The sequence below is a fragment of the Mytilus galloprovincialis genome, chromosome 7, assembly GCF_965363235.1.
Source record: "Mytilus galloprovincialis chromosome 7, xbMytGall1.hap1.1, whole genome shotgun sequence".
NCBI classification, from domain to species: domain Eukaryota; kingdom Metazoa; phylum Mollusca; class Bivalvia; order Mytilida; family Mytilidae; genus Mytilus; species Mytilus galloprovincialis.
In genome coordinates this window covers 68,406,011-68,982,726 of record NC_134844.1, presented here as the reverse complement: position 1 = coordinate 68,982,726, position 576,716 = coordinate 68,406,011, and the positions used below count along the sequence as shown (strand labels likewise).

The following is a 576,716-nucleotide window of genomic DNA, read 5'->3' as shown; positions in this document are numbered from 1 at the left end:
CCATCTATCGGTTCATTACAGGTTTTTAAAAAATTCCACATTTTCTTAAGTATATATAGGAAGATGTTGTATGAGTGCCAATGAGACAACTCTTCATCCAGGTAACAATTTATACAAGTAAACCATTATAGGTCAAAATACGGCCTTTAACACAGGGCCTTGGCTCACAGCGAACAGCAAAGCTATAAAGGGCCACCTAAATTACTAGTGTAAAACCATTCAAACGGGAAAATATTTTTTTTTGTTAATCTGCAATATTAACTTCTATCCAAGTTTTATGATAATCTCTGAAGGTTTACAAATTTATTATGTAAACATGATAATCCCAGACTGTCTGTTAATTGCGAAAAGATAAGTCCGTCTGTCAACTGAAAAAGAAAAAAAAAACTACTTTCTGATTTTTTTAAGACATTAATCATTAAAAAACTTCTGTCAAAGAGTCATAAAATTCAATGTAGGTTTGACAAAATTGATGTGTAATAAACTTTACTATGACCCAAGACTTTATTATTAGTTAATGTTATATAAAACATAGTTGTAGTAACGCACATCAAGAAATAGTGTACTGTTTCACAGCGGCCCAATTTCAGTTTGATAGTTCCAACATTAAATTTGAAAATTCCAAGAATAAGGTTGATAATAAAAAAAAAGCGATAGCACTGTTTCCATAATTTGTACAGGACTTATAATTTTCGAAGACGGTTGATTTTCATCTTTAATTAACGCGTGGCTCGTATTATCGCAAATTCAAAGATGACGTAATATCTTTGATCTGGAAGCAGACATTGGATCGCAGATTTTCATAAAAGTACACAACAATCTAAGTTTGGTTTTTTTTTTAATCAGGAGCGCAGGTTTAACACCCTCAGTGGATTAAATTTAGGAATAATAAAGTAAATGTATATTGAACATGGGTGTCAAAAAGCAGATAAAACATGATATGTTTTTGCTCAGAATGCCGTTACATATGTTACCTTTATTAAGGTATTATATCGGTTGTCCTTTTCGGATCAGCATTAGTGAGCATGTTGCAAAACTATTTTGGTAAAAAAAAAAAGTTATATACCAATGATCCTTTACGATACAACAAAAAAGATTAAACTTGAAATCTAAATATTATACTATCTAAACACAAGTTTAGTTAAAGTGAAAAACATATCCCTATCAAATCAAGAGCAGACAATGATATTAAATTTGATAAGACAATTTCTATATTCATTTTTTTTTTGGGGGGGTGGGAATTTTTCTGAATTAGATGAAAAAAAGTAAAATCACAAAAATACTGAACTCAGAGGAAAATCAATTTGAAAAGTCCATAATCACATGGCAAAATCAAAAAACAAAACGCATCAAAAACGAATGGACAAGAACTGTCATATTCCTGACTTGGTACAGGCATTTTCAAATGTAGAAAATGGTGGATTAAACTTGGTTTTATAGCGCTAACCCTCTCACTTTAATAACAGTCTCATCAAATTCCGCTACATTTACATGATGCGTTAAATAAACAGTCACAATTAATAAAATAGTCAAAATATGGGTACATCAGTCATCATCGTATAACAACTTAACAGGACACAAAAACATCTACTATCTACGAACACATGGATTGATTTGAGTGTCTGACGTCAGAAAATTATATACGTCACATAAATTTGTCGTTCAATGTGCATACAATAGTTATCAAAAGTACCAGGATTATAAACAATTTTAAAATTTACATAGGCAATGTACGCATACAGGGTTAAAAAATCAAAAGTATGTAAGAATAAATTACAGAAATAGACCAGATTCAAACTAGTCCAAAAGTTATACATAGAATTTATGAGAATCCAAAACTTTTAAAAGAAACAATTTAACAGGACACAAAAACATCTACTGTCTAAGAACACATGGATTGATTTGAGTGTCTGACGTTAGAAAAATTATATACGTCACATAAATTTGTCGTTCAATGTGAATACAAACAATTTTAAAATTTTCATAGGCAATGTACGCATACAGGGTTAAAAAATCAAAAGTATGTAAGAATAAATTACAGAAATAGACCGAGATTCAAACTAGTCCAAAAGTTATACATAGAATTTATGAGAATCCAAAAATTGTTAATTCCACTACGCCATTGTTTGATTTTGACGTTTGTGGTTCAACATATATAGTAATTCATAATAGAAATATATCATAATGACATATTATAGACAAATATCATACTGACGGGATCTTTTAAACAAAGAGTCACATATACAAAACAAATCACCAAAAAATGAAAGCCAATACAAACACATTGACGAGATGTATAAGTACCGAGCCACGTCAAACGGATATCACATAAAACCATTCAACAGTAAAAGTAATCTTAATAATAGAACAAAAACAAATAAAAGAACAATAAAACATGTTGTTAAGATGATACACAACATCAGTACGCAAAATCTATACATCAAGACCATCGTGTATTATTTGAGAAGTTGATACGGAATATTTATCAACAAGGTCTTGGTACCTTCCGATGAACTTTTTTAGAAAAAGGACGAGACGTTCTTTGACATACCCCTGGTTCATCAACTTTCTACTCAGACACTGATGACGTTTTACAAAGTCTGAGTAGGAGCTGCAAGCTCTTGAATATCGAATAAGTTGAGAAATATATATCCCATACGCAGGTGAAGTTGGTATATTGCTACTAAGGTGGGGGAAATTTATAATTTCGAAATTAAAATCGTCTCGTTTGTCATAGATTCTGGTACTGAGATGACTGTGTAAGTCAAATTCGAGATATAAGTCTAAAAATGAGGCGGAGGAAGCCGTGTCTGTTGTTTCTTTAATCTCGAGTTCTGGGGGATATATTAATGGAACCCAATCAGAAAAGTTCGGATTGTTTAAGGAAAGAACATCATCAATATATCTGAAAGTGAAATTAAATAATCTGGCTTCTTTGATCATCTTGTTTTTGACAAGTGTCTGGAGGAACTCCGATTCATATGAAAATAAGAAGAGGTCGGCAAGAAGAGGCGCACAGTTTGTTCCCATAGGAATGCCGACAACTTGTTGGAAAGGTCTACCTCCAAACTCAACAAATATGTTGTCGATAAGAAACTCCAGCATACTGACTACTTGTTCTTCTGTGTAGCATGATTTACCTTTTTGTTTGTCACTATTAACGAAATGTGCTTTATGAAATCCCAAAGTAATAAATTTATAGCGTATGCTACCATTTTTATGTTGAAAGGCATTGTGGATAATTTCTTTTAGGCGATTTTTCAATTTTACATGGGGAATGGTGGTATACAGGGTTGAAAAATCAAAAGTTTTGATGGAACTTATTTCAGAAAGAGACCGAGATTTGAAATTGTCTAGAAGTTCTTTAGAATTTTTAAGAATCCACATATGGTTAATACCACTACGCGAGTAAACAGTTTCACAGTATTTCTGAAGACCCTCTTTCACTGCAGACAGAATTTTAGTCAATCTAATAGACAATTCTTTAGTGGAACATGAAGATGAGCCAGCAATATGCCGTTGTTTGTACGGCATTTTATGAAGCTTTGGTATCCAATACAAACAAGGTAAGTTCTCCGATTTGGTGTTCAATGTAATGTATGAAATAGATTAACATCATTCAACGTTAAGAGGCTTGTAACAAATCATAATTTATTATAATTGTTTTGAAGGCACTGTTTCGTCCATGAATATGGACTTGACGTTAATGGTGTTAGTGTTACGAAACACTGGATTACAAAAACCACATACTTCTACCTTTGATAACAAACCTCACGAGCATGAAATTAGTGATGGAGCTGACGTTGCCCGATTAAAGTTCTACAGGAATGCACTGACTCACGCAAAAGTCAAGGAACTAAATGTGCATGAATTTGATGAAATATCGCAAACTTTGATTAAGGTAATTCAACCTAGATCATATAGATAACGAGAAAAAATAATGACACAAACCTTACTATTTATGAATGTTTATTATTTATTTGTTTTCAATTAAAGATAAATTGTCGTTGACAATTGGAAGATGTTCAATTTCACAAAAATGGTCTAATCAGTCTTATCAGTTGGACAGCAACTAAAAATAAATGTAATTTGAAGACAATCTATTCAAGCAACACTATCAGATGTACATAATTATGTGGTGTCACAATTGTATGCGACGACAAAACGTTCACGAAATCAATTGCGCGAAAAATCAATGTTTAATAATTATTTTTTACATTGTCTTAGTTAAAATAAAGTCGAATTTAAGTTTGTTGAGTATTAATAGGTTGTAAATATGCCCATTTGGGACATTTTGTCGGTAAGTATCTGTATGTCATGTTCCCCGTTTCCATTCTCTGTTCTAATTAAAAAGATGTGGGTCAGTTTAATATATACAACTGATATACACTTTTTATTTCTCTTGATAAGATAAGTTACAAAATTAAGTGGAAAAAACGGATTTTTAGTGACGTCCATTTCCACTGAATCAGTATATGAACCAATTGAAACCCTCCAGCGGGTGCATGATTTAAAGACCCATTAGGGGCGTTTTTTCTTCTCTTTTATGTGGTTGATGTATCTCGGGCACCTTTACCGTTTCCATTCTCAATCTAATGTATGTTTTACTTTTAAACCCAATATTTTTCGTAAAAAAGAAACAATATAGAAAAATCAGACTCAGTAAAATTGTCATTGACCATCATAACAATTTACAATCAATCAGAAACATCTTTTTAAAAATTAAAACGACTTACGTACCAAGCATTTGAGAATTTTGTCTAAATAGGAAACGTTTGTCTTACTTTGTATAAAATTGTGATTTGTAATGAATATTTCTCTTAAAGGTTATCAAAAGATTCAGCAAAACGCGGTTTGATGAGCGGATAAGTTGTATAATGACAAGAAGTCTGGATTACCGTGCAGGCAGTTTTACTTGGCATGTACAGGAGGCGATAGCTTTGGTTCCAAATGTTTTTAATGAAAGAGTGATTGAACCTGTAAAGGCGTCAGTTATTCAACTAAATAAACAGCAACCACTCCCCTATTCAATTATTGGAGGTACAGTTGTATCCTACGGCATGCAGAATATTTCTGTAATTCCATCACATGAAGTAATTATTTACTATCTACGTGTCTTACAGAACGTTACTGTGAAAGAATTTGTTTTAATTCTAAATGAGCATCCTTTTCTTAATCAAAAACTTGCAGAACTCATTTTTTATCAAGGAAAACAAAATCATCCACCACATAATATAAAACATGCTAATATAAAACTAGAAGCAGACGCCACCATCCCTGAAGATGTTTCGGCTTCAAAATCTTCAGATGTACCTGGGCGTTATTCACAATGTGGACACGTTAAACAATTATGCAAAAACAACGTAATGAGATGTGATACACAGTTATACTCTGAAAACAATAAAACTAAAAACGAATGTTGCAATTTCTACGGATCAAATATTGAAAATAGATGCCAGAGGAACCAACAATTGGCGTTACCCTCTTCTTGCAAATCATCACCTCGCGGTTGGTATTTAAAAGCTATGAGAATGTCATCTCCTACGAGATATATCTCTTGTGATACCAATCGCGTACACAACGGTCGCCTAAACACCTTTCCCCCTAACTTCTGTAGCCCTAACGCCGAACAATCGGATTTAAATGGCAATGATCATTGCGTCATTCAGGGAGGAGATAATAATGAGCATGTCGAAGAAAGACGGGAAAATGTTGAGCAGATTGAGGAAAATATTGATAATGTTGAACATGATGTTGAACATGATGTTGAACATGATGTTGACAGAAATTCAATGTTTGCGGTAGCAAGCTTAAGTAAGGCACACAAAATATTAATATTACTTTGGTTAATTTTGTTTGTATCCATTATTGAATTATACCGCAAACTTCGTGACTACTTTAAGTCAAAGTTTATTGCTGCTATTTTGATATTCCCACTTGTTATTTTTCAATTGTGGCTACTTTACTATATTCGTAAATGGCGTGAATAATTATACAATGTCCAAAAAAATACTAAACTCCAGAGAAAAATTAAAATAGAATGTCCTTTATCAAAAGGCGAAAACACATCAAACGAATGGTAATCAATATTTAACTCATTTCTCTGATGACAGTCTATTGTTCTTACTGTAGATTATTTTTAAAGAATTCACTGACCACTGTGTTGACTTCAGAAAACTTATATCATAACTTTGAACTCTTAACTTACGATCTGTTATCCTCTCAAAAACGAGTATCATATGTAGGGTTTAAACTCGTGCGCACTTTCTTCATGTTTATTCAATTTGGTGGTAATTTCATTCTAAGAAAATGGGTTAACTGTGTATATTCATAGTATCACTTAGATAAAATAAACATGCCAATAACACGTGTCACTTTAAACGTACAAAAATCGTTTCAGTTTTCCTGTTGATCACAGCAAATGCAGACTTATATATTTAAAGAGTGTATTTATTTCTAACACAAACGATACATACAAGTCAACGAGCATACGATCATTTGTTTCTAACTTATGCTTGTAACGTTTGCATAAATTTTGGCAAACTATACACTCGCTAAGAATGCGGCTACAGTTTGTCGTTCGACATTTCTTCGTACAAACACAGATTTTTTTTAACTTTAACATTGAATCAATAGACCACTTTGGAGTATGTCCTTCACCTGAATAAACTCGTCATTTATGTGCGCCTTCATGACTATAAACGTTCATCTAGAGTCTTAGTGATCGTTAAAGGAAAAGAATATTTATTTGATAGTGTGTTTTTGCACATATCTCTCAAAAAATGTAAACATCTGGGTTTTTTTTCAATCCCTGTAATTTAGATAAGTATTCTTCACATTCAAAATATTTGGGAGCATCATCATGATAAACCGCTGCTTCTGTTTAACTGGAAAGATTTTATTTCACTTTCTTCATAATAAAATGCCTGTACAATGACCGGAATATATTAAAATTATATGATAAGACATCTTATTGAACAGATACTAAATTAGGAATCGTTCGTGCCGTTGTTGAATTACAAGTGCATAATCAAAGAAAAATGAAAAGACGACTGGTTTTTTGGTCTCATATCGTATACATGTATTTACCAAATACCAATCTTTAGAAGTAATCAAAATATGAGCATATCATACTACCGTACTTTTTCTGTTTCAATTTTAATCTTAGTTTTGTCTCAGTTCTATATTGTTAAAAACCTATGTATAAAAATACCATTCTAATGACAAATGTAATGAAGTCCTAGATTTCACAAAGTAACTTTCTTTTAGATAGATTTTTACATTGTTTTTGTATTTATTGTTCAAATACTATATAATACCACTCTAGGACAAATGTGTGTGGTTTTCTACATTGAATAAAGTCAGATTTTTCACAAAGTGACTTGTTTTTAGTAAATTTTCCAGATGTAGTTCAAAGCCTTGAATTTTTGTACATTCTTTTTTACTTCATGGACAAAATCGGGACTTTTATTTAACCGTCCTGTTCAATCTTCACACAACTTCCAAGCTCTACATTTTTAAGAATATTACATTTGAGGTAGACACTTTATATTTAACTATTTGAAAATCATAGAATTCATTCAATCGATGTTTCTATTATCTATTATATGTTATGTGAATCCGCAAAATTAATTCATAAAGTATAAATACAAGTGGATTTATCAAACACACAAAACAAAGATATTTCTAAAAGAGGGACGAAAGATACCAAAGGGACAGTCAAACTCATAAATCTAAAACAAACTGACAACGCTATGGCTAAAAATGAAAAAGACAAACAGAAAAACTATAGTACACATGACACAACATAGAAAACTAAAGAATAAACAACACGAACCCTACCAAAAACTAGGGGTGATCTCAGGTGCTCCGGAAGGGTAAGCAGATCCTGCTTCACATGTGGCACCCGTCGTGTTGCTTATGTGATTACAAATCCGGTAAATAGTCTAATTCGGTAGGTCACATTCATAAAAGGGAAGGGGATTGTAGTTACGACGTAAGGAACATATCCGATATCATTTGTGAAACGGTTATTCCATAACGGTCAACCAACTTCTAACTATTTTTAACTTTATTTCCTTGGTTCAATGTATGGTCGACCTGAATACCAAAACATAGATATAAAAATTAAAAATACTATACATTGTCTTTTTTTATTTTCACTGGACCTATGCTGTTTCCGTCCTCTGATTATAGATATAACAAGTCGATTGTGCAGCAAGGTTCATTAGAGGGGTTACGGAGGACCTAAAAGCCAAAATACGCCTGAAAATTAAGAAATAGTCAATTTTGAATAATGAAATAAATATTTTAAATAATGGAATGGACTGCTGCGACCCTTCAGCCCCCAATTACAGATATATCTAATACCTCATTCGAAAGCTTATCAATAGTTGATCAAAAGGTATATAGTAAATATGTTCCACAACACCTATTACATGTAGATGAGTAGCGAAGAACCTAAATGTCGAAATATGCGTGAACATTAAGAAATAGCTTATTTTGAATAATGGAATGGACTGCTGCGACACGCGAGCCCCTACTCACAGAAAACTTTATACACCTTTAAATGCTTATTGGTAGAGGAACAAAATGGATATAAATAAAATGTGCCGCAATGACCATTACAGGGGTTAAGGAGGACCTAAATGCCAAAATACGCCTGAATATTAAGAAATAGTCCATTTTTAATAATTGAATGGACTGCTGCGACCCTTCAGCCACTAAGTACAGATGTACCTTATACCTCATTCGATAGCTTATCAATAGTTGAACAAAAGGTACATGTATATAGTAAATATGTTCCTCAACGCCTATTAGAGGTGTAGCGAAGAACCTTAGTGTCGAAAAACGCGTGAACATTAAGAAATAGCTTATTTTGAATAATGGAATGGACTGCTGCGACCCGCCAGCTCCTAATTACAGAAAACTTTACACACCTTTTGAATGCTTATTGGAAGAGGAACAAAAAGGATACAAACAATATGTGCCGCAATGACCATTATTTCGGTTACGGAGGACATAAATGCCAACACACGCGTGAAAAATAAGAAATAGTTAATTTTTGAATACTGAAATGGATATTTTAAATAATGGAATGGACTGCTGTGACCCTTCAGTCCTTAATTACAGATATATCTATGGAAAGCTTCAGCTGTCATATATTAGAGATTTGCATAACGTTATGCTGAAGCTTACAATGTAAGGTTAATACAGCGTGATGATGAATTAAATCATCAAAATGAAAACTTTAAATAATAAAATGCAAAGTTGAATCTGCGTTGTGTTGACTTGCAACTTCAAGTGTTGATGTTGTGAAAGGATCGTGGTGAGCCACGGCGTTATGATGATATGCTTATAACACGTAACGTTGAGTTGAAACTACATGTTGTTAAGTTGACATTACACGATGTTAACTTGATACTGAATAATGTTTAGACGTACTCTTCGGCTGTTAGGATAACAAATGAAACGAAAAGTTGAACTTCATGATGTTGACTTATTATTAATAAATGTAAAGCTTAGATATCACTATGTTATATCATTATAATGTCACGATAGGTTTATCATAATGTATGTAGTATTTAAACTACACTATGTAAAGCTAAACTAGCATACTGTTATATTACTTTAATGCCACGATAAGCTAACCATACAATATTTTCACTAGATATTACACGACGTACAGTTGAAAGTACGTGTTGTTGAGCTAGGATTGCACAATGTTAAATCAGTATTATGTCATGATAAGATAACCATACAATATTCTCACTAGATATTACACGACGTACAGTTGAAAGTACGTGTTGTTGAGCTCGGATTGCACAATGTCAAATCAATATTATGTCACGATAAGCTAACCATACAATATGCTTACAAGATATTACACGACGTTCAGTTGAAAGTACGTGTTGTTGAGCTAGGATTGCACAATGTTAAATCAATATTATGTCACGATAAGCTAACCATACAATATGCTCACTAGAAATTACACGACGTACAGTTGAAAGTACGTGTTGTTGAGCTAGGATTGCACAATGTTAAATCAGTATTATGTCATGATAAGCTACCAATGCAATATGCTCACTAGAAATTACACGACGTACAGTTGAAAGTACGTGTTGTTGAGCTAGGATTGTACAATGTTATATCATAATTATGTCACGATAGGCTTATTAAACATTATTTTTACACAAAACGACACGAAGGTGGAAAAAAGGACCACTCATGTAGGACCTGAGGTATCTTGCAAATAGTGCCGCATATGCGTAGTAGTTATATGATATAAAAAGAGAATGAATTAAAAATACATTATTCTAGTTTCTATTTACACTGTTACAGTACAGTCCGTATATCATTTTAAAATAGTGAAAAGTTTTCCAATTGTAGAATTTTGGAATTTAAAAAGTTTTGAATTTTTCAAGTTAAATTTTCAACAAATACTTGAAATTTTAAAATTATTAATATCGTTTTTAGATTTTATAGTTTAGATTTTTGATTAATCTTTAAAATTACTAAACTTAACGTAAAGTTTTGACTATTTCGCCTTTTTTAAAGTTTGATTTTTTAAAGTTTCAAAATTAAAAAGGGGCTGCAAAAGTTTATGTATAGAATGAGACCAGAGGCAGGCAGTTGATAATATATGGCCTTGTATCATTGATTTCAGTTCAAAGTATTGATACGGAAGAAATTTTTAATCTATGGTGTCGCAATGAACGTAGTGCTAGCCGTGAATGTTGGAGGTTGTTGATATCTGTTTTACAGTGTTAGCCGCTTAGAGTAACTAAAAGATCAAATATTAATAGCTTGGTGCCAGGAAACTGTTTTAATATATGTAAATAAACTTATCATAGATAGACGCCAGGTTGGAAGTTTTGTATTTGCAGCAGCCTCGCGTTTCGTCTACAAAAAAAAACTAACCAGTCACACTCGAAACAAATAAAATTAAAAAGACCAAATCAAATATAATCAAAAAGGCCAAATAAAGTAAACGTTACCATTCAACTAATCGTTCTGGTTTTATTTTAAAGCTCAATACATTCATATCATATAAACGTTTACCATAAATATTTTTCAGCTTGCAAATCTATGTAATAGTTGCCGCTGTTCATTAAGCTCCCATCTATTTATTTGTAGGTGTCGGCATTTTGAAAATTAAAATTTTAAACAAGTTTATATGTTTATATTTAACCCCTTTCCACTTTGCGGATGCGAGTCGGCTGCCTTGTAGCGGCATTGTTATGCTCTTTTCTAAGATCTACAAGGGTGTCTTTTACGTGCAAGAGATTTGGCTCACTCTTAACACTGGTCAGCAATTTATGGTCCCCTTCCGACGGACTGTCACTGTTAAGCCAATAAAGAGAACCAGATGTTTTTTGCTAGTTCCGTGTTTGTAATTTGTCCATTTTTAAGTTATCGCACAACAATCAAATTTCAGGCCAAGTACTCCTCACGTTAAGAACCCCTGCAGTGACTGGTTGTAAGGAAAGATTTCTGTACCTATTCAATATATCATCATTTTTCCCGTGGCATATACGACTCTTACCTATTCTACCCGTTGTATATCATGTTAATTTGTTATAATCTTGAACATACATGTAATATTTGCCACTGGCAACTATCAATTAATAATTTAGAATAGGTCGTTTTACCAAAAAAATAAATGGGTTTCAACTCCCCTGGGCAAAGTGGTCCTTTTCTGTCTGAGAAAAGACTCCGCGTTAACTTTGTCGACCGTACTTTGACCTATAATGGTTTACATTTACAAATTGTGGTTGTGATGGAGAGTTTTCACATTGACACTCATACCACATCTTCTTATATCTACTTAGCTGGAATTTGATATTTTAACTTTCCATTTGGTCAAACACCTCTTAAATTGTTTTGGTTCTTATATTTACTTTGCTTTCAAATATTCGAATATTTTGAGCGTTCCGTAGGTAAATGCTTGTTGTCTCTTTGGCACATTCCCCATTTCCATTCTCAATTTTATTTACTTAAAAATTCAGCGTTTTACATTGCCCTGGTTTTTCGAGAGCACATTTGGTGTGTGGCCAAAATGGCAAAATTCATTGTGCAGAGATCGTGGTACTGACTCTCTTTACACGCCCCATTCTGACAGGACATAGATGCGTATTTGTACATTGCTCAAGGTTGATTGTGCTACAATAACTAAATAAAATGCTTCGCTGAGCTCAGCCTCATTCGACCGCAGTGGTCGAACCCTGAACAGTTAGTGCAAGTTTCGACACATTATTTAAGCTTGATACAGTCTGAAATTTGATTGTGATCAAACTTTTGACATAATGTAGGTTTCTGACACATAATAAATGTGGTGAAAGATCTTTAAAATTTGAAATGAGTTTAAATATTTGTATTCAATTCCAATCGATTTTGTTTTGCTATTTCGCAATAATGTGCTATCCAAGATTTCTTCCTGGTCCAATATTGAGCTATTGCACAATAGATTGAAAATGAAGATGTCTTGGATTTGGCAGATCCAGGGGGGGGTCCGGGGTTTGGAACCCACCTTATTTTGGACGATCAATGCATTTAAATGTAAACATATAGTTGGACCCCCCCCCCTTTTTTTGTCATGGGTTTGGAACCGGCTGGATCCACCCCTGTAAATGCTATTGCGCAATTCGGTGCAATTGAAGATTTCTTGCTAATGCGCAATACTATGATGTAGCGCAATACTATGCTATAGCGCAATACTATGCTATAGCGCTATGCTATGCTATAGCGCAATACTATGCTATAGCGCAATAATATGCAATTGAATATTTTCTGCCATTGCACAATACTTCATCTAATAATTTACACATAATATCCGGTGTGTATCTCCTGATATATCAGTATTTTCATACGACCGCAAATATTGAATGTCCGACAACATTTAGTTTTCACACCCTAACTTTAGTAAAAGTAAAAAGAAATCTATGAAATTTAAACACAAGATTTATGGAAATAAAAGGAAAGTTAGGATTGATTTTGTGTGTTTTGGTCCGAACAGTTTAGGAATTAGAGGCCAAAAAGGGCCCAAATAAGCATTTTTTTATTTTATTTTTCGCACAATAACTTTAGTATACGTAAACAGAAATCTATGAAATTTTGACATGAGGTCTATGACCACAAAAGAAAGCTTGGGATTTATTTTGGAAGTTTTAGTCCCCACAGTTTAGGAATTAGAGGCCAAAAACAGGTCCCAAATAAGCATTTTTCTTGGTATTTGCACAATTACTTCAGTATAAGTTAATATAAATCTATGAAATTTTAGCACAAGGTTTATGACCACAAAAGGAAGGTTTGGATTGATGTTGGGAGTTTTGATACCAACAAATTAGGGGCAAAAAATGTCCAAAATTTAACTTTGTTTGATTTCATCAAAAAATGAATTATATATACATGTATATATTTATATATATTTATTATCCTCCTTAAGGAGAGTATGGATATACATGAACATAAATACAATTGTGGTATAATACAGATATCGATATGCCAAATCTAACCGTGTATTCAGATTCTTAATTCTTGGTCCTGTTTTCAAATTGGTCTACATTAAGGTTTAAAGGGTCCAAAATTAAATTTAGCTTGATTTTAACAAACATTGAATTCTTGTGGTTCTTTGATATGCTGAATCTAAACATGTACTTAGATTTTTTATTATGGGCCAAGTTTTCAAGTTGGTCCAAATCGGGGTCCAAAATTATTATATTAAGTATTGTGCAATAGCAAGAAATTTTCAATTGCACAGTATTCCGCAATAGCAAGAAATTTTCAATTGCACAGTATTGCGCAATAGCAAGAAATCTTCAATTGCACAGTATTATGCAATAGCAAGAAATCTTCAATTGCGCAATAGCAAGAAATATCTAATTGCACAATATTGCGCAATAGCAAGAAATTTTCAATTGCACAGTTTTGTGCAATAGCAAGAAATATTCAATTGCACAGTATTGTCCCGTTTTCAAATTGGTCTACATTAAGGTCCAAAGGGTCAAAAATTAAACTTTGTTTGATTTCAACAAAAAATGAATATTTATAGTATGTTTGAATATCAAAAATAAGATAACGCGTGACCGCGTGACCGAACGACGCATGGATTAAACGAGTGCGCAGCACGAGTTTAATCCATAGCGGCGATCGATCACAAGTTGTCTTATTTTTTATATTCAAATACGGCGATTAGTTATTCTTTTTATTACATTGGCAAATGGCTTTTTTTTATGAAATTAATGTAGAATATGTAAGGAACTATATCTTTTTCCTACGCATTGACAATTTGTTTTGATCCGACGTTATCGACGTCTTGACAACGCCTATTGTTGTATGACGTCAGAGAGTGAAATAACCACGTGAAATAACCACGTTTATTTCACATGTGAAATTATCGGTTTTTATCTAACTGGGAAATCAGTGTAATTCATTGCAACCAATGTAATAAATGAGGTTCTTCAATATGCTGAATCTAACCATGTATTAAGATTTTTAATATTTGGGCCCAGTTATCATATTGGTCCACATTGAGGTCTAAAGGGTCTAAAATTGAACATTATTTGATTTCATCAAAAATTGAATTCTTGGGGTTCTATGATAAATGCTGAATCTAATCATGTATTTAGATTTTGGACATTGGAACATAATAGGTAAATGTCTAATTTAAAATGTTAAAGTTTTTAAGTTTAAGTTCTTAGACCACATTCATTCTGTGTTGTGTCAACTATTTAATCACAATCCAAATTCAGAGCTGTACATCAATCAAGCTTAAACGAATATGAATCAATAGAAAAATAGAAAATTTTAAGAAAAAAATATATGAAACAAATTACACCCCTCCCCATTTTTACAATAAACGCATGAGAAAAAGGATGATGAACGGATAAATGACAATGCATATCGCGTCAGAAATGGCAATTATTGGTGTGTCAGATTTCTTGTGTGTCATGAATGTTTATTAATAATAAATGATCTTAGAGTATGATCACGTCTCTACTATCAAAAATCTCTTATTCAGGCAAGACACTACCCTTTGGCGGCATTTTGAAAAACAAACCAAGACCAGCTAAACAGAAACTTTTTGAATATTTATGCGATTTACAAGTATTATTATTGCCGCCTTTCATTTTTTTTTTCGCATATTACATGTGTTCTTCCATTTTATCCGATATGCTTCCGTTTGGTGTACGTTGTATGCGGTACTATTCCGTTGGATGTATGTTTGACATCCGTTCTGTCTTGTACGTTTCCGTTTCTCGAACGTTGCATATTCTGTGTGTGTCCGTTGTGCCTTCGTTACGCGTCCGTTTTATTTTGTCAGTACTGTACATCATAGGAACGGACTCCCAACGGATAACAGTTTTGTTAACGTAAAACTTTTTCCATCCGTTAGTCGCCTGTTCATGCTATCCGGTAAAGCGACCACAGTTGAAGAAGTCATAGAGCCATAAAAAAAATCAAATTTGAGGGACTTTTATTGAAATGTCGAAAGTGCAGAAGAAAATATAAACATAATCAACCTTGTATAAATCTGTTTAACCTACAGCGAGTTTTCACTGTTACTCCTAAATGTTGGGCGCTGTGGAAACAAAATAATTCTGAACTATTATTTTAAACGTTCAGCTTATATAAGAAATCTTTTTTAAAAAGAGAATCGGTTTAAATAAATAAAATCCATATTTGCAAAACCTAAACACTTTTCAGGATACTGTTATCTCATGTTACTGTTCAATTTGTTTTAAAAAAACTCTTCTTCTTTAAATTGTTTATTTTGCATTTGAAAATTATTTTGTGCTTTTTATTCCTAATTAAGAATGATCATAATCAAAGCTGTGCTTCTTGTTTTAACACGAATTATCCGCTTTTAAGAAACATCTATTTTGTTACCAAATTTTTCACCGCTTACAATTCCCTTCCTTTTGACTTATTTTATACATTAACTTTGAAGTAACCGTAGCTCTTCTTTTCATTTTGTTTCGTTTCGTTCCGCTTTTAATCCGTTTTGCAGTTTACAGGTACCCCTCTTTTCGCCCATTTTCTAATTTTGATTTCTTCATCAAAAACTTTCAAAAATCAAACTTTCCAAAAGCGTAATAATCAAAAAGTGCACGTTAAGAGTACTTTAAAAGTTGATCAAATATCTAAACTATCAAATCTAAAAACGATATTTAGAATTTTAATAATTTGGTGAAAATTTCAAATTTCAAAACTTTTTCAAATTTTGAAATGATAATATTACATGGACCGTACTGGTGCAGTGTGAAAAGAAAGTAGAATAATTTATTTTGAATATATTCTCTTTTTATATCATATAACTACTACGCATATGCGGCACTATTTGCAAGATACCTCAGATCCAACATAAGTGGACCGTTTTTCCACCTTCGTGTCGTTTCATGTCAAAATTATGTTTGATTAGCCTATCGTGACATAATAATGATATAACATTGTGCAATCCTAGCTCAACAACACGTACTTTCAACTGTACGTCGTGTAATTTCTAGTGAGCATATTGTAAGGTTAGCTTATCGTGACATAATATTGATTTAACATTGTGCAATCCTAGCTCAACAACACGTACGTCGTGTAATTTCTAGTGAGCATATTGTGTGGTAAGCTTATCGTGACATAATACTGATTTAACATTGTGCAATCCTAACTCAACAACACGTACTTTCAACTGTACGTCGTGTAATTTCTAGTGAGCATATTGTATGGTTAGCTTATCGTGACATACAGAAATATTGATTTAACATTGTGCAATCCTAGCTCAACAACACGTACTTTCAACTGTACGTCGTGTAATTTCTAGTGAGCATATTGTGTGGTAAGCTTATCGTTACATAATACTGATTTAACATTGTGCAATCCTAACTCAACAACACGTACTTTCAACTGTACGTCGTGTAATTTCTAGTGAGCATATTGTATGGTTAGCTTATCGTGACATAATATTGATTTAACATTGTACAATCCTAACTCAACAACACGTACTTTCAACTGTACGTCGTGTAATTTCTAGTGAGCATATTGTATGGTTAGCTTATCGTGACATAATACTGATTTAACATTGTGCAATCCTAGCTCAACAACACGTATTTTCAACTGTACGTCGTGTTATTTCTAGTGAGCATATTGCATTGGTAGCTTATCATGACATAATACTGATTTAACATTGTGCAATCATAGCTCAACAACACGTACTTTCAACCTTACGTCGTGAAATTTCTAGTGAGCATATTTTATGGTTAGCTAATCGTGACATTAAAGTAATATAACAGTATGCTAGTTTAGCTTTACATCGTGTAGTTTAAAGTCTACATACATTATGATAAGCCTATCGTGACATTATAATGATATAACGTTGTGATATCTAAACTTTACGTTCATCAATAATAAGTCAACATCATAAAGTTCAACTTTTCGTTTTATTTGTTATCCTAACAGCCGAAGAGTACGTCTAAACATTATTCAGTATCAAGTTAACATCGTGTAATGTCAACTTAACAATATGTAGTTTCGACTCAACGTTACGTGTTATAAGCATATCATCAGAACGCCGTGGCTTACCACGATGCTTTCTCAACATCAACACTTGAAGTTGCAAGTCAACACAACGCAGATCCAACTTAGCATTTTATTATTTAAAGTTTTCATTTTGATGATTTAATTCATCATCACGCTGTATTAACTTTACAATGGAAGCTTCAGCATAACGTTATGTAAATCGCTAATATATGACAGCTGAGGCTTTCCATATATATATCTGATACCTCATTCGAAAGCCTCGTAAAAGAGGAACAAAAGATATATAGTTCATATATTCCGCAAAGCTTATAAGAGGAGATACGATTGACCATAGTGTCGAAATATGCAAGAAATATAAGACCTAGCGTATGTTGAATACTTTAAGTAATGGAATAGACTTCTCCGATCCTTTAACCCCTTATTATCCTGTAATGGGCATTGCATGATAAATTGCTGATCACCATGTTATTATTATCTATAGACTTTTAAAGTTTGTATGTAATTAGGAACTGTCGGGTCACAGAAGTCCATTCCATTATTTAAAATATCCATTTCATTATTCAAAATTGGCTATTTCTTAATTTCACGCGTATTTTAGCATTTAGGTCCTGCGTAACCCCTCTAATAGTCATTGCGGCACATATTGTTTATAATCAGTTTATTTCTCTATTAATAAACTTTCGTTTGGTGTATACATTTTTCCTTAATTAGGGGCTGACGTGTCGCAGCAGTCCAATACATTATTCAAAATAAGCTTTTTCGTAATGTTTCGATATTTAGGTCCTTCGCTCTAATATGCGTTGCGGAACATATTGACTTTATATTTTTTGTTCCTCTCTTATTAAACTTTCAAATGAGGTATAAGGTATATCTGTAATTAAGAGCTGAAGGGACACTGCAGTCCATTTCATTTTTCAAAATATCCATTTTATTATTCAAATTGACTGTTTCTTAATTTTCACGTGTATTTTGGCATTTAGGTCCTCTATAACCCCTCTATGGCCCTTGGTGCACAATCGACTTGCTAGTTTTATAATCAGAGGATGAAGAATAGCAAAGGTCCAGTGAAAATTAAAAAAAGACAACGTAAAGTATTTTAATTTTAATTAATATATATTGAAGGATCCTTTACTATAGATAATTGAGCTGATCTGTAACAATAAAATCTCCATGCCTTATATATTATGTACTGTAGTACGCCGCTAGATTAAAACTGACGAGGAAAGGTAACACACGGTCACTGAAAGCTTTATTTTTGTAGAGCCCAGGTGGTCGTGTGGTATAGCGGGACGGCTGCAGTGCAGGCAATTTGGTTTCACGAGTTCACAGTAGCATGGGTTCGAATCCCGGCGAGGGAAAAACTAAAAATTTGCGAAAGCATATTTACAGATCTAACATTGTTGGGTTGATGTTTAGACGAGTTGTATATATATAGAAGTGTCTAAGAATGTCACTTTAACACACTAATGAGTGTTATAAAATTAGATGTTATATTTTATTTATTATTCACGTAATATTTCGTTAATAAACAAATTAGCTTCATCGGGCGTGTGCAACTGTCTAGGTGAAATCGAATGTATGACAAAAAATATCTTTGTAGCTTGACGGCTACACAAAATTTGTGTAAAAGTTTAACATATTGATTGAATATTTCCTTGAATTTGACAATTTTAGAATATTAACCATGCATTTCATAAACATATATATTGGGTGTTTCAAAGTAATATTTTTTTTTTTTGGGGGGGGGGGGGAGGTGTTTCAATAAAATTGTTTGGAAACTTGAGGTGACAGGGTTACTAGTACTAAAGTCCGTAACCACGGAAAAAGGGTGAAAATTTGATTGGTTTACTTCCGATGATTATTATTTCTTAAATGTAATGAAATGGTGTGTGAAATTTTCACTCTAGTACTGGACAGGATAAACCGTTATTCATGCAAAGTATTTCTTCACTTGAAACAAAGATAAATTCTGCCTAATTTTACGAAAAATGCCAAATTTATAAAGACTAATAGGGGAAAATCAATGATGGTATTACCCCTATAGTCAACTATTAAAGGCTTCAGACCAATAAATCAAATGTAAAATGTTTTTTCTAGGAGTTATGCCCCTTGAACTTACTATACTACTGCAAAAATCTCCTCTATAACAACGCAACAGAATTTCATGAAACTTTGTAGTTTCTGAGGTCATAATATGTAGATGTTCATATCCACCAAAAAAAATTATCAGTTGACTTTTGTTGGAATTACACTGTATGAGTCTTTGAGTCTGATGAGATTTTGTTTGCCCAGTGACAATGTGATGTTTGGGATATGCTAGCTTGCTCACAAATGTTCTTTCATTTTGTTACTAACAAGTAAAATTGTGAGCTACTTCTACCTTATGGTACCCACTCTTTACAAACTGGGTAAACAGGAAGTTGATGAGCCATGTATCTGAAAACATATCACAGTAAAACATGTTCACATAAAACCAGATAAAAATAAATGGAGAATGTGTCCCCGTGGACACAGATGATGCCCCCGCTTGCATACAACATTATAAAGGGACATAACTTAAGAACAATAAAAGTGACGCTACCCAAATTTGTACTTGATCTGAGTTGTGTGGTAATAAGTATTGTTATAGGTTTTATAATGTTTGGTTGGGGTAAACCTTAGTTTCAGAACGGAAACTAAACATTTTGCAATTGTTCGATTTATAAAGGGGCATAACTCGATAATGATTAAAGTGACGCCACCAAAAATTCTGTTGTGAACTACGTAGTGCCTATTCATATGAAAAAAAAATCGAATTTTCTTCCTCTTGGCCTGTTATCTTGGAAGTATAAAAGATAGAGAGAAACTATTTTTTAACAAAAATGATCAGAAAGCAAGAAAATATTTTCACATAAGTGTCTTAGCTGGAATCGTCAGTCGACTTCTTATTTGACTTATTGCTCTTCAATGACGATTTTTACCAATTTTAAATTTGCCTATTATCTTCAAAACTATAAAAGATAGATTGACAAGTAAAAAATGAGCAGCAAGACAAGATCTACATAAAGTCAAATGCATGGCCGAAATTGTCAGTCGACTCTTTTTAAGAGTTTTTTGGTTTTAAAAAATATGAGCAATACGAGATCAACAAAAGAAATTTTTGTCGTGAATTCTATTCTTGTGCTCAGTGTTGGAGAGTGTCCATTCTTGAAGATGCAAAGGCCAGTCTATAACATTCAATAACATAATAACATCAGAATACAAGGAGTGTATAGACATACTGTCAAAACATAGTTTACGATAAAAGCAGGTTTTTATCATGGTAATTTTTTAAAGTTACTTTGACTTAATTTTTCAAAGTATTAATAGGTTTATCTCTGGTTTTCAAATGTTTAGGTCTGAACTTGTTTGATATACTTTTTAGGTAAATAAACACAATTGTATAGACTTAATTGTTCAATGTACATGTACCATGATCAAAAGATATAAAACAGTTACAGATCGCATGTAGTAAATAGATATAGTATATATGTTCCGGACCATATGAGTATTTGGACCATACGCGTATGGTCATGACCATATGGGTATATACTTATATGGTCCGACCATACGCGTATGGTCGGGGTAATTAACACGTTTACTGTTAAGACTTTACTTTTAATAAGGTATGATCCTTCTAGTTGTCACGTCATTGAGAAGACGCTATCAAAGGTCGATTAATTAATTAATTAAACAATTATCTTAATAAAAATAAACAGTTTCATATAGTAAATTTTACTCACTGGTCAATACTATAGTAAACACATTTTATACCAGTCCTATGGTCATTACCGATTTATTGTTACAAGTGAATGGCAATATGTCGTCTTGGGAAGATAACTTTCAAATATTTCTGAATGAACTTTTACAAAAGAAGTCAACTGTTTTACTAACTGATGAAAAGGTTGAAAGGATAAAGAGTCTTATAATTGACACTAAAGACGGACAGAAAACAGATACACCCAGATTTCGGCAATATGTCAAAGACAAAGGATTCCAACTTGTAACTTGTGCCGTTTTAGGTTTAGAGAATGAGCTGTGTGTTCCAACAAAAGAGGTTAGAATTCTACATATTATGGCTTTGATTAATTTTTAATCTTTACATAAATCAGCATTAGCAGTTCTTTAGTAGCGCCATATTCAGAATTTTCCTATATGTGTTTTTGTTTTTAATTGCTGTCATCACATCTTATATGGTTTTTAATAGTTGTAAAATAAATAGACGTTTTTTAGTTAAAAATATTATTCCAAAAATCAGAATATGCATGTGGTATGACTGTCAATGACACAGCTCTCCACCAGAGACCGCATGACGTTGAAGTTAGCAATTTGTAGGCCTTCAACAATGATCGTTTTATTCATTCTGTAACTCTTACTAGCTTATTTCTTATACCTTTCTTTCGTTTTTCCCCTCAGGAATGTGAGAGACCTGGCCTTCTTGCACACTGGCGTCGTGTAGTGACAGTCGAAAATATGTTCAAGACTTTAAAGCTAGTTCACGAAGGAACTCGGTCTCATACAGGTTATCACAAACTATTCAAAGATGTTGAGGATACTTTTTACGGCGTCCCGAGAAGCCTTTGTAAGGAATTTATTAAAGGATGTGTAAAATGTGCGTGTAAGAAACCTCAAAATAACATAGCACCGTTAAAACCGATTTCATCCAAACATTTTATGCATAGGGGTCAGTTGGATTTAGTTGATAAGCGTGCAGATCCTGACGGTCCATTTTGCTGGATTGGACATTACATAGATCACTTTTCCAAATTTAACTTTTTCTGGCCACAAGAACGTAAATCCGCCATTGAAGTTGCACATAATCTAAAGGTACACGTATTTTCTGTCATTGGCCTTCCGTTCATTTTACAACATGACAATGGTCGTGAATTCTGCAATGATATTATAAGAGAAACAATAAAGATTTGGCCCGGAGGAAATGTCAAGATTATAACTGGTAGGCCTAGACATCCTCGTACTCAAGGTCTTGTAGAGCAAGTGCATAATTCATTACATAGATTACTTGCCGCAAAACGATCTGAAAACCCTGGTTCTGGCTGGCTTGAACATTTGTACGAAGTGCAGTACTCTTTGAACACGCAACATCATTCAAGTATAAAGGTAACCCCATATGAGGCGGTCTTTGGTCAAAAGGCAAACGATGGGGTATTTGTAGGAACTAACGCAACTGACGAATTTATCAACGAAGAAGCAATTGAAATGTTTATAAGCGAGGATATACCAACAGACATAGACTCACAGACGGACAACGGTTCACAGACCGACATTGACTCACAGACAGACAACGATTCACAGACCGACATAGACTCACAGACGGACAACGATTCACAGACCGACATTGACTCACAGACCGACATAGACTTACAGACGGACAATGACTCACAGACCGACATAGACCTACAGACGGACAATGATTCACAGCACGACATTGACGCACAGAAAGACATAGACTCACAGATAGACAATGATTCACAGACGGATAATGACGCACATACAGACATAGACTCACAGACGGACAATGACTCACAGACGGATCATGATTCTGTTGCAAAACGTAGGCGGCTTGATATAGAGGCAGATATTGATTGCATAATCCTGCATGATCTTTTGACAGAAGAAACTGATACAGTATCAGAAACATTGTCGTTGACAAGTGTCGACTCAACACCTGACAAAATAAGGCAAATAGTGGAGAAAAATTATAAACACTCTGTTCAAAACACCATGCGTAAGTACAATAAGAAGATGACAAAATCGAATGCCCATATCGTAAAAGGCTGTTTTGTTACTGTGCGTATACCGGTAGTTGATAGGGCGTCTGGTGATTTTCCACGTTTATTATGCAAAGTAGATGACGTCACCGGCAAAGACCAAACTTTATTTAAGTTGTCCTGTCAATATGGTATATTGCAATCTTATTATGATATTGGTGATCTAGAACTTCTGCATAACACCGTAGACACATCAGAGTGGTCCACAACCTCAATATCTCTGCACGCAGCTGCTAAGAAGGCTAGCTTTTCCCTTGCTAGCAAACGGTGTAATTGCAAAGGTTCATGCACCACTAGAACGTGCAAATGCAGAAAAGCAATGGTACCGTGTGGTAGCAAATGCCATCCTAAAACTATTTGCAAGAACACAATAAGTGATGATAACTAACTCGTGTAACTGTGGCTTCAATATGTAGTGTTTATGTATAATCATGTAACCTTTGAATTATAAAATTAATCTATTTTCATGTTACCAAGGTTGTGTTTTTTTATGGTAAAGTTTATTGTATAATTTCAACGTTTCTTGTACATATTTGTAAAATACCTATATGGTCCAAATACTCATATGGTCCGGCCCGTTTATAACCAAACGAGTATATACTCATATGGTCCGACCATACGCGTATGGTCGGACCATATGAGTATACCCATATGGTCATGACCATACGCGTATGGTCCAGATACTCATATGGTCCGGAACATATATACAAATCATTTAAATCATACATTCTAAGAGTAATAGTTGCAATCATTTCAGACTGAATATTGGGACTGTCTCAAGTATTGTTTTATAATTTGTTTAAAAGAATAAGTGTTTTGCACTTTACGCATTTCATATGGTAGTCCGTTCCATAAAACTGGTCCAGAATAAGTAAAAGATTTTTTAAACAGTTCAGTTTTTGGCTTTGGAACTATCAAATTACCTTGAGTAACACCCCTTAAAGCATAAGGATTTTTAACAGATATAAGTTGAAACTTTTGAATTAGGTACTGTGGTGCTTCTTTCCGCATACATTTAAATATCAATAAGTATTTGTGGTATTTGATTCTGTTTTCTACTGTCATCCATCCAAGAATTAATCTTGCTGCTATTTTTTGAAGTTTTAATATTCTTAATGTTTTCCCCGCAGAAAAACTAAGTCCATTTAAAAGTTAAATATGGAAAAAATGGATTTATTTTTTTACAAAATTTACTTCTGGATACTATTTTACGATCATAAACAAGCTTCTGTCCAAGTTTGGTACAAACCAAGGATAGTTTAAGAAAGTTATTTAAACTTTAAAAACTTTAACCACAGAGTGAATGTAATGTTTCCCCGCAGAAAAAACTAAGTCCATTTATAAGTAAAATACGGAAAAAATGGAATTTTATTTTTACAAAATTTACATCTGGATACTATCTTATGATCATAAACAAGCTTCTGTCCAAGTTTGGTAGAAATCCAGTATAGTGTAAGAAAGTTATTAAAATTTCAAAAACTTTAACCACAGAGTGAATATTTGTAGACTCCGCCGACGACGACACCGACGACGACGGAATGTAGGATCGCTTAGTCTCGCTTTTTCGACTAAAGTCGAAGGCGTCCGGCGGCTGATTTTTCAATTTGAATCTCTCACCTTTGTTTTCGGTCAATAGCATCGTGCATTTCATGTAATAGTGTTCGCTGAACTGTCAAGTATCAGAGCCATGCTTTTGTATTTCAGAATTTAATTTTAGAATAAATTATAAATCTGTTTTAATCTATATACATGGGGAATCACGAATTGTGTTTTCTAATTATAATCCTATAATTTCATGAAAATGACATCATAAATATTATTAAATGTACTTATTCTTTTTCGTCGACGAAACTGGATATGCGTGGTTTTCGCCACTAGAAAGATGTGCACTTACTTTTTATTAAAGTTTATTTCATTTATTTGGTCATACTAATGCAATGTTGTTACTCGTCCACACAAAAATCTTTTATTTCAATTCATTTTTGGCAAACACCTTTGAAAGTCTTGCTAAATTTGTCTTTTATAATCTCTCAGGTAAATATCAAAGAGAATCCAGAGTTTTGCATTTACAAGGACGGATGAGGATTAAATATATTCTTTGTGATAGAATGAAATTCAAAACAGTGTGGCTGTGGCTATTGATTGACACATTAAATTCATCCATTGACTGGGACAATTTACGTGAACGTTTGTCTGTAACGACCACTGTTCACGACGTACCTACATGTACGATAGACATTTAAACTGTGGGGTCACCAAAGGTTTCTTAACGCCTTTAATTATAAAATAATTCGAAAAATTAATCAGGAATGACCTTTATGTGTTGATTTATATAATTGGTATAATATTAAACATCGTGTTATTTCTGATTAATTTTTCGAATTACTTTATTAAGGTGTTGAGAACCTTTGGTGACCCAATAGTTTAAGTGTCTTTAAAAAGTACATAGTGAGCAGTGGTCGTTACATACAAACGTTCACCTAAATTGTCCCAGCCAATGGATGAATTTAATGTGTCAATCAATAGCCACAGCCACACTGTTTTGAATTTCATTCTATATTCACTTGTACTTTACCCGTAGGCTGTCTTCGAGTAATTTATGGTTTACAGGAATACGAATACTTTATTTCTCATAAAACTTCAATTATACTAGTTATCGTGAACATATATAAACATAACTATAAGGTAAAATTATAACATGCATGTGTAAACGACACAATTAAGGCCGTGTTCTCATTGACCTAAACTCGGTGTTGTGTTAGTGTAATTCACACGTAAACTAAACACAATTACGTTCCCACTGATAAAACTCAGTGTTTACATGTAGTTTAAATCATGATTTGTCTACATGCAGTCGATAGTCATAATGCCAGGCTACTTGTCTGCAAGATCCTCCTATCCATCGAATTTACCATCTTACAAGTTACATGTAATTGTTAGCACTGTTATTTGCTGTCTAAATTAAAGTTCATTCGTAGGTACTTGGACTTTTCCTTAGAAATGAATGGAAGTTTAAATCGATGTTATATAAATTTTGATTGGTCGAAAAATATGTTTTTTGCGATTGCATAAATGGAAAGGTATTTAAGAGATTGCATATATGGGATTAATGCTATCGCATAATTCGATTAATGCGATTGCATAAATAATTATGCCATCGCATATTATTTGTGCGATTGCATAAATTGAATTATGCGATGGCATAAATATTAATGCGATTGCATCAATTGAATTATGCGATGGCGTAAATGAATTATGCGATGGCATTAAAACGCCATTGTGACACTATTCCTGCGCAATACTGGTAGGGTTTCGCGGTGTGTTCAACCTCATTACATACACTAGTGTGGTGTCGTTTACTGCAGTAACGATATGAATTTTTCGATTTGCATTCTGTGATGTGTACCGAGGCAGTTGAAGCATGAATTGTTACCTTTAACAATAACAAGGCGTTCATCGAAATCGCGTATTTTCTTGCAGTTGACAGGCGAATAAATATCTTTGCAGAAAATGCACGGCTTAACTGTTAAATGCTGATTTATATTTCTATTACTTGCGTTGTGTTTTCCTTGTGATTTAGCACCGGCAAAAAAGATTGCATACAAAATATCACTGTCCGTCTTCCATATTTTGTATTTCTTCAAGTATACTTCTTCTATTATTGAATTTTGAATAATTACAAATGAATAACGAACGTACTTCAGCGCGTATCGATAAAGTGTGTGTACTAGATAGTGCAATCAATATGTTTAACGAAGATGTGAAATAATCTGTGAAGCTAAAATCAGATCTAATACCGGCAACTTACAATTTAATCTAAATTTCAAAAGTGTTCTCAAAAATATATAAAAGGAATGTGGTATATATGATTACCAATGGGGACAATTTTCCAACAGGATCTAAATGACGCAGGTGTCAGCTACTTTAGAAAATAGAAGCAACAAAATCATCAGCTTTACAAGATTTACAAATAAGGCAGCCTTATAGAAAAGTGTTCTTTGAGAAAAGCAATCAAACTGGTTAGAAGTTTTTGTGTTGCATTTCCAGCTCAAATATTGTTTGTCAATCAAACTACACTGTCCTACCTACAAACTGCTAGTATACAGTAATACTTTAAAAAAAAAAACTTTGTTTCTGTGGATAAGATTAATCAGGTTTTCTGACTCCAATGCCTGAATGGGCACAAATATGATTCTTATGCCTGCATGGGCACAAATATGATTCATATGCCTGAATGGGCACAAATATGATGCATATGCCTGTATGGGCACAAATATGATTCATATGCCTGAATGTGCATAAAAATATATAAATATATATATATATATAAATATATATTTAAATCTCATTCATATGGGTAAATTGGCACGAGCTGATTTATATGCCTGAATGAAAAAAAATCGAATTCTTATGGCTGTATGGGCACCCATCTGGTTCCCATGTCTCACTTGTTTTGACATTTCTTCGGAATTTGTTATTTCTGTGGTGTTTTTTCCCCTTTTTTCAGTCTTTTTCCTTTTTTCTTCTGTTCAGACTTACTTTTGAGATATTCACCAGTCTAAAATAGTATGGTATGTCATATCAATTCAACCAAAAAACAAACAAATGCCTTCACTCTGCTCTATGGTCGGGTTGTTCTCTCTTTGACACATTCCCCTTTTCCATTCTCAATTTTACTATCGATCATGACAAACCTTTTAGTTAAGTAATCAAGCAAGTATATGTGTTTTGTGTTAGACGTGTGAAAATATTTCCATAAAAATACACATCCTAAATCAAATAGCAAAACAAATAGTTTTTCGGTTTCTGTACATCCTTGACTTTCGAATATTCGACTTTATGCGTTCCTGATGAAGAAGGTAGATCCAGAAAGTGATTTGGACTCATCAAACTTATCACGCGTTAAATTCATTTATAACTGTCTCAAATGTTCATCTTATATGATAAGTAGTGTATATATCAAAATTGCTCATCAAATGTTTAGCGTTTTTTTCAACAAACATTCGAGGGGCAGTCGAATATTACGTCTCTGCAACTCGTAATAGAAAATACCTTACAAATAGGTCATTTCCAAAATATTCTATCCAATATTTTAGCCTTCATGATTACCTTACTATGTTACTGCTCATGCTTGACATGTATTCGATGTTGTTATAACTTAATTATAACTTTAAGTACTTTAGCATGTTTAGTGCTTAGTATATCTGCCTTTAAACCTAATTTGATTAAAATATCTTTCTCAATGCAAAGTCCTTGGTTCGTTTAGTGAAATCCCCAATGAAGATTATAATTCAAATAAAAACTAAATAGCTAGAGCACAATGACAATATACGAGTACGACACTGAGAATGTTGCAACCATTTGTAATAAGTTGTTTAGCATGAGTTTTGGGTATAAAATTGACATGCAAATGTGTTCAGTATGCACATGTTTCGTTGTCATCCCAAATTAAATTCAATCAAATTTTAAGGTGGCAAACAAATATAAGAAAAGTAAAACAAAACTTTGTGTGTTTTTTAACTGTCACCCATATTATGTCAAGCCGATCGTTCCCAAGTAGTTCCGTATACATATAAGTGGAACAGAAGAACGAATTGACGAATAGAGAAAAGAACTGAAAAACGAACAGACTAGCCGATTGTCCTACTGCCATACACCATCCGCTTTAGAGAGCAGAAGGTAAAGTGTCGTCTTAACTGATTGACTGAATTTCATGCAGATATTTCAGTACTTTACAACAAATATGTACAGTAAAATTGTTTCAATTTCTTACTGCATATAGAACTCTTTCGTAAAACTAATTCTGCAAGTTTTGGGTTATTACATTATCTTCTGATTTTTCAAAGGTTCATACGCAACCTTAAACATTTGTCCCATATTTTATTTTACATTAAACCTGATATATACACAATTTTAAGACATGCATATAATATTTCAACCAGATCACGTTAGGACTGTTCCTATGTCAGAAAAAATTGTATCTGGAACTAGTCCGTTGTAAAACTCCTCACATTTTGTTAAAACATCGTACAAGGCCATCAGTTGTGTGTTAGCTTTAACTAGTCTTGTCTCTTTCCATAGATCGTAGATTTCACCTTGCAAACATGGATCTTGTCTAACTTTCCCGATCATGCGTAAACGCAGAGGAGAACACGATTTGTCTTGTCCGCAGTTTCGGATTACAGTATCTACTAACGTGCGGTTTGTGGTGGCTTAATTGGAAATAAAGCTCCGAAACTGACATCCAAAGACAGGAGCATCGATCATGATCTCGCAAAGAGGAACAGATCTATAATTCTGACAGTGATGTGAAGGCCAGCTTTGTTTGGGGTAGTACAAGAGTAAACCTTTACACATTTCTCCTCGCCATGACACATCCCACTCTACAGTATCATTTTCTAAGGTAGAATTGTATTCACATGTCATCTTCAGCATGTCTCCTGGTAATAACTGTATTGGTTGTTTATACCTGGAAAAGAGTCAAAGATAAAAATTAGAAATAACACTTAAAACATTTTGCGCTTTTGGAGCTTTTTTATTTATTAATCGTCATCAGGAAAGCGCAAACCCAAACATTTGAAAACCTAAGATGTTTCTGTAAGAAGCTATAATAAAAAAAAAAAACAGACTTAAAATTTTTCGTGTGGGAGTCTAAATTATAGTTTCTCAGTTATAATTGTTTTCAGTGTCAGATTCATATTTCATACAAATATATCATTCTTACAAGGATTATTATACGAAAATACCATGCCCAGTTAAGAGGTAAACACATTTCCAGAGCCGTTAGGCGAGGTATTTTTTTTTACCTAGAATCCGATATGTTTGGCAAATATCCCTTGTAAGCATGATATACTATTTTAATTCCACAGAATAATCCTTACAAGTATCCATGTCAACGAAAAGTCTAGAAGTCATCGGAAGTCAGTTAATGTCTACACATGGTATTTCCTATCTGTCGTGGTATTTGCTGAAAATTTTGTGAAATACAATTTCGTTTACCCAATAAAAGTACAGCATTATTACATAATGTGGAATTATTCCATAAATTTTCAGGGAATCAATCAAATCCAATATGAATTTTTATGAAAATTAAGATACGACATCACTATTCTAGAGAGTCTTATTCTTGATATTTTTAAATGCAATTAGAAGCAAGAATTCAAACCTATCATATTTTTTTTCTAAATTTTGATCTCTATAAACCTATGTCTTGGAAATTTTACTGTTGAAAATACTGCAATTTTGATTTTCTCATTGCAAACACACTGAAACAGAGTTAAATATCAATCATATGGTATATTGTCAACCAATATCAAGATATATATGTAATATACGATCGACATACTACAGAAACAGTTGTAAAAAAGATTTCATAGAAAAAAATGCTTACCAAAAATAATGTGGATGAACAACTTTATAATTAGTATCATTTATGACAACTTGCTGCAGTTTACCACCTCTATGGATCTCTATTTTTTGTTTCCGACCTAAAACAGAATGAATAAAATAATTATACGTTAATATTTCACAGTGAAAGATCACGATATAATCATAAAGTGTATAACTTCTATTTTAGTAATGGACTTCTGCCTTATTTATATAAAAAAAAATGAACGAAAAAAAAATATGTAACACATAAACAAACGACAACCACTGAATTACAGGCTATTTTAAAGATTTGTAGTACAAACTTACCTAGCCTGTGCATATGATTCATACCAATTACAATGTAGATTGGAGATGCCACCTGCAATACAGTACAATCTCCTGGACATGCGCTCACAACTTCAAAAGATTCTCTTCCGGGTGGGACTGAAAAATGTGTTACTTCTAAAGGTTAAACTCCTGCATCAAACCTCCTGAGTTTTGGTGTGTAATATAAAGTCATCCCGGAACTGTCGGTGTATCCTTGACGTCGGGTAGGATTGTAGTACTGAAACTAAAGAAATGTTAACATGGCATGAAAATATCTGTTAAAATTTGGATTGAGTATATAAAAGCTTTGCAGAAGTTCTTTTGTAGTTTGATTGGTGAGATAAAATTAATTATACAAAATTGTTCCCTTATATCATGAAAAAATTCACTAGCAAGTGCATTGATTGTTGTGCTATTATATTTTGTCGTTACAGCTGACATGTTCTATTTATCTCTCCCACTTTTGATAGTACAATTAGGAACCCTTTTAACAACTCTTTTAGTGGTCTGTATAGGACGTGCGTTGCAAGGCTTAATTTCTGACAAGATCCAAATACCCGTCTCATTTTCCTCAAATTTCCACGACCTTCATCCGGGTGATCTTTATTACAGGGCATACATATTGTATTTATTGTTAATCTGTTCTCATCCTGAAAGTGTATGAAATGTTTGCCACTGGACATTAAGCAAATATTTTATAACTGATACATACAGCTACCATGACTTGTCTAAATCCTTTAATACCAATCCTCACTCATGTCCTGATACCCTCAGCAACTGATAGTCCATAAATAATATTGTAATCGACAGTGTTGTGGAACAATAAAACAACACTTCATAAATTCCATGTCATGTTCGGAAGCGTTTTTCTAGATATTACTTCATTAGGAACGCCCAGAGCACAACGTATGAAAGTCAAGGTCGTACAAAAACCGAAACAGTTTAAGAGGGTTTTTTTTTATCATAAAGAACCTCAAAACTATAGTCATCTAAGGTCAACCATACCTAAGTGAGTTGAAACTTTAGTTTATAGATAGTTTATAAATACATTAACGAACAGTTCATGAACAATTTCTTATAATTCATGTCAGTATTGAAATATTCAGTCACCACTGAGCTGATGATACCAGCATTATCGACCCAGTGCTGTAAACGAAATGAAAACAACTGTTACACTTTATGTTTGAAGCGGCTTCTGGATTTACCTTCACTATGAACGCCTTAGAGCCGAACATTAATTGAAAGCCAATGATGCAAGAATCGAAACAGTTGAAGAGCTATATGACCAAAAATAACATAAACATAATAACCAAATTAATCTGAGGAATCAGGCCTGTGGAAAGTGAAACCTTGGTCTCCAGGTAATTCATGCATTCATAAAAGGACAATTAATGAGCAAAAATGTTGAAAATCATGACAATACCGAAGCACTGACTACTTAGATGGTGATACCCTCGGTGACTGATAGTCAACCAACAGCATAATTAACCCAGTGTTGTTAAAAATTGAAAACAATATTTCATAAATTCAGTGCGTCAAAAGAGTCCACTGGTACAGTGACCCAAATTGCTTGAATCCACGTCCTTTTATACTCAAACGGATAAGAACATTGTCGTTGCGTTGAATACCTGTTAGTGGCTTTTTTGCTTTTTTCTGCTCTATGATTGGGTTGTTGTCTCTTGGAAGTATTCCCCGTTTCACTTCTTTATTCCGATGCAGGACGTTTGCACGTTTTATGGATATTTGCGCTTTTTAAAACAGGACATTTGCGGTTTTATTTATGTGTAGGACAATTGCGCTTTTACAATATTCCCTTTTCTTTTATGTGTTTTAGACTGTATTCATGTGTCTCAAATGGGTGAAAAAGCGCAAATATTCGGTCAATTTGATACAGATGTGTTAAAATTGAAAGAGCAAATGTCCACAGCGTTTGAAGCGCAAATGTCCTATCGTGTTACATGATAAAAGGAAGAAAAAAGCTCAAACGTCTTGTGCACCGTTATGCTATCGGTATATACTATACCTGTTGCATTTATTCCATCACAAGCTGGCATTACGTTGTTACATTGCAGCGAACCATTTCTGCTTTGACACGTCTCGCTGTCCCACGGCTCGCATATTCCTACAATAACAAGTGGAAATAAAAATAATTGTCTTTGTGTGGTTCCTGAGTCTCTCGTTTCTTATTTTGATAGATTAAATCCTTATTTTCCAGTTTGAATTGTTTTACGCTAGTCGTTTTGGGGCCCTTGATAGCTTGCTGTCCGATGTGAATCAAGACATCGTGTTGAAGTCCGTACTTTGACTTTAAAATTTTAACGTTTTATACATTGTGACTTGGATTGAGTGTTGTCTCATTTGCATCTATACTTCTTATTTATAATGACTTTTTTTCTGATCCATAACTCTTTTTTAAAAGGAAACATAAAAAGCGACGTTTGAAACTATTATATATTTAACGGAACTATTTTTTTTTTAAATTGTAATATAAGTGGTTGGTTTGACTAGCCATAAACATGGTTCGACCAATATTTTTCCCTTTAAATGTCCTGTACCAAGTCAGGAATATTGAAGTTGTTATTAAATAGTCCGTTTCGACGTATTTTGGCGTTTGTTTTTGTTCCACTCTAGTGTTTCTGCTCTTTCGTTGTTTTCCGCTTGAAGTTGATGTTTTTTTCCTCGGTTTTTGATTGTGGCCTGGATTTATTTTCTCTCGATCGATTTGCGACTTTTGAACAGCAGTTTACTGTTGTTGCCTTTATTACCAAATTACTTAAGCAAGAACTCGGGTATAAGTTGTTTTACTGTATAACGAAAGTAATGTGTTAAATGATTCTTTAACTTGTACCTGGATGTGAGAGAACCAGACTCAAGCTAGCGACCAATCAAGCTAGCGACCAATTCAAGCGACCACTAAAGAACACAATGAGAATCAACTTGTCAAAGAATCATAATGTGGTATATGAGAAAACCACAAAACGACATAATGAAACAACGTTCTGTTAAAAATAGAATATGGCTACCAATACGGTTAATATTGTTTTTTACCTTTAAATAACTAGAGATATCCATCATATCAAGTCAGAAGGGACACTACAACATCAATGTCGTCTGTAGCCTAATGTACTGACTAGTTTGCTTGCTAAATGTCTGCATCAATATAAATCAGTAAAGGGAGAACGTCCCAGAAAATCGTAAAAAGTCAAAATATCGTAATTCTATAGAAAAACAAAGGAGATAGGGTATCTTCAATCAGCAAATGCACAGCGAAAAATACACAAAAAGCAAAGGAACAATCTTTTTTAGCGAACTATTTTTATTCCCCTACATAAACACATACTTTATGTTATTACCGTTGTATATATGTATTTATAGAATGGAAAGTGCGCTCCTCTACGTATTTTACTCTATAGAGAAGGGCATATACTATATTTTGAGGTGAACCGTCTTCTTTACGTTTTCTCGGTTTTCCAAACTCTTAACCGAGATGTTAAACAAAAATCAGGGAATGCAAATAAACTATTAAAAACGGATCGTATATCCCCCAATCACATAATAGTTATATACGAGTAATTTACGGATTTTTTTGGAAAAAAAAGTTTGTTTCCATTTTTGGGAGAAAAAAAAATAGTTTCTGATCCTGAGAAAAAAAAGTTTCACCCTCAGCTGCCACTATATGTAATGCTAAAATTGAAAGAAAAACATTGTTTTCGACTTCTCGCCAAAAAAAATAGATTGTTTTTTCGACGAAGGCGAAAAAAAACTTTGTCCAGAAAAAAAAATCCATAGCCCCCCACCCCCCCCAAAAAAAAATCAAATGGTTGCTGCCTTACGGTCTTTACTGTTGTAGGTGTAGCATAGAATAACTATTTAATGTGAGTTGACTTAAACTCGTACCTGTGTAAAATGTATAAGCTTTCAAATAAACGAAATAAGAAATATCTTATGTTCGTTCGAAAGAATTAGTATATACTGGCTTCAATTGGCATCCTCAAATGGTCCGAGTACACAGTTATCGTCCTTTGATTTTTCGTTGTCCACGAATATAGTCCTTAGTGTGGACAGTGTGTTATTTGCCATTTTTTTTTATACCCCTTCCAAATGTATTTCTTCATGTTTTATGCCTTAAATAGCAAGTAAGGGGGATTAAAGCACACTGTAAAAAAAAATTGGGTCATGAATTTTAAAGTAAAAAAGTATTTATTTGGTCCGGTTAATTAGAAAAGGTTAAAAGATAGCACATCGGAAGCTTTCGAAAGATTTCAGGACCCTCTTAACATAAAATTGTCCATATTTAGAGTTAGAGCCATGGAATTTTTCTTTGATATTTGAGTGCTATTGAGAAAGTGTAGGTGGGATTCAATTCCCAGAAGGTTTTAACCCCCAAAAATCATTTCAGTGGGACCTGCTCTGATTTATTACCTTTCATTTGAGCCATGTCCGGTAGCGAACTATACCGTATGAAGCTTGCGAGGCCTGCCGAAAGAATGTACGTTAGACACGAAAAAAAAAACAACATCGCCACGTGTGGGAAAAAATTTTGCCGTAGGGAACTGTACAGAAAGACTGAAAAATGAGCCCATACCCATAACTGTATAGGTACCTCAGACTTTGGATGGACAGTGAAGTCTTCAGGTGCACTTTCCCATCCAGGGATTGATACGAGTTGAAGATATGGATAATAGCTTTCAATCTAACCACCTGCGGTAAAGAACTTTTCCGTAGGGGGATGGGAGTAAAGCGACTGCTGCCACCACCCATAATGGACCAAAATGAGAAATTGAGTATGTTGTTGTCAGCTTCCGGTGCACTTTCCCACCCACCGGGGGATTTATTGATAGCTTTTATCTATATCTTCAACTCGTATCACTTCCTGAGTGGGAAAGTGCACCTGAAGACTTCACTGTCCATCCAAAGTCTGATGTACCTTTACAGTAATGGGTATGGGCTCCTTTTTTCACTCTTTCTGTACAGTTCCCTACGGCAAAGTTTTTACCCACACCTAGTAGGATTGAAAGCTTGTCCCAGACCCTTTTACTCATGAAAATGCTCGGGTGGGAAAGTGCACCAGATATATTACATTTCTGGACCTATGGCTGGTATAGCTATGAAAATACGGAAAGTCAAACAGAAAAGAACCCATTAAACATGTGAAAATAACATTGATGTTTTTATAAACCATCTTTGAAGGCTAAATTAGTAGTCAGCTGTCTGAAAATGAATTTTATTGCACAACAACTTTTATATATAAAAAATCCAGGCCAAAATGCGAAACCAAACTCCTAACTGTGTATTGCTGTCTTCTGGTTCCCAGAAATTCCAGAATAAAAAACAGGTACTAAGCCAACTATACAACGGGGGAAATATGCCCTGTTTTTTATTAATTTTTTTCTGATTATTATTCTACACCGGTCTTTAGTGATTCTAAGTGAATACGCTTTCATTTGATACCAAAATGAACTAAATATTATACTTATTGACAAAGATTTATAAATATGCATAATAACTATTTTGTTTGATATAATGTACTACTTTGTTTTATAAATGTAATAGGACTAGATTGTTTCCCTTTACAGTTATCAATTATTTTCGACTGTTTTTTTTTTATTTGCTTATCATATTATATTTTCATTTTATTCATTCTAATTGATATTTAATAATTGAACAAGACTGACATTCCAGCTCCTTTATTTATTTGACGTTTGTTATAATTTTGTAATGTTATTTACTTTTGCTTACCATTTTTTTTAAACTTATTTAGATGAAATAATATTTCGATGTATCTGAAAAATACTCATTTGCAAACTTTAAGATAGCACACGTATCTTTTAAAGATAAAAAAAAATTGTTGATGTATCTTTTTGAGAAATATATAATAATTTTATTATAAATATATATGTTGAATGATTGAATAAAGTTATAATAAAAACAAATTGATACACAAAATCAACGAGATATATTTGAAACTTACTCTGATTACATTTGAGAAGATAAGAAAAAATATTCACACAACATTAGTTTTTGTCATTAAATCAGTATTTTTTCTTGACATTGCATTGTGTAATTGAAAAAAAAAATACCATATCAGTATTATACTCGTTTTATTATCAACGGGCATTGTTGGTATAGCGGTTGTGTTTGCTACTAGGAGTCTATAAACACCATGGGTCACCTAACTCATATCCGTTGTACCGTCCATCTTGGTCAGAATCCTTCCAGCATAAATCGGTTGTCCATTTCTATAAAAATAAAACACTGTTGTAGTATTTTTAATTGTATCATTTTTACATCAGAGGCCCCTGAGGGGCTTCGGGTGTATTGCCATCGCCTACTTTTCAAAGATCAAAGAGATGCATACATAATTAGTTTTGGAATGATAACCGACATTATAGACCCGCGGACCTATATAGTGCATAATAAAATTCCGTATCGCTTCTTTTAAATTCATGTTTTCAATGGATACTCAGTTTTTTTAATTTTTCTTAATGCAAAAATTATAATATGAAAATGTTTTGTCGTTAGAAATATTTGTATATTAATCAAACGATCTTCAATATCAATGACGTGTCGAAAAATTGTTGTTGCGTATGAATACCAAGAGTGCGCAATAGGGCAAGAGCGAGCGTGTAGAAAATCGAGAGGAAATCAATTCACACATTTATACACAGAAAGGTAATTATATTTCAATTATTTGATTTGGAGTAACCTTTTTAAATCGTTTGTAGCATATTTGTCTATAATATTAACGTAGCAAAACTAGGAAAATTTAATCTGTCATAATATTAAAATAAATTATCAGGTCACGTCCCCCGCAGCCATTTTGAAAATACCAGCAGATTGGGTAGGAGTAACAAGAACCTGCAAGGCCTTTAAAGATAAGGTTACTATTTGTGTATTTTTTATAACAACAATTTGTTTTTATAAAGATCTCAACAATTTTTGGAGTTAAATTTCTTTTCTTCGTAAATAACAAGTAGATTGATCACTTGGACACACACACGGAACTATTTTCTGTTTTTTAAGATACTGTTTCGGATTTTCGCTCCGGTTCCAGTAAATGATCTTGTTCCAGAAATGTTGAAGGGTTTTTGTGTTTTTGTTTTGAGTTCCAGTTGACAATCGAATAAAATGGCGTTTCCAGAAAGGTGAGTTTACAATTTGGGTATTTAGCAAATAATTGAATTATATCTTTGTATGTTGTTGTAACTTGATCTACTGTTTCTTGTGATTTTGAAGATGATAGGCAGATGTATCTCGTACTGCGATCAAATGACGTGAGATTGCATGTGCCAACCCAAATGTACAGCCAAATATCTCCAATAAGTTGTATTTCTGTTTCCAGATTTGTTTTAAGCCAGTCAATAGCCTCATGTACTTTCCTACCTCTCTTGCACCACCAAATGATGTTACTTTGGTCTTTGTGAACGAACTGTTGTTGAAGTCTGACGCCTTTACTATCTGCTAGAATAACAGGTCTAAGAGTCCTTTTTCCTGTAGGTCCCTCAATATTTTTATTACCAAACTTGGTTAATTTTATCAAAGACATAAACCCTACAATACAGATAATACAAAAAGAGAAGAAAAAGATTTTAAATGTTTCAAAAATGTACTAATATGTGCCTGACTGAGAAATGCACAGGATAATATGTAACCTATAGTCGGTGTAGCGCGGGAAAACCACACTGACCAACTGAGGTATTAAACAAAGACTGAAAAAAAAAGGAATTATACAGTGGTAATTAAATTAAATTTCTTTTAACAAGTTGTCAAAAATGAGTGGCTACACACCTGTACTATTAGACTACTACAACTTAATTCAAAAGAAAACACAGTTTCTCTTTATTCAATACAAAGTACAATGGCAGACAAAAGTAACAGCTGAGAGTGGATAAATTCTTATCCTTAGGCTTTCCCTTTAAGGATGTACTCTTCTGACGATTTTAACGTAATTTGGAAGTGGTCATAATATCTAATTGTTAAAAATGTTAATTGCAATTATGCTTTCAACTGCATGTTTATTGTGAAAAAAAGGTTGAACAGAGGAAGGGTTCCATTTTTTGTGTAAAGGTTGGAATCTAGGTTGATTTAGGTGAATAAACGCAGATTTCTTGGGGGGGGGGGGTGTAAAATGATATTAAAGATTTTTTGTATGTTATTATACTGTGTGTTATATGATTTTTGATCATGAAACAAGGTTTCAAAAAGATAAAACACCCAAATTGGGTTATTGTTATATATTTTTTTTTTAAATCCACATATTGCTATTTTGTTAGAAATGTGATTTTTGGGGCGGGGTGGGGATAGTAAACAACAGAGAACTTTTTTTAATGTGCACTAACCCCTAATGTTTTTTGGCTGAAAATGTTAAGTTTGTCTATGCTTAACTTCATATTAACTGTGGGAAAAAGTTTAACAGAGGAAGTGTGCCATTTTTAATGTAAATGTTTGAATTTAGGCCTGTTTGGTGGAAAATTCTGATTTTTGGGGTGAAAAATTATAAAAAAAAAATATTTTTGTATGTTTATAGACTGTGTGTTTTATGATTTTTTGTATTTGAGACAGATTATTAAAAAGATGAAACACCCAAAATAAGTATTTATTACACAGTTTTGGAAAAATCCATATTTTGCTGTTTTATTGGAAATGAGATTTTTAGGGTGGGGTGGGGATAGTAAATGACATAAAACTTTTTTTAATGCACACTAACCCCTAATGTTTCTTGGCTTAAAATGATTAGTTTATATATGCTTAACTGCAAATTAACTGTGGAAAAAAGTTTAACAGAGGAAGTGTGTCATTTATTGGGTAAATGTTGGAATTTAGGTCTGTTTTGGTGGAAAATCAAAGATTTAGGGGGGAGAAAAAGGTTATATTTTTTTTTTGTATGCTTTTATATTATGTGTTTTATGATTTCTTGTCTATGATACAAGGTATTAAAAAGATGAAACATCCAAAATGAGTTTTTATTATATATATTTTGAAAAAATCCATATATTGCTGTTTTTGTTGGAAATTAGCATTTTTCTCATACTTTGTAAATTGTCCTTTTTCAGATGGCCGTAGTTTCTTAAAAAGCGCATTAGCCTATGATTTTTTTTTTATGAATTCACTTCAGAAAACACTTATCTTCCAAAATATAATGACCATTTAAAAAGTTTAACAGAGGAAAAATTTGGCTCCTCAGAAGTGTACATCCTTAAGTGTCAAGTTAAAATGCCGGTATTACTATATCCGGGAATGACACCACCACTGGATTTTTTAATTTTTATTTTTTTAATACCACTCAATAAATTTAATAAATTTACCAGTAGAAATGTAAATCCTGTCTTAACCGATTTGATTAAGTGAGGGAAAAAAATGAGAAAAAAAAAAGAAACAAAGACAAAATGTCTTTCCCTCTTTTGCCTTATCAATCAAAGATGGCTACTTGCCGTGAAAATGTGAACTAACTATCTGGATTTGTCAGAGTTCTCGAGTTTAACAGGGATTTAAAATTGTGTATAATACAAAGGGACTAGATGTGAACGTGTAGGGATGATTGTGCTATACAAAGGTTTTGAAAACCAAGTGATAATGCAGAAATGTTGAAAATTTTCAGCTGAGCTCAAACAGTGCGTCCGTCTTCTTGGCCTCACTTTCACAAATTGAATCTTCGACTTTTTCTTCTTCCAATAGAGTTGGGCTCGTAAAATCAAGAGTCTTACTTTACACTGAAATGTCAGAATTTGGGTTAATCACATTTACTGAATTACTATAGATATATTGGGAGAAACCTTACAGTTTTGGAGATATAAATATAGATTAACTGTCCTGTTTTTTAAGTCTTCCTTAGCTTGTAGTATTGTATTATTTTGACCATACATGACATGTATCGCCAAAATTATATGATAATTTGATGACATACTTGTGCTTATCATACTCTACAGCATTATTTAATTTAAATGTGTAACCATATCCATGTCAAATTTTAGTAACTTATATTAGACATTTGTTCACACATACATGCATATGAGAACTTGAATTGAGCAAATATGATTAGTTATATCTATGAGAAATACAATCAGTTAACTTTATCTATGAGCACCCATGAGATCTTAAATTGAGCAAATATGATCAGTTATATGTTGAGTAAAATTTGAGCTAGATCTACTCAATTGAGTTAGATATATATCAATATTGAGACTAATCTAAATGGTTATTTGAGCACACATGAGCCTATTTATACTATTGAGAGCAATATTGGGATACTGCATGAGCAAACTAAGCAAATCTTTATTGAGACAAACCTATGAGCGCTATATTTTTAAATTTGTTCTTGACAATTTTTTGTTTATTTTTAAAAAAACACAGAGTTGGTGTATGTGGGTTCGATTCCCCCCCCCCCCCCCCTAGGCATTCATTTATATTGGCTGGTGCAAAGCGGGCAGTTTAGCTTAGTGGCCCCACACTGACTCTGTTGTTCATATGTTACTTAAAAAAATTAGGCGGCATCGTTCAGGTCTTGCCATCTTTATTTTTCTATTCGAAAATTAGACACAACAAAACCATTGAATAATTGTGAAAATTATACCACAGATAACTATGGTAAAACTTTAATTGTTTTTGGCATAATTAAACTTGGCTGCCATCCAAGATCTAAAAAGTTTTATATTGATGAATTATATATACATTTTGTATATCAGATTTGGATTCTTTTGGTTACAAAACATTTTGGATGGTACATGTAGGTAGCGGCCAAATCTTTATTCCTAAAGGCTTAAAGCTTTCAGGTCTGAAAATTGCCCAAAATCATCACATTTTGACAAATTTGGAACATAAAATATACTTTTATGAAAAGAACTGATTTATTGAGTGTTAAGACTTTTGAAATAGACCCAAATTACAAACCAAATTGAGAACTTTTTGGAGTTTTATAGTTTAGGCCATTTTGGGCAATAAGTGAAACTTGTCCTTTGAATCAGTGGTTTCACAATAACCATTATATGCTAAGTATCTGTTAGAAGATAGCTCTTTCACAGTACATTGTTAAACTTAAAGATAAATATATACCGACAATGACCAATATTAATGATGGAATGAGATTATACATGTATATATACTGTTTTATATTGTTACATGTACATACATAAATGAAAATTAAAACCAAACTGTTGTCATTATTCATAAAAAAGAAAAGGGAGGTATGATTGGTATAAATCAGACACCAGCTCTAGACAAAATGATGAAAAAGAAATAAAGCTTATAACCATACAATATTTTTACAATCAGAAAAAAACTATACATAAATCAGTTAGAAATAGCCATGAAATGTCAAATGTTAAACAATATATACAAGAAAACTAATGGCCACATCAATGTACAATCAGGAAATCAAGATATACACCAAAAAATTACAAGGCCTGTTTTACAGGTTTCTTACAAAGGACCGACACATTCATATGGTAGTTGTGTTCTATATGTATAGTGCAAAATGTTCTCATTGCTAAACCAGTGGTATCCAAAGTATTAAATCCAGAACAAAGTAAAAAAACCTAACAGTTGAAAAACTATCCAAATGTTGTGATATTCAATTAACAAAAATACCATCATTAGCAAATGGCTATCTACATATAATACATTGTAATATTTACAATGAACCATTTAATAATTAGAAAACAGAACCTACAATGTACATGTATAGCTGCTGATTTAAAAAAGAAATATAATGGATAAATGATTGACTGTGTTACAATAAAACCAAGATACAAATGTAACTCAGTGAAGCTATTTATGAACATTTAAAGAGTTTGTGTTGACTGCAACAAAAATCTAGAATAAGGGATAGTAATCTTGCTGTGTTAACATCCATTTAATTAGCAATTGATCCAAAAGCTAAATGTTTCAGAAAAAAGACCTGGATACTACATGTACAAACATTGTTAATAAATGCCATTTGTAGAGAAGGATCTGCTTACCCATCCTGAGATCACCTGTTTTGGTGGGGTTCGTGTTGCTCAGTCTTTAGTTTTCTATGTTGTTTCTAGTGTACTTTTATTTGTATGCATGTCTTTTTCAGTTTTAGTCATGGAATTGTAAGTTTATTTTCCATTTATGAGTTTGCTGTTCATCTGGTATCTTTAGCCCCAGGGTTTCCCCTGGGTCAATTATTTTTTTCGCCACCTCTTTCGCCAAAACAATATATTTTTCCCCACTTTATTTTTTAATTAGCCACATAATTACAAATTATTTGTTTTGATATGATTGTCTTGAACCTCTTTTTCATAGTTCAGTGAGTGACTATATAGCTACTCGAAGAATTGTTTGCTATGTTGATTCTCTATTATAAGTTATATGTTAGCGATTTTTGTATGTGTGCAACTATATGGTCATAATGCCAATCTAACAGTTCTCATTTGACCAAGTAATCATTGATAATTCACAAAGTTAAGTTTCCTAGTTCAAGTCAGTATCTCAGATATGATAGCAAATTATATTTAATATTTGTACTATATTGTATGGTGAACATATCTGTCTGGTAGGTATAATATAAACACCTGTCATTTATCAATAATTCAACACAACTTGAGGTCCTCTGATGTTCAGTACTTCAGTACTTTGATTACTTTTTAAGTTTGGAAACGCGATTTTATTGTTTTATCGATAAGGGTTTGGATGGAGGTCCCCGATTTTTACACTGTTAAATTTTTGCCATTTTTCTTTATTCTTTTATTCTTTGGTCCATTTTTCTCTATTCTTTTATTCTTTGGCCCATTTTTCTCTATTCTTTTATTCTTTGGCCCATTTTTCTCTATTCTTTTATTCTTTGGCCCATTTTTCTCTATTCTTTTATTCTTTGGCCCATTTTTCTCTATTCTTTTATTCTTTGGTCCATTTTTCTCTATTCTTTTATTATTTGGTCCATTTTTCTTTATTCTTTTATTCTTTGGTCCATTTTTCTCTATTCTTTTATTCTTTGGTCCATTTTTCTCTATTCTTTATATTTTTTACTAAAAAAAAATTCTGTAAATCCTGATCCACATCCTTAGCAATATACGGAAATACTAATCTCGAAAATAAATAGGTGGTGTTGACGTAATATGTGAACCCCTTAAATTGATGATTTTTGTTTAGTGCAAACATATACAAGTTGATTGACTTATAAATGGTAAAAACACCAAATAAATACTTTTTTTTATTATGGATATATTAACATCAATTATTTTATCCGCATACATCAATCATCAATCCGTTTCTCCGTTCATATGTTCTGAGATTGTACAATGTGTGATGTTTACAATGGGTGTTGCTAAACGGCGGAAACGGAAAACGGAACGGAAACGGAAAGACATATTTATATGGATGGAATTAAAGGGGTAAAATGGAAAGAACTACGAGAATCTATAACGACTGTAGTAACGAAATCACACAACAGTTATGTTGCCGGACAATATGGAGCTATAGATATCAAAGAAAAAAGCAAACAGTTTTGGAAATACATAGGACCTTAAAAAAAACAAAAAAAAAAACTTGGCAAGAGGCAAAGGAGATCCGGGAGGAAGGAGATCCGTGGGGGAGGCCCGGGCCCCCCTATCGTTGGAAAAATTTGTTTGATTATATAGGGAATCATTGAAGTGTGACTGGAGGTCAGTCATCGGGGCCCCCTTACAAAAAGTTCTGGATCCTCCACTGAGAGGCTATAAAGAGCATGTACCATTCATATCGGTCTATATATGTGCATCTTAAACAATGGAAACTCTCCAAAATTATAGACTTGAATAGTGCATAAGAAAAATCTCTCTAACTTGTTTAATTTTTACCCAAAATACAAGGGAGGATTACAAAAAAAGATCGTCATGGGCAATTGTTACTTTGAAAAGTCTACTTACCACAATTTTGCCTTATATGTAGATTTTCTCTTGCTGATCATTTTTATTTTAAAAGTTTTTAGCTTTAGCTTATAGTTTTCAAGTCAATTAGAAAAATCACAAAAGATTGGGAAAATCATTAAGAGCGAAAACTCTAATAACGAGTCGACTAACGATTTCGCCGGACAATTTAACCTCCTTGTAGATCTTATCTTGCTGATAATTTTCGCTATTAAAAGTTTCTATCTATTTATTATATATTTCAATATATTAGGAAAACATCGTTATTGGTAAAATTCGTCATAAAAATGCGATAAGTTAACATTATGATTAGGTAGAGCTCAACATTCTAAACATGGTTTTCACATCAAGTACTGTACTAGTATTCGGTATTCATATCGGTTTTCAATGGACAGGACTTGCATTTTATACCTATGTTTAAATTTAAGCCATATCGGTTATTTTGGCTGGCAAACAGGGTTATGCAGCCAAATTTTAAACTCGATACACCAATGATAATTGTTTCCAAGTTTAAGCCAAACTGTCAGACGTCTTCATAAAAGACATGTGTTCGGTAACATTTAGCCCAGTAGTTTCAAAGAAAAAATTTTAAAAAGTTAACAAAGACGAAAACGGACGACGGACGCCAAGTGACGAGAAAAGCTCACTTGGCATGGTCAGGTCAGATAAAAAAAAAAAGACCCTCAAAGTATACCACCACTGAAACCGAAGCAGGTCTACCAGCAGCAAACATTGCATGAACAAATCACTATAAATGTTACAGCTAAGAAGACATCAATTAAATATGTACCACTAAATAAACCGTTATATCCAAAAGGGTAAGACATTCAGTTTTAGATGCATGATTTAATTTGTTTCAGTTGTTACTAAATCCTGCCACGTCCACTCTGTAGTATTTGTATTTGTATCCATCTGATGAGTTAAGCCGTTTTCAACTGATTTTTATAGTTTGCTAACATGTTTACCCCCGCCACATTCTGTATGTATGTGCCTTTCCCAAGGCAGGAGCCTGTAATTCAGTCGCTTTCGTTTGATTATGTGTAACTTATTTGTTTTTCGTTCATTTGTTGCCATTTGTCTGATAACATAAAAGACATGTGTTCGGTAACATTTAGCCCAGTAGTTTCAGAGAAAAAAAAATTAAAAAGTTAACAAAGACGAAAACAGACGATGGACACCAAGTGACGATAAAAGCTCACTTGGCATGGTCAGGTCAGATAAAAAAAAAAAGGACCCTCAAAGTATACCACCACTGAAACCGAAGCAGGTCTACCAGCAGCAAAGCATATTACAACAATATTTTATTACAAAAGTCGTGCAAGCGATAAACGAAATTTTCCTGACGCTATGCTGGTGATTAAATAAACGGTCCTGGTTCTGTGGTCCAATGTCCTAGTTCTGTGCCTTTATATTTAAGTCAAAAGTGGCAAATATTCAAGATCATTGATTCTCAACTGTAATTGACTATAACTACAAAATGTACAAATGTAGCTGTTATCTGTTTTCTTAAAATTGACATTATCGTGACTCTGTTTACTGTTATTACGAAAAAAATAACCCATATTTTTTGGAATTTACTGTTTTCTGTTTTTTCATTTAAAATGATTTAAAAAACTGTTATTGGTTATCAATATTTTAAGGAACTGAAATTTAGAAAAAAAAACATATACAAGACTTACAAAGCCAAGAGTCTCCTGACTTGGGCCGGGCGCTAAAATGCTTCGGGATTTTGCATGTTTTATACGAATCAGACACAACCAAAGTTGATCAAGGCAAACAATCAGATCCAGGTGAGCCTGAAAACCTCTTCGATGAGTTTAGATAATAAATTCAGTGTAATCTAAGCATCCTGAATATTATTTCTCTGACAAATTTGTACGATACTGTAGATAATTTTCTTTTTATTCAACCAAATGAAACTCAGCCTTGATTCTTCGCGTTTGAATTATGTGTCTTCAGCAGTTAAAATCAGATTTCTTTGTAAACAATTTAGTGCTGACTAAAAGGATGACTATAGTATTGCGTTCTTTACTTTTTTTATGGGGGGGGGGGGGGGGGGGGGTAGGAAGAGGGAGGTCAAAGTGGCTTGGAGTAGTTTTGAAATTCTAAAATTGATGTATTTTTAAGATTTTGTCAACATAAAATTTTTGTCTAAACAGATGACAGTTATTTTTGAAAGTTCAATAGAACACTTAACAAATATTTCACTATTCTATGGAAGGCCAGACTAGAATTTGTCAGAGAATGAAGATAAGATAACCTAGATAACACTTACAGAAATAAAATTGTTTAAGTTTTGCATTTTATAATTCAAAATTAAAGTCTGTTGTAAAAGTTTTTTATAAAGAATTAAGGGGAAATGATGAATGATAAAGAATTAAGGGGGAATGATGAATGAAGTGTGTAATGGCCTGACCACTAAGTATAACCACGATTGGGCTCAAGCAATAAGAATATCAGGTGCTGACAATTTATTCTTAAACCAATCTATAAATGGTAAAAAGCTGAAAAACAAATAAAATACAATTTTACAATGAGTTGAATTAATGTTTCTAGTGTATGAAATGTCCAAAATAATTGATTGCACAGTCCGTTGAATCCGAGAAAATGTTGTACTTTCAAGAACGGTTACATTTCCAGTATTTCACGGAGAAAAGGTTCAATCATACGAAAGGCAATTTGAAGGCTTTAAATACAATGTTATATAATTAACTCACTCTGTGGTTAGCCACGAATTGTGTCCAAGATGATGTTCCTCGTGATCGTAATGACCTTGCAATTTTCCTCTAACGGATACGTATGAGAGAGGGAAAGGTAGCGACGGTACGATGTTTTAACATTAAAAATGAATAATCCTCCTAGACTGGAACACATAAATAGATTAAGAATATAATCAAACGAACTATATAAATTACGGAACGGTGTAACAGAATACTCCCCGTCTGAAGTCTATCTGATATCACTATTCCATAAATTTTTCGAATATGAATACAAGATTTACACAAATGAATTAATCCCAATATAAATTGAATATAAACAGATGAAATAACCACAATTGGTCGTGTGAGAAATATCACGTCTCAACTTACGACATTTCACTATAAAGTTTCCAGAAAAGATTAATTCCACGGAAAACTGGGTTCGGCACAGTTTCTTTTCCTATGAGAAAGGATCTCTCCAATGAGATCGCTGTGATTTGTAGAATGTTCCATAGCTGTTGTTGAGATAGTAGGAACTGTTTTCTCCAACGTTGTGAGACGGCGACGACGGTTAAAGGTGGTCCCAATGGGTATGACGAGAGGTAATATTTGATCCTCTTCCGGTTTGGCGAAAAGTTCCATCTTTTTTAGTATCAGACGAAATTAAGTGTTTCGTCTTAATGTTCAATCCTGCTGATCTTGCTGTTTTATCTGTGAAGTGGGGTCCACTATGTTTGATTTTGTTGTAGTAATGTCCAAGAAAAGGTGTTACTTTGTGATGATGTCCAGATAAGACTACTGGTTCCTTTTCACTAAAATTCAAGTCAGATTTGGCAATACTGCTTCCTCCTCGGAGTAGAGGTTGCTTGCTCAAAGGCAGATTGATATTGGCAATAGGTCCTTCTATCGGAATAGGTTTGTGACTGCTACTGATTTCCTCACCATGAACTTCAGGTCCTGTTGATTTCGGAATGAAATTTTCTTTATCTATAGATTTTTCTATAGAAGTCAAAGATTTTGCTTTAAGAGACGCGAGTGATGTTCCTTTAGAGGAATTTGTGCGTTTACCAGGCTTGGTACTGGGTCCTGTACATTCAAGGGATTGTATTGAATGCGATTTTGTGACCTTGGCATTCGAATGAAAGTTTTTGTCGTTAGACTGAACAACAATTGGATTATTGTCCTTGACGGCTATTTCTGGTCTTGAGGCAAGACGTTGTTTTGATTCCGTGATTGAAACGTAAGTTATCTTTGTGTTGACTTCAATAGGAACAGTTTGCTTGTCAATGTATGTATTTCCAATTATGACCCAACCAAGTCTCAACTTTTGGGCAAATGGAGTTCGGGATGGTCCTAGGCGTTGTTCAAGGACGTGGTGTGCCTCTATAAGGTCCCTTCCAATAAGAAGAAGAATTTGACAACGTTCCTCTATTGGTGGAATGCTTCTTCTGAGTTCCTTCAGATGAGGATGATGCATTGCGACTTCAGGAGTAGGAATTTCGTCTCGATTATTGGGAATATTATTACATTCAATTAATGTAGGCAGATCAAATTGTACGTCACTATGTACAGATTTTATAACGAAATCTTTTCCTCTTTTCCCGGAAGTAGCTACTCTGCCGGAGCATGTTGTAAGAGAGTAGTTTTCAGGTTTTTCCCAAACGTTGAACAGACTGAAGAATTCAGGCGAGGCAAGAGACCGGTTTCTTTGGTCGTCAATAATGGCGTACATCCTGATAATTTTGTCTCTCTTGTCCTTGTGGTACACGTCCACAAGTAATATTTTGGCATAAGATTTCTCGCTCTTATGACCTTTGTAGATCTCTGTGAAGATAGAACTCACAGAGGTAAACTTTGTTTCAGTTGTCTCTGTCTGCTCCCCGCCGTAGGCTTGTCTGGGTGAGCGAAACTGAGAACTTTCAGATTGTTGTGGTCTAGTGATGTGACGTGCGGTGGTATGTCGTTCACTTCCACACTCACTACAACTGATACTTGCATTGCAGTCCCGACTACGGTGTGTGGTTGACTCACAACACTTGTAGCACACATTGTTTTGTCTTAACAGTTCCTTGCGTTCCTCGATTGATTTGGATCTGAATGCTCGGCATTCATTCAAGGTATGCTTTGTCTTGTGTAGGATACACAGATCTTGTTGTTGACTGCTGTATTCAGTTTGCTGTTCAACAGCCGTCTTATGGACGTTGACTTTAGAGTACGTCTGGGATGTGAACCTTTGCGTAGCGTCTTTTGTATTTGGTGTTACCTTTGAACCAAAGATGAACCCAGGATCGTTCTTAATTTTGCTAATTTCCCTGATGTAGGCAGAGAATTCTGTAAAAGGTGGAAAAGCAACTTCATATTTAGTCTTGTGTCTTGAAGCCCTTGTTATCCACTTTTCTTGGAGTCCGTATGGCAGTTTTTCCACAATAGGATTCACCCCCTTCGAAGAGTCGAAGTAAGCTAGCAAACATCGCAGCTTGGGATTTTCTTTGTGATACTCTATTTCTGAGATAATGTCTGACAAATCGTACAGGAGTGAGTTGTCTTTATTTGTTAGTGTTGGAAAGTTGGCAAGTTTGTTGACGAGAGACGTCTGCAACATTATGGGAGCACCATATCGATCGTCCAGTCTCTCCCATAGTCTGTGTAGGCCTCTTGTTGGGTTGTTGGCATTTGATGCCCTTATACTCATGGCATGTTTACCAGACTCTGGTCCAAGCCATTTAATAAGTAGGTCTATCTGTTCCGAGTCTGAAACTTGTAGTTCGTCTATGACGTTTTCAAAGCTGGCTTTCCATGTGTGAAATGATTCTGCCTGGTCGTTAAAGCTTGTTAGCCGGGAGAACAGCAAGTCCTTGCGAAGGAGAAATCTAGTTATCTCTAACGTAGGATTGTTTTGCTGCAGGTGTGCAGAAGGGGTCTCTTCTATAACGCCTTGTCTTAGGTGTGAGACGGGGATCTCTTCTACAATGCCTTGTTTTTGCTGTGAGACAGGGATCTTTGCTGAAACGCCCTGTTTTCTATTGCCAGTTACTGTTCCCAGATCTGGGAATACATTAACTTCTGGTAACTTAGCATGTGCAGGTAATACAGCAGGTATCTCTGACGGCAAGTTCAATGCAACCGATGATATGAACTCAGGTGCTTTATGACTAAGCTTAACAGGAGTTTGCTTTTTCTTTAGAGGGTCTGTCAATTCATGTTCCTTGGTTGCTACAGGATGTGTGTTTATAAAGTCATGCACCCGTTGGAGAGGGTCTTCTGTCTCATTAGGAAGATCGTCCAACGCTTGACTGTCTTCGTACTCCAGGATACGAGCCTCGGCCTCTGCGGCGGCAGCATCTTTCTGTGCTTCGAGAAGGTTCAAGTTGGCATTAAGTTCTGCTTTTTTTTTGGCTTATACGCGCAGCCTCTTGTTCCAATTGAGCTTTCAAGCGTATTAACTCCTGTTCAGATTGAGCTTTTCTTTGAGCAGCCTCCTGTTCAGTTCGAATTGCTTCTTGTTGCATTTCGGCTTTAACTTCAGTTTGTCTGAACAGAGCTTGTTCTTCTAATAGGGCTTCCTGTTTAAGAATCAGGGCATGTTTTTTCGGCAAATGCCATTTTAGACTTAGCAGCCTCAGCTTTAGCACGTTTCCTCCGTGCTAAGCTAGACATATCAGAAACATTGGAGCTTCCGCTGAGGGATGTGTTCTTCCCTCTGGATATCTTTCATTTTGTAGATTTAGTCTTTACATTCGACGGGTTGTCCACAGGCTGTCCAGTGTGTAGTTCTAGCTCAGCGTCTGTTGTTTTCTGACGCTCGGGGTCGTCTTGCAATTGGCGTTCGGCGTGATCAGAATCCATGTTTCCTAATCAACTAACGGATAGTAAGATTACAATAAACTGTTACCAACGTTGGTGGTTTGCTGTCTCGTACACACAAGTTTTGTTGTGAACTGTCAGTGTAACAGTATGAACGTTGCTACGTTGTCGTTCTTTGTCTGGATATGTATAGACAGGTTATCGTCAATTTTCTGTACGTCAAGGGATGACGCGAGGATGACTCGTACATACAGGGCTCAACAGGTAGGTTGTTCTGTAGCTGTAGAACTAATGTGGAGTGGCGTTATCTGTGAAACACAACAGGCAAGTTGTAGACTTTTTACTGTAATGGCCTGACCACTAAGTATAACCACGATTGGGCTCATGCAATAAGAATATCAGGTGCTGACAATTTATTCTTAAACCAATCTATAAATGGTAAAAAGCTGAAAAACAAATAAAATACAATTTTACAATGTGTTGAATTAATGTTTCTAGTGTATGAAATGTCCAAAATAATTGATTGCACAGTCCGTTGAATCCGAGAAAATGTTGTACTTTCAAGAACGGTTACATTTCCAGTATTTCACGGAGAAAAGGTTCAATCATACGAAAGGCAATTTGAAGGCTTTAAATACAATGTTATATAATTAACTCACTCTGTGGTTAGCCACGAATTGTGTCCAAGATGATGTTCCTCATGATCGTAATGACCTTGCAATTTTCCTCTAACGGATACGTATGAGAGAGGGAAAGGTAGCGACGGTACGATGTTTTAACGTTAAAGATGAATAATCCTCCTAGACTGGAACACATAAATAGATTAAGAATATAATCAAACGAACTATATAAATTACGGAACGGTGTAACAGAATAATCTGTCCTACTTTTCTATTTAAGAATTGAATGCTTCTTTTTGTAACTTCATTGAGGTGTAAAAGCGTTCACCGAAATACATTTTGTATGAACCGCGGAAGCGCTTCATTCTAAAAATGTGCGCACTTTCAACGCTTTTAACAACCCTATGAAGTTACAAAAAGAAGCATTCAATACTAATAATTACATTTTTTAACTATGATCATGAAAACTTTGAATTTTATAATTGTTTTATTTAATTCACCTGATGTGCACTTTATTGTAGCACCACGTGTTATCATGAATGAAATTTTGTATTGAGTAATGCAATTGCTTATGGAATAACACGTGATGTGCAGTTAGCCAATCAGAATAAAGTATTATAATGAAACATACATCTAACGTTATTATATATAAATACTAAAACACACCCGTGATATCGTGGGTCCGTGACTGAATTAAAGAATATAACTATGCGTAAGCCTTATTTAAGTATTGGTATTGTCATCTGATAAAGTCATGCCGATTATAAGATACACAGTTTTCGCTGCTTTTAAAATCTTTCAGTTTGAACCCGTCGACCTGGAACTTATCAATTATTGGTAATATTAATTATTTAGAAAACAAAAGGCCCTGGAATGGAGTATGTTTTAATCAATAGGGTTGTCCTATATTAGTTATAAATAAAGTTGAATTATTTTATTCGCTGTTTTACGGCATGCCCGCTAACAAATTGAAAACTGTACCTATTTTTAGAATTCGTATTGTTATCTTAGAAAGTCTTACTGATTGAAATACTACAACAGGGAACAATTTGACAATGATTGAATTTAGTAGTGTCAACCCTGTGACTATGACCCGTATATATAGCAAAATCCTACATACACCGTTGGTGGTGCGCCTGTCAGATGCGGAACGTACAGATAAGGTAATAGGTAACAGATGAATATACTATTAGTATCGGTATCGGATTCGACCCGGAACTTGTTAATTATTGGCAATACAAGTAATAGCTTTTCTAAAAAGCTTGCCGTATTTTAGCTGATAATATTGAGATCTTTGGTTTGTGAGTATAGGTCATTTTTATTGGAGTACTGCACTCCAAGCAATATGAATACATAGCGCTTTTTTTTTACTCATTTGTGATTTTCGTTGTATTATTAATGGACTAGGGTTATAATAGAATGAGACTTAATAAAATTGAAAATGGATATGGGGAATGATATCATAATAAAATGCATACTGTGTCTATAATCAACTTGATAAAAAGCATAATTATAACCTATTTATACTTTTGATGATTACAACTTGACAAAATGGACTTCTACAGAATCTTGACAATTGTTCTTTGAAGTTCTATAGGTGAGAGCTTTATATAAGTATTAGCCTTTAGTGCTTCATATTTGGTTGCACGTGTAATCAAACTTTTGTTAGTTTGAATATTTATATTTTCATTTCTGATGGCAACTAGTATATAATACATGTATACAGTCAGAATTATTAGTGAGTTTTACTTGATAATGGCTTTGTCATGTTTGATATGGACTATATATAATTACTGTTTGGTGTCAACCAGGTTGTGCATTGAAGATCATACTACAACCTATAATGGTTTACTTTTATAAATTGTGACTTGAATAGACAGGTGTCTTTGGTATTTATATGAGATCAAGTTATATCTATCTACAAGATTGAGAACACAATTTTTGGTAATAAATTTAAAACATATTTGATTCTGTAATATGCTTTTTTTGATTTTATGTGTACTCTGATAATGTCAGTATCAGTTGATTAGTTGTGATAAAAGAAATTTGGTCAGTTTGCAATTGTCATATGCGGGTACACCGCGTGTGGCTCTTCTTTCCCCTTTCATTCATAAAATTGCACATGATATTTATCACAGAAACGCACCAGTATTTTGGTGAATGAAACACTTGTTATATTGTTTTAAAGTCAGAGGCGGAGTTAGAGGTTTTTTAGGGGGCCTTTGCCGCCCCTTTTATAGGAAAAATTTGGTTGTTTATATAGGGAATCACTGAAGCACGACTGGAGCGGGCCCCTTCTTAGGCAGTCAGTGGGCCCCTGCTTATGAACATTTCTGGATCCACCACTGAAAGTTTCAGTATAGTTAGATTAGCATTTTTGACAAATTATGTTGAAATTTGAACAGAAAAAAAATGAATGAAAAACCTACAATGACCTAATAAGTTTTAAAAAAATGCACTATTATTGAAAGCTTTCCTTGCTTATTCACAAGGACGTAACATAAAAAATTATCCTCCATGCTATTCCTATTTGAGTTTTTATTCAATCATATCATGCGGTCAATTTCTTTCTTCCACAAGATTGCCACTCCTCCATATCCTCGGGGCATACATACTGGTAACAGTGGTTCATTTATGTCGACTCCTTTGCATATGTAATTTATATTTTCATGGATTTCGCAAAGAAGATGAATCTGTGTTTGAAATAGCCAATGTTCCTGAATAAGTGTTATGTCGTTTGATTGTAGAAGTTTGTGTATTATTGGACCACAGGTTTTAATGTTTTTACAGTTGAACGAAATTAGATGCAATTGCGAACTCTCTGGTGTTTTGACGCTTGATTTGTTGGTTACATATGGCTTGGGTTGAGGCACTGGAATACTAAAAAAGGCTGTTGAGCTTGGGTTTGTATAGTATTCCTTAGGATTGGTTGTTTCTGTACATGTATGTTATGAACTGGTGGGTACAAGAAGTTATTTGCCCCAGGTTATATGCGTCTAACATCAAGGTGCCCATTCTTCTGAGCTTGCAGTGTTGCGCTTGGTATGAACACCGGTGTCGCATTATAGCACTGGCCTTGATGTGTTGGTGAATGTGGTTTTAAGAGCAGGGGTTGTCCTGTTAACTGCTTTGTTGCTTGTTTGGTACCTTTATTTGCTACATTCTCCTTTTGAGGCTTTTTGTTTTCACTCGGAATCTTTCCGTCTCCCTTCTCTTGCGTTGCCTTTAATCTTTCTTCAGATGTTTTCGGACAGTCATCAAAGAGCTTGATTTTGTTAATTTGTCGATCCATTTCATCTATCACAATGTTTGAAAGTTTGGTATGTAGCTTTGCTAGTTTTTCATCCAGTTATTCTTTCATTTTATTAAAACTATCTTTGTTGCCTTGCTTTGGTTCGTCGATATTTGCCAACGTTGGTATGGTTAGGTTGCTATTAGACTCTCTTCTTCTCTTGAGTAGCTTAACCGTCTGCTCTAGTTCGAAGTTTCTTGCCTCTAGCTGTTGGCATCTTGACTCTAATAGTACCCTTTTTTTTGTACTTCGTTGAGTGACTTTTCTTTGATTTTTAATTTTTCTTCTGCTTTTCTTACTTTCAGTTCTCTTGCTCTTAATTCACTCAGTTTAGGTAAGATTGTATCCTCAGAATTTTTCTGATTTTGTTTTAATTTCCTAGGTTTTGGTATTGGTTTTGGCTTTGTTGTTGTTGTTGCGATCATAGAAGTTGGTTTTTTACGTGATATTTCCGTTTGGCTTTTCATGCCGGTGTTGTTGCATATACTTGGACTAGCTGTGATTTTGTCATTTTCTTTAGTTATAGGTAGTAACTCATCTTGGATCATTATACAGGGAATGCATATGTATGCTGTGCTTATTTCTGTCATACACTTGAAGTGGCATTTGCTATGCATTGTTCGCATATATCCCACTCAGGATCCATCAGTATATTATCGCATACCTTACAATTTTGCTCCTCTGGAGATGTGTCGAGTGTTTCGTCTGTATTGTATCCTCTCATAGCTTCAGTTTCCTTTGTAAGCAGTAGCTGAGCATTTGTGAGGCTCTGTGTACTTCCTTCTAATGCCAGTATATTTGATTTTGCATCAACACAGAGTTTGCATTCATAATATTCATCACCATTAGATTTTTCTGCCATCTGGATCTCCAGCTCACTTAGTTTTTGACACTTCTAGTGGACCCAGTGGCTTCCTTTGTCGCAGTAGGTGCTCCTAGTTTTGCATCTTTTATTGCATTTAGTGCATGTTTCATTGCCTTCTTCTAATTCTTGCTTTTCGTTAGTTTCTGTTCTGATGGTTGAGTTGTTGTCTTTGTGTAGGAGGTTTTGCAACTGGTTCCCAAGATGTCTGTTCAGATGTTCTGTGCTGCTTAGTTTTTCAACTCATTGCTCTTGTAGGCTTTTAAGTACAATGCTATTTATGTTCTTTAAGTCATTGTCCAAAAATTGGCTAGCTCCATTTCAATTAATTAATAGCCTGCTTGAAGTGTTGTATATGTTAATTGTGTAGCTGCTTTATTTGCTGACACTTTGACTATATGCTGTACTACTGTTGTTTGTGACTTATCTGTTATTTCTCTGATGGTTGCTTGGCCGTTGCTTTCGACAAGGTTTTCGAAGTAGCTTAATGTTGCTAGTTTGAGGAATTCATATGCAACAACATCCGCCGTTAGTACTATCCCTCCTTTTGTGTGCTTATATTCAACACTAAGATTTCTTCAGGTAGCCTCAAGTTTTTTGTTAAGAGCCTTTGCGATGTTTAAGGTGCAGTTTTGGATACAAAATTCTTTATTTGACACTGTTCTAGATCTAGTACGTGATTTACTTGTAGCAACTAGGGCAGCCATGGTTAGCTGTTTGCTTGTTGTCTATTGTTCAGACCGCTGAGATTAATGAGAATGTTCAATAATATACTTAGTGTTTCAGCAGCGTGGCTTGGTCATCCCATGCCTTCTGATCAACACTAAATATACTATGTGTTTTTGTTTAACGCCAACAGTCTGTCCTGATCTGAGTGGAGAATTTAGCAAGCCAAGCTTTGGCTAATATAGGCTTAGGATTTATCCCATCAAGGTAGAGCTGATAATTAATGTACTGCTTGCGCGGTTTATCTTTGCCTCTTTTCACCTTTTTACTTGCTTTTAGGTGTAGATTGAGAAGTGGTGATTGCACTTTGAGGGAAGCGTTTATTTCTTGAATTTTCTGTATTATTTCGACTATCTGTTTATGTGAATCTTGGTCTTGGTTGATGTAGTCGTCAGTAGACAGGCTTTTAGCTCGAGCACTCCATTTTTATTATTGAGTAGTGTGGGATTTCAACGAATGTTTTAATCTAGATTTTGAATATTGATGAATGTGTGTTTGAAATTTTTTAAGATCTTCAAATATATTGTTAGCTGCAGTGGGATGTTGACTTGCCAGTGATAAAGTATGGTCTTTATTTTGTGCGGTCAGGTCGCATGTTCCAATTAAGCCAAATGTATAAGTGTATATTTCCTAGTTCTCTCATTTTGTGCTTGATGTTTCTCTCCAGCCAGTGTAGGGAATTTTTTATGTTAGCTCCACTTTTATTCCACCATACGGTTTGTTTGTCCTCTGGATGATAGGATTGGGTTTTTAAATAGCCCCCTTTACTGTCAGAAAGTACGACTGGTGAAAATACTTTGTTGCCAACTGTGGACGGTCTTGACTTTTGCAAATACACATGAAATAGTCTCGTATTTTCTTCTCTGACATGAGCGGATTAAAAAGAAATTCGCCGCGGTTAGGGGTCGGCGGATGAGTATTACTATTATACAAATGTATTTAATACTGAGTTGTTTACCTTTAGAAGTGTTTATTGTTGTTTGGCCTATTATCAATATGGCGCGGAAAACTTCGTGGGAGGTCCGAGATGCCGGCTTGTTGTTAATCGCTGAATAATGGTTATTAGGATATTGTGTGTGGGCAATTCGAATGTTTTGAGTAAGATAATGTCAAATGTGTATTTTTCCACTACCAATTGGACTTTAGAAGTCCCCTTTCACTAAATAGAACTTTAAATTTTACGAGAGCACCAAAAACCATTTTCCACCATTGAACCTCGTTATCGCAATCAACCAAATAGTAATTATCATCACGATATACTAATTGTAAGACCTCATGATGTGAATAAATTGAAATCAGACATTTTAAACAGTTCTCCGTGCTGTTGATATACCAATGGACAATGACTGCTGATTGCCACTGTGTCAAAACTGGGACTATTATACTATAATAGTCCCAGGTACAACAACTAGTGGCGGATGCAGATATTTTCATAAGTGTAGGCCCACCAAATTGTCCCAGATGAGGGAGGGGGCGAGCCCCCTCTAAATCACATGCCACATGCAAACATCTTTTTGGAGCTCGCTGTGTTGCAAGTATTTTGGGTTTGAAGGAAATAAGATCCGATCGTATAAATTGCTGCCTTCAATAATAATATCATTTGTAGTCGTGGACGTCCAGCTAGAGGGTTCATAGTCAGATATAGCTAGAACTGTACATTGTAAAAAGCTAATATTGCAACAGCACTGAAACCCTTGCCAATAGATATATACCGTGATGCTTGGTGTAGGCTTCTTTGCACACATGAAACCATATTGCTCACCTTGTAAGTGTTGTATTCTTCTAATCAGTCAGCTGTTTTCCTATCGTCGGTTTTGTTTATTTACACCAGAAATCAATGAAGCGATGAAAACGCGGGAAACGAAATGACATCTTCGGTAAATTCTGTGATTTTAATATTTTCTAATCAATATGTCCAAGCATTGAAAAAAAAATGGTTATTATTTTTATACATAGAGCATACGTTTTGTGTATTTACTATTTTAAATCTAAGCTTACGAAGAAATCTGTCACTAAAGTATCTCAATCATTCAACCGTTTTAATACACAGTCTAAAGTGTAGATTATGTGTATTACTGTTCTATTTTTAAAGAATATCAATGATACATAAATATACCAAAATTGCAACATAATTTCAAGATAACATGATTTCATTATCACATAATTATATTGATTTAATTGATTGCAACACATTGACAATGCTTCATGAATTATAGCTCTTTCCGATAGCAAATGAACACTTCATTAAAATTTATACCGATGACCTACTATCATGATATTTATCCGATCCCTCATACGGACGCGTTGACACATAATGCATACCACTCAATAATAGCCAATCAGACGTGAATATGGCCTTCATTTCCCCCAGAATCATTCCGGAAGAAACCATGAAGCAGCCATTAAACAGTATTTATAACCAATGGAATACCGTTAACAGATTTACGACATTCCAGACGTCCAGCCCTGACTAATCAGACCGTATCACCATGGTGATACGGTAATTATTTATGTGGAAAACAAAAGGGTCTGGGGTGGTGTAATTTTTAATCTACACCATTGTCCTATATTAGCTATATAGAAAGTTGAATTCTTTGATTTGTCGTTTTTACCCGATGACGGCTGACAAATTAGACCTCGTTATTTTAGTATTATAGATATTTCATGAAGAAAAAGAAAAATATGCCATAATTTTAATTGAAAATGAGCGAAAAATGAGTGAACGGAAAAAATACCAGACTAAGAAATACACTTTTAATATTGGTAATATCACGAGGCTTTTAAGTTTTTTGTGCCAAACACACCTTCTCTGTAGTAATGACTCGTAACTGATGTATTTCACTTCACGCATTTATTTCATTTTTTGATACAGTGAATTCTTTGTAATATAACATTAACATGTAGCCTTTGTATTTGTATTTAAATCGAATCTAAAGCCATATATATCAAACATTTGTTTTCATTTAATATTTGTTTTCAGGACAAAACAATCAACTCTTAAACGCCTTGTAAGAAAATGCGATACACCTATATCCCCCCCCCCCCCCCACTCGCCCCGAGAAAAAAAGAAATGTTGCCGGATAAGGAGAGGGAGGGATCAGATATGCAAATTAAAATCAATATTTTATCTTTTCGAGTACTTTTTTTCCAGTTGGAATTATACTTGTTTGCATCAACAGAAATCGGTTTTTTTAAATGATCTTAAATGTGCTTTTAATTTCAAAAATTAAAATATCTCGTAGCTTCATACTACCAATTAAGTATAATTATACAAATACATTAGATGCAAAATAAATTAAATGATACACCTAAGTAGACATCTAACTTTTAAAACCGATAACAGTTAAAAATCAAAGTACTGGTGTACTTAACATCGGATGACCGCATGTTCTATTGGATAGTTCGACAACCACTTGTCTCTGAAAAAAAATTACATCTCTATACCCGAAAGTGAGGTTTGCATACAGATATCATTTCTTTTTCTGGGACAAGTTCGTGCGTGGATGATAAATTAATGATACGGAATTCAACCTCACCGTAATAACTATTATATTGTAGTGATACAACTTAGTATACTCAGTCTGTGTTTTATTGTTATTTATAGTTTTAATAGTTGTATTTAACAGTTATTTGTGTATATAATGTTCATGTATTTGTATATCATTCTTTTCTACTATATGAATAATAGTGCAGTGCAAGTGCATTTTGGACACTCCACTGAAATAATTTGATTTTTCTAATACAATGGATTTAAATTCGTATTTTCGAGAAAAAAAAATGTTTAATCATCCATGCAAAATTTTATCGTTCCTCGAGATTGAAAAATCTCAACTGTTACCTTTTTCTTTTTATAAGAGAAAACGTCAAAATTCATCATTTTCGTCTTTGTTTACATTTTTTCATTGATCACCAGCACCCGTCAGGACCGAATCACCAGCACAGAACGTTTTCTCGGCGGACAACCTTACCCACCGTGATTACGTGCTATCGTAAAGAAAGAAGTCATTTAAAAACGAAACTAAATCTAGACTTTAACGTACAGGTATATAAACAAGATTAGGAAAGATGAATATATACGGATAGCTACATGTGTCATACATGTATCTGCACACTTGTTCGGGATATATACACAGTTGGTAAAGTAGAATTTATCACATTTAGTAGATATGTTGAGTATTGTTATTATTGAGATTCAGTAGGAATGGACCACTATAAAATAAAGCACAGAAAAAATAGTTAATGATGTCTAAACGACGGATGCAACAAATGAACCAGGACAAGCTTGATTATTACCTTTCGGCATTGCCTCTATACCTGCATTATCTTCAATAAGCTGCATAGTGAAGAATAGCATAATCTTTATAATGATGTGTACCATTGCAGAATTATACTAATCTACATAAAATATTAATTTAAAACTTATATTATACAATATGACTTATGACAAGATGTACAATTGTAAAATTATATTAAAATAAAACAACGCTTTATCAAGCAAACATTTCAGCGATGGATCTAGGTTAGCTATAAAAAAAAATAGATTATTATTTGAAGGGACAAAATAAATTCATTAGCTTAACAACAATGTTTATCACTTTCTTAAAACAGAAAACTTGAAAGATATTCTAATTGGAAAGAAAGATATGTCCTCTACAGGAAATGCATATATATTTTCACGCCCTCTATTTTCAATTCTAAATTATAAAAAAATTTCAGTAAAAATCATATTAAAAGGAAAATGAACTTGCTTGCATACATTATCAATTCTTTATTAAGGCACCATTTAAGTTATGTCAAAGCTAATGAGCCCACCGGTTTTTTAGTATCAATTTGTTCAAATTAGCAAACTATGAAGTTGCATTTTTTTTATTTTATATTTTATGAAAGCAGTAGGGTAAGTAGTTTTATCATGTTATAAAATGTATTTGAAAAATAAAGTGTTATATTAGACCAATGATACTTTCATAAATTTGAGAATTTGGGGAATTTTTAATTTTATTTGGGCAAACTGCCATATGTAAAAAGCTATCTCTCCCTTTCATGAAGATATAATTATGGTTTGAAATCAGATAAAAACAAATTGTTCTATGTTTGTGTTATAAATGATAAATTGTGTGTGTTTGTATTAATACAGTGTCGCAAGATGGACTCTATTTGACGACCATTAAAAATTTAGAATGTGTCATTTGAAACCTTAAACATGCACCAACTTACGGTCCAAGTTATACAAAATTTGGAGAAAATTGCTTCTTGACATTTTGTGGTGGTTTTCTCTGATATCACCTCTTAATGCCACTACCCGTCAGGTGAAATAGTTGTTCCCTTAGTTATGTCTCGTTGTTGTGAAAACTGTCTTTTGAGTTTGAGTTCATTTGCATCACTATTGGTTCATTCATATTTTGCCTGAAAAATTACATTTTCTTTAAAATGCATCAAAATTGTTAATAATTTGTCCGCACTTTCTTCTGTGTTGATATTTGGCAGTAGCAGCTTCATTGTGTACTTACATTGTTTACCCAAAAATATGCTCAATTTATGATATTTACCGTTACCCATTATTCTTACATTTTCGTTTACTGATATACATGAGATATATGCATCCAAAATGATACTGTGAATATTATTTGAAATAAAATGTAATGCTGTTAAATCACCATTCCAATTGTCCTTTCATTTTCATATCTTGTTTAAGATTTCAGGACTCCCTTAAAATAACATTATCCATATTTTGAGTTAGAGCCGATGAAGTTTTCTATAATTTTGATAAAATGTGTCCAAAAAGTAGTACAACACACTGTAAATATTTTATTGAGAAAGCGCAGATGGGATTTTTTAAATTTTGATTTATTGTCTAAAATAAAATGCAATACGAAATAATTGTGGTCTCGGACAAGAGGCAGTAATGGTCTCATAGAAATGAGCTACTTATGATTTTTATTTAAAACTGCGGTACTATGAAATTTATCCTTTGTTTTTTGTTTTGTGTTGGTTTTTTTTATTTTTTTTTGGGGGGGGGGGGGGTGCTGTTTGCGTTTTTGGATTGGTTTCGACATGTTTAAACTCTCTGTAACAGTTTTTTAAAGTTAGATATGCAAAGACAACAAGTTCCAGTTTTACTAATAAGAAAAGCTTATTGCTCCTGTCAGAAATTATGCACAGTTCAAGTTCAATAACACTTAATTTCACTGTTTACTCTTAATCACATGCTGTTACAAATGAACATTAACCTGTTACTATTTTTATCAGGTTTTGTATGTCATTTTGATATACTATTTGGATGTCTGTCAAGTATTGCAAGGACATTCAAAATTATACAAATGAATAGTACGAACTGTTGTACAAATACTTTGATAGATAATAAATTGTTATGTAAACCTTGAACGATATTAAGTGGTCAAATGATAAAAATCCGCAAAGGCGATATCCGAATGTGTAAGTTTTTGTTTTTTAAATATACAGTGTTTAATCATAACTTAATTGTTTCTATATTTTAATTATAAAACTTATTTTGTTTTTAGACAAATGATCAATCTGTTATTACTATATGATGTTTTATAGTGATTAAGGTTATACACAATATTGACTGCTGTACCCCTATTTTGGACTAAATATTTGTCTTCACATAGAGCGCTTCGCTCCAAAAGAATTACCCTGTCTGTCCTATTAGAATAGAAATAATTCATGGGGTCTTAAACTTATCCTGACTTTATCACGGGTAAGCCCTTTATCCCGATATGTTATCCCTCGCTATCGCTCGTGGTCATATTTTAAGTACAACGGGTCAATCCGTGGTAAAATCAATATAAATTCAAGCCCCCATGAATTATTTCTTCAGATATTTCACCATGAAAATAGTTCTTTTAGCTGCACTGAAAACTGAGTATCGAATGATTATATATTATTATTTGATGAACACAGACAACTATTGTACACGTGAAAGTACAAGTGAATAAGCATTATAGCCACATGTTTTCGATAACAGGAATAAATACATGTATTTTTGCAACACTTTGAACTTGATATATGTAATTCGTCTCATTTACATACCAACAATGTTCGATCTTCAAATTCAAACATTTTTTTGTTTTTCTCTCATTCTTGAGATTTGAACCATTGTTTCTGTGATATCTTGGCAACGTCGCCTGCACCCTGTCCAGCGACCTAGATCACTCGTCCACCTAGGCTACACCAAAATAAAGCTTTCGGTGGCTGATGTGCCTTTCCTCTTCAGCTTTATTTAGAGTTCTAAAACATTACATGTAGATGGTGTAACTTTCAGATAAGCAATGTCTGTCGTAAGAGATGATAATTTGAATTTCTAAAAAGTATGGTATGGCACGAACACTAAATTCACTTTTGAAAATATAATCAAGAAGATATACAACAGTTAGGCAAGTATTTTTAACTCTAATTTGTCTACATAAGTTAAGAAAAAAAAACTGTTGCCACAAGTGTGCTTCAACCCTGGTGAATCTAGTGTGTTTGACAAAGAGTAGCGTCAGATGATATAAAGTATCATTAATATTTCTAAAAAACTCCTTATTATAGTTTGATTTCATGTAATTTTTATTATGTTATGTAATTACTAGTATTTTTAATAAACAATCACATCTGATTCAGATTAATTTCAAAGTAATCCACCAATTTATGTATTGAGTAATTAGAACTAGGAGTTAAATTACAGCTGTTATAAGTAGAGAAGAAATGCTGAACCTTTTGAGACAACTTCAATCACCCTGAATTGAGGACGTTTTAGTCTTTAATATCTAATTTCGGTGCTGTGTTTTCTTTTGGCAATAGTATAGGTCGTTGTAAGTACTACTCAGTAATCACCGGTCTATGATATTTAATTTGAATTGACGGAAATTACACTTACGAATTTTGATGACCAGATAGTAAATTTTTCTTTTTTTTTTTATAGGAAATCATGTACATGTATATATGATATAAGATAATATTAGATTGGTTCACTCTACGTGACATGATATGTTTAATGTAAATCCCCACTGGGGGATAACAACCATCAAAAAATTAATACTCATGGGATCACCGACTTCATTTTAATGGTTTTTATCAATCCGTCAGCTAGTTAGTAGCAGAAAACGTAAAAGAATCGACGTTAATAGCACCTATAGCGTGACGACGTTATGCTTATTTCTATGCTTTGTGATCTTTTTCACCTAGACCAATGTAGAATGATACTTTGAAAGATATATACCGTTAAATCGAAGTCGGTGACCCCATGATTATTTTCCATCATTGACACAGAAATTCAAGTTCTAACAGAATATATTTTTGAGCAGATATCTTTGGAGTAGAAATTTGAGATTTGTATGTGCTTCCGAGAAAAATATTGAAATCAGTTTTGATTTTTGTTTCTTTCATATATATTTCTGAGTTTAGTATGACGTTAATTATCACTGAACTAGTACATGTTGTAGGGGTCAGCTGAAGCATGCCTCCAGGTTTGGAATTTTATCACTTTATTGAAGACCCATTGGTAGCCATCGACTGTTTTCTGCTCTTTGATCTGGTTGTTTTGTATTTGACTTGTTTCCCATTTCCATTCTCAATTGTAATCAATAATTTTTCAGAAATAAAAAGAGAGAAATGCATTATTTTTTTCCGATTTTCAGTTTTACTTCAACAATACAAAGCTGTATGTAAATATTAACCAAAAGCTGTGACATATAAAAAAGAAGATGTGGTATAATTGCCTATGAGACAACTCTCAACAAGAGACCAAAATGACACAAAAATTAACAACTATAGCCCATTTACTGTAACTTGACCTTGAAATGTTTAATATTGTATTAGCGTTAACGACGACATTCGCATCAAGAACACAATCTATTCTACGCCGAATGATATCCAGAAGGCTAGTAACATTTATATTTTAAGATATTAAAATATTACTCAATCGTTTTTTATATGATAAGAAAAGGAAAAGCTCACAGAAATATTCTATAAATATTACCACCATGTCTATACTTTACCATGGTTATCATAGCTCTTTTTCATTTTCAAGGTAGGAGATAAAACATCCATTTTTACCATTTAAACCGTCATGGCGGCGGTCAGCAAAAATGACGATCTATACATACGTCTGAAAATGTTTGCTAGTCTTAGTACCAGGGCTCTTCGTGAAAAGTTCGATACAATTCATCCACCAGATAAATTACAAAAAACACTACAGACTTGCAAGCCTTCCATTATTCGTGGAATAAATCGTCAAGAGTGCGACAGATTATACCCACCAAGCGGAGGTAAGAATTAATATTCCTTCTATTTTATCATTGTTTCACAAGAATGACTGTGAATTTGTAATACTAGTTATCTCTTTCACCTGATTTCCTTGGTTCGTTTAACAACATCTTAATCGTAAATTTTGAACATATATGTATATTTCTGTAAATATATGACTTACTCATTTGCTTTCAAATCTAAACTCTCGACTCTTTTATGTTTTAATTGAAAACCAGGACATTAAGCGCATTTTCACATTTTTTACAACATTAGATGTACGTTTATTGACATCTGTAGGTCGACATTTTGTCTACGCCTTACAAATGTTACTAAATTATACTACTAGTATACACATGGAAAAAAGTATTGCAACACCTGAATTTTTTAAACCTTGGAAAATCAGCTTCCTGTTTTGGATAGATTATGATAAAATACTTGTATAATAATATTGAAACATTGTTAATGATAACATTTCCACTAAGACGAATCAAAAAATGTTTCCAAAAAGATGTTTTAATTAACCACAATTTTGATACCAAAATGAAGTATTTTTTGTACAAAAAATTGCATTTTACAACTTTACTGTAATCGAACAATAGAATGTCAGACATTTTAAAATAAAACTTAAGATGATTATTCACATCATGGTTGATTGTTATAGGCCAAAAAATCAATACCTCGAGTAGCCTCCTTTCACACGGACAACCGTCTCTTAACCTCTTCAGATCATGCCTGCTACTAATCGACGAATGTGTTGCTGAGGTTATTGCAACGATTCCTGGTGACGGGCATTGTTATTTCATAAAGCTTGTGAACTGGGGTGTCCTTTGGCACACTTTTGGCCGAATAATGACCCATCTATGCTTGATATGGTTCAAATCCGTACCACAATTAGGCCAGGGAAGATAAACCGACATTCATTGGACCATTGAATCTTCCTCCAAGATGCTAATTTCCAACGTTGGTGGGTTATGCACCATTGAATAAGGGTCACTGTATGTCTGTTCGTAAGCAAAGGTCTCCAAAATCGTCTTCTCGCACGATAACAAGTAGCTATGAATCGATTTCAAACAGTTCTTGTTGAAAGTCTCCTGTATGGCAACAACTCCTTTTTTAGAATTGTACTGTTTGCGAATGGTTTCTTTTTGGCCTACCTTTACTCTTAGGCTTGGTTTTCCCTAGCTGATGTTTAAGAGGGTCTTCCTGATCTCGGTAGGTCTTTGACATCATTTGTTGCCTGATTTTTATTCACAAAACGACTTATAGTGGAATGGTGAGGACCAACAATATGTGTAATTTGTCGCAGGACATAACTGCTTCTCTCAGGCTGATAATCTGTAATCTTGCTATTTTGAGATTTGCAGAGGACCCATTACATGGTCTCAATCACTTAACTTAACAAACTTACTTATTTAAAGTGCTGAAAACGGTGAGGACAAAAACACCTGTTTTATGGTTAACGGGTACAAAAGCTGCATGTTGAGATAAGAACTAAGATTTAAATAATGTTTAACTAGTTCTATATCAATAAATTATATCACAAAACAATAGAGGGTATTTTTTAATTTGAATTTCAATTTGGTGTTGCAATACTTTTTTCCATGTGTATAGATAAAATGTCCGTTTGTCATTCATTTGGAGTGCATTTCTTTCTAACACAATCGAAGCAAAGGGCTAAGCTCGCACGTGTTTGATCATTTGTTTCTAACATACGTTTGCAAACTTTACATAAACTTCGACAAACTATGCACTCGCTAAAAATGCGTCTACAGTTTGTCGTTCATCATTTGTTAGTACAAACGCTACATTTGTTTCGAACATCAATCTTGATTTTTAGTACAATTATAAGAAAACATTCTGCAAAAAGACAAACAATGCAGTGAAATATTCGACCTAGTGCCTATCATATTGTATAAACGTAACAGAAATATAAAAGAATACTTGCTAAATCAAGGCAATAGTTGGGAGACTAAAAAAGGGACCAATGCTTAAACAGATTAAGCAAAAAATCCCGTAACACTGTTAGTAATCATATTAATTGTAAGCATCAAACTTTCATACATATGATACATAAAACACGGTGTAAAGTCTTGAAAATTATTACTATGTTGGTTGAAGGAACCGCCTTTAATTATAACCGCGTAAAGAGTCTGTTTACCAACAACATGTGCATGCATTATTGAAAGTTCAAACAGGGTCAGTAAACACTGATTAAACGATGTATTTGTTTCTACTTTTGTAGAGTTTAGCAAACCATAACAAACGCCACACAACGTTTACATAATTTAAGTTAGACAAAAATGCACTCTTGGAAAACAAATGTCAAACCGCATATGCATATTTATCTCACAATGGGAGCATTTCACCCTAACCAAAACTTTGTAAACGTTGTGTGCGTTTGTTATCGTTTGCCAAACGCTACAAAAGTAGAAACAAATAAAGCGTTTAATTAGTGTTTACTGACCCTGTTTGAACTTTCAATAATGCATGCACATGTTGTTTTAAACATACTCATTACAAAAGCTGCCACACATCATCGTTGAATCAGGCTGAAGTTAGAAACAAATATAATGTTTGTACTAACAAACGACGAACGACAAACTGTAGACGCATTTTTAGCGAGTGCATAGTTTGTCAACGTTTATGTAAAGTTTGCAAACATATGTTAGAAACAAATGATCAAAACATGTGTTAATATCGTTTGTGTTAGTAAGAAATTCACTCGATATTTAAATTCATTTCAACACTCACTAGTAACCCGAATTTAACTTGAACGGACAAAAACGTGTTAACGCTATTTAAATGAGATTGATCGTTATTTGATAAAGATTGACAAAAATTAAAAATTATATTTAATTCATATCAATTCATATCAATTCATTTTAACGCCAGTCAAATAGATTTCTCTGCGGTGAATCAATTGAAATCAAGTTGCTGGTTAGTTGCGTTAAACTAATAGGCCACGCCCCCGTTAAACTATTTCAAACATGCATTAATTCGTTTTAAACATGGATGAGACCCGAGCTTTTTACAGGTAAATCACCCAAGCAAAACGACCTCGATGTATCTATCGTTTTTTATTTCAAACTTTAAAGGCGTATAGTCTTATTAAAGTCACATGCTTCACAATTTAAAACGTTGAAACGAATGAATAATACACGTATCATGTTCATATGTAAGGAATTAAAATAAACACATTAAAATATATATGCACACGCGGTTTAAAAATGCAAAACTTGTGAATCTGTTGGAAAAAAAAAGTTAAATATATAACATGATGCTTTTCTATATTGTACTCGTATTCAAATGTAGACACGGAAAAATATGTACACAAAAATTATTTATTGTGTACATAATTTAAATAGATGTGTTTCATATTTTCGGCATTGACTGTAAAAAGTGCTTAAGTCCTTTATGAGTAAAATACAGAATTAAAAATAACTCTACCTTTTTTTTATATTTCTTTATTTTAGAGGTAAGCTTCTGGCCAAGTGTCACTGATTCTGTCGCAAACCATTTACTTCAATAACCAATCAATTGTATTCTGAAAGAAGTTGATTTGTTTTCTGTACGAATACATTAAAAATATTTCTCACTGAACGTTATGTTTGCAATCGATGTTCAAATACAAATCTACAGTATCTATATGAAAGAGACTTAATAATATATTTTTTTTATTATTATTCTACACATGCATATTTGAAGGATCGAAATAATCAGTTCTACAAATGGGTGTTATTTTTAAAGACTTGAAACTTTACAATTATCAAGTGAATCCATGAAATTTTTATCGACGCACCAAACTTTCATCGTGCATAGCTCATTTTCCGATTTAACGATCTTCTTACTTGTTCATTACATTCTAAAATTAAAATCCTTCACAAATTGCAAAAATTTGTATTCTCCGGCTAGACTGCGCAAAAGATAAATCTTGCTTTGTTTGTGTATACACAATGTTTTGAAGGCCGATATCCAGTTTGGCTAAAAAAGAATTAATTGGCACCACAAGTTAATTACGCGAATTCTTTTTTTGCATAACTTTATCATAAAAACTGCAACATTCATTAGCGCCAATCAAACAATCATTTAATTGCGCAAATATTATAGACTTATTTTCAAATGTTTCTTCTTAGTGAACTGAGGAGGTCCTTTTAGGTATTTTCATGTAGGTACAGAAATCGCAAACTGAAAGGGCCTCCTTAGTGCACTTAGACTGACAAAAAAAGTGCACTATGGACCTGATGGAAAGATAGAATTGACACAAAAAAACATAGCATACGGAAGGAGAAGTACATCATTTTGAATTTTAGTAATTATAAAGTTATTCAACAGTTGAAGTAGGTATTCTAATGTTACATGTACGTGTAAATAGGTTAATAGTTTCGAGATAAATATGACACAATTAATAAAATTGAGAATGGAAATGGGGAATGTGTCAAGTTTCATTTATTGGCGCAATTCATATAATAAAAAAAAAGAGATGAGCGCGATTCAAAACTTTACAATATGACAAGTTACACCTAACCGTTTTGACAAATCAGTAAATTCTTCGCCCGGGGATATACACCTGCCAGTAATCTACCTTCAGTAACTTTAAAATACCCAGCCGTGTCATTTCCGTATATTGTACATGTAGATAGCAAGTGTGATACATGTATATACACCAGAAATACCCATTCAAGTGATTTTTAATTTCAGAAGAACTCCATATCGGGTACATACACATAAAATTACAATAATATGAAAAAATGTATTAATAAGTTCAAATGTTGTTTTGGTAAATGCACCTAGGTATGTATTTGTAAACTTATGTTAATTTGTTATTTCATGTCTCTTTCTTTTTTTTTGCTTCAATTAATTTTTTGTATCTTATAGACTTATTCGTAAATCGAAAAAACTCACAAATCTGAATAGAATCATATGGCAATGAACATGTTGAATGATTTCTCTAACTCAAAACTAGTTATACATGTACATGTAGATGCCTCTGAAATTATATTTTTCTCGTTGGGTTGCTTGTTCATTAATTGACGTTTACGATATATTCTAATGTTCAGTATTTGTGAAAACCGCTCATTTATCAATTTTACAAGAAATATTATAATACTTGTAAGTCATGAACATTGAAGTTTAACTTTCTATCATTTTTTTCGTATACGCACAAACATACAATAAAATGAAACACTTTAAATCGGTTTAAATTATGCAATGCATTTTGAAAATATAGTTTTGAAAAACCGGATATTTTTTATTCATACTTTTTCTATCCCTTTTCTTAAAAATTAGGACACGTGTCACTGGTTAATATAGAATACAATTAACGGTACCAATTTTCTTGCACTAGATGCGCATTTCGAAAATACATGTCTCTTCAGTGATGCTCGAGGCCAAAATATATGAAATCAAAAGCCAATTTAATATAAAAGACGAAGAGCTATAATCCAAAAGGTCCAAAAGTATAGCCAAATTCGTGAAAGGAATACTAGTGAACCATGAATAATCCCAAACAACAAATTTGTGATTCAATTTGGTTTGTCACACTTGCTTATATTATCAATATTATGTATTGTTTTCGGCTGAGACGACTACATGTATAAAATTTATAGTAGCCTCAGTTTTCGGCAATATTGAAACAAATTGAATATCCTTTGAATTGCTTCTTAAGTTATTTTAATATATATACTGAGCCAAAAAAGTTTAGCAACAAACTGATTGTGAAATTTTGTTTTATTACAAAATCATAAAATTTAAACATATAATTCTAATAACACAAAAATGGAATTATGATATGTCAGAAGCAACATGAATGTTTATCACTCACATTAATTAGGATTTTCTTTGTATGGAGCGCGGGAGGGTCAAAATGCTTAAATGAGTATAGTGTTTCTCAAAATCAATTTCTCAGCCATGCCCTTAGAGCACCAATGAAGGATTGACAGGAACACCAGCAACTTCCCTTAGTCAATGCAGTACTTTTTTAGCCGAAAAAAACTTGTCACGTGTTGACGTAAAGCGAAGGAAGTGCTCCTCCCTTCACGATAGTGTTTTCTTGTCTACGAGATATCGACCTATCTTATGCAGTTGTAATTTGTCGATATCTGTTTGTTAGTCTCTGAACTGTTGCCTAGTGCACATTAAATCGAGCCATGATGTCAACAACCCTCATTCCGGCATCAACCGTTTCAAGACCTTTCTGACTGTCATTTTCGGGGTGGCCTGGTTGACGCCCCAAGCAAATTTTTCAACGGTGTTTGTGTTTTTCTTACCAATGGTGTGTTTCTGAACGTTAGTGAAAAAGATTTTTTTAATATCGTTTTAAAATTACAGGTACAGAAGGTAAAACATCATTGAAACGTGCAAAGCTGAAATGGCGCGAAATCAATCAGCAGGAAAAAAGTACGACTGTTACAGGTAAAACTAAGGATTATATCAATGATGTTTAAATATTTTTTTCCAAAAACAACAAAAAAAAAATTATAAAAAAAGAGTGTTGCTAAACCTTTTTGGCTCAGTATATATACGGAAAAACAAGGTGGATATTTAATCATCGGCTCTCGTGAAGTTTTCGTGTAGGTTAAAAGAAGGGGACAGTATACCTCTAAGTAATAAAACTTTAAGATTTGTATTCTTTAAATTGTATAACGTCTTAGTCTGGCTTTCTCTTCAATTTTTAGATTATATTCAGAATCACGTTTTTATGCCAGATCTTTTATCATTTGTTAAATCAAAGACATATAGTAGATGTATTTTGTTTAGACCAAAAAAACTATCATACGGTATTCCACATGTACGGTGAATTAAATTATTGACAAGCATACCACATCTTCTTATATTCATTCGTTATTTGATGAAGATCTTCAACAAGCCTTAAAGGGATAATTCGCGATTTTTCACATTAAATAAATGATTTTGAAAATGAACTTATTGATAACTATACACTTTTTAATTCTAAATAATTATGTTTATCCAGAGACATATAATTGTATTATATGTCTCTGGAACAAGCATGTGCATACAATAATGCATGTATGTATACGCATGAGGTTCTCGCTACATTAAAGACCCGTAATTTAGGCCTTCCTCTTTTGTCTGCTCTATAGTCGGGTTTTTGTCTCTTTTACACATTCCTCATTTTCATTCTCAATTTTTGTAATATACGACGGTATATTGTTCCTGTATCAAATACCATGTACATGTACATATATGAGGCTATGAAAGTAAGTTTACAGAAATAAAGATGATAGTGGAATAAGCACTTTAAATTACAGAATAAAGAGATGAAAATATAAAGAATAGATTAAATGATTCATGATTGCTTAACGCCCAGTTACAAATATTACACTCTACCCCTCCATCTTTTTGTCCATCCTATTTAAAATGATTCTTATAGGAGGGTCTGAGTTGGGGGGGGGGGCTGTTTTTCTGTAAACATTTAATTTTCACCCCTTTTTTTCTAATCTTCAAAAAATAAGTCTATTCTTTAAAAGTAATTTTTTACGCATTATTCTCTAATTTTTCCCCAGTTTTCTTTAATCTTTAAAAAAAAAAAAGTAAAAATCATTCTTTTAAATGAATGAGAACGGTGATTTCCAAACAACAGCAAGGCTTTCATTTGTTACTCAACAATGACGTGTTGGTGTGTATTGTTCTGCATGATTTAAGTGCTAGTTCTATGAAGTAACAAGTCCAAGTTTTCATCAGTTCTTTCCAGTGATTTTGACTACACATAAGAAGATGCCAATGAGACAACTCTTCGAAGAGACCAAATGACACAGAAATTAACAACTATAGGTCACTGTACGGCATGCAACAATGAGCTTAAGCCAACCGCATAGTCAGATATAAACAGGGGCGGATTCAGGCTTTTTGAAAGAGGGGCTGTAGTTTTGTATCGAGGGGAGCGAGGCGAATTTTTTTTTTGCCCCTTTTTAGGACTTAAAACATAAAATAAGTGAAATATGCACTTTTTAAACGGTTCCTGGCGTGGGGCATGCATATTTTGTAGTTGCTGGTAAGGTGTAAGGGTTGGACATTTTACATGCTGCATCTCCCTATTCATTCACGAAGTCTAGTCTGATTAATCATTTTAAAAAAAAGTCCAAGCAAAAGGGGAGGTGTACGCCCTCTACGCCCCCTCTGGATCCGCCACTGAATTTAAAGCCCGAGTAGAAGTATCGAAAACCAGTTCATATTGACTGAATCCTATAGTCTGTTACCACGAAACCAAAAAAGGTTTACCAAGTTTGTTTTCACTTTTATCATATTTTTACAATGATAACTTTGATAATTTTCTTTAAATTTTAAGAAGAGAAAATTCTGTTACCAGATAATGTTTAGCATTTTCTTTTATTAATCATTCAATAAAATTCAGGTATCTTTTAGCGTTTTCTTTTATTGATCATTCAATGTTCATTAAATTTTTAAACCACACATTTCTCTAATCTTTATTTTTTTATGCCCATTATTCTCTAATCTTCATTTTTCAAGGGCATTATTCTCTAATCATTGAACCCCATCCAAACCCTCTTTTTTTTATTATGTTGTACATGTACTGTTATACCACTGATCGAGACTAGTGTGAGGATAGGGAGCCCGCTAACAATTTTAACCTCGCCACATTATTTATGTATGCGCCTGTCCCAAGTCAGGAGCCTGCAATTCAGTAGTTGTCGTTTGTTTATGTTTTACATATTTATTTTTCATTCATTTTTTTTTGTTATATAAATAAGGCGGTTCGTTTTCTTGTTTGAATTGTTTTACATTGTCATATCAGGGCCTTTTATAGCTGACCATGCGGTATGGGCATTACTCATTGTAAGGCCGTACGGTGATCTATATTTGTTAATGTCTCTGTCATTTTGGTCTCTTGTGGACTGTTGTCTAATTGGAAATCATACCACATCTTCTTTTTTATATTCCTGTCCTTTTAAAATGCCCATTATAGACATATAATAATACATTAGGCTTAACATTTCAATTTATAAATATCAAATAGCGAAAAATTTATATATTTATTCAATAACGACAATGTTGCTGCAATAGATGCCAAAAACATCAACAATATTTTATTGAAAAGAAACGGCATTTTATTTCACTTATTCTTAAATAAAAAGATTTTTCATTTCATTTGTTATATACGGACACTGTAAATTTTGAATGTAAATGAGTAAAAATTTGTTTATATTTATATATTGTGTCTTATACGCGTCTCATTTATCTTTTTAAAGATTGATGCACACAATGCAAATGTTTAAATGTTTTGTTTAGTTCTGTGATTCTTATTTTATGTTTGTATGTGGTGAGACTTTAAAAAATAATAATAATGATAAAATATTGAATCTAAAAATATTCAGAAACTATTAACTTTTCTTAAATTTATACTTGAGTCAGAAAATTAAAACCAGCAGTGTCAAACATGTTTAACACTCAGCGGGCATTCGATATCATTGACATACTATATAGCACTAATCGCAATATGTATACATGTACATATATTTTGGGCATCTTATCAGTAATCTCTCTATTGAAGATGTTGAAATATATGTATTATAATTATTCGCTTATTAGGCAAATTCATATTCTACAAAGATATTTTCAATCATTTTAGTTTTGATAAATACCATTACAAATAACTTATTTTGTCTAGTTTCCTGTGTGAGGATATTTGATTGATAAAATTCAATAAACAATTAAAGGTTGTCGGGTTAATGTGGATTACGGATTAAGATGTTAGATGTCAAACTTGAATTAACAAACTAAGGTGAATTTAACCCGAATATGTAGTTTCTCTTCAACAGTGTTTTAATTCCAATTTCCTTATTTTCATTTAAACTAAATTAATTAGAATGAAAGAAAGATTCGAAACTAAAGATAGTCACAATTAAAAATATGTATTTTGAAAAAAAGACAAAAACCGCCAGATCATATCTGATTTAAATCCAGGGTCCGTATATGCATCTTCTGACTTCAGACTCAGACTTCTCTTGAACTGAATCTTAATGTGCGTATTGTTATGCGTTTACTTTTCTACATTGGCTAGAGGTATAGGGGGTGGTTGAGATTATAAACATGGTTGCGCCTGTTCCAAGTCAGGAGTCTCTGGCCTTTGTTAGTCTTGTATTATTTTAATTTTGGTTTCTTGTGTACAATTTGGAAATTAGTATGGCGTTCATTATCACTGGACTATATATATATATATATATATAGTATATATTTGTTAAGGGGCCAACTGAAGGACGCCTCCGGGTGCGGGAATTTCTCGCTACATTGAAGACCTGTTGGTGACCTTCTGCTCAGTGTTGGTTTTTTTCTTTGGTCGGGTTGTTGTCTCTTTGACACATTCCTCATTTTCCATTCTCAATTTTACAATGGTACGTAAATTAAGATTTTATTCGAAAAGACTGATTTTTCTACATGTTCTACATGTACCAAAAAAAAATGTACAACTATTGAATATTGTAAATGTTTAATGATGATACATGTCCAGATCTAGATCGAACTGCTTTGCTTCGTCGAAAGTACGAATATAGAAAAATCACAGATTTATATTACAACTAGAAAGTCCTCGAACAGTTGAAGAAATCATCAGAATTTGTTTATTGTAAGTTATTTTGTACATGTATAACTATAATGCGAACCCGAAGTTGTGAAATCGCAACTAAGCGTACTTTGGAAAAGCGACGGTTCTATGAAAACCTATTGTCAAGTTCAAGTTCTGTTTCGACATCATTGTAATATATGTCACTGAACGTTAAAATTCAATCCTTTATTTCGTCTTCGTCTTCGTCAAATAGTGCTGTTGGTTTCTTTTTATTATTATTACATACTAGTATACATGAATACACCACAAGTTATTCCTATGTAATCTCATTTAGATATTTAGTAGTTTAAATATATTTTATTGTTCTAAACCAATGGATTAGAAATTTAGTGCATGCAAAGTAAATTTTAAAGATGACAATGATTGCAGTATCTGTGTGAATCTACTTCTCAATCACGCTTCATAAAGATATTACAGAATATTCAAGATTTACAACTTTTCGTGAATATGATTGCCAATGGAATAAACCATGCAGCAGATTTCAAAATAACCATATTAATTTGTGTCTGAATTATAACAACTGAAACTGTAATTCTGCTGTAGTGCACCTTTAGAACTTGTATTTCAGATAATTTGACCACGTGACAAGAAATTATACAATAAACATTGGTCACGCACGATAGGTTCTGATGTAAGACACGTACGTTACAATACCCAGTTTACACGCATCAGCGCACACAGGTTTCTCGAATGGGGCAGTTGATTGGAGGAAAGTTACCAAAAACCACGCCTATCTTTACCTATTATCCAATCAAACGCCTTTGACAGAAACATAAATAATACATGAGTAATATTACAGAGATTTTGAAAAAAGTTGAGACTCTAAATTCTAACTTGAAATTATAAATTTATGCTCGTAATGCATTTTCGCAATTTACAATAAATGTTATACATACTTTCACCTATCTAGTGAGGAAAAAATAGAAATTAAAAAAATTGCAATTTACAACTATTTCGAATTATAGTGCACAGCAAGGACGTATATTTGTTTTCCGTCCTTGTGCACAGTTTGTGATAAAACATAATGCTGTCATATTTTCAAAAAGAATTATCAATTAGAAAACTCCTTTTTACATTTCTAAATTCATATATTACGCAGATATAGATGTGGTAGTTGCCGATTGAGTCCAGAAGGTTTCAGGATTTACACAGAGAAGACAGAGTATGTCATCTCTGTGACACAAACAACATTGATGATGAGTACCATTACATTATGAATTGTAGAACATATAAACTATAGAAAAAGAAGGAAATGTTTAAGAAACTACTGTTAGTCAAACCCTTATATCTTTAAAGCTGATCAACAGTTAAACTCATCAAATATTGTAATATTAGAAAAACTATGTAAAAGTTATAAATGTGAAAGTCAGTCCTCCAAGCTAATTTAATTGTATCGTTTACACATGCATGTACTAATTTTACCTTATAGTTATGTGTATGTATGTTCTTGACAACTAATAATTGAAGTTTTATGAGAAATAAAGTATTCGTATTCCTTTAAACATGTAAACCATAAATTGCAGTACACGAAGACAGCCTACGGGTAAAGTACAAGTGAATATATCACAAAAAGATTATATTTAATCCTCATCCGTACGCGTCCTTGTAAATGCCGAAAACTCTGGATTTTCTTTGAAAATTACCTGAGAGGTTAAAAAGATCTAGAAAAGACCAAAAATGAATTGAAATAAAAGATTTTTGTGTAGACGAGTTACAACATTGCATAAGCATGATTAGGAAATTTGAACAAAAAAAGTTCGTGCTCATCTTTGTAGTGGCGAAAAACACGCATATCGAGTTACGTAGACGAAAAAGAATAATTACATTCATAATAATTATGATGTAAAATAATTACGTTTTGACTGGTCAGTGTAGGAAGTGACCAATCTCTGTGTTATAGAAGTCTCAGTGTAAATTCACGAAATTAAAAGGTTATAATTAGAAAACAATCAAAAACACGATTCGTCATTCCCCATGTATAATTATAGATTAAAACAAAATTATAATTTTAATTCTGAAATTAAAAAGGCATGTTTCTGATACGTGACAGTTCAGCGAACACTATTACATGAAATGCACGATGATATTGACCGAAAACAAAGGTGAAAGATTCAAATTGTAAAATCATTCGCTGAACGGTAGAATTTCTATCAATCATTCAACGATATAAAAAGACTTTTGAGTGTAAAAGTATGATAGAAATACTTTTAATTTATTGAAATGCCTGTTATATTGTTCCAGTCATTGGTTACTAGTGCATGATTGTCAGTCCATTTCGATATTTCATAGCACTTTTACAAATTCTGAAAAAAAAAGAAAAGAAAAAACTAATATTCCCATGGGAAAAATATATCTTCCCATGAGAAGAAAATTGTCCCGCAAAGTGTTCAACTCCCACAAAAGGGAATCTAACCAACTAAGAAATGCATAATCATCTGTAGATTGGTTTTTTATATATGAAACGATGTGTATTGATTTTACTTGGTTCAATGTTCAGTGGCAAGTATTTTATATATGCGCAGGTCCTGAGACAGATAATCAAATTATCAGATTGCGGGATGACGGACAGGAAGACTCCAAACGTAACAGTGTGAACTAGCTGTTAGAAACTTAAGTACTCTCAGATTCTTTCATCGTTGAAGACCCTCTAGCGACTATAAAGATGAACAGGAATACAAACGCTGACCATTGATAATTTGTATTTTTGTTAAGCTCTGACTTTGTGTTCGATTAGGTCCCGTGTATGTTTACCCCATATTCCTTTGTTTTCTATAAAGGCGTCTGTCTTGACAGTAAGTTGACACTACTTAATCATGTTAATACTAGTTAAACCCTTAAATGTAAGACACCAGATGGAAATACTCAAAAAGGACAGCCAGTTTGGTTCTCTTTAATGTTAGAGTTCAAATCTTCATGAAGAAACGACTATATGTTTTCTGTATTCAGCATAGAATAATATCTTCTAAACTATATTTTTTCGCACAATGTCTGGATATTGGTGGACATGCATTATTGCGAAACCAGACATTTACAAATGAAAATTAACACTTAGACTATAGACATTAAGTAGGGAAGTAAATGAACAAAAGACAAGTAATTCAGAAACATAAAATTGAGAATGGAAATAGGGAATGCATGGATCACGCAAAATTAAGCAGGGGCGACATCGGAGTAATGGGAGTTTGCTTCTTGCAAGACATTCGCCGTGAAAACAATTTGATATGAAGACAAGCCTTTGTACTGTGACTTTGTTTTAAAATTTCAAACATGAGGCTGTTACGGCCCTGGTCAATGTTTTTAAGCAATACATAGTTTCCTTTCATTTTGTTGTTGGCTTTCTGAAATAAATGTTTACATATTATAGACTATCATGATCCTTTTTTTTCAATTTCAGTTAAACACTATGTCTGATTTGCTTTTTCAGAAACTTTAGCATGTTTAAATGTCTTTTTCTTTTTCTTCATCTTTTTGAAACCCTAGTTTTGTATTACCACTGACCAGTTCAGTAAAAAAAACCAGCTGCTTCATGTTTGTATAAATATGTTTTTAACCTTTCTAACATGCTATTATTTTCCGTTATTTTTTATTCTGTGTCTATAGATAGTCTTGATCGGAGAGTCAAGATTTATTTTGTCTGTTGGTTGCTTGGCTAGCGTAAGCTAATCGATTTACCTCACATTTTGAAGTTGGATGGAGATTGTTTTTAAATAAATGCCGTACCTTTGTACTTTGGTTTCCTGTCGGTTTTTTTCTCAAATTTAAATTGGGAAGTTTTATCATTTGTTTTGCATGATTATTAATTTTGACTTGCAAATGAACAATTAATAAATCTAGTCCCATGTGTGCTAGCGAAATGTCTTTAGTGTAATCTCGGAGTGTAATTTTTATTTCAACTTTTACGTTTGCTTCAGCACAACCTAAAACACGAAAACTTTCATTGTCTTGTAAGAATGAGATTCGTTACTTCAAACAAAAATCGCTTTTATCTTTTTTTTTTTTTTTTTTTTTGCAGTAAAAGACCGGTTTCTTAAAAAAAACTTTCATACAAACGACTAAACGAAGTATAAGCTTCGGGAAGGTCAAGGATTATAACATATTTTTCGTAATTTTGCAAAAATCGAAAATTTACGGTAATTAATGGTCGAATTGAAGCTTAATACCTACCAAAAAATCTCAATGAGCGAAAAAACTTTCATTTTAGTCATCTCTGGTGTATTTATGATGGCTTGGTTTGAAGCGATAACAGACGAACTATGCTTACTAGTGTTGCATAAAAAAACATGAGGATATGGTTTGTCCTTTATGAATCTATATTGCAAATTTGACTCATATAAGGATAATGTTTGTCTCATAGAAAAATCGGTAGTTTTAACCGATAATTTATTTTTCGATTTTTATCGGATATAGTAGTTATTTGGAAAAATACAAACCGTATAATTAATTATTAAAGTTTCGAATGCATCATAAATCAACGGGCTCCGGCAACTTTTGACTTGTTCTAATATCAACAGTAATGATTTTCAGCGGAGAAAAAGATAGATATTTTGGTCGTGGTTGAAAGAATCGTAAAAGTGTTATTTTTCTAAATTCTGTTTGTTTAATCGGACAAAGTAGAGTCTTAATTTGATTTTTTTTTTTGCCGAACTGGACTCTATATTGTGTATTGAATTGAAAGTTTTCAAACGTTCCGACCAATGAAATTCATTTTAATATGTAACGCGAACTTCAACGAGAGCACCTAGATGACATATTTTATCTATACTACAATCAGTTTTAACTTAGAAATTTCCGCTCAAATATATAGGAAATAAAATTATATGAAAACAACAATGCAGAATGTTTCTTTTCCATTTTTTTTTAACAATGTTTATGTTCATTTCAATTTGGTAAGTAGACTTATATTTAATGCCCAAAACGTAAATATATGTTTTCTTTTAAAACATTAAAAAACGTGAGAGTATGCCGATAAATAGCCAGTCTAGGTCGTTAAACTTAAATCAACTTACCCATCGTTATCGCAGACTAAAATTTATCTCATATATATATTTTCATTTATTACAAGTACGTCAGGGTGCATGACAGCACAATAATCTTTTTACAGAATCGTAAGAACAATATTTTTGTTTGATATTTGCTTCTCTTCCACAATTAACGCCCGATTTGGCCAGTGACCGGTATTACAATTTAACACAGTTTTAAAAGTTCAGTGGGCTGCTACTTCATTTATAATTTTGGGTATGACTTTCTGTTTATCATATTCAACATACGTCAACATTGTCTTCATCAATTTTATTATTCAATTCATCAAAACCTTGTTTTTCATTACAAGCTTTTCCGTATATCAATATACGGCAAGAGAATGAATATTTGTTGCTTACCGGAAATATAAGATACATCGATTTAAATTATGTACACAATAAATAATTGCTGTGTAGTTTCCATGTCTACATTTGATTTACGAGTACAATATAGTAAACATAAAAAGAGAAAAGAGAAACGGTAAATATACAGGAATACATAAAGTTTCGTAAATAGTTGCAAAGGACCACATGTTACTTACATGCCATGAGGTTTCATAGCATTCAGTAATTTTTGAAACCCACATATATATGTGCGATAAAGATCTAGTGCATTTGAGCAAATTAAATTTATGTTATCCATCTAACTATTTTATTTTCAACAGATTCCCTAGTTTGACATTTTTAAACCACGCGTGCATATATATTTTATTGTTTTTATTTAAATGCCTTATATATGAAAATGTCACGTGTATTATAGTACGTTCGTTTAATTAAATTATGGAGCATGTGACTTAATAAGACTACGCATTTAAAGTTTGAAACAAAAAACGATAGATACATCGAGGTCGTTTTGCTTGGGTGATTTACCTATAAAAAGCTCGGGTCTCATCCATGTTTAAAACGAATTAATGCATGTTTGAAATAGTTTAACGGGGGCGTGGCCTATTAGTTTAACGCAACTAACCAGCAACTTGATTTCAATTGATTCACCGCAGAGAAATCTATTTGACTGGCGTTAAAATGAATTGATATGAATTGATATGAATTAAATATAATTTTTAATTTTTGTCAATCTTTATCAATAAACGATCAATCTCATTTAAATAGCGTTAACACGTTTTTGTCCGTTCAAGTTAAATTCGGGTTACTAGTGACTCTTTTCAAGACTTTAAACTCACGTTAATCATAGAGCGTCAACTTTTCTCACTTCAAACATTTGATTGAACAAACAAGTTGTCAATATTATATTCTTATTGACTTTTGATGATATTGATACAATGATTTGTCAACCCAGAGATATGATATTCAATGAGGGGTTAATAATCATTCTCTTAATTAAAAACAAAAGTCAACAATTCTTTTATTAAATGACTTCTTATCTTTCCCTTACTTACTAGTACATTTGTACTTGCTTGAGATACTTTTCAAACAGCTACCTATTTTTATACAAAATATATCATCTTTTTTTTTGCAGTAGCTATTTTTCATAGGTTGAAATATCTAATAAAGTTTCATAAACAGCACTTGGGGGGAAGCGGCTGTTCGTTACTTCCGTTACGGACGGCCCAATATGGCAGATGACCGTACCGATTAGATTCTATATTTCCTCAACACTTTTGAATAAAAGCATTACTGGTAGAGAACATTGGTAATTGTATGTATAATATGTAGGATAACACGAATGTCAAGCCTCTGGGGATATAATACCGAAAACCTGGTTTTATACCATGTACATATATGACGTTCAAAAAAATTAAGAAGTCATACGTATTTTTAAGAATGAATATTATAAAGTTGTTCGTAACGAATTTTGTGGGCCGTGCGTAACTTACTTATGATATTTCCAATTTGTCAACTGTATACTAAATATATAAAAGATGATATGGGATGATTGACAATGAGACAACTCTCCACAAGGTCTTCAAAGGTCTTTAACAATGAGAAAAGCATATACTGCATAGTCAGTACTGAAGTCCTGAATATCGGATGACCACAATATTTAAGCAGGCATCCAAATTTTCGCAAAAAATGTGTAATCTCCCATACAGAGTTATCGTTCCCTAAGATTGCTAAAGTTCTTGAGATACTCTTCCGCATGCGTGTGCATAGATATTAATTCTTTTTTTACTTTTATGTATATATATATATAACAAAACATTTTGATATTATTAATTTGTCTTCTTTGAAAAGTATTTGATGAGTATTCATTGAAGAAATGAATTTATAACAAGCGATCAGGAATGTTATTTTGCACTCGATGATCTCTGCGTATTCATCCTGTTTATAGATCGGTTAAAAACCTCCCCAAAAAAATACGTAATTGAAATCTAGGCGATAGAAATACACCAGAATGCCCTCATGGTCAACCGCTGTAAAATCAGTTGAAAAAGGCCTAACTCATCAGATGGATAAAAATTCAATTATTACAAATACAATCTAGACACTTTGCTATTTTTTTTAGCTGCCTGCCCATTGTCTAGCAACTCCTCTAAGTTGTTTTTGCTTATCTTGGCAGTAGAATTAATCTTCTATATCAATTTTCCAAAATCTTCCTGAAGATAAATGAACCGAAGATGTGTTCTAGATGGAATGCCAGATTTAATGCTTACGGTTTTTCTCTATAAAAGATTATATAGTCTTAGATGCAAGATTGTTTTTATGCGTTGTTATTGGATTTAAATTAGACAGTAGCTGCGAGTACTCTCAGATTTGTACTTAGTGTATTTTTGTTCTTGAGATGTACAAGTACCCGGCCATGTTCACTCATATCTGATAATACTCGTACTGATATCTAGTTCAATGCCAGAATTTATAAGAAACATAATGCATCTTAGACTAAATATATGCATGGTCAATATATGACTACGTTTCTTTTTTAATATGTTCTTGGACAAAAGAAACGTAACATTTATTAATACAAAAACAAACCTGTAGTTTTCATGCAATGGCAATTTCCAGGTAAAAATGAAGATTTTCCTGTATACGAATGTTTCAAACAAGTGCAATATTTAAAAGAGTTAAAAGCAAAAGATGCAGGATTATCCATAATTTATTTCTTAATGAAAAGAAAAGTTATTCAACGAATCAATGGCGATTCTGTGTCTTTTGCATCTTATTTTAATTTATTTAACTTTAAAACTCTAAAATCCAACTACATATATTTGAAAACAAATGGTTTTACATGACATATAAAGCGTCAAATAAAAATAGTGAATGCTTTTCTACATATATTTCTAGTTTTTGATAAACAATGATAAAGTAGTGTTTTTCCTAAATATTTAAGGAATAAAATTGAGAAAGGAAATGGTGAATATGTCAAAGCGACAACCACCCGACCATAGAGCAAACAACAGCCGAAGGCAACCAATGGGTCTTCAATGTAGCGAGAATTCCCGCACCCGTAGGTGTCCTTCAGCTGGCCCCTAAAATATGCATAATAGTACAGTGATAATGGACGTCATACTAAACTCCGAATTATACACAAGAAACTAAAATTTAAAATCATACAAGACTAACAAAGGCCAGAGGCTCCTGACTTGGGACAGGCGCAAAATTGCGGCGGGGTTAAACATGTTTATGAGATCTCAACCCTCCCCCTATACCTCTAGCCAATGTAGAAAAGTAAAAGAATAACAATACGCACATTAAAATTCAGTTCAAGAGAAGTCCGAGTCTGATGTCAAAAGATGTAACAAAAGAAAATAAATAAAATGACAATGATACATAAATAACAACAGACTACTAGCAGTTAACTGACATGCCAGCTCCAGATCTCAATTAAACTGATTGAAAGATTATGTCTTCATCATATGAATATCAGGTACAATCCCTCCCGTTAGGGGTTTAGTATCATACTATCATAAAATATATGAGAAGAACATAACCCGTGTCATGCCAACAACTGTTTTTTTTAAGAAATAAATGTGTTTAGTTCCGATGCAAAGACCCTATCAGTGAATCAATGTTAAAGCCAAAATATGCAATCTTTAATGACCTGACAACAGTATCGTAACTATATCCCCTTTTAATAAGTCTATTTAAAGGTTTTGTTAGTTTCTGAGGAGAATACTGGCATTTTTGTGCTTTATAAAGAATATTTCCATAAAATTTTGGATGTGAAATACCTGAACGTATAAGATGTCTGCATGTTGAGTTATATTTACGAATTATTTCCTTATACCGGTGATAAAATTTAGTAAATGTTTTGACCAGTTTGTGATATCGAAAACCCTGGTGTAATAATTTTTCAGTAATACATAAATTTCTCTCGCTAAAATCTAATACATTGTTACATACACGAGCGAATCGTACAAGTTGAGATATATAAACACCATAAGATGGTGACAAGGGAACGTCACCATCTAAAAATGGATAATTAACAATAGGAAATGAAAAATCATCTCTTTTATCATAAATTTTTGTATTAAGCTTCCCGTTTATGATATAGATATCAAGATCGAGGAAAGGGCAGTGGTCATTGTTATCATTAGCTTTATTTAAAGTAAGTTCTACAGGATAAATTTCTTTAGTATACATACTGAAGTCGTCATTATTTAGAGCCAATATATCATCCAAATATCTAAAAGTATTGTTAAATTTTTGTATCAAATGTTGTTTTGATGGGTCTTTGCTAATTTTAGTCATAAATTGTAACTCATAACAATACAAAAACAGGTCCGCAATAAGTGGTGCACAGTTAGTCCCCATTGGAATTCCAATAACTTGACGATATACGGAATCTCCAAAGCGAACAAAAATGTTATCAAGTAAAAATTCAAGTGCATAAATAGTATCAAAGCATGTCCAATTGACATAGTTCTTTTGTTTATTGCTACTAAAAAATGATCTAAAAGAGTTTGAACATATGTACTCGCATTCCGACTTTTTAAATGCCCAGTTAATTAGGGATGTGAATTTTTTCTTAATAAGAATATGAGGCAAAGTGGTATATAGGGTAGAAAAATCAAAACTTTGAACAGATTCAAAATCACCAATATATGCATGCAATTTATCAAGTACTTCCAACGAGTTTTTGACACTCCAAAAGTAATTAATTCCACTATTTTCAAAGGCCTTATTTGAACAATTTATTATCAGGTTTTTTATTGTACCAAGTGTACTAGTAAGTAAAACAGACAATTTAGTAGTTGAACAATGGCTGGAAGATGAAATAAATCTATATTTGTAAGGTTTTTTGTGCAGCTTCGGAAGCCAGTACATAGTTGGGACTTTCATTGTGTTTGGTTCTGCTTGTAAAGAAGTAGCTAAAAGTTTATGTTTGTTAATGTTTTTGTCTATGAAGAAATACCATACAAAATCTGGTGTACACTGAATAACGCGCGTAGCGGGCTATTTACAGTGTGCACCTCATTTTTAATGTTATTTCGAATAGACTGACAAAATATTACAGTTATTTCTTATAATTTAATTCTAAATTCCATTTTAAACCGGTATAAATCATGAAAAAACGTTGATAACAAAATTTTGTCTACTATATGATAAAAAAAACCGACTTCAGCCAATCAGAAGACGCGTTACATCCAAAATTAAATTATATGTAAACGTTACCAACGGTAGTGTCGTCAAGGACATTGTTAAAACATCGCCTGAAGATTGCCATAAGGCATGAAAGCGCTAGTGACAATATTTGAACTAACTGTTTATATTTGATGTAAAATGTAGTTTGCGAATTTAAAAATTTTAATATATAGAAAGCTTCATTTTTATGAAGCCCAGGTGGTCGTGTGGTCTAGCGGGACGGCTACAGTGCAGGCGTTTTGGTGTCACGATATCTCAGTAACATGTGTTCGAATCCCGGCGAGGGAAGAACAAACAATTTGCGAAAGCAAATTTACAGATCTTACATTGTTGGGTTGATGTTTAGACGAGTTGCATATATATATATTTATATAATTTTTTTGTTCTTCTTTGTCGGTATTCGAACCCATGCTACTGAGATATCGTGACACCAAATCGACTGCACAGTAGCCGTCCTGCTAGACAACACGACCACCTGGGCTTCATAAAAATGAAGCTTTCGGTGGCCGGGTGTTACCTTTTCACGTCAGTTTTAATCTAGCGTCGTACTACAGTACATGATATATAAGGCATGCAGATGTTATTCCTACAGATCAGCTAAATTATCTATAGTAAAGGGTCTTACAAATTAATGTAAGATACAGTCACAGAAAATTATTATATTTAAGTTCGTCTGAGCCAGTGACAACTCGACAACAGATTTATCCATCGGATCACCAGCAGTGATGGTGATACCTACATATATATGTGTGCATTATGCATATATATATATCGTCTAAACATCAACCCAACAATGTTAGATCTGTAATCATATAGTAAATATACAATTTCATTTTTTTCTGTTCTCAAAATACATCTACTTTATGTGATTAGTTTTGTTTTTTGAACGTTACGAACAGCCGTTCCATATATATAATTCAAGTTACGAACGTCTACTTTCAAAATAACGTACGGCTTCCTGTTTTTAAACGTCGTATAAAACCGTTTTTTTCTTTATTCTATCTTCAGAAGGCTTGGTATTCGTGTTGTCCTGTATATTATACACACAATAACCAATTGTCTCTGCCAATATTGCTTTTATTTAAAAGTATTAAGGAAATATAAAATCTAACCAGTAGGTTCATCTGACAAATCGGGCCGTCCGTAACTAGTACAGAAATAACACTATTGTCAGATTTGACAATTTCCATATCACGACAATAATTTCCAAACATTTAATAGTATTGGACAGATTGATGATCTATAATAAGAAGAAAAAAATATTAATAATTTTCATGGTTTAAAAAAGCCGGAGTGCTAGGAGAGAACCACCGACCTTTTGTAGTATAATTTACAATTCTAGTAAATCAAGTTAAAAGTTGAGCGCACCTGCCACATACAGGATTTAAATTCACAACCTCAGTGTTGACAGGCAAGTGGAACAGTACAAATACTCGGTCACCAAGACTCCGAATGTATAATTCATGAAAAATATATTTGGTATGAACATATGTTTCAAGTTTTAGGAATCCATATTTGTTTTTATGAAAAACAATTCTATGTTTAAAAAAATATATCTTGTGTCAACGTGTGACGCGCCATATGCATTCTAGCGACAAATCGTTACATTTATTTCATCAATATTGTTTGATATTAATTTGTCAGCCCCTGTAACATCAAAAAATATGGACTTGACGGCATTGGTGCGTGTGTTACGAAATACTGGTTTAGTGGAACCATTGTCTGGCTTTCGTTACTATCCCCCACACTATGACACAAGTTTCGGAGCTGACGTTGTTCGATTACACAAAATCAGGAACATATTAAGTCATACAGATTTCGGTGACCTGAAAGAGCAGGAGTGTGAAAACATGTCATTTAAATTGATAGAGGTAAGATATTTTCAAACTGCCAACTCTTTACAAACAATTCTATACTCACGTCTAAAACTATTTATTGAATTGTATAATTTGTCCACTAGTGTGAAATGTAGCCCTGCAAAGAATGTATGTACGGGTTTGATGACGTTATGTGATATATGTTTCACGGATGACCACCGGTATGTTCCAGTTGTCGTACCTTCAATCCCGTCCACTTTTCTTGGATTGTGACATAATTAAATCAGACATGTCATCAGATTTGTATTGATCATTTATTTATGATTACCAACATTGCGGGTTTCACTCGCGGAGAAGGATTTTATTACCCTTCCGAAGCACATGTGATTTCTAGAAGTGTTTTGTTTGGTTCGGGTTACTCAATCTTTAATTTTCTACGTAACATTTGACACGTTTAGTAGACTCATATGTCTTTTCGTATTATTCCTTTTTTCTGGCATGGCATTGTCAAATTAATATATATCTATGACTCATGAGTTTTAAAAGTTTATGCATCAATCTCTTTTGTTTTTGCACACTATTATAGTAAAGTTATCAACAAAGTATCGGAGAAGTATATACAAAAAATAAGAAACATGCATTTACAAATTCTCGTCCGAAAATATGTTTTTAAGAACTTGCCGCTTGGTATTGCACACTAATTATCTATCTGTTATCAAAATAGTTATTAACTGAAAACATTTATATGAAATAGTAGCATTAGTTTAAGTGGTTTTTTCCATTTACCTGACTGTGTGTATGTATGTTCTTCTTGGAAACCTAGGCTAAGTTTATCGTAAATATAAAAAAATTCAGATGCTGTACAATTGTAACAATTAAACAATAAACTATCAATGATTATCAGCGGTTTAAATCCATATATTTAGCAATACAAACCTGTGCACTGTTATGTCAATTTGGTCATATTATGAAACGTTTATTCAGAATGTGGAATTTATGATTTAAACTATATATTCATCTTCAAGGTTATCAAAAGATTATGTGGTTCAGGGTTTGATGACAAGATAGAACATATAAAGAATAGCAGTTTGGATCATCGTGCAGAAAACATTACTTGGCTTGCAAAGAAGGCGATTTATTTGGTACCTAATGCATTTAATAAGTGTGTACTTCAACCTACAAAGGCGTCAGTTATTCAGTTACATCAACAGCAGCCAATTCATTATTCAATTCTTGGAAGTACAATAGTATCCTATGGCAAGCAGACTCTTTCTGAAATTGAATCAGTAGAAGAACTAATTTACTACCTACATGAGGTACAGAGCATTACTGTGAGACAATCTATTTTTATTATAAATGAATATCCGTATCTTAAACAAAAATTTGCACAACTTGTGTCATGTCAAGGAAAACAAAGCCATTCACCAACTGATATAACGTCTGCCGAATTCAGAGCAGACAGAAACACTTCAATTTCTGAAAATGTTTTCTACTTAAACTCTACTCTTAATTCAGATGTACACGGACTGTATTCGCAATGTGGACACGTTAACCGCACCTCTATGCTTGTGTCGAGGTCAAGTGCTATGGATTTCTCCTACACCAATGAAATGTGTTTTGATGAACATTTCTACACCCTGCACTTTTGCAAATACAAATCATTGGTATATGATATACAGCTCGAGCAAGGGAATAGCACGAACTTTTCACACTTTATAAACATTTCTGGCACTAACAACAGCACAACTAAAATAGAGCGTTGCAAATCCTCCGGATCATGTGTTATAAATAACTTCGACGCTACATGCACGAGGGAACAAGAATGTGAGTGTCCCTCATCTAGCCAATCGCCAAGTGACTATACAGTTTCAGGTTGGCTCCACGGTCATGATAATCATTCTATTAGGCACACAGAGACAGAATATGAATCTACATTTCAAAATTTGATAACTTTTAGTCAAACTATAACTCCGTGTGTTCATAGAAATCAAACCAATAATCGTGTTAGTACCAGTATTACTAATGTCAGTCGCTCAGATCTAAACGAAAATCCTAATTGCACCACTCGAGAAATGGAGAATAAAACTGTGACTGGGACGAAAAATGGTCCCTCATCTAGCCAATCGTCAAGTGACTGTACAGTTTCAGGTTGGCTCCGCGGTCATGGTAATCATTCTATAAGGGACATAGAGACAGAATATGAATCTACATTTCGAAATTTGATAACTTTTAGTCAAACTGCAACTCCGTGTGTTCATAGAAATCAAACCAATAACCTTGTTAGTACCAGTATTACTAATGTCAGTCGCTCAGATCTAAACGAAAATCCTAATTCCACCACTCGAGAAATGGAGAATAAAACTGTGACTGAGACGAAAAATGGTCCATCTTTTGGAAGCTGCCTGTGCATGAACCTATGCAAATTGATCTTGTATTATATTTTGATTTCGATTTTGATTTTTTGCGTTTTATACAGCATTATAACAGTAATATACCCAAAATTGTGTGTCATCTTAAAGTCAAGGTTACTGGCTGCAATTTTAACAGTCATTATTTTTTTTTTATTTTTGTTACTCATTTTCTATTTTTTATAAAATAATCATGATAATTTCAACAATCTAGGATATATAAGAATTGTAATGTGTCTCTCATATGAAACGCCACATCTGTCTTACTGTGGTACTGTTACATTAATTATTTTATTTTATATGATTTAGACATTACTTAATGATGTTTTGATATTTCTTAACATGGTATAGTCATTACTTTGCATTACATAATGATGATACAACATTTGACAGTTTAACACCATAATATATAATGGGTTCATTCCAGTATATGATGTCAACATTTTGTCATTTTTTTATATGCTTATCACATTAATTGATGAGGAAAAACACGTGACTATTTTGGAAAAAGAATTTCAATTTTTAAACTGAATTCTATGTCATTTGTTTTGTGTGCCTTTTATTAGTCTGGATATCAGTAGAGTAATAATTAAAATTGAAGTTTGATTTACTTATTTATTATGTTGGAGTTCAGGTTAATGTAGGTCAGGAATAGAGTAAAGCTATGAGTTACAGTTGAGTTTCGAGTTTAACCTTGAATTTTGAGTCACATTTACGTTTTTTAATATACAATTGTATATAAATTTTCTATATCGGAATCATGTTTTTTTCTATGGATTTTCTAGAAAGGGACTGAGTGGAACAAAGTATTAAATTAAAAATATAATATTCCAGACATCCTCTTACTATTGGTCCGCCCGCTAATTTTTCCGAAGCTCTCAAGTGAAAGCAGTATTAAAGCCCAAATTCGTCCAATGACCCTGCCTGCTAACCAAGACGGCCGACATTACTAAATAAAAACAATGGGAAAATACAAGTGTTACAAATTTTGAAAACTGTAATGAATAAAGAAAATCTGACAGAAACAAAATTCCTCTTCCAATTGTCCATTTACGTCAAAACTGTGAGACAACTTATTAAAGCAGTAATTGCCCGTATATGACAAATTTCACCATGGATTTTTTTTCCTTTTTGTTAAAAATTACAATAGATAAATAGACATTTTAAATCACAATCTGCATGTTATATCTATCAACACCATCACATGTAAAAAAATTGGGGTCCTACATAAAAAGAAGGTATTAGTACGGAGAGTAAGGATTCTGTACACTGTTTACTGTGACTAAATGATTGTACATTGTATATAGATGTATATATTAGATTTTTATTTACATTTTAATTTATACTTATTTTGACTTTTTCGCAAATTTATTGTTCAAAATCAAATAACATATTAGCTTGATTATGAATTAAATGTTAATATTGATAATGAAAATTCTCTTAAATTTAATTAGGCATGCACCCGACCACGTCCACTTATATTTTGTCCATCTGATGAGTTGAGCCTTTTTCAACTGATTTTTATAGTTCGTTCTTATGTTGTACTGTTATGCCACTGTCCGAGGTTAGGGGAGGGTTTGGATCCCGCTAACATGTTTAACCCCGCCACCTTATTAATGTATGTGCCTGTCCCAAGTCAGGAGCCTGTAATTCAGTGGTTGTCCTCTGTTTATGTGTTACATACTTGTTTTTCGTTTGTTCGTTCGTTCTTTTTTATATATATATATAAATGAGGCCGTTAGTTTTCTCGTTTGAATTGTTTTACATTGTCATATCGGGGCATTTTATAGCTGACTATGCGGTATGGGCTTTGTTCCTTTTTGAAGGCCGTACGGTGACCTATAGTTGTTAATGTCTGTGTCATTTTGGTCTCTTGTGGACAGTTGTCTCATTGGCAATCATACCACATCTTCTTTTTTATATGTTGGGGTAATTATCAACAATAGAAATTTCAGACCCTTTATCTAATTACTTCGCCCGCATTACAAAATTTGTCTCGACCCAAATTCTGGACTACTTGAAAGTTAATTGTGTTTAATTGTCTCTCTCTGAGTTGTTCAAGTATCGCATGTTGCTTTATAAGGGGCGAGCAAGGTTATAGAAGTGGACAAATCTGTATAACTGAAATGATGTCAAATGTTGTCAATGTACAAATAAAATTATTTTGATTTTACAAGTATTCAAAATGGTTCATTATAGATATAAAATCAAAACATGTGGTATGATTGCCAATGAATGCAACCTCTTAACAATGAGCAAATCACATACTATATAGCAGCTTATACAGGATATGACATGACAAAACACATATATACATAATTAAATCAATCAACGACAACTACCAATTTGGAACATGCGCATATGTGTAAACGCCGAACCCTCCCTCGACCTGGAAGAGTGGCGTAATGTTTATCACAAAATAAAAACGAGCCGTTTTAAAATAAACATATCAAACATTAGTAAGAAATTGATTAACAGTCGTGATTGGTTTCTGATAAATAAAAAAAAAACATGTACTTCTAGATATCATCAAAACTGACTGGCAAATGATCGAGTGATGTACAAAATGTATGCAGATATTTTAAAGTCAATGTCCTTATAAGGTAAATTCCACAAAACATTCAGATGGATAAATTGTGGTTCCCAAGCAGTAGAAGATCCATACGTGGAACAGAAGGACGAATTGATGGACAGAGACGAACAGAAAAATGAACGGACTGCCCTACTGATATAACACTGTCCATTTATAAAGCAGGGGTTTAATTCCGTCTTAATGATTTACTTTCATCTCGTTATTTCTGTAGTTTATTTCAACAGTAAACTGAACGTGCAGTGCAATTTGTTGCAATGTCTTTCTACTATTATAGTCCAGAGGATATCAGAATAATTGATCACTTTATGGTAAACGCACGAGACTTGGCATAGTGAAAGTTGAAGGGGTATAGACAAAATTCAGATATATATATGGAGCCACAAAAAAAATCCATTATGGCCGCCAAATTCAAGATGGCCGACATAAGTATAACATCATTCACTTGATGGAAGTCTTCCAATTTTAATGACTCCACAAGATGACACAAACTTAATGAAATACAACTAAGATATGTCAATTATTATTTTTTTAAACCTTATAATACAGAAATCATCAAAATGGCGTCCAATTTCAAAATGACGCGTCAAAATGTCTGATTTTGACAGTATTAGTATGTATACACAATCATTTTGTGATAGAAAGTTATCAAATCCGTAAAACTGATCATTTGATATAGAAAAAGGCCTACAATGTATCATTAAAACCTGGGTGCATAGGTTATATTTTCAAAATGGCAGCTATATTCAAAATGGTGCAGATTAACATGTCAAATGTTGATGTTTGTTAAAGTATGGTATGAAATTATTTAAAAAGTTATGGATCATATATTTCTATACAATTACGTATATACAAACATATTATTATTTAATGTAACATGTGACATGAACTATGAAATTAAAATGGCCGATACCACTCAAAATGGCGTCTTTGGCGAGTTCTTATTTTTCACAGATACAGGTAATGTTCTTAGAAAATTCACAATTTTTCTGTTGACAACACTGTTGTCCATAAGGAATGCTTTGTGGGTTTCTGGATTCGTTTTTGGTAAAAAGAAGCATATCACACAGATGAATTGGTAGCCATCATGAATAGTTGGTGTGGTCTAAGGCAAAGAACAAGGGATGATCTTTGAGATAGCTTCAATATATAATAAAAAGTTAGCCTCACGTATAGACCTTATAAATATTAATACTGTCAATTCAAATTGGAGGGATATATACCAGAATTTAAAATGAGGAGATTCTTTAGATCGTTCCAAACACCACTCTCCAAATCCTAATGTAACCTCATCATCCCTCAAAACATCTTTGAACTGGCATAACGCGTTTGACAGTAGACGGTCATGTGTGCACACCGTTACTTGGTGAGCTCTATGTCACGAGAAGCCTTTAGGAATGAATCACCTGTACCTGGTGATGTAACCTGTGCATTTACTGAACACTAGTCCATCCACTACCTTCAAGCCAACTATCAAGAGCTTTGAACGCAGCCATTTCAATGTTTAGGCCAACGAACATCATGATAGAGTTTTCCTCACCATACATTTGAGACATTCAATAGTTCCATTGTATTAGTTTTGCTACCGTGAAAAGGGGTTGATCAAAAGCAACAACTGGAGTTTGGCCTGGATTAAGCTTTCTTACATCATGTTTCAGCCAAAGTCAAAGAGAGTTTTTGTTTACCAGAGAGTTATTCAAATCCTCCACCAGCTGTACTAAGATTCAGCGAACCAGATATCCCATTTGTTGAAGGAGAACTTTCAATCATAAGTCCTCATTCCCACGTGCATTAAATGGGGAATTGAACCCATTCTTCAATGCAGGACCAATGTCATCTTTCAAAGCAAGAATATTTTCACGGCCTTGCTTGTAAGCATCTAAGTCAGGGAAAATAGACACAATTCTGTCTTTTAGTGGAGAACTATAAACTCAAAATTAAACATCTGCACATAGACATGTTATTCTTTCCATATAAAGTTTACATATATCTGACAGTTTGTAAACACTGATGGTCTCATTGCATGACCTTGTTTCATTTATATAAGAGACTAGTTCTGAAAATGCAATACCATGGATTCGCTTTTCCTTCTTAGATTCGACAATATCATTTTTCATTTAAATTTGAGATGCTCGATAATATAAGGAAACTAAACATTTAGAGTGGTTTGGTACTTTGCTTCATGTGCAATTAAATCACTAACGCTTTACTTTGCAAGTAACAACGTGTCATTTAATTTACTGCTCAATTTCTCACACGTGTATCTTGTCCAAATGTTGAGGACTCATGAAAGACTTTATGCTCATTTTCATTACAGAAGAATCACACATACGGGTTATTGGGAACTGAACAGAAAAGCTATATCTAGTTTTCTTTTTAGATGAGGTTGCTTTCTCATCTATTCTCTCATGTGAGGTTCGTTTTTCAGCTCTATTCAACTTTGTCTTGTTGAGTTTTAAGTTGCTATATTTGTGCCAACATACTTTGTGGTCAATGAAAGACTGTGCTATTCCAGGCCTTACGGTCATAAAACTTTACTCGACTCCAAAATAGTTCTCATACTCAGTGCTCGAATATATTCTCCTGTGAGATCGTTCTCGAAAATCGCGGTCATAAACGTTTTCGAGTACGTTCTCAGTCCGAGAAAGGTTTTCTTAATCATAAGGGGCCTTAATCCGATTCTCTTACTTCCGGTGACTTTGTTTACAATGGAGACCACTGCAGACGACCAGGTGCCGGTGCCGGCAGCAGTGGTGGACGATGGTGATCAGGAATTAAATAAGCAAAGGACACAGTGGGGAACGGATGAACAGGCCCTTCTCATCTCCCTCGTCCTGGAGGATGAGAAAACTTTGTTTGGCGCAGCAAAGGGGGACGGGGGAGATGGCAATATTAATGCTATCAAGAGAAGGGCCTGGCAAGCAATTGCAGACCAATTGAATGCGTAAGTGATGTTTTTAGAGTATTTTATTCCTAAAAAAAACATTGATGTTAGGCAGCAACCATTTAATTTTCTGGGAGGGGGGTATGGATTTTTTTTTGGACAAACTTTTATTTTCGCCTTCTGTGAAAAACAATCTGTTTTTTTGGAGACAAGTCGAACCCCCCCCCCCCCCCCCCAGAAAATCAAATGGTTGCTGCCTTAAATATTGGCATAAAAACATTATTGGGACAATTTCCGTAATGAATTTAGATCAGGTAAAAAAATATGAATAATATTATTTCAGAGTACTTAAAAAAAATGTTTACAAGGACCTCCTTTTTTTTATTTTACTTTACAAATTCGCATGTTAAAACTGTATCAGTACAGTATTTCTAAATATTGAAATATTGAAAGACTTGAGACAAATGAAGCCTTGTTTTTTTCTAGAACTCAAAACAAACAAATATTTTGGCTTTTGCTCAGGAATCAAGAGATTAAGCTGCACAGCAGCATGCTCAATTAGTATGCTCACTTTCATTGAAAATTTCTATAAATTGAATTTAAATGCTCAACTGATTAACTCATCTTATTGTCATACTAGCCTTGATTCCACATGGGCAGACCCAAAGGGAAAGGGGGGTGGGGGGCTTTGTTGGAAACATTTGGTTGATTATATAGGGAATTACTGACACTGAAGCATGACTGGAGTGGGTCCCCAATAGGTTAGTTAGCCCCCCCCCCCTAAATGAAAAGTTCTGGATCCACCAGTGTTCCATATACTAGATACACTAAATAAACTTGAGACAGATCCTCTGGATTTACCCATAAATCAATAAAAATTATTCTTGAAATATTAATTTTACATCTATATGCAGAGAACAGTTTATCCTGACCAACTTTCCATGCTTCCTGTTGGCAATTTTTTTTCTGAAATTAATATAAACTTACATTCTTTGTCATGTCTTTGAGGTTTTAACTGGCCTGATATAAAAAAAAAAACATATATCTATGCTGTTTCGGGTGGTAGCTAGGTCAATGATTTTTGATATGCAGTTGTATTAAAATTGGCAGATTTCATTACCATGGAGATTTTTTGACCCTTTCCCCTCAGATATGGTTTAAAATTTTGCTTAGTTTACATGTATTAGTTTGTGTTTAAGTTTCTTTCAAAAGTAATTTCTTATTTATGATTATTCAATGGTATTTGGTATGTGGTTGTATTTAATTAGCATTTCCATAGAGATTATTTAGCCATGTACCTGCTACACACTGCTGCTACATGGCCCATTGAATTTCAAAATTTGCAAAACTTATATTTTAAAGTATTGATATTTAATTTGAACATCAGCATTTATATTGAAATTACAAAAAAGCAAGACATATCTCTTTGATAACAGTTTATTATTTATTTTTTCAAAAGTGCATGCTTATTTCATATATATGAATACAGAAACCAGTGTGGTATGATTTTGATAGAATTCAGTTTAAGTTCTAACTAAAGAAAAAGAAAACTGTTACAAAATTAATGTTGGCATGATTTCAAAATCATGACAACTTGAATTGTATTTTTACTGTCAATTTATATCTTAAGCTACCATGGTATACATGTACAGTGTAACTTTTATGTCTGTACAACATTATAAATTGCATTTATTTAATTGTAGCCAATTTATAACCAAGAAAAGAAGTTGGCAGGAATGTAAAAAAAAGTGGAACAACTCCAAACAGAGAGGTAGATATTTTAATAATATTAATGTTTTAAACATATAGTTTTGAAACCACATGCAAAATAAAGAGAAATAGTTATACAATGAATTAATCAATAATTTGAACTGTAAGATAATTCTAAAATAATTACCCTTGTCAAAAAAGAAAACAGTAAGAAAATATACAGTCTTTCACAAGTGACTACAACCCATATAACAAGTGACTACAACCCATATAACAAGTGACTACAATCCATATAACACATCAATTAAGCTATAAAATACCCAGAAAGGGCAAATGTGAATCAATTAAAAATGATGAAACACAGAATAAAGAATGTCTTCAAAATAAACAACACAGCCATCAAGACTAAGTGCATGCTGTAAATAAAAAAATATTATTCAAGGATTTGTATAGTGAGAATATACCATCATTATATAATACAATACAATACAATATCTTATTAAAGTGTCAACTCTCTTAATGAAGCCGGTCATCAAGACTTAAGTGAATGCTTACATTAAACAAACAAACAAACAAATATTTGATTTGCCAGTCACGGCACCCAAAATGAGCAGAATAATTACAATATAATTTTCAAACATAATGTAAAGTAAATTAAAAATAAGTTAAACAAAGTATATAATATGATTGATTTTGATTTAATTGATTGATATAACATATTAAAGCAAATGAAGTAGGCAATGTAATAATACAAATATATAATATAATATGACCAATTGTCTGTTACTCTGGTCCCTTTATTGGACAGCACACCTCATAGTATACTAATAATTTATCAAATGTAAAAGAAATAATTGATGTAAATGCATATTTGATCATACATATCATTCTATATCTTTATATAGAGAAATCTAATTAAATATTGTATTCCTGTTTATATTTAAAACCTCTAATAATTGACAAATTATTATCAAAATGTTTTTAACTTTATTTCCCAGTAGCCAAATAAAAAGAGATTTGTTATCAAGTTTTGAAATGTTTTTATTTTTTCTATATATTTTGCTTAGAAAGGGATTTCTAACATTATCCAAAGTTTTACATGTTAAAAGAAAATGCATCTCATCTTCTATTAACAGAGTTTGCATATTCTATTTTCTAGTATAATATTAAAGTAACGACCTTTTTCTATTTCAAGTTTGTGAGTTCAAATTCTAAATCTTGTTAAAACAATGGTAATTTCAATAAGTAAGGCTGGCAAAATTAAAATGTAGTTTAAATAAGGGATAAGTTCTAAGTTTATTTCCAGAGGTCTTATTTTGTCTCATTTTATATCATTAAATAATTCTTTCTTCCATATGCTACAATACTTAAATTACTTTAAATATAATTTCTTTTTCACCATATTTCTAGTGTTTATTTTAGATGAGAGCACTCTTTTAAATCAAATAATTTTAAAATAGCATCAATATTACTAGCCCAACAATTCTTCACAGCTTTAGATAATGTATTTGAGAGAGAGTTTGCATTTGTTAATAAAATATTATTTTTAACATGAACTCTTTTCCAATATTTAATCATGTTTGTTAAAATATCTGTCATTAGAGGATAACGACCTAATTTGCCAAATATGGCTAAATTTGTTGCGTGCTTATTCACTCCTAATGTAAATCTGCAGACTTTTAGATGCACTTTTTCATTTTTTAGATCTTTACTCAATCTATAGAAATAATTTAGTTTTGCGTCATTATTTAACTTTTTTAAATTAAAACAACCCCATATTTCTGAACCATATAATAATACAGATTTCACTGTGTGATCAAAAATGTGCAACAAATAGTTAAACAAATTAAATAAGAAAATTCATTACATCTCAAAACAATTACATATTCATACCAGCAAAATATGCATTAAAATGAGTATATCTTAGATTTGGAGATAACTTTACATTTAAATCAACTACCTGTATACCTGAAATATAACCATAAGTTGGACAATATCAAACATATCTATTGTTTTTAATGTTCAAAGCATTGTTTATTCATCTACTTAAAGCACCTGAAAAACAATTGTTAATATTTCAGCTAAACAGAAAATAGACAATTTAAGGCACCCTAGAACTGGAGGTGGTCCAGCCCAGCCCCAAATCACACCTACAGAGGAGTTGATTCTCCAGGGTATAGGGGGCAGACCATCCATGACTGGAGTTGGCAGTTTCTTAGATACAGACGGTAAACCTAGATTCTTTTATTCTATCATTTATTCTCAGTTTTATTAGAATAGAGATAACAATATTGTATTTTAAGTTCCAACTGCATCAACTGCCTGAACTGGTGATTTCAAGGTGGCATATACCTGCAAACGCATCGCCAATAAACTTAATTTGCGACCATCAAACCACAAATTGATGCTGTCGGAGCTTCGAATACAAAACTGTAACACTTATTGGCATTATTAAATTTGTACTTCCACTTCATGATTTTTAAAAAGACTGCATGAATGAAACCAATGGATACATGGGCAAGGTGCTTGCAAAGCAAAGAAATAAAAAAAAAGTGTATGAGAAAAAAATGGCCTAAAGAAAATTACTATTCTAAGAGAAAAATGGATTGCTTACATATATATAACTGAAAATAATAGGTTGCTTAGATATATATATATATATAGTTTTAAAATAATGACACAAAGGATAAAGATAAGAGAAAAAGAAATACATGAAAAATTATTTCAATATTTATACCACAGACCTTAAATCTTGGCTGTATGTTGGTTAATATAGGATTAAACGCCTTTTTAAAGGAATTTATTGGTGTATAAACTCGACCAATTCACTCACAAACAAATAAAAGTCCACAGGACTTTTATGATATGTTTGTGAGTGACTTGGTCCAGTTTATAGTCACCAATAAATTCCTTTAAAAAGGCGTTTAATCCTTATATTTCCGTAAAATTTGAGATAGGGAATATATTTTTCTACACTTTTACACAGAGATTGTACATTTATATCATTGAATAGGCCTGGCGCATGAATATATTTGTTGGCTTATGCAAAAATATGTATCCAATGAAATTTGATATCTGATAAAAAGTAAACTGCAAAAACTCTTATTGTCATTCAATGAATGTTTTTGTGTATTATATTATTTAACTGTTATCATGCAGTGAAAATAAATTTGGTTAACATCAGTGTTATTATTGCCACCATCTTGTTTACATTGGTTAAAAAAGAAGTTCAGTCAACGTCATCTATCGAAAAATAACCAACGTCAAGATCAACTACTGGAAGTCCTCTCGACTAATCATATCAAAGTATTTCCTAATATGCAAATCACATAAGAATTACAAAACAAATAGTTATTCTTTTATAGCAGCAACACCAGAAATATCATTTGAACAAGACCTGGAGGAGGCCAATACATCTCATGAGTTCTCCAGGTCAACTCCAGTCACATCAGGATCAAACACAAACACAAACCCTTCAGGTATAAACATAGTTAATAAGTATGCTTTTATTTACAATGTTTGGAGAAATGGTCATTTATTGCATAAGAAGCAGCAGTATGATACCATTTATGTTTTGGTTAAAATTATTGGACTTCCTTAAATTTAATCAGATAAATAAACTCAGCATAGATACCATGATTGAAATTTGGTATATACGTCAGAATTAAGACTACAAACTGGATGAAACCATATTTGTTTCCTAAAAACTTAAAAATTGAGACTGATATAAATATATGTTATTTAAGAATTTCAGTTTTTAGATCTGAAATTTTTTTTAAAACAAAATTACTTTACAAACAAAACAGTACCCGTAATAAAAAAAATTTAAAACATGAACGTCACTCAAGGCAGTCCCGACTTTCAGAGGGGAATGAATATGATACTTAGAAGCAGCTGCTTAGAATGGAATATGAAGTTTTGTTCGACGTTACATGGAATAGTTTCAACGAAATAACTGATGATTGCACTATCAAAATCAACATACAACGGAATAATACAAATTATTACTAATCAAGACTTGCCTGCAAAAAACATGTTTAATCGACTAAAACCTGGTAGTAATGGCCATTGTATTTTAAATTTTGTAAGTATGATTTGTCATATTTTATTAATGTTGTTGTTTTCTTCAATTTCAGTTGAAAAAAGAAAAGCATTAAAAAGAAAGAGTACACAAGACATAGAAGAACTTACACAAAAAAAATTACTTTTGGACAATGAGATGCTTATTGAACAAAAAAAAATGTATGTCAAAAAACAAGAAAAATATAATATAGAAATCCAAAAAATGAAACTGGAAATTGAATATTGGGCATTAAAAAAAGAATTACTTGTGTTGCAAATATGATAAAAAAAATACTATTTGGTCAAAAATTAAGTTTCATACATCCCACTCCTGTTTATCAAGTATTACATTTTGACTTCTCTGCCTCTGGTAAATTTATAAAATTTAATTTGTATTCTAAGGGTGAAAACATTCCATTTGAAATAACACCAATTAGATATGAAATTTTCATTGGGAGAATGTACAAATAATACAAGTTTCTGAATAATTTAATTGAAAAGAATGACATACACAGCATTTAAAACTTTTATCAAATGTTATTGTGACATCCATTAACTTTTTACTTATGTTTTTAAGTACTTTTAAGTAAAATTTTAAATCTTTATATTAACACTAGGTATACCTTTCATGGAAGTACATATAAAATACTCCCTGTTGTTGGATGAAGTGTTTAAATTTTAATTTGTAAGAGCACATATTGAAAAAAGATAAAATGATAAATTTGTCATTGACTTGGTGATGAAAACATTATAGCCAATAAAGGAAGTAAATCATTTGTAAATTGTGTGTTTATATATATATTTATTTGGAACCCACCTGAACATTCATACAATTAGTTTTCTTTATTAAAAACTATTTAAAAAGGAAATTGAAAAATGATTTCTGTCTACAAGATTAACTTAAGGTGGTACCTAACACTACAGGGAGATAACTCTGTAAAGTCAGCTAAACGTTTTAATTATGTTGTGTTGTAAAAGAAATATTAAGCTTCTCAATGATCAAAATAGGTGTTTGTCAAACTGCTATATAACCAGTGTATTTTGTCTGACAAAACGGTTGGTTCAAAGTTTTTGAAATTTTCATATTTTTGTTAAAGGGTCAGAGTAAATAATTTGACAAAATTTTATGAAAATTAAACGAGCCAAATTAATTTTGGTGAAAGTGTTGGGTACCACCTTAAGTAAGATTTTTATAGTATTAAACTGACTATAAATGTAGTCGAACATTATAACAAAATATTGAAGTTGGTCGTTTTGACAATATTCTAAGATATCATAAAATTGCATATGTATATGCAATCACATGATTTGTATTGAAAATGAGTACCATTTTTTTTTAGTATGTCCTGAATTTAACTTAAAATTGTTTAAATATCTTAATACATCATGGAAGTTTAGATCCCAAATCATTATTGCGTAACAGTTGTAGTTCTGTGCTCTTTATAACCTTATTGTCTTATTCTCTTCACGTTTACTGTCATCATTGTCAATATTTTTTATCTTATTTTGCTATATCATTATGTTTCCTTCGGTATCGGAAACGTTAAAATCTCATGTAGTAACAACAATGGAATGTGACATTTTAGCACATATAAAAGCCAAATCATTTTTAAGACAAAAGCTTCTTAACCATTATTAAATGTTTATTCTTTTTTTCTATTTGATTGTTCCTTGTGTATTCTTGTATTATTGAATTAACCAGATTTTGAGCATCTTATGTGATATATTTAATATTTATGCAAGGTTTGTTAATTTATTGATTAATGTTTGAATTGTTATGCTGTTATTGAATTGTAGCAAGAAAGAACTGTATAGTTATTGGTTTTATATAATTTATGGAAGATATTTATTAGTTGTCACAGCTTGTAAATGACAATGAATACCACTGATAAAACTCAAATTAAAGCATAATTATATGGCATCTGTATCATGTTTCAATACAAATTTATTAAAGTTAAAGAAGACTTAAAATTTATCAAAACTACTAGTTTAAAATTGTTTAATTCAAACTTCTGTTTGTGAAATTATCTAAAATAATCTTATTTGGATTTGTTGTTGGATTTGTAAACTTGAAAATGTTTTGGTAGTTTAAAATAAACTGTTTTTAATGTAACTTCTATAACTCAATAAAACAGTTATGTATATGTTTATATGTTTTATATATACGTGCCTATATAATTATTGAGATTGCATTTCTATTTCAGAAAAAAGTTTTACCATATAATTACATAAAATTTGAATGATACCAAAAAGAAATACATATTTCACTGTAGTATAAATTCTCTAGTAGTTCATTATATAACTGTTAATTGTTGAAAAGTGTCAAACATGAAATAGACAATTTGGTCTATGAAAAAAAGTTTTCAACAATTAACTGTCTGGTGGCTGTCCCATCTCTTTGAGGTGGCATTGTATTTTGTAAATTAAGTTCATGAATATGTTGATGATTTTCAAAAATATAATCAAAATCAACAATGTCATGTCTATCTATCCCAATGTTATGTAGAACAGCGCATGTTCCGGTGATCTCAACAACATCAGCAGGGCAAGCTCTTATGCCCCTCTGGAGACACGTAAATCTCTGTTTCCATATCCCAAATGTCTGCTCAATTGTCACTCTGGTACGACAAAGGCTTTTATTGAATTTCTGCTGTCCTGGTGTGGATGGGTTAAGGAAAGGGGTCATCAGATATCTTTGACAAGGGTACCCAGAGTCTCCTATCAAAAACCCATCATGCATTCCTATAAAAAAAATGAAATAGAGGTTTATACTTAACTTTTAATTATTTTTTTTTATACTTAGTAACACAAATAATGCACCACTTGTGCCGATTTTTAAGTACTTTTTTTTTTAAGTGTGTTGCTAAAAAATTATCAACACTAGCTAGACATTTTCACTCATTTTTATATTTGTTCATTCATTTGCTTTAAATTAAGATATTATTGCTTGAGTTTACAACACAACAACATTTTTACCTGCATCAAATTTTTGTCGAAGAGCACTCAGTTTCCATATTCTGCTGTCATGAACACTTCCTGGCATATTTCCTTTCATGCTGATGAATCTGTATTTGCCATCACAAATAGCCTATGATTGAAAAGAAAAACATCTTTATGACTTATGAAAATAAAATGCTGTGCAGTGTGCAGCTTGATACAACCACTAGATGGAACCATGAACAGTTGGGACAAGTATGGACACAACATTCAAGCTGGATAAAACTGAATATGAACTATGAAATATTTGACACAGCATAGGTTTCTAACACAGAAAAAAATGTGGTCTAAGAACTTAAAACAAGAATGTGTCCATAGTACACGGATGCCCCACTCGCACTATCATTTTCTATGTTCAGTGGACCGTAAAATTGGGGTAAAAACTTTAATTTGGAATCAAAATTAGAAAAATCATATCATGGGGAACATTTGTACTTAGTTTCAAGTTGGTAGGATTCCAACTTCTTCAAAAACTACCTTGACCAAAAACTTTAACCTGAGGCGAACGGACGGACGCACAGACGAACAGAGGCACAGACCAAAAAACATAATGCCCCTCTACTATCGTAGGTGGGGCATAAAGATTAAATTGGACATTTACTGATTATGGTCCAATATCCACAATCTGAATACATGGTTAGTTTCAGCATATCAAAGAACTACAATAATTACATTTTAGAAAAAATCAAACAAGTTTAATTTTGGAGCATTTTGATCTCAATGTGGACCAATTTGATAACTGGTGAATAATGTGCATCAAAAAATTGTATCTTTACCATAGGACATGGGTTTGTCAACTGAAATCAAAGTTTTGGACCTTGACCTTTGACCTAGGAAGTTGTAAATAAATTATGACACACACTTTGGTGTTGGTTTATAAACATGTCAAGTATAAACCTTGAAATGATAACGGTTCTCAAAATATAGAGCGGACACGATCTTTACCATAGGACATGGGTTTGTCAACTGAAATCAAAGTTTTGGACCTTGACCTTTGACCTAGGAAGTTGTGCATAAATTATGATATACCCTCTGATATTGGTTTATATATACATTTCAGGTATAAACTTTAAAATGATAACGGTTCTCAAGATATAGAGCGGACACAATCTTTACCATAGGACATGGGGTTGTCAACTGAAACCAAAGTTTTTGACCTTGACCTTTGACCTAGGAAGTTGCACATAAATTATGACACACCCTTTGGTGTTGGTTTATATACATGTCAAGTATAAACTTTGAAATGATAACGGTTCTCAAGATATAGAGCGGACACGACATTTACCATAGGACATGGGGTTGTCAACTGAAACCAAAGTTTTTTACCTTGACCTTTACCTAGGAAGTTGCACATAAATTATGACACACCCTTTGGTGTTGGTTTATATATACATTTCAGGTATAAACTTTAAAATGATAACGATTCTCAAGATATAGAGCGGACACAATCTTTACCATAGGACATGGGGTTGTCAACTGAAACCAAAGTTTTTGACCTTGAACTTTGCCCTAGGCAGTCGTTCATAAATTATGACACACCCTCTGGTGTTGGTTCATATACATGTCAAGTATAAACTTTGAAATCATAACGGTTCTCAAGATATAGATCGGACACGATCTTCAACACAGGACACAGGGTTGTCAACTGAAACCAAAGTTTTTTTACCTTGACCTTTGACCTAGGAAGTTGTACATACATCATGACACGCCCTCTGGTGGTGGTTAATAAACATGTAAAGTATAAAGTATGAAATCATAATGGTTCTCTAGATATGGAGCGGACACAAAGTTAAAGTGTTACGGAAGGACGGACGGACAGACTGATTACTATAGGGCGGGGCCCTAATAAAAACAATAGATTAACTGCATTAAGTGTATAAAAGATTCTAATGTGTACTTGTCTGTCTGGAATTGTTCATCTTACTTTGATTTCAATATCCTGAATCATTGATAAAGTTTATGTAATCAGTAACTTTAGCCGTTGTTATTTGGATGGAGAGTTGTTTCATTGACACTCACACCACATCTCCCTATATCTATGTATAGACATTGTATAAATGACAAAACTTGATGTAAATGTTTTTATATTTTCGCGAGCGTGAAGTGTATTTGCTTAAAATCCATGCATGTCATTTGAACAATGGCAGATAGATCTTGACCTGATAAACATTTTTATCCCATGTCAGATTTCCTCTAAATGCTTTGGTTTTTGAGTTATAAGCCCAAAACTGCATTTTACCCCTATGTTCTATTTTTAGCCGTGGCGGCCATCTTGGTTGGTTGACCGGGTCACGCCACACATTTTTAAACTAGATATCCAAATGATGATTGTGGCCAATTTTGGTTCAATTTGGCCTAGTAGTTTCAGAGGAGAAGATTTTTGTAAAAGTTAACGACGACGGACGACGACGACGACGACGGACGACGACGGACGCCGGACGCCAAGTGATGAGAAAAGCTCACTTGGCCATTTGGGCCAGGTGAGCTAAAAAGGAGCTTGTAAGGTTAGCATAGAAATATGACACTTTTTCTCGACCACAAAACAGCATGTGCAAAACACGACGTCGCAAAGAATTGTAACGTTTGAAATTGTTTACCTGCACTTAAATGATCTTAAATCACCATGGGGATTTTCTAAAGTTTGCATGTATGATGTTTTCAAAAAAATCTCTGCAGCACGTTAGGCTAAAGGTATTTTTCGCCTAATCAGTTCACAATTTGATTTATGTCGCAAGTTTAGTATAACCAACTTTCGTGTAAATATAGTATAACCTAACGCACCTGCACATTGAGTGAATGATACCCTTTACGGTTTACAAATTCTTCTTCGTGTTCCTGTGGTCTCTTCAGTTTGATGTACGTCCCATCAATGCAGCCTAACACTTTAGGAAATCCTACAAATAATATACGCAAACTGTATGAAAGAGTTATGTATAGCATGTATAGCTATTTAACTCATAGAGATTTAAGCGTGTGTGTTAAGCAATGATCTCAATACACACACCCGTTTTGTTAGTCTTGTATTATTTTTAATTTAAGTTTCTTGTGTATAATTTGGAGTTTAGTATGACGACCATTATCACTGAACTAGTATCATATATTTTTTCAGGGCCAGCTGAAACACGTCTTCGAGTCGAGTGCTGGAATTTCTCGCTGCATTGAAGACCGTTAATGATCTTCTGCTGTTGTATGTTCTATGATCGGGTTGTTGTCTCTTTGACACCTTCCCCTTTATGGATCTCCTGGATCGGGTGTATTCAAGGTCTGGATTTCGGGATTGATCCTTTCTCGATCAGGGATTTTTTTTTTCATCCGTGACCTCGGGATTTATGGGCCAGGACACCTCCGCCGTCCTCCCTCCCCCCCCCCCCCCTCCCCAAGTTTTCTATGTTTCGTAAATGTGAACTGTTGGTTGTGTTTTCGATTTCAGTCATTACATTTGTCGGTGATTTTTTTCGAGCCTCCGACTTTCGTCGCAGAAAGCTCGACATATAAGGGTCTGTATGCAATAGGTCTATTTTATTTGGTGTATGGGTTGATTGTAAGGTGTGCATGTCTAGCTGGCAGGTGTCATCTGACCTTGACCTCATTTTTATGGTTCAGTGGTCAAAGTTAAGTCTTTTGAGTCCTTTTTTTGGTGTGATATCATATATACTTGTTACATTGAAATATTTTATGATTTATATGTCAGTTGCGCTCTTTTTATTTGACATTGACCTCATTTTCACGGTTCAATGCTCAGCGTTTAGTTTTTGTGTTTTGGTCTCTTTTTCTTAAACTATATGCAATAGGTCAACTTTATATGTTGTATGGAATTCGAAGAATTGTTAGCTGTACATGTCTGCCTGGCATGGTTCATCTGACCTTTACCTTATTTTCATCGTTCATTAGTCTATGTTTAGTTTTCTTGGTTACTGTTAAGTTTATTTGGCAGTTGTAATATAGCTTAAGAATAATTAAAAAAGGCGAGACATTTCAGCGTGTCCACTCTTGTTTAAATTAGGTCATATGAGTTTAACTATCCCTTTGGTATCTTTCGTATTTCTTTTTTAAACACATTGCAGGTAAACATGTTTTGAAAAACAATAGAGTACATTTTTAATATGTTTTCATGCTAAACACGTTAGAGTTGATCTGACAACTCAGCACTCAAAACATTCGGATCATTTTCCATGACACTCTTACGAAGTTATAACCATTTAACATTTTTAAAAAGCTATTTGAAAATTGTGTTTCGGTACATGTCAGGGCCTTAATACAAGCATAATCATTTAGGGGGAGGTTGGGATCTCGCCAACTTGTTACCCCTCCTTTTTACCTACCCACCCACACACACTATGTATATTTATGACTGTATTTCCGTGGTTTTACAATAATTAGTTAGTTTTGTCGTTGAATTGCAATTTTGGGACTTTTTTTGTAGAATATGCGGTATATGCTTTTCCCATGATTTTAGTAGTACAATGACCTACAGTTTTTAATTTGGGGGAGGGGGGGAGGGGGGGCAATACCTTTTTATGTTAACCTGTTTTGGTCCTTTTCAAAAGGTTGTTAACTGTTATATGAGACAAATTAAAGCTGTTAACTGTTGTCAACCAACTTTGTTTACTGTTATCAGCCTTTTTGCATTTTTGTTAACCGTTTTTGCCAAAATCGAGGTGATGTTTACATGTTAACGGACCCCCTATTGCCCCTCCTCGTTAATGCATGTGTCATTTGGTAAATAGTTTTCTCACACCACATTTCCCTCTATTATATTAGTCTGATGTCTGTAATTTTTGTTTTAATTACAGATAAAAGAAAGTAATATATTATCAGATTATTACATGGCATTTTTCATATCGCATGAAGTATCAGCCCTAGGTTCAATATCAGCCCAAGAGCCGCATGGCTCGAGGGCTGATATTGACCGAGGGCTGATAATACATGCGATATGAAAAATGACATATTATAATCTTTTTATCATATGCTTCAACAGTAGAGAAAAATAACAGATTTATATATTGATCCTTTTACGTGGTTCCCGAAGTTTAAAGAGTAAAAAAGTTCACGGTCGTCGGACCCAAAATTTGATACATTCAATATGAAATCTTTCTATCGTATGCCTCAACAGAGAGAGAGAGAGAGAAAAAAAAACATTTTAAATTGGACGAATCGACAAAAAAAATAATTCAACAATATACATAATGATCATTGTTTGGAAAACTCAACTTTTTAAGAAACTTTCTAAATTATGTTTCAGAAAAACTTTAAAAAAATGCATTTATTAAATAATTTGTTTGTTTTTTATTTTTATTTTTTTATATTATTTTAAACAATTACACTTTCCAGTATTCAAATAATTGTTTTGTACACTACTTTTTAATGTTTTTCACTGAAAACGTACCATTGAGGTGTATTTTCCGGAATTGGCCGAGTATTACCGGAATGCCATGTGATAACGTTACGGAAAGGCATGTGATAACAATCGAAGCATGTAATAAACTTTTCATATCAGCCCGCTAAGCACCAATTCGAAAAATATGGAATCTACGTCAATGTCAATGCTATTATCATACGGTAAAATTTATATGTTATTTAGTCTAAGTATATGATAAAAAGAGGTATATACCAGTAATTAAAACAATTGTATCTTTCACGATTGTGTTATAGTACTGGAAGAAAGCTGAATACTGAAACTAATTATCCATAGTTCCATAAAATATTCAATATACCTTTTACCAGAAATATTGGTGTAAAAGAAACATTTATTTTGTTGTTTAAAAATGGACATTTTCCCCCCGCAAATATGAAATGTTAATTGGCGATAATGCAGATGTCGTTATTAAGAAATGTGCATTTTGTTTCTTGCATTTTAAAGTCTTGCACACGAAAGATATTGACAGTGCAGACATCAACTGCGTATTACATTTATATAAAGAAAAAGAAGTGAGCTTAGATTTTGTTTTTTCGTCTTCAGGACTACAACTATCAGAGAATAAATACGGTCAAAAGATTTACATGCATCGTCTTTACAACATCGATATTTCTTCATTAATTTCATAGTCACCAGTTTGTCTAGACATACATGAAATTCAAACCATTTAAGGACTGCCATGGGTTCTACGTGGTCATGTGTCCCCCTTTATTACAGGACCGTGTCATAATCGGCTAACTTATAATTCAATAAACATAGTCTGCCGCGAAAACATGAAATGAGACCGGGAAAATAACATGTACTCTGTGGAACCAGGAACATATATATGTTAGATATACTGTTCCCAGGTGGAACTCGGTAAAATAGCAATTAATTGATTTGTGTCTCGCCTTTAAGACAAACATTGCCGAAAACGAGACATAGATGGATGAGTCATCATCATTCGTTAAGGTTTCTGCCTTTAGTTAGTTAGTTGACAGAGACTGCTTGTGAATGATACTAATGTAATTATTGTTAATTTGTTTTAGTCCTGAACATGCATGACATATTTGCCAATGGACGTTAAGCAACCTACAATCAATCAATAAATCAACCAAGGAACATCTATGTTCAATTAATATATCTGATATAATTTATACAAATAGAGATCATATAAATCAATTATATATGATCAATTTTAAATGAGTTAGTATTCTTTTATCCATCGTTTTGTTTGAGTTAGTTTTCTTTGTAAGATTATCACATAAAATTACTAGTTTACGTAATGATATATGCATGGTACTGTCATAACTGATAATGATTCAGATGTTCTTTCGAATGAAAAATAGTTGAACGAGTCAATAAAGGCGAAAAGACACGAGAAGAAACGGAAAAGAGGCGAACAAGTATGTAAGGACGAATAGACATGAGGGCGAACGGACCCGTTTTTTTTCGCAAACCCCTTATAAGTATTATCTCCCCTTGTTGATAGAACTTTTATATCCGGCAACCTAAAAGATACATATATGTCAATAAACCTTGATGTTTTTTTGTTTTTTGAAATATGATGCATACCTGCTATATTGGAAAACACAGCTTTTGTGTGCATGGCAGTAAGACCTGTAGGAAATTTGATGAATTGTTTATTCAAAGCAAATATGGACCGGCACACCAGCCTCACCGCTCTTCCGACGCTCCTGACGCTTACACCCATTAAATCTCCAACTTCCCTAAAGAAACAACCTGTAGCTAAGTATCTTAGGCAAGTCAACACTTGTAACATTGGGGTTAATGCTTGGTTTCTTCTTGATTTGAGTAGAGAATTGTAAATCAGTCCGGTAATATAGATAATGGAATCTGGACGAAATCTGTACCGAGAAAAGACCTCCTCTGCTGACAGGGATTCCAATGGGTTGGATCTGTCGGCAAAAAATCGCGGACGAGCAACCCGGCGTCTCCTCTGTTGTCTTCTTATCTCTCGATGTCCTGCAGCCGGCATTTTTATCTTGAGCACGAGATTCGAGACAGGTGCTTGCCATTCTCAATTTTTTGGAGTATACTCAACAGTCTTGAGCACGAATCTCGTACTCCAAAGTTTTATGACCGCATGAAATTTGGAGTACAAAATTTTCGAGCACGAATTTGAATTTGGAGAACATATTTTGTACTCCGAGTACTGAGCAAAGTTTTATGACCGCAAGGCCAGATCTCGTATTTCCGTTTTCAATGCACACATAAATACCTTCAGGCATCAATCGTAATTCATGAAACTTCTTAATATTGTCAGCTGGACTATATAAAGTGATCAATTGTATCAATTTTTTGGACTCTTTCTTTCGACTTTTGGCGTCCGTTTTGAATTTGTCGGCCATTATGGAATTATTTTTGATTGTTCCGTATTAAGGATGTTTGCTCCTCTACTTTTTGAATTTTCGTCAGATTTTCGGAATCCTCTGGTTTTATCCATGTATTAACATTAAAATATTTTGCCCACAAACCCCTACTTTTTATTTCATATTTTTATTACATATTATTTAAAAAGCCATTTTTCAAAATCTTATGAAATCCTTGTTATTTTTCATAGTTTTTTAAACAAAAAAGGTGACAATGTTGAGTGAAAGAAAAATCTAGAGAGAATTATTTCCCGCCAAATTTTCAATGGTTTATATCTCAAAAACAAGCACACAGACCCTCCATTTTTTCTGCTTTTTTAGTTTCTTTATTAATAAACTTACAATTTATAACAGTCTTTTAAAAAGCTTGTTATTTTTAAACAGAGTAGCGAACATCCTTAAGATAAGAATAATTAGCATCATAATTAGCACTCTGTAAAGTTTTGTGCTTTTATATTCAAGTGATCAATTATATCATTTTTGTGGACTCTAACTCATCACTGTTGGCGGCCATTTTGAAGTAGGTGGCCATTTTGGATTTTTTATTTATAACTCCATATTCCAAAATGTTTATAAATATCATAACTACATGTAACACTGTGCAACGTTTCATGCTTTTACCATGAAATGATCAATTCTAACAATTTTTTGGACTATATCTTATGAATTTTGGCGCCCATTTCATACCTGCCAACTTTTGAAAGTGCCCATGGGGATTTTAGTGCGCGACAACAATTTCAAAGTTTAAGTTCTTTGCGACATATTTTGCGTGTGCTGTTTTGTGGTCTAGAAAATGTGTCATATTTGTATGATGAGCTTACAAGCCTTTTTCTTAAGGATATTTGCATGATTCTAGTTGTTATATCAATAGAAAAGATGAACATGTGATGGCATTTTGAATTTGTCTTCATTATAACTAGCTACATGTAAAGTTTTGTGCCTTTATATCCAAATGCAAATTATACCTACTTTTGGACTCTGCCTCATGACTGTTGGCGTCCATTTTGAAATTGGCGGCCATTGTGGATTTTTTTTTTTGATGGCTTTATATCCAAAATTGTTTATAAGCATCATAACTAACACTGTGCAAAGTTTCATGCTTTTACCATAAAGTGATCAATTGTCCCAAAATATTAGACATAGCTGCTGGACTATTAGAGAACACTAATTTAAAATGACTTTTCAAGTTTTTTTTATTACATTATCTTCTAAATTTTCAAAAGTCTATAAACAACTTAAAAATATTTGTCCCACATTTTTTAAAATTTACATTAAAACCTGATATATACACAAGCCATTATGTGTAAAAAAATAAATATCAACCAGATCGATCACGTAAGTACTGCTCCTGTGTCGGGAAAAATGGTATCTGGAACTAGTCCCTTGTAAAACTCCTCACACTTCGTTAAAACATCATACAAAGCCATAAATTGTGTGTTGGCTTTAACTAGTCTTGTCCCTTTCCATAGATCATATATGTCACCTTGCAAACAGGGATCTTGTCGAACTTTTCCAATCATCCGTAAACGTAGAGGAGAACAAGATTTATCTTGTCCGCAGTTTCGGATTACAGTATCTACTAAGGTGCGGTTTGTGGTGGCTAAATTGGAAATAAAGCTCCGAAAATGACATCCAAAGACAGGAGCATCGATCATGATTTCGCATAGAGGAACTGATCTATAATTCTGGCAATGTACTACAGAAACAGTTGTACAATAGATTTCAAAGAAAAAAATGCTTACCAAAAATAATGTGGATGAACAACTTTATAGTTGGTATCATTTGTGACAATTTGCTGCAGTTTACCACCTCTATGGATCTTTATTTTTTGTTTCCGACCTAAAAACAAAATAAATAAAATAAGTATATGTTAGTATACGTTAGTATTTCACAATGCAAGATCATGATATAATTATAAAGTGTACAACTTAGAGCAGTAAAGAGCTGTTTAAAGTCATAAGAAACCTCAAATTAAAAAAAAAAATAATGCATATGCTTTTTTATAACTAAATGGATAGTTTACTTTATAAAACTTATGTACACATAATTTTTCCTAAAGAAAATTCTTTAATTTATTCATATTTAGAAGAAGTTTACATTGACAATAATAGTGCATTGACTTGACATATCAACGATATAAGGATGAGGCTTAGAAACGGGGAAATGCGAGGCTGTGTTGATATGTCAAGTCAATGCACTATTATTGTCTTTATACTGCAATCTAAAAAAAAACATTTTCCATTTTTGTTTAATATAATAATGTCATCACTGATTTAAATATTAGGAAACTTCCCTCTTTTATAAAAAGGCCTCAAATCATGCAGGCGGAGAAATATACAACACGATGAAATGTACATTTACCTGTTGAAATTCGCAATCGATGGTGAACGAATTTGTTTAAGAATGAACTAAAGTATCAACAATAAGCATAATTATCGCTATTTTGTGCATTTTTCCTTTGATCTTTTTTTGTGATAATTTTCATATCATGGTTCTCGCTTGAGATGGAAAAATTATCGCTAGAAACTAAGGTGGCCACGTGGCGTTGCTAACGAAATTGACATGAAATTGACAACGTCGTCATAGGTAAAAAAGCGATAAACAGATTATCATTGGTCATCTCAACTCGATTACTTTTCTCACTTTCGCTGTACCAGCTCAAGCGAGAAAATCAATCTCGTTGAGATGATCAACGATAATCTATAAATATATGATGTATGGTATGCAGACCATACATATTAACAAGTGAAATATGTTTTTGTTTATAAAAATTGCAAAAGAAATAAGTTTGAGTCGTTGTATACATTGAAAACAAGAACAGTTTGAATAGGTCGTATGAATAATTAATTATAATCTCGGCAATTTCTATTTAAATATTCATGAGGAAAAGTGATATCATGTCAGTGGCTGTATATGGCATAGAAATATACGGTCAACGCAATTTGACTGCTCAAATAGAACGAGTGAAGTATAAAGTAAAAACACAAAAATACTGAACTCCGAGGAAAATTCAAAAAGGAAAATCAAAAATCAAAGGGCAAAATCAAAAGTCCAAACACATCAAACGAATGGATAACAACTGTCATATTCCTGACTTGGTACAGGCATTTTCTAATGTAGAAAATGGTGGATTGAACCTGGTTTTATAGCTAGCTAAACCTCTCACCTATAATTTATTTTAACTGCTTCCTCCCTTCCAGGGAGCAATTCCCCCGACATATTTTCCGTATGCAAAGTGACCTCAGTGTGACCCATCTCGTAAAAATCCGGTGATCGCAATACGCATGGATGTCCTTAAAATAAACTTTTATCTGAATTTACATGTTAAACACGTGCTAAATTTCCATGCTTTATGTTGATTGTTGACAAGCAGGTGACAATCGTTAAACTTCGTCTTCAAAACACGAACTTTAGTTACCTGCCATATTTTCATAACAACACTGACTGATTGAAAAAAAAAATTGACGATTAGACGAAATTTATGCGAAAAAAATGAAAAATTCTTGAACAGAAGACTAAGTTTATGATGTTTGTATGCATTGGTTCAAGAATTGGATGAACATTATTTTTCACCGGTCACTCGTTTCTTATGACTTTAATATGGTTTTGGTTGATCGGTGTTCAAATCTACCACATTTTAAACTTTTGGGATTTTTTTTAAATCGTGCACACCTAATTTTGATGCGATACATGTAGTATCAAAGGTGGTCGTTTATACAGATTTGCTCAATTCCTTTCCGAAATACATATTTGAACGTTTTTTTTTATTCTACTTTTCTCTTCTTTTTTTTTCTTCGAAAGTATCATTCCCGACTGAGATTTATCAAATGTTTACTTATATGAGCATCACGACGGATGTCACACATGAAGAAGGATCAGTTACCCTTCTGGAGCACAGTTCAGTTTAAAGACTCATATAGTTAGTTATACTATATATATAGATATAGAAAGATGTGGTATACTCTCCATCCAAGTTACAATATATAAAAGTAAACCATTATAGGTCAAGGTACGGTCTTCAACGCGGAGCCTTGGCTCACACCGAACAGCAAGCTATAAAGGGACCCAAAAATTACCAGTGTAAAACCATTGAAACGGGGAAAAAAACAACCGTATTATTATATTTTTAAAAACGAAAACGAGAAACACTTATGAACCACATAACCAGAAGAGAACCACTGAACATAGGATTACTGACTTAGAACAGGTGCAAACAATTGCAGTGGCATTAAACGTTATAATAGTACCAAATCTTCTCCCTTTTCTGAAACAATAGTATAACATCATAAAATCACAAGATGTATTTTTTTTTAAACATAATTGCTAAGTCAATTTTAAAGATTTGTAATACAAACTTACCTAGCCTGTGCATATGATTCATACCAAGTACAATGTAGATTGGAGATGCCACATGCAATACGGTACAATTTCCTGGGCATGCGCTCACAACTTCAAACGATTCTCTGCCGGGTGGAACTGAAAAATGTGTTACTTCCAAAGGTGAAACACCTGCATCAAACCTCCTGAGTTTTGGTGTGTAATATAGTCATCCCGGAACTGTCTGAATCCTTGACGACGGGTAGGATTATAGTACTGAAACTGCAGAAATGATACATGTAACATGACATGAAAATATCTGTTAAAATTTGGATTGAGTATATAAAAACTTTGCAGAAGTTCTTTTGTAGTTTGATTGGTGAACATAAAATTAATTATACAAACTTGTTCCCTTATGTCATGAAAAAATTCACTAGCAAGTGCATTGATTGTTGTGCTATTATATTTTGTCGTTACAGCTGACATGTTCTACTTATCTCTCCCACTTTTGATAGTAAAATTAGGAACCCTTGCAACAACTCTTTTAGTAGTCTGTATAGGAAATCTTAAGTCGGTTGCAAGGCTAAATTTCTTACAAGATCCAAAATACCCGTCTCATTTTCTTCAAATTTCCACGACCTTCATCCGGGTGATCTTTATTACAGGGCATACATATTGTATTTATTGTTAATCTGTTCTCATCCTGAAAGTGTATGAAATGTTTGCCACTGGACATTAAGCAAATATTTTATAACTGATACATACAGCTACCATGACTTGTCTAAATCCTTTAATACAAATCCTCACTCCAGCTTCAGCAGGCATACACGTCTGGGGAACGCCTGCTGTGTACCCTGTAAGGATTTCTTGACAGGGAGTTGTGGGTATTCCATTACAAAGATATGCTCTGTCTGTTCTATTGAATTGCCTTCTGGGATCTGAAACAATAACCGAACATTGATTATCATTCTTTTGATTTCGGTATGATGGATTAAACCTTGAACATTGTAAGTTTTACTGTGAAGATGAAAGCACATTTCAGCGGCAAATATCACGTTTTACGAACGCCATTATTATGTGGTTAACCGAAAATGCGACATTATTTGGGATTTTAAGACACTTACTAGTACTAGGTTTCTAATGGTCCCAACCAATCTACAAAAGTCAGCAATATCTTCCAATCAGGTAGTAATAAAGCATTCAGCCCGCACTTTCCATCGATCAACTCTAAATATCGTCTCCGAGTAGACGGTTATAAATATGTCACAGATGGCCATTGATAAGTTTCACTTATCGTTGCCAAAAACCACTTCATCTTTTAATTTTGTGACATCATTAGGATTTCACTTGACATGCGTAACATGACGGTTATCACAAGCGGAGCACAGACATAACACCTTTCTAAAGCATCTAACTTTATATTTGTATTTTCGAAGATGTGAATTTTTAAATCTTTATTTTATTGTGTCGTATTTTGAGAATTATTCCTTCTTATAGTTACTTTTCTTTTGGAAATAAATCATAAACAAATTGCTTACTGTAGTGTAAGATATAATTCAAAGGTCCCGTAATATAAACAAGTATACACACAAAAAAATACTGACAAGGTTTCTGAATTGTCTTAGGCACTTGTACAGATACAATAATCAGCTGCGCCATGAGCGCATGATACGCCCGCCGTGTTTTCCGACGAATAACGTGCAATTACTCTTCAATTTAGTATCAGAAACTTATATAAAAAGCGAGCTTGTTCTAACAGATATATATACGTAAATCAGTCACCAATTTAAAGTTTCATTAAAGCTGCCCAAATCATTGTTTAAGTTGTTCTCCGAAAACTCGGAAATTAACCTTTTACATTAATAAAATTCCACAACTCGGAAACAAAAGATCTAATTCACCAAAGTTTTATGAAAACTAGTAAAGGCGGTTTTTTAGTTATTGTCCGACATGTTGACGATGGATGGACGGACGGACAAAGGTATAACAAAATACGTCCCGTAAAAGGGCGTATAACACCTAGACAACACATCATTAAATACTGAATAGCAATAGTATACCTCCATATACATGCCCTCTACTGTTGGTATAATTATACTTACCACAACCGAATACAGTTATTCCATGTAATATCTGAGAGTTGTCTTTAAGGGGGTACACAACACTAAACACCAAAAAAACCTGTCGTTTAATTTTTCTTGTTTTTATCCCATTGATAAACTAGGTTAAGCTAAACATTTTGTAAAAATTTCGAAGGATTTGAACCATACGTTAAAAAGTTTTGGCAACTCGAATATGACATATTTTACATGCTAATATTAGAATAATTTTGAGGTTTCAGAAATATGGGTATAGGGGTATATAAGTTAAAAAAAATTAAAAATGATCCTAAATTGACAAAAGCATAGTTAATAGTGAAAACTAAGGCAAATATTAGTTCACCAGTTCCTTTTGCTTGTATTTTTTTTGTTCTGGATTTAAATTTTTGTCCGAATTAAAAAAGGGGGGTCTTAAATTCAGCCCGCAAAAGTGACTTTTTTGGGTCCGGTATTTGAAGACGAAATTAAAAAAAAAAAATGTGTCGTTTAATTTTTTTTTAAAACTAACCATTTGTACTGCTATATTAGTTTGTTAAATTTGTAAAATATTATAAACTTTTAACCACCAGATTTTTTTCAATTTCATTTTTTTATAATACCACCACCCTCAATAAATAAGAGCGATTTTCATTCTGATAGTATATTTGGGGCGTAGTTTTCTTGTCTTTTGACCTAGGGCTTAGATATTTTGTTTGTACACGTATCATCATGAGGTAGAATGTCAAATTTCATGATGACTGCATGTGACCTTGTACTTTGACCTCAAGGTCAAATAAATGTATTTTTTGATAGAATAAAAAAACAAGGCCATATGTATTTTTTTGTCTTTTGACATAGGTCTTGCATCTTTTGTATGAGGATGTATAATAATGAGATGGAGTGTCCTTTGTTGTGGTGACCTTCATGTGACCTTATATTTGACCTCAAGGTCAATTTTACTTTTTACTATAAGCACTCTACCATGCCATGTTGTCTTTTGACCTTGGCCTTAGATCTTTGGTATGTAGATGAATCATCATCAGATAATGTGTGTTGCACCATGATGACCTTCATGTGTTCTCAATTTGACCATAAAGTCAACTTAATGTAGTTTTTTTTTGCATGAAAATGACCAAGCCATAACTTTTGACCTTGTTCTTACATCTTTGGTATATCAGATGGTTTAACATGAAGTGGTGTGTTCCTTGCAATTTTGACCATCATGAGACTTTAAAGTTTGGTTCTTATTTTTTTTAGTAGCTTAAGAGAAATAGTTTTTGGCATATCTATATGATAGGGTACAATATCCAACCACTACATGTAGTAATAAGAATGTTTGACTTTGGCGGTCATTTTTTCTGCAGACGAAAAATGGCAAATTCTTTATTATTTAGTGTCAATTGAACTAGGACAATAACTCAAAATATAAAATTATAATGCAGGGAATCAATTTTTCATATAACTTTGTTTTATGTACACACTAATTGCATTCTTACCACCTTCTAAGTTTCATTAAATTATGTTGTGCCGTTTTTAAGGAGTTTAACTAACAAAAAAAGGACAGACAAACTGACTGACTGAAACATCTTAACCCTGGCAAATTCATTGTGTTGGGAGAATAATAAAACAAGTATTCGGGTTGACACAGTCAGGTTATAAGAAAACGCAGACAGATATTTATTTTTTGGCCATACAAAATTCATTCCTCAGTCTGAAAGAAATCCTGAATGCATTTCACACTCTTTGGTGGTATCTTATGGTCCTGTAAGACAAATTTCAATCCATTTACATCTCGTACAGATGCCAGTTTGAGGTGTTTCAACAATATACCATCTTTTGCTAGTTGGATGCAAACTGGCCTTGAAACAATTTTACTACTTAGTAAGCCAGAGTAGGAGTCCATGCAATTGTGGTATGAAATGGCAAATACATCATCAGATTTCACAAGTAAGGCAAGTTTACTGTCATATAATGTTTTAATGAATCCACATCCTCTATTGCATTGTGGGCAAGGTAATTTTCCCCTACAAACTGTTTGACAAGAGTCTGCTGCTTAAAATTTTCTACATCATGTTTGGGAATATACTTTCTAGCCACTTTCATTGTGTCAATAAAACCTTTCACTGTTTTACAAAATGTAGAAAACAAATTATATTCTTTCAATTTGTTAACAATTACAGGAATGTCAAAGTTACAAATGTTATGACCTAATATTATTGGCTGATTCTGTTCCTTTAAAAAATGTATGAAATCAAGTAGAGCTTTATGAAGTGACACCGGTTCAACTATTTGTCCTCGAACATACATCTTATTCGTTCCATGGCTGTAAGTTATACCAGTTATCTTACTGGCCTCAATTTGAATGTCCACTCTTGGAATGACATACCTATTAAAACTATTTGAATATGACTTAGCTGCTATTTGAATGATGTCGCTATTCCTTCCCAAGCCTGTTGTTTCTAAATAAAAAAAAACTTTGCATTCAGTGCCATCAAGATAAAAGGGAAGTGGAATTTCTGTGGTAAGCTCAGGGTCCTGTTGTTGATCAAACTCCATTTGAGATCCATAGGTTTTACCTTCTCTTACAAGATGTTTACGCTCATTTGTATTGCGGTTCCATTTCTTTTGTATACGGTCGACTTTGTATTCCTTTGAATTTTTCTTTTCTTTCCGTTTTTCCATTTTTTGATCTCTTACAGCCGAAATTGCCATCGTAAATTCTCCTGGAGAGAGGTTTGCTGCTTCATTGATCTAAACAAAAATTGCAACATAATTAAAATGTAATACATATATGCATTAAAATATTAAAAATCATGAAAAAAAACAGTAATCTCCATCTTGAACACAAATTTTGACCTATAATTGTAACTCTTTATTTATTGTGACTTGGATGGATAGTTGATTCATTAGCACACATACCACATCTTCTTATTTATAAAGATAACAATTTGAGAAGAAAGTCAAAGATAATTGAGTTACATACTAGATAAACATAATTTGTGACAATTTACATCTGCAGGGCTAAAAAAGCAATACTGTTACGTATACAGTAATCTCCTTGTATATAAACATTGGATGCAACATGTAACATGGTTTCAAAAAGATAAAATTTATGAAGGGAGAATGTGTAAGATGTCATAAATGCCTCCGCTGTAGCTTTGCAATTTTCCAAGTTAAAAAGGGACAGAACTATAGATTAACAAATGAGTTACAACACAAATTTGAACTCTGTCTGAGTGTTGTGATTCTTATATGTATCAGTTATATAAAGTCAAACTAATGTTAGAGTAAGGAAACAAAACAATTTGCATTTTTCCAAGTTATAAAGGGGCATGACTCTAGAACATTAAGTGACTCACTTTCCCTGATTAGGCAAACTTCAGTTAAAACTTCAGTTAGAGTGAGGTAAGGAAAGAGGATGAGAGTATGGTCAGACGGACGAAAAGTCATGGAGTGGACATACAGGGAGTACTAGAAATTTAATTTTCATGAACTTTAGGTCAAGGTCTTAGTTACCAATCCTTGAACTTGAGACAAGTAATATACCCACATACTTTAAATTCATTATATGCTACATCAGATTAATAAAGTTATGGTCTGAACAGGCTTTTCTGAAAAGATGAAGAAGAAGAAAGAAATAGAAAAGGAAAGAAAATGAAGAAAATGAAGAAATCGTATTCAAACACTATGTCATCCTTCATTCAAAAATAAGATGTAAAAATTTTCATAGTTACCTTGGATAAGTAGCCATATCCTTCATTTTTCTGAAGCACAGCTGCAGATAGCCTATTCTGAAGTGAGCATGATCCACCATAATGTCTAAAAAAGAGTATGAAGAACTATTTAAGTACATTAAAATATATTCCCCTCTTCATTTATTTGAACTTGATGTCAAAGGTGCAGGTAACAGTAACATACCAACTCACAAAATATGAAGACTCTTTGCAAAAGATTAATATTTTCATATAAAGTTTTACTATGATAGTATTAACTCCCTTCATTGAAAACTAATAAACTGCAACCTGTCTGACAAGAAAATTAAGTTTTACATGTATTTTTTTTTATTGATATTGGCTTTCAACTAGCTGTCAGTAATTGCAATGTTAAATATTTGTTTTTCATTTTATTTTATTTTTTACATTAATTTTGCCTTTAGTTTTCTTGTTTAAATTGTGTTGACTGTTGTACTTTGACATGTATAATTGGTTTCTCTTTACAAATTGTGACTTGGATAGAAGAGGTGTCTCATTGGCACTATTACCACATCTTCTTATATAAATTTGTGATTTGGGGCCTTTTATAGCTAACTTTTTCATATGAGAATTGCTCATTGTGAAAGGCCTTACTGTAACCATAGCTGTTAATTTCTGAGTCATTCGGTCTATTGTATAGAGTTGTTTTTTTGGTACAGTAATCATACGACATATTTTTTTAATACTTATATTCATTATTGCTTAAGAATGGGAACTTAAATGCATTTAATTTGATACCACATAATTATGAATTACCTTGATTTAGGTGCCTTTACAGATAAAAGCTGGTTAAAGCTTTCATTTGACTGTGTAGATCCAAGATCATTTAAAGAATTACTCCTACCAATCATTTTTGTCACTAAATTATTCAATTCAACCTTTAATCCCTCAGACTTGAGTGGTTTCCCATTTGGTAAACTTTTATACCTGAAATGGAGATGAATAAAATGAAAAAAAAGTTTACAAAATACTTAACCTGAAACTTTAGTGTTAGCATAGATATACATGTATGCTCTATATTTCTGTAAATGGGCAGATCAATAAATTTTAAAATAGTGCCAGGAGGTGTTAAGAAAAAGGGGAGGTCTTAGAAAAAAGAGGGCGCAGCTTAATACAACTGCAGAGGTCTGACCTAAAATCAAAAATCTAAATAAATGGTTAAATTCAGCATATAAAAGAACCCGATATATTCCTCTTTTTTTTTTAAATCAAATAAATTTTAATTTGGACCCTTTGGACCTCAATGTGGGCCAATTTAAATGGGGCTCAAAATTATAAAAACTTAATACACGGTTAGATTCAGCATATCAAAGAACCCCATATACATGGTATATGGGCAGGAATTCGCTAGTGAAATTTTAGGGTCAATAGTGTTTATCCAATTAAAAAATAAAGAAATCATGCAAATATGGAGAATAAACATTGTTTAAATATCAAAGTGGGTTAGTCTTTATTGCCAAATGCAAAAAAAATGGATCCAATTAAAAAAATCAACAAAAAATCAGCACTTGTTATGTGCTGGTAGTTGAAAACTTTAGACAAAAAGTGTGACATTTCTGCAGTGGCAAAACCCCTAGTCATATTTAGAATATGCCTGAAGAATTGTTCTACTATAATAGTTAAAAATCAACTGCAAAATGATCCGTCTATCATTTAGAAACCCCATTTTGTACAGAATCCGATTATTCCTGCAAATAAAATACGTTTGAAAATGGACAAGTGCATGTAACTTTTCCCGTCAACAAATGTTACATGCACCTTTTCATTAACTGATTAGCTTTGGAAACAAGTTACTGGTCCAGCATGGCAAATTTTGAAAGGTGTCAACAATGGGTACAATTTGGATTTCATGATTTTTATCAATCAACTGAAGTTTGAAAAATATAGAAGGTAAGAAAATTTATTTCATTTTCGTGTCAATACTGCCCAATAATACTCATCTTTTTATAACAGTTGTATACTTTTTATAGTAAGCATTACCATAATTATTTTTTTCACATTTCAACCCACTGACAATTACATTAAAATGTGGCTTTGTCATCTTTCACACTAGGCATCTACCAGTGATCAAGCAGATGATAAGAGAGTGGGACCAGGTTAATTTGACCTCACAATGAAGTGTTACATGCACTTTCTGTGTAAATTAGGTTCTTTGATAATGATGTGTGACTTGCTTTGCAATTTTGTCAAAAAATATAAGTTTATCTTGTATTTAAACAGGTTTGACCCTTACGATATTCATTTTATTGCTGGAGAGATTTCTGTACATAACATTGACACGGAAATATTTACCAAGGAAAGGTGTCTATGATACATGCAAAAGCTTTTTTTTGTACGGTTTGCCTTATCAATCTAATTTTTTACATGAAATACCACAGATTAATTGCAAATTTGATTAACTAGTACTTGTATTCATTCTCAGCATTATAAAGATAACTGGCCACTTAATTTGAAAACATAAAATTTAGAAAACAGTAACATTGACACCAGAATAAAAACAATATTACTTTATTACACTTAAAGCATAATATTAAATCAAATGTAAATTCATGCTGAATTCTTAACAGAGAAGTTGTTGATCTTTCTTGATTTCTAGACATTACAATATTTACTTGTAATTCTTATCGTTTAAAGGCATGTAACATTGACACATCTTCTGCGTCCAGGTTACACTCTACAACCTAATAAATGTGCATACAATTATTCAATCAATAAAATCTTGTTGAAATTTAAATTTGCTTCATTAAAATGATATTAAAGAAATAAATGAGTTTTAATTATTTGTGTTTATTTTTTTCCTGATTGACTAGCAATTTTTCCTCATCATTTGTTGGTGTTCCTGTCAATGTTACATACATAACCCAGAATTATAATGTTTTAAAAGCATTGATTTCCAAACCTCTGTTATGAGCTTTAAAATGAGTTTATCTGAGTTTATAAATGACTAACATCTGAAATATTGTCATCCCACAATTTCTTTGATGCTCCTATGATAACTTTATGAGTAACATGGACTACGATTTTTGTATCAGGTCTTTTTTGTGTTACATGAGAAGATTTTACTGTGTTGAAATCAACAGTTAATCTAATTTTTAATATTCAAAGTTATTATTATGATACCTATTTTAAAAAATAATGTATAAAAGTAAACCCAAATTAAATTTTTTTTCATTAAGAAATTGTGTATGTAACATTGACAGAGTCTATTATTTAGACTTTTACATGTTCAGGCCAGTGTTACATGCGTAAACAAAACTTACTGCCATATGGAGCTATTATCTTATTTTTATTTTACAAAATTAAAGCGTTTTCATGTTTTCCTGTTTAATTTGTCTTTTAACACTAGTTAGTAACATTGACAACAATATTTTGTGTCAAGATTTTTTATGTTACATGCAAAGGTATTACTTCCTTAAAGTCAGACATTTATATAACATTTTATAACCTAAATGATTATTTAGATATTACTGGGCAGCAATTATATTATTTCTCCAAAGTTGACTATTAAGCACACCACTTTCATCTTTCGGTCTTCATGTATGTAACATTGACATACAAGCTTTTACTTTCTGTCAATGTTACACGCATGAACAGAACTGATAACATTTACTTACTCCTTTGCTCTATAAAGAGATTATTGATAATTTAACTTGTTTTACCACCATCAAACTTCATCTTTATTTCTAAATATAGATATTATTTTTAGAAGTGTATTTTCTTCATTGACAACAAAATTGGTGTCAGTCTTGAAAATTTACATGCAATTTTTAATAAAAAAAAAATCTACAGGCAATATAAACCTAAGAAAGAAAAAGATGATCAGCAATAAATGTGATGAAGAAAACTCTCAGGAAGATGCTGCAAAAAGATACTGTCCCTGTCAACCAGTCAGATGGTGATGTCCCTGGCAGCCAGACAGATGGTGATGTCCCTGTCAGCCTGTAAGATGGTGATGTACATATCAGTCAATCAGTTAGTTGGTAATGTTCCTGTCAGTCAGTCAGTCTGTGATGTTCTTGTAAGCCAGTCAGAGGGTAATGTGCCTGTCAGTCAACAGATGGTGATGTCCTAGTCAGCCTGGAAGATGGTGATGTTCATATTAGTCTGCCAGTTGGTGATGTTCCTGTCAGTCAGTCATATGATGATGTTCCTGTCAGCCAGTCAGATGGTGATGTCCCTGTTAGCCAGTCAGATGGTGATGTCCCTGTCAGCCAGTCAGATGGTGATATCCCTTTCAGCCTGTCAGATGGTGATAACCCTATCAGCCTGGCAGATTATGATGTCTGTGTTAGCCAGTCTCAGTGATAAGGTCCCTATTAGTGAGTCAGGTGGCGATGGTCCTTTCAGCAGTCAGATAGTAGTTCTGTGTCAGAAAAACAGATGATGGTGACTGTGTATGCAGACATACTAGTGATCTACAGCAGTGTAGAAGATAGTTATTTCAAAATCTTGTTTATTTATCCCTTTTCATTCACCAGTCAACACATGTATAATGTGTATTTACTGATGCTCATTATAGAAATCATGAGGAATTCAATTTGTAACATTTTTTTTTTTTAATTGTTATGCCAATAATTGACATTCCAGAATATCTTTTGCATTATAAGAGGTTCAGGCTCCTTCTGATTTTAAAATAATAATAATAAACTCATCATGGATACCAGAATTGAAATTTTGTTGGCCAGAAACGCTTTTCGTTTACAAAAGACTATTCAGTGACGCTAATGAATCAAAAAAGTAAAAGAAGGCCAAATAAAGTTGAAAACAGGACTATGGTCTAATGGGTGTTGGTTTTCTCTTCTGAATTGTTTTACACTGGTCATTATGGGGCCCTTTAAATTGTGGATTCCTGTAGTTTAGGTAACAAGTTTTCAAGATGAAATGGCATTGAAAAATCGAAACAAGATATTTGAGAGTTTCTATATTATTGTAAATTTTATAATCTATGCATGGATTTTGGTTCTGATTGAGGGTAGATTAATTGTTGTTTTTTTTTGGTTTTTTTTCCAGATAGATAGTTGAAGATGTTGGAGACAGAAAACAAGAAATAAGAAACTTGTTTTGAATGTTTGAAATAAAATTTATTGTTTAAACCTTAAAAAGTTATCATAAAAGTAAGATTAACCAGCAGAAATAAAACGAGATATAGGGTAATATGTCTATCAGACAACAACCTCAAAGATGAACCCAAATTGTTCTTTATAGAAGTTATGTAAACGATTGAAAATAAGATTCTCAATAAATGCAGCTGTATCAACCTCTCGTAGATTTGTCCATATTTTGTCTTGGTTTTTCATACTATTAGTTTAAGTGTAACTGTGTCACATGAATGAGGGATACATGTAATCATTTTGTACCCTTACTTTGTCAGTATTTAGTTATTGAGTGAGAAACTTTGTGGATGCTGATGGTTGTGTGGTTGTCTTCTTATCAATCTCATCCCTGTGCATAAAAAACGGGTTGCTTACTTACTGATATAAAAATGTTTCATGTTGTGGAAATTTTGGATGACTCCTTCATCAATTGATCTATCTTTGGTCTTAATTTTATTTTCTGGTTATTTTGACATTTGAATATCTTTTAATTTAGCCTTCCATAGTGTACCACCATGAACAAGCATACAACTTCTGGTATAGTTAAAAATATGTCTGCTGTCTGAAATTTAGGTGAATGGTTTTGGTATTAACCACTATTTAAATAATATCATATATGAGAAATGTGGCAGTATAATTGTATAATTTACATTCAGATGGTTGTTTGGAGGCTTTTTATATCTTTTAAGGTCAATTCTGGCATGGTTCATTATTCATATATTTTGTGTCCACGTTACATGCAACATTTAAGTCACTATTTTATGACAGAAATGAGATAATTGCAAAAATATTAATACAATTTTTTAATGTGAGGGTAACACAATGAAAAAGAGCCTTTACATGTTCAGAAAGAAAATGATTCTTACTGTATTTATCTCTGAAACATTGCATGTAACATTGACAGAAAAGTAGAGGAAACTTGTTTTCACAAAATTTCTGAAAGAAATGAAAATATACATTTTAGAGTTTTTATGATAGACAATGTTTTGTGATCAGTATATATGATATTGAATGTTGAATAAGTTAAGGAATCATTAATATCAATTTGGAAAAAGTGTCCATGTTACATGCTCCAAATTCATTGTTTGCTTTGGTTCCAAACTGACGCAAGTTTAAAAATGATTTTTTTGGTTACAAATAGAAGGACACCATTTGTAGCAATAATTTGTAAAAAATTTAGAAGCTTATAATGATTTTTATTTTTTTCTTACAATGTCACACTAAAGTAGCATTAGCGAATTCCTGCCCATATATTAAATTTTTAGTCAAAGTTTAATTTTGGACCAACTAAAAAACTGGACCCATAATCAAAAATCTAAATACATGTTTAGATTCAGCCAATCAAAGAACCCCAGGATTTCAAATTTTGTTAAAAACAATCAAAGTTTAATTTTGGACCCCTTGGATCTTAATGTAGATCAATTTGAAAACGGGACCGAAAATTAAGAATCTAAATACACTGTTAGTTTTAGCATATCAAAGAACCCCTATAATTCAATTTTTTATGAAATCAAACAAAGTTTAATTTTTGACCTGTTGGACCTCAATGTAGACCAGTTTAAAAACCGTGCCATAAATCCAAAAACTTAATACACGGTTAGGTTCAGCATATTAAAGAATCAATGTTTAAGATTGACATATGTATAATTTGTTTCTTTTTAAAAATTATGACTTGGATGGAAGAGGTGTCATTGGCACTCATACCACATCTTCTTATATCTATTATTTTTTTGAGAAATAAGACAATACAGAAAATAATATGTTGTCAATACCAGTATAGAAGATCTTACATAATTTTTTCTGGATTTTGATGATAGCTACACCAGTCAGCATCTTTACAATTTTCATGTGATCCAAAAATATGTGGTACAATTCTTTGCAGCCCAATCTTAATGTCATCTTCATTGTCACCTCCCTTAATGGCATACATAAAGCACCTCAATATATATTGTTTTGTTTCATCCTTTTGCAATTCTTTGTAACTGCAAAATAAGAAACAAATAATGAATGTAAATTTTTTTTTAAATCTTTAGACTTTTATGGGGCATGGATGAGATCTTCAATCATGGAATCATGCATCTGCCTTTTAATTTTCAGAAAAAAAGGTCCTAGTTTCTATTTTTTTAATGTATGCTTTTCTATTCTAAACTTAATATAGCCTCACTAAAAACTGTTTGATTATTCATATATATATACTTATAGATCATTGATGATAATTTCAACGAGAAAAGCAATCGAGTTGAGATGACCAATGATAAAATTGAGAATGGAAAGGGGAAATGTGTCAAAGAGACAACAACCCGACTATAGAGCAGAAAATAATCTGTTTATCACTATTTTAACTACATTGTATGGCGACATTGTCAATTTCATTAGCAATGCCACATGCCTCCTTATTTTCTAGCGATAATTTTCCATCTCAAGCGAGTAGCATGATATGAGAAATCATCACAAAAAAAGATCAAAGGAAAAATGCACAAAATAGCGATAATAATAGTTTTTTTAATTTTCAATGTAATGTTTGTGAATTCAGATAACACAAAAATCTTTATATATATGTCTTTGAAAAACACAAAATTGAAATTTCATTTTAATGTTTTTTTTTAAGAGTAAGTAGTACCTGTATTACTATTATAATTCCAACCAGAGCCTCTCTTTTGCCAGCCACCATCAAAACTTGCTTCAATCTAGAAAAGATTGCATTTCTTATAAAAAAAAAAAGTCCCAGCAAGTTTATTATAAATTGACCTTACATGTACCTTAACCTTTAGAATACCTAGTTGTGTAGTAAGCTGCAAATACATTATTAAGAACACAAAAAAATATTTTGGGTGCATATGTTTGCAAGAAATTAGAAATTATTGTTTTTGTGGTCCTTAAAGAAATTTTGCTGGTCCTCACTATTAAATCAAATAAAAATTTTGCTGTCCTATGCAATTTTAGGTGGTGAAAAGTCTTGATCTGTACATGCATGTACATGTATGGTTGTTTATTCTGTTTATGAAATAATAAAAAATCAACTTTTAACTTTAAAAACATGTTTGATGTTATATATATATATATTTTACTTTCATAAGACACACAGTCCTATTATAGTCCATAATAAACAATGAAGCATTACATGATCATTCTCCATGAAGTTACACAATATAAGGATATTTTTTTTTTGGGGGGGGGTTAAAAAGGACTGAGTTTTCTAGAAAGAGGCATATAGTCTGGATATTCTACTTTGTATGCATACATTTAATACTTACATTGCCATTAGTGCTAAGTGACTTTTCCTCTCTTTGTGCCATATTGCAGGACTGGATTGTTACATTTTTAATTTGTCCACTTAATTCTTTCTCTTTTTTCCTTAATGTGCTCTCTGTAATGGATGGCAGGTTACATTCTGCTAGAAAGTTCTGCAGATGAGTTGGGCCCATCCCTGCATGTATCATTCCTTTAATAGAATATGAGGTATAATAAAAAATTGAGAAAGAAAATTGATTGCTTAATTATGGAAAATATACACACCTGCATTTTTAAGACTAAGAAACAGTTGTGTTATAAACTTTAGTAAAGATGGTAATTTTTTTCTCTTAAAATTGTAAAATTCTAAAAAATTTCCTAAACTGAAGATAAATTTACAGGACACAAGCTGTCAGTCCTGTGCTAATTTCTCTGACTTAATTGGCTTACAAAATATCTAAGAATATTAACATGATATGATGATGTACATGTAGTTGTACATTTAATGGTGAAGCCCTAAAAAAAATTTCACAGCTTATAATTAGTTATTTTAACTCTTTTCAAAGCCTAATTAGGCTATGAAGAAGATAAGAATGGAGGGGTTGAAAGTTGTTGATGTTTATTGAACAATAACAATATTTTCAACAATTAATTTGCTATACATGTAACACAGGCATTTGTCTTCTATATGCCTTAATCATGTTTAATCTAAAAAGCTTTCACAATTAACACAACAATTTGCCCAAGTTTGCAAGCAATATATATATGCACTGTTTAAGTTAGACACATTAATTAGTAGTAATTGACCCCAAGGACTCTTTTTAGTTTTTAAACAAAAAATCATGAATGCATTTAAATATAATTATGTCAAATGTCAAATAAACAATGCAACATGTTAAATGTAAACCAGGCATGGATTCAGGGGGGGGGGCGTTCGGATACCCCCCTTTTTTTGGACAATCAATGGATTTGAATGGGGACATGTAGTTGGAACACCCATTTGTCCTGGGTTAGGAACCCCCTTCTTAAAATGGCTGGATCCGCCCCTGTAAACAGTAAAACAAAAATTGTAAATATTAGCATCATACAGACTAATTAGTATTATAATTTACAATCATGTGATATAATCATACCTATGGAAGCTTTTGTGTTGATGTCATAACTTCCAGATAGTCCTCTCTTCCCAAAATGCACATCAGTAACAGTATGACACAGTTTACAATCTACCATCAGTAGACCACCTAGCCCAAACAATCGTTCTCCTACAATATCTGACAGGTGAAGTGGACACTTGCAAGTACAGCAATACATTCCTTCCGACAGCATATTCCACTCTACAATTCTTCTCCCAATTGTCCAAGATTTCGATACATCAGACGTGTTATCACCTTCCAATTCAGCCTCGGCCCCAACATCCAGATACTCGTATATGTAACTGCCATGATCATTACGCAAGCCGACTTGCGGAGAATCTTCCAATTTCCTGCCATCATTTAACCATTTGAAGTAATCTGAACGACTCGATTTCTTACCGGCAGATTTAGATCTTGAAAATTTACCAAACGTATTACGTTTACGCTGTTCCATTATGACAGTGATGTACCGTCTGCTTCATAACAACAGGTAAACAACTATTCCATGTCAATAAAACGCTTGTAATATGAGGCGTATTTTAAAACACTTAATTGACGTTAGTTAACTCAGAATTTTAGTAAGAGTTATCTTTTCTTAGGTGTACGGTACCCCCTTAATTGGCAAGGCAGCAATCACGTGATACTCTGCATCACTAGGAAGACTGAATAACGAACACACGTAAGATACTCGCCTTGCAGGTACGTACGACAATGGTAGTCTTAGGGTTACATTTTTAACATCTAGAAAATAAATCATATTCATTAGTATACAATCAGATAGTGGACAACGTAAAAAAAGAAAATCAACACGGTATACATGCCATTCCTACGATGCACCCTTTTGGGTATACATTACTCAAGAAAACGAGAAAGAACCTCAAAATTATAGTCATCTAAGGTCAACCATACCTAAGTGAGTTGTAACTATAGTTTCTAGATAGTTTATAAATACATTAACGAACAATTCATGAACAATTTCTTATAATTCATGTCAGTATTGAAATATTCAGTCACCACTGAGCTGATGATACCAGCATTATCGACCCAGTGCTGTAAACGAAATGAAAACAACTGTTACACTTTATGTTTGAAGCGGCTTTCTGGATTTACCTTCACTATGAACGCATAAGAGTCTTAAATTAATTGAAAGCCAATAATGCAAGAATCGAAACAGTTGAAGAGCTATATGACCAAAAAGAACATAAACTAATATAATAGCCAAATTAATCTGAGGAATCAGGCCTGTGGAAAGTGAAACCTTGGTCTCCAGGTAATTCATGCATTCATAAAAGGACAATTAATGAGCAAAAATGTTGAAAATCATGACAATACCGAAGCACTGACTACTTAGATGGTGATACCCTCGGTGACTGGTAGTCAACCAACAGCATAATTAACCCAGTGTTGTTAAAAATTGAAAACAATACTTCATAAATTCAGTGCGTCAAAAGAGTCCACTGGTACAGTGACCCAAATTGCTTGAATCCACGTTCTTTTATACTCAAACGGATAAGAACATTGTCGTTGCGTTGAATACCTGTTAGTAGCTTTTTTGCTTTTTTCTGCTCTATGATTGGGTTGTTGTCTCTTGGAAGTATTCCCCGTTTCCATTCTTTATTCCGGTGCAGGACGTTTGCACGTTTTATGGATATTTGCGCTTTTTAAAACAGGACATTTGCGGTTTTATTTATGTGTAGGACAATTGCGCTTTTACAATATTCCCTTCTCTTTTATGTGTTTTAGACTGTATTCATGTGTCTCAAATGGGTGAAAAAGCGCAAATATTCGGTCAATTTGATACAGATGTGTTAAAATCTAAAGAGCAAATGTCCACAGCGTTTGAAGCGCAAATGTCCTATTGTGTTACATGATAAAAGGAAGAAAAAGCGCAAACGTCTTCTGCACCGTTATGCTATCGGTATATACTATACCTGTTGCATTTATTCCATCGCAAGCTGGCATTACGTTGTTACATTGCAGCGAACCATTTCTGCTTTGACACGTCTCGCTGTCCAATGGCTCGCATATTCCTACAATAACAAGTAGAAATAAAAATAATTGTCTTTGTGTGGTTCCTGAGTCTCTCGTTTCTCGTTTCTTATTTTGATAGATTAAATCCTTATTTTCCTGTTTGAATTGTTTTACGCTAGTCGTATTGGGGCCCTTGATACATGTAGCTTGCTGTCCGATGTGAATCAAGACATCGTGTTGAAGTCCGTACTTTGACTTTAAAACTTTAACGTTTTATACATTGTGAATTGGATTGAGTGTTGTCTCATTTGCATCTATACTTCTTATTTATAATCAGTGACTTTTTTCTGATCTATAACTCTTTTTTAAAAGGAAACATAAATTTAAAAGCGACGTTTGAAATTATTATATATTTAACGGTAATATTTTTTTTAAATTGTAATATAAGTGGTTGGTTTGACTAGCCATAAACATGGTTCGACCAATATTTTTCCCTGTACCAAGTCAGGAATATTGAAGTTGTTATTAAATAGTCCGTTTCGACGTATTTTGGAGGTTTTTTTTTGTTCCACTCTAGTGTTTTTGCTCTTTCGTTGTTTTCCGCTTGAAGTTGATGTGTTTTTCCTCGGTTTTTGATTGTGGCCTGGATTTATTTTCTCTCGATCGATTTGCGACTTTTGAACAGCAGTTTACTGTTGTTGCCTTTATTACCAAATTACTTAAGCAAGAACTCGGGTATAAGTTGTTTTACTGTATAACGAAAGTAATGTGTTAAATGATTCTCTAACTTGTACCTGGATGTGAGAGAACCAGACTCAAGCTAGAGACCAATCCTAGCGAACAATCAAGCTAGCGACCAATTCTAGCGACCACTAAAGAACACAATGAAAATCAACTTGTCAAAGAATCATAATGTGGTATATGAGAAAACCACAAAACGACATAATGAAACAACGTTCTGTTAAAAATAGAATATGGCTACCAATACGGTTTATATTGTTTTTTACCTTTAAATAACTAGAGATATCCATCATATCAAGTCAGAAGGGACACTACAACATCAATGTCGTCTGTAGCATAATGTACTGACTAGTTTGCTTGCTAAATGTCTGCATCAATATAAATCAGTAAAGGGAGAACGTCCCAGAAAATCGTAAAAAGTCCAAATATCGTAATTCTATAGAAAAACAAAGGAGATAGGGTATCTTTAATCAGCAAATGCACAGCGAAAAATACACAAAAAGCAAAGGAACACTCTTTTTTAGCGAACTATTTTTATTCCCCTACATAAACACATACTTTATGTTATTATATATGTATTTATAGAATGGAAAGTGCGCTCCTCTACGTATTTTACTCTATAGTGTTCTGTTTGTATATCATATTTATTATCAGTAAATTAATTACTTTAATTTTTGAGAACTTTAATTGTTTACTTTCATTTTGACCTTATGTGATTGTACTTTCACTTTCACTTTAAAGTTACTTTCACTTTCACTTTCACTTTTACTTTGTTGATATCCTGTTTCCTGTTTTGAATTGTGAACCACAATGACATTGGACCAATGTTAATCTTTATCTAGCGAGTAGCTTTACCATCCGTTTATGGCAAACCACTATGTAAGTTAAATATTTATTACTAAGGTTTATATTTTGTATGTGCATATTTATTTTTGATGCAAATAAGTTAATTATGAAGTTCTAGAGCAAAGTATTTACATACATTTTTCCTATGATATTTTGAGTAAGGAACCCCGTCTGAGCTTTATTTCTAGTGTTTCTGTTCAAGCATTTGTCAAGTTTGAATATTTCATAACACATTCATTTATTTAATTTGATTTTGAAGTTGTTAAATGCTGTTTTTTGTATCTACTAAACTTGCTCAACTATGTCAATTTTAAGCTAGAAAACTACACTTTTATTGTTGTATTTTTGGTTCAATATAATAGCCTTTCCAAATATTATATGGTATTTTCATTCTTGTTGCAGCTTTTTACCTGCATACACAGTTGTCTTTATGAATAAACTTTAATATGAGCAACGGTGTTTATGGTTATCTATCTGCTGAGCACCTCTGCGGAATAGTAAAAAGATAGTGTAAATTTATGTCTGAAACGCGTGAGAAGCGTGACCGAAAGTTTACACCTAAAGGACAAACCATGTTTGACGACCAGAGTAACGAACTGCGCGAAAAATGTGAGAAGATTTGGTCTAAAATCGAAGATCTTATGATAATTGTTCCTTCTAGCAACACATTAGAAACATTAAGACAGTTAAATACAGATATTGACAGTCGCTATAAAAACTTTTGTCGTCGGTCCGAAGAATACAAAAGTTTCATAACAAGAGCTGATACAATTGAATCACAACAGTTGATAAGTGATTATAATGAATATTTTGTGACATGTGTTTCAACATACAGAAAAGTGAACTCTGAAATTAAGAAAAAGAAAGCTGACTTAGTTGAACAATTATCACAAGTAAGTAGCTCAAATGGAAGTTCAAAAGCAAGTAGTAAGCGGGCAAAGGCAGAAGCCGAGAAAGTGAGACTTGAATTTGTTAGAAAGGAAGGCGAACTTATGAAACAAAAAGCAGCAATTGAAGCTGACATAAACATTGTGAAACAGGAGAGTAAAGTTGCAGCAGCTGAAACTGAGGTGCGTATACTTGAACAAGGTGATCAAGAACAGGATATAATTTCTGAAGTGTGCGAAAAGAAGGATGACATTAGTAATTATGTCCATAATGTGCATTTTCAAGAACCAGTTGCATCATGGTTAAATCAACAACCAAACATTCCTGTGGTTGCTTCATCTGCTTCTCAGGCCTTTAGTGCAGCTGTAAGTGTTCCTCAAATTCCGAGTATTGTAAATACAGTTTTGACAAGTGTTCCTCAAATTCCGAGTGTTGTAAATACAGTTTTCACATCACTATCTAGTCAACCAAACATTCAACCATCTTTATCACAATATCCTGTACAGACAAACGCTACTTCTACAAATTCCCTACTACATGATGCCATGACAGACATAACTCGATTTATGTACAGAAAAGACTTTCTGCTGTCAAGATTCACAAACTTTGATGATAAACCGGAAGCATACGAATCATGGAGAGCATCATTCCAAAGTGTAACACGAGAGCTTGGCGTAACACCCTTTGAAGAAATGGATTTATTGGTCAAATGGTTGGGTACAGAATCTTCCAAATTTGCAAAAATCATCCGTGCTGCTAATGCTCATGATCCGCCTAGAGGTCTACAAAGAATATATGATCGTCTACAAGAAAGATACGGTAGGCCTGAAATGGTTGAAAGCGCACTCAAACGTAAGTTAAACGCATTTCAAACAATTACAAACAAAGACTGTGTAAAACTATATGATCTTTTGGACATACTTACTGAAATTGAATCATCTATGTTGAATCCAAAGTACACAACACTTCTTAGCTACTACAATTCCTCCTCTGGTATAAATCCGATTGTTGCCAAGTTACCTTACTTTCTGCAAGAGAAATGGACTACTCGTGCTTCGTCTTACAAGAAGTCTCATGACATAGCTTTTCCTCCATTCAGTCTGTTTGTTAGTTATATTCGAGACATGTGTGAAATTCGTAATGATCCTGCCTTTTCATACAATAGTGTCAATTCAACTACGATTTCTAAACAACGTCCGTCAGTGATATCCAGGAGACTAGACGTTTCTTCCGAAAGTTCAGTTCGGTGCCCACTACACAAGGCAGGACATACCCTCAACGACTGTCGTGGATTCAGGAAATATCCAATACAAGATCGTCAGAAGTTTCTACGTGAAAAGAGAATATGTTTTAAATGCTGTGAAACAAATGAACATTTCGCCTCCAACTGTACAGTTAATGTTAAATGTGCCGTATGTGGAAACAAACGTCATGCCACAGCAATGCATATAGACCGATATACTCAAAATCGCACACAAGCCGATAATCAAAAGCCTCTCACAGTTGATGGCGGGGAGCATACTGAGGACAATGTAACTGTCAAATGTACCACTCTTTGTGGTGACATCCGGGTTGGTCGGTCCTGTGGAAAGACCGTTCTAGTAGATGTATACTTACCAAACGCCCCGGATAAGTCGATGAGAGTCTATGCTGCCATAGACGATCAAAGTAACCGCACTTTGATTACTCCAGAACTCTTTGATGACCTTGGAATTCAAGGACAACATGCACAATTTAACATGTCTTCGTGTAATGGTAATTCGACCATGAAGTGTCGAGTTGCTGACAGTATATGCGTTCGATCAATTGATGGAAAATCCACATTCGAATTACAAGACGTAATTGAATGCGATTCTATTCCCAGTGAATTACCGGAGATTGCGACTCCAGAAGTTGCATCTGCCTACTCACACCTTCATCGTATTTCATCATACTTACCTCCTCTTGATCCGAGCATCAAGGTTGAACTTTTGATTGGTCGAGATATACCTGAGATTCATCATGTGCAAGAACAAATTACTGGAGATAAAGGTGAACCTTTCGCTCAAAGATTAGCACTTGGATGGGTGGTAATAGGAGAAGTGTGCTTGGGCAAAGTACATGCTCCAAACAAAATCAGTGTGCGTAAAACTCATGTTCTCAACGATGGACGATGCACCACGTTCCCTCTTTGCGAGAACAACATAGAGATTAGTGATCTCAAAGATAACATTTTCATCAGGACAACAAATGACAACAAAGTAGGACTTTCTGTTGAAGATAGACAATTTCTTAGTTTGATGGATACTGATTTTAGAAAGGATGACACTGGTCATTGGTCAGCGCCATTGCCATTCAAACAACCAAAACCACCTATTCCAAACAACCGCTCACAAGCCTGGAAACGAGCACAGATACTTGACACTAGTTTGCGTAAGAATCAAACGAAACGTGAACATTTCATGACATTTATGGAGAAAGTGTTGAACAGCGGTGCAGCAGAAATTGCACCTAAAGTTATTTCAAGAGAATGTTGGTACCTTCCGCTTTTCGGGGTTTATCATCATAAAAAACCAGACCAAATTAGGGGAGTATTCGACTCGTCTGCAGTGTACGGAGATGTGTCGTTAAATAGTCTATTAATGTCAGGACCAGATCTTACAAATAACCTAGTTGGAATTCTTATGCGATTTCGTAAAAATGCTATTGCTATAACTGGAGACATTGAGCAAATGTTCTACCAGTTCAGAGTGTCAAATCATCACAGAGACTACCTTAGATTCTTTTGGTACCAGGATAATGACTTTTGTAAACCTCTCATCGAATATCGTATGACATCTCATGTGTTTGGTAACACGCCTTCACCTGCCGTGGCTTCTTACGGCCTTCGACAAGCTGTTGCAGCTTCCGATGAAGACGTACGTGCTTTCGTATGTAATGATTTTTATGTGGACGATGGTCTCACTTCATTCACCAACAAAGAACAAGCAATCGATCTTGTTAAGAAAACTCAAAACGATTTAAAGACAAATGGACATATAAGATTTCACAAGATTGTGTCGAACGATATTGACGTCATGAAAGCTTTCCCCAGTGATGACCTAGGTAAAGACTTGAAACAGTTGGACTTGTGTTCAGATATATTACCTACTCAACAAAGTCTAGGTATAACATGGGATCTTCATTCCGATAATTTTGTGTTTCATGTAAATAATGATGTCAAACCTATAACACGAAGAGGACTCCTATCTTCAATAAACAGTTTGTTTGACCCTTTGGGTTTCGTATCACCTATTGTGATTAGCGGTAAATTCTTCTCCGTGAAGTAGTTCCACCTGGAACTGACTGGGATGAACCGTTAAGTTCTGAACATGCTGATAGATGGAACCTTTGGCTTGAGTCTTTGAAATCTCTTGGCAATTTTGAAATTCCACGAATGATTACTCCTGAGTCAGTGTCGACAGCGCACCATCTTGAGATTCATATTTTTTGTGATGCTTCCGAACAAGCAATTTCTTCAGTTGCCTATTTGAAATCCGTTAATGAGACTGGAAATGCATCTTTAGGTTTTCTGATGGGAAAAACAAAACTAGCACCTCTGAAAGGTCTCACAATTCCTAGATTGGAACTTTGTGCTGCTGTTCTTGACGCTGAGTTAGGTGAAGTCATTTGCGACAACATGAAGCTTTTACCGGAGACTTGTCATTACTACACGGACAGTCAAGTTGTCCTAGGATATATTAGCAATACCAAAAGACGATTTTTCACTTACGTCACAAATCGTGTTGAAAAAATTCACAAAACGTCAAATCCGTCTCAGTGGTCCTACATATCAACTGATCAGAATCCAGCTGATGCCGGAACTAGATTTTCAAGCTCACCAGATATGATTCTTGTCACTAGATGGATAACAGGAATTCCTGCAATATGTGTGGAAGATAGAACTTTGAAAACCTTTCTTAACGAAAAAGGTACTGTTTGGAAGTTCAACACCCCATATTCGTCACATATGGGAGGCTCGTGGGAACGACTCATAGGCATTGCTCGCCGCATTATTGACTCTATTCTTTATGATGCAAGACATAACAAACTAACACACGAGGTTCTGTGCACCTTTATGGCGGAAACAACGGCCATCATGAACTCTCGTCCATTGATTCCAATTTCATCAGACCCTGATTCACCGTGTGTTTTGTCGCCAAATGCTCTGCTAACTACCAAAACCATTGACTGTGATGAAGATTTTAGTCATTTGAACATTCGAGATGTATACACTACTCAATGGAAATTCGTTCAAGTATTAGCTGGAAGTTTTGGGCTCAGTGGCGTTGCGAGTACTTACAAACGTTGCAATCTCGACGAAAATGGCAACAAACTCAGGAGAACATTAAAGAAGGTGATACCGTTATTCTCAAGGATGGTGATCAACACAGAAACCTTTGGCCAATAGGACTTATTGAACATATATTTCCTAGTAAAGACAATTTAGTTAGGAAGGTGTTAGTAAGAACAATCAGAGATGGACAAGTTCGTGTATATGTGCGACCAATCACACAGACTGTTCTTTTGTGTCGCAATGCATTGTATTTTTCATATCAGACGGGGAGTGTTCTGTTTGTATATCATATTTATTATCAGTAAAATAATTACTTTAATTTTTGAGAACTTTAATTGTTTACTTTCATTTTGACCTTATGTGATTGTACTTTCACTTTCACTTTCACTTTTACTTTCACTTTCACTTTCACTTTTACTTTGTTGATATCCTGTTTCCTGTTTTGAATTGTGAACCACAATGACATTGGACCAATGTTAATCTTTATCTAGCGAGTAGCTTTACCGTCCGTTTATGGCAAACCACTATGTAAGTTAAATATTTATTACTAAGGTTTATATTTTGTATGTGCATATTTATTTTTGATGCAAATAAGTTAATTATGAAGTTCTAGAGCAAAGTATTTACATACATTTTTCCTATGATATTTTGAGTAAGGAACCCCGTCTGAGCTTTATTTCTAGTGTTTCTGTTCAAGCATTTGTCAAGTTTGAATATTTCATAACACATTCATTTATTTAATTTGATTTTGAAGTTGTTAAATGCTGTTTTTTGTATCTACTAAACTTGCTCAACTATGTCAATTTTAAGCTAGAAAACTACACTTTTATTGTTGTATTTTTGGTTCAATATAATAGCCTTTCCAAATATTATATGGTATTTTCATTCTTGTTGCAGCTTTTTACCTGCATACACAGTTGTCTTTATGAATAAACTTTAATATGAGCAACGGTGTTTATGGTTATCTATCTGCTGAGCACCTCTGCGGAATATATAGAGAAGGGCATATATTATATTTTGAGGTGAACCGTCTTCTTTACGTTTTCTCGGTTTTCCAAACTCTTAACCGAGATGGTAAACAAAAATCAGGGATTGCAAATAAACTATTAAAAACGGATCGTATATCCCTCAATCACATAATAGTTACATACGAGTAATTTACGGATACGAAATGAGAATAAAAAGTAAACGAATTAAATTAGAAAAAAACAACAGTGTTTGTCTACGATGATTTGCTCGCAAAATTATTTTCCATGTTCAGAGAACCGTAAATAATTTTAAAAAGAACATATTTTAATAAACATGTGTACCTAGTTTCAACTTGATCTGACTACAATGTCGTCTTAGATTCAATCTATTACAGTATAAATGGATGGATACACGGAAAAACGAACGAACGAACAAACCTATACATCAGATAACATTAGGCAGCAACCATTTGATTTTCTGGAGGGGGGGGGGGGCTATGGATTTTTTTGGAAAAAAAAGTTTGTTTCCATTTTTGGGAGAAAAGAAAAAAATTGTTTCTAATCCTGAGAAAAAAAAGTTTCACCCTCAGCTGCCACTATATGTAATACTTAAATTGAAAGAAAAACATTGTTTTCGACTTCTCGCCAAAAAAAAATAGATTGTTTTTCAAGTTCTTGACCGCAGGTGGTTAGATTGATAGTTTTTATCCATATCTTCAACTCGTATCACTTCCTGAGTGGGAAAGTGCACCTGAAGACTTCACTGTCCATCCAAAGTCTGATGTACCTATACAGTAATGGGTATGGGCTCATTTGTTCACTCTTTCTGTACAGTTCCCTACGGAAAAGTTTTTACCCACACCTAGTGGGATTGAAAGCTTGTCCTAGACCCTTTTACTCATGAAAATGCCCGGGTGGGAATGGGCGTCAAGTTGGTTACCTATTCCCTATTCCCTATTCGTTACCTATTCCCTATTCCCTATTCGTTGCCTATTCGTTACCTATTCCCTATTCCCTATTCGTTACCTATTCGTTACCTATTCCCTATTCCCTATTCGTTACCTATTCGTTACCTATTCCCTATTCCCTATTCGTTGCCTATTCGTTACCTATTCCCTATTCCCTATTCGTTACCTATTCGTTACCTATTCCCTATTCCCTATTCGTTACCTATTCGTTACTTATTTGATTTTTAATATCCTTCCCCCTTTTTAATTATGGCATGAAATAGTTTAATATGGCTGCCGTTACCATGGAAACGGCACAATTGTGAAAAAAATGAGCTTTTGGTTTTTGGTGAACTGTTTGGATATGCTTCAACTCAGAATCATCATATTTTAAAACAATGTAGGTGCCCACTATATACAGGTGTTGGATGATTTTGGCGATCATTGGAACTACTATGTTGCCATGGAAACTACACCAAAATTTTCAAAATTCTAAAAATGCTCAAAACTTCATGAAACTTCACAGTAATGATGAGCAACATTGGAGTTGGAATTTCCAAAATAGGTCTTGTTACCATGGAAACAATGCAAAAAGGTCAAAAATTTCAAAAATAAGAATTTTCCGCAAACTGGATGAAACTTTACAGGAATGGTAACTGGCATAGGCAGAGTTGGATTTTGAAGTTAGAATTTTCAAAATGGCCGCCGTAACCATGGAAACAGCAAAAATATCAAAAATTCAAAATGTTCAAACTTAATGAAACTTTGCAAAAATGTTACTAGACATCTGTAGATGCTCTCTTTGACTTTGGAATTGTCAAAATGGCTGTCGCTCACCTGGTAATAGGGGGAAGGGGTGCCTTCCAATATTGCTAGCAATTACAAATCTAGTTGTTAATAGTCTTACATATGGTAATAGTTCTGAATTGGTTGAGGTAAAATGATCTTTTTATGACCTATTTATATGTGTTTGTGCTCAACCGATCCTTTTACTTCATGTTCGATACGCATTTGTTCCTTACTTGTTTTTTATACGTTCTACCTTTTAACTGCTTTATGTCCGTATGTTTGAAGATGGATCTTGGTTCGACGGGATGAAATCACCGTGTTAGCGCTTGCGTAAAAACGAAGATGTGGTATGATTGCCAATGAGACAACACTCCACATTAGACCAAAATGACACAGAAATTATCAACTATAGTTCACTGTACGGCCTTCAACAATGAGCATAGCCCAAACCGTGTAGTCACCTATAAAAGGCCCAGATATGACAATACAATTCAAACAACAAAACTGACGGCCGTACATATACAAAAAAATAAACGGAAATATGTAACACAAAAACAAACGATAACTACTTAATTTCAGGCTCTTGTCTAGGGACAGGCACATACTTACATAATGTGGTAGAGTTAAACATGTAAGCAGGGTGTACATCGTTTCGGAGCATGCTATTACCTTGTTTAATTCGTTCCATCACTCGCTTATAATTCGCTTATAATACGTGTATCTTACGTTGCACCTTTTAAAACATGATTTTCAATTGTTTTGTTGTCTCTGGTGGAAGATTTTGGCTCTTAGAGGTGATATAACTCTATAAGTGCATTTGTATCCGTTCCAGCGGTCGGATAATACCCTGTTAAATATTCGTTACTATTTCGCTTTTAAAAAGTTTGTTGTACGTTGCACCTTTTAGAAAAGGATTTCCAATTATGTCCATGTCTCAGGTGGTAACAATGTGTTCGTAGAGATGAAATTACCCTATTAGCGCTCATGTACCCGTTCCAGTGCTCGGTAAATAATCTTGTTACCTATTCGTTACCTATTCGCTTTTAATGCGCGGGGTATACGCTGCAACTTGAAATAAATCGTGTTTTAATTGTGTTCATGTCTCAGGTGGTAACAATGTGTTCTTAGAGATGAAATGACCCCATTAGAGCGCATGTACCCGTTCCAGCGCTCGGTAAATAACCTGTTACCTATTCGTTACCTATTCGCTTTTATGCGCGGGGTATACGGTGCACCTTGAAATAAATCGTTTTTTAATTGTGTTCAGGTCTCTGGTGGTAAGAATGTGTTCTTAGAGATGAAATGACCCTATTAGCGCGCATGTACCCGTTCCAGCGCTCGGTTAATACCCTGTTACCTATTCGTTACCTATTCGCTTTTAATGCGCGGGGTATACGCTGCACCTTGAAATAAATCGTGTTTTAATTGTGTTCAGGTCTCTGGTGGTAAGAATGTGTTCTTAGAGATGAAATGACCCTATTAGCGCTCATGTACCCGTTCCAGTGCTCGGTAAATAATCTTGTTACCTATTCGTTACCTATTCGCTTTTAATGCGCGGAGTAGACGCTGCAACTTGAAATAAATCGTGTTTTAATTGTGTTCATGTCTCAGGTGGTAACAATGTGTTCTTAGAGATGAAATGACCCCATTAGAGCGCATGTACCCGTTCCAGCGCTCGGTAAATAAGCTGTTACCTATTCGTTACCTATTCGCTTTTAATGCGCGGGGTATACGGTGCACCTTGAAATAAATCGTTTTTTAATTGTGTTCAGGTCTCTGGTGGTAAGAATGTGTTCTTAGAGATGAAATGACCCTATTAGCGCGCATGTACCCGTTCCAGCGCTCGGTTAATACCCTGTTACCTATTCGTTACCTATTCGTTACCTATTCGCTTATAATACATTTTTTTACACGTTTCACCTGTTAGAAAAGGATTTTCAATTATGTCCATGTCTCAGGTGGTAGCAATGTGTTCTTAGAGATGAAATGACCCCATTAGAGCGCATGTACCCGTTCCAGCGCTCGGTAAATAACCTGTTACCTATTCGTTACCTATTCGCTTTTATGCGCGGGGTATACGGTGCACCTTGAAATAAATCGTTTTTTAATTGTGTTCAGGTCTCTGGTGGTAAGAATGTGTTCTTAGAGATGAAATGACCCTATTAGCGCGCATGTACCCGTTCCAGCGCTCGGTTAATACCCTGTTATCCATTCGTTACCTATTCGTTACCTATTCGCTTATAATACATTTTTTTATACGTTTCACCTGTTAGAAAAGGATTTTCAATTATGTCCATGTCTCAGGTGGTAACAATGTGTTCTTAGAGATGAAATTACCCTATTAGCGCTCATGTACCCGTTCCAGTGCTCGGTAAATAATCTTGTTACCTATTCGTTACCTATTCGCTTTTAATGCGCGGAGTATACGCTGCAACTTGAAATAAATCGTGTTTTAATTGTGTTCATGTCTCAGGTGGTAACAATGTGTTCTTAGAGATGAAATGACCCCATTAGAGCGCATGTACCCGTTCCAGCGCTCGGTAAATAACCTGTTACCTATTCGTTACCTATTCGCTTTTAATGCGCGGGGTATACGGTGCACCTTGAAATAAATCGTTTTTTAATTGTGTTCAGGTCTCTGGTGGTAAGAATGTGTTCTTAGAGATGAAATGACCCTATTAGCGCGCATGTACCCGTTCCAGCGCTCGGTTAATACCCTGTTACCTATTCGTTACCTATTCGTTACCTATTCGCTTATAATACATTTTTTTACACGTTTCACCTGTTAGAAAAGGATTTTCAATTATGTCCATGTCTCAGGTGGTAACAATGTGTTCTTAGAGATGAAATGACCCCATTAGAGCGCATGTACCCGTTCCAGCGCTCGGTAAATAACCTGTTACCTATTCGTTACCTATTCGCTTTTAATGCGCGGGGTATACGGTGCACCTTGAAATAAATCGTTTTTTAATTGTGTTCAGGTCTCTGGTGGTAAGAATGTGTTCTTAGAGATGAAATGACACTATTAGCGCGCATGTACCCGTTCCAGCGCTCGGTTAATACCCTGTTACCTATTCGTTACCTATTCGCTTATAATACATTTTTTTATACGTTTCACCTGTTAGAAAAGGATTTTCAATTATGTCCATGTCTCAGGTGGTAACAATGTGTTCTTAGAGATGAAATTACCCTATTAGCGCTCATGTACCTGTTCCAGCGCTCGGTTAATACCCTGTTACCTATTCGTTACCTATTCGCTTATAATACATTTTTTTATACGTTGCACCTGTTAGAAAAGGATTTTTAATTCAGTTCATATCTCTGGTGGTAATAATGTGTTCTTTTAGATGAAATACCCCTATTAGCGCGTATGCACTCGTTCCAGCGCTCGGATAATACCCTGTTACTGATTCGTTCCCTATTCGCTTTTAATGCGCGGGTTATACGCTGCACCTTGAAATAAATCGTTTTTCAATTGTGCCCATGTCTCTGGTGGTAAGAATGTGTTCTTAGAGATGAAATGACTCTATTTGCAGGCATGTACCCGTTCCAGCGCTCGATAAATACCCTGTTACCTATTCGTTACCTATTCACTTATATTACGTTTGTTGTACGTTGCATCTTTTAGAAAAGGATTTTTAATTCAGTTCATATCTCTGGTGGTAATAATGTGTTCTTTTAGATGAAATACCCCTATTAGCGCATATGTACTCGTTCCAGCGCTCAGTTAATACCCTGCTTCTTATTCGTTCCTTATTTGCTTTGAATGCACGAGGTATACGTTGCACCTTGAAATAAATCGTTTTTTAATTGTGTTCATGTCTCTGGTGGAACGGGTACATGAGCGCTAATAGGGTAATTTCATCTCTAAGAACACATTGTTACCACCTGAGACATGGACATAATTGAAAATCCTTTTCTAACAGTTGAAACGTATTTACTATAAAAAAATGTATTATATGCGAAAAGGTAACGAATAGGTAACGAATAGGTAACAGGGTATTAACCGAGCGCTGGAACGGGTACATGCGTGCTAATAGGGTAATTTCATCTCTAAGAACACATTATTACCACCAGAGACCTGAACACAATTAAAAAACGATTTATTTCAAGGTGCACCGTATACCCCGCGCATTAAAAGCGAATAGGTAACGAATAGGTAACATGTTATTTACCGAGCGCTGGAACGGGTACATGCGCTCTAATGGGGTCATTTCAAATCTAAGAACACATTGTTACCACCAGACATGAACACAATTAAAACACGATTTATTTCAAGTTGCAGCGTATACCCCGCGCATTAAAAGCGAATAGGTAACGAATAGGTAACAAATAGGTAACAGGTTATTTACCGAGCGCTGGAACGGGTACATGCGCTCTAATGGGGTCATTTCATCTCTAAGAACACATTGTTACCGTCTGAGACCTGGACATAATTGAAAATCCTTTTCTAACAGGTGAAACGTATAAAAAGTGTATTATAAGCGAATAGGTAACGAATTGGTAACGAATAGGTAACAGGGTATTAACCGAGCGCTGGAACGGGTACATGCGCGCTAATAGGGTAATTTCATCTCTAAGAACACATTGTTACGACCAGACATGAACACAATTTAAAAACAATTTATTTCAAGGTGCACCGTATACCCCGCGCATTAAAAACGAATAGGTAACGAATAGGTAACAGGTTATTTACCGAGCGCTGGAACGGGTACATGCGCTCTAATGAGGTCATTTCATCTCTAAGAACACATTGTTACCACCTGAGACATGAACACAATTAAAACACGATTTATTTCAAGTTGCAGCGTATACCCTGCGCATTAAAAGCGAATAGGTAACGAATAGGTAACAAGATTATTTACCGAGCACTGGAACGGGTACATGAGCGCTAATAGGGTAATTTCATCTATAAGAACACATTGTTACCACCTGAGACATGAACACAATTAAAACACGATTTATTTCAAGTTGCAGCGTATACCCCGCGCATTAAAAGCGAATAGGTAACGAATAGGTAACGAATGGGTAACAGGGTATTAACCGAGCGCTGGAACGGGTACATGCGCGCTAATGGGGTCATTTCATCTCTAAGAACACATTCTTACCACCAGAGACCTGAACACAATTAAAAAACGATTTATTTCAAGGTGCACCGTATACCCCGCTCATTAAAAGCGAATAGGTAACAGGTTATTTACCGAGCGCTGGAACGGGTACATGCGCTCTAATGGGGTCATTTCATCTCTAAGAACACATTGTTACCACCAGACATGAACACAATTAAAACACGATTTATTTCAAGTTGCAGCGTATACCCCGCGCATTAAAAGCGAATAGGTAACGAATAGGTAACGAATGGGTAACAGGGTATTAACCGAGCGCTGGAACGGGTACATGCGCGCTAATAGGGTCATTTCATCTCTAAGAACACATTCTTACCACCAGAGACCTGAACACAATTAAAAAACGATTTATTTCAAGGTGCACCGTATACCCCGCTCATTAAAAGCGAATAGGTAACAGGTTATTTACCGAGCGCTGGAACGGGTACATGCGCTCTAATGGGGTCATTTCATCTCTAAGAACACATTGTTACCACCAGACATGAACACAATTAAAACACGATTTATTTCAAGTTGCAGCGTATACCCCGCGCATTAAAAGCGAATAGGTAACGAATAGGTAACAGGTTATTTACCGATCGCAGGAACGGGTACATGCGCTCTAATGGGGTCATTTCATCTCTAAGAACACATTGTTACCGTCTGAGACCTGGACATAATTGAAAATCCTTTTCTAACAGGTGAAACGTATAAAAAAATGTATTATAAGCGAATAGGTAACGAATAGGTAACGAATAGGTAACAGGGTATTAACCGAGCGCTGGAACGGGTACATGCGCGCTAATAGTGTAATTTCATCTCTAAGAACACATTGTTACCACCAGACATGAACACAATTAAAAAACGATTTATTTCAAGGTGCACTGTATACCCCGCGCATTAAAAGCGAATAGGTAACGAATAGGTAACAGGTTATTTACCGAGCGCTGGAACGGGTACATGCGCTCTAATGTGGTCATTTCATCTCTAAGAACACATTTTTACCGTCTGAGACCTGGACATAATTGAAAATCCTTTTCTAACAGGTGCAACGTATAAAAAAATGTATTATAAGCGAATAGGTAACGAATAGGTAACGAATAGGTAACAGGGTATTAACCGAGCGCTGGAACGGGTACATGCGTGCTAATAGGGTAATTTCATCTCTAAGAACACATTCTTACCACCAGAGACCTGAACACAATTAAAAAACGATTTATTTCAAGGTGCACCGTATACCCCGCGCATTAAAAGCGAATAAGTAACGAATAGGTAACAGGTCATTTACCGAGCGCTGGAACGGGTACATGCGCTCTAATGGGGTCATTTCATCTCTAAGAACACATTGTTACCACCAGAGACCTGAACACAATTAAAACACGATTTATTTCAAGGTGCAGCGTATACCCCGCGCATTAAAAGCGAATAGGTAACGAATAGGTAACAGGTTATTTACCGAGCGCTGGAACGGGTACATGCGCTCTAATGGGGTCATTTCATCTCTAAGAACACATTGTTACCACCTGAGACATGAACACAATTAAAACACGATTTATTTCAAGTTGCAGCGTATACCCCGCGCATTAAAAGCGAATAGGTAACGAATAGGTAACAAAATTATTTACCGAGCACTGGAACGGGTACATGAGCGTTAATAGGGTAATTTCATCTCTAAGAACACATTGTTACCACCTGAGACATGGACATAATTGAAAATCCTTTTCTAACAGGTGAAACGTATAAAAAAATGTATTATAAGCGAATAGGTAACGAATAGGTAACGAATGGATAACAGGGTATTAACCGAGCGCTGGAACGGGTACATGCGCGCTAATAGGGTCATTTCATCTCTAAGAACACATTCTTACCACCAGAGACCTGAACACAATTAAAAACCGATTTATTTCAAGGTGCACCGTATACCCCGCGCATTAAAAGCGAATAGGTAACGAATAGGTAACAGGTTATTTACCGAGCGCTGGAACGGGTACATGCGCTCTAATGGGGTCATTTCATCTCTAAGAACACATTGTTACCGTCTGAGACCTGGACATAATTGAAAATCCTTTTCTAACAGGTGAAACGTATAAAAAATGTATTATAAGCGAATAGGTAACGAATAGGTAACGAATAGGTAACAGGGTATTAACCGAGCGCTGGAACGGGTACATGCGCGCTAATAGGGTAATTTCATCTCTAAGAACACATTCTTACCACCAGAGACCTGAACACAATTAAAAAACGATTTATTTCAAGGTGCACCGTATACCCCGCGCATTAAAAGCGAATAAGTAACGAATAGGTAACAGGTTATTTACCGAGCGCTGGAACGGGTACATGCGCTCTAATGGGGTCATTTCATCTCTAAGAACACATTGTTACCATCAGAGATATGAATTTAATTGAAAATCCTTTTCTAAAAGGTGCAACGTACAACAAACGTACTATAAGTGAATAGGTAACGAATAGGTAACGAATAGGTAACGAATAGGTAACGAATAGGTAACAGGGTATTAACCGATCGCTGGAACGAGTACATATGCGCTTATAGGGGTATTTCATCTATAAGAACACATTATTACCACCAGAGATATGAACACAATTGGAAATCCTTTTCTAAAAGGTGCAACGTACAACAAACTTTTTAAAAGCAAATTAGTAACGAATATTTAACAGGGTATTATCCGACCGCTGGAACGGATACAAATGCACTTATAGAGTTATATCACCTCTAAGAGCCCAAATCTTCCACCAGAGACAACAAAACAATTGAAAATCATGTTTTAAAAGGTGCAACGTAAGATACACGTATTATAAGCGAATTATAAGCGAGTGATGGAACGAATTAAACAAGGTAATAGCATGCTCCGAAACGATGTACACCCTGCTTACATGTTTAACTCTACCACATTATGTAAGTATGTGCATGTCCCTAGACAAGAGCCTGAAATTAAGTAGTTATCGTTTGTTTTTGTGTTACATATTTCCGTTTATTTTTTTGTATATGAAATACGGCCGTCAGTTTTGTTGTTTGAATTGTATGAGGTTGTCATGTCTGGGCCTTTTATAGGTGACTACACGGTTTGGGCTATGCTCATTGTTGAAGGCCGTACAGTGAACTATAGTTGATAATTTCTAATGTGGAGTGTTGTCTCATTGGTAATCATACCACATCTTCGTTTTTACGCAAGCGCTAACACGGTGATTTCATCCCGTCGAACCAAGATCCATCTTCAAACATACGGACATAAAGCAGTTAAAAGGTAGAACGTATAAAAAACAAGTAAGGAACAAATGCGTATCGAACATGAAGTAAAAGGATCGGTTGAGCACAAACACATATAAATAGGTCATAAAAAGATCATTTTACCTCAACCAATTCAGAACTATTACCATATGTAAGACTATTAACAACTAGATTTGTAATTGCTAGCAATATTGGAAGGCACCCCTTCCCCCTATTACCAGGTGAGCGACAGCCATTTTGACAATTCCAAAGTCAAAGAGAGCATCTACAGATGTCTAGTAACATTTTTGCAAAGTTTCATTAAGTTTGAACATTTTGAATTTTTGATATTTTTGCTGTTTCCATGGTTACGGCGGCCATTTTGAAAATTCTAACTTCAAAATCCAACTCTGCCTATGCCAGTTACCATTCCTGTAAAGTTTCATCCAGTTTGCGGAAAATTCTTATTTTTGAAATTTTTGACCTTTTTGCATTGTTTCCATGGTAACAAGACCTATTTTGGAAATTCCAACTCCAATGTTGCTCATCATTACTGTGAAGTTTCATGAAGTTTTGAGCATTTTGAGAATTTTGAAAATTTTGGTGTAGTTTCCATGGCAACATAGTAGTTCCAATGATCGCCAAAATCATCCAACACCTGTATATAGTGGGCACCTACATTGTTTTAAAATATGATGATTCTGAGTTGAAGCATATCCAAACAGTTCACCAAAAACCAAAAGCTCATTTTTTTCACAATTGTGTCGTTTCCATGGTAACGGCAGCCATATTAAACTATTCCATGCCATAATTAAAAAGGGGGAAGGATATTAAAAATCAAATAAGTAACGAATAGGTAACGAATAGGGAATAGGGAATAGGTAACGAATAGGTAACGAATAGGGAATAGGGAATAGGTAACGAATAGGCAACGAATAGGGAATAGGGAATAGGTAACGAATAGGTAACGAATAGGGAATAGGGAATAGGTAACGAATAGGTAACGAATAGGGAATAGGGAATAGGTAACGAATAGGCAACGAATAGGGAATAGGGAATAGGTAACGAATAGGGAATAGGGAATAGGTAACCAACTTGACGCCCATCGGGTGGGAAAGTGCACCAGATATATTACATTAATTTTTGGACCTATGGCTGGTATAGCTATGAAAATACGGAAAGTCAAACAGAAAAGAGCCCATTAAACATGTAAAAATAACATTGATGTTTTTATAAACCATTTTTGAAGGCTAAATTTGTAGTCAGCTGTCTGAAAATGAATTTTATTGCACAACAACTTTTATATATATAAAAAATTCACCGGGCCAAAATGCGAAACCAAACTCCTAACTGTGTATTGCTGTCTTCTGGTTCCCAGAAATTCCAGAATAAAAAACAGATACTAAGCCAACTATACAACGGGGGAAATATGCCCTGTTTTTTATTAATTTTTTTCTGATTATTATTCTACACGGGTCTTCAGTGATTCTAAGTGAATACGCTTTCATTTGATACCAAAATGAACTAAATATTATACTTATTGACAAAGATTTATAAATATGCATAATAACTATTTTGTTTGATATAATGTACTACTTTGTATGTTCTCTTGATCGGACCGATATAGTATTTTTTATAAATGTAATAGGACTAGATTGTTTCCCTTTACAGTTATCAATTATTTTCGACTGTTTTTTTTTTTTATTTGCTTATCATATTTATATTTTCATTTTATTCATTCTAATTAATATTTGATAATTGAACAAGACTGACATTCCAGCTCCTTTATTTATTTGACGTTTGTTATAATTTTGTAATGTTATTTACTTTTGCTTACCATTTTTTTTAAACTTATTTAGATGAAATAATAATATTTTGATGTATCTGTTAATTACTCATTTGAAAACCTTAAGATAGCACATGATCTTTTAAAGATAACAAAAATTGTTTATGTATCTTTTGGAGTAATATATAATAATTTTATTATAAATATATATGTTGAATGATTGAATAAAGTTATAATAAAAACAAATTGATACACAAAATCAACGAGATATATTTGAAACTTACTCTGATTACATTTGAGAAGATAAGAAAAAATATTCACACAACATTAGTTTTTGTCATTAAATCAGTATTTTTTCTGGACATTGCATTGTGTAATTGATTAAAAAAAATAATACGAATAATTTATCTAAAAAGAATGTATTGAAAAAGGAATAATGTATAAAATGTTATCTGTTGGACAACTTATTAATCTTTTGTCTTTATCGGTCACTTTATTAATAACATGCTACATAATGTCTGAATAAAGGTTGAAACGAGAAAAAAAATAAAAGTTGTATCTTCACAGAAGGAATTTACTTAAGAGTTTAAACAGTAAAGTTGACCTTATACAGAATAAAAGCATTATATGACTATTCTGTATGAATACTTGTGTGATGCAAGATGTATGAGAAATATTTTTGAGAAACACTTTTTAAAGAACAACATTGTTGTACTAGAAACCGAAGGATTCATAACATTCATTTTCTAATTTTCGTGTTGATTATTTATGTCATTATACTTAAAACATTCTTGTGATATTTTTGAGTAATATGTAATATGTCTGTTGTATATAAATGTTGAATTAAACATTTAAAAAAAATGCATCTGGCTGAACGTAGTTTAAATGATGAATGTTGCATTTTTTTTTTTTTTTTTTTTTTTTTTTTTTTTTTCTTAATATATTTTTATTTTTTTTACTGCTTTCAGTATTATCTGAAGTGCCTTGGACTATACCCTATATACTGTTTCGAGAACCACCCCCTCAAACCTAAATGGTTTTGAGGAAATACTCGATATTTTATGGAAGCCGATAAGGGCCATTAAAAAAAAAAATATGTCGTAATTACGACATAGCATGTCGTAATTTCGACATAACATGTCATTATTACGACATCGCTATGTCGTCATTTCGACACAACATGTCGTTATAACGACATCGCTATGGCGTTATGTCGACATAACATGTCGTAATAACGACATTACTATGTCGTTTTAACGACATAGCTATGTCGTAATAACGACATCGCTATGTATATAAAAGAACATGTATAATGATTGCCGAGAGACTAAATGACACAGAAATTAACAACTATAGGTCATCATAATATAATATAAGTTTCTCACAGAAGGTAACCAAAGGAGGTGACCAAACATTTTGCGACGATACAAATATTAAACTTTATAATATTAATAAATATCTTTAACCAATGACTTCAAATAGCAAAAAGCTGTGCAATTAACAAATATATACTTATTAAGCTTCATGTAAATTATTTAACAATGAAATACATTAAAAATGAAATTTGGAGCTTTACCAAGGGAGCTAATAATTAATTAATAACACTGTCTGCCACACAGCATTTCGGGGGCTCTCCCTCTGGTATATTTCGTCCCTCTTTTATAGCTGACTATGCGGGGGCTTTTCTAATTATTGGGGGCATTATGATGACCTATAGTTGTTAATTTCTGTGTCATTTAGTCTCTTGGCTATCATAATACATATTCTTTTATATATAGTGATGTCGTTATTACGACATAGCGATGTCGTAACAACGACATGTTATGTTGAAATTACGACATGCTAATTACGACATATTTTTTTTTAATGGCCCTTATCGGCTTCCGTAATATTTGACAATGCCGAGGATATAGAAACCCTTACATGATTATTCTAGTTCCTTGTTCACTTAAACATTTTATTTATCTCACCGTAAGTAGACATTTCATTTGAACGGCTGTACTTAGATTTTTTTATTCTGTTTTACAATACTTACGAATTTGTTTCGAACCATATCAATATTTGGACCATATGCGTGCGGTCATGACCATATGCGTATACTCATATGGTCTGACCGTATGCGTATGATTGGACCATATCAGTATAATACTCGTTTTATTATCAACGGGCCGGACCATATGAGGTATTTGGACCATAAGGTTTGTTTTTTTTTAAATATCCAATCTGGAAACAGTATATCTAGTTAAAACAAAAATTTGAAATAAATGTATAATACCATGTAATATAAAGTCTTCAAAAACTAAATAACTGATTTATAGATTATTAGACTCCAGCAAACAAGCACGCTACTCGTGTTTATTTGTTGGAATCCAAAAATAATATCAATAGCGATACATCACGTAATATTAAATATAAGTAGAACGTTGTAGTATAATGTCATTTTGTGATTTTCAGACATATTTTGAAATGGTTCTGTTACGTGTTTATGCTCAGTGTTAACCTAACTGGTCGATGGAATAGACAACTTTCGAGTTCGATGCATTTCCATCAAAAACTCTGGTTTTAGTGAACGTCATTTGTGCGTTTAGGGGCGTCGTCACTTCCATTCCAATGTTGAGCGAGTGGTTGGAAAACTATAATTCTATATTGTACGAATTATACGACAAATTGAATTCTCAAAATTGACAATCAGCATTGATGTCATTAGGGAATTGTCATTAAGTACCTACAGAACAACCATTATTTCTAGTTTATCCTGCACAATGACGATCACCAAGACGCTTGATGAACGTAAATAGTGCAGGGATACAGGCGACCCCCTCTATCTGGTAAATGACGTCATAAAGGCGCGTATAATTGACGAGTTTTTTCCGGTGACGGATGAACTCGAAAGTGGTCTATTGGTCACTAGCTTGATTGGTCGATCGAATTGGTCGCTAGCTTGAGTCTGGTTGTGAGAGAGGTGGGTATAGCGGTTGTTTGCTACTAGGAGTCCATAAACAACATGGGTCACCTAACTCATATCCGTTGTACCGTCCATCTTGGTCAGAATCCTTCCAGCATAAATCGGTTGTCCATTTCTATAAAAAATAAAACACTGTTGTAGTATTTCTAATTGTATCATTTTAACTTTTTTAGTTTGGAAACGCGATTTTATTGTTTTATCGATAAGGGTTTGGATGGAGGTCCCCCATTTTTACACTGTTAAATTTTTGCCATTTTTCTTTATTCTTTTATTATTTGGCCCATTTTTTTTCTATTCTTTTATTCTTTGGTCCATTTTTCTCTTTTCTTTATATTTTTTACTAAAAAAAAATTCTGTAAATCCTGATCCACATCCTTAGCAATATACGGAAATGCTAATCTCGAAAATAAATAGAAGGTGTTGACGTAACATGTGAACCCCTTAAATTGATGATTTTTGTTTAGTGCAAACATATACAAGTTGGTTGACTTATAAATGGTAAAAACACCAAATAAATACTTTTTTGATTAGGGATATAACATCAATTATTTTATCCGCATACATGTACATCAATCATTAATCCATTTCTCCGTTCATATGGTCTGAGATTGTACAATGTGTGATGTTTACAATGGGTGTTGCTAAACGGCGGAAACGGAAAACGGAACGGAAACGGAAAGACATATTTATATGGATGGAATATTAAAGGGGTGAAATGGAAAGAACTACGAGAATCTATAACGACTGTAGTAACGAAATTACACAACAGTTATGTTGCCGGACAATATGGAACTATAGATATCAAAGAAAAAAGCAAACAGTTTTGGAAATACATAAGACCTTAAAAAAAACTTTAAAAAAACTTGGCAAGAGGCAAAGGAGATCCGTGGGGGAGGCCCGGGCCCCCTATCGTTGGAAAAATTTGTTTGATTATATAGGGAATCATTGAATTGTGACTGGAGGTCAGTCATCGGGCCCCCCTTACAAAAAGTTCTGGATCCTCCACTGAGAGGCTTTAAAGAGCATGTGCCGTTCATATCGGTCTATATATGTGCATCTTAAACAATGGAAACTCTCCAAAATTATAGACTTAAATAGTGCATAAGAAAAATCTCTCTAACTTGTTTAATTTTTACCCAAAATACAAGGGAGGATTACAAAAAAAGATAGTCGTGGGCAATTGTTACTTTGAAAAGTCTACTTACCACAACGGAAATTTTGCCTTATTTGTAGATTTTCTCTTGCTGATCATTTTTATTTTAAAATTTTCTTGCTTTCGCTTATAGTTTTCAAGTCAATTAGAAAAATCACAAAAGATTGGGAAAATCATTAAGAGCGAAAAACCTAATAACGAGTCGACTAACGATTTCGCCGGACAATTTAACCTCCTTGTAGATCTTATCTTGCTGATAATTTTTGCTATTAAAAGTTTCTATCTATTTATTATATATTTCAATATATTAGGAAAACATCGTAATTGGTCAAATTCGTCATATAAGGGTGATAAGTTAACATTATGATTAGGTAGAGCTCAACATTCTAAACATGGTTTTCACATCAAGTACTGTACTAGTATTCAGTATTCACCTACAATGTATGTTTAAATTTAAGCCATATCGGCTATTTTGGCTGGCAAACAGGGTTATGCAGCCAAATTTTAAACTCGATACACCAATGATAATTGTTTCCAAGTTTAAGCCAAACTGTCAGACGTCTTCATAAAAGACATGTGTTCGGTAACATTTAGCCCAGTAGTTTCAAAGAATTTTTTTTTAAAAGTTAACAAAGACGAAAACGGACGACGGACGCCAAGTGACCAGAAAAGCTCACTTGGCATGGTCAGGTCAGATAAAAAAAAAAAGGACCCTCAAAGTATACCACCACTGAAACCGAAGCAGGTCTACCAGCAGCAAACATTGCATGAACAAATCACTATAAATGTTACAGCTAAGAAGACATCAATTAAATATGTACCACTAAATAAACCGTTATATCCAAAAGGGTAAGACATTCAGCTTTAGATGCATGATTTATTTTGTTTCAGTTGTTACTAGATCCTGCCACGTCCACTCTGTAGTATTTGTATTTGTATCCATCTGATGAGTTAAGCCGTTTTCAACTGATTTTTGGGCAGTTAAGCTGCCTTATGCGAGCACCCTGGATTTGTGTTCTACCCAATAAATGCTGAAATACGTGCCATTGTTATCATCTAGCTGGCTACTATGTTATTTATAACTTATTGGACAGTTTTTTCATACTTTTCATTCTGGATTACAAAAAATATGACCAGAAAAACCTTAAATGATCGTCGATTTTCCCAAAAGTTTTGAAGTTGCACATAGGAAGTAGAGCACATTAGGGATCCTTATGTAGTTTATTGTCACCTGAGCTTTTGGCTAAGATGTCAAAGAACAAATGTATGAAATATTTAATCGCCGTAAATCTCTAAAGACAAGTAGTTAAGATTTCCCAAATTGCATAAGTCGTAGGAATATTGTTTGTCATCAATACGTAGTCAACTACGTCAGTAGTCTATTAATATAAGTTCAATTGATCACGCTGTTGGCGGCAATTTTGAATTAGAAGACGAAATTTTCGTATCTTTTCAATTTGGACGCAGGGGTTCAAATTAGCGGTTGTCCGAGGTCTGCGACATTCCACTTTTGCAGTCGGACTTTCTACTTGGTTACTAGCTACGCCCGACGGACCTTGAAAGAAAATAAAAAAATAACTTTGCAAACGTTTTTACCAAAGTTTCGATCTAATAAACGATCTCAAACTTATTTTCATCATTACTATTTATGACAGCGATGTTCAATTTGTTCAACCGCTAGCTTTATACAGAAAATCGCCGACATATAATGTGTAAATCCGAGTAAAATCGTATCTCACTATCTGTCAAAAACAACTTTGAAAACAAAATGGCTGCCGCGAGAAGACAATTACAATATCGGATCCGATTCCGGAAGCGGATAAGGGTAATCCCGGGTTTTGGCTATTAACTAAAAAAATCCAGACAGTTGACAAAATACATCTTTGCATGGTAAAGAAATATAAACACTAGAATTGAAAACGGAAACATATATGTAAAAGAAAGAAAAAGCAGAAAATATTTTGTACACCAATTTTAATGTCAAAATCCAATACAATGTGACAGCTGGGAACAGTTTAATTGACAATATATATGTTCCTGGTAACAGTATAAATTTTCTTTATCAGTGATAAATGTTGGTAATGCATGTTAGATGCTTTTAAAGTTAAACATATTACTGCAATTTCAAGGGGTATTTTTTTCTTCTCCATTTTGATAGGTCATTTAAAATAGCTGGAACTTTCTTATATAAAAAAAAGATGTGGTATGATTGCCAATGAGACAACTATCCACAAGAGACCAACATGACACAGACATTAACAACTATAGGTCATCGTATGACCTTCAACAAGGATCAAAGCCCATACACTATAGTCAGCTATAAAAGGCTCCGATAAGACAATGTAAAACAATTCAAACGAAAAAACTAACGGCCCTATTTATATAAAAAAATTAACAAAAAACAAATATGAAACACAAACAAACGACAACCACTGAATTACAGGCTCCTGACTTGGGACAGGCACAAATAGCGCAACTATATTACCAGTATATGATACCTGAATGTAAGCAAATCATATGATATATAGGTGGAGTCCATTGTGCCACTCTACCTCCTCCTGTTTGATAACTTTGAAACGGATGAGATCCCCACCCCTCAACCATATACATTCATGTATGTCAGAGACTAAATAACTAATCAAATGATATATAGGGGAAGTCCCTAGGATCACCCCACCCCTCCATGTTTTAGAACTTGGAAACAGTCGAGATCCCCATCCCTAAACCATATTTATTCATGTATGGGACAATATATATATAATCAAATGAAATATAGGTGAAGTCCCTGTGGGTCACCCCACCCCTCCTGTTTGAGAACTTGGTAACGGTCGAGATCCCCACCCCTAAACCATATATCTTCATGTAGGGGACAATTTAACAAACCAAATGAAATATAGGGGGATTCCCTGCGGGTCATCCCACCCCTCCTATTTGAGAACTTGGAAACGGTCGAGATCCCCACCCCTAAGCCATATATATTCATGTATTGGACAATATAACAAATCATATGAAATATAGGTGGAGTTCGTGGGGCCACTCTACCCCTTTCTGTTTGAGAATTTATAACGGTCGAGATCCACAATCTTAAACAATATATTTTTATGTATGGGACAATATTACAAATCAAATGAATTATAAGGGGGTCCCTATGGTCACTGTACACCCTCCTGTTTGAGAACTTATATGTATAGGACAAGATAACACATTAAATGAAATATAAGGGTAGTCCCTAGGGTCACCCACCCCCTCTTGTGTGTGTTTTGAGAACTTGTATAAGATTGAAATACCAACCCCTAAACTAAACCATATTCATTCGTGTTTGTCATTTCAAAAAGATTGAATGGCATACAATGTCAATCTCATGGGCGTCACATATGCATGTCACTTTGCTAGACCTAACCAACGTGTACTAGACTTTGTCCAATTTCAGGCGACCATGGGAAGGAATAATTATGGGAACTTTGTTTGGAAGACTTCGTAACAGCATTATGTTACAATCATTTTTTTGTTAATTAAAAAATTTTATTGATGGAAAATAATAAGTAGGTTTAAAGAATTTACCTTAATTATAATTTGAATTATTTCTGGTCCTATAAAAATTTTCATTTTCATATGGCTCATTTTAAAGAAAACATAGCTTTCAAGCCGAGGAATGTTTGACCAACTGTTTTTATAATTACCAGTCATTTTATTCCAAACTCAGAAATCATAGACTTGGGGTGAATGTGGGGGACATTTACATTTACTATGGACATGTTAGACAGACCTCACCTTTAATCCCTGTAGTAGTAAACATTTGTCTGATGTGTGTCTCATAACTTTTGTACTGTTGAACACAAACTCAGTTTTCTTTCCATGGAAGCAAGTCCATTCATACTTTTACAAGCTCGTACTAAAGTCAACTTGAACTACTAACAGTCAACTAATACCAACGTTAACTATCAACTAGAAGAACTGCAATCATTGCAAACTTGTATCACTGCAGACTCTATGACCATGAAAAAAATATACTTGATATAAGCGTTGCTTTAAAAAACTTTGACAAAATATGAATTATTTGCCTTAATGATTGATTCATTAAATGAACATTAATGTACAATATATGAATGCTAAATGTTTGTTCTTTTTAAAAATCTTTCAAAAAAACTTGAAGCAACATTGCAACAGTTTTTATAATTATGTTTGGCTTGGTTTTTGGTTAACTGCCTACAGCGCTTACAGCGCTTTGATTATAGTTTGCTAACATGTTTACCCCCGCCACATTCTGTATGTATGTGCCTTTCCCAAGGCAGGAGCCTGTAATTCAGTCGCTTTCGTTTGATTATGTGTAACTTATTTGTTTTTCGTTCATTTATTGCCATTTGTCAGATAACATAAAAGACATGTGTTCGGTAACATTTAGCCCAGTAGTTTCAGAGAAAAAAAATTAAAAAGTTAACAAAGACGAAAACAGACGATGGACGCCAAGTGACGATAAAAGCTCACTTGGCATGGTCAGGTCAGATAAAAAAAAAAGGACCCTCAAAGTATACCACACTGAAACCGAAGCAGGTCTACCAGCAGCAAAGCATATTACAACAATATTTTATTACAAAAGTCGTGCAAGTGTCGCTAAACGAAATTTTCCTGACGCTGTACTGGTGATTAAATAAACGGTCCTGGTTCTGTGCTCCAATGTCCTAGTTCTGTGCCTTTATATTTAAGTCAAAAGTGGCAAATATTCAAGATCATTGATTCTCAACTGTAATTGACTATAACTACAAATGTAGCTGTTATCTGTTTTCTTAAAATTGACATTATTGTGACTCTGTTTACTGTTATTACGAAAAAAATAACCCATATTTTTTTGAATTTACTGTTTTCTGTTTTCTCATTTAAAATGATTTAAAAAGCTGTTATTGGTTATCAATATTTTAATGAACTGAAATTTAGAAGAAAAAAAAAACATATACAAGACTTACAAAGCCAAGAGTCTCCTGACTTGGGCCGAGCGCTAAAATGCTTCGGGATTTTGCATGTTTGATACAAATCAGACACAACCAAAGTTGATCAAGGCAAACAATCAGATCCAGGTGAGTCTGAAAACCTCTTCGATGAGTTTAGATAATAAATTCAGTGTAATCTAAGCATCCTGAATATTATTTCTCTGACAATTTGTACGATACTGTAGATAATTATCTTTTTATTCAACCAAATGAAACTCAGCGTTTGAATTATGTGTCTTCAGCAGTTAAAATCAATCAGATTTCTTTGTAAACAATTTAGTGCTGACTAAAAGGATGACTTTAGTATTGCGTTATTTACTTTTGTTATGGGGGGGGGGGGGGGGGGGTAGGAAGAGGGAGGTCAAAGTGGCTTGGAGTAGTTTTGAAATTCTAAAATTGATGTATTTTTAAGATTTTGTCAACATAAAATTTTTGTCTAGTAAACAGATGACAGTTATTTTTGAAAGTTCAATAGAACACTTAAAAAATATTTCACCATTCTATGGAAGGCCAGACTAGAATTTGTCAGAAAATGAAGATAAGATAACCCTAGATAACACTTACAGAAATAAGACTGTTTAAGTTTTGCATTTTATAATTCAAAATTAAAGTCTGTTGTAAAAGTTTTTTATAAAGAATTAAGGGGGGAGTGAATGATGAATGATGAGTCCTACTTTTCTATTTAAGAATTGAATGCTTCTTTTTGTAACTTCATTGAGGTGTAAAAGCGTTCACCGAAGTACATTTTGTATGAACCGCGGAAGCTTCCAGATTTACCAATGAGAGGATCAATCTTAAAATCGAGAATCACTCCCAGCAGACGTTATGATTACATGTACAGATTAGCTGGACTAGGTCCTTCAGTCACAAGATGCGATTGGCAATCATACCACATCTCCTTACATCTATGACAACATGGACCAAGGTCTCCTTCTGAAGTTTTTACCTTCTCCTTGGTCCAAATTCAACATATGAGGGTACTGATAGTCTGGTGTCCAGACAGAGGATTAACCCTGGCACAGCAACATGTTTTATGAGTGTGAACAAAGCTTGGAGCCTATAATTTAGTGGATGTTTATTGTATTCATGTATAACATAGTTGATCTTCATGCTTTTATGATGAGATCAGGGGCGAATCCAGCCATTTCAAAAAAGGGGGGTCCAATTACATGTCCCCATTCAAATGCATTGATCGTCCAAAAAAAAGGGGGAACCCCCCCCCCCCCCTCTGGATCCGCGCCTGGAGATATATATTTTAGCTTATAATTTGCTGTACCTACAGTATAGGTTTTGTGGATTGTTGTCTAAACTGTAAGGTGACATAGTTCCATATTCAATTTTTGGTGCATATTTATCTCATTCAATTGCATTGCTCACATATCCATTAATTCAAATGAAAGGCTATTCAGTATACTTTTTTTGTTTTGACGCCTTACACAGATAAGAGTTGTTTTAATACCTGGAAGCTAAAAATTATCATAGCCTTTCAAGACGTCCTTAGTATTTGGAACACACACTCATATGTTATGTACATCATTTTGTGTACACATAACTACAAGGTATAAATTAATATTCAATTCTGTTTCAAGTCTAAAGTGTCAGAAAAGTATATATCTTAAAGGAGGGTTACCACATTATTTATATTCCTGTGCCAAGTCTAGTCATTCAGTAATGTCTTTGGTTCCTATTTGTTTTTTTACATCATGTACAATGAGATGGGTAGGAGGGGTCCTGATCCCGAAATCCTGGGCTCAAAAACGGTCAACGGAAAAAAAGTCACAGGAAAAAAAGTCACAAAACCTCTAGGAAAAAAAGTCACAGGAAAAAAAGGTCACAATTAATAAAATTATTTGAAAGAAGTATATAAAATGTTTTTTAAGAAGTATGTTGGAATGCACATGACAAAAGTGATTTTGTATATCAGCTGTATGAAATAAATAATTAAAAAAATTGCAGTTTTGTTAAATAAAAATAGTACTTCTTGTAAAAGTGTATCAGATCAATTATTTTTAAATAAAAGCTTTTAAAATTTATATAGGTAAAGCGCACATAAGATATTAACAGATTTCGTTTTATTTATGGGTTAATAAAATAAAAAAATATATTCTTTTCATCATTTAAAAAAAAAAAAAAATACACTAAAAAAAATGATAATAGTAAAAGTGTAATAATTTATGTTACAACAAGACGCTGTAGGCACCCCGCCAGTTAAACGGGTCCAACAACGTTATGTCCAACTTCAACTAAGACTTCAAAACTTGTGCAGAGACTTGACATCAGGCAACAAGACCATTGCAGAATTTCTCAGGGGTGTTGGTTGGAACATAAGACTTAACCATTAGTTGTCGTCTTTGCCATATATCAAGGGAACTTTAAGTAAAACTATGTGCAACACTTGTTCATTATCTGTTGTTCATTGATAAAGACATTTATTTGTGCTTGATTATTTATTATGTTGCTGTTATTGACTTATATTATTATGATGTATACATTAAATCTACATTACTACGTCTTCAATTCGTTTTGCTTAATTTATTTCTTTAACACAATATCAACAGGTCATACATAAAAAAAAGATATGAAACAAAAAGAACTTCAACATGTATCAGTACACGATCTTGTACAGGTGACCTATATTTGTTAATTTCTGGGTCATTTTGGTCTCTTGTGGACAGTTGGGTACCACATCTTCTTTTTTAATATATCAATACACGAGCTTGTACAGGTTTTCTTTTGCTTTGCGATTTTAAGTGTAATTTCCAAAGCAAAGACTTGTAGAAAAATACGTTTAGCTGTCTATAATTTAACTAGCATCATTCAAGAAAGATATGAAACAAAACTTATTACAACAAAACATTGTATCAGTTCACGAGCTTGTACCGGTTTTCTTTTGCTTTTGTAGAAACATATGCTAAGCTGTCTAATTTGCTTCTAATGTAAAAACACACGAAACAAAAATAATTAAAACAAAACATGTATCAGTAACATTACAAAAAAATTCCTTTGAATGACATTGAAGACCTGTTGGTGAACGTCTGCTGTTGTCTGTTCTATGGTCGGGTTGTTGTCTCTTTGGCACATTCCCTATTTACATTCTAAATTTTATAATAAAACAAAAGGATATGGGGTACAAAAAACACAAAACCATACTTGCACATGAACAGCAGAAAAAAAAAAGCACACACACAGACAAAAGTCATTACCAATATATAAGTGCAGATCATATGACAGTTTTCATACAAAATATAAATTGTGACTTTTTTTCCTGTGACTTTTTTTCCTGTGACTTTTTTTCCGTGACTGTTTTTTTCGTGACTTTTTTTCCTGTGACTTTTTTTCCTACATTCTCAAAAACACCCAATCCCGGAGTCACGATTAAGGTCCTATCCCCCCCCCTAAATAATGAATTGCCAACTAGGTTTTCTCTTGATTTCTTATTAATTTTTCATGTCTGACCATTTGCAACTGGGTATAGACATATAATAATATAATTTATTAATTAACTTCCCTGTTGTTGGACTAATATGATGAAAAATGCCTACGCAATATAAGGTGTAAACTTGGCAAATATAGATTTTTCGGTATTGGCCGACTTATTCTATATTGGCCGAGTTGGCCCGAGACCACAATTAATTCCTCTATTAGTTCTTTATAACGTTTTGTCTCATAAAAAAAAATTGAACTGTTCTTTTTGGCAGATCTTTTGTGTGTGTAATGTACAGTACAAGTCCAAAAATATGTCCAAGTTTCAGAAACATTGCATGTTTACAACCACAGGCACTTGTTTCTATCCATTGGAAGACCCACTATCAACGTATATTTACGAGAAGGTACCTAACTACTTTTTTCACCTCTCCGTTTAAAACCCTTATTTCTCTGTCAATTCAATCTCAATTTTTTGTTCCATACACCATTCGATTCATGAAAAGTTTTTCTTTCAGGTGATATGCATTGTATTTTCCCTTAGAGTACCCCTTACCCCCACTACACAAGATTTGTCAATAAATTTTCATGTGATCGTTTTTAGTCCTCCTACAAAATACAACTACTTCCGTTTTAGATAATTTGCATAAAACAGTAAAGGATAAGTCTAAAGAGTCACAAATGATTAATGTAAAATCTAGAGAGTGAATGACCCTATGAACTATGAACCGGCCAATCACAAGCGGTTTTAAATTTTGCTGCTTTAAACCGGTTTTTGTTGTATTTTGTAGGAGGACTATAACGATAACATGAAAATTTATTGACAAATCTTGTGTACTGGGGGTAAGGGGTACTCTAAGGGTAAATACAATGCATATCATCTGAAAGAAAAACTTTTCATGAATCGAATGGTGTATGGAACAAAAAATTTGAGACCGAATTGACAGAGAAATAAGGGTTTTAAGTGGAGAGGTGAATAAAGTAGTTAGGTACCTTCTCGTAAATATACGTTGATAGTGGGTCTTCCAATGGATAGAAACAAGTGCCTGTGTTTACAACTTACAAATTTAGCCAATACACATCCATACCCCTATGGACAAGTCAAGAGATGTTCCGAAAACTGTAAATATCACCTTTTTGCACCTGACCTAATCACTCTTTCCATATCAAAATCAGTTAAAATAAAACATCTAAAAAATTATTTCACCTCTCTTCTTTCATTTCCACCTTATAAAAGCTAAGAAATGTTTGAGAAAAGGAAAGAAAAAAATTTAAGAAGAAATACACTTAAATTAAAGGGAACTATATTCGTCAACAACGAAAAGCGGGGTCATTAATTGTGGTCTTGGGCCTATTAGGGGCCAAAAACTTGACCAATTCCAATAAAACTTGGCATGATTTAAGCTTAGTGTATTATGAGTCAGTTTACAAAGTTTCAAAGCCATATGATACATATTATAGAAAATGTGGCAAAATGTGGCATTTTTTATATCTCAACTTTGGTTGCTGAATTGTGACGTTGAAATAGAAAAATTTCAACTTTCAAATTTTCGCTTCAAAAATCCCCCGAAACACCAAATTGCACTTTTTTATGTCTCAATGCATAAGATATTATATATTCAAAGTTAATGATAGCATACTTAATGTATGAGACTTATAAAAATTTGACAAAAGTTAATTTTATATGTGCCTATGCCAAAAAATAGAGGTTTTCAAATGAAGCGAGGCCTTATATGAAATGTAATATTTTCCACTTACAACAATTTTCTGAAGTTTCTAAGTTAAAACAAAACATTTAACATATCATAAATGTTCTTTTCATGTAAATATAAGTTTCAAAAAGCATAACACATGAGTTTTACATGGTATTAAGCAATGTCAAGCTTAAAATAACAAGTTGTCAATTTTGGCCGTTCCTTATATTTCCATATTTAATTGCATATAAATGATATTGGAGATGAAAATATGCTTCTTTTTGCCAAAATTCTTGCTGAGATATGATCAAATTTGAAGCCTGGATGTAACAAGACTGTTGCTTTTAATTGTATATGTAGAAAGTATGGTCTGATGCAAAGTTTTTTCAATTTACTGTTTAAAACCTGCATGGAATTTCAGTCTTAAAATGCCAATATTTTAACCACCAGCCATCCAACAGAAGAAAATAAAGGTATTCTGTGAAACAGACAAGTTTAAACAACCAGTAATAAGTGCTTTTCATATAGATTCAGTGCAATCTGTTTAAAGAAATACAATTTTAAAGTGCATAGAACTTCATATTTCACTTGCTTCGTACGGACCGCTAGACCTAGACTATTAAAACAGCTCATTTTATACTCTTTTTATGCTTTTATCCACTTTTCTTTGTGTTCAGAGTTCACAAATGAGTAAAGCACATGAAATAAATACCACAAACACAAATAGATATCAGAAAAAAATTGTCAGAAAAAAATTAAGGATGCTGATTTTGCAAAAATATTGAAAAAAGTGAAAAAGCTACTTTTTTGGCATATTGGCTGAAAAGAGACTTTTTTTTACAAATTTCTATCAAATAATAGTGGAAATCATTTCTTCTCCTATAGTTTGACAAATCAATACCAATAGATTATTCAGAGAAGTTGTCAAAATATAAATTCAAAATTTGCTGAAATGCACCTCTTAGGGGCCAAAAACTTGACCAATTCCAATAAAACTTGGCATGATTTAAGCTTAGTGTATTATGAGTCGGTTTACAAAGTTTCAAAGCCATATGATACATATTATAGAAAATGTGGCAAAATGTGGCATTTTTTATATCTCAACTTTGGTTGCTGAATTGTGACGTTGAAATAGAAAAATTTCAACTTTCAAATTTTCGCTTCAAAAATCCCCCGAAACACCAAATTGCACTTTTTTATGTCTCAATGCATAAGATATTATATATTCAAAGTTAATGATAGCATACTTAATGTATGAGACTTATAAAAATTTGACAAAAGTTAATTTTATATGTGCCTATGCCAAAAAATAGAGGTTTTCAAATGAAGCGAGGCCTTATATGAAATGTAATATTTTCCACTTACAACAATTTTCTGAAGTTTCTAAGTTAAAACAAAACATTTAACATATCATAAATGTTCTTTTCATGTAAATATAAGTTTCAAAAAGCATAACACATGAGTTTTACATGGTATTAAGCAATGTCAAGCTTAAAATAACAAGTTGTCAATTTTGGCCGTTCCTTATATTTCCATATTTAATTGCATATAAATGATATTGGAGATGAAAATATGCTTCTTTTTGCCAAAATTCTTGCTGAGATATGATCAAATTTGAAGCCTGGATGTAACAAGACTGTTGCTTTTAATTGTATATGTAGAAAGTATGGTCTGATGCAAAGTTTTTTCAATTTACTGTTTAAAACCTGCATGGAATTTCAGTCTTAAAATGCCAATATTTTAACCACCAGCCATCCAACAGAAGAAAATAAAGGTATTCTGTGAAACAGACAAGTTTAAACAACCAGTAATAAGTGCTTTTCATATAGATTCAGTGCAATCTGTTTAAAGAAATACAATTTTAAAGTGCATAGAACTTCATATTTCACTTGCTTCGTACGGACCGCTAGACCTAGACTATTAAAACAGCTCATTTTATACTCTTTTTATGCTTTTATCCACTTTTCTTTGTGTTCAGAGTTCACAAATGAGTAAAGCACATGAAATAAATACCACAAACACAAATAGATATCAGAAAAAAATTGTCAGAAAAAAATTAAGGATGCTGATTTTGCAAAAATATTGAAAAAAGTGAAAAAGCTACTTTTTTGGCATATTGGCTGAAAAGAGACTTTTTTTTACAAATTTCTATCAAATAATAGTGGAAATCATTTCTTCTCCTATAGTTTGACAAATCAATACCAATAGATTATTCAGAGAAGTTGTCAAAATATAAATTCAAAATTTGCTGAAATGCACCTCTTAGGGGCCAAAAACTTGACCAATTCCAATAAAACTTGGCATGATTTAAGCTTAGTGTATTATGAGTCGGTTTACAAAGTTTCAAAGCCATATGATACATATTATAGAAAATGTGGCAAAATGTGGCATTTTTTATATCTCAACTTTGGTTGCTGAATTGTGACGTTGAAATAGAAAAATTTCAACTTTCAAATTTTCGCTTCAAAAATCCCCCGAAACACCAAATTGCACTTTTTTATGTCTCAATGCATAAGATATTATATATTCAAAGTTAATGATAGCATACTTAATGTATGAGACTTATAAAAATTTGACAAAAGTTAATTTTATATGTGCCTATGCCAAAAAATAGAGGTTTTCAAATGAAGCGAGGCCTTATATGAAATGTAATATTTTCCACTTACAACAATTTTCTGAAGTTTCTAAGTTAAAACAAAACATTTAACATATCATAAATGTTCTTTTCATGTAAATATAAGTTTCAAAAAGCATAACACATGAGTTTTACATGGTATTAAGCAATGTCAAGCTTAAAATAACAAGTTGTCAATTTTGGCCGTTCCTTATATTTCCATATTTAATTGCATATAAATGATATTGGAGATGAAAATATGCTTCTTTTTGCCAAAATTCTTGCTGAGATATGATCAAATTTGAAGCCTGGATGTAACAAGACTGTTGCTTTTAATTGTATATGTAGAAAGTATGGTCTGATGCAAAGTTTTTTCAATTTACTGTTTAAAACCTGCATGGAATTTCAGTCTTAAAATGCCAATATTTTAACCACCAGCCATCCAACAGAAGAAAATAAAGGTATTCTGTGAAACAGACAAGTTTAAACAACCAGTAATAAGTGCTTTTCATATAGATTCAGTGCAATCTGTTTAAAGAAATACAATTTTAAAGTGCATAGAACTTCATATTTCACTTGCTTCGTACGGACCGCTAGACCTAGACTATTAAAACAGCTCATTTTATACTCTTTTTATGCTTTTATCCACTTTTCTTTGTGTTCAGAGTTCCCAAATGAGTAAAGCACATGAAATAAATACCACAAACACAAATAGATATCAGAAAAAAATTGTCAGAAAAAAATTAAGGATGCTGATTTTGCAAAAATATTGAAAAAAGTGAAAAAGCTACTTTTTTGGCATATTGGCTGAAAAGTGACTTTTTTTTTACAAATTTCTATCAAATAATAGTGGAAATCATTTCTTCTCCTATAGTTTGACAAATCAATACCAATAGATTATTCAGAGAAGTTGTCAAAATATAAATTCAAAATTTGCTGAAATGCACCTCTTAGGCCCGAGACCACAATTAATTCCTCTATTAGTTCTTTATAACGTTTTGCCCTATGGACAAGTCAAGAGATGTTCCGAAAACTGTAAATATCACCTTTTTGCACCTGACCTAATCACTCTTTCCATATCAAAATCAGTGAAAATAAAACATCTAAAAAATTATTTCACCTCTCTTCTTTCATTTCCACCTTATAAAAGCTAAGAAATGTTTGAGAAAAGGAAAGAAAAAAATTTAAGAAGAAATACACTTAAATTAAAGGGAAGTCATTAATTGTGGTCTTGGGCCAGTTGACACAAATACAGGATTTCGGAACATCTCTAGTTTTTACATCAAAAGTCACTATAAACACAAACTGAAAGTAAACAGTTGTTTGGAAGACGCAGTTTTCATTTAGTCAACATAAACATGCTGTTCAGTATGGCATATATTTCAGGCTAAAAACGGTCACATTCATTTAAAAAGCATTTTCAAAGCAGACGATGGAATTATTTCAGGTTTGGGGAACAAGTAGACAGTAGATTATCAGAAACTTCATTTCTTGACGACCTTATAATTTAACAATGGTACAAATCAATGACTGTTTACTTTGAATTCGCTTTTTTTGTAAACTGTCATTTATTTTTAAACCCGAACCAGTCATATGAATTCTGTAATTAAGCAAATCTTCGTCTTTGGTCATTTTGCTTATGGATAGTTGTATCATTTTCAACTCTACATTATTATTTTTTTTTTAATATATTCAATTTGTTTCTGCACAACACATACAATGGCAGTACGTACCTTTCCAATTACTATTTATGTGTTGCGTCTAAATTTAAATTGTAACACTTTCTAGTGACTGGAAAGGGTAGAAAAATTCATCAGATGAAAAAATGCTGAAGACTCCTATTTTTTTAGCTAAAAAAGTGAGAAGGGTAGGGTTAAAGGAAACACATCTTTTTTTATTTGGCATAAGAAGAAGTGAAATAGTTGAAGATTAAAAGTTTTTGATGAAAAAAAAGATCTGAAGACAATAGCTACATTTTGTACATGTATACATGTATGTAACAATAATGAACTCTGTAACCATCATCTATCATGTCTATATATGTCTATCCCAAGATAAAGTAATCATTTAATTTTCTAGTGCTTAGGTAAAGGGGTGCAGTGCCCATGTAATAGGTAATATTAAAACGTTTGTGATATGTTGGCTTTGGGTAAGATTTATAAGTCCATTTTAAAAAAATGTATACAGGGGATGTTTGTTGACATGCCCCATGAAAGAATTTTAAATGTTAAATACAAAAATCTGGATTATGAGAAGGATTAATAACTGCATGAATTGCAAAAAAGATTCAAAAGATATGTAAACAAAAAACTATGATATATCTGACATCAAAATCGCCCAAGGATGCATTAGTATAATAGTCCCAGACAACAATATTGGGAATTTTATAACTGAAAATTTTGAAATAAAAGAGCATACAAATAAATCTCTCTTAGGAATTGGAAAATCTCTGTCAACAGGGTCAATAATAATTTAAAGATTTAAAATATTAAAACTTTTAAACAAGTAAGACATATTTAAGGGTATATCCAACAGTTTATTTCTGACGGTGAGAATTTTTTCCCTTTAAGATATTTTATTCTTCAATTGACAGAGAATCAAATTTTGCCCAAAAAATATATGTTGTCGATTTCGTTTTTGCATAAAATGCCGCTGAAAATTGAACAGTTTTGCAATTTTGGAGTAAAAAACGTTTTTTATTTAAAAAAATTAAATATGATTTTTTAATCAATATATACTTAAAGATTTGGGCTCAATTTGAAGCAAAATAATTCAAGATAGTAAGAAAAATCTAACTTTACCATTTAAAGCATTAATTCTTACTCAAATAAAGCCAAAAACGTTATGGTGGACCCAAACAACGGCAAGAAATGAACATTTGAAATGCACATTTTTGATTTTTTAAATATTTCTAACGGTGTCGATTTGGCCAAAGTAAGATATGTTATTCTTTGAAAAAAATGAAACGTCATAACATTTTGAAAAATATTTGTCACCATACTTGTTTTTGAGAAAAATTGCGAAATATAATATTGTTTACTCAATTCCTCCCGTGAGCCTCACAAATTGCGCCAAAAATTAAGACGTTTCCGAAAATAACGTTATATTTCCCCGCTAATTTCCAAAGGCAGTGCGACGGTGTGGCAGACAAATGTATTTACAGTGTGACTTTGTTGGGTAGTTGTCTCGATAGCACTCATATCGCATCTTCTTATTTATATTGAACCAGTATCTGGACGAGAAAACAATTCAGTTAGTTTTATTATTGTGTTCGTCAAAATTGTGAAACCCGGGTGTGAAACACACAAACCGTGGAATTACAGACTATTAAAATAGTCCCTCTGGTATCTTTCATCCCTCTTTTAAAATAAAAGTATTGCACGTTCTAAATCCGTTTCTGTGTCTCGGTCTATAGTACAAAGCAGGGTTACTTTTTTATATTATATTTCCATTTGATATTTTTGTTCTGAATATTCATTTAGTATGCCATTTGACGTCCGTCATCAATAATCATTATTTATTTTACCGTTACTTTACAATGAAGCGTTTTGCTTATACTGATTTATATTACACCGTCTATAATTTCACATATCGAAATTAACAAAGAGCACGTAAAATTTTGCAACCAAACACTTGTCTAAAAACTCACTGACTCCGTATTATTTATTCATTTTGCAGTTTCAGGCTTTTTATTCTTTATAGGCTTTTAGCTATAACAAAAATGTATGTTGACTCTAAGTGTTTTGAATTATATGATCGTTGGTTTGCTGTCGTATTAATGTATACCTTTTAAACCTTTTTCAAAACAAAAGGATTGATTTGGGTATAGAAATATTCACATCTCTAGACTTCTCCCGTCCGACAGTATATCTTTGCTAAAATTGGGTGCGGCCGTTTAGCTGCTCGGATGTATAAATTTGCAGCCTTGTTTAGTTGAAATAAAAATGTTGTATATCCTATGCATTATATAGTGCAGTGAGAGTTTCGCGCTATCTATACGTTAAAAAACCATCTAAATAAATGATTGAAGGGATATACGAACATCGAATAAAATCTAAACAACAACAAAGGTCACATGAATCTTCAAATAAGTCACATTGCTGATTTTAACACATCTGTTGCGCCTTTTGCAGTTGTAGATGAAAAAAATAAATTTATTTAACAAAAGAGATCATTAAGACAATACATTGAGAATAAACGAAAGGGCCGTTGTTTTCCGCTTCAATATATGAGTTATGGCATATGTACACAATGGAGATTGTTTTCTGTTCTACTGCCTTCCACCTAGTTTGGTTGCATACAATTTAACCACTGACGTAGACTACTATATTATTATTGATTATTCAAACAGATGAATTCAAATAAAAAAATGCGGAAAGAAAGTCTAAAATTTTCGTTTAAAAACAAAATAAAAATAAAAATAAAATACCAAAACTGAAAAACTGTTTGATGCAATTATCAGTTGAGACCTAATGATCACTATATGAAACTAATAAATTGATTGCTCCCGTGCTCCAGTGGCAAATATATCACGCATATTTACGACGAGGCGAAAGGGAATCTGAAGTAAAGCATTGATACATTATTAAGATAAAGAGTTTGCTAGCGGTAAAACGTATGCCGTACTAGAATAAAGTTGAATAAGATCAAAATCCTGAGGTAAGCTATTAGCCTCCCTTTCCCAATTTTGAAATATAATATTTCGATAACTGTTTTTTTTTCCTATCCTATTATGTACCAGCTGATTTTATGAGGGCGTGTCTAATAAATCAAGACCTACATCAACTCTACACTGTTTTTTTTTTTTTTTTTTTTGCTAAATTATATTTGTGTCCTCATACATAAGTATACACCAAAATCGTCAGATATTTTCTACTTGTATGTCAGTGTATATATGACAATGTTTTCCTATTTCATGATTTTTTTTTCAGTGTCATCTTTTGTTTTACATTGTTTACCAGTTAAAGGTCGTATTCATTTAAAGAGCTATTGTACATTGATAGCACTTCAACGCAAAGCTATATGCATGATAAATGTTAGTTTACGCCTTATTTTATTTTTCTCAAGAAACCTTTTTTTTTCATCTTTCTCAAGTAAAACCAAACTTTGAGTTTTCTATTCTGAATGACAAAATCTCGGAAAAGTTTGTTAAAGAATTAATTACAATTTGCATTCTAATGCAATAATAAATCATTACGCATTTGTTCTCGTTGTTCCCTACTGCATGTATTGAAGATAATTTCAATAAAACGGAAACTTAAGTGAGTATGGTCTATAATGATCAAGATAATTGCAGTTCTTTTATGATAGAACAAGAGGACAAAAATATCTTTAAGATTTGAGTTCTATTTCTGTTAATATTCTGTATGAGTTTTTTGCCGATTTCCGCCGTGCCCTCAAGTTCCTTTGATGAAAGAACCCTCCAATTCCAATGGTGATTTCGTTATGACGTCGTTGAAACAACGTTAAATTAATTTACGGGAAACAATAGACGACGTTTACGTTTGTTATTACCTCCCCTGAAACTATTGGATATGCCCTTAACCCTCTTTTATATTATAAATTCAGATAGTGAAATAGATTCAAACAGTGATTTTACTGGTCTAGTAGTTCAGTTTCGCAATTTTACCATGTCTGATTTTATTTTAGAACCCGCAATGTGCATGCACATGATAACATCATTCTTAACATTAGATTTCAATGCAGTATTTTGATCTGCTTTAAATATCAATTTATATTTAATGGATACTACCAGGAAGGGAACCAACCTTGAAAATCTTGATGGAGTATTGTAAGTCACTAAGAATTTTGTGAAAATAATTCCATTCTTAACTTTTTCTACATGTAAAAACTAGACTATTGCTTAAAATAATGTGTTGTGACTTGTCTTTTTCAATTTGTGTTAAAACAGAAACTATTTAAATTTTGTTAATTAAAATCCCCTTAAAACATGTTAAAGGAACCCTGCAGCTGTGCAAACATATCAAGCATAAGAAATACTGTCCTCAGTGGGGCATTTAGCTCCCTCCTTTTTGAGGAAAATTTTTGGTGGGTTATATAGCTATTGTAGTGTTGTCGTTTTTGTATGGATTCGTGTTTGTCGATGTGTTATTTTGGTAGCGTAAATTACGTAAAATCCATATTCAAATGGCACAAAGAAAACAAACCACAACACAAAGTTTCAAATCAAATCACTATGTAATCTGTTAAATGTATATCAGTTTGACATAATAAAACAGTTGAACAATAATCCTAATTCACTGAAACAATATTACTCTCCACTTCTAACTAGCAATCTCAATTCTATCTCTTACTCTTCCTATTCCACTCTGATCTCTCGCATCCCCTTATATACATATTTACAGGCGGTACCCGACGGTTCCAAAGATGGGGTACCGGGCGGTTCTAAAGACACCGGGCGGTACCTCAACGGTTCTAAAGATTGTCTACCGGGCGGTACCCTGATAGTTTCAAAGATGGGGTCCCGGGCGGTTCTTAACCCTCTTAGTGCGTAGCTAAATTTCAAAACATTGTCCAGAAACGGGTCAAATTCATTAAAAAATACGAAAAACAGTAAATTGTTATGAATTCTTGTATAACAGCATGTTAACTTAAATAATTGAAGAATTACCAAACATAAAGTATAGATGTTTATTTTTGTTAAAAAAATAACGTTATTTATATGACATGACGTAACGTCATAATGATGATCACGTCACGTCCTAAGGAAGTTTCGCGCTATTCAATTAGTCAAGCACTTTGCAGTGTTTTGAAGAAAACGTTCAGTTTTGCAAAACAGCACTGTACTTTACAACATTTCAAGTCAGGTTTACTTAATTTCGGTTGGTCATCTTAGATCAAATCAAATATTTCATTGGATAAAGCACAAATAAAAAAAGATGGCATTGCGTATTCCAAGTGTACTTCAACAAACATGACATATATACAACATGACAAATAATGTAAATAAAACATAATGCAAAATAAGAGAAAATGTATTATATGCTGTATCTATAACTACAAGTCTATTTTTTGTATAGTTCTTCCATTATTTATGGTAGACTAACTAACACTAAGCATTGTTTTGAACTTTAAATTGTGGTTTTCTCATTGTTAATGACCGTACGGTTGCCTGTAATTACAATGTACTTACATCCACTTCATTTGAACTTTGGTGGATAGTTGTCTTATTGCCAATCATACCACATCTGACATCTCCTTTTTTGGTATATATACAAATGCTTATCTCATATATTTACAAATTTGGTTGGCATCAGCCATTCTATTTTGATTAATTAAATATGATACTGATTTGATAACCATTTTTTGAAAACTTTAACATAGATTCTCCCGAAGGTTTTTATATTGGGGACATTATAAAAGGAAATGCGCAAAATATTCTGCGTTATCTCCGCAAAATTTACAGAAACTTTCAGTTGCTAGTGCTTTATGTAAACTGTGTATCACCCGTTTCAATAGCAAGTGATTGTGCATTTATTTTTGATTCGTAAGAAGTAAGCTCTCATATTTTGGTATAACAAAGCATATGTAAGCTTTTTAAAGTCAAACGATTAGCAAGTTATACAAAACAATCTGAGTTAAATAGTGCTGTGTTATTAGGTCAACTATGCTCAAGTTGATATAATGTTATAAAGGATGTATGTGCCCCAACATAAATATCGCCACACCTTAAAACAAAACCATATTAATGGCTTAACTATGACGCAATTAATTTTCAGCCTTAATTTCTTAAGAAAGTAGATATAGGAAGATGTGGTGTGAGTGCCAATGAGACAACTCTCCATACAAATAACAATTTAAAAAGTAAACCATTATAGGTTAAAGTACGGCCTTCAACACGGAGCCTTAGCTCACACCGAACAACAAGCTATAAAGGGCCCCAAAATTACTAGTGTAAAACCATTCAAACGGGAAAACCAACGGTCTAATCTATATAAACAAAACGAGAAACGAGAAACACGTATATATTACATAAACAAACGACAACTACTGTACATCAGATTCCTGACTTAGGACAGGTGCAAACATTTGCAGCATTTAAGATAAATGGTGTTTACACATGCACACTTTATATCCTTTTTTTAATAGAAATGTTTAAAGATGCCAAAAATATGTCAATGCTGTGAAATGTTTTGCTATGTATAATGTAAATTGTATCTGTCTCCATAAATATCCTCCTTCAGTGATACACTGTAATCGTCTTGTTCCCTTTTCTGTGTAGATGATGGTTGCACGGGTACCGACGCTAGTGTCATCACTTGAAATGTAATTTCTTATGTTTACTATACTGTCACTGAGAACTGTTATTCTTTTCTATGTTATACTGATGTTCAGTAGTTGTCGTTTGTTGGTGTGGTTCATAAGTGTTTCTCTCGTTTCTCGTTTTTTTATATAGATTAGATCGTTGGTTTTTCCGTTTGGTTTTTTTTTTTTACACTTGAATTGTTTGGGGCCCTTTATAGCTTGCTGTTCGGTGTCAACCAAGGCTCCGTGTTGAAGCATGTACTTTGACCTATCATGGTTTACTTTTATAAATTGTGACTAGGATGGAGAGTTGTCTCATTGGCACTCATACCACTTCTTCTTATATCTATTCATATCATATTTCATTTGTCATATTCAATATCATATCACATTGATGCTTGACGAATGACAAATCCATATCAAACACAGTGTCACATTTTCACATGCATGCTTACTAATTACCACCATAAAATCCCTTACTAAAGCTTTCTTACAAATTGACGAAAGGTACGAACGAACGTAAAGGGAGCACGTATTTCATTTCTAAAAAAAACAGTTAAAAGAGTCTTTGTTTTATCCAGTAAAACAGCATTCTTTTCTAAATCAAGTTTATTTTTAAAAAAAAATAATATCGCAAATAATACACGATTATAATATAATCTAACAGAGAAAAACAGTGCCAACTTACGTCCGATACGTTATTTACGTAAACCACGAGTACACACATTTCCGCGGGAATTTTTTAAGCACGAGTTTCACGATTAACATTTCAATGACATTATTGAAGATCGTTAGTCTAAATTTAACGACAAGATTCACATTTATTTTTATTTGTTACAGTACACTTTCAGCAAATTATCAAAGTGGAATATCGAGATTTGCTATAAAATGATGATACAATGATTTTAAAAAGTAATGTTGAATAAATCTAAAAAAAAAAAAAAGACTTTGTATATCAAGAAATAAATCTGCAGTTTTGCACCATATATATTGTGGATTTTATAATGACGATTTAACACATGTTTGGAAGATATACACGAAGTTGTCACTTATCGTCCAGTGGCTAATATTTCATGAATGTTCAGGACTTAGGCAAAACGCAGTTATACGCTAAAATAACTGTTCCATTGCTCCGGTGTATCATATATCACATTAAGGCGATGATTCAAAAGTTATGAAATGAGCACCAGCATATGACATAATATAAAGATCATCCTATTTTTTTCATTTTATTATTTTGAGCGTTGCAAATTATGAATCAAGGAAGTATTTGTATTTCTGTTAGGGAAGAAGACATTTGTCTTTGCTTTGACATTTTCTTAGGTTAAACAGTGCAACATTGTAATATTAAAAGTGGGGGATGGGTCGGTTTTTAGTTTTCTAGGAGACATTTTTTTCGTCTGACAACTCTATATTTAGAATACTTTGTAGTGTTACGTCCTCCGACCTGGTGGTATCAATAATCATATTCTAACCTATCGTACGTCCCGAAATCCTAAATATATCTCAAGAAAAATCCAATTTAATAAGTGTCGTAGCATGCACGATTATTGTCCGAAGTTCCACGACTATGTGTCAAAATAAAGGATCCCTAAAACGAGTCTTACGTATGATTCGTCAAGCATACGTACCTTTCGTCAATTTATAAGAAAGCTCTATTAACTGTAATATCTTTGCATACCTGTATTTTTCATTCAGGTATTGGAATCTGTGGATAGTGTGCGCTATTAGCTATATTTTTACATGTTTGTTTTTTTCTGTTTCTTAATTATTAGGTTCCGTTCTAATATTTTCGTTAATAACTGCTTAATTTCTTTGATTACTATTGTTCAATGGTATATTTATACTATTTGTAAACATCAATATGTATATATTTATAGAATAAATAATTAGAGGGCCCTTCCGAATTTATATGCGTACTTCAATCTAATATTTACACATATTTAGAAAAAAATATTTTATTACATCTTTCGATGTTTATCCCCATCCCCAAACTTATATAGCACGTGAATATACTAAGGAAAACATAGATTTTTGTTCAAAACACCATATTCAGTATCAGCATGATAGATATGAGTTTAAAAAATGTTTACTGGTCTCAAATTGAAACATCGTAAGGTGTTACTTCATTGAATAAATGTAAAGGAATTTCAAACTTTGCCGTTAATACAGTTCCAATGTGGTACACGTAACTTCGAGTCATCACAATCCACGCGTTTTGAAAATATATATATAAGAAGAACACTTGTTCTGAAAGATTGAAAGGAAGGATACAAAAACTATAACACAAAATAGATTATTATATGTTAGACATAAGTTTTCAGCAGCAAATATTTCAAAAGGTAACAACACTCCTCAAACAAAGAATGACCGGAAAAATAAAGATAGCACACTCTTTTGTTTACGTCCCAAGTCATGAGTCTGTAATTCAGTGGTTGTCGTTGGATCATGTCTGGCACATTTGTTTTTCATAAACTGGATTATTATAAATTATGCCGTTAGTTTTCATGTTAGTTTTACATTTTTTCATGGTGGGGCCTTACTTTTACTTCTTTTAAGCTGACTTTACGCTAAAGGCTTTTCTCATTATTTGGCTGATTCCTGCTCTTGACGGGTTTTCATTAATTCTATAGTATCTATCCATTTTTGCACATAAACCAAAGTTTATAATAGCTCATAATGCATAAATAAATATTAAAATGCAGAATGCTATTTTATGCCAATATTACAATTCGTGTCAGTAAATTAAGACTTATTTATTTATTAAATACAAACGTAGACTTTTTCGTTGTTTAACTAATTTGTTTTTAAAGAAGTAAGAAAACCAAGGCAAGCATCAAATTCAAGACTTAGTATATTTCATTGTGTCCCTCCATATCTAAAAGAGTAAAAGACATTTGTTTAAGATATTTATTTATTGTTGTGTACAAGAACTAAAACCAATTAGCAAATAGTTTTGTTTGTATTGCTTAATGATCATTTGTTGATGTTGGTTTTTCCCCCCTTCTGTTTCATACTATGATTCTTTTTTATCTGTTTATTCTAAAATTTGATAGCGCTATCATGCCGTCAAATCAATTACGACGTCGAATGACGTCAAATAATATATGACGTAATGATGACGTTTTATGAAAAAGATAGGTAAAAAGAAAACAACAACAAAAACGATGAATAAAATATATAAAATGTATTCAATAATTGAAGGAAAGGTGATTTTTTCAGAAATATTACGAAAGGGAAAAAAATAATCATTTTTTTTACACAAAGGACATATATGTCCTTCCCGCAGTAAGCCAGGGGAGGACACATATGTCCTTCCCGCAGTAAGAGGGTTAACCCTTTCGGTGCCAAAGCGACCTAATATATGTCGTTTGGGGGTTGACTGCCGAAGCGACAAATATGTCGTTTGGGGGTTGACTGCCGATGCGACATATATGTCGTTTAATTGGTTTTAATAAAACAATCATATTTTATTTCTTTTTGTCTTTTATGCTTTTGATATTCTTATATAATATATACATTGTTGTTTTGAATTCATTATGCCGTAATACGTTAAGTATATATGACGTCATAAATGTCAAAAGATCGTCTGTACTGTTCCCGACATAGCTATGGAAGACAGTGACGGTGACATAACAGACATAGTAACTTCGGGCGACGAAGATTCTGACGATGCTGATGTTGAAATGCCAGACAATGCTGCAAGACAGCCTAACCCTTGGTTTTCTGTGGTAGACAAAGAAACGTTTGAGCTAGACGTTAATCGTAATTTCGAGGAACGGATTGGGCCGTGTGGATTTGAAGCCAATTTTTCACCGGTGGATTACTTTGATAAATTTTTGAAAACAGAAGATGATGACTTGATTGATCGCATTGTAGATGAAACAAATAGGTACATTATTGGTTTTATATGTTTCAAATTATAACGTTCTTAATTTTCTTTGAATGTATATTTATATATTTCCGTAATATAATTGCGGTCTACAAATCAATTTTCAAAGTATTCTAATAATTAAATAACGCTCCAAAAGATAGCAAAGACATTTTTTCACAATATTAATTTAAAAGTTCTTGCTACCCTCCCACCCCCCCCCCCCCTCATCCAACAAAAACACCAGTAATCCTGTATATCCAATAACATATAACTGGTTTTGTCAACAGGTATGCCAACCAGTGCCAAACTACAGAGAATCCAACAAGACATGCCAGATCAAACGAATGGTCACCAGTTAGATATGCTGAGATGAGAGCCTTTATTGGTCTTGTTCTCGCGATGGGTATCGTAAAGAAATCCTCCATTGAAAGCTATTGGGAAGCGTCTGGTATCTCTGAAACCCCAAATTTCAGGGATGTGATGTCCAGAAATAGATTTCAGGCAATACTGAGATATCTGCATTGCAGCAACAATACAACAGCAGTTCCAAGAGGTCAGCCAGGATACGACCCCCTCCACAAGATAAATCCAGTTGTTGAATTCTTCAATGAAGTGTTCGAACTTAATTATAGGTAAATGTCAACTCAAATATAGAAATATACACAAGTCATTACGCGGTCATGTTTCCATGTTAAAAATAAACATAATTTATTGCTGGAACTGAGACGAATTTTGTCCTAATCATATTTTCCACTGCATACTAACTGTCATTGATTTAACACTGGTACCTCTTGTTTCGGGAAAGATAAGAGTAAAAAAAATCAATGTAATCAAAATTGTACAAACTGGTTTTGTCGTTCATTATGAAATTCTAAAATATACATATTATTTTTTAATGTATTTTTTTTTTAATTGAGACAAGACTTGTTGTAAATAGATTTTACGGATTTTCAGACTATCTCAAAACATAGTTGTGGATGAGAGAATAGTTGGTTTCAAAGGGCGTCATGTTTTGAAACAATACATTTCAAACAAGAAGGCACACAGATGGGGAGCAAAGTTGTTCGTCTTAGCTGAATCCAGAACAGGTTATACCCATCAGATGAATGTGTACAAAGGGAAACGAAATACAGAACGCCATCCCAATGGACAAGGGTAAGTGAAAAAAAGGGGGTGGTAACTCTGGATTTTCAGGTTTAGCGAAAATGCCAAAATAATATCGGCGAGATAATTTTTATGAAAATACCTTATCGGAAAAGAACACGAAAAATATTACTTTAATTGACTCAAATTAACATGATTGTTTCTGTAAATCGATGGCGACTATATTGCGAATGAATATGACAATCCATGAAAGTAGACCAAAATTTACGCACATCTCCAGGTTTATACAGGGTATAACTTAATGACGCTGTTAATTAAGAAATGCCTACTTCTTATAATCAAGTAAGGCCGAATATAAGACACGCATATTTAACATTTTGACTTGATAAAAAGTTCTAATTCTTACCTATTTCTAGCTAATCGTTTCATTTTGTTATTGTCGGTTTTCCTTTTATTTTTTTTCGTCATGATTATACATGCAATATTTGTGACTGGACAAACACTCAATCAATCAATCAATTTTTTTTATAGATATAAATCGGTAATGGATTTAGTACGTCCTCATTTTGGCAAAAACCATCATGTAACTATGGATAATTGGTTTTCATCACCTAAACTGATGAACGACCTAAGGAACCGGGGAACGTATGCAACAGGAACTGTAATAGCAAGACGGAAGGGCTTACCTGCAAGTTTTAAAACAGCTCGGCTCCCCAAAGGAAGTGTTGTTGTTAAATCACAGAGAGATCTTTTGGCTATTTTGTACGTAGATCGGAGAAATATGACTTTCCTGACAACAAGTGAAAATGCACGGTAAGTTTCTTGTTTTTCAACCCAGCTTTGTCCGATAGGCCAATCCCTATATAATTTGAACGTACTTTTCAGCCCGGTATATAATTTGACAATACTTGACTTTTAAAATAAAAAGTTATTAAAATACAACGTTGTCAAAAAAATACTTACATCGTGGAATATATGAAATACTTTCTTACACAATGTCAAAATTAACTATACAACAAAGTATACAAGCTTGAAGTAACAGTCATGGCTAATAAAATTATAATATCACCAAAGTAAACATACAATAAAACAAGTCTTACTTAATATACTTTTCAGAACTGTGCGAAAAGTTAATAGTAAAGGTAGAGTTGTGTCTGCTCCAAGTGTTGTCCACAAATACAACCAGACCATGGGCGGTGTCGATCTTGGGGATCAGCTTTTGCTTAAATTTGAGCCACAATTTAAAGGTGTGAAACTCTGGAGAAAAATTCTCTTCAACCTTCTTACTACAGCTACAGGTATGTCTCATCTTAAACATTTGCAAGCTTTTTTAGTTGTCAATTCAAAGCCTAACTAAAAGACTATGTGCTTATGTTCAGTTGCAAATATTTCATGCATTGCCTAGAACAAGGATAAGTTGATATAAGTACCACGTATGATTTTTTTCACTCGTTCCCGTTATCATTTCTTATCTAATTACAAGTATATAGCTTACTGTTTTGTGTGAGCTAATGCTCCGTGTTGAAGGCCGTACTTTGACCTATAATTGTTAACTTTTTATACACTGACTTGGATGGAGAGTTGTCTCTTTGGCACTTATACCACATCTTCTTATTTATATATATATGTATATAATAGATTTGCACGGACTTAAAAATAAACTTGCACTTAATATGTTTTCAGTAAATGCATATATATGCTACAGAAACTGTTTTCTTGTCCAGAGGAAATTAGACCATGTGAAATTTCAAAACGCAGTAGTTCGTGGTTTGATCGGGGATTTTAGAGGAGGCAACAGAAGGAGGGGGAGAAGACCAGACAACATTCCTATTGCAAATGCAATAAGGATGCATTTTCTTGATGTTATTCCTGATGGCAAGAGGCGAAAATGTGTTAAGTGTTCAGGTTATAACAAGTACAGGAAATCCCGTATATCAACATGGTGTTCTGTATGTGGCGTGGGTCTTTGTGTTGGTCGATGTTTCAGAGAGTTTCATTCATATGGACAGGAAGAGTAAACAGTTGAATTTTGAAATATTATTCATGTAAAATACAGTGCAATAATAAAGGATCTTTTAAAAAGATTTCATGTTGTATTAAACAAATGAGTTAAAAAAAGTCAAGGATTTTTTTTTTCGCTGAAAATTCTTTTGTGTTCTCTAAAAGTTAAAAGAAAAACAAAAAAGATTTATGATTATTTCAAAGCGAAGAAATATTTTTAAAACATTTCTGTGTTTGTTGGTCCTCATTTCATGAAATTCTGTCAACGAACGACTTCGTTTTGATCTTTTGAAAACACGAGTTTTTGTATAAACTTTTGACGTTTTCACAACGACGGCGGCGATATTTTATTTTTATTTGGCTGTAGAACGTCACTCGGTGAAATCTTTATGGTGACGTTTCTAACGTCGGGAATTTGAATTCGGCACCGAAAGGGTTAAGATACCGGGCGGTGAATTTAAATGAATTATAGATACCGTTCAGATAAATAAAATACTGGGCATTGCGATATAGAAATTTAATTTAACCCAAAAGTATTTAAAAGAAAGACATCTTACATAATAATTATTTATATAGTCAAACTAAAATCGCTACAATCCCCCCAACTAGCAATTGAAATTCCTATTCCAATGTCGTATTAAACAAAACTAGGCTTCTCACTGTACAGCTACATATATATCCAAAACACAATCAATATAGTTCAACTCAATGTTATATGTTTACTTCAACATGCATAATAACCTAGTTATGATAGCAGTTCCTAACTTCACTTTCAAATCACCAACATTAGCTGTGACGAATCTGGTATCCACTGGTCTTAGCATAGGTCTACTATCAGGCAAAATATTTCTGTAGCATTCTTCTGTTATGAAAGTACATCTTGCACCGGTATCAATCTTCCAACTAATTGATGATCCTTCTATTTGACCATCCACCATCATACCAACTTTTCCAGGTATTTTCGTTAACATAGCTACGTTGTTTTGCCCGATATTATCTGACAATAATTCATTGTCTATGTGTTCCCCTCGTATATAAAAAAACGCACCACCACTCAACCGCTTAGGTGTTATGTGATACTCTGGAGTTAAATCTTGGTCTAATAAGTGATCCAAGTCAATCTCCATATCACCCCTTTCAGTTTTAGTGGAAGGTGTCGTCCTATGTTTATCTAAGGAACACTCCTTTAAACTTCTGCTAGGCCACCAAGTACCGTCGGTCGGAGCAGGGCCTATTGCTCCGACCGGTTGTTGTTTAACTGCTGGACGGTACCACCGCTACTCTAGGCGGTGTCTTCCTCTGGTACCGTCTGATTTGAAATGTTCTGATTGTTTGAATGTGTCTTACTCGAACAGTACTCTCTTGGGTGTCCTCTTTTTCCACAATTCGTACACTGTCTATATATCTTATTTTGATATCTTCGGTTGTTTATAGGACTTTCTGAATAATTGTTCTTCTTTGAACTCGGTTCATAAACATCCCTTTCTTTTTCCACTGTATAAACATTATTTCTCTTGTTAACCTTGTTCACATTTCCTTCATTTATTCTACATGTAATACATTCTTCTTGCATGGCACTTGCAACAGCTTCCTGGAGAGTCCTAGGCCGAGTTCGCCTTTAATATAAACATGCGGAACTCCTCCGACTCACCGCAAGCGTCAAGAAACGATCTGATACTATTTTCTTGGACAAGTTCTGGGTGAGATGGGTATGCACGCCTGTACAAATCTTCAATAGATTGCCCCAAATCTCTAAACGATTCACCAGGTTTCCTTCTCCTTAGTTTTGCCTCTGCAAGGTAGCTTTCTTTCATGTTTGAATGTCCAAATCGTAACTCCATCTTATCTATTAAACTCTCCCATCTTATTTGGATATCTAACGGCAATCCGTGCACAAATGTTTCTGCCTGTCCTCGCAAGGTTGTGAAGAACACTAACCTTTTTCTCTCTTCATTCCACGCATTTAGTGTCGCAATGTTTTCAGAGTAACGTAGAAAGTCTGCTAACACATCATCGTTACTGCCACTAAATGTCCGCTTTACCTGAACTTCGGATCGGTTAACTTGCAGAGATGATGATGAGTTCATCGGTACATTCCTTGCATTGTCTCGACTATGTGGAATGTTCTGGTCAAAGTTCAATTGCTTACGCACGGAATCTTGGTCTTCTTCTGTACTCATTTTGATTATCAAAGTGTTCCAGACGATTTGTGGTTTCATTTATGAATAACTTCACAATTACCGAAACTAGAAATGTTATTAGCAGAGTAACCACTAATAATATAACATTTTGCTTCAGCCAACAAACAATGTCATGAAATGGAAATGTTACGGAAAAGAATCCGATCACAAGTATCAAACTTAAGATAAACCAAATCCATCTTAGAACAAATTTCTTCCATTTATGATCAATTCCGGCTGTATTAGCATTTTGTTGTATCTGGTTCATATCAAACATTGGTGTGCTCGAAATAAAAGATTCATCTTTCCAATTACTGGTACCGTCAAAACCACCCCACCTGTTAGCTGTCGGCACCGTCGACAATGGGGTTCCAGGGACCGTCCGGTGTGCGGTTCTGGCATCTCCCGGTGTCCTTGGAATGGAATCGGGTACCCCTTGGAATCCTTGAGATGGTGGAAATACTCCTGGTGAATACGGACTTCTGTTTCTAAAGTTTTGTTCTCCAGAAACAGTCTGCTCTTCTCTAACGTTCGTAAAATCCATTGGATAAATATTATAGTCAGTCCTATTTCGATCCATCTCCATTAATAATAAAACACAGCTTGTACTGAAAATTCTAACATGTATCCAAATAGTTTAAGTCTCACTGATATTCTAACAATTATTCTCATTACGAATCTATAAAACTTCGTGTATGGCTATCCCACCGCTGCCACCATTTGTAGCGTTGTCGTTTTTGTATGGATTCGTGTTTGTCGATGTGTTATTTTGGTAGCGTAAATTACGTAAAATCCATATTCAAATGGCACAAAGAAAACAAAACCACAACACAAAGTTTCAAATCAAATCACTATGTAATCTGTTAAATGTATATCAGTTTGACATAATAAAACAGTTGAACAATAATCCTAATTCACTGAAACAATATTACTCTCCACTTCTAACTAGCAATCTCAATTCTATCTCTTACTCTTCCTATTCCACTCTGATCTCTCGCATCCCCTTATATACATATTTACAGGCGGTACCCCGACGGTTCCAAAGATGGGGTACTGGGCGGTTCTAAAGACACCGGGTGGTACCTCAACGGTTCTAAAGATTGTCTACCGGGCGGTACCCTGACAGTTTCAAAGATGGGGTACCGGGCGGTCTTAAGATACCGGGCGGTGAATTTAAATGAATTATAGATACTGTTCAGATAAATAAAATACTGGGCATTGCGCTATAGAAATTTAATGTAACCCAAAAGTATTTAAAAGAAAGACATCTTACATAATAATTATTTATACAGTCAAACTAAAATTGCTACACTATATATGGAATCCCTGAAGCGTGACAGGTGCAGGCCCCTCTTTAACAGTCAGTGGGCCCCAACTTATGAAAATTCTTGGATCCGCTACTGGTCCTGTCTTAACATGCTTAAGCCATATATTTAACTTGCATAACATTTGCACTGTCCCACCATTAAAAATACTTCAGTTTTGCCAATTTGACTAAGTGACTGTATGGGTATTGGAAGGAAACATGTGTAGGCAAGTTATAATTTTTTTTCAGAACAATGCAGAATAAGAATAACTGACTAAGAAATGCTAAAATATTTTAAGAATAGAAAAAGCCAAATATTAAATAGAGTATAATGTGTTGCTATGATATAGACATGATAAAGAATACTAAGAGCATTAAACATTGTTAAATGCAATATTTACGAAAAACAACAGATTTGAAGGTTCCTCCATCCAGACTCATAGACAGTTAACTGTTAGATAAAATCTACTAGAACTCTAGAAAATAGTATCGTCACTAAAATACTTATTAAGGCAGTCATATTTAACCATGCATTTCAAATGAATTAAAAATGTTTACAAACAACAAATTTTATGCCGTTTCAAATGCTACTCAAAAACTTGCAATCCTATAAAAACCTATTGATAACTGTTCTCTGTAGACTGTATATGTTGGAAAATACAAACCTACCATATTTGTATGAGCATTAAAAACCTTTTAGCATCATATTCATGGGGCCTTTAATAATATGATGCTATAATTTAGAAATGTAATGCTATATTCTGAATATAATGCTATCTGAATTGATATTCTTACAGATTGTGTTGAGGATATGATGTTATAGATTTGTAGACACATGATGTTATTTCAAATTTCAATTTTAACCAGTATGCTATATGAAATACACATAGCTGGGGAAAACACTGCTTCAGTTTTATCATTTTAATTGTTTCACAATAGTCATTTTGGGGCCTTCAATAGTTTACTAGTCTACAGTACTACCTGTGACTTTATCTTATTAATGGTGGCCATAAAAAATATGTTCACCATGGTGGCCCTATATGTCCACCATCATACCCCCTGTTGCTTTTTTAATACACAAGGTATTACTCAAAAACTAGTCAAGGATAAAGGGAAATCTTGAATGCATTGAAGTGTTAAAACTATATAACTTACAGGTCAGGTGTCTCAGGTAAAATATACATGTATGTGTTTGTCAAATTTAATAACTGTGATTATGACAAGAAATTCAAAAATAAAATGAAACAATAAAACTAGTTGAACAAACAGCTTAATTAAAAAATAATTGTCTCCTGACTATTAGTTTTGATATTATACCTTTTAAATAAGTTTTGATCAATTTAAGTAATTTTTTATATTAAGTCTATTTTTTTTGGTAGTGAAGAATAAATGGATCTCATTTTCAAATATACTGCAAACATTTACAATGCCTGCCTTTTTCTATTGACAAGGTGTTTCTCAAACTAATTTTCTAAAATCAAAATGGTTTATTATTGTAGATAGACTGATCTTAACATATGATTAAGATTGTCTTTAGGACTTATGCTAAATAAAATTTAGGCAATTCATTATTTCTTTATTGAATAAAATATTTATAAGTATTAGAAATATTCAGTACAGCAAAATTTGATAATATTTTTATTGTCATATGATATTTGAAACATGATCCATGTTTTAGAGGTTAAGCATTTCTTTTACTTTTTGTTCTTGGGTTAGAGACATTTTAATGAGAAGGTAAATAATTTTCAAATGGATTTATATCTCAAAGTTGTTTTGTTAATTTTACAATCAAGGAATAGGTGTTCTTCATTGACCTACAAGAGGCACAGTTTACACATTCTATCCTTTCTAGGAATTTTATATTGTCCACTATTTTCTATTTCTAAATTATGACCAAAAATTCTCTACCTTAATTGACACAATCAAGTTAACTTTACAGTTTTTATCATAAGTTATTATTTTTAGATTTTTCTTTAAATTCATTTTTTATTAAGGACTTTAAAAGTCTTAATTCATTCAAGTCCCTGCAATTATTAACTTTATCTAAAAGGCCTAGGTTGATTGAAATATTCTTTGTAAATGTATACCAAGAATATGTATCATGCCAGTCCAGCACTATCGACAATATAATACACTGAAGAAAAAAATGATTTAATTAATAGACCATTAAAGTGTCACCATCTTTAGAAGTGCACTTTATTTTTTCTGGAGACAAATTTTGAAAGAAATTAACCAAACTGAAGATAACATATTTAATAAGTTTCAAGACAATTTCTTTAAATAATTACTTTTCATAAGATTCACTTGATTCAGATATATAAGAACATTTTTCATTATGATTAGCATTTTTAATGAACATTTATCAAAATTTGATGATAACTAGCTATATAGGTGGACATTTGGAAAATAAGTCTTTTCGGTGATTGTTTGTGCACAACTCTTGTTTTGAGATTTGAAGAAAATGTTTTTTTAGATAAACAAAATTAGTTTTTTCCTAAACCATATAATGGTACTTGTAGTTTTCCTGAATAATATTAGATGTTATCAAAATCTATTGTAAAAGGATTGATATTGATCATCTTATTTTGTTAAGAAACCAAATTGTTTAATTACTTTCATTTTTTTATTTAAAATATCACTTGCATGATTATTAGTTATTATTAATAGTAATAACTCATTTAATAATGTTAACAAACAATTGAATACAATGTACATCATGTACATTTATATAAACCTTTTACTTAAAAAACAATTATTAAAAGTCTTTTTATTTCAAGTGCTAGTCAATAACTTTGGCTTTGACTTTTTGCCATTTCGACTCAAGATTCTTACTAAGAAGAAATTAAAAGAATAAGAAACAAAACAGTAAGAAACAAAACAAACAAAAATGAAAAAAAAAACAATAAAAAATAAAAAATTTAAATAACATTAAAGACAAATAATAATAATAAATTAACAGAGTAAAACAATACTTTATTCTACATTTTCAAAAAAAGGTGAAATGTCAATTTTAAAAGAAACCCAAGTTACCTGTACAGGTAAATTTTAATGAAACATACCAGCTGAAAACTTCAACTCTGATTGATTTTAACAGGTAAAATATTTAGATAAAAAATCTGCCCATGATTTATGACCCCCAATATTAATAAATGGCCAACATCTCAAGATTGAATACCCCAATAAATGTTCACCATTGGATGTTGACCATGCAAGAGGGTGGACATAACTAAGAGGAAGTCACAGGCTGTACTGTATGCTTTGCTCTATGTTAAAGGCCGTACTTATCATGTGCAATCATACCACATCTTTTTTATGTGTATATATCCTGCAATTAATATTCAGCACTTAAAGCCTTTGTTTTTGGTTTCTTCTTTTTTTTATCTTTTAATCTTTTAAATAATTGTGATGTTTGGAAAAAAAATCTAACCTTGCTTAAACACAGGTCACAAAGTGAACTCCACAATGAACTACTCAAATAGGAAAGTATAAATGCTACAACGCCACTTAAAAATGTACATTACACATTATACATGTTATACTTGTGGTACACATGGTACCACTACTTTATTATGCAATGAATTACTGTTTGATCTTAACAATTAACAAATTTTGGCAACAACTGAATGCACATTTGCTTTAACAAATTTTGGCAACAACTGAATACACATTTTTTTTGTAAAGTTGTGAGACGCAAATGATGTCAAAACCTGTTTATAACTTTTTGTGGTGGTTCACTCTGCATTTTGAAGGTCATTTAATGATCGATTGAAGTTATTTTAAAAACAAAATGTCCAGACACACATCATGTACATGAATTATCTCAATAGCTTTGTTTTTGAATAATTTTTATGTGACCTTCCTTCCAGGCTTGTGACTGGCAAGATGTTAAACAAATCTTGGCTGCATTACCCACCCACCACCGCATTGCAAAATTTAGTCCAATAGGAGAAATTAATAATTACAGAAAAAAAAAATTGCTGTGTAATGATAAATTTTATAAATTTTGAATTAGTTGAGTTTTCAGATTTTTTATATGAATAAACTTTTCAGTTTATAACAAAAAATTTCCAAACAAAAATGGACATGATTATATTGATCAATATTAATTATTAATTTATGTGTACATTCTGTTGAAGTGATTAAAAAAGGCTTAATTTTTTTTAAAAGAAGTTATTACTGCTTTTCCAAACTGTTCACGTATTAAATGCTTCTACATCATATACTTCGTCAGTTTCATTTAATTTTAGAATTTCCTGAAGGTGCTGGCTTTGGACTGATTAAATAATGCAATACAAAATATGGCAAGAAATGAATCTGGGGAGAATTTTACACAGCAAGAAAACCCTTAAATGCCATTTACATCTTCTTTGAAACCACTGTTTATTTTACTTCTTCTTTGAAACCACTGTTTATTTTACCTTCCTTGGCACCAGTACACCTTCTTTGAAACAAAACAAATTTTAATTGCAATTTAAATGGAAATTTATTGATATTGTTGTTATAACGCCTGTCATTATGATTTTAATGTTAGCCCTTTTTACAATTTCTGGTATTTAAACTACATGTACTTTTGTACTTTGAATTATTTTATTAATTTTTCTATCTTTTATTTTTTAAACCTTACTCTTTGAACATGTTAAATGAAGACTGTTTAATATACACAAAAAAAGTGTACCAAAATTTAACATGTTTAAATATTATCAATGATTGTAGACATTACCATTTTTTTTTTTTATGAACAACCAGAAATTTAGCAAAATATTTATAAAATCCTAGATAAAAGCTAAAACACTTGTCATAATTATTTCAAAACGGTACAGATCATAATAAATCACATGACCAACCCTATGGCCAACCTACCATGATACTGTTTCCTATACACATTTTAGATGACCAGATATTTAAACCATCACCTGGATACCTTAAATTAAGATTAACTTTACTTTTCTTTTCAAAGGGGATATAATTATTATTACTATAATGATTTATAGTCAGTATGACATTATCATGATTATTGAGTCAAGTCATATCCATTAATTGTTGTCTGTGTCAAATCCAGTAAATTGGTGTGTCATATCTGGTAAATTATGTTGTCATATCCCAGGGGTGTCTTGCACTAAAAGGCAATAGTAGCATCCATTTTTTCCTATGCTTTAATCTGGCAAGTCTGTATAAACGTGTCCTATAAATTCTAGGTATATGTATAGCTTGGACTTGGTATTTCATGATATTTGTCTCTCTTCCAACATTTCTTTCTCAGCAAAGAATATAGCAACAAGGGTTTAGCGTAGAAAACCCACACTGACCCTTTATTCTTTCAGAACCCTATCAATGAATTTTCTTTTATTTTAAGAATGAAAGGTATAGCACGGAAAAACCACACTGACCCATGGTATACTAGTCAGATAGTTGAAGGAAGGACTCTTGAATTCAGATGTTATAACTTGTTTAAAAAAATACTTGTCCCGTTGCATGAATGTACGTGTCCTATGGGTTAAACTTAAAATTTTCACACCCCTGGGATTATCGATTGAAGCATTGTCATATCCAGTATATTTTTCAGTCATAAAAGGTAAATTTCTTTTATATCCTATAAGGGGTAGCATCCTGATGTTATTGGAAGCTTGGTATAAATCTCTGGTTGTACTCGTGGCGGTAACTTAAGTACAGGTAATGAGGCTGATGCTGTAATCACTGTTTCAAAAAAAAAGGGTCCAGGACAAAGTGTCTAACCATGCTTATTATTGAACAAAACTGGAATTTACTGGTACCATTGTCATTGAATATGACTGAAACTTGCAATTGCATGAAACTATTTTAAAATCTGACATTTATTTGACTTACAAAGTTCCTATTTTTTTCACCAATGAGCCTCAATATATACATGTAATTCTAGATAAGGTTTTTCTGTAGATTTAAAGATATGGACTTGATTACAAAATGTATTTACATGTATTTAGATTTCCGTATTTACATGTATTAAGATTTCAAACAGTTTATACGAAAGATGAATACAGCATCAGCCATGTCTGTCTATTGAAGAGGTCCCCTTCATAAATCCTTTCATAATAACCACAAGATCTATTTAATAAAACAGGGGCAGGCTTTAAAAATGAATGAAGTATAAACAAGTTTATATTAAATGCTCATGTTGAAGATCAAATTGTGAATTTAAAGTGGCAATTAACACGTTTCTCATCTGCCATTTATTTTGTCTTTTTGTAATTGCATGTTGTTCACATTGGTTGCTGTCTGTCAAATTTTTGATATTTTGCGTATCGTAAATAGGCTGTAGGTCATGTAGGTCATGTAGGTTTGCTCATTTCAATCATATCTCAATTTTTTCATGCCAGGTTCAATTGTATCTTGCTTCATGATATTGGTTTTGATCATTGTTGAAGCCCTCCCCCCTTTAAACAATGATCTTCAATTGTGTCATTTGAAATCATATCACATTTACTTATTCTTCTCATGATTATATGAACATGATGAATGGAATGTAATACATTCTTGTCTGTTCGTCTATGAAGAATGATTGTGTCATTTGCAATTATATCACATTTCCTTAATTTTTGTCTCCTATTACATATACTGTTAAATTTCAGTAAGTCAAATATTCCAGCCCTTGTACATCAGGATTTTTTTTGTGAGTTCAACACACATAATATTCAGTCTTGTTTGTTTCTAATTATCCCTTATTTAAAAGTGTTACCAAGGTACCCCTCTTAACAACCTGCCCCCTTTCCCCTTTTTATGAATTTTGCCTATATATATTTATAAGAAAATAGCCTTGTGATCCAAGTCACTAAGGGTGCACACTTATATAAAAATGTCCAGTGCATCATTTAACATATGAAAGTGCTCATTATACAATTGTATATTAAATCTATTCACTTCTAAATGTACATTAATGTAACGGTTGCTGATATATTACAAAGCAGGGTTCATATTTATACATCACTAACATGATTAACATGTTATAGTCCTAATATGCAAATGTTTGCACCTGTTCTAAGTCAGGAAGTTTAAACATATTTTATTTGCTTAAATGTGAAAAAGAGATGAGACACAAGTTAATCAAACTTATATAGTCTTCTCCCAAGTCAGGAATCTAATGTACAAATGTACAGTAGAACTTTGTCGTTTGTTTATGTAATTTATACGTGTTTCTCGTTCTTTTATATAGATTATACCCTTAGTTTTCCAGTTTAAATGGTTTTACACTATTGATTTTGGGGCCCTTTATAGTTTGTTGTTCGGTGTGAGCCAAGGGTCCATGTTGAAGGCCATACAAGGACCTATAATGGTTTACTTTTTTAAATTGTTATTTGGATGGAGAGTTGTCTCATTAGCACTCCCATCACATCTTCCTATATCTATGTAATATTTGCTAGTTGACATTTAACACCTGTCATGAGACTAAAACAGAATTTCAAAGATCGGAACTTGAAATATGAATTGAAACTAATGTATAATTTGTAAAATTTAGAGCATTGTACATATATTTTATATATCTCCTAAGCTGTACAGTGAACGATAGCTGCTTACATCCATGATCTTTTGGTCAAATCAAGATAATCATATTATTGTCAATCATACCACATCTCCTTAAGTAGGTATGAAATTTGGTAAAGTTAATTTATATGTAACGTTTAAGAATTATTATTTAGTGCACTGGACATTAAAAGAAGTACATCCCCCAGTGATCCAGCAGCTTTTGAGCAATCTCTTTGTCAGCTAACAGACTCCCTCTGTTCTCTTTTCCATCATCTTTTGCTATTTCATCTTTCAGGGCGAAGTACCTCTTGCTGACCTGTAGCTTAGAGAAAGATTGATCAAAAGCTGATATGAAGGATTTATGACCAGGGTGTTTTTACTTCAATTTCCTGTACTTATAACAGTCATCCACATCTGATGATGGACCAAGAAGTTGGACAACCAGATCAAATGTTGTCTTCTTTCTACTTGATGCTGAAGCATAAAAAAGTATATATTTAGTATATTAACATTTACAGCTGATTTCCTAATGCTTGCAAAGTAAAACTTTGGTTGGCTTGCTTGCTTTGTATAATTGTTTATACAAGCTTTGTGAATAAGATTGACATCTTTAAACAATATATATAGCCATAGTTTAATCTGTATGTATATTATATCTGAATTTAATTGGGTGTTATCATAATATGATTGTACAATATATAAACAAAGTAAACAAGCTAACCAAAGTTTTGCTCTACATGCATTAGGAAATTAGCTGTAAGATAGTTTTCAACAACATTTTATCAATGTAATAATAATTATAATCTATACAAATAGCACACATGCACACATGCACACACCAAACAATACTGATTAACAACATACATCATATTATTTCTTTATTTAAATAAATTTTACAATGCTAAATTGTTTTGAATACAACTACATGTATGTGGAAATATCATTTCACTTTATATTTTGCTGTTATGAACATATAATACCAAAGTTCAGGTTAACTTACTAATACTTACCAATTTCTTGATTGGAAACTTCAGACTGAAATAGTTTCCTTTTGCAAGTTGGTTGTTTCTCGAAATTGTTAGCCGAAATTAAAAAAAATATTTTGGAAAATGGAATGATCAACAACAATCTTACAACTTATAAAAAAACATAGTCTTCAATATATATCCGAATGTTTATAATTAGAATATGAAGATTGTGTAATTACCTGGTAATTGTTTGGGTTTGATGAGCAGACTTCCTAGGACATCAATGTTGGTTGTACAGTCCACCTTAAAACTGAAATTAAAACATACATGTATTTGTCATTTGTTTGTATTTGAATGAAGTAGAAATATAAAAATAAGAAGATGTATAAATGCTATTGAGACGACTCGCAACTAGAGATCAAATGACATAGAAGTTTTATCTATAGAGGTCATTCGAGCTCACATTCCTGCCCTCATCAAAACCTGTTTATTAGATTTATCATGTTTAGGATGTTTATAATTGGTCTACAAATTGTGAAATATATTTTTTTATGGTCAGTAGCAAAATTATGTACTTTCTAGTACAAGATAATACAAATTTTGGATGATGTTGTTCAGAGTTGAAGTTGTTCTTTTTTATGTTAATGAGACAGAAATCAACAGAAACAAATAAGAGTGTTAAAATTAACATCAGTAAATTTATAATTATTTAATAATATATGATTGATACATGTACATTATACATGTTATACCATTGTTTGCAATTGGGCAGTAAGTTAAATATGTTAGAGTGAGCATTCTTATTCATATTTCGCCTTCGGTCTCAAGTAATGAATTAGCTTAACTTCTCTATGGGGGGTGAAGCTTACATGTAATATCTCTGTTTAAAGAAACAAACTATAACCACCAGACCATAGCTGGCCAGTGACCTTGACCCTAGTATATAAGCACCTGTTTCATAATAACTTGTCATTATTTTTCTAGAGGGTGTGAAGTGAACACTTCACTTGAATTCTTTTTAGTTATTTTATTTTTATCTAAGATTTAGGGGAACGTTACTAAAGTTACATTTAACTTGTCTACGATGTACGACAAGTTCTAATGTTATTTTGTTAATTAGAAATAATAATTCCTCAATTGTCTACGATGTATGACAAGTGTTGATGGAAATGAATTTAAAAATTTCCTGTCTACGATGTATGACAAGTGTCGATGGAAATTAATTAAAAATTTTATTGTCTACGATGTATGACAATTTTATATATTCATTAAGTTTTTGCCTTAAGTACGATGTACAGCACATTTGTTACTTAATTCATACTCCTGTTTGTTAAACAGGTAGATTTTTAAAAGTATTTCTATTCACCTGAAGGTCGTGAGTACTCTTCAGATTTTACACGTCTTTTACCTGCACAGGTACACATTATTTTATTACAATGGCTGAATTTGATTATGCAAATGTATTGCTTTTGCAAGATGTTTAGAATTATGTTTACACTTACAAGGGTGATGGCTATGATTTTCATCACATCTGGGTTGTTTTAGAAATTAAAGATGATAAATTTAATAGGAAAACAAGAGGTATTTTGAACAAATCCTCTTCAAAATCTACTTGGTTTGTGATTATTTCTCAAGATAGTGCTGTTGAGATTTAAGATAGGCATGTATATTGATGCATTGACTCGTTATTATTAATGTAGTAAAGAACCTGTATGAATCATGAGGTTTGAGACAATTTCTCTGCCTTCAACTCAAGCAGAGTTTGTAAAGAAACCTGCTGCTTTATTCGAATTTTGCCAGTAGAGGCTTACTTTAATGAAGATTTAGTTCTAAATTTTGATCTGAACTACTGTAATGATACTGTGCATGTATTTGTGCCATGGCTGATGATAGTCCAGCCGGAGCTGAATTTGGCAGTCTTTTGATCCTGCATTAAGGTTTTCAGAAGCCTTTAAGGCTTCTCTAAGTGAGATTTATGGTCCATTATCTCATCCTGTTTGTTGAACAGTTTAATCATGATTTTGCTTGGAAAATACCAAAATTGTTTAAAAAGGCAGAAAACTGTGTAAGTTTTCTTCTGGACTTTCTGTGACTGTTAATAACACTACCATATCAGTAAATATCAAATCAGGAAAATATAGTAATACTATCACCCTGAGAACTGTGAGAATCCTAGTGTGTCTAGGATAAATAGAAAGATCGAAATGGCACTGCCTAGACAGGCCAACTCTGTGGTTTTAAAGATGCAGGAAACCTAGAGATACTTTATTAAGGGGTTGATCATCACCCCTATTGTTGAGTTGGCTATTTTTTGTTGTAAGAATGAGCCATTGGATTTTGATAATACAAGGATTTTATTGTAAAATTCTATTTGTTTGTTTGACCATGGGTTTCTGGTTAAACGCATAGGAGATGCTTAGAAATATCTAGATGATAAAACTTTTTTGTAATATTGATGTGATAGTTGATTTATCACGTTTTTAGTTATGATTGCATAAAGCAAACTTGGTGATTATACAAAGATTCTAAAGCAAATTCTAGATTCCTTGGAAGAGGTTCCAGGTCTAGCAATTAATTTACTCCCAGCTGTTATGGGAAAGACAATTTCAGTCTGTTAACTGCGGAGGCTCTGTTGGCCAAGAATTGGCCAGCTCCATTTCAATTAATTAATAGCCTGCTTGTAGTGTTGTGTATGTTAATTGTGTAGCTAGCTTTATTTGCTGACACTTTGACTATATGCTGTACTACTGTTGTTTGTGACTTATATGTTATTTCTCTGATGGTTGCAATTGCTTGGCCGTTGCTTTCGGCAAGGTTTTCGAAGTAACTTAATGTTGCTAGTTTGAGCAATTCATATGTAGCAACATCCGCCGTTAGCACTATCCCTCCTTTTGTGTGCTTATATTCAACACTAAGATTTCTTTAAGTAGCCTCAAGTTTTTTGTTAAGAGCCTTTGCGATGTTTAAGGTGCAGTTTTGGATACAAAATTCTTTATTTGACACTGTTCTAGATCTAGTACGTGATTTACTTGTAGCAACTAGGGCAGCCATGGTTAGCTGTTTGCTTGTTGTCTATTGTTCAGAACGCTGAGATTAATGAGAATGTTCAATAATATACTTAGTGTTTCAACAGCGTGGCTTGGTCATCCCATGCCTTCTGATCAACACTAAATATACTATGTGTTTTTGTTTAACGCCAACAGTCTGTCCTGATCTGAGTGGAGAATTTAGCAAGCCAAGCTTTGGCTAATATAGGCTTAGGATTTATCCCATCAAGGTAGAGCTGATAATTAATGTACTGCTTGCGCGGTTTATCTTTGCCTCTTTTCACCTTTTTACTTGCCTTTAGGTGTAGGTTGAGAAGTGGTGATTGCACTTTGAGGGAAGCGTTTATTTCTTGAATTTTCTGAATTATTTCGACTATCTGTTTATGTGAATCTTGGTCTTGGTTGATGTAGTCGTCAGTAGACAGGCTTTTAGCTCGAGCACTCCATTTTTTATTATTTAGTAGTGTGGGATTTCAACGAATGTTTTAATCTAGATTTTGGATATTGATGAATGTGTGTTTGAAATTTTTTAAGATCTTCAAATATATTGTTAGCTGCAGTGGGATGTTGACTTGCCAGTGATAAAGTATGGTCTTTATTTTGTGCGGTCAGGTCGCATGTTCCAATTAAGCCAAATGTATAAATGTATATTTCCTAGTTCTCTCATTTTGTGCTTGATGTTTCTCTCCAGCCAGTGTAGGGAATTTTTTATGTTAGCTCCACTATTATTCCACCATACGATTTGTTTGTCCTCTGGATGATAGGATTGGGTTTTTAAATAGCCCCCTTTGCTGTCAGAAAGTACGACTGGTGAAAATACTTTGTTGCCAACTGTGGACGGTCTTGACTTTTGCAAATACACATGAAATAGTCTCGTATTTTCTTCTCTGATATGAGCGGATTGAAAAGAAATTCGCCGCGGTTAGGGGTCGGCGGATGAGTATTACTATTATACAAATGTATTTCATACTGAGTTGTTTACCTTTAGAAGTGTTTATTGTTGTTTGGCCTATATTCAATATGGCGCGGAAAACTTCGTGGGAGGTCCGAGATGCCGGCTTGTTGTTAATCACTGAATAATGGTTATTAGGATATTGTGTGTGGGCAATTCGAATGTTTTGAGTAAGATAATGTCAAATGTGTATTTTTCCACTACCAATTGGACGTTAGAAGTCCCCTTTCACTAAATAGAACTTTAAATTTTACGAGAGCACCAAAAACCAACTTCCACCATTGAACCTCGTTATCGCAATCAACCGATTAGTAATTATCATCACGATATACTAATTGTAAAACCTGATGATGTGAATAAATTGAAATCAGACATTTTAAATACAGTTCTCCGTGCTGTTGATATACCAATGGACAATGACTGCTGATTGCCACTGTGTCCAAACTGGGACTATTATACTATAATAGTCCCAGGTACAACAACTAGTGGCGGATGCAGATATTTTCATAAGTGTAGGCCCACCAAATTTTCCCAGATGAGGGAGGGGGCGAGCCCCCTCTAAATCACATGCCACATGCAAACATCTTTTTGGAGCTCGCTGTGTTGCAAGTATTTTGGGTTTGAAGTAAATAAGATCCGATCGTATAAATTGTTGCCTTCAATAATAATATCATCTGTAGTCGTGGACGTCCAGCTAGAGGGTTCATTGTCAGATATAGCTAGAACTGTACATTGTAAAAAGCTAATATTGCAACAGCACTGAAACCCTTGCCAATAGATATATACCGTGATGCTTGGTGTTGGCTTCTTTGCACACAAGAAACCATATTGCTCACCTTGCAAGTTTTGTATTCTTCTAATCAGTCAGCTGTTTTCCTATCGTCGGTTTTGTTTATTTACACCAGAAATCAATGAAGCGATGAAAACGTGGGAAACGAAATGACATCTTCGGTAAATTCTGTGATTTTAATATTTTCTAATCAATATGTCCAAGCATTGAAAAAAAAATGGTTATTATTTTTATACATAGAGCATACGTTTTGTGTATTTACTATTTTAAATCTAAGCTTACGAAGAAATCTGTCACTAAAGTATCTCAATCATTCAACCGTTTTAATACACAGTCTAAAGTGTAGATTATGTGTATTACTGTTCTATTTTTAAACAATATCAATGATACATAGATATACCAAAATTGCAACATAATTTCAAGATAACATGATTTCATTATCACAAAATTATATTGATTTAATTGATTGCAACACATTGACAATGCTTCGTGAATCATAGCTCTTTCCGATAGCAAATGAACACTTCATTAAACATGTTAAAATCTATACCGATGACCTACTATCATGATATTTATCCGATCCCTCATACGGACGCGTTGACACATAATGCATACCACTCAATAATAGCCAATCAGACGTGACTATGGCCTTCATTTCCCCCAGAATCATTCCGGAAGCAACCATGAAGCAGCCATTACACAGTATTTATAACCAATGGAATACCGTTAACAGATTTACCACATTCCAGACGTCCAGCCCCTGACTAATCAGACCGTATCACCATGGTGATACGGTAATTAATTATGTGGAAAACAAAAGGGTCTGGAGTGGTGTAATTTTTAATCTACACCATTGTCCTATATTAGCTATATAGAAAGTTGAATTCTTTGATTTGTCGTTTTTACCCGATGACGGCTGACAAATTGGACCTCGTTATTTTAGTATTATAGATATTTCATGAAAAAAAAGAAAAATATGCCATAATTTTAATTGAAAATGAGTGAATAATGAGTGAACGGAATAAATACCAGACTAAGAAATACACTTTTAATATTGGTAATATCACGAGGCTTTTAAGTTTTTTGTGCCAAACACACCTTCACTGTAGTAATGACTCGTAACTGATGTATTTCACTTCACGCATTTATTTCATTTTTTGATACAGTGAATTCTTTGTAATATAACATTAACATGTAGCCTTTGTATTTGTATTTAAATCGAATCTAAAGCCATATATATCAAACATTTTTTTTCATTTAATATGTGTTTTCAGGACAAAACAATCAACTCTAAAACGCCTTGTAAGAAAATGCGATACACCTATATCCCCCCCCGCCCCCCCCCCCCCCACTCGCCCCGAAAAAAAAAGAAATGTTGCCGGATAAGGAGAGGGAGGGATCAGATATGCAAATTAAAATCAATATTTTATCTTTTCGAGTACTTTTTATACGACCGCAAAAATTTTAATTTTTTGGTCGTATATTGCTATCACGTTGGCGGCGTCGTCTCGTCGTCGTCCGAATACTTTTAGTTTTCGCACTCTAACTTTAGTAAAAGTGAAGAGAAATCAATGAAATTTTAACACAAGGTTTATGACCACCAAAAGGAAGGTTGGGATTGATTTTGGGAGTTTTGGTCCCAACATTTTAGGAATTAGGGGCCAAAAAGGGCCCAAATAAGCATTTTCTTGGCTTTCGCACTATAACTTTAGTTTAAGTGAATAGAAATCTATGAAATTTTGACACAAGGTTTATGACCACAAAAGGAAGGTTGGGATTGATTTTGAGAGTTTTGGTTCCAACAGTTTAGGAATTAAGGGCCAAAAAAGGTCCCAAATAAGCATTATTCTTGGTTTTTGCACCATAACTTTAGTATAAGTAAATAGAAATCTATGAAATTTAAACACAAGGTTTATGACCATAAAAGGAAGGTTGGATTGATTTTGGGAGTTTTGGTCCTAACAGTTTAGGAATAAGGGGTCCAAAGGGTCCAAAATTGAACTTTGTGTGATTTCATCAAAAATTGAATAATTGGGGTTCTTTGATATGCCGAATCTAACTATGTATGTAGATTCTTAATTTTTGGTCCCGTTTTCAAATGGGTCTACATTAAGGTCCAAAGGGTCCAAAATTAAACTTAGTTTGATTTTAACAAAAATTGAATCCTTGGGGTTCTTTGATATGCTGAATTTAAAAATGTACTTAGATTTTTAATTATTGGCCTAGTTTTCAAGTTGGTCCAAATGGGGGTCCAAAATTAAACTTTGTTTGATTTCATCAAAAATTGAATAAATGGGTTCTTTGATATGCCAAATCTAACTGCGTTTGTAGATTCTTAATTTTTGGTCCAGTTTTCAAATTGGTCTACATTAAGGTCCAAAGGGTTCAAAATTAAACTAAGTTTGATTTTAACAAAAATTAAATTCTTGGGCTTATTTGATATGCTTTATCTAAATATGTACTTTGATTTTTGATTATGGGCCCAGTTTTCAAGTTGGTCCAAATCAGGATTCCATATCAAGTATTATGCAATAGCAAGAAATTTTCAATTGCACAGTATTGCACAATAGCAAGAAATATCTAATTGCACAATATTGTGCAATAGCAATTAATTTTCAATTGGAGTTATCTTTCTTTGTATAGAATAGTAGTTAATAATATATGTTCGAAATTTGCCAGACATGACTATGATGTCATTTTCTATTTTTATTTGCCAATAACTTTATGTAAATAACTTCATTGGAAATTTGCCAATATAAAATGTTGCTGATGAAGTTTTTTTTATTGTTTTATACAATAAACAATGTATATTCACTTTTACTACCAACCAATCTTTACCATTCATTGATAACAAGCACTTTATTTTACATTTTAATATTTTATGATGTATTTAAAAGAGTAGTTATTGTTGCAAACTCCATTAGAAATTTGAAATGAAATCAGTTTTGGAAAAAGGGAAACGGGGATGTGAAAAAAGGGGGGGAGGGGGGTTTAAATTTTTCTCATTTCAGATTTCATAAATAAAAAGAAAATTTCTTCAAACATTTTTTTGAGAGGATTAATATTCAACAGCATAGTGAATTGCTCAAAGGCAAAACAAACCTTTTAAGTTCATTAGACCACATTCATTCTGTGTCAAAAACCTATGCTGTGTCAACTATTTAATTTTAGATTTAAAAAGTTTGAAGAAGAAATCTTTAATTGATTTGTAAAATCTTGACATTTGTTTTGTGTAAAATAAAAACATGTAATGTCAAAAATTTGATCACAATCCAAATTCAGAGCTGTATCACGCTTGAATGTTTTGTCCATACTTGCCCCAACTGTTCAGGGTTCGACCTCTGCGGTCGTATAAAGCTGCGCCCTGCGGAGCACCTGGTTTTCCAGTTGGAATTACACTTGTTTGCATCAACAGAAATCGGTTTTATTAAATGATCTTAAATGTGCTTTTAATTTCAAAAATTAAAATATCTCGTAGCTTCATCCTACCAATTGAGTATAATTATACAAATACATTAGATGCAAAATAAATTAAATGATACACCTAAGTAGACATCTAACTTTTAAAACCGATAACAGTTAAAAATCAAAGTACTGGTGTACTTAACATCGGATGACTGCATGTTCTATTGGATAGTTCGACAACCACTTGTCTCTGAAAAAAAATTACATCTCTATACCCGAAAGTGAGGTTTGCATACAGATATCATTTCTTTTTCTGGGACAAGTTCGTGCGTGGATGATAAATTAATGATACGGAATTCAACCTCACCGTAATAACTATTATATTGTAGTGATACAACTCAGTATACTCAGTCTGTGTTTTATTGTTATTTATAGTTTTAATAGTTGTATTTAACAGTTATTTGTGTATATAATGTTCATGTATTTGTATATCATTCTTTTCTACTATATGAATAATAGTGCAGTGCAAGTGCATTTTGGACACTCCACTAAAATAATTCGATTTTTCTAATACAATGGATTTGAATTCGTATTTTCCCGAAAAAAATGTTTAATCATCCATGCAAAATTTTATCGTTCCTCGAGATTGAAAAATCTCAACTGTTACCTTTTTCTTTTTATAAGAGAAAACGTCAAAATTCATCATTTTCGTCTTTGTTTACTTTTTTTCATTGATCACCAGCACCCGTCAGGACCGAATCACCAGCACAGAACGTTTTCTCGGCGGACAACCTTACCCACCGTGATAACGTGCTATCGTGAGGAAAGAAGTCATTTCAAAACGAAACTAAATCTAGACTTTAACGTACAGGTATATAAACAAGATTAGGAAAGATGAATATATACGGATAGCTACATGTGCCATACATGTATCTGCACACTTGTTCGGGATATATACACAGTTGGTAAAGTAGAATTTATCACATTTAGTCTATGTCGAGTATTGTTATTATTGAGATTCAGTAGGAATGGACCACTATACAATAAAGCACAGAAAAAATAGTTAATGATGTCAATACGACGGATGCAACAAATGAAGCAGGACAACCTTGATTATTACCTTTCGGCATTGCCTCTACCTGCATTATCTTCAATAAGCTGCATAGTGAAGAATAGCATAATCTTTATAATGATGTGTACCATTGCAGAATTATACTAATGTACATAAAATATTAATTTAAAACTTATATTATACAATATGACTTATGACAAGATGTACAATTGTAAAATTATATTAAAATAAAACGACGCTTTATCAAGCAAACATTTCAGCGATGGATCTAGGTTAGCTATAAAAAAAATAGATTATTATTTGAAGGGACAAAATAAATTCATTAGCTTAACAACAATTTTTATCACTTTCTTAAAACAGAAAACTTGAAAGATATTCTAATTGGAAAGAAAGATATGTCCTCTACAGGAAATGCATATATATTTTCACGCCCTCTATTTTCAATTTAAAATTAAATTTTTTTTCAGAAAAAATCATATTAAAAGGAAAATGAACTTGCTTGCATACATTATCAATTCTTTATTAAGGCACCATTTAGGTTATGTCAAAGCTAATGAGCCCACCGGTTTTTTAATATCAATTAGTTCAAATTAGCAAACTATGAAGTTGCATTTTTTTTTATTTTATATTTTATGAAAGCAGTAGAGTAAGTAGTTTTATCATGTTATAAAATGTATTTGAAAAATAAAGTGTTATATTAGGCCAATAACACTTTCAGAAATTTGAGAATTTGGGGAATTTTTAATTTTATTTGGGCAAACTGCCATATGTAAAAAGCTATCTCCCTTTCATGAAGATATAATTATGGTTTGAAATCAGATAAAAACAAATTGTTCTATGTTTGTGTTACAAATGAAAAATTGTGTTTGTTTGTATTAATACAGTGTCGCAAGATGGACTCTATTTGACGACCATTAAAAATATAGAATGTGTCATTTGAAACCTTAAACATGCACCAACTTACGGTCAAAGTTATACAAAATTTGGACAAAATTGCTTCTGGACATTTTGTAGTGGTTTTCTCTGATATTACCTCTTAATGCCACTACCCGTCAGGTGAAATAGTTGTTCCCTTAGTTATGTCTCGTTGTTGTGAAAACTGTCTTTTGAGTTTGAGTTCATTTGCATCACTATTGGTTCATTCATATTTTGCCTGAAAAATTACATTTTCTTTAAAATGCATCAAAATTGTTTATAATTTGTCCGCACTTTCTTCTGTGTTGATATTTGGCAGTAGCAGCTTCATTGTGTACTTACATTGTTTACCCAAAAATACGCTCAATTTACAATATTTACCGTTACCCATTATTCTTACATTTTCGTTTACTGATATACATGAGATATGTGCATCCAAAGTGATACTGTGAATATTATTTGAAATAAAATGTAATGCTGTTAAATCACCATTCCAATTGTCCTTTCATTTTCATATCTTGTTTAAGATTTTAGGACTCCCTTAAAATAACATTATCCATATTTTGAGTTAGAGCCGATGAAGTTTTCTATAATTTTGATAAAATGTGTCCAAAAAGTAGTACAACACACTGTAAATATTTTATTGAGAAAGCGCAGATGGGATTTTTTAAATTTTGATTTATTGTCTAAAATAAAATGCAATACGAAATAATAGTGGTCTCGGACAAGAGGCAGTAATGGTCTCATAGAAATGAGCTACTTATGATTTGTTTCTAAAAACTGCGGTACTATGAAATTTATCCTTTGTTTTTTGTTTTGTGTTGGTTTTTTTTTTTTTTTTTTTTTTGGGGGGGGGGGGGGTGCTGTTTGCGTTTTTTGGTTTGGTGTCGACATCTGAAAACTCTCTGTAACAGATTTTTAAGGTTTTCTCTTCTTAGATATGCAAAGACAACAAGTTCCAGTTTTTCTAATAAGAAAAGCTTATTGCTCCTGTCAGAAATTATGCACAGTTCAAGTTCGATAACACTTAATTTCACTGTTTACTCTTAATCACATGCTGTTACAAATGAACATTAACCTGTTACTATTTTTATCAGGTTTTGTATGTCATTTTGATATACTATTTGGATGTCTGTCAAGTATTACAAGGACGTTCAAAATTATACAAATGAATAGTACGAACTGTTGTACAAATACTTTGATAGATAATAAATTGTTATGTAAACCTTGAACGATATTAAGTGGTCAAATGATAAAAATCCGCAAAGGCGATATCCTACGGAAGCCGATAAGGGCCATTCAAAAAAAATATTGTATGTCGTAATTACGACATAGCATGTCGTAATTTCGACATAACATGTCGTTATTACGACATCGCTATGTCGTAATTTCGACATAACATGTCGTTTTAACGACATCGCTATGTCATAATTTCGACATATCATGTCGTAATAACGACATCACTATGTCGTTAAAACGACATAGCTATGTCGTAATAGCGGCATCGCTATATATAAAAGAATATGTATTATGATTGCCAAGAGACTAAATGACACAAAAATTAACAACTATAGGTCATCATAATGCCCCCAATAATTAGAAAAGCCCCCGATTAGTCAGCTATAAAAGAGGAAGGAAAGATACCAAAGGGAGAGTCCCCGAAATGCTTTGTGGCAGACAGTGTTATTAATTGATTATTAGCTCCCTTGGAAAAACTCAAAACTCCAAATTTCATATTTAATGTATTTCATTGTTAAATAATTTACATGAAGCTTAATAAGTATATATTTGTAAATTGCATAGCTTTTGCTATTTGAATTCATTGGTTAAAGATTTTTTATTTATATTGTAAAGTTTAATATTTGCATCGTCGCAAAATCTTTGGTTAACTTCTTTGGATACCTTCAGCGAGAAACATATATATTTTTAAAATCCCGTGTTAGTTTTATAAGTTACCTGCCGTGGAAGGGCTGTACAGTCAGACAATTTTGAAATAAACAAATAAGATGTGGAAATATATGAGGACTGACATTGCATGCCAAGCACACCGTCTGCCTTTACATAAGCGCAAACTACATGGCTTCTAGTAATAAGGGTGAATTGAAGTATTGATAGCTCTTTTTCTACTTTCAAACGTTGGGCACGACATTCCTACAACACGACGTTACACTTTTAAAACATGCGGCGTCAAAGAAGGTTTTTGACTTCGTTTAATTTTTGCAAGTTTTATTCGGTTATTTATATTGTTGGTTGATTCTGGTTCTGTTCGTTTTGTGATGTCTTTTTATAAAAAATTACCTCGAGTTGTGGAAATCGATTTAATAATGTTTACCCTTTAAGTTATTTCAACTAAAAATGCAGTACTGTTGCAAGTAATGTAGGAAGGAAAGATGGGACGGAAGTACATGTATACGGTTTTTCATATTTTTGTTTTATCATAGGATGTTTAACTTTCAAGGTGCATATCATCTGTCATTGTAAAATTTCTATATCTTAATTCAACCAATACAAATATATCTGACACTCTGCAAGTAAATCGAACATTTTTACCCTTGGTTAAATTTGAATAGAATTGTATTTTCCCTTGCACATAAGTTGTCGAAATACACCCCTTCAATTACTTGAACCTTGGCTTGAGAATTATTTTCCAAGTCATCTATAGCGTTTAACTTCTGATATACATTCTAAAATATAGTAATCTACTCCTGGATCGTCCGCGAAAACGGCAAATATAATCCCGGGTTTTTATTAATTCGATGAAACGGTTTTCGTTGCTGTTTGGGATTCGTCTTTCAATTACCTCCATTTCATGCACAAGTTTATGTTGACGAAAAGTTCCGGCTTCGCTAGTACAGGAATTATTTTCATCACGACCGTTATAACATGAATAGCAGGACAAATCGCGAAGTAAAACATTTCGTCAACTGGTATTAAGTCTTTTAATATTGGTGATTGCACCTTACTGAAGTGACGACTTAAAATGATCTATTTCCGTACTTCCGTAACATAAATTTCAATTCGCATTTTACATTTAGAGGACTGTCTTGGTGTCTCCAATTAGTCTTTGCAAAAGTTGGACGAAGTTCATGTAATGGGATGTTTTCCCCATTTCCCAATTCTTTTGAATAAATCGTTAAAAGCGATAAACGATTAATAAAAATTGCAAAACTTAACCTGTGTCGAACCTATGTCCCCGGGCGGAGTCTATAGCAACATGCACTATTCTTTTTTTTTCGGCAGCAATCATCAAGTTAGACAACCTCTTTTTTTCCAAATTTCATAACACGATTTGTTTAAATTATCATGAACATTTAATTGAAACTTTAGCACATGTAACGTCGGAAATTAGCGTCTTTAGGATTTTAGACGTTTTCATACGTTTGGACAAATTGGCTACCGTTTTGTAATGTATGGAAGCATTTTATTCCTTTAAGACCCAAATATGAAGGTAATAAGAAAAGAATCATGGCATTTTTTACTCTTCGTGTATCTAACTTTTGTTTTTATCAATTATAGAAAATACGCGTTAACTGCTTTGAAAAATGAAATATCAACTTGGACAAAATGGCTACCGTTTGAAAAACGACTGTGTAGAGAAGATTTTATTGAATCAGAAATATTTGAACTCACATGAGGCAAATATTTGTACTTTTGTTAGATATTATTATTGTCTTACTCTTTTTATTCATTTTCTGCTATATCTACTTATAAAATTCACTTTCAGTCGCTGAGTTAATGAAAAACGTCGTTGGACATTTTTCTTATTCCAGCTTAATATGCAGCCACCGAGTCAAATGAAATTTTGCAAAATAACGGCTTTAACGGCACAGAGAACCAACACATGTCGTTGTTCCTGCCAAGAATCAAGAAGATCAGAGACTAAGAAATAGGATCACTATACATAAGAGTTAAAACAATTTTTCATAAATGTAACGTTGAACATCCGTTTTTTTCACATAGCTTTTTTATTTTAATCCTCAAATAAACTAGATATTACTTAGTATATGATCAAGAGCTGTAAAAACATAATTTAAAACATATACTGAATTTGTTACAATATTGTTTCGTGTTTTCTAACATTTTTATTTTTATTTTATTTGCGGATGAAATTTCGACGATTCTGTTTTAAATCCTAGGGGTTGAAGAAACATCGTGCCCAACGTTTGAAAGTAGAAATAGAGCAACCAATACTTCAATTCAACCTTATTACAAAAAGCCTTGGATAGCTTGAATTACATGGGATCTATAAAATATATAAGTTTCTCACTGAATCTATTCAAAGAAGGTAACCAAAGATTTTGCGACGATTATTAAACTTTACAATATAAATAAATATCTTTAACCAATGAATTCAAATAGCAAAGTCTATGCAATTAACAAAACTGTACTTATTAAGCTTCATGTAAATTATTTAACAATGAAATACATTAAATATGAAATTTGGAGTTTGACCAAGGGAGCTAATAATTAATTAATAACACTGTCTTCCACACAGCATTTCGGGGGCTCTCCCTCTGGTATCTTTCCTCCCTCTTTTATAGCTAACTATGTGGGGCTTTTCTAATTATTGGGGGGCATTATGATGACCTATAGTTGTTAATTTCTCTGTCATTTAGTCTCTTGGCAATCATAATAAATATTCTTTTATATATAGCGATGTCGTTATTACGACATAGCTATGTCGTTTTAACGACATAGTGATGTCGTTATTACAACATGATATGTCGAAATTACGACATAGCGATGTCGTTATAACGACATGTTATGTCGAAATTACGACATAGCGATGTCGTAATAACGACATGTTATGTCGAAATTACGACATAGCGATGTCGTAATAACGACATATTATGTCGAAATTATGACATGCTATGTCGTAATTACGACATAATTATTTTTTTTAATGGCCCTTATCGGCTTCCGTAATATCCGAATGTGTAAGTTTTTGTTTTTTAAATATAAAGTGTTTAATCATGACTTAATTGTTTCTTTATTTTAATTATGAAACTTATTTTGTTTTTAGACACATTATCAATCTGTTATTACTATATGATGTTTTATAGTGATTAAGGTTATACACAATATTGACTGCTGTACCCCTATTTTGGACTAAATATTTGTTTTCACATAGAGCGCTTCGCTCCAAAAGAATTACCCTGTCTGTCCTATTAGAATAGAAATAATTCATGGTGTCTTAAACTTATCCTGACTTTATCACGGGTAAGCCCTTTATCCCGTAAGTTATCCCTCGCTATCGCTCGTGGTCATATTTTAAGTACAACGGGTCAATCCGTGGTAAAATCAATATAAATTCAAGCCCCCATGAATTATTTCTTCAGATATTTCACCATGAAAATAGTTCTTTTAGCTGCACTGAAAACTGAGTATCAAATGATTATATACATATGTATTATAATTTGATGAACACAGAAAACTATTGTACACGTGAAAGTACACGTGAATAAGCATTATAGCCACATGTTTTCGATAAGAGGAATAAATACATGTATTTTTGCAACACTTTGAACTTTTTAGATTTGATATATGTAATTCGTCTCAATTACATACCAACAATGTTCGATCTTCAAATTCAAACATTTTTTTGTTTTTCTCTCATTCTTAAGATTTGAACCATTGATTCTGTGATATCTTGGCAACGTCGCCTGCACCGTGTCCAGCGACCTAGATCACTCGTCCACCTAGGCTACACCAAAATAAAGCTTTCGGTGGCTGGTGTACCTTTCCTCTTCAGCTTTATTTAGAGTTCTAATACATTAAATGTAGATGATGTAACTTTCAGATAGGCAATGTCTGTCGTAAGAGATGATAATTTGAATTTCTAAAAAGTATGGTATGGCACGAACACTAAATTCACTTTTGAAAATATAATCAAGAAGATATACAACAGTTAGGCAAGTATTTTTAACTCTAATTTGTCTACACAAGTTAAGAAAAAAAAAACTGTGTGCTTCAACCCTGGTGAATCTAGTGTGTTTGACAAAGAGTAGCGTCAGATGATATAAAATATCATTAATATTTCTAAAAAAACTCCTTATTATAGTTTGATTTCATGTAATTTTTATTAACCGGATTTTTGTGACAAAAATGTCGGTTATTGATTTAGGGATGTACGGCGGGCGGCCGGGCGGGCGGCCGGGCGGGCGGTCGGCAATCAAATGGTGTCCGTGCATTAACTCATGAACCGTTCAACCAAAGCTTTTAAAATTTTAATATGTTATTACTGACAACTATACAAAGGTCAAGTTCAATAATGGCGATTTTGACTTTTACCGTTCAGGAGTTATGGTTCTTGAAAGATTAAAAAATGGAGTTGTCCGTGCATTTACGCATGAACTGTTCTACCAAAGCTTCCCAAATTTTAATATGTTGTTACTAATGAAAGAATGGAGGTCAAGTTCAATAATGACGAATTTGACTTTTACCGTTCAGGAGTTATGGTTCTTGAAAGATTGAAAAATGGAGTTTCCAGTCGTGTCCGTGCATTTATGCATGAACTGTTCTACCAAAGTTTCCGAAATTTTAATATGCTGTTACTGATGACAAAATGGAGATCAAGTTCAATAATGACGATTTTGACTTTTAACGTTCAGGAGTTATGGTTCTTGAAAGATTGAAAAATGGTTTTTCCCGTCGTGTCCGTGCATTTTCTCATGAACCATTCAACCAAAGCTTTTGAAATTTTAATATGTTGTTACTGATGACAAAATAGAGGTCAAGTTTAATAATGACGATTTTGACTTTTACCGTTCAGGAGTTATGGTTCTTGAAAGATCGTAAAATGGCGTTTCCATTCAGGTTGTTGCATTTACTCATGAACCATTCAATCTAAGCTTTTCAAATTTTAATATGTTGATACTGATGACAAAATGGAGGTCAAATTTGATATTGACGATTTTCACTTTCACCATTCATCAGTAATGGTTCTTGTGATATAGCCAGGACACAAATAAATGTTAATAAATCTGGTTTGCTGTCGTAGTGACAGCCTCTTGTTATGTTATGTAATTACTAGTATTTTTCATAGGCGGATTTAGGGGGGGGCCCAGGGGGCCCGGCCCCCCCCCCCTTTCGGAAAAAATTTGGTTGCTTATATAGGGAATCACTGAAGCGTGACTGGAGCGGGCCCCCTCTTAGGTCAGTCAGTGGGCCCCCACTTATGAAAATTTCTGGATCCGCCACTGTTTTTAATAAACAATCACATCTGATTCAGATTATTTTCAAAGTAATCCACTAATTTATGTATTGAGTAATTAGAACTAGGAGTTAAATTACAGCTGTTATAAGCAGAGAAGAAATGCTGAACCTTTTTAGACAACTTCAATCACCCTGAATTTAGGAAGTTTTAGTCTTTAATATCTAATTTCGGTGCTGTGTTTTCTTTTGGCAATAGTATAGGTCGTTGTAAGTACTACTCAGTAATCACCGGCCTATGATATTTAATTTGAATTGACGGAAATCACACTTACGAACTTTGATGACAAGATAGTAAATTCTTCTGTTTTTTTGGGGGGAAATCATGTATATATGATATTTATAAGCTAATATAAGATTGGTTCATTCTATGTGACATGATATGTTTAATGTAAATCCCCACTTGGGGATAACAAACATCAAAAAATTAATACTCATGGGATCACCAACTTCATTTTAATGTTTTTTATCAATCCGTCAGCTAGTTAGTAGCGAAAAACGTAAAAAAATCGACGTTAACAGCACCTATAACGCGACGACGTTATGCTTATTTCTACGTGCTGTGGTCTTTTTCACCAAGAACAATGTAGAATGATACTTTGAAAGATATATACCGTTAAATCGAGATCGGTGACCCCATGATTGTTTTCATCATTGACACAGAAATTCAAGTTCTAACAAAATATAGTTTTGAGCAGAAATCTTTGGAGTAGAAATTTGAGATTTTTATGTGCTTCCGACAAAAATAGTGAAACAGTTTTAATTTTTGTTTTTTTCTTATATTTCTGAGTTTAGTATGACGTTCATTATCACTGAACTAGTACATGTTTTAGGGGTCAGCTGAAGCACGCCTCCAGGTTAAGGATTTTATCACTGTATTGAAGACCCATTGGTAGCCATTGACTGTTTTCTGCTCTTTGATCTGGTTGTTTTGTATTTGACACATTTCCTACTTCCATTCTCAATTCTAATCAATAATTTTTCAGAAATAAAAAAAAGACCAATGCAGTATTTTTTCCGATTTTCAATTTTACTTCAACAATACAAAGCTCTATGTAAATCTTGACCAAAAGCTGTGACATATAAAAAAGAAGATATGGTATAATTGCCTATGAGACAACTCTCACCAAGAGACCAAAATGACACAAAAATGAACAACTATAGCCATTTACTGTAACTTGACCTTGAAATGATTAATATTGTATTAGCGTTAACGACGACATTCATATTAAGAACACAATCTATTCTACGCCGAATGATATCCAGAAGGCTAGTGACATTTATATTTTAAGATATAAAAATATTACTCAATCGTTTTTTATATGATAAAAAAGGGAAAAGCTCACAGAAATATTCTATAAATATTACCACCATGTCTATACTTTACCATGGTTATCATAACTCTTTTTCGTTTTCAAGGTAGGAGATAAAATATCCATTTTTACCATTCAAACCGTCATGGCGGCGGTCAGCAAATATGAAGATCAATACATACGTCTGAAAATGTTTGCTAGTCTTAGTACCAGGGCTCTTCGTGAAAAGTTCGATACAATTTATCCACCAGATCAATTACAAACAACACTACAGACTTGCAGGCCTTCCATTATTCGTGGAATAAATCGTCAAGAGTACGACAGATTATACCCACCAAGCGGAGGTAAGAATTAATATTTCTTCTATTTTATCAATATGTTTCACAACAATGACTGTGCATTTGCAATACTAGTAATCTCTTTCACCTGATTTACTTGGTTCGCTTTACAACATCTTAATCGTAAATTTTGAACATATATGTATATTTCTGTAAATATGTGACTTACTTATTTGCTTTCAATTCTAAACTCTAGACTCTTTTATGTTTTAATTGAAAACCCGGACATTACAGCGCATTTTCACATTTTTTAAAACATTGGATATACGTTAATCATTTGTTAATCGACATCTGTAAGTCGACATTTTGTCTACGCCTTACAAATATTACTACATTATACTATACACATGGAAAAAAGTATTGCAACACCTGAATTTTATACCATGGAAAATCAGCTTCCTTTTTTGGATAGAATATATATATGATAAAATACTTGTATAATAATATTGAAATATTGTTAATGATAACATTTTCACTATTAAGATGAATCAAAAAATGTTTCCAAAAAAATGTTTTAATTAACCACAATTTTGATACCAAAATGAAGTATTTTTTGTACAAAAAATTGCATTTTACAACTTTACTGTAATCGAACAATAAAATGTCAGACATTTTAAAATAAAACTTAAGATGATTATTCACATCATGGTTGATCGTTATAGGCCAAAAAATCAATACTTCGAGTAGCCTCCTTTCACAAGGACAACCGTCTCTTAACCTCTTCAGATCATGCCTACTACTAATCGACGAATGTGTTGCTGAGGTTATTGCAACGATTCCTGGTGACGGGCATTGTTATTTCATGAAGCGTGTGAACTGGGGTGTCCTTTGGCACACTTGTGGCCGAATACTGACCCATATATGCTTGATATGGCTCAAATCCATACAACGATAAGGCCAGGGAAGATAAACCGACATTCATTGGACCAATGAATCTTCCTCCAAGATGCTAATTTCCAACGTTGGAGGGTTATGCACCATTGGATACAGGTCACTGTATATCTGATCGTAAGCAAAGGTCTCCAAAATCGTCTTCTCGCACGATAACAAGTAGCTATGAATCGATTTCAAACAGTTCTTGTTTAAAGTCTCCTGTATGGCAGCAACTCCTTTTTCAGAATTGTACTGTTTGCGACTGGTTTCTTTTTGACCTACCTTTACTCTTAGGCTTGGTTTTCCCTAGCTGATGTTTAAGAGGGCCTTTCTGATCTCGGTAGGTCTTTACCATCATTTGTTGCCTGTTTTTTATTCACAAAACGACTTATAGTGGAATGGGGATGACCAACAATATGTGTAATTTGTCGCAGGACATACCTGCTTCTATCAGGCTGATAATCTGTAATCTTGCTGCATTTGAGAGTTGCAGAGGACCCATTACATGGTCTCAATCACTTAACTTTACAAACTTAGTTATTTAGTGATGAAAACGGTGAGGTCATAAACATCTGTTTTATGGTTTACGGGTACAGTAGCTGCATGTGGAGATAAGAACTGAGATTTAAATAATGTTTAACTAGTTCTATATTATTGAATTATATCACAAAACAATAGACCCCTAAGGGTGACTGGGGAATAGAAATATGGTCACTTGGTCTTCTCTCTACTGACAGTAAAACGCTTGCCGAAGTGGGGCGTCCGTTTGGCTGTGTGGGATGTATCAAGTTCGCAGTCACGTCCGGTCAGAAGGGGGACGTTAAATCCGATGCCTCGTGTAAAGAGAGTGCCACGCTCTTTGCACGTTTAGAACTCTTGCAACAATTCTTTGAGGGGTCCATAGGTGACCTGTTGCAAGGCAAAATTTCTGTCCCTATGCAATATACCCTCATTTTCCAGTGACAGTTCAAATTTCCCCGACCATCAACCAAGATGGCCTCTTTTGTATCAACCTACATATTGTATAAATTGTGAACTTGTTCTCGTCCTGAATATGCATGAAATATTTGCCACTGGACGTTAAGCAACCAACAATCAATCAATCACAAAACAATAGAGGGTATTTTTTTTTAGTTTGAATTTCAATTTGGTGTTACAATATTTTTTTCCATGTGTATAGATAAAATTCCGTTTGTCATTTATTTGGGGTGTATTGCCTGTTTAGTTAGCGCATCAATGTAAATATAACGGAATTTGATGAGACTTTCATCGAAGTGAGAGGATTAGCGCTATAAAACCAGGTTTAATCCACCATTTTCTACATTTGAAAATGCCTGTACCAAGTCAGGAATATGACAGTTCTTGTCTATTCGTTTTTGATGCGTTTTGTTATTTGATTTTGCCATGTGATTATGGACTTTCGGAATTTATTTTCCTCTGAGTTCAGTATTTTTGTTATTTTCCTTTTTTTTTTTCTAACACAATTGAAGCAAAGGGCTAAGTTCGCACTTGTTTTGATCATTTGTTTCTAACATACGTTTGCAAACTTTACATAAACTTCCTGTAATTCAGTGGTTGTCGTTTGTTTATATGTTACACATTTGTTTTTCGTTCATGTTTTTACATAAATAAGGCCGTTAGTTTTCTCGTTTGAATTGTTTTACATTATCTTATCGGGGCCTTTTATAGCTGACTATGCGGTATGGGCTTTGTTCATCGTTGAAGGCCGTACGGTGACCTATAGTTGTTAATGTCTGTGCCATTTTGGTCTTTTGTGGATAGTTGTCTCATTGGCAATCATACCACATCTTCTTTTTTGTATATTCGACAAACTATGCACTCGCTAAAAATGCGTCTACAGTTTGTCGTTCGTCATTTGTAAGTACAAACGCTACATTTGTTTCGAACTTCAATCTTGATTTTTAGTACAATTATAAGAAAACATTCTGCAAAAAAACATACAATGCAGTGAAATATTCGACCTAGTGCCTATCATATTGTATAAAAGTAACAGAAATATAAAAGAATACTTGCTAAATCAAGGCAATAGTTTGGAGACTAGAAAAAGACCAATGCTTTAACAGAGTAAGTAAAAAAATCCCGTACACTGTTAGTAATCATATTAATTATAGGCAACACACTTTCATACATATGATATATAAAACACTGTGTAAAGTCATGAAATTATTACTATGTTGGTTGAAGGAACCGCCTTTAATTATAATCCGTAAAGAGTCTGTTTACCAACAACATGTGCATGCAGTATTGAAAGTTCAAAGAGGGTCAGTAAACACTGATTAAACGATGTACTTGTTTCTATTTTTGTAGAGTTTAGAAAACCATAACAAACGCCACACAACGTTTACATAATTTAAGTTAGACAGAAATGCACTCTTGGAATACAAATTTCAAACCGCATATGTATATTTGTCTCACAACGGGAGCATTTCACCCTAACCAAAATTTTGTAAACGTTGTATGCCGTTTGCTATCGTTTGCCAAACGCTACAAAAGTAGAAACAAATAAAGCGCCGTTTAATTGGTGTTAATACTGACCCTGTTTGAACTTTCAATAATGCATGCACATGTTGTTGTTAAACATACTCATTTCAAAAGCTTACACGAATACATCGTTGAATCAGGCTGAAGTTAGAAACAAATATAACGTTTGTACTAAACGACGAACGACACACTGTAGACGCATTTTTAGCGAGTGCATAGTTTGTCAACGTTTATGTAAAGTTTGCAAACGTATGTTAGAAACAAATGATCAAAACATGTGTGCGCATAGCCGTTTGTATCGTTTGTGTTAGAAAGAAATGCACTCGATATTTACATTCATATTAACATTCTTAAACTTTTCAAGATTTTAAAGACACGTTAATCATAGACTTTTCACACTTCGAACATTTGATTGAAAAAACAAGTTGTCAATATTATATTCTTAATGACTTTTGATGATATTGATACAATGATTTATCAACCCAGAGATATGATATTCAATGAGGGGCTAATAATCATTGTCTTAATTAAAAACAAAAGTCAACAATTCTTTTATTAAATGACTTCTTATCTTTCCCTTATTTTACTAGTACATTTGTACTTGCTTAAGATACTTTTCAAACTGTTACCTTTTTATATACAAAATATATCATCTTGTTTTTGCAGTAGCTATTTTTCATTAGTTGAAATATTTAATAAATTTTACATAAACATCACTGGGGGAAAGCGGCTGTTCGTTTCTTCCGTTACAGACGGCACAATATGGCAGATGACCGTACCGATTAGATTCTATATTTTTCAAAAGCATTACAGGTAGAGAAAATTGGTAATTGTATGTATAATATGTAGGACAACACAAATGTCAAGCCTTCTGGGGATAGAATACCGAAAAACTGGTTTTATACGAAGTTCAAAAAAATAAGAAGCCATACGTGTTTTTAAGAATGAAAATTATAAAGTTGTTCGTAACGATTTTTTTGGGCCGTGCGTAACTTACTTATGATATTTTCGATTTGAAAACTGTATAATACTATATATATAAAAGATGATATGGGATGATTGCCAATTAGACAACTCTCCACAACTATTCAACGGTCTTCAATAATGAGAAAAGCATATATTGCATACTCAGTACTGAAGTCCTGAATATCGGATGATCACAATATTTATGAAGGCATTCGAATTTTCTCTCATGCAGAGTTAACGTTCCTTAAGATTACTAAAAGTTCTTGAGATATTCTTCCACATGCGTGTGCATAGATATTAATGTTTTTTTCTTACTTTTATGGAGGTATGTGAAGTTAGCAGCCGGTTCGTTATTTGATATTCGATATTCAATATCCAACCGGCTGCTAGCAGTCGGTTGGATATTCAAAATTAAGTTGAAATCATAAAAAAATACTTTAAATAACAATAAAAATAACATTAAAAGCATGATTTTCATAGTTAAGTGCCAGTCTTTGTAAGAATCAGGCAATTAAGAAAAATTTCAAAACATGGCCGAAAAAAACCCACTAACCTAACCGTCCTATTTTGAAGTTATTCTCATCCTGAGTTAGAAATGGTAGGTCTTTTGTTTCTGGGTGTCTGGTAATTCGAGAAATCTCCAGATAACTTTTGGTTAGAATGATAGCAAATTACGGAGTTAGCTCCCCTTAATTTTTATTTTCTAGTGCATTTCAATCAAATTATATCTTGAATTACCAGAACAAGAAAAGGAAACGAATGTTATATTCGTGCACCATTATACAATTTGAACATAAATTAATGTCAACTTGAGTGGGTTTTTGTTTGTCATGTTTTCACCACTGCCTGATTCTTAGGCAGAATGGCACTTAAGAAGACTGATAAGATACGTAGAAAATTGTTTCATGACCTCTTCAAGCTGTCGTAAGTTCTCGTTATTCTCGAATATAAACTCTTTTCTAACTTACATTTGCCTTTATTTAATATAGTTTGTTGTCAATAAAAAAACTTTAAAGATGTACCTATATACATGATATTTCTTAAAACAAAAAGAAAAAAACGATAACTTTAGAAAACATTTAGGAATATATAAATAGAAATATTTATGGAAAGCCAAAAAAGAAATATATAGTGAAAACCTACCTGAGACCGCTTAAATGAAGGTGAGACCCCCTGGTCTTTCAATGTCCATAAAATTTAATTGAATCACAGACTCTGTATATATAAAGGTTGTATTAGAAGGATTTCCCAGAATAATGTCAGATTCGATATCTATGGAGGGCTTATATTGTCACTTTTCAGCTAAAAATTATCAAAATTGTAGGACAAAGGGCATAGGGGAATAGTGAGAGCCCCTGATCTCTCAATCTTCCTAATATTAGGCAGACAGTTAGTGAATAGGTAGATACAAACGAGACTAAAGGGAATTTGGGTGCACTTCGGTTGCAGCCGGTTGGATATTGAATATCGAATATCGAATAACGAACCGGCTGCTAACTTCACATCCATCTTTTATGGATATATATATATATATATAACAAAACATTTTGATATTATTAATTTGTCTTCTTTAAAAAGTATTTGATGAGTATTCATTGAAAAAATGAATTTATAACAAGCGATACGGAATTTTATTTTGCACTCGATGATCTCTGCGTATTCATCAAGTTTATAGATCGGTTAATGTAAAAACCTCCCAAAAATACGTAATTGAAATCTAGGCGATAGAAATACACCAGAATGCCCTCACGATCAACCGCTGTAAAAATCAGTTGAAAAAGGCATAATTCATCAGATGGATAAAAATTCAATTAATACAAATACAATCGAGACACTTTCCTATTTTTTTAAGTTGCCTTTCCATTGTCTAGCAACTCCTCTAAGTTGTTTTTACTTATCTTGGCAGTAGAATTAATCTTCTATATTAATTTTTCAAAATCTTTCTGAAGATAAATGAACCGAAGATGTGTCCTAGACTGAATGTCAGATTTAATGCTTAAGGGTTTTTCTCTATAAAAGATTATGAAGTCTTAGATGCAAGATTGTTTTTTTGCGTTAACGTTGTTATTGGATTTAAATTAGACAGTAGCTGCGAGTACTCTCAGATTTGTACTTAGTGTATGTTTGATCTTGGGATGTACAAGTACCCGGCCATGTTCACTCATATCGGAGAATACTCGCAGGTACTGATATCTAGTTCAATGCCACAATTTAAAAGAAACATCATGCATCTAAGACTTAATATATGCATGGTCCATATATTACTACGTTTCTTTTTTGATGTTCTTCGACAAAAGAAACGTAACGTTTATTAATACAAAAACAAACCTGCTGTTTTCATGCAATGGCAACTTCCAGGTAAAAATGAAGATTTTTCTGTATACGAATGTTTCAAACAAGTGCAATATTTAAAAGAGTTAAAAGCAAAAGATGCAGGATTATCCATGATTTATTTCTTAACGAAAAGTCATTAAACGAATCAATGGCGATTCTGTGTCTTTTGCATCTTATTTTAATTTATTTAACTTTATCTAAAATCAAACTACATATATTTGAAAACAAATGGTTTTACATGACATATAAAGCGTTAAATAAAAAAAGTGAAGGCTTTTCTACATATATTTCTGGTTGTCGACAAACAATAATTAAGTAGTGTTTTCTTATATGTATTTAAGGAATGACCGTAATTTAACATTGTGTCTGTCGATGAAGAAATACATGTACCATAAAAAAATCTGGTGCACACTGAATAGAGCGCGTAGCGGGTTATTTACCGTGTGCACCTCATTTTTTATGTTATTTCGAATAGACTGACAAAATATAACAGTTAGTTCTTATAATTTAATTCTAAATTCCATTTTAAACCGGCATAAATCATGAAAAAAACGTTGATAACGTCATGGTCACATGACAAAATTGTGTATATGATATGATAAATAACCACTTCAGCAAAGCAGTAGACGTGTTACATCCAAAATTAAATTATATATAAACGTTACCAACGGTAGTGTCGTCAAGGACATTGTTTTCGCAAATTTTTAGTTCTTCCCTCGTCGGGATTCGAACCCATGCTACTGAGATATCGTGATACCAAATCGCCTGCACTATAGCCGTTCCTCTAGACCACACGACCACCTAGGCTTCATAAAAAGGAAGCTTTCTGTGGCCTGGTGTTACCTTTCAACGTCAGTTTTAATCTAGCGTCGTACTACAGTGCATGATATATAAGGTATGAAGATGTTATTCTTACAGATTAACTAAATTATCTATAGTAAAGGATCCTACAAATTAATGTAAGATACAGTCACAGAAAATAATTATATCTATAAGTACGTCTGAGCCAGTGACAACTCTACAACAGACTTATCCATCGGATCACCAGCAATGATGGTGATACATGGCTGTGTACATTATGTATATACAACTCGAATAAACATCAGCCCAACAATGTTAGATCTGTTATATATCTGCCTGATCTGTCAATGCTATTTTTTTATTTAGTAAAATGTCTTTTTGGTTCTCGTCAATTAACATAAATTTAAATACAATGTTTCGATGTGTACAATTTCATTTTTTCCTGTTCTCAAAATACATCTACTTTATGTGATTAGTTTTGTTCTTTGAACGTTACGAAAAGCCGTTCTATATCTATAATTCAAGTTACGAACGTCTACTTTCAAATAACGTACGGCTTCTTGTTTTTTAACGTCGTATAAAACAAATTTTTTTCGGTAGTCTATCTTCAGAAGGCTTGGTATTCGTGTTGTCCTGTATATTATACACACAATTACCAATTATCTCTGCCAATATTGCTTTTATTAAAAAGTATTAAGGAAATATGAAATCTAACCGATACGTTCATCTGACATATCGGACCGGCAGTAACAGAAGTTACAAACGAACAACCGCTTTACCCCCAGTACTAGTACAGAAATAACACTATTGTCGGATTTGACAATTTCCATATAACGACAATAATTTCCAAATATTTAATAGTATTGGACAGATTGATTATCAATAGTAAGAAGACAAAATATTAATAATTTTTATGATTTGAGAAAGCCGGAGTGATCGGAGAGAACCACCCACCTTCGGTAGTATAATTGACCATCCTAGTAAATCAAGTTAAAAGTTGAGCGCACCTGCTACATACAGGATTTAAATTCACAACCTCAGCGTTGACAGGCAAATGAAACAGTTCGAATACTCGGCCACCGAGACTCCCAATGTATAATTCATGAACAAATATATTTGGTATGAACATATATTTCATTTTTTAGTAATCCATATTTGTTTTTATGAACAAAAATTCTATGTTTAAGAAAATACATCTTTTGTCAACGTGAGACGCGCCATATGCATTCTAGCGACAAATCGTTGCATGTATTTCATCAATATTGTTTTATATTAATTTGTAAGCCCCTGTAACATCAGAAGATATGGACTTGACTGCATTGGTGCGTGTGTTACGAAATACTGTTTTAGTGGAACCATTGTCTGGCTTTCGTTACTATCCCCCACACTATGACACAAGTTTCGGAGCTGATGTTGTTCGAATATACATGTCTAGGATGATATTAAGTCATACAGATTTCGGTAAACTAAAAGAAGAGGAGTGTGAAAACATGTCACGTATGTTGATAGAGGTAAGATATTTTCCAATTGTCAACTCTTTACAAACAATTATATACTCAGGTCTAAAACTATTTATTGAATTGTATAATTTGTCCACTAGTGTGAAATGTAGCCCTGTAAAGAATGTATGTACGGGTTTGGTGACGTTATGTGATATATGCTTCACGGATGACCACCAGTTGTCGTTCCTTCAATCCTGTCCACTTTTCCTGGATTGTGACATAATTAAATCAGACTTGTCATCAGATTTGTATTGATCATTTATTTATAATTACCAACATTGCGGGTTTCACTCGCGGAGAAGGATTTGGTTACCCTTCCGAAGCACATGTGATTTCTAGAAGTGTTTTGTTTGGTTCGCGTAACTCAATCTTTAATTTTCTAAGTAACATTTGACACGTTTAGTAGACTCATATGTCTTTCGTATTATTTATTTTTTCTGACATGGCATTGTCAAATTAATATCTATCCAGGTCCGTGTATATTTGCGTCCATTTGTTTTTCATTTTGAAACATCAAAAACAAAAAACAAAAAACGAGAGTGTTTTCATTTTTCGTTTTTGATTTCTTGAAAACCAAAATGAAAAACGAGAGTGTTTTCATTTTTCGTTTTTGATTTCTCGAAAACCAAAATGAAAAACAAAAGTCTTTCCGTTTTTAGTTTTTGATTCTACTGAAGAAGAGTTTGGTATGTAATTTTAATTATTTCTCGATTTATAACGTTAAATGTTTTCCTTTCTTGTTTTACAGGGGTTTTTTTTATCTTTATTATCTTGTTTCACAGTCATTAATAGTAAATATTGCCGATGTAACCACCCGGAGTTCTTTCAACATAATGTATACAAAATAGATCGCATGAACTACGGTGATAATGTAATCAAAGACTTTCAAATTACCTTGTTAATATCTTTGATAAGGAATACATTATTATATTTAAATATTGAACGAATCACAAATTTAAATTGTACAATATTATATTATATAAAGATGGTACAAATAAATAGATTGATGACAACATCACACAAACAAGGGAAGTAACTACTTTTAAAACTGACAAGAAAACTAGCCCGGTCTTTAAAGTATACATGCACAGCGGTTGTCAGATCAATATTATTTTAATCGAAGAAAATATCGACAAATGCAAAAGTATTAATCAATCTAAACAATAATGGTGCGTGATCTTTTAAGTTTGTAGAGGTTGATCTAATATGATAAGATATATAACCGTAACCTGGTAACTAGTCTCTAGTACAAATAAAGCAAACTATATATTTGGCGAGGGTAGGGCTCAAGGACCCCAGAACTGGAAAAAATGACGCAAAATATTGCATTCTAAACGTTTCTTTCGGACCCTTTCTTATTCTAAAGCGCAAGTTTTGTTTTATTTATTTTATTATTCTAGTCTCGGAGCAAAGTATTGACAGGTGTGATTTCCGAGTATTATAACTTAATACTGATATTCGTCATACAATGCAATGCTCCTAATTGTACTAACTCACCGAATATCTTCTACTATAGCTCTTGTTAAGTCTTAGTACTTGTACTATACTCCCGCCAATACGCCAACTCTTGTTACCTGGTAACTGTCCGAGATCTTATCCTGAGTTAGGTAGTTATCAATGGATCATCCCGGGAACCGGACTACGCGGTATATCTAACTACCGTACTGTCTACATAGTAATGTCACGTCCATTATACTATATTACACAACACTCCCCTCAACTTTGAAAGGAGTGAGTTTACTTCCTATTTGAATATTCACTATATTCCTTTAGTCCACCCCGTCTGGTCGCAACACAGGAATAAAAAAAAATTAATCTCCAACTTTCATGAATGTATATTTTCCAATGTTCATCAACATATTAACAACACACCTATATATATATATATATATATTCAAAATTCACAATTTCTCCGTTGTCGCTTTGCGGATTCACTTTATAACTAACATATCATTCCTTCACACTGTATCATAAACAGTCCATCATCTGGTTTTCTGCACAAACAGTACAAGTCTGGGTAAGTCGCCTTAGTCACATCTTCACCGTCCTGTAACCGGTGCTGGCACTGTTTTAACCAGGGTGGTACTTCTCTGTCTTTACATGGCTTTAAACGGTTATGATTTATTGTCAGTACAGATTTTTGTAGTTTTATCTTGTAAACATACGAAGATAATTTTGCACATACAAGTCCTGGACCTTTCCAAGGTGGGTCCAATTTCTTCGCTCTACCTTTAATTTTTGCTGTGTCTAAAACATAAACTAAATCTCCTATTTTGTATTCTCTTTCTAGAATACGTACATCATAATCACGTTTCATGGTATTCTGAGTAGTTTTTAGCGTATTGCGCGCTATTTCGTGTGCAGATGTTATGGCAACTCGGAGTCCTATCACATACTCATCTTGTGACTCATCTGTTTTAGCACCAGGTACACTGTACAATAAATCAACAGGCTGGTTAACCTCTCTCCCAAGCATCAGCATGTTTGGCGTAAAACCAGTACTCCTGTTTACTGACGATCGAACAGCTCCTGCCAACTGTGCCAAATGTTCATCCCAATTGTCTTGTTGTTTAGACACGAAGCAACGGACTGCGTCCATTAAGGTTCTGTTGCAACGTTCTGCTTGTCCGTTTGATGATGGTCTGTACGGAGTAGTTCTCGTTTTGTGCATTTGCAAGATTTCACAGATGGATTTGAAAAGCTTGCTTTCAAAATTGCGTCCTTGGTCTGTAAAAATCTGAAATGGGAATCCAAAACGAGAGAAAAACTCGTTCACTGCAGCTCTTGCCGTATGCTCTGCGGTTTGTGCTGGTAACGGAATGCATTCCATCCATTTGGAAAACTGGTCAACCATAACACTACAAACTCCTCAGAGTCTGAATTGACCAGTTTTTGTGCTCGACCAGTAAAATCGAGCACACATTTTACTCGACTAGTCTCGACAGTACTTAACTGTACTTAAGTGTTCTCTACTAGGTCTCGACTTTACTTAATTAGTCGGATTCAGTACTTGATGATCTTTATGTAGTCTGAAATGGTCTTGACCAAGACTCGACCTGTCTCGACCTGTCTTGACTAGTCTCAACCTATCTCGACTAGTCTTGACTCAGTCTCAACCAGTCTTGACCTGTCTCGACTAGTCTTGACCTTCAAATTTAGTTTTGACTGGTGTAAATCAGCCCATCTAACTGAATTAAATATTTATCTTACAAAATTCAAACTTATTAGGTAGTTTGATTTACTGCTGTGAAATGAAAGAATTTAATTTTACAATATGTAAAAAAAAAATTATTATATAAAAATTCAGATAGGCATCTTTAATTTTTTTTATAACTTTTTCAAATCAACTTGGATTTTCATCAAACTATGCAGATATCTTAGATATATATCAAGCTTACTGAATCTCATTTCATTTAGTTTTTTGTTGTATTGCTGTAAAATTTAAGAATTAAAGTAATTTTGGTAAAAAAAAGGCTAGGATTTGCAATTCGGACAAAATAGAGATAGTACACTTTAATTTTTTTAATAACTTTTTCAAATCAACTTGGATTTTAATCAAACTATGCAGCTATCTTACATATATATCAAGCTTACTGAATCCCATTTCATTTAGTTTTTTGTTGTATTGCTGTAAAATTTAAGAATTAAAGTAATCTTGGTATAAAAGCTAGGATTTGCAATTCGGACAAAATAGAGATAGTACACTTTAATTTTTTTAATAACTTTTTCAAATCAACTTGGATTTTCATCAAACTATGCAGCTATCTTACATATATATCAAGCTTACTGAATCCCATTTCATTTAGTTTTTTGTTGTATTGCTGTAAAATTTAAGAATTAAAGTAATCTTGATATAAAAAGCTAGGATTTGCACTCATGAACTGCACTTGCAACGTCTCAGGCAAGTCTTGAAAATTAAACCTTTTCTCAAGTTTGTGAATTACATCAAAATAATCCACACCCTGGTCCCTGTCGATTAAATTTTCATAGCAATCACCTGCTTTGCCACGTAAACACCAACACAATTGGTCTTTTCGTTCCGTAGTAGTCCACGATAAACGATCAGCATACCTCTGAAACTTTGTGTAAAAAGTTTCCCAACTTGAGGAACCATCATACTTCAGTCTTGGTATTTCTAGGTTCTTTGACTTTGGTCTAGCTGGAGGCATTAATTGCGGTGACTCATGATAAATTGAAAATGGTCTAGGCGTATACATATTTCTGTTCATTGTAAAAGAGTATGCTGGGTTTTGGTGTTCTCAAGGAATATACTGGTTCCCTAAAAATTTCTGGTGAAGGTATTCTGCGTTGAATTTCAGGTAAAGGTATTCTGCGTCTGATTTCTGGTGAAGGTATACGTATTCTGTGTTGAATTTCAGGTGACGGTATCCTACGAGGAATTATAGTTGATGGTGTATGGGATTCTAACCGTTGATGACGTCTTGGGACTGGAACAGGCCTTTCTGTTCTAGGTTTGTGTTCATTGGGTCCTTGGTGCCTTTCCACCTGTGATGTCTGCTGATGTGGATTATGGTCTCGTGAATAATCACGTTTTTCAATGTTTACGTTGAGACCTTGCTGCCATCCCAACTGTGATGTCTTCTGATTTGGATTATGGTTACGTGAATAATCACGGTTTTCAATATTTTCATTGGGACCTTGCTGCCATCCCAACTGTGGGTTCTGATGCTGGGTAGCTTGGTGACGTGAATAATCACGACTGTCAATATTTTCCTCAACATTTAATCTGATACTTGGTTTCGTGTACCCTAATTTATCTGTTCTATGGATGTTTTCTGGCTTAGATTGTCTATCACTAGCAAAATCTTGAACTTTATCTTGATCGTCACACTCAGTTTGAAATAACGACTTCTTTTCATCTGGTCTGGAGGTTTTTGATGAGTACCGATGGTCTCCATGCTGCATTGTATAATCTAAAATTTTGCTCATTGCTGAACTGGGACGTGATAAATCACGCTTGACTTCCTCATTCTCAGGTTTAAGCAAATATTCATCAGAAGGTGTGTCTGAATCTGAAAAGTCATGAGTTTCTGCATCTTGTTTAGCATGTCCTGAATGAAATGCAGTTGTTTTCACCTCACCCATGTCAACATAATCTGGTAACTCATAACTGAATTGTGGCTGCGAAGTGTACTCAGGTTGCTGAATAACCGGTGAAAAATCTATCAAATCTATCAATGCTTCAGTAATTTTTAGTCTTGGTATTTCCATAAGATGCTCAGGCTAAATATTACCAAGTGTTTCTCTCATAGACATAATCTTGTCAGCTACAACATTTCCCACACCAGGCAACAACCTTAATTCTTCATAAGAACAGCTGTTGATTTTAATGCATTGCTGCTGAAAAGCTAATGTTGCCATAATGTTATATTAACACAAATACAATTTAATTAAATCACTGGTTGCTGAACCAGAAAAAAAAATTCCATGTGTATGTGCTATGTGGCTATCCACACAAAAAACGGATATTTTTTCGGAAAATTCCTAAATTTATCTGTTGCCGGGTAATTTCGCCATTTTCTGGGCAAAGTTGACAATTTTATCAAACGTGTAACAATTATGCAACGAAAAGTCCAGAAGTCATTGGAAGTCGCTTAATGTCTAGACATGGTATGGTATTTCCTATCTGCCATGGTATTTGCTAGCGAGCATCCCGTCACATGGAATTCCCTTATGACAATTACATAGCGGGAGAGAAAAGAAAATCTTAATATATAGAAAATTTGTGATAATACCATTTCTTTCATCCAATAAAAGTACAGCATTATTACATAATGTGGAATTATTTCGTAAATCAGGGAATCTATCAAAACCTATATGAATATTTATGCGAATCAAGAGACGACAGTCGCTGTTCTAGAGATCCGTATTCTTGATATTTTTAAACACAATCAATAAACAAGTATACAAACCTATCATATGTCTTTTCTAAATTTTGATCTCTATAAATTTATTTCTTGGAAATTTTACTGTTGAAAATACTGCAATTTGGATTTTCTTGCTAAAAAAATCATGAAACAGTGTTGAATATCAATCATATGGTATATTGTCAACAAAATTTTAAGATTTGATATGCAATATACGGTCGACATACTACAGAAACAGTTGCACCTGATACGGTCGACATACTACAGAAACAGTTGCACCTGATTTCACTCCCGATTTTTAGTGGAGTTCGTGTTGTTTCTTAGTTCTTATTTATTACTGTTGATGTAAATGTCCTTTGGTTTTTTAAGTCTTTGTTTACTCCTTGGTTTTGATTTTTATTGTCTTGTACAATAGATTTCAAAGAAAAAAATGCTTACCAAAAATAATGTGGATGAACAACTTTATAGTTGGTATCATTTGACAATTTGCTGCAGTTTACCACCTCTATGGATCTCTATTTTTTGTTTCCGACCTAAAAACAAAATAAATAAAATAAGTATACGTTAATATTTCACAATGCAAGATCATGATATAATTATAAAGTGTACAACTCAGAGCACTAAAGAGCTGTTTAAAGTCATTAGAAACCTCAAATTAAAAAAAGAATGCATATGCTTTTATATAACTAAATGGATAGTTTACATTATAAAACTTATGTACATATACTTTTTCCTGAAGAAAAGTTTACTTTATTTTAAGTGCTTCCTTCCAGGAAGCAATTCCCCCGACATATTTTCCGTATGCAAAGTGACCTCAGTGTGACCAATCTCGTAAAAATCCGGTGATTGCAATACGCATGGATGTAAAATAAATTTTTATCTGAATTTACATGTTAAACACGTGCTAAATTTCCATGCTTTATGTTGATTTTTTGTTGATTGTTGACAAACAGGTGACAATCGTTAAACTTCGTCTTAAAAACACGAACTTTAATTACCTGCCATATTTTCATAACAACACTGACTGATTGAAAAAAAAATTGACGATTAGACGAAATTTATGCGAAAAAAATGAAAAATTCTTGAACAGAAGACTAAGTTTATGATGTTTGTATGCATTGGTTCAAGAATTGGATGAACATTATTTTTCACCGGTCACTCGTTTCTTACGACTTTAATATGGTTTTGGTTGATCGGTGATCAAATCTACCACATTTCAAACTTTTTGGATTTTTTTTAAATCGTGCACACCTAATTTTGATGCGTTATTTTTTATTCTACTTTTTTTCTTCGAAAGTATCATTCCCGACTGAGATTTATCAAATGTTTACTTATATGAGCATCACGACGGATGTCACACATGAAGAAGGATCAGTTACCCTTCTGGAGCACAGTTCAGTTTAAAGACTCATCTAGTTAGTCATAATATATAGATATAGAAAGATGTGGTATACTCTCCATCCAAGTTACATTATATAAAAGTAAACCATTATAGGTCAAGGTACGGTCTTCAACGCGGAGCCTTGGCTCACACCGAACAGCAAGCTATAAAGGGACCCAAAAATTACCAGTGTAAAACCATTGAAACGGGAAAAAAACAACGGCCTTTATATATAAAAACGAAAACGAGAAACACTTATGAACCACATAACCAGAAGAGAACCACTGAACATAAGATTACTGACTTAGAACAGGTGCAAACAATTGCAGTGGCATTAAACGTTATAATAGTACCAAATCTTCTCCCTTTTCTGAAACAATAGTATAACATCATAAAATCACAAGATGTATTTTTTTTTTAAACATAACTGCTAAGTCAATTTTAAAGATTTGTAATACAAACTTACCTAGCCTGTGCATATGATTCATACCAAGTACAATGTAGATTGGAGATGCCACATGCAATACGGTACAATTTCCTGGGCATGCGCTCACAACTTCAAACGATTCTCTGCCGGGTGGAACTGAAAAATGTGTTACTTCCAAAGGTGAAACACCTGCATCAAACCTCCTGAGTTTTGGTGTGTAATATAAAGTCATCCCGGAACTGTCTGAATCCTTGACGACGGGTAGGATTATAGTACTGAAACTGCAGAAATGATACATGTAACATGACATGAAAATATCTGTTAAAATTTGGATTGAGTATATAAAAACTTTGCAGAAGTTCTTTTGTAGTTTGATTGGTGAAAATAAAATTAATTATACAAACTTGTTCCCTTATATCATGAAAAAATTCACTAGCAAGTGCATTGATTGTTGTGCTATTATATTTTGTCGTTACAGCTGACATGTTCTACTTATCTCTCCCACTTTTGATAGTAAAATTAGGAACCCTTGCAACAACTCTTTTAGTAGTCTGTATAGGAAATCTTAAGTCGGTTGCAAGGCTAAATTTCTGACAAGATCCAAAATACCCGTCTCATTTTCCTCAAATTTCCACGACTTTCATCCGGGTGATCTTTATTACAGGGCATACATATTGTATTTATTGTTAATCTGTTCTCATCCTGAAAGTGTATGAAATGTTTGCCAATGGACATTAAGCAAATATTTTATAACTGATACATAGAGCTACCATGACTTGTCTTAATCCTTTAATACAAATCCTCACTCCAGCTTCAGCAGGCATACACGTCTGGGGAACGCCTGCTGTGTACCCTGTAAGGATTTCTTGACAGGGAGTTGTGGGTATTCCATTACAAAGATATGCTTTGTCTGTTCTATTGAATTGCCTTCTGGGATTTGAAACAATAACCGAACATTGATTATCATTCTTTTGATTTCGGTATGATGGATTAAACCTTGAACATTGTAAGTTTTACTGTGAAGATGAAAGCACATTTCAGCGGCAAATATCACGTTTTACAAACGCCATTATTATGTGGTTAACCGAAAATGTGACATTATTTGGGATTTTAAGACACTTACTAGTACTAGGTTTCTAATGGTCCCAACCAATCTACAAAAGTCAGCAATATCTTCCAATCAGGTAGTAATAAAGCATTCAGCCCACACACTTTCCATCGCTCAACTCTAAATATCGTCTCCGAGAAGACTCTTATAAATGTGTCACAGATGGCCATTGATAAGTTTCACTTATCGTTGCCAAAAACCACTTCATCTTTTAACTTTTGTGACATCATTAGGATTTCACTTGACATGCGTAACATGACGGTTATCACAAGCGGAGCACAGACATAACACCTTTCTAAAGCATCTAACTTTATATTTGTATTTTCGAAGATGTGAATTTTTAAATCTTTATTTTATTGTGTCGTATTTTGAGAATTATTCCTTCTTATAGTTACTTTTCTTTTGGAAATAAATCATAAACAAATTGCTTACTGTAGTGTAAGATATAATTTAAAGGTCCCGTAATATAAACAAGTATACACACAAAAAATACTGACAAGGTTTCTGAATTGTCTTAGGCACTTGTACAGATACAATAATCAGCTGCGCCATGAGCGCATGATACGCCCGCCGTGTTTTCCGACGAATAACGTGCAATTACTCTTCAATTTAGTATCAGAAACTTATATAAAAAGCGAGCTTGTTCTAACAGATATATACTTAAATCAGTCACCAATTTAAAGTTTCATTAAAGCTGCCCAAATCATTGTTTAAGTTGTTGTCCGAAAACTGGGAAATTAACCTTTTACATTAATAAAATTCCACAACTCGGAAACAAAAGATCTAATTCACCAAAGTTTTATGAAAACTAGTAAAGGCGGTTTTTTAGTTATTGTCCGACATGTTGACGATGGATGGACGGACGGACAAAGGTATAACGAAATACGTCCCATAAAAGGGCGTATAACACCTAGACAACACATCATTAAATACTGAATAGCAATAGTATACCTCCATATACATGCCCTCTACTGTTGGTATAATTATACTTACCACAACCGAATACAGTTATTCCATGTAATATCTGAGAGTTGTCTTTAATTGGCAAGGCAGCAATCACGTGATACTCTGCGTCACTAGGAAGACTGAATAACGAACACACGTAAGATACTCGCCTTGCAGGTACGTACGACAATGGTAGTCTTAGGGTTACATTTTTAACATCTAGAAAATAAATCATATTCATTAGTATACAATCAGATAGTGGACAACGTAAAAAAAGAAAATCAACACGGTATACATGCCATACCTACGATGCACCCTTTTGGGTATACATTACTCAAGAAAACGAGAAAGAACCTCAAAATTATAGTCATCTAAGGTCAACCATACCTAAGTGAGTTGTAACTATAGTTTCTAGATAGTTTATAAATACATTAACGAACAATTCATGAACGATTTCTTATAATTCATGTCAGTATTGAAATATTCAGTCACCACTGAGCTGATGATACCATCATTATCGACCCAGTGCTGTAAACGAAATGAAAACAACTGTTACACTTTATGTTTGAAGCGGCTTTCTTGATTTACCTTCACTATGAGCGCCTAAGAGTCTTAAATTAATTGAAAGCCAATAATGCAAGAATCGAAACAGTTGAAGAGCTATATGACCAAAAAGAACATAAACTAATATAATAGCCAAATTAATCTGAGGAATCAGGCCTGTGGGAAGTGAAACCTTGGTTTCCAGGTAATTCATTCATTTGTAAAAGGACAATTAAAGAGCAAAATTGTTGAAAATCATGACAATACCGAAGCACTGACTACTTAGATGGTGATACCCTCGGTGACTGATAGTCAACCAACAGTATAATTAACCCAGTGTTGTTAAAAATTGAAAACAATACTTCATAAATTCAGTGCGTCAAAAGAATCCACTGGTACACTCCTACTCAGACTTAGTAAAACGTTATTAGTGTCTGAGAAGAAAGTAGATTAACCAGGGGTACGTCAAATGTCAAAGAACGTCTCATCCTTTTATTGGAAGGTACCAAGACCATGATAAATATGCCGTATCAACTTCACAAATGATACATGATGGCCTTGAAATATATATTCTGCGTACTAACATCGTTATATCATCTTAATACATGTTAAATGTTGTTTTTTTATTTGTCTTTATCAATATTAATTTTACTGTTTAGTCTGGGTTTTTTTATGTCCATTTAACGTGACTCTGTAATTATGCATTTCTTCATTGTGTTTCATTTATACTAATGTGTCTTGTTTGTATGATTATTTTTTTGTTTCTTTGATACATATGACGTGGTTCTGTACTTAGATATCCCGCCGTTGTGTTATTGTTCCATGATAATTTTTGTATTCTTGTCTTTCATTTTTGATTACGCTTTGTCTATACGCCCTTTTGTTATACGACCGCAAAATTTGAAAAAATTTTCGTCGTATATTGCTATCACGTTGACGTCGTCGTCTGCGTCGTCGTCGTCGTCCGAATACTTTTAGTTTTCGCACTCTTACTTTAGTAAAAGTTAATAGAAATCTATGAAATTTTGACACAAGGTTTATGACCACAAAAGAACGGTTGGGATTGATTTTGGGAGTTTTGGTTTCAACAGTTTAGGAATTAGGGGCCAAAAAAGGGCCTAAATAAGCATTATTCTTGGTTTTCGCACAATAACTTTAGTTTAAGGTAGATAGGGTGTCTTCCTCCATCTTGGATTTTGAAATACTAGAAAACAAGGTCTAGATCTTTGATGAAATGTGCAAATTTTTATAGTAGTAGGTAATTCATGTGTAAGAATTTTCATTATAATATAGAAAATGCCATGTTTGATCATATTTATGACTGTATTTTACAAAAATAAGAATTCTTTTGTTTGATTCATTTTTTTCCAAAATTGTCAAATAAGGGGAGGCAACTCAAATACAAGGGCAGATAATCCAGATAGTGTTACTTTTACAATAGGATGTGTTAGGAATTTACCCATTTTTACATGTATCAAGAAAACGAGTCCGGTGACCCCATTTTTTCTTTTTCTTATCTAAAAGCATAATATTAAAGATATCTTCTCATATTTTATCTCAAAATTCTATGGTGTGGTTTGCGTTTTATGGCGGAAAAATGGGTTTTCCATGCATAATCTATACAAAATCTTGACAATTTTGAACAACCTGTAGCGTGAAAATAAGTCCGGTGACCCATTCTTTTTATCAATGTTTTTAAACAAGCAGGATATGAACTACCTTTTGGCAAATTATTAAAAGATTCTATGGATTATAATTTAGACATCTACCTTAAGTAAATAGAAATCAATGAAATTTAAACACAATGTTATTGACTACAAAAGGAAGGTTGGTATTGATTTTGGGAGTTTAGGTCCCAACAGTTTAGGAATTAGGGGCCAAAAAGGGACCCAAATAAGCATTTTTCTTGGTTTTCGCACCATAACGTTAGTATAAGTAAATAGAAATCTATGAAATTTAAACACAAGGTTTATGACCATAAAAGGAAGGTTGGTATTGATTTTGGGAGTTTTGGTCCCAACAGAATAAGGGGCCCAAAGGGTCCAAAATTAAACTTTGTTTGATTTCATCAAAATTGAATAATTGGGGTTCTTTGATATGCCGAATTTAACTGTCATGACTGTGTATGTAGATTCTTAACTTTTGGTCCCGTTTTCAAATTGGTCTACATTAAGGTCCAAAGGGTCCAAAATTAAACTTAGTTTGATTTTGACAAAAAATGAATCAGTTAGGTTCTTTGAAATGCTGAATCTAAAAATGTACTTAGATTCTTGATTATTGGCCCAGTTTTCAAGTTGGTCCAAATCGGGGTCCAAAATTAAACTTTGTTTGATTTCATCAAAAATTGAATAAATGGGGTTCTTTGATATACCAAATCTAACTGTGTATGTAGATTCTTCATTTTTGGTCCTGTTTTCAAATTGGTCTACACTAAAGTCCAAAGGGTCCAAAATTAAACTTAGTCTGATTTTATCAAAAATTTAAATCTTGGGGTTCTTTGATATGCTGAATCCAAAAATGTACTTAGATTTTTTATTATGGGCCCAGTTTTCAAGTTGGTCCAAATCAGGATCTAAAATTATTATATTATGTATTGTGCAATAGCAAGTCTTTTCAATTGCACAGTATTGCGCAATGGCAAGAAATATCTAATTGCACAATATTGTGAAATAGCAAAAAAAAAATTAATTAGAGTTATCTTTCTTTGTCCAGAATAGTAAGCAGGAAATATCTAATTGCAAAATATTGTGCAATAGCAAGAATTTTTTTTAATTGGAGTTATCTTTCTTTGTCCAGAATCAAATTAAATCTTTGTTATATACAATATACAATGTATATTCACTTTATACTACCAACTGATAAATTAAAATAATCTTTACCATTCAGTGATAACAAGCAGTTTTTTTACATCTTAATATTTTATGATGTATTTAAATGAGTAGTTATTGTTGCAAACTCCATTAGAAATTTTAATTGAGATTAGTTTTGGAATAAGGGAAAGGGGGATGTGATTAAAAAAATTGGGTTCAATTTTTCTCATTTGAAATTTCATAAATAAAAAAGAAAATTTCTTCAAACATTTTTTTGAGAGGATTAATATTCAACAGCATAGTGAATTGCTCTAAGAGAAAAAAAAAATTTTAAGTTCATTAGAACACATTCATTCTGTGTCAGAGACCTATGCTGTGTCAACTATTTAATCACAATCCAAATTTAGAGCTGAATCCAGCTTGAATGTTGTGTCCATACTTGCCCCAACCGTTCAGGGTTCAACCTCTGCGGTCGTATAAAGCTACGCCCTGCGGAGCATCTGGTGTTCTTTGATACATAATGACATGGATAACGTGGCTCTTTTTTTAGAAGAAATTCATTATAAGCATAAAAACTAGCAGCAAGAAGGACATGGGAAACTTCTAAGCCCTAAAGAACTAGACCAAATTCTGTTTTGCTTTGAACGACAAATTTGTTTTAAATCTACCGGTGTGACGTCAAACGCGTGGTTCTACGTCAGAGTTTGTGTTAATCTAAACATGTATCTGGCAGGATAAGGATACGGTCCCAGTACCTAAAATCGTTCAGTCCTTAAGGGGAAGATTTTACAAAGATAAATAAAATCGTATGATACAAAAGCAAAGAATGAGGTTGTTAAATTTGAAATATGCCTTTTTGTGCTCCTTTGTGCTTCTTTGTTTGTTTTTATAATGTTTAAGATGATCACACAATATTGACTGATGTACCCCTAATTTTGACATTAATACCTATTGTGCCTGTTTGTTTTGTTCACGCATCTTTGTCAATATAATGGAATTTGATTCAACTGTCATACAACTGAAAGGTTTAGCTAGCTATAAAACCAGGTTCCATCCACCATTTTCTTCATAAGAAATGAAGCGCGGAATTTGGAGGACGCTTTAAATTTAAAGATTAAGATAATGGTTTAGATAAATCCTCAATTTGATCTGTTTGAAATACATTCATTTGTTCCCTAGCTTCTTAAAATTTAATTAGAAAATATGGTCCTCTATCCAATCTACATTATGCGGCGAGAGTTTAATATCAGTGTATCAAGAAAGGGGCAGTAAATAATTTTCTCGACATCGTTTTTCTACCTTATTCTGAATTTAACAGGACAAAGAAGTCAACCGACATTCTAAGGAATAATTATATCCATTAAAAAAAATATTTTGAGCATTTAAAATAGACTTAACCCGTTTTCTACGATAATAAATAAACAGAGAACGAATTTCTGAATCAGATTTTTTTCAAATTAAAGCCTAAAGCCTATGACTACCAAAAGACACATAAACTAATTCCGTACACAATTGAAATGCATCGAGGCAATAACATTCATTTTCCGTTTTGAATTACATGTTTTGAGTATTTCCACGATGAAGGATACATTAACTGCATTGGATATTATAGCTTTTTAAACAAGAGAAGATTGCTTAAATACTTCCAATGCTTTAAAACAATTATTTTTGTGTTGACAATTTTTTTTTCCTGAACAGAATATGAACTCAAACTATATATGATACAGTACCAACTGCTTAGCCTCATAGCAGGTGCTCGAAACCACTCGACCACATCTGCTATATCAAAATAAAATTTCAATAGTCGATGTGTTTCGTAAAGCAAATCTAGAGAAAGACATAAGACATGTTATTAAAGCATGTGTAGAAGTTTTTTAAATCTTTTTATATACAAAGGGTGTTTTTTAATTTGTCCAGTAATCTAACTCAACATTTTTATATATCGTTTTCAAGTGACTGTATAATGAATTTTATCATTATCCTTTACGGTATGTTTATATAAAAAAAAAACATTGAGTTAGATTGCTGCCAAGCTGTCAGTATTTCGCCTCTTAATCAAAATATCATAATGATATAATATCAAAGACAACTACAGAAGCAGGATTGTGATATATATATTTCATTATATATATATAGATTGCCTAACAATGTAATTTTAACACACTATTAAGTATGTAAATATAGGAATGTTTAAAATATTTACAATATGATGAAAATAAACGCAATATTTCGCTAGACCAACTAGCTTTATCAAGCGTGCATCTATCCAGGTGAAATGTAGATGATAAGAAACTTTTGCAGCTCAACGTCTATGTTGCACTTAACTGCCTTTAAAGTAAGAAAATTTTGCAGCTCAATGTCTATGAGCACTTGAATTTAGCTGCTTTGAAAATAAGAAAATTTTGCAGCTCAATGTATATGTTGTATAGGATTTAGCTACCTTAAAAATACATAATAGGTAGTTGAAGTTAGGAACGTCCATTGGCCAATATTACGTGATAAAAAGGACGATACTTTGTTTTAAATTATTCTTTATCTTTCCTGTATCTTTTTTCGTCTTTTTCGTTAAGACCATCAGGTTCTAAAGTGTGGAGTTGGTGGATCCAAAAGTTTTCTCTTCTTCTTCTTGCCGTGGTGTCCCACTCGGTGTTGACTTCTATAATTTGGAAAGTAACATTATCAAAAGGATGTTTCGTTGAACGAAGATGTCTTGTGAGAGGAGAGTTTTTGTTGGTTTTGTACGATGAACGATGGTTATTGAGCCGAATATTAAATTTGTCCATTGTTTCTCCCACATACTGAATGCCACAAGTGTCACATGTTAATATATAAATTGAGTTTTCCGTTTTACAGTTGGAATAAGGGTAGATGGTATAATTTTGTTTAGTAACGGAGCTGATGAAAGAACTGCTTGTATTGGCAGCTTTACAACACAAACAATTCCTTCGACCACATTGTTTGTAGCAACCGGGCGATGGATTAGGCTGCTTTGCTAATACAGATGTCACTAATTTGTCACGGATGTTTTTAGGTCTTCTGAAAGCCATGACTGGTGGTGATGAAAATACTTTTTTTAGATTTAAATCATTTTCTATAATTTTCCAATGCTTCTGAACAATGGATGACACATTTTTTAAAATCAGGATGGTTAGTGAGTACAATGGGTGTTCTGTTAGCTGCTTTATTCTTATCTTTGTACTCAAGAAGTTCTTGGCGACTAGTTTTGTTTGCCCTTTCGAAAGCGCTATCAATGATGTTGTTATTGTATCCTCGAACAACTAGATGTTTACAAAGTTGTCCAAGTATAGCATTTTTCGTATTTTCAGTAGAGCATAGTCTCTTGATTCGCAATGCTTGGCTGTTATATATATTTCTTTTATATCAATCATCACCTTTTTAAATCTATCATTCATAATTATCTGAGAAGAGCGTAAAATAAAAAAAAATAGTTAAAAAATACAAGATATAAAACAATTAATGAAAACACATACAACAATGACAATCAAAATAAACTATTTTTTAAATCATTTATATTCTTGTCAAGTAAGCTATTGAATATGGTTTAAATTGATTGGCATTAGGCGAGAAGTATATATATTAAGATTGTAATATATATTACATGTACATATGATAATTGATCTTCAACAAATCGTAAACGTAAAAGAATCAATAATATACTCGACAATTATCTTATCTTATCAAGATTTATTCAAAAGTTGAATATAGGAAATTTGTAACACAAAATATCTGATGTAGAACGTAGTCCATGGATATCTTTTTATATATATCATATAAATATATCATTATCATTTGAGCTTAAAGGTGAAAAAGATATAGTGTTCAACTTAATCAGTAATGGTAGCACTTACTAAGGCAAAAGACCGTTTTGAACGTATTGAAATGCTGATTGGTGTCGCCACAAAAGCTCTCCGTATTAAATTTGATCAATTCCTTCCACCAACAAGATTACAGGAAACACTACGTAAACATCAGACTGAAATAATACCGCACATTAATGCGGACCAGATAAAAATTCTTTACCAAGAAATTGGTAAGTTTGATTTTATGTTATCGTTATTGGTTTTCAGAATGATTACAATAATTTGATAGAGCAATTGCTTATACGTATATGCTGAACTAAAGATAACCTATGTTTGCTTTAAACTATTCTCTTCTATTTAGATTTTCTGTTCTGTTTTGACCGGGTTAGTCTTCAGTCTTATATTATTCTTGTTTTGTCTTATAATTTGGTTTTTACTGTATTGCAATTCGAAACAATTCTTACGCATGAATGAAGAGTCCTAATTTTTTCAAAATATGTATATTGTTTATTCAAATTAGTACTGGTGTTGTTATACATTCTGCATTATTATCTGACTATGACAAGTTTGGAGCCTGAAATTTAGTGGCTGTGGTTGATTGCTGTCTAGCCTTTTTGTTGATCTTTTATCATTTTGTCTTGCCTCTTTTATTTTTATTTTTTTTTCATTTAATTATTTCACATTATGTCATTTTGAGGTCTTAAATACTTTTCTCTACATTACGCGATATGTTTATTTGTGAAGGCTTTGCGTTGAATTATTATCGTTACCTGGAATTCAAGATACATAAATGAGTTAATGTCAATTGCTCTGTGGTGACTCTTTGAGTTATTGCACAGTTTTTCAGCCTGAATTAGATAATTCGCATTCATTTTTTTGAGTTTTGAAACTATAAGTTGATTTTATAATTTGTTTTAAAGATACGGTATCGTCCTGCAAAATGGACATCATGTTGATGATGTGTGTTTTACGGCATTCTTCGTTCGATTGCAAACCAGACGTGCTTGAAATTATTAATGGAAATGACGTTGCCCGGATTAAGTTATATAGGAATAAAGTACAACACTCAATAGACAAGAAACTAAATGACCAAGAGTTTAAAGAAATATCACACACTTTGATAGAGGTAATTTAATCGTATTAAGTCACTAGCACACCGTGTGACGAATTTATCTTACCGACTATCTTCACATGTGGTATTTTGACTAGCAGCCTATCAAAGTTATCAAATCTTCCATACTTAGTATTGAGATCCTACTTCCATTTGTCTATACAGAAAACAAATGCCAACTATAACAACTTTTTCGCTTTTAATTTGTTTTATGAATTTATTTTATCGTTCATTAAATGTATCAATTTCTTTGTCTGTTGAATCCTTTCAGATTTCTTTTAATGTTTTGAAAGAGAAGTAACTCGGTTATGCCAACAATAATATCTTGTTAGCTTTTATTATGTTTATGAACTTATTTTAAACTTTCATCATCAATTGTTTCGTCTGTTAAATCCTTTCAAATTTTTCCTCAAAACCGTTATGTTTTTATAAAGGGTTGTGGCATCTTTTTCTTTTGAAAGGGAAGTAACTCCGTACTAACCCCATATGGTAACTTACCATGTATGGTAACTTACCATGTATGGTAACTTACAATGTATGGTAACTTACCATGTATGGTTACTTACCATGTATGGTAACTTACTCTACATTTTTTAGGACACCCTATAGTAAATATACATAGTCACCTAGTATAGTCATTTAACCAATCATATCTCTAAAAAGCTATAGGAGGTGAGATAAAGGTATGTATCTTTTAACAAACATAAAAATTTAACTGTTTATCAAACCTTGCTTCCCATTAACAATCAAATTAATTGACAATTTGAAGGATACTTAACAGTCTAAAAAAAAATAATTACATAGGCCGACAAAGTGTTACCGTTAGTCGACTACATTTTCTTAAAATTCGTTGTCATTAGACAGTGCATTTGTCATTCTTCTGATTGAATCTTTAAATTTCATAACTTTTAGTCATAGTTTGTACGGTTTATAAACAAAGCAAAGTACGGCCATCTTTGTCGGAAGATATTCGGTATAATCAAAAATTGTACAAGGTGGTTATCTCTCAACATGCGGGAGGAGAACGTTAGCAAGATGAATAATCTATTCTTTCATAATGCTGTGTTGTGTTGTTACACTAATGTCATAAATATATAATCGCACACAAGCATAGTAAACCACTGCTTTCCAAAGCTTTTCATATTTATTTTCATTAGTTTTTATGGTAGAAATCAAGCAGAACATCTTTACATTAACTGATTTCTTTCATTATACAGTTCAGATCTCACTCGCTGTTGATACGATGACCTGTAACTGTTACATCACATGTCATGCTAGTCAAATTTTGCCATTCATTTATTGGAAACAAGTTTTTGGCAGATTTTTAATTCTGACGATATTTACCGTCGACAATGTATGCATGTATCGCATCAATACTAAAAGTAAACTTCCGTAACTGTAGAATGATTGAAGTAAACTTCCGTAACTGTAGAATGATTGATTAGTATTATCATGTTTAACAACATTGTTATAATAAGAAAACTTTAATCATATTGAAAATTGTGACTTGTACTAGATATTGTACTCAAAGTTATATCAGATTCAGCGGTTCGTTGCTTGATGTTGAGATACAATGTTAGCACGTATAAGTCTTAACTGTGCAGGAGTCTTTACCTGCAATTATTTATTGTGTGTTTTGCATGACCGTAATCGACCAACTTTATTCAGAATAATATTTTGATTCGTATTTGATATTTTTATCGAAGGATATTAGTAAATTCAACGGCTCGTTGTTCGATGATCAAATAAGATATATTATGGACAAAATAAATAAAGGAATATAGAGATGTGGTATGATTGTCAATGAGAAAGCTCTCCATAAGAGACTATCAGTCGGGATTTGTCTGCAGGCATGAGCTATAAAGTATATTGCTATGACCACTGTGTCAAAATAAAAATAAACGTATATGAAAAATATTGTTCTTTGTACTAATTATTTCTATTAAAGGTTATTAGAAGATTCAGCGGCTTGAAGTTTGATGACGAAATCAGATGCATAATGGAAGCAAGTCTGGATCCACGTGCAGGAAGCTTAACTTGGCATGTACATGCGGCGATACTTGCATTTAATGAAGAGGCTATTCTACCTACAAAGGCGTTTGTTATTCAACTATATCAAGATCAGCCACTTCACTATTCATTATTTGTAGGGACAGTTTTAGTTTTAGTTTTAGTGTTGTTGTTTTTTTAATTTATCATATTTTATTGAAATCTGTACATTTGTTAGTTTAAAACTATCAAGTACCGGTACCTTATCCCGGCCTCGTTAACATTAGTAAATAGCATATTTATACAGCTGTTAGCTTTTGTTAGTATTTACATACAATTTTACATACTTGAAAAAATTATATACCATATCAGTAATATCAAAAAATGAAGTTTACCATTAAGATTTCAAACATAATTATCTAATATAACAAATGCACAGGTTATGAAAAATATATAATGTGGGTAGTTAAAGTAGTAAAATTTAAAGATATATAAGATATATATTTTAAGTATGTCTGTAGATTATTTTGAATTCAAAATTATGAAAAGAAGAAAAAATAACCAAAAAAAAAACAAAAAAAAACAAACAAAAAAACAAAACAAAACAAAAACAACAAAAACAACAAAAGAAAGAATCAAAATTATAGATAATTGAAAGATAAATATTAAATTTAAAGGAAGTTAAAAGTTTTTTGTTTGTTTTTGGTTCATTTTTTCAGAGATGAATTATGTAGTTCTTTCTCATGTAATAGACAATATATCATAATATGACAATTTTCTTTCTACTAATTTATGTACACATATACAATGTAAAAAAAATATCTGATCATTCATCGAAAAGAATAGCAAAAGCATTCCAACTTTTGTCAAAAATATCTACTCTTTTATTTTTAACAGCAATTATTTTTTCAGTGCTGTATAAAGATTTTAATTTACTTTGCACTGCCTGCATTGTCAAAGCTTTCTTAAAATATTTGCAGTTGAAAATATATTGTTTTATCTGCATATATATCAAATTTGCAGCATTCTCCCTAAATGATTTTGTAATATCCCCAAATAAAAAATATTTTAAGGTAAATGGAACACTTATACCATTTGACAAAAACCATGAGTCAATTTCATCAATGAATGTTTGAACAATCTTACAATTCCAAAATAAATGTACAATAGTTTCTACTTCTTCTTGACAAAAAATACAATTTGGGTTGTCAATGACATTAATTTTATTCAAAAACTTATTTGTACCTAAAATATGCTGATTTATTCTATATCATGTATATTGTAACCACTGTAGTTTTGTATTTTTTGTGACTTTAAAAGGTAATTTGAAAATTAATTTCCATTCATCTTCATCTTCTTTTACAATTTGATCCCATTTTTTCTGACCCGTTGAAACTATATCATTTTTAATTAATAGTGAATACATGTCTTTTGTTCCCCTTGAGCTTTTAAAAAAAATCTTGGCAAATGAAGGAATAAAAGGGGCGACTAGTTTGTAATTATCAAAAACATAGCCTTTTCTTGCATTCTTTACAGCCGAAATTATGCTGTTATATTTCATAACATTTCTATCAATTTTAAATATTTCTTCTAACTGTTCCAAACTGAGATTATTTCCAGCATCTGATACAATGTCATTAATGAAAAATATACCTTTATTAAACCAGTTTTTATAAAAAACAGGTTTATTTTCCATTTTTATACAAGTATTCATCCACAGTGGGCTTGAAAAAAAATATTCCCACATATTCTTTTCTTCTTTATCAACAATGATGTCCCATGCATGTAATACGTCCTGCCAAAATTTATTTTTCATCTTTACTTTAATGTTTGACAAATAACCATTTCCAAACTTAAATAATTTTTCTTGACTTATTATGGAAAATAAAACATATTTCCATTTATTATTAGATTGAAACAGTTTTCTAACCCATGTAGATTTGAATGCTATGATGAAGGAATTAAGATTGGTCATTTTCAATCCACCTTCACTGTAATCCTTTTGTAACAGCTCCTTATTGACTGTATGAACAGGTCAATTCCAAATAAATGTAAAAATAAGCTCATTAATCTTTTTCACAATTTCTTGATTTGGGTTTGGCAATATAATTATAAGGTGATTAAGGACTGGTAAAATTAGAGTTTTTACAACTGTAATTTTCCCAATTACTGTAAGATTTCTTTTTGACCATATTTTGATTAGATTTTTTATCTGCAAAACTCTCTCATTATAATTGATGTTAATAATTTTATCAAGATCTACGTCAAAATTAATACCCAATAACTTAAAAGATGTTGCACCCCAGGATAAATATTTGTTTGGACAAAGTTTGTCACTACAGTATCTTTTACTCCCAATCCAAACTACCTGTGTTTTAGAAAAGTTTATATTTACCCCGAGAGGTTTGCATACCAATCTAATTCATTTAAAGTTTGATTTAAGGACTGTTCACTTCCATCTAAAATAAGTGAAGTATCATCTGCAAACTGTGATCACAGTTATGCCAGTTATATTTTTATTCCCCCGTATTCTAATTGCCAAAATTTCTGCACAAAGTATAAAACGGTAGGGTGATAAGGGATCCCCTTGTCTACAGCCACGTCCTATTTGAAAAAAGTCTGAAAGATTTCCTCCCTGAAGGACTGCAGATGAGATATTATTATAAAATACTTTAACCCAGTTCATAACAGATTCACCAAAATTAAAAAATTGCAATACTGACAACAAAAAGTCCCCAGATAGAGAATCAAATGCTTTTTCAAAATCAATTAAAAGCAATAAACCTTGAATGTTATGTTCTTCTGTATATTGTAAAAGATCATAAATCAATCTGATGTTATCCCCAATAAAACGCCCACTAATAAAACCAGTTTGATCTAAATCAATCAGTTTGTCTAAAACTTTTTTAAATCTACTAGCAATAACCCCTGAACCAATTTTGTATACAGTATTAAGCAAGGAGATAGGTCTCCAATTTTTTAGTAAATGCCTTGGTTTATTGTCTTTTGGTAAGCATGTAATGATTCCCTGTCTTTGAGTCACTGATAAATGTCCCAAATTTGACCCATAATTTAAAGATTTAACAACAAAAGATTTCAAATCCTTCCAGAAAAACTTTAAAAAATCTGTTGAAAAACCATCTGACCCTGGTGATTTATTAGTATTCATTTTCTGTAAAGTAATGCTAGCTTCATTAATAGGTGTCTCCCCTTCTAAATTCAACTGTTCATCCACAGATAATTTATTAAAATTTAAATCTTTCAAATCTCTTTCTAAATCACTCAGTTTACACCCATTGCCAATAGTATCCTTATTTTTGTATAAATTTTCATAAAAGTATTTTGCCACCTTTAAAATATCAAATTGATTTGTAATAATTTTCCCATCATCTTTTTCGACTTTGGGAATTATTTTGCTTGTAAAGTTTTTTTATTCAAGACCGCAAAAATACTTTGTAGGTTTTTCACCTTCTTCAATCCACTGCACTCTAGAGCGTATAAATTTACCTCTAATCTTTTCTTTTCTTATACTTTCTAATTTATTTTTAGTTTTAGGCATGAAAATTATTTTTGAAAATATCTAGTTTGTTGAACTTAATAAATCACAATTGTTTTTTATTCGTTTGTAGTGATTGAGCTTTTAGTTTTACCAGTTTATAAAACAAGATATAACGATTCTAGAGAACGTTAACTTTTCTGTTTCTATTTCGGATTTAATTTCTTAACGTAATTAAGATTTACCACAACTTCATTTGCAGTATCACTGGTGGTAAGCGGATGGTCGTAACTAAAAGTTACGACCATCCGTTAAAGGGAGACAACTCTATGGATAAATTTTTCTTTTCCGATTTTCGGGCAATAAAAGCTCTAGTTCAACCAAACCGCTTGTCTCATACCAACTAATCGTTAGTGCGTTGATATTAAGATAAAATTTGATACATAATAACATTCTAGTTTTTGTAAAATTATCATTAAAAAATTCGAGCATGATGGTCGTAACTAAAATATTATGAATGTTGAAGATGGTCGTAAGTTACATTTGTGATGGTCGTAACTTATTATAAATATTTCCGAATAAGGCAAGTCAAGAGTTTTAAAAGTGGCTTTTTATTACATAAATAAAATTTATATGGTGTTTCATTGGCGGAACCAGGGGGAGGGTTCCTGGGGTTGGAACCCCCCCTTTTTTTAACGATTAATGCATTTGAATGGGCAAATATAGTTGGACCCCCTTTTTTATCCTAGGTTGGGAACCCCTCCGTTATAAAATGGATGGATGAGCCCCTGTGTTTTTATTTTTCTACATACAACGTATAATAAAGCAATTTCGTCGTCGGCACAAGAGAAAGTCATGCAAAGCGAGACTATGATTTAATTGTCACAGCGCGATCGTTTACACACTATTTCTCGCAGATATAGACTACATGGAAGCTATCAACGACAGGGACCACGACGGGCAGGACACATTAGTAGAAGTAGAAGTACGTATTATTAAACTAAATAACATTATTATCTGTTTATTTGTTGTGATTGGTAGCACGTACACGGCTTTTGTGTACATTTTATGGTAATGTTTAGTATTATGTACACTTGTGTTGATCCAATGCTAAACATATGGAAATTTTATAGAAAATGTACAGCCTTTACCATTGTACCTTAATATTTTGCGAGTATGTACTTGATATTAAAAAGGAATACGTGCATGCATTTCTAGCAAAGATTTCCTAAATACATGTTGAAAAATTATATATTGGTTTAAATACATAAAGATACAGACCAAATCAAGTACACCTTCTAAGGTGCGCTCGACTTTATGTATCTGTAGATACAGAACAGTGGGGGAAAAAAAAGAAATAGAGAACAATGGAAAAATAAATGTTAGAATGTTTTTTTTTTTATTTTGTTAGGTTATAATGTACATGTATGTCAATGTTTGCTCATTTTTTTTAAGGATGAACTATTAAACACCTCGAACGGTAAGAATTATTAATTTGTTAGTTTTAGAGCAATAGTATTATCATATGTTATATATATAAAGAAGATGTTGTATGATAGTCAATGAGACAACTCTGTACAAGAGACCAAAAGAACACAGAAATAAACAACTATGTCACCATAAGGCCTTCAACATGAGCAAAACCAATACCGCATAGTCAGATATAAAAGGCCCCGAAATGACAATTTAGTTGATTTATATTTGTTATGTTCATTTTTTTTTAATTTGTTATTGTTTATTTTTCAGTATTGTGAAGAGGTTTTAAAACAATAAATACTAACATAATTATATGTCCAAAAAAGATTGATATGCCATATAAATAGCAATCATTAATTTTCTGGAGTGATGGATTTCTTTTAAAATTATAAAAAGTATATACAGTTTTGCTTTCGGCCTTTCATATGAAATTAAATTGATCGAACAGAACAAAGCGGAAATCCTCATGTTTTTGCTCATTTTTCAATACAAAAAAAATACAAAAAAGACCTTAGTTATAGTGATAAGTTCATCAAGATTGATGTATTGGTTCTAATACATGTGAATTAGTTTAATAGATTATATTTGTTCTGTCATAATTATGATGACTTGTTAGCCTGGAACATATGAAATATATCAAATTCACAATCAGGATTATCTCTATGTATTGTAGATTTCGAGTTAAGATGCATAAAAAGTAACTGTGCCAAAATTTCAACAACAAAAAGGACAATATATTTGAAACTTTCTAATTAGGTTTGTTCGTTAAGTGTTAAGAGTATTTGCTTGTTTAAATGTTTTTATCACTCTTCATGAAGAAAGTAATTTTCATAGTTACAGTGGATGAAATTGAAGCCCTGGATGGTTCTATTGTGACATTCCGACAACCCGAGGTAACTGCTCAAAGCACGCCAATGTACAAGGATAGATTGAAAGGTAAAATAAAATAAACGGTGTTCTGGTTCATAAAGTAGGGTAAAAAGGGACCCATACGTTTAGACTGATGGTTCATAAATTGTATACGCCCTCTTAATATCGCTTTGACATTATTTAACAAACTTTACAAGTGTGGACACATATCAATGTCATATATTCATATAATAAATAACTGTTAATCACTAGCTTACGTTTAAAAGGAATTGCATAGTGTTTACTCAATTTGTTAAACTTTCACATTCTTAACGTTTATATTGAAACGGGACATTGTAACAACTGATCAATAAAGTGTTATGGCAATTATTTTTATCATGAAATATACTATTTCAGATCTTAACCAATGTGAGACGTGTGGCAAAGTGTACGAATCTAGGCCCGGCTTCCTTTCTCACATAGCTATGAAACACACACAACCTAAATATGTGTGCAAATTATGCAACCAAGGATTTCAATCCAAGACCTTGTTTAAGGCACATAGGCTTCGGCATGTGGAGGTAGATATACTTTATAGCGTTAAATTCATATACAATCAATGCAAATGACTTATTTTTTTAAATCGCAATGCTTCAATTATTGCCCCTTCATAGGTCATCGGAGGGGTTTTAAGTTTTATCCCTGTACGTCAATATGTCCAGTTGAAAGTATTGTGAGCTTCAACTGATGGACTTGAGTATAGCCATCATTGATCCTAACAAAGTTCAGCATTTATAACCATTTGTTATAAAATCACATAACATATATATTTATACATTGTTATACATTTGTATATTCACATTTCTATGTGTGTAATTTCCCCAGAAAATTAATGAAAATCAATACATGTATGAATACCTTTTATTTCAGGAAAAACAGTTTAAGTGTGATGTTTGTGAAAAGGAGTATGTGCACAAAAAAAGACCTAAATGCACATATCAAGGCAAAGAACGGCAACGATGCAGGATATAAATGCACAAAGTGCAGTAGAGTTTACCAGTATGCAAAGGGCTTGCAGAAACACATAAATGCTATGCACAAAGAAATATCATTTGCATGTGCATTTTGCAATGCAAGATTCATGTATAAAGCTAATCTGACTAGGCATATAAAAAATAAACATTAAAATAGAGGATTTTCACTTATCTTTAACACACACGTTGAATAATAATTGTTGAACTTTGTTTGTCGGGTATAAACTCAAGTTTTGTGTATCTGCGTTCTGTTACTTTTATACGTTTTACTATTTTTTTAAATATACAACTAAAGTGTTTAAAAGAATATACTATTTCAAATTGAGAAAGGAAAACGGGAATGTGGCAAAGATATAACAACCGGGCCATATAGCAGACAATATTTGTTTATTTGTCTATAATTCCATTAACTCGTCATCCAGTATACCAAACCTCCTGTGGGGTAAGACTTTTTCTTCATTGGTTTTGTGAAAAGAACGTGCCCCCTCTGCACCTTTGCCTGGTAACCCGTATGGTGTTATAGTACCGCTTTTTCTTTTTGGATTTTTGGTCTTTCTCTCCTCCATATCAAACACATGCCTTCTGAAATAAAGTTTTGAAGAAAATCTTAAAAAAGAAATGTGAGTTTATTGATTAAAACCTTTTCATGTATCGGTCACTTTTGTATATATTTTGCATCTAAACACATTAATACTGGTTGCTTTGATCTTTTTTACAGATTGGTGATGAATTTCTATGTATGGGTTTTGAAAAATAAGCCGATAAAAATGATGATCTTGTAGTACTTATGGGCGATTAGTTTAAGAAATACCTAGCTATTATAAGTCTCCTTTCAAATGGATTAATGGCTTGCAAGTTGGTACCGTCTATTTCCATTGGTATGTTTTCCTGCAGTGGTCTCTCTGGGTACACTCTAGTACGTCTGGAAGTGCGCATGACAAAATGTCTGAAATAGAATATGAAAAAGAATATACATGAGTGCACATTCATTTTTTTGTTCATATTCTACGTAAATTGGTTTATGGTATCAACGTTCTAGCTATGACCCGGAATTAAATAAGGCAAAATAACATTGTTCTTTTTTCTTCTTCAAAATAAACCTTAAAGACAGCTGACTATCAAATAAACGGACATGTTATGGCGGGTACATTAACATCATCGTGATCATCAAATGATTAGTGAAAAACAAAACACGTCCTGCACATGGACTTTTGTAAATACATATAATACTTTCAAAACTTTAGTTTACATAATTAACTGTGAAAACAATAACAACAGCTCCTTTTACCAAAAAAATATGGGAAACATAAAAGCAGTTGAGCTTAAACAAATTAATGTTAAAGGTGCGAGTATTGCTTTGTAGCGGCATTAGCCTGCAACTAGAGTGTTTTTTACATGAAAGTGATATGGCTCTCTCTAAACACGGGTCGGCCCTTTTTTGTCTCCTTCCGACCACGGCCTATCATTGTATTTGAAGACCATAATCACAAATGATGTAAAGGGAGACCGGTTTATTTGTAAGCCCTCACTTAAAAAACTATATAGCAACATACCTGTCCTCATTTAATCTTTGCACATTCAGATATTGAGCGGCACCTAATGCTGTAGGTATGTCGTCGGGTCGAAGCACACCGGTCCCCTTTGGATCATAATCCTTAGTAAAAGAAAGTTTAAGACTAAATCATATAATGTAAGTACTACATGTACTAGCATAACGTTTTTATTCATCCAGATTATTTAGTTTCATATGTTATTAACAAACTAAAGTCAATATCAAAAAATGTATTTAATATTGTAAAATCTATTGAAGCAGAAGAGGAATAATATGTTTACATAAACAACAAAACAATTTGTGTATTTGTAAAGGTTGAGACTTTTTCGGTGTTTTAAGGTCAATATGAAAAAAAGATACAGGTTAATCGTTATAATGAGACTATTAACTATATGTGGTATACCGAATCGGACTATTTACCGGATTTGTAATAACATAAGCAACAAGACGGGTGCCACATGTGGAGCAGGATCTGCTTACCCTTCCGGAGAACCTGAGATCACCCCTAGATTTTGGTGGGGTTCGTGTTTTTAGTTTTCTATGTTGTGTCATGTGTACTATTGTTTTTCTGTTTGTCTTTTTCATTTTTAGCCATGGCTTTGTCAGTTTGTTTTAGATTTATGAGTTTGACTATCCCTTTGGTATCTTTCGTCCCTCTTTTACACTAAATCAAAATAATAACATCTAAAAATTTACACGAGCACACAATTTAAAATTGACAATGGTAAACCGGTAGAAAAGCTCAATTTATGTGTAAATTCGCATTATATAAAATATGTGATTACCTGAAATGCAGAAAAAAATGTTTCTGAGTCCAAGCTGGTTATTGCCCGTTGATTGTAACTTTCATTACTATCTATCAATGCATAAAGTTGCAGTCGTCGATCAACATTTATCAAAAATCCTTCGAATTGTGCCATAGGCATCCCTTCGACATGTGAACCTGGTGGTGGAAAATGCCCGACTTTCAGAAACTGCAATAGATAATCTCTCATATCTAACAACCATCTAATTCTTTGATGCAATGGGATACCTCAACAATCAATAGCACTGTACCAATTTCTTATCAGTTCGCACCAGAGCGCTTCATTATGACAACCATTTTTATCCATTTCAAGCTGCACTTTGTGACTGAAAGTTGTTTGAGCAAATGCATTACTTTGGCGGTCTCTGAGTTCTTTTGCAATTTCAACTGAAAGACCTGTTCTGTTTTGTACTGACTTCTCTGCAACCTTCCACCATGCTTCTGGCTGTATACCCATGTTGATCATGCCGGACGAACAACATTTTGACCGATTGTTAACTAGTAGGTGGTGGGGATCAATTATTGGTTGTACAATTTGAGAACTAATTTCTGATGATTGTGCGTACCATTGCGGAATGTGATAATGAAAACCAGTGTCAGTACGAATATCCCATGAGCCATTGAACATGTTACTATTATCCCATTCACGAAAAGCATCAAAAAAGTGCATCTGTGCGTAGGCAACATTGACTGCGTCTGACGTCCATGCTTTGATGTGATTTTCTGTCAATGTCTTTAATGGTTTGGGAGTTCTGGTCCGTTCTGGTAAAACAGATTTATCCCCATACACAGGTGATACCATGTTAACAAGTTGAGCTTTTAGTGACGTTGTTGTCAAAACATGACCTGAATTGGTCAGATTTAAAATGGTTTTCAGTTGAAGTACAGTGAAATTCTTCCTTACACTGTCCGCATTGGCAAGCAGCAATCTCAATGACTCGACTGTCATTGATTCCCATTTCGAAGAATCCTTATCGCAATCTAATGCAAGCAAAGCAATTAAAACGGCTACAAAATCTTCTTCAGTTGGTTCATACAACTCAGCTAGTGTGTTGTCAATTGACTCAGTGGTATCAATTTCTCTTAAACTACTAGTACTAGATTTTCAGCAGTTGATTTGCCTGCCAGTCGTACAAGATTTACAGCATCTACGTCCATTTTGTTGATTAAATCAACAGGCAAATATTGCAATATATCCAATTCGGGATCGTGTTGTTTTGCTGCGAGTGTTTCCATGTCACAAGTTTCTTTCTTACTTTTCTGTAAAACTCTAGCAATGTTATTTGGTGACCCGACATGTTTTATCTTCTTTTTTAATTCAATGCTTCTTCCATTAATGTCAAAATTACTCAGTAATTGATCCCTGCTTTTAGTTAGTGGTAGACAGCAATTATTCAGCAGCTTTACCAGTTTGTCGTGTTTTGTCATCTTTACAACATCGGCCCAATACATCCTCATAAATTTACATATTGTGAGTGGTTTTCCAAAATCATTTGCTAATGAAATCTCCAAGAACTGACCATCGAACGCTATCACCCGGACAGACATTTGACGACTATAACATGCATCTACAGCTTTAGTCAACATTTTTCTAACGGATGTCATATATAAACTGAAACCGCCAAGTCCATATTGTATAGGTACCGCATATCCGCCAGTCAGCCTGTGAAGATCAGATGCTACAGTAACCAAGACTTCTTTTGCTGGCTTTCGTAAGATATTGTAGGCATCAGTCAGTGCTGTCGTACACTTTTCTAGAGATGACGCAATGTCGTCTAGGGATGGCATTAAAGGAAATGATTTTAAACCATTTGAGTGACATCCATAAACACCATCCTTCGTTTGTGCTGGTTCACATGAACAAGGTTTTGCTTGCAAAGATGGAAATTCTCCAACGAAGGTACAACTAGTTGAATACTTGTTTAGTCTTTCTAAAAGCTCTTTACTTATCGGATTCCGTTTTGTAGGACGGACAGCACTACCACTTCCATAAATTTCGGTACATAACTCCCAAATGTCATTCATTAGAGCTTGGTCCATAGATCCAGTGATAAAAGTTGAACTTTCCGGTGTAAAACTCAGATAACCTATCTTATTGCATTCTTTTGCTGTCATTTGACTCAATATCTGTGTGGTATAGTAAACAGAAATTTTGTAATGGACGTCTGTAGTTCTTTTCTTTCCAGGCATAGGACATTTTATTTCAAATGCCATTTCATTTACGTTTGATGCAGTTGTACCAGAGCCATCACCGCTAATAATGGCATACGAATCTCCAATGGGAATCTTTTCGCAACCATCCTCAACGAATATTAGACTGGGAAAGTAGGCTGGTATTATTTTCCCTACAAGAGTTCCAATACCGTTTATTTCCTGCTCTGTTCCATAGTCAAACAATGTTTGTAATTCGTCAGGTATTGCCTCTGTAAGGCCTCCATATGTCTTGTCGAAATGTCTCTGTTGCTCTTTTAAAGTGCTTAAACCTAGAGCTTTAAATATAGTACTGCCCGTAATTCGACTTTCTTTGCGGAGATTAAGCCAGCTGTCCGATCGTTGTTTCGTAATGTGTGCATCATCCTGTGAATCGTCCAATTCAATCCCAGTAAGAGTTCGAAGGCATTTATAATTACTTTGCGAATCAAGAGAAATAGTGGTATTTGTGCCGTAAACGTAATTATTTTCAGTTCCATTAATACATGCTATTGTGAAGCCAAGTTTGTCTATGTAAATCTTTGATGATACTTTGTGAATGTATAATTTTTGTCTGCCAAAAACTTATAGCATTCGCCAACTTACTTGTTTTCCAATCGCCTTCAACTACTTTTATTAAGTTTTCTAGATGTATTTTGCGCTTAACGATAAGCTCCCGTAGTTCTTTAATACGATTACTCATATTAAGAATTGTTACTATGAATGCTTGTTTTGCATTTGATAAGTTTGTATCTGAAAAGTCGGTCATTTTATTGAAGCCATCTATGACACTAGTTTCTACAACGGTTTTCACTGTTGACACCACTAAGACCTCATCTGATAGATGCGTTTTTCTTTCTGCTAACGTCGGTGGAGGCTCGTCTCCAGCTAGATCTTCGTCTCCCATTTCTCCAAACCCAATAGCAATTTTTTTCCCATCAATTGACAGTTTGATATCCTTTCCTTGCTGTCTAGCAGCGAATGCGTCAAGGGATAAGTTTAATATACCAGGATGTCCAGCATCAGCTGTAAATCTAGCAACTTCTTTTGTTATGATGGGATTTGAAGGCACAGCAAAGTTGATTTCACAGTCTTTAGGGCCAATGGAACTCTTTTCGTCACCTAAACCGTCTCCTTTGTACCCACGAAAAAAGTTTATTCCCTTTCCTTTGAATAGTTTGTACACCGTGCACCAGAATGTTAAAGATTTGTCATCATATCTCATATGCGATATTGTTTTTGTGTTATAAAACCTTCCAATATCTAAAAGTAGATGAAATGCTATATTCCTTATTAGTACTCCATTCTTAATACATTGTAATATAGATATAAAGTCACTAATGCGATCCATATCCTTCATTTTTTTAATCACGCCTGGGATAAGCTTGAATACATGATCATCGTCAGTTTGGTTGGCCTTTTCATCATGATTGTTAATAGTGGCATTTGGATATTTTTTAAATGTAATGCGTTTCTCGTGTGTGTTAATGTAACATGTATGTCCGGTCTGCTTATATCTGCCAATATCCAGGAGAGAGATACTGAATTCCAAAGATTGGTAAGATCTATCCCCAGTTGTGTCGTTTAAAATTTTTCGGCGTATCTTAAAATTGTCAGATATGTTGTGCTTTTGTAAACTATGGTTTAGGATGTCAGACGGGTTATCAGACATATAGGCACATACCAAATCGGAGCACATAAATGCCTCTGAAAGTGAAAATATAAAGGTGATGTACATGTGTTCTCTTATTTTAAAGATTATCTTCAACATCTCATTTGAAAAAAAAGTTATTAGAAGACCAATCTTCATTTCAGAATATCCTAAAATCAACACTCAGACGAAAAAAATACGTGACAGTTTATGATACATAGATAATTAATCCACAAGAAACGGCATCATTAGGATGACTAGTTGAAGAAATTATTGTCCCTTACGTTTTTTCACTTAAACCCATATACATTAGAACTGCGTATGTTTTATTTATACTTTTATAACTTAATTTATTCATACTTTAATGAAAGAAATCAATTATTAATATTGTATTAGTAAACCTTATATGAAAGGTGAGATTATGGTTATATGCACAGTAATTTTAAAATCCTGTTATAAAAGCTGGTTTCAACACTAGAGTTACGATCATTTTTCAAAAGTTACGATCATCTTTTAAAAGTTACGATCATCTTTCAAAAGTTACGACCATCTTTCAAAAGTTACGACCATCTTCTGTTAGTTACGACCATCATCCAAAACATTAAAGTTGAAGTTACGACCATCACACATGTTAGTTACGACCATCATGCTCGAATTTTTGAATGTCTATTTCACAAAAATTCAAATGATTTTATATATCAAACTTTATTGCAGTACCAACTCGCTAATGATAAGTGTGTATGAGACGAGCAGCTAAGCTCAAATGAACCTTTTACTGCCCGAAAATCGGATAAGACAAACTTACCTCCATAGTTGTCTCCCATTTTCAGATGGTCGTAACTTTTAGTTACGACCATCCGCTTACCACCAGTGAGTATACACACGAACGTTTCAAGGACAATTGGTACGGATTCTTCGTACGCATATTGCTGCTCACAAGGAAGCTATTAAACCAAGAGTTCCAAATGGTGAAGTTGAAATCATCCCTTCGTAAATTTTACGGACGCCATCACGAGTTGGTTGACCGTTATTGAATAACCGTTTCACAAATGATATCGGATATGTTCCTTACGTCGTAACTACAATCCCCTTCCCTTTTATGAATGTGACCTACCGAATTAGACTTATTACCGAATTTGTTATCACATAAGCAACACGACGGGTGCCACATGTGGAGCAGGATCTGCTTACACTTCTGGAGCACCTGAAATCACTCCTCGTTTTAGTGGGGTTCGTGTTGTTTATTCTTTAGTTTTCTATGTTGTGTCATGTGTACTTTTGTTTGTCTGTTTGTCTTTTTCATTTTTAGTCATGACGTTGTCAGTTTATTTTCGATTTATGAGTTTGACTGTCCCTTTGGTATCTTTCGTCCCTCTTTTATATGCTATTTGTGTCCAAACTATACAGAACAAACTTTATAAACGACCATACCTATTAACATCATAGTCCGTTACAGAAAGTGAATAATCTCAGCTATTCAAAGTATGCTGGAAATAACTTTGACGGTACATGTCAAATGAACCTTGATTCTTGTCAAGCATTATCTAAGAACAACACACATTTAAGACTGTCAAAGTATCCGTTCCTTGATTATTGATCACCGAAAAATTTAGTGGTGGATTTCTTATCTACTATTGAATCGATCAAATATTGTTTTAAAATTCAACGCTATACTCAGTTAGAGATGAATACTATTTTTATACCAATTGCTTTTACACCAGTCTATAAAATTTCAACAAAAAATAATGTTGCTTCATACGAATCAAAGGAAAACTTGCTTAATATGAACCTGTGATTGAGAGAAAACGAGGTGTCAAACTCATGATCATGCTGGTACTTAATTCTATATTTTGTATTTTCGTTTTAGACATTATGTAAGATGATGTCGGATATGTTCCTCATGTCTTTACTACAATCCCGTTCCCTTTTCAAGAACATTACTTATTGAATTAGACCAGGTTTTGGAGGGGTTTGTGTTGTATGGTCTTCATTTATCTATGTTGTGTTGAGTGGACTATTATTTGTATATTTGTAATGTTCCTCTGGTATCTTTCGCCCCTCTTTAAGAATACAGCTGCATCCATATCTACTTTAGGTTAAGGTTTAAAGCAGCAAGTTTAAGAGTTCTTATTGTGTTTTACTAATTGTGTTTATCATGTTGTTCACTTTATGAAGAATTGTCAACTCACAAAGGATTCAAAATGTATCTTTCACTCAGTTTTGGTGGGGTTCATGTTGCTCACTCGTATGGGTGTCTATGTGATGTTTTGTGCACAGTTGTTGGTATGTTTATTTGTTGGTCTGTTCATTATTTCAGTTATTGTGTTGTCAGATTTTAGATCGGATGAGTTTGAATTTCCCTTTGGTATGAAACAACATTTAGGAGTTCCAACATTCGAGACCAAAGTGTAGGTATTGTGATTGGCATACTCATATCAATTAGGGATGTATAGTTGGTTCAACCACTCCTAATCAAACAGAAAGAGTATCTTGCTCAGCAAAAGTTATCTTTTGTTGCTGTAGTGTATGTCATTATTGTTTTTTGTTTAATTGATTTGTATCGAAATTAAGCTGATACTTTTTCCAAAATTATTTACTACATAACCAGTGTTTGTCACATGCAGACTTTAAAAAGCACATATATGTTCAAGTTCTAACTATAGTTGCACTCCGCTAGCTTCAATAGTGTTACTAGTATTGTCTATTGTATTAATATGTTTGGCATCAAAATTAAATAGAACCGCATATCCTTCCACATGTCTTATCACTTTAGAATACTATATATCAGTGGTTCTAGAAATCTAAGATGTAACCATGCAGTTTTAGAATTTACCCTTCAGGTTGACTTTGCAAGTGTTAGTGCAAATAGCATAATTCATAACTGTTGTACTTCATAAATAAACTCATCATAGATACCAGGATTGAATTTTTTACTTACGACAGACGCGCGTTTCGTCTACAAAAGAATCATCAGTGACGCTCGAATCCAAAAAAAGTCAAATAAATACGAAGATGAAGAGCATTGAGGACCAAAATCACTAAACGTTTTGCCAAATACAGCTAATGTAATACATTCTTGAAGGAGAAAAGCCTTAGTATTTCAAAATTTATAATTTTGATGAACAGTTAATTTATTTTTATTTTTTTACATATTACCAATTAACTATTTAACCTTAAGGAGATCACTCCAACAATGCTTCAGTGATTCCATATATGATCAACCAATTTTTTCAAACAAAATTGCCTACTCCACCCTGGATCCGCCTACATGTATACATCAGTTATGGTATGAATGCCTTCTATAATTTTTTTAATTTATTCATCCATACCACGGGATATAGTTAAGTATAAAGGTCTTCCGACTTCGTCCTCTTCCACAGATAACACCTGCCTCATATTATAACATGAATAAGGAAGATGATTTCCTGTTTGAAAAATTATACTTTCGGTATTATTTACTAGTTTACTTGACACTGTATCCAAAAATATATGGTATATACTTTAACATTGAATATGAACAAAAAATAGCTACGTCTTGTCAATTTCGGTTGGTTTTCTAACATCAAATTATAATGCAAAGAGTCCCACGATTTTATCATGTGTACATATGAGATAAAAGCAAAGGTCAAAATCTAGAATGTAAAATATACCAATGACACTTGGCTATAAATCAAGGACCTCAAATCAAAAGACCATAGGTCTGAATTAAATATGGTTAACGAGTTATATCACCAAACGCATAATTTTAACTAGAAGGGGGAGAAAACTCTAATTTGATGTTCGCGTACTCTTTCAACCAAAATAATTCTGCTACGAATCGCAACTAACAATTAGATAAAAATAATTTGTTGATATCTTAAACAGTGAAAATAAGTCAATATTTAGTATGAACTTGACCTTTGACTTGACCTTATTTTACTTTTTTGGGGACAAAGGACCTCATATCAAGAGACCATAGGTCTCTTTCACTTATGGTTTACCAGTAACAAATGTGTATCACTTATATCAAATGTATAAGGGGAAATAATTCTCATATAGAGTCTCCGGAACACCTCGATAAAACCAAACTCAACATCTTGAACATATAGGGAGCAATTGGGTAAAATAAATTTGTCGTAATCTTAAACGGTTGCGAAGGAATAGTCGACACATGGAAAACAGTATTTGGGAGATGATTCTTATAAGAAAAGTGTTCGGTTAAATAGGATTATTTCCAAAGGCCCATTTACTGTTCGATATCATATTTCAAATATCAAAGCGACATCTTCTAGGATAATGGGACTGCGCAAGAACAAAAATTAGGCGGAAGAAAGAAAAAAAATAATCAGAACTAAATCTTTAGATCGCATTTATGTGAATATAGACAATACAATTTCCTATAGAAACTCTCTTTTCGTCTAAAACTGTGACACTTTTACAATGAAGTTTCGGGAAAAAATGTTATCCTAGAATAGAAAGTTGATATGCACTACTATTTAAAGTTCAAAATATAGGGCGTACAAAATATGTGATAATATGTTTTATCGTTCTAGAAAGAACTATATTACAATACTGCAACTTTGAAGAGGAGTCTGATCAAGCATATGTTTATTCTTGATTAAACAGATATAAATTATCAGCTTCCATTCAATCAGAACGAAAATTGGCAATGCACCTTTGTAAGGTGTACGAATTTTTTTATTAATTGCCGCGTCCATTACGAATCCAAGCAAAATAAATTAACACCTTTGTCAATAAGTGAATTATATATCGCTTCCTTTACAGACTTTTCTTAAGTTTTAATGCGTATAATTTATATTTATTCTGTAGTTATTTTTATCGTAGCCTGATTTGACCTTTCTTGTGTAAAATAACTATTGTTAGAAAGGTGTGTGTCTGTGAGAAGATTATACTGATGTGTGGTAATCAAGTAGACGTGTTCGATTTTTAATGGTTTAAAAATGATTCAGCTGAACCGCAGGGACGGATTTAGGTGGGTGCGTGGCGAGCGTGCCCCCCCCCCCCTACAATTTGCGAAGCGTGGGTTGTCTTCAACTTATTTGAGTATCAGAAGAGACCATTCCATCTTTTTTAACTTTCAAAGTATATAAAACAGTCATTTTAACAGAATCAACGTGCTTGCTCATCAACTGATTTACAATTTGATTAATATCTATACATATGATATGCTTCAAGGGAAGGTGTCAAACGCGGAGCTGTGTTTGTTTACAAATAAAATATGTTTTAAGCAGCAACCTGAAAATTTTGACGAATTATCTACCATATTACATGCATGGGATCCCATAAAATAAACAGAACTTGTAAATGCATCTCATTCTGAATTTAGTGGTTTGTGGCGAACACAATATATATATAAAGTCTGACAAAAAGGTAGAAATTTTCGTTTGCAAAATTTAATATTAGTATTGGTCAGGTAAGCTGTTGTGATCTGTCTCGTCTCACTTTGCTTCCGTCGGTAAGTCCGTCTATCTGTCAACTCTTCATATTTCCATCGTCTTAACCAAGTTTGTCTGAGCTGGTGTTAGTGAGTGTTATGGAGTGCTTAAGAAATATTAAGTGGACCGGTTTTATTTCACATTACTGAAACCATGTATAATTGGCTTAGACACATTGACGATCTGCAAACAAGGATTGTCTATTTCTGTGATGTTGCTGGATCTCTTTTTGCCACAACTATCAGCACCATGTCTTTCAACATGTTCAAGGATTTATTGAGATATATATGACTTGATATTGCAATATAAACCATTCACAACAAGTGCTGGTGTCTTGATTGTAGATTGGTTTGCATAGGAACACAAAATAAAAATAAAATTTTCGCATGTTTTTCAGCTTCTGTTTTTTGGGGCTGCAGCTTTATAACTGTAGCTTTATAAACTCATATATTTGCAATATGCATATCTTAGTGCGTAAGTTATGAGTGTTATGAGATTGTTGTAGATTTTTCTAATTTGTAGGAGACCTTAACATCATAACTCGAAGGTTCGCTCGACATAAAACTTTCCTCCCCCCCCCCCCTCCCCCCAAAAAAAATCGAGAATCCTGGATCCGACCCTGCACCTAGTGTTTCGGATATCATTTATGTCATTTTGTTACCAAGGCCGTATCCTCATCAGGTTACCTAGCCTTGTATAACTATAATTACTTTGTAATTACAATTTTATTAGGTCTTGCTGTGGTAACATATCAAATGTAGTGGTATTTGTAGGGCACGACACCTGGTGAATCTGCAAAATCATTATTATTTTTGTGTCCTTTCTTATCTTATAACTTTTTAATTTTTTTTACAGGGATTATATCTTTTAACCGAGGTAAAGTACTCCTTCGCGTTCTTAGTTCACGATAAGCAATCATAAGTGGTCTGGGAAATAAATTCTTAGCAGTTATATCATTTTCAATTAACTGCCAATGTTTTATGATTCGTCTTCCCAATTGTTTGAGGGATGGATTAAATTTAGTTGCTAGAACAAGTGGTGGACAGTTTTGTTTATTTCTTTTTTATAACATAATGTATTTGGTCTGTTTTTTCTCAATGCTTTATCTATTAATGGATTAATTTCATTTTCCAAGTATCCTCTTAGTATAAGTTTTTGTTTGAATACTTCTGTAACGTGTAGCCAGGCGTTTATATCTCAAACGTCCGTTCCAGTAAATACTTGGATCCAAGTTGTCCACAAACAATACGGTAATGCTAAAAACTACAACTATCTTAATTACACACAATGAACCAAAATATATACACGGGCTCCTTGCCGATACAAAGTAAATATGAACTTCTTATACGTTCAGGTATTTCACATCCAATTTTTTATGGAAATATTCTTTATAAAGCACAAAGGTGTCAGTATTCACCTTAAAAACTAACAAAACCTTTGAACAGACTTATTAAGAAGGGATATAGTTACGATACTGTTGTCAGGTCATTAAAGATTGCATATGTTGGCGTTAATATTGATTCATTTATAGGGTCTTTGCATCGGAACTAAACACATTTATTCAAAAGCCAGTTGTTGGCATGACACGGGTTATGTTCTTCTCAAATATGTTATGATGGTATGATACTAAACCCCTAACGGGAAGGATTGTGCCTGATGTTCATATGATGAAATCATAATCTTTCAGTCAGTTTAATTGAAGTCTGGAGCTGGCATGTCAGTTAACTGCTAGTAGTCTGTTGTTATTTATGTATTATTGTCATTTTGTTTATTTTCTTTGGTTACATCTTCTGACATCAGACTCGGACTTCTCTTGAACTGAATTTCAATGTGCGTATTGTTATGCGTTTACTTTTCTACACTGACTAGAGGTATAGGGGGAGGGTTGAGATCTCACAAACATGTTTAACCCCGCCGCATTTTTGCGCCTGTCCCAAGTCAGGAGCCTCTGGCCTTTGTTAGTCTTGTATTATTTAAATTTTAGTTTCTTGTGTACAATTTGGAAATTAGTATGGCGTTCATTATCACTGAACTAGTATATATTTGTTTAGGGGCCAGTTGAAGGACGCCTCCGGATGCAGGAATTTCTCGCTACATTGAAGACCTGTTGGTGACCTTCTGCTGTTGTTTTTTCTATGGTCGGGTTGTTGTCTCTTTGGCACATTCCCCATTTCCATTCTCAATTTTATCTTATATATACAAGTTTTACAATATAACAGCCTGTCCTCCTAATTCACTGGTGGTAAGCGGATGGTCGTAACTAAAAGTTACGACCATCTGAAAATGGGAGACAACTATGGAGGTAAGTTTGTCTTATCCGATTTTCGGGCAGTAAAAGGTTCATTTGAGCTTAGCTGCTCGTCTCATACACACTTATCATTAGCGAGTTGGTACTGCAATAAAGTTTGATATATAAAATCATTTGAATTTTTGTGAAATAGACATTCAAAAATTCGAGCATGATGGTCGTAACTAATATGTGTGATGGTCGTAACTTCAACTTTAATGTTTTGGATGATGGTCGTAACTAACACAAGATGGTCGTAACTTTTGAAAGATGGTCGTAACTTTTGAAAGATGATCGTAACTTTTAAAAGATGATCGTAACTTTTGAAAAATGATCGTAACTCTAGTGTTGAAACCAGCTTTTATAACAGGATTTTAAAATTACTGTGCATATAACCATAATCTCACCTTTCATATAAGGTTTACTAATACAATATTAATAATTGATTTCTTTCATTAAAGTATGAATAAATTAAGTTATAAAAGTATAAATAAAACATACGCAGTTCTAATGTATATGGGTTTAAGTGAAAAAACGTAAGGGACAATAATTTCTTCAACTAGTCATCCTAATGCTGCCGTTTCTTGTGGATTAATTATCTATGTATCATAAACTGTCACGTATTTTTTTCGTCTGAGTGTTGATTTTAGGATATTCTGAAATGAAGATTGGTCTTCTAATAACTTTTTTTTCAAATGAGATGTTGAAGATAATCTTTAAAATAAGAGAACACATGTACATCACCTTTATATTTTCACTTTCAGAGGCATTTATGTGCTCCGATTTGGTATGTGCCTATATGTCTGATAACCCGTCTGACATCCTAAACCATAGTTTACAAAAGCACAACATATCTGACAATTTTAAGATACGCCGAAAAATTTTAAACGACACAACTGGGGATAGATCTTACCAATCTTTGGAATTCAGTATCTCTCTCCTGGATATTGGCAGATATAAGCAGACCGGACATACATGTTACATTAACACACACGAGAAACGCATTACATTTAAAAAATATCCAAATGCCACTATTAACAATCATGATGAAAAGGCCAACCAAACTGACGATGATCATGTATTCAAGCTTATCCCAGGCGTGATTAAAAAAATGAAGGATATGGATCGCATTAGTGACTTTATATCTATATTACAATGTATTAAGAATGGAGTACTAATAAGGAATATAGCATTTCATCTACTTTTAGATATTGGAAGGTTTTATAACACAAAAACAATATCGCATATGAGATATGATGACAAATCTTTAACATTCTGGTGCACGGTGTACAAACTATTCAAAGGAAAGGGAATAAACTTTTTTCGTGGGTACAAAGGAGACGGTTTAGGTGACGAAAAGAGTTCCATTGGCCCTAAAGACTGTGAAATCAACTTTGCTGTGCCTTCAAATCCCATCATAACAAAAGAAGTTGCTAGATTTACAGCTGATGCTGGACATCCTGGTATATTAAACTTATCCCTTGACGCATTCGCTGCTAGACAGCAAGGAAAGGATATCAAACTGTCAATTGATGGGAAAAAAATTGCTATTGGGTTTGGAGAAATAGGAGACGAAGATCTAGCTGGAGACGAGCCTCCACCGACGTTAGCAGAAAGAAAAACGCATCTATCAGATGAGGTCTTAGTGGTGTCAACAGTGAAAACCGTTGTAGAAACTAGTGTCATAGATGGCTTCAATAAAATGACCAACTTTTCAGATACAAACTTATCAAATGCAAAACAAGCATTCATAGTAACAATTCTTAATATGAGTAATCGTATTAAAGAACTACGGGAGCTTATCGTTAAGCGCAAAATACATCTAGAAAACTTAATAAAAGTAGTTGAAGGCGATTGGAAAACAAGTAAGTTGGCGAATGCTATAAGTTTTTGGTAGACAAAAATTATACATTCACAAAGTATCATCAAAGATTTACATAGACAAACTTGGCTTCACAATAGCATGTATTAATGGAACTGAAAATAATTACGTTTACGGCACAAATACCACTATTTCTCTTGATTCGCAAAGTAATTATAAATGCCTTCGAACTCTTACTGGGATTGAATTGGACGATTCACAGGATGATGCACGCATTACGAAACAACGATCGGACAGCTGGCTTAATCTCCGCAAAGAAAGTCGAATTACGGGCAGTACTATATTTAAAGCTCTAGGTTTAAGCACTTTAAAAGAGCAACAGAGACATTTCGACAAGACATATGGAGGCCTTACAGAGGCAATACCTGACGAATTACAAACATTGTTTGACTATGGAACAGAGCAGGAAATAAACGGTATTGGAACTCTTGTAGGGAAAATAATACCAGCCTACTTTCCCAGTCTAATATTCGTTGAGGATGGTTGCGAAAAGATTCCCATTGGAGATTCGTATGCCATTATTAGCGGTGATGGCTCTGGTACAACTGCATCAAACGTAAATGAAATGGCATTTGAAATAAAATGCCCTATGCCTGGAAAGAAAAGAACTACAGACGTCCATTACAAAATTCCTGTTTACTATACCACACAGATATTGAGTCAAATGACAGCAAAAGAATGCAATAAGATAGGTTATCTGAGTTTTACACCGGAAAGTTCAACTTTTATCACTGGATCTATGGACCAAGCTCTAATGAATGACATTTGGGAGTTATGTACCGAAATTTATGGAAGTGGTAGTGCTGTCCGTCCTACAAAACGGAATCCGATAAGTAAAGAGCTTTTAGAAAGACTAAACAAGTATTCAACTAGTTGTACCTTCGTTGGAGAATTTCCATCTTTGCAAGCAAAACCTTGTTCATGTGAACCAGCACAAACGAAGGATGGTGTTTATGGATGTCACTCAAATGGTTTAAAATCATTTCCTTTAATGCCATCCCTAGACGACATTGCGTCATCTCTAGAAAAGTGTACGACAGCACTGACTGATGCCTACAATATCTTACGAAAGCCAGCAAAAGAAGTCTTGGTTACTGTAGCATCTGATCTTCACAGGCTGACTGGCGGATATGCGGTACCTATACAATATGGACTTGGCGGTTTCAGTTTATATATGACATCCGTTAGAAAAATGTTGACTAAAGCTGTAGATGCATGTTATAGTCGTCAAATGTCTGTCCGGGTGATAGCGTTCGATGGTCAGTTCTTGGAGATTTCATTAGCAAATGATTTTGGAAAACCACTCACAATATGTAAATTTATGAGGATGTATTGGGCCGATGTTGTAAAGATGACAAAACACGACAAACTGGTAAAGCTGCTGAATAATTGCTGTCTACCACTAACTAAAAGCAGGGATCAATTACTGAGTAATTTTGACATTAATGGAAGAAGCATTGAATTAAAAAAGAAGATAAAACATGTCGGGTCACCAAATAACATTGCTAGAGTTTTACAGAAAAGTAAGAAAGAAACTTGTGACATGGAAACACTCGCAGCAAAACAACACGATCCCGAATTGGATATATTGCAATATTTGCCTGTTGATTTAATCAACAAAATGGACGTAGATGCTGTAAATCTTGTACGACTGGCAGGCAAATCAACTGCTGAAAATCTAGTACTAGTAGTTTAAGAGAAATTGATACCACTGAGTCAATTGACAACACACTAGCTGAGTTGTATGAACCAACTGAAGAAGATTTTGTAGCCGTTTTAATTGCTTTGCTTGCATTAGATTGCGATAAGGATTCTTCGAAATGGGAATCAATGACAGTCGAGTCATTGAGATTGCTGCTTGCCAATGCGGACAGTGTAAGGAAGAATTTCACTGTACTTCAACTGAAAACCATTTTAAATCTGACCAATTCAGGTCATGTTTTGACAACAACGTCACTAAAAGCTCAACTTGTTAACATGGTATCACCTGTGTATGGGGATAAATCTGTTTTACCAGAACGGACCAGAACTCCCAAACCATTAAAGACATTGACAGAAAATCACATCAAAGCATGGACGTCAGACGCAGTCAATGTTGCCTACGCACAGATGCACTTTTTTGATGCTTTTCGTGAATGGGATAATAGTAACATGTTCAATGGCTCATGGGATATTCGTACTGACACTGGTTTTCATTATCACATTCCGCAATGGTACGCACAATCATCAGAAATTAGTTCTCAAATTGTACAACCAATAATTGATCCCCACCACCTACTAGTTAACAATCGGTCAAAATGTTGTTCGTCCGGCATGATCAACATGGGTATACAGCCAGAAGCATGGTGGAAGGTTGCAGAGAAGTCAGTACAAAACAGAACAGGTCTTTCAGTTGAAATTGCAAAAGAACTCAGAGACCGCCAAAGTAATGCATTTGCTCAAACAACTTTCAGTCACAAAGTGCAGCTTGAAATGGATAAAAATGGTTGTCATAATGAAGCGCTCTGGTGCGAACTGATAAGAAATTGGTACAGTGCTATTGATTGTTGAGGTATCCCATTGCATCAAAGAATTAGATGGTTGTTAGATATGAGAGATTATCTATTGCAGTTTCTGAAAGTCGGGCATTTTCCACCACCAGGTTCACATGTCGAAGGGATGCCTATGGCACAATTCGAAGGATTTTTGATAAATGTTGATCGACGACTGCAACTTTATGCATTGATAGATAGTAATGAAAGTTACAATCAACGGGCAATAACCAGCTTGGACTCAGAAACATTTTTTTCTGCATTTCAGGTAATCACATATTTTATATAATGCGAATTTACACATAAATTGAGCTTTTCTACCGGTTTACCATTGTCAATTTTAAATTGTGTGCTCGTGTAAATTTTTAGATGTTATTATTTTGATTTAGTGTAAAAGAGGGACGAAAGATACCAAAGGGATAGTCAAACTCATAAATCTAAAACAAACTGACAAAGCCATGGCTAAAAATGAAAAAGACAAACAGAAAAACAATAGTACACATGACACAACATAGAAAACTAAAAACACGAACCCCACCAAAATCTAGGGGTGATCTCAGGTTCTCCGGAAGGGTAAGCAGATCCTGCTCCACATGTGGCACCCGTCGTGTTGCTTATGTTATTACAAATCCGGTAAATAGTCCGATTCGGTATACCACATATAGTTAATAGTCTCATTATAACGATTAACCTGTATCTTTTTTTCATATTGACCTTAAAACACCGAAAAAGTCTCAACCTTTACAAATACACAAATTTTTTTGTTGTTTATGTAAACATATTATTCCTCTTCTGCTTCAATAGATTTTACAATATTAAATACATTTTTTGATATTGACTTTAGTTTGTTAATAACATATGAAACTAAATAATCTGGATGAATAAAAACGTTATGCTAGTACATGTAGTACTTACATTATATGATTTAGTCTTAAACTTTCTTTTACTAAGGATTATGATCCAAAGGGGACCGGTGTGCTTCGACCCGACGACATACCTACAGCATTAGGTGCCGCTCAATATCTGAATGTGCAAAGATTAAATGAGGACAGGTATGTTGATATATAGTTTTTTAAGTGAGGGCTTACAAATAAACCGGTCTCCCTTTACATCATTTGTGATTATGGTCTTCAAATACAATGATAGGCCGTGGTCGGAAGGAGACAATAAAGGGCCGACCCGTGTTTAGAGAGAGCCATATCACTCTCATGTAAAAAACACTCTAGTTGCAGGCTAATGCCGCTACAAAGCAATACTCGCACCTTTAACATTAATTTGTTTAAGCTTAACTGCTTTTATGTTTCCCATATTTTTTTGGTAAAAGGAGCTGTTGTTATTGTTTTCACAGTTAATTATGTAAACTAAAGTTTTGAAAGTATTATATGTATTTACAAAAGTCCATGTGCAGGACGTGTTTTGTTTTTCACTAATCATTTGATGATCACGATGATGTTAATGTACCCGCCATAACATGTCCGTTTATTTGATAGTCAGCTGTCTTTAAGGTTTATTTTGAAGAAGAAAAAAGAACAATGTTATTTTGCCTTATTTAATTCCGGGTCATAGCTAGAACGTTGATACCATAAACCAATTTACGTAGAATATGAACAAAAAAATGAATGTGCACTCATGTATATTCTTTTTCATATTCTATTTCAGACATTTTGTCATGCGCACTTCCAGACGTACTAGAGTGTACCCAGAGAGACCACTGCAGGAAAACATACCAATGGAAATAGACGGTACCAACTTGCAAGCCATTAATCCATTTGAAAGGAGACTTATAATAGCTAGGTATTTCTTAAACTAATCGCCCATAAGTACTACAAGATCATCATTTTTATCGGCTTATTTTTCAAAACCCATACATAGAAATTCATCACCAATCTGTAAAAAAGATCAAAGCAACCAGTATTAATGTGTTTAGATGCAAAATATATACAAAAGTGACCGATACATGAAAAGGTTTTAATCAATAAACAAACATTTCTTTTTTAAGATTTTCTTCAAAACTTTATTTCAGAAGGCATGTGTTTGATATGGAGGAGAGAAAGACCAAAAATCCAAAAAGAAAAAGCGGTACTATAACACCATACGGGTTACCAGGCAAAGGTGCAGAGGGGGCACGTTCTTTTCACAAAACCAATGAAGAAAAAGTCTTACCCCACAGGAGGTTTGGTATACTGGATGACGAGTTAATGGAATTATAGACAAATAAACAAATATTGTCTGCTATATGTCCCGGTTGTTATATCTTTGCCACATTCCCGTTTTCCTTTCTCAATTTGAAATAGTATATTCTTTTAAACACTTTAGTTGTATATTTAAAAATAGTAAAACGTATAAAAGTAACAGAACGCAGATACACAAAACTTGAGTTTATACCCGACAAACAAAGTTCAACAATTATTATTCAACGTGTGTGTTAAAGATAAGTGAAAATCCTCTATTTTAATGTTTATTTTTTATATGCCTAGTCAGATTAGCTTTATACATGAATCTTGCATTGCAAAATGCACATGCAAATGATATTTCTTTGTGCATAGCATTTATGTATTTCTGCAAGCCCTGTGCATACTGGTAAACTCTACTGCACTTTGTGCATTTATATCCTGCATCGTTGCCGTTCTTTGCCTTGATATGTGCATTTAGGTCTTTTTTGTGCACATACTCCTTTTCACAAACATCACACTTAAACTGTTTTTCCTGAAATAAAAGGTATTCATACATGTATTGATTTTCATTAATTTTCTGGGGAAATTACACACATAGAAATGTGAATATACAAATGTATAACAATGTATAAATATATATGTTATGTGATTTTATAACAAATGGTTATAAATGCTGAACTTTGTTAGGATCAATGATGGCTATACTCAAGTCCATCAGTTGAAGCTCACAATACTTTCAACTGGACATATTGACGTACAGGGATAAAACTTAAAACCCCTCCGATGACCTATGAAGGGGCAATAATTGAAGCATTGCGATTTAAAAAAATAAGTCATTTGCATTGATTGTATATGAATTTAACGCTATAAAGTATATCTACCTCCACATGCCGAAGCCTATGTGCCTTAAACAAGGTCTTGGATTGAAATCCTTGGTTGCATAATTTGCACACATATTTAGGTTGTGTGTGTTTCATAGCTATGTGAGAAAGGAAGCCGGGCCTAGATTCGTACACTTTGCCACACGTCTCACATTGGTTAAGATCTGAAATAGTATATTTCATGATAAAAATAATTGCCATAACACTTTATTGATCAGTTGTTACAATGTCCCGTTTCAATATAAACGTTAAGAATGTGAAAGTTTAACAAATTGAGTAAACACTATGCAATTCCTTTTAAACGTAAGCTAGTGATTAACAGTTATTTATTATATGAATATATGACATTGATATGTGTCCACACTTGTAAAGTTTGTTAAAGAATGTCAAAGCGATATTAAGAGGGCGTATAAAATTTATGAACCATCAGTCTAAACGTATGGGTCCCTTTTTACCCTACTTTATGAACCAGAACACCGTTTATTTTATTTTACCTTTCAATCTATCCTTGTACATTGGCGTGCTTTGAGCAGTTACCTCGGGTTGTCGGAATGTCACAATAGAACCATCCAGGGCTTCAATTTCATCCACTGTAACTATGAAAATTACTTTCTTCATGAAGAGTGATAAAAACATTTAAACAAGCAAATACTCTTAACACTTAACGAACAAACCTAATTAGAAAGTTTCAAATATATTGTCCTTTTTGTTGTTGAAATTTTGGCACAGTTACTTTTTATGCATCTTAACTCGAAATCTACAATACATAGAGATAATCCTGATTGTGAATTTGATATATTTCATATGTTCCAGGCTAACAAGTCATCATAATTATGACAGAACAAATATAATCTATTAAACTAATTCACATGTATTAGAACCAATACATCAATCTTGATGAACTTATCACTATAACTAAGGTCTTTTTTGTATTTTTTTTGTATTGAAAAATGAGCAAAAACATGAGGATTTCCGCTTTGTTCTGTTCGATCAATTTAATTTCATATGAAAGGCCGAAAGCAAAACTGTATATACTTTTTATAATTTTAAAAGAAATCCATCACTCCAGAAAATTAATGATTGCTATTTATATGGCATATCAATCTTTTTTGGACATACAATTATGTTAGTATTTATTGTTTTAAAACCTCTTCACAATACTGAAAAATAAACAATAACAAATTAAAAAAAAATGAACATAACAAATATAAAATCAACTAAATTGTATATTCGGGGCCTTTTATATCTGACTATGCGGTATTGGTTTTGCTCATGTTGAAGGCCTTATGGTGACATAGTTGTTTATTTCTGTGTTCTTTTGGTCTCTTGTACAGAGTTGTCTCATTGACTATCATACAACATCTTCTTTATATATATAACATATGATAATACTATTGCTCTAAAACTAACAAATTAATAATTCTTACCGTTCGAGGTGTTTAATAGTTCATCCTTAAAAAAAATGAGCAAACATTGACATACATGTACATTATAACCTAACAAAATAAAAAAAAAAAACATTCTAACATTTATTTTTCCATTGTTCTCTATTTCTTTTTTTTTCCCCACTGTTCTGTATCTACAGATACATAAAGTCGAGCGCACCTTAGAAGGTGTACTTGATTTGGTCTGTATCTTTATGTATTTAAACCAATATATAATTTTTCAACATGTATTTAGGAAATCTTTGCTAGAAATGCATGCGCGTATTCCTTTTTAATATCAAGTACATACTCGCAAAATATTAAGGTACAATGGTAAAGGCTGTACATTTTCTATAAAATTTCCATATGTTTAGCATTGGATCAACACAAGTGTACATAATACTAAACATTACCATAAAATGTACACAAAAGCCGTGTACGTGCTACCAATCACAACAAATAAACAGATAATAATGTTATTTAGTTTAATAATACGTACTTCTACTTCTACTAATGTGTCCTGCCCGTCGTGGTCCCTGTCGTTGATAGCTTCCATGTAGTCTATATCTGCGAGAAATAGTGTGTAAACGATCGCGCTGTGACAATTAAATCATAGTCTCGCTTTGCATGACTTTCTCTTGTGCCGACGACGAAATTGCTTTATTATACGTTGTATGTAGAAAAATAAAAACACAGGGGCTCATCCATCCATTTTATAACGGAGGGGTTCCCAACCTAGGATAAAAAAGGGGGTCCAACTATATTTGCCCATTCAAATGCATTAATCGTTAAAAAGGGGGGGTTCCAACCCCAGGAACCCTCCCCCTGGTTCCGCCAATGAAACACCATATAAATTTTATTTATGTAATAAAAAGCCACTTTTAAAACTCTTGAATTGCCTTATTCGGAAATATTTATAATAAGTTACGACCATCACAAATGTAACTTACGACCATCTTCAACATTCATAATATTTTAGTTACGACCATCATGCTCGAATTTTTTAATGATAATTTTACAAAAACTAGAATGTTATTATGTATCAAATTTTATCTTAATATCAACGCACTAACGATTAGTTGGTATGAGACAAGCGGTTTGGTTGAACTAGAGCTTTTATTGCCCGAAAATCGGAAAAGAAAAATTTATCCATAGAGTTGTCTCCCTTTAACGGATGGTCGTAACTTTTAGTTACGACCATCCGCTTACCACCAGTGCTAATTGGACGTTATACCACTATGAGACAATGTGGCTGGTACAGCTTGTCCTCCGAATGCGACAGTCTGTTACTTCTAGACAGTGCAGCCTGGTATAACTTGTCCTCTGATCGGACAGTCTGTCACTACCAGACAGTGCAGGCTGGTACAGCCTGGCCTCCGAGTTGAACAGTCTGCCTTGTCAATCCGTTCAACTTGCACGTTTACTTTGTACCTGGTACAAAGTGTCCTTTGAATATTAAGGCACTTACTAGCGCTTAATATAACCAACGTACGCTCTGTTGAAATGTGACGGCTCATCGACAGCCAACTGACAGCCTCAAGTGCTGATTCTCACTCTCTTATATACCCGTGGTCGATACCACTATATACTGGATAGGGTGTTCTCTAACTGTTATTCTTACGAAGCATAGAGAGTCCCTTACGATCACCCCTATTACTTTCGACCCGGCTACTAATTTTCCCGCCACACGTCTTAGTCTATGTAACTCTTTCTCAAGCGTAAACCATGCATTGCTACACTAAGATTCTAATTGATTGTAACCTTAACGACCAATAAAGATTACATAACCCACGCCTCAATCTACATGCGTCCCGCATGTTATATTTTAAATTACAAAATTAAATTCAACAACATTTATACATAATCCGAATTTCACTTATTTATATTATCAGCCATACAGGCTACTCTCGTGACGACCATTATTCTCTAATCTCCACGAGGCATGTTTTCTTTTCATTGGGCGTTTTCTCATAATACACTGATTGCAACCGGAAACATACGTCCTAACGTCGGAGTGCAAACCATGCCAATAGAAAGACTGACGTATTTTCTCTATAGTTTTATGTATACCTATGTGACCTTCACACTTTGTCTCATGACAGCATTGTAAAACTTGCTTACGCTCAGACATTGGAATTACCGCTTTTAATTTCACAACGTTAAGTTCACGGTCCATGTGGCGTCTAACTACACCACCTTGGACTTCTAAACAACCAAACTGACACCATAATGACCTAATAGATTATCACTTACCAGATACCTCACTGTACTGTGGGTTTTGACCATCTGTGGTCATTTAAAGTCAAGTTTTTACCTATGTCAAGTATCTAACTTGTAACTATATTCACCTGACTTTGTTCTCTCTTTGAACACTCCCGGTCCGTTTTTGACTGTCTGTCGTCTGATGTTAACCTACACAGTTTTCTGTTTCTGGGTACCTTGAAAAAGTAAAGGGACCTTTAAGGTATCGATGTGTAATATGCTAGCTGACACGTCAATCAGACACTTATTTTTCTTCATAAAGTCTAAACCTAGAATTCCATCGACTTGTAGGTCAGTTACAACGGCCTCTGAAGAAAACTTCTCTTTACCAAAATCTATTTTAAAACTACCTTTACCTCGAAGGCTTACATACTTGTCACTGACTGACTTTATCTGTGACCTAGTTTCACTAAAATGTGGCCTACACAAGTGAGGAATTGAATCATACACTCTTGTATAAACTAACGTTAGTGTAGCTCCAGTATCCACCACAAACTTGGATAGTACAACTTGAATGTTTACCTCGACAAATATTTCTGCATCCACTGATGCTGAAACAACAGCACCTTTGTCATTATTTGAAGACTTAAGTTCAGACTTTAGTGTTTTAACCGTACCGTCCGTATCAAAATCATTCTTATTTGTTCTCTCCGTACTTGGTATCTGAATATTTTGGAGACAATCTCTCGCAAAATGTCCTATTTCTCCACAATTTAAACAGGGACCTTTTTTCTTTACTTTGTGTGCTATTTATCTTCCCTTGCGGCTGGAACTTTCTCGTGTACTTTAAGTTCTTTTGTTAAGGAGTATCAACTCTTTTTAATCGTCTGCATCCACGTCGCCATTTGTCCCATAGAAACAGCCGTGTCAGGACTATCAGGTGTTTCTGTCCGTTCGTCACTAGTAGTCTGTCGTAAATGACCCATACTGTTCAGTGTTTTGCTCTCAGCCGTGTTATACGCTTCAAGCTCAACTGCCAACCGTATAGCATCGTTAAGACCTTTTAGACGGGACTGTTTAATTCTCAGTCTCATTTCGAAGTCTACTAACGCATCTATAAATTGTTCTTTAGCAAGCGTATCCCTTAATTCTAACGGGGCAGTCGGGTAGGTCATATTTGAAAGTCTTCGTACTGACTGACCTAACCCCGGCATAGTATCGCTTGCATTTCGTCCACATTCTTTGAATTAGTCGATGTAGTTCCATTTGACTAGAGGGAGCAAAGCGTTCCTCCAGTGCGTTTACTAGGTCTGAAAATGTTTGTCTCTTTTCCTTTGGTAAATAACCAAGAACTGCTTGAGCCTGTCCAATCAGTGACACGGCCAAGTACAAATCTTTCTGGTGTTCAGACCACATATTGACTAGGGTACAAATCTCAAAGTGTGCTAAGGAGTCGATCCAAGAAGTATTGCCATCATATTTTGATAGTTTTATTTTAACATCATTCGAATCCGAGCAAACAGTATGAGCAGTACTTTGATTTATTGTTAATTCCGGCTTAGGATGAAAATATTGATCTTTATCTTTAACAACGATCGGACGTTCACCATAATCTTTAGGTGTAGATGATATAAAACCTTGCCCATGTTGCATTGTGCTTTCACTAAGCGACTGTATTTGCCTACTTATTTCAGCAATCTGATCGTTAATATTCGACATATTTATTGCAATGCAGTGTAATCAAAATAAAACAATTTTTATTACATAATACACTCGTGTTACAAACCAGTTGTGACATACAACTATGCATCATGGTTGGTTGACTTTAATCTTTAAAGTATACATTGATGTCAACTCACAATAAATTAAATAACGATCAATCAATCAAATAGTATTTGATAGTTAACTGGAATCCCAACCGCAACCACCAAATATGTTACGTGTAACCAGGCGTTTATATCTCAAACGTCCGTTCAAGTAAATACTTGGATCCAAGTTGTCCACAAACAATACGGTAATGCTAAAAACTACAACTATCCTAATGATGAACCAACATATATACACGGGCTCTTTGCCGATACAAAGTAAATATAAACTCTTATATATACAAGTTTATACAATATAACAGCCTGTTCTCCTAATGGGACGTTATGTCACTATAAGACAATGTGGCTGGTACAGCTTGTCCTCCGAATGGGAAAGTCTGTTACTACTAGACAGTGCAGCCTGGTCTAACTTGTCTCTGATCGGATAGTCTGTCACTACCAGACAGTGCGGGCTGGTACAGCCTGGCCTCCGAGTGGGACAGTCTGCTTTGTCACTCCGTTCAACTTGTACGTTTACTTTGTACCCGGTACAAAGTGTCCTTTGAATATTAAGGCTCTTACTAGCGCTTAATATAACCAACGTACGCTCTGTTGACTTGTGACGGCTCATCGACAGCCAACCGACAGCCTCGAGTGCCGATTCTCAATCTCTTATATACCCGTGGTCGATACCACTATTTACTTTACCCTAATTACGAAGCAAAGAGAGTCCTTACGATCACCCCTATTACTTTCGACCCGGCCACTTATTTCCCCGCCAAACGTCTTAATCTATGAAACTCTTTCTCAAGCGTAAACCATGCATTGCTACACTAAGATTATAATTGATTGTAACCTTAACGACCAATAAACATTACACTTCTATCTGTGTGTCGAGGTCATCTCTGTTACACCACGATCTAATAAACCTTATAATTTCCCCAATTATCAATCTTTTGAATACCGATGATTTTTCTAAGTATTGGTAATTATCTGTAGGTTTGCGATATAATTTGACATCTAATATCTTTTCTGTTACAAATCGGGTTCCTTTTAATATTGTTACATCAAAAAATTGTATTTGATTTTTAGAGATTTCATATGTATATTTTGATAGTGGGTGAATACTATTTGCAATTTGGAAAAATTCCTTTAGAGACTTTTCGCTTCCTTTAAATAATAAAAATCTGTTATCTCTGTAGACAATCAGAAGAGAAATGTCAGACGAGTATTGAAACCGTTTAAATATTTTAGAAACGATTTCATATATTCTTATTTCTATTAAACTAGGCGACCTTTGGGATCCCATTGGAACCCCAATTTTCTGTATGAAATTTTGCTCGTTGATTCCAGTATAGCCTTTTTTTGGTGGCACTGCGATGTCAATTTTACAGTGCATTATTAGTGGCCATGCTCTGTCGATTACATTAATAATTTCAGTATGATGTAGATTGGTGTACATACTTGCAATGTCAAATGAGCTCATTAATATGTCCGCATGTTCCAATTTGTTTATGAAGGAAGTTGAATCCCACCTATGATTGCTTATCGTACGCAGTTTTTCTCCACCTGTTGCACCTGTGAACAATTAAGTTAGAACATGGTTTGTACGAAATTGTCAATTGTCGACCAAAAAACAAGTTTACATCTAGATACTTCAAAACTCGTCAGATTTTTTTTTTCAAATTGTTTACAAATTAAAATAACGTATAACAAATATAACATATCTTTTAACATTATTGTTTAAATGAATGGAATGACACCCAACGGAACGAATTAATACGTTTAAATAATTATATTCCTGTTCAAATTACATAGCGAAGTGTCACATTAAGCTTGATTTATTATATATTCTTTATTCTATTTTCTTTACTTTATTGTTTTCCATGTATCAAATTATTTTATTCTAAAGATTACCTTGTTCAACATGTTCAAATCAAACTTTTCTTTATGTCGTCTGGTATATGGTACATTGACATGTAGTATGCATTTTTATCGAAAATCTATGAGTATACAATGTATAATTACCTTCAACTGAACCCGATTGTTTTCGGCTGGAAGCATATCACACTAAAAATAATAATGTTGAAACATTTGGAAGGCTTTCAAATTATTTGAAAATGATTATTGTCTATGATTAAAAGCTTTAAATCAGTACGAAATATCTAAAAAAAAAAAAAAAATATTAACCTTAAAGTATTCTTATAAATCCATGCATATCATTTTAATATAATATTTTGAAGTATATCAATTTTTCAATGGTGAATAGAAAAATTACAATTTCAATATCAAAGAGCATACACTTGTCACTCTATAGAAAAACAGTTCTTATAAAAAGTGGGAACGACGTTTGCGTTGTTAGTTCACAATAAAGTGCCCAACAGATAAAACCGAAAACCCGGATATGTAAGAGTTTTCTCAATATATATTTTTATCGTTATTCTTATCAAAGTAATCATACGTTTTGTAATTATCACTATTCTGTTATTATTTGGTCTAATATGTTATTTAACAGTCATGCGCTGGAATGTTTTATAAAATCTTTCATTTTGACATATTATATTGATTAACCATATAATTAATTTTCATAACTACGTGTTTTCTTCTAAAAGTCTGATATATTATGTATAATTTATTAGTATCAGCTCGCTATCGTTTTTACTCAACTGTTAATTATTATCGGAAATAGCATGTTGGTAATAATAATGTGTGGTATCAATAAACTCATCATAGATACCAGGATAACGTTTTGTATAATTTTTTTCAAATTTAAATCCAAATTAAATCAAATTGATAATGAAATGCGTCGAACAGAAAGAAAGGGTCATGGCTGAAATAGTTATCAAAGGTACCAGGATTATAATTTACTACGCCAGACGCGCGTTTCGTCTACATAGGACTCATCAGTGACGCTCATATCAAAATATTTATAAAGCCAAACAAGTACAAAGTTGAAGAGCATTGAGGATCCAAAAATCCGAAAAGTTGTGCCAAATACGGCTACGGTAATCTGAAACGACATGTATATAATGATTAAGTAAAACAACGAAAACGTTTTGTTTACTATACCTTTTCTCGTCTGATAAATTATATGTATATCCAAATCTTCAATGTTATAACGAAACTCAAACTAGTTTTTCTAGGACAGAGGAAAAATATATTTTAGTGAAATAATAGTATACGGGGTTTGTCCATCGATTTTTATTTTGGAGACGATGTTAATCATTCTGTGGTTAACTCTGTATTGTTTTCTGAAACTGTTGCTTGTTTTTGCTGGGTCTTATGATGTGTTCCCCTTTTTTGATAAGATGCCAGCTACTCGGAGATTTTAAGAAATATACCCTTCATGATTTTAAATTGGTATTAAAAGCAAAAATAACTTTTAATCACCTAATAAAATAATCATAAAACAAAACACACTCGTTCTTTACGAATTTAGTGATCTATGTGAGAATGGTAAAACCATATTTGGAAATGTTTTCTATTGTTGTCAAAACGAAATCAGGTCTGAAATTCGGGAATTATGTTCCAAACATATGATACAATAGGAAAAAGCCTGATGAACAAAATAATAGAAACCGACATAACCGCGTGAAAAGATTGTGTACAATAAACAGTTTTTGGGTAATTTTTTTAAATTTTATTTCAAATCTGGTCAGTGTCATCAGCCAATATGTTGAGAAAAAGGATCTGAGTTACAAAGATATCATTGTACCAAAAATGTGTACATCCCGTATTTTTTTTTTTTTTTTTCAATATACTCGCTTTTCATTTTCAAAATCAGAAAAATCCTAAATATACAAATTGACAGAATGGTCAATTTGACACGAAAAAACAAAGAAATGTTATAAAAGTTTCTAAAGTAAATAGCAAACTTTAGGTTTTTGCTATGTGTTGTTCATTCAAATTGGTTGACTTAATCTTTACTGAAAAAGAAAAAAGTTTGATTGTAAAATTGCGATATTTTTGTTTTCATTGTTATAACCCAAAGATGGGTAAAAATTGATGAAAATGGGAAAATCAATAATAAAGCAGTGTTTTCACATGCCCGTAGCGCAAAATGAGAGCAACATTATATGATTTATATTCATCAATTACTTCAATTATCAAACCATCATGCAGAGATTAGAAAAAAAGTTTAATGCTAGAAGTGTTTTGCTCATCAGAGGAGTATATCCTTATTATGGAAATAAATTCATCATAGAAATCAGGATTGAAATTTTATATTTACGCCAGACTCGCGTTTCGCCTACAAAATAATCCTCACTGACGCTCGAATAAAAAAATGTTAAAATGCCAAATAAAGTAAGAATTTGCTGTCACATTTTATCAGCAGTTTGTTTCAAGTGTAAGTTACCATGAATATTTCAGAGCAGAATATGACAGTTAATCTCAATCAGTGTTTTCTAAACAATATTTTAAACTAAATTCTTTAAACTGCATTTATCATGAGATTTCAAAAATTGGCTGACACGCATGGTTTGCAACAATATATTTTGAAATCCTTTAAATTCGTGAACTATAATTTTCTTACTCAAGTATTCAAAATGAATACAAAAATTGCAAAAAGACGTACATATAACAAAAATCTACATAACTCTTGAAATGTATCGAAAACTAGATACTGAGCAACACACCATCGAAAGAACTAGAGATGATCTCAGTTTTCAGCTTTAAATATCTATAACAAATACGTGTAGCAGGATCTCAATGTTAACGATTGCAAGTATAAACCTTCTGCTTGCACCTGTTCTAGTTCATATATAATACGACGGACCACGTTAGTACTGGTGATCCGAACATTGCCAATAACACTTCGCTCACAAATGTTTTGAATGTGCCTGTTGGTATCCTTCGCCTCTTTTTTTGTTCAGAAATGTTAGCAAATTTTTCTCCACATGTTGCACCTGTGAACAATTAAATTAGAACATCGGTTGTACGAAATTGTCAATTGTCGACCAAATATTGCAAAACTCGTTAGTTTTTCAAATTGTTTACAAATCAAAATAACGTATAACTAATATAGCATATCTTTTAACATTTTTGTTTGAATGAAAGGAATGACAACCAACGGAACGAACTAATACGTTTAAATTATTATGTTCCTGTTCAAATTACAGAGCGAAGTGTCACATTAGCATGATTAGGCTTAATTTATTATATTTTCCTTATTTCATTTTTTTTTATTATTGTTTTCATGTATCTCATTATTTTATTCTAAAGATTAGCTTGATCAAATCATACTTGTCTTTGTGTCGTTTTGTATATGGTACATGGGTATGTGGTATGCAGTTTTGTCTAAAATCTATGGGTCTACAATGTATAATTTACTTCAACTGAACCCGATTGTTTTCGGATAATAGCGTATAATTCTAAAATTAATAATGTTGAAACATTTGGAAGTCTCTCAACATATTTGAAAAGGCTTATTGTCTCGTGATAATCAGCTTTAAATGAAAAGTATAGCCCCATCAGTACAAAATATCTATAGCTTGTATTTTGGAAAAAAAACTATTTCTAACCTGCGATGGGTTTTTTGGGGTTTTTTTCCTCATATCAATAGCGTCCAAAATTAGTCATCAAAACTTTGCAATGATTGATTCTGATTTTCGTTTTAAGTTTATTCAGCTTTGTTCTCTCTTCTTTTTTATTTAATTTATCAAAAGACTCTTATTTCTTAACCAATCTAGGCTTTAATACTACTCGTGCTTCAAATGCATTGTAAGAATAAGCCCGAATACAGTGTTATCAAGAGAGGCATATACCAGTTTGTATGTAAAATTCTAATTTACAATATCAATTAACCCGCTTGACTAGTAAACCAAGGCGCTGGTCACTGATGTTTTTTACTGCCTGTGTAATCTTATAAAGACAAAATAACATTGCGAAGATCAAATCATGATTAATAGTAGACATTAGGTTCACATAAAAGCATGCAAATAAAGAATTTGTTTACGTCTGTACAATGTATACAAACCCATCGAGCGTGTATATGTTGTTCTGATTTATATAATAGCATTGGAACAAAGTTTCATTTAGCAGGTATTTCCACTTTTCTGTGGAAAACCTATTGATTATATCTGATTATTATAATTGATTTTTTTTCTTCTTCCGCCACATTTTTTTGATACGGTGCTTTGTGGTTTCGCAGATATCACTTTTTATTGTAAGAGTTATCACTGCTGGTCGAGTTTTAATTCCCCGAGGGTATCACCAGACCAGTAGTCAGTCACTGTGATGACTTGAGTTATCATTGATATGTTAATAAATTAACTATTAACAAAACATATCAGGTAGGTCAATGTCATAAAATATAAATCCTCGCCCTTCCCCAGTTACTCGGCCTCATACAAAAAAGTTTATATTTTTCTGATATTGACCTAATAATGTTTATTTCTCAGCGCAGTAGTGTGATATGAAACATTATCGTTAGAAAATAAGGGTTAACGTGGCGTTGTCAATGAAATTGACAATGAAATTAACAACGTCGTCATAGATAAAATAGCGATAAACAGATTATCATTGGTCATCTCAACGATAATCTATAAATATTCTGTGTGCTTAGGAAGCCATAAAAACTCACATTTATTGCACTTCTTTTCGATTTAGAATCACTTGAGGGCAGCGTATTAATATTATAATATTTTATTAAAAAATTGTCATTAAACATTTATATTGATTGTCGCAATACAACTTTAAACAAACAATAAACATCAAAATAAAAAGTAAAATAATATACGAAAGTTAGTCCAATAAACACAACATTACGTATTACAATATAATATTCAATATTAAAATCGCACAACCAGTTGAGTACTGGTTCGCAGAAAAGAATTTCGAATTTTCACAATCATATCCAAGACGTACCCATATGTCGTTATCGTCAATATCGACAATATTAGCACGATATCGAATCGATATCGATGTTTATTTTAAACATCCATGACAAAATAAGACATATCCAGATGTCGATATCATGATTATCGAATCGATATCGATTTTTGCTTAAGACAAATCTAGACATACCAGATGTCGATATGTCGGAGGCAGGGTTACAGTCGTTTTTATTATAAAGAATGATATGTCGGATGTTATAATGGACATTGCGATTAAGCTTATAGAATACATAACTTATTTTAGAGTAAAACTTGAGGAGTTTTGAGACGCTAAGGAGAATATTGAAAATATTATGTGCCCTTTAATGAAACAGAAAAGACTTAAATCGATAGTTTAGAGGGGTAAAAATATAATTACAAACATAATCATTTGTACATTTAATTTGTATTTATATTTAATCACTATATATGTTCAAAATTAATGAATATTCGACACGAAATAAAACTATTTGAATGAAAAAACAGAAAATGTAAATATGATACTAAATAGATTATTCAATCCATTATGAACAAACATTTTTAGAAAAGGAAGAATACAAATATTTCTTTCTCTTATAATTATTATTGACAATAGTAAAGGACAGTTCTTTTAATTAGGTCTTTCCACTTTTCGTGGAAAGACCATTTGTTATGGCACCCTCAACGGAGTTGGGGTGACGTATTGTTATTCTACGTTTCTTTTTTTTCTTATTATTTTTCTTATTTTTCTTCCTCACATTTTGTCCAGGAGATTTCTCTAAATCCAAAGGACCAAAGTTGATGGAACTATTATATTGAGGACCCATAGGTGAAGAGTTGCAGGCACCATGGAATGGTTCAAGATGGCTGCCGTTTCCATGGAAACTGCAAAAATGTGAAAAATTTTCAAAATTCTAAATTCTTCATTATAAGACCAAAGTGGATGAAACTTTGTGGAAGTGTTACCTGATATGCCTTGATGTGCATGCAATATCAAGAGGTTCCAAAATGGCCGCCATTGTCATGGAAACAGGGCAAAAGTTTAACACTGACCGTATGGGAAAACACATAAAAGCTACATTTTCTTGAAGAATATAGCATCAATCCCAATAAACTTTATAGATATGTAACATGGCATGTATCAATGTGGCACCTGTCTTTGGAATTTAGAAATGGTAACTGTTACCATGGAAACAGCAAAAATTGTTCGTCTGCTCTTGAGAATGATTTGGTTTATTTTGACTTGAGTGATCGGAAGACATCTTATGGGAGTTATTTCCCTTTGAAAATTTAAGATAAGCGATTTGTTGGATAAATTAATACGTTATAAGTCGTAGAGGCCTACAGTCTTTTGATATGAAGTCCTTAGTCCATTTGAAGGAAATTGAGGTCAAGGTCAAAGGTCAAGGTCATGTTCTAAATTTTGAATTTTGCTTGTTATCGTTTTCCACAGAAACTGTGACAGTAAATGATATGATGTGTTTGCCAAATAACTGTTTACAATAAGGCGCAACTTCAACCTATTTCAGTCAAAGTGTTTTGGTTAACCCTTATAGAAGTTTCTCCCCTTATGTATTTCTCCACAACCATACAAGTGATTGACCTCCGGTCTTCCGTTTTGAGTTCACTGACCTCTGACCTTGACATTTAAATCAAGGTCGAAGGTCAAGGTCATGTTATAAATTTTGAATTTTGCTTGTTATCGTTATTCAAAAGAAACTGTTACAGTTAATGATATGATTTGTTTGCCAAATTACTGTTTACAAAAAGGCGCAACTTTAACCTATAACAGTCGAAGTGTTTTGGTTAACCCTTATACGAGTTTTCTCCCCTTATGTATTTGAAATCAGTATTTCTCCACAACCATACAAATGATTGACCTGGGGTCTTTAGATTTGAGATCAATGACGTATGACCATGAAATTGAAGTCAAGGTCAAAGGTCAATTTGACGTTCTAGATTTTGACCTTTGCTAAAAATTATTTTCTGTTCATAATAAAACAATAAAGTCTTCTGCATATACCTATTATTCTTATTTTTTGTATCAATTTGAAGAACCAAATAACATCAACAAGGAGTGATATTTCTAACATCGTTTTTTAAATATCATTCTTATTATCGAGGTGGAAAGACCTTCAATTGTTCTCTGAAGAATTGGATTTTAATTGTAATAGAGATTACAGAAATAACAGAAATTAGCAATTAACGTGAGAAACAAGTTAAGGTGTAATGTTTTGACTTAGCTTTCAGGAACTGCTACGACTTTAAGATCTGCACCTTGTTTCTTTTGTGTTTTTAAGGTGCCAATATGCTAATATCTATGGTATTGATTTGATGAGCCCCTTTTAATTGATAGTATATACGTCGTACTGTAACACCACTGACCCTAAAAAGAGGTGTCGGCGCCTGGAAAATTTTAAATGTCGATATATTCGATATCGACGATATCGACTCTAGTTTAAGATGAATACAACGTAAAATGTCTATCAAGTAAATAATGGATGCTGCAGATAACAAGGGAAACTTAAAAGTGATATCGACGACATCAACAACATAATCAAAGGAATAATTTGTTTGAAATGTATTTCAAGAACAGAATAAATGTCTCACATTACGAGGGAATATTTAAATGTCGATATCGATTCGATATAGTCGACATCATTGATATCGACACTAGTTTAAAATGCATACAACATATATAGTTCAAACGAGGGGAATTTGAATGTCGATATCGAGTCTTTATCGTCGATATTGTTGATATCGACACCTACAGATGAACCAGGACAATTTTCTATAATTCTTGAAGTAAATAATTCGGGATTTATAGGAGAAATCTTAACATATCGATACGATATCCACAGCATACAGACGAACCAGGGTAATTGAAGATGTAGATGAATAGGATATATAGTGATTAAGTTAACATCAATATCGATACGATATCGTAATATCGTCGATACCGAAACTACATCGTGTCTTGGACAATTTTCAACAATAGTACATCGCTCAAAGTAAATAATTATCTCTTCTAACATTACAACTAATTTCAACAGTAAAAATCAATAACAGAACATTGTCCAATTTGAAACAAAAGTGTATTAGTTTTCCTACGCTTTAGAATTTTGAACTGAACTTGACATTTACTTGACATGCTTACATTATTGCATGGTAGATATTTTGTTACACATGTACACATTCAAGTTTTTAACCCGGTGATTGGTACCATAGAAAATGGAGTAAATCCTGTTGATCATGTTTTTCTGTTAGCAGAAAATGGGTTTACTTCTTATCGCTCTAAAACAAACAGAACGTAAATTTATCTATAGTTCGCATAAGGTCAAGCGATACGTCATAGGGAATCGCAATACCATTCTAAGGTCACGCAGGTTCATACAACACTCGTCAACAGTTATACATAAACGTAGTCCGGCAGTGAGCGGAGCTCCAACACGATCTATATATAGTATACAGATACAGCCTAGCGATCTCTGTTGTGCTGTATATGTATAATAAGACACCCACTTGCAGGATAAATAATTATACACACAAAACCTCTATGTGTAAGAAATATCATGAACAATCAATTGCTGAAATAATAATAAATTTCAACACATGAAATGAAAGTTCCAGATAAGCCAAGTACATTCATTGCTTATTTTCGGGTAAATGGGAGATACAAATTTTGCTTAATGATAATTGGATTCTATCTCCAAAAATCCGTTCATCTGTTTGCATATCGTTTATATCAATTAGAACTTGGGTTTTCAATCCACCATTTCCTATATAAGAAAATGCCTGCACCAAGTCAGGAATATGACAGTTATGTATTCGTTTGATGTGTTTGAACTTTTGATTTTGCCAATTGATTAGGAACTTTCTTTTTTTGAATTTTCCTCGGAGTCTAGTATTTTTGTGATTTTACTTTTTATTAAACAATAATGAAACATAATTAAAAAAAAAGTGGTGCATAACTCTCATGTTTATGTCATTATTAGTTCGACACGCAAATGTAAAAAAAAAACTAATCATAACTTTTTATTGGTTTTCTTCATATTTAAATATCACTACAAACCAGTAAAAGTCGGAAAAGTCCTATATCTGTACCTGACTGTACTGATTTTTACTCGACCAGTCTGAATTGGTCTGAAATTTACTTGATAACACTAGACTGTAGTCTGAACCATACTTAATAGTCTTAACTTTTACTTAACCATTTCAAACGGGTCTCAACCATGCTCGACCTAGTCTGAACCATGCTCGACCTAGTCTGGTCCATACTCGACCTAGTCTGAACCATACTCGACCTAGTCTTAACCAACCTAGACCTATTTTTTGTATCTATCTATTGTATTTGATCAATTTAGGAACTGTTTATAACAACAGCTTTTTTCCCTGGCTAGAAATTTGAACAACAATTTGAAATTAATTTTTTTTTTATGTATTCATTATACCATTTTAACCAAAATTTCACAATAAACATTATATAACTTCAACACCATATTTATCAACACTTACACATATATATAATGTTTTAAATAAAAATAAAACAAGCTGATCAAATTATCTCAAAACTGAATTGTAACTTATATTTTCAATTTTATTCGAAATATTTTGAATCTTTCAGATATATTTTATGGTTACTGGACAATTTTCATCTTTTAAACTTAAGCCTAGTAAAGATTTAGGGTGTCAGTTGAGTTAGGTTAATAATGCAGTGAATTTTTATTTTAATAAAATATATTTACATGTAAAATAGTATATAAAGCAACTATTATAATAGAACTTCCATAGCAATCCTTGATAACCTTTTTAAAAAAGGAAATGTGTTCCAAAGTAGCAGTAAAAAATTATTTATTCTAATCAAATTAAAATAATATTTGTCTAAATTAAAGACATGGCATACAACATGTACAAGAAGCACTTATAAGGTTTAATAACCTCAGTGCAGGTGAGTTTTACATGTAAGAAGAAAACCCTACTGTTCTTAAACTCGTGTATTACGTATCTAATAAATTCAAAAGGCCTTGCGATTTAAGTTGTACAGTATGTTGCAATTTTGAATGAATCTTAATTAGAATTTAATACTCTCTGACCAGGTGTGATCTGTTTAATGAGTTTGCCACAAGCATGGGGTATTAATTTATACCAGGAAAATATATATTGACTAGATATACTGTTTCCAGTTCATACTTAACCACTAATCAGAGGAACAATTTTATTAATTTCTTTAATTTTTTATTCTTTTTCCAATTTGATATATATTATATATAATATATCACACATTATGATAATAAAACATATATTAATAATATGAGGTTAAAAGTTTTAAGTGATTTTGTTGGCTGTTGATACCTCATTACAAGGATAATCATGTAAGATAATTTGATTCATCTCTATTTGATAAATCTGTGAATCATTTAAGGATGTAAAAATCTGTTTTTATATTTATCTTTTATTAAATTATTTCATTGTGGCTATTGTTATGTCAGTTAATTTTTTATTTTATTTAACAGTTAAAATTAAAAAAGTAGATGTTATTTGGTCAATTATGGTTCAGACAGGTCGAGTAGGGTTTAGACGGGAAAAAATAGGTCGAGTGCAAGTCAAGAACAGGTTAAGACTGTTCAGACTTTTTTCAATGTCAAAGATAAGGGTCAAGTACAAATCAGTACATTCAAGAATGGTTAAGACTGGTGTCGAGTAATGTCAAGTAAAATTCAGACCAATTCAGACTGGTCGAGTAAAAATCAGTACAATCGAGTACAGGTATAGGCCATTTCAGACTTTACTGGTTTGTAGTGTATGTAATTATAATGAGTGTTTGGTATTTGAGATAGCTATCAATAATTATTAGACTATTAACGTTTCAAATTACGATTACAATTTTTCATTTACTGTCTTATCTGTATTGATGTTTAGTATACTATGAAAATTATGAAATTAGGTACATGTATATTTGCCAATAAGACAACAATTCATCAGAGTTAAAATGATGTGAATTTACTGTACGTTTGATTTGAAATTGATTGTATACTCTCTGTTCATGAAGTATATGTTTAAACTTATTTAAAATTATTTGAAATACTGCGACCAAAAATCGGGTGTTCAAAATTAAAGTATAGAGTTTAAAATGGAAACGGGGAATGTGTCACAGAGAGAACAACCTGAGTAAGAGAAAAAAAGAGTCCAATGCCAACAATGATTCTTCAATACAGAAAGAAAAGCCCGCGCCCTGAGTCGCGGTCAGCTAGCCCCTTAACAAAACTGTGTACTAATTCAGAGAAAATGAACGTCACACTAAACTCCAAAACATATAGATGAATCGAAATTAAAACAAAATACAAGACTAATATTGACCAGAGGTTCCTGCATTGGTACAGGTGCTAACATGCGCCGTCTTGGCCTTACTTTTTTAGGGTTTGTCTGACCGGGAAAAAAATTACTCCTTCTTCTATATTTGTAACTTTATAATCTATAAATGTCTGTCTTACCGATTGAAATTTTGTCTGACATTTAGTCGGTCCGACAGAGTTTGGGATACACTGCATGCGGCAGGATCAAACATGTTTTGTGAGATATCAACCCTTCCCATACGTCGAGCCAATGTAGAATAAATAAACACACAGCAATATGCACGGTTAAATAAAAATTAATTCGTTGAACGTGCGTTCATTAACACTGATATTTGTTTTAGTATATATATTTTTAACATGTATTGTGATTTAAACAAATTCATGAAATCTTTGTTATTTTTTCATAGTTATTTAAACAAAAAGGTGCCAATGTTAAGTGAAAGAAAAATCTAGAGAGAATTATTTCCCGCCAAATTTTCGACAGCTTATATCTCGAAAGCAAGTACACAGACCCTCAATTTTTTCTGTATTTTTAGTTTCTTTATTTATATACTTTCAATTTATAACAGCCTTTTTAAAAGCTTGTTATTTTTAGCCAGAGTAGCAAACATCCTTAAACACATAACAGGCTGTTTTTTTATTCGTGATATGAAACAAAATATTAATCTCTATTAGCTTGAATACGTTATTGTGTAACATTTCAATATAATATTTGGAAGTATGCCAACATTTTGGAAGGTCAATAAGAAATAGCTATTTTAAAATCAAAAAAGCATAAAGCATAGACCATAAACCTATTCTTTTGATGTTTATAGATATGCTTGTGTTATATAAACCACGAACGACATTAAAGTTGTTCAGTATGCGATAACAATTAACAAAAGTAACACACATCGTAAGTTTTTGACAATATATTGATTCGTTTTCATATCACGACTATCATTATTTTTAGTGTTGATATTTTAATAATCTACTTTTATCAATTTGTTAATAGTACTTCGTCTACTTTTTGAAATTCATATTTGCAAATTATTCAAACGCTGATATATTTTGACACAAAGTTCTGTTTTGATATCTCGGAAGATACCTAATAGATATTCAACAGTTTTTAGATGAAGGGGTTTCAAAGTGTCTCGGAAGAAAAGTTTTAGTTTATTTTCACATTAAAGGATTCGAACAATGATAAGTTTATTAACCCCGATAGACAGCGTTTACAAAACATTATCATTCAGGATTTCAGTGGGATTTATAATGCCCAATCTTTAGATTGCTGTGTAATATTGTGTAGACGTATTTTGTTATTTTGTCGTTTTTTTTCAAAGAAAACCAAAAACTGAACAACACGAACAGATCACTCTAATTTGAAGTTCGAAGTTACATGCTGCTGTTCATATAAAGCCTTAAAGGTAAATATGTAAGACTTGAGGTGTGATGAGATGATTAAATTGTAGACTTATATTTCGACAACATTCATGTACGTTTAAGCAAAAAAAAATCAACAGGTTGTAGGTATTCCTATGGACACTAATTGTGTCCCATTGATAGCAGACGTGTTCGTGAACAGTTATGAATCACAGTTTATCGTCAAACTCAGTAAAGATCCTTCTTAAATAATTGATAAAAGCAACACTACTTGCCGATATATTTATGATTTTTGTGTTACATTAGCAAATTTTTTGCAATATACTGCCACGTATGCGTTTTTGTTTTGCTGCATTGTATCGACCTGATTGAATTGAATTATATATTTTGTTCATATGTTGTAATGTTATACAACTGTTCCAGGTTAGGGAAGGGTTTATGCCTTTAAACATGTTTTACCCCACCACATTATGTGTGCCTGTCCCAGGTCAGGAGCCTGTAGTTCGATAGATGCTTTGGATCATGATTGTTTTATTTGTTTTTCGTAAATTATTTTATAATAAATGAGGCAGTTACTTTTCTTAATTCCTATTATAAGTGTCTTTTGTATAATAACTAATACACGTTTAAAATCACTCTTACAAGTCTATTTTGAAGTTATACCTATGACACAATCAGTGTTTTCAATACCTTATACGACATATCAATTGTTCATTTATAGTCATCTTTTTTTTTAAATAATGCACTCGTGGTTTTCCTCTGTCATCATTAACTCGGTAATAAGTGTTATCTCGTGACGTAACATTCGATAAAAATAGCTTTAATTGTGGATACCATAATTGAAACATAGCTGTCGTCAACCTCGAAATAGATATCCAATTTTTTCGTTGTTGATCAATTCATTCATATGAATCTTTAAACTAAACATATTGGTGATTTTGTTTTTCAGAACTAAATGACTATATGCTGTACATATACTTTTTACTCAAAAGAATTATATTATTCATTCAAATTTAGAAAGAGTTTACTTCTTTTAATTGTTTGCTTCCATTCGCCGTTATGTTTTCTGTCTATAGTGAACTCATTGTGACCTTTATCGTAAACATCTGGTGATCGCCATACGCATGAGTCTGTTAATCACGTACTCAATATTCATGCTTCTTTGTTGATTTTTTTACTATAAAGGGGACAATCGGTAATCTACTGCTTCAAAATACAAAAAGACAATAAGCTGCCATATTTTCACATCATCACAGACTGAGAGAAATGTGTTTGACGATTATAAGATAGGGATGCGAAAAAAATGATACAATCGTGAACAGAAGACTAAGTCTATGATATATACATGCATTGGTTCAAGAATTGGATAAACATACATTATTTTCACCAGTCACTCGTTTTAAATCACTTTACAAATGCCTCTAACTTTTACTCGTAATTCTTGTTGATATGTTTCGAAAGCTTGAACAAAATAAGCGTGCGTCAAATCTCACAAGTTATTGCGTATCATATTAAAGGGATAATTCGCGATTTTTCACTTTTCATCTTATTATGTTCATAATACCATAAAAAACATATTCACCAAGTTTTATTTCGATATGAAAAGTAATAAAGGAGAAAATTGGGAATTATTAATTTTATTTTATCAAACTTCCTGACTTATGTGACGTAGTTTAAGTCTTTGAGCATGCCGGGAGTTAAATTAATCTCATTTAAGTCTTGTTCGTTAACCATCTAATAACGCTATTTAAAGCGCATCGACGACTTTTGGTGTAGCTATTAACCAACGAAAAGTAAGTGATAGCCATGCAACTTTTTAAATAAGTTTGTAGGATTCATGTGTGGATTTTTTTATACGAATTCTAGTAATTAAAGTAAATAATACAATAGAACATTTGTATGATTTTTTTTCTTCAAATACTTTAAACAAACATATGAAACTGACACGATAGATAGTGTATAAAAAAATACATGTTTGTATTCTGAACTTTTTGCTTCATTCCAGAAAACATTTTCACTTGCTTGTACTGTGGAAATTAAATGTGTATTAATTTGTGACACTTAGTGAATGTTGAATGCGTAGTTAAACTCAAGGTAATTAAAAGATTAGCATTATGCAATTCTAATCTTTTGATCTTCATTCAGTGACACCTAGGCGTCACGGTTCAGCATTTCAGGTGTGAACAACATTTCGTATGAATGATATACGGGAGTCAGTTATAGTTATAGACACAGAAATGTAAGAAAAAGAATTAAAATGAATTTACGGGAGAAATAAGGTCGCACAATAACTGGATAGCTGTTGTATATTTTTATATATTTTGCATAAGCTCACTTTTAAAGAATTATGACTTCTGATTAGTTTTTTAACGATAAAATACTGAATTATTTTAATTGAATAAATTTATAAATAAAAATAGCCTTCTAAACACGAGTGTATGAACTAAAAATTGTACCTTTTTAAATTAAAATCGCCAACCTTTAATATTTCAAACAGATTGCAATTATATGATTTAGTCCATCCAAAGCGATCTTTATTTACCTATTTAGGAATTAATGTTCTCATCAAAATATTTTAAATCTCACAACGCATGCATGATTACTTCAGCTATTTGAAAAAAAAGATTTTTTAAAAAATTGACAGGAAATTAAAGGATCCTCTTGGAATGGAATCGAAAAATTACGAATAGAAATTCTTTTCAAGTGTAAAAACGTCAACCAAATTTATTCATAATCGGGAGCGTCCTTATATTAAAATAGTCTTCTTCTCACAACGAATAATACTTTAGCTATTTGACCAACGATGTTTAAAAAAAAAAAGACAACGAATTTAATGTCATCTTAATTTCCCTATTTTTGAATGTAATTATAAGTCTGTTCAACTGGCAAGAATACCCCTAAAGCGGACAAGCAGTTTATTCTTTAAATTGCTGTCATTAAATATCAAGAAGGAAAATAAATCCCGAAATCAATTTGAAACTTTAATACTCAAAAGTTTTCCTAGAAAATATTCACATCCCTTGGGGTTTATTAGTGTACGTCCAGTTGCATATGTTTTACATGAATGTCGGAACAATTGTGATGATGTCGAATTTCTTCCTTTATTGGAGAACGATCTAATTGATATATAAATTTGTGATTTTACTATGTTCATAACTTCGATGAACCGAAGCAAGTTATTAAATCGACCTGTATTTAAATCAAATTGGTCCTCTTCTTCTTCTTTTGGTATACAATAGTCTATCGAATTCGATGATTACATACTGTTGTCATTCGTGGACTAGTCTATTTACAAAACTGTTACCCCAATTTACACAAAATGTATGTTTCTTTCTTATGTTCAATGTATACATGTATATATTTTAAATTGCGATATAGCTCCGTAACTTTCTATCCAGGCGTAGAAATGAATCGTCGACAAGTGCGTACATTTTTTTTAAATCAATATTTCTGGTATGTTCCAATCTGTCCTTTACTATTGACAACGAGTATATATTACATTTTCCCAAATTAAACCTTGGAAAAAAAATGTAAATATATTTTTATTTTATCAAATCTTTTTTTTTGGTATTAATTATATATTATAAATAATATTCTTTACACCAGTAATGTTATTTATAAACAAGCGTACGAATTTAGTAATGACTTGTATATATTATATCACTTTCGGACACGCAAGACAGAGATATATATTATACACCTGATAGTTCAAAATGGAGAGTTATAAGTTATCGGCCGTGTACACTGATCAATACCTACAGAAGTGAAACGATGCATGAACTTGCAAGCCCGACAGGAAACCGCTTGAATACCTGGACGTGTCACCTCACACCCCTCACAATACCTTTGAGAGTAATACCTTTAGTCATGCTGGTGATCAGATGAGGGAAGATCCGAATTTATTTGAATAAAATTTATTACTTTAAAGAATTATAAACGAATTAGATTTACGAAAACAGTTTTCACGGAACACTTATTTATGATTTAAACTTTGACTTTTTAACTTATTCCAATATTAACAGTTTAAAAATAACAGACTATGGTTATTTAAAAAAAAATAAGAACATTTTCCGTATCAAGTTAGTTTGTCAGATAAAACAACCGTACGATTGACAAGATATCGACACGCAATTACGACTACATCGGTTACTGTAGTTTTGGTCCTTTGTGGTTTATAGACATATCGTGATTTTTAATCGGGAAAGACGACAAAATGGCGGAACGCAGACAATTGATACTCTAAATTTAAAATCGATGGTGATCTCTTATCTAGCGGAATAAAACTTTAATATCTATAAATTTGAGCATTTCTATATAGAATGGACATAATATCAATTTTTGATTCTTTTGCGAAGTTTCCCTTTAATATAATATTTGGAAGTTTGACAAATATTCAACGATATACAATGTACTAGTGGTTAAGATGGAAAATACAGAATTTCTTATATCTAAAGTCGTAAAATTCTAAAATTAATAATATTGACACGTTTGGAAGTCTTTCAACATCTAAGTACAAAACACGTCAACCCACAGATATAGCCTTATCAGTAAGAAATATAATGCATGTTTTTGAAGCGTAATACGCCATACCAATTGATGGTCAAGGATAAAAATTTGATAAGTGAAATTAAGAATTGTACGCGTTTTTGACAATAATGTTTCGTTTATTTTCGATAATGTTTCGCTCTGCATTTTTGGATATTTTATTTTCATTTAAAAATATATTTTTGATAAAGCATTTGTAAATTGTAGGTCGTGTATTTTTTGTATTGCATGTTTTTTTCTTTGGTGTTTCTAATTGACAAAAGTACTAATTATTTCTAATGTTCTTCTTCTGTTTTTGTTTTGCCTTTTTCTCTCTTCTTAGTTATTCAATCTAGTCCTCCGACGACTCTTATATCTGTAGAAAACTATTACTTCTACATCAAATACGGCTGGTGCTGAATTGACATCACGCGCAATCACTATGCATGTTATCAAAAAGGTATATACCGATTTCCATGTTTAATTTGGATTTTTGATATCAGTTTAACGGCTTGACAATTGAAACAAGGGGCTAGTCATGGCCTTTCTTTTTATTTTCCTCAAATCGATTTTAGTCAAACAAGCAGATAATATCAATATTTGTAGGAGTCTGGTGTGAATGCTAATGAGACAACTCTCTATTAATGCAAAATCATTATAGGTCAGTACGGTCTGCAACACAGAGCATTGGCTAACACCGAACAGCAAGCTATAAAGGGCCCCACAAAATGACTAGTATCAAACCATTTAAACGGGAAAACAATGGTCGAATCTATATAATAAAAAATACAAATCAAGAAACATTTATGAACCACATCAACAAACGAAAACACTGATTATCAGGTTCCTGACTTAAAATAGATGCAAACAAATGCAGTGGGTTTGAACGTTTCAATATGTACCCTCAGAACAATTGCAGTTGAATAGAATTTGTAAAAGGTGTTTATTACCATAACTATTCTTCCATTGAACTCTACATTGTACAAGCCTAATAAGAATGTGCACTTGTTGATTATTCAGTCTAAGTTAACTTTAAACTAGCTTTCAGTAACTGCGAGTACTCGGTTATTTGTGTCTTTTGTCATTCTGTTGGATATGGGTGTGCCGATCTGCTAAGCAAAATCTCTGATTTTATAGTTTTAATCATAGAAGCGCAGCCACGTCCGGCATATTAGGATTGCAAGATCGATGTCTCGTGATAGGAGAGTGTCACTGTCTCTTCAAAGTTGAACACTCTTTTTTCGACACATTCAGGGGTCCACAGTTGCCACTTAAATGTGCCTTTCAATTGAACGTTTGCGACACTTTTGACCAGCTTGGCCCTTAACGTTAGAGACATTAGATTCGTGACAAGTATTTTAAGATATGGATAAAAAGATGACTCATTGGAATTTTTATTAAATATTAGGATAATCTGTCAGAAAGTTGGTATAATTATTAACACCATGTTTATATTTTTCATTGTTACAACAGCTTTGCTTCATTCCTAAGCTAAACGATTTTATTGTGCAAACAGTCATGGCGGCAGTTAGCAAGGAGGAAGATGAATTTATACGTCTTAGAATGCTGATTGATCTAGGAACCATATGTCTTCGTAATAAATTCGATAAACTTATTCCACCAGATCAATTAAAAAACAAGCTAGATAAACACAAGCGTTCCATAAACTATAAAATAAGTCCTCAAGAGAAAAAGAAATTATATCCACCAGAAGGAGGTAAGAATTTATAACTCTTCTATTTCTCAAGAAAGACTTTCATGAGAGAAAATGTTTCACTGTTGAATCCTGGCATTGTTAGCGTCTTTCTTACTTGATTCCTTTGACCGCTTTACATCATCGTAATGGTAAATATTTTTTTTTTTAAATAGTTCATATGGAAATGTATGCTTCGTCTTTGGTGATTACTTTATTTCCATCTCCTGTTAATCTACCCTAAAACCTTTATCCATAAGGCAGATGTTTATATTATTTTGATCTCTATTTACACTTTTTATCATGGATGTGCGTTTCCTCTGTAACCAAAAAAAAACGACAAAAAAATCTTATTTGTTCGTTACATCATGGAATTTTTTCGCTGATTTGAATCGAAGCGATCCGATGAAATCTTATAGGAGTTATCTACCTTTAACAAATAAATTCTTCATTATGTTTTTGTAACTCATTAACTATTAGCCGTATTACCATATAACGTTTTTATTTATGGCCTCTGGGTTCTGACTTTAAATTTAAGTTCACGGTCAAATGTCAGGATAACTGATTTAGTGTCGCTATAGAAAAGAGATGGAACGTTATTTCATAACAACGTTCCGATCGAAATTAAATCCAGAGAATTTTTAATAACAAACAATGCCGGAACGTCACAAACCTTCTGAACGACGTCGCATATAGCGACACTAAATCAATTATCATGACGAGTCCCAATGGAAGAATGAAATCGATGGAATGGAACTGTTAACTTTTTACTTATTTAACTATTTTATTTAATGACACCATTTTATACGAGTTGTATATACAGAATGTACACAGCCATGTATTACAATCACTGCTGGTGATCCGATGGATAAATCAGTTGTAGAGTTGTCACTGGTTCAGACGTACTTATGTATATATACTGTAAACCGACTTATTTTCCCAGATACTTTATTTCGCGTTTAGCCCTTTCCATTCCATTTCGCGGCGATTTAATTTCGCGATATTCTTAATTATCTTATGTAGTTAATAAGGAAAAATCCAAGTTATACAAATTCGCGACGATTTATTTTCGCTTTTGGCAAAAGACGCAAAATAAATCGCTCACGAAAATCAGTTGGTTTATAGTATATATATATATATATATATATATATATATATATATATATATATATATATGAAGCTTTTGGTGGCCGGGTGTTACCTTTTCACGTCATATTTAACCTAACGTCGTACTACAATAAATGATATATAAGGCATGAAGATGTTATTCTTACATAAAATGCATATCCTTTCATACTGTAAGTTACCTTCGATAAACTGGAAGTGGCCAATTGCCAAATCTATAACAATCAAAGGAGTCTGGTAAGGGCCGATTTTGGCCTCAAATTTCAGATTCATCTAACGAAAGATTTTGGACACTTTTTAAAAACTTAAGTGTCTATTTCAATTGATTCAATTAGTTTATGTAAAAGATTTTAACTGATTTAATCATTAAAAAAGCTCCGATTCAAGCTTAAATATGAAAAATCTATCAAATATGCCAAAAAACGTCACTTTTCAGATGGTTTTTGTCAAAAATGAAAATGGCCGAATCTGTGTTCATCCTCAACCTTTATATATGTTATGGATTATAATCAAATACAACTTATATTTCAATATTATGAATGAATACAAATGGGTCACTTTCATTTAAGACGGACATCGTCTAAAATTTATATAAAATGCTCAAAATGTGTAGATTTCAGTAATTTAGCATGACTTAATGATTCTAGTACCCAATATATGTGCATTGTAGTGTCAAAAACAGCCCATCTTTATGCAGCAGAGGCATTCTTCTTCCCAGTAAATAGCTAAAAGATTACATTTTCACAATTTTGTAAAACTGCTATATTTAGGGGTCAAAAAGGGATCTTACTGAACCTACTCCTTCATATAGAAACCAGATACATCTAGAATATAAGATCGAAATGACATTTTCTACACCGGAAGTTATCTCCACTTTTTAGGCAAATTAATATTTGAACCTTATATTTTAGAAATCAGTGTGAGAGCAGCTTTTAAATCAGAGCGGGAGTGGGTTTTTTTTTAAGTACCTTCCGGAAAACAAGAAATAGCTTCTTAGAAAATTGATGTGGAAAAACCTTCGACTGTTCTCTGTTTTTTTTTATTATTATCATTCTTCTTGTTGTTATTCATGTTATTATTTGGAACAAACATAGTTTTGTTACGTATATATATTTCATGAACACATCTATTTCGTATGAACACACATTTTATTTTATAAGAATAAACATATATTTTATGAACAAATATTCTATGATCAAGAAAATATATATTATCAAGACGTTTTGTCACAAATCATTACATGTGTTTTATCAATTTTGGTTTATATTTTTAAAGATTCTGTAACATCAGCCAAGCTGGACTTGACGGCATTGGTGCGAGTCTTAAAAAATACTGTATTAGATGAACCATTGTCTGGATATGGAAACTATCCAAAAGACGATAAAACTAGTTTCACAGATGACGTTATTCGACTAGTACTTACTAGGAATAAATTAGAGCACACAGGTTACCGTAACCTAGAAGACCATGAGTGTGAAAAAATTTCACATACACTGAAAGAAGTAGGTAACTTTTTTATTGAAAGTATAACAGGGTCTGTACATATGTATATGAAAGTACTCTGAACCAGACGAGTCAAGGTAACACCCGGCCACCGAATGCTTTACTTTTTTGCCAAGGTGGTCGAGTGGTCTAGCGCGTCGGATACAGTGCAGGCGATTTGGTGTCACAAAATCACAGAGTCATGAGTTTGAATCCTTGCGAGGGAAGACCAAAAGATTTGCGAAAGCAAATTTACAGGTTTAACATCGTTGGTCTGATGTTAAGACGAGTTGTATATATATATACAACTTTAAATTTAAAACTACGTTTAAACCTTTGAATGCGTTGGATAAAAACCGCAATTTTTATTGAAAATTGGAAACGACAGCCCCCCAAAAAATACTTGAATATTGCAGTTGTTATCACACAGTCCGTTTATATGTATGTTGGCATTTGTTTTTTATAGCAGTTCAGTGTTTTTGTTGTTCCTGAGGTTATTTTTCGTAATTATTTGATGTGTTTCTCTCAGTTTTGGTTTGTTACTCTGATTTGATTTAGTTAAATCGGTTTATGACTAATTTTTCAATATGAGTGAGGGTCATTTCATCTCCATGAAAATGATATATATCAGAGTAAGAACTGCATATCAAACTGAATTAAGTATGAAAACTTTGTGATAGATTAAATATCAATATTTAGATATATATATATATAAAAAAAAGCATTCGGTGGCCGGGTGTTACTCTAACACTGTTTGGTGTAATTTTCAGACTTATATATATATATATATATATATATATATATATATATATATATATGTAAATGACGTAAACCGATTTGATTGGTCAATTACTGTTTTGTTACAAGTAACCATCATTGTACCGGAACGTTTTGGAAATATTCAGACGATTTGTCTGAAAACACATACTAATGTTGTATTACCATCAGACGTTTACACTCGAGTCATTAGAGAAATAATAAAAAGTTATAGTCTATATGTTATCTAGTTTTTTTCTTTCGTGGCGTTTTCAAATTGATGTCTATGACTTTTGAATTTTACATGTCGTTGAATTTATCGCTTGCGTTTGCAAACTAGAACAGTAAAAGTGAAGGTCAACGTATCAGCGTTGGTTAATTCATCAAGCAAATTATCATTTGGAGTAATTTATCTATTATTTGCTGCTCGATATTGGATATTTAACGTGCATCCTTCCGTTATAAAAAAGAATTAATCAAACTTAAAAAGAATTATCTCTTCTACATGGTTGGCAAAATATTTTCATTAATAATTTGGTTTCCTCCAATCACTTGTATGTCTGTACGTTCTACAAAAAATTATCTTAAGGAATAAAAAAGAAAATCAGATGCGATACATCTGTAATTGTCCAACTTGATTCTCATCTATAAAGGGGAATCAGCAGTTTCAAAATTTGAATGACTTATACACCTTACTGGAATAACAGTTCTGACATAAGAGGAAATGTTAATCAATCTATGTAGAATATTGTGCTAAATGTTTCTATTCAAGGTTATCGAAAGACTCGGCGAACCAGGATGTCATGACAAGCTTATAAAAATAACGAGGGGAAGTCTGGATTACCGTTCAGACAGCATTATTTGGCATGTACGAGAAACGATGCGTTTGTTGCATAAAGACCTAAATAAGAATGTACTTCAACCTACAAAGGCGTCAGTTATTCAACTAAATAAACAGCAGCTACTCCCCATTCTCGGAGATGCAGGCTTATCATACGGCATGAAGAATAATTCTGTAGCTATATCTCGTGGAGAAATTAATTACTATCTAAGTGTCTTACAGAGTTTTACTGTGAGACAATGTATTTTCGTTCTAAATGAACATCCTTTTTTCAAACAAAAGCTAGCAGAACTCATATTATATCAAGGAAATCAAAATAATTCACCAATTGATATAAAACATGTTGATGTAGAAATAGTAGATGTTTCGGCTCCAAAAACTACTTTTAAATCAGATGTACTCGGACTTCATTCACAATATGGACACGCTAATCACGTATGCAAAAAACACACAATAAGGTATTACAGACTGTTAGACTCTAAAAACAGCACAATTAAAGTAGAATGTTGCAATTTCTGTGAACTAAATACTAAAAATAACTTTGAAGCTACGTATGCATGCCAGATGGACCTACAACAAATACAATCAGTGGTTTCGACATCATCTAGTAATAACACAGTTTTAAATTGCGCGCAATATATAACGAATGCAGAGATAGGTGTATCCTCTCGCGCTGAACATTTTGAAACACCTTTTCATCGAAACAATTCAACACAGTCTCTTCCAAGAGTTAACCCATTTAACCTTCGTCATAATCGTCACCCAAACGCCTATCGACCTAACGCCTGTCACCATTTAGGCTATTGCCCTAATGCCTGTCGCCCAAACGGCTGTCGCCCTAATGCCAAACAATCGGATTTAAATGTCAATGACTGTTGCGTCATTCGGAGGGGTATGAAAATTTAACATGTTGAAGAAAGACGTGAAAATATTGAACCTGTTGAAGAAAGACGTGAAAATATTGAACCTGTTGAAGAAAGACGTGAAGATATTGAACATGTAAATCAAAAAGCACCTATGATTGCGAAAGAAAGTATGGCACAGATAGCAGTAACACTTTGGTTTGTTTTGAGTGCAACATTCACATATGCTTACCCTGCACTTTGTGACTACTTTAAGTCAAGGTGCATTGCTGCTTTTTTAACAGCGCTTATTGTTATTGTAGAACTGTTGCTCGTTTACTTTTATTTTAAAGAATAATTTCAAATAATCAAAGAGTTGAGAAGGTGTTTCTCTATTTTTTGTGCTATTTTCACAGTTTCTGGGCTTTGTAAGAAACAGTTTTCTCATCACAAGTGAAGTGTCTGTTCTTAGCAAATGATTGGTCGAAATTTAATAATGACGTTTAATTTTCTTGATTTTTTCTGAGTTTCCTATGTAACGTCATGAAAAATTGTGAGCATGTCTGATGACGACACATATAAATAACACAACTTACTGAAGATGTATGAAAAGGAAGGATAAAAATCATAAGAGAAACAGATTCATCCACTATATATAGTGTATTGATATATTTCTCCACTCTCAACAGTTAAGTTTTATAATTATTAGAAAAGATCGGCAAACCTCGTGCTTTAAATATTAGAATTTAACTGTCTCGAATGGAGTAATATTGAACACACTTGATGCAGTTATGGAATTTATATCTCTCCATATCGGAATTATTTTTTTTTGTCCTAGGCAGAAAATCATCAAATTGAAAACATATCTTATTTCTTCGAAACAAAATGCGGGAGGGTCTCAGTCAGGTAGAATAAAATGCAATGCTTTAACGTCATTGTTAAAAATTTTAAATGCGGTTACACGCCATTATTCCACAGCCAAATATTTTGACATCTCATTAGTTACGACTTTAATAAATTATAAAATGCATCAAAGTACCGAAATTGCCTTATGACTTTCAAACTATGTTCGGGGTTCCGGCACCATTCAATATGGCTGAAGAATGAACCATTTGTTTCTAAAAATAATATAAATATTACAACAATATTGATCTAAAGTCTATTTGGTTTGGGTTTGTTTTTTTTGGCCCACGTTTTTAATACCGCAGTCTCACTAGGCCACGATCGCCATTCGATCTGTGAAAAAATGAATATTTTGAAGACCGTTGTGCGATCGTGCAGATGGCAGTCCGGTCGTAGTATGGTCGTGTTGATGTATTTATGATCGTGGTGAGGTCTTTATGATCGTGATGAGCGTGGTCAACTTTGAACATTCTAGTAAGGAAGATTGCGCTTTGATCTCACAGCGACTTTTCGACGATCTCACTACGACAATCACGTTCTTATCGCGACCCAAACACGCTTCCACTACGACTATAAAATTGAGAATGGAAATGGGGAATGTGTCAAAGAGACAACAACCCGACCATAGAAACAACAACAGCAGAAGGTCACCAATAGGTCTTCAATGTAGCGAGAAATTCCCGCACCCGAAGGCGTCCTTCGGCTGGCCCCTAAACAAATATATACTAGTTCAGTGATAATGAACGCCACACTAGTTTTCAAATTGTACACAAGAAACTAAAATTAAAATAATACAAGACTAACAAAGGCCAGAGGCTCCTGACTTGAGACAGGCGCAAAAATGCGGCGGGGTTAAACATGTTTATGAGATCTCAACCCTCCCCCTATACCTCTAACCAATCTAGAAAAGTACACGCATAACAATACGCACATTTAAAATTCAGTTCAATAGAAGTCAGAAGTCTGATGTCAGAAGATGTAACCAAAGAAAATAAACAAAATGACAATAATACATAAATAACAACAGACTACTAGTAGTTAACTGACATGTCAGCTCCAGACTTCAATTAAACTGATTGAAAGATTATGATTTCATCATATGAATATCAGGCACAATCCTTCCCGTTAAGGTTTAGTATCATACCATCATAACATATATGAGAAGAACATAACCCGTGTCATGCCAACAACTGGTTTTTGAATAAATGTCTTAAGTTCCGATGCAAAGACCCTATAAGTGAATCAAAATTAACGCCAAAATATGCAATCTTTTATGAACTGACAACAGTATCGTAACTATATCCCTTCTTAATAAGTCTATTTAAAGGTTTTGTTAGTTTCTAAGGTGAATACTGACATTTTTGTGCTTTATAAAGAATATTTCCATAAAAATTTGGATGTGAAATACCTGAACGTATAAGAAGTCTGCATGTTGAGCTATATATACGAATGCTGTCCTTATACCGATGATACAATTTAGTAAATGTTTTGACTAGTTTGCGATATCGAAAACCCTGGTGTAATAATTTTTCAGTAATACATAGATTTTTTTCGTTAAAATCTAAAACATTGTTACATATACCACGTTTTTACCGCACTGTTCAAGAACATAGTACGATTTTAGCACGCCAATGTCGTAACATCACGCTGTTGTAACGACCCGACTGCGTTCATACTGCGATCATCATGCCCATTGTCATATAAAATTTATAAAAGCTCTCCAGCTTTTGTTTGTCTATATGTAATTTGGACCTCATGTCTTTTATCTCCAAAGGCTCCATCATTCCTGACACATCTGTGTCTTTCCTACTATTGTTCACTTAAACATCGTCATTTGATCTTGATAGACAAGCAATAAGTTGTGATTGAGGTTGAATTGGTCCGACATATATCTACTGGATCATGATTCGTTACTATCAGATCTCCCTCTCACTCTCCCTCTACACTTATCCGTAGATTTTGGTTGCATTACTGTGTTGTTTCCGAGAAACTGTACTTATCAATGAGAAATAGAAGGAATGATACAGTATTTATATGGAACACGATGTTGACATTATTGGATGAACGTGGTATGATCGTAGTATGGTCGTGGTAAGAGTGTGCTATAATCGTAGAAGAAGCGTGGTAAGATCGTGTTGCAATCGGATAAATCGTGGTATGGTCGAAGTGAGAACGTGATGAGCGTAGAAAGATCGTGATAAACATAGTGAGATCGCAGAATAAGCGTGTTGAGAATGTGATATAATCGTAGCAGCATCGTGATTAAAACGAAACTTAACATTAATGCGGGGTTCACACATTGCCGATTATTGCTCCCGTTTGAGATTAGACAGCGATACGACACGAAAAGTGAAAAAGTCGGATAACTATCTTCAATTATCTGGAATGCCCTATCATTGTCTGAACGCATTCGTATACATTCGTAACATATTCCAACGGGTCGGGAAGGGTCCGAATACTTCGGCGAAGCACCCCGACAGTTAGGTGCGACCCGTAACATTGGGGGATTACCATCGTGCATATGTCACACATTTTGCTATATCTGATCAAATCCTAACAATCTTCTCTGTATTTTGGACGGTGTCCTGTGGAACGGGAATGAGCTGGATAAATTTGTCATTGCTGTTTTTCTGGCGATTGAGTCCAGATTCCATCCAATTCTTGTCGATTGCGAACCGTTTTTGCCGAAACCGTTCCGGAACAGTCCCGTTATCAATACGAAATTCGTCAATGATACCCACGTCAGAGTCCAGACAGTTACAAAATACAATACGACTGATACCAGACAAACCGTTTGCAGTGCGATAGAGCGGACCGTGATAGGGTTACGTTCCGACAGTACCTGATCATCCTGAGTATGCGGACATTTTTCGAACGGATAACTTCCGTCAGCGTCGGTTCACTGTCTGGTCACTGTCTCATCTCTGTCGGATTTCATTCGATAGAATCGGGACGCAGTCGTGACAGACTCGGTCTAATTTTACCAGGCCAAATACAAAACTTGAATAAGAAGTGGATTGAGAACGAGATTATCGGGTTAAATTCGTTTGGAAATAGTTGAATATCGACGCTTCCTGCAGAATATCTGATCGTTTTCGTGATTAAATTATTTGTTTTACCAATTTTAATTAAAATTTGACTTTTCATCCAGGATTTACAGGATCGTGATCGGACTATGGACAAATTTAAACCGGGAATGGTCCTGTCAAGGACTGCAGTAAAAATCGTGAATGTGTGACCCCACTCAAAACAAAAACAAAAATTAGATCGCGGTGAGCATGGTGCGATCGTGGTCTAGTGGGACTTTGGCTTATGGAAGTTGCTTCTATGTTTTAAAATAAATAGCATTTCATAAAACTAATATATATTGATAGGGGATTAATAAAGGAAGCAAAAAATATAAAGAGGTCAATGTGCTTGTTTTCGAGATATTAGCAATTGATATTTTGGCGGGAAAATGATCTCTCTTGAATTTACATAGCTTTATCTTTGACAAGTAAATGTTCTCAAAAACTATCAAAAAAATAAATAAGATTTTATAAGACTTTTTACAAATGACTTATTATTATACATGCAAAAGATTTTTTTAAAGAAAAATGGGGGTCAATGGGCAAAAAATGTAAAGGCATTCAAATGGATAAAACTAGAGGATTCCAAATATCTGACTAAAATTCCAAAACATGACAAGCGAAAATCCTTAAGAGAGATAATTTCTGTTCTCTAAAAAAAAACCTTGCAAAAATATGCATTACAATTTTCAAATAATAAACGAAAAGTTAAACTCGATCGAATTATGAAAAAGATTGAAATTGAATTAAATTAAAAAAAATATTGTCACAAAATGTCAGTAAATAAAATAATCTCGCGTCTTTCGCGACACTTCGAGTGAACAACAAGTAAAACACAAAGCCAATGTTCACTATCAAGACGTCCACTCATGGATGTTCTGTTTTGCTTGTTCTGCAGCCCGTCTCTGAGGTCTAGTAGATGAAATTTGAGTCCCACACTTTGAGTCCTGTTCAACATCATCAACACTGTCATCATGACAATCCAAAGGATATAAGAAGTTCAAAATTCTGTTTTAAGTTTTCTTCGATGACAATAATACCTTTGCTGATCTACATTGTTCGTCATTACTTTTTGATACGTTAATGATTTTACCTATTTTCCATATTCCTCTCGGAAGATCGTTTTTGAACAAAACAATTTCACCTTTTGAGCGCACTATTTTATCATTAAGTTTAACAATAGTTCTTACAAGAATACTGAGCAGATAATCATTTCGCCACACTTTCCAGAATCTGTTTAAATGTTTTTGACCCTTTTTCCAAAGTTCCAAAATGATTATCGATTGAACTAAACTGTGGTTTATATGCATTATCGACTCGCTCTGGTATTTCTGTGTGTTTATTAAGTGTTATGAAACAAGACGGTGTTAACACTGTATTAGAGTCATTATCCTCACCAATGTAAGCTAACGGTCTACTATTTACAACAGCTTCAACATCTGTTAAGATTGTTCGTAATTGCTCAACGCTCAAACAAACCTTTCCTGTGGTTGTTCGCAAAGAACACTTTGCAAGTCCCACTTGTAAAATGCATCCATCCGAGGGGCTAGTTCTACTATGAATTTCCAAATGATGTCCTTGTTAGAAACATAGTTTTGAATGTCCGAATCGTTAAGAACCTCTTTCCATTTCTGTTGTACTACATTACTTGCGGCTTTATACTGTTGAGCGTTATCTGAAATAATTTGTATTGGAGTTTCACAACGAGCATTAAATCTTCAGAATCAAAGTAAAAATTGATAGGTAGTCATGTCAAGCACTAGTTCAAGATGAATTGTACGCACAACTAAGCAGGTGTATAAACAGACTCACACTTTTCAGAGACATTCACAGTTTTTACATAAAGCGGACAAAAGTAGTCAATTCCGGTGAACGACCTAGATTCAAATACCTTTTCCTTGGGGAGTTGAGGGATGAGCGGCATCTTATACGGCCCTCCTTCATAACGGATACAGTTGCCACAAGTTCGTAAAACATGTCAGACTGTTGATCTAAATTGCAGAATCCAATATCTATGTCTTATTTGTGGTAACGTTTGAGCAACTCCAACATGTAACAAGTTCCTGTGATAGTTGTTAATCAAAAGTTTTGTGAAAGCTTCTTTCTTCGGTAACAAGATAGGTCGTTTTGCATTTTCAGAAATGTCTGAATGTTCAATTCTACCTACATGTCGAATTAATGCGTTATTGTCTATTATAAGACCTTATTGACTATTGACGTATAATATTACTTGACTTATTTTTAGTTATATCATGTATCTCCTTTGTTAAATGCTTTCTTTAAATGTGAACAATCCACATAAAATTTGCATCTTAAATTTCCTTTGCAGTAAGCGGTCCAGAAATAGTGTTCTTTTCAGATTTCTAATAAATCTTTGTACCCAAGCAGTTATTTTCAACAGTTATCAAATTCGAAAAAAAATCCCATTTAATATCATACGTTGATTCCGATTTTCGCTCGAAATTTGTTCATATACTGCGCTCCATAATAAGGATTTTGGTCTGTTGATTCCTAGTGCTTAGTTGTCAAATTATAAAAACAAGTTGGCCATTGGTCGTTGGAAAGCTGGAGCCAAGAAGTTCCATTCCACCATATAGATAGTTCGATTTAATTTCACTGAAATGTATTCAAAGTCTTGCAATCTCGGCTGGGTTTATGTCAGCTGATACATAACGAAATTCGGTATCGGTGCATTGTCTGATCTCCTTTAAACGGTTTTCGACAAATGTTGACTTTTGTTTTTCGACGCTATCCAATGAATGACTCACTACGAATATATCCATAAAACTTTCTTCTGTACAGTGATTTTTATATGACTTTCAACAATAAAAAAAAAAGCGTCAAGATTACTGTGAATAAGACAATAAATCGATAATTCTTTTGTGTTTTATGGTTCTGATTTTTATATTATTATATAGATTAAATAAGTTAAAAAGCCAAACAAGTATAAAAATGAAGGATATTGAGGATTCAAAATTACAAAACAAGTTGTGCCAAATACGGCTAAGGTAATTTATGCCTGTGATAAGAAAATCTTTAGTATTTCAAATAATTTTTATTTGGCAAACAGATAATTTATAACAAATCAGTCTATATTATTTTCAGGGAAAACAGGTCATCATATCTGACTTTAATTACATATAAATGGATTAGATTGGCTCAGTTTTTTTGTCCTAAATGATACCATATATTTCCGGTGTGAAATAACTATTAGATGCAATACAAAGGTAACAAAGAAACAGGCCGGTAACAACCGTTGTCTGATAATGTTTTCTGCACGAGTAGTCAGGTGAAGGCCCAAAGCGGTAGTCAAGGACCTTCTCCTGAGTCCAAGGACACAAGAACTATGTGGCAGGTTATTTTCGGTCTGTTTTGTGTTACCTTTGTTTCGTATCTGACTTGTACGACGTTTCAAGAAAGAAGTAATTCATTTTAAATTTAGAACAGGTAGCAAAATAAAACAGTTAAGATACTTTTATGGCTATATATCAGTTAATGTCAGTTAAACATTCATTATTTTTACTTCCCTTCACACATGTTCAGCCGAGATTGTTTCGTATGAAATTCATGAAACTTATGATTTTAAAGAGAAAAAAAACATGTCAAGTAAAAGATGATATCGTGCACATTTGAGACCTTTTAAAATCGAACTTATCAAGTAAGTCATGTACAAAAAATATTTCGCTTAATTGACGACATAAGTTGAATGAATTTCCTCCCGATTTGCTGCCTATTTATTCAGTAGTTCAATCACACTTATTTATTCATTTATGTATAGGATCAATCGTGCAGTGGTGAGCTGATAGGGATTTTTCTTTTGATGGGATTTGATTTTTTTCATATGTTTCATGTCTTTTATATTGAAATAAAAGTTGGTACCAGCATTTCCATTACTTTCAGCCTTGTCAAGAATGCTAGTCTTTATATTGAGAAGAGAAGAATACATTAAGCTTTAAAAGTGGGATATGTTTGAAGGTTTTCAGTGCTTGTTATCGAAATTAGCACTGATACATGTAATATATACTGTATTTGGAAAATCAAGAATCAGTACATTATTTTGTCATCTTCTTGACTACAATATTTGTATCAAGGAAAATGACCGTAGCCTCCCTTTTGAAATGAAATGGTCAATACCTTAGTGCACTGGTATGAATAATTATGTACTGGAATCGTATAAAATGTATAGTTATTGTTTACAACGTAAATATTATAATAAAAAAAAAGAAATATGTCGGCGAATTAAAAAAAAGAAGATATATTTTGAACAAAGGCATAAACAAAACCAAGTACTACTAAGTAAATTTCAAAGGGAGAACCCCATATACTCTTACAAAAAGAAACACTCAACTATATTTAAAAAACATAAATGTGTTTTCGTTTTTATTTCATGAACCATTTCCTATTTGGCGTTTATCAAGAAACAACCATACAATTTTATTAACATGTAGGGATAAATCTACTAGGACAATTGAAAATGCTAATAAAAATAAGAATCCAGGAACACAAAACTAGACAGCAAAGGTAAAGAATATTTATTTGAAATTGTATGTTTGTCCATATCTCTGAAAAATGTTATACATTTGGTTTTTGAGCAATGCATAAAATTTATATAGACAAGAAATTTTAAAATTCCAAATAGTTGGAAAGATCAACATAGTACACTGATGCTTCTGATTTATTAGGGAAAAAAGGTTCTAACTCAAGAATAAGACAGTTAACGTTGTACATCAGTTGGTTTGATGTGTTTGAACTTATGATTTTGCCTTTTGATTAGGGACTTCCAGGTTTAAATAATCCTCGGAGTTAAATTTTTGTGATTTTTTTCTCAATTGGAGCCGATACATAAGTTCAACAAATTAGAAAAACTAATCAAGGATCAATAGATAATTCCGACCAAACAACTTTTATCAAAAGTTAAAATCAGTATTTAAACAGTATTATAGCACACATATTCAACGAGTCACAATGTTTATGTCATTAACAAGCAGAGGAAAGAAAAAACATTGAACATTTTGAATTCGCAGCTTTCTAAGGATAACAGGCAACAGTGTATAGTAAAAAAAATACTTGTCAACATGGAATTAACCACTATCTAGGATATGATATGCTCAAAAAGGGTAAGCGAAGATGAGTCGTATTCGATCAATTGTATGATTGAGGAAAAATAGGTTGGATTGTGATTACAACAAATACAATATATTTGTAGTCAACAGTGCAAAAATATTCTATTGTACAACACAAAATCATGGCGACCGTATTGTCTACTTTCGAAGACCTAGTTATATTGTTTTCCTGTGAATAATAACTTCTATCAAGGAAGTTATGATAACAGGCACATACTTTTTAATATTGTAGCAATTTGGAAATGAATACTCCATATTCAGTTGCTTCTGGATTGAGTGATTGATTTTTGGTATTTTTACGCCACTTTTGAGCTCCGTTTTTGGGCTATTTCGTGGCGGCCAGTTTTTATTGGTGAAGGAAGCCGTAGTGCCCGGAGATAACCTCCTACCTTCGATAGGAAAACTGAAAATCCTAGTCAATTTAGATTGGAGTCGAGTGCATTTGCACGAGAGGGTTTCAAACTCACAACCTGGCTAGTGATTACAATAGTAACTAGTTAGACCATTCGGCCATCGAGGCCCCTAGTTGCTTCTGGAATGTTGTAAAATAAACGGAATGTTCACAACATGAATATTGAACATATTTTCTTTTATAATGCCTATCAATCTTTAATGTTCAATGTTAAAAATATGACATGATATGGAGTAGACTTTGTTGTATTTATGACGTCCTTCATTTTTCAAGTTCATTCAAATTACATTTATAAAGTCAAATACACAGTAAAATTTATTTTTTTATATACTTGATCACAATATCCACAATAGCAAAATAAAGTGACTCTCAAGAATTTGAAATGTTAAAGCAATGTTTAACATAACATTCAAACTTCAGATTAATCATGTATATCTATTATATAGTCATTTTATCAAAATTTACTGTTTGCAAAAGTATGAATTATTCTAAATAATAAGGATGTTCTTGTCCCAGGCGGATGACCCTGGTCGTATTGGTCACAACTTTTTTGAACTTTTGGTCCGCAGTGCTCCTCAACTTTGTTCTTGTTTTGGCTTTCAAACCTTTTTCATCTTAGCGTAACTGGTTAGTCTTGTGTGGAACATGTGGAATTAACGCACGTCTGGCGTATTAATTTTTTTTAACTTTGTTGGTTGTTATTCGTTTGTTTGTCTGTCTTATATATTCTCCAATTTATTTGTATTGTAGTCCTGTCATGTAATGTTGTCATTATAATGTTATAATTTTTTCTCGATTTATGAATTCCAAACAGCGATATACTACTATTGCCTTTATTTAAATTAAAATAAAACCTATATGTTTAAACATGAAAAGGCAGTGATACAAAAAACTATCATCAGAAAAATAAACAAAATCTGTCGAAAAAGTGAATAAATTTCATTATGAAAATTATAAAAATGTGGGACGACATAATCATAATAATGATCGATATGAAATGATAAGATACGATATGAAATGATAAGATAAGATAAGACATGCAATGAACCAAATACATTATTTGGAATATTTCATTTCGTTATGAAATTATCATTCCACAATCTTGGAAAAAGTATGACAGGTCTACTGTGTTAATCCTCAAACTGTAAACCTACCAAATAACAATCTTCAAAAGATAGCAAAATATAAGCATATCGTTCGTCTGCACATTTACTTTTCTGATTTTTTTGTATGAAATATATGAAATAACTTTCAATCTTATTTTGTCTCAGTTCTATATTGTTCAACCCAATGTGTAAAAATACAAGTCAAGACCAAATGTGTCGTTTTCTACGTGTAATGAGATTTCACTAAATGACATTTTTGAAGTTTTTTTTCAAGATTTTAATTCAAAGGCTTGATTTTTCTTCTTATTTTTTATTTTTATTTCTTTGACTTTTGTTTAACTTTCTAATCTCCACAGAACCTTCAGAATCTACCTTCTTTAGAATCTTGTTATTGTTTAAATATTATTAAAATTGAAATAGACATGGACGATTTAGTTATATACCAATTATTGAATTCATTCACCATCATGTGTTTCTTTAAATTATAATGTTATGTGAATCCACATAGATAATTTAAAAGTATGAAAAAAGGTGGTTTGTGCCACGGAACAATCAGAGACACAAAACAAAGGTATGTCTATTTTTAAATCCTAGACAGACTAGCCTTATATTTCACTGAATTTTATTTAATTGAAAACAAATCATGGTATTTAACTAAATAACATGGAAAATTATCACGAAACTGTAAAGCCTACAAGACTTTCAATTTACATTCAGGTTTAAGAAGATCTGTTAAACAATTACTGCAGGTAGATATGAGTTTCTAAAAGGGTTAAATGAATTTTCACAACGTTTACGTCAAATTGGAAATATTTTGTGAGTCGAAAATTGTGCGTGTAAGTTTTGTATAAAAAGTGTAAATTATTCTAAATAATAGGTATTTTCTGGTACTTAACAGAAAACCCTGGCCGTTTTTAGCACAACTTTTTTGAACTTTTAGTCCTCGATGCTGTTCAACTTTGTACTTGTTTCGGCTTTCAAACTTTTGTATCTGGGCGTCACTAGTAAGTCTTGTGTGGACAAAATGCACTTCTGGCGTATTAAAATTTTAAACTTGTTGCCTTTTGTCAGCTATTATTCGTGTGTTTCTTTGTCAATTATGTTCTCCTATTTATTTATATTGTAGTCCAGTAATGTTGTGTTGTCATTTTAATGTTATATTTCACATGGCCATAAAAGAGGGAGGTTTGGCATACCACAAAACCAGCTTCAACCCACCATTTTTTCCTTTAAAAATGTCCTGTACCAAGTCAGGAATATGGCCGTTGTTATATTATAGTTCGTTTCTGTGTGTGTTACATTTTAATGTTGTGTTTCCGTTGTGTCGTTTGTTTTCTCTTGTTTTTGAGTGTGAATTCACATTACTATAAGACGTGTCACGGTACTTATCTATCCCAAATTCATGTATTTGGTTTTGATGTTATATTTGTTATTCTCATAGGATTTTGTCTAATGCTTAGTCCGTTTCTGTGTGTGTAACATTTTAATGTTGTGTCGTTGTTCTCCTCTTATATTTAATGAGTTTCCCTCAGTTTTAGTTTGTTACCCCGATTTTGTTTTTTGTCCATGGATTTATGAGTTTTGAACAGCGGTATACTACTGTTGCCTTTATTGAACAGAAATAAAGAAAAGTAAAGCAACCTGAATAACTTGCATAAAAGTGTAAAGAACACAAATTTCAAAACATTTAAAAAACAGTGTACCTAACATCTTCTCATGTCTATGCAGTGACCATCATCTTTTATAACTACACTCCTAAAATGTGCAATAACGTGTGTAAAATCAAAATCACAACAGAAAAACATTATAACTACATCAAAGGAAATAGTAATTGCACACCGGCATTCATAAAGTAAGAAATGTGGTTATCCTGTTATAACTAGCTTGTTTATATTGTAACAGTAACAGGATATACAATATTTGACAGAAACGTCTTTAAAAAGATTACAATTACATATACATGAAATAGTTCAACTTATATTGGAATGTTTTGTTGTTTGAACTCATATTAAGATTATAACGTCTAAATCGTTCCAATTTAGCATTTATATATTTATATATAATACATGCATATGTATTAAAGAAATGGAACTTTTTTTGGTTTATAACCAATAGAAATTTAAATAGAACACATTTCAGTCTACTTGCAAATTCTTTTCGTACTCTGATTCGCCATGATTGTTACGTGTGACGTCAAGTATTTTTAATATTGACCGTCAATATACGTATGAATAGAAACATAGCGTCAATATACGTATAAATAGAAACATAGCGTCAATATACGTATAAATAAAAACAAGGCTTTAGATACATGGAATATTATTCCAAACACGTGATCGTAATATCCAATCAAAACAGGAGAATTCTATACCATATGTAATATTGGTGGTTATTTTCATAACCTTTGAAAACCATTTGCTAGAGGCATTTTTCAGTACATCATGGAAAAATGATAAATAATCTATCTTTCAAAGGATAAAAGTATATAGACGTTTTAACTCCTAAAAACAATCTGTTATGCTACGGAAAACTTTTAATTTTATCGAAACCATTTCTAAATAACCCGAAATTTCACGTAAAATAATAAAAAATTAATTAGAAGGAAAATTCAAAACGGAAAGTCCCTTCTCAAACGGCAAAATCAAAAGTCAAACCCCATCAAACGAATGGAAAACAACTGTCATATTCTTGATTTGGTTTACTTTTATATCTAGCTAATCCTCTCACTTTTATGACAGTCGTATTAAATACCATTATAATGACAACGATGTGTGAACAAAACAAACATGCATATTAGGTAAAAATTTCAAAAATAGGGGTAAAGCAGTCAACGTCGTGCTATTATCTTAATCACTATGACAAGTACGATCAAATGTTGCTCCGCCTATCAAAATTTATTCTTGTATGACAATATTAAGAATCTTTTTAAACATGTTATATACTGTTCCATAAGTACTGTGTGTATCAATTTGTATACGAAGAGGGTTAATGTTTGAATTAGTACAAAAACGAGTTTGAAAACGAACCACATACCATAAAATTCAGAAATCTAAGATTGCAAATGATGGAAAAATTAGAAAGTCTTTTAAAACTTTATCTGTTATAAACCTATTTTGTTAGTTGCATCTATAGCACAATTAGTGTACTCAATACCTTGAATGACATACCATATGTTTATTTATTTAGTTTTCCTCGTTTAAGGAAGTTTGCTGCTCAGTTTCAAAATAAATAGCTTTTCATAACACTAGATATAGGAAGATGTGGTGTGAGTGCCAATGAGACAACTCTCCATACAAATAACAATTTAAAAAGTAAACCATTATAGGTTAAAGTACGGCCTTCAACACGGAGCCTTAGCTCACACCGAACAACAAGCTATAAAGGGCCCCAAAATTACTAGTGTAAAACCATTCAAACGGGAAAACCAACGGTCTAATCTATATAAACAAAACGAGAAACGAGAAACACGTATATATTACATAAACAAACGACAACTACTGTACATCAGATTCCTGACTTAGGACAGGTGCAAACATTTGCAGCGGGATTAAACGTTTTAATGGATCCAAACCTTCTCCCTTTTTCTGAAACAATAGCATAACATCACAACAAAGAAAAACATACGATAAAATATCAATTGGCAGACTTAACTCAATCAAAAAACGTATGATTAAACAATGAACGAATAAATTTGATCTGCGATATCTGAATACAAATGCACAGTTAATTAAATATTAGAGACAAACATTCATGACCAAAAAGCTAACAAACAAATTAATTACTATATTTATAGGGGATCTATTCAGGAATCAAAAGAACCAAAAAAAATATAGGGGTCAATGTGTTTGTTTTCGAGATATTAGCCATTGCAATTTTGGCGGAAAAAATTTTCTCTGGATTTTTCATAGATTTATCATTGACCTGTTTTTAAATTTCTCAAAAACTATTGAAAAATAAATAAGATTTTATAAGACTTTTACAAATGGCTTATAATTATACTTATAAAAGATTTATAAAAAGAAAAATGGGGGTCCATGGGCAAATTTGTTTAAGGCATTCAAATGGATAAAACCAGAGGATTGTAAAAATCTGAAAAAAAATTCCATAACATGACAAGCAAACATCCTTAAGCATTAACTCTGTTATAAGTTTCATCTTGTAATGATACAATAACTAAACTTGAATTAACCAAGTTATTACATGATATATAGCATCTTTAATATTCCACAAAAAATCTTAACATGGATGTTAAAAAGGTAAGTCTCAAATTTAAGTTACGGGTACAAATTTCATAGTTTATATGACGAAATATTTAATAAGAGCAAACGAGATGAGCTCCTACTATTTCAATAAAGTAGAAAAACAGAGGATATGGGTCAACCACTCATGACACAAATAAATACATGCACAGCAATAGAGCAAACAAAAAGCAAAATACAACGAAATTATTGCTATTTCGATCGCAAAGTTAAAGTGTGGCCTCATGACGAAGCGCAAAAAGCCTACAATGCCAAGTACAAAAAGCATACAGGAAAGTCAACAAAATTTACGCATAGGTGTAAAAGTAAAACTTTGTACAATATATTTTAGTTATTAAGCAATCAAATGACAGGTGAAGGACTGGATGTCTTTGTAGAAGATACTTTGACTAAATGTATTTTTCAACGATTAGTGTAGCTAAACTATCAACAATGCATAAAAAAAAATAAGTAACCATTTAAACATTCTTTTTATTTTCCCTCGATTTTAATCGGTTCGGTATTTTGATATTTTACGTTATTGCGTTTTATTTTAATATAATATTTAGAAGTCTATGAAGTATTTGTATATTGTTTTAAAAATCAGATTGAAAAGCGTTAACCTTTTATTCAGGTATTTAAATAGAAAATCTATTTTTTAAACCGTGACCGATATATAAGCGATTATCTATGACTACCTAGTACTTTCAGTGCATTATTAAATTTTAATTTTATAGATACATTTTAATATAAATGACTATTTTGTATAATAAGCATTACTAGTATATATTAATAAAATTGAGAATGGAAATGGGGAATGTGCCAAAGAGACAACAACCCGACCATAGAAAAAAAATAACAGCAGAAGGTCACCAACAGGTCTTCAATGTAGCGAGAAATTCCCGCACCCAAAGGCGTCCTTCAGCTGGCCCCTTAACATATATATACTAGTTCAGTGGTAATGAACGCCATACTAATTTCCAAATTGTACACAAGAAACAAAAATTAAAATAATACAAGACTCACAAAGGCCAGAGGCTCCTGACTTGGGACAGGCGCAAAAATGCGGCGGGGTTAAACATGTTTGTGATATCTCAACCCTCCCCTATACCTCTAGCCAATGTAGAAAAGTAAACGCATAACAATACGCACATTAAAATTCAGTTCAAGAGAAGTCCGAGTCTTATGTCAGAAGATGTAACCAAAGAAAATAAACAAAATGACAATAATACATAAATAACAACAGACTAATAGCAGTTAACTGACATGCCAGCTCCGGACTTCAATTAAACTGACTGAAAGATTATGATTTCATCATATGAACATCAGACACAATCCTTCCCGTTAGGGGTTCAGTATTATACCATCATAACATATATGAGAAGAACATAACCCGTGTCATGCCAACAACTACTGGTTTTTGAATAAATGTGTTTAGTTCCGATGCAAAGACCCTATAAGTGAATCAATATTAACGCCAACATATGCAATCTTTAAATTTTAACAGTATCGTAACTATATCCCTTCTTAATAAGTCTATTCAAAGGTTTTGTTAGTTTTTGAGGTGAATACTGACACCTTTGTGCTTTATAAAGAATATTTAGTATCATTTTAATTATTATTTATTTTTGATTTACAATTTTTCACTACACTTTTGTTTTATAATTTCAAACGCTGATATATATAATTTGACAATCGACTTTTAAATGATTTCAAAAAGTCAATACATACATGAATAATATTCATAAGTACTTTGGTTTGTTTTTCAAAGACAGATTAATTCTGTTTAATCTATTGATATCGAGCTGTCGGCAAAAGGAATATTTTGTACATAGTTGTATGTGATATCAAGTTTAATACCCACTGACCTACGAAAAAGACGGACAAGGCCGCAAGAATAAAAGACAAAGGTGTACAATTCTGAAATTAATAATGTTGAAAATTTTTAAGGTCTGTTTTTGAAAAGGTTGATTATCTAATTAAAACAACTTTATGGCAAAAGCGTAACAACATTAGTAGGATTTTTTTATTATTAAATTTAATGTTGTTTGAATCAAATTATTCATGTCGGGCATTTTATAGCTGACTTTACTATGTAAGTTGTTTCTCATTGCTTAAGACCGTACGAGTGCCTATGTTTGATTTCATTTATTTTATTTGAATTCTGGTGGTTAGTTGTCTCATTGGCAATTAAACCATATCTCCTTATTTTTGTTATCGTATTGAAATTTTAAAGTGAATCACTATTGTTTCAAGCACACTAAAGTAAAATTCGAAAATTGAAAATGATAAAATGTTTCAAGGTCTTACTAAATTATTTGAAGAATTTATATAAAAATTAACAAGTTTAAAATCAAATGCATATACTCCTTATTCAGTTATGAATATAACACAATCAATGTGTTCAATACCTTACACGACACAATAATCATTTATGAAGATCAATTCAAAAATATTTAATCCTCGAGGTTTTTCTTCTTTATGCTTAAATAGTTATCAAAGGTTCTAGGCTTACAATTTAATACGCCATACGCATAAACTCGGTGGTAAGTGTTATCCGGTAACGTAACATTCGAAAAAAAGGAGAGATATGTGGTTACAACACAATTGAAACATATCCGTCGTCATCTATGAAAAAGAAAGTCCCTTTTTGTAGTGGAAAGACCCTTGATAAACGTGGGTTTTTTTTATGAATCGATTATACTATTACTCTCGTGTATGTACCGTTGTTCTTTCATTAATGACAACTGTAAACGTTGATTTCAGGAAGGAAAAAAAATTATAATACTTATATATGAGAAAGATATCTGGATTACGACAACCGAGAAACTGGTATTCGATTTTGTTGAGGAAAGGGTAAGATCTCATGATCATAATATTCAATATCATTGACATGTTTTATACAAATTTGGTGCAAGAACTGTGAACCGTTTGGTACCCGAGATAACCCTTGATTTAAGTGGGATTTGTATTGCTCGATCTTTAGTTCTATGTGTAGTGTTTTGTAGACGTTGTTATTTTGTCGATTTCTCCAAAGGCATTTTTTTTAAAACCATTCTGATAAAAAAATGTTAAAATATCTATTTGGGTATCTTCCGCTCTCTTTTTAAGTACTAAATATCACGAATACTCTTTGGTCAGTTTGTTGTCTCTGTGACACATTCCCTGTTTCCATCCTCAATTTTAAGTCTGTACAGCATGCCCCTTTGTCCAAACTTCAATCAACAACCACGATAACGATAACGATAATCAAAAGACTTTACACTCATCAGTCAGTACGTGAAAGGAAGCACGTAGTTATGATACTAGTACATGCTGTTAATCCTTCCGAGGTATAAAAAAATGTCAAAATATGTCAGTGTTTGAATGATCTACAAAAGATAGAGAATGTAGGATCTAACATTGTTGGGTTGATGTTTAAACGAGTTATATATACATAATGTACACAGCCATGTATCACCATCATTGCTGGTGATCCGATGGATAAATCTGTGGTAGAGTTGTCACTGACTCAGACGTACTTATAAATACAATTATTTTCTGTGACTGTATCTTGGATGAATTTGTAGGATCCTTTACTATAGATAATTGAGCTGATCTGTAAAAATAACATCTCCATGTCTTATATATCATGTACTGTAGTACAACGCTAAATTAAAACTGTTGAGGAAAGATAACACACGACCACTGCAAGCTTTATTATTGTGAAGCCCAGGTGGCCGTGTGGTCTAGCGGGACGGCTACAGTGCAGGCGATTTGGTGTCACGATATCTCAGTAGCATGGGTTCGAATCCCGGCAAGGGAAGAACAAATTTCGCAAATTTACAGAACTGATCTAACATTGTTGGAATGATGTTTAGACGAGTTGTATATACATAATGTACACAGCCATGTATCACCATCATTGCTGGTGATCCGATGGATAAATCTGTTTTAGAGTTGTCACTGAATCAGACGTTTATATATATATATATATATATATATATATATATATATACATAAGTACGTCTGAGTCAGTGACAACCCTACAACAGCTGTATCCATCGGATCGCCATCAATGATGGTGATACATGGCTGTGTACATAATGTATATACAACTCGTCTAAACATCAACCCAACAATGTTGGATCTGTAAATTTGCTTTATGTATTTATCAATGTTATAAAGAACACGTCGATTTGGTGGCACGATATCACAGTAGCATGGGTTCGAATCCCGGCGAGGGAAGAACCAAAAATTTGCGAAAGCAAATTTACAGATCTAACATTGTTGGGTTGATGTTTAGACGAGTTGTATATATATATATATATATATATATATATATATATATAAATGTCTAAGAATATAACCTTTTATACGAGCGACTTACATCTTATTGTAACTTAAGGTGAGTCCCGATTTTGTTAAAGGTTTAAGGCGGTTAATTTTGAATTGATGAAATTAGAAATCAAAACTATTTGAAAGGTCTGTTTTAGAAAAAAATAAGCAAGTTTAAGATGTTTAAATATATCATATGATAAGACGTAGAGAAGATAAATAAAATTACTTTAGAGTCTGTTGTTATTAATTTGCCACTCATCAATGATTGTTCGTATTATGTTCTAAAAGAGGGGATGGAAGATACGAAACGAGAAAATAATATTTGAAAAAGTCGTAGACAAAATAAAAACACAATGACAAAAAAGACACAATAAGACGATCATTTGAACAACAGTAAACAAAGCATAAGTGTATAGAAAATTAAACCTTGTACATGATTCTTACCAACAAAAAAAACTATTATGGTCTCAGCTGCTCCCGAAATGTAAGCAGATCCTGCTCCACACGTGGCACTCGTCCACGCCGCAATTATAAAGTGGTCTGATCAAACTTGTTATATCTAGTTTTCGACTAGAGGAAAACTAGACATCCTGATATCGTCTAAATCAAATGGATCTTCTTTTTTTGACAAAACAGTATTATAACAAATACAGCATATATTTGAACGTTTTGGTTTGGTCGAATGGAATGACAACCAACGGGATGCTATGGTAAAATAGGAATGTCCATTTTCAAGTTGCGAAGCGAAGTGTCACACCAAGCTCGATTTATGACTCCATATTTGCAATCATTATATGTTCTTAGCTCAATCGTTTTTCATGTATCACATCGGGTTATTTGGACGATTTTTTTTCCATTTTGATCGTTCCTTTGTGTCGTTGTATATGGTGGTTGCATTTGTATAGAAACTATAGTACAACGTATTGTTACCGTAAAATAAACCCCGATTGTTATAGACTAAAAGCGTATAAATCTATAATCAAAAATGTTGAAACAGTTGGAATTTTTTCAATATTTTTGAAAAGACTAATTGTCTTATGATGACATGCTTTAAAAATATATAGCACCTTTACATGCTTTAGTAAGAAATATTTTTAACGTGTATTAACGCCCTATAGTGATCACGTAAAAATATTAACCTCATTTTTTGGTGTTTTTTGTTTTTGTTATAAGATATTGTTATCATTTAAATATACTATTTGGCAGCATATTAAGTTTTGAAAGGTCAATTCAAAAAGCAATTTCAAAATCAAAAAGCCTAAAACTATAATTTTGATATTGATATAGTAATGTTTTGAGCAGTCCCGATAAAAGTGTGTGTTAAAAGTCTGATCAAGATCTTGTAAATCGTGGCTTGAAATTGAAACTTTTATAAGCATTTATAAAAAAACATTTATTTAATCACGAGAACAATCAGATATTGTTCAGGGAGCGACCAAATTCAGCCGTTTTAATCCGAACTTGTCACGATTATCCCGTTCTCAATCCGATTTGCATCTTTCCCATGGTTAAAACAACTGCACAGCGTCCCGATTCTGCCGAATGCGACCCGACAAAAATCAGACAGTGACAGACAGTGAACAACCGCTGACGGAAGATATCCGTTAGAAAACTGTCGTCATATTTGGGATGATCAGGTACTGTCGGAGAGCAATCCTATCACACTCTGCTGTAACGCATTGCAAACGTTTTTTTCTGGAATCAGTCGAATCAGCAATGACAAATCTCTCCAGAGCATGCCCGTTCCACGGAACACTGTCTAGAAAACACTGAACATTGTTACGATTTTGTTCCTATACAGCAGAATCTGTCACGGATATAATCATGATTGTAATCCGACTATACAAAATCTGATGAGTTTGACAGAATGTTACGGGAGGCACCTAAATGTCAGAAGTGCCTGGCCGACATCTCCGATCAGCAAGAATTTGTTACGAACGTATACTACAGTGTTCAGGCAATTATAGGACATTCCAGATCATTGAGGATAGTAATCCGACGTTTTCACTTTTCGTGTCTTAGCGCTGTCTGATCTCACTGTATGAATAGTTAACAAAGGTACCAGGATTATAATTTAGTACGCCAGACGCGCGTTTCGTCTACATAAGACTTATCAGTGACGCTCATATCAAAATATTTATGTTGGCTTAGAATCCTACCAATACAAGAAACTCTTAATATGAATTCATTGTACAAATTTATTTTTGAATATATGACTGAAAATAAATTAAAAATATTTAGATGGAAATCATTACATTATATTGTTCCAACTTAAAAACTGTTATTGCAGTGGAAAGTAACTAAGACAGATAAGTGTAACTTTTGTAAGCAAGAAGAAGTTTATGCTCACTATTTTCTGAAGTGTAGATATTTGAATAAATTTTAACAAAAAATCTATGAACTCTTTAAAAGAAGTAAAATAGATTTTGATATGAAATTGCAACATCTGGTACATGGATATAAAATCACAGATAGTAAATATTATTTTTTGAACTATATACTAACAGTATTAAGTTTTTCTATTTATAAGTCATACTATGTATCCGAGCTGAGAACAAAAACTGTTGATGACTTTAGTATATTTGAAAATGAATTTAATAAAAGAATAAATGCAAATAAATCCAGATGTCCAATGTAATTGTCAATTAGAAAGATTTTTTAGAATTGATAAATCTCTGCATAAGACAACAATACATCCTTTATATTATTTTTTATAAGTTAATAAGTTGGATCAGCTGTTTATTTCCCTGGATAATCAGTGGAGTGTAAGAGGGTAAATCAAGAGAAGCTTGGACTCTTGGTGAAATTTGTAAGAATAAATATTATTATATTGTTAAAATTTTTTATTTATGTTGACTACTGAGCTGGTGATACTCTCGTGGACGAAACGTCCACCAGCAGTGGCATCGACCCAGTGGTATAAATAAACTCATCATAGATACCAGGATTAAATTTTGTAATTACGCCAGACGCGCGTTTCGTCTACAAACGACTCATCAGGACGCTCGAATCCAAAAAAGTTGAAAAGGCCAAATGAAGTACGAAGTTGAAGAGCATTGGGGACCAAAATTTCAAAAAATTTTGCCAAATAGTTATCAAAGGTACCAGGATTATAATTTAGTACGCCAGACGCGCGTTTCGTCTACATAAGACTCATCACTGACGCTCATATCAAAATATTAATAAAGCCAAACAAGTACAAAGTTGAAGAGCAATGAGGATTCAAAATTCCAAAAAGTTGTGCCAAATACGGCTAAGGTAATCTATGCCTGGGATAAAACAATTCTTAGTTTTTCGAAAAAATTCAAAGTTTTGTAAACAGGAAATTTATAAAAAAAATGACCACATTATTGATATTCATGTCAACACTTAAATGTTGACTACTGGGCTGGTGATTCCCTCGGGGACAAAACGTCCACCAGCAGTGGAATCGACCCAGTGGTATAAATAGTTATCAAAGGTACCAGGATTATAATTTAGTATGAATACCGCATTAACAAATAGGGATAAAACAAAATACATGTAGTGATACCACCTAAAAGATACAATCGGATATCACTGATATAATAACCAAAATACATTTCACTTATAGTCCAGATAAATCTATTATTTGAAATAAAATAAAATGTTCTATCATGATGAGGGATACTATTTATCTAAATATCGCAAAGTGTCTTCTTGCATAAACTGATACTTTTCATCGGTAGAAACTACATTATATGCAGGTTTAATAATATTAATTTTCTTAAATGTGTGAGAGATTATGCACTTGATAAAGGACGCATAAATACATTTTCTTCAATATACAGACTTGCTTGTCAGTATAATTTGTGATGTAGCTGTCTTCCGTCTTTTCAAACAAGTCAGATTGGAATCTTTACATGTGGAAATTCCTTTATGATCACTGTACCAATAGAGGAATTGATGCAATCAACATCTGCAACGTTCTACATCACAAAGAGGTAACATTTAAAAATTTTATGTATTTTTAAAATCTTTCTGTTCCTATTGTATCCTACATGTACTTTACTCCAAAACCATTGAACCCAAAGTATTTAACTATCAGCAAGCATTGCAGAACCTTGATTTAGAACAATACCCCAAAAACCCTCTGACATGTGACTGTTCCCACTCGCCTTATAATTACAGCCACTCAGAACATGTAATTACTGCGGATCTAAACATAATTTAACATGAAAATCTTCAAAAGGTGATTTCTCATGGTCTTGTTTAGAGAACACATCAATTGGAACCATATTGTCAAAATAGTTATAAATTCCATTGAGGACTACACCAGAGCATGAGCTACACGAGAAGAAGTTAAACTGGAAACTTTGTCAGAATGGGTCAAAACTATCAAATCTCTAATATAACGTCGCATTTATAAGTTGAAAAACTGTGTGAATAATCTACCAAAGTCCGTTTTCAGAGACAAAGAGGCTGTGAAATGTCTATCATCTATTCATGATAAGTATGTTGTTGTTCCTGCGGAAAAAGCTTCAAATAATATCGTCTTTGTATGTATATCGTATTACTATGAATGTCTTGTAAAATAATTGGGAATAAATGAGCACTCAGGTAATCTAACATACAAAGATATATCATTTGACAAGGATGAGATTTTGGCAAATCACAAGTCCTTCATGGCTTCAATGAACATTACATTGAACAACAAATCAGAGGACTTACCTTGTATGCATTGGATACCTAAGCTTCACAAAATTCCGTACAAACAACGGTACTTTGCCGGCTCATCTGCATGATCCACTAAAGAATTGTCCATTAGATTGACTAAAATTCTATCCGTAGTAAAAGGGGGTCTTCCGAACTACTGTGAAACTGTTTACTTGCGTATTGGTGTTAACCATATTTGGATTCTTAAAAATCTACTTCTGGATTATTTTAAATCTCGGTCTTTTTCTAAAATTAGTTCTATCAAAACTTTTGATTTTCCAACCCGGTATACGTAACATTAAATTATCGTCTAAAAGAAGTAATCCACCATGCCTTTCATCATAAAAATGGTAGCATTAGCTATAAATTTATTGCTTTAGGATACCATAAAGTATATTTTGATAATAGTGAAGAAAAGGTAAAACATGCTACACAGAGGAACAAGTGATCAGTATGCTGGAGTTTCTTATCGACAACATATTTGTTGAATTTCGAGGTAGAATTTTTCAACATATTGTCGGTATCCCTATGAGAACAAATTGTGCGCCTCTCCTTATCGATCTCTTCTTATTTTCATATGAATCAGAGTTCCTTCAGACACTTGGCAAAAAAAGAAGATCACAGAAGCAAGGTTATTTGTTTCACTATCAGATATATAGATGATGTTCTTTCCATTAACAATCCGAACTTTTCTGATTGGGTTCCATTATCCCCAAGAACTAGAAATTAAAGAAAAAATAGAAACGGCTTCCTCCGCCTCATTTTTAGACATATACCTCGAATTTGACATACACATTCATCTCAGTACCATAATCAATGACAAAGGAGACCATTTTGAATTTGAAATTATCAATTGCCCCCACCTTAGAAGCAATGTACCAACTTCACCTGCGTCTTGGATATTTATTTCACAACTTATTCGGTATTCAATAGCTTACAGGTCCTACTCAGACTAAAACGTCACCAGTGTCTGAGCAGACAGTTGATGGACCAGGGTATGTCAAAGAACGTCTCTTCTTTTTTCAAAAAAAAAAATCATCGGAAGGTAGCAAGACCTTGTTGATAATTATTCCGTTTCAACTTCACAAATAATACAAGATGGTCTTGAAGTATAGATTATACGTACTGATGCTGTTTTTCATCTTAATACGTGTTATAATGTTCTTTAATTTGTCTTTATTACATTTCTTTTACCGTGTGTTCTTTTTTTTTGGTGATATTCATTTGACATGGCTCTGTACTAATACATCCCGCCATTGTTTTGTTTGCATTACCTTTCATATTTGCTTTGTCCGTGTGACTTTTTGTGTTTCTTTGATACATAATACGTGACTCTGTACTTAAACATCTCACTATTGTGATATTGTTTCTAATATCATTTTTGTATTGTGGTCTTTCGTATTTGATAATGGTTTGCCTAAATGCCCTGTTGTGTTTCTTTTATGCATAATGACGTGGCTCTTTTTTAGAAGAAATACACAATTAACCTACAGAAAAGCAGCAAGAACAAAATTTACTTTCTGCGGAGGATATGCCTTAAGAAATATGGACTATATTATTTGCATACTTTGAAAGACACTATTTTATATCTCTACCTGTGTGACGTTTACAGTATGCCCTCATCTGACTAAGTCAAAGTGCTTAAAACATGTCAATCGTTTATGGGTGGATTAATCATCATAAATAAAATTCAAAAATAAGAAAGCAATGAATAAGGTTGTTACATTTGATATATAGATTTTTGAGCATCTTTGTTAAATATTTGTTAAATATTTGTTTGTTTTTATTGGTATGAAGATACTTGTGGTACTTGTACATTATGTCATTAGTGTTTATAATATTCTCGTATTGTTGTCCTTCATTTTGCCTATGTGCTTTCGGTAGGTCACATTTGTGAAAAGTGAACGACGAGATTGTAGTTACGACATAAGGAACATATCCGATATCATCTGCATAACGAATATTCCAAACGGTCAACCAACTCGTGAGGGCGTCCGTAAAATTTACGAAGTGAGGATTTCTACTTCTTCATTTGGAACTTTTGGTTTAAAAATGAAATGTTCACAATTGGGAAGCTGAAATCATGTCTTTTGTCGTAAAGTTTTGTTTTCAACCGACCCGCATAGTCAATTTCTAGATATAAGTCCTTATCAAATGGCAAAATCTAAAGCTCATACACATCAAACGAATGGATAACAACTGTCATATTCCTGACTTGGTGCAGGTATTTTCTTATGTAGAAAATGGTGGATTAACTCTGGTTTTATAGCGCTAAACCATTCACTTGTATCCCATCGAATTGGAGATAAAGGATACTACAGATACAGTTAAGTCGGCTTCATATCTTGACTTACATCTAGAAATTGACAATGAGGGTCGGTTGAAAACAAAACTTTACGACAAAAGGGATGATTTCAGCTTTCCAATTGTGAACTTTCCATTTCTAAGTAGCAACATTCCAGCAGGACCTGCATACGGGGTATATATCTCCCAATTGATACGATATTCCCGTGCTTGCATTTCCTATCATGATTTTCTTGATAGAGGGTTACTGCTCACTAGGAAGCTATTAAACCAAGAGTTCCAAATGGTGAAGTTGAAATCATCCCTTCGTAAATTTTACGGACGCCATCACGAGTTGGTTGACCGTTATGGAATAAACGTTTCACAAATGATATCGGATATGTTCCTTACGTCGTAACTACAATCCCCTTCCCTTTCATGAATGTGCCCTACCGAATTAGACTATTTACCAGATTTGTAATCACATAAGCAACACGACGGGTGCCACATGTGGAGCAGGATCTGCTTACCCTTCCGGAGCACCTGAGATCCCCCCTAGTTTTTGGTGGGGTTCGTGTTGTTTATTCTTTAGTTTTCTATGTTGTGTCATGTGTACTATTGTTTTTCTGTTTGTCTTTTTCATTTTTAGCTATGGCGTTGTCAGTTTGTTTTAGATTTATGAGTTTGACTGTCCCTTTGGTATCTTTCGTCCCTCTTCAATTAGAACAAAAACAGACAAATATTTAACAAAGAAGCACAAAAAGCATCTGACAAATTTAACAACCACATTCATTGCTAAGAGTCGCGTGTTTGGTGTCAGAATATAAACGTCAATAGTGGATTTCAATAATTATAGGCAATCATATGGCCTTCAACAAGGTGTAACACTACCAAAACATGACTACGTCAAATCCGGTTCCCTGCAAAAAGGGTAGAACAAAATATTCCGTTGAATATGCAATATAGGGAATTAACATTACATTGCAGTAAAAAATATTCTGAGTCATATAAATACATGTCTTAGTTGTTTCAAAGCACCATTCTGTTTTATTTGTTACATAGTTACACCTGTACTTGAAATTTGATTGATTAACTTTCAGTGGTGGTTACATGTATTACCTTAAATGCAATTAAATGTTATTTGAAATTTTGTCTGTTGTAGTGGATAGAACAATTCTTTACTCATGCAAAGTATTTCTATATTCATGATATTTGAAACAAAGATAAATTCTATATTTTTTGTTTAAAGTGCAAATTTAACAAAGACTAATGTGGGTAAAAATATCACGGTGGAATTGATCCTCATTTAGAAAATCCATGCCTAAAGGCGGCCATAAAAGGCAAGGAAAATTTTGAAAACAATTCAAACGAGAAAACTAACAGCCTTATTTATGATATAACAATTTACAAAATTCAAAATATGACAGATATGAGCCAACGACAACCACCTACAGGTTTCTGATTTGAAACAGACACATGAAGAATGTGACCTTGTAAAACAAGCTTGTAAACGCTCAATCCTCCTATGTGTCTAAATTTTATCTTTCTTAAGGCACTTTAACTAGCCATTGGTTTTGTTGAGTTTTTTCACAGACATAAGATATATATATTTATTGATTTTTGGTATTTTCATTCTCTTCAACGAGGTTGACCTTGTGTAACATCTTTTTTATTTTATGTGGTTCAAGGCTTCTTGATTATTCACATATAGTTTTTGTGCTACCTGTATGTTTTATTTTGTTCAGAAATAGTTAAAACTAGCATGTGTACGCGACGACCAGACGGACAGGATGAATCCCTCGTTGCTATTATATACCGCTAGCATTTATTAGAAAGTAGGGGGTATATATATAATGCCGTCTTAACAGATTTCTTTTCAAGATATATGTCATAGTTTATTTAAACAGCAATCATGTATAGTATTATTTGTTTCAATGTCTTTCCAAATAGAGAACTCTATCTTAAAATTAATTCTGTAAGTTTTTGGTTATTATATTATCTTTTGACCTTTCAAAAGTTCTATATACAACTTTAAGTATTAAATCCATTTTTTTTATTTTACATTAAACCTGATGATATATACAATATATTAAGTGTAAAGTGTCAACCACATCACGTTAGAACTGTTCCTATGTCAGAAAAAATGGTATCTGGAACCAGTCCTTTGTAAAATTCCTCACATTTCGTTAAAACATCGTACAAAGCCATCAGTTGTGTATTGGCTTTAACTAGTCTTGTCTCTTTCCATAGATCGTATATGTCACCTTGCAAACAGGGATCTTGTCGAACTTTCCCGATCATTCGCAAACACAGGGGAGAACACGATTTATTTTGTCCACAGTTTCGGATTACCGTATCTACTAACGTGCGGTTAGTTGTGGCTAAATTGGAAATAAAGCTCCGAAAATGACATCCAAAGACAGGAGCATCGATCATGATTTCGCATAGAGGAACGGATCTATAATTCTGACAGTGATGTGAAGGCCAGCTTTGTTTAGGGTAGTATAAAAGTAAACCTTTACACATTTCTCCCCGCCATGAAACATCCCACTCTACAGTATTATTTTCTGAGGTAGAATTGTATTCACAGGTCATCTTCAGCATGTCTCCGGGCAATAACTGTATTGGTTGTTTATACCTGGAAAAGAGTCAAAGATGAAAATTAGAAATAACACTTAAAACATTTTGCGCTTTTGGAGCTTTTTTATTTATTAATCGTCATCAGGAAAGCGCAGACCCAAACATTTGAAAAGCAGAGATGTTTGTAAGGAGCTATGACAAAACGGACTTAAAATGAATAACCGAGTCACTTTTTCGTGTGGGAGTCTAAATTATAGTTTCTCAGTTATAATTTTTTTCAGTATCAGATTCATATTTCATACAAATTATAATACAATATTTGCTGAAAATTTTGTGAAAATACCATTTCTTTTACCAAATAAAAGTACAGCATTATTACATAATGTGGAACTATTCCATAAATTTTCAGGGAATCTATCAAATCCAATATGAATTTTTATGAAAATCAAGATACGACATCACTATTCTAGAGTCTTATTCTTGATATTTTTTAATGCATCTATTGTAGAAGCAAGAATTCAAACATATCATTTTTTTTTCTATTTAAATTTCGATCTCTATAAACCTATGTCTTGGAAATTTTACTGTTGAAAATACTGCAATTTTGATTTTCTCATTGCAAACACACTGGAACAGAGTTAAATATCAATCATATGGTATATTGTCAACCAATATCAAGATATATATATGTAATATACGATCGACATACTACAGAAACAGTTGTACAAAAGATTTCAAAGAATAAAATGCTTACCAAAAATAATGTGGATGAACAACTTTATAATTAGTATCATTTGTGACAATTTGCTGCAGTTTACCACCTCTATGGATCTCTATTTTTTGTTTCCGACCTAAAAACAGAATGAATAAAATAATAATACGTTAATATTTCACAGTAAAAGATCACGATATAATTATAAAGTGTATAACTTCTATATTAGTAATGGACTTCTGCCTTATTTATATAAAAAAAAATGAACGAAAAACAAATATGTAACACATAAACAAACGACAACCACTGAATTACAGGCTATTTTAAAGATTTGTAGTACAAACTTACCTAGCCTGTGCATATGATTCATACCAAGTACAATGTAGATTGGAGATGCCACCTGCAATACAGTACAATCTCCTGGACATGCGCTCACAACTTCAAAAGATTCTCTTCCGGGTGGGACTGAAAAATGTGTTACTTCTAAAGGTGAAACTCCTGCATCAAACCTCCTGAGTTTTGGTGTGTAATATAAAGTCATCCCGGAACTGTCGGTGTATCCTTGACGTCGGGTAGGATTGTAGTATTGAAACTAAAGAAATGTTAACATGGCATGAAAATATCTGTTAAAATTTGGATTGAGTATATAATAAAACTTTGCAGAAGTTCTTTTGTAGTTTGATTAGTGAGATAAAATTAATTATATAAAATTGTTTCCTTATATCATGAAAAAATTCACTAGCAAGTGCATTGATTATTGTGCTATTATATTTTGTCGTTACAGCTGACATGTTCTACTTATCTCTCCCACTTTTGATAGTACAATTAGGAACCCTTGCAACAACTCTTTTAGTGGTCTGTATAGGAAGTGCGTTGCAAGGCTTAATTTCTGACAAGATCCAAATACCCGTCTCATTTTCCTCAAATTTCCACGACCTTCATCCGGGTGATCTTTATTACAGTCAGGGAATACATGTTGTATTTATTGTTAATCTGTTCTCATCCTGAAAGTGTATGAAATGTTTGCCACTGGACATTAAGCAAATATATTTATAACTGATACATACAGCTACCATGACTTGTCTAAATCCTTTAATACCAATCCTTACTCCAGCTTCAGCAGGCATACACGTCTGGGGAACGCCTGCTGTGTACCCTGTAATGATTTCTTGACAGGGAGTTGTGGGTATACCATTACAAAGATATGCTCTGTCTGTTCTATTGAATTGCCTTCTGGGATCTAAAACAATAACCGACATTGATTATCATTCTTTTGATTTCGGTATGATGGATTATACCCTGAACATTGTAGGTTTAACTGTAAAGATGAAAGCACATTTCAGCGGCAAATATCACGATTTATGGACGCCATTATTATGTTAACCGAAAATGCGACATTGTTTGGGATTTAAAGACACTTACTAGGTTTCTAATGGTCCCAATCAATCAACAAAAGTTACCAATATCTTCCAATCAGATTGTAAGAAAGCATTAAGCCCGCATACTGTCCATCGTTCAACTCTATATCGAGGAGGCGGTAATAAATGTGTCACAGATGACCATGCATAAGTTTCAATTCTCGTAGCTAAAATTCCATTCATCTTTTAACTATTATGGCATCATCGGAATTTCACTTGTCATGCGTAACATGACAATTATCACGTGCGGAGCAGAAACTGAACATCGTTCTAAAGCATCTGACTTAATATCTTGTTTATCGTCGATGAGTTCTTTGAATCTTAATTTCGTTGTGTTGGGTTTTTTCCTCGTCTTTTGGTTACTTTTCTTTTGGCAGCCAATCATAAACACATTACTTACTGTAGTATGAGCTATGATTTAAAGGTTCTTGGTTAACAAGAAGTGAAACAATTTAAAAGAAAAACACAACTAAAAACGAAACACATTAATTGCATGCAGACGTCTATACTTAAAACAACCACTGGACAAGACTTATAGAGTCTCCTGATTTCAGACTTGCACATACAAAATGTGGATGAATTGAATTGTTTGCTCTCAATCCACGTCTAAACGGTTTGTGGTGGAACATCAATTGGATCTATCTATATTTTTATAACAACGATTATGAAAAAAAATGTTATATTATCAAATGACGCATATGTAATTGGCGATGGTATATTATATAGATTTGATATAAGATTTTTTGTTGTGGCAATCAGTATGACCATTACTTAGGAACATAGTAGCCATTCATGACGAAAAGTGCATATCAAACAGTATGAAAATTTTACATTAATTATTATTGAGTAAAAGAAACCAATATGCAAAGGAAATGCCAAACAAGGACAAGATATATATGGTAAATGGTAGATAATCCAAAGTAAATTATTTACGTTCGATACCTAAGTTACACGTAAGTCCAATTAGTCACAATTACTTGTTATATTGATGGTTGCTTCTCACTAAGACGAAAATTTGTATCTTAACTGAACAGAGAATCTCTACGATCTTTCATCAATACAAAATTCCATATTGACAAATACATACATCAGAGGTATACAAAATAAGACAACAACTTACAAGGTTCCTAACTTGTAATGGGCCTTGTACGTAGATTTAGATAAAATGGCGGACCAGTTTAGATACGCCCGTCACATTTTCAACGAATACATTTTCAATTACTCCTCAATGTCATATCAGAAATTTATTTATTTTAAAAATCTAAAGGAGCTTATTTTGATAGATAAAATCAACTCATTAAAGTTTCATGAAAATATGTTTAAGTGTTTTGAGTTATTGTTGACAGTTCGGCATGTTGACGACGGACGGACGGACGGGTGGACAAACTACGGTATCCCATGACACACCCCTTAAACGGGCGAAAAAACAAGACAAACCATCATTGAATACAGAAAATCAACAGCATACCTCCATACATATGCTCAATTGCAAGTATTTTGGTATAATTATACTTACCACAACCGAATACAGTAATTCCGTGTAATATCTGAGAGTTGTCTTTAATTGGCAAGGCAGCAATCACGTGATATTCTGCGTCACTTGGAAGACTGAATAGCGAACACACGTAGGATACTCTCCTTGCAGGTACATAAGACAACGGTAGTCGTAGAGTTACATTTTTAACATCTAAAAAATAAATCATACACATTAGCAAGTATACACTGAAGTATAGTTGGCAAGGTCAAAAATGAAAACATTGGCATAATATTATAATAATCATCACAAAATAATACTTTATAAAAGAGGGACTAAAGATACTCAATTCAATTCAATTCAATTCAATATTTTATTGGAAAGAGCACAATAGAGGCGTGATCCAAATACAGACAATTATAATATTAAAACAACACATAAATGAAATAAAGATTCATGTAACAAGTCATGAGCCAATTCTATGTATACAAATACATTATAAACTGATATTGATACCATAAACTTATATTTCAGTATTATTCTAGATTTTCATATATTTGCTTAAAACACACAATATAAGATTTATATATATATATATATATATATATATATATATATATGCATATGCACAAACTAATGTAAAAGATTATTATCTGGTGAAACGGTATGGTGGTCTCTCAAATCAAGAGCTTCTTCAATATACATACAAATAGATTTTAATTCCTTTTCAGACATAAGATCTAACATTTTGAATATTTGAATTAATATCATTAATTTTATATTTAGATCTAATTTTGTTATATTGCGGACATTCAATCAAGAAATGATTCTCATTTTCAATTTTTCCTGTGCAAAATTTACAAAATCTCTCATTAGATGGTATTTTTGGTCTTGCATACCTCCCAGTTTCTATTGCTAATGAGTGTGCACTAATTCTTAATTTAGTGAGTTTTTTTCTAAGGTATTTAGGAATATTAAAATTTAAATATTCTTGTTGTTTAAATTTAGTATAAATTTTACTAAAAAATAAAAGTTTACCACAGTTTCCATCTTTTATCTTAGAAAGTTCAAATATAATTTTATTTTTGTAGAAATCTTCTAGTTTCTGTTTGAAATTACTATTACAATGCTTGTTAAAGGGTATTCCAATATATTTCATTAATTCAGATAGTTTATAAGACCATGAATTTTCTCTATTTGTGAGAGTTTTGTCTACTTCATACTAGAGGAACAGTCAAACTCATAAATCGAAAATAAACTGACAACACCATGGCTAAAATTAAAAATACAAACTGACAAACAATAGTACACATGGCACAACATATACAACTTAAGAATAAGCAACAAGAAACCCACCAAAAACTAGGGGTGATATGTCATGCGTCTGAAGCGCACTTTGGATCTGTGTAGAAACGCCAATTTGAAAGCCACTTAGCAACGTAACAATGGAAGATAAAAAAAAAAACAAGAGCCTAAAACTAATAGCCAAATTCATTTAAAGCCGACTGAGTTAAAACCTTAGTTACTTTTTAAAATAATTATTAAACTTATTAACTAGCAAAAAAGAAACGTTTGTTAATTATATAGATCATCCCAGTAATGAGGTATTGACTTCTGAGCTGATGACTGATAATTCACTAACAGAGTAATCGACCCAGACAGTGTTGTAAAATAGGAAACAACACTTTATAAAGTCTATGCTTCCGAAGCGTCTTTCAAGATCTACCTTCACTATATATAGGAACGTAGTGAGTCAAACCATGCCTATGTCTTATAAATCATATCAGTGTTCAACTATTCACTACTGAGCTGATGATACCATTGGGGAATGATAGTCCACCAGCCGTTATCGACCCAGTGCTGTAAAAATGAAAACAACACTTTATTTTGAAGCTTCTTTCTAGATTAACCTTCACAAGAACGCCTTAGAGCCGAACATTAATAAAAACCCAAGGATACACAAGAATCGAAACAGTTGAAAATTTAAATAAACAAAAAGAACATAAACATAATAGCCAAATTAATCTAAGGGTCCAGGCCTCTGGGAGTTGAAACCTTAGTTTCCTGATAATTCATGTATTCATAAAAGGACAATTTAAGACCAAAATTGTTAAAACCATGTCAGTACTGAACTAATGACTACTCAGCTGGTGATACCCTCGGAGGCTGATAGTCCACCAACAGTTTAATTAACCCAGTGCTGTTAAAAATTGAAAACAATACTTCATAAATTTCATGCGACAAAAGCGCACTAATACAGTGACATAATTTGCTTGAATACACGTTCTTTTAGACCCAAACAGATAGGAAAATTGTCGTTGCATTAAATATACCTATTGGTGGTCTTTTGCTTTTTTCTGCTCTATTATCGGTTTCTTGTTTCTTGGAAGCATTCCCGTGTCTATTCTTTATTTCGTCGTAGGACTTTTGAACTTTTTATGGACATTTGCGCTTTTATATATATATATGTATAAGACAATTGCGCTTTTACAATATTTCCTTCTTCTTTTTTAATGTTTTAGACCGCGTTCCTGTGAACTAAATATTTCATGAAAAACGCAAAAATCCGGTCAATTTGTTACAAACGTATCATAATTTACAGAGCATGTCCACAGCGTTTGAAGCGCAAATGTTCTATCGTGTTACATGAAAAATAAAATGACGCAAAAGACCTGTGCACCGTTATGCTATCGATATATATTATACCTGTTGCATTTATTCCATCGCAAGCTGGCATTTCGTTGTTACATTGAAGTGAACCATTTCTACTTTGACACGTCTCGCTGTCCCATGGTTCGCATATTCCTACAATAACAAGTGGAGAAAAAATTAAGAAGTTTGTATGACCCTGACCCAGTCTGGGGCATGATGTTCGGTGGTTGTCGTTTGTTGTTGTTCCTATGTCTTTCTCTTTTTTCATATTGATTAGACCGTTAGTTTACATGTTTGAAATGTTTTAGGCTAGTCATTTTAGATCCCTTTATAGCTTGCTGTTCGATATGAGCTAATGCTCAATCATGTTGAAGAGTGTACTCTAACCTGAATACGTATATTTTGATAGTTGTCTCATTTACACTCCTACCATGTTGACATCTTCTTATAGTTTTTAATGATTCTTTATATAACTTGTACCTGGATGTGAGAGAGGTGGGTATAACGGTTGTTTGCTACCAGGAGTCCATAAACACCATGGGTCACCTAACTCATATCCGTTGTACCGTCCATCTTGGTCAGAATCCTTCCAACATAAATCGGTTGTCCATTTCTATTAAGATAAAATACTGTTAAAAGTATTTCATTTGTATCAGTTCTAATTGTAAAGTGAAAATACGATATTATTATTCTATCAATTAGGGTTTACCATTTCTATATTCTAAAAATATTTCTGCCATTTTTCTCTATTGTTTATACCATTTGCCTATTTTTCTCTATTCTTTATATCTTATCACCTAAATATTCTTTATTCTTCAATTCTTGATTCAATTTTCTCTTTTCTATATACTAGTATTGTTTACCCCTTATCAGCTATTCTGTTAATCCCGATCCACACCCTTATCAGTATACGGAAACAGGGGCGGATCCAGCCATTTTAAAAAGGGAGGGTTCCCAACCCAGGACAAAAGGGGGGTCCAACTATATGTCCCCATTCAAATGCATTGATCGTCCCAAAAAAAAGGTGGGGTTCCAACCATCGGACCCCCCTCCCCCTGGGTCCGCCACTGAGAAAAACTCGAAATGGTTGGTGTTGACGTAACAAGTAAACCCCTTAAATTGGACGATTTTTGTTTTGTGAAAAAATAATTATGTATAAGTTGATTGACTTATAAATGGTAGAAACACAAATCAAATACGTTTTTTTAATAGGGATATAAAATCAATTATTTCATTCGCATACATCAATCATCAATCCGTTTCTCCGTCCACATGTACCGAGATTGTACAATATGTGATGTTTACAATGGCTATTAATTAGTCTTAAACTTGTAAAAGTCAAACTATCATAAAAAGTTGGAAAATTGCTGTGAAACAAAAAAGTGTTCATAGAACACAGATGCCCCTAGCGAACTTTCATTTGCTATGTTCAGTGGACAGTGATATTGAGGTCAACAATAAGTTGGCATTAAAATCAGAAAGATCATATCATGGGGAATATGTACTAAGTTTTAAGTTGATTGGACTTTTAACTTCAACAAATACTACCTTGACCAAAAACTGAAGCGGGACAAACGGAACGGACGAACGAACGCACCAAAACACATAATACCCATAAATGAGGCATTAAAAATTAAAAATAGAGAATGTATCTATTGGCGTTTTAAAGGGACATAACTCCAGAACGATGAAAGTGACGCCTCCCAAACTCAAATTCGACCTGCATGTGTTTTGTGGTAACATAAATTGTTTATAAGTTTAGAAACTGTTGGTTGAAGCAAACTTAAGTTAGAGAACGGAAAATAATTTTCGAACGTACGTAAAGACAGACTTAATGTTTCGCATAAAAAAAAACTGTCAACAGTGGTCAAAATGGTGAAAAGAACATTATCTCAAATGTGTATTAAAAAACGAAAATCTTTTCCATATGCTTATACTACTGTTTTGGGGAAACCTCTTTGATCATTCCTCGTGTGATCATTTAACGAATGACCAAAAATTGGCACAAGGCCATTCGAATTAAACTTCAACTTATTTGTATGATATTAAATCATTTCAGTTTGTTTTAACCAACTATGCATTCGTGCCATATTGTCTGTTTTGATGATGCTGTGTATAAAACACCGCAGCTAAACTGGCTCCCCTTAGAAAGATCTAGAATGATTTACGAGGGTTATTTGAAACTAGAATAATCAGTTCCTTGCACAAGGACGATATGGACATGATGGATATAGTGGCTGTCTTCAGAAGTTCAAAATTTGCATTTTTCATAATTGAATAACATATGAATATTTTATTAATTACTTGTCACTTTTGTTGTAAAATTTGACATTATATGTAACATTCTTATTTGTAGCAGGAAATTTAAAACATCGTTTTCACTCCAACAATCGTGTATCGATACATTACATTTATAATAAGGAATTTAGACAAAAAAAAAGAAAATTATGGGAAATGTGACTATTGGATTCGAATACTGATCTCGACTATGTTTTCATCTACAATATTTGACCGCGATACAATGATTGTATGAATACATCAGCTATCTGTCTCGAAGGCCGAGTTTAAAGAAGAAGTACAACAATTTGTCAAACAAAGCTTGTGGATTTTAGAAATCCTGGCAACATCCTCAAATAACAGGACTGATCGAATCGTCACAACTCGGCCGATACCGTATATATACGCGTACCCCCTGCTTCTAACGGCGGGTAGCGGAGTCACTAGAGGCTTAACGATTGAGGACTGATCGACACATTACAAAACTCAGCAAACCGTAATCTTTTGATTAATTGCTTGATTGATTGGTGTTTAACGCCACTTTTAGCATCATTGTGCTATTTCGTGATGGTCAGTTTGGCTTGATGAATGAAACCAGAAATGTGTTGTCCGAAGAGATCCAGCATCAGCTAGTGATACATTATATAAAAAAAGAAGAAGTGGTATGATTGCCAATGAGACAACTATCCACAAAAGACCAAAATGACACAGGCATTAACAACTGTAGGTCACCGTACGGCCTCCAACAATTAGCAAAGCCCATACCGCATAGTCAGCTTCAAAGGCCCCGATAAGACAATGTAAAACAATTCAAACGAGAAAACTAACGGCCTTTTTTATATTAAAAAAAATGAACGAAAAACAAATATGTAACACATAAACAAACGACAACCACTGAATTACAGGCTCCTCAGTGACTTGGGACAGGCACATACATAAATAATGTGGCGGGGTTAAACATGTTAGAGGGATCCCAACCCTCCACCTAACCTGGGACATGGTATAACAGTACAACATAAGAACAAACTATAAAAATCAGTTGAAAAATGCTTAACTCATCAGATAGACAAAAATACAAGTGGACGTGGCCGGGTACTTATAAATCCCGACACAAAAAGACACAATGAACAGATCTGAGAGTACTCGCAGTTATCTGACAGCTAGTTCAAAGCCACTAACAACTAATAAAAAAATCATGCATCTAAGACTAAACTATCAATCCGTACACATCCAACATCCAATGAATTTAGTGTAAAGACGTCATAAACAGCCAGAGAAAAACATGACCTTGTGCAATACCAAGTTACAGGTATCGACAGATTGTAGATCCATGAATATGTATATGTATATACCATACTAGTAATATTTAGTTAGCTTTTAATTTACTGATAATAAAATCAATATTTATACCAATAAAAACAATATTCAATGATCATATTACAGTGTTGAATAGGTAACCTTTTAGAATAAGTATATTTAAAGGAGCGACAAGTTTACATGGATCATTTCTAAATTTCCGGGCACGGTTAACAACATTTCCGTAAAAATGAGGATGTTCTATCCCGTTTGAAATAAGTTTTCTACAGGTACCACCAAACTTCATAACCAAATCTTTATATCTATGGAAAAATTTAGTAAAGGTTTTAAGTAATTTATGGTAACGATATCCCTGACGGTTTAATAATTTACCAGTAATACATAGATTGTGTTCGTTAAAATCAAAAACATCACAACAGACACGGGCATAGCGAACGAGTTGTGAAATATAAACACCGTAAGATGGTGCCAAAGGAACATCACCATCTAAAAATGGAAAATTAACAATAGGGAACGGAAAATCGTCTCTTTTGTCGTAAATTTCAGTGTGGAGTTTCCCGTTTAAAACCGAAATATCTAAATCCAGGAAAGGACAGTTATTACCGAATAAATTTGATTTATTTAAAGTAAGTTCCTTGGGGTAAATTCAAGCAGTATATTGAGAAAATTCTTGATTATTTAACGAAAAAATATCATCAAGATAACGGTAAGTGTTGTTGAATTTATCAATTAAATGCAATTTCGACGGTTCTTTACTGAGTTTAGTCATAAACTGTGATTCGTAACAGTACAAAAACAAGTCTGCTATTAAAGGGCACAATCAGTGCCCATGGGGATACCTACAACCTGTCGATAAACTTTGTTGCCGAAACGTAAATAAATATTATCAAGGAGAAAATTAAAAGCTTCAATCATCTCATCATATCTCCAGTAAGTATATCTAGCATATTTACTTTTCTCATTAGAGAAAAAGGCTTTAAATGAATTGCAGCAAATATATTTACATTCAGCTTTACCAAACGACCATTTAATTAAATAGGAAAACTTTTGTTTAATAAGATAGTGCGGAAGTGTAGTGTAAAGAGTAGAAAAATAAAAACTATCAACAAAATCAAAAGGACCATCAAAAGCACGTAATTTATCTAAAAACATCCAAAGAATTTTTTTACACTCCAAAAATGGTTTATACCACTATGTTCATATATTTTATTACAATAGTTTATGATAAGCTCTTTAATAGCAGTTAATGAACTAGTTAAGAGCACCGAAAGATTAGTTGTAGAACACTTACTAGAGGCCGAGATGAAACGATATTTAAATGGTTTTTTGTGTAGTTTATTCATATAAGAATCAAGAATTTTTTTATCAGATTTTCCCCGTTTACACCACTTTTTACAAAACGATTAGTACGATTACTTGCACAACTCGGCCACCGAGGCCTCTTAAAAATCTTTTGATTTTCTTTGATGAAATTCCATCAATACGTACTAGTTTAAGTTTACATCTAATTTTTTTACTTTTATATTTTACAAATGGGCGTCAATTTTCTCTAGTTACAAAATACATTAAAACAGATATTTCCTATCAAATATGAGGACATTGGTCATTGTACTTTCGTTATTCGATGTAACAGACCATTTATATGGCAGCTTTATTGCCTATATATGTAAATGCCTGTCCTGGGTTCATGACCTTAGAAATATTTGACGATTATATAAAGAAGCAAATCATGGGGCTAATGTGGCGTATTTTATAATGATTCTAGAAGTCACTATAGTATTTTTACATTTTAAATTAATAAAAATCTGATTTTCTATGCTCCAAGTAGTCAGCGAGTTACGTTATATTTCTGACTTTTAAGAAGGTCGGCTATTGCACTGTCATCTCACAGATGATTACTAGCAATAAAGGATTATTTATTTTTCTGTGTTGTTTTTTGTTATCATAATTATTCTCTATTCTTTATAGATTTGGCCAATTATTATTTATTCTTTATATTTGGGCTATCCATTATTCTCTCTTCTTTATTTGTTTATTGCCCTATTTTTCTCTTTTATCTTTTGTTGAATTTTCTGCACATTTCCCCCATTATTCTCTATTATGTAAAGCCCCTCTAGAGTTGATTGTCTTCTATAGTCACGATCGCCATGTTGGCTTAATTGACCGCAATATGCCAGCAACATTAAAAGTGTTTCGAATAATTCTTAAGTTGCTTACATGGAATATTTGTAAAAAGGTAAAAAGTTTACGGAAATGCAATATAAGCGGTAGGTGACGGTGCTTTATATAAGATGTTTTACTAGATAATTTGTGATGGCAACAAGCGAGGAATATTGATATAATACAGTTTAATGGTATAATCAAGCGTCATGAAACATTATGGGTCACCTATAACATACATTTTCAAAAATGGTTCATCAAATTATGATTGCGTCCGTAAAACTTCAGTCGAAGAGACGACTTCAATTTTACCATTTGAGTTCCTTTGTACAATTTAGTTTTCTTGAGAGCAATGATTGACCAATGAATCTTTAAAACAGAGATAACTTTCTGTTTTCCCCAGACTGAATTGGACGACGTTTTATTTGCTGGTTACCAATTTCCTCCTTTGTCTTCTTGCATGAACTCTATACTGCTAGATACGTACCTCTTTCAATATCTGTCAAAAGTCAGAAGTGTATCTATACTTGTTTGTTGTTTGTTTGTTTCTAATGCTCTTTAAAACCACAATTGTTCAATCATGGTGCGTCACCAAAGGACAGATTCAGTTTCCAGACACATGTGGTCATTTATGATCATGTATGATAAATATTAGCATACTTACGAAACCATTTAGTTTGAAGTCTTCACCAAATGGATTTCGCGGCCCAGAGCCCAGTGGTCCCATATGACCAACACCTTTCCATATCTGTGTGGCATCGCATGGGTCTTTAACATTTAGTCCATTTGGAATAAAGGCCTGAAATTGATAATATCCAAAACATTTATAACAAGACGAGAACAACAACACTATACTAATAATATGCATAGTACAAATGTAAAAATTTCTGTCGCTACATAAATAAACCTCGTTCCTGACAAGTATGAATATATAAAAAGTGATTCAAGTCATTTCATTAGGACAGGTAGAACAGGTTAGATAATAATTACTCTGATAAATGTGTAGTGTTGTGATACGCTCGGGAGTGTGGTCTTTTATTAGACCGATCTTAGAGAAATTTTAGATGGTCATTGTCGGTATTTGAATTTTTAACCAACATTTTTGTCAGAAAAAGTGCCCTTGATATACGTGTTTGTAAAATGTGCACCATAAACGTCAAAATATAATTTTTGGAATACTTATATTATGTATATATTATGATGTTTAACCCATTTCTGGATAAAGAGACACTAATAAATTCATTCACATATACTTGCCTGTAATGTGAAATAAAACAAAAAATCACCATGGTGGGAGTTCAGCGTCCAATGTCAAATATAATTTTTGGAATACTTATATTATGTATATATTATGATGTTTAACCCATTTCTGGATAAAGAGACACTAATAAATTCATTCACATATACTTGCCTGTAATGTGAAATAAAACAAAAAATCACCATGGTGGGAGTTCAGCGTCCAATGTCAAATATAATTTTTGGAATACTTATATTATGTATATATTATGATGTTTAACCCATTTCTGGATAAAGAGACACTAATAAATTCATTCACATATACTTGCCTGCAATGTGAAATAAAACGAAAAATCACCATGGTGGGAGTTCAGCGTCCAATGTCTGAGTAATCTACAAAAACTTCAACTGTACGAACACCATTGTAATACCAGGTGGACAAACATAAGAGTCACATTTTAACGTGCGTTGCCGCAATGTAGAAGCCCAAATACCTCAGTGGCGGATCCAGGGGGGGGGGGGTCCGGGGGTGCGCACCCCCCTTTATTTTTGCCGATCAATGCATTTGTATCGGGACATATGTTTTGCACCCCTTTGCACCCCCCCCCCCTTTGCCCTGGGTTAGCACCCCCCATTTCGAAAATTCCTGTATTCGCCCCTGTACCTAGACACATTACCGATATTACCCAACATTTGGTTAATGAAAAATGTAGGACTATGAAATATTTTCGAAATACTCTGTTTAAACGATCCTAGTTTTTCCTGGAATAATTCCATTTTGGTTGGAAATCATTAATCAAAATGATATCGTTAATTGTATATGCGTGAAGTTTAAACTTGTGAATTTTCCTTCTGGTTTTGACGTAGCCAGCATTTGGGTAGCAGATTTTCTTTGTTTTCTTAATGACAAATGAAGTGTTATTTATCTTAACTTGGAGGTTTTGTGCTTTCTTCCTTGTCTATCATGAGTGTTTGTTTACCTGGAAATTTCATACTCATTTCCATTGGTTAGTATTAATCCAAGTCCATCAACATGGATTTTTTTCTCTGAAATATGATAAATTGCCATAGAATCAATTAAAGTCCGACACATTCAGTGAAAGTTTGTGGTCAAAATTTTCAAGCAGATTTACATAATAAAAAAATGTGATGATGTCAATATTCTTAAACTTGGATGCCTCACATTTTGATATGTAGACGGACATTGACAGAGAGGCTAAAGTTACCAGAGTTTATAACTTATAAGTCACACAGTCGCGGATTCAGAGGGGGCGTAGAGGGCGCCACGCCCCCCTTTTTTGCTGGCACTTTTTTTTTTTTTATAAAATGATTAATAATCAGCCTAGACTTTGTGAATTTTGTTGTGTATTTAATTTTAATGCGACAGTTCTCCACTTATAAAGATATTTTTCGCTCGTATTCACTGTAATATATATTATTGATTATGTCAAAGTTATGTGATTCGCTACGGTGGAGTTGACAAGTATGTCGAAAAAAATCCGTCACTCAGTCATTTTGAAATTCAGATTACAGTAACACATGTTTAGGATAAGGATGATGCCTTCAAAGTATTGAGCAAGGACGTATTGACTTCTTTATCACAATTCCACCCAACAGAAAATTATACTCCATTACACTCTAAAAAAAACCGGGCGTATTAAATGCATTTTACACTTATTTTATGTTTTTTAGCCAAAAAAAATGGTCCCCAAAATTTATTACTTCCCCCCCTTCCAAAATCCTGGATCCACCCCTGTCACACAACTGAGAAACTAAACTGACAACACCATGTCTAAATATAAAAAAAGAGGCAAACAGACAAACTTAGTACATAAAATAAGGTAGAAAACTATTTTAGACAAATTGAGCAACACGGACGCCACTAAAATCTGGGAGTGATCCCAGGTTCTCCGAACGGGTAAGCAGCAGATCCTATTTCACATGTTGAACCTGTCAGTTTTTATGATAGTGTTATATTAAAATTTTGTCTTTGGCAATTCATAATTTTACTATAACAAGAATTGCCAAAGATAAAATTTTGATATACCAATAGTACAGACTCGGTAATGACTCTTATTCGGTAACTTAGTCTGAGCCTCACATGTTTTTATTTTCCATCAAGACTTTCTCCGGAATTTATTCAAAACGAGTTCAATTTTATAACGTCTTTCAATCTTTGGTATTTACAGAAGCAAAAAACGAAATGATGCACATATTAAAAACTTCACATCTATTAGACAATCAAAAAGTAAGAAAACTTCAGTATCATCAATACTAAGCCTTGTATTGTCTCGTGTACAACTGCTTGAATAAAATCATACTCGGGTTGAATATATAATGCAGCAGTATTTCCAAAAAACACATACTTACTAGCAATAAAAATTAATATCCTATGTAAATTATAAAATCATATTGCATCAGAATCTCGCGGCATTTCTACTTGTATGTTATACTTTGCATTTACCCAACAAGGAGAGCAGGAACAATTTGATAGTGCGTGTTTCCAAATTAAAAGAGGGATGAAAGATACCAAAGGGACAGTCAAACTCATAAATCTAAAACAAACTGACAACGCGATGGCTAAAAATGAAAAAGACAAACAGCACACATGCCATAACATAGAACACTAAATATTAAACAACACCAACCCCACCAAAAAACTTGGGGTGATCTCAGGTTACGTTATTTTTCTGTTACGCTAAATGGTAGCAATATCTGACGTTGCGTCTTCATGATAGTCTTATATCTACATACAATCCTAAAAAGTAGTGTTTCTGCTTTTCTGTATATATATATAGTGACAATTCTACCTATGTATAACTTTGCCTGATCATCACGTTTAAACTAGGTAAACATATATTCAATTTAATTTTAAAATAATCGGAATGTATTTGCGTGAGAAATCTTAATTATTTTGTTTTAAACATCCAGCCCTTGCAAAAACTACATCACATGTATCCGTGCATTGAAAAAAAAAAGAATATGCCATAATGATTTTTATTATATTTTTATTTTGTTTAATTCTCAGTCATTTTATTTCAATTTTGATTTCTTGATTGCTTGACGATTTTTCAATTGATGTCAACTGGGAACAGTATAATCTGTACATATCCAGAAATCAACGCCACTTTGCTTATTTGAATATTATACTAAAGAAATCGGATACGGGTCACGGAATTACATTAAAATGATAGGGAATTTTGAAAAAATGTCTGTTTTAATTTTAATTTAAGTGATAGACAGGTTGCCGGGGCAGAAAATGAATATACACAACATTATACACCATTTAAACGAAACATAATGACTGTTGTTGCAAAAATACAGGTTCCTGAGCTATTTTAAAAATCGAAGCGAGAGGCTTTTAATATTGCAGTGTAAAATACAGGCTAAAATGGCTGAAACGTCAAATTTGCAAACTTAGTGTTGAAAATTGGCCTACAAGGTCATTACAAAAACAGGTTGCCGGGGTGAAATATGAAACTTGAATTGCCAAAGAATAAGCAAGTCCAAACCTTGTATGTGTAGTCGTTGAACTCTAGGTTCCCACGTAAAATTAAAATGTCACTATTTCAAGAAGAATAAACTCACGAAGGCACGAAAAATTCTCTAAATTCGCGTTCATTGTTTTGATTTTGACCGCCTGACAACTTTACGGAAATATCAAAGTGATTGTAAAAAAGGACTCTGTGACGGGCAACCTATAATATCCGTGTTTTAAAGATTTTAATGATATCAAGCCTATCAAGCCAGTCCAGTTCAAAGTACTATCACGTGGTACAATTCTCATTTACATATTATGAATAAGAATAAGAATAAGAATAAGAATACTTTATTAATCCAATTATGGACCCTTGCGGGTTTTAAATTTCATACAATGATTACAATGATTTGTTATAACAATGAAATAATAAAATGAAATACATGACAATAGAACTCTGAACAGTTATTGCATGCACATGGAATAGAAAGTAATATGGGAGACAATCAAATAATTTCTGTAAGGATTATTCCCCTTTAAACAGATATGGTGTTTTGAGTTGCATACAAATGATATGCAGCCTCAACTGATTAGATATAAGGGTATTTTTCTCCCATGTACACACAGCAACCAATTACTAGATATTTATGTATATAATTATATTTTTTGACAATTGCAGGAATATGATAAGCACCTTAGAGTTTTACTGCAGTTTGTTTATAAGCATTTACATAATAATAGAAGAAATATGCATACACATAGAGAAATGTGCACTTAAATTAAATTTTTGAATTTAAAAAATATATATATAGATAAACTAAAAGAGATTTAGCCATTAACAGAATTTGTGGATCTCAATTGAATATTAATTAGCAAAACCACTACTAATTTCTGGCTATGATCTGTATCTGTATGTATACGTTGAAGACACCAATTCTGGCTTTTACTCAAAGTATAACTAGCGTTGATATATAAGTTCCTGATGCCAAACACTTAAAAAATGACCAATTCAGTTTACCATATATATATATGATTATATATATGAATATATATAACAAAAAATTTCTATAATGATTTTCCGGATGTTATTTTCCGATTTCGACATTAGTTTAGAATTTGTTTTGTTCTCTAGACTTTACATATTATGATTAGAAAGCTCCTGGAAATTTCCGAAAGGAAGGGGCGGGAACGACTCGCTGCACTAATCAAGTGTAGGAAATAAGTCGTTTTTCTCTTTACAGATTAATGGTAAATGTATAAGATATGTAATAGATCCAAAGATAAATCTTTAATATGATATATTTTAAAAACAAGAATGCATTTTTCTGTCACATGAGAAATTAAAATAGGCAAAATTGTTGACTGGTGTAAAAAGAGGAAGAGAGCACAAAACAGTTAAAAATCAAAAACAAATAAAATCAGACGGCACCATGATCGAAAAAATATCCCTGACTTATAGATTAATAAGCCAATGAACACTGCACAGAAAAATAAAGATTGGACAACACAAAGACAATGAAAAACCATGTTCAAACTCTATTGATGCTCTGCGTTGTAGGGTAGAAGCATGGGGGAGGGGGTCCTGATCCCAAAATCCCGGGCTTAAAAACATAAAATCCTGAGGCCCCAAATTAAAGGACATTTAAATCCTGACATCCAGATATTCGAAAAAGACTTCCTGGATTGGGAAAGCATCAATCACGAAATTCCTGAGCTTAAAAACAGCTGATCCCGAAGTCTCGGTAAAGGTCCTTCCCTCCCTCAGGGTAATCTGTTTCTGCTCTACCAGTTTCACCCATCATGTTACTTAGTGCAAGTAAATATTTGGTGATCAGTGAGTCACATTCTTTCATATAACAATCATGACAATTGAATGAAAAAAGGACAGGATTGTGGCTACAGTACTGTCAGTAGGTGAACAGTATTCGTAAGTCACTATAAGTTCAATGTCTGCCAATTTGAGATGCAGATATTCTGCAACAGGAGAGTCCTCTTAAAGCTAATTTTAAGTGTAGTGGTGGTCCTGATGTCTGACTTATAGTTTGTGTTAGATTCTAGAATTATTGGTATTTACTATAAAAGATAAACATGATGAATCTCATAATTACCTCTTTTTCTTCTAATACCACAAATTACCTGCATCAATTTGTGAAATTATCGCATGTTTGAGAAGATCCTCATAAATGGGTGTTATCCCCATGCATAAATATATATATTTTGCACTGAAAAATTTGATATCAATTTACAGTAATATTTTTTTTTTCTGCTTCATATTGACTATCAAATACCCAACCTGTATAATTTATTGTAATCTAGTATAGTCAGTCAGGGGCATTACTTAAACAAGTAACAATTAAAATTACCTATACAAGTAATGTTGAAAACGAGGCTTATTTAAATATAACTTATATAAGTTATTTTTCTGAATATTATTTTTATAGGTGTCCAAGAATGCAGATTTTACTAGCTTTAAATAATTTTCACAGTTATCTGGTTATTTTTCCCTTGATATATAAAAACTAATTCTTCAGAAACACTAATTAACTTTCCACGCACTTATCTTTCATACCGATGCTTCTGGGTCAAAGATTGGTCTCTTGGGACTATTACATTATCATTTTCCTCTAAAATCTTGAAGGTAGACTGATATAAATAGATAGATACTTGTGAATTAATTAAGACCTGAAGTTATTTATAATTTGTAACCTAAATCAATTACAAATGTGCCTTAGATAAGTGTAATTGCTATTTTTTTCAAAAATGTTTAAAATAACTTATTCAAGTAATATTTTTGTTATTATTTTCAAAGTAACCCTTCATCTCTATACTCCTCTCAAATTTGATAAATTCTTTATTTTATGATATAAAATGTAGTTTAAAATCATGAAAACTACATTTAGTCTATGTTTCTATTGAAAATTAAAATAACTCTATTAAGTAATTTTATTGTATTTAAAATAAAAAATTACTTACATAAGTAATTAAAAAAAATAACTTGGTTAAGTAACGCCCCTGACTGATAGTGGCTAAATATATAAATGGCAGTCACTTTTGCGTCTACCAATAAAATTTGAGGCAAAATAGATGCACCAGTTTTCCTCATTTTGTTATTATAATATTATTTAGAAGAGATTTTTTTGTTGCTTACTTGATTATCTTGTGCTTTCAATTCCCCATCAATATTTTGGCTCATTTTTTTGTCCTTCAATATAAGGCCAAATAGAAATATATGTGTGGTTCCAGTAACCCTACCGTCCCTACTTTTTATGGCTTAAAAATAGCCTACCCTAAAGATTTTATTGTCATTTTTCATTAAGCACTGTTAAAGTCAGAATATTGCTCCCATAGACTCAATGTAAAAAAAAACCCATAAAATAAAAAAAAATCCCTACCTACCCTAACTTTTTTTCAGATGTAACTGGAACCACACATACTTTTTTATTTGGCCTAATAAATGTCCCAGAATAGAATATAGTACGGGACTATGTTGAATGAGGCACTAGTATGACCCATCTTTCTAGCTAGAATTAGTGGCTAGTATCACAGTGAATTATAGTAAAAGAAATGACTTAACAGAAATTCATTTTTTGGTTAAAAAATTAAAGAATCAGCATTCCTTTTATGACATCAGAATTGAGAGAAATTTTCAAATTTAACTGGAAACAGGCCAATTTCCTTTGGTGCAAAGAGCAAATTTTTTTTTTTAACCCACTAGGATAGGGACTATTCTGTAGCAAATTTTGGGGAATTGTAGATAAAATTATCTTTAAAATAATTAAATTCGTACTACTGTATCACCAGTCTGTCAACACTGAGGTTGTGAGTTTGAAATCCGCAAGTAACTGGTCACTGGTGCACTGGACATCAATATATTAATTGACTAGAATTGCCAATTTTCCTTCCAAAGGTTGTGGATCTCTCCTGACCCTCTGTCTTTCTAAATTATTAAAAACTTACCACCACAAAAATAGCACAATAGTGTTAAAAGTGGCGTTAAACACCAAATTATCAATCAATTTTTAATTTCCTCATATTTTTTTTATATCAATATTAATCTAATATTTCTTAATACTGAAACTAAATAATTTTTAAAAAATAAATTGAAAACCATTAAAGCTCCATTATAATGTTCTAATGTTTACATGTAATACACTTTTACATGTACATTAGGCCAAATAAAAAAGTATGTGTGGTTCAGTTACATCTGAAAAAAAGTTAGGGTAGGTACATGTAGGTAGGTTTTTATACGACCGCAAAATTTGAAAAATTTTTCGTCGTATATTGCTATCACGTTGGCGTCTGCGTCGTCGTCGTCGTCGTCGTCGTCGTCCGAATACTTTTAGTTTTCGCACTCTAACTTTAGTAAAAGTGAATAGAAATCTATGAAATTTAAACATAAGGTTTATGACCACAAAAGGAAGGTTGGGATTGATTTTGGGAGTTTTGGTCCCAATCTTTTAGGAATAAGGGGCCAAAAAGGGCCCAAATAAGCATTTTCTTGGTTTTCGCACTATAACTTTAGTTTAAGTGAATAGAAATCTATGAAATTTTGACACAAGGTTTATGACCACAAAAGAAAGGTTGGGATTGATTTTGGGAGTTTTGGTTCCAACAGTTTAGGAATTAGGGGCAAAAAAAGGGCCCAAATAAGCATTATTCTTGGTTTTCGCACAATAACTTTAGTTTAAGTAAATAGAAATCTATGAAATTTAAACACAAGGTTTATGACCATAAAAGGAAGGTTGGTATTGATTTTGGGAGTTTTGGTCCCAACAGTTTAGGAATAAAGGGCCCAAAGGGTCCAAATTAAACTTTGTTTGATTTCATCAAAAATTGAATAATTGGGGTTCTTTGGTATGCCGAATCTAACTGTGTATGCAGATTCTTAATTTTTGGTCCCGTTTTCAAATTGGTCTACATTAAGGTCCAAAGGGTCCAAAATTAAACTTAGTTTGATTTTAACAAAAATTGAATCCTGGGGGTTGTTTGATATGCTGAATTTAGAAATGTACTTAGATTTTTAATTATTGGCCTAGTTTTCAAGTTGGTCCAAATGGGGGTCCAAAATTAAACTTTGTTCATCAAAAATTGAATAAATGGGTTCTTTGATATGCCAAATCTAACTGTGTATGTAGATTCTTAATTTTTGGTCCAGTTTGCAAATGGTCTACATTAAGGTCCAAAGGGTCCAAAATTAAACTAAGTTTGATTTTAACAAAAATTAAATTCTTGGGCTTATTTGATATATGCTTTATCTAAATATGTACTTTGATTTTTGATTATGGGCCCAGTTTTCAAGTTGGTCCAAATCAGGATTCCATATCAAGTATTGTGCAATAGCAAGCAATTTTCAATTGCACAGTATTGCACAATAGCAAGAAATATCTAATTGCACAATATTTTCAATTGGAGTTATCTTTCTTTGTATAGAATAGAAGTTGATAATATATGTTGGAAATTTGCCAGACATGACTATGATGTCATTTTCTATTTTTATTTGCCAATAACTTTATGTAAATAACTTCATTGGAAATTTGCCAATATAAAATGTTGCTGATGAAGCTTTTTTTCCTTATATTATCTAAAATGTTTTTAGATAATGTATGTTGGACATTTGCCAGATATGACTATGATGTCATTTTCTATTTTTATTTGCCAATAACTTTATGTAAATAACTTCATTGGAAATTTGCCAATATAAAATGTTGCTGATGAAGTTTTTTTTATTGTTTTATACAATAAACAATGTATATTCACTTTTACTACCAACCAATCTTTACCATTCAGTGATAACAAGCACTTTATTTTACATTTTAATATTTTATGATGTATTTAAAAGAGTAGTTATTGTTGCAAACTCCATTAGAAATTTGAATTGATATCAGTTTTGGAAAAAGGGAAACAGGGATGTGAAAAAAAAGGGGGGGGGGTTAAATTTTTCTCATTTCAGATTTCATAAATAAAAAGAAAATTTCTTCAAACATTTTTTTGAGAGGATTAATATTCAACAGCATAGTGAATTGCTCAAAGGCAAAAAAAATATTTTAAGTTCATTAGACCACATTCATTCTGTGTCAGAAACCTATGCTGTGTCAACTATTTAATTTTAGATTTAAAAAGTTTGAAGAAGAAATCTTTAATTGATTTGTAAAATCTTGACATTTGTTTTGTGTAAAAAAAAACATGTAATGTCAAAAATTTGATCACAATCCAAATTCAGAGCTGTATCACGCTTGAATGTTTTGTCCATACTTGCCCCAACTGTTCAGGGTTCGACCTCTGCGGTCGTATAAAGCTGTGCCCTGCGGAGCACCTGTTTTTTTTTTATTTTATGTTTTTTTTTACATTGAGTCTATGGGAGCAACATTCTGACTTTAAAGTCATATGAAACGAGTGAGTGGCGAAAAATAATGTTTATCCAATTCTTGAACCAATGCATGTATATATCATAAACTTAGTCCTCTGTGCACGATTTTATCATTTTTTATGCAAATATATCGTATAATCGTCATTTTTTTCTCTCTCTGTCTGTTATGATTTAACAAACATGGCTGCTCATTAAATGCCGTGTTTTGAAGTCGAAGTTGACCGATTGTCACCATATACAATGTAGTAAACAAATAACAAAAAGCATGGGTATTTAGCAGGTGTTTAACAGGTACAAACAGATAATTGTATATTTTAATGACAGATCCATGCGTAATGTGATTACCGGATTTTTACGAGGAGGGTTACGCTCAGGTCACTATGCATACGGAAAATATGTCGGCGAATTGCTTCCTAGGAGCTAGCAATTAAAAATAAGTAAACTTCTTCTAAATGTGAAAAAAATAAAGAATTTTCCTCAGAAAAAAGTATATGTACATAAGTTGTATACGGAAAGCTTTCCATTTAGTTATAAAAACATATGCATATTTTTTTTTAATTTGAGGTTTCTAATGACTTTAACAGTGCTTAATGAAAAATCACAATAAAATCTTTAGGGTAGGCTATTTTTTATGCCGAAAAAGTAGGGACGGTAGGGTTACTGAAACCACACATATAAGTTTATTTGGCCTTATCCTTGATGATCAGTGATGTTTTTTGAAAATAATTTACATGTAAATTTTACATACAATTACAATGTACATGTATGTGTCATGGGATATTCCTACTTTGGAAAGTTTACCTGCACAGGTGAATTTATGTATTACATTTAAAGACTTTTATTATAAACAACTAGTTAGGGGAAATATTTTGATAGTTTATAAGGAATAGAAAAAAGACACAATATATTAATTATTTGTTTATTACCTGTACTTGTGTCATTCTTATTCAGTAATTGTATGCGTAAGTAGATGATAATCACATTTTTATGCTAAATTTTTTAAACGTATGCTATTGCATTGTACAATACTTGACAGTATGGAAGAAGGGTGTAACTTTGTATGTTTATAATCATGATAATGGCAGATATATACTTGTTCATCATGCTCATGTTTTGATTACAAATGGGTAGTTTGTTTGAACATTGGAAATCTTATTATCTTTTGAGCCGCAAATTGTATCAAAATTAAGTAGAGATTTCCCATATTTTACATGTGAGTTGGGCATCTGCATTGTAACGGTACCTATCTGTAGTAATGACTAATACAGGTAGATAGAAAAACCTTGCACAAAATAGGTACATATGCACAGCCAAAAATACACAAAAGTAAAGAAACAGTGCTTTTATTGTTTAATGTTTTTTGTCTCAAAGTCACATTAAGGCCTTCTATATGGAGTCAAAAAAACAAACTTTCACCTCACTACAAGTTTTTATGCCATTTTGGATATATATAAGCCCAGGTGGTTGTGTGGTCTAGCGGGCAGGCGATTTGGTGTCACAATATCTCAGTAGCATGGGTTGAATCCCAGCGAGGGAAGAACATATATATATTATATATATGCATGTTCATACATGTAGGCATGAGCTTTATTATTTAACTTGATTGATTTATTTAGTTGATATTAATGTTCTACAGGGATGCCAGAACACATTCACATTTTTGGGGGGTTTCGGAGATGGTGGTCATTTTTCCCTATCTATATTTCTATGTTTATTGTACCTGTAATATTTTTTAATGTCTATTGTTTGTCAATGTTTATGTTTTCTTTTGGCTGTTGATTTTATTTCCTTCACTTACAATTTTTTATTGCAACCAAGCATGGGCATGATGGTTTCTTTTTTAAATGGCTTATAAGATGATGATCAACACGATCTGTAAATAATTAAAAAAAATGATTTTTACCTTTTTAACAATATTAAAATTTGACTGTAAATAATTTTTGGGGGGAATTGACATTTCCAGGCTCATATATGAAAAAGAATCTGTCATACATTTTAAGTGCCAAAGGACATGCGAAATAAATTTATATATGACTCTCAATAGTAAAATTTCACATTTCTGATTAGGCTCTTTGGAATCTGACAAGAGTTTTCTAGAAAATCATTCTTGTGTATAATTAGTATTACGTCCATTATCACTGTACTAGTATACATATTTTTTAAGGGGCCAGCTGAAGGACACCTACGGGTGCGGGAGTTTCTCGCTACATTGAAGACCCATTGGTGGCCTTTGTTGTTGCTTTGACACATTCCCCATTTCCTTTCTCAATTTTATTGATCCTCTTGGGGAAGACATGCATTCTTGTTATTCCATATAAATTTGTTATTAGATATTTATATAAGAAAAACAATTTGAATTTGGAAGAAATTGGAAGAAAAGAGTCAAGAAATCATTTAACACAGCTGCGGTCAGAATTAGCAATATTTGGACCCATACATGTAGAAACACTCAAAAGTTAGTTCATTTTATTTGAAAAAGTATCTGTTTTCTTTATCTTCTATATACATGATAAATGTAGTTATTATAAGTTTTCTAATTCAAGAAAATGTTAACTTATGTCATTTACATACTTGAACCACTATGAAATTTAGTAGGAGAAGCTTCCGATTCATTTCTTTGATCTCTAATACATTTTGTACTTCAATCAAAGAAGAAGGTTCACGAAGGGTTAAAATTGGCCCTAAATTTTTTAAATCGTGCCAAAAAATTACAAATTTCACATAGAAGTACTTCTGATAATACTACTAAGACAAAAATATATTTTTATGGCACCTTCCTTTGAAATTTATGAAGCTATGACCCCTTAAATGAACATTATTTGTATTTTAAGGTCAATTTTGGTATTTTTTATCCATAATTTTGATTGTTTTTGGCATAAATAACCTTGGCCTCCATCTACGATCCCAAAAGTTTTTATATCGATGAATTCTGTATTAAAATTGGAATCTTATGGTCACAAAACATTTTGGATCATAGGTGGAGGCCAAGGTTTTTCTAAAGCTTTTAGGTCTGAAAATTGCACAAAATCATCATATTTTGAAAAAATGTCCAAAATGGGCTTACTTTGGTGAATGTTATGTACTTTTATGAAAAGAACTGATTTGTTTAGCATTAAGGCTTTTGAAATAGACCCATTTAGGAACCAAATTGTGACCTTTTTGTTGTTTTATGATAAAGTTGATATTTAAGGCCATTTTGTGCCATAAGTGAACCTTGTCCTTTGTTTTATGTTTGCAGGAAGTACATTTATGGCAGATTTTACAGTATTGTGTTCTGTCTCCTACTTTCATGTTGCTAATGTGACGGAGACAAAAATGAGTAACGTTAGCGACATTTGGACATGTCACATGAGCAACAACATCTTTAAAAGTTAAATGTATGCACACAGTGATGTTTAATATATGCCTGGAGTAATAAAATTGTACAGTCTGGTTTAGAATTTCTAAATATACAGAATGTCATTTGCAGGTGTACTTTATATCAAATGAATACACAAGAAACCAAAAAATTAGTAACGTTAGCGACATTTGGACATGTCACATGAGCAACAACATCTTTAAAAGTTAAAATGTATGCACACAGTGATGTTTAAAATATGCCTGGAGTAATAAAATTGTACAGTCTGGTTTAGAATTTCTAAATATACAGAATGTCATTTGCAGGTGTACTTTATATCAAATGAATACACAAGAAACCAATTCGTAATAGTAACATTAGCAACATCTACTATCATGTCATTATGTTTTGTTGCGAACGTCGTTTTGATGGACGGAATACATTTAAGGTCCTCTTGTAACGATATTACATACAACTTACCTTCTTTGCTTCCCAATCATGTGAAGGAACTGACTCCGAATCTATTTCTGCAAAGGGCGATATCGTAACTCCTATACAGGAGAGTTACAGATATAAATATATGTTGCTCACGTGACACTGATTTGGACGGAAACCTCGAACAGTAACGTTCGCAAAAAATAAAACAGCCAATGATATTGATTCCTCAAGTCCTTTGACCCCCTTACGTCATCCAAATTTAATATGATTGCTATTTTCAATTATTTATAAAACCCGGGATAAAAATAACTACAATGGGCTGTCTGAGAACTAACAAGAAAATTGCGATCGTGACATACCACAATGGACGGAAAAGACGTGACGTTAGCAACAATATTATTAAATTACCTTTTTTAGCCTTTATCAATAAAAATCTGCCTTAAAGTTATGATTAAAACACAAAAGAAGACTTTTTATTAAAATATAAGTCCATGTTATTAGGCTCCACTTATAAATAATACTTCAAAATTCCACTCCAAATAAGCTGGATGTCAGTAAAGTAGGTCATGATGTCTATTCCATGTCCAATATTTTGAAATTGAAAACCCTCTAATTCTAACATAAAACACAAACACAGAGTAATTTTTATTTTTATTTACTCAGAAAGACACATTTTATTCAATAACATAATGCATTACTCCATTACACAGTCTGTTTCACAGTTTCAGCAATTGCTTTTTTGATGGATACAAAATACAATAATTCCTTCTTATTGTAAAATCTGCCTTATATAAGTAATTGAGTTTTTACATTTTCATTTAGGCTAATATGTATATGCTTCCTCTGTTGCAATTGGATCCATGTTTGCTGACTTTGGTTAGAAAAAGGCTTTTTCTTTTTGGCCAATATATATATGCATACTTGATATAAAATTTAGAAACACTCAAAGTAAATATTGCTAATTTTTTTACTAGACATTAAATTTAAAAAAAAGGAATGAAAACTTTGTTGATTCTAACATTTCTAGAATTCAAAGTGTGCATTTCTCTGCATTGATATATATTTTTAAAAAGTTTCTTAATTGAACAACAGTTATGTCCCTTTGAATATAGATTTAACAAAATAAATTTGACAATATTACTTTCACCTCACCAAAATAAAAATTATTGAGGGCAAGTTTCAAAGTATTTTTTTGGTATGCGTTGGTTGATCAGCTAGAAAGTCTAAATATAAAACCAATTCAAACTACCTTTTGTTTCAAACAAGATTACTTTATCCTATTTTATCAATTTCAGATTTTTTTGTTAGATAAATGATAGTATTATTGGATGAATGAATAAAATGGCAGGTTTATTTCCTTGTTTCACACTTACAAAAATGACTTATCAGTAATTTTACAACTATTTCTCACATGAATTTCTGAATCGCTGTAATTGATATTGATTTTATAACAATGGATATATATATATAGAAAAAGTATGTAATTACTGACAGATATATCCTTATTAATCCTTGGAGAATATATAAAACATTCATAGATATAAAGCTGGCACTCCTTCTGACTGCTAACATGGAATAAGTCTGTAAAAGCAATTTTGTGGATAGACTTAACAGGATTTATTGGGTATTGTAAACATTGATGAGAGAGATGCCTAATAAACAAAATTGAAATGTTAATAATCCTCAGCTCCAAAGAAAGTTTCCTGTCATCCTGATGAGGTTATTCCTAATGTTAGTTTATCACCATTCTTTTCCAACCCCCTCCAAAAATAATTTTTCCAATGTTTTTTGAGCCTTTTTTGAAAGTCAATCGTTAAATTCATCAAATAATTTGAGATTTTAGTGTAATTGTCACAGAATCATATGTTTAATATTTGTAATATTTTTCCTGTAAAAATATTTTCCCTTCGTTTAAATCTAAAGATTATCTTAACTTTGTGTCTGTCTGTGACTCTGCCCATTTATATCACCAGAAAAACTAAACAACTCAAACCACACCCTGTACAAAATCTGTATTTTTTATAATTGGTATATAGATATATATATATATATAGGAAGATGTGGTACGAGTGCCAATGGGACAACTCTCCATCCAAGTAACAATTTATAAAAGTAAACTATTATAGGTCAAGGTACAGCCTTCAACATTGAGTTTGGCTCACAATGAACAGCAAGCTATTAGCTCCATTTTAAGTGTAACTATTTCCTATTCTTCCTTTTCCTTCTCCAGATTTTTTTCTTTTTTTCCTATAAATAAATATATTATTTTGGCAGGTATATATCTGATCGATAGAATGGAGTTGCTCAAATTTCCGTTAGACATCAATATAATCATAGTGTTTTCCAAAATTTAAGTATGAAAGTCTGAACAAAAATATATATAAAAATTTATAAATCATAAACCTTGATTGCACCTCAATTATTAAATTTCCTCATTTTCAAAACAAAAACACATTGTAAAAGCAGATTTCATATCACTTTATCAGAATAAAATTCAACATGAGATAAAAAATCCAAACTTTCCCCATGAGTCAGTTAAAAAGATGACTGAGTTGCCATGTATGGATTAGATTGACACTCCCACAAAATTTTAGTTGTATCTTTCACTAGAATCATATTTGATTGAAATGTCTGAAATTTCTGTCTTCTGCAGACATTAGACTATTCCAATTTTATTTGTAGGGGGTGTCAGGATGTATTGGATTTTTTTTTGCTTTCAATCAATAAACCTATAGTAAATAGGGACTTTCTCTGATTTCATTATGCAGAAAATTCAATAATCACTGAGGAATAATAATCCAATAATGTATATTTCATGAATTTGTATATATAAGCATCTGTCTATTTAATTGACTGGAAAAAATTATCATTTTCCTTTGAACAAATATTTAATCCATTTACCTCTGATTGATTGATAAAAATCAGTCTGATCACCCCTACAGTGCTGAGCATTTTGTTTGAGTCCAGACAGATGATGAAAAGTGCATGTTTTCTCTTTGTCTAGGGATGAGGAATCTTAAGGGTTGATGATACTGAATTTATACTGACCAATTCATTGATAAACAGACCTGTGACCTGATAACTGCTTATATCCAGGACATTAGAAAAGAGCTCAGACTAAACACAAAAATCGGTAAATATTTACATTTAACATTTAAACAGTTTAGTAAAATGAGTCACTAGATATATTTATAAAGTGACAAAAGAAAATGTCATTTAGTATTTGTTTTTTTTAGATTATATTTAAAATTTCAATTTCTAACATCAAATTATTGATTTATTAGAATAATTTATAACCTTTTAAGGCAATTATTCTGACTGTTGTTGTCCCAATTTGAACATTGGCATGTGAAATATTTATTTGACAGTTATAAAATTGAAAGGTGATCGAAATGAAACGGAAATGTTCAATACATGTAGCATACCACACATATGTTCTTTTTGACATATATCATTTCAAATGACATAATATTCTGAAATTTGTATCCTGTGTTTTTGTTTTGTAAGTATGTAATTTTAATTTAGAATTAAATTTAATTTGTATTAATAATATTATTTGCTATTGAATTTTGATATGAATTATGATATTTTCATTTCATTTAGGAAAAGCATGAACTCTAATGTGTGTGTGTGTGTGTGTGTGTGTTCATTGAGAAAGTGGAAAAGGCGGGGGGGTCAGGGAATAGTCTAAAGATAAATAGATGAAGTATTTTAATGTGACGCTAGTCAAGTTTAATATGCAGCACAGATTTACTTTTTTCTTTAAATGATGAAGCACCCTCAGTGACACTGGAAGGAATGGGGTTTCATTTTAAATTCAAAGCAACACATTTTTACACAGTTAGTTTATGATGAATGCTTGTGATTATTGTAATATGGAGCACAAATTATGTCAAACAAATATTGATAAAAAAAGTTAATCAGTCCTAAATAATATATATTTTGTTTCTGCTATGACCTCCCTATATACCCAGAATTAGTCAATTATAGATATGTGGGTTAATTGATATTAATGATAACTGTTTTTTTAATGCATAAATATAGGTCACTTTGACATTCAAATTTCACAATTTAAACCTTTCCCACTCACACACACAAGTTCTGACTTTTCCCCAACTAGCTCAAAATGATAAAGGCAGTGGCGGATTCAGGGGGGTGTCCCGGGGTTGGAACACCCCTTTTTTGGGAGGATCAATGCATTTGAATGGGGACATATGATTAGACCTCCCCCTCTTTATTCTGGGTTGGGACCCCCACCCTTTTTAAAATGGCTGAATCCATCCCTGAAAGGAATAACTTTATCTGTCATCTACACAGAAATAGATTGAATGGAATGTGTTAAACCAGAAATGTCAATAAAATTTGTCAGGTCAGCAAACACATTTTATTGACATTTTTGTACAGTACACTGATTAAAGAAAAGTCCAGACATTTTTGGTTAAGCTCCCTTTCAAGTTCAGAAAAATTACCCATTTGTGTCTATTTAAAATGTCTTTTACAGAAAGAAGAATTATGTTTTACCCTCCTTTTTCTGCCTGAAGGCATGTTACCTTTGCCCTAGGGAATAATATCAAAAATCCAAAATGACATAAATTTTATAATGGAATCAATTTACTAGTTTTCAAATAATTTGCCACTTATTTATTGAATTTATTTGAATGTCAAAGTGACCATTACCAATATTGAAATAACATTTATCATAATTATCAATTAAACACACACATGATTGACTTATCATAACTTTATGATTAACAGATGTTCAGAACTTCTGAGTAATCCATTTCATTTCATTATCAGACATGATGAGTCACCGATTCCATCAAATCTATTTCGGTTCAGATGACAGTTGAAATATTATTCCATTTGTGCAATATTCAAAACATATGGCATGGTTCATACATATGGCCAGCTATATGTATTCAGATTTCTCATGTTTAATGCATTTTGTTTGTTCAACATGCATAAAACATGATTGCGTAACATTGTTATTTAAAAATAAACATGCAAAAATAGGATATTGAAATGAATTTAATGGTTTTATAAGCTGCTCTTATTATTTGTTTTTGTGCTTTTACATGAATTAACATTTACAAAGAGAACAGCTTTTAACAAAACATTTACAATAAATATTTACTTTTTATGTTTGAAAGTTTTTTTTGGAAATTTATATTTGTTAAATTGTATATGTCAAGTTGAAAGCTAATTTAACAAGTTATAGAGAATTTCAAATGTTTTTCCAAATATCCCTCTCTGTTTTTCAATGCACAAAGAAACTCATATTGAGATCTTGCAACATTAAAAAATCTCTGAAAAAGGTGCTGGAGTGGAGACTTTCTTCAGCACAGAGGGGCCTCGGTGGCAGAGTGGTCTAAGTAGTTGCTACTGTAATCACTAGCCAGTCAACACTGTCAGAGGTTTTTCGTTCGAACCCTGCTCCTGTGTGTGCACTCAATTCCAATCTTAAATTGAAGGGCAGTGGCTTTCTCTGGGCTTCCTCGGTTCCTCTACCAATAAAAACTGGCTGCCAAGAAATAGCCTAAATGTGATCCTTAATTAGAGTGGCGTTAAAATACCCCAAAAAAATCTTCAGCACAGTTGGGTGTCTGTGTGAGTGAGTGTTCGTTGTTCTGGGATGAAGGCCTCACTGACTTTGAAATGAAAAACAGCAATGAATAGTTACTATTCTTTTACTGATAATAAGGGCTTTGTTAGTTGTATACATGTAGAAAAATGATTAAATATATTGATAAATGACATATCTCTTCTTGTCCTATGTTCATAGAATCTTCAATATAAACAAAGTTCAAAGAGAACATTATAAGGTCACATCCAGAATGCATTATTTTCATATTTTTTATATTCTGCATAAATTCCAGATTCAAGATTTTACAAGAAATATTCAATTACAACATCAAGTATGGTATTGAAGGTCCATAAAAAAAATAAGTCTCCTTGACCTACTTTTGACAAGCAAAATACCTTAATTAAGCTTTAGTTTAAACTCCCTCAAAGGAACACCTCAATCTTCAATGAATGAATACTATAAAATTATGTGAGGGATGAACTCTTACTCCAAATCTTTATGTAATAAAGTAAACATATGTTCTATTCATCAAAAGTCAAAAATGTATCCAGATTGCAGACAAAATGAAAGCAGATTGATGTAAATTTTTTAAGATGTGTCACTGGTTAGGAATGAAGATCCTGTTGTGTATCTACCGAAATTTATGTAATTTAATATATCAAAGATTACATAATTTGTTCGTCACAAGTTTGGAGTGTGACTTTATGATCATTTATAAATGCTCTTTTAAACTTCTTAACATTTAAAGTAGGTCATAATCTCTCTTTATGGTATTTTGACAAGATTATCAGACATATCCCGCCAGAGTGACAGCATCTTTGGTATTAACTGGTAAATTATTTATATAAACTTGAAAATGCATCTTTTACAATGCAACAGCTTTGAAATTAGAATAAGGAACACATCTATCATCATTTTGAACTTTTTTATTTGAAGTTGTTTGCATCTCTGTATAAATGAAGAGAAATTGCATACCTTCCTGGGAGGGTAATATATATGCTCTGACAAAGGTTAAATGACCTCTTTTCTCTACATTTGTGTCAAATGAGACCTAAATACTCATTGTCAATAATATAATCTTAATTTTACCAGTAGTGATCCTCTCTCATGCTAGGCTACAGGCCCACCATCCCTAACTTGTAAATTGTCTATAAGAATGTGAAGACTACATAAGCATTGAACAGGGTGAAGCGTTCTTGTTTAAAAAAGTATTTTAACCAAAAGTTTGTTGTCATGGGTAATGCATAGGCGGATCCAGGGGGGGCCCGGGCCCTTTCGTGGGAAAAATTTGGTTGATTATATAGGGAATCACTGAAGCATGACTGGAGCGGGGCCCCCCTTAGGTCAGTCAGCGGGCCCCCCCTTAGGCAAAGTTCTGGATCCGCCACTGTAATGTAAGGTACAACTGTGACAAAATTCTTACCCACTTCAACAGAAAAAGTTCACCTGCCCTTCATTTTACTAGATATAATGTCAGTCAATGTTTGATCTTTATAAAATGAGTATTGCTTGTCCTTTTGAAAATCAATGGATAAACATTGATTCAAAAACAGAATGTGTTGCCCCTCAAAGCAGATCATTGTTTTAAAACAATTGTTCAAACCACTAGAAATTATTTTTGGCAGAGTCATGTTTTTAGTATCATGTATATATTGGCTGTCAATACTAGTACAACCCAAACTTTAATACTTTTGAAATTCTTGAAATTCTTGAAATTTTTTGGTTCTTAGTCATGTTGTCCCATTGAAAGTTTCGCGTATATATCAGTAGGAATTTCATTTAGGAAATTATTTAGAATAATAATCCAGATCTTCAAAGTTGTCTCCCCTATTTCTGAAAAAAATGAATAATGTTTTAATACCATCAGTTTTGTTAACATTTGTTACCACTTGAAAATTTATTGAAGAAAATCAATCATTGCAAAACAGCTCAATTTACCTTCAATGAAATCTAATTTTAAGCTTATTTCATAGACTAATAATTCTGTTATACAACATTTATTTGCAATTTTTCACAATTTGAAGCACATTTAAAAATTTAATCTATAAATGAACCCCCATGGGTGGAAAAAATAGTATGAATGAATGGTTTATTATGAAAAAAGTTATATTTTAAAGTAAAATTTATAAATTTCTGATAAGAATTTTCATATTTTCAAGTTTATCTTTTATTTAAGATTGAAGTGAATTTTTAAAATTACTATTTTACTACATATTCTGTGATATTCACAAGGAAATTTTTGTTAACTGATGACTTTATGTACAGACACACAGTTTTTCAGTGAGATTGACATTGTTTAAAATACATGTATATTTCAAGTTAAATTTGAATGTTTGATTAGATATACTATACATGGATATATATGTTGACCAACTGCTTATGACCCTACTAAATAAACACAAGCAGTCATCCAAAAGGTCACTTGTAACATTTATGGCGTTGATATCTGATATTGACACAGATACATTGATTTGGCTAAGATAAATTCATTGAATTACGAAAATGAAATTACGATTTCTTCGAATAATAACCTTCTCAGATGGTGGTGTGGGATCTTATTAATAATTAATTGAAGAAAAACAGACCTTTTACAGACTGTATATCTTCATAATTAGATTGTAATACTTTGTGTGGATTAACAGCTTTAAGTGGATTAGGATTGCTCAATTCTTATTAATTGGATTTAATGATTAGCTTTTATCCTTTAAATTTGGTTGTCGGAAAATTAATAAAGTGTAAGAGTTAAAGTTCAGACAACTGCAGAAAAATAAACATTTGTTGTGACTGTCTGTCCTTAAATTTTCAAGATGTCAGCGGAAGAGTAAGTAATATTTATTCATACCATGCTGACTGTGGATTCATTTATTTTTCGTGGATAACAATTTTTCGTGGATTAAGAAAAACTAACATGTTCGTGGATATTTTGTTTCGTGATTTTTGTCAAAGTCTTCATAAAAGCTATAGAAAATGTGTTATTTGTTGAATAGCTATTTTTGTGGTTCAACTGTACCAATGAAATCCACGGAAATTGGTATCCAACTCATAAATAATGAATCCACAGTACAAGACAAAAAGAAGGGATAGAGAGAGCATGCAAGGAAAAGGGCACAGGGTATTATGTATTAAGAGAGTGTGTTGCACCCCATAAAATTTTCTAGCTGGAACACAGTAAAATCAAGTGAACAGCAATAACAACAACAACAATGCTTTATTTTATATTTATAGAGAACAGAAGCATTTTCTGGACTTACAGCTACAGTTCATCTTACAATATTATTTTAGTTGATGAAAAAGACAATGCCATCTGACATCATGGACATAAGAAATTGTACTTTGAATGTTTAGATACTCAAGATTTGTGATAATTTTACTGCTTGGAAATAAAAGAAACATAAAAAACAAAAATAATTTCTGAAGTTGTATAATTACCATTCAAAACAAGTTAATATTTATTAGAGATTCTTTCAACATGTTCTAGCTGTTCTAATTCTAAGTGAGCACTTTTTCTCCAAAAAAAAATAACGAAAAGAACAGCTAGAATTTGTATTTTGCTCTTTATTTCATATTAAACAATTAGTCTTTACCATTTCAGAGTAGAAGAAACCATGTCTCAATTTGATGCTTTATTGGATTTTAACGACACATCCTCTGGGGATGGAACAGTGAAGAAATCCACAGATTTTGATCCATTTGGACCAAGTCCAACATTGGATGCTAAAGGGAGTAGTGATGGAGATCTTTTGGGTGATTTTGGATTTACTGGACAGGTAAATGAATGAATGAATTGTCAGATTCTGATTGAGGCCATATCAAGTATTGCTTTGGTCAAATCAAACATATGTCTGTTTACTACATGTACTATACAAGGTGACTAACCCATCTTGCTCTAACAAATTTCTTATAGACTAATGTGTTAAAACAAACCAAAAACATCTACATTCATTTGTTACACTGAACACATATTTTTGTCTTGGACATAAAAACTACAAGAAGAAAGATCGTAGTAAAAAATGCATGACAAGGCAATTGTACAATATATATATTACGTAAATTCATAAACTAATGTGGGCATTTATTATTGCAAAGGTTTAAAGTGTGACAATAATGCCTAAAAAATTGTGAAAGAAAATCTGTACTAAGATTATGAATGCAAGTATTGATTATAACAAACGTAATAATGTCATAATGTCACATTTTCCACCATAATAAAAACACTGCAAAAATGTTGGAATTTACGATTTCTGATCTTGACCTCTACTTTGGTGAAGTTTTGTTATTACATATATATATTCTGACTTATTTACACACATTGCACCCACTTTTTATTCGGTCAATAAAAGATTGTAGCTTGTTAAGGAAAGATGTCACATTGTAGGCCAAATAGACAATTTTATGTCGGAAAATTATTCAGTTTCGAGTGTCTTTCCTCCTTTAAGAGGTATATAAATCCATGTTAAAGATGTGATATTTACATAGATAATTGAACCACACAGAAACATAAGAACGTATATCTTGTACTCAATTATTTACAACCTTTTATTGACTATGGCGAGAAGTTGTTAAAGATGTAAGAATTTACATGTTTGGTGATAAGGGTATTGTTACTATGTGTAACCAATGCAAAACATCATTTTTGCAAAGATTGCAGTTTGTTTTTTTTTATTTTCCATTGTTCCGAATTAAAAGATATTGCTAATTTTTAACAATAATTGATAATTATTACAAATGTATTAACATTTTTTCAAAGATTGAAGTTTATTTTTGAATTAACTGTTATGAATTAAAAGATATTTCAAATTATTTAATAATTATGAATAATTATACATACACTGTTTAATGATACACACAGGGATAGCAAATTGAACTTGAAACTTTAAAAAATGGGTTTGTACAAAAATTATGTTGCATACTAGCTAAAATGTATTTAGGCCTCCAAAATTGCTTCTTTGGGTGGTTATCTAAAGATGTTTTATAGCACTTTCCTGTTGTACCAATAATGTTGGAATAGCCCTTCTCAAAGTCTGGTTTATTTCTAGATAAAGAAACTCCTCTAAAATTGGCACTAGACTTTAAGATAGAAAAATTGAAACCCATTTGTAGATAGCAGGAAAATGCATACTTAGAATATATTTGAGACTGGTCTGAAGTTTGCAAAAGTTAAAGCAATACATTTGGTTGGAATCTAATCCTCTTTTCCTTTTCATCTGAAATTTCCAAGAAGAGGGTTCTACTGTTTTATTATTAGAAAGTAAATTCCATTCAATGAAAAATAATATCACTTTGCCTAGGTGATTTTTTGAGAGGTTGTGCAAAAAAAGGGTTGAACTTTGTAATCTTCAGGCAGAGAAGTTATCAGTGCCCCCTTTATTGGAATTTGTGTTGTTGCATAAAACATAATAAAACTTTGTTCACCTTGGTTTTATCAGTGTAATTGTTAGGGTTGTACCCCACTAATCTCAAATCCTGGATAGGCTCCTGTTAGTTAAACAAGGCCCTTAAGTTTCTGAAAGTCAAAAGCATACTTCAAACATGGTAGAGCAATTTAAGAAAAACAAAATGCCCAAAAGTTTAGCCAAACACAAAAAGCTGATTTTTCTGACCAAATCATGCATAAATTCCAAGAAAAAAACCCATTTATATCAGTGCAAATAATTTAGTGCACACTGCACACTTTCAAACTTTTCTGCATTTTAAAAATTTAGTAAGGTGTGAACTATCTTTAGGATCTGTCATAGCTTGCATTTGAATTTAATTTTCTGGACAATAAGCTCTTCTGTAAGTAAATATTTTAAGATAGGTAAATTCCACTTAAGTGCACAAAAGGAACAGACATTCAACTATTTAAAACAAATTAAACAGCCCTAAAAATAATATGATTGAAGAAACTAAACAGACATAAACTTTTACATTTAAATTTTTATGCAAGAGTACAAAATGTTTAAATTCCTACACCAAATTCTTTTATAATTGTTAACTTTATACAATTATCTATTGATATCGATACACATTAGTTAAATGAATAGAGTTAAATGACAGTTTACCATACAAATACATAAACAAATACAAACGTCACAGTAAAAGACGGAAGGAAGTCCCCACTTGAGGCCTCTGTGTCCATAACCATCTCTGAGATTGTTGATAAGTAATACACAAGTTACTTTACAATTTGAAGTGAGGAAAGTTAAAAAATTTGAGGGATCTTATCTTCTCACATATTTGTAAGTAAAACGAAATAGTCAAATAATTAGTTTTATAAAATTCTTTGCTTTGAAAAAAAGTTAATTGTTGTAACTTTGCAGTTAGTTGAAAAAGAAAGTGGAGACTTAGGAATTTGAGTATATAGGCTGCAATACACAACTAATTATGTGATTGTAAGGAAATAGAGTGTGAATTGTTATCTTTATTGTTGAAAAGGATGCAGAATAAGTTAAAACGTAAACAATATGTCTTCAGTTCTGGATTTGAGGTTGGGCTGGTATTTTAATATAGATCAGTTTAAATTTAACAAATTTAAAGTATATAATTTAAAGTGTCGAGATTAAAAGTGGTGTGTGTTCAGCAATATTAATTTAAGTGGTTTATTACTATTTTTGCGATGTAAGTGGGTGGTTTATAGACCTGTCCAGGGCCAAGACAGAAAAGTTGAAAGCGATCATAAAAACCTTTGTACCTTTTTTCACAATTTATAGTTGCCATAGAATTTTAATTTGAATGTTTGAAGTTTTTGTTCTTCTTAAATTCACGACTTGACATTGCTTTTTTTTGAAATTTTGATATAAGGAGGTGTGAGGTATACATCTACAAATCAGCACCTTTCTTCATTTGGTACATCAAAATATTAAAAGTAGGTCCATTTGATATTGACAATGAAAAAAGGATGTTTTGACACTTAGGAGCAAAAAATATGCAACACTAATGACCTCCATGTATAGATTACATTCCAACAAGAACAGAAAGATATTTAACAGTTTGTACATTCTGAAGGTTAATAGACCTAGTAAATAGACCTAGACTATACGCTCAGGCCTTTTTGGCCTGGATAAACAAAGATGTTTAGACTTTTGCAAAATATATAACAAAGAAGATATGGTATGATTGCCGATGAGACAACTTTCCACAAGAGACCAAATGCCACAGAAATGAACAACTGTAGGTCACCTTACAGCCTTCAACAATGAGTAAAACACCATAACACATAATCAGTTATAAAATACCTTGAATTGACAAATGTAAGAAATTCACACAAAAAAGACAAACACCATTTTGGATTTGAAATTCCTTTTATGTGCTTTGCTGACTTGACTTGAGAGAATTTTGTTTTTTCACTTTGTACTTTTCCAGTACATTTAACACATAAAATGTAGGTGAACATAATCTGGTGTTGTAATCTGACTTTTAATGCAAAAAATCTGTAGTTTGAGAATTAAATGTAATATAGTATACACCTTGTCAAATTTATTTCCATAACTGTTATTATTTCTGAAATACGTGTCCAGTTACACATAACAAAACCTGTTTTATTTTGTAAGTAAAAAGTCAGGTGTGACCGATTTTAATTTTTCATCTTTTTGACGGCAGGAGATTACTTTAAGAGGATAAAAAAATTGTGACGATGAATACACATCCTTATAGAATTAAAAAGACATCCTTTTCAAACTGAATATGGTTTTTAATATTTTATATTTCACAAAACAGGACTTGTAAATAAATTGTATAAGGCAGATTTTACAGTATTGTGTTCTGTCTCCTACTTTCATGTTGCTAACGTGACGGAGACAAAAATGAGTAACGTTAGCGACATTTGGACATGTCACATGAGCAACAACATCTTTAAAAGTTAAAATGTATGCACACAGTGATGTTTAATATATGCCTGAAGTAATAAAATTGTACAGTCTGGTCTAGAATTTCTAAATATATATATACAGAATGTCATTTGCAGGTGTACTTTATATCAAATGAATACACAAGAAACCAAAAAATTAGTAACGTTAGCGACATTTGGACATGTCACATGAGCAACAACATCTTTAAAAGTTAAAATGTATGCACACAGTGATGTTTAATATATGCCTGAAGTAATAAAATTGTACAGTCTGGTTTAGAATTTCTAAATATACAGAATGTCATTTGCAGGTGTACTTTATATCAAATGAATACACAAGAAACCAATTCGTAATAGTAACATTAGCAACATCTACTATCATGACATTACGTTTTGTTGCGAACGTCTTTTTGATGGACGGAATACATTTAAGGTCCTCTTGTAACGATATTACATACAACTTACCTTCTTTGCTTCCCCATCATGTGAAGGAACTGACTCCGAATCTATTTCTGCAAAGGGCGATATCGTAACTCCTATACAGGAGACTTACAGATCTAAATATATGTTGCTCACGTGACACTGATTTGGACGGAAACCTCGAGCAGTAACGTTCGCAAAAAATAAAACAGCCAATGATATTGATTCCTCAAGTCCTTTGACCCCCTTACGTCATCCAAATTTAATATGATTGCTATTTTCAATTATTTATAAAACCCGGGATAAAAATAACTACAATAGGCTGTCTGAGAACCAACAAGAAAATTGCGATCGTGACATACCACAATGGACGGAAAAGTCGTGACGTTAGCAACAATATGATTAAATTACCTTTTTTAGCCTTTACCAATAAAAATCTGCCTTAAAGTTATGATTAAAACACAAAAGAAGACTTTTTATTAAAATATAAGTCCATGTTATTAGGCTCCACTTATAAATAATACTTCAAAATTCCACTCCAAATAAGCTGGATGTCAGTAAAGTAGGTCATGATGTCTATTCCATGTCCAATATTTTGAAATTGAAAACCCTCTAATTCTAACAAAAAACACAAACACAGAGTAATTTTTATTTTTATTTACTCAGAAAGACACATTTTATTCAATAACATAATGCATTACTCCATTACACAGTCTGTTTCACAGTTTCAGCAATTGCTTTTTTGATGGATACAAAAAAACAATAATTCCTTCTTATTGTAAAATCTGCCATAATAGAATGATTATAATCTGACATGAGTTATCTCCCCTTTTAATCTTAGACATCATATAATGATTGTATTTGATGGTTTTATGATAATTAACTTATCATGCTTGAGTGATTTCTGATAATGATCAATAATTGGTACTGTCTATTTAATCAGGGGACTGTGTGAGGAGGATTGTAAAAAAATTGTAAAAAATATTTTTTTGAGATTCAAAATGTAAAGGTCAAATGCACTTTAGCATGTTTTATAGTAGGTGAGGAAAAAAATCAAAGTTCACTTTTTTTCAAACTTTGATGAAATGGATTTGAGGAGGAAATATTAAAACTGTCTCTCTTATAAATGTTTTAATTTTATTATTTTGATCTAATTTTATATTTCACTTTGACTTTGCCAAGATGACTAATTAACTAACAACAAAATATGACATGTCTTTTTACGGGGATGATCTTGTAAAATATAAATTTTTGGCATTGTTTCGTCAAGTAAGGTCACTTAACATCAGGTTTAGAAAGGTTTTATTAGACTTTTATTAGACATAATTTTTTCTGAAGATTGTTTTGTCCAAAATAGAAAAATTAAATGATAAATTTGAAAATTGCATTTATTTGAACCATGTGATTTCAAAAACCCAGAGAAGACTGCATTCAGAAATATCTCAAGATCTTACTGATTGCATCCACTTCAAATTCCACTACGTATTTAGTGCCAATGCTAATTGCCTGTGAGTTTTCTATGATACATTTGTGGTAAATTTTTGCCCACCCTCCTATTATAGATTGCATTTAAGTCATACATGTTTTAGAAATGATTTCCCAGTAGAGCATCATTTGTTCAGAAATTTTAGTTCAAATTCTCACTTGAAAAAAGCAAAATATTTTTAGAATGCATTCATCATTACATAATGGTTACATCCTGCAGAATGCCAAAAAAACACTCTCAAGATCTACTTCAATTTCTTTGTTAATTTCATTCAATGATAAGTAAATTTCGGCTGAATATACGATAACAAGGATTTATTATATATTCGTTAGTTTGGAACAAATTGTTTTAGATGTGTTTCCGATGTAAATGAAAGTGATATAATTTAATTTCCAATGACGCTCAATCAATCAACGTGTCATCTGTTTAGTAAAGCTAGAAGTTAGGCGACAGCATTCATTATGAAAGTCTCTTAGCTAAGTTTTTGAGGTTCTACAGTACATTTTATAGATATTTAAGTATTTTTGTGTCATAATATTTTAGTTTGAAGCAATTATTTACAGTTTAACTAGGGTTTGAACCAAGAGCATCTTGTAAGATAATATTCTTGAAAGTTAATCAGCTTTGATAGGATAATAACACGCTTATTTGATCTACATGTATACTAATGTTACAGCAGAATCTGAGCACATATACTAAGAATTTTCCATTCAAGACTTAGATAAATCTAGAAGTGGAGGGGAAGGGGTCTTAGGTGACAAATATCTGGTTCTTAGCTGCAGAAATTGCAAGATATTTTAGTCAGTTTTTGATATGGCTATAAAACCCAATGACTTGATTTGACTTTAAAAAAAATTGCCAGCATTAAATTTGTTAATAATCCAGTAAGTACTCTGGATTGTAAAAATAAAATTTTAGAAACAAGAACATTGTGATTTTTATATTGATATCAATGGGTATTTGCAGTGTAACATCTCGATGCTGCTAATATAATCTATTGTTTGTCTACTTGTATCCTGTATTTTTAAACCTTTTTTCCTGTCTAGAGATGTAAATTAACCTTCAACTGTTTGACAGATTTGACCTTGAAAAGATCAGTGACCTTTGCTAACTTGGAGATATTGGAATTTATATTACCTTACTTTAGCCCTAATGGATATATTACAAATATTTTAATTGAACTTTCTATGTTAAATATATCTACAATATTTTAAATGCAGTGACATTTTGGGAAAAGTAGGTAAAACTGAGAATTTGCTTAGTTCCCACATTTTGTAATTGAGAAACTTTCTGAACCAGATATTTTTATGTAGAAGACCTGTTTATGCAAGCTTGAAGTTGCAATTATTTTATAGCCATATAGTATCTAAATATAAATTTATTGAACATTTGGAAGGGCAGATTTATTTGTAAATTAGATTGATGGAGAAATTCACGTATTTGATATCTTAACATTAATCATTAGGATAAAAGAACATTTAAGATTGGATTCAGTTGATAGTGTGTAGATATATGAATATGTATGATTGGTGCCAATTTCTGTTTTTACTGTGGAATTTTATATTCTGTAAATCTTTTTGTGCTTTTTATGGCCATTATACTACAGAACAAGGGAATTATGTTTTTACCAGGCTGTCTGTCTTAGTACATCTCATATACCATTAGTATAATATCAGTTGTAAGTTTTGCTTTTAACTAGTCAAATCTGGTTTTATCAACTTGAAGCTGAATATACATTTTCATTTTAATGTGAAGGTCTTGAAATATATATGCCAAATTTTAGGTTTTTGACCCAGATTTCCTGCTTCACTGAATATATAAACCTAGTGTGAGCTGGTCATGATAATCTAATGAATAGGCACAGTAAAGATTTATAATTTTATGAATAGGCACAGTAAAGATTTATAACTTTTTTATGAATAGGCACAGTAAAGATTTATTATTTTATGAATAGGCACAGTAAAGATTTATAATTTTATGAAAAGGCACAGTAAAGATTTATAATTTTATGCCAAGTTAAAGAAATTTCTCTACAAACAATAAGAGTACTTAATATATAATGTTGAGGCCAAAATTAAAATATTGTTTGTTTGCCCTTTTCCGACCCTATGTCTTGAAACAGGGTAGGTAGGTAGGTAAAATATTTTATTTTTTTCCCCAAAAAAATAACTTGACTCGGTATATTTTTTTATATGGGTAGGCTGGTAGGTATAATATTTTATTTTATAGATACAAAATCTGCATAATGTCATTTTTTTTCTGTCTTGCTTTTGCTTATAAGTTTGTGGGACAACGTTTTGAAAAAAAATATCATGTAGAATGTGACGTTAATTCATATGGCTTTTTTTTTTTTGCACTACTATTTTGTTTTCAAATATCAAAATAAAGAGCTGTGTCGCATATTTTCAACGTTCATTTATGCCTGTAACTTTGAAGAGTTTTAAATTGCACTAATATTCTGTACTACATACCTAAAGGTTTTCTGTAAGAGATAACTTTGTCCTGGTTAAATAAGTCCGGGCAGACATACATTACTATAAGAAAAAGTCCCTAGAGTGTTTAAATTTCCGTGTGTGCCCATGTTTCCAATACAAATGCTACAAAACTTAAAATCAATTGTCACGTATTTTACATCGCATTTATAAATGATTTGTATGGAAAACTTTGGCGATTTTACTGCCAAATATTCTCCACTTTACAGGCTTTTGTCACCTTTGGTTCATGTCAGATATAAATAATATGGCAATGCTGGTCGAAGGCATCGTTAACCATGATTATCATCCTAATATACGGATCACAAAAGGCCATCCCTACATAAAATACAACGTCCGTTTACACAAAATAGTTTGTAAACACGTTAATATTTTTTTATTAAACAAACTTTTTTGTAAATGAACCCTGCTCTTCAAGTAAAAAGATGCAGAGTTAACGCACGTCATATCATTATTTCAAAGCGTTTAACATCGATTTCAAACAAATGCTTTGAAACTCTATGCATGCTATATGCAAGTGTTCATGCCATGATCACGTGATACCAAACGGACTAGACCTTATACGATAAAGATAAAACCCGAGGATTCCGGTAAAAAAGTTTTGAGCGGGAAATACAAATATAAGATTTTTGGTAGGACGAAAAAATAAAATAAAATAAAATCTTGCTGGTAAATGCAAATAAAAGATTTTCAGGCGGAACGAATTTATAGGGTCGGTCGGTAAAGGGCAAACAAACAATATTTTAATTTAAGCCTGACCAAGTCACAATCAAAGTAGCAATTGATGCAACACACAAGAAAACAAAAATAAACAGTCAATCAGTTGATACATGTGACAGCTTTAGTGGCACTTAACAGAACAATATGATTTCATGGAAAAATCCTTATTTTCGTGAAAAGCCATTGTTGAGGGAGGATAGGTCAGGGATCCTGATCCCGAAATCCCGGGCTTAAAAACACTAAATCCTGAGGTCCAGAAATTAGATAAAGTAAATCCCAGCATACCGAAATCCGAAAAAAAGAATTCCCGGATCCCGAAAGGGTCAATCACGAAATCCCAAGCTTAAAAACAGCCGATCCCGGAGTCCCGATAAAGGTCCACTATATCCCCCCTCATTGTTTCAATTTTACATTTACAAAATCATTAAATATTTTATCAAGGAAAATATACTCCACCTACATACAATATATATTCAGAACAATATATAAAACATGTACTATATACATGTATATGAATTAAATATTGTATAAAGCTCACAAGTACTACTTGACTGAATTGATCTGAAACTGTTAGAGGAAATCTTTAAGTAGTCAAACCCAACCGGAAACCAGTTGTTCACAATTGCCAAAAAGTAATGCGAGTGAATCATTGTTATACATACATTGTAGACTTAATCTATTCGTGTCTTGAAGGATTGTGTGATATTTTTTAGTAGTAATTTGTGATTATTTTTGACGATTGCTGAGATATTTTAGTGTTGTTGTGCATACCTTGATTGCATTTCTGTGCAGTTTTTTGTATGTCTAATGTATGATGCACAGGTGCACTTTTGAAAATCGAAACCCTAAGTGCAAGTAGTGTAATTGATGTATAGGCTTCTGAAGTTTTTATTGACTTTAGAGATTTGGCTAATACAGCTTTAAATTTTTGAAGCTGTATGTGCCTCTAGAATTTGTAAAATATAAAATAGTGGTACTTAGACTTTTCAGTTGCACTTAGCTTTAGAAGATAGAATCTGAAGTTGTATATATTTCTGTGTAAGATGTCATGTAACTTTTTTTTTTGAAATCCTCTTTTTAAAACATATCTTAAACCTGTTAAAACCACTGAGGTAAGGTATGAAAAAAGGCACTGTCAGAAATCTAAGTAAGATATGGTTATAGATCTGCATTGATGTACTGCTGCGAAATTAAAAAAACTCTTTGTTTAACACTTGTCCAATTGTTCTGTGATTTCATGGACATCTTTGAGTTTATATTTAAAAAGAATAGTTATGGGTTCATTAAACATTGGGGCAAATAAAGTTCAATTAGCAAATTGTATTAATATTTGTTAAAAAGATGGTGTGCTTTCCTTTTTTCTGTGCCAAAAATGATGAAAAAATACCACCATGTTATAAATGTTTACAGACATTAAACACCTGGGATGATTATTTTTAATTAATAGGAAATTATTCACACAGGTGTGTTTCATGTTTATCCAATACCTCTAATTAAGGTTGGATAAAAGAAAGACTTCATAGAATTAGAAACCACCAAAAAGTAATTTACTGACATATATATTGGCAAGTTGGAAGTAGATCTAGTCTTTGTTGAAGACCTGAAAAAATTGAAAACCCTTTTTTTTTCTTACAATATATATACTAATAATAAGATGTAATATGATTGCCAATGAGACAACTCTCCACCAGAATTTTGATATGATAAATGATATAGACAGTGGGTGCTCTCTCACTAGCAAAACAACATAACTGGAAAATATAAGGACTTACACCACAGGCACAGGGACCTATTCTACTGCATACACACAGTACCTGAGCATCAAACCCTACAGACGAGTACAGTCTATGTAAAATAAGAAGATGTGGTGTGATTGCATAAGGAGACAACTCTTCAACAGACAACAAAACCATTTGATTTAAATACAAAACATCTGTAAAACCTGGCTGAGCATGGACACAACATCAAATATTCTTTATTTTTAAAATCTTAATTGATTTCTAGTATTCCAAATTTTGCAAAAAGTCATAAGTGGTACCATAAATACATGTTGGTGTAGAAATCTGTATTATAGCATTATTTTTACATGTAATATCTCTTAGTTAGTTCCTTCAGTTTCAAAGTCATGGAATAGTATATATATACAAAGTGTCTGGAAAGTTTCTTTACTTCAAGTTCCTTCCCAAAGGGGCTGAAACTTGTACTTTTCGCTCTCTATATAATTATATATTTATTAGCTTATGAGATCTTTCATCTTTAGATCATGCCTTATTTATGCCCTATAGACTTTGAGAGTATTAGGGAGCTACCATTTGATTTTTATGGGGGGGGGGGCTAGGATGAAATTTGAAAAAAATAGGCAGGACAGAAGTTTTGAGTAAAAAAAAGGCCGGATGTGACACTTGCAAAAAAAAAGTCAGGACGACAATTAATGTAAAAAAAAGTCAGGATAAACTAAAAAAAAAAAAAGGTAGGACTGATTAGAGTGAAAAATAAAAAGGCAGGACAGAGATTACAGTTAAAAAAAATGCAGGACAAAATTTTTCATCCTATCCCCCCATAAAAATCAAATGGTAGCTCCCTTATGTACAAGGTAATTTCACAGTTTATTAACATACAATGTATGTACCAATGAAGTAGGTAAAGGTTACATATCAATGCTAATCATCTTTCTGTATGAGAATCAAATCACTCAATAAGATTTTGTTTCAGGATTTTGAATGTTCAAGTATCTTAAAGTGTTATGAACTTAAAAGGAGCATGAATTGACTAAGTGTTTTAAAAATCCCACAAAAATGCTGAGAATTTTGTAAATTTATACTTCTACTGAGAGATTAGAAAACACATACATGACTACTATGGTACACACAGCTGGACAATTTTCACATGATATGTTAAATCTTGAATTTTATACAAAAATGCTATCGTTTGGAACCCATAACTTTGCGTAGGTATAACAAATTTCTCATGATATAATCTTAAAATTTATTCTTAAACGTTATAACTTTTGGAACCCCAAACATTATTTAGGTAAAAAAAACATACTTCGGAATTAGTGTCATAAATAGGAACATGTAAATATGTGTATTATATACTCTTATGACATGAATTTTTTGACAATAACAAGATATTATTAATAACAAATTAATGATCATATTTTATAGCTCAAGGTGTGACCACTCTGACAAGTTACGTCTACTGTTAATGTCCAATTACTATGATGGAAAAGGTGACAATTTGTCCAGACTAAAGTAACTAATGGTCTGACCTCTGTTGAGGGCAAAGGGACAGTCCAAAAGACAAACTGAAACTTTTTGTCATTTGTCTAAATATTTGATCTGTTCAAAGATTTTTCCAAGGCCTTGGACTTTTCAATTTGTTAAAATCAGTGCTTAGGGACTGTCTAAGAAGAGGTGAACTTTGTTACATGTTAAAAAGACTTTTTGAGACGAAGAACAACATTAGGCCTTTTTTTTTTAATTAGTTGGTTTACGGACAACTAGTGTCAAAGGTTAGGGTCGGAGGAGGTAAAAAAAATAAAAATAAAATAGCAATCTTAGATTTTTTTTTGTTCACGTATAACTGTTCTGAAAAATTTGAGTTGGAGGAAAAAAAAAAAAAAATGCTGTTCATTCATGACATTACAGGGGTTGAGTACGTTGACCATCAAAGTTAATATTCAACTGAAAGTAGATGAAGCCGTCAGACTCCATGGTCCTCCCTCGTTGGGTTTTTGAATTCGTCTGCGTCATTTCGAAGCTTTTCAAAATACGCCGTTCACTACAAACGCTTTATTGACACAGACAAAACGTTTTGGAACGCCTCGGATTTTTTTATTCACAGCACTCGAAAAATCGGGTCGGCGGAATAAAAAACAACACGAAATCAAAATTTTAATTTTATTTCACTTTTAAACAAAATCGGGTCGGCGGATCCGTAAACCAACTAATTAAAAAAAAAAGGCCTTAAAAACATGTTTGCTTCTCTTTGGGTTTTGTCATAAGTTGGAAATTAAGTTAAATTGATAATTAATCAGAAGATATCCAGACATTTCAATGATATTTTTGTCCATCAAACTCTTTACGATCAACAAACCTATGAATAAGGTGACATTTGAAGTTTAGAGTAAATTGGTAATGAAAGAGTAACCCAGCGACACAAAAATATCAAAAGATATCAACAAAATTTTGTATGCCTTTTATAACACTGACCAACTAATTTAGATGTATACTGGCTATCACAATCCCTTTTTGTTGTCAATCCCATACAGTTTAGTATAGATTTATTATTAATTTAATATAATAACAAACTGTAGGCCCTCCTTTTTCTTAATTAACATCTCTATTGTTTACAACTAGACATTAGTCAATTCTTCCAATACACCACACAAAGTGCAGAGGTAAAACCACACTTCGTTAGACAGAAGATGCATGACTAATAGAAAGGTCTTACATTCCTTAAATAATAGTGTGTTTACAATAGCTCATTTTACAGTTTAAAGAATTTCATTCAACAAGTAAGGAAGGTGTAAAAAATGGCTGAAATTATGGTATGTTGTTTCGCTTTCTTATCGATTTTTTTTCTCTAAGAATTGTTTCGGAGATTGCTCAGAAATTAAATTATGTAGATATTTTATGTCCTTGTTTTGTGATGGATTGGAAATAGCAAAGATGACACATGCATATATATATATATCCTCAAATAGTAGATAGTTATTATTGATTGTTTTCCCCATAGTAGGTTATTGTTTTGGTCTGACAAAAATCCTTTTATTGAATCAAAAAGATTACAGTTCTAGGCTAAGTTGTTGATACTGTAAGATTTGAGTAAGTCTGTTAATATCCTAATTTGTCAACACAGATTTCCAATGTATCACAGTTATTGTATTGGTAGGAATGTGATAAAGTTATGAATTTTCGTTGTTTTTGATTAGTTTAATGGACAAATAAGAAGTATTATTTAGCATTGTTTCCTTTTACTGGGGATTCAATATTTGTTGGATTACAGATTTTCCATGATTGAGGATTTACTCTTTGTATTTGTTTTTTTTATTCTGTGGTTTTGCCTAAGTCTGCATACAAGCCTAAAGAAATTTGTATTGTGTTGAACAGTGATAAATATGGTTTTACATATACAGGAACTGTATTGAAATTGGTACCCTAGGGATGATAATAAATCTACAAACTGTTTGTTTTCCAGTGGCGGATCCAGGGGGGGTTGTGGGGGTTGAAACCCCCCCTTTTTTTGGCCGATCAATGCATTTGAATGGGAGCATGTAGTTGGACCCCCCCCCCCCCCCCCCCCCCCCCCCCCCCCCGTTACTCTGGGTTGGGAACCCCCCTTTTTAAAATGGCTGGATCCGCCACTGTTTTCCCCCTCATTAGTAATTCTGTATAATATAGAAATAAGATGTGTTATGATTGCCAATCAGACAACTGACCACAAGAGACCAAATTGACACAGAAGTTAACAGTTATATGTCACTTATAATACGACCTTCAACAATGAGCAAAGCGTATGTTTGCCAGTAGTCATGTTTATCATTTTAAGCATTCATTATTTTGCAGTGGTTGAATTTGGTGCATCAAACAAATCAAGTTTGCTTTATATAAATTATATTTGAGTGGGATTATGAGTTTAAGTACAATTTATATGATTGCTAAGGCCAAATAAAAATATATGTGTGGTTCCAGTAACCCTACCGTCCCTACTTTTTCGGCTTAAAAATAGCCTACCCTAAAGATTTTATTGTCATTTTTCATTAAGCACTGTTAAAGTCAGAATGTTGCTCCCATAGACTCAATGTAAAAAAAAAACCATAAAATAAAAAAAATCCCTACCTACCTACCCTAACTTTTTTTCAGATGTAACTGGAACCACACATACTTTTTTATTTGGCCTAAGCAAGTAAACAGAATCAATGAACTTGATGGACATTTTTCTATGAACCCTCTTCCAATGTCTGTTACTCTACTGATCATTACTTCATGATTAAGAGGGATGGGGTGGGGGATCGGAGATTGGTGCTTACTTGGATTTTGTTTAACTAAAAATAAACTATTGCAGGCTTGGGAAAAAAGAGTTTTACACAATTAGCAGTACTTAAGTGGTATGATTACATTATCTATCCAAACATTCATATTTGATGCCCTTTCCCCCATGTTCCTATGATCACTCATTGACAGTGTGGGAGATACTCTGGTTCTTGCCAAACACTCATGATCACTGACTTAAAGGGGTATAAGCTGCCAATTTACGTTACGTCCACCTTACTAAATAAAATCTCAAATTGATGTACATATATAAACAAACAATTATTTTAGAATTAACAAAGTCTCACACAGGAAAAATGCAATAACTGCATGAAATCATAGTACTGTGAATTGTGAACTGTTTCAATAGTTTTGTATATTTTCATTTGAAATATTGTTATGTAATGCATCATTTAGATTTTCTTCTTTATTTTTGCAGGCTTCTGTAACAACAAACGGTAACGGCCAAAGTGTGAACCCATTATACGAACTTTCAATGGACCAAGGTTTCTCCACATCTGAATCAAATAATTTAATCATGTCAGAGGAAATAGATGTTTCACAGAAATCCACAAAATCATCAAATCCACTTTACGATTTTGAAAATAATGACTCTACCGAGCCATCTGCTAATCCACTATATGACTTGTCTGCCGGTGAAACTAATGGACATGATGTGGATTTACTTGGGACTGGAATTTCTGTTGTGACTGATGATTCTGGTGTTACCATGGAAACCGAGGCATCAAATGAAGGAGATAATTTATTGTTGAATACAGGAGATAGTTTAAAGTTCGAAGTTAGACGAGATGAAAGTCACGAAAGCATGAATGGAATAAGTGATGAAGATAGTGAATTAGTTGAAAAATTCAATGAAGCTGAACATCGGGAAATATTACAAAAACAAACTGAAAGTCTGGCACAAGGATCTGATGTCATACGTGAACAAACTGAGATCACATTTGATGATCAGCCTGGAATTCTCATTACACAGGAAGAGGACCAATTGATAGAAACAAAGGAGGATCCAGTCGAAGTTGGGGACCAGTTGGTGGAAACCAGTCAAGATTTAGTCGAAGTTGGGGACCAGTTGGCAGAAACCAGTCAAGATCTAGTCGAAGTTGGAGACCAGTTGGTGGAAACCAGTCAAGATCTAGTTGAAGTCGGGGACCAAAATGAACCAGAAGTTATTGAAGATGTGCAAAATGACCAAGATATTACTGAGGAAACAGAAGAAATTGTAGAAATCACACAACAGGAAGTGGCAGCGGACACACAGACAGAACCAGAAGTGCCACAATATAGTGAGGAGTTTGTAGAAACTGCTGAACAAGAGGAAGATCTAAATCAGAATAATCAGCCTGACCCAGTTGAGGTTGTGCCTGATACATATGAGATCGTGTCAGACACAGTTGAGGTTGTCACACAGGAAGAAGAATTACAAGAACATGAAGTAGAATTACAAGAACAGGAAGTCATTCCTACTGAAGAATTTGAAAATAGAACTAGCAGCAGTTCATTAGAGGAACAGGTAATACACTTAATTAAAAACACAGCAAAACTCAAAAATAAATTATACCTGAGATAAGAAAGAAGATGTGGTATGATTATCAATGTCGGCAACTCTTCACAAGAGACCAAATGACACAGAAATGAACAACTTAAAGTCACTGTTAGACCTTCAACAAAGAGCAAAGCCCATAACATGATGCATGATCCATGTCTGAACATCTTTGATTCATTTTGGTGACTGCCCTGCTAATTATTTTTGGCAAACCTTTGAGGAAAGCAATATATTTGTATAGTGTTAAACTAAATTTCCTGTCTATATTTGTCTAAGGATAACTTGTGTTACATTCTTGCATAAATACTGGTGAGAGAAACAAATTGTTACATAACCTGCTGAAAAAATTATGATTGGTCATAAAAAATGATTAATTTGATCTGCAAATCAAGATATAGCCTTATCATGTTCTAGAATCATCTGCACCTGATGTGATAACTTTAATATAGGAACTGATATAAGACGATTTCAAGCTAGAAATCAAAAATTATGTTTCAATTTTATTATTTAAATACATGTGTACACATATTGGTTTGAAATAAAAGATTACATCAACTACACTAAATAACTAGAAATATTCAGAATTTAGTTCTTTAAGTTTAAATGTCAACAACTATTGGGATTTTCATTAAGGATTTCTACAACAATTAGAAATTTAAAGAAAAATATTTTTTTTACTCTGACATATATTTCATTTTCTAAGGAAACTTTCTCTTCTGAAGTCTTATCTTACATGTATGACTTATGGAATATAAAATATTTACATACTAGTATTATATTCTTAAAATAAATTATCTTTGTCATGTTAAAGTTGAAAAAACTGTTCTCTTAATGAGGCGGCAGAGAGTAAACAAACAAAATCAAACTCGAATAGTTTTTCAGTTGAAAATTTTTTGAATAAACTACTAGTTTAGGGGAGATTACTCTAACTGTGTTGTGTGACTTGTGAATCTAAAATGGTATTCTGTAAGTTAAAAACACCCTGTAATTAATTGGAGGAGTTAGTCAATATGTCTTGTTTCTTGTTATACATATTTTATGACAGAAATGACATAAAAAGTTATTGTAGTGGTATAATTACACCCTTTCCAAATAAAAATCTTTTTATGTGTTATATGACCTTAAATTATGACCTTCAGGAAGAGGTGAAATAAAGGGGAATTTATCTCAATAAATCTGATATTAACTTAATAGAAATTCTTTTGAAAAACTGCAGATTAAATGAAAACAAAATGTTGAATAATGAAAATTCATTGTTTATTGGTGATTAGCAAATTTACTAAAAATGCATAGATTTAGAAACAATACAATTATGTAATAAAGTCATGAAATATCAAAAAATACCAAAACTGTGAAGTTGAATTATTAAAGACATTTATGTTATTTTGTCAAATAGACTTTTCTTTACCAACTTTTTGTAAAAATATATTAAAATGAAATATTTCAGACTTAAGAGTTGGATCTTGCAATTAAAAATGTAAAAAAAAAAAGCTGTTTTATTGAATTTTAATCTTCTACATGTATTTAGGTTACATATAAATCAACCAGTTTTATTTCCCTGAGGGTAACACCAGTTGTAAGTACACATGTGTATTACATATGATTTTAACTTCTGTGTACATAAATAATAACATATTTATAACTTAACATATGTATACAAAATACGTAAAACATATATAATTTATTATCTAAAAAACAATTATTTACAACCAAATTGAACTGTTCCTTTAATAAAGATAGAGGCAACAGATACCAGATGGATTTATTGTGCCAATTCGCAAGGGAACAACTATCCCTTAACTAAAGAAGAAAGATGTGAATGACAATAATAAGATCTTTAACAATGATCAAAAGCCATGTTGCCTACTACTAAAAGGCCCAAATATGATTAAATGTTAAAACCAAATATTTTTCTGATGGTCCAAATTTGAATAGCTGTTTTTGTTTTGAACAGTCACAAGTAAAACCTATTGAACTTCCAACAATATTTAATACCCATGCATGCAGGTTTAAGTTAATACAACTGAAGCTAACCTTCTTTTCAATTTACAGCGGATTCCATTGAGTGTGTAGCCAAAGGGAATATCTTTGGTTAGCTTGTTTGTTAGCTGAACCATGAAGTCTTTATTAGGTCAGGTATACTACCCTCCTTTAGAAGTAGCATCTATAGTCCAACAGACAGATTGGTTTTCTATCGGACTAGTCTATCTATTCTTAAAGTAGGGAAGTTTACCTAACCTAGCAATGACTTCACGGTTCAGCTAACAAGCAAGCCAACCAAATATACTACTGTTGGCTACACACTCAATGGAATGCGCTGTAATTCTTAAAAAAACATCTTTTTTAAGTTTATTAAAAATATTAACCTGAGTAAGACTAAATGGTTAGAGTTATCCCTCTTTGGAAAAGGACAAATCTGACATTTGGTACATTTTCTAATATCAATAATTTATCAACAATAATATTAATGACTTTATACTAATTAATGCTAATCCATCATATTCAATTATATATTATCAGTAAAATACAGTTTGATGTGCAATATATGCAACCTGTTCCAAGTTGTTAAATTCCTATCCTGTATTGATACTTGTCGAAAGTTATTATCAGGAGAAAGCGATACCCTCTTTTTCAATTAGCATCAAACCATCTAACAGTCGCTGATGTTCTGATGCAGAGTCAATGGCAATACCCTAGCAACAGGAATTTTTTGATAATTACAAACTTTTAGAGGCACAACTAAGGGTTTTAAAAACAATTTTTGGCTACAACAATGGCAACATTTCAAAAAATAAAGTTTTTAATCAAATGATGATTTTGTATTGTCTGCAAATATATTTTACCATCTTTGCAAATGCTTTCAATGTATATAACTATTCTGCCCCTGCCTAGCTTAAAATATACATGTAATAAGAATATAAGTTAAAAATTTTGAAAGCTCTTTCTATTTCTAAGACATCATTCTTAATATGACTTTGCTTAAACCAAATGAAAGCAATCTTTAATAATACTGAAACAATTTACATTTATTTCACATGTTGAACATAAATACTTAGTTAGGTAAAACATCTGAGATATATTAATTGAAGTTATATTAAACATTGTCCAAAAATTTATACCTACCTTTGAAATATCTGCCACATTTTGTGCTTTATTTTCATGTGCGTAGAACAAGATTGCTCATTCCTGGCAGTGCCCCCTTTGTTGACTACTTGAAGTGTGCATTCTGCAAGATACATAGCAATGTTTGGTGATTAGTAACACACCTGAGCTATAATTATTTTTTCGTTTCTTTCTTGTGTCCTCTTGCTTGTCTTGTCATTTGAGATTGGATTTATTAATATAAGATGGCTTCTCTTAGGAATAAAACTCCTGGAAAGTTGACAGCGTCCTCAAAATTTCAAGCATCTGCCACTACAACTGAAGAAAAAACAGAAAAAGTTAAAACAAATGTTGGGAAAGTTGACAAAGGTCAACCTTCTACTGGAAAGTCAGTTCAAACAAAAACTGGAAGTGCTCAAGCTCAAACTCAAAGTGTTAAAACCGAAAAAATGGATCCCAAATTATCAGGGAAAACATCTACTGAAAGTAAAACTGTTACAAAAGTTGAATCTAGTGATAAAAAAAGTGGAAAATCTAATACTTCTTCTAAATTTCAGAAGGAAACTACAAGCACCACTAAAACTACCACAGTCACAGAGAAGACACAAGGTAAGAATCAGATTAGAAATATCACACCTCAAAATTTAGGAAGATTCTGTCCTCACCACCTAAGTGACCTGTCCAGGATGGAGCTGGGGTTGGTGGTAACAGAGTGGACAAAAGTGTGGACAAAAAATTTAAGAGGGTCTCAATGTGGATTGAAAATATACTTATATCTATCATGATTACTTTGTTTTATGGTGAGATAAAATAGTTTTGACAATTGACAGACAAGAAGAGGGATTTTAAATGACCTTGACTACCCATAATGGTCCTGCACAGTCAGTCAATCAGCAGTGTGTGAAAAAAATGAAATTTTCTAAGGAATATATATTAATCTTTAGCTCATTTTTTCATGAAGTCTGTATAATTCCAGAAAGAACTGGTTGAACATTTTGTTGTTATGTATCATTGTGAAGCACTTTTGTTTTCCTGTCTCCCACACTTATGGAGATTATTGCTGATAAGATAATTATCTTATGTCTTATCTAATTTAGATTCTTTCTGTATATTGGTGAAATTATGGCTTCTTTGTTATAAGAGTACAATTTTATTCTTGGATACCTGAGTTTTTTATTGGTTGTTTATGGCTCTGAATTTAATCTTTCAGTTACTGTGAGTACTTGCAGATTGATACCTTTGTATTTTTTTGTTAGTTGATTTTTTATGTGATTTTTGACAATTTGATTAGTCAAGTCTTTCAACTTATTTTTGTTGTTTGTTGTATGTTGTGGTGTTTTCTTGTTAAGAGTTCAATTTTCCCACCTTTCATTGAAGTCAGTCTTTCTTGCAGAACCAACCTACTTCATTTGTTTTGGTCATCAATATGCGAATTGCATGAGATAGTTTCAACTAGACATTAAGGTGGTACCTAACACTACAGGGAGATAACTCTGTAAAATCAGCAGAATGTTTTAATGACGTTGTGTTGTTAAGGGAGTACTAAGCTTCTCAATGCTCAAAATAAGTGTTTGTCAAACTGCTATATAACCAGTGTAATTTTTCTGATTAAACGGTTGGTTCAAATTTTTTGATTTTTTTATATTTTTGTCAAAAGGTCAAAGTAAATACAAAATTTAAAGAAAATTAAACGAGCCAAATTAATTTTGGTTAAGGTGTTGGGTACCACCTTAAGCCATCAATCAATCCTATATTTGCCCTATCTGAATAAAAAAAATAGTTTTTATCCATCCCAGTGTTTTTTATCTTGTTAGGTTACTGTCTCATTAGTTTAAACATATTTATTTTTAGCATCAGCCTAGTCTTTTTCGAAATCTTTAAGGATGTCTTTAATGTGCAAGAGATATGACCTCTCTCTTATCATGGGTCAGCCATTTTATCGTCCCCTTCTGAAGGACTATCATGGTTTTCCTCAAGACCATACTCACAAATGGTGTCAAGGGAGAGCTTATAAATTCAGTCCCTTAAATTTTCAACCTGGAACGGCAACCGAACCAGGAACATGTGTTTTTGCTGTCTCATTGGTAATCATATGTACCATACATCTCATGTTAGCAATTTGAAAAAGTACCATTATAAAAAAAATAACATGTCAAGATCTAGTTAATGATTGCCAAATAGACAACTCTCCATCAAAGACCAAAAGACTTAGAAGATAACAACCATATAGCTGACTATGGGGTATGGGTTTTGCTCGTTGTTGAAGGCCATACAGTGACCTATAGTTGTTAATGTCTGTGTCATTTTGGTTTTTTGTGGATAGTTGTCTCATTGGCAATCATGCCACATCTTCTTTTTTATGTCATTGTACATGTTGTATGAACTTCACATAGTGAATAGGAAGCTATAAAAGGCTCCAAAATGACATGTGTAAAACAATTCAAGCAAGAAAAGTACATGCACTGCAGATGAGTGTATAACATGTATGATTACTCTTGTATTATTCAACAAATAACTTGATAGATAGACTTCACTTTTGTCTATACATGCTGTAGACTGCAACAAGGAGCATTTAAACAGATACAGCTAAGTAAGCTATGAAAGGGCCTCCAAATGACATACATTGTATTTAAAACTATTCATAGGAGAAAAGTATATATGCATTGTAGATGAGTGTATAATGACTTGTATTCAAGAAATAACTTGATAGATAGACTTCACTTTTGTCTGTACTCGCTGTTTGATTGTATCTATTCTTAGTTAACTGACATTAATTAATGGAATGTTCATATTGCTAGAAATTACACTCTACTGAAAAACAAGTGTGTGATTAGTTCACTATAGGTCTAATGGCCTTGTACAGCTTCTATTATTGAAATGCTGTTTACTGAAATTGTTCTACAATGATGTATCTCTCTCTAAACGGTGCTTTGAAAAGGCTTTGTTACTTTGTATTTATAAATATAAAACATGCAATGTTTTTAAAATGGCATGTATGATTGGAAATATTGAGAAAGCAATTGATTAACTTTGAAGATACACATGTATGAACAATACTGTGGATTCATTATTATTTTTGGGATTGCATTTTCATAGTTTTCATCTGACTTGAAACCACGAAATCAAATATACATGAACTTTGGTACCAATAAAATTAAAGAAATCCACTGTACTTATATGACAAGCTTTAGATTGCCTTAGTCAGAAAAAATACATGTGACGGAATTGGGGAGAAGTTACCAACTACCTACCTTCTAAACAAGATTATACACACAATACATATGAAATAAGACAACCTCTGACAAGAGACCATACTTTTGACATTTACATACAAGTACATGTATGCGTCATGCTAAAAAATTTTGTTGGTTATCTCAACCCAAAAAATAATGCATATATATATACATGATATATTGACAGTCATATCCACAATCAAATTGGCATAGGATTAATAGTTCATGGTTAATCATACAATGATTAAATATTTATAAATGTTAGGAATTGGCCAATTTCAATTGTATTTTGTAATTTACTTTCTGGAGATTTCAAAATTTAAAAAAATAAGTAATTCAATTGACTGTTAATTTGGAACTAGCTTAAAGGGTGTAAGTAAACTTTACATGTTAGCAGTCATTCCCAAGGTCAAAGGACATTGGGCAAAGGCCAGTAAAATTGGTTTTGTCCAGTAATAAGGGATATATGCATTGATGGACCAAATGACCAATAAAAGTTTAAAATTTGTCCAAATCTTATACATATGTGTAAATATCCTGTTAAAAAGACTGGTCCAGTTAGGAAGAATGGTTTACTGGACAAAATGTCCAGTTTATTTCTGAAAGTCTTGGGCACCCCTGAATGTTTAGAATTTTGCATAATTAAAATTTTAAAACAAACATTTCATTTGGTACAATATTATTATGGAGTCCTTTTGCAAGACTTTGCAGAATTGCTGGGAAAAAAAATCTGTTTTTCCAAAAAAACAGTTCTTTAGTTGTGTCTTGTGATTTCAAAGTCATCTGAGGAAAACATATAATGCATGCCCTTTAATAATGTTTAAGTTATATCATTGGAGTCCTATTTTATTAGTTCAGTTCAATGTTATTCAAATGTATGTAAATATTGTCTTACCTAAAGTTTAAATCTCTGAGCAGACGTTATGACAGAATAAGCGTTTTAAGATATTTAGATACTATATCTATATAAATATAAATAGTAAAAAAGCTGATTGTGGTCTTGTCGATAACTGTTAACTACACTATTCATTGGGTATTTAGTTGGACCTGAGTAGTAAAATAGATTATCGTATTATTAAACGGACCGTTAGATTTGAAGTCAAAGGTCAATCATATTCTCTCTATGGTTTTATTCATGGAAGTGTTTTTGGACATGGTGCAGTGAGCATATCCGTAAATATTTGGGGCATCGGCACCGGGGAGGCACCCTAGGATTATTTTGTTGGATTATTGGTAGAAATGGCAGGTAAATAACTTGTACTGTCTTGTTTACAGGTAAATTCACCTGTATAATTAACACCTTAGGCTTAGATCAAAATGATTGATAAAAATTTAATTGTCAATGTTTACCTCTATTTTTTGTAATCTGTCGGAAATATTAGTATGAAATTGCTGACTTAGCTAATCTTTTAGATACATGTACTTGCATTTCTGTATGAAGGTCAATTTTCCCATTTTCAAAAAAGTAAAAATTATTTTCCTGAACAGTTTCTTTCACACACACCTTTGTAGCTATATGATAAGGCCATATTTGTGCCTTTGTATAGTCACTCAAATGACCTCTTGCATGAGGATTATCTTCCTTTCAAGTGGCTCAGTATGCTTTGGGGAGAGTGTCCAGGAGTGTCGAAAGGGCATAATTTCAGAAATTGGAATACTGCTGAGCTGATTGATGCAAAACATTTTTTCGATCAAAAGTGGGGGGGGGGGGGGCATACACCCTCTTGAATTCCGAACTGGAATAGAGTTGCAATGCATTCTATTTTATGGTTTTACTGATTGTTGAAGGCTGAACAGTGACCTATAGTTGTGAATTTCTGTGTCATTTTGTTTCTTAAAGAGACTGCAGTTGTCTCATTGGCAAGCATTCCACATTTTCTTATTTTATATGAACAGTTTTGATTGATGGATTTTTGGCTGCTTAAAACATCTTTCATCTTATATGTAATGACAATAGCCTTGAAAGGGATGATTATCTTTATGATCCACAGCTTCTAACATAATACAACTTGATTCCTCCTTGATTTCCTTGATTGAAAATGATTCCAGATATATCTCTAACAGTTTAAGATGGGTGCATATCTTTGAGAAGGATTTTAAAAACAAATTTACTTAATGCATGTACTGACTTGAAAATCTCTTGATCCTCCTCTAAAAACTTAAACTGATTTTTCAAAGTAATATTAAGGATTTTAAGAACTCTATGACCTTGGGCAGAGTTAAGAACTCTATTGCAACATACTGGTGGCATGACCTTGCCAACAAGGAAGTGAATTAGATATGCATTGTAATCACATATAAGATTGGATATATGCATGATATAATCTCTTTCTTGAGAATGTTCTGGAGTGTGTAGATAAATAACTGTCAATTTAATTTCTTACCAGTTACAGGTAGGTTTTAAACTGTGAATCAATTAAAGTTTGCAAGCATGTATACTAACATGCAATTAATAGATATTCCATTTTGTTAAAAGATAAGCCATGTTATGTCAAAAGTTTTTAGGAGAATTTAAGAGTTCATGGCAGATCTCTTGGCATGTTGAAAAGTAACCGTCTACTGAGGTTTCAATAAATTTTTTAAGTACCAATTTTTCGTGAATTAAGAAATTTTGTAATTTTCGTGGATTTAAATATATTGATGGTTTAGCTAAAGTTTTCATATAGTTTTAGCGCTATAAAACCAGGTTTAATCCACCATTTTCTACATTTGAAAATGCCTGTACCAAGTCAGGAATATTACAGTTCTTGTCCATTCGTTTTTGAGTGTATTGTTATATGATTTTGCCATGTGGTTATGGTCTTTCCGAATTGATTTTCCTCTAAGTTCAGTATTTTTGTGATTTTTTTTTTTTTTTCCTGCCAAACATTGATTAGATAATTTTTAATTCAGACAGCATTGACCACATGCTTTGGAAAACATTTGTTAGTCTACCATTTTAATTGATTTAGTAGAGATAATCCAAGATCTTCTTTCAACTACAAATTACATAATAAAGGCCATAAAAAAGCTGGGATAATTAACTAGCGAAGGTGCAAGATTTCTTGTCATTTCTTTTAATTTTTCAACAAAGTCTGGTTGTTTTGCACATATATTTCAATACTCATGTACTAGGTAAGAGATAACATAGAAATGGGGATTGCATGACTCAGATAAATTATTGATAAATAGTAACAAATAAAAGTTATAACATTTCGCAGTGTTGATATTGTGCTAAGATTAGATAATAAAACAGATTTCATTGAATTCCATAATTAATTTAAATCGGGCTAATGTAGAGATTAACTGCACCCAAATAGGAGAAAGAAAAAAAGTTCTGACAAAGTCTCATATCACATGGTCGACGGAAATTAGGAGTGGGCTATTGTTAGGTTAAACCTTACAACCTTAAAAGAAAAAAAATTTTGAAGTTGTCCTGAATGTACATGAAATATTTGCCACTGTACTTGATTTCAAACACACACACAAAAACAGCAATCAGCTAAAAGTCAAAACATTTAAAAAAAAAAAAAGCTTCTATTTATTTATCTATATAATAAAATTGTGAGTAATCTGAAAGTTTATTATTAGTCTGTCATATATTTTCTATCATGCTCTCTTTTTTTTTCGTGAAAAGGTTTTTATTTTCACACATTTTAGGTCTTTTCACTACTGTACAGTCCAAGGGGTAAACTTTCAACACTGATAATCAACAATAGCTTAAAATAGTTGTTTCTTAGACTTGCTTGTAAATTTCTACACAGTAACTCTAAAGAAAAAAGAAAACATCTTAAGTTCTGATGATGATGCATACTCAACATGTATGAAATATTTGCCACTGGAAATTACGCAAACAATTTTTAATCAACCTCAACATTATCCAATAGGTTTATACATATTTTTTGCCGAAGTCAGCTGATTTTTTAATCTTTAACCTGCATGCTAAGTATATCGTGATGTTTACACTTTACCTTGATTGATTTCGTGTTTATCACTTGTACCGAGTTGTAGGTAGATGTTTATTGAAGTTTCACGTCTATTGAAAACTTATCAAGCAAAGGAAAACGTGAATGGAGTGTGTTATTGGCATAAATAATGTATTGAAGTGAAATAAGGTGAAATTGAATTAGTTTAAATAGTGTTCTTTTAAGAAGAAAGTGTATTGAGGTTAATCCTATCTTGCTTGTGTAAGATTAATATTTTGGAAGGGTTTTTAAGCAAAAAAAAAATATAGATTTCTTTTCATATTTTGTGTTTTTATCCAAGATTTGTATTTTTAGATGAATGACTGATAACTAGGCCAGTAACACCTCAAATTTAGTGCAAGAATATATCATCATTCTGTCTGTTTGTTTAATCAGAAGATTTTCCTCTACTTTCAGTCTTCTCCATAATGTTATTTATATATTAAATCACAATAAGCAGATGTGTTATGATTACTAATAAGACAACCATCTATCTATAATTCTTATGAAAAAAATAATGACAATTTTAAACGAAATAGCGAATATGCTTTTACAAGAGTTGTCTTTCTTTGAGCAGGTTCTTTGTTTACAATCTATGTGAAATGAGATCAAGTTACATACAGTTGTCAAATCTCCACATAAGGTGGGAGCTTTAAAGCCTCAATATTTGTTTCAATTTTCTTTTGAAATTTACATCTGAATGCCTGAGCACCAAACCTTCATCTAAAGAACAACAATAAAGGTGGTATTCCATTGTTTCCTATTTTGTCTTGTGTGTTTAGGAATTAGATACCAATGATGTCATGGATAAAGCATAAACTTTCTTGTCTTAGTAAAAGACATATTTTCCTTCTTTATATTTCATTGTTGTCATCTTTACAATGTGTGTATAACTTACCTTACTGATAAAGTAGGTCAAATGTCATTTCCTAATGACCTTGAACTCTGTTGTCTGCTCAGTTCCCTTTGAACCAGTCTCTTCCAAGTGGATTTTGTACTGATCACTGAAGATTTTTCATCCCAACAGCATCCTCGATAAAATGTATCTATAAACCAGTTGACTCAAGTACATGACCTCTGCATGAACAGCAGTTCAACTTGACCTTGGGTGAACTTTTGACCTGTACAAACTTTTTATAAATGGCTTTTGGTCTTTTCTATCACCTTATAATTTTACAATTTATGTTTCTTGTATACATATAAATTTACAACATACTTGACTGTCACATCTGTCGCCCTGAGTTAAATAAAATTACCTCAAGCTGTTGTAACGATGCAGATATGTCAATTTTACCTGGCAGAAGACTATCTTTCTTGAGAATAGTCCTGATCAATACTTTGAACCGACAGAAGACGATCTTCCTTCAGAACAGTCCTGGACAATGCTTATAGATATTTTTAACAAATATTTAATATTGATTAATTAAATATTTACAATTTGTCCTCTTGATTGGAGAATTTGTTTTTATACTGATAAAAATCAACAGTTACAACAGATGCCTAGGAATATGTAGATATTTGACCCTAGGGTGTCAGGGAGCGTGGTTTTGTCCGGATTAGTGTCATTGATATAACTGTCCTGTAGGGATACTGTGAAATTTGGATTATTATTGCTTACGTTTTAACATAAATAATATACACTTGTATATTTGAAACTGTAATTTGGATTTATAAGATCTGGAAAATATTGACATTATTTTGACGGCAGACTAAATATTTGCACATTTAAATATCAGTTTATTGGTTTGTGTGCTTAAAACTGACTTTCGAAAAAGTTTTCATATACTTGTGGAGTATCTACGAGGATTTTCCGATTAAAGAGGGATTAAGTGGCCAAATAAACCTATCGACAAATCTTGCCGTTCTTCAGCTTAAACAAGTCATTGGTTGAAGTGTTAATATTTCTAATTGGAGCATTTATTTAAATTCTAATTACGATTTAATAATCTTCAAAACTAGTGAAATAAGCAATTAAATAAAATACAATTAAATTGGATTGAAGGTGAACTCTTATACATGCAGTAGTTTTTCTTATCCTTTTTCGAAATGAAAGATAATCACCACAAATTATTCTACTGAAGACAAAACGGGACATTTAACAAAAGAGAAATACCCCGATTGTTCTAATTTTTGCACTTGCAGTGACAAAATAGTTATATGACAATTTAGATTTATGATAACAGTGGGGTTTTATTGACACAAGAGAACTTTTTAAAAAGACCGAAGTTAAAAGAATGTGGGACATGATAATTTAGTATACGTGGATTTCTGTTGTGTAAAATATGTAGAGTAAATCATGCAGGCGACAATAAAGAATGCATCTTGGTACACAAGCTATTTGCAGCATTTTAAGGATAAGGATACAAAATCATCAAAGTTGAATGTAACATTTGTTGACCTAAGCAAAGGTAGGGTTCATTTGAAAGTTTATTCTATGGGAAGGTATAATTTTCAAGTTTGCGTATTTGAATCTTTGATCATTATAGACAGATAGTATTTTAGTTCCTTCTTTCTCTTTCTTGCTTTACTCTTCGAATTGATGTTTTGGTAAAAATATTTGGGAACAAATGTTTGAGCACTTGATTAAGAATTTTGTATCTGGTTTTGATTTATTCATTTTACTTCCTTTTATGCATAAATGGACTAGACATTGTAAAAATGCATAATTCCTAGAAACAAAAAGTAGTTGACTTTTGATTCATCTACACATTGGACAGGGGAGACTCCTCTCAAAGGAATTAATAGATGGATATTTAGATAAATAAAAAGAGATGTAGATATAGGTAAATAAGACAGCAAACCAAACAAATTAAAGTAAAACCATATAGTGGTATAATTTGGATACATAATTTAAGGGGGTAGACCTTGGTTCAGGGAGATAACTCTGCAAATCACTTAATATGCGTTTCTAAAGTCAAGTTCATCAATGTATTTTAAGCATTTACCTGAAACAGATTGAAAATAATCTGTAACCTAGAAGCTTAGAATATATTCTTAAAAAATGGTTGACATAAACGTACTGATGATTGTAAGAGTTATTTCCCTTAACCTAAGTCTACCTCCTTAATTAGTCTTAAACAACAGACAAGTTTGACAATATGTCAAGCCTTCAATCACCCAAAGTCTAATATAAATGTTGAGAATATGTATCTGACATGTCAGAGGCTGTCCAAGATGTGTTAAAACACAAAACATTTCCACAAATTGACATAGACACTAACTAAGAATTAAAGTAGATAGCCACTGAAGAAGTACCAGTGATACTGAATGTCACATTTCATATATATGTTATATACCTGTATGATGGAGTTAAACTACTTCTTGAATATGGGAATAACCCTATCTTACATTCATTATCAAAATGACAAATAAATATTATAAAAAAAGCGCTATACATTTTTCAAAGAATTATATATTCAAATCCTAATGAAACAACTTTTTTTTAAAGAAAATGTTTGCAAGAAAGTTAAGATGCAATTACTTGTTGATTGCACTGTTACAATTAGCAGATAAACTATAATTATTTACATCTGGTCACTTAATTAACATGGTAATTAACATGATCTAATCAGACAACAAATTAGTCTCAATGGACATGTTGCACATAGTATACATAAAATAGGGTTGCATCAGTTGAATATGTGTTTTTCCTTGGCTTAGAGTGATTTTGGAAATGTATGGTTTTTTAAAATGTCAATTTCGAAAGAAAACTGGTACCAACATTATGTTGGACAATTGCATTCTGGGAGTAAATTTTGTGAAAAGGATTTGTGGAAATTTCAAACTTCTGGTAGGTGATCAACAGCTCATAATTTTTATGCCCCATTTATTATGTCCCATTTTTGGGCATTATGTTTTCTGGTCTGTGCCTCCGTCTGTCAGTTTGTCCCTCCGTACGTTCGTCCGTCTGTCCCGTTACAGGTTAAAGTTTTGGTTAAAAGTTTTTGGTCCAGGTAATTTTTGATGAAGTTGAAGTCCAATCAACTTGAAACTTAGTAATTATTTCCGTCTGTATGCCCTAAAGTTGGCTTCCGTTCTCTAACTTTAGTTTGCCTCAACCAAATGATATGAAACTTATACAGATCATTATCAAGTTTTAATTTTGGGTCGATAACAATCAACACACAAATGTAAAGTCATTTTGGGAGTAATTTGATTGTTGGCTTGCTCATGATTATAATGTGTACAAAGATAGAAAAACATGATTGATTGTTACTTAATTAATGTCCAGTTGCACACATATTATGCGCATAGTAATTGAGGACAAGATTTAAATTAGATATGTACCATTGCTTTTCTACAATATGTCTGCATTGAAATAATTTAAGTTGCCTCATTACAGTAGCCTAATGATTAAAAATCATGTCAATAACTAAAATTTTGATATTTTTATACTTTCAGGAACTGGAGGCTCAGTAACTTCAAGTCAAAGGTAAGTTATAATGATCATAACAGAAGATTGAGGAGAAATGTAATTAAGACAGTGACCCAGCAACACACAGAAAGCATCTAGATTTGAATTTCTCATTTAAATGTTTTCTCCATGTTCTTTATATGTTTCACTTTTTCCGTTGAAAAAAAAGAAGTGTGCCATAATATGGCTAAGGGGTCTAAATGTAATAAATTCTTTATTTTTGTAACTTTTTAAAAACCAGCTAACAAAAACAAAACTTTTTTTGTCAGCTATCATACTCCTCCGTTACACCTAACTGTATAAGAAACATGCAGGCATTGTTGTATCATCTTGCATAACAAGAAAAGTAACAAGAGATTAAGAAAGTACACTAATTCAACCATTACCATGACAACGTGACATAAATGTAGGTATGTTCTTTACTTCCATGATATATATTGAAACTAAACAGATTTCACGACTACATTTACACTCGAAATCAATGACATTGTTTAAAATGAAACCAATACGCTCCTAGTTACTGAGGCTTTTTTGTTGGTATTTGCATAAATGTGAAAACATCATTTTCTTAAATGGGCTGTTTTGAACTTTTCTCTTTTGATTTTTTTGATTTTTGATTTTGATCTTGTCATAGATTCATAGATAACTTAACATATGCTCATTGTTGAAGGCAATGTAATGTCCTGTATTTGCATAGATTCTAATTAGGTCTTCGGACAATAAATGTCTAAATGGCAATCATACTACATTTTCTTATGTTCAAGTATGCATTTATTAAATTATAAATTATTGTGATCTTAGAAACTTAATAAGACATGTCAATTGAAACATTCATTTTTTGTGCTGATCTACTGTTCAACAAAGCCACTATCAAATTCAGCCTTGAATTTTACAACATGCTTATGCTGAAAAAAACATATTGCATATGAGTCATATCATATTTAATAATACAATACAATATGTGTTTATTTCAATTAAGGTCCTTCATGGGATACTTTACTGCAAACATACACACTTCCATGATTAATGTAGTGATGTACTATATTACAAAATCAAACATACCATTATTTTATTACTGCAAAATTAGACACACCATCATATGTGTTGAGCAAGTTAAGTTGACTTTTCAAACTTAAGCTTTTAGCAGGGCTGATCCTCAGAATAAACAATAAATTTTCAAGTTCATTAAGTATCTGCACTAAACATGTTTAAGTTTCTACAGTGCAGAGTCAAAAACACACTTTGTATTGCAATCATGCAACATTTTGTGCAGTCAGTTTGTCGAGACTGCATTAATCTTAGTGATGAAGAACCATTGATGTAATGTAGTATACATGTATAAAGCCTTCTTTATGAAGTCAACTAGGTTTTTGTAGAACTTTATTATAATTTTGTATACTGAAGATTCATTATTATACTAATGAGATTTTTATTTCTGGAATATTTTGTGATTCATAAATTTAAATGTCAAAGGAAACTTAAAATTCCAATTTTTTGATTGGCTGCTGTGCAGAATTTGTAAACAAATTACTGTATATATGCGATTTAAACAGTCTTTCTTTTATCAATGGGATTTGGAACTGACCAAAATAAATTCTTCCATAGTACATGTAATATAAAGTATCAAACAAAAAAGTATTTAAGTATCATTGGCTATTTGTCTGAAATTCTAAGTTTGTAACAATAGTCTTCCATTTTAAGATAAATCTTTAGCATTTTGGTATTTAAAAAGTTGCTGGAAGTCTCTGTCAGTATTGCAGCAAAAATATAAAAGAGAAATAGCTGTTGAATTCATGTCCACAGAATTGACTCAATTTTAGAAATTTGAGTTATCGGATAGTCAAAGATTCAATTTTTTACATAAATTTTATTCATGATCACTATCTAGCATATGTAGCTCTTGTCACATATGTATATTTCATGTGTGTTTCAAACATTGATTTATTTTTCAGTGGTGTAGTAGAGAATGGATTTGATGAAGGCGTGTTCAGAGAGTCAGATAAAAATGAAGAAGAGGTAAGCAAAATTTATAGAACACCAAGCCTTTTTTCACGCAGAAAACATGACTAACACGTGTCAGAATCATGCACATAGGTACACTTCTTTTTGCCTTACCCCGACTGGGGCACTATTCAGTTACCTAAGTGTAATTAGGGATGTACTGAAAATGCACGTACTCTGAGTTTTCCTTTACTAATTTGTTTATCCCAAAAAGTAAATAAAGTTATGTCACTTTTCCTGACCTCAAGCAAAATCAGTGTATTGAAAAAAGTTACGCATAGTATTGTATATAATCTTGGAAATTTATAGAAATGTATCATTTTACATTGCTGTGCACATTTGATACTACTTTTTTATACCCCAACGTATATAGTTTAATTATGCTGTTGTGTGATTTACCAGTCAGATTGCAAGAATCCTGTTTCTGAGAGGTGCATACTGTTGTCTATTCTTAAGATTCCATCCATCCCTTTCCAAGATGTCAAATTGTGCTTCTTTCTCGTTTACACACTTCTTGTGCAAACATTCATACCTAATTCCACTGGGTACGCAAAACAATAAAGAATGTTTGGAGTTATTTCCCTTGTGACCTCAGTCATTTTTTTCCCCCATTGATAAATAATAAAAATACTGTAATGAACATTGTCAGATTATGTGAGAAATGCCTTAATAAAAATATACTGATTACTGTACTGATTTAATTAAAGCTACATTATAAGTATCATTAATTGATAATACACTAGTTCCATGCTTTAGATAATAACTGGGAGAAAAAGTTCTTATGTCAGCAAAATATATCAATGGGAAAGAATTGATATAGTGTCTAAGTTTATGGCACACTATCCGTATTGATACACATTTCAAACAAACAAACTTGCAATAAGGTTTGCTCTGTGTAGAAGTCTTTACTGTAATCCTGTACTTTGGTACTGGCATGAAAATACGGATTTTTTGTGTTATTAAAATTTGCTGTTACAAAATGATAGAAATTATTATAAATTAAGGAATGTATCTCCCTCATGCAAAGCTCTGATTTCTTCTACGGATTTGGCTATACTTTTTGGACCTTTTGGATTATAGCTCTTCATCTTTTATATAAGCTTTGGATTTCAAATATTTTGGCCACGAGCATCACTGAAGAGACATGTATTGTCGAAATGCGCATCTGGTTCAAGAAAATTGGTACCATTAATTTTATTGAAGCACATTAATAGTAGCACAGCTCCTTTGTTTTGGGTTTTTGTCAAGTTTATATAGAAATTAAGCATTCTGCCATTCATACTCAATTTGAAGCACATATACATGTGTTTGCTCAGCAAAAATGCACTTTTTTTTTTAAGTACATCTTAAATGTTAGGACTTGCATCAAAACATTTCTGAACTGATCCAGGGTCAACATGGTCCCAGAAATATATTAAGCAGCTCTTGTTGTCTCCTAAACACCTTTTACAACAGTATAATAAGATTATTGAAAACCATGTTTTACATAGGTGACCCTTTACTTTTAGTAGAATTGAATAATTTAGATCACTTGAGCTTTCATTTCCAATGTTATTTTTCTGAATACAGTTTATTAGTCCCTTTGGATACCAGTGCGTGGGGTATCATAGTTAGATCATGAAATGGTCATTTTCCTATCACAAGGTCGAAAATAATATCCATTTGTTTCCACCGTTTCCTTTTTCTTATACTGTAAAATCAGAAATTATTGCAAGGTTTTTATTATTGCGAAAAATGCGACAGAGTTGTAAACGAAATAATTTACACTCACATTTTTAAATATTTTATATGAATTGAACTAGATTTTTCTCAAAATTGTAAAAATAAAATCGCATTTAAGTCTAAAATTACAAAATCGCAATAATAAATGCACGCAATAATTTCTGAATTTACAATAATCAAATTTAACATAAATTATGAATGTATACTTTATATACTTGAATGGGTTACTAAGTTTTACTATAACATGAGAAGATAGATGCTCTAATCCAATTGACAGAAACTGTTCTGCTTTTGAATTATTGTCATCCAATAATCTATTCATTGACAGCTTTTCTGTAAATTTAGAATCTATTGTGAGGGTATTATTAATTTGTATAATGTGATTTCATAGGTGGGTTTTACAATAATGTAAGAACTTTCATTCTGATAACTGATACAGTTATCTGTATTCAAATTTTCCTGAAATCGCAATGGTTAAATTCTTGTTATTGTTTGTTCTTTGAAAATCTAAATATTAAATGCATGCAATAATTTCTGAATTTACAATTTATTATACATGTATGAGAGTAAATTTAGCATAAAGATTTGAGATTTTTTTTTTATCTTTACAGGTTAGTTTCGATCAAATGTCTTCAATTAGAAATAAATTAGAATCAAACCAGTCTGATGAAGTTGTTAGAGAAAGGAAGAAATCAGTCCATGAGGAAATAGCCAGTGCCGAAGGTGGGGAATATGAAAACGAACCAGTCAGAAATCCAGACGTGGTAAGGGAAAGTGATAAAGATATCGGAGCCGAATTGCCAGAAGTCGGATCGGCTCAGAACATATTGCAAAAATTTAAACAGATTGAAACTACAACTAAATCATACAAGAGGGAGTCAACCCCACCTGAAGCCAGAGTTGCAGGAAAAGTTGAATATGTGAGCGAACCAAAAAAAGGAATTGAAAATGAACCCCAGAAAGTCGAAGGGGGTGTTTTCGAGAATGTACCTACGAGTGAGGAAGGAGTGGTTCACTCATATGATGCCCAAGAAGAGACCCTACCTGAAAAGGGATCTGCAAAAAGCATAATGGAAAGGTTTAAGCAGATTGGAACACAATCAGGAGAATCAAATCAAGGTCGAAGGGAACTGACACCAGATCGTAACACAAAATATGAATATGTCAGTGAGCCTCGTTCTGTCATGGAAAAATATGAAGGAAAAATGGAGTCGGGTATTTTTGAGAGCCAACCAACAGAGGATCTCCCAGATATAATTCGATCAGGCATGCAAAATGAGGAAGCTTTACCGGAAAAAGGAACAGCAAAAAATCTAGCATCCCGCTTCAAAGAGATTAGTGATAAAGCAGGAACGGCACATGTGTCAGAGAGAAAAAGGGAGTTAACTCCAGATAAAACAGGAAAAGTGGAATATGTCAGTGAACCAAGATCAGTTCTTCCGAAATATGAAGGTAAATCGGAAAGTGGAATTTTTGAGAGCAGTCCCGAAGGCAAAGAAGAAATTGTTAAATCTGATGTGCAAGTGGAAGAAGTATTGCCAGAAAAGGGTGCAGCCAGAAATATTGCTGCCAAATTTCGTGAAATAGAATCGTCTAAGTCCCCTTCACCATCTTCTACTCCCAAACCCAAATATAAAGAGGTGACCCCACCAAGGGATGATGTTGATGGAAGAACAGTAGCAGGAGTTCTAGAGAGTACACCAACACAGCGTGGTGATATAGTCAAAGGTTCAGACGGGATGGAATTCAAGGAAGAGGAGTTACCAGAACGTGGTATGGCTAAAAACCTGGCTAGTAAATTTAAACAGTATGGACAAACACAAACTTCTCCTGTCTCAAGAGGGAAGAAAGAATTTACACCACCTCCAGATAAAGGAGGTGTATTTGAAAATACTCCAACGCCATCTTTACAAGTTGAGGTCAGGCAGGCTGAGAGCGGTATTTTAGAAAGCACTCCAAAACTTAGAGACGATGTCTCTCGAGAAGGAGAAGCATCAGCAGGAGATGTTGAATTCCCAGAAGAAGGCTATGCAAAGAATATGGTTTCTAAATGGAAACAGCTCGAAACAAGTAGCGGAAAAAATACACCCTCACCAAAACACAAAGAATTCACTCCACCTAGAGATTTCCCAATGTCGCCCAAATCCCCCGCTGGTGTAAATAGTAGTGTGCAACCTGGTGACCTACCTGGGCAATATCAGGAACAAGGAAGGCCAAGTGTGTTTGAAAGTCACCCACAACATTTGTATGGAGTGGCCAGAGAAGGAGAAAGTGATACCCCTGAAAGTATGCCAGAGAAAGACGCAGCCAAATCTATGGTAGAGAAGTTCAAGGCTATTCAAGAACAAGCCAAGAAAGCAGGAGAAACTCCCAAACCAGTATCAAGAAAGGTTAGTCCACATAATTGGCACTGAAAGACTAGTATGGAATTTTAGAAAGTTTATCACATTTGTTAATCAAAGGTGCAGTTTTTTGAAAAGTGTTTTTTTCTCACAAAACGTTTAGATTTCACTCAGTCATATGTCTGAAGTTTTATGGAGAGAAAAAACTATAACTATTTGTTCTTTGAATGTTTTCTTTAAATTCAAAAATGTTATAAACTTTCTTTGGTCAATCTAGATTTGTTGTAGAAATTGATTTTGCAAACATTTTTGAATATTTCTACTATACAAAAGTTGTGTTTCAATCAAAGGGATGTAACTCCAAAATTACAATTCTAGAAAATTGTTGCAAAAAGTTAATTAAAAATGTTTGCAATTCAATATTTTTTTTATAGATATGATTTTTAACGCATGTTTTATGTTGTAGCATGGTAAAGACTAGTTAATTTTAGTTGCTGAATTTTAACTGAATTTTTTTTCAGTTTTTATTTTTCTTCAAATTTTCAGAAAAAGGTTGGAGTTCTTTTTTGAAGAGAGGGCGGTGACAAATGAATTCCAGATAACTGAATATTTTGTATTTCAGCAGTTTTCCCAAGAATTTTGTTTGTTTATATTTCTCGTCTTTGTATGACCTGGTAATATCCTAAATATCCCCCACCTGAATCATGAATATTATATTTTATTTAAACAGTCGACCATAGACTTAAAAACTTCCCTAAACATTTTATAGGTGAACTAAATTTATGAGACTAAAATGACAAATTTTTTGGGAATCAAAAAAATAAAATTGATCTATTGGTCAATAAAAAAAACTAAGGTTGGTAGACAAGAATATTTATAAATTTTGAGGAAAGGCCATATTACATTACATATATAGTTAATAATTTTTATTGTTTGAAAATTCATTGTTGAAAGTTTGGTTTGAACCCCACATGTTGACAAACTTTACAAAATAAAGATGAAGATATATGTTGGTGATAAATAAATTGGTAGAGTTTACAAAACATATAGATTTTGGTTGACAGCTTTTAAGATAAACAGATAAAGGTTAAAACTTTTCGTTTTATGTAAATCAGAAAGTACATTTCCCTATTTTCAACAACAGGTAGTATCAGATGTCCTAATTTCTTTTTAACTACAAAGTTTTGTAAAAGTTACACCCAACACCTATGATGGTTAATTGGAGTAAAATGTTTGACATTTTAACCCTGGCTTAAGTTGTATGTAGATTTCAACAGGAAATAAGAAACAAATTAGTCATTTATAATCTTGAGGACTAAGATTTCCTTGTTCTTTCATTATAGTAGGACATTCTAAGTACAATGGTTTGTAAATTTTATTTTTAAGTTTTTAAATGTGGTTTAGAGATTCTTAAAATATTTTCTTTTTTTTTTAATGCTACTTATAATTTAAACACTGAGTTTTGTAAAAATTGATAAAGAAAGAAATTACCTTAACAGCAATACTGTTAAATAAAGTATTAATGTACTTACCATTGAAGCAGAAATAATTAAATGGAAACCATTATTGCTTAATTCTCATTAGCTGCTAAAATTAGAAATAATAAAAGGACGACTTTTAGCATTTTCTGCATGCAAATTGTTTGCTTGTTTTAACATGCTCTTTTGAATCGTTGGTGCATAATCATGCATTTGATCGTTCATTGAGGTTCACAGTTGTGTCCGTGTTTATCATTTGTCGTGTGTACTTTTGAATTGTTTCCCCTTTACATTACGGCATGCACATTTGTCATTTTTAGGATTCTACTGACAGCGGTAGTTCCCCTGTTGAGACCAGCACTAAGGTTTGTTACAGAAAAAAAATACTCACTATGAAAAACTTGTTTATCTTCTAGCATGAGCTTGTCAGAATACATATTGTATATATAACTTGACCTCTGTATGATAAGCATTGTTTATATTTTGGGAAATTTCTATTTGAAAAATATGGATGCAAGAGATTTGTACAGAAAAATTGTTTACATGAAAATTAAAAGTGACCAATGCAGAATTGTGATTGGACTAAAAATTGATGTAGATATTTGCTCTGAATTTTTCATGGTTTTCAACTTTGATTTTTACCATGATTGAGAAAGACTCTTTGGGGATTTAAGATAAATTATTTGCCAGTGAATACAGTAAATACAAATATATATATTCTGAAAGGCTCATCATAGTTATTTCAGTTGTCTCCTATTTCACTAAATTAGTGAGGCTTCAACTCCTATTCATCAATAGCTGTACTTCCAGCAAGATGAAATTCATGTTAAAATTCTCAGTTGCTCTAGTCAACACTTTACTAATCTGTCACATTGTTTATGCTTGCACGTTGATACTGTTAGTTCTTAGTTGTATTATCCGTAGACTTTAAGCTAATATCCACACTACTAACTTTAAGCCAAGTTCACACTAACTGCTTCAAAAAGGCAACTTTTCTTTTTGGAAAATATTTTTATTACAAGAGGGAGATAACCCCTGTGTTTCTAACATACTTCAAGGGAGATAATTCAAAACAGTTTTATATTGAGGAAAGAAAGAAGTGCTATATATAATATTCTCTTTGTCTTGTCATATCAGTCTTCTACTTCTAACTTCCTGATATAAAAGGCTCTTTGTTTTCAGACTTGAATTCAGTGATCTTTTGTTAGAAGGAAATCTTTACTTTCAACTTGTACCGTATCATGCTGATTTTGATCTTTTGTTAGAAGGAAATCTCAACTTGTACCGTATCATGCTGATTTTGATCTTTTGTTAGAAGGAAATCTCAACTTGTACCGTATCATGCTGATTTTGATCTTTTGTTAGAAGGAAATCTCAACTTGTACCGTATCATGCTGATTTTGTATGTGTTGTCTGTTTTCATTGATCATAGCTTTGTTGTTCTTTCTGCAAAGTTTCGTCAATATATGTCAACATAAGTAATTTGCCTTCTCTGTTCATATTTTATTTCAAAAACCATATAATGCTTTCTCACATCTTTTGCTGTTTCAAAGATGTATACATATAAACACTTATTTTCAATTCAAGTTCAATGCATATTTTTGTTTATTTGGAAAATAGTCCGTGTATGTAAGGAATGTCATAGAAAAAGATGGTTTAGATCTATATAAATAGGTTCATTGAATTGAAAGGGTTCTAATTTGACTTTGAACAAATTATGGGTTTAAACTTTTAATTTAGCTGGTTTTGAATTATTTTATGAACATTTCCTGTACCAAAATCAGGTTAAGTTTTACCTCCACCAATTAAAACTGGCAATCAAGATATAGGCACATCAGCTGAAGTGGCTTTTAACACCAATGCCCAATGATGTTATCAATGTTCAATTGAAATCAATTAACTAATAGAGAATTGAAATAATATTGAAAAGTTTGAAAAGTATATTAGATAGTTTGAATAGAGAATTATTAAAATCAGAAAATGGTAGGCGTTCGATATGGAAGAGATAATTTGTATTTTAATTTGTATTTCGTGCTTAACGTTTACAAATGCATTTTATACTCTGAAGTATGAGACAACTAATCCCTAATTATGAAATTAGATAATGATTTACTTCCTTAATTTGTCATCAGGGTACTTGTATTTAAATGTTATTGCTAGTTGATTCCAGGAGAGCAATATGAAATGTGAAGCCCTATCTACATTGGAACTCTTTTGAGGGACCAGTTGTTTTCTTGTTTTTGGAGGGCCGGTAAAGGCAGAAGTGGGCTGAGCTTTTTTCCCCCACAACCCATTATGAAAGAAATATATGGAAGTCTTTTTTCTGACATAATTCAAGTTCCAAGACTCTTTTTCTGACCAGGTTTTACATTTTTAAGAAAACATAGGCTCATTAAACATAAGTGATACTGCGCTCAATTTATTTATTGCTTGTTATTAAATATGTAATTACGTGACACCATGTTCTGTATATAATGAATTATAAATGATATCATTAAAGTCAAAAATTTGCATAAATATTTTTAATGTAGTTGTAACAACTTTATCCCGCAATTTAGTGTGTGGGTGTAAACTTAAGACCTATATTATATTTAAATGAATTTTAGTTTTGGTAACATTAGCATGAATGAACATAAGGATCAGTCACCCATTAAATACCTTAAAATTGATTGTAAATGTATTCAAAATGGTCTGACTCATTTTAAATGTATACCCTTAGGAAACCCCATCATGATAATCAATGTACATTTCAAAACAATTGATTACCCATGTTTAACAATGACAGGAAATGAATTATACAATTTTGAAACAGACCAGACAATTATGTTATAGATTTCTTTTTAAAAATGGGTTTAGCCTCAATATGATTCACTTCAAAGTGATTGACATTGTGAGGGAAAATCTCATGATGTATTAGTTGGTTTAATTGATTCCCCTTAGAGGTGCCTCTTGTAAAGTGATCACATTTCTTCAGCTGTGTAGTTTTATGTCAGAGTCAAAGGAGTTCATTCAAGGAGTTCATAGTGTGTGGTGTTTTTGTGCAGGATGAGTGCCATTCAAAAACGTGTACAGGTTTGTGATGTTTGTCTGACCCTTGGTGGACATTTGTCTGATTTTTGTCTGCTTATGACATTTTCATAACATAATTGATTTCATAAATTTGAATATTTTCATTGTTAAAAATTTAAATTTGAATTTAAAGTTTTGAATGTAAAGAGGTTAACAAAAACAGATGGAAAATTTACATTTATGTCAAAATATGTAGAAACCGAAGTAAATATAGATCATTATAAAGAAATTTATCATCTTATTTTCATAATACATGAATTATGTCATTTTATACCATAATTAACTAGTAATAAATGTATATATATTGCCTTTGACATTTGGACATAAACTGCAAGATAATTGTTAACAACCCAAAGATTTTATGGACAACTATATCTTTGAGAGCTAATTATTTTATTATTTAATGTGGCCTTGTCAAGAAGACACTGGTCAAGAAGTAATCAATTATTTATTCACATGTAAATAAAAGTGGTTTTGCTAGGTCCCATTAGGAGGTTGTAAAGGTCAATTGTCAGGAAATACATGTATCAATTATGCAAGTATTTATGAGAGAATTATTGAATACAAAAAGGAGGAAAATTGGTCTTATTAAGGATGGGTGTCTTTGTTAAAATCGTTGGTAGTGGCAGATCCAGAGGGGAGGAACCCCCCTTTTTTGGAAGATCACCTCATTTGAATGGAGACATAAGTTGGAACCCCTCTTTATCCTGGGTTCTGAACCTCCCTTTTAAAAATAGATGGATCCGCCCCCTTAATAAGATTAGGAGTCTTTGTATTAAACAAAATGCAGTCGACAACAGTAAATGCAAAGATGATCTATTATGCAAATCCGAATCCAGGTCCTGATGGAAACTTCTGCATACATTGTACATGTACATACTTACTGATATGCATCCTAATAACCTTGCTTTCGTAAACGGTAAATTGGTGGATTATTTTTATTGTGTTAGTTTTTGAAACTTTGCGTATGTCAAATGTTTGGCAAAAACACGTTCAAAATTTTTAATTAATAATCATCTACATGTATTAAGACCCCACTGTAAGAATTAAGCAAGAAGATAAAATTCATTTAAGATTAGGTCATTTGTGATGAAGTTTCTCAGCTGTTTCCATTATTTGTCATCAAACCTTGACCTGTTTTATACAGCTTTGTTTATATTCAAAATAGGAGACAGTGTGGATTCCATAAAGATATTGATTTCACATTTGAATAATGGAATATTGACAATCGCTCAAAGTTCATTGTCCTAGGGGGAAATCCTTTATATCTGGGACATCAGCTGATTCATAATAACAAAGATTCATTTAGATGGTATCAAGCTCTGAATCAATAGCTAGACATAAGGTATCCAGCCATCCTAAGATAGATTGATTGTGATTAGGATCAATAGGCTTATCTGTATGTAAGGGATAAATTGATCTGAATCCGGATCAGTCATTTAGAGAGGAGGGAGGGAGGAAATTATGACCTGTTTTATTAGAGTTTTCCTGTTATAGGAAATAAAGATCATATCTATGTATAAATATGACTTAAAACTGGAACATATCCATCATGTATAAATTTTAGGACTTGTTACTTGAAAGATTTGAAATTTTACAATTTTTGTAGTATTGATTTGAATCAAAGTTTTGGGGACAAACATGACAAAGAATTGATTTAAAAAATGAAAAAAATAGAAAAACTTTGAAAGTCATTGTAAACAAAAAGATGAAGAGGGTCTACATTTTGATAAACTGAAAAAGGGGGAGGGGGATGTCCATGAATTACTGTCTGAAATAAGGTGGGTCTGAATTTTTCTGACCGTGACCTCACTTTTTAGGATCTTTGATAATATGATATTTTTCTGATACACATTGGTTAAACCTATATATCAAAGACTTTTGACATAAGATTCAATCATTATAAATCAGTAAAATTACTGTAAAATAGGCCAGACATGTGTTCTCTCTAGTTAAAATCGTGTTACACATATTTTTTTCTAATTTAAAGCCAAATGAACTATGTTGGGGTGAGACAGACAGACTGTTCATGCATGAAATGTCAGAGTATCAGCTGATTAATCTCAAATGTGAGGTAAATCGGTTTGACAGTATAAACAAAACTAAAAAATATATGGATGGCTTTAGGGACAAATTGAAAAAAGCTTTTAATTTAAAGTACAGGTACATGTAGTATAAATTTATTTATAAATTTATCAAAAATGTCACTATTGGGACAAAATTTATCATGTCTGAAACTGAAAGATGTAATAATGTTTAACCCTTTGAAAAATGTGAGAATTTTTTATCATGACTTCTGTTTGTTAAACATTAAACCTGGTGTCTACTGCTTCAAACTTGTTCTTGTAACTTTCTAATGCATACCTAAATTTTTCGCAATCTTTGTTTTTCAGTTTGAACATTAAAAGATCATTGTTTCTGAAGTTTTGTCCACAGAGAATGTTAATTTATTGAACCAATTTGGCCAGAATAAAAACATTCAAATATTATTATTTAAGATTAGGATCATTTGTGGGCTGTGTTGAAATTTATTATCTAAACAGAGGAGGCTATAGAAAAACACCACTCCAATAATATTTTTCTCTAAGATAAGGTTCATTGATGATCATGATGATGGGTTAAGTGTCCAGGTTAATTTCTGATTAAACATAACTCCTTTTACATTCTTATGATACAGATAGTCCAAATTTATTCCTATTCATGTCTGATGGCTTCCCTTGGCTTTCGTTCTAATTTTTGGTTGTTTCCTGACCTCTGAATAGCCGTCCACAACTTAGTAACAGGGTGAAAACTACCCTTTTTATGTATCTTTTTCATTTTTGGTCGTTTATGTGTTGGCCTCCATATGTCCATCTTTGACTGCTTGGGTGAAAACAACAAAAATCAATCATACTTTGTAACTCAATCCCGGACATACATTTGTAAGTTGAGCTTGGTAAACTAATATTCTTTTATCTTTTGCTATAAAATATAATAGTTAATGCAATTTTAGATGCATATCATCTAGTTACCTTATATTGGGGGGAAATATCAGAATTTAAACTACATATTGATTTTTTACTTTTTGGACTCTCCTTGCCTTTATGGATTAATTTCATGAAATAATCTATAAAGTTATTAAAATTTATGAGCTCATATATCTTTATGAGTGCATCAACATCTGTTGCAAACTTAAAACTGATAAAATCTGTTTATAGATAATTCCTTATCTAAAATACCTCTGAGAACATTCCTCATCATGGCTACTAATTTTTTTATAAATATTAAATTTTCTCACACTTAAGTGACTAAACCTTCAATTTGAGAATCAAAAAGGGGGGATGTGTCAGAGACAACAACACAACTGTTACTTACATACAGGATTATTTGTAGTTCCCACATAAAGCCCAATGCACTAGTACTTTTAAGTTGAATGTAGGATTTAATTTCCCATTTTATTAATGGTTCGAAGCAATTTTTTGCATATTATTCAACAAATTTAAATCCATTCAGGAATAAATTTTAAAGTTTTCTACATCAATAAATAATTTATACATGCAATTGACATGTTATTAATGGAAAACCGCAATCAATTTGCAAAATATTTGAATAACCTTCTTAAGGGGATCTAGAATGATGTAAAGGCTTGAATGTCTCTGATAAACTTTTGAGTAGTTGTTATTGTTGGATTGATGTCATGTCAATAGATTAACCTCTTGTTATGTTTCCATTGTTTTCTTTTCTTATTGGATTGCGCAGGAAATTTTTAATAAATTTTAATTGAAATTAAATATAACTTTTTATGCCCCACTGTAGCGGAAGGGGGATTTAGTTTTACCCTTGTCAGTGTCTGCACATTTGTAAATCTAGAAATTGGTTTCTGTTCTCCAACTGTTTTAAGAAATGCATTGTGTTTCATCCCCAACAACCCCCTATAAATCTAGGGGAATAAGTTTTACCCTTGTCTGTCTGCACATGCATAAATTGGTTTCCGTTCTCTCAACTTTATGTAGGAGTTGCATAGCATTCAGCCCTAACCGCCCTATGAATCTGGGGGAACAAGTTTTACTCTTGTCTATCTGCTTATCTGTATGTGCAGAAATTGGTTACGGTTCTCTAACTCTATTTAAGAAAAGCATAGTGTTTTCAGCCCAACACACCCCTTAAAAGTCTGGTTTTATTAAACAATTTCTGTCTGTGATGATACCCATTTAGACCCTCTTCAAAACTACATATATAAATCCAGTAAAAATGCAGACAGAGCTTTGTTTGACCCTGTTCATATTGAATTCCTGTACTGAGTGATGAAAGTTTTGACATCATACATGCAGGTGTCCTACCTGTACAGGTACAAATCAAATACACACCTGTCTTAATTAACACACCTGATACTTTGGTTAGGACAGAGGAATGTACTAGGAATGTACTAATGGTGAACGACCTTGGTAATTTTGCATAAAAGACATTCCTGATTCTAAGTTGACTGACAGTTATTTTAAAACAAAAACAAAAATGATTTCTTTGAGGATCCTGAAATTTAATTTAACCCAATGTGATTATGAAGAAAACACATGTTAATAACCGTTATGTAAAAAGAGGGTTTCGGTAATGCCATTAAGTGAAGAATCTAATGGGTCACATTTGAAACTCTTGTAGTCTGCACCAAAAACTTTTTCATCTTCTAAAGTCTTGAAACTAAATATCAAAACTTGTTCCTATATATACATGATTTATGACTATATGAAATTTTGAAAATTTATGTAGTCCGAATTAATCATACTTTACTAGAATGTGGCATTACTAATGTTGTAGACTTCTCTTGCAGTCAAAACAATTGACAAAATAAAGTCCAATTACCTCTCTGCTAAGGGACTTGACTTAAATACAAATTATGTCTCATTTCATCAGTAGGTTTAGGTTTTTTGTTAAAAAAGAGGGGGTATCTATATAGATACTGCCAGACAGTTAAAGACCAACTATGCGGTTTGGGCTTTGCTCATTGTTGAAGGCTGTACGGTGACCTATAGTTGTTTATTTCTATGTCATTTTGGTGTCTAGTGGACAGTTGTCTCATTGGCAATCATACCACATCTTTTTTATATTGTTCAGCCTTTACTTGTGGGGAGGGCCTGAGTACCATTGAGTACCCTAGAGTACCCTAGAGTACAAATGCGTTGATTTTTAATCAGTAAATAAAAACGTTATTATTAAACCCATGGTGGGTTGCAGAATCCTCTAAAAAAATTGATGAGTCAGCAATAAATGAAATAGTATCAGATTTAATCCAAAATTCCTTCTTGATTTAAAAGGTTAACTATTTTAAAGTGCTATAAGTGTTAAAGATAAGATCTATTTTCAAGAGGTGTAAATATGTATGCCTTTTAAAAATATTGATGGTAATGATTTAAATTTGTCACAATTACGATTGTGTCTATTCACAGTGGCATGAAAATTGATCATAGTGAAATATGAATTGAAAGAAATGTTTCATTTCATTAACTTGAGACCATTCCCTGACTTCTATGTCAACAAGCTAAAAAGTCCATTATAAATCTTGATTGCTCACCAGGTACAAAAAATGTACATAACTTTGGTTTATGTGGTTAAACATGACTTGGTAAATTACTTAAGAATGTTTTCATTTCTGACTTTGTACTGAAAACATTTTTAACATCAGATCTTAATCATAAGATAAGCACACCCATTTTATGATTAGTTAGGGTTACACATGGGTTTTAATGTTGTGTATTTGTTGAAGTGTTTATTACATAAGGAAATTCCAGTCATATGTATACTCAATGCTTTTTTATGTTCAGGTTTTCATTTTCTGTTGATGAATAAGGAAATTTGAAATGTTTTCTTCATTTCTTGTAGTCCACTTATGCTACATACAAGCATTATGATTAATGGTCATCAGATGTAATCATGTTGTTTTTGTTTTCAAAAAGGAGTGTGGGTAATGTTTGGTTGCTGTCTCTTTTCCTGGTACAATTCAGTGGCAGATCCAGCCATTTTAAAAAGGAGGGGGTTCCCAACACAGAGTAAAGGGGGGTGGGGGGAGGGTTCCAACTATATGCTCCCATTCAAATGCATTGATCCGCCAAAAAAAAGGGAGGGTTCCAACCCCCTGAACCCCCCCCCCCCCTGGATCGGCCACTGCAATTCCTTTACAGTTTGTGTGTAAATCTGTTTTTCAGTAGGTGTTTTAAATCCTTTATAAATAGTTTACATATGTGCTGCATGGTTCACCAAGGTTTACTGGTTATGTGAAGTGTGAAATATCACTTCCTATCCACAATCTAATAAAAATTTCAGTTATTAAACAGGAAGGAAATTTTAGTGAATAATGAATATAAAGAGCTTCCGCCTCCTCCTCAACCATTGTTGCAGTTTGACTGTGATTACTCTTTACTGACATGAATCAATTAAATAAAGCTCACATTGATGTATCTTCATAACACATATAAAGAATCTATTTTTATTTTGGATCCTGACTTAAAACTTCTGATATAACCTCAGCATTTCCATAAATTTCACCATAAAGTATGGTTTTAATTTTTTGCAAAAAGTGTGAATTATCTCCCCCTCTTCTTGAGTGGGTTGCCTCCCCTTGACCACTAACTACAGAGTTTTGCATTGTAGATGTTTGAAAGCAGTACAGAGAGTGTAAGTGTGTCACCCGTGTTACTATTAATAACTTTCTTTTAGTTTTTATAGCTTTTGTTGTATAACTCTTCACACGTAACCATGTTTTTTGTTTTTAATGAAAGTTCAAATTCATTTTCTCATTTAACATTTAATATTTTTGGCATCTTTTGAAAGTTTGACTGATTATTGTTTGATATATTAACATTGCAAGCTTATTTGAACAAGATTTTAGTCTCGAACTAGTTGATCGTTTCAAACATCTGTTTTGAGATAAACCAGTTATTATATCACATCATTCCATCTTCTCTAATTATACATTAGTTTGAAAAATTAACCATGAAATTGTGAAATTTTACAATTTAAGCCTAGTGAAATTTTACAATTTAACCTGATGAATTTTTACAATTTGAACTTTCATTTATTATACTATGGCTCATCTTGATTTTGTCATTTACATCTGCTCACTGTGTATAATGTACTGCCCATAAAATTTAACCTGAAATTTAACTTTAGATTTCTTTAAAATCTTGTTTCAAAAATAAAACTGATTATATCCAATGAAAGGGAGGGTAATTTTTAGGTGAATGGAAAAAAAACCAGCGTATACAACAAATAGGAAAGACACAAGGAACATTCTATGTCTTTTGCCATCTATTTTGGTATTTTAAATTTTCACAATTTGTACTTTCTAAAAGTTTTGCCCATGTTGTGCCCAGTCCCATGGTGGGCAAGTGGAATAGGCAAATATCACTTGAGCTGTAGTTTATATTCATTATTTAAGTGAAATTTGCATGATATTGTCACACAATGCCATTGTATTTCAGATATATTTCCTCTACTGCTTTAAATACTTATACAATATTGATCCAACATGGGGAAATATTGATCATAAATTGCTGTGTAATCATAAATTTGAGATCAGTGAATGTAACTTTTTACAATTAAATTTCATTGATCTTCTTTGTTAACATCCAATGGACTCGTCTCATTGGCTGAATAGAAGGGATGATCAATTGCCAACTTTTGATATAAGTTGTTCAAAAATGAAAAATTTGCTTGATTCAGAACAATAATATTTTAGATTTTTTTTTTTTAAATGAAGGTAAAAAAAAAATGTTATTACACCCACACGTCCATGTGCTTGATTCAGAACAATAACATTCAAGATTATTTTTATTTTTTTTAATGATGAAGAGATGAAAATGATAATACACCCACACTCCCATGACCATTGTCTGTTAAATGATAAGTTGAATTTTGACTGACAGGTGTACATTTACAGCTACTGCATCAAAATATTGCCAAAATTTTAAATGATGCAGACTTGTAGTGTATGACCCAGTGAAAGATCAGTCAAAATTTAAATTGTCTATTAATGTGGTAGTGATGGAATCTATTTTATTTATTTATGAAATGCATGTGCATGATATTGACAAGGGTGATGGCTGGAACAATGGCAACAGTCCTGTACGCAGCGGACCAATAAACCAGCATGAATTGGAGCAGTTGCTTTCTTAGTTATATCTTTAGTTAAATATAATCATATATTTAGTTTCAAGCTTTATTTCTGTTTTATATTTAGAAATGCATATTTTTTGTTGTCTTGTCTTTGCACGTTTGCTGAACCCCTTCATTCTGAATTAACTGTTGCTTTAACATCGATGAATCGAAGATTCAAATTGATACATAACAGTAAATTCCAAACAATTTTTGTTTCTTGACCAAAAAGGAAACAATGAATCATCTGTTATTTGGTTGTTAATTATAAGTGGTTTAGTTTGACTTTCACCAAAATTTGGAAAAACAAAAGAAAACTGTTTTGATTAAACATTGAAGGGGTTCTGCTCAATAAATTTTAAAGAAAACAAAAATTGAAATTATCTCCCCTGTTAAATAATTCAGGGGAAGTAATTTCAAATTACATCAAATTTTGATTTTGTCAATATAAATAATATATATATCTTATAAATTAGTTTTATCTTTTTTGTAATTTATTTTGAACATAGAAATGTATATATAGGATTAAAAAGTAGCTAAATTATTTGAAAGGTTGTTGAGAACAAATTTATCATCTGCATTTTGGTTATGAAGAATGCTGAAAAAAGATTATTTTTGAAAATTAATTCATTTTCTGCATGGTAGGCTGGTTTTGATACTGCAACTGCAAATTACTTGAAACTTAGATAGCAAAATCAAAATATAAGAATATGCCACTATATACAGAAAAAGCATTTAATCTGATTTTAGAATCTTTTTTTGGCAAATATTTGAAACAGCAGTCATATTCAGTGATAAAAAATCTTAGATTGATGAAAATTTTAACGAAAAAAAAATTGCAGTATAAACGATAAGATATTTATATCAAGTTTGCAGTGCAGTATCATCATATCATATGAAAGTAGAATTTTGAGAGAGAAAATGTTAATTAATCATGCATGGCTTAACATGATTTTGCTTGTTTTATTTACTGACTTTTGTTTTTGCACAGCCAAAAAAAGGGTCCTTTGTACCTGTTCAGCTTGAGAAGTGTGCCGCATGCCAGAAAACCGTGTATGCAGTGGAAAAATTGGAAATGAATAAACACATCTACCACAGAGCCTGTTTTAAATGTTCCCATTGTAAATGTGTACTAACGTAAGATAATCTTTTATTACCTCCCTTATTTGTATATATTTATCATATTTTATACAAGGGGACATAATAAGTATTGACGTGACTGTTCCCATATTTTTTATGGGAAACCAGTTTATTGTTTACCATTTGTAGGCTAAATGTCAGAAGGAAGATGGACGAAAACAGACAGAACACAATAAAAATATCCAGAAAAGCATGGTTGCATGAACAATTTCAAAACAAACGTTAATACTAATACTTGTAGAATGAGAATTGTTTTACGATTTTTATGTGTTTGTTGCATGTAATGTTTCTCAATTTGAATTGAGATATTGCGGTACAAAAATTAAATTCATCTGTCAATTATTCAGTTTAGATTAAAAAGCTTCACATTTATTTAGGTAAGAGTAGGTCCTTCCTCAATCCTGTATATAGGGAAAGTGAGAAATACACAAATTTCCAGCAGACTCTTTCTTCCAAGAAAGACAACTCTTGTGACAATTCATAGTACTGTAACATCAATATGAAGACTACTTTTATCCCAGATACTGCCTAAGTACAGTGACACATTATTAAGGGTTGTTTATACTATTGCTATGGTACTTCTCATTTTAATTAAATACACATTTAATTTTGGGTTTCCATGCCTCTGTTCGCTAAAAAAAGTAAAATGCTTAAGTATGGATATTTACCATATGCAAGTTTCATTTTAGTTGCGTTCCAACTTCATCTTACACAGAAAAAAAGACTAAAACAAGAGAACTTCTCTAACTATTGTAAGGGGAAATACATCTTGGATTTAAATTTTAAGAAATGTAGGGCATTAATTGAAAAATTCCAAAATTTATTCCTGAAAAAACTAATTTTTTGGAATCATGTACTGTGGAGGAAAAGAACGTTTTATAAATAGTGTTTTGTGGGTAATTGTCATCAAATCTTGATGGATAGAAAGAGGAAATATTATGCATGCGTTTTAAGAACTTAAAAATTAATTATAAACTAAAAACATTTTAAGATGTTTGTATTTATTCTTTTTTTTCCAACAGGGCAAAAACGTTCTCAATGAATGAAGGAATCATATTTTGCACGAATCATTTCAAACAATTATTTGCCAGGAAAGGAAACTATGATGAGGGATTTGGTCGTCAACAGTACAAGAAAAAATGGGTCGCTGGTGAATCCAATGAGGAACAATAGTGCTTAGTGATAGTTATATTGCTTAATTTGCCTTCATTTTGTTATCATGTGTCATTTGTAAAAAGGGAGATAACTCTATGTAATTTGATCTAAGGAAGGTAATTGATATTTATCTTCCTCTCAAATTTTCACCTTCATCATTAAAGAAAGATAAATGAATACAATTTATGTTTTTTTTCATCTGTATAAAAATAAGTTATATATATATATATATTATATATAGTTGTAATAATTTAAGGTTTGAAATATTAAAATCATAATTATGTTTTTAAAAAATTATTCTTATTTTTATTTTTTCATGAAATGAAGGATGAAATTACATAGAACATATTTCCTTAGTTTTATGTGATAAAACTTTATTAATAGAACCCACCTTTGTAAAGATTTTCATTTTCATAACGAACGTTCTCCTTTTTTCCTTAGTGCTCAAATAGTTAATGTATAAACTTAAAAAATGCATTTTTGTCAAATCATGAAATTAGATACTCATGTTTAGTTGAGAATATGAGATCATTTGTGAGTGAGTTGGAAACACTTGCTCTAGTCAAGAGAGATTTTTGCCAAGTTTCATATGATAAAAAGCACAGGAACAAAATTTTTGTTAAATATGATTTTCTGTTTTGTTTTTGTATGTTTTTATTGTAATGCTATTTTGTATTGAAATATTAATGGGAAGTGAAGAATATATGTGTATTTATAAGACTGATTAAATCAATTTAAGATTATTGTGTAATTATGAAATATGAAAAGTATAAAGCCGAGTTTATTATACAAAACAACTACAGCAAACGAAAGTTAAAATTAAATTGAAGAATGCATGGCATTATTCAATGCCACATTGCATAAGTGTCTTAAAAAAAAGCATTAATAGTCTATCCTATGTTGAAGCAATTTTGTTTGTTAATTTAGGTTAAATGATAAATAGATTATTTCAAAGTTATTTTAAAATTCTTATCACAAACTATATTTAAAAAAAAAGAATATGAATTGCAAATAATTCTTCTAATTAAAAATGAATGTATACTGCTGATATAAATTATTATACATATATATATATGTATTTTAAATATTGAACCAATAATTATCTAAAATATTAAATGTGAAATAAAACTTCTCATAACCAAGTTGAGAGACTGAAAATATGAAATGAAATATTTGCTGATTAAGGGGAGATAAATCCTAATGATTTTTAGTGCAATTAAAAAAAATGTACAGATTTATGATATGAGTATGTGTATTTGTATATTAAAATGACATTTTGTAGATATACAGTTGACTATGCAAAAGCTTAATTATTTATACATACATGTAGCTTTTATTTTGTAATCTTTGTTTTGTAATTGTATCAAACTTTCCAGTATTAAAAATTATAGAATAAAAAAGTCTACGTTTTGAAAAAAAATCTTGATTTTTCATTTTGTTTTTATCAAAATATAAATACAAAGATCTTGTGTTATGGAAATAAATAGTTTATACATTTTTGTCTAGCATTCAGTTCCCATCTTTGATTGATGTCTTCCTGTTTTCTTCATGTTTAAATTTTAAGAAAATATAGTAAAAAGGGTCATAAGACACTGTTGAAAAATTAATATTATTCATTAATTCAAGTACTTTTGTTTAAAAATGATAGAAAGTATGCTTTAAGAAATCAAAGAAATTCCTCAGGTTTTTGTATTTTTAATAATTTTGCACATAAAAATAGAAAAGTTCTTACTATTTGATCAACAAGTCAGGCAGAGATGACTAAAAGGATCGTTATAAGAAAATCAGATCATGAGATATTTCTTTTCTTATTTAACCTGTAATTCTTAAGCTCTTTCTACAAACATGTCAATTAAGCAAGTACTATTTGGATAAAGCTGCTATTTGATAAAATATCCCTGTCGCAGAAATAAAAATAATGTTAAATATGATCCTTGCCAACAACATTTTGAAATTTTTTCCCTTAAATACATTATGAAGGTATAAATCTATTCATTAAATGAGAGATTATGTATGTTGAATAATGTTTTGAAGTAAGGTATTTAAATATTTACTTCATAATGAATATGTCGGTATTTTTATATATTTATCAAACTCGATAAAGCATGAAAAGCATAATTGTACCTACTTAATAATCCATCCCCTTAGTGCTTACAATTTATCCTAAAAAATTGACATCAACTGTTACCATAGTTACCATAGACTTGCTAGAAAAATATATATGATACTAAATTTGGGAATTTCCAAACTAAATCTTGTTTACCAAAATTATCTAAATTTGTGAAAGAGTTGAAAATATTGAAAGATTTATTGTTGTTGCATCATGTCTCAAAATACAACACGGTGCTTTATGCATGTAAACAGTTGTCTTGGCAATAAATTTATTAAAAATCATCTGCATTTATTTTATTTTCTCCCTACTGACGAAGTCCAATGGGACTTATGTTAGCACTCAATCAGTCTAGTCTGTCTGTGACAGTCCATCCATCAGTTTTTCACACTTTTTTTCCTATGGATTAAAGATATTGATTTGATATTTTGGTGTATTGTTTATCATGACAAGTTACAGACCAAGTTCGAAATTTGTTCCAGTATGACGATTCTTTGCAGAGTCCTTGGACTTAAAAAAAAAATCACTCCAATATTCAGTTTTCTTCACTTTTTTCATCCTGCTTGAAGATATAGACTTGATATTTGCTATATAGTTTACACCATGACAAGTTATAGATCAAGTTAGCATTTTGTTCCAGTACAATGAGTTTTTAACCACTAAGAGACTGAATTGCCATGCAATACTCTCAGAATGCTCGTTTATGTTTGATATACATCTGAAACCAAGCTTACATTAGATATGAGAGAGGTGAGATACCAAAGAGACATTCAAACTCATGAATTTCAAATGTACTGACAAGACCATGGCTAAGAATGAAAAACACTAAAATACAACAGATTACAAAACTAAACTATAGACTGAGCAATATGAACCCTACCAAAAATTAGGGGTAATCTCAGATGATCATGATGTTACTCATGCAAGTGCAAACCTGGTTAAGTCTTAATTCCTTAACTCGCATACTGGGACAGTGAGTGGAATTGGATGTAATTAAGGCAATTTAAAAATATTTTATCTATGAAACACTTATTATAAACCTCACTTCAAATGAAGTACATTTTGATTTCCTAGATGAAAAACATTGACTTGAAATTTAGTTCTTATCTTGTGTATTTCACAATGGGACACATAGGGGTTACTATCTGGTTGGGGTATATTTCATTTCAGAAGGTATAAGCCTTGATGCTTCATAAGCAATATAGGAAAGATGTACTGGCATAAGTGGTCTCTAAACACATGAACTCCATTGGAGCTTTCATTAGTAGAAGCCATATTAATTATGTGTATCAAAAGGGGGGGGGGGATATAAAGCATAAAAATGTAGTATATCTGCCAATACACATAATTGTCTGATGATGTTTTATAACCTGACCGGTTTCATTCCAAAAAGGACCTTCATCAGAGGCAGAACGGTTGATTTATTAATCTATATAAATAGGGTGCAAACATTAATCCACCATTCTGCCTCTGATGAAGGTCCTTTTTTTGACCGAAACTGTTCAGGCTATAAAACATCACCAGGCCCTGTTAAGCAGGCCTGCATGGTTGTGATGTACAAGATCACACATCATCTTGTTGCTATACCATCTAACACAGTTCTCATTCCAACAGACTAAAGAACCAGAAACATTATTTACACACCTTCAGACATATTTATACATTTGAAGACTCATGCATTTTTATGTCCTCACCGTACTGGAGATGACATTAAGTTTTACCCTTGTCCGTCTGTATGTACGTCCGTACGTCCAAAAATTGGTTTCCGTTAAGTTTGAGTTTGAGTTTGCCTCATACACATGTTATGAAACTTATACACAATGCTTATTACCACAAAACACAGATCAAGTTTGAATTTTGGTGGCATCACTCTATCCGTTCTAGAGTTATTCTCCTTTATATATGGAACAAGAGTGCACACGCTGAAATGTCTCGCCTTCTATACTAATCATTGATATTATGTTGATAGTCCTAAGTATAAAGATTAGTTTTATTACAACTGTCTCATAAACTTAACCTTAACCAAGATAACTAAACAAAGACCAATGAACCTTGAAAATGAGGTCAAGGTCAGATGAACCATGCCAGGCAGACATGTACAGCTAACAATGCTTCTATACAACATATATAGTTGACCCATTACTTATAGTTTAAGAAAAATAGACCAAACACAAAAACTTAACACTGTGCAATGAACCATGAAAATGAGGTCACCGTCAAATAAAACCTGCGTGACTGACATAAAGATCATAAAATATTTCCATACACCAAATATAGTTGACCTATGGCATACAGTATTAGATAAAAAGACCAAAACTCAAAAACTTAACTTTGACCACTGAACCATGAAAATGAGGTCAAGGTCACATGACATCTGCCCGCTAGACATGTACACCTTACCATCATTCAATACAACAAATATAGTAGACCTATTGCACTATAGTATGAGAAAAACAGACCAAAACACAAAAATTTAGCTATAACCACTGAACCATGAAAATGAGGTCAAGGTCAGATGACACCTGCCAGTTGGACATGTACACCTTACAGTCCTTCCATACACCGAATATACTAGCCCTATTGCTTATAGTATCTGAGAAATGGACTTGACCACCAAAACTTAACCTTGATCACTGATCCATGAAATGAGGTCGAGGTCAAGTGAAAACTGTCTGACAGACATGAGGACCTTGCAAGGTACGCACATACCAAATATAGTTATCCTATTACTTATAATAAGAGAGAATTCAACATTACAAAAAATTTGAACTTTTTTTTCAAGTGGTCACTGAACCATGAAAATGAGGTCAAGGACATTGGACATGTGACTGACGGAAACTTCGTAACATGAAGCATCTATATACAAAGTATGAAGCATCCAGGTCTTCCACCTTCTGAAATATAAAGCTTTTAAGAAGTGAGCTAACACCGCCGCCGCCGCCGCCGTAGCCGCCGCCGCCGCCGGATCACTATCCCTATGTCGAGCTTTCTGCAACAAAAGTTGCAGGCTCGACAAAAATTAGAAAAGTTTTAGTGTCCGTTTTCCAACTTAATTTTTCCTCAACCAAATGTTATCAAATTTATACACAATGCTCATTACCACAAAACACACATCTGGGAACAGTATAGTTAATATATATATATGTTCCTGCACAGATCAAGTTTGAATTTTGATGCGTTACTTTAACTGTTATAGAGCTATGCTCCTTTGTAAATAAATGGAAAAATTCCATTTTTTTTTAGTTTCCTTTCTCTAACTTAAGTTACCCTGAACCAAATGTTTTCAGACTTATACACTGCTTATTTCCACAAAATACAGATCAAGTTAGGATATTGGTGGGGACCTGCACTCTAACCATTCTCGAGTTATGCCCCTTTATATAAATGCAAAACATGCAAAATATTTAGTTTCGATGCAATGCAAGTGGGGGCATCACCTGTGTCCCTGGGGACACGTTCTCAATTTTTTCATTTCCCAATACACAATAACGCAATGGAATCTATTACCAACTGTAGTTGTTAATTCACAGACAGTCGACTCTTTAGGGAGCTACCATTTGATTTTTATGGGGGGGCTAGGATGAAAAATTTTGTCCTGCATTTTTTTTTAGCTGTAATCTCTGTCCTGCCTTTTTATTTTTCACTCTAATCGGTCCTGCTTTTTTTTTTTTTAGTTTATCCTGACTTTTTTTTACCTAAATTGTCGTCCTGACTTTTTTTTTTGCAAGTGTCACATCCTGCCTTTTTTTTACTCAAAACTCCTGTCCTGCCTATTTTTTTCAAATTTCATCCTAGCCCCCCCCCCCCCCCCCCCCCCATAAAAATCAAATGGTAGCTCCCTTAGAGAGCAGCTCACATGTGCTGTTTTCTCCACTCTTACTTAAATAGCTTCATCTCCATCTCCTGTACATAATTTTAATCAATACGTCTGTTTTCTGCACCGTTTTTTGTATATAACGTAAATATTAACTTGTTTTAAATAAATAGGCCAAATATGCACAAGTCATTAATCATCTTTATTCAGACGAAAGACTGGGAAACTTAAATGTAAGGTGGACATGTCTGCCTGGCAGGTTATTTATTACCTTGACACCATTTTCTGATTTTCATCGTATATTTAGCAATATTAAGTTTTTCTTCAGTTTATCAGATAGTATAAGCAATATGACAACTATATTTGGTGTATGTAATGATTGTAAGATGTACATTGTATATAAAATATCTGTTTGACAGGGTCGATCTGACCGTAACCACATTTTCATGTGTCATTAGTCAAAGTTAATTTTACATAATGTTGTCCCTTCATTTGGTCCTGTTGAGTGGCCAACATCAACTGACTGATTATTCTGCCATTTGTCATGTCTTATAGATATAAACGAGATGTGGTACATGTATAAGTGCGGATGAGACATCTCTCCATCTAAGTCACAACTTTTAAAGTAATCCATTATAGGTAAAAAAAATACGGTCTTCAACACATATAAATGCCCTGAGTTTATTTGCAACCACTGGGGTGATGCCACTGCTGGTGGATATTTATTTCCCCCGAGGGTATCACCAGCCAAGTAGTCAGCACATCTGTGTCGACTTAGTTATCATCGATATGTTCATAATTATAAATTAACTGTTAACAAAACTTTGAATTTTTGAAAAACTACCTCAGGAATAGATTACCTTAGCTGTATTTGGTAAAACTTTTTAGTTTATTTATTAACAGTACGTGCACAGAAATTGTTATGGTTAAATTAATACTCGATTTCATTGAGTGTGTAGAGAAAGGTAGAATCCTTGGTTAACTTGCTTGTTAGCTGAACCGTGAAGTCATTATTAGGTTAGGTAGACTACCCTTCTTTAAGAGTAGACTAGTACGACAGATAACCAACCAATCTATCTGTCTGTAAGACTAGACTACTTCGATAGAAGTGTAGTATACCTTGCCTATAATGAATTCACGGTTGAACTAACAAGCAAGCTAACCAAGGAGTTTACCTTTCCCTACAAACCCAATGAAATCGGCTGTAAATGTGGTTGAATATAGTAGTCTCTTTTGCAATCATACCACATTTCCTTTTCTGAAGTATGAAATTGATTTTTTTTTTACAGAATCACTATCAACAGTTATTTTGTAGGGCATAGTATACGTTCGCCCTCCTTTTGACCTTAAGAGCGAAATTGTGTTAACGAAACCCCCCCCCCCCCCCTCCCCCTACCTAAAAAAAGAAGAAGAAAATACTCGCTATGATCGCCAGGATTTTTACCATTTTGGATAATAACACCACTCTTGCCTTTAATCCTGGATCTACCCTTGATTGAAAGTCATCTATATTTTCATGTTAATAAAACATACACTCTAAACTTTATTTTCACTGTTCCTTTTGTTTACATTTGTATTCATATCCAACAAATAGGTGTTCTTTATCACGAAAAGTAAATTACTTCAGAGGGCCATTTGAATTTCATCGCAGGCGAGACACAAGCGTTAGCCTTTCAAAAAGGCTATTCGACTCTTAGCTGATGAAAATGGAAAGTGCTCTCGCTTTGTAGATTAATTCATTTACCGTAGAATATAGCCACGTGCATCAATCAACAAATTTTACCACACACGTGAGGTCACACGCTATGAAGTAGTATCGTTTAACGTTTTTGTTTACTCCAGAAGATTCGACTATTTATAGATAAGGCACTGGCTACGGTTACAGGTGGCACGGTAGTATTTCCTGGCCCATAGGGATAATGATAGCCTTTTTAGAATTTTCACCACTTTCTAACACTGCAAAAAATTCTACATTCACATTTAACTGAAGTACTTTCATTTTACTATTTAGAAATGAATTTGAATATGTATCATGACCGTTTACTTTTTTGCTATATTTAAATACCTAAGGCCACTAGTGTTTTTAGGTCTTTTATGGTGCAGTGAATACAAAATTAAAAAAAATTCTCAAAAATTCATTTTCATCTGTATGTAAAATTATTTCATATTTTTCTACACCTGATTCATCCCTCAGTTTGGGAAAGTATGTTCAGTTGATACTGTATTTTTTGTCCAATCACACTGTTTAAATACATTAACCTAAGTAGGGTACACAAAAGAGCAACCTAAATTCTGGAATGCAAATACTACCGTGCCACCTACATGGAAATGTAACAATAATAAAAATATTATTGTTACATCGGAGACTAATTGCCGGATGGCAAAGTTGGGTAAGGAACCGATTAATTACGAATGTAACAATAATTATTGAGGCTACGGTTACATTGTGTTATTGTTACATTAAAAACAGCAATGTACGCTAGATTTATTAATTTAAATCTTCTATAGTTGTGTTGCTAAATTCTTTCATATGTACGTAATAATGATAAATGATAAATATTATTATTCAACAAATGGTCTTTAAATAGTTTTACGTATTAATGGTTTTGATGTTCTTAAGGGTTCTACTTCAGATTAGTAGTGCCAAAGGCGAAACATATAATTCAATGGTTTGTTGTTGAGAACTCGGGCTCAGTGATAAAAGTATGCTTCCAACCAAAATGTTGGATGAGAATATCAATATTGCTAGAGTAAAAAAGTATTTATCACCAGAAGCATGGCAAACATTAAAGGTTGCATTATCTTCTAAACGGAATATCACAGAATGGAATTGCACGGTATGCGATACAGACGTTCACAGTGTGCATGACTGGTATTGTGTGATGGCTGCTTGGAGTGGATTCATCAAAAATGTGTCGGACTTAAACATGCTCAAAAACCACTTACTGGATATGTAGAAACTGCCATTGTAAATAAAAAATTAAAGAAATTGTATGTAATAATTGTATGTATTGTAAATATAAAATAAATGTCTCGAACTTTTATTTAGTACATATTACAAGTCCCATCGTACATTGTTGTTTTTTTATGTGACAATAACGCTATGTAACCGTAGCCTCAATAGTTATTGTTACATTCGTAATTAATCAGGTCCTTACCCAACCATTCATTCCTGTATTTAGTCTCCAATGTAACAATAATATTTTTATTATTGTTACATTTCCATGTAACCGTAGCCAGTGCCTATAGATAAAGGTTACCTGTGTAAAATCTAATTGCTAAAATAGAGAGGACAAATCCGATACTCTACGGGATTGCAGGACATTTACTTGGTTTGGATTGTCCTAACCAATCAATAAACTTTGATTATTCACGTCTCAATCAGGTAGCAAGAAAAATTCACGCACTAACTGTCCATCGTTCAATTCTTATTCTCGACTCCTAGGAGTCGAGAATAAAATTGAAGGGGTGCTTATGACAATAGATGTAAACAATTCAAATTCACCAAAGTTTACTTCTTCTTCTTCTCTGTATTAGCTTCCTTTAAATAGGAACACCTCTAATATATATATTATTAGAGTATTTGGGGTAAATTTTGAAAGATTTTTTTCTGGTTGTATGTAGATAACTATGTACAGCACACTATGTAGGAGGTTTTCTTTCATTTATAGGTTGTTTTTATATATATATACAGACTGTTTTATTTTGTATCTTTTTATTTTATTTTTATTATAATAAAGGAAATGTGCACCATAGCAGTATTTACATGTGAGGGTCTTATATACATGTTTTTGTTTTAAAACTTAACCATACAATATTTAAAAGTTGTACAAAAACAAAATAAGTGTCTATAGTGATAGTAGTTATATATATATATAATTCCATTTTTTATAGAAGGATAGAGTTATAGATTAATTTTCTAAAATGAGGTTACTTAATTATTTTAAAAGGATCAAGTATGTATTTTAAAAAGTAAAAATATATATTGCATCAATTTTAATATGATAAAATATCTCATAATAGTGAACATCAATTTTCTTGACTGGCGATGTGGAATTTCATTGATAAAAACTAGAATCTTTTATCTAATTAAAAAGCTAAAAAATAAAATAAAATAAGACAGTCATTAAAAACAAAGTTCTTATTCTTAGGTTCAGTATCATGTAATAAATTTGCTTTGTTTTAAGTGGAAAATGTGGTTAAAAATATTTTGGCATCATATAAAATTATCATTTATAATACAGGAGCTTGTTATTAATTTTAATTATTTTAATTATATGATAGCATTTCTCATTTTATAGAGATTGTAAATTTAAATTATACTCATAATTTAGAGCTGAACTCGCATTCGGGTGATTATCAATTCAACTTGATGAATATCCTCCTTTTGTCTCCTTTACTAACACATGTATTTATTTGAATCGTCTATCTCTAGTCCATGTAATGAGAATTTGAATATGTTTGTTTCTCCATGTTTAACATTTTTTAATAAAACAGTTCTTATATGTATAAACATTTATCCGTTTTTGCTTCTTCACTAACCACTGAATATTGAATATTAATACACAGTATAATTGTTCATATACCTGTACACTTTGGTTTTACACTATATTACTTGATGTTCCGTGCATCTAATATTTCAATTCTCTTGATATGTAGTTGGAATAGTAGGTTTCTAGCTTTCTGCTCTAACTTTTCTGCCAGTTCCATTCCTATACTAAGGGATTCTTTAAAATTGCTCCAGTCTAATATCAGACGTGTAATTTCCATCTTATTGTTGCAGTATGTATTCCATTTTGCAGGACCACAGCTATCCAGAATGACTTTTTTTATATCTATAAAATATTTCTCTCTTATAGTGCTTAGTACAGGACAGGTGGTTATCATGTGTACTATGTCTTCACTTTCTGTATGGCACAGTTGACATGTTGCTTCTGTTGAGAAATGTGTGAACTTATGTTTGTCTGATTGCAATATATAAGTTCCAGTCATCATTCTGGATTTCACAATGGATTTTCTTATCTCAATTCTGGGTTGGTTTTTTAGCTTCCATACATGTGCTGTTTTTCCTATTTCCAAATTATCTATGCAGACATATTTAAGACTGGTTTTATTGAAAGCATCAGATTTTAATTTATCATTCCAAAATTTGTGAATTTGTCTATTGATTTCTTCCTTCCATGCATTTTTTTTGGGTGTGCTATTTTGAAGTATGTTGATTGAAGGTAGACTGTATAACTCTAAAATGTTCAGTATTTTGCTGAAGAAACTTTTCTTGTTATCGAAATTGGTAGCTATCTGTCTGTTCATGACATCTTTGATTTTGGTATTGTCACATGTTATAATGGAATATAGTAGTGATAGTTGTCTCTTATGTATTTCAGCTTCTATCGGCAAGGCTCCCAAAAACAGTAGGACAGCAGCATTTGATGTCCTTTCTGGTAAGGACTGTAGGTGTCTCAAATTCTTCCTGTGAAATTTCTCTAGATCTTCAAGATTAGATTTTGTTAATGGAAGTACCTCTAATCCATATATTAATCTTGGTATAACATATGTTCTATAAATTTGGTAGGAGATTTCTGGGTTGAGTCCATTGGTGCCATGTACTCCAGATCCCATAAGAGCATACCTTGTTCTTCTTGCTGTTTGAATTCTGTCTTTTACGTTGAAGTTATTTTCTGAACCATCTGTTCTTTTTACTCCTAGATGTTCACTGCAATCAGTGGTTTTTACTTTTTTACCATCCATAGTCCAGTTGTAATCAGTTTTAATTTTTGAGCAATCGATTATTTCAGTTTTTGTAGGATGTATTTTGTAATGATGTTCCTTTGCATACCTGTCTATAACATTCAACATTATTTGGAGCTCATGCTCATTATTTGAGATGAAGGCGATATCATCGGCACAGGTTGGTGCTCCTATATAGATGTCTCCTAGATGATAACCCAGGGAATTCTGCTCTAGCTCAACTAACAAATCCTGCACAAATATTTTATATAGATGAGTAGAGAGTATCCCACCTTGTCTAACTCCTTGTTTTATTGTGAAGGATTCGCTTACCCCATCTAGCCATTTTACTTTGGAGCTAAGCCCATTATATAGTTCTGTTAGGATCTTCCAATAGGTGGGGTGAATATTCTGATCAATGGCCTTGTCCATAAGAATTATATGCTGGACAACATCAAATGCTGACTGAACATCTAGAACAGATATATAAAATTTTTCAGTTGACTTTTTGATTTCATAGCGGGCTTCAGATATAAGCAGACTTGACATTATTGGTGACAATCCTTCTGTAAATCCGAACTGTAGCAATGTTTTTGATTTTAGATTTAGTTTTTCTATAAAAGCATATTCAAAGGTTTTTCCAATAGTAGCTGTGACTGTTATACCACGATAGTTCCCCATGATAGTTGGATCTTTTTGTTTTTTCAGTACTGGAGTAAGTAGGCCAAAAGTAAATGCTGTTGGTACTGCTTTATTCAGTAGGATGTTGTTAAAAATTGATGTTAATGCAGGGGTAATAGTAGTTTTGGAGTACTTTAGATGTTCAGCTGATATCCCAAATTCATCAGCACTTTTTTTGGTATTAAGCTCATCTATTGCTTTCATGACTTCTGTATCTGTAAAGAGTTCTGGTTCCACAGTACTTTGGTCCATTGCTTGTTCATATAGCTGCTGTCTGATTTTACATAGGTTGAGATAGTTATTGTCAAATAACTCTTCCTTTGGGACACTCAGGTCCTCGTAGTAGGATGCAAAACTTCTTCTTTGATCTTCTGGTATGAAATTCAATTCCCCATTGATTTTTAAGCAGTTTGTAGAAGTTTGTTGGCTGCTACGGTTCCTATTGATTAGTCTATAGAAAAGTTGGGTATTTGGGTTGTCCATTATCTGTTGATATAAACTTTGTCTACTGACAGCTTGTTCCATTCTTACTTTGCTACGCAATTTTCTCTTCTCCAGCTTAAGTGTTGTAGCTAATGGATGTTCTTTCTGTTTACCAGCTTCTTGCCACTGTTTGTATATATTTCTGCAAGATTTTATAAGTATTTGAACTTCTGGGGATGCTTTCCATTTTGGACCCTTAAGTTGCAGGAGTTTTGTTGGAATTGTAATATTTCCTGCTCTTACAAGGCTATTTGTTAGAATATCTACCTGTGTGTTAATGTTATTTTCATCCACTATTGTAGTTATATCCTGTTGTATGAGCCTGTTGTATTGGTTTGTATCCATTTGGTCCCATTGTAACTTATACTTAGCTTTTCTGTTTTTATTTGCAGATTTCACTTTTGCTGGTATGTCTATTGTTGTAATGACTCTGACTGAGGTATGCGCTGACAGATTGATACTTGATTTTTCATCTATAGTGTAGTTTAGTACTAGTTTTTTGTCTTGGACTAGTATATAGTCAATTTGTGATGAAGATGACCAAGCATGATGGAAAAATGTGTGCTTTTCGCATATATCTTGTCCTGTTGATAAACCCATTTCTGCCACAAAGTTCTTCAGCATCTTGTCATGTTTGTTACTTCTCGTAGATAGGAGTGTCCCATTCAGATCTCCACAAAGTATAACTTTATGAGTCTCCTGATACTTTTGTATGATATCATATATTATATCCAAACATTCTGTATATTCAAATTGGGAGTCTGTATTGCAAGTTGGCATGTATGCATTTATAATACATAGTTCTTGTGAGGCTGTTATTAGTATTGCAATTACTCTTTCATTGCCATCTTTTAGCTTTTTAATGCTGTTAGTCCATGCATTTGGCCATAATATGGAGACTCCAGCTTTGCCTTTAGGAAGTTTAAAACTGTCTATTGGGTCATTGGTATCCGAACATCTTGTATGATTTTCCATATCTGGCAGTATGTTTTTAATTTCTCTAATTTGAAAATCCCATAAGAAGTGCTCTTGAAGACATACTATTGATTTTGACAGGTCTAAAGAATGTAAGAATGTAATATTTGTTTTTAATCCTTCAATGTTGTTTGTGATAATCTCTATTGTTGGATTAGAATCTTTACCTTTCCTGCAGCTTGTTCCTGATCTGGCGGGCGGCTTTCTTGGGCTAGTACACGAAAATTTCCCTGCTCTTTATCTGTTTCACTGGTGTCATTGATTGTCTGTACTTTTAGGTTGTCAGATGTTGGATGTGTACAAGACAAGTGTTCTGTCAGGGTATTTTGATGTTTTTCAATATCCTGTGATGGTGTATTTATTTCATTATGTGTATCCATCCTCTGGCTTTGGTTGAGCGTGCCAGTTAATCCTTGATTGTGTGTTCTCTTGTCAAGGGTTTTTATTTTGCTTTTTATTGAGATATCCCTATCTCTCTCTCTTTGAGTATTGATGTTCTGCTGCTTTTGTATTGTGTTAGCTCTTACTGCATTTTTTTGGTTTTGTTGACCTGTATGATTCATATTCTTGTTGAAATTTTGAGGATGTGGCAGGAGTCCTGGTTTTGTTGTCTGTTGTATAGGCTCAGGATTCAATGGATGGCTTGTTGCATTCATTCTTCGTTGATTCTGTCGCCCTATGTTTGGATTGATATGTGTATTTGACAAGTTGTGGTGTTGATATTGCCCTTGTTGTCTTTGCAGTACTTCAAATGGAGCAGTTGGTATATAAACTCCTGATGTCTGTTGCTGATTTATATATGTTGGTATAGTATATGAACTTTGCATCTGCCTCCCAGTTGGCATAGTATATGGACCTTGCATCTGCATCCCAGTTGGCATAGTATATGGATTATGCATCTCAGTTGGCATAGCAAATTGATTGTGCATTCCAGTTGGCATATACATTGGTGTGTTTGTCGTTGGCACATATTGGTTTGTGTATGCTGTATGTGTATATTGTGGTATCCCATGATTCATCAAGTGTGGGTGAGATGGAAAATTTCCTGTACACATATATGGATTTGTAGGAGGATGGTTTCTGACCTGTAGCGCAATTTGAGTTGTGAGTGCTGTTTGAATACACATATTTTGCGTCATTTGGGCTTCAATTGCTCTTAATCGATGTTCAAGCAGCATTTCTTTCATGTTGTTATGTGCCGTCCATTCTTGTTGGTTATTATCAATCCTGGTTGTATTATCAGTTCTTGTCTGGTTTTGATTTGGTTGATCATTTTGCGTTTTGATTGTCTCTATAACAGTTCTCATGTGTTTAATTTCGTTTTCAAGATTCAGTATCCTGGTCTTTTGGGAGACTATAATTTCATCTTTATCTGATCTTTTTGTCCCAGTTGATGATTTGGACCCCTTTTTCTTGTCTGTGGATTGCATTGATGTTTTGTCGATGTTCTGACTATTCTCATATGATTGTCCTGATGCTTTCTTCTCTTGGGATTTTGTATCCATTTTTATTATGGGTTGAATTGGTGATATTACCCTTTTGACCAGAGTCTCATCTTCTGTTGCTTCTGGAAGTATTTTCTGATCTTCATTTTTGTCATCAGGATTCAAAGTTTTTATGGCTTCCTTTTCCTCTATCAATATTTCCTTGATGTTCTCTGTATTATTATTTTCTAGGCTCTGATCTTGAATTTCCTGTATACTCTCTATATTATGTATTTGATAAGTCTCTAAATCTGTGCTTGAATCTTCTGGAGGATTATGTTGTTCTTCATCGCACTCCATGTAATTTCTGCTCTCATATAGCATGTCGTCATTGCAGAATCTGCATATGTATTCTATATGTTTTAGCTCTTCACTGCCTATATTCTTCGAGATGTTTTCACACTCATAATGGTACCAGTAGTCACACCTATCGCAGCCTATCCCATCTTCTACATATTTTCTGCAGGATGGACATATACTTGTGTCTGATTCAGCTCCTTGTAATTCTACATTCTGGTTGTTTCTATTGTATATATTCAGACTAGTTTCATTGTCTTTTTGATGACTACTCTGCCTATTGTCGCTGTTTGTTATAGACTTTTGTATCACTTTTGAAGAGTACTTCTTCATTTGAGATATGCAGGTATGAATACTGTTGTTAAGTAATTGTACCTCGCAATATTCCTTTCTAATTTTTTCACATAGTTTATCAAAAATGTCATTGATAAATATATCTACTCTCTTTCCATTAACGTTCATTGAACAGCTGGTATGGTATAGATTAATGGAGAATTTCAATACACTGCCGGCTTGTCCATTTTGTTTCCTGTTATATACTCGGTAGCATGAGTCAACTGTTAAACCTGCCTCCTCGACTCCATCTTGTTTTTGTACTACGGCGAGGCTGTTTTCATCTGTAGAGTTCAGTATTTTGTGTATTTCTCCTTTTAGTATTTCATATGCTCCTGCACTCATTTCTACAACAAAATTATTTCCTGCCTTAAGTTCGTATTTTAAATGTTGTCTCTGGCAGGCATCTGATTTTTTTTGTAGGGCTTTCTCTTTATTTAAGGTATACAGCCTGGTGTTAATTGTTGATGGTTGAAGATCTCCTGTTGAGGCTGTTTTCCTAAATTTCCTTAATTCCATACTTTCTGATATTTTTTTTGGTCTATTTTATCAATATATTGTTTTGTTGTTGGATATATATTGGATTTTTTTTTTATTCTCTTTAACTAATCAGTAACTCATAGAATTCAGTCTACTTTTAATATCTATATATGGTTATCCACAGGGGTATAGTGGTGTAGCGCGGAATCCCACGCTGACCTAACCCTGATTGTGGATGGTAAGCTACTATGTATGGTGTAGCAGATTTTTAAATATTGTTATGTTCTCTGAATCCTATATCCTGACTTTTTAAATATATATTCGGATAAGCTGGTTATTGCTATGGACTTTTTATTATAGGTTTCAGGACAGAGATCTAAACAAAGTTATCCAGTTGAGCCAAATGGTATAGCGCGGAGTCCCACACTGACCTGATACTCAGTATCTGGAAAACTGTAATTAGTGGTATAGCGCGGAGTCCCACGCTGACCTTAAATTTTGTTGTCCTGATTACTATAATAAAATGTTATGATTTTGTTGTTTTTTGTTGTTTTTTTTTTTTTTATCCTCTAGTTGTTATTCAGATCCTTTTCTTTTTCTTCCCCTTGTTTTTCTGTTATCCAGCAATCTTTGATAGTCTGAAGAGTGAACTTCATTAACCAAGCACGGGCTAAATGGTCGTTAGGATGAATCCCGTCATATAACAAACTGATGTTGTAAAGGCGCCTGCTTTTGACGTCGCCGGCGTGTCTGCTACTTTCTCCTTCACCTTTATATTTTCTGGCTTGCCTGTTAGACGTTCTATACAGGTCACTGTTAAGACTAGAAGGATGATGTTGACTTTCTAAATTTATATTTTTGATGGCTTTGTTGACCTCTATGATTTGATGTTCTAATGTATGGTCTTCGTCTTGTTGTTCTTTTTCCTCTGTATCTTTCAATTTGTAATTTTGGTCCTTTTTCTTTGACTTCTGAATTTTATTCCACTCAACAATGGAAAAGAATGGGATTTCAAGGATAGTATATTTACTATGTGGAGAGAGCTTTTCGAGTTGTTTTATTATTTCCCTGTATTTTGTAGTAAGATGTTCAACAATATCCTGTGTATCTTGGTACCGTATTTTGATCTGTCTTGTTCTTTTATTCAGTTCAGTAAAATCACAGGTACCAATAAGAATGTATAACCAGATATTCCTATCTATGAGTTGTAGCTCTGTTTCTAAGTTGTCTTCTAGCCAAGACACTGCTGAGTTAACGTTGCGTCCTCCTTCACACCAAAAACTAATTTCTCTATGCTGCTGATGAAATTTTTGTTTTTGTATTTTGGCCCCAATGCTATCACTCAAAAGAACTGGTTTGTACTTTTGTGGCCCTTCTGGTGTTGGAATTGGCCTGCTAGCGCTCTTTTTCAGCTTTATCAATGACATACAGGTAGGTTGTTTTCTTTTAAAGACTTTGTAACAATGATAAGCTTCCGGATTATCACCCGAAATGCGAGCCCCGACGTTTATTTTAATTTAATAATTTATAAATATGAAACAAGACAAAGGAAAAAATATTAATATGAACAACGGGGAAGATAAATAAGACAAAAACAAAACAAAAAAAAATTCAAGACAAAAATCAAAAATGGCGGTCAATATGAAATATATTTATGTTTTTTTGTGTTTTGGGAAAAAACTGGATTAATACAAGTTTTGTTTTGTTTGTCTCAATGTGTATGTATATGTGCTGTACAAGTTTTATACAATGTGCATTAAATAAGATGCCAAACTTAAAACAATTTCTCTAAATTTCTCTCGTAAAATTTTCACTTCCACTTCTTTCAAGCCTCAGTTTTACATGAAATGTTGACAGATGGACGGAGAGACAAAAGGTATGTCACAAAACGTCTTGTTTTAGACGGGCGTGTAAAACATATAGGTTGGAAAGCACGAACAATGAAATTTTCTTTATAGTTACTAGCTTTCCAAGGTGCATAACTTTTTGATTTTGATCATCACTGATTGTTGAAGTCGTCCGAGACAAGGTTAAACAAACCTCTGATATAAGTTTGATAAAAATCTAGCAACCGTTATTAAAAAGCGTTTACAAGACAGAATGAACGGACAGATTGACTTACAGATGGTATTTCAGCAATAAAGCGTCCCATTAGAGACTCGAATGAGTTTAACAATATCCAAGATTGTACGTCATGGAACGGTAGTGAACAAATGACATTTTTTTGTGATACACTCACTTCTTGCTTCTGCTAATCCATCACAAGATTCACCTCTTCAATTGAATTAGTAAGAGTAATGCAAAATAAGCCAAAGCAAATATTCTAAATAAAATTCATATCTTTATTGCATTGTAACAAAATAACTACGTATTTGACAAATATATAAATTTGAGAATCATGCATACATTATTTTAAAAGCACATAAACGAGGGTTTGAATGGGGTCCTCAGTAATTTCTGCATTTTTTATGTTTTGTATGCCATTTGTTCTTTTCATTATACTTTTTACTCATCTTTCTTTATTCTTTATATATAAAACTTCATTATTCTTTATTCTTTATTTTTGTCCAATTTTTCTCTCTTTTTTATGATTTTGCCCATTATTCTCTATTCTGTAAACCCCATCCACGCCGTCTATCATTAATATCTATGAAAGGTTTCATCCTCTTATTTAATTACTGATTTATAAAGGACACAATAAGTGATAAATACAAGATAAATGTAACTTTCTAGGTTTTACTGGTTTAATTTTACATTAAATTTAATCTTTATACAATGTATGTCACCAATGTGTACAAGTTTGACTACATACTAGCATGTATACTAAAACATTTGGCAGATACTTTTTGTCCAATTGTTCATTGATACAAATGTATTCAAAATAAAATTGTTTCTAAATATAACTATTTCTTTGTTTCCGAGTGCAGCTAATATCGTATGATTTCAGTATGCAAACGTTGTATTAATGCTACACATACATGTAACATATAGTCATACAAAACAGATTGATCAGCAAATCAAAGACAGAATGCCGGTTTTATCCCACTGTGTATGTGGCAATAACTTCTACACAACTGTTATACAAATATAATTTTAACAAAGTGACAACTTGCTCTAAAAAAAATCACTTTTTGCAATGACAGAACTACTTACCAAAGATACTGCAGAGAACAAATATTATTGATATCTGTAAGGGGTACAGCAATACTTAATTGATAAGATGTTCCGCTGGAGATATGTTATCCACCTCTTTTCTATAACTGAGATATAAAAATGTACACCTTTTCGTATATTGTGAAGGCTAAAATGTTATTTTTTTCTCATATTATTTGGGTTTCGTATGATGTGTATAAGAAGAGAAGAAAACCAAAGCCTCGAAATAGAGCGAGACTTTCAGCTGATTAAAATTACATGGCTCAGTATTCACATAACACATCTTGGGAACTAAATAGACTTTATCATATAGTTATATCACTAAGTGATAGTTTTCCAAACTTATTCATATTGTTTAAAGATGAAAATTCCAGCGACACATCTTATCACGTTGTATGTAGGAAGTGGTCCTCGAGTGTTTATTTAAAATGTGGAATAATAAAAAATCAAGGCTTAACTTGGAAGTTAAATTCATTTTACAAATCAGTTTGACTTAAAAAGACACTTAATGATATGTCGTAAGTGTAAAAAAAAACCACACATATAAATATACAAGTGATACTATTTTTTTTACATACGTAACATAATATTAACTGGAGTTAGTACATTGTAAAGATTGCAATTTTACTTATATAAATTAATAAATTTACAGTATACAGAGGAATTCATTTACAAAATAAAAAATAAACATATAAAGCAATAAATTTACTTTCTGTATGGACTCAATAGTAATCATAAAACATGTTCTGGATATTTCCTAAAGTATTTGACGTATCGGAAGTACTAAATACATGCCCAAAGTACACATTTAACTATTTTTTCCAAAAAACTAGGAAAATGTTTTGTTTGTTATCTGTGAATGAAAATGAAACAAAACCTCTACTTATTAATAAGAAACCTCATAATAATGTTAACAACATATCATATATACAGAGGAAAAAAGTAAAGTGAACAAGTATTATAGCCCTAATAAATTGTTATCACACAGATATGTCTCGCTTATTTGTTATTTGGATTATGCGAATGTTGAAATTCAAATAGCAATACTTAACATGTTACATAAGTTAGACAAACATTCAAATTCAATGAACTATCATAATGACTGAGGTACATGGCTAAATAATCGCAATGTAAATGAGATGTGCCAATGCTAATACAACTACATACCATACATTTGACTTATTATAAGTTGTTCCCTTTAAACAAACCAAAACACAAACTATGTAAAAGTTTTAAAGTAAAGGAGCCATGAAGAGTGGGTGGGCCTATACAATCTCCATGGACACAATACTTGCAAATAAATTTGAATAATTTTGAATACGAATTGTATTAGCAGTTTATCCTAAACTGATCTTATTCCAAACTATTAAATGTAAACTAAGTAAACGTTTCAAAGTCGATAGACCATGACAGAGGGGATGGGGCCATATATTCTCCATGGAAATTATCCATGGAAATGAAATGCGTTAATGCTTATACAACTGAATAACAATTAAAATTGGACTACCACTAACGGTCCCCCTTCAGCTGACATAATCAAAAACTAATACATGTTAACTAACCAAAGTTTTCAAAGTTTATAATCATGACTGAGGGGGCAGGGCCAAATAATCTCCATAAAAATGAAGGACCAATGCTTAGACAACTGCATACCAAATATGATTGACCTACCTCTCGTGGCTCGCAGTAAAATAGACCTATTCACAAACTAACTGGGAGATAAATGTATTGTATTTTAAGCTCCGACGGCATCACATCCACAATTGATGCCGTCGAAGATTAGAATACAATATTATTATCTCCATTCTAATGAAACTGACAGAAAACAACGTTAAACATGTATTTAAAATTTGTCATATGCCGTCTGTGCTTGCCCGTACGTCACATAGCATCCATTGTCAATTGATGACATGTAAATAAATGACGTTATCAAATCAAAATATACAAATACAAATGTTTTTTGCATTAAAATACATTGTTGACGCCATCGCCGATGTCGCCGCCGATGCTGGAAACAGCAAACATTTGTCTCGCGTATTGACTCCGTCAAGCGAAACAAAAACATATAACTTATAACTTGATAAATATATATATATATATTTTACAAAATAAAGCAGTGTGAAGAGAGTACTCATGCTGAGACCCCTGGCTTTATCTAGTTGAAACATTGTAATAAATAAACTTTTAAGCTGGATAAATACCTTTCGAATAAGGTCTACCCAGAGCTAGTATCACAATCATATATTTAAAAATAAAAGCAACAGTAGTATATCAGTTTTCAAAAGTCATACATTCATTGAGAGAAAACAAATCCGTATAATAAACTAAACTTGTCAATTGAAAAAGGAAAACAGCATTCTATATCTTATCTTTCATGTCTATAGTAGGTGAGATAAAATTAAGAACAGGAACACTGAAGTGCAACAAAAACAAACTGCTCAGTACATATAAACGAACTATTTGATAACAACAGCCATATTCCTGACTTGGTTCAGGACATTTTAAGAAAAAATGGTGTATTGACCCACTAATTTAAGTTTGGTTATATTGATTCATTCATAGAATAGAAACCAATAACTATAAGTCGTAACCTAACCCTTTCACTTTTTAATAACGACTAATTACACTGATTGTAATCTATACAAATGGTACTTGTATTTTTTTTTACAATAAATTCAATTTAAATCAATATGTTTTACTTATATCGAGCTCCTTCTTGGAGAATGGAAATGGGGATTGTGTCAATAATGCATACTGTTATAAAAGATACATATTTCTATACATAAGCTAATCTGTATAATTTATGAAAAACGATTAAAAATAACATGTATATACATCAATAAATATTAACCATGAATGGTAAAAATATACAGCAAAATTGTGATATTATTTACAATATAAAACTTTGGTGCCTTTTCAGAACCAACTCGCAGGTTTGAAAATAAAAATATCATTCTCTGACAATGATCTAAAAATTATTAAAGTGTTTATTAATTTTAAGAGATTTAGCCAAGTGAGTCTGTCTAAGATCATTATAAACAAGACAATGTAAAATAACATAAAACAGTATTAAAGCATGTTGCATAAGGCAGAAATTTCCTCTAACATGATGTTTTAGCTTCGATGTAACATAAAATTTTGTCGAAAATAAATCATTTTTTTTAATTTAAAGTTGTGAAACTTTCTGTTATCAAATATTGTAGCAGTCTCAGATGGAAGTACTTTTCAAAATTTGAAAGGAAGGACACATGTGTATAATTTCTCACGAGTCAAGAATTAAATTGTTCAGTAACTTTTCTTTTCATTTTTTTTAAAATTTAAGAACAGTATCACTATCAACTGTTTTCATAACTTTTGTAGAAAAAGGGGATGAGTTACGTGTCTGACATCTATGATCAAATAATTTAAAAACCAACTTATCATTTCAAAGATGTTTGTTTCGGGTTTAAAAAACTAATTAAATTTTGGCAAATTTCTATACAGAGATAACTTGCAAACAACGTTTACAAAGGTTCAAAATGGCTTAATTGGTTCCTTTGGTAAGTTTTCACCGGACAACGACATACGTTAATATGAGCAGATAACTAACATATGAACACAATATACACTGATATATAACATCGTTATTGATTGTTTCGTGCAACCTTAATTTAGGATGCATCTTCAAACGCAATGGAATAACAATGATTATAATAATAATTTATATTAAAAACTAAAAAAAAGTGAACGGAGTCAAACAAACTTATATTCAAAGTTCACATATTTGTTAAGATGCTTTGTCCTAAGAATCCAAAATTATCCTTTACACAAAAATCAGAGTATACCTTCGAACTTATATGGCTTTATACCGGACATTGTGAAATTCCAGAAAAAGTTTAATTGATGATAAGTTGCAGAAACAAATTAATTCGTTCTTTGACCTATCAGAAAAAAGTGCCTATGTTCTGTAAAAAACAAAACAAATTTCAAGTTTTGAAAAGCCAAAATATTCCCAATACCAACATGACAATCAAAGCTAGGATATCATTTTTTTGTGAGATTCATTGAAATCTTGTTACTGAATTTAAAAGTGATGCAGATACATTGTAAAATGCTGACCAATAGAATTAACGAATGAATAACCAATTTCAGCCCTTTCAATAAGTGTGTATCTTCACGTGATTGTGACATTGAGGCTGATATTACAACGACATGACAGGTATGAAATAAGTTCCATCAGGTTTTATCATCGATTCATTCGTCCTCTTGATCACTAATATTTGCCCCATATTCTACAAGTATACTCTCGATGCGATCATATTTACCTTTTTTGGCAAGTTTCAATGGATGCCACCTATCATGACTATACCAGTTAGGAATTGCTCCGTATTTTAATAATAGATTAACTATTTCTTCGTGACCCTGTTGACATGCTGACATAAGAGGAGTCCATCCCTCTATATCATGTTGATTTACATCAGCGTTGTGTTTAAGAAGCGTGTTAACTATTGCTGTATGACCTAATTTACATGCATATTTTAATGCACTCCACCCCTTCCCTTCCCGGTCATTAATCCTGCTTTTATCTATTATCAAATCCACTACATCTTTTTTACCACTCATACAGGCTAACATGAGAACTGTTAATCCATCTGTAGCCGATACACTAACATCAGCGTCATGATCGATGAGCATTTCTGCCATGTTCTTCAATCCACCTCTGCAAGCAGACATAAGCGGTGTCCAGCCTTCAATGTCTGCCTGATCTATTTCAGCACCTTTGTCTATCAAGCATTTTGCTATTTGTTCAAAATCTTCTCGAGAAACATCTTGTATTATTGAATCATCAATAACCGTTTCGGACAAAGAACACATTTTTGGAAACATTGATGACAAGAAGGTCTCATAATGGAAAGAATATGAAGATCGCATAGTGTCACAAGTATGTTTCAGCGGAGATATCGCAAAGTCATTCAATAAATTGGGATCAGCTGTTCTTGCTAGTAAGATCTCGACCGTTTCTGACCTCCCGTTCTTGCATGCAATTGATAATGCACTTTCACCGAGACTGTTTTTGCTATGAACACACGCTCCGTTGTCAAGCAAAAGGCTAACTGCATTTGATTTAAGCCATTTGCATGCCCACATAAGTGGAGTCCAACCATCATTAGCAGGTTTATTGACATCCGCATGTTTTGATAGCAATAGTTCAATGGTTTTCAACCGATTGTCAGAAAATTCAGCCTTTGACCTCGATTTTGATGATTGTATAACACGACTAACAAAGAAAGACATGATATTACCTTTACAAGCAATAGAAAGTGGCGTTTCTCCATCCTTATTTACAATCTCGATTTCCGCTCCACCGTTGAGGAGAATACTGATGCTTTGAAAGTGAGCATTATCACATGCTAGACTGAGTGAAGTATCTCCGTTTTGATTAATGATATTAACATCAGCTCCATTTTTTATTAAAATGTCAACAATTGTATGTAATCCAAATCTGCTAGCCATCATAAGTACTGTATATCCTTTTTCATTCGTTTTGTTCAGGTCAGGTTTGCTGCTTAAAAGCAAAGAAACAATTTCGCAGGCCTTAGTATTGTACAGATCAATACTCTCATCGAATTGAATTTTAAATGCTTTTACAAATTTGCAATATTCAATTCCAAAGCTAAAAAATGTCGTTGTTTTACGAAACGGCAATAAAAAATCCATTTTTTGCAAAAGATCCATTTCTGCTGCAAAATTTATGTCACAAACAGCATGAAGGGGTGAGTTGCCGCACCTGTCCACTTTCATTGCATCTGCTTTAGCATTCAGTAGAACTTTTACATTTTCAATATGCATACAGTCACATGCAATTCGCAGAGGAGTATAACCGTTCTTATTAACTTTATCTACATTGGTACCATTTTTGATTAAAATAGGAATAATTTCACTATTTTCTTTTAGGCATGCAGACATTAATGGTGTCCAGCCTTCATGATCATTTTGGTCAATTTTTGCTCCTTTTGAAACTAGCAGTTCTACTCCCGATTTAAAGTTAATAAGACAGGACAATTGTAAAGGTGACCTCCCAATATGATCGGCTTTATTTATATCAGCTCCATTGTCAATAAGATATCCTGCTATTTTAGAACATCTTTCAGAGCATGATATTAACAAAGCTGAAAGGCCTTCCTCTTCAGAGATATTTAATGATGCCCCTTGTTGAACCAGTAATGCAACTATTTCATATTGGTCAGTTTGGCATGCAGACATTAAAGCTGTCCATCCTTTATTATCTTGTTTATCTATTTCAACTCCATTTTCTGTGAGAAGTTTGACAATTGAGTAATAACCCTTTTTACCAGCTGTTTGTAATGGCGTAACACCGTTTTTGTTTGATGTATTAATGTTTACATTCTTAGTGATAAGTAAACGTACAATATCGATGTTATTATTCAAGCATGCTTTGTGTAAAGGAGTGTATCCGTTGCTATCAGCTATGTTGATGTCTGCATTTACTTCAATAAGTTGGTTTAAAATGTTGATGTTGCCATTATCACATACCACAAAAACTGCGGTTTCTCCATTTCTGTTTTGTCTATTAATCTCAACACCGATCTCAATCAACTTGGAAACAAGCGAGTCATGCCCATATTTGCATGCAATGATCAGATAATTTTGATTCTCAATACTCATTCTAACTTGGTCATTAGAGATAAGAAAACTAGCCACCGCTCTGTATCCTTTTATGCAGCACAATGTAAAAAAATCGGATTTTTCTGCCCTATGTTGATCTACTAAATTTTTCAATGCACTACTAACATTTACTCCTATCTCCAGGAGAAAATCAACAATCTCATTTCGCCGATTGTTGCATGCAATACTCATAGGTGTCATTTGATTGATTGAACTATTTTTGTTTGCACCTTTACTAACAAGTGTTTTAACTACTCTTGTCATTCCTTCTCTACAGGCAAACAAAAGAGGTGTAAATCCGTCATTATCTTGCAAATCAATAATTGATCCATGATCGATGAGAAAGATTACAGTTGCTAATTGTTGACTTTGTACTGCTATCATAAGGGGAAACAATCCGTTTTTATTTTTTGTATTGATATCTGCACCTTTGTTACACAAAGATTCAACTATTTCATTATTTCCTTTAGTACATGCATGCATTAAAAGTGTAAATTCATCATCTAGAGTACTATCAAGGTCAAAGTTAGGTGGAAGAAATTCATTAAGAACGTATTTTAATCCATCTGTGCATGCGGTTATAATAATTTTTTGATGGTTTATTAAAGTGTTTCTTGTGGTATGATCTTTAACAATTAATCCACCATTTTCAAGCAAAAGGTCAAGACATTTCCAATTTTCAGTTTCATATGCTACCTTTATAGCTGTTTGACCGTTTTTGCCAACTGTATTAACATCTGCTCCTTTTGTTAGAAGAAATTTAGTTAATGTTAGATTATCATCTAGTTTACATGCATTCATTAGTGGAGTCCAACCTTTGTCATCATACATGTTAAGATCAAAGTCGTGAAGATCAGAATTTATCAAAAGCTCTATAATATCAATGTTACTCTGATTAAGTGCGACAAGAAAGGGTGTATGGCAATTATAATCTTCTTTGTTAATATCTACTCCATGGATTATCAAATATTGGACAATATGTTTTTGTCCATTGAAGCATGCTCGTGTTATAGGAGACCATCCTTCCCTATCATTAGTATTTGGGTCTGACCCATTCTCGATTAATATCTGAACAGACGGCATATGACCATCTAGACAGGTCTTTGTTAGCACAGTATGACCTTCTTCATCATATTCCCCACTAAATCTGTTCATGACACCAATATCATTATTGAAACGCGCCTTTTTCTCTACGAGAAAGTCTACAACAAAATACTTATGATGTTTACAGGCAACCATTAGCGGGGTTAATCCATCCTTTCTTATTTCATTTATATCAAATGCCCTCGAGCTCGATGTTATCACTTTTGTTAGTAAAAGATCCCCACTTGCACATGCTGAAAACAAGGAAGTTATTCTTATGGAAGCACCATATTTAGTTAACATTGTTACTATTCGTTCATGATTATTCTTGTTGGCCAACAAAAGTGCAGTCCAACCATTATGATTTGCTAAGAAAATATTTGATCCGGCTTTAATCAGTAATTCAACAACTTTACAATTGCCACAGGAAGATGCATGCATTAGAGGGGTATATCCCTGATTATCTGGCTTATCAACATTTGATTTTGAATTTATTAAAACATCAATGATCGATATCAAATTTCCTTTGCTCAATGCATTTAAAGGTGTCATTCCAAATGCGTCGGAGGAATTTACGTCTGCTCCATTATCGATTAAATTTTGGACAGCTGATGATTGTACTGCATCACATGCCACTCTCAATGGAGTTTTCCCTTTATTATCTGGCTTTTCTACGTTGGCGCCACCACGAATGAGAATGTCCAAAATATTATTCTTGCCATTTTTACAAACTATGATGAGAGGTGTGTTTCCATCAGCACTAGAATGATTCGGATTCGCTCCATTCAGAAGAAGTATTTTTACTACACACTCACGTTTTGTTTGGCAAGCAGACATCAATGGTGTCCATCCGGCATTGTCACATTTGTCAACATTTGCTCCCTTTGCAATTAGTAAATCTATTGTTGTGGAGTGCCCAGATAATGATGCAATTTTGAGAGGTGTCCATCCTTCTTTGTCTGCTTTATTTATGTCAGCATTGTTTTCTATTAGTAAAGAAGTTATTTCTGTATATCCGCCTTTGCAAGCTGTTTTTAAAGGTGTACATCCATCATTACCAGCTAAATCCACATCACAACCATTACTTAGGAGTAACTTGACAATAGGCAGTTGGCCACGTAGACATGCCATTACAAGTGGACTTAACCCCTTTGAATTTCTTTTATTTATATTTGAACCTTTCGAAACTAGTTGTTCTACAATCTTATGGTGTCCATTTAAGCTTGCTAAAGAAATAGGAGTCCAGCCATTTACATCTTGAATGTCTACTTTAGCACCTTTTGTCAAAAGAAAACTGGTTAGATGAAAATGATCATTTTCACAGGCTAATATTAAAGGAGTGAACCCATTTTTACCTTTATGATCAATATTTGCCCCATGCACCTGAAGAATCTCAACAACTTTCATACAACCTCCCTCACAAGCATACATCAAGGGGGTCCAACCTTTTTCATCCAATATGTCAATATCTTTTCCACTTTTTCTGAGATCTGATATTATCAATTTCACACAATCATAAAAACCTTCAAAAGCTGCTTTATGCAAAGGAGAATATTTTTTTCGGTCTGCTTTATACATGTTAGCACCTTTAGAAATAAGCAATTCCAAGCACTTTAAATTTTTACCTTTAACAGCTTCGTAAAATGGACTGCAACTATGCTTATCATTTATGTTAACCTCCGACTTCTTTTGTAATAATATTTCTACAATTAAATGGTTTCCATTTTTACATGCATAATGTAATGGTACTCTTTTATCACTGTCTATATTGTTGATTTTAACTTTCTTAGAGATCAACTTTTTGACAATTTCGGTTTTATTGTAATAACATGCAAATGTTAGAGCACTGCGTCCTTGCATGTCTCGCTTATTTCGATCACATTCAGAGTTTAGCAGTAACTGTACAATTTCCTCATGACCATTCATGCAAGCCAACATAAGAGAAGTAAATCCTTTACTATTTGCCATGTTAAGTTGAGCGTTATATTGAATGAGTAATTCAACTATGTTATTGTATCCATTCATTGAAGCAATGTGTAATGCGGTCCAGCCACTATTTTTGGCTACACATTTCTCATCATGTTCTCCTAAGATATTATTTACTAATGTTTGTAAGTTTTCTTCAAGTTTAGTTACATCATCTTGAAAACTGCAATTAACATCAGCTCCGGAATTAACATCAGCTCCGGAATTAACAAGGCATTGAACCATTTCAAAGCTTCCAAGTTGACAAGCAATGATGAGAGAAGTACCATTTGATTCATCCTTTTGATTGACATCTGCAGCCTTGGAAATGAGAACCTTGACAACATCCAATTGTTTGTTTAAACAGGCAACCATTAGGGGTGTGATATTCCTTGAATTTGGTTCATTCACATTACCCCCATTATTTATTAGAAGTTTTACCAAATCAACATGACCTTTCCCGCAGGTATGCATAAGGGGGGTCCATCCATGTTTGTACTCATGTTTATTGACCTCTATTCCAGACTTAATAAATGAGCTAGCTATTGATACATGACCTCCAATGCATGCCATGTTAAAAGCAGCAGAGGCATTTTCATCTTTAAGGTCATCTATGTATTTTAAAAAAAAATCAACTAAATCATTGTAGCCTCGATATGATGCAACCGATAAAGGTGTATTTGCATTGATGGGCGTGTTCTCAGACCTATTTCTCTTCTCTTTTACCATAGCCAATTTCTTTACATATGATTTATCAAGTTTTTGTAAATGTATGATAACTTTCTTCCTGAAATTTCTGTTCTCAATATGCTCACTGAAAAGGACATCATGTATATTCCCCTTGGACATTTCATTAATAATACGTTGAAAGTAGGCGACGTCATTCTGCTTTTGAATCAAAACTGTAAATTCATCACGTTCACATTTGCTGGTCAAAAGTGACTCCAGTTCAGTATGTTCCACTAAACTTTTGACATTAGCATACTGAATGAAATCTTTTTGACATTTCTCTCCAAAATATGAGCAAAGAAAATCAAACATTTTATCATGAATAACAAGGTACTTATCACCTACTTTCCTGACATAAATATTTTGAAATGTGTCTAATGTATCAAGTAAAAAGTAGCTGTCAACTCTGAACTTTGCAAAAATACTTCTAAGGGTTTCTGAAATGGGGGAAATATCTGTTAATATATCTTCAGATAACAAAGCTTTACTTATTGTACCATTAAAAACGACACATAAAAACAGTGCACATATTTTTCTCCTATCATTTGAGAAATGTTCGTCAAGTTCTTCAGCGTATACAGCAAAGGGATTACCGAAAAATGTCAGAACATCTGTAGGTGGATTTTCGTGGCACAAACGGCACATCAAGGGGAAAAAAGAATATGACTGAAGGTATTTTTGTATTTTCTCCACAACTTTTGGTGAAAGGTATTCATTTGCTATAGATAGCTTCTCTTCAACACTCATAGGATAACCTGAAGTTATATCAAATGCTCTGCCAATTAAATACTGCAGTTGCATAATTTTTTTCTCCTGAAAAATTTGTGTTCTACATGTTGAAATAATCTTTGTATTTCCCCTCTTCAAGATAAGGCTGAGCACGGTTTCATTATAAATGAAACTGTTGACCAAATTTTGATCTATTATAAATTTTCCGCAAATATCATCAATCACAAATATCTGTTTCTGATCTTTCTTGTAGAACAAAGATATATCAGTAGCAACTGAACATGGTACAACATTGAATTTTGCTGTTTGGTGCATATCCAGAGCTATATGATGCATTAAAGCTGTTTTTCCATCACCAGGCATACCTGTTATTGTTACACAGTTAGTTTCCCTTAACGACATAAGAATGTCATCAACAACTTTTGTCTTCTTGAATCGTTCATTTTCAAGTTCCCATGTATCGATAATAAGCTGATGAGAATCTGAAAAAAATATGATATAAAATTTTAATAGAAAGTGAATAATGCAAAATAATTCAAATTCATTGAAGTAGAAGAATTTGTTAAGAGTATTTGTTTGTTTGTTATTGTAGTAGCATTTAAGATAAAATACATTTGGAGGTTCATATATGGTAACTTTCAATATTACTAAAAGTAGCAAGTTTTTCATTGAGTTCTTTATACATTGCTTTCTACATTATTGATACCTATAAAAATATGTCACTCATTCTTTTACCGGTGTAACACTAAGTTTTTGCTGATTAATGCATTCAACAATATTGTTTACCATTTAATGGTATACAAATCAAAAATTTAAACCGCTGTTAGATTGCACACATGAACGAACACCAATAATTCAATTTTTTATGAAATCAAACAAAGTTAAATTTTGAACAAACTGACAACAAAGCAAAAAATCAAACAAAGTAAACACTATGCATTAGCATACCAAATAACACCAACTATTCAATTGATGATGAAATCGAACAAAGTTCAATTTTGGACTGCAACTTAGACTAACTAAAATAATGAGGCCTAAAATCGAAATTCTTATGGTCCACTTAGAATAATGTACCCGGCAAAGTGACGATTAAAGTCGCATAGGAATTTTGAAAACGCTAACACTCGACGTCTGGGTGACTTCATGGAAAAATCAAATTGCTATCAAATCCTTAAAAGGGAGACAATATCACAGATACACAAAAATGGCGGATGACAAGAAAAATCGAAATTTTCAACACGACCCCGGACTAATACTGTCTATGATTTAAATGAAATAAAAACAACGGCGATTTTGAACATCCTTGGATTTAACATTTAAAACTAATGAAACGATAAACAGAGCGTCTCTATTTATCTATTATAAATTTTATCATATAAGTCAAAACGAAAAAAAAAATTGGTAAAATTGTCATTAAAGGAATCGTCGGACGATTTCCTCTATATTGTCTTAAGTGCATATCTTGTATCACTGATCTTTTTTACTCAATCAATCTATTTTAATCTTAAAGATATAAGGCAAAAATGCAAAAATAGTGAAAATCCTCATCACTCTTAGAAGAACTTGACTTACGATTTCGAGCATGTTTGATTAAGACTTGTATTGGAGATATAAAAAAAATACACAAATAACAGACAGAAACTTTGCAAACTTAGAGATTCTATTTGCATATAGTATGAAGATCTGCAATCCTCTGAATTATAAAGCTATATACACTTATTTAGCACCCCTGTGTCTCAACTTTTACTGAAGGTAAACAAAACAAACAAAGCCTCAAAAGTTCATCTGGCAAAACCATACCATTTTCACATGATTTTTGTCTTCTCTACTATGTATTGAATTTTGCAATATAAGATAAGACAAAACTAATAGATTTCATAATACCACTGGCGTCAACGTGGTGATCGTAACTGCAATTACGATCATCCCAATATGGCGGACACAAATATAGGGATATTTTAGAAGGCTGATTTCTCTACTTTTACAGCTTATTTTCAGATTTGTTTTATATCAAGAAAAATCTTTATAAGCATTGCCGTTGAACGTGTTTTTCATAAATTATAGAAAAACAACCAGAAGAACGAAAATCGAGATTCAAAAAATCACGATGATGATCGTAACGTTGTCTACAGATGATCGTAACTTTGACTTGTTTTTATAAAAAGACGATCGTAACTCAAAATTGCGAATGTTTCTTTCCGCTAAATGAACACCCTATTTAGCAGTCACGATAAAAGAAATATTATTTCAAAATCAAACAAAGAATAAATGAAAATCGCTATTCTGAAAAGAAGTGATATAAGGGGGATTAGCAGACTTGCAAATGCAAATGTCCTCAATATTATTTTCTTATGAGTTATTAAGTTAATATTCAAAATGGATTTACGTGCATATGAAGTTGATATAAATATCATTCTCATGATACAGTTTAAGAATACAGGCCAAAACTTTCACTGATTAAAGTAAACGCGGGCATGAAGTTACATTATTTTGATGACTTTCTATCGGTTTTAAATTGTTGCCTGGTCTTGGTTTTTCTAATCAAACTATGACTATTTAAAATTGATAGACTACAGAGGCGGACTTTGAGGGAGGGTCAAGGTGATCGCAACACCTTTTTGTGTGGGAAATTTGGTTGATTGTATAGGGAATCTATGAAGCATGACTGTAGCGGGCCTACTCTTAAACAGCCAGTCCCCAATCCCTTTTTTAAATCTCTGGCTAGGCCACTGAACTACTGTGGCCTATAAAAGTTGGAAAAGTTGAAATTGATGGTATACAGGTTCATATTAGATTTTTCAAGCTACAAATTCTTACATTTATACGGTATAATACATGTACTATTGAAGTTGGCCGAAGAAGTTGTGTTAAGCAAAACATATTAATAAGGGATCTACCATTTGATATTTATAAGGCGGGATGAAATTTGGAAAAGGGCAGGACAAGAGATTTGAGTGAAAAAAGGCCGGATGAACATCTTGGCCAAACAAAAATGCAGGATGACAATTTATGCAAAAAAAAATCAGAATGAAAAAACGCAGGACCGAATAGAGTTAAAAAAACACTGATAGAGAGTTCAACATGAAAAATGCAGGACAAAATTATTCATCCTAGCCCATCCCCCAAATAAAAATCAAATAGTAGCTCTCTTTATTGACGGTTTCATTGTTGTTAATTTTTTTTATTCAACAGATATGATTTCACTTCTTAATGCTTTATTTTTTCAACCTCTCCCTTAAATGTAAATCTGTTGATAAAAGAAACTATAAAGTCTGAATTCCCCAAAAATACAAGATCCTCGAAAGGTGCTATTGTCCCTATAAAGTGTAGGGAAAAAATGAATATTTTTTTTCAATTTTAACAAACTGGTCATTAATATGAACTGTCCAATACCTTATGTATATAAAACATATGAAATCAATATAAAGTTGTTAAACCCCAATGCATTTAAATATTGATCTAGATAAATTAGAAATCTCTCGAAGTCGTTACCATTTGTGCACTTACAGATATGACTTTACCCTCCCCTCAGTGATCGTTCCTTATTATCATCACATTATCAGCTGATAACGTACATTTTTTCGCATACAAGACAGCTTTATTTGTTCATATTTATCAGAACATGGTACGTGGGAGCAGACTGTTACGATCATCTTAAGTACAAGTTACGATCATCGTTGATAAAAATAAATAAAAGTTACGATCATCATCGTGATTTTTTGAATCGCGATTTTCAATCTTCTTGTTGCTTTTCAATTCTGTCCGAAAAAGTATTTCAATGGCAATGCTTATAAAGATGTTTCTTGAAATAATACAAATCTGAAAATAAGCTGTTAAAGTAGAGGAATAAGCCTTCTAAAATATCCCTATATTTCTGTCTGCCATATTGGGATGATCGTTACTGCAGTTACGATCATCACGTTGACGCCAGTGATAATATCACTTACCAAGGATGTCTGATCCTTTTGCTTGCTCCTTTCCCAAAACATTCAAAGCTGTATCAATGTCTGTTTGATGTTCGAAAATATGAATAATCTGTTCATGATTTGCAAGAGTGCTCTTTTGTTTGTCATGTAATTTACTGTGCAAATGTTGTAAATCTAGAACCCTTTTGCTTTTTGCTTGTTTCTCTCCCAAACCATGCAAAGTTGTATCAATGTCTGTTTGATGTCTAATGTTATTTATTATCTGTTTCTGATTAGCAAGAGTGGTTTTTTGCATTTCATTCAATTTACTTTCAAACTGCTGTAAATCTGGTACCGCTTCGTCACTAATTCTCTTTATGGCCTGAAATGAAGTTGGTGCATTTACAGTGAATTCTCAGATTTTTTTATACTTGACATATGATTGATGAACGCATGGTAAATATTAAATGATATTAACTAAATGCCCCAATCAAAATCAATTGTAGGATGGTTAAAATAAACAAATTCTAGGTTCTTTTCTATGACTTGTTTTACAATATTGTTGATTATATTTGCTGTATTTTTTAAGTAAGTTTTTAACATTTGGTAAAACCCACATATATTGGTATTATACTACCTATCAAAGTTTTCATCTATCTATTATAGTTTGTAAGATAGACAAAAAAAATCAAAAATGGTAAACTATGTTTAAAAGGGCAATACCTCCAAAAAGAAGTAAACAGTGTGAACTATTTGAAAAGCTGTGGTTAAACGATTGATAAGGTTCAGCACAGCCACGACTGTAAACACCATTTTTCAATTCTTGCCGAACCATAACTCGAAAATTGAAAGTAAAAATAGTCAATATCAAAACGGATCTCCATTTTGTCATCAGTACATTATATCAAAATTTGAAAAGCTTTGATTGAAAGGTTAATATAATACAGAACAGCACATTAGGAAACACCATTTATTTATCTTTCAAAGAACCATGAATGCATTTTGTAATCAGCAACTAGCTTTGGGTAAACAACTCATGAGTAAATGTACAGACACTGTTGGGCAGCTGCTGGCCCCTGTACTTTCCCAAATCAATAACCGATTGTTATTTCAAAAATTCGATTATAACAGTAAAATATAAAAAAAAGTTAAGTCATAAGTTGTTGACTGGTGATTTTGATTTTTTAACAGATTTGTATAGATCTTGTCTTGCTGATAATGTTTACTGTAAAAAGTTTTTAATCATTAATTATAGTCTTCAAAATGAAAGACCATTATTCTAATTTGAAAGTTTTGACTAAAAATAAATGCACTACGAAATAACTGATAGTACTGAATTTTGTAGTAAACATTCAATGATATATCACTAGTAGTTCCTTTCAAAGTAACTAATGCAGAAATTTAAGAATTGCTGATGCTATCGCTGTCACTGTCACTAAAACCCATGCAACAATCTATTATGTGTCACATTTCCTGATTTTCGTTGTAGGCCATACAATAACAAACGGGGCATCATATTAAAATGTACTGATTTTAATACAACGTTTTAGTACATATTCAATGATCTACCACTAGTTGTTCCTATCAAACTGACGAAAAACTCAACAATTGTTGAAGTTGTTCCCATCACCATTCCCATAAAAGCAATCTTTAAGTATTGCTTTCCTCAACAGGTGGGACAAAAACATTTATTACATTTAAAACTAAATACCCCATAAATGATAATGGCAAAGTTTGGTTAGATCTGGCTCAGTAGTTTCAAAGAAGATCGTTTACAGAGGACATCAGACTAAGAATGCCAAGTGATGGCAAAAGCTCACAAAAGAGACCAAACAAGAACGTGTCCATAGTATACGGATGCCCCACTCACACTATCATTTTCTATGTGCAGTCGACCATGAAATTCGGGTCAATATCATAGGGAACTACGTTTCAAGTTGATTGGACTCCAACGTCATCAAAAAATAACTTGACCAAAAACTTTGAAACTCGCACTATCATTTTCTATGTTTAGTGGCATATGAAAGTTGGGATCAAACATATAATTTCGCATTAACATTAGAAAGATCATATCATAGGTAACATGTGTACTAAGTTGATTTGACCTCAACTTTATCAAAAACTATCTTGACCACAAACTTTAACCTGAAGCAGGACAGACGTACAAACGAACAAACGGACGGACTAACGGACGAACAAACAGACCAGAAAACATAATACACCTCTACTGCATTGAGTAGGGACATTACACGACTTACAACATTGTAAAAGAAAGATCAATTCCATAATAGAGATGCACAAGTTCACAACATTTGTGTAATCTTTCAATTTCAGGGGTTACACAAATAAGATGCCCTTTCTTTCCTGTCCACCATCCCCATATTTTTAACTTGTGATTGACGTCGTCCAACCAGCTCAAAAATTGTCCTATAATGATTACTCAGGTAAAACTTTTAAAAGCAAACTGATGAAGTAGCACATTCAGAAGAATACGATAACAATAATCCTATCAAATCTAAAAAGCTTTATGTCAAACGGTCTCTAAGTATTGTTTGGTTTCAGACAGATGGAAAGATTAAAACTATCTCTTGTGGAAAAATACAATGTAATTATAAATCTTTTATATAATTTGTTTTAGGTGAGTTACTTCTATAAGATGTTCTTAACAATCTCCGAGAAAGGTTAATCAAAGGTAATGTAAGCCAGGTTTAATTTTGAGATTATTTGACCAAAATCAAACCCCACTTGCTGCTTTTATCAAAATACTTTTTCAATTTTTAGCTTCGATAAATAATTTAACACAACAGAAATTGTACTTTCTAGTGTTTTTTAATCATAGCTAATGCCACTTTATATAAACAAAGGTGAAAACTATTGAGCTGCGTCAGATAGAAATCGACCCTATGCAAGTGTGCGTAAGTTAATATTTGTAAAAGACTTTGTTAAATTTTGGAGCCTTCAAAAACAAAAGATTACCAAACGCATTGATTTTCATTTGCATAAGGTCGATTTCTATCCTACGCAGCTCAATTGTTAAATCAGATGTAATTTGGGTAATCTTTAATATTTTGCATTATACAATTTTGCTTATGTCTAACACATTAATGCATTTACTCACATCTGTAACTGTACTTAAAGACTTATCAAACTTTGCCTTTTGTATTCTACAGGTCTGGTTATTCTTTAATTCTCTTCTGTAGAATTCTATTCTTAGTAAATCTGCTATATCACCATGTTCATCATCTTTTGGTAACTTAAAACCTTGTTTTATATTGGCTTTTGGAACTTTTTTCAACTTCAGAATAATATCCATCATTAGTTCCATATCAAATGATATTGTTGGAGTATGCCCTGTGGATAAAAAAAGTAAGTTTTTTATTATGATTCTTAAATAAGATAAAAAAAATTCAATATATATTTTTGTCCTTGTATTTTTATCCATGTTGTTCAGGTGGAATGGTGGCAATCTCATCTATTTTTTAAACTAGATACACCGGCAAGAAGATAATTATGTAAAAGATAACAGATGACAAAACAGACAATCAAAGTAATGTGAATAGCTAAACTGATCCTTTGTTTAGACCTATTTTTTGTAGGACGACAACTCTCATAAAGGGTCAACTGACCAGTTTGGTCATCTTTACAAAAATCTTATTTTGAGAAGATTTTTGTTACTCAATATTTCGCTAAAAAAATGTATCTGTAAACACATAACAAGAGGCTAAAAAGAGCACGTACACATTACTCACGAAGGTTAATATACTTCTTCAACATTGTGGACTCGAATAGAATATATTTAAAAAACTCTCTTTTATGTGGATCTTGAATTGCTGATATAATTTTTATTTACAGTTTCTCTTTATCTCTTTTACCAATAAGGTAATAAAATTAAGACAAATCAATCCAACAAAGTGTCGACTTACGATTTCGGTAAAATTTGATTTACTTATTGTTGATCATTTTTCCTATTTAAAGTCATTGTGACTATTCATTTGTAATAGTTCAATATAAGTGGTAGATCACAAAAAATGGGTTATAATCATCATTCAATATCAAAATCATCTCTTAGGAGTGACCTTATAATTTTGAATTGCACACTTATTTGAAGATCCTACCTTGCTAATAAGTTTTGCTTAGTCAAGTTTCTTACCATCTGTCTATTATATTTTTTATTCAGATATAAGGCACAATTTCAAAAACTTGCACTGTTATTTCAAAGGAGATGATCTTTGTAAATATGAACAAATGAGGACAACAGACACCAATTTATTGGGAAAGATCACTAAACCATTCAGACCAGATGAGCTTAAATGAATGCTTTATAGGTTATTTAACAGTTGTTGTCATTCAAGTAAATGTGTTTGTGACTTTTACGTTTCATCCACGTGTAAAATATTTTAATCTGAGAGGAGTCTTTTTTAGTAAGAAGTAATGATGTTTTAAGTTTATTATACTAAAAGATTTACATAGCAGAAAGTAATTTCTACAATTTTTAACATTTCCTAGGTTAATGACTGGTTTACCGGTCTTCTGTTGGAGGCCAATATATTTGTTTTATGTAAAATGAAAAAAGTTAGACTATCCCGTTATAAGAGTGTTTATAACTGAACAATTTTTATAATGACAATCCATGTACCTGGCTTCATTATCTCAATATCTTCTATTTTGATTTCAATCATATCATAATTGGTTTGAATTTAACCATTGCATTGATAATTTTAACATTCCTGGTAGTGATTAGTATTCTATAGACCTAAATTGTATTTAGTTTCACTAAGGCTATCCTTTTTGTCTTTGAATAATTTCAAAATACTGAAAATTAACACAGTCTGGACTTAAAGTATAAAACCACAAGTAGACTCAATCATTTCTTAGGCTAACCATATTAATGAGGAATAAAATGCAATGTTATGACCACAGAGGTCGAACCCTGAACAGTAGAGGCGTGTTTGGACACAATATTTTATCCTGATTCTGTCTGAATCGTGATCATTTTTTTTTATTACATTTTACTGGTTTCTGACAGAAATAAATGTGGTCAAAGATCTGAAAAATTTGAAATATGGCATTTAATTTACCTATAACGGTATGATATTCAAAATCTAACAATATGGTTAGATACAGCATATTTAAAAAACAATTTACTTTAGTTTAAATTAATCAAAGTTAAATTCTAGACCATTCAAATCTTAAAAATAGACAAAGGAGTAGGTCCGGTAAGACCGATTTTTCCCTCAAATTTTTAGTTCATCTGACGAAAGATTTTGACCATTTTTTTAACACTTAAGTGTCTATTTCATCCGAATCAATTAGTTTATGTGAAAGATTTTTACTGATTTAGTCATTAAAAACGATCCGATTGAAGCTCAAATATGAAAAATCTACAAAATATGCCGAAAAACTGTCACTTTTCAGATGGTTTTTGTCAAAAATGAAAGTGGCCGCATCCATGTTCATCCACAACCTTTATATATGTTATGTAATATCATAAAATACAACTTACATTTCAATATTATGGATGAACACGAATGCGGCCACTTTCGTTTTACACGAAAACCGTCTAAAATCTAACTTAAATGCTAGAATTGTGGAGATTTCAGTAATTTAGCATGACTTAATGGTGTAAGTAACCGATTTATGTGCATTGTATTGTCAAAAACAGTCCATATTTATGTAGCAGAAGCATTCATCTGTCCAATAAATAACTAAAAGTTTAAGTTTTAACAATTTTGTAAAACTGCTATATTTTGGGGCCAAAAAGGGGTCTTACCGGACCTACTCCTTTGAAAACGGGGCCAAAAATAAAAAAATCTTAATGCACTATAAGATTAAGCATACTGCAATAACACAGTTTTTTTTTATGAAATCAAACAAAGTTATAGTTTGACCTTGACCCTTTTGACCTCAATGTACACAAATTTATAAATGGAGCACAAATTATCATGCAGCCCTATATCCAAATTAATAATACAAGGTTATGATCTTCAAAAATTAAATACTTCGAAATTGGTTAAACAAACTATACTGCGCAATTGAAGATTTTTTCTTAAACTTTTCAAAATTTATGCCCCCCCCCCCCCACAAAAAAAACAAAATTGAAAAAAATCCCACTTCAACAGCCAAAATCAATATAAACCTTTTTTCCCGGTCATTTATTATAGAGATACATTCACATAAACTAAAGTTGTTGTCTAGAAACCAAATGTGTCTTCGGACAACTACGACAATATACCATTATACAAAAGTGTTTTTTGCGAAATAACAACCTACCAGTTTGTGTACCAAACTGCGAATGTAAAATTCTCATCTGTTCATTTGTGTAGCACAAATTTGCCGTTTGCTCATTAAGCATGTTTTCTATATTCCACCATGAATATTCTCGTTTAAACTTTTTCTTTATAGAACAATATGCAACATCATGCACAAGACGAAAAAGTCTTTGGAAATTTTCTTCCTCGTCTTTTTGAAGAGTATCTGCAAAAAATAATTTCATGTAAAAATTAAAATTGTAAAATAACGTGTAAAACAGCATTCTGCAGCCTATCCTAAATAGGTCAAAACTGATTATGGTTTTGTTATATGGTTTACAAAAGAACATTTTGTTTTATAAATTTCCCACCATTTGACATAAATTTTTCAACACAGTGTGATGTCTTCTTTACACATGAATATGTTTCTTCTACAAGGGTGTCATTATGGTACTTCTCTAATTGTAACATTTAAACTGCTTACTTATTTTTAAAAGTTCTGTAATATTTATAACATGCAGTTGACTAACAGTTTCTACTTTTGGAATTTTGGTTCAAATACATGTATTTTAGCCTCTTTTATGTTTTTACAGATACATTTTTTTTTAGAGAAATCTTAAGTAACAAAAATCTTCCCAACATAAGATTTTTGTAAAGATGACCAAACTGGTCAGTTGACCCTTTATGAGAGTTGTCGTCCTAGAAAAAATGGTATCTAAGGTTTTGTCTTAGAGGCATGATTTTTTTAATGGTTGTTAGTGGCTTTTGACTAGCTATCAGATAATGCGAGTACTCTTAGATTTGTTCATTGTGTCTTTTTGTGTCGGGATGAAGTACCCCCCGGCCACGTCCACTTGTATTTTTTGTCTATCTGATGAGTTAAGCCCTTTTCAACTGATTTTTATAGTTCGTTCTTATGTTGTACTGTTATACCACTGTCCCAGGTTAAGGGGAGTGTTGGGATCCCGCTAACATGTTTAACCCCGCCACATTATTTATGTAAAATGCAACAGCTGTAATCAATAACGAAAAAAGATCACCTGCAGTGCTTATGGTAATTGTAAGCAAAAACACATAGATGTTTAGAACAAACTGAACTGTCCCACATTATTTATGTATGTGCCTGTCCCAAGTCAGGAGCCTGTTATTCAGTGGTTGTCGTTGGTTTATGTGCTACATATTTGTTTTCGTTCATTTTTTTACTTAAATAAGGCCGTTAGTTTTCTCGTTTGAATTGTTTTACATTGTCTTATCGGGGCCTTTTATAGCTGACTATGCGGTATGGGCTTTGCTCATTGTTGATAACCGTACTGTGACCTATAGTTGTAAATTATTGTGTCATTTTGGTCTTTTGTGGATAGTTGTCTCATTAGCAATCATACCACATCTGCTTTTTTTTTTATATCCTATGACTATGATATATCTCTATAATAATGCTGAAAAGACATCCTAAAAAATTCTTAAACAGGGATTCCAAAATATATCATGTTGTCTAGAGAAGTTCTTGTTGTTTTGGATAGAATAACCATGAACCTTAACATTCTGAATATTCACAACAGTAACAAAAAAATTTAAGGAATAGACCTAGTGACTCAGTGTTTACATAGACATAATTTTCCAGTCATAGCTAACATATTGTCCCCACAATGTTATAGAGTCTCTATATAATATATCAGTGACCACTATGAATAGCAAACTAGGAATTGATAGTAAATAGATAATACACTGTATCTATAGTATATGTATGTTCATAGATCAGTTGTATATGTTCATAGATTATATATATATATACATAAAAAATAACGCACTTTGGAAAAAAAAGGAGGATTAAAAATTATTTGTCCTGTCACAAAGTACATATGACTTTTGATACCTTTCCTGAAATTCTCCAGTCATACCATCACAAAGATTCACGCTACAACATCATTTAAACCACGCTCTTAATGTCCGGGATTTCGCTGGTGTGTTCTAGTAACAACATAAAGTTGAATTTTTCAATTTGCCGTTGAAACATCATACAGAATAAGACATCATTGTTTTAGAATTATTGATGATGGCAATAATGTTTGATAAAGTTAAGCATTTGGTACACATTGATATTAACGCTTTCTTACCTTTTGTCTTGTATTCAACAATTTCACTGGGGTCACTTTCTAGGTCATTAGTGCTGACAGTATATAGCTGAAATTTGTATGTTGTTGATGATTTCAAATCTGTCAAAGTTAATGAAGTTTCATTTTTTCCAATTGATCTAGTATACATATTTTCATCCTCTTGTACAGTGATATAGTACAGTTTAATGTGACATAAAGCAGGATAGTTTGGTTTGTTCCATGATATCATAATTCCATTAATAATATGTCTAATCTCAATACTATTTGGAGGAATTGGACCTATCAAATAGAAAAAAAAACTATTTAATATGAAACTTGAAATAATTGTGTACTAAGTAATACAAAATAAAGTAACAACATATCTAATTATGAAAAACATATTTTGGTAGAATGTGCATATGTCATTGCATAGACACAACATAAAGAGCCATGACAATTAATAATCCCCGAATGTCAAAACTACAAAATGGCAATATTTAACTTGATCCCAATTATGTCATCATGTAGTAACGACCTAAACGCTTATCTGAAAGGTCCATGCTTTTGCATGACTCAAGTTTAGCCACCTACCTAAACATACAGAAGTATGGATGTCTGTCATTTAACGGAAGGTTGAATAATAGAAAATCATTATCTTTTCTACAGTATAACATAACATAATGTGTCAATGTTAATGCAATTCTACGTAATATCTTTATTTTATCAATTAAAAGTTAAAACCCTTGTATAAAGGACATATTTATTATAATGACTAACCTTTTGTCAGTGCAGACATTTCATTACTTGGTATGCTTTTAATGGAATATTTCACTGCAGTGTAAATCTTAAATGAATAGGTTGTAGATGGTAACACATCTAAAACTGAGTACTGGCACTCATCCGCAGGAATGGGATGCTTTTCAAAACTTTCCCATTTATCTGTTGTTACCTGCAGCACATACTGCTGTGTCTTAAAAAATGTCTTTGGCGGTTGTGACCATGAGACTTGCACAGTTGTGTCAATGTTTTCAACATCAACAATTTTGGGAGGTAATGGCTCTGTAAAAAAATTAGTGGTATATTTATTTTTATTATACCTCAGTTATCATTTTCTATGCAAAAAAAGTTCACAATATTTTCACTTCTTTGCAAATTACAATCTTCGAAGTATTGGACCGGTCAAAAATTTCAAACTATTGGACCTGGGTGAAACTATTTCACCGCTAGCGTCATAATATTTCGCGGAATTTTAAATGCAGCTACGCGATTAAGATTTTGAAAATAACGCGGGAGAAACGACGTCGTGTTTTACCTATTGCATCTAGTATAGGGTTGGCACAAGTGCAAGACGCAGCTTTAGCAATTGAATATATAGATCTACGAAGTTATAAACGTTATAGTTCGGTTTCTTCTTTTTAATATTACGATAGTTGATTTATCACCGCCATATTTTTTCTGTTTTCTTTTTCGATATAATAAAACACTTACTGACAGGATATTCGTGGACTATTAATTTTATTGTCCCTCAAATCTAATTAATTTATTATAACTGTAATGTGTTGCATTCTGAAATTGACATGTTTGACCTAGATACGACAACCGTTCGTGCTGGCTGTCCAAACTCCTCCCTCTGAAAATCACAGTGCCAGCCGTTTGCTTCTTTACAAACCAAAAGAAGGAGGTTCATGGAAGAGTCTACACAAACGCTTTTACCTTTTTACTAATCGGACATAGAAATTACCTTAATTGTCCTATTCAGAATTGAAATAATTGGAGCAAGCTATACTTTATTGTAGTTTTAACATGAGTAAGCAATGTATTCGTTATTATTTTGTGCCCAAGCGATAGTTAGGAATAAATAACACGAATATAATGCCTACTCATGTTAAAACTACAATAAAGTATAGCTTGCATCAATTTCTTCTTAAATATTTCTCATGCAAACAATTAAATACTGATTCGGAAAATCAAAGACACAAAACTATTATGTTCAAATGCCGTTAAATTCAATGCAATTTTTTAATGATATTACTACATCCATATTGTATAATGGAACCTATGTTGTTACTTTTGATACTATAACATTGCTCTGTTGGACAACAAACACATTGAGAAAGTTAATAGTTATGTTATTCAAAGCTCATGGACACATTACTTTAATGGAAAGTTTATCATTTTGCGCAGCATTGAGTCGATACCTCTGATGACTGACTGTTAGAACCCAAAGGTATCATCAGCTCAGTTATAAATGTATATACAGTCGGTATCTCAGTAAAAATAATCTTTATTCAAATTGCTTTGGTCAAATAGCTGTTCAACTGTTAGGTCCTTATCTACATTTTCGTCTTTCAAATATTTGAATTTGAGCGTTTCTGATGAAGGTAAATCCAGTTGAGCTTTGGACACATGCAATTAATAACGTGTTGTTTTCATTGGTTTTACTGTGATATGATCCTTGTTTCTTGTTTTATATTTGCATCAACTTGTTCATATAAAATAGAAGATGTGGTATGATTGCCAATGAGACAACTATCCACAAAAGACCAAAACGACACAAACATTAACAATTATAGGTCACCGTACGGCCTTCAATAATGAACAAAGCCCATACCGCACACAGTCAGCTATAAAAGGCCCCGATAAGTAAATGTAAAACAATTCAAGCGAGAAATCTCAACGAAAACAAATATGTAACACATGAACAAACGACAACCACTGAATTACAGGCTCCTGACTTGGGACATGCACATACATAAATAATGTGGGACAGTTCAGTTTGTTCTAAACATCTATGTGTTTTTGCTTACAATTACCATAAGCACTGCAGGTGATCTTTTTTCGTTATTGATTACAGCTGTTCATTTTACACAAAAAAATGAGATAAATATATCAATATCAAAAGTCTACATACACTATTAACAATGATGATTTGCAGATCTTTACTGCCTGATTTTTTTAAGCTAGATAATTTTGATAAAAAAAAAAAAATCTTCAAAGAGGGGCGATATTTTCCAAAAGAAGTCAACCGCCTGTATTATCCACATAAAAACTTGTAGATGAAGTCTGGATGGTTGTTTTTCCTTTTGTAGTTGATCTGTGAAGTTTTTTTTAAAGATATTTATGAAAATGCAAAAACATAAGATAATGTAAAGAGCCATTGCTTATAAGTTGTTCCCTTTAAAAAACCCAAAACACAAACATGAACTTGAAAACTATGTTAAAGTCAATGAACCATAAAACTGTGTTGGCTATTTTATCTCAATGGAAACAATACTTGCAAATGTAAATAAATTTACATACCAAATATCATTGACTTAACATTAGTAGTTCATGTTAAACTAATCTAATTACAAACAAATAAATTTGAACTAAGCAAAAGTTTCCATTCGATAAACCATGACTGAGGAGAGAGAGCAAGATATTATCCATGGAAACGAGATGCACTAATTCCCTTTTCAACTGAACACCAGTTAAATGTATCATTGATCTACTTATAATGCTTTTCTTGAACTGACATAATCACAAACTTATACTTGTTAACTTAGCAAAATTGTCAAATTCAATAGACCAAGACTTAGGGGGCAGGGTCAAATAGTCTCATGGACATGAAATATTCCAACTTTTATACAACTGCATAACACATATCATTGACCTAACACTAGTGGTTACCCATTAACTGACATAATCACAAACTACTACATGTAAAATTAGCAAATGTTTCAAGTCAAAAGACCATGACTGAGGGGGAAGGAATAAATCATCCCCATTAAAATGAGATCTTCCAATGCTTATACAAAATACCAAATATGATTGACCTACCACTTTTGGTTCACCATAAACAAGCCCAAAACACAAACTAATACATTGTTGAAGCCCCTGTTGATATGATATCTTGTATCAAGATATGATATTTTTAAAATCAGAAGAAACTTACTATCGAGAAATTTAAAGCAAAATCTGTCCATATATACACGGAAGCGTCCTAATTTTCCAGCCTTTACTATATTTTGAAATGTATTCCGCAATGCATCTTCGTCATAAAAACCCTTTGAAACCAATATGAAAGCAGCATAGAAAGATCCTTCACTACAATAAAATTAAATGGACAGATTATTCTTTACATATGTCATTAAAATATTGTACAATGAATCAGATTAAACAGTTTTATATGATTAACAACCATTCATACAAATGTGCAGAAAAAAAAACCTCTAGTAGTCTGTTTATGTAATGATCAATATTCATAACACATTTCTGTACAAAGCTTTTGAGAAAGATTGCCAAATTGTTCTATTAATACAAAAAGAATAAATATATGAAATAATATACAAACTTGAAATTAAATTGACAATACACCACAAAATTTTAAGAAATAAATAAATGAAAAGATATGGTATTATCTACAACTAGACAACTTTCGGCTGTTCAAATGACAGAAATGTAAGCATTTACCAGTACCCATATGACCTTAAACAATGGGAAAACAAATTACTGTATAGTCAGTTTAAAAACTGTGCAAATATAAACTAACTTATTCATATGTATAAAAAAAACATTTCTGCTGTTGTCTGCTCTATGGTCGGGTTGTTGTCTTTTTGACACATTCCCCATTTTCATTCTCAATTTTATCTATGAAAAACATCATCCAACGTCCACCACTACATAGCAGGCTCCTGTCAGACAAGCTTATACATAAGTAAACAGACCTTTTCGGTCTTATTTTGTCAATAACAAACACATTTTACATTAAACTTAGTCAAAATGTAATCAATAGGTTGTCAAAATATCACCTTTTTTTGATAAATCACAGTTACATGAGTTATAATGATTAATCTAATAATATGGTGAACATTATAGAAAGATCATAGTACAGTCAAAAGTATGAGTTGTAAATGTTATACAATTATTAAAAATATATCATAAAAATGAAATCTGGAATTATGTCAACTCAAGTTTGAGTTGAAAGGGAATGAAAATGAAAGAGTTAGTTAGTTACCATAATGAAAAAACAAAATAATTGATTAACTTATCACTTTCAACATAAATTACGCCTTTCAATACCGTGGATTCATTTATTTTCGATGGTATCAATTTCCTTGGATTCAGGAACAGTTTCATTTTAGTGGATACTTGATTTCGTGGTTTTCCCAACCTTTGCATATATGATACACCCTGTAGAAATTTGTAATTTCTTTGAACATTTAAATTCATGTTTTGCCTATACCAACTAAAACCACGAAATTTGATATCCAACGAACATTAATGAATTTATAATACTAAAAATAGCCATAATATTTATTTGGACACAAATGTTTATTACAACTGGACAATTTGATTTAATTACAATTACAGTAACACATAGTTTTGTATTATTTTTTAGTAACTAATGTATAACATTTGTATTCAAAATGGGAAAAATAAAATTAAAGTGCAAGCTTTTACTCAGAGTAAATTACCCCCTAAATTTTGACTAAATGTCAGAGAAAAATTATACTTTTGCTGAGTATGAAAAGTGGAATGTCAAACAAAAAGATAACTTATGAAAATAAAAAGTATAACATGCTACGGTATAAACTCATATTATGAATAAGTTTTCAGTAAAAAGGAACTGAAAACATTCCAATCATTTAACATATCAAGATAAAGCATGATGATATATTAAAACAAGAATGTGTCCATAGTAAACAGATGCCCCACTCGCACTATCATTTTCTAAGTTAGGTTCAACGTGAAATTTCGGTCAAAACTCAAATTTTGCAATACAATATAACATATCATATAATAAGCTACATGCGTACCAAGTTTCAATTTGATTGAAATTCAACTTCATCAAAAACTTAAACATAAAGCGGAACAGATGCCCCACTCGCACTATCATTTTCCTTGTTTAGATCATAGAAATCATTAGAAATTTGGGTAAAAACTCTTATTTGGCAATACAATTAGAAAGATCCTATCATAGGGTACATGCGTAACTTGAACAATTTCTTTTAACCTGAAACGAAACAGAAAGACGGACGGACGAGTGGACACACGAACAAACGAACGGACCGAAAAATTAAATGCCCATAAATGGGCATAAATATAGGTATGATCTACAAAAATTGTTTCTGAAGAAATAATAAACCTAAACCACTCAACCACCTTCTCTTTTGGAATATTGTGTATTCATTATTATTCGTTAAACACCAATATTCGTGGATTTTGTAGGTATAGGTGTACCATGATATTTCATGTTTTAAAGAATGGAAAAATTTCTATAGACTTGTATGGAAACTTGTACACGAAATCAAATATCCACAATCATGCAAATATTCCTCAATTCATGGAAAATTTTACCCACGAAAATAATTTAATCCGTAGTATATTTACAAAATGTTTATACATATATAAACACAAACCTAAAATCTGTATCTTTGATATAATGTTCACCAGGCAGTTGTTGAAAATATTCCTTCAATTTTTCTCCAAAATGTTCAGATAAAGCCTTATAATCCTGGCAGTTTTTGTCTTTAAATACATGTTTACTAGTTACTGGTCCGTTCATCAGTAATCCTAGATACGAGGATGCTAAAACAAATGAATAAATATAGATATATTTATCAGTTTATCAAATATCTAATTTATTCTTATAACATTTACTTATTTGAAGATCTTAGTTTAATAATCAATTATGCTGTATATAATTTCACTTATATTTACATGAACAACATAGTTTTATATTGTGCCGCATATTTTAACACTCACGGGTTTTTTTCTGTCTACTTTTTGTTTAGAATCTGACTGAATTAGCTTACAAGGAGAAAACTGACGATTTTAGCCATTTGACTCTTTGTAGTTCTAGACTTGCTACAATGCTTCAATAATCACATATAAGTAAAACAAAATTTAAACTTATACAGACTTTTGACAAGGAAAATATGCATAATAAGGTTAATTCTGAGTTTATTGCATGTGCATTTGTTATTGCGATAATAAAATGCAAAAAAAATAAATAATGTAAATTCAGAAATTGTTTCGATGTTTTTATTAATGCGAAAAATACGTCAGACTTAAAATCACTTTAGTTTTGAATTGTATCTTAAATTATTTTATATAAGTTAAAAAGGATTTTTGTCAATATCGCAAAACTTAAAATCGAATTTTAGCCTTAATGACAAAATCGCAATTATAAATGCACGCAATCATTTCTGCATTTACAGTATTAATATTTCAGAAAATTGTATATTAAGAAACCGTATATCAGTTTTTTTTTTGTGTGTGTTTTATTTTCGCCTTATTCACAGCTGTTCTGCTAATTATCAAGTTTTTTTTATGTGGTTCATAACTTATGACATACGGGTTTCTTGTTTATTATATTTAAATTTGTAAATGAGTTATGTCGCTCACCTATGAAATTTGTTTGCTTATAAAACAAGTCCAAGTTGGAAAAATACTATATAAAGTCTGACAGTTTAAAAGTAAATTATATGTTGCGGGAATCTATCATGAAGAGACATTGGATATCAATAATAATGCTCAAAGCCAAATATTTAACATAATTCGAGCTTTAAAATAGTATAAAGCGCTGCTTCATACAAACTTACATTGTACTCAGTAGAGACATTTAAAATCTCTTTTATTTCTGTATTTTTTTCTTTCAATTTAAGTGAAAATTTAAGAGATAACATTTAAAACTTGTAATGGGTTTATTTTTTTTTCAAAGTTCTTTCCCTGGATACAATATGTTATAACGGAACAAACCTTTTTGTCAATGTAACATTGATATAAAAAGTGAATCTAATATTTTGGAGAAAGTTTAACTTACGGCTAGTCAAACATGTTTGATCTCTTGCTTTACTTCTAACTGAACCACTGACAGCATAAATCTTAAAACAATATGTTTTATCTAAAACGATATTCATGATGAAATATTCCAAAGTCAATGCTGGTACTTCAAAACCATGTTTATCTTCCCAATTTGTACATGTTGCTACTTCAATGTAATAATATTCAGTCCGGAATAAGTCTTCTTCAGGAGGTGTCCATATTAATCTTATGCTTTCATCTACACAATATGCTTGCAGTGAAGAAGGTTTATTGGGTACTGTGGTACAATAAAAACGTAATAATTAATTTGAAGGGAAACATTTAATGCAACAATATAAGGTCAGCCAGATACCATTATTTAAAGTTTAAAGTTGAAATCTTCCTTGTTTGAGGTTTTCAAAAGTCCTCTATATAAAGAAAAAAACTTTAAAAGTACCCTTTTCCAGATAAATCTGTTATGAGCCACGGATTTTTTTCTCTGCAGTAATATAAGAATGATAGTATATATCCTTTGCTTATATATAAGGCACAGATTTTTAATCATTTCATTTTGGGTCTTATCAAAGTTTCGTATGTTGTTTTCTTTGTCGTTTGCATTTTTGTTAATGTATGTTTTGTGTATATAAGTTTCAGAGGTATTAGTAGTTGATGTGGTTTGTCAGGTATGTTTCATGATTTCTGTTTTCTTTTTTTATGTATAACTTTTATTAAGACTTAGTCCATAAGTTTCTATGTGAATTAATTACATTAATAAAACAATTACATGTGTCGGACTGGCTCAAATTTTGGAGTTATTATTCGTAAACTGGAAAATCTCCCTTTTTATAATGAATAAAACGTCAAAACTCAGAAACGTATAATATAATTTGTATAACAATCGGAAGGTAGTTCATGTCAATACATATTAACTGTTCACTTAAGTTTCATCAAAATTGGTTAAAGCGTATTTGAGTTAATGTCCGTCATGTTGGCAACGATCAAAAGGACAGACGAATAGACGACAACGGTATACGAGTTTACCATAATGCGTTCCGTAAACGGGCGTCAAATAAAACAAACAAAAACAAATGTATTTATTGGTCATACATGCCCTGCTTTGGCATTTGAGGCTGGAACTAAAATGTTAAGTAAGTGCATTTATTTTGTGCATACAAAAGCGCTGATAAAAGAAATCTTTCCAGTTATAAAGAGGCATTACTCAAGAGCAGCCAAAATGAATGTGTAAAACAGCATGTTTAACAATGTTTCATTTATGAAAGGCATAACATGAGAATGGTATAAAAGATGACACCTAATTCAACTTGATCTGTGTTTGATAGTAATAAGCAATATGCATAAGTTTTTGAGGATTTGTATTCAAGTTCAAGTTCAAGTTAAAAAACGACAAATTCAGCAATTTGCCATCTTGAAAGTGAATTAACTCAGAAATGATAAATTAATGCCCCCTTATCTTGAAATTGAGCTGTGTTTAAACATTAAGTTAAGGCAATGTGAGTTATCTTTTCCATTTTTTCATATGTAATTACTACAAATAAAATGGTGTCATAAAAGGGAACAGATATGTGTTTGGTTGTGCGAAGCATTGCGTATAAGTTTCATAAGATTTGTTGAGGTAAACTAGAGTTAGAGAACGAAAAAACAATGTAACAAATGTCTTTAGATTTTCGTTTTTTTCAATATCACATAAATTACATCTACTTATAATTTAAGCTAATAAATGTTTTCAGCATACGTACCACCTGAATATAATTCCAATTCTTCACTTGGATTGCCTGTAATGAAATCATCACTTGGATTGCCTGTAATGAGTTCATCACTTGGATTGCCTGCAATGAGTTCATCACTTGGATTGCCTGCAATGAGTTCGTCACTTCGATTGCCTGTAATAAGTTCCTCACTTCGATTGCCTGTAATGTTCTTCACACAGCTTGCTATAGTGAATGTGTAGGTTTTATCAGGACGTATATTTGGGATTATTTCAGATGATGCAGTTGCATTGACAACTTTAGTGACTCCATGAACATTTCCAGTCCATCTGTAGAAAATTTTGTAAGCGTGAGCTGTAAATAGTCCTTCTTCAGGAGATTTCCATTTTAGTACTAAATTACCAGCTTCCAATACAGTACGAAGTAACCTTGGTGGATTCGGTGCTGCATTGAAAATTCATATAAAAAATACAATTTACAGGTCAACCAGTACCTTTAAATTATCTGAAATTATAACATTATGTAATGCAAGGTGTACACATATATAGATATAACCAAATTATAAAAAAAGAAAAAAAGATTTTTTCTCAATGTAAAAGTAGCATTAGATAAGTGATTTTTTACTGTATATATAAAGAAGCAAATGTCCCCTTTTTGTAACTTTTTTTCAGGAAAAAGAAAACAATTTTGTTTGACATGGTTACAACTTAAACCATCCCTTTTTTATTGGCATGATTCTAACGATTTGTTATCGCAAAGTTTCGGAAATTCCTGTTTTCCCTCACTTATACTGTCCGTATTAAATAACAATGCCGTCCTGCACGGAAAACACATTACAATTTAAAAAGACAAAGAGTGCACACGCTTAAATGTCTCTTAACTAATCATTGAAATTATGTCAATAGTCTTAAATATAAAACTTTACAACATTTACGAAATACCTTACAATTCAATACACTGAATATAGTTGAAATATTGATTATAGTTTCTAAAAAACAGACCTTACTAAGAAAACGAAACACTGACCAATGAACCATGAAAATGCCAGACAGCCATGCACAATTTACAAAACTTCAATACAACAAAAAAAATTGCCTAATGCTTATAGTTAAAATAAGACCAAAACACAAAAAAATAACACAGAGCAATAAACTGTAAAAATTAGATCAAGGTCAAATAAAATCTGCAAAAATCAGACATGTACATCACAAATTACAAAATATTTCTGTTTTTTTAAAATATAGTTGACCTATTGCATATAGGATTGGAAAAAGGGACCAAATAAAAGAAACACACTTAACTTTGACCACTGAACCATGAAAATGAGGTAAAGGTAAGACGAAACCAGCTAGTTAGACATGTACACCTTACAATCATTCCATACACCAATTAAAGTAGATATACTGCATACAGTATAAGAAAATCAGACCAAAACAGAAAATCTTAACTTTAATCACTGAAACATGAAAATGAGGTCAAGGTCAGAAAACACCTGCCAGTTTGACATTTACATCTTACAGTCCTTTCATACACCGAAAACACTTGTCCTATTGCTTATAGTATCTGCGATATGGACTTGACCACCAAATTAAAACTTAACTGATCCATAAAATGAGGTCGAGGTCAGTGAAAACTGTGTGACGTGCACAATCACCTTGCAAGGTACGTACAAATCAAATATCCTACAGATGGATGCAGTCCTAACCTTGACAAAAGTTAACTTAGAGTTAACTTGTTGACTGCTTTCTAAGTTAACTTGTGAATTTTTAAGCAGTCAAGCAAGTTAACTTCGACGTTGGTGGACCAGACCTATGATCTGCTATTTTAGGACTGCTGCAGACCTATCGACAGGTCTGCTCCAGACCAGACCTGTGGACAAGTCTGCTTTTAACCAGTCCTGATGACAGGTCTGCCCAAGACCACACATGTGGACAAGTCTGCTTTTGACCAGTCCTGAGGACAGGTCTGCTCCAGAACAGACCTGTGGACAGGTCTGCTCCTGACCAGACCTGAGGACAGGTCTGCTTCTGACCAGACCTGTGGACAAGTCTGCTTATGAAAGATTATCGTTATAAGAGTTTTCATGTAAGAAGTTTGTTGAGCTTTAACTAAAATATGTAAACAACATTCGCAATGTTTTTCCACAGATATCAAATTTAATTATTCACTCGCTAGACTGTACTAGATATTATACAAATTCTCTTTTATTTGATATACATGTATTCTTATATTAATAAAGACTGGCTATACAATCACATAGATACTGTTTTTCTTTTTTATAAAAAGGCGGATTGAAAGGTTATCCAACGCATCGGAACAATATTCTTATATCACGAGATATCAACAACATTGTCGACGTTGCTTCGTTGCCCGTTTTTTACCTGTCCCTTCATAAATTTTACCTTCAATATGGATAAATTTATACATGCATGGATATTTCATTGTTATTCAACTTGTTTGCATTGGATTTTCTATTCTATTTTCCGCAGAATATTCTAACAGAGATTGTACAGTGTCCGTAAGCATACGGTGTGGCAAAACTATCAACAATTTCGTCAAATTTTTCAGATTTGTCGAGAGGTTTGTCTTTGCCGATTATTAAATTTATACATGGGACGTCCCAAAATTATACTCAATGAACACTTTAATGATATTGTTGCCACTTGAAGTTTAACTATCAACAAAATCAATCAACCGACATAAAAGATAAACAGTGTACTATTCCCAGAAGAGAACCTCATATACTTTTTTTTTTTATTAAATCATTGTAAATAGTACAAATGAATTCAGACATGTCAGTGTTGGATGATGCTGCATACACGTATATGTAGTGACTGTTATTATGAATATAGAGATGAAATGCTGACACTCTCAATTTATGCGGATTTTTTTTATGAATTCATAGTTTTCCAATATGATTGATTACGTGTACATTTATGATCCTACTAAAATGTGCACAGGAGCGCCAGGAGAAGACATTTGGTTGATGTGGTCAAATAATTTCGTTGTACAAGTCAGCATGATGTATCAAAACTACTGAAATTTGGGTACTTATCAATATTTTGAATCAAAGGAGGACCTCCTGGAACCTTAAATTTATGCGAACAAAAATTTGTGATTATTATATATTGTAAAATTGCTGTCCATTGTATTATACATTGAATCCTGACATAAAAAATATGGCTGATTTACTATGCTGGTATATAGATTTACAAATTAAAGTGCACATATGGTCATGATGGTCAGTTTTGGTTGATATGGTCTAATAAGTTTGTTGTACAAATCAGCATGAGGTATCAAAACCTCTGAAATGTTGTTACGTATCAGTATTTTGAGTAAAAAGAGGACATGCTGGCACCCTAAATTTATGCGAACAAAAATTTGTTATTATTATATTGCAATATTGCTGTTGATTGTATTATACATTGAATCCTGACATAAAAAATTATGGCTGATTTACTATGCAGGCATATAGATTTACAAATTAAAGTGCACATATGGTCAGTTTTGGTTGATGCGGTCCAATAATTTTGTTGTACAAATCAGCATGAGGTATTAAAACTTTTGAAATTTTGTTACGTATCAGTATTTTGAGTAAAAAGAGGACAATTGCTGGCACCCTAAATTTATGCGAACAAAAATTTGTTGTTATTAAATTGCAATATTGCTGTTGATTGTATTATACATAGAATCCTGACATAAAAAATATGGCTGATTTACTATGTGGGTATATAGATTTACAATTTAAAGTTCACATATGGTCAGTTTTGGTTGATGCGGTCAAAAATTTTTGTTGTACAAGTCACCATAAGGTATCATAACTTCTGAAATTTTGTTACGTATCAGTATTTTGAATAAAAAGAGGACACGCTGGCACCCTAAATTTATGTTAACAAAAATTTGTTGTTATTATATTGCAATATTGCTTTCCATTGTATTATACATTGAATCCTGAAATAAAAAATATGGCTGATTTACTATGTAGGTACATAGATTTACAATTTTAAGTTCACATATGGTCAGTTTGGGTTGATTCAGTCTAATAATTTTGTTGTACAAGTCACCATGAGGTATCAAAACAACTGACATTTGGTTACGTATCAATATTTTGAATAAAAGGAGGACCTGCTGGCACCCTAAATTTATGCGAACAAAAAATTGTTATTATATTGCAATATTGCTGTTGATTGTATTATACATTGAATCCTGACATAAAAAATTATGGCTGATTTACTATGCAGGCATATAGATTTACAAATTAAAGTGCACATATGGTCAGTTTTTGGTGGATGCAGTCAAATAGTTTGTTGTACAAATCAGCATGAGGTATCAAAACTTCTGAAATTTTGGTACGTATCAGTATTTTGAGTAAAAAGAGGACATGCTGGCACCTTTTATGCGAACAAAAATTTGTTGTTATTATATTGCAATATTGCTGTTGATTGTATTATACATTGAATCCTGACATAAATAATATGACTGATTTACTATGTGGTTATATAGATTTACAATTTAAAGTTCACATATGGTCAGTTATGGTTGATGCAGTCAAAATATTTTGTTGTACAAGTCACCATGAGGTATCAAAACTACTTAAATTTGGTTATGTAACAATATTTTGAATAAAGGAGGACCAGCTGGCACCCTGAATTATTGCGAACAAAAAAATGTGATTATTATATTGCAAAATTGTTGTCCATTGTATTTTTTATTGAATCCTGAAATAAAAAAAATGGCTGATTTACTATGCAGGTATATAGATTTATAAATTAAAGTGCACATATGGTCAGTTTGGGTTGATTTTGTTGAATAATTTTTATTGTACAAGTCAGCGTAAGGTATTAAAACTACTCAAATTTTGTTACGTATCAATATTTTGAATTAAATGAGAACATGCTCGCACACTAAATTTATGCGAACCAAAGTTTGTAGTCATGTGTTTAAATGAATTTAACTATTGCTGATTGTGGCTGAATAGTTCAAGGATGTGTAACTTACAAGAACGTATACAACTAACACCAAATATACTTCTTTTCAAAGATATACATAATAAAGTGCAAATATGGTTGATATATTCTATTACTCGTAATAAGAGCGAAATTAAAATCACAAAAATCTCAACTTTTTTTCAAGAAGTCACGGAACCATGAAAATAAGGCCAAGAACAATGGACATATGACAGACGGAAACTTCGTAACATGAGGTTTAAGAAGATATATAAAACATTTTTAGAAGTTAATATAAGATGACAGTTCCCAAGTGAGGATCACTGTGCCCCTTGATTCAGGAAAGCTAAAATTCTATCAAGCATACGTACCACCTGAATAGAATTCAATTTCATCACTTGGATTGCCTGCAATGAGTTCCTCACTTGAATTGCCTGCAATGGGTTCCTCACTTGAATTGCATGCAATGCGTTCATTACTTGGATTGCCTGCAATGGGTTCGTCACTTCGATTGCCTGTAATGAGTTCCTCGCTTCGATTGCCTGCAATGTTCTTCACACAGCTTGCTATAGTGAATGTGTAGGTTTTATCAGGACGTATATTTGGGATTATTTGAGATGATGCAGTTGCATTGACAACTTTAGTGACTCCATGAATATTTCCAGTCCATCTGTAGAAAATTTTGTAAGCGTGAGCTGTAAATAGTCCTTCTTCAGGAGATTTCCATTTTAGTACTAAATTACCATCTTCCAATACAGTACAAAGTAACCTTGGTGGATTCGGTGCTGCATTGAAAATTCATATAAAAAATAAAATTTACAGGTCAACCAGTACCTTTGAATGATCTGAAATTATAACATTATGTAATGCAAGGTGTACACATATATAGATATAACCAAATTATAAAAAAAGAAATTCCTGATTTCCCTCACTGATACTGGCCGTATCAAAGAACAATGTCGTCCTGCACGGACAACACATTACAATTTAAAAAGACAAAAAATGCACACGTTTAAATGTGTTGCCTTCCTTACTAATCATTGGTATTATGTTAATAGTCTTAAATTTAAAACTTTACAACAACAAAGAAATTCCTTACAATTCAATACACTGAATATAGTTGAAATATTGAAATACCAAGAAAACTAAACATTGACCAATGAACCATGACAATGCCAGACAGCCATGCACAGTTTACAAAACTTCAATGCAACAAAAGAAGTTGACCTAATGCTTATAGTTAACACTGAGCAATAAACTTTAAAAATTAGATCAAGGTAAAAAAAAATATGCGAAAATCAGACATGTACATCACAAATCACAAAATATTTCTGTCTTTTAAATATAGTTGACCTATTGCATATAGGATTGGAAAAAGGGACCAAATAAAAGAAACAAACTTAACTTTGACAACTGAACCATTAAAATGAGATCAAGGTAAGACGTCACCAGCAAGCTAGACATGTACACATTACAATCATTCCATACACTAATTAAAGTAGACATATTGCATACAGTATAAGAAAATCAGACCAAAACAGAAAACTTAACTATAACCACTGAAACATGAAAATGAGGTCAAGGTCAGACAACACCTGCCAATTGGACATATACATCTTACAGTCCTTCCATACACCGAAAACACTTGTCCTATTGCTTAAAATATCTGCGATATGGGCTGTTCCGATCGTACCCCTGAGTCATATACTTTTTTTATGAATGAGCTTCCCGACGTCATAGAACGATGACGTATGAATTCGGGATGGCGGGAAAATACACGCTTGTAAAAGCGTTAATCATCACAACAAGGAAACGTAAACAAACGATGTTAAAATGTGTTATATAAGCCATTTGTGTAAACATACACATAAGTACAATTTTCATTAATAGATTCATCTAAAAGTATCTAAATATGTAACTGTAAAAAGTTTTAAGTATGTCACTGGTTCAGTTCGTAAAGGATAATCAACGAGCGACTTTAGTCGCAAGTTGATTATCGTTTTGAATCCACTTCTTCTTTTCAATTTCTAGATTAACTCATTTCTGTTTCATGATCAGACAATGAATCAACTGAATTTCATGAAAATAATTTCGTATTTTGTCTTTTTTATTGTCTAATAGCTGGAACTGACTAGATCCACACGGTTCACATTTAAATTTAAATTAATATAATTTCAATTTAACTTAAATGTGTTGTTATCTTCCCTTTTTAATACCAGATTTTGTATTTGTAAATAATTATTCCATTCATTGTTGAATCATTACAAATAATTTATATTGATTATATTTTAGTATTTACAATTCATTCAAAAAGAATTATAATTAGTATATGGATTTTTTTTTACGAAAGTTAAAAAAAAATAATTACCAACACTAAGAAACCTTTAATATTTACATATAAAGTATTTATCAACCTATTGAGCTAATCAATGGCAGTGACATCTCCCATTTGATTGAATTTACAACACACGTTCAAAATGACAAAAAAAAAATGAAGTGTAAAATTTACAACAACACCACTTCACTACACACCAGTTGATGATAAAATAGATACAACGATTGGTCTTGATTGAAAAAATATATCTAAATTTTGTTTAAACTGGTTCCCTTTCATTTTGTTTTGATTTTGTTAACGTTATTACATTTGGCATTCATCGTCAATCAGTTAATGAACTAGTATTATTTGTGGTACGCATTCTGAAACCAAAGCAGAATTGCTTTTGCTTCAAATGTTCAATAAATAATTATGTCAATTTTGAAATGTATCATGTAAGCTGTCCATAGCCGTGATCGTCTAGCCGAAAGAAAAAACTGTGATATCAACAGTGTCAAGTTCAGGCCAAGTAACCGGGATGAATTTTTTTGTAGTGTTTTCCTGTACCAAAATATTCTTTTTAATCTCAGAGGTATCTATATTTCATTTTTACTATAAAGTTGACGATTTTATTTCTAGTTTCACCGTCAAAGAAGCAGTTTTACAGTCGTAGCTAATTACACTTTATTTACATAAGAGTCAGTTATAGTGTGTGATAACATTGTGTGAGGGAATTCGACGTTTGCTGTACCACTGTTCACTCCAACGCAGTTTATGACAATACCACTGCATCAATCTGTATGAGTTTTTTTGCAGTGGTTTAAAAAATGATTGTACTTTGTTGTCGCGTATCATTTGTGAAACAATTACTGTTTTAATTTGATTGGATTAAATTATTATTAGTTTACATTCAAACTTGTTTATGCTTTTCATACATGACTATTGATAATAAGAACGTGCATGCATGTGTACGGTAACTAAATTGACCTTCAAACTGGACACTGGACGAGTCAATATTAATATTTATCAATGGAAGTTAAGGAATGAAAGGTAAGAATTGCCACTTCTTCTATTTTCACAAAATTTACCGAATATACAGTTGATAGATTATTTTTTTAAAAGCCTATTGTTGAGATAAAAGAAAAAGGATACAATAAGGCGTTTTGTTCCATTAAACAAGTCATATTCTTAAGAGAAATGCCGAAATGCATTTTACGCACGGTTACGGCAGGTAGAATTATTATTTATCATAACAAAAAAAAGCATTTTTCAGTCTCATAGGAATATATGTTAATTACAATAAATCCCAAACTTAAGTAGTAAGTAATTAAAGTCAAGATATGTCCGATCTGCCCATTTTTGGACATCAAAAGTCAATACGATCGTTTTAAAGTCAACTTCGTCTACCTCACAAAATCTTGTTAGGCACTATAACTGTTGATAAAATTGAGAATGGAAATGGGGAATGTGTCAAAGAGACAACAACCCGACCAAATAAAAAACAACAGCAGAAGGTCTCCAACAGGTCTTCAATGTAGCGAGAAATTCCCGCACCCGGAGGCGTCCTTCAGCTGGCCCCTAACAAATATATACATTTGGACCATTTATAATCAATCAAAGAAAAACTAAGTGATCATAGTATAATATCATAATAACCATAAAAACAAAAGTAAGCATTTGCTATGATAAAAAGGGAAAGGCCTTGTACTTTAAAAGTAACAAGTATAATGTGTACATGGATGTTTATTTTATCAAGGAATTGTACTTGTAAGTAATATTTACAATTTCTTGATTTGATAGTGTTTATATATTTTATTAGATGGACAGAAATACAGGTTATTGACATGCTTTGACAGCTATACGCTATAAGAGTGATATTTAAATAATAATTTATATCATCGTTTGTGGTCTAGTGGTTTCATGCATAGACTACAGATTTAAAAGTCGAAAACACGCGTGAGTTCGAACGTTTCATTAGTCACTCGTTTTTCAGAGGATAAAAGAGTTATGATATACGTTATCGCAAGTTAACATGTTGGTCAGTGGATGCTTGAAAAATAATTTACTGTAAGAACAAAAAACTGACGTCAGAGAAATGGGTTAATTTTAGGCCTTTTAAGCTGCAACGCAGTATGGTATTTGCTCTTTGTTCAAGGACGTATGTTGACCTATAAAGGCAACAGTAGTATACCGCTGTTCAAAACTCATAAATCCATGGACAAAAAACAAAATCGGGATAACAAACTAAAACCACTAGACCACAAATGACCTATATTTGTCTATTTCTGTGTCAAATGTACTCATGTGGAGAGTTGTCGCATTGACAATTATACCACATAATTATATATTTTTATATACTAGTTTACCATATTTTTTTTATTTTTTTTTGTAAAATCACCTTTTCTGCAATTGTTTGCACATATCTGCACAAAGTTATTCTTGCATGTTTCTAGCATTGATATTTCGATGCTCCTGGCTAGTATGTCATCTTTCTATATAAATTTGACACCTAGCCACTTTCCAACAGACTTTGTATATAATTGCTTTTACACTTTGGTAGCCAAAATGCTTGCACGATAATGTCCACCCTTAAGGCCACACCAATTTGATTTCTTGTTCTACAGATTGTTGGACTCTAAAAATTGGGGGAGCAAGCGATTTGAAAATTTTAATAAAAATATATTTAATTTGCAAATTTTTGAGGAGAGCTTGAAAAGTAAAGGCGAGCAATTATATTTTTTTTTTGTAAACATAAAATAGTAGGTTTTGACAATATTAAAACTTGATTTATCACTTGTACTTTGACATTTCTTTAATTTATGAAGTATTTTTACTCTGTTCACCAAGAAATAATTTTATAATTAAATATGGTCTAATGTATGTGTGACTGACAATGAGACAATTCTCCATCTAAGTCATAATCAGGTTGGGAACAACCCCTTAATGTTATAGATATCCCTTTCATGAGGGATCAATATAAGTTATTATATATTTCTTTGTAAAAAACACTTTTTAGTACAAAAGGGCTCATATTTTCCCAAAGAACTATATATCTATCTTGTATTAAATGGTCAAAACATGTCCAAGAATTTTGTAATATTTCTGGACTTAAACCATGTTAACACATTTACTTAACACAATTTTCATATTATTTAAAATAAGTGGACCCCACTTTTAGAAAAGTTGTTTAAAATATGATGTATTTCTCCTTTTTTCGAGTAAAAAATTCTTAGTTTTCAAAGGTTTTGTATAGTACTTCTATACAAATCCTTTGTATTTGTTTTTCCTTTTCTACAACAGTAAAATGACCCCATTGTCTGTGGGAGGGTTGTTCCCAACCTGATTACATGTATAACCAACACAGGTCAAAGTACGACTTTAAACACAGGGCTTTGATCCAGACCAAACAGCAAGCTATAAGGGACACCAACATTATAAGTGTACACAATTCGAACAAGGAATTAAATTGGTGTGGCCTAAGTTGTATATTTAAAAAAAAAAACGTTCTTCAACATGCAGCCTGGCATAGTTTGTATTGTAATTGAGCAATCGATACTGGAAAATGAACTTAAAGCAATCTAAACAATAAATAACATTTCAGAGTATTAAACTTTATTGTTAAATATCAGGTAACACTCAAGTATGAATCTTTTGAGATAATTACATAAGCACACAAACACGAAATGATGGCTAGCCAATTTCGAGCAGTATAGTTTTAAATGAAAAAAAAGCAAGTGTGGTATGATTGCCTATAAGACAGGTCTCTAAAGAAAACCAACTGACAGAGAAATTAATTGTACAGCCTTCAACAATGTGCAAAGTCAATACCACATAGTCAGCGTATTAATCCATAAGCATAAAAAAGAGAAATAACCTCTTTTTCTGCCTTAACCTTAAATACATATTAACTTATGAACCACCATATATACCATTGATATAAAATGCATGATATTCTGTAAATTGACACATCGAAAATATACCGCAGCGGCGACATAGCCCTATGCTTTGACCTTTCAATAAAGATGGTAGAGTACATCAATTTGTCTTTAAGCTATGTACATGATATATAGAGGATATACATTTTTAAGAAACTTTATGGTTAAATTGGTAAAGACAGCTGACAAGGGAGTTCCTATGGGAATTGCATTGTCTATACTTACAAAAGTGCAACATGTAGTACAGAATTTCACGAGTTAACTTCGTGTCTACTGTACCACATACACTGCAAAATCTAAGTAATAGTATATAAACCAAATACATGTACTTACTGCCTGATATGTATTTTTTCTCTTCACTTGGTATGCTTTTAACTGAGTTTTTGTAACAACAAACAACTCTAAATGTGTATATCTTTAATGGAAGTATATTTAGTATAACAAATTCAGTCCCATCAACATGTTCCACAAACTGGTCACTTGGTGTACTTGTATTTTCACAATCATTGTGTGTATACAAGACTTTGTACTGCTGAATCTTTAAGTCCTTAATTTTTACTACAGACCAACTCAGTTTCAAACACCCAGTACTTGTATCAATCTGTAAACCAATAGGTGGATCTGGAGCAAAAAAGGGAGATTTGGTTTAATAAATAATCCCAATCAAGATATTGTATATGCCATGAGTCAGAACATAATTTCCTTATAAATATAAAATTTGAAGCAGTTGTTTAAAGCTTTTTTTAAGCCTTGTATTTCAGAATTCAAAAAAAATGTCATAGTGGTAGCCAGTTTTCAGATGCAAGGAAGTTTAAAGAACATTCACAGGATGCAAGAAATGTTATCTTCTTGTCATTGATGTTTTAAAACATCGTGTATCAAACAATACATGGTACTGTCTTTTACTTTAACAAGAAATCAAGATAGATTTTAAAGTTGGTATTATAGCTGAGCAGTACCTACATGTACTATCTTTTATACACAATGATATAAGTGCAACAATTAAATATGAAAGAAGAAAAATGCTAAATTCTTTAATAAGCTCATTATCACCATACAATACATATAGGAACGACACAATTTATAAAGTACAAAATAGAGCACTCGAAGACGTTGCTTGAAAATTGTTACTTTGGAAAATGATGTCGTGCACTGAAACCCCAATTTGAACATTCAAAATTTTGCAGGATAGAAGTATACATGTATTTCAATATATAAGAAAAATTTAAATTTAATAAAATGGTTTTGGATGTAGGTCTTAGAAAACTTTTTCTCAAATCTCTAATGGGAGCTATTTTCCGTAAATTCAAACTTCTATCATTCTTATTGTTTATTTTAAGATTGTAACACGGTAATGACTGTTGAACCTATATCTCGACTTGTGTTGATTGTGTCTGTTTTGTTCACGCATCGTTGTAAATGTAACAGAATTTGATGCGACTGTCTTATAAGTAAGAGGTATAGCGCTAAAAATTCCAGGTTCAATCCATCATTTACTACATTTAAAAGTGCGTGAATCAACTGAGGAATATGACACTTGCTGTCGTTTGATTTTTTTGTCATTTGATTTTACCATTTGATTAGATACTTTACGAAATTTCCACGGAGTTAAGTATTTTTGTGATATTACGTTTTATGTTTCAGTTAAGTCTCAGAATTTGTGTTCAATTGTTAACACGTTAACAAAAAAAAACAATTTTGGACAGCATATTTCTAAAAAAAAAAAGGTATTTATACTTAAAATTTTAATCTTTGTTTGATAAATAGACAATAGCATTTTTTTTTATCGATACATTCTTATAAATGTTTATCTCAATTATGATCATGCGTTATAAGTAAAATTTAAAATATCAACTTACTTATTTTATGCGTCCATATCTTATCAAACACATTCAGGAATGCCAGTAGTACTGCAATGACTAAGGAACACAAAATATCATTACAATTATCTTAATAAAAATAAAAATTCATAAATACTATCTAAATCTTATAATCTTTAAACAAATATTATTTTCATTGATTGGATGCACACCAGTAGGCAACATTTAAGTAAAGGAATAAAATAGAAAATTGCAATACATCAAATAATTCACCAGTAGCTCAGTGTTTTTAGTAACCACCTTTTTGTCTTTTATTATCATCTTAAAACTCATTTGAAAGTATGATATTAGAATGATCATTTAATTCCTTGACATGAATCATAAAAATCTAACTAAGTTAGAGTATTACAAATAAAAATTTGTGAATAACAAACTTAACATGCATCATTCTTGGGTTTAAGTTAAAGAACCACAATGTTAGGCTTGGTGACTAGTGCAAAACATTCAAGAAAGCAGTATAAAAAAATGTTCCTACAGATAGCTGTAATTTTGAGCAATTTTGATATCAAATTGAAACAAATGGACTATGACATATAATGGTTTACTTTGTAAATATTTGGTTATATTATTTCATATTGAAATTCTTTAGGTAAAGGGTATGGTGAACCAAAATCATAAAGTGGTCGACGAGTGATAGTGAAGAAACAATCAAAGATCAACTCCAAATAATAGAAGACAGTTGCACGGAAATGCCATTTTACAAAATGTTCCTTTCGATCTTACTGACTGATGATTTCCATCCTTTGCACAGAAGATTCATATTACTTCTAGAAACTAAGGGTGCACATACAGTGGTTAACGAAATTAAAAACGTCGTCATAGAAAATGAGAAAATCAATTTCGTTGAGATGAACAACGATAATCTATATTTATACAATACATAAATATATTCAGATTTTTGAAACGCATATTGTAAGTTATATACGTTGATATCCGTAGATATGGACAGTGTAACACCCTGAAGTATCCAAGTACACCATGAAGCGCACCCAAAGGGTGTACAGGGTACTTGAGGGTGTTTACATATCCATATGTACGGATATGAACTTAGATAACGAATTTATCCCCGGTCTTTATCTTAATCTTGCGACGTATTTTTAAATTGAAAGTAATGTTGTTTTTTTTTAATTTTTTGAAATATCTTTTATAGAAAGGAGTAGGTCCGCAGTAAGGGCCGATTTAGGCCTTACATTTTATGTTCATCTAACGAAAGTTATTGGACACTTTTTAAACACTTAAGTGTCTATTTCAATTGATTCGATTAGTTCATGTGAAAGATTTTACCTAATTTAGTCATTAAAAACGCTCTGATTCAAGCTTAAATATGGAAAATCTATAAAATATGCCAAAAAACGCCACTTTTCAGATGGTTTTTGTCAAAAATGGAAGTGGCCGCATCCATTTTTATCCTAAACCTTTACATATGTTTTGTATAATCATCAAATACAACTTACATTTCAATATTATGAATGAACACGAATGCTGCCACTTTCATTTTAGACGGAAACCGTCTAAAAAATAAACCAAATTGCTTAAATATTTGAGGATTTCAGTAATTAAGCATGACTTAATGATGCTAGAGCGCGATATTTGTGCATTGTATTGTCAAAAACAGCAGAAGCATTATACTTTCTCAAATATAGCTTAAAGATAACATTTTCACAATTCTCTAAAACTGCTATATTTTGGGGCCAAAAAGGGGTCTTACTGAACCTACTCCTTTGGGATTTTGACATATTTTAAACGGGTGTATGGTACTACATTTGGCAGAACCCCTCAGGTAGACAAATATAAGACGGTTTTTATCTACAGACAAAGTGAATGGGTCAAATTGGGCGCTTAAAGATGTGAAAGTTACATCATAGACGGTGTGACGTCAACGTGGGTCATTTGCATAGCTAGCTCAGGAGTCCCATTCATTGACAATGTGGCAGAAAAATGATGCTTTTACTAAAATGAGTGTAAAGAATCGACATAATAAAATAAAATCGTAAGTGAATTAAGTATCTAATTATACAGACATTATGGATAATCTACAGAATGTCATCAGTCCCGGAACATGGATTAGGAAAACTCAGGGGCTATGTGTTTTGTAACGACATGCGTTAACCAATCAAAGTCCTAGAAATATACTAAGCCAGGGATAACTGTATTTATAATCTGTTAATTTTAAGTTAATCTACAAATTTTCTATACATCTGGCAAAATATGAGATTGAAGAATTGAAATTACAATTGTCTATTTCAGGTAAAGTTACCACTGTCATTATTTTTGATTAAATGAGAGATATAGATGCAGCTTAGTGCTACCTGTGAAGAGGATGGAATCCTCCCCAAGTTTGATATATATAATTAAATATGTAGATTTTTTTCTAAACAGCCCCCTGGCTTTATTTAAAGCAACTCCATGAAAAAACATTACCAAAATAACAATTCATAGTCCCAGGCACAATTACAGTTCCTTTGTAAACTGTTGAACTTTATGTGAAGAAAAACAGACTGGTATTCCGGCAGAGAATACAATAAATTAATGTTCTTACCTATGATAACTAGACCAATCACCGCAACAATATCTAATGTTTCCCTCTTAAAGTCAGAAACTGGAAATACAATTGAAAGTATTATTCATGTGATATAAGCAATTTGTTCATAATAAAAAAGGAGGAAAAGATACAAAAACCATTGAAGAAACACATGTCGTCCAGTCAAAACTCAAATCTAAAGAAAAAGAGAAGTAAACAAACGTTAGTTTATAAAACATACACATAGAATCTTAAGATTGGGCAACAAAAACCACAACAAATACAAAAAGGTGGTCGAGCATATTTTTGTTCAGGTAAGTAGAACTTCCACAGTTCTGCATTATTGTTTAAATTCCTTCTTCACAATAAAATACGTTAGTAAAATTATATAAAAAAAGATAGAATACACTGCCAGAAGAGAGTCCCTGTTACAAACATATGTGCAGAACTAATGACTAGTGTTACTTGTGTCAAAATCTTTGACCCTTTAAGAAGTTTCCTACTTCATATAATAACAGTTTCGTAAATATCAATAGTCTAGCCGAAAATGTGTGTGTATGTTATTCATTTACAATCAATGTACACATATTTACAGTGTCTCACTGAGACTCTCTCTCTCTGAAGGCATACAATGTGTTCAAAACAACAACCAAGGTTAAACATGAATGTGTCCTTTATACAGGGATGCCCCACTCGCACAATCATTTTCCATGTGCAGTAGACAGTGAAATTGGGATCTGAACTTTAATTTGGCATTCAAATTAGACAAAAGCTTATCATGGGGAACATGTGTATTAAGTTTCAAGTTGATCAGACTTCAACTTCATCAAAAACTACCTTGACCAAAAATTCTAACCTTAACTTTCACTACCATTTTCTATGTTCATTTGACCGTGAAACTGAAAACTATAACCTGACATTACAATAAGAAAGATCACATTATGGGGAACATGTTTACTAAGTTTAAAGTTGATTGGGCATAAACTTCATCAAAAACTACCTTTACCAAAAACTTTAATCTGAAGTGGGACGGACGTACGAACGGATGGAAGGACGGACGGACGGACTGACAAACGAATGAACAGACCCACACACCAGAAAACATAATGCCCCTCTACAATCGTAGATTGGGCATACAAATTAAATTCAACATTAAATGTGATTATCTATATTTATTTCTGAAAACAGATATCCTTCGTCAGTAAAATGAATCATATTAATCTATTATATAATGTTAAATTTGTCTCAAATTGTAGCCCAACAATTATAGATTTTGTCTTCCCTCATTGTGATAGAAACACCTGCTTCTCATATATCATGGAAACACCACCGTCTTCGTTATAAAAACAAAATATATAAATTTGTAATATAAGCATTGTTTAAACAGTACTTCACTTAATAAGGCCGATGCCACTGCTGGTAGTTTTTTAATTCCTCGAGGGTATAAATTAACTGTTCCAAAATTTGAATTTTTTAAATAGTAATTTTTTTTAAACTCAGGAATAGATTACCTTTGCTGTATTTGGCAAAATTTTTTAGGAATTTTAGTCCTCAATGCTCTTCAACTTCGTACTTTATTTGGTCTTTTTAACTTTTTGGGATTTGAGCGTCACTGATGAGTCTTTTTTTAGACGAAACGCGCGTCTAGTATAAATTCAAAATTTAATCCTGGTATCTATGATGAGTTTATTAATGACATTTTTATTTTAGAGCTAATACTTCTTTGTGAAGTCCTTTACCAGTTCGAGTGCAAATGGGCAGCCGGTTAATCTTGTGAAACTGAATCTTTCTGCCAATTAAATGTTTTCTACCTATAATTATTTAATATAAGATAGCAGACATTTGTTGCATTTTACTCCGTATGCTCTAATTTTAGCCACGTCAGTTAAATGCCTGTTGGTGAAATGGTATGCAACAAGAACAGATCATTTAATTCAGATGATCTAGAAAATAAGCTGGTTTTGATAAGCAGATTAAATTTAAAATGATTAATATCTTGAAAACATCATGAATCCTGAATTTTTAAATTATCATATAAAACATTTTAATTAAAACATACCTTTTTCGTTGTGATAATCACCAGCTGTTAAATATATCACCTCACCTGGATTAGACCTGAGAGTGAAATATTATCAGATTATTACATGGCATTTTTCATATCGCATGTATTATCGGCCCTAGGTTGAATATCATCCCAAGAGCCGCATGGCATGAACATTGTTTGGAGAACTATTTTTTTTAAAGAAACTTTCTAAATTATGTTTCAGAAAAAATAAAAAAATGCATTTATTTAAATATTTTTAATTTTTTTTTATTATTATTATTTTTATTATTTTACACGATATACTTTCCGTTATAATTGTTTTATACACTACTTTGTAATGTTTTTCACTGAAAACGTAGCATTGAAGTGTATTTTCCGGAACTGGCCTAGTACTACCGGAATGCCATGTGATAACGTTACGGAAAGGCATGTGATAACAATTGAAGCATGTGATAAACTTTTCATATCAGCCCGCTAAGCACCAATTCGAAAAATATGAAATTTACGTCAATTTGATGCTATTATCATACGGTAAAATTTATATGCTATTTAGTCTAAGTATATGATATATATATATATATATATATATATATATATATATATATATATATATATATATATATATATATATTGTCATAATCTTTTCTAAGAGGAACATTCACTGTTAAATTTTTGTTTACCAATATTTGCAACTTGAATTCTCATATATCTTATCTATAACATACTGAAACATCGATCCAAATTATAAAAAAAGTAAAAAAAAACAACATTTAAGGATGCATGGGCTCAGTACAATATATAATCATTTTGTATATATATATATATATATATTTTGGACTATATGCATATGTCATCCAATAAACAAAGAATGATGATATTCATATGACCTGATGTAAATTAAACAAGTATAAATCTAATATCATACATAATTTTGAAATCAAAATTATTGTTTTACCCGATTGTACACCTTGTATTTTTATGGACAAATTCACCAAACTTAATTGTTCTTCCCAGCAGCTACTTTGTCTCAGTTATCACTGTTGACATTCTTTTCTTTTTTTTGGCAAATAAATTGGCTAAGCTCACGTCTCTCAAGTAAAGGGTCAAATTGAAGTTTGCATGAATAACGATTCAAAATAGTTACTTATCGACATGCAAGCAAATCATACATCAGCAATGTTTATAAGATAAATTTTACTAAACTTATATAGCTAACCAATTATATTGCTTTGAGGAATTATTGTTTCACAATTTCAGTTTTAAAACATTTAAAACAAAAATACCATATTTGAAGTATTATCAACTTCTTAGTCATTTGATTTTGCCATAGGATTATGGACTTCCCGATTAGATTTTCTTCAGAGTTCAGTAATTTTATGATTTTACTTTTTAGTTAATGCCCCTTAATATATATCAAATAACATGTAATATGAACATGTGAAAACACTTACAGTTGTATTGAGGTCCGAATAATTGATCTTGCCTATTTATTAACATGAGAAATCTCTATATTTGTATTCGTGAATAATCCAAAGGAGGCTTATATTTTGAACTTTTTACATGTAAATGCATACGATTTATCTCCCTTGTATCAATAACAATCGTGTCAGTGTTAACAAAGTCAACTTATCTGGTTTACATAGGACTGACTGACTAGTAGTAGATGTTTATGATCCATTCATATAACGAAATTACTTACTTTTTCTATATATGTCTGCATTTCAGTCTGTTATATAAGCTGGACATTTTACTTTTAATTTAACAAGATTTATCGAAATATTTCCTTTCCCATCCCATCGTAAAGTTTTATATCTACCCAATTCCAAATGACAAAGGATCATTTATGACATGATGTTGTCATTTTCTTTGTACAATGCACGAGCTTGGTATTAATATTTTATGTAATATTTTCTTTATCAAAATTTATAAAAAATGATAAGTTTGATCATGGCTACTGTCATGACTTGAATAAATCCTTAATTATATATTATACGCAGTTAGTTATCAACTCCAAATGGTCTTAAGCAAACCCTGTATATTTCTATGCAAAACAAACATTTCTTTTGTTGGTAAACAAATAGTTCAGCGTCATTTAATAAATGAAAGACCCCTTGTTTTGTTAAGCCTAAAGGTATTCTAAAAAATATATGGTAAATAGGAGTCCACAAACAATCTATGCCATGTTGACTCAATACTTTTCCTTGGCCACCTGGGTTTTTCTGCTTTATAGTTATTTTCAATCTATCAAAACATCGGCTAAAAAACAGAAATTTGTAAAAAGCGTCTTAAAAAGTAAAAACGCCTTAAAATAGTCTACAGACACTTTATGTGTCATGTTGACTGATTTGTAGATAATTGACAGTGTCCTGTTTACTTCCTTTCAGCTTCTAGATAGGCCTGCCTATCAAATTCTGGAATAAAATCATCTCTGATTTCATCCATAGCATGTAGCTAATTGGGAATCTATATAGCTTAAATAAATGACTCTCAGAAGGAAAAGGGTAATGCATAATTTATCAGTTAAAGTCAAATTCATAAAAACAAATACATACTTTTGTTGACTATTCATGTCTGGACAATCAGCAGTGTGGCTTTTGTTGTTTTTGTGGATACAATGGTAATCTTTAAAATATTAACAAAAAGATGTTTAAATGTTAGAGGAAAACATCATATTAATATACCAGTATATAACCTTTTGTCTCTCAAATACACAGATGCATACAGTGACATTTAAAATTTTGAGGTTTAAGAGTTTATTTTTGATATTTTGAAGGGATCATGCATTTAATATGACCCATATCTTATTCTTAGTACAGTGTAATTCCCTGGTAAAAATAGCATAAACAAGACAATGCAAGATACGTATTAGTTTTTCTCTGACAGAAAATATGTCTTAATTTGGACAGTGAAAGCAGAAAAAAGGACCTTCTTCATTGAGGAGCTATGGATGGTACTGTGATACACCATCTGTAGTTTGCTCATCATCAAATATCTTTACATTAGAACAACCATTTAGAAATTAGTGTACTAGTAATTGGAACTTGAAATTTAATACTTTAAAAACTTTAACCACAGAGTGAACTTAATGTTAACTTACAGAAACCATAAGTCCGTTCATGAGTAAATTACGGATACACAGAATTGTTTGGTTTACAAAATTTACATCTGGATTCTTTCTTATATCATAAACAAATTTCTTTCCATTTCAGATAAATCCAGGACTTTCAAGAAAGTACTTAAATTTCAAAATACTTAAATAAGAGTGTGAATGTATTGCTAACTGATAGAAAAAAGTCAACTTATAAGAATGATAAGTGAAATACAGATTAAGCAGGAAGTTTGTTTACCATATTTACTTCTCGATACTATATTCTGATCATAAACAAGTGTCTGTCAAAGTTTAAAAAAAATCTTGCTAACAACGCCTCTGCCAACAACGGAATGTAGGATCGCTTTGTCTCGCTTTTAGGAAAAATAGTTGCAGGCTCGACAGAAACATCTGTATTATATATTGTAAAGTAAGACATGTAAGTTGTATAGTAAATTTCTTATTGACATATATCCACATATTTAAAAGAGAAAGTAGCAAATCAATATTAAAAAAAAACCCAGAAGAATTTTCGTTAAGAAGATTTAATACCTGCCGAATACTTAGCTGAGATATGAAATTGAGGGCCAATAAATCGAAATTACATGTTTTGCTTTATTTTGTTTAATTTATTTCAATTTACCTGAATTTACTACATAGTCAACTGGACAGCTCTTTTTATAACAGGAACAGTCTTCTTTTGATGGTATGCAGTAACAATTCTTGTTAGGTTTTGAGACAAAGGCATATCCTTCCTCAAAATTACATCTGCATGATTTATCAGCTACTGATGTTCCTTCATGATACCTGACATGTCCTGATTCAGAGCACAGTGATCGAATAAAAACACACTCACGGCTAAATTCTGTTAATCTAAAGGGTTGATACCTACTCCTATCTTTGCATTCAATACCGACAGGGTTATGTCTCAAGATGTATTGTTCACCTAAAAGCAATGAGCTCTATCATTACAGATTTTCAAAGTTCATGTTCTCAATGCAAGACTGAATTAAGGTACACAGATACAACAATTTAAAAATCCCCCTCTTTGACTTTTATTTAAGAAACATGTAATGCAACAAATCTCATTTTAATCAACAGATAAAATAAAAAAAATGGGTTTGTTTAAACCTCAAACAATTCAAGATTTTGTAACATAAATATTGTAATGGGATCTTTAATGAGGGGTACATAAATTGTTCTTATGCCCCCTATGCTCAACTACAATTTCTTTAAAATCAAACAACAGAGTTTTTGATTTATTTTTCCAGGTTTTACAATTTAATGAAGAAAAAAAGACGCATGATATGCATTTTTTAAAAGATATAGATGACTGAAAAAGTTTAATTGCTCCTTTTTAAAAGTTAATTTTTTGAGAACTTTAATAATATCTATAAAATCAACTGATTTTTGTTTTAAATTTTCTTTTTACACTTCCTTATTTCCTGAAAAAAAAACTCATTATTCCTAAATGATAAGTCAGAATTCTTCAAAGCAAAAAATATAATGAATATCATTTACAGTAAAGAAAAAATGACATTTTAAAAGTAGTGCATGTTAAATACACAACCTCATTTTTGCAAAACTTAAACCATACAGCTTAAAAATCAAAGCATGTCTTTTATTGGTCTTCTTATGACATTTATTCAACTCTTTTTTATCATTTGATTTAAAAAAAAAACTCACTTTGTTGCCCTTTCAGTTAAGCTAGCTAAAACAATAATCTAATCAATATAATTTAGTGAACACCTTTTAAAAATTGTAGAAAGAAACAAAATATACCAAACAACATGAACAATAATATTTGGTAATCGTGAGGAAAACATATGTAATATTTACAAAAGTGGTAGGATAAGAAGTTGAACTATTTACTGAAGGTCAACAGTCGGTTTTACTACCTTATAACTAACAGAAGTACAGACGGAAATATTTGCTTTAACGAAATGGTTAATACTTATTTAGTTTAAAGTGTTAGCCAAGGTGTAGCCTGTATAGTATATAAATATATCTCTGTATAAAAGAGACAGCTATATGTAAGAAACAGGAAACCCACTAGTCAAGTATTGTTTTGGTATTCAATACTCTTTAATACGTAGCAATACTTGAATACTCGAGTTCTCTTTGACATCCGTACAAAAACAAATAATTATCAATTTTGACTTGCGTAAATAGTACAAACCTTTTTCTAAAATATGTGGTTTAATATTGCAAGTTTCTACAGAAATGTTTTTTAATTCTTTGAATAAACAGGCATAGTTTTTTTCTGGAAAACCACCATTCGCCTTGCAATACCATTTGGCCCTGAAACTCCATTCGGTCTTCGATGGACACTGAAAGGGTAGTGGTTTCAACTCATCCTTTGTTTCATATACAGGAAAACAGAGAGCTAACTGAAATGAGATAGGAAACGGAAATGATAAAACTTAACTAGATATCATTGAGATGGGAGCCCTTTCTGTGTTAAAAAAAATGCTGTCAACTGAAACCAAATGTTTGGAAATTTTTGTTAAAGTTGTACATACATTTTATTAGTAATTAAGACACTTCTCTGGTGATCGTTTATACACATGTCAAGTATAAACTTTTAAATCATAATATAGCAAAGTGCTCTGGACCAATGAAATTGTAGAATATGGTGTCTCTTAGTAGTGAACATGAATGTAAATCATGTTCTTAGTAAGGGATTATACTATTGTGTAGACCAACAAACAATTCAAAACGAACGGTTTTTAAAAATGAGAGTGCAATTCGTTCTTACCAAAATTTTGTGAACGTTGTGTGGCGTTTGTAGATGTTTGTAGTTGTTTTCTAAACGTTACAAAAGTAGAAACAAGCAAATTGTTTAATCAGTGATTACTGACCCTGTGTGAACTTTCAATAAAACTTGCACATGTTGTTGGTAAACAGACTTTTTACAAACGTAGAAACAAATACGTCGTTTAATCAGTTAGATACAAATGTAGCGTTTGCTCGATAACTGACAAACTGTAGGCGCATTTTTAGCGAATGCATAGTTTGTCAAAGTTTATGTAAACTTTGCAAACGTATGTTAAAAACAAATGATCAAAACATGTAAGTGCTAAGCCGTTTACATCGTTTGTGTTTAAGAGAAATGCACCCCAGGTACTGTGTTACTTATTATTATTTTCAATTTCAAATTAACACTAGTGTTGAGTGTTTTTTTTATCTGATTCTGATTGTATACATTTTTATAGGATGTGTCTAACGTTTGTTGTCTGACTGGTCTAGACTAACAGGGCATTTGTTGAAATTTTTAAAATACTAGTTCACAAATTATATGCTTTACTTCTAAACTGATCATTACTGAGTGAAGCATATAAGTTGTGAGGAATGATATTTGCGCTTATATATAGTTAGCAAAGGTACCAGGATTATAATTTAGTACGCCAGACGCGCGATTCGTCTACATAAGACTCATCAGTGACGCTCATATCAAAATATTTATAAAGCCAAACAAGTACAAAGTTGAAGACCATTGAGGATCCAAAATTTCAAAAAGTTGTGCCAAATACGGCTAAGGTAATATATGCCTGGAATAAGAAAATCCTTAGTTTTTCGAATATTTCAAAGTTTGGTAAACAGGAAATTTATAAAAATTACCACATTATTGATATTCATGTCAACACCGAAGTGTTGACTACTGGGCTAGTGATACCCTCGGAGACGAAACGTCCAAAAGCAGTGGCATCGACCCAGTGGTGTAAATAGTTATCAAAGGTACCAGGATTATAATTTAGTACGCCAGACGCGCGTTTCGTCTTCATAAGACTCATCAGTGACGCTCATATCAAAATATTTATAAAGCCAAACAAGTAAAAAGTTGAAGAGCATTGAAGATCCAAAATTTCAAAAAGTTGTGCCAAATACGGCTAAGGTAATCTATGCTTGGAATAAGAAAATCCTTAGTTTTTCGAATATTTCAAAGTTTGGTAAACAGGAAATTTATAAAAAAAATTACCACATTATTGATATTCATGTCAACACCGAAGTGTTGACTACTCATCTGGTGATACCCTCGGAGACGAAACGTCCACCAGCAGTTGCATCGACCCAGTGGTGTAAATAGTTATCAAAGGTACCAGGATTATAATTTAGAACGCCAGACGCACGTTTCGTCTACATAAGACTTATCAGTGACGCTCAAATCAAAATATTTATAAAACAAAACAAGTACAAAGTTGAAGAGCATTGAGGATCCAAAATTCTAAAAAGTTGTGCCAAATACGGCTAAGGTAAGCTATGCCTGGAATAATCCTTAGTTTCATATCAACAAAATAGGAGAAAACCTTTTAAATATAAAAAAATAATATGTGTAAAGAAAATTATACTTACCAGAACAGGAATCACACCAAGCTTCATCTTGGCTCCATGGACAATAAATTTACAGACCTGAAATGAAAATCATGTGTAACTGTCGTTGTTGAATGTTTTTACGACCCTGACTGACTAGACATGCGTTGCATAATCGGATATGTAACTATAGACTCTTTAAGATCCTTATATAATATTGATAGTCAGAGGTCAAGGTCAAAGATGCTAAACTAGAGGCTCCACTGAGCCTGTGTCGCTCACCTTGGTCTATGTGAATATTTTAAACAAAGGACACAGATGGATTTATGACAAAATTGTGTTATGGTGATGGGGATGTGTTTGTAGATCTTATTTTTCTACACATTCTTGTTGCTTACAATTATCTCTATCTATAATGAGCTTGGCCCAATAGATTCAGTGGAAAATGATCTGATAATTAATTTTACCACCATGTCAGATTTGCTCTAAATGTTTTGGTTTTTGAGTTATAATCCAAAAACTGCATTTTACCCTTCCTTTCTATTTTTAGCCGTGTCGGCCTTCTTGGTTGGTATGCCGGGTCACCGGACACAATTTTCAAACTTAATACTCCAATGATGATTGTGGCCAAGTTTGGTTTACTTTGTCCCAGGAATTTCAGAGGAGAAGATTTTTCTAAAAAATTACTAAAATTTACGAAAAAGTGTTAAAAATTGACTATAAAGGGCAACAACTCCTTAGGGGGTCAATTGACCATTTTGGTCATGTTGACTTATTAGTAGATCTTCCTTTTTTGAACATTTTTGCTGCTTACAGTTTATCTTTATCTATAATAATATTCAAGATAATAACCAAAAACAGCAAAATTTTCTTAAAATTACCAATTCATGTGCAGCAACCTAACAACGGGTTGTCGGATCATCTGAAAATTTCAGGGCAGATAGATCTTGACCTGATAAACACTTATACCCACGTCATATTCGCTCTTAATGCTTTGGTTTTTGAGTTATAAGCCAAAAACTGCATTTTGCCCCTACTTTCTATTTTTAGCTGTGGCGGCCATCTTAGTTGGTATGCCGGGTCACCGGACACAATTTCAAACTAGATTCCAAAATGATGATTATGGCTAAGTTTGGTTAAATTTGGCCCAGTAGTTTCAGAGGAGAAGATTTTTGTAAAAGTTTACGGACGACGGACGCCAAGTGCAGAAAAAGAGTTTTACGAAGCTAAATAAAAAAAAATTGTTGGAATGAAGCTTTGCATTGACATGTTTGATATGGTCATATAATATTATCCAAAAAGGAAGTACACTACAAGTTCATGACCCCAACAGTTATCTGTTTTAAATTCCTGCAGTTTTCCAGCAGGCACATCTCTTGTTTTAAGTTCGAATTAAGTGACAATCATTGCATGTCAAAGCAACACTTTGTGGTGTCATATACTGAAAAAAATCAGGATACCTTACCTTTAATGGCATATAAAGAAGGACTGGTTCCTGGAACTTCAGAAGTACCAAGATAGGTACCTCAATATTTGACATTACACAGGCAACATGTACCCTCTTTTTAAATGTAAATTTGTATCATTCAAAATTATGAGTGAAAAAGTGTTTCAGTATTATCTCCAGTTATGAAGCTATCATTAGATACTAAACAGACTGGCACTCCAGTCAAGTTTTAGTGATTCCCTATATATTAACTCCCTCTTGGATCTGCCTATTTACTTTCTGGAATGTGGTTTCTAGCCGGGTCAGAATAAGTACTGGTTTTACAATAAGGGTTCAATCTTAAAAACATTTTTCGGCACAAGTTGCAGTCTAATAAATTATGAACTGTATATATCAACATGTACACTTTGTATGCAGAATTTTCTGTTAGTGGACCAAGACGGAATGGACCTCAAATCTAAATAAGAAGTTTGGTAATAATTTAAACCAGTTTTCAACCTATTTATAAATGTTACGCTGTTCTAAATAGAAGTCGATGTCCTGATAGTAAACTTATATAGTAAATATATATGACCTTGATTTAGATTCGAAACGTACTATTTTATCTGATATCACACATGCATTGAGTTTTAACAAAAGATAAAAGGTGTATAGGGACATATAACAACATATCAGTAAACATGCATATAATGTGTGATTGATTCTATTGTTCATTTACCTTCGTTTAAAAGCTTTATAAAATTGAGAATATGTACTCCCGATTTTTTCTTTAACATGTAGTCACAATGAAAGTATGTGTAGAAGCTTTGCTGGTTTTTATCTTTAAATTTATTAATAATTTGGGAGCTTGATCATGTAAATGGAGGTATAATATTAAAATTGATAAGCAGAAATTTAAAGTTGTAACCTTTTCACTGTAGGTGCTATTGTCTGATAAAATCTCGCATAAATAAAATGAAATAAGGTTCGTTATTGCTGTTTCACAAAAATGGCTGTGGTTAAACCACAAATGTTTTCTGAATACAAACAACGAAAACTGCAATTTTAATTCATGTTAATTAGACGTTTAACAAGCGTTTGAAGTTCGTTTTATTTACTTTTTTAAGGTGGCAGCTTAGTATTTATTTATTTATTTGAATCTGTTAACATTTACAGCACTGCTGTTTAATATTTTTTTTTATTATCTTAGTCTGTTTCTGTAATTAATTTTAACATAACTTTTGATTTTTTAACCCCGCATACCACCATTCTCCATGTGAAATTATAACTGTTTTGAATAGACATTGAACGATAAAATTCCTTTTTTCTGACGCCCAACACGCGAACCAAGGAATGTGGTTTTAATTTGATAGATGCTGTTTTTGTTTTTTGTATATGTTTATTTGTCTTGAGATTATAACATATGACTGTTGTTACCAAATTTTGACTATGTTACCATTTATGTTTGTTTGTTCAAGCATCGTTGTGAAAATAACGGAATTTGATGCGACTGTTAAAAAAACGTGAGAGCGCTATAAAACCAGGTACAATCCACCATTTTCTACATTTGAAAATGTCTGTACCAAGTCAAGAATATTACAGTTGTTGTCCATTCGTTTGATATATTTTATCCTTAGATGTTTTCATTTGATTAGTGCCATTCCGTTTTGATTTTTTTCTCGGAGTTCAGTATTTTTGTGATTTTAATTTTAACTCATTCCTGCTTAACAGGAACACAAATATTTTATTTTTGCCTTTTGTGAAATTGAATGCTATAACGGATAAATATTAACACATTTATTTCGTCTCGCAACTTGATCCTGTAAACAATCTGTATGTGTATCTTATTCATATTTGAAAACAAAACATATAATTTATTGTTCTAATCCCGAGGGTATCACTAGCCCAGTAGTCAACAATTCGATGTTAACATGAATATCAATAATGTGGTCATTTTTATAAATTTCCTGTTTACAAAACTTAGACTTTTTCGAAAAACTAACGATTTTCATATCCCAGGAATAGATTACCTTAGCCGTATTTGGTACAACTTTTGGGAATTTTGGATCATAAATGCTCTTCAACTTTTTACTTGTTTTGTTTTATAAATATTTTGATTTCAGCATCACTGATGAGTCTTATGTAGACGAAACGCGCGTCTGGCGTACTAAGTTATAATCCTGGTACCTTTGATAACTATTTGGTAGTGTAAAGACATCGAAAGTCAAATAGCCTAGGAGAAATTAAAGTCATTTCTCTTTGCTCTTACGTCTCTGAAGCACTGAATTCAAATTTCCGAATACTAGCAAACTAATTATCTTCTTATTTATGTCTTTAATATTATAATTGTATGAAACACTATTTTGGTCTCCCTTCCTCCCCTTATTAACATGCAAATGTTCAACCCTTTTCCAACAAATGTAGCTCCTTGATCCAACATTTTTGTGATGTCATTTTATTGTTTTACCCGTTCATTATTTTAGTGATTGGACTATCATTCACCTGTCAGAAACTATAATGTTACCTTAAGCTGTCCATTATTGTTAAGAATATCCCTCCTCTTTTTGAAAAAACATAATAAACTGATTAAGGTAGTTTAACTGATTCTTACAGGTAAATGAAAGTTCAATCACTGAAACAAACAACACTATTAATTACCCCAATTGCTTAAATCATGTAAAAAAAATACAACCAAAGAACAAATTTTACAAAAAACATAAAATTAAAGTCACCAACCAATACAAAAATGTTGTGCCTCATGAAACCGATTTCATGAGGAAAACAAATTTCAGGGCAGATAGGTCTTGACACACTGAACAATTGTATCCCCCTTCAAATTTTTTTCTGAATGCATTGGTTTCAGAGATATGACCCATAACTGCATTTTACCCTACATGTATGTACTATTTTTAAACATTTCGAACATCTTGGTTTGCGGGTGCAGTTATGGAATACATATTGTCAACCAGATACCCTAATTTTGAATGTGGACAAGTTTGGTTAAATTTGTCTCGGTAGTTTCAGAGGAGAAGATTTGTAAAAAAATAATAAAAATTACGAAAAATTCATAGAAATTTACTATAAAGAGCAATAACTCCTTGCGGTGTCATCTGACAATTTTTGTAATGTTGACTTATTTGTAGATCTTACTTTGCTAGACATTACTATAAGTTGATCTCTATTTTACAGTTTATCTCTTGCAGTTTACAGTTTATCTCTATCTATAACAATATTCAAGATAATAACCAAAATACTGCAAAAATAAGTTAACGACCAACGTGGGACTGAACTGTTTGATTTTCGACATAAAAAGCAACTGTGAGCATTCCATATCGAAATTTTTTTCCATTGATTTGCCAGCCATCGGATTTTTGTTTTTTCCTTGTAAACAACATAAAAGTATTTTGATTGAACATTAAGTTTAATCAAGATTTCGACAATTTTGCCCAGCTCTTCCTTTCAAAAAAATATACTATTTATGCATGCAGATATAGAATTGCCCTCGAACATGAATGGTCATGCGCCCTTAAGAACATAAATCAAACATTCGTTTAATTATCATTTATCCCCTCTCTCAGAGCAGTACCACAAGTAGAAGTTAATGTGATAGTCCCATAACCTCATATAATGAAATGAATGACTGACCTGAGGGGGGCTCACTCCAGATATGTTTCAGCGATTCCCTATATAATCAATAATATTTTCCCAACGAAAGAGGGTCCCGGGACCCAAGGGGCTCCCCCTGGATCCACTGATGGCATTTACAATATATATTATTATTCAGTGTTGAAAAAAAATGTTCAATGTTTCATTATTTAGTAAAAAAGTAGAAATAATCTAATTTGATGATGAAAAATAAGTAGCTCTAATGATAATAATAAGAAAAATATTAAAAGCAGAAATCATGCTTTAAAATTGAATATTTTTTCGTCTAATATGAACAGGTGTTTTCAAATGGAAATTACTATATTGTTCAAATACAATAAGCTGTATTTGCTAACGGAAATAATTAAAAGTACTATTGACAATTGATCATGTTGAATTGACAAATCTAAATTAGAATCTACAATCCCCTTCCCTTTCATGAATTTGACCTACCGAATTAGACTATTTACCGGATTTGTAATCACATAAGCAACACGACGGTTTTCTATGTTGTGTCATGTGTACTATTGTTTTTCTGTTTGTCTTTTTCATTTTTAGCCATGGCGTTGTCAGTTTGTTTTAGATTTACGAGTTTGACTGTCCCTTTGGTATCTTTCGTCCCTCTTTTAGAAGCTTATAATCATATAAACCAGTTTTATACCTGTTTATAAATGTTACCCTGTCCTAACGATTACACATTACGTAAATATATATGACCTTGATTACCATCCGTAACGTACTATTCTATTTAAAATCATACATGCATTGAATTTAAATAGAAGATAAAAAGGTGTTTAGGGACATATAATAATATATCAGTTAACATGCAAATAATGTGTGATTGATTCAAGTGTTCATTTACCTTCGTTTAAAAGCTTTATAAAATTAAGAATATGTACTATTGTCCTTTACATGTATTCACAACAAAAGTATGTGTAGTAATCACATTGCTTTGCTTGTTTTTATCTTAAAATTTATTATTATTTTGTGAGCTTGATCATGTAAATGGAGGTATGATATAAAAATTGATAAGCAGAAAGTAAAACTGTAGGTCATATTGTCTGTTCTAATCTCGCATAAATAACATGAAATAAGGTTCATTATTGCTGTTTCACAAACATGGCTGTGGTTACACTACAAAATGTCCTCTGAATTTGAGACAACGAAAACAGTGCAATTTGAATAATAAATGAGGTCGATTGTTGTATTCCTATGCATGGAACGACACAAATTGGTCATGTTCATATTAAAGAACCTGGTTTTAAATTGTTTAAGACCCGGTTTCGTATGAAAATGTTATGAAACAGGATTCGGTTTTATCATATAAAATGGCTTATATATAAACTGAATATCTGAAATCATGTTAATGTGACGTTCAACAAGCGTTTAAGGTTCGTTGTATTTACTTTTAAGGTGACAACATATTATTTATTTATTCAGTTGAATCTGTTAAATAATTCCTTGTGTATTCGAAAAATATATTTTGTTTTTGCGTTTTGTTAAATTGAATTCTAAAACGGCGAAATATTAACAAATTTATATCGTCTCGAAACTTGATCCTCTAAGCTATCTGTATGTTTATTATTTTCATATTGAAAAAAAACCGTATAATTTATAATTCTAACTTTGGTAATGTATAGACAACGAAGGAGATATTGAAATCATTCTTCTTTGATCTTACGCCCCTGAAGCAATGAATTCCAATTTCCGAATGCGAGCAAACGAACTATCTTCTTATTCGTATCTTTCATATATCATAATAGAGGCTTGGGATTCCAGGATCCGATGGCACTTACAATATAAATTTTTATTCAGTGCTGCAAAAAAAAATATGTTTTAAGTCTCATAATTCGGTAAAAAAAGTATAATCATAATTGCAGCTCAAGTTGGGCAACCTAAGTTATAGATATTTCTTTATATTTCGTGTCTTTTAAATATTTTATTTTATGTTTTCTCGTTTTTCTTGAAATCACAAGCCCTCACCTCACAAAAATAAGTCTATATAGTGCATCGGACTACCAACACAAAGGTTCCTGGTTCGAATCCCGATGCGGGATAGAAAATTTATGGACGGAATTTTCTGCTCTCCCTTGACACCAAATGCAAGTATGGTCTTGAGGAAACCACGATAGTCCGTCGGAAGTGGCAATAAACAGCTGACCCGTGTTAAGAGAGAGCCATATTCCTTGCAGTTAAAACACGTAAAAGACACCCATGTCGATTTAAAAAAGAGCAGGCTTATGCCGCTACAAGGCAGCACTCGCACCCGCAAAGTGGAAAGGGATTAATATAAGTTTCTAAACTTGTTTCCCAATCCACTATAAATAAATGTGTTTAAAACAAAATTAAGTCTATATAAGATATATATAAGAGATAGATATAGGAAGTTGTGTATGGGTGTCAATGAAACAACTTCAACACTTATATCTTTATAAAAGTAAACCATTTTAGGTCAAGGTACGGGTTTCAACACGGAGCTTGACTCACACCGAACAGCAATATATAAAGGTCCCCAAAATATATTTGCAATAACGTAAATGAAAATAAAATAAATAAAAAATATCATAGGATATGTAATAACTTACATGTATTGATGTCCTTGGAGAGCTTTGGTTTGATTGATGGCATTATTACTCCATTAATGAATAAATTCCAATAAAAAAAAGACTTTCCACAATTTTTCGATTCTCCATACTTGTTTATTCTCAATTGGTCGATTGCAAAATCGATTAACGTACCGACCAATAAGAAACTTTATGATAAATGAGATTTAAATCCCAAAGTACACAGGTAAATTGAAGTATAGACATATACGATCGTCAGATTGATTACTGATAAAAATAGAATAAGGACAGGTACGAACAAACATAACCGAGTTCCTAATTTTGTTTCTATCAAAACATTTAAAGTTGCACTAGTAAAATTGAGACCTTCACATTTGTTATCTACAATATCAAATATCAAATATAAGGTTGAGGTAAAAAGGACGGTTATATCATTTGTTTTTGTGTAAGTGAATTGGTAAGTATTTACTACCGTTGCCGATGAAATACATCTTCTTAGCTAGCTCTAAAAGACAGAAAGTTAGCATACTGTCTGTTAAATATAACCATGATGATCTACTCCAGCCTCATGTTCTCTCTAATTGTCTTATATAAAGCAATACAATTATACTCCTTGCAGTGTAGTTTGCTGTTTTTTTTTTACAATCTGAGTTGCAAATAAGTTCTATATCGTGTCTCGATTTTAATAACCATAATTGTACCTTCATAATTACGATAAAAGATAAATATCAGAAACAACATTCTAACCCTCAAACCAAAACAAAACGTTTTGTTTTACATTGACATAATAATGTATATACTGTATACATTTAATAGTTAAAAGATTGTTGACTTTGTACTTCGCAACTATCTAAAAATATGCTTGCCAGTTATTAAACATATATAATAGGTTTACCGTCATTCTTTGATTGATATTTACATTAAGAGGTCACATATTCAGTAAAGTTCATGGAAAAATATACTGCATAGAAAAAAACCAAGCAACATGATCACCACTAAAAAGTAATGTATACATTGGATGATCATTTACCTTAAATTGAAAAAAATGTATTTAAAAACTGAAAAAGGTTCTAATTTATAATAAAGTATTATGAAAGACATTATTGACTGGGTTTAAATTTCGGAGTTAAATCAACTATCGTAATATAATAACTATTGTTCTTTACAATAGAAAATAACACTTTATACTCTTGATGCTTTTCACTAATACCTTTAAACATGAAAGCGAATGATATACAACGGCACACACACACAAATACATCTATTTAAAATATATATAAAGATTTTGTTCAGACCAATCTGAAAATTATTATTGTGTGTAAGCATTTGTAACATGGGATCTTAAGTTTTTTTTTGTGAAAACATTTATTTCATTGTCCATTCATTGGCAATTTAAAATTTAGTAAGCATGTACTGGTTCATATCATATTGTTTTGTATAGTTTATACATGTTATATAAATAACTATATTGCGGAAATTATTCCAAAATTCTTCCGCAAACTAAAACCAACATACATGTATTAGTAGAAGATAATGAAGCTCAATATTTCGGTATCTATCAATGTTTTGTTTTTCTTGGTGTTTTTGATAAGACATATTTCATCTCGAAATGAGTGTTTCAGAATGAGCAGGTATTTATTTAACTTTTTTTAACTTTCAAGTATAAATGTCTTACCGATGCATGAACAATAATCTTAGACAAGATATGTAGTCGTTCTTCAATTTAATGGACTTGTCATGTATTGGAAATATACGGTAAAATTAACCAAAATAAAAGAAACAACAATCTTTCAATGATTCTCTGGGCCTGATAACAAATATTTAACACCTGTTTAATTCCTGACTAGGTACAGATATTTTCTTATGTAGAAAATGGTGGATTGAACCTGGTTTTTTAGCTAGCTAAACCTCTCTTGTGCATGCCAGTCGTATTAAATTCCATTACATTGACAACGATGTGTGAATAGATAAAATTGTAAAAAATTGGGGTACAACAGTCAACATTGTGTTATGATTTCAATCACTATAACAACAAACGAATATGTGACAAAGAAGCACAAAAAAGCAAATGAACAAAGCACATAAGCAATAAAGTGAAGAATAACAAACTTACCAAAGCACTGAAAAATAAGAATACAAAAATTTACCACAGCACAATAACACAATAGCGGGATATATCAGTACAACGTACATAATATTTTGCATCTCTTTCATGTAGTTTCTCTTCTAAGAATACAATTCAAATACATTTCCGTTTTTTTTAAATAAGAGGCCAAGGACACACTCAGACGGTAACGTATTCAAATCTAGCCAAAGAGAGTCAAAGAGAGTCAAAGAGAGGCGCAACACACCAGAAGGACGTTCAATCTCATGAGTCGAAAATAAACGGAAAAGTCATAAGTAAAACGGAAGAGACCAACAGACAGACAATATTGCAAAACACAACCTGGAAAAATAAATAATGAAAATAACTGACCTCAGCAAAAGTGAGGATAACCTCAAGTGCTCCGTAAGGTTAAGCAGATCCTGATAAATAAAAGGTATCAATTCGGTAAAAAATCTTATGTGATTGCCCAATGAGGAAAAAATCTTGATTGTGGTAACGAAAACTGGAACATATACATAACTTGTGTGACACAACTATTTCATAACTCTTAACATACTCCTGGTCGCGTCTAAAAATCTGTATTACTTATAACCTTTGATTTCATTGATCCTTGCAAGCAGCAACCCCCTTTAAGGGAAATCATTATTAGAAACCTTATAATTAAGAGATATAAATTCCCTGAGCAGGAAGTAATTGATTGATTGTTGTTGACTTCTGTATCCTACATTTGATATTTTTACCTAGTATGTCTGTTTTTGTTGGCCACGTTTTCTTGTTAATATAATGGAATTATATATGCCTTTCATACAAATGAGAGCTTTAGCTACTTATAAAACCAGGTATAATTAACCATTTTTTTACACGAAGAAATGCCTGTACCAAGTCATGAATACGACAATTGTTTTCCATTCGTTTGATGTGCCATATTGATATTGACATTGGATATTTGGACTTTCCTCGTAGTTTTGTATTTTTGTTTTTAACGTTTTGTTAATGTGAAGTTCTAAACTGTGTCTCTACAATAATCCCTTTGGTCGACGATTGCTGCCCTTCATTTTCAATTTCAAGGTTTAAGAAATGAAATGAGACATATTAAAATCTAAGAGTGAATTGTAAAAAGAGGTAACTGACCTTCAATGAATTTTGCTATAATAATTAGGTTAATTTGTCCACATTACAAGACATAAGGGTGGTAGTCTTTATATTGTTTTAAATTTACTGAAATGCACCTTACATTTAAACAAGTTAAAAAAAATGAAAAAAAAATCACCTTTTAATCTTGTTACTTTTCTGGATTTTCCTTGATCATGATCGCTTATGTTAAAAAACGTGAAAGTTTAAGGTACATACATACATAAACGCGAATACAATAAATCAATTTAACATGTAAAAGCTATGAGTCAAATTTAACATATGTTTTAAAGTACTTTTAGCAAATCATCTAAAATGTATTATATTTTTTTTAAGTACCATCATTAGTGTATATATGTCAAAACGTTTATTTCCTTTATTTTCATTCACAATTAAAAATAAAATGTATTAGTAGATACAGTATTTTTACATATCCGGTATAATTAACCTTTTTGAGGAAATGATTTCAACTACATTATTCATTGGGAAAGCGTGTGATACAGTAATGTAGGAAATCAATATTGGGAAGGGCTTGACAATTCAACAAATGAAACAATAACCAATGTTATTGGCTAAAAAAAAATAATAATTAACACATGAATATTGACTTATTAAGATATTGCAATTTGAAAATATTAAATTAATGGAAGAATTAACAACAATACAAATTATATGCTAAGTTAACCTATAACACTTTGTGTTTGTATTTGTGTGTACATCATACATTTCTGCCTATATATGTATATTTCAGTGAAGGTATAGAAGAAATTTGTTGCGATAATCATGTAAAACGAAATGGAGTTTGCGTTGGTATGAGCTGTTTATGCTGTGTGTTTTTTCTTCAATTAATGACTGGTGCTTGCATTTTACTTCCTTTTTAATGATTAAATACTTTACATATTAACAAACTTAATATGGTGTTTGCTGTTTCTTCTTCGGATTCATTGTACCCTTTGTACATTTCTTAGTAAATGTGTTTTGCAGTACAATTGCAGACTCAAATTATCTTTGCTTATGAAATAAAAGTAGCACTTTGTTTGTTTGTGCTTTCAAAGCACATTTTTTTGTAGCAACACATTTATATAAACATAAACATGCATCTCTTGGTAATAATATGTTATTAAATGTGCGTTTTAAGTGTTCAATTTTCTCTGCAATACGTACGATGCGGTGCTATTAGTTTCAGTCGACATACACGCCATCTTGAAAAAAATCACATATAGATTCTGATTGTTGGCAATATGATGCGGCTGAGGTATAGCAACAGCTATCAGCTTGACTGAGATAAAGAATAACATACTTTTCTCGTCCAGGATGAGACATCAAATGCCGGAAAATTTACTAGGTGTATTTCAGTTCTGATCAACTGTCATTAATCCATGTTCATTTTATTACGCAAATATTTCACAGATACATTCAATACTGAAATATCAAACTCGAGTTCGAGTTTGATATGATTTGCTTTACTAAACAGTATTCCTATACCCAGTTTACGAAAAAAACGATTTTTCTCTATTTCATAACTTATGATAATCTAGGAACACCCCCAGAGAAGCACATATCAATGAGTAGTGTCTTTTTATACTTGTTTTAATTTTCAACAAGTAATTGGATTTTTTTTTAAAGCATGGGTTTATAACGCACACTATTTTTAAAAGTACTACCATTTTATATCAATCAATATCTTTATATATGTATGTTAACATTATATATATAAAAATACCATATTTACAATACTACCATAAGAACCACATGTCCGAAGTCAAGAACCTGATGTTAAGGGGTTGTCGTTTGTTTATGTGGTTCATAAATGTTTCTCGTTTCTCGTTTTTTATATACATTAGATCGTTGTTTTTTCTCTCGTTTGAATGGTTTTACACTATTATTTTTTAGGGCCCTGTATAGCTTGCTATAAAGCCAGGTTCAATCCACCATTTTCTACATTAGAAAATGCCTGTACCAAGTCAGGAATATGACAGTTGTTATCCATTCGTTTGATGTGTTTGGACTTTTGATTTTGCCTTTTGATTTTTGATATTTTCCCTTTTGAATTTACCTCGGAGTTCAGTATTTTTGTGTTTTTACTTTTTGCTGGTTGGTGCCGAGACTTCGTGTTGTATCCATGAACGTACCATGACCTATAATGGTTTACTTTTTTTAATTGTTATTTAGATGGAGAGTTGTCTCATTGGCACTCAGGTCACATCTACCTTTATCTATATATAACCCTACGTTAAGATAGAACTAAGAAGTCATTAGCTTTTTAGAATGCTCAAATTGTTCACTATTGTATACTAACACAGGCTAAACTGTTAAATAAAAAAGTACATACTCATTAACACAGTTACATCATTCGTTAAAGGTAGAACAAGCAGTTTTTGCACTATGTAGGGCCTTCCTTGCATAACACAAAATATTTAATTCTTACTTCTGACTGCATTACAAATCAACATAAAACTAATGCATAGTCCATTTTTACAGCACATTCTTTTTTTACCGTTTTTGTCTTACTTTTCTAAGTTTGTCAATGAGAACCATTAACTAACAATTGTATCTATGCATCTTGTTTATTTTCATGATAAATAAGTGATCCAGTTGTTTCTAATGATGTTTAATTCAAATTCCTGTATATGAATTTATCCTGCAATTGGGTGTCCTACTATACGGATACAGCCCTACAGATATCGCTATGCTGTATCTGTATACAATACAGATATCGCTTTTAAGGTCCGCCCACTGCCGGACTGTGTATTGTTTGAACCTGTTTGACCTCAGAAAGTGTGAAATCCAGTTGCATTCCAATGACTATGACAATTGTCGATTTGAAAACTTGAATGTGTATGATTGTGTTACAAAATTCACCATATCAATTTCATGCATATTTAGTGAATGTCAAGTCTGAAGCGAAGGACAACTAGTTCACTTCTGTTTCAAATTTTACAATGCTTTGTTATTTGTTTTTACTGTTGAAATTAGTTGTTATGTTACAATAGATAATTATTCACCTTAAGCGATGTATTATTGTTGACCATTCGAGATTCTTTTTTTTTCGAACCCGTCGTCAGCGTAATGTGTGATTTTGATATTACTACGCGGGCCTCAAGGGATTACAAATCAAAAATAAGTGCTAAATATGCCATTTCTTGTGTCTTTCAAAACACAAACAATATACAGAATTAATTGGAGGATAACGACAATAACTGTTAAGTGTCTTTAAATATCAGCTGTATTTGTAATTGGCTCGAAACAGGTGTAATAGCTCGCTACAAGCTCGCATACACCTTGTTTCCTAGCCTCGTACAAATACAGCTGATATTTAAAGACACTAAACAGTTGTTGTCTATATATCATAAGTTACTGTTATATAATATAGTTAAAGTGTTTACGTTTAAGACAAATATGTATGAATAAAAAGTTAAGATTTGTCTGTTAAAACTGTAGTACTCTGATGTCGTCGAGGAATAATAGGTGACATTTTTTTTCCAAACAATGAAAAAATAAATGTAGTCTGTCGTGTTAACATCATTTCAGAATGTACAGCTGGCACGCGATCACAAAATGAGGAATGCATTCCATGCAGTGCGGGTGCATATGGTAGAAGATGTAGTCGGCTGTGCAAGTGTAAAATGAATGAAAGGTATCATTTTCTCCTTCATTTTTATTAATTACATGAAAACAAACATTTGTCCATTTTAACATAACACTTGCAGTTAAAATACACATAAAAAAACTTGAATACAACAACGACTATTGGAATATATCTATGTGATATAGAATTATCAGACGTATATCAACCATATAATGTTGGCGTAAAGGCATTTCTAAACTATACCACTTAAATAGTCATCAAAAATACCACGATTATAATTAAGTACGCCAGACGCGCGTTTCGTCTACAAAGACTCACCAGTGACGCTTAAATCGAAATATTTATAAAGCCAAAGTTGAAAAGCATTGAGGATAAAAAATTCCTAAAAGTTGAGCCAAATACATGAAATACGGCTAAGGTAATTCATGCCTGGAATAAGAAAATCATTAGTTTTTCGAAATTTCACAGTTTTGTAAATAGGAAATTAATAAAAATTACCACAAGATTGATATTCATGTCAACACCGAAATGTTGACTCACTTGTCATCCGTTTTTTTTCTTATTTTGTTAGTTCCTTTACCCATGTTGGAATCTTTGTAGATGTGACAGATTTATCGGATGTGTATTTGATGATAATGTATCTTCTTTAAAAGAGAAAATGGGTAAGTTTGAAGTATGAAAATGCATCAGGTAAATATATACATAGATCCATAAATTGAAGCCATAAATAATTCAATAACATGAGAAAGATATCGTATGAAGACATAAGAAACAAGAAAGAAAATCAATGTATGTATGTTTTACAAATACCAATGGTATTGACAGCGGTTGGTTTTCATAAACTTTCACTCAATTAGGCTGAAACCTCTTATTGGTAAATTAATTGTTCCTCAGTGTAACATAAGCTCAGTTCTTCGGTAATGACATGATCTATAATATCCTTTTTTAAACTTCCAACATTAGGTTCGTATAGACAGACTAAAGTTGAAATAAGATGGATTTACAATTAGTTATTGTAGGCACATATGGTCATATAGCTACACATGTTTAAGTACCAAAACCATACTTTGATTTTAAATTGCGAGTTCGTTAAAAATGTCTTGGCAACAACAAACCTTTAAGTGCCATTCATTTAAACAAATTAAAGATATCTCCATATTTCCCCGTACAAATAATAGAATAGTACAAGTATATTATTACACAAAATAAACAACGCTTATTTGCGTAGGCGTCATGAATACTGTTAGCACAATTTAATGATTTGAGAATAATTCAAATTCGTACAAACAAACCCCTTAAATCGTCAAAACCATTTAATGTAACACAACCAACAACAAATGATAAAACAGATGATAGCACTAACATAACTGAGGCAATTATCAACACCATTCACATGATTCAGTTTGATCTTACATTGTCTTAGTCGAATTAAAAGGAGTAGCCTCGGTAAGGTCCTGAAATGGTCCCAAATTTAAGCATTAATTTCAAGTTAGGATTTATTGACAAATATCCCAATAAATTATAGCTAATACAGTCACGAGATTAAAAATAGGCCATTTTCTTGAAAATTTTGGTTTTTATTCATATTCATCCCAAAAATCAATGATAATGGATAAATTTCCATAGATTATTGGACAGGAAACATTAAGCGCATACGTCGACAACACAAATATTTTAAAATAATGTATGTGAAGACATTTCACGTGTCTTATATGAATATTTAGTTTGCCAACGCCTGCTCCCTATGTTTCCTGGTGCTAAACTTGGTCGAAATCCAACAATTTTTCTCAAATTGTACCAAAATCTGTAATTTTTAACTTTTTGGGATATAAAAATAAACGTTTTAAAATTGAAATTTGACCAAAAATAGTTCTATTTAACTTTCTCAAATGTCTTCAAGTCAACTTAAAACATTTTTTGTCTGGTAACACTGAACTTTATAATCGGGGCCAAGTATGGCCTTACCGAACTTTTTCCTGTTTCAATTGACTTAATTTCAAAGAAAGATAGTGAATAGACCAGTTGATCCTGTTAATCTTGTTCAAATATCAAGCACATGCAAATGCTACAATATTATGGAATATAAAGACAATTTTGATCTAATCAATGTTCAAAATTTGATACAAATATTATATGCAATTGCGTAAATTGTGTTGATATAAAATAGCAGTTTAATAAATAACGCTATTACCGGAATGGTACTCTATTTATGCAGTAAAAAATAAAATGTGATAATTAATAACATTTAATGGCATTTTGGGTAAACAATTGTTCCTGTATCATATTTACTGTTTTTGTAATATAATTGTTACTTTGTAATTTGGGTAACTGAGACACATGCATTCATCATTCCTTTAATTCAAGATCGAATGTGGTTTGATTTTGTAGACACGAGAACTACATCTGCAACAAGTCACAAGACCTATAGAAAAACAATGGCAAACACTCACTTCGTCATTACTACCAGTATTAAAAAAAACTCAACTAAAGTAACTAAAGGTACTGTATCAACATGAATTGTTGTTTATAATGCAAGGTAATGAGCATACTTTAGTAAATATTACCCTTTTATTCTATTGGAATGTAAATGACACGACACGGCAGAGTTCTTTATGCTTTCAAACTTTTAGAAATTAAAGTCTACAATTAAAAGCAAAGACACTTACCGTAAACATGTACAATAGCTTAAGGGAATTGTCCAAACGTGAATGATAGATTGTGTTGATAGAATTTTAAATTATAGATACAATTGTAGAAAAGCACTTTTTGTGAAATTTAGTAACGATAAAAACCCAATTTAACGAACAATTAAATTTAATATCATGCGCGGACGTAGGGATCTGTATATTTCCTCAGTTAGGCTATTTTATTAGAATTGGATGTCAATTATACGTTGGTCACATATTGCATTTTTTTTTTTTTGAGAGAGAGAGAGAGAGAGAGAGAGAGAGAGAGAGAGAGAGAGAGAGAGAGAGAGAGAGAGAGAGAGAGAGAGAGAGATGACAACAAAATGGAAGAACTAAACTCACTCGTAGATAATAAATCGTTTTACAATATCAATTTTACAAAATGTCATACATTGATAAATTTAGTTGTGCTTCCGATGATCTTGAAAATTTAATATAAGCTTATAAATTTAAATTGTTAGTTAAACAGAAATTACTTTGATAGGAATTATAATTCTAACAGTTTGTTTCAAGGAACTACAGAAATGGACGAATACCAGACACACATTGGTACAAAGGAACAACATTATAGAACGTCGAAAGACAGGAATGCAAATAAAACAGTTATAACAGGTTTTTACTGAATCAAGTTTTTAATTCGTCATCAATACAGATTTACACACGCTTTTAAATTAGATCTGTTATCAAAATAAGAGACGACAAGAATGGGGACTGACTTTAGAAAATGGTTACGTTTTTTGGGGTCGTTAACAGGCAAAATATTTATACCGTGAATAGGTTTTAGTCATTAATTTAAAAGGTCGAATGCATGCTTAAACTGATCTTCAAAAAAGGTTTTGTCATGTTATATCATCTTGATATGTTACTATTTCGTATAAATGTTTATGTTTTGAAAAATTCGGTTTTAAATTATATTTAACTTCCTATATGATTTGACCTTACATATTTTACAATATTTTTTTTATCCGAGTGCAACTGAGTTTGATATCGACTAATCGAGCGCTCCAAAGCATAAGCTTGCTATCTTTTTAAAGAGTTTTGAAACACTTTACAACATAATTGAATCGAAGGAAATTTTACAGTTATATATCTATCTCTATTGAACTTGTAAACTCAGCCTTGACATAACGCTCACAATAACAACTTTTGTTGATATGTCGTGTCAAAAATAAAAAAATAAATAAAAAAATAACCGATTTTCGAAAAAAATCCAAACGCAAAGACCGTATAAATCAAACGACAAAGTTAAAAGGTCAAACATATCAAAATGGATAACAAATATCATAGTCCTGTTTAATACAGACATATATTGACTTATTTAGAATGATAATATACATACTATGCATGCTATATTTGGGTGAAGAAATAAGCTTACCTACAAATATTTCACCGGACAAATACATTATAATGTTTCATTCTCTTTCAGAAGTTTTTACCAATAAAGAAATGGTTGTTTATGCTGCTGGATTAAGTTGCGTGTTACTATTGATTATTCTATTGTGTTTTGGGTTTGGGTTGTTTTACAAATACAAAAATAATCAGGTTGCAAAAAGTAAAATTTCGAGGCGAGAAAGTCTTAGAGGAAATGAAATCTCTGCTGATGACGAAGATAGCAGTCTGTACGCGAGTATTAACGAGGATGAGATATATGATGACAACATTCAGATGATCTACTCCGATGCAGGAAAAGAAGTGATAAACAACCAAGCATCTGGATCAGATCGGTCTTCTCCAAAATCTGAAAATTCAGGATACCTTCATCCCTACACCACCGTTTCGAAAGACTCTGAACCACATATTTATTGTAACGAGGTTAACTACAACGACACAAGTAGTGAGTCCTCTATCCGTAATGACACAAAAAGAGATTCAGGATATATTCATCCGTATCAGCAACTGCAAGTTAATCAAATACCGAAATCTGATTACTCTGAACTTGTCCAATATTTTGAACTCATTGACATAACAAAAACTACGAACATTGATACTAGTGTAACAAACAGTACCAACCAGTCGTTTTTCACCAAACACAATGAACTTAACCAAAATGGATTTGAAGCTTTAAGCCCCTTTCTCTTAAAAGATCGCATGCCATGTGATATCAATTGCCACGCCTTTCCCAGGAGTCAATCCTCAGATATCATTTTACATTCTATACGAAATTGCTCATTATCACCTGCCTTAGATCGTTATGACAAAATGAGCATTAATGATGTTAAACCGTCAAATTGTAAACATATGTCAGTATAGTTATGAGACACAGAGCAACATGAACCTTACATTGTCATTGTTTTTATGATCATATGAACATCTGAAATTAGGATTTTATTACGAAATGATTGCACATGTTCGTTTTTGATATGAAGTGAATTTTATTATTTTAATTTCTATTAAAGATAACATTGTAAAAATTGTAAGATTCTTCAATAATTCGACAATAGATTTAAAATTTCGTTATTAAGTAGATTTTGGAATAGCATTAGTAATGCATAGCCTTATTGTTATTTGTGTTACATTTTCTAATTTAATGTATGCATGGTTTCTTTTTTTTAAGTTCAAATAAAGTAAGTACTTATTTTGTCTAAATTAAAAAAAAAACCCGGAAAGTTATTTAATGTCAAAGGTATACTCTATTTGGACTTGTGGTGAGAAAATCAACGAACTCTTAAATACATATGAGATCGCACTGGTTCCAAGAAGTCTGATACTACAAAACTACAGATCTGTCCAACATATCAAATTTGCCCTTCAATTTTAGGTTCATGTATGTATTATTATTCAAGAGAAACTTTCATGAAGGTTTCTATAATGAGTATAAGTCCTCGATAAAGGATTGCTGCTTACAATAAAGATTTGTTAATATGTCTATTAAAGAGGGTAAATTTCCAGAGGATTTGAAAAAGGTTATGGTGTTACCACTTTTGAACTAGGCAAAAAAAAACCAACCACGGGAATTGCAGATTTGTAAGATTAACATCCGTTACAATATAAGAAGTATACTCAGATAAATATTCCAGTCAATATAGCTCCCGACCAGGTGGACCATGTTTTACTTACCTACTGGTCTTTGATGAATGGGCAGAGTCAACTGAACTCAATTTAACTGGATATTTTGAAAGCATTCGATACCGTTCCTCAACAATATTTAATGCTGAAACTCGAAAAACTTGGAATAAGGGCGGCATTTTGAATTGGATAAAAAGTTTATGTCCGGGAGTAGGCACAGCATTCGTTTGGTTAGATATTCTGTGTGATTTACCTCAGGGAAGAGTTTTTGGCCAGTTTTTTGTTTTAACATTTATAGATGATCTTTCTGTATTATTTGAGGGCATAATGAACAAACAAATATGCTGATGACTATAAAGTGTATTCTAAAGTCCCATCAGATAATGAGCTTAGTAAATTACAGGAATATTTGGACAGTTATATAAATTTAAAAAAAGATGTGATATGATTGGCAATGAGACAACTCTTCACCAGAGACTAAATGACACAGAAGTTAACTATAAGTTACAGTACGGTCTTCAAAAATGAGCAAAGACCCTACCGCATTGTTAGCCATTAAAGGCCCCGAAATGAATTGTCAAATAAATCGAAATGTAAAGTATTATATATTAATTATGCCAATGACAACCAGTATCGTTATACCATGTCATATGATTTAGAAAACGCTATTGCTGTATCTTAAGTGAGTGAAGAAAAGGACATCGCGTAAATTACGATTCAAATCTAAAACTCGAAATACATATTAGTAATATTGTTAATAAAGCCCGGACAGTTCAATAATTCCTTCGACCACATTGGCGGCGTGTGTTTCTAACTCAAAATTAGTCAATTGTTCGTTCACTGTTGGAATGCGAATATGATTTCCGCACATTTAAAACGTTATTTGGAATGCCCAACCTTTGAATATCGTCTAGACAGAAACAACATGATTCACGCCTATAAAGCATAACAATCGCGTTATATATGATACCAAATGAATGTGCCAAGTTAGCACCATCTTATACAACTAGAGGTCACTCTTCAAAACTATTTAAGAAGAAGTTTATTGGGACACATAAAGTAAGTACTTTTTCTGTTATAAATTTATAAGTTAGCTATGTAGTATAGATGAGAATGATTAGTAAGGCACTGGAAACAAACAGAGTTCTCACTATGTCAAATAAACGTTCAATATGCAGTGTATGAAACACATTTTTCCTGACAAACTGCCTTATCAAACTTGCTTATGATGATATGTTTTAATTGTGTATGAATTTATTTCAAAACAGTATATCCCCGAGGAACCAGTAATGACGCACCTAACGTTGTGTTTGTCTCTGCATTTAATCTACCATTTAAAAGAAAAAGAAACACGGAATAGAATGAAAGATTGATCACTTGTTAATGTATTTCAATCATTAAACAGTTGATTTTTGAAACAGTAAAAGCAATAAAAATCATGTTTGCTAACATTACAAACGGACTGTCAACTTATGATGGGTACCAGTAATGACGCACTATAAACAAACCAGTAAAAACCACTTGCAGTGTACCTGATGTTCGAAAAATTGCTTCAATCCGGATAATTTAAAGTTAACACTATTCAACAAATTTAATTTTAATAACAAATTTTGACATTTACAGTCACTTTTATGATCATGTTGATAGCAACACAATTTTTTTCATTAATTTAATTGTAACCTATATTTTATTTCAAATTTTATATAAAATTGTTCAAAATTTATCAAAGTGACATATATATTCCATATACTTGAAAATAAGAAGTAATTGCATTCATAAAACAACATTGACATTAAAACATTTATCAATGTATACTTCGTACAATGAATGAAAAAAATCGATACCCAATAGAAAATTATATAAGCGACGATCATTTGTTCTACAGTGATTCCCGCTTAAATGTAAAACCATGTCACATGACAGTCATATGATTTGAAAAACACAAACTGGGGCAGCATGTGCATACATACTTTTGCCGGCCAAAGTGGATTTAGGACTGATAATCATTCTGGGAAGGGTAGACTGTTTTTGACCTTAATAAAATGGCAGAAATTGCATTATCTTTACTAATTCAAGCCATAATAACATTTCTGGACAGAGTTTGAGGCATCTATGTTGTAGTCATATGACCTTCACCATCATGTTATGAATAGTAATTATCGATGACGTCACATCTTTTGTTTAGAAATATAAAACCCAAAACTAAATTGGTGCGTCATTTCTGGTCCGCGTCAAAACAGGTACCAAGACGATATATTTATGATCTCTCAGATGTTTACACTTTTATACTGTTATCTAACCTTTGGTTAAATTGTTCAAATATCCAAAAGATATGTTCATATGAAATTTTGAATTTTATTAGTGTATTTAAAAAAGTTTAAAATATTTAAACCTATAGCACTTTCGATATATTAAACACATACCAATTAAAATGTCAACAGTGAAATTATATCATAAATTTAAAATTAAAAAATAGACGTAAAATCAATAGAGTATGAATGCCCTTCAAAGTAAACGTTTAGTACACTAACTATTTTTCCAATGAATAGTACGACGGCTTGGTGAAAAATTGTGCACATCCTGCAGCTACAAGCATGCAATTTGGCATAGACCTCTCTCTACTATTACTCTTCTATTTAAGATAGGAAAGCATTTAAAATAAATGTCTCACTTCCGGTAAGTCCAAAATGGCAGACATCCTACATCATACATCATACATCATACAATCAGCCCACTATCGAAGGCTAGTGTGTAAAAAAGTGTTATTATCATGCTACATGTACTATCATGTTTTTACTACTTTTGGATAAATTAAATATATAAGATGTCTTTAATAACCCTATTTCCAGTAAAATCCAACATGCCGGAACTTAAATAAGCTTAAGAAGGATATTAAATGTGTTTTAACGTATTGCTACTATCATTAAATTGTGCAGGAACCTTTATTTCGTGCTTCTCACACTGATACAATGTAAAAGACATATGTCTTTAAAACCCTTACTTCGATAATATCCACGTGCTAAAACATTACAATTCGGCTAAAAATAACGGACACCACCACATGCACACATCGCAGTGCACCGTGCAGTGGCAGATCAAGAACTTTTCATAAAGGATGGGGGGGGGGGGGGCACTGACTGATCTATTGGGGGCCTCTCTAGTCATGCTTCAGTGATTCCCTCTATAATTAACAAAATTTTTCCAACAAAAGTGGGGGGACGTCCCCCACCCCTTTCCGCCCCCTGGATCAGACTATGGCATCAGAGGCCCGATTTTCAATATTAACAACGACGCGGTATCCTTTCTTACATTCACAATGTACAAACTTTTGACAAAATGATGAGGCTTCAAAAAGAGTTTTTTAAAAGTTATTCTCCTTGCCCCCGCCTGGAATGGGTAGCATAAGAGCCAATTCCAAGCTCTTTTCCCTAAACATCTACCTATGTATATTGCATTTTTACATGCTGAAAAAGACTAGACCAAATTGAGGAAATAGCATCAAAAAGCCTTCCCTTTTTGCGCAAATAGTTACTTTCTTGCTTCGTTAACAATGTTATACCCATCTGTTAAATTTGTGCGATCTTACAGTAAAACCCCTGTGATTTAGGCTGATAAATCATCATTCTTTATGTCAAAGTCACATCTTCAAATGCCATCAATGTCTCCAACGAAGTCTTTTTTTTTTCTTTTCAAGTAAAAAGAGAACAATATCACCACCGGTAAAGGCATGGATAACAATAAATGTGTGTGATCACTCATTACCTAGTGCATTTGAAAGGCCATTAATTGACAATAATCCACAGTCTTTTGCCCTCCCAAGCACAATCCATAGTGCGCCTACACCTATGTCACGGAATAGCGAAACAGTAATGACAGCATCATCATTAACGACTGTTTGAATCATGACTCATTTAAGTTTGTGTTTCACTGCATCAGACGCATGCACCATGATTCTAGTGTCTCTCTCTAAATGTGAAATACATTGCGTGGTTGATAAGATAGAGTATCCTGAGCATTTGATGCCACAACTGTCATCAAAGACTTCATCCACTCTGGTTACAGTTTCAATGTATTTTATTAAGATAAGGACATAATACTCAATCATCATACTCGTTAGGGAACATCTTCAAACTGTAACAACAGTGGATGTAGTCTCAGGTGCGAACATAGACAATCCTGGTAGTTTGAAATCTGCTTCAAGAAGGGAGAGCTACATTTAGGGGATAAATATCTATCAATGACCTTTTAAATGCACCAGGCATCACACACACTAATTGTGACCCATACATTTACCGGTTGTGATACAGTTCTATCTTTGCTTTCAAAGGAAAAAGACTGCGTGGGAGACATTGATGGCATTTCAAGATGTGTCAAGACTTTAACATAAAGAATGATGATTGATCAGCCTAAATCACCGGGGTTTTACTGTAAATTCGCACAAATTTAACAGATAGATATAACATGGTTAACGACGCAAGAAAATAAATATTTTTTATGCACAAAAGGGAAGGTTAATTATAATTGAGGTTATTTACTCTCATTACTATCATTACTTCGTACAAATAGGTACATAAATTATTTTAATTAAAGAAACTTACATTTGCAAGCAATTTAACATAAATAGACTTAAGTTTAATTCCACATAGAGTTCCAATTGGACAAGGTCACATTGTTTTCAACAAATGATTGTAACATTCAAGAGGGAATGTACATTAAACTATATAACAAACAGTTTGACAACACATAAAGGAGGCACGCTCGAAAAGCAACATCTGTCTTGTCAATTTTCCGTCTTAGCATAATGATCGACAATCAAGAGCGAAACAGCACGGAGTGTTGAAGTTAGATTAAACCGTCGCCTCAACGAGTTGGTTAGACAGTTATGGAATATCTGTTTGACAGATGAAAACGGATATAGTTATAGGAGATGTTATATGAGTTCCAATGAGACAACTCTCCATCCAAGTCACAAATTGTACCATATTATTGCATTTTTCGTACCTATAATACCGTCCCCTTCCTCCAATGTGGTACCAAATGATTAACAAATATAACCGGATATGAATTACATAAGCAAGGCGACAGGTTTTGCATGTAGAGCAGGATCTGTTTACTCTTTAGGAGCACCTGATATTACCCTTAGTTTTTGTTTGGTCTCCGCACATGTAAAACTTTAATTGGGATGCCCAACCTTGGCATATCGTCTTGACAAAAACGACATGATGCACGCCTATAAAGTATTACAATCATGTTATAGATGAAACCAAATGAATTGGCTAAGTTAGCACCATCTTATACAACTGTAGGTCACTCTTTTAAAACTATTTAAGAAGAAGTTTATGGCGACACATAAAGCAAATACTTTCGCAATCATAAATTGATGAGTTAGCTATGTAGTATAGATGAATAAGGCACTGAAAATAGACAGAGTTTCCGCTATGTCAAATTAACATTCAATATGCAGTGAAGGAAACACACTTTCCCTGACAAATAGCATTATCAACCTTTCTTATGATGATATGTTTAAGTTATGTATGAATTTATTTCACAAAATGATATATTTATGATCTGTCAGATGTTTCCACTTTAATACTGTTATCTAACTTTTGATTAAATTGTTCTAATTTTCAAAAGATAAGTTCATATGAAAATTGATATTTAATTACTTGAAAGATTAAAATTGATAGCACTATCATATATTAAATACATAACAGTTATACTGTCAACAGTAAAATTATCTCATATAAAATCTAAAAAGACATAAAATCAGTAAAGTATGAATGTTCTTCAAGGTAACCATTAAAGTCATAAACTATTTTTCTAATGAAAGAGTATTAATATTTTAGTATTAAGTCGGTCATTGATTGACTTGTCATACCTGTACAGATAAATTACAGATGATTGACTGAATAGAAATCCATTCAAAACATATAATCATTCTATAATTTTTTTTACAGGCATATATACGTTTTGTAGTTGATATTTATAAATTATTATAATTAAAGAAACGAAGATTTGCAAGCAATTTAACATAAATAAACTAAAGTTTAATTCCACATATAGTACCAATTGGACAAGGTCACATTTGTTTTCAATAAATGACTGTAACATGCATGATGGAATTTACATTAAACTATATATTAAACACGTTGAAAAATCATGTAAGAGGTACGCGCGAAAAGCAATGTCTATCCTGTCAACTTTTCGTCTTAGCTTAATTATCGATATTCAAGAGCGAAACAACATGATACAGATATACACAAGTTACATGAACAAAATTGTTTAACATTACAGTAACATCTGCATACGGAGTGGCGAATATAGATTCAAACCGTTGTTGACATGAGAACGCATCTACAAGTTGGTTGGACAGTTATGGAATATCCGTGTCACAGAACAGATATAGATATGAAAAGTTGTGGTTTGAGTTCAAAACAAGACAACTCTCCATCCAAGTCAGTCACAATTTGTAAAAAAACCCCATTATAGTGCATTTATCGTAATTATAAACCCGTTACCCTTTCCTTCCGAGTGCTACTAATTGATTAGCACTTATAACAGGATTTGTACTTACACGAGTTAAACGACCAATTCCGCATGTGAAGCAGGATCTGCTCATCCTTTCAGAGCACCTTCTATCATCTTTAGTTTTTGTGTGGTTCGTGTTGAACATACTTTAGTTTGTTATGTTGTGTTTTGTGGTCTGCTGTTTGTAAGTTTTCTGTTGTTCTTTTTAAAACTTAGTGTTGTCATTTGAGTTGTTACCATAAGTTTGAATGTCCAATCGGTATCTTTTGTCCTTCTTTTACCACTGCCAATACGATGTTTATGAAACTTTTTAACATTTCTTTTTAAGCATTGAATTTTCATTGGTTAATTTTTGTAAGTGTCATAATCACATATTTAAAATTGAGAAAGGAAATGGTGAATATGTCAAAGCGACAACCACCCGACCATAGAGCAGACAACAGCCGAAGGCAACCAATGGTTCTTCAATGTAGCGAGAATTCCCGCACCCGTAGGTGTCCTTCAGCTGGCCCCTAAAAATATGCATAATAGTACAGTGATAATGGACGTCATTCTTAACTCCGAATTATACACAAGAAACTAAAATTTAAAATCATACAAGACTAACAAAGGCCAGAGGCTCCTGACTTGGGACAGGCGCAAAATTGCGGCGGGGTTAAACATGTTTATGAGATCTCAACCTTCCCCCTATACCTCTAGCCAATGTAGAAAAGTAAAAAAATAACAATACGCACATTAAAATTCAGTTCAAGAGAAGTCCGAGTACGATGTCAAAAGATGTAACAAAAAAAATAAATAAAATGACAATAATACATAAATAACAACAGACTACTAGCAGTTAACTGACATGCCAGCTCCAGACCTCAATTAAACTGATTGAAAGATTATGTCTTCATCATATGAAGTATGTTTTTATTTCATACAATGTTCTGCGTGTATTGATTCTGTCTTTTTAAATTGTTTTTCAGATGACAAAGTCAATACATGTAATCCACAACTCGAAATAAACACCATAGCATAATTTTTCCAATCGATTCAATTGATTAAAAATGTTTTATTCAAATCCCAATAAAAGAGTTCTTATTGAACACATGCATATTATATTTCATGATTTTTTTTAGAAACATCTTTTTATTTAAAAGCAGTTGATTAACCTCAAACTAAAATGGCTGTCAATGTTTTTTCCGACGCCTGTGATAAGACGAGAGCGACATTTTCGAGGTTGTGAACCTCTTGGAAAGGAATTTTCTGAAATGTAGCTTAGGCAGAGGTACAGATTTGCCAGAGAGACCATTAAGTTCTGTTCAGATTTAATGAGAGGGGATCTGGAGCGTTGGACAAACAACGAGACAGCCCTTTCAATGAAGCAACAGATTATGATTGCCTTCAGGTTTTATGGTAGTAGACCCCATGGGATTTGACAAATCAACTGTGTCTTGGGTGATCGACCGTGTGACGATGTCAGATAAAAAAAACGTGATCAAATTTTGTTTTGGTGGCTTATCGTCGGACTATATGACATCTTTTTTAAGACAATGTCAGTTGAAATAAATCGAACTTTATATGTTCATCTCAAATGTATATGTTGTTTGTTCCGTTTGGTTGCTGCCCAATTGTTATAAATCCACGTCTCTTTCTTTTTTTCTTTTACAACATACGCTAAAAGGACTTGTGTATTGATAAATTGCCACATGATAATTACATCTGACAGTACCTGTGCACTTAAAAAGGGTGGTAGTGATTGATGTATCATTATTCAATGTTGTTAGGGATATAAGTCACACAGTATTATCCGCCGGTGATTATATACATGATTATATGAAGGAATATCGGGTCTTCAGCAAGCAGCTCGAATCGGTTATTAGCGCAATCGCTAATGAAATATCTACAAATTCGGAGACATAAATGCAATAACTTTGAAGGACTTTCGTCTGAATACGGAATTATCAGTGGTCGTTTTTTTTTATCATTTTATAAATATTAAATATTTTTTGCTAAACTTAAAATATTTTCTTTTAATAAATGATATGAGCAAATAAGCCTTAATACGGATAAATCAGCATGTGCAATACTAAAAACGTTCAACTGTCGATATAAATCAAGATTTAAGATTGCTCTTCGAACAGGGCCAATACGGAAAAAAAACAGGGCCAATACAGAAAAAAGCGGGAAAAAAGCCGTATTAGCCCTAGGGCTAATACAGGACGTTCACTTCCGGTTTTCAATTTTCTTATGCCATTACTTAACTTTGGAAGTATCGTTATGCATAAAAACATTTGTATAATAATTTTTGAATTAAAGTCATAAAATAAACAGGTAAAATGATGTACAATGTTTTGTAACGTCTTAAAGTTTTGAAACGGAAAAAAACAGGGCCAATACAGAAAAAAGCGGGAAAAAAGCTGTATTGGCCCATGGGCCGTTCACTTCCGGTTTTTAATTCTCTTATAATCATTTAATAAAAGTGTAATGAACTGGCTGTTTATGTATTAGCACTGGTATAGATTCTCGGTCAGCTGTATTGGCCCTCGACCCTACGGGTCTCGAGGCCAATACAGCAAACCTTGAATCTATACCAGTGCCAATACAGAAACAGCCAGTTAATAACACTATAGAATAAACCGGTTTGAATCTGATAATAAAGTGAAAAAATCTTATTAGTATTGTATATAACAAAGCGGAAGCCAAAGTTCTTTTTCTTTTTTGGATTTCTTCATATTCTATTTCAAATTTACAAATCGTTTGTTGCTTTTTTTAATCGTAAAACTGTCGGTATTCCATGTATTATGTTAACACAAACGTGAAGTATTCACAAATATATATACTAGAAAAAGTCATTCATTCTATTTATCATGGTTGTGGTGATAGCATGATATAAATTGCATTTTAGTCTTCAAGTCTTGATATCTTTAAATTGTCACAAACTTATTTTTTATCTGATATTTTGCATTTGAAAACTACCAAGCTCTGTCATGTAACCCAAACATGCAATATTCCTTCAAAAAGTTCGTTAGATGGTATGTAGCAGGTTAGCGTTTGTCTTTACAAGCGGTTGTATATGTTTGGTACAACGTTGAAGTTATTTTTTGCATGTGTATATATTAGACACAAATTAACCACATAACAATCAATAATTTTTTATACATCTATAGGTATATATTATCAAACTTAATTCGACATATACATATTCATCTATTATTTCTTGTATTTACATGTATATGTATACTCATCAAGGTGGGCGTAAATAACTCTTCGTAGGGTTCTAATGGTTTATTAAAGGCAATATCAAATAAACACACTTAATCACTTAAAATACAATACAAACGTTCAAAGAATGATAACTCTTATTATCTCCATATCAATAAAATAAAATATAAATTATTCGAGTAGTTGACTTCAGTTCGAAATATACCATAATTTAAAATATTTAAGTTCGAAATATACTATAATTGATAAAGTATTTTTTACTACAAATCATAAGCATCTGTATCAAAGTCCATTTCCGGTAACTGTTCAATATGCAATACTATAGATATCAATAACACTTTGTGTCAACGATCATTATCTAAAGTAATCAATTCTAATACACTATTATATTTGGAAACAATTGTAAACTAAACAATTACACAATACAAACACAGACAATACACACATTAATGAAAACAAATAAGTACAAATGGACAACACGTAAATAAATAAATATGTTAACACAGAACACAGCTAACCGGGTATATAAAACAAGGTCTGAGCAGTCCTCCTATTTAAAGTTACTGTACTTTTCATGATCTTATACAGGAATTCAAATATAGAGAAATTTACTTCATCAGTCTGAATGTCACAACTAGAATATAATCTAGTTAAACTCAATGCAAGACAGTATTCTATGGCATACGTTTCTACAACGATCCCGCTACGATTATACCACGTTTTTACCACGCCTTTTCTACAATTATCATGATAATACTACGCTCATCATTTTCTCACTACGACCATACTTCGTTAAATAAAAAAGAACAAGCGGTCCAAATTACATACAGACAAACACAACCTGGAGAGCTTTTATATATTATATGGGAAAATGCCAATTAGCATGATGATCATATTATGAACGTAGTCAGGTCGTAGAAGAAACGTGATGAGGACGACAGGGGCATGCTAGAATCGTACTATAATGTGAGTTGTTAATTGCGATACTTTCGAAGGTTCATGATTCTAAAGAAAACAAAGGAGACAAAAATATGCAATATTTTGAGAAAAACATGTGAGCAATTCCAGATTTATTTAAAACAGAACCAAATAGAGTATCCTTCTTGTAATTTGTGTCCATAATTCACATCTAGCTGTTTTTAATTCTGGAAACATTTATCAGACTTGTGTATTGTTTTGCGTTGATTAAATAACGTTTTTTTTCAACTAGACACAAATATTTTAAAATTTTGAATATTTAATTGTGGGTAACACATTTTAAGTTTAGGAAGAAAACATTTTATGCATAGAGGTTTTATTATAACAGATTATTTGAAATTGAAAATAATAACCTGTTTTGTTTTCCTTATTGTAAAAATACGATACTGAAGTTGCTATAGTATCAAACGAAGCCAGTGATCATGACTCCTATTTTTTTGTTATCATATTTTGCTCCCATAACCCTGAAGTACATTCATCAAATATTGTTAGACAAAATCACTATTTGAACTCAATAGGATGATGTTTGGTCTCAAACATATTATAGATAGTTACATGATCAGAACTTAGTTCTTTATCAGTGTTAATAGTGTTTTATTTTCTTTTTCACTTAGCCCTAACACCATGGATAATCCACAATTTTCTTAATAAGGAATTGAAATTACTGTTCGAAGTTTTTTTTTTTTTTTGCCATTTTATAATAGACCTTCCTATTTGAATTTTCCTTTGAGTTCGGTATTTTTGTAAAAAAAAAAATGCTTCACAGTACTGAACTTGCTGCTACACATTCAAAATCTCAAATACAAGGAACACGTGTCATGGGCGTGATCCTAAATCTACCTTCAAACCAACGAATGCCATCAAATTAAATAAGTAATCAAACCAATAACAAATGAGGATAATTAAACACGGATATGCTTTGTAAATTCTTTTATAATTTATGTAATCTAATATTAGATGTTTTGTAGATGTTTTACATAGAATATTTAAAATTGAGAATGGAAATGGGGAATGTGTCAAAGAGACTACTGCCCGACCGTAGAAAAAAAACAACAGCAGAAGGTCACCATCAGGTCTTCAATGTAGCGAGAAATTCCCGCACCCGGAGACGTCCTTCAGCTGGCCCCTAAACAAATATATACTAGTTCAGTGATAATGAACGCCATACTAATTTCCAAATTGTACACAAGAAACTAAAAGTAAAAAAATACAAGACTAACAAAGGCCAGAGGTTCCTGACTTGGGACATGCGCAGAAATGCGGCGGGGTTAAACATGTTTGTGAGATCTCAACCCTCCCCCTATACCTCTAGCCAATGTAGAAAAGTAAACGCATAACAATACGCACATTAAAATTCAGTTCAAGAGAAGTCCGAGTCTGATGTCGGAAGATGTAACCAAAGAAAATAATCACCATGACAATAATACATGCCTTACAACAGACTACTAGCAGTTAACTGACATGCCAGCTCCAGACTTCAATTAATCTGACTGGAAGATTATGATTTCATCATATGGACATCAGGCACAATCCTTCCCGTTAGGGGTTAAGTATCATACAATCATAACATATATGAGAAGAACATAACCCGTGTCATGCCAACAACTGGTTTTTTAATAAATGTGTTTAGTTCCGACGCAAAGACCCTATAAGTGAATAAATATTAACGCCAAAATATGCAATCTTTTATGACCGGACAACAGTATCGTAACTATATCCCTTCTTAATAATTCTATTCAAAGGTTTTGTTAGCTTTTGAGGTGAATACTGACACCTTTGTGCTTTATAAAAAATATTTCCATAAAAAATTGGATGTGAAATAACTGAACGTACAAGAAGTCTGTATGTTGAGCTATATTTAGCAATGATGTCCTTATACCGATGATAAAATTTAGTAAATGTTTTGACTAGTTTGTGATATCGTAAACCCTGGTGTAATATTTTTTCAGTAATACATACATTTCTCTCGTTAAAATCTAAAACATTGTATTCATTTGTTCATCTGTGAAGGCTACTGAGTCTATTAATAAGATCAAATAACAGGAAACAAATACAGTCAGAAACCACATTAGTTACGTATTACTATACTGAAGCTAACATCGATGCTTTAAAGCAAGAACGGTACATAAGTTAGTAGCACAAGGCAATTAAACAAGTATACATTCCAACATATATGCATGTTGCTATAATAAGTTCATAAACAATGCATCTGACTTTCCATTATATGATAGTTTGTTTTGTACTTCAATCAGAATATTTAATAATATTAACTATTGAGTTCAAACAAGATACAAAATGTATGCTACTACCGATGATTAACATAAACTCATCATAGACACCCGGGTTGCAATTTTATATTTGCGCTAGACGGGCGTTTAGTCTACAAAGAAAAAAAAAACCTCAATGACGCTTAAATCATACAAAATGTTATAGGACAAATAAATTCCGAAGTTGGAGATCATTGAGGACCAAAAATTTCGAAAAGTTTTGCCAAAATCAGCTAAAGGTAATCGAAATGTTTTTATACAGTTTATGTTTATGTCAAATAAATCCATTACATGTATGTTTCATTAAAATACGAAATTCTGATTGGCTAAATGCACATCTCGCATTATTCCTTAAGCAATTGTATTACACAATAAAATTTATCATTCATGATGACACGAGGTCCAACAACAAAGTGCACAGGTGAATTAAATAAAAACTTTAGAATAATCGTGTTTTCATGATCCTATTTAAAAAATGTAATTATAAGTATTGAATGCTTCTTTTTGTAACTTCATAGGGTAGTAAAAGCGTTGACCGTGTGTACATTTTTAGAATGAAGCGCTTTATACAAGCATTCAATTCTTAAATAATTGTCATTGCAATAGTTGTAAAATGTTGAAAACAACACGTTATTAATTTCTTGCGTCCGAAGCGCTTTTCTGGATTTACCTTCATCAGGAACGCTCAAAGCCAAATATTTGAAATCCGAAGATGTATAAGTACCGAAACCGTAAAATAGTTGTAAACTATCGCTCGCTAATGTATAAGTACAACCTCCATTATGCGTACATGTGACTTTGTTGTTTAAAGTACATAAATGAGATTATTTTAAAGTAAATAAAATAAAATGCTGAATTTATGTGGTTTTCATTTATATCAAATTGAATTTGTAACAAAGTATAGCACAAATACAAACGTATGCGATTTATACATTGCTACCATGCGACAAATCAAAGTGCACATTCGTTTGTAAACAAAATATTATTGTGCTGGAATTATATTGTTTCAATCTTTTTGAACATGTGTTATCTGTGAACCAAAAAGGGTCTTTGATCATACAAAATTGATGCAATTGGCAAATGAATACGTCACTATCTTTAAATAATTTGCAATAAGAAAGTCTCGTTCTTATACAAAAGAAATGTTTTCACCCCTACATACTGTCATTCAGAATGTCCTTTTGAAGATAAATGTATATCGTGCGGGAATGACAAATATAATTATTGATAAATTGTTAAACTGGTTAAAAAAAACGAATTTGAAAAGGTTTTACAAATCAGTGCATAAATATATCAATCAGATTTCTGTGGAAACTAATATTATTGTATAGATTAAGGAAAAACAGACAAAATACAAATACAGCCAGCTGTAGTATATCCTATTCAAAAGTCATAAATCGATTTAGAGAAAAAAAATCGGTTTACAAATTAAACCGAGGACAACCAAATAACAAAACAAACGACAATGTAACATACATAGAAAAGATCACGACTGCAATATTCCTGACATGGTAGAGAAAATTAAAAAAAAACAATGGTGTATTGAACGCGGTTTTGTTGCTTGCCAAACCTCGCGCTTCATTGCAATGTTAAATATACCGCTAAAATGACAACATTACATGACGGGAATACGGTACAAATTAATGCAGAAACACTCAAGACAGATACATACATACATGAATAACATAATGCAGCAAGAAACTCCCCCCGAAGGCGTCCTTCAGCTGGCTCCTAAACGAATATGTATATTAGTTCAGTGATAATGGAAGTCATAGTAAACTCCGAATTATACTCAATAAACTTAACAAGACTAACAAAGGCTAGAGGCCCCACACTTGGGACAGGTGGTGCAAAATTATAACTATTTCGAATTGAAAAATAACTATATGGAAAGTATATGTAAATGTTTGAACCCTACAAAATATGTACGTGTATGAGTGTAAACAATTAAGTTCAGTTATTTATTATTCATAGATATAAGACATTGATTAAAGACGCATACACACAATGGCGTTGTTTTGTCAATACATGCCGTCGCATTGGACGTCGATTAGAGAATTACATATTGGAAGTCGATTTGAAAATGTGACGTCAAATTTGGACGTCAATTTGAGAAACGGCCGTAGATTTGAGGAGCGAACGCCGATAAGCGGCCGGACGTCGATCGGAGTCTAACATGTTTAATTAAGAAACCCTATAGTGAGCACGCATTGGTTCTGTATTACTGCAACATTAACTTTATTCTAACTTGAGATCAGATTGAACTATATATATTGAAACGAAAATGTGAAGAATGAATACGTTACCCAGAAACATCATTCTAGTTGACGATTCCTCAACAAGTAGAATATGCATTTAAAAAAAAAAACATCCCTTTTTTTATCATTACAATCGAAGGTGGGTCAACGCAAAGAGGAGTGTCATCATCCTAATTGGTCCTACCTATCATGGATATATGATTAACAGGTCAATGCATGGCAAAATCCGTATCGCATGCTGTATCAAAACTCGACTGATACATGTGATATCAGTCATCAAGAAATTCGGCCCTCGGGGCTGATATTGATTTCTCGTGGTGATACAGCGTGTGATACAAATGTTGTCCTGTAATATTCTATATGCATTTAGAGGTATGAATTTACACTACTTTATTCATATTGTATTCGTTTCAAGTAAGCATTTTTATTGTAGCAAATCTAACACTCAATCACATGATTACAGGTTGGGATGGACGAAATAAGATTAAAGAGGGTGAATGAGTAACAAACTTTAATAAATTAGTTCTTAAATTTTATAAAAAAAGAAATTTTATAATGAATGAAATATAGACATATAGGTTTAACTGTTTTTCCTTTTGAACACAAACTCTTCTATGTATTTTGTATATGCCAGCTGTCCAATCTGTCCACAAGGTGAGTTTGAGGTTTTTGATAAAAGTTTCTTCAAATTGTCCAGTAAATCTCTCTCTTTGCTTAATGACATGTTATGCTGCAAAATATAATATTTAGTTGATGAACTATTATCAAATGGATAAAGAGATAAAAAGATTTGCAAGACAACAATTTCAAATGACTGTAATTTCGGAATAAATGACAAGCCGAATCAATTGTCATCTTTTAAAAAGTTTAGCAAGAACATTAATCATTCCATTAACGTGTTAAGTAACAACGAAAATGTGATGTAACCTTTATACACTATTTGATCGGTAACGTTCCATGAGACATGTAAGGTAATTTGTGTCACGTATATGATTAAATGTACATGCAACGTATTACGTTAGTGATATATATTTAAAATAATGCAAATGACAGATATGAAATATGGTGATACACTTTTAGGATTAAAAGTACCTCGCGGGTCAGTTCAATACACTCTTTTGTCTTTTTTGTTCAGATTTGCGTCAATCAGTTTTCTTATTTCTGAGCCCAGTTGTTCAAAAGTGTCGTTAAGCCTAACAACTCGTTAAATTTTAGCATTGTTGTTAGTTAATTTCTGTGTAAAATTATGTTGTTCAAAAATATCTAACGACTGCGTTAACAAACAACTTGTTAAAAAATTTAACAACTGATTAATTTAACATTTTCCCATAATTCCTAAACATTCCTCCACTTCCTGTTTAACAATGGCTAAACAACAATCCCCCAACAAGAAACTACCATGAATTAGAGGGACAAACTTCACAAGTATGGAAGTAAATTTGATCAGTAGAAGAGTGGTGGAGGAGCTAGGGTTATTGAGAGGAAAGTTTGGCCCTGACATAACTGCAGATGCAAAAAACAAGTTGTGGCCCAATATAACAGACGAGGTGAATGCTCTGTGGTTAGTTACAGGAAGCTTTCAATTGTTAAGGTGTAATACCACCAAATCATGGTACGTCACATCCGGTTGCACACGAAAGTAGGTCTAAAAAAATATTCCCTTGAATTTGACCGTTGTAGGTAATTAATCCTACATTTTATTGCAGTAAAACTATTTCTGTGTCATAAACATATGTCTTGGGTATTTCAAAACACCATTATTTTTTATTTGTGATTTCTATAGAAAATTTTGTAATCTTGAGGTTACATGGTGACTAAACCTTGTACACAGATAGAATAAGGGGCGAGATTTGATTGGTTAACTTCCAATGATGGTTATTTTCTTATATGCAATGAAATGTTATGTGAATTTTTTTCTATAGAACTGGACAGGATAAATCTTTACTCATGCCAAGTATTTTTTTATTTGAAACAAAGATAAATTCTGCACATTTTTTTGAAAAGTGCAAATTTAACAAAGACTAATAGGGGAAAATCAATGGTGGTATTACACCTAATATCGGAAGCTGTACATGTACGTATGGCCTTGTGAGTAATCTCATGTGTTAACATTTCTTGCTATTTAAGTGAAATAATACAAAAAATTAAATATTCTGAGTGGATTGAGTCTCCAAAACACATTTTATGAGAAAATTGTCTTGAAATAGGACTGTACCATGAATATTCAGTTGACAGAACAAGCCATACTAAGTGCATATATTTATTTTTTTGGAGGGGGTGGGCTTTTTCTCCTTATTTCTTATATTTTGCTATGGTATAACATTTTCCTAGGTAATACTTAAATAAATATATAGTTATAAGTAGATGAAATTATTTTTAATATTGTAACGACAAGTTATTCACTAAAAGAGAAGCCTTTTATGTCCCTCTTTGGAACGCGGGGTAAATTTAATTTTGACGTAAGGACTTATTGAAACCTCCATGGAGACAGTAAACTTTTATATGGATTGTTCATTCTGCTAAAATGCTTCAATTACTCATTTCTCATAACATTTCTACCATTAATGAGTGAAAGTTACCCCAATATTTTTATTTATTGGCCTGAAAAGTTGAAATTTTGAGAAAATGAGAGGTATAAATTGACCCAAAGAGACCTTATAAAGAATACAAAGAGGTTTATTAGTGGTATTTTATCTTCCTAAAATCTTCTTGTGTATCATTTTCAACTGTTTGTAGGCAGATAAGATAGATATTTGATCATTTATTGGTCCAAACTCTATTCTATCTTGATGCGGCTTGGTTTGGATTTGTCGAAGAAATTTTGCTCGAATCGCTGTAGATGTCGTCTTTCAATATACTAGATTTTTCTCAAACTATTGAACTGATTATGACAAAACTTAATAGAAATGCTTGAAATAACCAGTATTACAAAGGAAAAAAATCACATTCAGTTTATTAAACAAAAAGGTCTTCTTTAGGTGTAATACCCCCAATCATGGTACGTCACATCCGGTTGCATACGAAAGTAGGTCTAAAAAAATATTCCCTTGAATTTGACCGTTGTAGGTAATTAATCCTACATTTTATTGCAGTAAAACTATTTCTGTGTCATAAACATATGTCTTGGGTATTTCAAAACACCATTATTTTTTATTTGTGATTTCTATAGAAAATTTTGTAATCTTGATGTTACATGGTGACTAAACCTTGTACACAGATAGAATAAGGGGCGAAATTTGATTGGTTAACTTCCAATGATGGTTATTTTCTTATATGCAATGAAATGTTATGTGTATTTTTTTCTATAGAACTGGACAGGATAAATCTTTACTCATGCCAAGTATTTCTTTATTTGAAACAAAGATAAATTCTGCACATTTTTTTGAAAAGTGCAAATTTAACAAAGACTAATAGGGGAAAATCAATGGTGGTATTACACCTTAAGACCAAATTCAGGAATCGAACCCGAGATGCCAAGGAAAAGTTTACATACAAGAGAAAGGAGAAAAACCAATATGTATGGCAGAGGAAAACATCATCAATACCATGAATAGACGGTGGCATGGAGACCTCTGTAGGTTGGTATTTGAGAAATAGTAATATTACGTAATTTTCATTCCTTTGTTTCGCCTAAATTTGTCTGTTTTATTGTTTTCTTTCTTAAAGTTACAAAGAAAAAACCCCAAACCAAAGCAGTCGTCTGCTATGACAGAAGGATATCCCTTTTAAAGAAATTCCCTGCAGACGTCGCCAATGTTCTAAAAATAGATTTATGTGTTTTGCGATTACTTAGTATGACCTTCATGTTACCTTTTATTTATATAATTCCTTTATGTGATATTGTTGAAGGAACCACCATCTACAAATTCAAATTGTGGTTATAGATGGATTAGATGGTATTTAATAAATGATGAAGTTTGCTATCCATGGCTTTATTATGTCGGTCAATTTTGCTATGCCCCTTATGTCATCATTTGACCCATTGAAAAAAAATAAAAAAATAAAGTGTGGTTAATCTTCCATACAACATAAATTTACTTCTAGATGTAATAATTATAAAATTAATATTAATTTGTTAATACCATCTTCAAGGCACTTGCAATGATAAATTTTCCATGGATATTGTGACATGTATATAGTACTTTTCAAAATAGCATGCAGTATAAAAACATAATTGAGTTATCTTTCTTTGTGCCTTATCATCTTAAAAGTTATGATTTTTTTTCAGGGATTTCTCATTTAGACACCTGTAACAGCAGACACTAACAAGGTGTGTATATAAATTACATAATTTATACATATGACTATACATAACTTACGAAATTGTGTTTCGTAGATTTGGTCTGAATGCCTATGAGACCTTATTATTATGCATGAAATTCAAGTTTCTTCAAATTTATGTAGTGCATTTAATTTGTCAACTGATTTAATATATCTGGAAGCCTTTAAATAGTATCTTAAAAACATTTCCATATACATGTTTTTTTAAGTTGTACAGCAATCAGGCCAAATTATGTTATCAGTTCATACTGAAGGTTTACAGAAAGCAAGGATTGTTTAGAAAAATTCAGTCACTATGTTATTTTACAAGTATCCCAGATCTGTAAACTCTACTGTCAAATAAATGTTTTATATATTGATATGAAAATTTGGAAAGAAAGAAACAATTGTAATAATTGTATAATTGGTTCTATTATGAAGAGTATACACTATCAATTCAGTTCTTTAAATAAAACAAGTCTTTTTACATTTCAGACAGCATAACATCTGACCAAGTGTTTACAGCTGAACCCATCTCACCAGTTCCAGCTCTGAATGCTTTTCCAACCTGCCAGACTTTTGATGGTATTTATTACTTAGATAATTACATTAATGGTTTAGTACTTTTTTATTCTGCATTTTATATAAAGTTGCAATGATAAAGCATAAATTTTGATAGAAATAAGTTGATAATAGTATATAATGTTGTGTATAAAAACTCTTAATAAAAAAAATCAGTATTTTATTTTTATTTAACAGCATTTTTACAATAACCTTCCCCAATCTATGTTGTTCAATTTATTTGTTTGTCCATTTATTTGGAATCTTGTACAATATTATTTTTGAAGAGGCCTATTCAGAATTTTGAAAATTTGGCTTTGTGAAGGAAGTGTTAGAAATGGGCATGTAAATAGTATTTGAATGAACCAAACATAAGGCTCCATACAGGGATCCATCTATATATACCTCTGTGTATTACAAACAGCACATTAAAATGCAAATATGAATTAACCAAATACATACTAAACACATATGATAGTATACACTGAATTGAGCAAAATCTTTATGTAAAATAATTGTCAACTTTTAGATTTACCATCTTCTGTGGAGAGTATCTGGATAAGGAGACTGGAGCAGGTTCACCAGAGAAATGAAGAGTTAGCACTTCCTAGTGCTACTGTTCATACCTGCCTACCTGTACCTGTACCTGCACAAATACAGTCTTGCACTCAGCAACCACCAACACCCAGGTATGTGTTTCATATGATAAAATACAGCACTGTCTATGATGTATTTACATAAGTTGTTTAGCGAGTCTGATGAGAATAACTTTTTCCTACATATTCCAAGTTTGTTTTCAGATATTTTTTTTGTAGGGAATCACTGAAGCATGACTGGAGTGGGCTCCCATTAGGTCAAATAGTCCCCCCCCCAATAAGTACTAGAACCGCCACTGAGTGACCATAATTAGGAAAGAAAATATGAGTTTTGACAAGCACATTTTCTATTGTCAGATTTTGTTAGTCCCTGTCCCAATTAAGGAGACTGAAAAACAGTATATGACTTTGGTTGCTGTCTGTCTAATTTTTGTTTTTAGCTTATGTGTCATTTTTCATTTTTTATTAATTGTTCCACATTTGTCTTGTCATGTCAGTTATTTTATAACAGCTAAACAGTATTGGGTTTCCTCATTGTTAAAGGTTGGGAATAGTGATATTATTATAATAAAATCTGTTTCATTTTGGCTCTTTGAATAATTGTCTCATTGGCAATGATATAATATTACCACATCTACTAAATATCAAGTTTGATTGTAAAATAAAAATACCAAATAGTAAAATTTCTATATTTCAGTGAAAGTATGCAGAAGAAGAAGGCAAATGGGTCTGCAGATAATGTTTATGAGCTGCAGTATCTCGTTTTAGAAAGAGACCTGAAAAGAAATGAAATACAGATGGAACTTTTTCAAGGACAAATGCAATTTAACAACATGATGATCCAGAAGAAACCTATTGACAGTGAAAACATAATTTTAGATGCTATCCTAAATACAGAAGCTCAGTCAAAATTAATTTGTATTTATTTATTTTTCTGTGGTGATGATTGTTATTCTCTCATTCCATTGTTATTGATAAAAAAAAGTATTAAAAGATGTAGTTATGATTTTTTTTTTCAATGATCAAAAACTGTTGTGGAAATATGATCTCTAACAGCTCTTCCATCTTGATGACCATTGAAATGTTCCCCAAAATCACCACCATTGCCTACAATTACTCCATCATCTTCAATGTCTGGTTCATTCAACAAAATGCATATATTATGGAGAATAGCACAAGCAATTATTATTTTGCATGCCTTGTCCGGTCTCATTCTTATCTGAAATATAAAAAAAATCATAACTTAATTTGTTATACTTAATTATTGTCTTCTTATCAGCAGTTTGCTAAAGTAGTATTTTATAATATTTCAAAAGCTGGCATTGCATCTAGGTATATACAATGTATAACAATAGAAAGCTATGAGATCACAGGTATGAGTGGCAATGAGACTATTTGTTGTTGTTAAAGTAATGAAATATAAAAGTTTACAGTATGACATTCAACATTGGAGCCTATAGTAAGCTATAAATAATACTACATAAAATGTCTCTATAGCGGTTTTCCTTGCATTACATTGTGGTAAGCATTTCAAAAGATGTTGTACTTTAATATATAAGTTAATTTTTTTTCAAATTTACGATGTCCAAGTGTTGTGTTAGTAGCACCATTTGTGATATGGAACCTTGTGGTACAATTTCAGAGAGATTCATACAATACTAAACAAGTAACTGTCTGGAAAACTAGAAAAATGCTACATGTAGTTTTGACCTCTATTTGTCCCCTAAGTCATTAACAGTTTGGATCAAATATAAAATAGAAGATGTGGTATGATTGCCAATGAGACAACTATCGACAAAAGACCAAAATGACACAGACATTAACAACTATAGGTCACCGTACGGATTAGGATTTTATATGGTTTACCAAAACACCCCCAAAACAAACCCTAAAACAACCAAAACACCCCAAAACCAACCCTATGTACCTTTATTTTGGGGTATTTAACCTTGTGGTAAAACATATGAATGCAAATATAAAAAAGAAGATGTGGTATGATTGCCAATGAGACAACTCTCCACAAGAGTTCAAAATGACGGCCTTCAACAATGAGCAAATTAGTCACATTGAAAAAAAAAGTTTGCTTCTACTGAATACACCAACATTAATTGTCCCAAATATATCCAATTAGCCCCACCCCCACCTCACCCCTGAAAAGTTTTTTTTTATCACTGATCATTTATATTAATATTTCCTATTATACTTCACCTCTGAGTGTAATATATGGAACCGTCTCTTCAGCCTCCCAAATGTTCTCTCTATCACACTTCTGGTTGAACAGTGGCATTTATTGTACTTTTTTTTATGATCTAGTACATGATCCTGGTATGGGGTCATTAGAAATGGTCGACAAGTATAACAACTATCCCCAATCAATACACCATTTGCCCATCCACCATTTTCTTCCATGTAGGTACCTATAAATAAAGGTTTATATTTCTTTTTACAACAAATATTTTGTTAAAACTACCATTTATATAATTAAATTGATATATTCAGCTTTATATACAACATGTACAAAGGAGTTACACTAGAAAACCTACAATCATATTGAGCAAGACTATTTTTCTATATTCCTTTTTCAGTTTTTGTACATGAATATTTTTAAACATAGCCACCCCTTAAAAGTAATTAATTGCTTCTTCACATATATATAGAATTATTGATCTGAGTGCTTGTAAGGGAACATGAATAATACAAGATGACAAACACCATGAACATTGTAATAAAATACATATCTGTGAAGTCCTGAATATGTGGGAATCATGACTGCTACCTGGCCAGTTTGAATTTATGTTTGTGAATTTACCTGCAAAATATAAAAGATTATATATAATCTTTAGAAGAAAGAAATGTTTTAATAGCATGAACAGATTTATTGTACAATGCATAAATAAGGTCATTAGTTTTCTAGTTTGAATTATTTTATCTTGTAATTCCTTGGCCTTTTATATTTGATAGGCTGTAGGAGCTTTGTTCATTGTTGAAGGCAGTATGGTGACCTATAAGTTTTAATTTCTGTGTCATTTGGTCTCTTGTTGAGAATTGTCTATATTGTCATCTTCTTTTTTATATGGATAGACTCACAAATAATGGCTCAAATATATTGTTTCAAACTGGGAAACATGATTTCAATAGTTGTAATGCATGTTGTAAAGTGCATAAATGTGCTGATCCACATCAGAGCAACATCATATTATAAATTGTACAGTATCTAGGGTACCCTAGGCTAATCTTTCTTTCTTTTGGATTCAAAGGGGGGAATTTAAGTAATGTATCTGAAACAGCAGTGGTGGATACAGAGTGGGGAAACCTCCCTTTTTAAGATTATCAGTGCATTTGAATGGGGACATATGGTTGGAGCTCCCCTTTTGGGCTTTATCTTATGTTGGGAACCCCTTTTGGAAATAGCTGGCCCTGAACAAAATCTTCTTTCTCATTAAAAAAAAATGACTAATATCTTCTTTTAATTTTAGACTTACCAATACTTTAAGTTATCTTTAGTAGGTTAACCATATACAATCCGAATCTTGTCCTAGATGAAGGTTTACACTTGAATGAAAGTGAAAGTGAAATAAAATTTTCTTATGTGAGAAACAGACTATAGGGGTCCCAGTCATACTGAAAAGTTGAAACCAGTTTATTATTTTGCGAAGGTCAATGTCATATTAGATGAGACATTTGTTACCTCTGGCATCACATACGGCCTGCACATTTACAGAGTGTACCCCTTTCCTGTTAACAAATGATTCGTCATCTTCTGATGGAGCCTGGATACGGACGTGTGTTCCATCTATTGCCCCTAGCACATTCGGGAAACCACTAGTCCACATTCCTAGGCCACTTGATGAACTCATCCCGTTTGTCACATAATTAATTCAATACATCAGACACATTACATGTACGTGAAACAGTTCCCTTGTGCAAACCTGTAAACAGACCAAAAACATACAATTTTGGAGATCGTTTAAGTACAAAAATAAAATATGTGTTTAACGGCATTTGTTTACATATTATTCTAAAATCAACAAATTGAAATTATCATTCAAACATCAGTCAAAAATCAATATAGCAGTTGATTAACACCATTTTACTAATGTTTTCTTAATTTAAAATGATATATGATAAATATATTAATGAAATTACCTATTGTGTCTCCAACTACTTGCAAAAAAACTGCCTGTAGCTAAAAACCTGAGGGTTACCATGACCATCTGCGGAACAGTGAGCGCATGGTTTTTCTTTGTTTTTCTTGTAATATCAGTGCTGACTAGGTTGGAAATGAAAGTAAGTCCCTCTCTACCAAATCAATACCGTTCTCGTAACTCCTCATTTGGCGAAAATGCCTTTCTTTTCTGTGAGGTGGAGCTGGTACTTGCATGAAGGCGACCATATTTAACAATAACTTAATTATTTAATCGACCTCCCAGAAGTTGTTAAAGTTAACGACTCGTTATCATTATTTTTGTCGTTAAATTTTTTTGAACAACAGTAAACAAATTTGTAAAATTTAACGACACTCTAACGACACTTTAACGACTGCGTTAGCTTAACGACACTTTTGAACAACTGGGCCCTGGTCGTATTTATCCCATATTTGTTATTTTATTATATTGCAAAAAATGTTTCATTACTCTAAACGTAAAGGCAATTATCATGATTAAATGTAAGAAAGACAAAACTTAGCAGGACATGCTTGGAAAGATACTAAACACAATGGCAATAATACATAAATTAACAAAGGTCTACTAGCAGTTACTAACATGCCAGCACCAGACCTCAATTATACTAATTGAAAGATTATGTCTTCATATCAAGCACAATCCCTCCAGTTAGGAGTTTGGTATTTCAGCATTCTCTAGCTTTTTGTGATTTGTTTTCTTTGGTGTTTGTTTTAATCAGTTGTTTGCTTCAGTCATAGTGTTGTCCAATTGTATTAAAATTTTAAGAATCGATTCACAATTTTAACATATATAATGCTTTTTTTGCTTGACTAAAACTAATTGTAGGAGAATGAAATTGATATGAAACAATATATTACCTCTTTAAATGCTGTGTAAACTGCTTTGAATGTTGGTTCATCTTCGTTTTGCATGACACGCCTAGAACCATGTAAAACGGACACACCATTTTTTTTCTATACCTTTACATATACTTTTATCTTCACAATGATCTGTACGGTAATTCCACTCGCACGGATAAACATATACCTCATCTGTAAAAAGAAATGTACAAAGCTGATATATAGTAATTAGAAAAACTTAGACATATATTATCTTAATGTCCTGCTGGGTACGATCTGGCATGCAGTAATCTCGATGATATTAGTTTGAATTCAACATGATAAATCATCAATGTTTTAAGTAATAAATATATGAATTTATCAATTTTGACAGTAAATAAGAGTAATGTAGCTCGAAATGTTGTATTGCATATGACAATATTTCAACTTAATAAAAAAAAACTTACATAAAATACTAACTTTTTAGCAACTTTATTCAATTCATATATCGGCTCAATGATTGTTTTTTGTTGTTGATCATGAACAAATCCGCATGTTTATAATACATGCTGAAAATAAGTACTCCGATGATCAAGTTTTCAGCACATTATCTTGTGCCATATACATGATATATATAAAAAAAAAGAGTACTAACTGTACGTATTCTTAATCGTTCGAATGATTAAATCATGTGCAAGCATTGATATTACCATGACTACTGTAAAAGATGCACATTTAATTTTTTTCTGTTAGTTCGGAGATACATACAAAGGAATCAGTAAAACATTTTATCGATTTTAGAAAGTTGATTAAAAACAGTCAAAAAAGTTTTAAAAAAATCTTAAAAAACCCCTACTGAAAAGTACTTATCATTAGGTTAAAATCATTTAAAACATTGGATGATAAAAATATTATACTTTAAAACTAACCATATCGATATCGACACTGAAAATCAATTACGTCAAATTGATTTTCATCATTTATGGCGTTTGGGAAACTTTACCAATAACTTAAAGATAACGATAGACAAACGTCAAATGAAAAGCAAGTTCTCAGTTGAAAGTTGAAGTTGGAAAATATTGTACATACGGATATAGCTAAACATGTATACACATTCCATACACATGACGTGAATTGATTCTAGAAGGTATTTGTCTTCCCGTATTTAATGTTTTTGGTTAAAACTATTTTAAACCAATCAATATGATTTAACTTCTCAATTATACAATACTCTCAATTATACAAAACTTTTAATGTGCTTTAAATATAAGACACTATCAGTATAAGATGGCATTTATAACAGACATAATTGTTGTGTGGACATGCATTGTGCTCACCTGTATAATAATAAAAATATATATTAATTAGATCCTGGTCACCGTATCTTATATGTGGTTTGTACTGGACATAATACCTCACCATGGAGTCCAACCATGTAGATCTCCTTATTCTAGTAAGATTCATAAGCAGCACTCCTGAATTGAGACCTACCAAAATAAAAGGAAAATGAAAATTTTGGAAAAATGTCATTCCGTACAGTATCAGGTCTATGGTAAATTTATGTTATAATGTATTGTCTGTCATGAACTAGCATTATCTCTGTTTAGTATTTAAGCCGACACCTTACCTGTACACATTTTCTTATAAGTGATCATAATGAACTATGTTAATAATATCTGTTTGGGTAAGTTTTCTAAAACAAAATGTTATTATGCAACAATATTAGGCATACATGTTACATGTGGCACCTTTGTTATGATGTCACACACAATTTTTATCCTCAATATTTCCTAGACAACTGAAGTATTAAAGTCAGTCCCTGCGACTCCCAGTCAATGACGGACACAGATCTTAGTAAAAGGTTCAAATAATACTCTATTTTGACACTGCTAATTCATAAAATCATCAACTCAAGGTTAAAAAAAATGTAAAACATAGCCACAAAAAAGACCATGGACATTTTCTGTCTTAACAGATTGACTGATAGCAAAGCATCCTCGTAGTTAACAACTGTATATATTAAGTCGTCAGAAATTATACAAATGATCAACCTCTATTATTAATTAAAAAAGACATACATATACTAATGAAACTAACAGAAACTGAAGGAACTGCCTGCACTTAAAACTTCAGTAAACTGACCGGTTTAGGTCCATAGCGTTCCACAATTACTATATTACCCGATACATGTGATAATCGACTCACATTCAGTCAAAACGTGCAAATCAGGACAAATCACAATCATTCAAATTGTCTTGAGGCATATATTTTGGGTGCTCATGATGTTTATAATCTATTGCATTCTTTTATTTCTTTATGAACATTACTATTACTGTTTAGTTTGTTTTGGTGATATCCATTTGACTCTGTTCTAATACATCACGTCATTGTGTTATTGTTTTGTGATAATGTTTTTGTTGTCTTTCATTTTTGCATGTTTGTCTGTATGCGTTTTTGTGTTTCATTGGTATATATGACGTGAGTCTCTACTTATAAATCCCGTCGTGTGTTATTGTTCTATTACGATTTGTGTATTTCTTTGTTTTGCATTATTCTAAAGTACTTTTTCTATATGTGTCATAGATCATTGTATTCGTTCAGTGTTTGCTTTTTTGTTTGTGTAAATATGTCTTTCAATTGATATTTTTTTTAATTGTTTCAGGTAAAGATGAATGTTGATGACTAATGAAACGTTTAAACCTGTTGCATTTGTATGCGCCTGTCCCATGTCAAGAATCTAATGTACAGTGGTTTTCATTTGTTGATGTGATTTATAAGTGTTTCTCGTTTCTCGTTTTTTTTCTCTTGATTATACCGTTGGTTTTACATTTGCAATTTGTTAGGCCCTTTCAGCTTGCAGATCCCTGTGAGCCAAGCCTCTGTGTTGAACACTGTACTTTGATCTATGATAGTTTACTTTAAAAATATGTCTTGGCTCAAGATTTGTCTCATTGGCACTCATACCACATCTTCTGATTTATATATATGTTGTAAGTTTTGAACTCTTATCAACTAACTGTGTGTATAATATTACATATTGTTCATGTTATTATATTGTTTTTTTCAGTTTGCTTAAAGTTTCTTAACATTCTTTGTGGCTAAAACCTCCTAGAACTAAATGTATCTTGTAGTTTTGCTATCTTACCTGATTCACCATAATAAGGATGTCTAGCAAATCTATAGTTACCGGCACCTTCATGTTCAAGTACCAAAGCAGCTAATTGTGCACTGCTAAATTTATCAAGAAATCGCCAAATAGCGTCAACAGGTCGTAGAAATAACGTATCTGTATCAACATACAATAAACTATCCACATCTTGTAACAACGTCTGAAATAGTGGGATGATAAGTTTGTTTAGGATGCAGCCAATATTTCTTCATATTAAAAAAAAACCTCAACTGTGCTATATAATTCGATTCTTAGCTTCATGAATGTTTCTGTAAAATGTTTGTTCTACTTATGTTATGTTAGAGCTGGCACAATGTGTGTTAAATTAAGAATATGATCCATATGACATACCTGACTAACTCATTAAACAAACACACAATTTACTTCATTTGGTTATACGTTAACATTTGATATCTGATATATTGACAAATGAAAACTTGTGATTCTTGGAAGATGAGACTCTTCTCCATATACTCATTAGATGTTCGGCATATAATGATATAAGAAAATCACAATTTCAAATACTGAAGAACCTTATTATATCTAAAATTGGTCAGGAAAAATGGAAAAGTCAGTTTATCAATAGACAAATAATATAACTAATAATCGACTGTCAGTGCCTCGTTCAGCAACACTTATTGCCAAATGACAAGGAATTTATTCGAACAGTTGAAGTAATCTCTAGAAAATATTGCTATGCTGTGCATGTTATAAGGCTTAATGCTTATAGTCTATTGTGAGTCTGACGATCCCTGTGTGATATAATTAGTTATCAAAGGTACAAGGATTATAATTTAATACGCCATAAGACATAAGACTCATCAGTGACGCTCTGATCAAAATAGTTATAAAGCCAAACAAGTACAAAGTTGAAAAGCATTGAGTATCGAAAATTCCATAAAGTTGTGCCAAATACAGCTAAGGTAATTTATTGCTGGGATAAGAAAATCCTTAGTTTTTCGAAAAATTCAAAGTTTTGTAACAGGAAATTGATAAAAATTACCATATAATTGATATTCATTTCAACACCGAATTGTTGACTACTGGGCTGGTAATATATAAGGTAAGTTAAATTCTATGATATTACAGGCAATATGATTTTAGATTTTAACTATACTCAGTGTACATTTAAATAAGTTATTGATTGGGTATATACTTAGAACTTTCAACTTTGCAACACGACGGATGCCACATGTAGAGCAGAATCTGCTTACCCTTCTGGAGCACATGAGATCACCCCTAGTTTTTGGTGGGGTTCGTGTTGTTTATTCTTTAGTTTTCAATGATGTGTCATATGTACTATTGTTTTTCTGTTTGTCTTTTTCATTTTTAGCCATGGCGTTGTCAGTTTGTTTTAGATTTATGAGTTTGACTGTCCCTTTGGTATCTTTCGTCCCTCTTTTTGCACTACTATTCTCCTGATAGAGGAATATTCGACTATATTTTAGTGATTTAAACAATATATATATATATGTTTGATTTATTTCCAAGTGCTCCAATATTGAAGGGATTTACGAAAGAAGAAGAAGAAGAAGAAGATTCCAATAACTTTTTTTAGGAATAACAATACACAAAATATATCATGTGAGACTAAGTTATGTGTCTTTTGATAGGGGATGAGTGACATAATGCGTTCAATATAATTTGCCAAACAAATCAAAACCAAACAAAACCAATAAACTGCTCTGTTAGTGAACCATGTGAAACATAGATCAATCACAAACAAATCAGAACATGAACTTATAAACATTATACTTTAGTGTTATCATCCGGTTTACCTCGGAAGGACGGAATAACAAATACCAAAAACGCTTATCGGTTAATCGGTCTTTTTTCAATTTTAATATATTTGATATAAATGTGTTTTGAAATCTTTAAAAAAATAAAGACATGACAATTAATATGACAGATTTATTGCCCAGTATATCGATTTCGATTATTAATCCAAAAACACGATTTTTTTTTAACATAAACAACTTGTCTATCGGCTAAGGCACGGTCATAAGTAAACATAATTAGTATTCATGTTTTTAAACAGTTACTTTACATCGGTAATCCGATTAAACTTTACGATTTACTCATTGTTTTATTATTTATCTAATATTGCGTAGAATTACATATGGATATACTTCATTGTGCAAGTCTCTGTCATACTTTAACGAAATGCAAACTAAAATATTGTGAAATGCAAGTCAACGTGTAATAACTGATAATACGAGTAACAGGCTTCCGCAAATTAAAACACTTCATATTATTTTCTGATACATCAAGAGAAAATTAAACAATCATCGGTTTTAAATATTTAAACTTCAACGAGAACAAGAACGTTATCTAATATTTTAATCTGAAGTTATTTCAAACGCCATAGTAGATATGGAGTATAGGATGATTCAAAGTCAAACTTCGCCAGGAAATCTCACAGACGAGCCTCAGGATGCAAACGGACAAATTCAAGAGCACTTTGACGTGTTAGTCCATCATTCTAATTGGTTAAAATTTGTTTGACTTCTTTAGGGGGTGGGTGAACTTTTTAAATAGAAGTCTTATATATCTGATGTAAAACTTCTGTGTTTTGGAAAAGAAAATTGTGAAGCAATCACTAAACTATACACATATGTGTTTACCTTTTCACATTGAATGAAGCAAATCAATGCTCGATTTTCTCTTCTATCTTTCTTTTTACTTACGGGTATCAACAGTCTTTGAGTGGCACATGGTTTAAACATTTTTTCCATTCTTGTGGGTTTCCGGTAGGAAATGTTACATTATACAAAAAGTACAGAAATTTACGCTTGTATTTGTCTGGCCAAAAATCCAACTGCAAGGCAAAAATAGTATTTTAAAGTATGTCACGAAGAATAAAGTATAATTATGTGTTTTATTACTGGACATTATAATGTATTTTCATGATTTTCGCATCACTATTGTTCACAATGTATTGATAATGATCCGTATGATACCATTCTGACAAAAACATCTAATCATGTTTAAATTATAGTCAGCAGAATGTCAAGTAATGATTGTCAAATATTTTTTATGAAGAAATAATATCAACAATGAAATTCGCACTGAATAACCCGCGTAATGGGTTATTTTGAAGTATGTAACACGTTTTGTAAGTTACTTCGAATAGACAGAAAATATCTTACAGTCTTTCCTTATAGTTAAATTTTTAATTCCATGTTCAAGAAGTAAATTCTCAGAAAACATTGCTGGTGTAACAGTCACATTACAAAATGATTATGAACTGAAAAACAACATTAAAAATTAAGAAAACATTGAAAAGTATACTTTCACATGACTGTGTTACACATGCAGTTCATTTTGATACACTATTGATCTGAAGGAATGTGTTCAAATGATCATGTGTTTGTGATGAAATTGAGAATGGAAATGGGGAATGTGCCAAAGAGACAACAACCCGACCATAGAAAAAAACACAACAGCAGAAGGTCACCAACAGGTCTTCAATGTAGCGAGAAATTCCCGCACCCGGAGGCGTCCTTCAACAGGCCCCTAAACAAATATATACTAGTTCAGTGATAATGAACGCCATACTAATTTCCAAATTGTACACAAGAAACTAAAATTAAAATAATACAAGACTAACAAAAGCCAGAGGTTCCTGACTTGGGACAGGCGCAAAAATGCGGCGGGGTTAAACATGTTTGTGAGATCTCAACCCTCCCCCTATACCTCTAGCCAATGTAGAAAAGTAAACGCATATCAATACGCACATTAAAATTCAGTTAAAGAGAAGTCCGAGTCTGATGTCAGAAGATGTAACCAAAGAAAATAAATAACTGAGCATTTTTAAATAAATGTTGCCTGAGTATTTTCTTGATAATGCTCTGTTTTAAAATATTGTATTAAAATTCTCCTCTTACTGAGCATAATTTAAAAGATATTTTATAGATACGCTGTGTCTTTTTCTATTGCATAAATATACTATATCCGTTTCTATTGTAAATATATGATATTTCCTATTTTATGCATATGCTTGTCCTTATCGTTATCAATCATTCAGAACACTTATGTAAGGGATGCATGAAAACCTTTTTTGTCTATGGGAGAATAGCATACACAATAAGGTACACACCGAATAACAATTAAAAGTGTACATTACATCTTTCAAGTTTTTCCTTATGATTAAATTAAAAATATATTTTAAAGGAGTAAATCATGAAAAAAAGTCTTTCAGAAGAAGAGTTACATCCAAAATCATAACCATATTAATGAAGGCGAAGGATGTTAATGTACCAATACTAAAATACTTGTTTTATACAAAAAAGATGTGAAACTCTTTTAAACGACACCGATGAAACCTTTAGTTATAGAATCAAAACTAAATTAATCAACAGAATGTTAAGAAGTTGGTATAATGTAAGCCAGTTGTATTGGACTTGATTATAGCCATGGACACAAACAGTTCATCATTAACAGTATGCACCAATTAGAAGTGAACAAAAAGCAGCACTTGACACAAATTTATTTAATTGTAGTCGTTTTCTTGAATTTTATCGGAAAAACACATAAAACCGAGCAAATGAAATCCGTATACTCATTTACACTTTAGATAATCCATGACACAAAGGACATAAAGAACATAACTATTGCAATCGCTTAATAGAAATGCGCGTGACTAACATCATTGATAAAATATACCTGCAAATTACCCATACATACATTTCGTTTATCCAAAATACTTCAACAGTTACGACCATTTGTCATTTGTTTGTCATGTTATATTCTTATTTATAGGAGTACATTTATGAGATTTGATATATGAAAAGCTAAGTCATGGGATTATATTAATAGTGATTGCAGTAGTTTACACTAATTGCAAAATCAATTATCATCAGGTTTTGTCACCTCTCTGTACCATTCTATTTTTCCGCACCCCTTAGATTTTATAGTTTTACCCTTGTCCGTAATTCCGTCTTTCCGTCTTTCCGTAATTCCGTAATTTCGTCTTTCCGTAATTCCCTCATGCCGTCATTCCGCAACAAACCATTATACGGAGTTTTTTCTAAACGCCTTCAGATATTGGGCTGATTTTTTGTATGTAAGTTAACCATGATGAGTTACAGATCAAGTTTAAGTTTCGTTCCGCTCCACTAATTTTCGCTGAAATTACTGGCTTTGATCTTTGATAAATTATTGAAAATCACAGTTATACGGATTTTTTCTCTATTCCCCTCCAGATTTTGAGCTGATTTTTGATATGTGAGGCTACCATCATGTTTGTGTCTACATGTGTTTATATTGAAATTGCAGATTTTTCATCTTTTCGGGACAGGGACATTCGTGTCGCTTTGACACATCTAGTTATAAAATATTCATTCAGGTACATGATATGAAAACTTTTTTTTTAAGGGCATCCGATACAGTTTCAAGGGAGTTAACCCTTGGCGCGACGTTAAGCGTTTATATTCCCGCAAAGCGTCACTTTTTGCGGGACGTAATGCATGTAATTTGGCGTAATAAGAGACATAATGTGGATCTTTCGATTAAAATTAGTGCATTTGATTCTAACAGGATAACAGTCTAATAAAATCATAAGAAATAAAACACATTAACTGTTTCTGTGAGATATTCAACAAAATATAGTATAGTTAGCAATCTCAAGATGACTGACCCTTTTGGTGTTACTAATAATATGAGGCAGGCATTACCTGTGAATGGGGACGAAGTTTGTATTAATTTTTTTTTATTCAAGCATGTTGATAAAGATACCAAGACTATGTCCTATATATTGATTGATTGTTGGTTGCTAAACGTCCAGTGGCAAATATTTCATGCATGTTCAGGACGAATTCCCTATATATGATATAGTTTTTGTCTTAAATAGAATAATCAATTCAGATGGAAAATGTTTATGGAACGATCATACGGTATAGTATTTCTCTAGCTCAAACGTCTTGAAATGCTTTTATATTTTTTTTCTTTTATACGTTGCAGGAAGGCGTGTCGCCAAAGCAAAATTTTATATGCCCTTCCTTTCAGGCATAACTATTTTGACTTCTAGTAGTGTTTGTCTTAAAAACATATTCAGATTCCCAAATTGATGGGGAAAATATTCTGTTTAGGAATTGGACATTTTTAGTATCATTCATCATTCATGATTGAGTCCGATCCGATTTTCTGTCATTTTATTAAAGCACAGAAAACCAACAATGATATTTTTAAACTAATACCGAAAATTTAGGTACAGGTAGAAGTAAGCTTCCTAATTGAGCAATTAATTCAATTTCTTTATGTTAGATAAATAATGGTATGCCGCTAATATCAACAATGATATAACTTTATTAAAAAACAAAGTTCAGATTTCCTCCACTTAGCACGTATTTTATCTAACAAAAAGTAAAAGTACAAAAATACTGAACTCCGAGGAAAATTCAAAAGGCAATAGCCAAAAATATTTGTATACGCCCGTATTTTTTTTATTGACGGGACGTATAATGGTATACAAATGTCCGTCAGTCCGTCTAAACATGGTACAGCACATTATCATAATTTCATTAAACTTAACATGGTTGAATTTTCATGATGGTCAAACGCTCTCTTTACTTTTTGGTGAACTTTTTAGTAACAAGACTTTGTAACTAAAACAGGGTGTGTTTTTTTTTTTCACAGTCCGCGCTGTATCTCAAAAACGATTTATGATTATTTTTGCTTAAAACTTTACACACTTCTTAGTTATATGAATCTGAAGATCTGTATTCTTTTTGAGGATGATTCAAATTTTATTTTAGAGGTATTGAGTTTATGAAAAAAGGGGTTTTCACATGTCCGGCGCGCCGTATCGCAGAACCTATTTATAATTATTGCATAAAATTTCTCACATACTTGTTAGTTAAATTATTCTTAAGATCTGTATACTTTATCGTGATTCTTTAATTCATTTTTGAGTTCTTGAATTTTTATTGAGCTTCAATTTTGTATTTTCAAATGGCATAACTGTTTTAAAGAATAGTTAATATGCACTGATTTTCGAATGTGTCCAAACGATATCAGTTTTATAGAAATTTGGCAAGAATTGTACCTTTGAAAAATCTAATTAACCAAAAGGACCGGAATGACAGACAGAGGAATAAACGTGCGATATTTTATGTACCCTGCAATACGTCGTGCTGTGGTGAAAATATATATATAGTTATTTACCAATGAATTACGCATAGGTAATATATCCAGTCCTATCGTTATTAATTCAATCGTTTTTGCCAAATCAAAAATTTCAAAATTATGGTATTAATAGTGTCTCTGTCTGGACAAAAGCATCCTTAATCATATTGAAGATTCTCCTCTATAAGATTTTGTTTTTGTTTTCTAACAACATAAAAAAGAAGACGTGGTATAATTGCCAATGAGACAACTATCCAAAAGATACAAACATGATACATAAATTAACAACTATAGGTCACCATACCGCATAGTCAGCTATAAAAACTGTGAACAAATTTAAAACTGTTTAGGAGCCTCTCAGTTATATTCAATTGTAATCATTGACCCCAATAAAAGTTTTATTTTATGAATAATTGTGAAAGTCTAAAAAATTCTTAAAACGCGAATAGAGGGATTAAAAGAAGTATTGTAATGAAACAGCAACCCACCAAACAAAACAAAATAAAAAACAATATCTACAAGTCAACATATGCTATAAATTAAGTTAATACACGTAGTAGATGTACCTGTATGTCAAGTTCTGAATTGCCGAGTCTTTAATTTTAAAAGCCATAAAATCATCAACAGTCCGTAATCACTTTTCTTGAAGTGTTTCTCACTTAGATCACAAACAAAGAGATGTATTTATGATTTACATGATTTGATTTCCGAAAACAGGATAATCAATTTTTAGGTAGCTCTTTACAAGCAATATTTATATATGATGTATCTGAAAAATGTCGCCGGTCATTTGCAGCGATAACGTCGAAAAAGTCTGCCAACGACGACGTGTACTTTACCGCTAACTCTGAGGTTACAAAGGGAGGACGCAATTTTTAGGGTAAATCGCGTTTATCATAGAATCCAGCACGGTGACATGTATTTTTTATTTTAGATTTGGAGAAAGCATTACAAAATGCAGTTTATGATAAAATGATAAAAATGACATTTTCAGAAACACTTTATTTACATATTTTTTGGATTAAAATAATACCGCTTTGAGCATCTAGTCCGCAATGCCAAGCAAGGCTGGAATAATATTTTAGTCATTCGTGCAGGGATTTATTTTTTTCCTTATTGTCACTTATCACAGCTTCAAATTGAACCCAATCTTTATATTTTACGACGAAGAATATTTGCTCCGAACATTTTATAACATTGCCTTACTATTTTACAAAATTGCACAAATCCCCAATTTTCAGCCTCAATTTTCTCGAAAACGAGCACGGTGACCTATGTTTTATTTTGTGTTTTATTTTATAACTCGCCAAGCCCTACATATTTCAAAATTACAAAAATGACATTTTATCGAGAAACTGTATCGTATGCCCTTAAACTAAGTAAGTTGGAATAAATCCTTTTGCTTTAATGATATACTTGCATTGTAATATTATGAATATATAATTACTGTTGGCGAAACTATTTTTATGATTTTTTCACATAATGATTGCTTATATCAACACAACTAAGGCAAGGGACTATAACAACCTTCAAACAAATAGTCCAAAGCAATACAACGTTAACAATACCTTAGTGTGTTAACATAGTCACCACATATTCTTTTCCTGATCATAACTACTTTGTGAACGACATCGATCTATTTCCTCATTGTTCATAATCATCCCAAACATGAACACATGTTCTCACCTTTTGTCTAGCACAGTTTGAAGATCAAATTCAGCAAATATATGAAAGAATAAAGGCCCATTTGTAAACAACACAGCTGACTTTAACAAAACAATCGTTTCTGCTGCTCTATCACCACATGCTACTACAGACAAGTGTATACCATTTTTCCAATTCTTTAAATATCTTAAAAAGAGTACTAAGATATTTGCTTCATCAAGTTTATATCATAACCATTTGTTGTTCATATTATGCTATTCCATGATTCATTTTGACTATATAAAGCAAATGTAAGAAGACAACAGTAGAATCTGAAAAATCGTTACAAATACATTTATGTTCATTCCATTGAATTTCTAATATTGTTTGTGCTGTTTTATATAGACAAATCCCTTGCACACACTTTTCTTGTCATTTAGAAAAGGGTTTCATGGTTTTTTTTTAAAAGTTATTTAAAATTGTTAAACAATCGCCCGCGACATAGAATCAATATCAGAAATAGTCATTCGTTTGAATTGAAAGAAATAATACATGATGAATTACCCTACTTCCGAATCATGTTAGAATATTAGGGTTGTCGGTCATCAACATTTTGTAATGTAAAGATATGAAAGTACAACACATACAACTAGTCGCAAATAGTTCATTGATGAAGAAGTTCGAAATAAAGCTTAACATTGTTGTATACACTTGTAAAAGTGTTACTTATGAAAAAAAATTAAAAGGAGAATTGTTTAAGAAGACAACACACACATCATAATAAATGGAATGAACTGACACATAGTAAGGCAGAATTCGAACTGTTTTTAAACCTAGCATGCCCATTATTTTATTTTACCATTAAAATATTTCCTTTAAGTTTCTCCCATTCACTTTCTAAAGGCGAAAGAAAAAGATAAGTAATATGTATTTTTTTTTAAACTCCGAACAAAAAGTGCCTGTATCCTTTTTATTAATTGACACAGATTACGAGCTCTCTCTGGGCACTAAGTTTCTTGTACCAACAAAAAACTGCATTGAAATAACATTTATCAACACAATTAAAAGAATATTCGAGGAGACTCAATATTTATCAGTTGACTTCAGATATTCTATACCTTGGCCTATTCATATCCTTTCCATGCCTATTATATTCGGTTACATGATCATCTTGATTTATGGATTTATCTTTTTGCTCATCTGTTAAACTGGTATTTACGAGTTTTTCATTTTGAATGATATAATACAGATGTACAGCACACAGGAGGACAGCTGTAATTCCAAATGCAATTTTCTTTTTCCTTTTCATTTGTATATCATCTGAAAAAGATCAATACAAACCTTTTACCGTTTTTAGTCAAATTGTAAATTGTAAATTTTCTTTTCCTAAATGGTGCTGTTTGTTTATGGAGTGTTACTATTTTTTTATGTGCTCATCTATGCATGGACATTTTAGATTTCAGAACTTAACGGACAATTTCAATGAAAGCCATTTTATAAAATTAATGAAAATAAAAGTATCAATTTTGAAAATACAATTCTATTTGTACAGGCACTCGAACACAGTATTTAATTCCAATTTACTTTAAAAATGCACCTAGAATCAATCGCATAACTTTGTTGGAGAATATTATGTGTATTGATCTAACAAATTCAGACACATTTTATACTAGAAACAAGTTTTTTTCCAATTTAGATTTTAGGCCACTTTTGTATTTTCAAGTACTGCTATATGTTCAATGATGTAAAAATTTACAAATATGCTGTTGCGAACTTGTGTTGTGTAAGATAGCAAGACATTTGTGTCTTGGGTTTAAATTCTTTAAATGTGAACTTCTCAGTCAAACAAGAATTTCAGGAAATCAAAGGTTGTGGTTTCTGTATTCTCTTTTTCACGACACACATAGCCTTATATAAAATTGTTATATAAAAGACACTATTTCTGTTTGTATTGTTTCATAAAACTTTGGCATTGACTGTATCAATGCCACCAATCACACGAGATATAAGGTTCAATAAACTATCTTCTCTGTTAATTTATAGATAATACTGAAATATTCAAAACGTTTGGTTTCAATAAACAACAATTAATTACTTGCATTTCATTTTTTTTGAAATTTATATTATGTTCGTCAAGTAGATCTCTATTGAAAGCCGATCTTAAATTATTTATTTTTTGTTGTCATTCTTGAGTTTGGCGTTCTTGTGTGAATAATCTGTTTCTTTTCTGATTTTTATTTGTATATTCATGTAGCTGAACGTGATAAAAGAATAGAAGTAAAATCAACAAACAACTTACATATTCCAAGCACATATAAAAAGTTAGTTATTAAGATCAAGATTCACCTGTATTTCTGAGATACTAAACACGAACCCCACATCTACCTTAGCTATGTACTATGTGTGCTGGCGCTGCTGGGATGTTGCTACATAAAAATGGAAAGTTCACAATTTGGAGGCTAACATTATCTTTTGTGTTGTATATTTTGTTTTCAATTGACACTCCTTGTCAATTTCGAGATCAAATTTAAGATATAATATATACTTAACTGTATCGATTTTAACTCTAGATGAGATAGATGCGTTCAACGAAGTCACCGAATTCAAATGATTTAACAAGTCGACAAATTGGACACAATTGGTTCCCATGGGAGTGCTGATTGTTTGTTGCAAAACACGTTTTCAAATGTAACAAGTACGTGTTCAATCAAGTACGATGTATTCCTCTCTACAACAAGGTATTAATAGCTTTTGTTTTCTTGAAGCAAAGCATGTTCAAATCTTTCAATTTGTCTATTATTTTAGAATGGAAACTCATTGTATATAATGTAGAAAAAAGTTAAGTGGTTCATACAATTGATGGATGGAACAGTTATAAAATCAATTGTATATGATCTTTAGAATTTTTTAGTATGAACAATCGATCCAATCTTCGAAAAAAAATCTAAAAAAAATACCGTAAAAATTACTTCAGCGAAGAAAAATTAAAAACATTATAGAAACAGGGACATTTCGCAAACTTGACAGATACGTATGGAGACCAACCGGATTAGACGGAACTGTGTGTTGTAGAGGATTATCATTGAAACTAAAAACTGTGAAATACTTTGATCACTATATTGATAAATTCTCTTTAGACTCATTAACTTTATGAAAAAAAATATATGTATTGTTAATTCAATTAAAATAAAATCACACTCGGCGATTGATGATATTTTATCATAACAAGTGTAATCTTCATATTTGATCAAGATCAGAAGTCATTCTGTAATAATAGCCATGATTGTCTAAAAGAAGTTGTCATATTTGTGTACAACATGAACAAAGTAGAATTCAAATGTTTTAACACTAATCAAATGCAAATTATATAATGCATCGGATTTATCATACTTTTTGCGTGACTCTAACGGTTAATTCTACAAAGTGTTCTCTCTGTAAACCCCATACATGTACTCAAACCAATGTTAATATTACATGAATAGTATTAAAATAGTTCAAAAATGTATATTTGAGAAGTGAAAAGTATGATGACATAAAAGCAATACACTTTCATCTTGACAAAGTTAGCATTTTAGATAAACAAACTGCCAAAGCCGAGAAGGATCATTCAAAATTCAAAATTCAAAATTTAAAACTCAAAAATCCTACATTAATCTATCATGATTCCCCGCGCTTACTAAAGCCAAAAAAGATCGCACTTTACACTTTAATATACTACTGAAAGCTGTTTTAGAAAGAACACGAACCCATTTAAACAAGGCAAAGGGTCCGTTAAACCTTCATAGGGATACATCCAACTTTACCATTTGAAACCCTTGGTAACACAACGTCCTTGCAAGTAGCAACCCTCTATCAAGAAAATAGGAAAAGAGACCCGAGCCCTATAGTAGAGTTTATCAAATTCTGATAATTTTATGTTGTTATATTGTAACGTGTTCGTGTAACGTGTTCGCAAACCGGTGAGAACCTTTCTAACCAACCAAACAAACCACTAGACCAGTCAGACAGCAACAACGAACCAAAAGAATTGAACAGGAAATATGTACGCTCAAAATGATCACTAATACTGCTGCCGCATACTGCATGTCACTTAAACATAGTTTCTAGGTCGGCCCCAGGGGCGCAGCTAGGTTATCAGTCAACTGAAGGCACCAATCGGCAGGGGGTATGGGAGCCGCTTAAGGCCCCCAGCTGGTCAAGTGCAGAACCCTGGTAGGGAATGAAGGGGGCGATGCCCTCCGACGGAAAATGGTTGTCAGCGTTTTAGTTGCAAAATTTTTTGCACAAAAATATTAAATATACTGGTTATTTAATCATGATAATTATGATATACATGATGAAAAGTTCGAAGAATTATGAATAAGGTACCATAACATCTGACTGGTGAATTAAATAACGCATTACAATCCGTAATATAAAAAAAATGTTTACAATATGCATTGCCCAGCATAGATCAGCGTATCCCTTTAATTAAGCAGTACACCCTGGTTGGTAATATCATATCTATTCCGTTCTGATTGATGTATACGTTTAACTTAATTAATAGTACAATTTGACGATCCTTCATTAAAAAAATAGGCACGTAAACACTGATACTACTATATAATAGAACTATCTATTTGGCTAGACATCAACCACCAATCCCTTGAATCTTAAACCTTCACCCTAGCTACACAAACACATACAGAAATAGTCGTTGCCTAACAAAATTCAAGAAATTCGTATTTCTTTATATTCTCTACTGTAAAATCCCTACCTGCTTGGGCATTTTGAACAATTGTGGCCATAATGGATTACACGCAAATTTGAGAGGACTCAAAATTACTGAAGGCCAGTTGATTGATTGATTTTTTTACATCCAGTGTCAAATATGTATGCAAGTTCAGCACCACTGGATTTTTTTTTACAATAAATACAACTTGGAGCTAATTTCTGTAATAGGTGTCGTCAAGGACGAAGGTCTGGAAATTTTAAAATGTCATGCATTGGAAAATGAGGAATTATTGGATATGAGCAGAAATTTTGTCTTTCAGTAGACAAACTATGAACTCATCAAAGAGTTGCATTCTCTCTACAACTAGGCATCATATTTAATGTCCCCATTCTTAATAGACGTGACTTCGTATTTATACATCCTGCACAGCCAAACGGACGACCAACATTGGCAAGTCGGGTGAAGACAATGTGGAAAGCTAGTTGAAAACTACAACAGCTAATTAAAATACTCATGTGTCTAAGTTGAGGTTCATTCAAGTTTTTGTTGATAGAAGTGAAATTATCTGAACCATAGTTCAAGTTTATAGTTTCTATATAAGGTAAAATCGTAAAAACATTCAATTCTATCCAATATTCCATTCACGAAGGACGAGAGACTAGTGTACACATGACATTAGATAATTAAATAGTTATGACAACTTCACCGGCTTTCATCTACAGATAACGTTGTTTATCATTTTTTTAAATAAAAAAAATATTTGTGAATAAATTATGTGTTGGTACGTGCCTAAAGTGCCTAACGGCAGCTACGCCCCTAGGCGCAGTCTCCTTTTTATGTGTGTGTGTGTGACGGGTTGCAATTTTATATGTAATGCAATAATATATCACATTAAAATTTACGTTGAGGTTCTGAATGGAAACACAGTTTAACAAGTTTTATTCACCAGACATAATATAAATAACATCTGGAACACGAATTAACAGATATAAATCTCTTAAAGCAGCAATCAACAATTAACAATATTCCGTATAGATTAGACGAACAGATAATACTCTTAAACAACTACACAAAAAATATCAACATTCAAGAGACACAGATTCTATCAGCAACTCTCCATATAAATACATGTAAAATACTGCACAAATAAATAAGTCACAATTTTCGTAACTCTCTAATAAATTATTACTTTGGTGTTGATTTTCCCCCTTCTTCCCTGTTAGGGAACCAATGATGACTATGTGTCATTGTTTGATCTCGGTATATATGACTCTGCAATTGAGAATCCTTATAGATTGATGACTCTGTTAAGGTAAGGGACCTTCACACAGGCAATTTATATCATTTGTAATGTAGTAAGTACAATCTTCCAGAGCTTAACACATTCCGTAAAGCTGTTTAAGATAACAAACCACAATTTTTCTAATGCTCGTTATATTGTACCCTCAATGGCAAAGTAAGGAACACCGTTCATTCTAAAGAGTCTTTAAATATATATAGAAAGATGTGGTATGAGTGCCAATGAGACAACTCTTCTTCCAAATAACAATTTATTAAAGTAAACCATTAAAGGTCAAGGTACGGCCTACAACACGGAGCTTTGGCTCACACCGAACAGCAAGCTATAAAGGGCCAAAAAATTAGAAATGTAAAACCATTCAAACGAGAAAACAAACGGTCTAATCTATATAAAAACGAAAAACGAGAAACACGTATGAACTCCATAAACAGACGACAACTACTGTACATCAGATTCTTTCTTTAAAAGAGTGAAACATTATGCTTTTAATCTCAAATTGTCTTGTGTTGGTCGACAACACACATCTTGTTCTTTCTATATGATGGACATGTTTTAAGATATGTGTACAAGATTTCATAGGTAAATACCGTCAGGACGACATAATGCACGTAAACACTTTTTTTCTTTTTTTTTTTTATGGCGGACAATATTTAATCCTGCATAGTAACATGAATAATGTTTTTGTTAAAATTCATTGTAACATCACCATTTTGTAACACATACCCCATGTCAATTACAGAACTTATAGTAATTTCTCCAATTCTAAGAAATGCGCCAAATGCTAATGAAATGCTGCCAAAAAGGGTACTTTCATCTTCATAAACAAACCATAAATAATGCATTATGAATTTTTGCCGTCATTTCAGTAGTTATAGAATCAGCTATTATTTTGGTTACTGATGACACATACATAGCTTTAAATTGAAAATTGTATTTTAATGTCCACAAACCACTGGACTCAAAAGTGACATGACTCGTTCAAAATAGGATGTTTTTAAATTTATTATTGGCACTACAGCAGATGAAAATTGCTACTTTGCTACTTTGCAACAGATCAGAGATAAAAGATGGATACCTTTGTAACTCAGAATGTTGACCAACGATATATTGTTAAACTTACCCCTTTGTCTTTATGTCATTATGGAAACATAACTTCAGAAAAAGTATACAGATGAGTGCGTAAATCAATAGGCAAATAATAAACAGGCACACTGGAATGCTATCAACATGATAAATAGATGAAGTTTTACCATTTAACTTTAAAAATTCAGAAAATAATAATAATAAGATACAAAAATTATATTGGGCCGTAAAAATACTTCAGGTGGCTTGGGTGTCTTTTTTGAAGTAGCAGATAACCATGATAACAGTTGGTCTCTGATGTTTTCTTATACATATACTCTAAAAAAATAAAACTTGAAATCTAAATTTGTTTTTGTATAAGACATATACATTGTACATAGTTAATAGGACTTCTGCAAAGGAGGGACGAAAGATACCAGAGGGACAGTCAAACTCATAAATCGAAAATAAAATGACATTTTGTTTCTGTCGTTGTCGTGATATTGTATAAAATCTTCCTTCTAAAACAATTTGCTTGTCAATAATTGGCCACAATATACTTAAAAATTCCTTCAGTATTTACTTTTATTCTGTATTCTAAAATTTATTTTATTAACAACAAGTGCCGCTATGTCTAAAAACATCATAAAGGGGAAATCTGCAGTTTGCCTTTAAGAAGGTAAAGCAAAACTGTTACTAGATTTAAAGTAACATCAGATCAAGATTTGTGTCAAATTAAATTGCAAAGCAAACCTAGTTTGGAGTCATTGACATTGATGTGTTGATTAAAAAAACCGACTGATTATGAGGAGCATGATGTACAAATACATGTATGCACACCAATGACATATAACTAATGATAAGTTATTCAAAACAAGTATCCACTACTTTCTATGCACCTGTTTCTGTTCAAATCACAAAGCAGTGCTGGAATTGCTGTGCTAATATATCAGTTCACTATGTTTGTATGTTTCTCTTTTGAACCATTTGACATAGTATACATCAGTGAGGACAATACATTGGCTGTAATATATGGTGATTCAGAAACACGGTATATTGCCATAATAGATTTGGAGAGGCAAGAAATCAAGAAAACAATTCCAATGAAAACTTACAATTTTGGCATAACACTTAAAGAAAATAGACTTATATATTGCAGTGAAAACAGGGGGATACGATTGATGAATCTGCAGGACAAAACTATAATTGACCGATCTAAGTTGCCGAGCGACTGTTACACGTCAACATTTGCTGACAATATATATCATTCAAATTGGAAAACAAATGCCGTTGCATATTATGATTTACAAGGTTAACAGAAATGGATAATCGAAAATAAAAGCGTTCTAAAGTCTCCTCATGGTATTGATGTTGATAATGATGGTAATGTCTACGTGGTGGGATACAAATCAAACAATGTCATAGTTATCTCCCCTGATGGACAGCGACATACAGAACTATTGACGGCAATTGATGGTCCTGTCGCACTGCACATACATAAACCAAACAAGCAGTTGTTAGTTGCAACATGGGATAACGATGCTTTATTGTATGATTTTATTTGAAAAGTTAACAAGTAAACAGTTAAAAGTTCCCTCTCTCTTTAAGACTTCTCGACACATTTTGTTTCCATTATGACTGTTACATTTACTGAGTTCTGAGAAAATGTGTTATTCATGAATTGTTTTGACTTTTGGTTTATATACACATGGACAAATGTAGTGAACACCTTGATGTTTTAAACCTTAAAAAAACAGCCTTTTATTTTGGATAGAAAATGAGAAAATATTTGTAAAATAATATTGAAACATAGTGTATGATAACACTGGCATTAAAACGAATAAAAAATGTATGAAACAAATGTTTTATCTTACCACAGTACAAAAATGTTAGACATTTCAAAATTAATCTTAAGATGATTGTTAACATCATGGTTGATCTGTATACGTCACAGAATAAGTATTTGATGCAGCCTCCATTCAAACGGATAACAGCCTCTTAACGTCTTCTGATTCTTGTCACCAGTCGACTTACTTGTTGCAGAGGTAACCGCAACCATTCCTGATGAAGAGCATTGTTTATTTCATAACGTGTTCAACTGGGGGTGTCCTCTCGAGAACTTTACGCCCAATATATGGTGTCCCATATATGCTCGATATGGTTCAATTCCGGGCTACGATCGGGCCAAGGAAGATAAACCGAATTCCATTGGAACAATGGATCTTCCTCCATGATACTAATTTCCAACTTTTGCGAGCTCTGCACTACATTGGATACGGGCCACTGTATGTCTGTTCGTAAGCAAATGTCCCCGAAATGGTTTTATTTCACGATAATCAGTAGCGATGAGTCGATCTCGAATAGTTCTTGTTTAAAGTCTCCTGTATGGCAATCACTCTCTTTTTAGGATTGAATTGTTTGCAATGGTTTTTCTTCTGACCAACCTTCATTATGCTTGATTTTCCCTAGCAGATGTTAAAGGCGGTCTTCCTGATCTCGGAAGGTCTTTAATATCGTTTGTTGCCTGATTTTTATTCTCAAAACGACTTATAGTGGAATGGTGATGACCAACAATACGTGCAATTGTCACAGCGACATACCTGCTTCTCTCATGCTGATAATCTGCCATCTTGCTGCAGTTAAGAGTTGTGGAGGATACATTACAAGGTGTCAATCACATAACTTTATAAACTTAGTTATTTAAAGTATTGAAAACAATGAAGATAAAAACATCTTTTTTATAGTTTATGGGTACAGTAGCTGCATGTGCAGGTAAGAACTTATCGAGTCGAAATTTATTGATTAAAATTAGGTGAGATTTAAATAATGTTTAACCATTTCTATTTTTACAAATTATATCACAAAAAAAAAAGAGTGTTTTGTTAATTTGAATTTTAATTCGGTGTTGCAATACTTTGTTTTCCATTTGTATATGTGTATATGTTCATATGTAAATACATGATATAATAGCGTGCACTATATTACAACATTTCCGCCTGAAGCAACTGTTAATTTAGATAATTATTACCTGTTTTAAAAAAGTAAATTATGTCACGTTTTTGTTTAGAGAAAGACATTGTCTTGATTCGAGAGTTCCGACTGTCAATATTAATAATGTGATAGTAATGATAATAATAAATTCTTTATTTAATGCGGGTAGCTCAGCTAGAATTCATCTAATTTCCATTGAGGGATTCAAACAAAATACGTGTGCAAAGTTCACATTCTTGCATCAAAATACAACAAAAATATAGTTATCTATAGATTTAAACCAATCGTTTATACATTTATTTTTTAACCTTCAAACAAAAAATTTGACATGCATACAATTTTCAAGATAATAATTGTAACAATATTTCTTTAATTATTCCACGATACGAAATTTTTTGTACTGTCAATGGTAAATTAGTCCATACACGTACTTTGGTTGCAAACTAATAAAAAGATTTGCTAAAAAAAATGTTTTTAATTTTGGAACAAAAAGATCGTTTTTAGAGACAAATCGCAAGTAGTATTAAAGATCATTATTATTAAGTATTAATAAGTATGTAATATAGATACAATGGGAAAACGCTAATTCTTGATAATAAAACCATGATCACGGAGGACGATTTGTTTGTTTTTCATGAATTAGCGCTTATCCATTGTATCTATTATTTAAACAATTGTGTTAATGTCTTTTCAAACTTAGCCCATACTTACAACTTCTCGTCCTATCAAGTTATTGAATATGTCTTTTAATTAACAAATATAGTACTTACTTTTTTCCATTTATTAAGTAACTACGCATGAATGACCAGAAGGGTAAGATTTCATCCAAATATTATAACAAAAAATGACATTTGCTATTTGAAATAAAATGCTGTGTTGCAATTTAAATTATATAGTTTGATTTTAAGTGTTTCTATTGATTTTTAAATATCCTGCCGGTTATTGTCAATGATTGAATCATTTTGACGTTTGCACGTTTATTTTGTTTAATTAAAGAGTAACAAATATATAAGTTTTTTACGAGACCATCTTTGAAGTTGTGATAACTTATTATCCATGAAACTAATTTGTTGTGTTATATACCTTGTGTAGGGAAATTAAGGCAACTCAATATGTTACACTACACACTATCTTTATGTTTTAAATTTATTCAGTAAACCTTTAGTTTTACCGTGGAATTGAAAAATATTATCAAGACTTGCAACATAAAGCTTCCATTGCAATTTAATTTTTGTCTGCTTTTGGTCAACTTATTTTGTCATCTTACCATGTAAAGAAGTGCAAAAAAACATATTTACACCAGCAGCGTCCATCTCTTCGTTCTGAAGTCAAGAGACTTTTGAAATATTTTAGAATGATCAAAATGAGTAGATTGAAAAAAATCTATTACTGAGCTGCGTTTATAAAAAAAACTGAAACAAGTAATCAATATAAATAAACTATTAAAAGAACAATTACAAGATTACTAGAGTTCTAAATATGTGCTGAATTGGATAGTCCATAAAAATGTATATACTATGATTATGAAATTCGGCTGTTGTCTGCTTTTTGTTTGGGTTGTTGTCTCTTTGACACATTCCCCATTTCATTTCTCAATTTTATTAAACAACCATGTTATCGTGTCCAACGATGCATTAATAAGTTCAGCAGTAAATGGTTAGACAATTACATATATAACACAACAGGTCTTTCTTTAGAGATCTTCATATAATCAGCTACTTTCCGTTATTGACAGACTACCAATTTTAACAGTTTGTATAAGAGCTTTTCATTTTGGTCCTGAAAGCGAATATCCTTTTAAGACTAGTTTACTAGTTTTTCATCATATTTCCAATTAACTCGTTAACTTTTAAGATAAAGATATAAATTTAAAACATTAATCATTTTCGTAAATGCAGGCGGATTATGTTGGGAATGAATACTCATATTATGGAATATGTTTAAAAGGACTTACTGTAAGGTTATTAAAAAATGTACACAGAAATACTCAAAATTATAATTTTCTAAACACAATTATCATATATTCTAAATGGCCATGACACTATGGAAATTAGGAATTCCATTTAATATAACAAAACGCCTTAAGAATGTGTTCTTCCGACGTTTCAGTCTCGTTGCAATCTCGTTCTGGAATTATTTTCTAAACATGTAATACTATTGGAAAATATCAATTAATGAAAAGAAATGTTATAATCAAATTTAACTGTGAAAAAATTGAGTATTTCCAATGAGTAGTTTTTGAGTAATCTATTTTTCATTTTTGTTTACCAGTCTTTTTAGCCAAATTTTGAGAAAATGGGTGAGGGATACAAAAAAATATTTTACCACAAACAGGTACATTCCTCATCTCTTTTTCTTTTCAAATTTCTTACACATGTTTTTTTTTAATCATTTTAAAAAAGAAAATGAAAAAAGATGCAGTTTGTACTTAAAACAGAGAAAAATCACAAATTGACAAAATTGAGAACATGGTAAATTTGACACAAAAAAAGCATCAAGATATGATAAAACTTTCTTATACATGTATCAATATCTACCTATTGTTTTTTTTTATTCAAATTTATTCAGATTGGTCCATTTTATCTTTATTGAAAGTATGACAAAATTTTAATTGTGGAACTGTAATTTTTTACGATAATAGCCCAAAAATCGGTTGAAATTGATGAAAAATAGGAAAATCATCAACATTTGGTACTTTCAAATGGCCGTAGCAAAAAAAGAAGTGCACCATCATATGATTTTTTCTTCACCAATTATTTTTTTACTGTCATATAAACCCCAAAAAGTTTAATTTTAGAAATGCTTGGGTTCTCAAAGGTGAACACCTTTACACACCTCAAGAAACTTATAATATCTGGAAACATAACTTGAAAAATAATGTAAAATTTGTTTTTCTATTGAAAGGCATTGACAACATCGATAAGACAAAGTTGATAAAAAACGTGTTATTTATAATAGATTATAATGTGTATTTTAATAGATGCACATATTTGTGTGGGTATCCTATCAGTTACATGCATATGTATTCCACTGCTGGTGGAGTTTTAATTCCCCGAGGGTATCACCAGCTCAGTAGTCATGCCTTCTGTGCTGACCTGAATTATCATTTAAATGGTCATATTTATAAATTAGCTGATAGAATGTTTGAAATACTAAGGGTTTTTTTTATCTTAGATCTCAAAAATAGATTACCTTAGCCGTATTTGGCAAAACTTTTTGTAGACGAAACGCGCGTCTGCCGTAAATACAAAATTTAATCCTGGGATCTATTATGAGTTTATTTACTATGTTGAAATTAGGGATACAACAGCTAGATGCTTCTTACATGGATGTTGCATGCTACCAGATGGAAGACTGTTTTTTTTACTAACAACTTAGAATCGGCTAACACGTCCCACCGGTCATTATCGTGTAAAAGTTCGTTAACTACCGGTTTTCTGGTCCGTTTTGTTCTGTTATGACCGATTGAATTTATTACTGAAGAATAATGAATGTCATGTGACCCCTTTTTTTATCCAATTAGAGAAGCTTATTCTTAACCGATATGAAATAAACATTGATAAAGTTCCTAAAAGACATCTTATTATTCAAATAAAATAGGTTAATTTCATCTTTTAAATCTTATTTTATAACAGATACTTAGTGTCCCAGACCTTGGGAAGTCTGTAAAATCTCGTTTTGGTACAAAACCGTTGAGATTTCATTGAACAAGTATAAACCAACTGCCACATTTCTGATAGGCTCCACTGCGGGTAGGTTGACCGTTATGGAATATTCGTTTGACATATGATATTGGATAGTTCCTTATGTCGTTTTACTATCCCATTCTGTTTTCACAAGTGTGAGGTACCGAGTTTAACCATGGTGTTTAAGTTCGATCTTTGAGTTTGAATGCGACTCTTGATTCTTTTGGCCCTCTAAAATCTGACTTGTAAAAGGCATTTTGCGAAGAAAATAGTGTGTGAAGCCTGATGCTTAAAAAATTTCGTTCTTTAAGTTAAAGAAGAAAATTTAAGTATTTGTACTATTCTTTCTGTTGTTTTATCAGTTTTAAGAGGATATGTCTAGATGTACCTATAGAGAAACTTATTCAAATCACATGTTGATTTTTAGGTCAGTACATGACAAAATCATAGACGTCCTTTTTGTGTTTCTTATGCATTTGTATGCCTGTCTCTTCTACCTACAACTCGAATCTGTTTTCATTCAAACAAATATTAGAAATATCAAATAACCTAAACGAAGGAAAAAAATAATGTTCAATGTATGGAAATTTAATATTACTCCAATCTAAAAAGAACTAACAAAATTGCTTATGTTGGTTATTAATATTCATGTTTTGAGCTGAAGAATTCCGATGAAAAATGTTTCTCTTTACCCAAGGTCAAACTATTCCTTTGAAAGTGGTTGTTTATAAGAATCAGATCAGCAGATGTTGTTTACACTTGTTCATTGTTATATAGTTGTCTGTACTACTGATACTTATGATTGCAACTCTCATAACAAAAATATGTTGTACTGTTAACACAATTAAGCAGAGCATTCTGACGCACACTTCACGTGTTGTTTGAAAGATCCACTAGTTCTAAATAATGAACAGAATGTAGTTCTATGTCATTAGATTTTGGTATTGTCTGCACTTCTGTATGTTCATATTCCTGTTGTTTGACAGGATGGGTATATCTAGAAGCAACTTTGGGAAGATTCGAAATCGAATACGTATTACTGCTCTTATGAAAGTTTATTTTTGTGCAATAAGAGTGTGTCTCCTTTCTGTCGGTAAATGTTGTGTATGGATGAAGGTATCCCGAATTTTGAATTCTTGAAGACAACACTTCGGACCCTGATGTGATGTCGTCAATGATACTGTCATATGAACCACCGAACCTGGTTATTTCTTCTTCGTTGGTTGAATTGCCATTTTGTTCTGCAATTGTTTTATCTTGATGATGTTGTTTTGTTTTATATTTGCGACAGCATAAGAATATAGAAACAGCAGATATATTCAATATAAGTAATCCACCAAATCCAATTGCATACACATAAACTTCTCGTTCAGAAAAACCTGTTTATTTTGAATAAAATTTTAAAAGGATTTTTATATCAAAATGAATCAATACATTTCACGTCTAGCAGAAAATAATATGCCTGGTATGCACACAGGTATCTACAGATTAACAGCACAATTGTATTTACAAAGATGTTTATAATAAATTGTTTTTTTATGATTTTTCTTCTTCTGTAACCATGTTCCATATCTTGTTTTAATTAATTCTAGAGTACTATCATTGTATGTTGTTATTGACACAATTAGATAAATCAGTATCAATTTCTGAACATCAATAAAATTGAGAAAGGAAATGGGGAATGTGTCAAAGCGACAACAACCCGATCATAGAGCAGACAACAGCCGAAAGCCACCAATGGGTCTTTAATGTAGCGAGAAACTCCTTATATTTTTTTTGTGCGTATTCAATAACATTATTTTTTTTGTGAACAATGAGTTTGAGTGTTTTAAAATGAACCAATTACGTAAAGGCTTGTTTGTTGATTAAAAAAAATATAAGGAAATACAAATATTCCTTAATCCATGAAAATTAGTACTCTTAAAAATATCACAGTACCAGTAGTATAAATAATGATTTTATTTCGTATATTTATATACGTATTCATACCTTGATTAACGTTGCATGTGCTTTGATTAACCTTTTTCTGAGTATTTTCTTCGTGTGTTATTCTTAAAATACCTGGCGTTGTTTTTTCTGAAAAAAGGCAAGGATATTATAACCACTTGTAATACTTAAATTTATGGAAGAAGATTCACTTATAACTCTTTTATATTTCTCTGAAATTTCGAATGATAGTTTGTCTAAACCAGTTGGGTAAGAACGGATATTGTCTTTTATATGTAAAAGACAAGATATTCGTTGATCATCTGATAAAATTCTATGTCATCAGCAACCAAAATAGTTTGCATACTTTGGAAACATATAGTGTGCGATCCGTTTAGTTTTCCCCAATAATTAACAGAGATTGCAAAAACTACAAAAAAATAATTTACAAATAACATTATCTTATTGCTTTAACAAGGGAATATAATCTGGAACAAATATTATATTCAACTTTTGTTAAGTTTAAACACTATACAACAGAGTAAGTTTTTATCATGCGAGGGCGTGCGTGTATAAAAAGGTCACACACAGATAGTATCTAATACGAAAAACAAATATGTAGTCCAATTACACACTGAAATGTTTGACCTATACAATAATGGTTACTTTATGAAAACCAGCATATGATTAGTTAATACATTTTTTCTTGTAAAATACGTGTTTCGTGCGATGGTGTGTCGATTAAATATTAACCAAGCCAAAATGCTACACTGTCGATTTTAAAGTAAATGCTTGTGTATATCCCGTTTAAAACTAAATGGATATTTATATGCTTAAAAGTGTATAATACTAAGTTTTGCATATGCATACCTTTGTGTATGTAGATAGTAGCATAATTGTTTTTTGTACTGTCTTTGATTGTTGTTTCATATATACCAGAAGTTGTACTTTCTGAAATGAAATAAGCTTATTATATCTCTTCTGAATATTGGTGTCACCTATACTGTATAGTCTTAGGAGAGCAGAGTCTACAACAGTTAAATCAAAATTAGCTTCCTGACACTATCTGCATTAAAAAAATAAACTTCCGCACTTTCGGTATAAGACAACACAAAAAACTGGAATATTTCAGACTATTTTAGTACTCTATTGTGAGTAAGGGAGTGATCAGAATACGTTAGAACATTAATAGAGAGTGGTTCCGTCAGCAAACATATCCGTTCTTTAAAGAGAAACGATGGATACTAAAGTAACACTCAAACTCAGAAGTCGAACTTAACCTATAATGGTTTACTTTTATAAATTGTTATTTGGATGGAGAGTTGTCTCATTGGCACCCACACCACATCTTCCTATATCTATTTACATTTGCAATGTCAACAGAAGAACAAAAAAGACTAAACAAACAACAGTACACCCAACACAAGATAGAAAACAGAAGACTGAGAAAACACGAACTCTTCCATAACTGGAGATTAATAGGGGAAAGTAGATCCTGCTCGACATGTGGCACCCATCGTGTTTCTCATATTAGTAATTACCCGTTGATTAATCTGTCTCAGTAGGTCACTTTAGGGGGAAATTGAACCGGATTATAGATACGACGATTTGAACATATATACTGTCATCTGTGAAACGGATATTCCACAACGGTCAACCAACTCGTGATGGCGTCCGTAAAATCTATTAAGGAAACATTTGAACTTGACAACTTTAAATTCTTGCTTTAATATTTTTCTTCGTGAGCAGCACACGTTTATCAAGGAATTTATGACAGGAACATCCCTCATTGTAATTAGTTATTTAAAAAATCGAAATGATTATTTGATGCATCTCATGTCTGTCATTTGTTGTTGTTGAATGAAACATCCAGCTATTCCATCCGTACATTTTATAGGATTAATTTCAATTCCATTATTCAAAGTCATATACAAACAGATTCCAAGAATCAATTTTAACATTTCAGAGGTCATTTTGCTTCAATATAAATAGCTACAATGTCCTAATCAAATGCAAAGTTTTAAAACAGTCT

General features: G+C 32.5%; 7 protein-coding genes, 4 long non-coding RNA genes and 3 pseudogenes across 29 annotated transcripts in view; 6 read left to right on the top strand and 8 right to left on the bottom strand.

Moving 5' to 3' along the window:
• Window positions 1-7,047, top strand: part of LOC143081910 (uncharacterized) — a 14,129-nt gene extending 7,082 nt beyond the window's left edge. The window contains exons 3-4 of the long non-coding RNA XR_012980149.1: window positions 3,672-3,901; window positions 4,827-7,047. This is a non-coding gene — a long non-coding RNA (uncharacterized LOC143081910). The remainder of the gene's footprint in view (window positions 1-3,671; window positions 3,902-4,826) is intronic.
• Window positions 7,048-29,212: 22,165 nt separating this feature from the next.
• LOC143084254 (dopamine beta-hydroxylase-like) lies at window positions 29,213-55,859 on the bottom strand (annotated as a pseudogene).
• Window positions 55,860-96,808: 40,949 nt separating this feature from the next.
• Window positions 96,809-103,124, top strand: LOC143083545 (uncharacterized). The gene is made up of 5 exons (XM_076259809.1): window positions 96,809-97,063; window positions 98,707-98,774; window positions 100,795-100,941; window positions 102,079-102,192; window positions 102,850-103,124. The coding sequence occupies exons 1-5, from the start codon at window positions 96,828-96,830 to the stop codon at window positions 103,056-103,058; spliced, it is 774 nt and encodes a 257-aa protein (XP_076115924.1). The 5' UTR covers window positions 96,809-96,827; the 3' UTR covers window positions 103,059-103,124.
• Window positions 103,125-115,305: 12,181 nt separating this feature from the next.
• LOC143083543 (dopamine beta-hydroxylase-like) lies at window positions 115,306-399,428 on the bottom strand. Of its 4 annotated transcripts, none has more exons than XM_076259804.1 (10): window positions 399,200-399,428; window positions 391,146-391,442; window positions 347,708-347,842; window positions 341,770-341,902; window positions 341,344-341,442; window positions 338,680-338,850; window positions 336,813-336,985; window positions 336,094-336,337; window positions 335,788-335,884; window positions 334,483-335,091 (listed from the first exon to the last, which is right to left on the bottom strand). In XM_076259804.1, exons 3-10 carry the CDS (start codon window positions 347,768-347,770, stop codon window positions 334,566-334,568), a joined length of 1,506 nt encoding a protein of 501 aa, XP_076115919.1. In that variant the 5' UTR covers window positions 347,771-347,842; window positions 391,146-391,442; window positions 399,200-399,428; the 3' UTR covers window positions 334,483-334,565. The 4 variants fall into 4 exon arrangements, with proteins under 4 accessions (XP_076115921.1, XP_076115919.1, XP_076115920.1 ...); XM_076259805.1 differs by having other exon boundaries at window positions 391,146-391,248; XM_076259803.1 differs by lacking the exons at window positions 391,146-391,442; window positions 399,200-399,428 and having other exon boundaries at window positions 347,708-347,972.
• On the bottom strand, window positions 121,589-124,633 carry LOC143083544 (uncharacterized). Its single transcript, XM_076259808.1, has 3 exons — window positions 124,464-124,633; window positions 123,690-123,774; window positions 121,589-122,706 (listed from the first exon to the last, which is right to left on the bottom strand). The coding sequence occupies exons 1-3, from the start codon at window positions 124,556-124,558 to the stop codon at window positions 121,897-121,899; spliced, it is 990 nt and encodes a 329-aa protein (XP_076115923.1). The 5' UTR covers window positions 124,559-124,633; the 3' UTR covers window positions 121,589-121,896.
• On the bottom strand, window positions 131,420-133,389 carry LOC143083546 (uncharacterized). The gene is made up of 3 exons (XR_012980775.1): window positions 133,165-133,389; window positions 132,055-132,242; window positions 131,420-131,487 (listed from the first exon to the last, which is right to left on the bottom strand). It is a non-coding gene; the product is annotated as an uncharacterized LOC143083546 (long non-coding RNA).
• On the top strand, window positions 136,504-137,176 carry LOC143083547 (uncharacterized). Its single transcript, XR_012980776.1, has 2 exons — window positions 136,504-136,755; window positions 137,125-137,176. It is a non-coding gene; the product is annotated as an uncharacterized LOC143083547 (long non-coding RNA).
• LOC143081909 (uncharacterized) lies at window positions 233,163-234,768 on the bottom strand. Its single transcript, XR_012980148.1, has 2 exons — window positions 234,533-234,768; window positions 233,163-233,218 (listed from the first exon to the last, which is right to left on the bottom strand). It is a non-coding gene; the product is annotated as an uncharacterized LOC143081909 (long non-coding RNA).
• On the top strand, window positions 251,048-253,852 carry LOC143081908 (uncharacterized). Its single transcript, XM_076257557.1, has 5 exons — window positions 251,048-251,301; window positions 251,772-251,796; window positions 252,627-252,728; window positions 253,059-253,222; window positions 253,572-253,852. The coding sequence occupies exons 1-5, from the start codon at window positions 251,245-251,247 to the stop codon at window positions 253,671-253,673; spliced, it is 450 nt and encodes a 149-aa protein (XP_076113672.1). The 5' UTR covers window positions 251,048-251,244; the 3' UTR covers window positions 253,674-253,852.
• LOC143084080 (uncharacterized) lies at window positions 254,046-256,981 on the bottom strand (annotated as a pseudogene).
• On the top strand, window positions 271,308-274,243 carry LOC143084079 (uncharacterized; annotated as a pseudogene).
• LOC143084078 (uncharacterized) lies at window positions 274,460-277,240 on the bottom strand. The gene is made up of 5 exons (XM_076260494.1): window positions 276,987-277,240; window positions 276,491-276,515; window positions 275,558-275,659; window positions 275,064-275,227; window positions 274,460-274,714 (listed from the first exon to the last, which is right to left on the bottom strand). The coding sequence occupies exons 1-5, from the start codon at window positions 277,041-277,043 to the stop codon at window positions 274,460-274,462; spliced, it is 603 nt and encodes a 200-aa protein (XP_076116609.1). The 5' UTR covers window positions 277,044-277,240.
• On the top strand, window positions 352,911-426,140 carry LOC143083541 (uncharacterized). 15 transcript variants are annotated; one of them, XM_076259790.1, is made up of 13 exons: window positions 352,911-353,005; window positions 364,904-365,032; window positions 371,076-371,250; window positions 386,898-387,989; window positions 389,551-389,598; window positions 391,682-391,733; window positions 402,703-402,733; window positions 404,668-404,731; window positions 407,050-408,828; window positions 410,579-410,623; window positions 419,949-419,972; window positions 422,443-422,588; window positions 423,614-426,140. In XM_076259790.1, the coding sequence occupies exons 3-13, from the start codon at window positions 371,089-371,091 to the stop codon at window positions 423,762-423,764; spliced, it is 3,594 nt and encodes a 1,197-aa protein (XP_076115905.1). In that variant the 5' UTR covers window positions 352,911-353,005; window positions 364,904-365,032; window positions 371,076-371,088; the 3' UTR covers window positions 423,765-426,140. The 15 variants fall into 15 exon arrangements, with proteins under 15 accessions (XP_076115905.1, XP_076115907.1, XP_076115906.1 ...); XM_076259791.1 differs by lacking the exon at window positions 352,911-353,005 and adding an exon at window positions 359,063-359,086; XM_076259792.1 differs by lacking the exon at window positions 364,904-365,032 and having other exon boundaries at window positions 352,940-353,005.
• Window positions 426,141-537,158: 111,018 nt separating this feature from the next.
• On the bottom strand, window positions 537,159-553,117 carry LOC143081907 (glucoside xylosyltransferase 2-like). Of its 2 annotated transcripts, XR_012980147.1 has the most exons (5): window positions 552,924-553,117; window positions 550,213-550,396; window positions 548,405-548,554; window positions 547,107-547,280; window positions 537,159-537,378 (listed from the first exon to the last, which is right to left on the bottom strand). XR_012980147.1 is itself a non-coding variant. In XM_076257556.1 (4 exons), the coding sequence occupies exons 1-4, from the start codon at window positions 552,969-552,971 to the stop codon at window positions 547,168-547,170; spliced, it is 495 nt and encodes a 164-aa protein (XP_076113671.1). In that variant the 5' UTR covers window positions 552,972-553,117; the 3' UTR covers window positions 547,038-547,167. The 2 variants fall into 2 exon arrangements, 1 of the variants encoding a protein (XP_076113671.1); XM_076257556.1 differs by lacking the exon at window positions 537,159-537,378 and having other exon boundaries at window positions 547,038-547,280.
• Between the last annotated feature and the right edge of the window lie 23,599 nt (window positions 553,118-576,716).

Excerpts from the sequence above, each read along its gene's own strand:
- LOC143081908 (XM_076257557.1), top strand. The coding sequence starts at position 251,245 with ATGGAAGCTATCAACGACAGGGACCACGACGGGCAGGACACATTAGTA. Across the intron at positions 252,729-253,058 it reads GTACAAGGATAGATTGAAAG|ATCTTAACCAATGTGAGACG; the intron begins GTAAAATAAAAT and ends ATACTATTTCAG. Across the intron at positions 253,223-253,571 it reads ATAGGCTTCGGCATGTGGAG|GAAAAACAGTTTAAGTGTGA; the intron begins GTAGATATACTT and ends CTTTTATTTCAG.
- LOC143084078 (XM_076260494.1), bottom strand. The coding sequence starts at position 277,043 with ATGGAAGCTATCAACGACAGGGACCACGACGGGCAGGACACATTAGTA. Across the intron at positions 276,516-276,986 it reads ACACATTAGTAGAAGTAGAA|GATGAACTATTAAACACCTC; the intron begins GTACGTATTATT and ends ATTTTTTTTAAG. Across the intron at positions 274,715-275,063 it reads ATAGGCTTCGGCATGTGGAG|GAAAAACAGTTTAAGTGTGA; the intron begins GTAGATATACTT and ends CTTTTATTTCAG.
- LOC143083541 (XM_076259788.1), top strand. Across the intron at positions 402,734-404,667 it reads TCAGTAACTTCAAGTCAAAG|TGGTGTAGTAGAGAATGGAT; the intron begins GTAAGTTATAAT and ends TTTATTTTTCAG. Across the intron at positions 410,624-419,948 it reads CTGTTGAGACCAGCACTAAG|ATGTTTGAAAGCAGTACAGA; the intron begins GTTTGTTACAGA and ends TTTGCATTGTAG.
- LOC143081907 (XM_076257556.1), bottom strand. The coding sequence starts at position 552,971 with ATGGAAAAAATGTTTAAACCATGTGCCACTCAAAGACTGTTGATACCC. Across the intron at positions 550,397-552,923 it reads CTCAAAGACTGTTGATACCC|ACGTTGTTACAAGATGTGGA; the intron begins GTAAGTAAAAAG and ends CCACTATTTCAG. Across the intron at positions 547,281-548,404 it reads ATATTTTTATTATTATACAG|ATGAGGTATATGTTTATCCG; the intron begins GTGAGCACAATG and ends TTCTTTTTACAG.
- LOC143083544 (XM_076259808.1), bottom strand. The coding sequence starts at position 124,558 with ATGATTGGTAGGAGTAATTCTTTAAATGATCTTGGATCTACACAGTCA. Across the intron at positions 123,775-124,463 it reads GTAAAGGCACCTAAATCAAG|ACATTATGGTGGATCATGCT; the intron begins GTAATTCATAAT and ends ACTCTTTTTTAG. Across the intron at positions 122,707-123,689 it reads GATATGGCTACTTATCCAAG|ATCAATGAAGCAGCAAACCT; the intron begins GTAACTATGAAA and ends ATTTTTGTTTAG.
- LOC143083545 (XM_076259809.1), top strand. The coding sequence starts at position 96,828 with ATGGAGACCACTGCAGACGACCAGGTGCCGGTGCCGGCAGCAGTGGTG. Across the intron at positions 97,064-98,706 it reads ATTGCAGACCAATTGAATGC|CCAATTTATAACCAAGAAAA; the intron begins GTAAGTGATGTT and ends ATTTAATTGTAG. Across the intron at positions 100,942-102,078 it reads CAGTTTCTTAGATACAGACG|CAGCAACACCAGAAATATCA; the intron begins GTAAACCTAGAT and ends ATTCTTTTATAG.
- LOC143083543 (XM_076259803.1), bottom strand. The coding sequence starts at position 347,911 with ATGCATATTATTAGTATAGTGTTGTTGTTCTCGTCTTGTTATAAATGT. Across the intron at positions 338,851-341,343 it reads CGATGGAATAAATGCAACAG|ATGTTAAAAATGTAACTCTA; the intron begins GTATAATATATA and ends TTTATTTTTTAG. Across the intron at positions 335,885-336,093 it reads GAATCATATGCACAGGCTAG|GTCGGAAACAAAAAATAGAG; the intron begins GTAAGTTTGTAC and ends TTCTGTTTTTAG.